Raw genomic sequence first — 576716 nt, forward strand, 5'->3', positions numbered from 1 at the left:
AAATTGACAAACCTTTAGCCAGCCTTGTCAGAAAAAGGAAAGAAAAGGCCCAAATCCATGCATTTAGGAATGAAAAAGTGAAATTACAACAGACCCAGCAGAATTCCAGAGAATCATCAATACCTACTTCCAGAACCTATATGCTAACAAGATGAAAAACACAGAAGAAATGGACAGATTCCTAGACACGTATGAATTACCAAAGTTGAATGAAGAAGACCTAAAAATTCTAAACAACCCAATATCAACCAATGAAATTGAAAATGTAATTAAAAACTTACCAACCAAGAAAAGCCCGGGTCCTTAGGGGTTCACCACTGAATTCTACAAAACATTTAGAGAGGAACTACTGCCACTACTGTTTAAACTCTTCAATGAAATTGAAAGGGAAGCAATACTTCCAAAATCATTCCTGGAAGCAAGCATCACCTTGATCCCCAAAGCAGAGAAAGACCCAACCAACAAAGAGAACTATAAGCCAATCTCACTAATGAACATAGAGGCAAAAATCCTCAAAAAGATACCGGCAAACAGAATGCAGAAGATCATCAAGAAGATCATACACCCTGACCAAGTGGGATTCATCCCAGGGATGCAGGAATGGTTCAACATATGCAAATCAATACATGTAATACACTATATTAATAGAGCCAGGGACAAAAACCATATGATCATTTCAATAGATGCTGAAAAAGCATTTGACAAAATCCAACATGCATTTATGATAAAAACCCTACAAAAAATTGGAATAGATGGTCTCTACCTCAAACTGATAGAAGCCATCTATGAAAAACCAACAGCGATCATCATACTAAATGGTCAAAAACTGAAATCCTTCACACTAAAGTCAGGAACAAGACAAGGATGCCCACTATCACCACTCCTGTTCAATATAGTTTTGGAAAGATTAGCCACACCAATTAGACAAGAGAAAGAAATAAAAGGAATAAAGATAGGAAATGAAGTCAAATTGGTATTATTTGCAGATGACATGATACTCCACATAGAAGACCCCAAGAACTCCACCAAAAGTCTTCTAGACTTAATAACCAAATTCAGCAAGGTAGTTAGATACAAGGTCAACACACAAAAATCAATAGCTTTCCTCTACACGAAAAACAGACTCACTGAGAGAGAAATAGGGCAAACAGTTCCTTTCACAATAGCATCCAAAAAACTGAAATACCTAGAAATCAACCTAACAAAAGAAATCAAAGACCTCTTCTCTGAAAACTATAGCCCTTCGAAAAAAGAGATTGAAGGAGATATCAGAAAATGGAAAGACATCCCTTGCTCCTGGGTAGGAAGGATCAACATAGTGAAAATGACTATACTTCCAAAACTGCTATATAGATTCAATGCAATCCCAATTGAAATACCAGCAGCATACTTCATAGATCTTCAGAAAACAATCTAAAAATTCATTTGGAACAAGAAGAGACCCAGAATAGCAAAAGCAATTCTAGGTAACAGAGACATGCAGGGGGCATCACAATCCCCAACCTGCAACTCTACTACAAAGCTACTGTGATAAAAACAGCATAGTACTGGCAAAGAAACAGACCTGAGGACCAGTGGAATAGATTAGAAGATGCAGAAACAACACCAGACACACTCAGCCATCTCATCTTCGATAAAGGAGCCAAACAGCCTCACTGGAGGAAAGATAGCCTCTTTAATAAATGGTGCTGGAGAAATTGGGTTTCAACTTGCCAAAGACTAAAACTAGACTTATATCTCTCTCCATGCACTAAACTAAAATCAAAATGGATTAAAGATCTAAATATAAAAACAGAAACGCTGAACTGGCTGGAACAGAGGTTAGGTAGAACTCTTGAAGACATTGGCATAGGAAAAGACTTTATGAACAAAACCTCAGTTGCCCATGAACTAGCACAAGCAATCAACAAGTGGGATCTCTTCTTTCTATAAAGCTTCTGCACAGCAAGAGAAACCACCAACAGAGCTAAGAGACAACATATAATGTGGGAAAAAATTTTTAGCAGCTGTACCTCATGCAAAGGTCTACTATCTAGAATATATAAAGAACTGAAAAAAACAGACCCCCCCAAATTCAAAGACCCAATTCAAAAATGGGCATCTGAAATGAACAGACATTTCTCAGACAAAGAAGTAAAAGGAGCAAACAAATATATGAAAAAGTGTTCAACATCACTGGTCATTGGAGAGATGCAGATAAAAACAACACTGAGATTCCACCTCACCCCAGAAAGAATGGCTGCTATCAAGAAATCAACCAATAACAAATGCTGGCAGGGCTGTGGAGAGAAAGAAACCCTTCTCCATTGTTGGTGGGAGTGCAGGCTGGTGCAACCACTGTGGAAATCAGTATGGAGATACCTTAAAGAACTAGGAATAGAGGTCCCATTTGACCCAGCTATTCCCCTGCTGGGTATCTTCCCCAAAGAATTAAAAGAATCATACCACAGTGATATATGTGCACCCATGTTCATAGCAGCACAGTTTGTAATAGCTAAAACTTGGAAACAGCCCAAATGCCCCATCAACTGGAGACTGGATCAGAAAATGTGTTTTTTTTATAAAATGGAGTACTACTCAGCCATCAAAAATGAGAAATTAGAGACATTTATAGCTAAATGGATGCACATTGAGGTGATACTTTTAAGTGGAATAAACAGGACACACATGTGTTAATACCAAATAGTTTCTCTAGTGTGAGAAACTGAAAGTGTAAATCAGGACTAAAAGGTATAATAGATAATGTAAAATAGGAAGAAAAGGGGCAAAGGGGAGGGGGAAGTGGGAGGGGTAGGGGAAAGGAAAGAAGGGAATGGAATCAATATGAGACAATGAAAAAATGGAAACAAAGTCTTTGTAAATAGAGAGGGATGGAGGGGTTGAAGGAAGGGCAGGAGAAGGGGGAAAAAATAGGAACCAAGAGAGTATGTAAAGGTGCATATCTTCAATGATGAATGTCATTATATTGTACACCTAAAATGTACCAATAAAAGGATATACAAAAAAAAGAATTAAAAGAATCATAACACAGGGATATATGTGCACCCATGTTTACAGCGGCACAGTTTGTAATAGCTAAAGCTTGGAAGCAGCCCAAGTGCCCATCAACTGGAAACTGGATAAAGATGTGGTTTTTAAATAAAATGGAGTAGTACTCAGCCATAAAGAATGAGAAACTAGAGATATTTATAGCTAAATGCATGCCTATTGAGGCCATACTCTAAAGTAAAATAAATAGGACACACGTGTAAATAACAAATAGTTTCTCTAATGTGAGAAACTGAAAATGTAAATAAGGATTAAAATGATTAAAATGAATAATTGATAATTTGAAATAGGAAAAGGTCCAAAGGTGCAGGGGTGGTGGGAGGGGAAGGGGAAAGAAAGGAAGGGAAAGGAAAAATTATGAGAAAGGGAAAAAAATGGAAACAAAAATCTATGTAAATAGGGAAGGGTGGAGGGGGTGAAGGGCGCACAGGTAATGGGGAAAAAAATAAGAACCAAGACACATCATGTACAGGTACAAGCACCCAATGATAAATGTAAACTTATTGTATATCTAAAATGTACCACTAAAAGAATTTTTTTAAAAAAGGAAATATCACATCAGAGTGGAAATTCCACAGCGCAATGACAGAGAACCTTTCTGAGACCGAGTCCCCAAACTGCAACCTAAAACACTTACTTATCACAAAATCCCAGCTCTGCAATTAAACCTCAATATCTTATGCCCAGGAGCTGGGAAGATTTGGCTTCTGTGCTGACAGACAGGGCTCTGTGTTCCCACTAAGGCACGCGTCGCCGTAGGTTCACCACCACTGCCACAGGGTCTAGGATCTGACCAGCCCAAGCTCCAACCCTCACTACCTGTGTGACTTTTGACAAAGCGTTCAACAACCCTGGACCTGCAATTTATGAGGAAATTATAAAATGATACTTCCTATTGAATGCACTTGTGTGGGTCAGAAATTGTAACAAAAAGAATCTCATTTATTGGTACCTAATAAATACTAGCTGTTATCCACAATTGTGACTATTTATATTAACTTTAACACCAGTACTATTTAATTCAATAAAAAAGAAAGATTTCTGGGCCGGTGATTTAGCTCAGTGTTTCCACCACCTGCCTCACAAGCACAAGGATCCAAGTTCAATCCCCGGTACCAAAAAAAAAAGAGAAAGATTTCATCTAATCCCAGGACAACCTGTGCGCTTAGGTGCTGATGCAGAAGATGCAGCTACACAGAACACCATAAAACCAGCCTTGCATCTTTATGGGTGATGGAAGGGGTGACTTCTAATTGGCTCTCAGTATTGATTTAGTTAATGATTTACTATTTTCTGAACATCAAAAATTGTTTTATTGTCTGTGAGAATAAGTTTGATCTCAGAAACAATCACTTATTTCTAGAAACATGGACACTGTGGAAGACACGAGGCAGTTCACTTTGTTAACAATCTGACAGTGATATGCTTGATTTCGCCTCTGATTTTCCCTGTATCCCTGTCATTGTTGATTACTTTGTACTATATTAGTATTTGGAAAACAGTTAATCAGGGTGGATTGCTAGGCAGCCCTGAATCTGCGTTTGATTTAATCACAAACACATGCTGCTGCATTCATCAATTTTCCTATTATGTGAGCCTCTACATTATTATGATGAGTTACCTTTGGCCATAGCATATATGTAAACTGATTCCCATGTCAGGGAAAAGTATGATAGAACCACAACTACTCATGTTAATAAGCAACCAAAATAAAGCAGTGGAATTGATTTAAAGATATAATTTAGCAGAAAAACCAACCAACCAATCCAAATCCACAAAGTCAGCAAGTTACTTTCCACCAGAGAAGAAACATTATTAAAACAGGGTAACAGAAAAATTCCAAGGCCGAGCACAAGAAAGAGCACGACAAGTACTCCATGGAGGCACTGAAGGAAGAAGACCATGAAAATATTCTCATGTGACCTTAGTTTTTAAAAATTGAGGGCTTCGCTTCCTCCTAAGTGAATTTAACAACTTTGTAGAACATCTGTGTGTGATGTGTGCCTTCCTAGTTCGCACATTTATCACTGCTGCGGTTGGCACGTATGTTCCCACAGGTCCGTGTGTTAGAGATAGGGTCTCAAGGGGTGCTGTTGGAAGGAGATGGAGCCTGGGGGAGGTGGGCCCTAGTAGGAGGTCCCCACGTCATGAGCTCCCCCAAGGGATTGTGGGACCTGGTCTCTCCTGTATGTCCACATCCCTGCTCATGATGTGAGCAGCTTGCTCCACCATGCACTGCCTGCCACTGTCATCCACCTCCACCAAAGCAATAGACCTACTGGATCTTGCACAGGTACCTTCAGAACTGAGATAAATAACTGTTATCTCTTCTAAGTCATCTCAGATATTTCATTATAGCAATGCAAAGCTTAATATAGCAATCATTGGAGAGAGAGAAGCTAAAGTTAAAACAAAAACCCAGGGATTCATGCATGAGCTACATCTCCAGCCCTTTACTATGTTTATTTTTATATTGGGACAAGGTCTAATTAAGTTTTCTCAGACTGGCCTCACACAATCTTCCTGCCTCAGCCTCCTCAGTAGCTGGGATTACAGGTGCATGGCTCAGCAATCGCTGACTCTGGGTGTCCTATAGCTACTTCCTAGCCAGTTCAGGAAGTTCCTGCCACTGTCATGGATATTCTTGAGATGGTGAATTTCTAAGGGCTTCTCTGATATACTGTTGGCAAATCTTATAACATTTTGTATTTAACTCATTCGTTGTCTTTTATGAGCCCCACAATAAACTTTTGAGGTAAGCCAAGAAGGAGTTGTTAGTTTCATTTAACCTATAAAGAAATGTTTCCCAGAAGTTCCTGTGGAGTGAGTCGTCATAAAGACTAGACCACTCAACTTAACCATACTATTTTGAAGGAGACACTTTAAAAAGTGGTACTCTGTGAGGTTTTCTTTGTTATTGACATACACATTTACTTTCAATCAAGTTCTAACATGAAATATTTTCTCTGTGACCAAGGATGTCATTTGATTAACTGACATTTAAGGATATAAGCATTTAAGGATAGAAATTAGCAGCTGGATCCTGGAAGGTAACAGTACAATATAAGCAAGAGTCATCCAGAGATAGCACAGGAAGATGTGGCCCTGGCAGTGAGCGGACAGCCCAGAGCTATTTAAATATCCTGTTTCTCATTCAGATTCTCCCTTCCCAATGCCACAAGAATTTATTTTAATAAAATTCTTATACAGTTTGATTTACCACTGTTAGGCTAACATGGAAAGATTCCTTCTTTTATTTATACTGTACTATCCATAATTCCCAATTTCTCAGCTGTAACTTGATTTCAATAGTAAAGATTAATTAGCTAACGGTGATAAAAATGGCATGAAACTGGAAAAGAACAGACCTGAGGATCAATGGAACAGATTAGAGGTTGCAGAAACAACTCCAGACATACTCGGCCACCTAATCTTTGACAAAGGAGCCAAACACCCTCCCTGGAAGAAAGATTGCTTTTTAATAAATGGTACTGGATGCGCAAGCGCAAGGACCTGAGTTCGATCCCGGGTACCAAAAATAAATAAATAAATAAATAAATAAATGGTACTGGAGGACACCAGCAGCCTGAGCCCCACTGGCTGGAACCCATCCTTCATACGCTGGCCCCACTGGACCACACCTCAAGGACACCACATGTCATCTGAATCCACACAGCAGAGGCACCAGGGGAAACATAAAGGCCATGGTTATGAGTCCCAGAAGATAGAGCAGAAGTGAACAACAGAGAGGGCCTTTCTGATGCTCCTCAAAGAAAATTGAAGCTCACTGGGAAAGTGAAGAAAAACTCTTCAATAAAAGCACACTGCCCCATCGTGGTTGGTAAGTTGATGGGATCAGCACCTCCCATAGAAACCTGATCTCGCTTAGAGGGTAGAACAGCTGGAACCTGCAGTAGAACCTTGCAGGGTTTAATCCTACAGGAGGTCAGGGACCTCAACTTGGGCCTTGCAGCCAGAAATCAGCCTAAATCTCAGTAGACTACGCTGGCTTGCTGAGACGAATCGACTTAGACCCGAACACTGCTGCCCACATTGCCTACCAAGACAGCAGAGTCATGTCCTGAGGGAGACCTTTTTTTGTTTGTTTTGTTTTATATATACATATTTTTTTTCCTTCATTTCTTTTTCTCTCTCTCTATCCCTTTTGGCTCCATATTTCTCTCCCTCTTTGTTCCTGTTCCTCTCCCATTCTGAATTTTTTCTCTCTCTGTCCTCTTGACTGTCACTTTTATAGGAAAGTGAATACAATTTCTAGCTATGCTATTGTTGTCAGTTTGTACCGTACTTGTCACTGTTCTTTCACTCTGTCTTCTCCTCCTGTCTTCAACAGATCCCCACAATTTGCCTGATCTTCCTGTATTTTAGCCTCACCACTAACCTTTCCCTCTCCCTCTATCTCTCTACCCCTCCCTCCACAACCCCTGCTAAATCCTTATCCCAAAGGGTAAATTTGCCATATTGAAGGGTTTACTTACTACAAATATATTATGGTCTGGCCCTAGATTTTGATCTAGCTCACGTGGTTAAAAGTGACAGATTAACTGCTACAACAAATTGTCATTTTCTAAGCTGTGTTTGATGTTGATTGTGTCATTTGGGCTAAGGTATTGTGATTGATCTAATCCATTGTCCTCCCTGCTATACTGAAAACAAGATTGCCTAAGAGTCATTAGAGACTCAAAGCCTAAAAAGTCCAGCTATACCTGGAAGATATTTCTGAGAAGCAATCACTCCTTATGGGCTCTAAACACCAGTAATAAAGATACTCAAAATAAGAAATATTGGAGTATCAGCCCAGGAATTAAAGCAAAAAACACCAACAATAGAGTTAAAAATGATAAGACACCTTGGCAGGACACAACACAGACTTTCAGCTCATCAAAGACAAATTCTGGGGAAAATAAGGTGGAAAAGTCTGATAATCAGCCACCTGGACACCCTGAACTGATAGCACAGGAAGTAACAGAACAGATGAATGAGGCCCTAGAAAAATTCAAAGCAGAAATAATTTCCCAGATAAATACAGAGATCATGAGCAGAGTGAAAGACATAATTAGAGGATCTAGAACAGAAATAGATTAAAAAAATAGATGTGCTCAGAATCATGCTAGAAGCCATGAATGCCCAGCACAAGAAAGAAATGGAAACCATGATCACCCAACATAAGAAAGAAATGGAATCCATGAAACAGATTCAAATGGATATCCAGGAGATTAAAAACTCCATTGAAAGTATCCACAGCAGATTGAGCGAATGCGAAGATAGAATATCAGATGTAGAAGGCAGAATTGCAGTTAGTGACCATGAAAACAGAGATCTCTTCAAAATAGTAAAGGTCCACAAGAAATCAATCCAGCAGCTGCTAGATGATGCAAAGAAGAATAACATAAGACTGATAGGAGTCCATGAAAAAGCAGGAAAAAGTACAAATGACATAAAAAAAAACTGTTCACAGAAGTAATAGTAGAAAACTTCCCAGACAGAGGTGGAGAACTGGACATACAGATAAGTGAGGCATATAGAACTCCAACTAGCTTTTATCAAAAAAAAGCTACACCTAGACATATAATAGTCAAGATCCCAGAAATGCAACAGAAGAACAAAATCCTATAAGCAGTTAGAGAAAAGAAACAAATCACCTATAAAGGAAAGCCCATCAGAATCACAGCAGACTTCTCAACACAAACCCTCAAATCAAGGAGAGCCTGGAGTCAAGGCAATTTCAAGCCCTAAAAGAAAATAACTTCCAACCTACACTGTTATATCCTGCAAAATTATCTTTCAAAATTGATGGGGAAATTAGATACTTCCACGAGGAAGAACACCTGAGAAATTTCATGAACACCAAACCAGTACTCCAAACAATTCTAAACAATATCCTAGAAAAAGACAATGAAGGTCGCAACCATGAGCCCCAATAGCAAAGCCACCATTCAAGACAAGAAACTAAAGGGAAAGGGAGAAAAATAAAAAATAAAAGAGCCAACAACAGTAAAACATCATGACAAGGATGAGTCAATATTTATCAATTACAACCATCAATGTTAATGGCCTCAATTCACCAATCAAAAGAAATAGACTGGCAGAATGGATTAAGAAGCAAAATCCAACAATATGCTGTATACAAGAAACACACCAAATTCAAAAAGATATTCATGGACTGAAAGTAAAAGGACGGAAAACAGTTCTCCATGCAACAGGAACCCAGAAAAACACAGGAAAAATAAGCTTTTGTTTTTCTTTCTAGCTGCCTATGCTCACTCCACAGGTCCTTGTTGCCTGAGTGTTTGTTTGTTTGTTGTACTTTGCTACACTCTTTAGAAATTAGCCTGGTCAGCTTGGAAACAGCCCAAGTGCCCATCAATTGGAAACTGGATAAAGAAGTTGTGTTTTTTTAATACAGTGGAGTACTACTCAGCCATAAAGAACAAGCAACTAGAGACATTTATAGCTAAATGGATGCATATTGAGGCCATACTCTTAAGTGAAATAAATAGAACACACATGTATAAATACTGAATAGTATCTCCAGTGTGAGAAACGGAAAGTGTAAATAATGATTAAAATGAATAATTGATAATGTGAAATAGGAAGAAAAGATCCAAAGGGGTACAGGAAGTGGGAGGGGTAGGGGAATGGAAAGAAGAGAAAGGAAAAATTATGAGAAAAGGAAAAAATGGAAACAAAGTCTTTGTAAATAGAGAAGGGAGGACAGGAAATGGGGAAAAAATAAGAGCCAAGATATATCATGTAAAGGTACAAGTACCCAATGATAAATGTAAATGTATTGTATACCTAAAATTTGCCAATAAAAGAATTGAAGGAAAAAAATTTTAAAAAAAATAAATGGTGCTGGAAAACCTGGCTTCCCACATGCTGAAGATTGAAGCTAGATCCACATCTTTCACCACACACTAACCTAAAATCACAATGGATCATATATCTAAATATTAAAACAGAAACACTAAATCTGCTGGAAGAGAGAGTAGGTAGAATGATTGAGGTCATGGGAGTAGGCAAAGAGTTCATGAACAAAACCCAGACCACATGGGAAATACTACAAAGAATCAACAACTGAGACCTCGTCATATTAAAAAGCTTTTGCCCAGCAAGAGAAACCACCAACAGAGAGAAGAAACAACCCATAGTGTGGGTTTTTATCAGCTATTCATATAAAGGACTATTATCTAGACTACATAAAGAACTCAAAAAAATCAGACCCCTACATTTAAAGACCCAATGCAAAAATGGGCATCTGAAATGAAAAGACATTTCTCAGATAAAGAATTAGAAATGGTAAATAAATATATGAAAAAATGTTCAACATCAGTGGCCATTCATGAAATGCACATCAAAACAACGCTGTGATTCCATCTCACTCCAGAAAGAATGGCTGCTATCAAGAAATCAACCAATAACAAATATTGGCAGGGCTGTGGGGAAAAAGGAACCCTTCTCCACTGCTGGTGGGAGTGTAGACTGGTGCAACCACTGTGGAAATCAGTGTGGAGATTTCTCAAAAAGCTAAACCTAGAGGTTCCATTTGATCTTTCCTGGTATCTTCCCAAAAGAATTAAAAGCATCATACCACAGCAAAATATGCACACCTATATTTATAGCCACACAGTTTGTAACAGCTAAATCTTGGAAACACCCCAAATGTCCATCAACTGACACATGGATAAATATGTGGGTTTTTTATACAATGAAGTACTAGTCTGCCATAAAGAAGGATGAGCTTCAGACATTTATAGCTAAATGAATGGACCTTGAGACCATAGACTTAAGTGAAATAAATCAGACATACATGTTTAAATACCGAATTGTTTCTCTGGTGTGAGAAACTGAAAATGGAAATAAGGACTGAAATGTATAATGGATGTTGGGAAATGGGAAGAAAGTGTTCAAATGGGAAGGTTAACAAGGGAAGAGGGAGGGGGAAAGGAAGGGACAAGAAAAAAAGTGAAAATAGAAGGAGAAAATGGAAACAAATTTTTGTAAACGTGGAGGGGAGGGGGCTTGGAGGGGGATGGGATAATATAAAATAAAATTTAATTTTAAAAAAAGATTAATTTGCTATGAGAAACCTCCATACACTAACTGTGCCCTGGAGTCTCCTGCGGCATCAGCATCAGGAGCTCAAATGATCTTCAGGGTAAGCCTGGGTGTGACAAAAAGCACAGATTGACTCAAAACCTTCAAAGTTAGCCTCATGGGAATGATAATCAGTGCTGCCGAAATTCAAAACACTGTATGCAATGCCTTAGAACTATATCAAAGAAATGTATCTTAGAAATATCTGTCTCATTATGGTCAGAGAATATATATATCCTTGCATGTGTATGAGAGAGAGAGAGAGAGAGAGAGAGAGAGTCAAAGAAACAGATTTACCCAAGCACAATCATTTACAATATGCAGGGGAATTGACCTTGAATATTTTTGGGAGGAGCCAAATTCAAAAACACTCTTAAGGGCTGGGAATTTAGCTCAGTGGTTTCGCTGCCTGCTGCACAAGCGCAAGGACAAGAGTTCGATCCCTGGTACCAAAGAAAAAAAAACACCCTTAAAAATAAAAATTTGATATTCAAAAAGGACATCCTCAGCAGGTGCTAGGTGCTGAGATCTTTAACAGGTATTATTTAATTGAAACACTAACATAATCTAACCTCTTGAGACAGTTACAAATTTCTCTGAGCTTCTTACTCTCGTACTCTCTCCAGCTTTCTCACTTTTTATTTTGAACTGGCCCATTCGTACATAGAAGAAGAGAGCAGCGTTCTGTGCTGCTCACCCAAGAGTGCAGTTCCTGGATTTTCATTCAGCCTTCACACCCCCTTGAGACACAGGTCTGTGACACTTTACCAGACTGAGGTGCAGCGGGTATGTCTTGGGAGCATGTGCTTTTACAAGCCGGTGTTCCTCTGACCTCAACTCTGAAGGCAGCTGCTTGTTGGGGAGTATGAGTTCTGATACTAGATATTTTTTCAAATAAATTAAATTATTCTGTGCTACCTCGAATTTCAGAAATGACATATTTATGGGGGCTTTGAGGTGTATGAAGTTCAATTTCATTTCTTCTTTTCACTGAAATCCTTTCTTGGTTTCCATTTATGTGATGTGGCTCATAAAATGTAATTTATACCCTTTTATCTGAATTGGCTAATAGGAAAACCTAAAGTAGCGCCTTGTGATCTGAATGATGTTCATTATAAGAAATATTCATGTCGAAAATGATTCCCTATTTGTGAGTGGACCCTGCTAACTCCAGTGCCCAAGACCAATTAGCCCTTCTGAGTTGTCACAATATCTTTATCCAATTCTTCAGTGGGTGAAGAAAAATGCCAAACTCAAGTTTCCCTCTGCCATTATCTGTGTTTCATTTATAAAGGAAAATATCAAGCAGATTTGGGAAGGTAGTAGCTTTTATAGAAGGAAGTAGGGCACAACATGTTTATCAGGCAGAACAGAGAACTGTAACAAAGGCAGAAGGGTTTGGGGAAGAAAGAGCACCTTCTGATTAAAGGCACATCACCAACCAGTGCCACTCAAGCCCTTGTTCTCAGCCCCATGAGCACTTTCAAATGGCCCACCTGGAAATGAGTGAAAAGAAACACTCTTTAGAGATTACACCAATTTCTAAAATTTACAGCAAGTGTATAAAATAAAAGATTAAATTGTGTCAGGCATCAGTTTGGGTTTTTTTAAGGGCTTGTTTGGTTTACTGTCTGTGCACAACATAAACACTGCAAAGTGCTTCAGAGGGAAGTTCAGGAAAAAGGTTTTTGGCATGGTTGGATATGATTTGTTGCAAACACAGACACAGTCAAAGCTAGTTAACTATAGAATTCATAGAATACTAAGGCGTTTTGTGCATATTTTGTTCTTTCTTAAAGTGAACATTCTCTTCAGAGACCTTACATGAAATAATCTCATTGTTACCATAAAGGAAGGAAAAGACAGCATGTGTTATTTGTCTCATTGTACATGAGTGTATCATTTATCTCGCCAAATGCATAAAATCTACGTGTTTCTTATCATTAAGAAAGTTAAAGTGAGTTTAGAGGGGAGGCCTTTATTTCCTCTTAGGGAGAAGACTTTCCGCTTCCGGGGCCATGTCCTCCACTGGGAATGCAAAGACAGGAAACCAACATATGAAGCAGAGGAGACCTGGGAGCTCACTCACCACGAGCCTAATTCTGCTAGCCTCCCACACAGTCCTTCACTCCGAGACTGAGATACAGAGGCCTCAGACTCCCCAGCTGCATGGTTGAGTCAGCTGGCTGGCTTAACCATTTCCTCATTCGGAAAACAGGTATAATGATTTCTACGCCAAACAGTCGCTAAGATTATACAAAACATTGTTGAAGATTGTAAAGTGGAGACCACCAAAGTGATTCCAAGCCTGAACATAATCATTATGGATCACAAGCATATATTATTTAAAAAATATTTTCAATGAAAAAGGAATACTGAAGTTGGGTAAATAAAATTTCAGGAAAACTAAAGTCAAATCAGAGATGACAAAACCTAAACAGACAGACAGATACACTCGTTTCAGGAAGAAATCCATCTAAGATGTATTATACTTCGCTGACTTATTGCAAGAAGTATTATTGAGCCTCTGGTTGATTCTAGGCATTGTTGTTTTGTTTTGTTTTGTTTTGTTTGGAAACAGGGTCTCGCCACGTAGTCCAGGCTGGCCTTGAACTCACTATGTAGCCCAAGCTGGCCTCGGACTCACAGCAGTCCGCCTGCCTCAGCCTCCCAAGTGCTAGGACTACAGGCATATGCCACTATGCCCAGCTAGGCATCAGTTTTAGTGTGTTGTGTTTTGGTTCTCAGAGGTGACCATGAGTGCTAATAAAATATGTAAATAAATTTCCTTCGTTGCCTGTATTCATAGAACCGAGGTGTCCATGCATCCCTGTCATAACCACCGTTGTATCACAGAGCAGTGGCTTTTCAGGGAAACCTCCACACACCATGCCCTCCCACACAGGCCCACACTCGTGTGGTTTCCTGCAACACGACATACACATCCATCTCCCGTTTCTTCTCTGTCCTCTCTGTCTCATTTACATCTAATTCTGTGCCTTCCAAAGCCCAGGCCATTCTGAAGCTCACCAGGGAAAAGGAATAACCAAACTTGCTAAATCAAATTTGACATTGTGCAAAGTGTACCCTGAGGCAGTTTCCCATCCTATCTCCCTGAGTCCCTCACTATCCAAACAGGGCTCTCCCTGCTGTGAGGATACAGCTACTTAGGGAGTCATTAAGAGTGACAGATATCCAACTGCCAGATGGACAGAACCTCACTTTTTTACCTCTACCCAGTAATTCAACTGAAATTCCTTCATTATTAGAGATCGAATATTCTTGCTAGGTTCTAATTATCCTGTGCACTGGCAAACAAGATTTCTCTTCATCTTTCCTCTCTTTTTCTTTTTTCTTTCTTTTCTTCTTTCTTTCTCTCTTTCTTTTTCTTTCTTTTCATTTCCTGTCCTCCTTTGCTCAATTTTAATGTACTGCTTCTACCAAAAGTACTTGATTTGCTTCATTTTAAATTTCCCCAACAGCATTTTACTGAATTTTCAAAGACAGGCTGAGTTGGAGAGAGTCCTTCCAAGTTTTCCTTCCACTTTAGGAGGGCGGGAGCTCATCCCTAATTGTAGCACCACAGCCCCAGTTGTAAATAACCTCTCAATCAAACCAACATAATTAAATTAATCAGGCAAAGTGACTTTAACAAGAAGTCTTTAAAAAAATATTTGTCTTTCTTTGAGAAGCAGTAGTTGAGAGGATTTTGTTTGCTCTAAGCCACCAATACAAAAAGAAATGAATGACTGAAAATTAAACTAAAAGAAGAAATTTAATTTTTTAAATCAACTTAAAATCTTTCCTGCAGCAATCCGAGTTCAGGCTCATCTTGTAAACCTTCTATATCTTACAGTCCAACCTGAATTTATCTTCACAGTGGTAGCTCTCAGCTGTTTCGAGAGCCTTAGTCACCTCAGTCACTCCACCCACCAGAGTACAAAGCAAGAATATAACTTCAGCAGAAATGTGGACAGTGGCGGAACCACAACCATCTTTTGCTTAACTCTGACTTAGCCGTGCTGGTCAGCTGATCAGCTGATTTAACCAAATTAGGCTCTTTTTTTCATGGTCCTGGGATTAAACCCAGGGCTTTTGCACTGAGTGACATCCCTATCCCTTTCTACTTGTTTATTTTTTATTTTGAGTCAGGGTATTGCTTAATTGCCAAGTTGATCAGGCTGGGTTCAAGTAAGCAATCCTCTTGCCTCGGCCTCCACATTTGCTGGGATGACAGGGATGCACAGATCCAAATTAGATTTAAATAAACCCATGTCATATGTTTATTCCTTCTTTAAAATATTGCATATGGTTTTTAAGTTTCGAAATCTGTTATAATACTGCTTTCTGAATTTTGTCTGTGCATAACCTACCCCATATCACAAAAGTTTTGTGTTTGGCTGTGTTTCTGGGGGTGAAGCTCAGGATCTTGTGCATGTGAGGCAAGTGATCCAACACTGAGCCACATCCCCAGTCCCTTTTGAGACAGGACTTACTCAGTTGCCCAAGCTGGTCTTGAACTTGCAATCCTCCTGCCTCAACAATTCCTCCCTCCAAGTAGCTGGGATTGCAGGTGTGTGCCACCACACCTGGCTAAAAAGATTCGATTGCTTATAAGTTCAATCAATACCATAAAAGATAAATTAATTTAAAATAGGTTAGAAAATCCAGATATAAACATAACAAAAGTAGAAAAGTTAAGCTGAGACCAGGAATAAGGTAAAAGTGCAAAATTGCAGGCTATTAAAACCCTTTACAACTGCTAGTGTGAGCCATAATTTTTTATCTTTGCTCCTTTGAAGGCAGGCATTTGCTCTAAAATACTTCATTTCATGGAAAACCAAACAGAGCTATTGTGCACAAGGTAGTAAGAAGCCTATTAACATGAACTAAACTCAGCCTCTGAAATTCCGACTGGAAAACAGGCCAACAACTTTCCAAGAACCTCTATAGATCATCAACTGCCAGAAGAAGTGTAATGGAGAAGGGATAAGCAGAAGGCTCCTGTCCCAGAAGCTGGTCCGGACAGATCCACAGAACTCCTCTTCCTGGAAAATTAGGATGCAAACATACTGCTTTGACCCCAAAGCACCATTTCCCCTGAGTCTGTCATCGTAAAACATCCCTGGTGTAGAAGATTGTATTTTATCTGTTTTCCATATGGTCCCAAAACAGCCCCATGAATAAAACCCTACCCAGTAGAAATCTAGTACAAGGTAATAATAATAAAAAGGCCCACATCTGTAAATCAGCTTCATTAAATTTTAGTGTTTATTGTTGTTGTTGTTCTTTGGTTGGTTGATTTTTTTAGGGAGAGTCTCACTATGTAGTTCAGGCTGGCCTTGAACTCATTGTGTAGCCCAGGCTGAACTCGAACTTGTGGCAATCCACCTGCCTTAGCCTCCTGAGTGCTGGGAGTACAGGTCTGGTTGCCACACCCAGCAAGTTTTAGTTTTACTTAGAACATCATAACTATTGAGATTCCTCCCTGATGAGCAGTGTCAGAGTCTCCGGAGGCCAGGCCCTCCTGTGGCCACCAGATTGGGCTTCTTACGGAAGTGGCAGGTTAGACCAGAAGTCAGTCAGTGAATCTCCTAACCACTACAAGGCAGAGGGAGGGAAGTGGTGTATGTAGTCCAAGGAGCCAGAACCCGGGGCTAGCACCCAGGCTGCAGAAGCCAGGAGTGCAGTCCATAAGCCACAGATTCTCCCTTCCCTGAGGCCACCGTTCTCAGCCAGGTGAGAGCATTGAAAGGGAGCAAATGAATATGACACTTGTGAGCCTTGAAACACAACTTAGGTTCTGTCACAGGGCGACTTTAAGATGTCTGCCAAAATCTTATCACTGTAGGTATTCAGGACCACAAAGACCACCTCACCCAGGCTGTGTTCTCAATTTACAAGACACTGTCAATTGGCCTCAAATTGTGATCATCTGTATCCAAGAAGAGGGATTCCATGGCTAAATAAGGTGTATTCTGTACTTACTTTGACTTAAAAGAAGATCTCAGGCTCAGCCTGTATTTAGATACCCTATGAGTAGGTTTTAGCTGAAAATATTGCACAATTTAGCAAATATAAGGGAGAAATGAGCAAAGCAAGTCAGGCACACAAAAGCTTATCCTTTCCTATGACATTTGCAGTTTTCTTAGGTGGATAATTAAAGAGTGGGTGTATAAGACCTCAGAATAGAGCTTAGTTGCATTGTCAATTAATTGTAGTCAGATTCAGAAGTACTACAGCAGAAAAGAAGCTACTACCATAATTAAGCAAGGGGATAGACTTCATAAGTATAAATAAATCTCAATAAAACTTCATGTTTTTCCATGTCTGAAACCTACAGATTTTAGAAATCTTTCTCATCTAGAAAAATAAAAACACATGCCATATTTTCTTTGAATCACGCATTTGAGAACACTGGATAAATGAGAAAAACACTAAAGAAGCCACATGAATCGATATATACCAGAATCTTTGTGAAAAGGCAGTAATCATATTTGTATCGGGATCAGACTTACAGTTTGGATTATGATTCTTTAGGGGAAGTGGGAGGTAGATGCTAGATTCTATGGAAAAATAATTGTTCTGGGGCTGGAGATGTGGCCCAGTGGTAAAGCACTTGCCTAGCATGTGTGAAACCCTGGGTTTGATCCCTAGCACTGAAAAAATAATTGCTCTAGAAGACAGGGGAGTTGAGTTTTACTATAAGCTTCGCCACTAAGGAGCAGGGTGACCTTGAACTATATTAACGTTCGCTAGGCCTGAGTTCCCCCCTCTGAGAACGAGGGAGTTACAAGATTATTATCTGCTAGCCCACAAACTGTATGAATCTAGTTCCGGTTTGAGAATTTTTTTACTCTCAATGATTGTGAAATGGCTTCCATTGTCAGTTTCCTTTTCAGTTGAAATAAAATCCATGGTAATTTGTTTAGAAAATTGAAGTAGAATGTGAACTGTGTTAGGTGGGAGAATACTGTGAAGGTTTATTCTCTCTAGGTTGAACTGTGGCCATCTGTCAGATATATCTGGTTATTCTAAGGCAATTTTTGCCTTTGTAAAGATTTTGAGGGAAGGAAGAAGGACTGTTGTTGAGATATAAAGTATTGCATTTTAATGGAACAGATTCAGGTCAATGTGTTAGAGAAAGAAAAGTACCTAAAACTATTTCGAACCAGTAACACACACACATATTGGTTCCGTATCCTCCAACTGCCTAAAAAGGGGGCAGCGAGGGCTAAAGAAAAAGAGACAACAGAAACTTAGGTAATGTCCAAGTGCATGGGGGCCGGGAGGTCAGTGCCTCAGAGCGGGCAAAGACAAGGACTCTCCGAGCTTGTCACTATTGACTGGGTGCACACAATAATTGGAGGGAGTATTGGGTGACCTAGGGGCCAGGGTGATCCTATGTCAGTGCAAATCTCCTGCTGCTAAGGGAGGAAAGGAGAGCATTCCCACAAAAGTAGATGGAATGAGCTTGGCTGATAAGGAACTCATCCCTCCCCTAGTGAAACCTTTCTCTTTTGTATTATTGCTGGGTTCTCAGGGAACCCAGATCTTCAGCTGATGTAATCTTGCCCTTGAGTGTCACAGTATCACAGACCATGGAGGCCTCAGCTGTGAACAGAGGCAAAACGAAGTTATGTTTCCACAGGACATAGCCGGCTGGCGGGCAAGGCAACATTGAGCCTTAGACAGCTATAGTTGTACTTTAATTATGAAATGATTTCCCCCCAAATTTATGTAGCAATGGTACACACACACACACACACACACACACACACACACACACCCCAGTTAGACAGAGTAGGCTCATAGACTATGATAGCTACCATCATGTAATGGCTGGAGGTTTTATATTTTTACATAAGCTTCATGGGCCCTCTAACCTTGGCTTATGATTCAACTCCAGCAACACTTTGAGCACTTCTGTGTGCATAGCTGACTAGGTGCTATGGGGGAAACAAAAATGCACAAAACAGGGCACTTCTGACCCAGAGCAAACTCCACATGGAAGCAAAATGAAAGATGTGTGCCTTAGACTGTGCTCCTATAACAAATATCTGAGACTGGCTAATTTATGAAGAGTAGAAATTTATTTTCTCAGTTTCAGAGGCTGGAAAGTCCAAGATAGAGGAGCTGGCTGATTCAGTGTTTTAGTGAGGCCTGCTCTTTGTTTCCAAGATGGCTCCTTCTTGTCCATCACACAATAGAATCAGGGGCAGAAAGTTACAAAGTAAGCTAGGCACAATGGCACATGCCCATAATCTCAGTAGAGGGGAGATTCAGGCAGGAGGACCAAGTGTTCGAGGCCAGTTTAAAAAGAAAAAGACAAGTGCTGTGACTTCATGTGGCAGAAGAAATTGAAGTGCCAGGAGACTCTAGGAAGCCGCTATCCCGTTCACAGCAGTGGAACCTCATGACTTCACTTCCCCAAAGGCCTCGCCCCTAATAATGGGGAGTGGAGATCGTTTCATCAGGAACTTTGGAGGGACACAAGCACCTGACCCCTAACAGCGTGTCAAAAGAGTTGTGACCTGACGTCAGGGCTACTAGTCACGGAATTGCCACTCTAACTAGTAGGTTTGTAAACGAGTGAATCAATTGCCTTAAAACTTGCCCCAAAAGATCAGTAATACCTTAAGAAATTAATTCTAATTCTTATAGTAAGGTCACAGAAAACTCAATGTTTCACATATATATTTTCACATATTTTAAGAACATTACGTAGTCTATTGTTGCATTCTGGTCCTGAGAATTTCTAGTTACTGAATGTCCAGGAGAAATAATCACACGCTTGTTAATTAATCCCTTTTCCAGAACAATCATATGTTAGCTTGCTAATTTAGGTGTGACTTAGTAATTCCAATCTATATTATGATAAATTTTCATTTAATTGTTATAGTGCCAACTTTCCATAAAATAATCAGTTTATATGCAAAAGAGTAATTGGCCTTGCAGTCCTGAAGTAGTGTACTAAATAAATGAAGCAAAATGAAATTCGATTATAATAAATCTACTATAGTAGATGGCATATTTCATAAAACTCATTGCTCTTCATAGACAAGGAAACTCTTATATAGATATGTCAAATAAAATGTTAATTATGCCATCAGAGAATTATACAATATCTCATCTTTAGTTGGAAAGACAGGAAAACTACATAATTACTTCCCTAAAAAATTAAATCATATTATCTTCTTTGTAAAACACTATGCCAACAATCTTAATAAATTCTTAGCCTATCTTTTCACAAAAAGTGTATTATCTTTAAGTGGTACAATATGAAATATTTTAGATGGATGAAATAAGCTTAGCAGAACAACATGAAATTCATATTTCCAAACTGCACACTTATGAAGTAAATTCACTTATTTAACATACTTTCTCCAGTATGATAAAATGAACTGGTATCACTGATTTGAAAACATGAAGTCAGTGTCAATTAAGATTAAAATTTGGATATCAAAGAGTGTTGAGATTTGATTCCCGAATGTCAGTTCTTATTCCTCCTGTTCAAATTAATTTAATATGAGGACATAATTTTTTCCTGGAGTTCCTTTTTAGTTCATTTATATCTTGGTTTTCTTCCAAAGTTATTTACAGGAATTTTTAAAGATACATAAAATACGTCAAGTTAAAAATTGATGAGGAAAATTCAGTAAAGGGAAAAGAAGGGGAGAAAAGTGTTATGAAACCAGAGTGAGATTTGTGCACACAGGATCTAGCACGAAGGCCTTCACCCCTTCCACAGGGAGGCTCCAAAATATCTCTAGGATTTCTAAGTCATTATATAGAGTGGATCTTGTGCCAGAAGGTCCTGACAATCACGTTTTCCGAAAGTGGACACTGCAATATTTCAGTCTCTCTCTCTCTCTCTCTCTCTCTCTCTCTCTCTCTCTCTCTCTCTCTCTCTCTCTCTCTCTCTCTCTCTCTCTCTCTCTCTCTGTCTCTCTCCCTCCCTCCTTCTCTCCTTCTCTTTCTCTCTCTCCCTTTTATCTCTCTCCATACGTAACTTGGAACCTAGTCATCACTGGCAAAGAATCCCAGACCACATGAAGTCACATGTTAAATACTCCAGCCAACAGCCCCAGCTAAGGTCTCAGCCAAAACCACCATCAGAATCATGAAGGAATGAGCCTACAGAAGATTTCAACCAGCAGACCTTCTAGCTGAGACTCCAAACAGTGTGGACCAGGGATAAGCCACTGAGTTTCCAGTTGAAATTCCTGGCCCATAGAATTCATGAACAAAGTTAGTGATCATTTCACACACTAAGTTTTAGGGTAGTTTATCATGTAGCCGTAGCAATTTCAACAGCCCTTTATTTTATTTTATTTATTTTTTATTTTTTTGGTACCGGAGATCGAACTCGGGTCCTTGCACTTGCGAGGCAGGTGGTGAAACCACTGAGCTAAATCCCTGGCCCTTCAACAGCCCTTTAGACAAAACAAATCTAGAAAAACTAAATCATTCTGAGAGACTAACAACAAACTTCTTTTGTAGGTCTTCACTGAGAGAACTCTGTGTAATGAACAAGGCTCTCAACAATGTACAACAAGGTGGTCCTGGTTTCAGGGTCTCACATTGCATCTGACACTCTGGGTAGGGTGACTGCCTCAGGGCCGAGGGCAGAGAAGCAGACAAAAATACAGGAGACAATAAACGCTGCTTACGTTTATAGCTCTCTGATGGCCTGCCCAGCTGCAATCAAGTTGTGGGCAGAAGATGCACTCTTGGACATCAGTCAGACAGTATTATCAGTCCTGGGGTGAAGGGAGGGAGGAGAAGAAGGAAACCAAGGGGAATGTTTACGTCTTATTGTTTAATTGCTATTTGAACCTTTCACTCTAAGCATGTCTTTATTTAAGAAAAAATTAAGAGGTAAAGAAGTTTTGAGTCCTACATGAGGAATTTATTGTCCTCCAGATTTGAGTGTGTTTCTGTGAAGGCTTTTTTGTTTGTTTGTTTGCTTTTTGCCTTTGTGTAAAGCCTGACTAATATGTTTTACCCATATTATGTTCTCTTCCAGATACAGAGAACATGGCATACCTGTTCATCTATTTCATGGGTATATATACCATGAATATACATTATTGTGACATAATCTCTTTTCTTATTTGTAAAGATGAATATAATCTTAAGATTACAGTCTTAAAATATGAGATGAATGGAATTATATTATTTTCTTATTTGTAATCACCATACGAAATTCATCTTTTTAGATAATCTATATTGTTTATGTAGTGCTAAATTAATTACCACTAACCTGGAGATACTGAATTCTGAGAGCTGTGTGCTGACCAGGGAGAGAACAGGCACATGGAGTTCTGATTGGCTGAATTCCCTGGTGTTCTAATTAGTCAGAATCGCAGTCAACCTGCTTCCCAAGTGAGTGAGTTATGGTAACAGCACTTCCAGTGATGGGTCACTGAGTTCATTTTCTGTTTTATGTAGCACATAAGAGTATTTATTTGTTTTCAGTAGCTGGCAAAATCTAGTTGCACAGATTATAACGAATATTGTTTTCACAGATATGTTAGGAGGTACACATCCATGTAACCAAGGCCCTGACCCAGGCAAGGCCTCCAGAGGTATGGAATGTACAAACTCCGTACCCAGCTGTCCTATATAAACATCCTTTCTCTCAGCAGAACATAGCTTCCTAGAAAGTGTGAAGCTACGCTCCCTGAGAAAGGACAGGTTATGGTTTGGATCTTAAATGCTCCCCGAGACCCACATGCTGAAGGCTGTTGTTAGTTCATGATGCTTCCAGGAGGTAGAGGAACCAATGGTGCTTAGTGGGAGGAAGTTAGGTCAAGGGCATGTGACCTTGAAGGGACTTTTGGGACCCTGGCTCTTTCCCCTCTTTTTCTTACTTCCCAGCCACCATGAGGTGAGTAGTTTTCTCCACGACACACTCCCCATCACCATGCTCTGCCTCATGGCTGGTCCAACATGACAGGGCCAAATGCTCATGGACTGATACCTCTGAAACTATGAGGCAAAATAAGCCTTTCCTCTTTTTAAGTTTCTGGGTGTTTTGTCATAGCAACAGAAAGCTGGCTGACACAGTATATAAAGTACAGTTATTTTATGTTACCAGTTAAGTTCAGAGTCTACTTTGGGCTAGGATTTTGCTCTGACAAAAAACCTGACATAAAAATCTTAAAGGAGAAAAGATTTGCTTTGACTCCCAGCTTCAGAGGTTTCAGTCCATGCTCACTTGCTTCTTGGCCAGTGGCAAGGCAGAAACACCATGGCAGAATGGCATGGTCTAGGAAAGCTGCTCACTTCATGGCAGCTAAGGGGAAGAGACAGAGGAAAAAAGCCAGGGAGGAAGGGACCATGGACCAGTTGTAGGTCTTTGCGTCACGTCCTATGTTTTACTCCCTTCAACTAGGACCCGACTCCTGAAGAATCCACTTGATCAAGTTGTGATCCAATCACTTCCCAAAAATCCCATCAACTGGCAACCAAGCCTTTACCACATGAGTTTTGTGGACATTTCAAATTCAAACCATAATATTAAGATAACTAAAATGGGATGGAATAGGAAGGGATAGGTTCAGACGTCAATTATTTGACTCTCCCTCCCCCAACACTGCTGCTTTCGGTGGTATAACACTGGCTAGATTTAGTCTTGGCAACTTTTTTTTTTTGGTACCGGGGATAAAACTCAGGACCTTGCGCTTGTGAGGTAGGCATGGTGCCACTGAGCTAAATCCCCAGCCCCAAGTCTTGGCAACTAGTAAACAATTTTACCTTGTCCAAGGAGAGGTTTGGTCTTTGCCTATGGCCCCTGAAGGTAATCTCTAAACCTGACTGGTGAAAGTATCTTGCTTACCTGAGGACTTTGAACCACTTCAACAGTGTGATGTAGGCCCACACAGAATCAGTTTGACCTCTCTCTCCATGGGCTGTAGATTGAGACCAGACAAGTGAGTGGCTGGCCAGGATTGGGTGAGCCTTCCTGAATATTCCAAGTTTGCTGTCACACTGGGAAAGTAATGCTGTCCATGGCTCCATAGGAAAGGGACATCTGGCAGCTCCATGTCTGGAAGTTTCCTGGACTCTATCCTATGTGCTTATCTTGGTTGATTTCAATCTGTCTCCTTTAGCTCTATTAAATGGGAATTGTGAGTGTACTGCTTTAATTGAGTCCTCCTACCAAATTACTGAACCCGAGGATGGTCTTGGATCCCCAAATTTGCAAGTAGTATCGTAGTGAGAACAATTTTATATTCTGTGTTCCTTGTAATGCTGCAATAACAGGGAAGTCCGTAAGCTTTTTGAATCGTATTGATGGCATGGGGTTAGATAGGGAAATAATAAAAATTACCAAGGACTACAGGGAAACTAAGGAGTAGGACAATGGGTGCATGTTAGAGTTCCTTGGTCAGAATGAAATGGACTTTCTGAAACTAGGTGGGAGGTTTGACAGCCAGGTTAAACCAAAGGTAATCAGATGGAACCTGTCACGGGAGTGTCTTGTGAAGGGACATGCATATCTTCTGAAAAGAAATGCCTATATTGGAGACTTGGTCTTGGGACTTTAGGTTCTCTCGTTTCCTCAGTAGGACTGACAAAAGATTGAGGGAGCCCAGTTTCAGATGCCTCCCAGAATCTTAGCACCTTTGCAGAAAAGGACCCAAATCCTTTCCATTATATCCTAGTGTCCTCAGAAGGTGTGGGAGGCCCAGTTTAGATTCTAATTAGTAATGAAACATACCCTTCACAGACACAAATGAGCTCATTACTCAGACTTAATACTCATTTTCCTTGATTTTCATGAGGTCAAAAAACTGATGAAACAAGTAAAAAGAAGCAGGTATCGAAAACTAAAGAAATGCAATGGAGAAAAGTGATTGGGTACCATGGGAACCTAATGAAGTCTGCGGTGGAATTGGCTTTCAGTATCCTGGCTCCTACTGCCCACCTCCGGATCCAGGCCCTTTCTCTGAGTGCTTTGGGGAGATTTGCAACATTCCTTTCATCTGCATTTTGCCTTGGGTCCATCCCCAAGCAAGAGAGCCTTTCAGCCAAGAAGGCTACACCCACACCACTCTGGACCTCTCGGGTCAACACCGGTGAGGCAGTTCTGTGTGCACTGTACAGGGGACTCTGCTTCCTGGCCCACAGAGGGGGCTGCCTTCTCTTCTCTCCTCATCCTGCCCCCAGCCTTGGGAGGGGGAACCAGACCAGCAGGGGCTGGCTCCTCAAGCAGCAGGTCTTCATCTATCTCTCTTCCTGTGCATGCAGTCTCATGGGCAGGTGAGTGGACTTAGACTTTAAGGGGTGCAGTCATTTTAGTCTCCTTTCCTCCCAACTGAAGGTTCCCAGAGTCCCCTAAAAGCTCTTTTGTTGAAGGTGTGGTACCCAAAGCAGCAATGTTCAGGGGTGGGGCCTTTGGAAGGTGACTGGATCAGGGGGGCTGTGACCTCATCGTCGGATTAGTCCAATGTGGATCCCTAGGTAATGGACTAAGGTAATGGACTATTGGGAAGTGGAGCCTAGTTAGAGGATTCAGGTCTTTGGGGGCGTGGCCTTGAAGGCTGTATTTTGTCCCATGCCCCTGCCTCTCACTCTCTGCTTAGAGTCAGCAGCTTTGTTTCATGACCTACTCCCCACATGGCCAGAAACAACAGAGCTAAGTGATAGTGGACTTGAAAGGGCCCCTTTCAAAAACTCCAGCCCTACTCTGGTAGAGCTCAGTTCTGGAGTCTTAGTGGTGGCCTAGGAATTACTACATACGTGTCTTCATTCTGTTCTCATTGCCCATGTCATTCTCTTGGGAATCCCCAAAGCAGGAAGGAGCCAGGATATGTACGGTACCTGGCCTTCTTGGACAATGTTTCACCCTTGAAAATAGTCTGGCTTCTTCTGTGCATATGCAGGCCTGTCACGGACTGTCGTGTCCACCTCAGTAATGGACCTCCATAAGTCAAGGAAGCAGCCATTCATCGGCTGTGTGCCTGTGATCTCGGGTTATTTATGAGTGATCAGCCTTCAGACATTTATTTTTAACAGTGATAAGATTGTCCCTGTAATGTGGGTATAATACGAAATCCTCCATGCTAAGCCCCATGTGAATGTTCTGTGGATATTTAGATCCAACTGTGCCTACAATCTCTGTCCCCTACCTCCCTGCATGCTCCCTTTCTACTTTCCCTTTTCCTTATACCAGCGCTGTCCAATAAGAATTCAGTGCTATCTATACATGAATGATAAATTTTCTAATAGGTTTAAAGAGTGTAGTCAGGGCTGAGATTATGGCCCCATGGTAGAGAGCTTACCCAGCATGCTAGAGACCCTGGGATGGAGCCCAACATTGAAAAAAGAACTCTTAGATCAAACATATTTGAAAGGGAAAAAAAGAATTTTATCTGTATTGAATTTGTAGAGGCTTTTCTCCCCTTGCCATTATTTCCTAAATAATACAGCATAACAACCCATTATACAGCATTTACATTGTATTTGGTATGATTTAAGGTATATGGGAAGATGTGTTTAGGGAATATGCAAATGCTACTGTACTGCGTTTTACACAAGGCATTTGAGAATTGGCAGATTTGGGTATGTATGGAGGTGCTAGAACAAATCCACCATGAATACCAAGGGACAGCTATAAGAAAAAGCAGGTAAATTAATTTTAATATGCTTTATTTACCCCAAAAAATTCAAAATATTATTTCAATATATCAGCAACATAAAAATCAATAATGAGGTATTTAATTTTTTGTGCTAAGACTTCTTGGGGGGTATAAAAATAGAAATTTATTTATTTTTTGCAATTTTTTATTAGTACATGCTTGCAGTACATAACAATGACATCCCTTGTGTGGAGTTGGTACATGTACATAACACATCTTAATTCTTTCTTCATCCCCTTCCTCTATCTTCCCCTGCCCTCTCTCTACATCATGATCCCCTTATCTTTTGCAAAAGGTCTAGCTCCTCTATTTCCTATCTATATTTTATTTTGCTATTTATTTATATTTTGGGTTTCTCATATAAGAGAAAGCATACAATATTTAAACTTGTGTGTCTGATTTATTTAACTTAACATTATAGTCTCAAGATGCATCTATTTGCCTATAAATTATTTGTTTATCCTTCTTTATGGTAGAGTAGTATTCCATTATGTGTAAATACATCTTCTGCATCCATTCATCTGTTGATGGACATATAGGCTGCTTCCAAGATTTAGCTATTATAAATTATGCTGCTGTAAACATGGGTATGCATGTATCACTGTAATATGATGTCTTTAATTTTCTCACGAAGATACCTGGAAGGGTAATATCTGGGTCAAATGGAATTTCTACTTTTAGCTTTTTGAGAAATCTTCATACTGCCTTCCATAATGGTCATACTGGTTTACATTTCCACCAACAAAATACAAGGGTTTCACTTCCCCTGCAGACTAACCAGCATTTGTTATTGTTTGATTTCTTAATGATGGCCATTCTTTCTGGAGTAAGATGGAATCTCAGTGTTGTTTTAATTTGCATTTCTCTAAAGGCCAGAGACTTTGAACACTTTTTCATGTGTTTATTGGACATTTGTAATTCTTTTTTAAGAATTCTATTCATTACAGTTGCCAATTTTTTGATTGGGTCTTGTATTTTGGGGGTCTAGTTTTTTGAATTATTTATATAGTCTGGATATTAGTTCTTTGATGGAAAATAGCTGGCAAAAATGTTCCTCCTTTCTATAGGTTGTCTCTTCATTCTGTTGGTTGTTTCCTTTTTTGTGCAGAAGTTTGAAAATTTGATATAATCCCACTTATTGATGTTTGATGTTATTTTTTGTGGTTAGGGTTCTGTTCAGAAAGTCCTTGCCTATACCTATGACTTCAAGAGTTTTACCTATTTTATCTTCCAATATGTTGACTGCTTCTGTTTTAACATGTAAATCTTTGATCCATTTTATTTTACTTTAGGACATGGTGAGAGATATGGGTCTAGATTCAGTCCTCTGAATGTGGATAGCCAACTTTCCCAGCACCATTTATTAAAGAGGCTGCTTTTCCTCTCATGTATGTTTTTGGCCCCTTTGTCAAAGATCAGACAGCTGAATGTCCCTGGGGTTATTTGGCATCCTCTATTCTGTTTTGCTGATTCAAATCTCAGCTTGTGTTGTTTTTAATCACTGTAGTTTTGTAATAAAATTTCAAATCTGAGATTGTGATGCCTCCTGCTTTGATCTTCTTACTCAGGATGGCTTTTGCTATTCTAGGTCTCCTCTAGTTCCACATAAATTTTAGGATTGTTTTCTTTGGTTCTGTGGAGAATGCTGTTGATATTATGATTGGGATCATTTTAAATCTATATATCAGTTTTAGAAGTGTGGCCATTTTGACTATATTGCCTGTTAAGTTACAAGGGACATCTTTCCATTTTCTGATGCATTAAGCTCCTTTTTTCAGAGTACTGTATTTTTCATTGTAGTGGTCTCTCATTTCTTCATTAGATTACTTTGTAAATATTTATTTTTTTCCTGATGCTCTTATGAATGGTATTGTTTTCTACTTTCTTTCTCAGTGAGTTCATTATTGCTGTACAGGGATGCTATTGATTTCTGTGTGTTGATCTTGTATCCTGCTATATTAACTGAATTTGATATTATCTCTGGGAGTCTTTTGGTGGAGTTTTTCTGGGATCTTCTACATAGAGGATCATGTCATCTGCAAAATGATAATGTGACTTCTTCCTTTCCTTTATGTACCTGTTTTTCTTTCTCTTGCCTGATTGCTCTGGCTAATATTTTGAGCAGGAATGGTGACAGTGTCTTCTTCCTGATTTTAGAAGGAAAGCTTTTAGTTTTTCCCTATTTAATATGATGTTGTTATAAATGGCTTTTATCAGATTGAGATAAAGACCTTCTATACCTATTTTCTTTAGAGTTTTTTTTCATGAAGGGATGTTGGATTTTGTCAAAGGCTTTTTCTGCATTTATTGATATAATCCTGTGATTTTTGTCCTTGCATATGTTTAGATGATTTATTATATTTCTTGATTTGTGTGTGTTGAGCCATCCTTGCATCCCTGGAATGAAGTTACCTGGCCATGATTATGATCTTTTTGATGATTTGTTGCATTCTTCTTGCCAGTATCTTACTGAGAGTTTTGTGTCTATTTTCATTAAAGAAATTGGCCTGTAGTGTTTTTTTTTTACTTGGATCCTTGTCTACTTTTGGAATCAGGGCAACGCTACCTTACAGCAGTAACTTTTAGAGCACTCTTGCCTTTTTTATTTCATTAAAAAGTTTTAAGAGTCCGGGGATTTAGCTCAGTGGTTTCAGCACCTGCCTTGCAAGTGCAAGGTCCCGAGTTCGATCCCCGGTACCAGAAAAAAAAAAAAAAGTTTTAAGAGTGTTCGCATTAGATCTTCCCAGAAGTTCTTGTCAAATCAGCAGTAAGACTGAGGTCGCGAGTCGCATGGAACACGCCAAATCAGCCCACCCGCCGGCAGCAATCCACTGGACAACCCCCACCCCCGCTCCTCTGGCCTCTTCTCTGTACAGCCACCTGGTTCCACACTACAAAGATGCAGAGGACACCGGACCACCAGACCACTGTACTGGGTAGTTTGGAGTCATCTTCACCTCCCATTAGTACCGGGACTATCTTCAGGGGAAGGGCAGCTGGAACCTGCAATACAACTCTGCAGAGTTCAACCCTACAGGAGGACATGGAGCTCAACTTGGGACTGGCAGCCAGAAATCTGCCTGAATCTCATGGGTCTGCGACTAGCTTGCTGAGACTCATTGACTTATACCTGCACACTGCTACCCACGTTGTCTATTGTGACACCAGAGACATACCCTGAAAGAGGTCCTACATCTTCACTGTTTTTTTTTATTCCCCAAATTAGTATTGTTAGTTTGCTTTTTTTCTCTTTTCTTTTCTTTTGCTCCTCTTATCTTTATTTTTTTCCTACTCTTTGCAAATATTTGTTTTTCTCTCCTTTTCTTTTCTTCTTTCTTTTCTCTTTCCTTTCTCTCTTACACTCACTCTCTTGCTCTCCCACATTGTTCATCTTCCCTTTTTGTCCCTGTTTTGATCCTCATTCAGAGTTCTGCTTCATTTTACTATTATTCTCTTTTTCCTTCTCACCTGTGTCCTCTGGCCACACTGCTAACCTTCCCCTATCCTTCTTCCCATCTGTCCCTCCCTCCACAACCCCTTCTAACTCCCCATCCCAAAGGGTAAAGTTGTTATATTGAAGAGTTTATTCACTATATGTTGGGTTGGTCCTCGATCTTGATTTAGTTCACACAGCTAAAGGTGATAGATTAATAACTACCACAAAATGTCATTTTCAAAGATGTACTTGATGCAATGGCATTGCTGATTGTATCACTTGGGCTAAGGTGTTGGTATTGATCTAGTCAATGAACCTTCCTAATATAAGGAGAATGAGATAGCCTTAGAGTCATTAGAGACTCAAAACTTAAAGACCCGCTATATCTGGAAGACACCTCTGAGAAGCAGTCATTCCATAAGGGTTCTAATTACAAGCAAGAAAGATACCTACAATAAGCAACTTCAAACTATCAACCCAGGAGTTAAACTGAGGACAGTACCAAAAACAAAAATGAGAAGACATTTAAGCAAGGCACAATCTCAGACTTCCACTCCACCAAGGGTAAATCCTGGGGGAAATGAGATGGTAAAGTCCCATAACCAACCACCTGGATACCCTGAACTGATAGCACAGGAAGTAACAAAACAGATGAATGAGGCTCTAGAAAAATTCAAAGCAGAAATAATCTCCCAGATATCTACAGAGATGGTGAGCAGAGTGAAAGACATGATTAGGGGATCTAGAACAGAAACAGATAAAAAAAAATAGATGAGCTCAGAAACATGCTGGAAGCCATGAATACCCAGCACAAGAAAGAAATGGAAACTATGATCACCCAACATAGGAAAGAAATGGAATCCATGAAACAGATTCAAACAGATACTCAGGAGATTAAAAACTCCATTGAAAGTATCCACAGCAGATTAAGGGAATATGAAGATAGAATATCAGATATAGAAGACAGAATAGTGGTTAAGGCCATGAAAATAGAGATTTCTTAAAAATAGTAAGGGACCAAGAGAAATTAATCCAACAACTGCTAGATGATGCAAAGAAAAATAACATAAGACTGATAGGAGTCCATGAAAAAACAGGAGAAAGCACAATTGACATAAAAAAAACTGTTCACAGAAGTAATAGTGGAAAACTTCCCAGACAGAGGTAGTGAATTGGACATACAGATAAGTAAGGCATATAGAACTCCAACTAGCCATGATCAAAAAAAATCTACATCTAGACGTATAATAGTCAAGATCCCAGAAACCCAACAGAAAAACAAAATCCTACAAGCAGTTACAGAAAAGAAACAAATCACCTACAAAGGAAAGCCCATCAGAATCACAGCAGACTTCTCAACACAAACCCTCAAATCAAGGAGAGCCTGGAGTCAAGGCAATTTCAAGCCCTAAAAGAAAATAACTTCCAACCTAGACTATTGTATCCTGCATAATTATCTTTCAAAATCAATGGGGAAATTAGATACTTCCATGACAAAGAACACTTGAGAAATTTCACGAACACCACACCAGCACGACAAGCAATTCTAAACAATATCCTAGAAAAAAGCAATGAAGGTCACAACTCCATGAGGCCCAACAAGGGGAAGCCACCAGGCAAGGTAAGACACTAAAGGGAAAGGGGGAAAAAATAAGAAATAAAAGAGCCAACAAAAGTAAAACATCATGGCAAGGATAAATCAATATCTATCAATTATAACCCTCAATGTTAATGGCCTCAATTCAACAATCAAAAGAAATAGACTTACAGAATGGATTAAAAAGGAAAATGCAACAGTATGCTGTATACAAGAAACACACCTAACTCAAAAAGAAACTCATACACTAAAAGTAAAAGAATGGAAAACAGTTCTCCATGCCACAGGAACCCAGAAGAAAACAGGGGTAGCCATCTTATTTGCAGACAAAGTAGATTTCAAACCAAAATTAATTAAGAGAGACAAAGATGGTCACTATATCCTTGTGAAAGGAACAATCCAAGAGGAAGAGATGACAATCCTAAATATATATGCACCAAATACAAGTGCCCCCAACTATACAAAACAAATATTAATAGACATGAAAAACCAAATAAACACTAACACAATTGTAGTGGGGGAACTCAATACCCCACTATCACAAAAGACAGATCATCTAGACAAAAAGTTAACAAGGAAGTTCTAGAACTGAACCAAGCTATTGAACAAATGGACTTAATAGATGTTTACAGAGTGTTCCACCCCACAAAATCAGAATACACATTCTTTTCAGCTGCACATGGGTCATTCTCCAGAATAGACCACATGCTAGCTCATAGGATATGTCTAAGTAAATGTAAAAGAACAGAAGTTACCCCTTGTATACTATCAGACCATAATGCAATACAATTGGAGATCAATAACATAAGAAACCGAAAGACCCCAACAAACACATGGAAACTGAATAACACCCTCTTGAACAACCAATGGGTCACAGAAGTAATTAAAGAAGAAATTAGACAGTTTCTACAAGTAAATGAAAATGCCAGTACAATATACAGGAATCTATGGGACACAATGAAAGCAGTTATACACGGGAAATTCATATCAGTGAATGCCCATATTAGGACAACAGAGAGAACTCAGTTAAATAACCTAATGCAGAACCTCAAGCTCCTAGAAAAAGAAGAGCATAAGGAATCCAAAGCTTGTACAAGAGAGGAAATTATAAAGATCAGGGCAGAAATCAATGCAATGGAGACTAAGAGAACAATACAAAAAAAATCAATGAATCAAAGAGTTGGTTTTTTTAAAGAATAAATAAAATTGATAAACCTTTAGCCAACCTTATCCAAAACAAGGAAAGAAAAGGCACAAACACATGCAATTAAGGATGAAAAAGGTGAGGTCACAATGGATCCAACAGAAATCCAGAGGATCATCAATACCTACTTCGAGAACCTCTACTCCAATAAAATAGAAAACACAGAAGAATTGGACAGGCTCCTAGATACATACAAATTGCCAAAGTTAAATGAAAAAGAAATAGAAATTCTAAATACCCCAATTACAATGAGTGAAATTGAAAATGTAATAAAATATTTACCAACAAAGAAAAGCTCAGGTCTGGATGGCTTCACTGCTGAATTTTACAAGACATTTAAAGAAGAACTAATGCCATTACTCTTTAAACTCAACAAGGAAATTGAAAGGGAAGCAATGCTTCCAAATTCATTCCTGGAAGCAAGTGTTACTTTGATTCCAAAACCAGGGAAAGACCCAACCCAAAAAGAGAACTACAGGCCAATCTCCCTAATCAACATAGATGCAAAAATTCTCAACAAGATACAGGCAAACAGAATACAGAGGGTCATCAAGAAGATCACACACCCTGACCAAGTAATTTATCCCAGGGATGCAAGGATGGTTCAACATTCATAAATCAATAAATGTAATACACCATATTAACAGAGTCAAGGACAAAAACTATATGATCATCTCAAAAGATGCAGAAACAGCATTCAACAAAATCCAGCACCCATTCATGATAAAAACCCTACAGAAAATTGGAATAGAAGGTCTTTATCTTAACCTGATTAAGGCTATCTATGAAAAACCAACAGCCAACATCATACTAAATGGTCAAACACTGAACACTTTCACGCTAAAATCAGGAACAAGGCTAGGATGCCCACTATCATCACTTCTGTTCAATATAGTTCTGGAAACATTAGCCACAGCAATTAGAAAAGAGAAAGAAATAAAAGGAATAAAGATAGGAAAGGAAGAAGTAAACTGTCATTATTTGCTGATGATATGATACTTTACATAGAAGACCTAAAAAACTTTGCCAGAAGACTTCTAGACTTAATTGACAGATTCAGTAGAGTAGCTGGATATAAGGTCAACACTCAAAAAACAATAGCCTTCTTGAACACAAATAACAGACTCACTGAGAGAGAAATTAGGGAAATGATTCCTTTTACAACAGCATCCAAAAATATGAAATATCTAGGACTAAACGTAACAAAAGAAGCAAAAGACCTCTACACTGAAAACTGCAGCACTCTGAAAAAAGAGATTGAAGAGGATACAAGAAAATGGAAAGACATCCCTTGTTCCTGGGTAGGAAGAAGCAATATAGTGAAAATGGCCATACTTCCAAAACTACTATATAGATTCAAAGCAATGCCAATTGAAATTCCAACAATATACTTCACAGAACTAGAGAAAACAATCCAAAAATTCATTTGGAACCATCAGAGACCTAGAATAGCTAAAGCAATTCTAAGCAACAGAGACATGGCTGGGGGTTTCACAATCCCCAATTTGAAACTATACTACAAAGCTACTGTGATAAAAACAGCATGGTACTGGCAAAAGAACAGACCTGAGGATCAGTGGAATAGATTAGAAGCAGAAGCAACTCCAGACATACTCAGCTACCTCATCTTTGACAAAGGAGCCAACCACCATCATTGGAGGAAAGATAGCCTATTTAATAAATGGTGTTGGAAAAACTGGATTTCAACCTGCCAAAGATTAAAACTAGACCCATACCTATCACCATGCACTAAACTAAGATCAAAGTGGATTAAAGATCTAAATATTAAGACAGAAACACTAAACTTGCTAGAAGATAAGTTAGGTAGAACTCTCAATGACATTGGCATAGGAAAAGACTTTATGAACAAAACCTCAGCAGCACAGGAACTAGCAGAAAGAATCAGCAACTGAGATCTCATCTTATTAAAAAGCTTTTGTGCTGCAAAAGAAACCACCAACAGAGCTAACAGACAACCCACAATATGGGAAAAAAATTTTAGCAGCTGTACCTCAGACAAAGGACTACTATCTAGAATATATAAAGAATTGAAAAAAAATCAGACCTCCCAAATTCAAAGACCCAATTCAAAAATGGGCATCTGAAATGAACAAACATTTCTCAGACAAAGAAGTAAAAGGAGCAAACAAATATATGAAAAAATGTTCAACATCACTGGTCATTCGAGAGATGCAGATGAAAACAACACTGAGATTCCACCTCACCCCACAAAGAATGGCTGCTATCAAGAAATCAACAAATAACAAATGCTGTCGGAGTTGTGGGGAGAAAGGAACCTTTCTCCATGGTTGGTGGGAGTGCAGACTGGTGCAACCACTGTGGAAGTCAGTATGGAGATTCCTCAAAGAACTAGGACTAGAGTTCCCATTTGACCCAGCTATTGCCCTGCTGGGTATCTTCCCAAAAGAATTAAAAGAATCATACCACAGTGATATATGTACACCCATGTTCATAGAGGCACAGTTTGTAATAGCTAAAGCTTGCAAGCAGCCCAAGTGCCCATCAACTGGAAACTGGATATAGAAAATGTGTTTTTTTAATAAAATGGAGTACTACTCAGCCACGAAGAATGAAAAACTAGAGTCATTTATAGCTAAATGGATGCATATTGAGGCCATACTCTTAAGTGAAATAAATAGGACACATGTGTAAATACCGAATAGTTTCTCTAGTGTGAGAAACTGATAGTGTAAACAAGAGTTAAAATCATTAAAATGAATAATTGATAATTTGAAATAGGAAAAAAGATCCAAAGACGAAGGAGTGAAGAGAGGGGAAGGGGAAAGGAAAAGAGGGAAAGGAAAAACTATGAGAAAAGAACAAAAAAATGGAAATGAAATCTATGTAAATAGAGAAGGGCAGAGGGGGTGAAGGGCACACAGGTAATGGGGAAAAAAATAAGAACCAAGATATATCATGTACAGGTACAAACACCCAATGATAAATGTAAACGAATTATATACTTAAAATGTACCAAGGAATCAATCAAGACAGGATTTTTGAGTTGGCAGGGGGGTTTTTTCTGGACTATTTTTGATTTTTGTATCTTCTTGTTTCAGTTTTGGTAATTCATATGTAACTAGGAATCTATCCATTTCTTCTTCTGCATTCGCCAATGTATTAGAATATAGGTTTTCAAAGTAGTTGCTAATAATCCTCTGGATTTTGGTGGTATCCATTGTGATTTCACCTTTTTACAGTTCTAATTGCATTGATTTGGGTCTTTTCTTTCCTTTTTCGGTAAGACTGGCTAAAGGTTTGTCTATTTTATTTATTCTTTCAAAAAAACAGCTCTTCAATTCATTGATTCTTTGAGGTTTTTTGTTGGTTTTTTTTTTAGTCTCAATTTCCTGAATTTCTGCTCTGATCCTTATAACTTCCTCCCTTGTACTAGTTTTAGATTTGGACTGTTCTTGTTTTTCTAGAACCTTGAGGTGCATCATTAGGTTATTTGAGCTTGCTCTGTTTTTCTGATGTGGCTACTTACAGCTATAATCTTCCCTCTGAAGACTATTTTCATTGTGTTTCATAAGTTCTGGTATGTTGTACTGGCATTTTTTTTTATTCTAGGACCTGTGTAATTTCTTCTTTGATTTCTTCTATGACTCACTGATTATTGAATAGTGTATTGTTTAATTTCTATGCATTTGCATAATTTCTGTAGTTTCTTTTGCCATTCATTTCTAGTTTCATTGCACCATGATCTGATAATATACATGGGATAATTTTGATACTTTTGTATTTACTTAGACATGCTTTATTAAGCATTCTTTTGCATTTACTTAAGCAAGCATGTACTAGCTAGATAGGCTCATAGATAGGCCTATTTTGGAGAAAGTTCAATGTGCTGCTGAGAAGAATGCATTTTGTTGTTTGTGGGTGAACGCTCTGTAGATATCCATTAAATCCATTTGTTGAATGGTTTGGTTTAACTCTGATTTTTTTGTTTTGTTTTGTTTTTGAGACCGGATCTCACTATGTGTAGTTCACACCAGCCTTAAACTCACTATGTAGCCCAGGCTGGTCTTGAACTTGAAGTGATCCTTCTGCCTCAGAAGTTTCCATCAACTGGAAACTGGATGTAGAAAATGTGGTTTTTTTATAAAATGGAGTATGACTCAGCCATAAAGAACATGTGTGCCACCATGCCCGGATGGTATTTCTTTGTTCTTTTGTCTAGTTGATCTACTTGTGACAGTGGGTATTGAGGTCCCCCACTATAATTGTATTGATTTTTTTATGATTTTTTTAATGTCCAGTAGTGTTTGTTTTATGAAATTGAGTGCATGTATGTTTATGATTGTTAACTATTTTTTTAATTAATTAAGTTTATTGGTACATTTTAGGTATACATAATGATCACATTCATCATACTTGCACCTGTACATGATATATCTTGGTTCTTATTTTTTTCTCATTCCCCTTTCCTCCCTTCAACCCCTCCATACCTCCTTATTTAGAAAAGCTTTGTTTCCATTTTTTGCTACTTTTCTTATTATTATTTCCTTTCCCTTCCTTCCTTTTTCCTGAGCCTTTCCCGAGTTTCCCTACCTATTTGAACAATTTTCTTCCTATTTCACAATATCTATTATACATTTTGATCCTTGTTTACACTTTCAATTTCTCACACCAGAGAAACAATGTGGTATTTACACATGTATGTCTGATTTATTTCACTTAAGAGTGTGGTCTCAAGATGCATCCATTTTCCTACAAATGACATTTCCTACAAATGGAAAGTCTAGTTTTAGTTTTTTGAAGAATCTCCACATTTATCTCCACAGTGGTTGTACCAGTCTACACTCCCACCAACAGTGGAGAAGGGTTCCTTTTGTTAACTCTTCTTGTCGAATTGTTCTTTTAACCAATATGTAGTGACCTTCTTTGCCTCTTCTGATCAGTTTGGCTTAAAGTACACTTTGTCTGAAAAATAGGATAACTACTCTTGCTTGTTCTCAGGTTTCTGTTGCATGGAATATTTTCTTCCATCCTTTGAGATTTTTATGAATTTCTTTTTGGAGTAAAAGTATTTCTTGTAAAAAGCACGCTATTGGATTTTATTTCCTGACCCATTCCGCCAATCTGTGTCTTTTGATTGGGGGAATTGAGATCATTCACATTGAGAGTTATTACTAAAAATTACTTCCTTATTCCTGTCACTGCATTATTTTCTTGTTGCTGATTTTCTATTTATTTATTTATTTATTTATTTATTTATTTTTGGGTACTGAGGATCGAACTCGGGACCTTGCAGTTGCAAGGCAGGCAGCAGAACCACTGAGGTAAATCCCCAGCCCCTTTTCTTTTTATTTTTGTCCCCTTCTATTTAACTGCTCACCCTGCCTGGTGTATTCATTTGGATATCCTGCAGAAGTTTTTGGAGTGCTGGTTTCATGGTCATGAATTTCTTTAGGTGCTCTCTGTCGTGGAAAAACAATTTTGAGACATAATTTTGCAGGATGTATCAGTCTGAGTTGGAAGTTATTTTCTTTTGGGGCTTGAAACACTTCAGTGAAATTTTTTCTGTCCTTTTTTTGTGCGAAAACTTCAAAATACTGTGCTCATTTTATACTTATATCACATCTCAGTTCAAACTGGCCCCATTTCATGAGCTCAGCAACCATGTGTGTCTGACTAATAGCTGCCCTACTGGACAGCAAGCTTTAGCTCCTGTCTTAATCAGGGTTCTTCAGAGAAAAAGAACTAATAGATGTATTTAGATGCATAAGAGGAGATTTAATATGGGAATTGGCTTAGACAATTATTCAGGCTGAGGAATTCCATAGTATAAGCTGGTGTCATTCTTTCTGAGTATGAAGGCCTGAGAACCAGGAGAGTTCTCAATCTGAAGTCAAAGGCCTGGGGTAGAAGAGAACAAACACTAATATAAGTGCTAACATCCAAAGATTCCAGAACTAAGGCATGTGAGGGCAGGAAGAGAGAGATGTCTTAGTTCAAGGAAAGAGAGAAAGAATGTATCCTCCTTCCACTATTTTGCTGTTGGGCTGAATGTTTTGCCCACATTGGTGATGGCAGATTTTTACTCAAGGTATTGATTCAAATAGTAATCTGAAAAAGAAACACCCTCAAAAATACACCCAGAAATAATGTTTTACCAGTTATCCAGGCATCCTATAATGTGGTCAAATTAATGCATAAAATTAACCACCACCACCCTTCTTTCTTTAGTCTTCACCCTGCTTCCACCCTAATATTCACACTGTCTCTCTCTGCCATTCCCCTCCTCTCACGCAACTTATATCTCCATAATCCTTCAAAACCTAAACAAATAGTTTTTTTTAAATGTACCAAAAATGTGAGATTACATACTATTAAAGAGAACCAAAGCTGGACAATAGTTAAAGTAGTAAAAACAGATTTTATTCAGAAACAATTGCAATAGGAGAAAAGAGGCCTCCATGTAGAATAGGGCTCGATTATGAGTACAGCATGGACAAGTGGGACCGTACAGGCAAGGAGCTGGGTGGGAAGTCAGTAGATGAAAATGACAAAGAGGAAACATCAAGGTCAGGGAGATTTTGGTTCAACCAATTTCAGCAAGAGAATACTTAGAGAAGACTTTGGATTTGGACTTTTGAGCAATAGTGGAAAGGGATAAGTGTATTTTCAATTGTATACAGGAGAGTTGTATCATGTTAGGTAAAATTGTGATCATTTTATTATGTTTTGGGGGGAATAAGTATGGGTTAAGTTGACAAAGGGCAGGTTTGTGCCAGTTAATCTTGAGGTCCATCTGCCTGGATTAAAAGACTCTTGGAGAAGTGATCAGAGTGTGACAGCACTAATTTCATCAATGGGTTAACCAATTAGGAGGTGGGGCCTAAGGGGAGGAAATGGGTCATGGGGATATTACTCTGGGGACTAAATTAGGAGCCTGGCCCCTTCTCTGGCCAGAAATGTCCAATCCTCTCTGCTTCCTGACCACCATGAGTTGAGCAACTTTCTTCCACCCTGCCAATCTGCCATGATGTCTCTGCCAGGGAGCCACCCAATCATGAGCCAAAAGTGCTGAAGTTGTGAACCAAATAAACCTCTCTTCTTTTGAGTCATATATGCCAAGTATTTTACCCTAGTGATGGGAAGCTGACTAACACATATATTAAAGAATACAATCCTCTCAATAATCCTCTCAGTAGGCAGGGCTGGCTGGTTGTGTGTCCTTCCTAGTCTATTTTTCTGAAAATAGCAATAATAATACCAGCTAATACACTTAAGACTTTTCATATCTGAGCACGTACTTGAAGAACTCCATGCATATTAACAAACAAGACACTAAATACATTTTTAAGTGTTATTTTTTGGAGATTTATTTCTCTCCTGATTGTCAATTGCTCTTGTTAAAAGAGAGAGAAATTTTTTTTTTAATTGGAAATTATTTCTGGGAATCCACAGTTTGTATGCCACATTACATTAGTTACAGATAGGCCAGTAAATACCTCTTCTTTTCTCCAGTTACCACAAGTCTGATGCTGGCGGCAACAAAGATGAAACATGGAGTATTAATAAATCCTTAGGATCAAAAGAGATTACCTTCTCAAAATATTGACTAACATTTTTATAGTGCGATTCCTACTGCAAATAGAGTTTCACTCACACACTGTCAAAGTTAATCTTCATGAAATATTCCCTCACTGTCCCTTAGATTTATTGTTATGACAAATTGGGAGAGACCTGTACTGGGACCTTGATCTTCTGACCCCAAATACAAGCCTCCTTATCATTATTTTGTGCTTTTGCATTACACTTGATTACTCTTTTCTTTTAAAATGCTAGCAATCAGTCCTATTCTAATTGTCACTGATTTATCACATTTTCCAAGACCAAAACTGCTCCCTACACAATAATAATAACAGCAGCCAATTCTTGCTGATTACTTACTATATTATTGTTATAAGAGTTTTACATGCACCAACTCATTTAGTCACAAGTAGTTTAAATACTGAAACAACTCACATTTACAGATCAATTATCCATTCAACTCTTTTACAGTTGTGAAAGACAGGTTATAGTGGAAAGAATGCTGGCTCTGGAATAAAACAAATAGAATTGGATTCAAATTCTGTCCCTTGCTATATGACTTAGAAGGTTTACTCAGGCAGGCATGGTGACATGTGCCTACAGTTCCCCGGCACTCTGGGAGGTTAAGGTAAGGGCACTACAGTTAGAAACAAAGGAGCTGAGTGATTTACTCCTTTCCCTTGTTCAACTGGGAACACCACACCATCCTAACAATTACCCATGCTTCCATAATCCTAAACCTTTTAAATACTGGAAGCCTGAGTTACTGAGTTTTCCCTTTTTCTCCCCCACACTTCACCCTTCTTCCTGATCCTGCTGCTACTGTTTATATTCAATAAATGTAGCTACTTATTACATGCTACATGGTGTATGCTTGGCAGTTCTTTCCTTTTCATACACAAGAACCAGGACCATTTTTGTCCCACTCAACTGTAACAGGAGGATTGCAAATTGGAGCCCAGACTAGGTAAAGTAGTGACTTATGTTTCAAGATAAAACATAAAGGGCTAGCTCCATGCAAGGCCCTGGGGCAGTCCTTAGTACTGCAGAAAAAAAAATTTTCCTCCACAAATTTTTTAGAGTTGTTTTAAATTATGTTTCATGCATTGGAGAGAACCTAGTTTATGATAGATCTTATACAGCATCAAGAACAACAAATGATGGCAAATATGATCATATTCATTTAAAAAGTAGGAAACAAGTTTAAATAAGTGATCAATAGGTAGATGTCTAGGATATGGACTAAGATCTACTGATGTTAAGGTTGCTTCTTTTCCAGGAAGGAAGGGAAAAGAAAAAAAGAGACTAGAAGGAAAAAATGTAAACAAAGCTTTTGTAAATAAGGAGAAGAAGGGTTGAAGGGAGGGGAAGGGAATGAGGAGAAAAATCAAGCTGTATTATGTACTGGTACAAACTCCTTATGATGAATGTGATCATTAACTATATCTAAAATGTACCAGTAAAATTAATTTAAATTAAAAATAGATTTAAAGTAAAAGCTGTGTTAAAATTAATTTCTCTATCTATCTATCAATATATCTATCTATCTATCTTTATATTTGTTACGGCTGTGTCTAGATGTCCCCCCCAAAGTCTCATGCAGTTGTAGGTGGGGCTTTTTCTGAGGTGGCTGGATCTAGAGTGTGTGATGCTCAGATTAACGCTGTGTGATTACTAAACCACGTGACTGATTGGTTTTGTACCACCCTAATCCCAGTAGTCTAGATGAGACAAAACAGGCAGATAAAGATGCTGTTAAGCTCTCTTGTCAGTTTTGCTGTCTTCTGCCACCATAAACCATTGCCCCTCTGCCACCCTGCCTGGGAATCAGCCAATTATGGACTGATACCTCTATGAACTGTAAGCCAAATAAACCATTTCCCCTTTAACTTCAGGTGTTGTGTATTTTGTCTCAGCAACAAGAGAAAGTATCCAGCACAATATCTCTATGTCTATATATATATCAAGGTCAGTTTAAGCTCCTCAGCGTTACTTCTGAGGCCATAGGCAGAGCCTCTTAGTTCTTCTAGTTTTTCCTGTACCAGTTGTGTCATCTGCCAGGTTGGGTCTTGGTCTTTGCTTGACCACGTGGCTTTCCTTGGCATGGGAACATTTTCATGTTTAGTGACCCCGTTTTGAGCACTGTGCACACTGGTTGACTCTTCTCCTCTGGGGTCCAACAGTCTCCCTCCTTGAGACACTGGGTGATTTACTGGGAAGTGTAGGATCCTTTAGAGATGTCCCCTCACGTCCTAGGACCTTGTTGACCTTGAAGAACCAGGTCTGAAATATTGGCTGTCCTCTCAGACTGGTTATCTTTTTTAGCTTTGGTCCCCAAGCCTTAGTTGTTGAACACCCTGGAGATCAGTTATACCAGTACTGAAGTGGGAGCCATAGGTTTAAGTATCGTAATCTTATCTGGATATCGAGCACTTTGAAATAGAAAGTATGGCCAGAGAATTAGCCTCTCTCCCTCTTTTTTTTTTAACCAATCATGGTTTTCTTAGAAGTCAGCAGGTGTTTCCTCTCTCCAAGTTCTTACAAGTACTTGGTCTTCGGATGGACAGTAGCTGCTTTTCCTGGGCCAAGAGCTGGCAGCACTCTGTCCCCATATATTTGGAAAGCCTGTTGTACTTGGCCCAAATTAATGAGATATTGTGAGAGCATCATGGTCTCTGGGTCTACTATCAGAGAATAGAAATGGTCTCCCATATAACATCTCAAATGGGCTCCAACTTAGCCCAGTCTGGGGCATGTTATGCATCCTCATTCGCAGTGGCAGCAAGCAGAGACAGGACTCAGATGTCTCTTGGCAAAGCTTTGGTAATTCTCTTTACCTTTCCAGAAGACTGAGGCCCACTTACCATGTAAAATTCTTATAGCTTTTCACATGTCCCTTGAGGAAGGACCAGAATGGTTCCTCAGAAAGTAGGAATGAGCCTAGGGCCTTGAGGGGGCTGTAGGGCTGTCCTTGCTTCCCTATCAGCCTTTTCACTCCTCAAGGAGACTGCAAGCATGACTCTTTGGTGCCCTGTACAGTGCATGACTGTGACCTGCTTGGGAAGATGCACTACCTCCAGCTGTAGAATTTCCTGCCTGTGCTTTGTAGATGATTGAGAAGGCTACTTCCATCAGTGAACTGCACATCCTCAGGGTTTTGGTGGAGTAGGTCACTGATGTTCTGCCTGCTTGCTTAGGTCTGGGAAATCACCTGTTCATAAGACTAGCTAACTTCTGGGCTTGTAGGCATCAAAGAAGCAGGATTGATAGTAGTGCAAGATTTTATAACCTCGGGGGTATCCAAGGGCATGGCCTGAGGCTTAGTGAGCCATTCTTCTGTTAATCACAATCTTTTGTCTCCAGAATAGTTCTGACCTGATCAGGAGTCAGGATTTCTAGTCTCTGTCCCAAAATTAACTTGGCAGCTTCTTCTATTTAGTATAGCTTCAAAGAATCTCTGGTTAGGGGTCCCCTCAAACTCAATTATGGCTATAGATCTAGAGGAGGGTTTTCTAGATTAGAGAAGTAAGTCAAAACATAATGTCTAAGATTACCCAGGTTTCCTCAGAGGAGATGGTGATGAACATGGACAGGGGCATTACAGGTTCCCCTGGGCCTCTTCAATTGTCACAGGAGGAAATGAGGGTTCTGGCTGGTCTTGTCCCTCTCTTGGAGCAAGGATGGTCGAGTCTCTAATATAGTGAGTCAGGTGCATTAGCTGCATCACATACAGAGCAGGGCCCAGGCAGAGGTGGGGTGAAGTCTTCTTGCGCTTGAAAGAGGAACCTCAGTTGTCCTTGAGTTTTCACTTAGATGGTTTGGGTGAGTTTAAATCATTGCAAATTGCAATAGCTATAACCTCAGGCTCTGTCTTTTGTCCTTCCCCTGGGTCTTGATTGTTGAACACTGAAAAGACTATGTCCAGCAATTGGGCCGTAGGTGTCTGTGGCCCCAGCTGAAGTTTTTGTAGCTTATGCCAAATATCTGGGGCTGACTGACGGAAGGAATGATGTCTCACTAGCACTTCCCCTTCCCTGGCAGGCTCTGTATTAGTATATTTACAAAAGTCTCCACACCCCTTTTCATCTCTGTTAAAAGCAGTTAGCATATCCGACATCGTTCTTAGGCCCCCATTAGAAATTTTCAATTAACTTTATTGGTACATTTTAGATATACATAATGAGAGCATTCATCATAGGGAATTTGTACCTGAACATGATGTATCTTGATTCTTCTTTGTTCCCAATGCCCTCTCGTCCTGTCAACCCCTTTTCCCCTCCTTATTTACAAAAGCTTTGTTTCCATTTTTTCCTTCTATTCTCTTTTTTCTCTTTTCCCTTCCTTCCCTCTCCCCTTTCCTTATTCCCCTTCCAATTGAAACAGTTTTTTCCTGTTTCACAATATGTATTATACAGTTTGGTCTGTACTTACCCTTTCAGTTTTGTTATGGCTTGTGTTTAGAGGTCCCCCCAAAGCCTCATGTGGTCATAGGTGAGGCTTTTTCAAAGGTGTCTGGATGTAGAGTGTGTGATGCTGGCATTGATTCATGGTGCAATGTTAGGATCAAGGGCACTAGGATTCACATTGTGAGTGCTACCCATGCTATGTAGCATGGAGAAGGTATAAGGGATAGACAGAGCTGTGGTCATCGCTTGCTTGTTTTGCTACCTTCTGCCCACCATGAACTGTTCTCTGTGATTCCTGTCTGCCATGCCACCCTGCCTTGGAACCAGTTCATTATGGACTAAAACCTCTACAAACTGTGAGCTAAATAAACCTTCCCTCCTTTAACTTTGGGTGTTGAGGATTTTGTATCAGTAATGAGAAAAGTAACTAAGGCAGGTTTCTCACACCGGAGAAACAATGCAATATTTAAACATATGTGTCTGATTTATTTCACTTATGAATATGGTCTCAAGGTGCATCTGTGTACCTAGAAATGTCTCAAATTTATCTTTCTTTGTGGCAGAGTAGTACTCCATTGTATTAAAAAATCACATCTTTATCCATTCATCATTTGCTGGTCATTTGGGCTGTTTCAAAGATTTAGCTATTACAAACTGTGCTGCTATAAACATGGGTGTATATATGTTGCTGTAGTGTGATGCTTTTAATTCTTTTGTGAAGATACCCAGAAGGGTAATAGCTGGGTCAAATGGAACCTCTAATTTTAGTTTTTGAAAAATCTCCACGCTGATTTCCACTGATTTGCAGGAGTCTACATTTTTACCAACAGTGGATAAGAGTTCCTTTTTCCCCAAAGCCCCACTAGCATTTGTTATTGGTTGACTTCTTCATTACCGTCATTCGTTCTGGAGTAAAATGAAATCTTGGTGTTGTTTTAATTTGCATTTCTCAGATGACTAGTGAAGTTGAACATTTTTTTATATATTTATTTGCTGTTCCTAGTTCTTCATCTGAGAAGTGTCTATTCATTTCAGATGCCCATTTTTGGATTGAGCCCCCCACTAGTATTACAGGCCCAGTTTGGTTCTGCTGAAGGGGAATAAACTTTCTAGAGTGATTTCTTTCCCTTTTTAAAGCACAGTGCTCATTTGCATAATTCATAACCTCTTATACATCTGTAAGTGAAGAAGGGACCTGATTTATTGGCCTGGGGACTATAAGAAGGCCGTAGAAGAAATTTCCCAATATTGTCAAACAGATCAGATAGACACACATGCCCCTAAGAGACCAGCAGGGGTTCCGGGACAGGGCTGTTCTCTTAGTTTTTTAGTCTTTCCTATGACAAAGAGTCACAAAAGCCCGAACGTAAGGCATTTCATTCCACATTGCATGTTTTAAGCAGAAATGCTATAACTGGAGAATAGTCTCATAATTTAAAGTACCATCCTGTATCTACCTCTTACCACCTCCCAGCTCATACTAAACCCAAATCGCATTGCAATAGTATATAACCTGATCTTATTTTAGACTGTTAAGATCGAACCCTTTCCGCTTCTGGGCCACCATCCCTCCCGCTGCTCCCAGCCTAGAGGAAAGGGCTTTTGGGCCACCTTCTGTCCTGCTGCTCCTGGCCCAGAGGTAGGGCCTTCTGAGCCACCATCGCAATGCTCCTGGACCAGAGGAAGGGGCTTCCCGGCCACCATCCCTCCTGCTGCTCCCATCCCACAGGAAAGGGCTTTTGGGCCACCATCCCTACCGCTACCCTCAGCCCCTGTCCCACCTCACCCAGCTCAGAGGAGGTAATCCATGCAGGCGCCAACAGACCTCCCCCCAGTTGAAATGAGAAAACACATAAGTAAGTCTCAAAACCAGACTCCCAGATCACATACAGCAACCCCAAAGGGAAATGAGATGGAACACTCTGATACTCAACCACCTGGACCCACTGAACTGGCAACAAAAGGGGATCTGGAAAAAATGAAATCAGAAATAATTTCCCAGATAACAGGAGAAATTGTACCCCTAGTGCAAGACATGATTAATAAATCTAAAGAGGAGCTCAGGAACATGATGGAATCCCAACATAGGAAACAAAGGGAATCCATAAAACAGATGCAAATAGATTTCCAGGACATGAAAAACTCCACTGAAAGTCTACACAGCAGAATGAGCCAATGTGAGGACAGAATTTCAGATATAGAAGATAAGATTGCAATTAGTGACCAGGAAAAGAAAAATTGCTTCAAAATTATAAAGAACATGAGAAATCAATCCACCAGCTGCTAGATGATGCAAAGAAGAATAACATAAGACTGATTGGACTCAATGAAGAAACAGGAGAGAGTGCAGATGACATAAAAGATCTCTTCACAGAAATAATGGCAGAAAACTTCCCAAGCAGGGGAAAAGAGCTTGACATACAGATAAGTGAGGCATATAGGACTCCAAATAGCCTTGATCAAAAAAAATCTACACATAGGCATATAATTGTTAAGATTCCAGAAACACAACAGAAGAACAAAGTTCTGCAAGCAGTTAGAGAAAAGAAACAAATCACATACAAAGGAAAGCCCATCAGAATCACAGCAGACTTCTCAACACAAACCATCAAGGCAAGAAGAGCTTGGAGTGACATATTCCAAGCCCTAAAAGAAAACAGCCTCCAACCCAGATGGATGTACCCTGCAAAACTATCTTTCAAAATGGATGGAGAAATAAGATACTTTCATGACAAAGAGCACCTTAGGAACTTCGTGAATACCAAAGAATTTTACACAATATCCGAGGAACAGACATGGAGGATCACAACCCCAGGAAGCAAAGCAGAATGAACCCATCTGGCATGACAAGAAATTAAATGGAAAGGGGGAGAACCCAACAAAAAGAAAAAGTCATGGCAATGACAAGTCAATACATTTCAGTTATAACCATCAACGTTAATGGTCTCAATTCACCAATCAAAAGAAATAGACTGGCAGAATGGGTCAAGAAGCAAGATCCAACAATATGCGGCATACAAGAAACACATTTAATTCAAAAAGAAACTCATAGACTGAAATTTAAAGGGTAGAAAACAATACTCTATGCAACAGGAACCTGAAAAAAAGCAGGAGTAGCTATCCTCTTTGCAGACCAAGTGGATTTCAAACCTACACTGATTAAGAGAGACAAAGAAGGACACTATATCCTTGTAAAGGGAATAATCAAAGAGGAAGATATGACAATCATAAATATCTATGCACCAAACACTAGTGCACCCAACTATATAAAACAAATACTAATGGACATGCAAAACCATATAAGCACTAATACAATGGTAGTGGGGGACCTCAATACCCCATTGTCACAAATAGACAGATCAACTAGACAAAAAAGAAGCAGTGAAATACTAGATCTCAATCAAACTCTTGAACAAATGAACTTAACAGATGTTTTGAGTGTTTCACCCCACAAAATAAGAATACACATTCTTCTCAGCTGCACATGGGTCATTCTCAAAAATAGACCACATACTCACACATAGAACATGTTTAAGTAAGTGCAAAGGAATTGAAGTTATCCCCTGTATATTATCAGACTATAGTGTGATAAAATGGGAGGTCCATACCAAAAGAAACTCAAAAAATTTCATAAACACGTGGAAATTGAACAACACACTTCTGAATAACCAATGGGTCACAGAGGAAATTAAAGAAGAAATCAGACAGTTCCTTCAATTAAATGACAATGACAATACAACATATCAGAATCTATGGGAAACAATGAAAGCAGTCTTACGAGGGAAATTCATAGCAGTGAATATGCATATTAGGAAAACAGAACGAGCCCAATTAAACAACTTGATGCTGAACCTCAAGCTTCTAGAAAAAGAAGAACAGGACAACCCCAGAGCTCATACAAGGGAGGAAATTATAAGGATCAGAGGAGAAATCAATGCAATGGAGACTAAGAGAACGATACAAAAAATCAATGAAGCCAAGAGTTGGTTCTTTGAAAGAATCAACAAAATTGACAAACCTTTAGCCAACCTTGTCAGAAAAAGGAAAGAAAAGGCCCAAATCCATGCAATTAGGAATGAAAAGGGTGAAATTACAACAGACCCAGCAGAAATCCAGAGGATCATCAATACCTACTTCCAGAACCTATATGCCAATAATGTGGACAACACAGAAGAAATGGGCAGATTCCTAGATACATATGAATTACCAAAGTTGAACGAAGAAGACCTAAAAATTCTGAACCACCCAATATCAACCAATGAAATTGAAAATGTAATTAAAAACTTATCAACTAAGAAAAGCCGAGGCCCTGATGGCTTCACTGCTGAATTCTACAAGACATTTAGAGAGGAACTGCTGCCACTACTGTTTAAACTCTTCAATGAAATTGAAAGGGAAGCAATACTCCCAAATTCATTCCTGGAAGCAAGCATCACCTTGATCCCCAAAGCAGAGAAACACCCAACTGAAAAAGAGAACTATAGGCCAATCTCACTAATGAACAGAGATGCAAAAATCCTTAATAAGATAACAGCAAACAGAATGCAGAAGATCATCAAGAAGATCATACACCCTGATCAAGTGGGATTCATCCCAGGGATGCAGGAATGATTCAATATACGTAAATCAATCAATGTAATACACTATATCAATAGAGCAAAGGACAAAACCCATATGATTATCTCCATAGACGCAGAAAAAGCATTTGACAAAATTCAACATGCATTTATGATAAAAACCCTACAAAAAATTGGAATGGATGGTCTCTACCTCAAACTGATAGAAGCCATCTATGAAAAACCAACAGCCAATATCATACTAAATAGTCAAAAACTGAAATTCTTCACATTAAAATCAGAAACAAGACAAGGATGTCCACTATCACCACTCTTGTTCAATATAGTTCTGGAAATATTAGCCACGGCAATTAGACAAGAGAAAGAAATAAAAGGAATAAAGATAGGAAATGAAGAATTCAAATTGTCATTATTTGCTGATGACATGATAAGCTATATAGAAGACCCCAAGAACTCCACCAAAAGTCTTCTAGACTTAATAAGCAAATTCAGTCAAGTAGCTGGTTACAAGGTCAACACACAAAAATCAATAGCTTTCCTCTACACAAATAACAGACTCACTGAGAGAGAAATAGGGCAAATAATTCCTTTCACAATAGCTTCCAAAAAACTGAAATACCTAGGAATCAATCTAATGAAAGAAATCAAAGACCTCTTCTCTGAAAACTATGGCACTCTGAAAAGAGAGATCGAAGATGATATCAGAAAATGGACAGACATCCCCTGCTCCTGAGTAGGAAGGATTAATATAGTGAAAATGGCCATACTTCCAAAACTGCTATGTAGATTTAATGCAATTCCAATTGAGATCCCAGCAGCATACTTCATGGACCTTGAGAAAACAATCCAAAAATTCATTTGGAACAAGCAGAGACCTAGAATAGCAAAAGCAATTCTAGGTAACAGAGACATGGCAGAGGGTATCACAATCCCCAACCTGCAACTATACTACAAAACTACTGTGATAAAAACAGCATGGTACTGGCAAAGAAACAGACCTGAGGACCAGTGGAATAGATTAGAAGATGCAGAAACAACACCAGACACACTCAGCCATCTCATCTTTGATAAAGGAGCCAAACAGCCTCACTGGAGGAAAGATAGCCTCTTTAATAACTGGTGCTGGAAAAATTGGGCTTCAACTTGCCAAAGATTAAAACTAGACCTATATCTCTCACCATGCACTAAACTAAAATCAAAATGGATTAAAGATCTAAATATTCAAATAGAAACTCTGAACCAGTTGGAACAGAGGTTAGGTAGAACTCTTGAAGACATCGATGTAGGAAAAGATTTTATGAACAAAACCTCAGTTGTCCGTGAACTAGCACAAACAATCAACAAGTGGGATCTCTTCTTATTAAAAGGCTTCTGCACAGCAAGAGAAACCACCAGCAGTGTGAAGAGACAACCCACAATGTGGGAAAAAATCTTCACCTGCTCTTCCTCAGACAAAGGTCTACTATCTCAAATCTATAAAGAACTTAAAAAGATCAGACCTCTCAAATTTAAAGACCCAATCCGAAAATGGGCATCTGAAATGAACAGACATTTCTCAGACAAAGAAGTAGAAATAGCAAGTAAATACATGAAAAAATGTTCAACATCACTGGTCATTTGAGAGATGCAAATGAAAACAATGCTGAGATTCCACTTCAGTCCAGAAAGAATGGCTGCTATCATGAAATCAACCAATAACAAATGCTGGCGGGGCTGTGGGGAAAGAGGAACCCTGCTTCACTGCTGGTGGGAGTGTAGACTGGTGCCACCACTGTGGAAATCAGTATGGAGATACCTCAAAGAACTAGGACTGGAAGTCCCATTTGATCCCGCTATTCCACTGCTGGGGATCTTCCCCAAAGAATTAAAAGAATCATACCACAGTGATATATGTGCACCCATGTTCATCGCAGCACAGTTTGTAATAGCTAAAACTTGGAAACAGCCCAAATGCCCATCAACTGGAGACTGGATAAAGAAAACGTAGTTTTTTTTATAAAATGGAGTACTACTCAGCCATAAAAAATGAGAAATTAGAGACATTTATAGCTAAGTGGACGCACATTGAGGCAATACTCTTAAGTGAAATAAATAGGACACACATGTGTAAATACCAAATAGTTTCTCTGGTGTGAGAAACTGAAAGTGTAAATAAGGACTAAAATGTATAATAGGTTATGTGAAATAGGAAGAAAAGGGGCAAAGGGGAAGGAAGTGGGAAGGCTAGGGGAAAGGATAGAAGGGAATGGGATTAATATGAGAAAATGGAAATATAGGAACAAAATCTTTGTAAATAGGGAGGACTGGAGGGGTTGAAGGGAGGGCTGGGCAAGGGTGAAAAATAAGAACCAAGAGAGACTATGTAAAGGTGCAAATTTCCAACGATGAATGTCATTATATTGTATATCTAAAATGTACCAATGATTAGAATGAATAATCGATAATGCAAAATGGGAAGAAAAGGTCCAAAGTGGTAGGGGTAGTAGGAGGGGCAGGGGAAAGGAAAGAAGGGAAAGGAAAAATGATGAGAAATGGAAAAAATGGAAATAAAGTCTTTGTAAATAGGGAAGGGTGGAGAGTGTGAAGGGAGGGCTAGGAATGCGGAAAAAATAAGAACTAAGGTGCATTATGTAAAGGTACAATTCCCAATGAGAAATGTAATTGTGTTGTATACCTACAATGTACCAATAAAAGAATTTAATTTAAAAAAAAAAGAAAATGAAAAGCAGTCCTTAAACAGACCATATTTATAATGCATATAACCTATGGCCAGAATATATAAAGAACTCTTACAGCTCATTAATAGACAACCCAATCAAAAAGTAGACACAAGAAGATGATAAATAGCCAGGAGAGCACAAGGAAAAAAAGAAAAAAAAAAGATCAAACCCTTTCCAAGAACGTGGCCTAGTGGCGAAGTTAGTGAAATCCGTGTGGTATTGAAGTCCAAGGAGTTTCCCATTAGTTCAGCTTGGGGCCTACAGAGAAAAGGCAATAACTAGGTCTTGACTCCTTAAGATGATGTCCCATGCAAAAAGAGACCCCAAGGTTGTACAAAGCATCTCTTAATGAGACCCTAAGACAGACTAGACAGACATCTTTGTCTGAGTGATGCCAACATCATGCACAGAAGAAAGCCCCCTGGGGGCTTTTGTCTCCATATTTGGAGTCATTAAGTCATTAGGAAAAGGGGGTGAAGCCACTTGTTGGCCTTACCTAGTCCTTTAACCTTGGTGACACAATGCAGAACTTTCCCAAGCAAAGTCCCCTTAGCCAATTAGTTGAATCCCTTGATGGCCCAATTTGCATTTTGAGTCCCTTGATGACTCTACTTATATTCTTACCCCCTTAATGTCTCAGCTGGTATTTAAAATCCCTTGATGACTCTAACCAGAAAGGAATGAAGCCAACTGAGAAAACTGTCTCTTGCATTTACTCCAATAGTAAACCAACCAACAAACAAACAACTAAAAATGGGAATAGCTTTGCTTTTGCATACTCATAGACTCTTTAATTAAATTTTAAACATTGTCTATTTGTTCTGTTCAGGTTGTCAGGCATAGGTTTTAAATTACCTGCACTTAATGAAGGAAGAAATATAGCCAGGCGGTTGTAGCCTCTGGTGGGACTTAAGACAGGGAGGAAGCAGGTCAGCTAAAACTGGCTTAAACAGGTCCTCCCAGCTGTTGTTCTGCCTCTGCAAAAGCCTTGGGTGTTTCCTTTTAAAATAGACAAATTTGCTGCTCTTCTGTGCAAGGAAGAGCCACAGTGACAGTTAAAGTAATTCAACAAAAAAAGAGCTTCCTTCCTCTTGTTATCCAAAATCAGAGGCTTAGCTTGTAAGGCCAGTTAGTAAAAGGAAGGAAAGAAAAAAGAAAAGAAAAAGAAAAGGATGGTGGCAGTGACATAAACCAGTGTCTAGCTCTATGATTCCATGCAGGCTCTAAGCACGGAGCATCGTTAATCCCAGCATCACACAAACCAAGAAAGAAACACCCGGAGCGGGGCACCCTTCATCCTAGCATCATACCAAAACACAAACCAAGGGGAAAAAAGCCATTTATAAAATTGGGGTATACAGAGACCAGGCTAATTTCTTTTTTTTTTTTTTTGCTTAAATTCTTTTATTGGTACATTTTAGGTACATAATAAGTTTACATTTATCATTGGGTGCTTGTACCTGTACATGATGTATCTTGGTTCTTATTTTTTTCCCCATTATTTGTGGGCCCTTCACCCCTTCCACCCCTCCCTATTTACACAGACTTTGTTTCCATTTTTTTCTTTTCTCATAATTTTTCCTTTCCATTCTTTCCTTTCCCCTTCCCCTCCCACTTCCCCTACCCCTTTGGACCTTTTCTTCCTATTTCAAATTATCAATTATTCATTTTAATCATCTTAGTCCTTATTTACACTTTCAGTTTCTCACACTGGAGATACTATTCGGTATTTACACGTGTGTCCTATTTATTTCACTTAAGAGTATGGCCTCAATATGCATCCATTTAGCAATAAATGTCTCTAAGTTTTTCATTCTTTATGGCTGAGTAGTACTCTATTTTATTTTTTTTAAAAACCACATCTTCTTTATCCAGTTTCCAGTGGATGGGCACTTGGGCTGTTTCCAAGCTGACCAGCCTAATTTCTAAAGAGTGTAGCAAAGTACAACAAACAAACACTCAGGCAACAAGGACCCGTGGAGTGAGCATAGGCAGCTAGAAAGAAAAACAAAAGCCTATTTTTCCTTTCGCCATCCTCATGGCTGGACCAAGAAGCCCCTCCTTGGCACTTTGAGAAAAGCTCCCCAATTCCTGGCTTAAGAGACAGAGTGAAGGAAAGAAGGCGAGAAGAAAAGAGGTCATGCAGGGAGAAAGGAAAATCATGCCCAACATGGGCCTTACCTTGGTCTCCAGCACCGGAGCTTTACTCCTGGCTGGCTCACCAAAATGTTATCAGGACAATCATTCTAGAAGTGGCTTGCCAGCTAATCATTACTGGGTTTTGGGTTGGTCACCTCTCCTTCTGTAACTGGATTCCAGGTTCTTTCCATCTCAAACAAAGACTTAAACAAAATGAACAAAAAACAGTGACAAAGTTTATTTGAAAAAGTAAAGATGAAGAGTGAGGGAGAAATGCTCTGCAGATCAAGCTTGGGCTATGTAAAAGAGGAAAAAGCAAGATAAAAGTGCACCTGGAGGACACAGGGTGGGCCATCATGAGGAAAGCCAGGACAGCAAGCTGCTGTTATGTCTGTGTCCTTTTATATTGTCCAAATCTCAAATCTCTAGGAAACCTGTGAGAACCTGTACATGTGGGTCCTGAGAGGCAGTGCTGGGATCCCATGCCTCAGGGTGATGTCAGACTTAGGCCATTCTGTTGAAAACCTGCTCCAGTTCTCAAGAGAAGTCCACATGCAGGGCTTTGGGAACTGTGCTGTGAATGTATTCCAGGATCTTGTAATTAACAGGTCATGTGTATTTCCCCAGCCAGCTTTGCCATCTCTTTGCTAGTCTCTTATGTCAATAATGGACTCAAAGTTGCACCCAATTTTTTCACCACTATTTATGTTTTAGACCATGCATTCCTTCTGAGCTCCTTTTGTGACTGTCTTAGTTACTCTTCTGTCATTGCTGAAACAAAATACTCAACACCCAAAGTTAAAGGGGAAAAGGTTTATTTATCTCACAGTTTGTAAAAGTTTCAGGCCATAATTGGCTGGCTCCAAGCAGAGTGGTACATGGCAGAAGGGTGTTGTAGAGGAGAAACAGTTCATATTGGCCAGAACCTAACAAAAGCAACAAGAGACCTAAACAGCATCTTTCTGCCCCTTTCATCTTATCCAGACTTCCTGGATTAGGGCAGTTCCAAACCAATTAGTGTACTGGTTTACTAATCACATATTCTTAATCCCAGTATCACACACTCTAGATTCAGCCACCTCTGAAAAAGCCCTGTGGCCACATGAGGTTTTGGGGGGACATCTAGACACAGGCCATAACAGTGACTAATTCTGTGTGGCTAGCTTCTTTAGCTGGGACTATAAACCGATAGAGGAATAGGGACATAAATCCCTCTTCACTCAGGAATTCATCTTTCACTTAGACACCAAACCCATGCCCAAGCCATGTCATTTTCGGTTCTCAAGATACAGTAACTAAGCAATGTCAGTATTTCACTTGTCCAATTGAAAACTCATAAGTAAATGTTATAAAAGTAATAAGAACAAATTAATTCAAACCAGGAGACTACTATAGTAGAAGATATTCAACTTAAAACATTGGCCATGCTCTATTACTTTAATTCTTGTATTTTGGAGGTGAGTCATTTATATAACATGTGTTTACCTATAAGAACTAGATTTAGATTTTGAGATCATGAGTAGGAAAGACTGTCTTCTTTAAGAAAATACAGTTGTACCTTGGTTTACAAACTTAGTTTTATGATTTGGGGGAAGATGGCTGTAATCATGTTTGTCATTTGATGCAGGGTCCGTGAATGGAAGCAAAATTTTGCTGAATGCTTTTGTTTGCGAGCTGAATTGTTTGCAAACAGAAACATTCATGAATGAAGGTATTACTATACTAGGTACTTTCTTCAACCCTATCTACAATTACCAGATATCAGCAACTAGTGATAAGAATTGGTAAGAGAATGTGATATTAATAGTTTACTTTTTTATTTTTGGTTTTTTGAGACAGGGTTTCACTACCTAGTTCAGGCTGGCCTTGAACACACTATGCAGCCCAGGCTGGCCTTGAACTTTTGGTGATCCTCCTGCCTCAGGTTCCCAAGTGCTGGCATTAGAGCTATGCACCACTACACCTGGGTAAATTTCCCCTTTCTCTAAGAACAACAGTCATATTGGATTTGAGTCTCCCTACTCCAGCATGGTCTTGCCTTGACTGATTACTTCTGCAATGGCCTGATTTCCAAATAAGGTCACATTCTGAGATAGTTCAGCATCTGAATGGGAGGATACCATGAACCACCCCCCTCCAACAGTACTATAGTATTTTGCACAAATGAGGCACTTAAAGTGGTTTTTTGAAACAAGGGCAGTAAGATAGCCCTTGTAAAACAAATTACAAGGGCAGTAGTATTATCTTGGTAAATGAGCTAGTACATAATAATTTTTTTTCCCCAGTACCAGGGATCGAACTCAGGACCTCACACTTGCAAGGCAGAGATTGTGCCAATGAGCTAAATCCCCAGCTCTAATACATAATAATCTTTTGTATTTTAACTTATGAAAAATTTGAAACATATGCGGCAGTAGGCCAAACAAAATAAGGAATCTACATAATTTCATTTTCTATTTTAAACAATTATTATGTTATGGTTAATCTTATTTTATCCCTCTCCTCTATTTTACATGTATAACTTACATTGTTTAAAATACTTTCATCATTCTATAGTATCTCTTTTGATTCTCATAACTGTGAAAGGTAGGTTATATAGTTTTATAGGAAAATGCTTATTTCTAACAAATTAGTATTTTAATATATGTGTCAATTTTTAAGATGGAGAGAAAAGAGAAAAAAAAGCTTTTATGCATTTTGGAGGGGTTTTGTGCATCCTAATTAATTAGTGAAAGGAATAGGAGGAAAGGCTGATGTTATAGCCTTAGCTCTTATTGAAATGAACAGATTATTTTTTTGGATAAAATTCTTAAGGTAAATTGCCAATCTCTGCTTTTTTAGAAAACCAGTTATTAACCCTGGTCCAAACCCATCCTATAAAAGTGGAATTTTACTAAACAAACTACCTCTAACATCACATTTTGTACACAATAGCTGCAAATGTCTGAAATTTTCAGAAAGCTTTCTAATTTAGAGCAATTCTAGGCCAAAAGTGATATTTGTAGAGGGTTCTAATGCATGAAAACAAACCAAATGAGCCCTTTAATTTGAGGTTTGAATGTTATTTTTCTGACAGTTATCAATGAAACTGTCATATATCCTGGAATACAGGGGTATTAATTTTGACATCATTCTTTCACATAATCATGTCTAATATGTCAACAGAAATGACGTATATTTACATGCTTATATTATCAATACTTTTCACAGTTCATTATTATTCACATATGCATTAGTTCCGATTGTCCACATGAGCTGATTTGCATAGACACATTATCATGTAGATATTTACAAATGCTTAATTGCATATAGATTTTTTTTCTTGGCCTCTTTCCAGTTTAACTAATAATATGAACAATGTCCCCAGAGCTCCCTTGAAGGATGATTCAGTCACACCAGCAAACCCTGGGCTCAAACGTCAAGTGGGATCAGTTCAATGCAGCGCACTAATCACGCTGCAATCTTTCTGCTGCAGAAGTTACAGTTGCATATTTCTTATCACAGCAAAATGTAAATGTGGAGTAATTATACATGTTTTTTGTAACTCCCCAGATGGGATTTCTTTTTTACCTTTGTTTATTTGAGAACAACAACTGAATGTTGAAATGCAATGGCTGATGCCAGCAATCCAAAGCTTCATTAGTACAGACTAAGCAAAGCTCACTTTGTTATACAAATAATTAGAGATTAAATGAAAATAAACACTGAGAGGATGTGCAGAAAGAAGCTCTGAAGTTAGGTAATTATTTTAATTACTCTAGTGACTTCTACCAACCTTCATTATCAACCACAGATCAAATTTAAATTGTTTTATGTAAGAATATTATAAGCTGTAGGGAAAAGTACTATTGCTACCCAATGATTATACTTCACAAGAATGATATCTTTTAGCCAGGCACAGTGGCACAGCCCTGTAATCCCAGCACCCTGGAAGGCTGAGGTAGGAGGATCAGTTTGAGACTGGGCTATGTAACAATTTAGCAGGACCCTGTCTCAAAATAAAAAATGGCTGGGAATGTAATTTAGTGTGAAGACTCTGAGTTCAACCCCCAGTCATGGGGGGGGGGGCATTTTCTTCAAGCTCTCATTTAAGGTTGTTTTGATTCTAGCACCTGATAAACTCTACATATTTTAAGCCCATAAAAAGCATGATAAATTTTTGCACTGGCTTTGCGCTTCAAATAGACATCCTTAATAGTTTCTGTAACTTCGTATCTTATTCAGATTTGATCATGAGATTTGAGATCACATTTTTAAGTCACTGAATGTAAAACAATATGGCATAGCCAGTTATCTGGAATCATGTCACCTTGGAATCATTGCACCTTGTATTTGCGGTAAATTGATTTATTTCTTCTTCTCCCTATCCAGTAATGGTGAACCTTTTAAGAGACCGAGTGCCCAAACTGCAACCCAAAGCCCACTTGGTTATCACATGCAACTAAACCTGAATCCTGAGATTTTAGCTTAGAAAAAATTACTCATATACTTGGCTAGCATGCAGAGAAAGGGCCCTGAGTGCCATAGGTTCGCCACTACTGCCTCATACCAATTTGGGGAGGGCCCGCCTTCCCCACAAGGGGGCGCTATTTAAAGTCATTGCTATCTTATTTGGGTTTCATTTTCTACTCATGCGATAATTACGAATCATGGAGAAACCCTGGGTTAGGATATTCTTTTGAAGCAGTGTTATCTACGTTTATTAACTGCCATTATGTAATGCCAGCTGTTCTGCAAAATATTTTACCTAACACCCCATTTTCTCTTCACAATAGTCCCAAGAAGTATATATGATTGCCTCCATTTTCTAGAAAGGGAAACCGAATTTGAGAGACTTACTGGCTTTATAACGTTGCACAAGTGGAAAGTTGCCCAGCTGATTATCGAACCCAGGTCTCAGTCTGACTCCATGAACTATGAGGCCCCCAATAGATGAGTGGATGAGGCAAACCTGGGTGTAAATACTAAGGGCAGTAGGAAGAAACATGGAGCACAGTGCTTGGTGTGCTAGTTAAGTGTTGTTTTGTACGACATCAGTAAATTGTATACACTGGCCAAAATCTCAAATTCCATACTTGATTGTTTTTCAAAGTATCTTGGCTCTGAATAGCCGTGGTTGCTGGAGAAGGCAGAGGAACATGGTTTTACTATAGAGTGGGATTAATCAAGATGCCCCTACTAAGGGGTTGGTTGATTGTGCTTTGTAATAGGATTCAGTAACCACTTGAGTTTTACTGCAGCTAACACAGGCATTTCTTGTCAGCCAAATTTAAAAGCTGGAACAGGATGGGGGAACAACCTCAGTAATGGGGGGATGCTCTGTGTGGGGGTCCTTTCTAGAGTGTGAGGGAGGCCTGCATTGACCCTTGCTCCCTACCATGCTGGCTGGCACGCACACCAAGGCCAGACCTGGACAGACTCCCCAAAGTTGTTATATTTAGGGGCGCGTTGGAGTCTTCCAGAATACGGGTGGGGGTCCAGGGGAGTCCTGGTGTCTGACGTTTACAATGCACCATCTGCAGAGCTGGAAGTGTGAGTTATGGGTGACAGGGAGATACTGGAAGAGAAGAGGAGCCCTTGCATGTGTGTGTGGGAGGGGGGGAGTCTGAGATTTCACCTTCCGGCTTCACAGTCTGAGGGGGCAGTTGGGGGAGTCACAGGTGCACCAGTCCTGAGAATGGGGAGGAGGTGCATGGGTAGGGCTGGAAGGAGAGGAGCAGGAGCGGCAGGGACAGGGAGTCTGGAGGGGCATCAGCCCAGAGCTGTGCTTTGCGCAAGCATTTACCTGTGAACAGACTGAGAAGGGCCGAGAACCCAGGAAAGATGCGCTCAAATTATTAATCCGGGGCGGGGTATTTGCAATCACCTCCCCAGACTTGCAGAAGCCGGGGCCTTCTCCCTCCAAGCCACCGCCAGGGACCCAGCTGGTAGGTGCCTGGATAGGAAAGGTCCCAGCTGAGCGCCAACTGTTTCTTTGGTGTCTCCCAGACGCGGCTGTGGTTGTACCCACCCAGAGGCTCTGACTGATCCTGAGACACCGTGTTTCTGTCCAGCAAGGCCAGCCCTGCCGGCCGGGCCGTGTCGAGAGAGGGATTTCTGCCGGCCGAGCGGCGAGGAAGCCACGGGTGTACCCGAGGCCCACGTTTCTCTCCCACTGAGCCGTCGCCGTGGCCCCGCGGACCTCGGGTACAATCTGAGCCGCTGCGTCCTCGCCCGGGACGAGGAGGTGGCCCCACGTCCCGGGCCTCCCGAGACCCGGCGGGGTAGGGGCTGGCAGGCGGAACCCGTCGGCGACAGCGAACCGCGAGGGGCCGTGGCTCCAAATCACCGCACGAAACAAGTTACGCACACTGCGCGGGAGTTTTAGGACGCCCCCTCCCCGTGAGCCAGCTGCGGTGCGGCCGCGACCATCGGGACCGATCCTCACCGCGACCTGGCCCACTGGACCCCCGCCCGCCGCACCCCTGCAGCTCCGGGCTCCCGCCGGTCTCCGCCTGGCGGTGAAGGCGGCGGTGCTGCTGCGGTTCGCACAGCACCCCGCAGCGCGGCCAGGAGGAGGGTTCTCTCTGCCCCGCCCCCGGCCCCCGAGTTTTCCGCACGTGAGTGGGTTTTCCTAGCCGATCACCGAAGACTGCGCCGAGGGCGCGCGGAGCTTCGAGGTCGCGCAGCCCCGCGGGGGCCCTCCCGCCCCTCCTGGCCGGTGGCAGCTGCTGTCTTTCTGCGGGAGGACGGGGGACGCTGGAGTCTGCGGCGCCCCCGCCCCCGCGCCTTTTCTTTCTTTCTTTCTTTCCCTGCTCTGGGATCTTGCTGCCGGAGCCGGAGAGGTTTGGAGCGGAGCGAAAGGCAGGAGCGCAGCTTTCCGTGGCGGCGCGGGGACGAAACGGGGCGCACCGGCCCGGGGTCTGCTCCGGCCGAGGCAGGCGCGCCCCCAGCGCCCGCCGCCCAGCCCCGGAGGGTCCCGCGCTCCGGGGACGCCGCCTTCCCGCTCCTTCACAACTCTGGGGCCAGCTGCGCGCGGCTGAACGACTCCCGGAGTGGGAGTGGGAGCGGGAGTGGGGCGCCCCGCCCGGAAGCGAGCCCCGCGCCCTCGGTGCCCGCTGCACCGCGCGATGGGGAGCACGCTGGCTGCTGCCCCCTGAGCGCCAGCGCCGCCGCCGTCCGCGCTGCGCCCTGGGGCCCGGGCTCGCATTCGGGGGGCTTCCGAGAGAGTCGCCGCCCGCACCATGAAGTCCGTGCTGTTCAGCCGCTTCTTCATCCTTCTGCCCTGGATCCTGATCGTCATCATCATGCTGGACGTGGACACGCGCAGGCCGGCGCCCCCGCTCACCCCGCGCCCCTACTCCTCTCCCTACGCCGGCGGCCGCGGGAGCGCCCAAACCACGCTCCGCAAGGGCGGCCCGGGGCGCAGCGCCGAGCCGCGCAACGAGTCTCGGCCCCCGCCTGCCCCCGAGCCGCCGCTACCCACCATCTATGCCATCACGCCCACCTACAGCCGCCCAGTGCAGAAGGCCGAGCTGACGCGCCTGGCCAACACGCTCCGCCAGGTGGCGCAGCTGCACTGGATCCTGGTGGAGGACGCCGCGGCGCGCAGCGAGCTGGTGAGCCGCCTCCTGGCGCGCGCCGGGCTGCCCAGCACGCACCTGCACGTGCCCACGCCGCGGCGCTACAAGCGCCCGGGGCTGCCGCGCGCCACCGAGCAGCGCAACGCCGGCCTGGCATGGCTGCGCCAGCGGCACCGACACGGGCACGGGCGCGCGCAGCCCGGAGTGCTCTTCTTCGCCGACGACGACAACACCTACAGTCTGGAGCTCTTCCAAGAGGTAGTGCCCGCGCCCCGGGTGCACTCGCGGCGGGGGACCGGCCGGCCCGGGGGACTCGGCCAGGGCTCGGGGTCCCGAGTGTGGGTCGAGCACGAAGCGCGGTGACGGGCAGAGCCCCGCTCCAGCCGGCCGACTCCGGGTGGGCGCTTCCCGCCACAGGTGTGGACGGATCGGAGTGTGTGGGAGATGCGGCGCGACTGGAGTTGAGCGTGGACTCGAGCTCCACGCGGTTCCCGATAGGAGAGGGCCGTTGGCGAAGCCGCCGGCTCCTGCGCGGGTCCTCCCTTCTTTTTTTGCACTCTCAGGAAGGTCCCTTGGGCCCTCGAGATGACACTTTTCCCCCAGGGTCCCTCTGCCCGCTGAGTTGGGGTTGCCCTGCCCAGTGGTTGAGTTCTCTGCAGGACCCTGGCAGGGCTTTTCCACGGCCGCCTCCAGCTCCTTGAGCGGGCTTGGCTTCGCCTGCACTCACCAGGGCTCCCCAGGGCTCTGTGACTCTTGAGGGAGGCCTGGCCCCTGCAGCTGTGGTGCCCAGAGCACCCCGGCAGGCCCTGGTGAGGCGGGTGGGGCTCAGGCCCACCCTTGGCGCTGGTATGGGGGTGTGAAGGACTCAGGTACGTGGGTTTCAGGTTCTTCGCCCCTGTGCGCAGGTGCAGCCTGCTAACTTCTCTGCCATCCTGTGGGCGACTCTTGTCTCCTGCCACCTGCAGTTTCATGACGGCCTGCCTCTCCTCAAGCAAACCGGACATTCAGAAAATACTATTTGTGCCCCTGCCGTTTTCTTTTTAATCTATTTTGCTTTCTTAACTTCATGACAGGTACTTTGTACATTTGCCGCTTGCTATTTGTCTGTGTGGCTCTCAGAAATCCATTTCTTAGGTTTTTTTTAATACAGCCCCCGTTTGTATTTGTCCTCTCCTTCATGAAGAAAGAGCAGTTACTGCTCTCCACCTTTTCTCTGTTCACTCCCTGGGCCTTGCTTTCCATTTTTTCCAGAGAAATAAGCCCATTAGTCTATAGCGTAGTCTTATTATAACTGCGATTAGAAATACTACCCACTTGTTTTAAAGTTAGGCTTTGTTTTAAAGTTGGGCTGTTTCAGTGCTCTTGACCCCCAAAGAACTGGCTCGTATGATTCTGAAGCAAAGACATTTCAGTGTACCATCATTTTAAAACCAGTCTTTTTTCCCTTGTCTAGCTTGGAAGTTGCCTTACCTGTGAAAATGTGTAGCTGTTTAAATCATATACATCCCTGTGAATTAAAATTGGAGGGGGTGGGCTGTAAAGGGAAATAATTCCATCCATTGCAGCTTTTAGCCTGTGGGCAGGAAGTGTTAGTTGAGTGGAAAGTTGGCACACATGGGCAGTGAAAGGACCCAGAAACAGTCTTTCTTTGACGCTTCCCCAGCTGAAAAGAAGGCTTGTTTGTGGATGTTAAGAAGCTGGAGAAAAATCCAAGAGGTCTATGGGATAGGAGGAGGTAAAAGGAAGAAGACAGGGTAGGAAGAAAAAAACAGTACTGGTAAAGAGAAAATTATGAAGAAAAAACTCATGCAGAACTTACTTTTCTAAGACACAAGAATTTTGTGCAGTGAAGTAATGAAATCAAAATAAATGTATCCCGACATGTGCAACTGCTTTTTGGAGAGGTGCCAACAATGCCAAGTACATAATAGGTTCCTTGTTTTTAGGCATAATATGCATGACACACTTAGAATTTAAGTTATCTGTCTTCTGGACATTATGACTCCAGACAGTAATTTACCATAGTACCTTTCTATAACTATGGCCCCTTCCTTTCTCTTCTGGGCTGTAGTGTTTTGGGCAAATTAGGTAGTAAATGTGCCATGCATTTAGTTTCCCTCCTCACAACTGCATGGCAGGTACCACTGAACTTAATTAGTGGAATTTATGCATCCCCATCTTGTGCATTTTCCAGGATTTGAAGTCTGTTTTCCTTTAAATCTTTACTTTCATCAATAGGATGGTCTACCATACACCCTCTCCCAAATTAATGATTCTCTGCAGACTGCAGGCCACACATTTTTCTTGGAGAAAAGAGAGGCCCAAACAAAGCATTTACAGACTGCAGCTCCTTAGGGTAGGGAAAGATGCTGGTCAGGGATGCCATGCGGCTGAGGCATATATCTCAGCCCTTCTTAGTACGCACACAATTAGTTTTTAAGTAATTCACAGGAAAGGAGGAGACTGTCCAAAGTCAGGCTTCATCTTTTATTCATAGTGTTTCTAATTTCCATGGCTGATGTTAAAGTAGATAAGATAAAAGGAAAAAAATGAACCAGGTACAAATGAGCTCACCAAGTATTGGCTGCAGATGAAGGAAGGTAAAGGATGAAAGGTCTCCAAATTAATTTAGAGATGCCACAAGCAATCTGTGTTCAATTATTCCTCCATGATAACTGGAATAGCGCTGCCTCGCTCCCACACAGCTAACCAATTGTCAGCCTCTCTTTTCAACTGGGCTCTGCTCCCAGGAGGGAAATATCTGCACTGAATAATCCTGTGTTAGCTGCCAAAGGCATTTGCAAATGAAGCCAGGTGTGAGTGTAAACCACAGACCCCTTCACAGAAGGAGGTGATGGGGATTTGGGGGGTTCAAGTATCCTGACAACTACCGCAGTCCTTCTTGTGGCATTGATGGGGTTTTGCACCACGAATCACTGGTAATCCTGCCTGCCTGCACGTTCTATCGATTGAACTCTCCAAAAACCCTTATTTACAAAGGATTTAAGCTGCTTTAATAACAGCCACAACTGCAAATAAATGTGACTTTAGCCATATTTTGCATAACACCATTGAGCAGATTTCTGTTCTTCGCTAGAACACTTTCAAAGCTTTTCTAAGTTTAAAGTGGCTGCTTTTTCAGGTAAAATTGGTTTTACCTTTGGAGAGCAATTTAATTGAAAGGTTAAAAAATAGGACTTTCCAAGCAAAACAAAAAAAAAACCACTTTAAAAAGTTCAACTTTAATGAGATAAGGCCAGAAGACAAGCCAAGTCAGATATGTAGGGTTCGTGTAGAGTCGGTTGATGACACTGCATCTTGATGTTTCAGGATAACAGTGACCAAAAGAGGCCCCTTGTTTGAATTTTTTGCTGGCTGCTGTTAGGCTAGTTATGTGCTGAGTGGATGAAGGAGTTGAGCTTTAATTCTGTCTTGCTCCTTTTCTCAAGCAGTGATCTACTTTCCCCTTTCCATGCAGCTCACTGGTGCCTTAATCCAAACTATATTAGAGGGGGGCTGGGGATTTAGCTCAGTGGTTCCGGCGCCTGCTTCAAAAGCAGAAGGTCAGGAGTTCGATCCCTGGTACCAAAAAAAAAAAAAAAACCCAAAAAACAAACCTCATTTATCTGGCATCATTAGAGAACCAAACTATATTAGAGGTAGCCCCCCTGCCCCATAATTCTGTATTTTTCCGGAGACCTGAGATTTACCTTTGTTTATCCTGGTGTGGTTACTTAGTGTATGGTAATTGTCTTCTTAACACAAAGAAATCTAGGTTTTAGTCAGTGTAGCCTACAAAGACTCTCTGAAATATGCTCCTTGTGTTTTAGTTCTCCCCTCTGAAAGCTGTGTATACTCATGCCACAGGTCTGATGAAGTGTGAGAGATTTATAAATGTGTGGATATAAAACTACAGCCAGTATTCTAAAGCTATAAATGTTAGATCCATAGATTTTCTTTACTACCTGTAAGTGTATATCACTTGAATTATGCTATGCTTCACTTTTGATAAAGTTTTCTTTGGAGACCAGCAGTTCTGTTGAGGATGTTGATATTTTGATTATCCAGAAATAACAATTTGAGTTTAAAGCACATTCTCTCTCTCTCTCTCTCTCTCTCTCTCTCTCTCTCTCTCTCTCTCTCTCTCTCTCTCTCTCCCCCTCCCTCTCTCTCCCTCTCTCCCTCCCTCTCTCCCTCCCTCTCTCTCCCTCCCTCCCTATTATCTTTTTCCATTATTCTTCTATCAACCTCCTTTTCCTTGAGTATTCTTTCATGAATAGACATGAAGACATAACCAGATCATCACCGGGTGCCATGGATGCTGTGTCCTTTAAACATTTAGGCTGCTGTTTGCTGGTGCTTGGAAACTACAGTGGGTGGCCCCATTTTCTGCTGTCTGCTCCACTTGCCTCTGAATTACAAGCTGGTAAATTTTGTCTTCTGTGAACAGTGATTGAATAGTAATTGCTTTTAAAGCATGCTGCAAAAGCAAAGCAAAAGAGCCAAAGTCAACAGTTTTATTTATTAACTGTTCCAGGTAGTATTCAGGTAGTGTGATTTTCCTTTTTTTGCACAGAATTCAATAATGCTCAGATGTGTCTATCCAGACCTTTGGACTCTGGTGGATATTTGCTCAGTCTATGAAGGTAGTGCATTATTGCTGCTGAAGCTAGAAAGTAAAAGTTTTGCCTGGTTCTCAAATTCTGCCCCCAAAACACAAGTAAAAGTCTGTAGGTAGGTTGGTTAGTTTAGAATAGAGTTCCAGTTTGCAGAAATAAAATTGATAATTTTTCATTCATGCCTGTAAATTTTATGTACAATTTTAAATGAACATCAAAAATACCCTCTACTTGATACAAGGAAATTACAGTTGCTGTCAGTTGAGCACTTACTGTGGTGAGGAAGCACTTTTAGGGTTTTTCATAAACCACTGTGGGTTCCCAACACTCACTGAGACAGGTACGGTACTGCCCATAGTTTCCCCCACACTGACACTGGGACTTAGGTGGGAACACCGTCCTTTGAGTACAGCGGATTCAAGCAGATGCAACTGACAGTGATGCAGTGTTGCCATGCTGACTGATGTAATCAGGATCCCTGCACCCCTTTTCTCTTTGTGGTACTAGGGACTAAATCCAGAGCCTTTGCACCGAGCCATATCTTCAGCCCTTTTTTATTTTAAGATAGGCTCTCAATAAGTTGCTATTGCCCAGACTGGGCTCAGACTTGAAATTCTCTTGCCTCCGTCTCCAAGAGTGCTGGTACTGTACTACAGTGTGCGCCACCATGCCAGGCTCAGGACCCCTTTAACAAAGCACCAGGAAATACCTTGTAAGGGCCGTGCAGCAGTTCTGTGGGAGAGACAGGCATTTGATCCCGGTGTCCTGGCTCCAGAGGCTCTGCAGCTGTCCCGAAGAAGCTGTCCTTGTGAGCATGCGTTGTTGCAGTGAGGAAAGCCTTTGATTGGCGGGAGTCTTCTGATACTCTTGCTATCTTCTGCCCTACGTGCCCTCAGGCCTTTCTTCTCAGCTTGATCATCGACTCTTAATTTTCTCCTTGACTTTTATTTTTCTTCTTTTCAGTGCTGGGAATTGAACCCAGGACCTCACATATGCTGAGTAAGAGCAACCACTGCCCTACACCCCTAACTCTGCTTTTTGCTTTTTTCAGCTGTTAAGTATTTATAAACAGTTGTATACATTTATGGTGTCCAGCATGATGTTTTGATATGACCATACATTGTGGAGTATGATCAACCCATTAACGTCTGTCGCATCACACGCTTATTTTTGCAGTACAAATATTTAAAACAGACTCTCAGCAGTTTTCAAGTGTATGCTACATTACTAACTGTAATCACCATCTTATGCAGTAGATCCTTTAGGGTTGTTCTCCTTCACTGACATTATTGTCCTTTGATCAACATCGCCCTCACCTTTTCTTCTCACATCTGTTGGTCTTACGAAAATTTTCTCTCCTCCATCACTATCTCTTATTTACAGGCCGTTTTCTTTTCGATCGTTTTTTCAAGTCAGGTGAAAATTGCCATCTTAGTGTATAACCTGTAGTCATACTTTTAAAAACTGTGTTCTTATGAATAAGTCAGAATTGATTTATATGAGAAGAGAAACATTAAAATTTGTTTTTCCTTGGTTGATCTTTATCAGCAAGTATCTACTAGGCCTCTGGCTTGTGAGGGCAGACAATTGAATGGAAGAATATTTTCAGGTAGAGTGGAGGGTGGAGATATACATGAATTGTTCCGAGTGGTTGCAAGTGGGGACAGGGGAGGGGAGCATGGGCCTGAGCCAGTTCGAGTGAAGCTCAGATGGGTGACAGACACCTCCTAGGAGCACAGGTGCCGTGGGGACCTTCCTTCCACCCCAGCGCCCTCCTTGGCCAGCTGCAACAGCCTGTGCTGCCAGACTCACCTGGCTGTTCAGGTGTGGGTAGGAGGTTTGTTCATTTTATTGTCTGATTTCTCCCTGGAATCAAAACAAAATGAATAATTGGTGGAGTCCTCTTGTACGCTTTAAAAAAACAAATCTTGGGGGTGGCTATGCTAAGGGGACAGACATTTTCTCTCCCAAATGACAAATTATTTGGTCTTTTTCCCCAAGTGACTGAAACCTCAGTAGTTTATTTAATCAGCCTCCATCACTGGAGAGAGGACGCTAAAGAATATGCACATTACACGCTACTCAAGACTGCTGAAGCTCTTACCTTGGAAGATAACCTGAGACCGAGGTGGTTAGGCCATTGGTCCCCTTGTTGACCACACAGCGAGCTTACACATAGCTGGACAGTGGGCAGCTGTCTGCCATCCCCCGCTGTGCGATGAGAAGACACAGAGCCTGATGTGTCGGCTGCTGCTGTGGAGCAGGGCATGTTTTATAGAACATTTTTTAGTAGCACATACTTGCAGTGCATAATGTTTACACAAGTGCTTAGCATATCTTAATTCTTTTTATTGCCCAGGAGTCTGGCCTCTGCCTTAGAGGCTTCTTCCCTGTTAGAACTGATCCCAAGATGGCATGTGCACTGTGGAAAGGGTGTGGGGAGCTACGGACCAGTGGCCCCACTTCCCTTTTTCAACAACACAGATGTTTGCCTCAATCTAGAGGATTCATCTTGCAGATTAGTTTTCCATAGAATACCTGTGTTACCCGGTGTTTCTCCTCCAAGTTGGGCCATGCAGGAATCCCAGGACCATTTTGAGCAGCGGGACCTGGTGAGCCGCACCATGGCCTGGGCTCCACTGCACCCCACGAGACCCCAGCCAGGGCCTGTGGGGGTGGGGGCAGTGCCTGGGCCACCGAGTCTCTTCCAGCAGCTGCTCCTCTGTGGCTGCCAGGGATTTCTCAGGATCACAACATCACTGTGCATATTTAACCTTTCTACAGGTAGAGTTCATTCTACAGCAACAGTTAAAGGTATAATGTGCAGAAGAAACTTGTAAACCAGTGACACAGTCATTTACCTTCATTATCAAGTGCTATGTACCTGCACGATATCATGTGTACAGTAGATTTGTTATGCCAGCGTTGTGCCAAACACATGAGTAATGCATTGTGCTGCCCTGTTGTTGGCTGATACCAGAACATTAGAATTTTTCAACTCCTTTGTAGTCTTATGAGACCAGCATCACAAACTGGGTCTGTCATTGATCAAAACATTATGTGGCACAAGACTGTGCTTATACCTTGTACCTTCATCTCTCTGGTGAAAGCTAAGTGTTCTAATGCTGATCATTCTCCATTAACTGAGATTTCAGTCCTCTAAGAGGATTGTATCTTGCCAGTAATAGTGCAGATTCCATCCTCCTACCCAAGCTTATACATTAGCACATTCAGCAAATATCTGAATGCAGTGGATCACTTTGTCTTCTCTCCTGCATGACCAGTAGGATTTGAGCACCTATTCTGCACTAGGCACCATGCTTCTTTAAGGTACTGCAGCTGTGAACAGGGAGCATCTTGCCATTCCCAGTTCTTGTCCAGACTGAGCACATAGTACCGTCACTGTGTGCTGGGGGAGATGCAGATGCCCCTAACAGAACAGCTGTGGAGTGGTAAGAAAGTGATTTGAGTGGGAAGCAAAGGATGGGGAGACTGAGTGGGTGATTGGACGGGGAGAAAAGGGCTCTCCAGGGAGAGGAAGCTGCATTTGTGAACCTGAGAAAGTAGGACATGTGGAGTATCAGACACATGAAAGATGGTCTTTTTAATGGGCATGTTAATTGTACAGATTAGTGGGTTTCACTGTGACATTTCTGTACATGCATATCTGGTCCATCAATCATGTGCAATCTCCCTTCGACTCTTTCTCATACTCCCCTCTCTCCTATTCCATGGGTCCCTCTTCTCGATTCGGAATAATTTCCCAGTCCCTTTGCTACTTTCAGGTCTTTTTAAGTTTCCATATATGGGGAAACTATGTGATACTTGTCTTTCTGTGCTTGATTTACTTTGCTTAAAATGATGTCCTCCTCCTATTCCATCCATTGTGCTGCAGATAACAGAATTTCATTTTTCTTTATGGCTGAGTAATATTCTTTTGTGCATATATATCATATTTTCTGTATTTATCTCTTGATAGGCACCCAGGCTGATTCTGCATCTTGGCTATTGTGAATGGTGCCACTGTAAACATGGACATCCAAGTATCTCTGTAGTATGCTGACTTCATTTCTTTTACATATAGAGGGGAGGGAGTGGGATAGCTAGATCATATGGTAGTTCTGTTTTTAGTTTTTTGACTAATCTTCATACTTTTTTCCATAATGACTGTACTAATTTACATTTTGACCAGTAGTGAATAAGGGTTCATTTTTCTTCTCATCCTTGGCAACATGTTTTGCTTTGGTTTTTGTTGTTAATACAGTGTCTTGCTAAATTGTTCAGACTGATCTCAAACTTGCAGTCCTCCTGCCTCACCCTCTGAGTAACTGGGAGTACAGGATGCACACCACTGTGCCCAGTTATTTACTTTTTTTATGATAGCCATTTTAACTAAGGTGAAATGGAATCTCAATGGATTTTTAATTTCCATTTCCCTCATGGCTAAAGTTATATATATTTATTGGGCATTTGTATTTCTTTTGAGAAGTGTCTGTCTTATTGAGGTCACTTGCCCCTTTTTGATTGGATTACCTATTTATTAAAAAAGTTTTTTGAGTTCCTCATATACTCTGGATATTAATCTTCTGTCAGATAAATAGCTGGCAAAAGTTCTCCCATTTTCTAAGTTGTCTCTTTACTCTGCTTACTGTTTTCTTTGCTATGCAAAAGCTTTTTAAATTTGGTATTATTTCAATTGTTAATTATTTTGCTTCCTGACTTCTTAGAGTCCTATCTAGAAAATCGTTGCCTAGGCCCATATCTTGGATTGTTTTCCTGATGTTTTCTTCTAGTAGTTTCAAAGTTTCAAGTCTTAACTTAAGGTCTTTGGTCCATTTTGAGTTGAATTTTATACAAGGTTATAGATAGGGGTCAAGCTTCAATCTTTGGCATGTGGATGTGCAGTTTCCCCAGCACTTTTGTTGAAGAGGTTGTTCTCCAGTGTATGTCTTTGCTATCTTTGTCAAGAATTAATTAGCTGAAGATACATGGATTTATGTCTCAGTCATTTATTCTGTTCCATTGGTCCTTATATCCATTTTAACCATGTTGGTTTTGTGACTGTGGCCTGGTCTTGTGTCTTGAGATCAGGGATTGTGGTAACTCCAGCTGTGCTCTTTCTTCTAAGGATTGCTTCAGCTGTTTAGGGTGTTTTGTACTTCAATATAAACATGAGCACTTTTTTTCTAGTTTCATTGAGAATGTCTTATTTTGATGGGTTGTATTGAGTCTGTAGATCGTTTGGGGTAGTATGGGCATATAATAATAATTTTACTCCTGACCAGTGAACCTGGGAGAGCATCTTAGTTACTTTTTCTCATTGCTGAGACAACACCCAAAAGTAAACACCCAAAGTAAAAGGAGAAAAGGTTTATTTTGGCTCACAATTTGTAGAGATTTCAGTCCATAATCAACTGGCTCCAAAGCAGGATAGCATGGCAGATGGGCATCACAGAGGAGAAATAGTTCATGGCAGGCAGAAGGCAGCAAAAGCAACAAGCAGCAAGCAACAACAGCAGCCCTCTTTCTGTCCCTTATATTCTGTCCAGGCTACATGCCCTTCAGGCAAGTAGCACTCACACCTAGGGTGGGCCTTCCATTATCCACACCCAGCACTGTGCCAGACTAGTGTACTAATATTTGGCATTTCATCTAATTTGCTGTCTTTGGAATCTGTTACTATAGAATTAGGAACTTTAGGAGGTATTGTATTGCCATGTTTTTTCATATTTCTTGTGCTTTTATGTTGATATTTGCACTTCTGTTGTGACTCTTCTATTTTTATGTGAGGTCCTTTATAGTAAGTAGCCTTCTCCTGATGATGTGTCTTGGGGTATTGGTTTGTTGTGTAGTGTTGTATTGTAATCAGCCTATGGATTCTTTGACTATGATAAATGTGTTTTGACATAAAATGTGCAGTATCAGAACCTGAGGGATCTGCTTTCTCTGTACAGAGAATGTCACTCAAAGAAGCTTTGATGTCTGTATTGTTTAAGATTATATTGAGCCCTTTAAATAGTAACTTAAAGATAAATGTGGCCACACTGTAAGAATTATCATGCTAAAAGAGACAGCAAACAAGAGAGTGATTAGGAATATATTTATGTAGGTAGCAAAGAGGGCATCCCAGTTAATAGCCATTGGGTGGATAGGGTAGCTGTGTCATGGTAGTTGTGAGCCAGAGAAGTGTTAGACCTCTTCACATACGAAAGGCTGGGGATGGTGGGCAGCTCAGACAGGAGCTTGGGAGTAAAGAGCCCACTGGTCAAATCCAGCTACACCACCCAGTGGATGCTTCACCACCCAGTGGATGCTTCACATTGTCGGGGGTTGCCTGCCTGTGATTGCTGTGGGTTCTGAACGTCAGGAGGTTATCAGGGTTAGTACCTTACCCCTTGTCCTACCCTGTGGGTGACTGCCCCAGAGGAGGGGTATACCAGATGACTCCACCGTCTCGTTGGCAAGATCCCTCTGAACCCTCTGCTCCTGCCATCTGGACTTTGTTCCTGGAGTCCTGGTGAGAGGAGGTACAGGCATTTGACTTTCCCATATTAGTCTGTACCCAAGTGGAACTGCGTCAGCTGAGTTCCTAATTATACCACTGGGTGTTACTAGTGTGATTAGAGGGACAGGAGTTAAATAGGGCTTGTCTGCAAGGGACCTTGGGGGAGAGATGTGAGAGGGCAACAAGGACTATTTTGGTTGAGAGGTGTGCACAGTGTTCTCCCATGGGCTGAGGTCTGAGGTGACCAGAACCATGTGAAAGCCAGGATGCTGGCCTGTAGGTGAGATCAGAGCAGGACGCTAAGCTTCCTGCAAGGCCTGAGCAGGATGTTGAATTTCTGTGTAGTCTCAGCACCTAGCATTGGTCTAGGGCATACTTACTACATAATAGATTATTTCTGGTACAAATGAGTGAATCAGAAAGGCAGCATGTTACAAAGGAGAGGGCAGCTTAATAGGGAGGAACAAGACAAAATAGATTTTTTTTCAGTACTAGGAATTGGACCCAGAGGTGCTGCACTACTGAGCCACATTGCCGCCTGATTGATTGATTGGCAGGGTCTTGTTAAGTTGCCTAGGCTGGCCTTGAATTTGCAATCCTTTTTCCTAGGCCTCCTGAGCAGCTGGGACTTCAAGAAATAGATTTATAAAGCACTTGTTTAATGTTTCCCTCCTCATTTCTGAGGAGGGAAAGTTAGCAGTGTCCCTCTTTCCAGAACCTATTGGAGGGGGTGGGAAAAATCCCTTAGGACTGCTCCCACCCAGTATCACCTGGGACATTTAGCCCCTCATTGGCCTCTGGCCTGGCCTCCTGGAGCTTAACTGGAAGCTCCAATAAGCTTGTCTCTCTTCTTTCAGACATCGGTTAAAGCTGCAGTGAGCAGATGTGCATGCAGTGGCTGCCCACGGTCTCCTGGGCTGTTTCTCATTCCTCACAGACCTACACTCCATAGCTTGGTGTCTGGCAAAAACTGGCTGACACCAGGGGTTGCAGTACTGGTCCTCAACATTCCTGTTCATACAATTCCTAACAGAATATCTAAAATTATAGATATTACTGACATCTAAGCTTAAAAAATCATTTAAAACAGTTGCAAAGCAGGTGTTTTCCAGTGTGTAAATATTGACATTTATAAATGAAACATATATGTCCATAAATTCTATAAATACTGTAACAGTGTGATACCTGAAATCATTATTGATATAGTAAACAACTTTCCAATAGAATTTGGATTTTTTTTTTTCCTTTTGCAATGCTGGGGGTCGAACCCAAGGCCTTGTACATACAAGGCACATGCTGTACTGCTGAGCTACATCTGCAGGACCAAACTTGGATATTTTATGTTACTGTTTTCTGTTTTTTCCCTTGATATTTCACCTAGCACAGTATTTTAAGGTTAAAGTTCATTGATTGATCATTCTATCACTCATACCTGCAAAGAGAATAAAATGAATATAGGATAGAATTTAAATTTTTTAAAGTCCAGTGGCTATGAGCTTCTATCTTAAATGCTTTAGAATTGATTGATTTAACATTATAATTAATGTGGTCAACAATCCTGTCTTAGTTACTTTTCTCCTTGCTGAGACAAAATGCCCGACACCCAAAGTTAAAGGAGGAAAAGTTTTTTTGGCTCACCATTTGTAGAGGTTTCAGTTCGTAGTTGGCTGGCTCCAAGGCAGAGTGGCGTGACAGAGGGGCATCGCAGAGAAGAAACAGTTCATGGTGGGCAGACAACAGCAAAAGCAAGCAACTAAGCAAGGGTCAAGACAGCCTCCTTCTGTCCCTTATATCATACCCAGGATTCCAGGGATTAGGGCAGCGCCAAACCAATCAGTGGACTGATTTAGTAATCACACACCCCTTAATCCTAGCGTTACGCCCTGAATCAATCACTCCATTCAGCCACCTCTGTAAAAGCTCTACCTATGACTACATGAGGCTTTGGGGGGACAGCTAGACACAAGCCATGGCAAACCCAAACAACACAGATGTCACAAAATTGGGCATTAACTTTTGGTCATAACAGCTGCATTTGTTTCTTGGTAATAGGGCTGGAATGTGCTTTGCTGATAGGTTCTGTTTTCACTGAAGAACATTGCAGATTGCTGGAAAGAGGGTTTAGTATAAATTATGTTCCTATTAGGTCAACTTTGTTTACATAAAAAAGTAGAAAAGATGAAAGTGTTATCTTATATCCGTGATCATCAAGTTTTTGAACTCTCACACTTTAGGCCAAAAATCACATGAGTATTCTTCAGCCATTGTCTGTTGATGACATTAGGGCTCCTTCGGTTATTCTGAGTTTAACTAAAAACATCTTGTCTCCCTAAAGGATTTATTGCTCATTCATTAGAGATTTTGATTTTCTTAGTAGAGACACCAGTATTTCTAATTACCCTTGTTTCATTCCCTGGCGCTTTTATCAGAGTGAGACAGTGTATTACAGTTTAAGATGGGTGAGCAGTAGGCCCTTGGGTGGAGTGGGAAAAGGTAATCGGGAGAAGGGGAGAGCCTGCCCAGCCCAAGCAGGTAGTTCTAGGAGAGCAAACGAAGGAATGCTGAAGCTCTCAAAATGTATTCCCTTCAAGCCTTCTGTGTCCAGATAATCCACTAAGAGTCTTTGTGTACATTCGGGGACTGAACTCACAGTCTCGCGTTTTGGTAGAAAACTAGCGTTTTGGTAGAAAGACATTAATGTAGGAACTGGAAGATGTGACCCCCAGGCCTGGCTGAGACAGACCAGGCCCACACCTCTGACCTTGCTGCAGCTGCACCGCGCTGGTGGTTTTTCTGGCCCCAGGGCACTGCTTTGGGCTGATGGAAATGAGAATTTAAGTCTGGCCCATATGTAGACCTGGTGTTCATTGTCTAAATAAACTTGGCATCGCAAGATGAAAATGCCAGTGTCATTTTTAAAGGTCAGATGACAGTTTGGGGATATTTTGGTGACTTTGAAAAGTTCCTCAGCTACATCTGTTCACCCTGCAAGTGTTAGAATGTCCTTGGGAAAGCTTTTCGGTCTGGGTAGCAGCAGTGTTCTACTTTGGAGAAATGTTCTGTCAAACGGCATCAGAGCTAGTATGGGAGTCTCAGACCCTGTTATTTTCTTTAACTGAAAAAAATTTTTAATTATATTCATTTTTTCTTAATATACTTAATTATTTGCCTAATACCGTTCTTTCTTGGTATACTACATAAGACAGATTTTGTGGGATTTAAGAAAGCAGAAGGTTAAGAAGTTAAGAAGTTGGGTTAGCAAGGATTATTTCTGTGCGGTGGTGATTTGGGGTTTTACAGCAACCCAGGGCATTCCTCTGACTGTCCTAGAGATGAAAGTATAGGTGTTCGCTTGTTTGTCTTTTGCAAATCTAGTGACATAAAAGTATATGCCTATTCTGGTTTTTGTTATTTTTCCCCCTACACAAGAAAAGCAGTGTGTGGGGGCGGGAGGAGTGTTCCTATTTTTTTTTTTTTATTTGTCTTGGTAATACATTGACCACTTTACATTTACCCTGGTCAGCCCTAAAGTGGTAAAATTCTCTACACCCTAGCCAACAGTTTTTTGGACAGTAGTCACTGAAAATATATAAAATGAAATGTCTTTCACCTGAAGCCTGAAGGTGTAAAGTAGTTTTGCATTTTCTAATGATTAGAGATATTGAGCATCTTGTAAGGGCTTATTGGCCATCGGGAGAAAGAGAAATGTCTACTCAAATCCTTTTGCCCATTTTTGAATTGGGTTATTTTTTATTGAGTTTTAGGAGGTCTTTCTTTATTCTGGATATTAATCCTGTATCAGATATGAATGGCAGATTTGGAAATATTTTCTGAGGGTTGCCTTTTTAGTTTATAATGTGTTGATGCCAGTGTCCTTTGAACAAAAGTTTTTATATTTGATATTCAATTTATTTTTTCTGTAGAACTTTGGTATCATATCCAAGAAATCATGCCAAATCTAATGTCCTGAAGCTTCTCTATGCACTTTTATAGTAGTTGTATAGTTTTAGCCCTTTTGTACATGGTATAAAGTAAGGGTTCAGCTCCACCCTTCTGCATGTGGATAGCTAGTTTTTCACAGCAGCATTTATTAAAAAAGACTCTTCTTTACCATTCAGTGATTTTAATGAAAGGACTTGACCTTGTCAAAAATAATTTGAGTGTATATGAGATGGTTTATTTCTGAGCTCTCTATTCCATCCCATCCCATCCCATCCCATGGTCTGTCTCTGTGTCTATCTTCATGCACTACATTGTTTTCATTAATATAACTTTGTAATAAATTTTGGAATCATGAAGTACGAGTCTTCCACCTTTGCTGTTTTTCCAGATAATTTTGGTTATACAGGAGTCCTTAAGGTTCCATATGAATTTCAGAATTTATTACCATATTTATGCAAAATGGTCATTGGGGTTTTGTTAGGGACTGCATTAAATCTGTAGATTGCTTTGGGTAGAATTGACATCTTAACAATACCAAGTCTTCCAATCTATGAACTTGGGATGTTGTTCTATCTATTTATAGAACTTTTTACAGTGTTTTGTCATTTTAAATATGCAGATTTTTTCCTTCTTGGTTAACTATTTGTAGGTATTCTTTTTGATGCTGATAGCTTTTAATAATTTGATTTTGCTCTCTGTCCTATACCTAAAAAATTAGCATTATATGTCAATTACTAATGGAACTAAAAAATACAGGATTAAAAGAGTTTAGTACATACAACATAAAGAGATCTTTAAAATATGGCATAGCATGGAAAAATAGAAAAAATACTTCATAGTGCCATTATGTACATTTAAAACACAAAGTGTTACGCTTTTCACAAGGACACACAAGTGAAATAATTCAGAGATTTCTGAATTGTGTTCTGTAGAATAGTGATACTATATCTGGTGAGATGTTTCTAAGCATGATTTTAAATGACTTGATTCTTGTTACTGTCATCTTCAGGGGTATCCTGAATCATGTATCAAAGATTAAACTTCTAATTTCTATACCATTGAAGAAAGGGCACCTTCTGTTCCAGGCCTGGGTCTGTAAAATTTACCTGGTGTAGTTTTTTTCCTAGAAAGGTCAAGATACTATATTTTGATCCTTAAACATTTAAGAAAAGGGTTTCTGCTGATTTCCTGGTGACAACAGCTCTCAGTGTCTGAACCAAGAATCTGCCCAGAGCAACCTATGCTGATGTTGGTGAATTATCTGAATGATAGTGATGATGGCAGACAGATGTGGCACTTATTTATGCTCCAGATCCATAGTGCTATACACGTTTTACTTCACTTAATCTACAAAACAACCTCATGAGACAGTGCTGTGATGTGTGATACCCATTTGCATCTGTGGAATGGGACAGAGGGAGCTTTTGTAACTCACATGAGGCCATGCAGCTATTGAGTGGAGAAGCTGAGAATTGATTGAAGCTAGTGGTCAGGTTAAGAGATTCAGCTTTTCACTTTGCTTCTTCCCTATTGTCTGTTTAATTTGTTGATTTTTTTTTTCTGCTTTTGTTTTCTTCCTTTAATTTGCTTCTCTTTTGTTGATTAAGGCACTGGCGATCGAAACCAGGGCCTTTGCACTGAGCTACATCCCCAGATCTCTTTTAATTTTTATTTTGAGATAGGGCCTCACTGAGTCACTGAGTTGCCCAGGCTGGGTTCAAACTAGCAGTAATCCTGCCTCAGCCTCCTAAAGTTTTGGGATTACAGGCTGGTTCCATTTTGTTCTAATATATGCTAAAAGCCCTATATTTTGAACACTTTCAGATATGTCCTGCACATTTCGATGTTGTGTTTTCATATTGTTCACTTCAAAATAGTTTTTAATTTCTTTTTTTTTTTTTGGTACTGGGGATTGAACTCAGGACCTTGTACTTGCGAGGCAGGCAGCAGCACCACTGAGCTAAATCCCTGGCCCTTTTAATTTCTGATTTATCTTTTTCTATAATTATGTTAAATAATTCAAAGTATTTCACTTAATTTCTGAATATCTAGGGGTTTTCTTAGTTTTGATTTTGATTTGTAGCTTAATGCTATGTGGTTTAAAAATACAATCCAATTTTACTCACCTGGAATATTGAGATTTGCTTTATATTCCTGCCTATGATTGATACTGTTGCATGTTTCATGTCCACTTAAGAGAATGTGTATTCTTCATTTGATGAGTATAGTGTTCTTTGTATCTGAGTTAGGTCAAGTGTTGCTCACGTTCTGAATCCCTGCCGACATTTAGCCAGCTTGCTCTATGAATACAGAATGGTGGTTTCTGACTCAACTGTGAATTCTCTTTCTCCTTTTAAAGCTTCCTAGCTTTTGCTTTGTGCACTTTAGAGCTATGTTATTTGGTGCATACACATGTAGATTTATTACCTTTTTTCTCAATGAATTTGACTCTTATCATTATGAAATGTTCCCTGTTATCTCTGGCAATCTTTGTCTTGAAAGCTACTTTGGCTGATACTAATATAACCGCAATAGCTTCCAGAGGCTTTTTATATCATTTCCCATCCTTTGATCTGTGTTCTTAGAGTGTGTCTGATGTAAATAATTTATAGTTGCTTTTTGTATCTTTATTTATTTTGCCTTTCTGATACTCATCTCCCAGTTAAGGAGGTAATAATCTGTAGATAGACCCTTATTTAAACAAATCCAGCTGTGCGTCTTGTGCTGAGTAAACAGCCCAAGGTGGTTAATTGGGCTTTCCGAATTAGTTTTTCTTTGAAGATCCACCTATGCTTTTTATTTTTGCCCTAAGTAAAAATTGGTCATGGTAACTTTGTAAAATAATTTTTTTTTACTAAAGCTTTAAAGAAACTATTTATGGCACTGGGAAGAGTTTTATAGAATTTGGAAGGTTTCTACTTTTTAAAATATTTTCTGAGAGCGTTAATTACACCTGTAATCTGAGCGGTCCCTCTGTTCCTCTTCTATTCACTTGTCATATATCCTGAGTATATTTTCCACCAGAATAGTGTGGTAACTTTCCCTTCTTTTCCTTAGGTCTGGAATTTGGAGGGTGTTGCTCATTCTTCCCAGCTCTGACCTTGGTCACCCTCATCCTAAGCAAGTTTCCACCCTTGTTCTGTTTATTTTCTTTATTCTCCTTCCCAGCATCTTTTCTAATATGCTTCAGTACATTATTTTATTTGTATAAGCTCCTGTGAATGTGCTTTATGTGCAGTATTTTAAATGCACATAAATACCATTGTATATATTTTTGGTGGGGAGGGGTCTTTCTGGGTATCAATCCCAGGGCCTTGGGCCTGTGAGTCGAGTGGTCTGCCCCTGAACTATACCTCCACCCTTAGAACTTTCCCCCTATTTTTCCCTACTGTACCATGCTTTTAAGATCTGTTTCTATTGCTATGTGTCCCTCTAATATGCTGCTTCTAACAGTGAAGCCTTTTTTTTCAAATTAGAACTCTCATAAATGCTCTGTTTATTTGAGAAATTAGAATTTGCCACATGGTGCTTTTCTCTGTTCAGTAGCATAGCACACTGGTGCTTTATTAATTAGTAAAAATACCTTAAACTCTAGTCCTGCTGTTCAGAGGGCTGGTTTAGCCAGACTACCAAAATGGAAAGCTGCCACTTTCCTGTGAGTCTTTAAGAGAAAAGTGAATCTTACCTAGAAGTGACCAGTCCTCCCACTCCTAGAACCAACTCCCTGGGGACCATGTCCCTGCAGCCCCTGCCCTTCTTGCACTTGTGTTAGGTTTATTTTTGTAAAATCGTGCTGCATCTTCTCCTAGTACAGGCGTTAAAGCTTTTACGGCCCCTGCACCAAACTAACAGCCCAGAACAGCTCTTTGCAAGGGTACTGCCGTCAGCCAGCTTCACTCGGGTTTCCATGTGAAGGTGCCTGTGTAGTGTTCAGACTTCTGGTCTAGCAAAATGACAGGAATGGCAAACAGGAAGCCTTTAGCTACGAGATACAGAGCCCCAACTTGAACTGGCTTCAACAACAGGTGTGTGTGCATTGCAAGACCCTGGTAGCAGAATAATCAGTGTTAGCGCTGTAGCAGGTGAACCTTGGCTTGTGAGAGGCTTGGCATAGTCGAGGCATATGGCTTGGCCCTACACCATTCCCTTGGGGTTGGCAACTCTGCGGGGCAGAGTCAGTGGCTCTGGTAGTGAGTGCTTTCATCTTGTCACCACAGTCTGTAGCACAGGCTTATGGCATTGCCCCAGCAAGGGGAGAGGTGAGTGGATCCCACAGGTTGTTCTTCCAGACCAGACTTGAGATTGACTTCTGACTTCTACTCAGCTCTGCTCCCCAGAAACCAGTATGAGTCATATGACCCCTTCTTCACCACAAGGGATGCTGGGAACTGGAGTCTGACTGTGAATTTAGAGGAAGGAGTTGTGATCAACAAGGAGCTACACTCCCACAACAGGAAACCGAGATGTAGAGCACGTGTGCCACAGTGACTCAGAGGTGTCACCTGGCCCCTGGTGTCTTTCCATCTCACTCCACCTTGTCATGGTTAGAATGTCAGCCTTGTCCTCAGGCTGGCTTTCCTGAGAGGAGAGATGGCTGCTGTAGTCCAGTCTTCGAAGCCTGGCGATGCTCTGTGGAGGAGGAGGACCATCCTTAGGAAAGAGGGAACCTTTCCCAGAAGCAGCTCTGCACACTGTATCCGAGGGCCAGAATTGCTGAGACCCAGACTAACCACCAGTCACAGCTTAACCCTGGCCTTGGGACGGGGTGACCCTCCATTCAGTCCCGGGGGAAGACCTGGCCACTATCTGAGGCTTGGTCAGGGAGGAAGGGGGGGTGGTGGGGGGTGGTGTTGAGCAGCCTAACACTGCCAGTCTCCGTCCACACCAACCTCAGTTTTCATAAGAAAGTTTGTGATTGTCTTCATGTGGTCCTAGCCTCTTTTATGTTACCTTTGCACATTAGCTCCTGCTCTTGTACTGTTATTTTCCATTTTATTTGCTTGAATATAGGAACGCTATTGAGTTTTCAGTCACTGCTGTTCTTTTTTCTGTGTGTAAACCATTTTAAATTTTTTTTGAGCAATATTAGATGTTCACTAAATATAGAAACCTGGAGATAGAAGGATCTTAAATGGACAGGATGGGGTGAAAGAATGACAGCAAAGAATATTATATTTAATTTCTATGAAACGAAGGTCCATTGTTTTCCTCAACACTTGCTCTCAGGGACTGTGGTAGTTCAGTAGTAGATAGGGAGGGAGGCATGATTAATAAAAAGCATCTCTGAAGGACATCTGAGTGCTGTAGTGAGCTCTCTTCCCCTTCTTTTTTTTTTTTTTTTTTTAGTTGCATCTTTTAAATGTTTTATTTCCAACTATGACAGTATTCTTTGTAACATCTTTACTAATGTCCAAAGACAGGCCAGGTTTCATTCACTAATAATAGGTAACATTTACTGAGCAATTTCTTTGGGACAATTTCAAAACCATCTCACCAATTCTTCAAAACCAATGAAGTAGGTTCTATTATTATAATTCCCCTTTTACCAATTAAGAAATTAGGGCACAAAATAAGATGAAGTAATTTGTTCAAGATCACATTCAGTAAAGGAATAAAGCTGGATTTATTATTTATTTACACTAACACTGACATCTGAAAAATAAAACTACAGTTTATATACACATTAAAAATTCATTTCGGGCCAGGGTTTTAGCTCAGTGGTTTTGCCGCCTGCTACGCAAACGCAAAGATCCAAGTTCAATCCCCGGTACCAAAAAAAAAAAAAGAACAAATAAAAATTCATTTCAATCAATAAATTTTGGTTGAATGTAAGTACAAAGTATTAATTTAAACTAATAAACTGGTTAGTCAACTTTATAAAGTCCTTTTATGTATCAGTATCACAATAATCTTTCTTTCTGTGGTCCACCAAAATAAAGTACTTTCAAATTAAGTTTTTAAATTTCCAAAATACCTCCTTTAAAGCAGAATAGTTTCCAACAATGCTATTTTCAGTACATTCATTATTTCAAAACTCACTGGAATACTTGAAGAGTATTTGCTACCTTGACTTCACAGAAAACTTCACATTGATGTATCCATATCCATTTAATTAATTACAGAGTAAGTTACACATGTACATAAAAAAGTAAAATTATGAGGAGAGGAGTTTTTCACGGAAGGTGGTGAGTTGCCATGGATTCTGCTTCTCTTGATTTTCTGAGCAGGGCCTGTTTGAGGGCACTAATTTTCTCATCAAGTTCAGCCAGGGAATAGTTCTGCTGAGGTGGCTGAACTTTTCTTCTTTTTCCATAAAAGAAGTTCACAGATTGAAAATATTCAGGAGAGATGCCTTCTAATTCAAAGATTTTATCTTCAAGTTTTTAAATTCTCTGATAAATGTCTCTTGGAACTGGACTACCTGACTGCAATCGCAAGTGAGCCTCAATATTTGTAGTCATTCTTCTACAGCCTGATTACCACAATCTTGAAGCATGCTGAATACCTGCATTTATTGAAAGAAATCAAGCTGAAATCAATGAAAACAACGTCAGGGAATTTTGCAGTGTTATTGATTATAATCAAGAAAATAGTTGTGCAAGAACTGATGCCATTTTTACACCTTACCCTGGATTTAAAAGTCTTGTAAAGGTTTCTAGAATTGTGAATACATATGGACCACAGATTAGACGACCTGAAGGAATTCAAGGGTCAGGTCATAAATCTTAACAGCATGCTTCTTCCCCTTCTTTTTGAGAACAAGAGATGTGTGGTTGATTTTCATATGGAAAAATTTAAGAAACAAAAATGAAGCTATTTGAATTTCCTTACATAATTAGAGTCCTATGCAAAATAGAGTGAGTAGAGGTCCTTAGGTCAGTATTCATTCACTGAGTGCAGCCAGGAGAACTGTTTCTGTAGTGAGCTCTGCCATCTCTTGTACAGCTGTCAGAGAAGTTCAGCAACCCAAAATATGCCCAGTCCCTCTCCCTTTCTCTGTACACACACACACACACACACACACACACAAGCACACACACAGAGACAGCACAAGACATTCTGAGGCCATATTGATTTTTTTTAAAGAAGAAAAAGCATTACTGTGCTTTCACATTGGTGATGTTGATTTATGACTTTTTTGAGGTATAGATTAGCTTTCTTGTATCTGAGTTTGCCATTACATGAAAAGACTAGTGGACTCAGGACCATCTGTGTGATGTTGCTAAGAGCCCAGGTCTGTGCGCTCCGGGGAACTGTGTGGGACAGACACTGCTGTGATGCTCGGATACACTGCCACAGCAGCGACATGCCCCTGCCACCAAAGAGCTCAGGACCTTGAGACATCATGGGGGACATGTAGCAAAACATCCAATTTAAAGGGGGAATCAGGTTAGAAATTGGAGTTGTGCGTGCTAATTTGCAGATTTCTTTATATAAAAATATGCTTTTGTATGCAGATGAAGAACCACATAGTCATTGACAGTTGTTATATTCATGTTTTCATTAAACATCAAATTTTACTGACATGTGCAAACCTCACAATGATCTGTGGAACAGACAAAGCTCATCTGCCTTTTTAAAGAAGGGATGCGATTTAATAGTGATGGAAGGAGAGGGCTTCCGTGGGTTGGGTGAGCCCCCAAAGCTGTGACCTTCTCTCTTGTTCCTCCCATTTATCACAGAGCTCTTCTGCAGTGCACTGTAATTATTCTCATACACTGGGACTCTTCTACAACAGGTACTGCTTTCCTGGAAACCCCGAGGAACAGAGAAATGTGAATGTTCGTGGTTTACATAACACAAACCTGCACTTGGCTGCTTAGTCACCCACCCAGTGTCCTCGAAGCCATATTTGGAGGCGGTGTGAATGCTGTTTTCCAGCACACTTACCAGGGCAGCTTCTATGCACGCACACCCCAGAGCCACAGACCCCCTTCCCCTAGGAGTGTTCTTCTCAATGGTCAAATTGCTTACTCTTCAGACCCCCTTGTCTGCTGACCTTGGCCTTGTTCTCTTTGGCCCTGGCTTTGCATTTTCCCATGTCTTACCTGGAAGCAGCCACCTCTTTAAGAAACCTTGGCTTCTTTAGTGGATAATAGTATTTACAAACCAAGGTCTGGGTGTTACGTGTTTTATTGCTGCCCTAGTACTGATTTTTTCAATGACAAGTTTATATTGAAACCTCATGTATTTGCTTTTGTTTGATTTCAATTTTATCGAGATATAATTTATCTAAAGTAAAATGTATTCATTTTTAATGTGGAGTTCGCTGCATTTTCACAAACTCCTATACCTTGTTAACTGTCACCTGGGACCTTCTTCAGTCTTCACCCCTTAGAGCTTTTGGTCTTCTCGTGATGATAGATTAATTTGCCTGTCCCGGGACTTTTATAAGTGGAATTATATAATATGTAGCATCTTTTAGCTCAGCATGTTTTTGAGATTCATCCATGCTATTACGGATATCAGTCAGTCATTGCTTTTAGTTGCTGAGATCATGATTTGTTTATCTGTTTGCAAATTGCTGCACAGTTGGGCTGTTTCCAGCCAGTGGTTATTAGGAGTAAGCTGCTGTCAGCATTGAGTTGCAAGTTTTTGCAGAGACATGCTTTTCATTTCTCTTTCTTTTTCTAGAAATGGGATTGCTAGATCGTAAACTTTAACTTTATAGCTAACTGCTAGATTTTCTTTTCCAAAGTAATTTCAGCTATTTTTATTCTCACCAATAGGGGCCCTGCTTACTCTACATCTTTATCTTTTTATTCCAGCCATTCTAGTGGGTAAGTAACGGTATCTTAGGATGGTTTTAGTTTCCATTCTGAAATGACTGATGATACAGAACATCTTTTTATGTGATAACTGATCATTCATATACCTTTAATAGAATATCTATTCAAATCTTTTGCCCATTTTAAAAATTGGGTGTTTTTTTTCTTGAGCAACAAAGTTCTATGTACTTTGAATACCAGTCTTTTGTCAGATATAGATGTTGGAATGTTGTCTCCCTATCTGTTGTTTGCCTCAAATTTGTCATAATATTTTTTAGAGAGTAGCACATTTTTATTTTGGTGAACTCCAATTTGTGGATTTTTTTAAGGACACATATTTTTATATCATATCTAAGGAATTTTTGCCTACTCTAAGGCTTCAGAGATAGTCTCCTCTATAAGCTTATAAAATTTTTAACTATATTTCCATATTTAGGTCCATAATCCCATTTAAATTAATTTTTATGAAGAGTGAGAAACATAGGGTTTGGGTTGATTTTCTTTCTTTCTTTCTTTCTTTCTTTTTGAGACGGGGTCTTGCAGTATAGTTTAGACCAGCCTCGAAGTCACTGTGTAGCCTAGGCTGGCCTTGAACTCACAGTGATTTCTCCTGCCTCAGCCTCCTGAGTGCTGGGATTACAGGCATACATCACCACACCCGGCTCTTTCATTTTTTTTAATGAAAATTTTATATACTTATGGTGTGCAACATGATGACTTGATCTGTGTACACATTATGAAATGGCTACATCAAGCTAATTGACATATACATTAAATTCTATATTTTTGTGGTGAGAACATATAAAATCCGTTCTCCTTAGTAGTTTTTAAGTATACAGTATATTTTATTAATTGTAGTCATCATGATGTACTGTGGATGTATGAGAGATCTTTTGAACGTATTCCTCCTGTCTAACTGAAGCTTTGTGTCCTTTAATCAACATCTCCCCAATTCCCTTACTACCACCACTGCCACCCCGCAAGCTTCTGGTGACCACCATTCCTCAAGTGAGTGAGATCATGCAGTATTTGTCCTTCTTTGCCTGGATTTTTTATGTAACATAATGTCCTCTATGTTTGTCCATGTTTGAAATGACAGGATTTCTGTTAGTTTCAAAGGCTGAGTGGTACCCTGTTCTGGATATGTACTGTACTCTGTTTTCTTTGGCCATTTATACATTGATGACACTTAGGTTGATTCCACACCTTGACTCTTGGGAATAATGTTACACTGAACATGGGAATTTGCTTAAACATGCTGATTACATGTCCTTTGGATGTATACCCACTTGCAGGATTGCTGCATCATAGCAGTATTTCTGTTTATAATTTTTTGAGGGATCTTGGTGCTGTTTTCCATACCAGCTACACTAATTTACATTCCCTCCAACCAAGATGGGGTTTCCTCTTCTCCACCCCTCCCTTTCTGCCAGGGATGCCTCTTTGTTGGAAATTCTGTCCTTTCCATTGCATTATTTTGCCATGGCATCTTGTCAGAAGTCAACTGACCATATGTAAGAGAGTATAATTATAAATTTTTTAAATCCCCCTTGTTTAGCTGTACACCTGTGTTTACATCAATGGCACATTGATTGCTATAACTCTATCACAAGCCCTTCCCAGACAGTCCATAGTAGGATTCACAGATTCATGTGCCTGAAAGCCAGAAATATAATTAAATGAAGCTATTCTTGGGTATGTAGTATTACTTTATTTTAATGAAAATCTAAAGAACTAAAATTCCAATGTGGTTTATTTCCATTAATGTTTTTAATCATGTTCCTTTCCCACCTATTTCTCATGGTTCTCATTCTGGTTTATTTTTGATGGTATCTTTTAGATACTTTGCATATTAAGTTTATAGAAATAATCCTCACTTCTGTGCTTTCTTGAAATGCATGGGCCATTTGGTCTGCATGTTAGCTTCCCATTTTAAAGAGAGGAAGGTCTCCTGTGACGGCATAAGCTGGTGCTGAGTGCTGATTGGGGTGCAGCCTCCAAATCAGGGCATCATGGGGATGGGGACTGAGGCTAACAGGGAGGCCAACACTATGGATTTTTAGCATATTGCAACTTGAAGTACAAAAGCTCTGTGCAGGCAAAACTAATCTTTCCTTTTGGACAAATGTGACTGCATGCTCCAGCTTGCAACCTCCAACCTGCAAATGAATTAGAACATAGAAAGTGAGTGAAGAATTGACTCTAGACTAAGTAATTAGTCATACTTGGCAGGGCTGAGTAGAAAGGACTCACCCCTAGGCACTTTGGAAATTGATCTTTGAAAAAAAAAAAAAAAGACTTTAAGCTCAGTTTTAGATTTATAGAAAAATTGAGAAGATACTAGAGTTTCCATGTACTCCATACCCAGTTTCCTGTTATTATTAGTATGGTACATGTGTTACTTGCAATGAACAAATATTAACTAAAGTCTTCTTTTCATTCAGATGTCCCAATGCCCTGTTCTATTCCAGGATCCAGTCCAGGATTCCACATTGCATTCAGTTGTTGTAGTAATCACTTTCCTATTGCTGGGACAAAATACTCGACACCACAACTAAAAGGAGGACAAGTTTATTTGAGGTCACAGTTTCAGAGGGTTCAGTCCATGGTCAGCTAGCTTCAGGCAGAAATAGTGTGGTAGAAGAACGAGGCAGAAGAAAGCTGCTTAACTTCCAGCAGCCAGAAAGCAGAGAGAAGGGAGGAATCATGGACAAGAATACACCTTCCAGCCCCCCGCAATGACTCATCTCCTTCAACCAATCCCCACCTCCTAACAGCAAATGAGGTAATTCTTCACTCACTTTCTACGTTTTAATTTATTTTGCAGACTGGAGTTTGCAAGATGGAGCATGCAGTCACATTTTCCCCTCAGGAAAGTTTGATTTGGCCTGAACAGAGTTTTTGTGTTTAGCGTCCCCATGATCCTATCACCTTCCGAAAGCCCCACCTTTAAACACAAGAGACTTTGGGGGGCACATTTTATATCTAAACAAGAACAATTGTCATGTTTCCCTGGGTGCCTCTTGGCTATAACAGAGTCTCAGATTTTCTTTGTTTTTGCTGGTTGTGACAGCTTTGAGGATTACTGGTGTGAGGTACATTGTAGGATGCCTTTCTATTGAAACTTGTTGTTTTCTTCATTATTGGATTGTGGCTACAAGTTTTGGGGAGAAGGCCCTAGGCAGAGTGCATTTACATAACAGCATGTCCAAGGTACAAGCTATCAATCTTCAGTAGTTCAATCAGTTGATAACAGGATACAGAACACCACATTCTTTGTTGTAACCCTGATCCTTGAGACTGCCTATAGCATTTTAAATTTCAGAAGATCAAGAATGTTATTCCTTTCCCTTTGGAAAAAATAAAACAAGCTTTTAGCTAGTGGCATGTCTTCAAGGAAGCTAAAGGCATTTCTTTCCCATGTTTTGTTTTGTTCTGAGGGCATTCTGATGGCTGCCTACAAGTGATGTCCTAAAGTGCCTGGTCACTGGAGGGGCTGATAGGCGTCCCCCACCCCCGGGGGACCAAAGGGGCAGAGCCCTGAGCTGCAGGAAGAAGAGTTGGTGGTGATGCAGGAACTGGTTGTTGGTGAGGGCCACGGCTACCAGCCACTGGGTGTGCAAGTGTGTCCTTCCTCCTCCTCCCCTAGAGACAGGGCCCATGCAGGGATCAGGCACCATCACCCTCAGGACAGTCTTTGTGGATTCAGCCAGGTGGAGTGTGGCTGCACCACTGTATCTTGTGTGTCCTTTGTAGCACTGGGTCTGTGGGGACTCTGGTAGGTTTGACTGGTTAACACTGCTGTGCAAACCCTGTCCAAAGACTTTGACCTGGAATAAACAGGAGAGAGCCTTTGGCTCAGACCTGTATGTAACATTGTAACTTTGCACATAGTGAATTGCTTCCTCTTAGTATCCCTTGCTTTATTCCTGTTTTAGACGGACACTGAGACCAGATAACAGAAATTGTTACTGTAGCCTAACTGCTATTTTGTACTAAGAAAGTAACAAAGCATTTGAATGCTGAGAATATTTCCATTATGCCAGGGTACCTACACTTTTAATAGTAACAGTCCTTACAACATTGCTCTCCCTCTCAGCAGAGAAAGTGGCTGCCAAGGAATCCTTAAAGCATGTGGAGTGAGTAAAAAAGACACGGAACAAAGGCAGTATCCCAAGGGAGAGACAACGATGCTCTGTAAATAGCTGTGCTATTTTCCTTTGAAATGCCTGGCACTCTATGTGGGATTGTGTCATGTGCGTTGGGGCTCTATCTAATTCTGTGGTGAAGCAGTGCACTTCAGATCTCAGAGCCATGCAGACTGGGGGGACATCTGGATCTCTTCAAAGTTTTTAACTACTTAAATGACAAACTTAAAAATTTAGCATGAAAAAACAAATTTAGCATGGCTGGAAGTGGAATCCTGCCTGTCACTTGCATTCATATGGTTATCACCTCACCTTTAGAGACCTATCTCTATATACATTGATATATAATATGCATGTGTATTTTTGATTGACCTAGATTTATTTGTATGTTCAGCATGTTTGACATAGATTAAAAAATTGAAATGTTTTCATTTTCTGCAGTCTGTATGGAAACAGGAGTCTGAAGGTGGAGTAAGGGGGTTATATTTTGGGGAAACATTTTTATAAATTTCTGGTTTTGTCCCACCTATGTAAAAGATCTAGGATGTAATCATTTAAACATTGTGGAGGGGCCTAAGTCGAGGGAGAAAGTCATGTTCATGGATTGGAAGGTCCTTACTATTAAGGTGTCATTTTCACCAAATGTAATACTTCCCAGGGGTAAACACTGGCCAGGATCTAGAGGAACCCATGTTCAGCCCTCCCATTAGGACCACCTTCCTTCCAGAAGAATGCACAGTGCTTATGCCCAGGGAAATGCACTTAGAGCTCAAGCAAACTCAGGTTTTTTTACTGGGAGCTGGCTGCAGAGGTGTACCTTGCCCACAGAAATTTCAGATTTGAAAAAGTAAAGCAAGTGTGAACTTGTTTAGTGCCCCAGGCAGGTAAAACCTTTCATTGTAGGAAATATTTCCAAAGCCGAGTTCCCAGACACCAGCTCAGGGCCAACCTTATAAACAGTCCTTAGGCCTCTACACTGTTCTCATTGAAAAAGTGGCAGAAACTGTAAAAATATGATCAAATTTGAAAGAGACCAGTGCAATGAGACCTTCATGGCTTGAAATGGTTCACAACCTTAAATCCTCTTTTTGGAACAAGGTAGAATAGTATTAAGTAAGATCAGGGTGCAGGACTAATGGCAGCTTCTCATTACATTTGCTCTTTAGTAGCCTGACTTCCAATTGTATTTCTTTCAGTATGTCACTTTTCTTCGTTTCATAAAATGTTTCTCAATTGAGAGTCACTATTTTAACCCCTGCTTATCTGATCATGACCCAGTTCAGTTCTGTAGCAAATAAAAGGCGAGGCATTGGTGTTGGGATTTATAATCACCTCACCAACAAGACTTGTTCTTTGCTGGCCAAGCACTGGGTGCATGTGCCTGGGAGAGGAGAGCCCTCTGCTAATTTTCCCTGGGTTGCTGTGTGGGCCGAAGAAGTTGCCTAAGCCTAAATATGTTTCCTGACGCGGGCAGGCTTTCTTGTGAGGATTTTCACTTAGAGACATCTGGCCAGTGTGGGGGTGCACGCTAACAACCCAGCCTCTGAGGCTGAGGCAGGAGGATCAGAAATCCCAGACAAGCCAGGGCAATTTGGCAAGACCCTATCTCAGAAGAGAAAGGCCATAGCTCAGTGGTAGAGCCGTTCCTCGCATGCATGAGGCCCCGAGTTTGATCCTCGGTGCCACCAGAACAAAACCAGCAAAACATGAGGGTGTCTGATTGGTGTCTGCTGTGTACAACACAGAGGAGGACCAATACTCTACCTGCTCTGGGAGGCCTTTTCCTCTCGCTTGGCCCACTTGTCCTTGAGAAACAGGCATATTTTTAGGGTATGTGTCTCTTGTTGTCACTCTGAAGGATGCCTGCTGGACCTTTTGTGTCTGGATCTCACTATTAATGTCCCCAGCCAAGGTGTCTTGGTATCTAAGGCAATAGAAGAAGCGGAATCAGGTGTCCCCATGGCTTCCCCGAGTGAAGTTTTTGTTCTCAGTGAGTCAGGACGTTTCTTGAAGGAGAATTAAACCTTCTCACTTGAGAAAGGCCAAAGTATTATTTAAAAGTTGGAACCTTGAAACAAATAGAAAATATTTGATATCACATATCAGCTTCAAGTAAGTGGTGTTCAGGTGCTGACACCGACTTTATTTCTCTCAAGCCTGCAGCCGCCACTCAGCTACTCTGAAGGCAGAGCACGTGGCCCTGGGCTCCCGCAACGGAGGGCTCTGTGTGCAACCTGCGCTTCTGCCCTCCCTGCCTCCCCGGGGGATCGTGTTTGTCTCCTCCCTCCTTTTCCCTAAGAAAGCACCTCATCCTGTCTTTCCCCTTTCACAGATGCGGACCACGCGCAAGGTGTCTGTCTGGCCAGTGGGCCTGGTTGGCGGGCGGCGCTACGAGAGACCCGTGGTGGAAAACGGCAAAGTGGTCAGCTGGTACACGGGCTGGAGAGCAGACAGGCCTTTCGCCATCGACATGGCAGGTGAGGGCAGGGCGGGGCACAGCTTCTGGCCTGGCTGATCCTTGGTGCTCCTGTGGGTAACAGCTCTCCAGAAGGAGAGCCCTTCAGGGTGGACCCAGATAAAACCCTGGGCCATATCTCATTCCACAGATGAAATCCGGTACTTAGACATTCAAATTCAGCCCTTGGGAAGTTGGTTTGCTTTCATTCTGTTTTGCTGCCTCCCTGTCCCTTCATCTAACACACACTCATGTGCCAGGCCTGGGCTGGGTGTTGGGACTTGGGGTGAGGACCACACTGGCCCTGCCTCCCAGACGTCTGTAGCTGGGACCTTCAGGTGCTGTCTCGCGCAGACCGACGGATACATTTAAATATGTCATATTCGTTGATAAATGTAGTAAGTGTTAAATTGACTAGTGTTTGTAATGCTTATTGATAAATTTAGTGCTTTGTTGATATATTAAATAGCTAAAATATGACACTGGATTACTAGTTTTCCCAGTGTATATTAACTTGGAGAACAACTATCTTTTAAGGTTTTTATTCCCTCAGCACCCAACTGTATTGCACTAGAACAGGAGCAGACTACAAGTTTTACAGTGCTACTTATCATGACACTCCTTGTTTTCTGTGAGTTACAGAAAATGATGTGGTTTGTGATGGAGTTTGAAAAGGAGGCTGAGAGAGAAAGAAAATCTCTGCCATCTGTAGTACAGGAGATGAAGACAGAAAGGCCTCAGGATTGGTCTCATGGGTCACAGCTGTCTGTCCCTGTCTGTCGGCCCCTGTCAGCCCAGCTTCTGTGTGTATTTCCCAGCAGTAGCCAACCTCTCTCCAGAGTTCTGCTGGGATGAAGGCTGTGCCCCACTGGGTTGTGTACAAATGCGGAAGCAAGATTGTGACAAATGCTAGGGGTGAGTTGGGGGCAAAGCCCTCCAGGGTGACTTGTGGGTCTGTCACCTCACATCATGGGAGAATAAACTCTATAGAGTATTTTTATTCAGCACTTGGCATTTCCAGATACCTGCTTTGTGTGACTCTGCTTTGTGGTCTCTGACCCCTGGGGCGGTCTAGATCACTTGGCCTTCCTGGTCACCCACTCCATCCCTCTCCATCTGTGATTTTTAGTTCTTGCAGAAAGCTGTGAGCTGAGCAGGCATCGTGCCCAAAGTGTTTACGTGGGGGCAGATGGAGAGGCAGGTGAGCCACGTGCAGAAGGTCTGGGCACTCTGCAAAGAGGTCCTTCTCATCCACTGAAAATATAAGACTGACCATGATGTATCTTTCAAAAATCAGCCTCTTGTTTGGCTGTTGTGTACTCTCAAGCAGGAATTTAGAGAACGTTAGAGAAAGTCCTTTTACTTCCCTGCAACTTGGTGTCTTCCTGTGTAAAATGAAGCAGTGATGGCGTGATGACCCCCACATCCTCTAATTATTCTTTCTTTGCCCAGTTTCCCACCTTGGGAAGCTCAAAGAAAAGCCTTCATCCCTGACTTTTGAAGACTTGTGATGGTGTAGCAGCCAGCTGACAGACCTCTGGTCCTGATCTTCCCCAGAGCCTGGCTTCTACACAGACCCCCAGGGCTGCATGCACACAGGCCTCTGCCTCGCCTGGGTAACTTCGGGGTGAGAGCAACTTGGAGACCTTTTCCTGGATTTCAGTACGAGAACTTTAGATGCTCACATATCCAGCAAACCTGTTGAGTCTTTGCGTTGGTTCCCCCAGCGTTTGCATCCAATACTGTATTTCTCTTTTGTTTTGTTTTTTTTGGTACTAGGGATCAAACTCAGGACCTTGCACTTGCAATCCATGCACAGTGCCACTGAGCTAAATCCCCTGCCCTCAATACTGTTTTTCTAATGTCTGAGAAAGACAAGTGAGTTCTGTGTGTCAGGACTGGAGATGGCAAAACATTTGATGCTTTTTCATTGCTAAATCCTATAGACAATTTCCTCCGTGACCAGTGTTTAGATTTTTCTACATATTCTGATATATTTTCAAAGCACAATGAGACCATACCTATCATCATAAAATAGGAATGAGTTGTGTGCTCAGTATTCATTACCCTTGTTTAAAAATCAGGATATACTACCTGTTGTCTTTAAGAAAACCTTTGTTCCACTAAATTATTTTCTTCACTTCCCACATGAACTTGCTGTGTGTATCTTAGTTTCCGGTAAATTATTGATATTTTGGAAGTGGGATTTGGCTGATAAGATAATGGTTCTATTCTGGAGGAAGTTTTTCTAATTCTCAGCCTGGAAAATGGACAAGTTTGTCAGGTTCCACGTATAGGTCACTGACTCTGGGATGAGGGAACAGACCTTTAAGTCCCGTGAATACGAATGGCGTCTCCCATCATGTTTCCAAGTTATGGGTGCACACACACAATCTCTGGAGTGAGAGGAAGGAGCAGGGAGGGACCCATGTCCCTTCGGGGCCTGGATGGTCTGAGGACCATTGCTTTGAACTTGCTCCATGAGAGTCCAGTGAGAGGACCATATTGGAGTTTGAATTTCTCTTGCATTTGCAAAGCTGATTAAGAATCATGCAATTTAGCTGGGCACATGCCTGTCTTCCTAGCTGTATAGGAGGCTGAAGCAGGAGGCTCTCAAGATCAAGGCCGGTCTGGGCAACTTAGGCCACCCTGTCTCAAAAAATAAACAAACATGAAACTTAGAGATAAAATGCAACATTTCCACGCCTGTTTTACTTTGCCAGGCTTGAATACATTAGCAGGAACCCTCAGAGTCAGACTTGTGTTTCTGTGAAATTGTCATCGCTGGAAATTTGAGCGACAGACCATGAGCCACGCTGCCTGCTGTCGTTCAGGGGGCTCTTCGACTCTCATTAGTGTTTCATTGCTGCCTTACACCTTCCTGGTGGTGAAATTTTGTTCTCAGATGATGTGAAATATTGTTCTGAAGTTATTTTTAGTCTATAGTGTTGATGGCACATTTTATTTGTTCCATTGAGGGGGAATTTTTAAAGAAACTTTCTAATGATTACTACTTAAATGAATATAGCCACCTGTAGCATGAATAGAAAACACTGTGAGCAGCCGGAGCCTCAGCTTGCAGTTAGCTCCTGCATCCCTTAGTGGCTGGGACCTAGGAGGCCTCTGCCCTGGCTTTAGGGTGGGGTGCTGAGCCTGGGGCTGGCCATGCCTGGCCCTGGCGTCTAGCTCAGCTTTCAGAGCAGGGATTACTTGCAAGCTGTAGACTTATTTGGGCCAATTCCAGAGAATGTCAGTAAGAACCATTGCTTGAAAGACCGGAGCTTAAGGTAATTTCCTATCTAGCCAGAAAATGTAGATGTGTTTAAATTCAGAGCTCCATGCTGGGAGGCTTCCCCCTCAACCCTCAGCGTTTGTGTGTGGCTTGTTTCTAACTCCAGGTAGGGCCTGTGCCCATGAGTGATCACACTTATCCAGGTGAGTTCCCCACACACACTCAAGGATGCGTGTCCCTGCCATTGGTGGTTTTGTGTCTCAGGAAGGAGCCTCTTCATGCTGTGGAAGAGGCTGCCGTGGCAGGCGCCTTAAACACTGGGCCTTGGTTAGTTGGGGAGCGGCCATCCCAGAAAGCAGGGTGGACTGGAGGGAGGAAGTCTGTCTTCCTGTCCTCCTGTCTTTGTCTCTGTGGTATGGGAGAGTCTTTGAATTTTTCAAGTAGATGACTGGAGGGATCAGAAATCTGTTTGGCAAGCACCTGTGGGTGGTGAGCGTGAGTGGAGGCCAGTCAAGGGGCTGGAGCAGGAGGAGAGGGCCTCAGTCCCCAGCTGTCAGCACCGCGGTGTTTCAGCAAGGAACTTCTGAGTGCTCAGAAGCCAACAGACAGTTAGACCCTCTTCACGCCTTTTCTGTGGTGGAACGCAGTGATAGCTGATGTGTTACATGTAAGTTTGGTTTAGTTTTAATTGGCGTAATTTGTATTATCCTTTGAGTTGTAATTTATGAGCAGAAAATACAATAATTGTGGGTAATTTGAACAGTCTATTAACCAGAATACTAGTGGTATAAAAATGGAAGCCTAGGGCCAGGGATTTAGCTCAGTGGCACCAAGCCTGCCTCACAAGCACCAACCAGGTCCTGAGTTCCATCCCCGGTACCAAAAAAAAAGAAAAAAAAAAAGAAAGCCTGCAAATTAAGGGAAAGGTCACACTGCCTGACTAATGTTTCCAGGCTCAGGGTGGATTGGGGGTGTGTATCTGGCAAAGACTGTGGTGTTGGAGTCACACCTGCCTGGGCATCCTGTGACTTCCCTTGCGTGCTGCTGCCCCCATTCTGCCCAAGAGCAGAAGCAGGTGGTGTCCAGGAAATCTAAGGAAAGCCGCATTGATCCTTGCACTTTGTTTGCAGCTCTCAGGGCTGCCTGCTCCAGGCAGACTCCTATTCTGCTTTAATAGCTTTTTTTTTTTTTTGCGATACCAGGGATCGAACTGGAGGACCTTGGACTTGCCAGGCAGGCTCGGCACCACTGAGCCACATCCCCGGCCCTCCTCTTCCTCTTTCTGGCCATCCAGGGTCTCCAGTCTGTTTGACTGGCTAATCTTTGGAGGAGAAAGGGAGCAAGGAGGAGACTAAGGGCCATCTTCAGACTCGGCCCACAGCATCTCCCACATTTTCTTGTTTGTAACTCGAAGTGATTCTGATGTTGTCCCGTGGTGAGGTGGAGCAGTTGTTGCTGGAATGTTCTGCCGCAGACTAGAAACAAGACAATCAGTATAATCAGGACAATTAAGAGTGGTAGCACGACAGCCACAGTGTGCCTGCCAGTATTGAAAGGACTGAACCCACTGAGGAGGTCCAGCACTGCTTTAGCAGCTTGATCTGGGGCAAGACTCTGGACCTCTGCATGTTGTATGTCTAGAATTTGTGTCAATTTTGTAAATCCAGACTGAAGTTGGCGTGGTGGAAGATACCTATGAGATGAGCTGCTCCCAGGGCCATGTTGTTTCATTATATTTTAGAGCTGTAGCACGAACATGTTTAAATTCACCATGGCAGTGAAGCCCTTGATGGAACTGTGTTCCTATCTCGAGATAACTATCTGGAGAACCACTGTCTCAAGTGCTTCAAGTTGTATCTGAATCTTGGAGTCAGTGTCCCCCTGAGTTTCTTTTTTGGTACTGGGGATTGAACTCGGGTCCTTGTGCTCCTGAGTTTCTAAGGCACAGAAAATATTTTTTTGCCAGTTAGTTGACAAAATGAGTTGTCTGGATGGTTTTGCCCAAAGCCACAGAGGCAACCACAGTGGAGGCAAGGGAGTGACCAGAGACACAATACCCAGGATGATGAGTCCAACCATCTGTCAGGGGCGGCTCAATTGATTTTTTGTCTCTTTTAGTACTTGGAGCCCTCAGTCATTATACCAGGGTCCAGAAAGATGAGTGGGAATCATGACAAAAGAGGGACAATACAACACAATAATGGGCAGCGTATTGCAACAAATAGCACAGTTGGTAAGGTTGCAGTTGGTACAGGAAACATTAAAACTACCATCAGTGTTGTTGGTAATATTAATGGACTCACTAAGGAAAACATAGGGTGCCTGAACACAAGCGCATCCCCAATGGCTAGCAGCTCCCACATGACTCAGGGCTTTAAGGCTATAGCGGGATTGCATTATTTTATCAGTACATGAAGCAACCCTTGACAGGCCAGGCTCTCTGAAATGATGATTTCAACTGGAAAGAATCCAGTGTAATTTACTAGTACATGAGAATCGTCTGAAAATTGCACAGGATGTATATGAGTCTGATTGATATGGGAGGTACAACACTTAACCCATGACACTGCACCTTTGAGTGGAACAGTGGCCATTCTATTGTGGCAGGGATGGGTAGAACAAGATGTATTAGACAGACTCATGTTGTCCAACTTAAAAGTTTGGTAAAGAAGGATTTCATCCCTTTCTAGGCTAGATTTATTCTTCACAATGGCGGACTTTTCTATGGTCCATAGGGGCGAGCAGAACTGACCGGGCCCCAGACACAGAGGAAGTGATGCCACCACGCCCGTAGAGTTGTAGGTGGCGTGGCTGGGAGAAATATGTCCATCTGGCCATCCCCCTAGTAGGGCAGACACATTGGTGAACATGGGAATAGGAGGTGGTGTTTCCCAGGGTACAACATGAGCCAACAGGAGGTCAAGGAAATAAGTCCAATACTGTTTGGCATCTGTAACTCCTACCTGAGTAGAAACCAAGGCCATCGTAGCAAGGAATACGGTGCCAGGACCTGAGGGACCTTCTTTATCCTTTCTCATTTGTTGAGCATCTTCTGTTAAATTCCTTTTTGGGTTTTTTTTGTTGTTTTTGGTGCCAGAGATCGAACTTGGGTCCTTGCGCTTGCGGGGCAGACAGGGGAACCACTGAGCTAAATCCCTGGCCCATCTGTTAATTTCTTGATCTGATCCCATGTGGGACAAGTCACTGCTTGCGTTTGGCATGACAGAGGAGCCTGATGTGGCATCTTTGTCTGGGTGGCAACATTAGCTTTTTGAGTGGTGGAAGCAGCTGTTTCTCCGGGTTTGGCGCCATTACACGGCCACATCAGTTGGGTTGGCAACCAGAGAGAGCAATCAGCAGCTTCTGGAAAGATACAAATGAATCGTCTTCCCCACATAAGCACAGGACTGACTGCGCCTATACCACTGACCAGTGGCTGGGTCCTTCCAGCAAGCAGATTTATGCTTTTATTGGTGACTAGAAACAAAGTGATGCTCTGCTGCCATAAAGCCCCATTCATTGATATTTTAAAAATTTAAGGCATATAATGCCAGATTTATTTATTTGTTTGTTTGTTTGTTTTAATTTTTTTTTTTTTTGGTACCAGGGATCAAACTCAGGACCTTGCACTTGCAAGGCAGGCGCCAGAACCACTGAGCTAAGTCCCCGGCCCTGCCAGATTTATTAACGTGGAGAGTGTAGGCTTAGAAGAACTAGGGAGTACTCCCCCTTTTGTTTGTGTAACAGTTTGAAGGGTGAGATTGGCACATTCGATGACTGCTTGACTCTGAGGGTTATAAGGAATACCTATAGAGAGGGAAAGGCAAAAGGTTGTACAAAATCGTTTAAAAGGAGCACTAGTATAAGCAGACAATTATCAGTTTTGTTTTTTTTGTTTTTTGGGTTTTTTTGGTACCGGGGATTGGATTCAGGACCTTGCACTTGCAAGGCAGGTGGCGGCACCACTGAGCTAAATCCACAGCCCCATTATCAGTTTTGATAGCCCTTGGACAACCAAGCCCCTGAAAGGCACGAAGACATTGAGACAGTGATCAATAACATGTCAGGTGGCCTCACCTGGCTGAGCAGAAGCGAAGATCACAGAGGAATAGGTGTCAGCAGAAACATGAACATATCTGCGGTGACCAAACTCAGGCACATGGGTCCCATCCATCTGCCAGAGGTCACGAGGACGTGAGCCTCTAGGATTGACAGCCTGGACGGGTGACTGAATATGAAGCCTGCAGGTGGAACAGGCACAAACAACGCCACGCGCCTGTTCTGGAGAAATACGAAACTGTTGGCGCAGAGTGGAGCATTTGGTGAAAAGCAGAATGGGAGGTGGTGGCCTGTTGAAGGGCAAGCAGAAGAGGCTGAGGAGGCAAAGGAGCAATGAGATCATCAACAGTGTCGTTTCCCTGACACAGTGGCCCGGGGAGGGGAGAAGGTGCACGAATGTGTGAGGCGAGTCAAGGGTGAAGGCGGCGTCCCACAGGTCTCTCAGTGGTGAAAAAGCTGAAAGAGAACTTCACTGGTAGTGGAGGAAAGCGTAGCAGTTTCTACTTTTTGAACCACACCCACTACATAGGCACTGTCCCAGTGCAAATTAAAAGCTACAGAAGCAAAGTCCTCAAGCACCCAAATGACGGCCTGTGATCTGGCACACGGAGCAGAGGTAAAGCCAGTATCTTGAGAGAGGTTACCACTCGAGGAATGATATCCCGGAAATCCATTAGAGGAGCCGTCTGTGAAAACAGTAATGGCTCCTTCCAAAGGCAACAACTGGACGACCACAGGGAAAATGAAGGGAGTAAGGTTTGCAAATTGTAAAATCTTGTCCGAAGGCAGATGGTTGTCAGTCTGTCCGAGGAAGGAGGCTGAGGCAATCTGCCAGTCTTCAGAAAAGTGCCAAAGTCATCGCTGTTGTTGTAGGGAATAAGGTATAATGAGTACATGAGGTGCTCTCGCCAACAACTGGAGACAGCACTGTCATCCACAGCCTGTCACAGCAGCCACTAAAGAGGGGTAGAGGGTAGAGAGTGGGGTGGCGAGTTAGGAAGATGGATCCACCCAAGAACCCCCTGAGGCTGCCATAGTGCTCCCATTGGTGTATGAGGAGTGGACAAGGTCACCAACCATAGAGGCTGTTCAGGGACAGCATGAGCGAGGGCTGCCTGTAAATACCCTTCTCCACCTTACCAAAGGCCTCACGAGCCAAAGGGGTTAGGAGGCGAGGCGAGGTAGGTGAAGAGTCACCATTGAGGATTTTAAATAATGGCTACAAGTCTGCAATTTTTAAAGATAGCAATGTTCATAGCCAGCTGATGTCTAACAGGAGCTTTTGAAAATCATTATGTGCAGAAAGGTGATCAGTGCAAATCTGGGGAAGTTGAGGTCTTACCTGAGTATTTTCTAGAATATGTCCCAAATTTTAAAAAGGCTGTGTTTTTTGGATTTTATCTGGGGCTGTAACCAACCCCAAAGTGGAAAGACCCACCTGCAAGGCAGAGTAAAGTTCCTGGAGCACAGGCAGAGAGGCATGGGCTAGAAGAATGTCATCCATATATTGAATAATATAGGCCTGAGGGAATTGTGTCCTCAGAGGTCGTATGGCCCGATCCACATGTTCCTGACAAAGAGTGGGACTGCTAGTCATGCCTTGAGGTAGGCACTTCCACTGAAATCCTTTAGTGGGACCTTGATTATTGGGCGAAGGAAGACTAAAGGCAACACGTTCACAGTCGGAAGGAAAAAGAGGTATGGTAAAGAAATAGTCCTTTAAGTCTAGACCAGTAAATGAAAGGACAAAGGAAGGACTTGGAAGTCTGGGCTGCAGTGCCCTCATAGGCTCCATGGTTTTCTTGATTGCACAGAGATCCTGTGGGAGGCGCCATTTTCCTGATTTTTTTTTTCTTTATCACAAAAATGGGAGTATTCCAAGGCTTAGTGGAGGGTTCTAGATGACCTCGTAATTGTTCTTCTGTAAGCTATTGTGCAGCTGGGAATTTCTCCTATGGTAAAGGCCACTGGTCAACCCAGACTAGATCATCTGACAGCCATGTGATGGGTTTGGCCCTTGGTCGGGGCAAAGAACTGACCAGCGGTCCTAGGAAAAATGTGAGTAGCCCAAACCAGTTTTTGACAGGGTGTGACAGGCTCTTTTCTTCCCTGACTATGATGCCCTGAGCCCATGTGGGGATTCATTCCCTGATTCAACATCTGTGAAGACAAGAGAGTTGGGACTCACCAGCGGGGCTCCCATAGCACTTAAGACATCCCGACCCCACAAATTTACTGGTGTGTTAGGTAACACAGAAGGCTGGGAAGTGCCTTGAAGGCCCTCTGCATCAGTCCACTGTGACAATTTTGAACTCTTGGCTGGGTGTTGTATCTGTCCAACCCCGTGTAACTGGGTATGAACTTGGTCCAGTGGCCAACTGTGTGGCCCCTGTTGGAAACTAATCACTGACACATCCACCCCGGTGTCCAGTAATCCTCTAAAAGTCTTTCCGTCAATAGTGAGATTGTATTCTGGCCTCTTATCTTTTTATTTTAGTGACCCAATAAGCATCAGAAGAATCAAAGCCTCTTGGTCCTCTATGCTCAGCTATAATGGCCTGTGTAAGCTGGGTGGCCTTAGCCACAGGCAAAGGTAACAACTGAACAATCCTAGTCCCCCTAGAGATATGAAAAAACTGTTGGGGAGAGAAAGCCATAATTTTTATTTCTCCCATATAGTCAGTGTCTGTGACTCGTGGAATGACTTGAAGCCCTTGTAAGGCAGTACTGCTCCTTCCCAGCAATAAACCGACACTGCCTTCCCACAGGGGGCCGCACACTCCCATAGAGAGCACTTGAGGACCCATGTCTGGAGTCACTATGACTCCAGAGGTGGATCTGATCCAGTCCCGGATCCCTGAGGTTGCTCAGAGAAGCTCTGAGATATGTCGGAGGCTGGCCGGAAGGGCTGAGGTGGAATGAGAGAGAGTGTCCCCACTGTTTGACAGGGCCAGGGTTGGCCCCACTGGGCGTTTCCCGGAACTGGATGGCCATCAGCATCTGTCTAAGACTTGCATTCATTTGCCCAATGGTACCCCTCCCCTGCATTTTGGGCACATGCCTCCTGAGGGAAATCCACCATTGTTCCTCACCAGGTCAGGCAAGGTATGTGGAGACCGGGCCTTTTTTCTACAATCTCTAGCCATGTGGCCCTTCTTTCCACATTGAAAACAAGCCCCATCATTTTTCCTTGTCTGAGGCCATAAAAAGGCTCCCAAGGTGGCCCCCTGTACATAGGAGGGGGCCATACAATCTAATGTCAGCTTACAATCTAATCATGTCTTCTAGTGAGGCTTGTGTTCGTGAGGGCGTATAGCCTCCTTACACCATTTATTTACATTTTCAAAAGCCAGTTGTTTAACTACCACTTGTCCCACTTCGTGATGACTTCACGATGATGTATAATGCGGGAGGCCGCCTGTAAAAGTCGACACACAGAATCTTGGAAAGGCTCATCAGGCCCTTGTCTGATAGCAGTTATATCCATGGTTTTTTCCCCTTTCAATGGGAGCCCTCTCCAAGCTTGCAGGGCTGAGAGCTGTATCTGATCATAAGCTGGTGGGACATAAGTCAGCTGGTTAACCAGACCACCTGACTGCCCTCTCCAGTGAGCACGTCCATAGTAACAGGAACCTCAGGCTGCCGGTTGTGTGCAGCTTGTTCTGCGCACTGCTCAAGGTACAGACTTCCACACCAAATAATCACCTGGGGACAAGCAAGCCTTGGCCAAGGCTTTCCAATCATCTGGGGTCATAGCCACAGCAGCTACCACCTCTGGCAGTCCCATAGTAAAAGGAGCTGTGGGCCCACAGGCAACAGTGGCCAATTTTAGCTCTTTTAAAGTTTTAAAAGGAATGGGTTCATGTTGTCTAACCATTTGTCCTGGATTATTTGGGTCAGGAACCTCTACGATGGAGTATATTCCAGGACTGAAACCTTCCAAGGGTTCCCGTTGAGTATGAGCTTGTTGGAGCGCCATCTGTAGGGCGGAAAGCAGACCTACAGCCGATGCGGAGATCTGTGGTGCAGCAAAATTTGCCCTTGAAGGAAGTAGAGCAGGCCGCTTTCAATTTCCTCAGAGAAAACTCAAGTGCATTCGATTTTGCTTGCAGAGGTGCAGAAGTGGAAAGAGCAGCCTGCAAGCCCCAACCTGTTCCATACATTGGAGACTGCCTCGTCTCCAGGGTCCTTTGAGGAGCAATCAGAAAACTCAGAGGAGGGCTTCATTCCCCCCACTGGCCCCTCAGTGGCCTCAAGCCACTCAGAGGCCGCTTTCATTTTCTCATAACCCTAAAGTATCTGTGTAAAGTGTGACACTGTGTGTTGTGCCACGCTATCAATGGCATGTTCAATCTCAGGATGGGCATCCAAACGCTCAACCAACGACCACAGAGAAAGGTGAAGATAGGAATCTTGTCCGGACCTTGGGTAGTATACGGATCTCTCAGTTGTTTCCCTACTTTATGCCAAGTGTCAAGATTCACCATGCCCTGCTCTGGAAACCTAGGACAAATATCCTGCACAAAAGAAAGAAAAGAGCAAAGCTGATCTAATTTGACTTTAGTCCCCTTAGCTTTTAGCAATTCATGCAGCACTTGTAGATAGAGCTGTCGCTCATGTGAGCCTGACTGTCCCATGTTTTATACCCAGTGAACCACTCACTCTTAGCTGGGACCAGGTGGAACCATAGCTTGTCAGGAGCTAATGGCTGCCTGGAGCACCACACATTCTTTATTTATAGTAGAAGCAAACAGGAAGAGAAGGCAGGGCAAACAGCGCTACATGCCCTACGTGGCTGTGGCCTAGCAGGAACGTGGCGTGATTGTTTTGTGATGGGGCATCCACAGGAAGGGAACAGGGAAGGATACAAGGTAACTGTCTCCGGGGCTATGCCATCAGGGTCTCCTCTAATCCATGGAGGAGATAGGGAGTAGGGAAGAGATGAAGGGCCATCTTCAGGCTGGGCCTGTGACTCATCCAGGGAGCTGCTGACCCCCGACCCCATTTGGACCTAAACCAGCACTGAAGGCCTAGCACGGTCCCGATCCCTTTCCTGTAGAGGAGGGCTCAACCCGCTGGCCCTCTGAGCAGGCTGGGGTGGGACGAAGCACACAAATCCGCACCCACCTCAGCTGTCGGCTGAGGCTGAAGGTCGCTTTTGAGAACAGGAAGCTCTGCTTTGGACTCAACTTCCTTCCGCTCCTGGTGGGTGGCTAATTGTCATTCCTGGGCCGTGTGGCAGGCAGGGTGGCATGTTGAGATAAATGTTGGCCTTTGCTTTACCCCAAAAAGAGAGCAATCAGTAAGAGAACGGAACCATAAAAGATCGTCAGAGAGTTGTTTAGGAGCAGATATGTGCTCATTTTTATAATTTCCCAGCTGAAAAACTAAACAAACGAAAGCGTCCAAGCTTTCAAAAGAAAATGCTGTTTGTAGCTTTTGATTTGCCAAGCGTTTGGTGCTGTGTGAGTTCTCACAGACGTGCATTCATTGTGCCAGGGGCTCAGGACACGGGAGATTGCAAAGAAGGATTCTCATTTTTCTAATCATGTCACCAAGGGGCAAAATGGGTTTCTTTCCACTTTGACTTTCCTGAGAGCATCTGAGATATAGTTCTTGTCTAGAATCTAATAAAGAGGTGAATGGTTTATCCGTGTGGATAACTAGGATTAGGACAGCTGCTCTTCCCGGGAAGGCCAGGTGCTGCACACAGGCCAGCTCTCCGTGGCACCTGGACTTGTCACTGTGACCACCACCCATCTTGCTGCCCCAGACGCTGCGCTCTTCCTGGGCCCCCTGAGCGGCCGAACCACCCAAACACAGACCCTGTGTCAGGTTCCCAAACCCGAGAGGCTGAAGGGGCTGAGATCACCAGGCGTGACCCAGATTGTAGCGGGCACATGGCCAGCCCACATTTGCCTGGCTGATTTCTAGTCCTCCGCAGCTTTCCCTGGGGTGCTTACCTGTGCATCCACATGGTGGCACCTGGCCTCAAGGAGAGGGCTCCCGTCCCTGCCCCTCTGCCTCCAGGCCGGGCACAGTCCCCGAGAGTGGCAGCTAATTCATTAAGTTTGCCGAATTCATTAAGTTTCACTTGTTTTCTTTTCATAGTTTAGTGATTACCAGAGTGAAATGTTACATCATCTTAATACTTCCCAGACCACAAGGCCATTGCTTCTCAAGGGTGAGATTTGGAAAGGGAGGGCTCCCTCCCTCCCTCAGAACACGCCCGGGTCCCTGCCGCCCGGCCCTCCACACTCCACACAGGCTCTGAGGACCTGGGAGCCGCCTCTGGGCAACTAGGCCTGGGGTAGGAGATGTGGGGGTAGGGGTGGCGGTGGGAGGTGTTTTCCTGAGTCTTGAGGTGACAAGGAGCCGCTAAGGACCAGACCCCAGGGCTGGGTGGTCAGAAGAGAATTTGGGCACCGGAAAGGAAGGCCTCCGGGTCACTGAGAAGCACCATCGAGAGAGATTGCTGGTACCCATTGATAGGCGTGTTGGATCCACTGCTTAAAAGTATTTTAGTTTATTAGTACAGGTGTGTAGTACACGTCTCCCTTCCTTGTGGAAAGGTGGTACGTGACATGTGTAAGACCCGTCTTAACTCCTTGTTTCATCTCATCTCCCTCCCCCTCCCCGTCCACTCACCTCTTCCTCCCCTTGCTTTCCTGGCGTGTTTATACACGTTTACAGTGCCTAATGTTTCCATTGCTGTGTGGAGGGGTGCCCATGCGTCACACAGCCCAGTTCTTTCTTTCATCCCTGCCCTCCGCCCCGCCTCCCTTCATCTCTTGACCCCCTTCCCCCTGAGAACACTCTCTCTCCCTGCTTCCTATCCTCCTCTATCTATCTATCTATTTGGTACCAGGGATGGAAATCTGGACCTTGCACTTTCGAGGCAGGCGGTGGCACCACTGAGCTAAATCCCCAGCCCACGTCTATCTTTTATTTCACTCTTTATTTTTACTTTGAGTTTCTCATATAAGAGAAACCATGCTGCAGGGAAAGAGGAGCACTTTCCATTTGGGGTGGGAAGGTAAACTTGTACAACCACTGTGGAAATCAGTGTGGAGACTCTTTAAAATGTTAAAGCTAGAAACGTCACTCGACCCAGCTATTCCCCATCTAGGTCTCTTCCCAAAAGAGTTAAAGACATCATATTACAGGACCCATGCATACCCATGTCTATAGCAGCACAGTTCATAAAAGCTAAGTCTTGGAAGCTTTATGTCCATCACCAGATGAATGGATAAAGAAAATATGGTATTTATACACAATAGAATACTACTCTGCCATAAAGAAGGATACACTTGAGTCATTTGTAGGAAAATGGATGCACTTTGAGATCACAATGTTTAGTAAATTAGACAAGCATAAAAATAATTGATACATAATTGTATGTATTTATGGGGTACAAAGAAATATTTTGGTAGTATAGAAATGTGCAATGATCAGATCAGAGTAACTGGCATGTCCTTTCAAATATTTACCACTTCTTTGTGATGAGAACATTTAAAATCGTCCTTCTAGCTGTTTTGAATATACAGTAAGTTCTTTCAGCTGTAACTGTACTTTGAGCCAGCCTCTCCCGCCTTCCCCTGCTCCCCTTCCCAGCCTCTGGTGACCGCTGTTCTACTCTCTGAGGTCGTTTTTAACTTCCACATGTAAGTGAGAACATGAGTTATTTGTCTTTCTGTGCTTGGCTTATTTCACTTTTATTGTGGTAAAATGTCAATAAAATTTCAGTTTTGTTGTGGCATTAGGCCCATTCATATTGTTGTCCAGTCATCAGCATGATCCAGCTTTTCATCATGGCAAAGTGAAATTCCAAACTCTCTAAACTGTGAGCCCCACTCAGCCCTCCACTCAGCCCCTGGGAACCACATTCCTTTTTGTCTGTATGCAATCGACTCTTGTACCTGCTGCACATCCTGGACCAGACAATATTTGTCCTTTGTGCCTGGCTTCTTTCACATAGAGAAGCGTCACCTGCTCCCCTAGCTGTCATCCATCCCCTTTCCATCCCTCCTTCCCCTTCTCAGGCACTAGTAACCAGGATTCTGTTCAGGCTGGGCCTGAACTCACTATGTAGCTCAGGCTGGTCTTGAGCTCATGGTGATCCTCCTGCCTCTGCCTCCTGAGTGCTGGGATTACAGGCGTGTGCCACCATGCCCTGTCCTACTTTTTTCTTTTGTTGCTCATTCTTTTGGTGTGATAATTTAGAAATCTTTGGCAGGCTCAACATCACGAAGCTTTTACCCTATGTTTTCGAGTTTCATAGTTTGGGTGCTAATGTTTAGATCTTTGAACCATCTTGTGTTACTTTTTGTATATTAAGCTATTGTTAAGGAATAGCAAAACCCCACATATCCTGAATTGACAGGTGGAGAAAGAGAATGGTCTTTTTGTAATTAATTGAAATGTTATTACCACATCCGCCTTTTACCATTCATTAAAAAGATCAGGAGAGGGAAATTAGGAACATATCTGAAAGTATGCTGGAAAATGGAACAGGATGTATGCCTTGATACCTAGAAGAATTTCTGGAAGAAAAGATAAGCTTGGGTGGAGAAGAGTCAGCCCTTGGCTCAGAGAGAGGAGCAGTGAGTGATTTTGTCTCTGTGGGGGCCCTGGAGAAGTCCTCATCCCAGAGCGTGGGGGCCATTGGGGCCAGCGCCTCAGTTGCCTGCTGGCCCTGTGTGCCTCTTTGCCTGGGGGGCACACTCCCCATCCTGAGTATGGGTGCTTTGGGATGGAGGCAACCAGCGGTGCCCTGCTAGCTCCCTCCAGTCACCTGCAGGGCCGGACTCCAGCACAGCCTGCCCGGTCTCCCATGTCCCTGCCTGGCTTTCTATAGCAAGTGCTCTCAGGGACCGCAGGTGCTCCTGAAGCGCAGCCTCTGGATTGCTGAGCCCAGGCTTGACTTTGTTCTCAAGTGTGAGATAACTAAAAAGTAAAACAAAAAAATGGGGCACAGGCATTCTTACAGACAGGTAATGAAGGAATCAAGAGAGCTTTAAAATGTCTATTGTTTATTCAAAGTGAATTGTAAGGATGTGACATCATTAAAAAAAAAAAAAAAGAGCTGGTGGCTCTGATGAGAGAGTAACTAGAGAACAGTCCAGGATTATCCTTTCTCCCTGGGTCCAAGTGAGGCAGCAGCTGTGGGTCCTTGCAGGCGGAGTGTGTGCTGCTGAAACAGCCCGGGAGGGAGGTGCAGATGGGAGGGTGAGACACCCACGGTGGCATCAAAGGACAGAGATGGAAGTTGTGAGAGGGGAAACAGAGTTGTGGACTATAAACCCAGTATGTTCAACAAGAGCTTCAGAGTTAGAAAATAAAGGTGTGGAAAACAACTATCAAAAAAGAAATGAGGTATCTTTTCCTTATGCACCTGAGTTTTGAGAGAGGCGCCATTGCCATATTTGAATTGGATTCTGCCACTTCTGCAGTGAGGCAGACCTAAGGCAGGTCAGCCTTCCCCTGCTTCTGTTTCCTCGTTTGGGAGTCACTGTGATGCTGGTGGGTGAGTTAATGTACACTGGCCCTAGCACAGGGCCCAGATCTTGGGAAGTGCTCAGTGGAAGCAAGTTGCTGTTAGGCCTGTGTCACCATGACTATAATCGCCACTATTAGTTCTTGGAGTGCACAGGGGTGTGGCTGTGCCCCGACAACTGCGTCCCAAAGCCTCCCTTGCACACGCTTGCTGCTCTGGGGCCTCCCGGAGCTGTGAGCTCCGGTAGCCCCACCCCTGGCCTCCCTCCCACAGCTTGCTCTTGTCCTGCACATGGCCTGCAGTCCACACAGTCACATACCAGCGCCCCAATGGCTGTCACCTTGTGTGCACTGACAAGGTTAGCGTCAGGGTTAGTGTTTCCCCAGGGGACCACACCGTGACTGCAGTACTCCGAGATGGAAACTGCTGGACTTTCTTTCGGTCCCCAAGCGCTTTGCCCAGTATATGGATTTTTCTTGAATGAATGGATGAATCCCAAGTTTAGAACAATTGTATCATGATTTAAAGATGAAAATATCCAAGGGTTTTCAGAAGACAGATGAGCAGTGCTTCACTACTAAGGAGGGGAACCTCAGACTGGCATCGGACTTGCATCGCACTGAACAGTAGAGACCTATAGGCAGAGGTGTTGAGGGTTCTGAGGAAGAGAAATGGACAGAGGGCTTGGTCTGGTGAAATTGAGTCTGTGAGGGCAAGAGGGGCACTTCAGACATTTTTCTCAATAATAATAACAAAAGTTGGGCTGGGGATTTAGCTCAGTGGTTCCACCACCTGTCTTGCAAGCGCAAGGACCAGAGTTCAGTCCCCAGTTCCAAAAAAACAAAAGTACTGTAGCCAAAGTGAACAGAGTAAAGGCTTCAAAGATGGAGAGCCTGTTATAGCAGAACTTGTAGTGAGCCGGGGACCGGGAGACTTGATAACTAAAAATGAATGGTAACTAATGTGATTGTGAAGGCTAAAGCAGATCACTGGAATCTGGGACTAGGAGAAATGATTTGAAAATGAGCTTTAGAAATAACAGTTTTAGCGTACTTCAGGAATGCCTGCTGGGGCAGCAAGGGAAAGTGAAAGCTATCTGCAGATAGACTGGGGTGGGGGGTCATTCCAATGATTTCATTCATGGTAAGAAATGTCAGTTCTCAGATTCCTCAAACATTTACAAATGCCTCAAATACAGACATTTTAAGGTAACTGTAAGTAGAATAAATAATAGAAAAGCTTTTAAATTATTAGGGAAAAAAACATGAATTCAAAGTAAGGAAAGGAAAATAAAGCAGCAAAGTATATATGTAGTGAATGTGAGATAAAACATATGGCACATGCCTGTTCTGAACCCCGCTACTCAGGAGACTGAGAAAGGATGTCAGGGTCAGAGCCAGCCTGGCCAGCTTAGTGAGACCCTGTCTCAAAAAAATCGAACGTATGACAAGGTGGACTTAATCTCTGTCTATGAAGCGTCACACACAGTACACACCAAATATACCAGCATTTCCAGCATTTCACATTGATGAAAAGTGAAATTACACCAGTCATATTTTAAAAGCCTGTCCAGGCTCAAAGCACTAATACTAGAAATTAATAAATAGCAAACTGCAAATAATCTGGAGTGGTGCGAGCCAGACATGTGGCAGGCAGCAGGTGAAGCTGAGGCAGGGCTGCAGAGGAGTGGGTGGTTCCGTTGGTGTTGCTGGCTAGCCCTTTGCTCAGAAGCTGGGTCCCTGGCAGTCTCTCTGTGCCTTCTCCCGGCCGCAAGCTCTGTCTCAGCAGTGCCCGGGTGCCCTCAGGAGCCTGTGTCTACACCCACAGTTCATTTGAAGCCTGGGAGCACAGCCTGAGGAAGTGGTTCCAACGCCAGGGCAGAAGTCCAGGGACCTAGATGTTCCAGAGGGACAAGCATCCTCAGGGGCTCTGGCATCTGTGTTCAGTCTTAGCTGGCTGAGGTCTTCTGGTTGTGCCAGGGTTCACAGCCAGGGCAAGCTGCAGTTCAGCTGTAGGATTTTGCGTGCAGAAACAGCCAGGGCAGGAAAGGAGGAAAATCTTGCCAAAGAATAGTGCATGCTTGATTTAGGTGCTCGAGGCCAAGGCTCCATGCCAAGAGGGCTGTGTGAAAGGTGCAGGAAAAACCCGTAGCTTGGCAGTGGGGCAGAGACCCAGGGTGTGTGTGGGAGGAAAGGGGGTTCGTCCTGCTCCTTTTCTTTCCCTGTCCGAAGGGCAGGAGTCCAAAGTGCCTTCCGGGTTTCTGGCATCAGCTCCTCCCTGCCCAGTGTCCTATCCTACACCCTCAGATGGTCTGCACCACTCTTGGGGCCCGTGCAGAGCACCCCCAAGTGTCTGTCTCCTCTCTGGGAACATCTAGGGCAGCAGCCATGTCCAGCCATCTGCCTTATGCCATCTCTGCTGCTGCCACAGGACTTTCCTGAAGCTGACCTCAGATTAGAATCCGCATGAGCTGCAGAGTTCTAGACCACAAAGACTGTGTGGGCCTGGGGTGGATCACAGCCTTGAACCCATCTGTATCAGTCACTGCTTACTAGAGAAACAGATGTAAGACAGGATATGCGATATATGAGAATTTGCAAGACTGGCTTACAGTGGCCCCACGGAGTCAGATGTGGAAGAGTGCAGAGGGTCTGTCTGCACACTGGAGACCAAGGCTTCAGTCGAAGGTCTGGAGCTCACTGCAGAGTCCAAATTAGAGAGCTGATTCATCTGCAGTGAAAGGCTGAAGGGTCTGTGCTGGAAGCCAGGAGATGACGTCCAAGGTGAAGGCAAAGATTGGAGCTCCTCCGAAGAAACAGAAGCAGATCTCTCCTTCCTCATCTCCCCTTTACACTATCCAGGGACAAGCCGCCCTAGGGTGGGTCTTCCATACCCTAGGGTGTGGAATTGCTGAGCCAGTGTATTTGAGCTTCTCCTATTCAAGTTGACACAATCAACCATCAAACCTTTGCTGATGCTGCCGCCTAATACCAGGAAGGATGGAAACAGGAGGTGAATGTTTAAACTAAAAAAGCATCACAGTAAAAGACACATTGCCATGAGTCCCCCCCAGAATACTCCTCCTCTCTTCAAATGCAGTCATGCCATCACTCTTGCCACTGTGGAGCAGTTCTGGAAGTCCTGTTCTGTGAGTGTTCCTACCAGGTGTGATGAAATAAGCAGTAAATGGAATGCTGCTACCGAGTGCTGTCCAGCAGCAAGGCAGGCTCGTAAAAACATGATGGTGTGTCTTCAAACACTGTGTTCACCGGATCTGGCATCATGCAGCTTTTGGCTCTTCCCCCAAATCAAAATGACCATGGAAGATAAATGTTTTGAATCAATTCAGGACATTGAGGAAGCCACAAAAAGACACTCACAAAAGCGGACTTTCAGAACTGCTTCAGAAAGTGGCAGGAAGAACAGGATAAGTGTGTTTAGAGTGTGAAGGAGGATTTTGAGGGAGATTAATGGCAATGTGTCTTTTACTGGAATGAATTTTTAAAAATTTAAACATTCACCATATGTTCTGATCACTCCTCATAATCGCCTCAAAACTGTCTCCGCCTCCCTCTCCCAAATGCTTCACAGTCCATCTCCAATTGACTGTCTCAGTCAGCAGATCTTGGTTCTCCGGCCTCTGTGCTCCCCAAAGCCTTGCACTTACTTACAGGTGTTTCAAGGATCGAACTCAGGACCTTGCGCTTGCAGGGCAGGCACAGTGCCACTGAGCTAAATCCCCAGCCCTTGTAGCATTTCTGACATAGCCATGGCCGTCTCTGTTTTTCTGGTTGGACTAGGAATTAGCAGAGGGCAGGGACCAGAACCACTCAGTCTACGTCATCAGTGCTAGACTAATAATGTACTTGGAACGAGTGAATGATAATGTCCCAGGGAGCATGAAAAATACAAGATGGCATATTTAGAATAGTATTATAAGAGAGTTAATTAGAACTGGGTGGTGAGTGAGAAAGTTCTTCTGATTATTACACACAATGCCGAATGCTTACTAGGTGCACCCCATAGTGTTGTGTGGGCTTTATGTGCATTCACTCATTTAAGATTTGTTATAACTGTCTCCAATTTATGTTTGAGGAAACTGAGGCACGGCACAGTGAAAATACTTCACCAAGATGCTTTAATACTAAGTGGCAGAGTAGAGATTTGAACCAGGTGCCCTGGGCTATAAGCCTTCATCTGTCCTCCCTCCTAACACTTTTGTTAAAGTAGATCTTTAGGAAGCTTCTTAAGTGGTGACAGCTTCTTGGTGACTGTTAGAAGAGTCACTGCTTTGGTAGTTATTTTCCCGGTATTCACTGGGGCTGAGAGATAGGAAACTAGTCCCTTTGACCCTGTCCTGCTGTATTTTCTGGGTTGGACTAGAGTAGCTTACTGTGATCCATTTAATAATACCATGGAGAATGTAAAGTAGGAAACTGCAGTGGTACCTCATTAAAATGTACACTTATGCTTTTATGTTAATCAGTTTAAAAATGAAATTTAAAAGTCAAAGGTGAAACAAAGAATGAAACAAATCTTTCCTTTTCTTTTTTGGCAGTACTGGGGCTGAAACTCAGGGCCCTCACACTGAGCTACATCTAAAGCCCTTTTCTTTTTATTTCTGAGATAGGGTTTCTCCACTTTGCTCAGGGTGAGCTTGAACTTGTGAACCTCCTGCCTCAGCCTCCTAGAGTGCTGTGCTTCTCAGACAGTGTCAGGCCTGGTGCTGCCACCATCCACAGCTTGCACAGTGTGTGATTCATTTCCCAGCAGAGCCTTTGGCTGTGAAGTCAGTGGAACCCTCCCGCTCCCCATCAAGTCAGGCATTCCTACTAGAAAAACATGGATGGATGTTTCTGCTATTTATGTAATTAAGGCCCTTTAATTTATGCTCGGATATTAGGATAGTTTTCCTTTTTTTTTTTTTTTGGTACCAGGGATCGAACTTGGGTCCTTACGCTTGCGAGGCAGGTGGCGGAACCACTGAGCTAAATCCCTGGCCTAGTTTTCCATTTTTTTTACAGTGATTGTTTTTTATGATGCTTTATTATTTTCAGAGGAGGTATTTTTTAATGAATTGTTATTGATTAAAGAGTAATTCTTAGGGATGCAATGTTTTGTTTCTTTCCACCAAGGACAATTGCTACTAAATGGCTTTTGAGGAGTTTAAACAACTAGAGAGTAATTTTAAAGAAATTTCACCCTCAAGCAATCATAAAATTTGAGTCAGTATTCTGAGCAGATTAATAGACCTATTTAGCATCCAAGCGGGCTTCTTCATTCTTCTCACCAGAAGAAACTGATTCTAAATTATAGCTGGAAGTAAATGTGGGAAGCTACAGCTCTGTCTCCTTGTTAGGAAGTGGCATGCTGTACAACTCGCACACAGACTCAGAACCATGCGCGCCTATGGGGAGCCGTGCAGGAGCTCCCGGCTCTGCAGGATCGAGTCAGCTACTGCCATCATGGGTGGTACACAGCAGAGCTGTCCCCGTGTCTCTTCTACGTGTGCCTGTTTGCTCTTTTACTTTCTGTCTTGTGATGACACACTCTGGATGCTACCTCCGTGGCCTTAGACTTCTTGGGCTGAAGAACCGTGAGCCTAAGTAAACTTCAGTTCTTTTTTTTTTTTTGGTACCGGGGATCGAACTCGGGTCCTTAAACTTCAGTTCTTTATAACTCACCCAGTCTGGTATTATATTATAGCAACAGAAAATGGACTAGGATATGGAATGAAGTTAGAAATCAGTACCACAAAAGAGTTTGTGAAATTCACAAATCTACAGAAATTAACACACTTCTAAGTAACAGATTGATCAAGGAAGATATCACAAGGTAATGAGGAAATAATTTGAGGTAAATGAAAATAGAAATACAACATAGTAAAAGCTATGGGGTGCAGCTAAACCATTGTTCAGAGGTAAATTTAAAGCTTGAAGCTTCATCAAATGTCTGCATTAGAAAGATCTCAAACCAGTAACCTAACCATGTACCACAAGAAACTAGAAAAATAAGGACAGATTAAATCCAAAGTGAGCAACAGGAAGGGAATGACAGATTTTTATTTAGACTGTCCAGGAAAAAAAATTCTCAGATTACTAAAATCAGTAATGAAAGCCAAATCACTACTAACCTTAAAGGAATTTCTAAAAATGTATAAGATACTAAGAAATATGTATAACAAAAATGTGTAAGAGTATTAAAATGTTTATCTCAAATTAGATAACCTTAACATGAAAACATGCTCAAGGAAAGACTATTAAAACTGAAAAAAAATGAATGGCAAACCTGAATAGGCCTATAACAGATAATGATTGAATTAGTAACCAACAAAACTTTTCTCAGAGAAATTTCAGTTCAGATGAATTCATCAGTGAATTCTATAAAAGAAAAATTACCCATGATCCATCAGACATTTACAAAAAAAATTTATTCTATCAGACCAGTGTCACATGAAGTCCATAATATCACTAAAGGATAAACCCTGCAAACAATAACCCTTTTGAACATAGAACCAATCCTAAAGAAAATGCTAGTAACGTGAATCTAAAAACATGTAAGTAGCATTATGCACCATGACTGCATGGGATTTATCTCTGGGGTGTTAAGGTTCAGGTACAAAGGTTAATCTAGGGCATGAGGATTTAGTTCAGTGGCACCGCGCCTGCCTCGAAAGTGCAAGGTCCTGAGTTCGATCCCCGGCACCGGAAAAAAAAAAAAAGTCAATCTCTACAATATATCCACAGAATACAGGACAAAGCCACATGATCATATCAATAGATGTAGAGAGGCATCTGACAAAATTCGTCATTCTTTCATAATAAAATTTAGATAGAAAATCAGTAAACTTGGAATGGAAGGGAATTTCCTCTTTGACAAAATGCATCTATGAAGATTCACAGTTAACTTTCCTAATTGTTGAAGACTGAAGTCTTTCTCCCAAAGAATGAGAAAAAGGTAGACCCCTCTTGCCATCTGTATTCACCAATGTAATACAGGTTATAGCGAACACAGTTAAACTAGGAAAATGAATAAAAGGCTTGCAATTGTAAAGAAAGAAATAAAACTGTCATTTGTCAATGATAGGATCTTTTATGTCAAAAATCCTAAGAAAAACACAACTTTAAGTGCTAAGAAATGAGTTCAGGAAGCTTGATGGATATAAGATCAATATATGAAAATCAAATTTTCACACTCTAGAAGTGAACATTCTGAAAATAAAATTTAAAAATTTTATTTACAAATGTCAGAAATACATACAAAAATATAAAACTACACTGGAAACTATAAAATATTAATGAAATAAACTAACCTTAGTAGTGCTAAGCTGACAGTAGTCTCTTTTCAATTAGTACATGATTGCAGTACATAATGTTGACATTCCTTGTGTGGAGTTGGCACATGTGCATAACACATCTTCTTTTTTTCATCCTTTTTCTCTCCCCTCCCTGCTCTATCTGTCTCTTGATCTCCTACCTATTTGAGAAAGATCTATCTCCCTACTTTCTATTATGTATCTTTTATTTTGCTCTTATAATTTGGGTTACTTATATAAACTATGCAATATTTAAGCTTGTTTGTCTGGCTTATTTCACTTAACATTATGGTTTCAAGGCTCATCCATTTTTGTACAAATGACTCATTTATCCTTCTCTATGGAAGAGTAGTACTCCGTTGTGTATAAATACACATTTTCTTTTCTTTTTTGGTACTGGGGATTGACTTGGGATCTTGCACTTGCAAGGCAGGCAGTGGAACCACTGAGCTAAATCCCCAGCCCAATACACATTTTCTTTATCCAGTTACCTGTTCATAAGCATACAGGCTACTTCCAAGATTTAGCTGTTACGAATTGTACTGCTTTATACATGAGTATGCATGGATCACTGTAACACAGTATCTTTAAGTAACTTCTTTAAGAATCGTTAGTATGTTCTTGAGGGAAGATACCGAGAAGGGGAATAGCTGGGTCAAATGAAATTTCTACTTTTAGTTTTTTGAGGAATTTCCATACTGACTTCCATAATGGTTGTACTAGTTTACATTCCCACAAGCAGTTTAGGAGGATGACTTTTTCCCCACAGCCTCACCAGCATTTGTTGTTATTTGATTTCTTGATGATGGCTATTCTCTCTTGCGTAAGATTGAACCTTAGTGCTGATTCAATTTGCATTTATCTAGTGGCCAGTGATGTTGAGCATTTCTTCATGTATTCATTGGCCTTTTGTACTTCTTCTGTGAATTATCTATTCATGTTACTTTCCCATGTTTTGATTGGATCTTTTATTTTGGGGGCCTAAGTTTTTTGTAGATATTAGTCCTCTGAGGAATAGCTGGCAAAATATTTTTCCCAGTCTGTAGGTTTTCTTTTTACTCTGTTGGTTGTTTTTTTTGCTGTGCATAAATTTTTAAATTTGATATAATCCTGTTTTTTGATTCTTGATGCTATCTCCTATGCAGCTGGGCTTCTGTTTGGAAAGTCCTTGCCTACACCTATGACTTCAAGAGTTTTACCTATTTTATCTCTTAGTAGGTTAAGTGTTTTTGTTATAACATTTACTTCTTTGTTCCACTTTGATTTTAGTTCAGTACATAGTGAAAAATATGGGTATCATTCCTCCAGTATATATTTTTGGTCCATTTGTCAAAAATCAAATTGTTGAATGTGATTAGGGTTGTTTCAGGGTCCTCTATTCTATTCTGTTGATCCTCATGTCCACTTTTGGTTTTTTATCACTGTAGCTTTGTAATACAACTTTAAGCCCACTTTCCTCTTTGCTCTTGTTACTCAATATTGCTTTTGCTATTTCGAGTTTCTTCTGGTTCCATATGAATTTTGGATTGCTTTTGCCAGTTCTATGAGGAATACCATTGGTATATTGATTGTGATCATGTTAAATCTGTATATCAGTTTTAGAAGTATGGCCATTTTGACTATATTAGTTTTGGCTACCCGGGATCAGGGAATATCTCATTTTCTAATGTCCTCTTTGATTTCCTTTTTCAGAGTACTGTAGTTTTTGTTGTAGAGGTCTTTCACTTTTTTAATTAGGATAACCCTTAAGTCCAGTATTTAATTTTTCTTTGTGCTATTTTAAATAGCATTTTTTCCTAATTTCTTTGTCAGTGGGTTCATTATTACTATACAGGAATGCTATTGATGTTTGTGTTGATTTTGTATCCTGCTACATTAATTTTATTCTAAAAGTCTTTTGGTGAGTTTTTTTGGGAACTCTCATGTAGAAAACCATGTTATCTGCAAATAATGGTCATTTGACTTCTTCCTTTCCTATTCATATCACTTTTATTTTTCTGCTTAATTGCTCTTGCTAATGTTTCAAGTACTTTGTTAAACAGGGGTGGTAATAGTGGACATCCTTGTCTTGTTCCTGGTTTTAGAGAAAAAGCTTTCAGTTTTTCCTTATTTAATATGATGTTGGCAGTATGTTTGTCATCATCAGCTTTTATCAGATTGAGACAAGGACCTTCTATACCTATTTTCATCAGTGTTTTTATCAGGAATGGATGTTGGATTTTTATCAGAGGCTTTTTCTGTGTCCATTGAGATGATCATTTGATTTTTGTCCTCATTTTATGTTTGTGTTATGTATTATTACATTTGTTGATTTTTTGTTGTTGTTGAGCTGTCCTTTCATCCCTGGGATGAAACCTACTTGGTCATAATGTATGACCTTTTTGGTGATTTATCACATTCTGTTTCCCAGTCACTTGTTCAAGATTTTTGTATCTATGTTCATTAAAGAGATTGGTATATAGTTCTCTTTATTGGTTGGATTCTTGTCTGCTTTTGGAATCAGAATAATGCTAGCTTCCAAGAATGACTTTGGGAGTATTCCTTCCCACTCAGTTTCTTTAAAGATCTTGAGACATATTGGTGTTAGATATTTCCTGAAGTTTCTGTAGAACTCAGCAGTGAATGTGCCTGGACCTGGGCTTTTCCTGGTCAGTTTTTATTAGCTACTTAAATGCCATTGCCTAAGGGCCAGGGATTTAGCTCAGTGGTTCTGCCACCTGTCTTGCAAGTGCAAGGTCCTGAGTTCGATCACTGGTACCAAAAAAAAAAAAAAAAAAAAAAGGACCTGTGACTTAAATATCACTGTCTGCTGTTGAATTATTCAGGGATTTTAAATCTTCTGGTTTCAGTTTTGGTAATTCATATGTATCTAGGAATCTATCCATTTCTTTTTTTTTTTTGGTTCCGGGGATCAAACTCCAGACCTTGTGCTTGCTAGGCAGGCAGCAGAACCACTGAGCTAAATCCCTGGCCTATCCATTTTTTTCTGAATTCCCCAATTTATTTGCATACAGGTTTGTGAAGTACAGTAGCTGTTAATAATCTTTTTGATTTGGGCGTTGTCCATTGTTATTTCACCTTTTTCATTTCTAATTCCATTGATTTGGGCCTTTTCATTCATTTATTGTTTAGATTGGCTGAGGATTTGTCTATTTTGTTTATTCTTTTGAAGAACCATCTCTTTAGTTCATTAATTCTTTGTGGATTTGTTTGGTGCTTTTTTTTTTTTTTTTGGTCTTAATTTTATTGATTTCTGCTTTATAATTTCCTTCCTTGTATTAGCTTTGGTTTTGGATTGTTCTTGTTTTTCCTTGAGGTACATCATGAGGTTGTTTATTTCTGCTTGCTCTGTTTTTTTGTGATTTAGGCATTCACAGCTGTAAATTTCCCTCTTAGAACTGCTTTCATTCTGTTCCGTAAGTGCTGCTATATTGTAATGCCATTATCATTTAGTCCTGAAGACTGTCTTATTCCTTTCTTGATTTCTTCAGTAACTCATTGTTTAAGAGTCTATTGTTTAGTTTCCATGTATTTACATAATTTCTGTTTTCTTTTGTCATTGATTTCCAATTTCATTGCACTGTAATCAGATAATATGCATGGTTTAATTTCATTTCTTTTACATTTGCTTAAGCTTGCTTTATTGGGTAGTATGTGGTTTATTTTGGAGAAAGTTCCATGTGCTGTTGAGAAGAATGTGCATTTTGTTGTTAGGTGGAACACTGTGTAAATATCTATTAAGTTCATTTGTTCAACAGTTTTATTCAACTCCAGTATTTGTTTGTTTTCCTTTTGTCTAGTTGATCTTTCCCTCACTATCATTATGTTTATGTTTATCCTCTGATATCCATTAGTACTTGTTTTATGCAGTTGGGTGGGTGTGCCATTGTTTGGTGCATGTTAATTGTTATCCCTTCCTGTTGGATTGTTCCATTAACCAATATGTAATGACCTTCTTTGCCTTGTTTTGATCAGTTTGGGCATGAAGTCCATTTTGTCTGAATATAGGATAGCTACTCCTGCTCTTTGTCAGGTTCTCTTTGCATGGAATACTGTTTTCCATCCACTGATTTTTAGTCTATGAGTTTCTTTTTTGGTTAAGTGTGTTTCTTATATATAGCATACTTTGGATTTTTTAAAATCTATTCTGCCAGTTTGTGTCTTTTGACTGGGGAATTGAGACTATTCACGTTGAGAGTTATTATTGATAGGTATTGACTTATTCCTTTCATTGCCTTATTTTCCTGTTACTGATTTCTGATCTTTTCTTTCTACTTAAATGCTCACTGTACTTGGAGTATTCATTGTATTAGACCTTTGGCATTGTTAGCTTCATTGTCTCTGTCTAGGGTATCCGTGAGTATTTTTTGGAATGTTGATTTGGTGTTCATGAATCTCTTAAGTTGTGCTTTGTCATGGAATATCCTTATTTCTCTATCAATTTTGAAAGATAGCTTTGCAGGCTATATCAGCCTGAGTCAGAGACTGTTTTTCTTTAGGGCTTGAAACACTTCACTCAAAGCTGTCCTGGCCTTTAAGGTTTGTATTAAGAAGTCTGCTGTAATTCTAATGGATTTACCTTTATACATGATTTATTGCTTTTCTCTGACCACTCTTAAGAGTCTGTTCTTGTGTTGAACTTCTGGGATTTTGACTATATTGCATTGAGAGATTCTTTTCTGAATGTGGCTATTTGAGGTTCTGTATGCCTCACTTATCAGTATGTTAAATTCTTTTCCTTTATTTGGAAAGGTTTTTGGCAATTATTTTAGAAAACTGTTTTTTTGTTATTTGTGTTGTCTTCTGATTTTTCAGTAATTCAAGTAATCACTCTTCTTTGCATCTTCTACCAGCTGTTGGATCCATTTTCCTGTTCTCATTGTTTTTAAGGTATTTCACTAATTGATCACTGGCAACAGCCCTGTCTTCTAGTTCTGACACACTGTCCTCACATTGGTTAGTTCTGCCCATAGTTTTGATAGAATTTTTAATCTCCTGAGTTTCTGTTGGAGCTTTTCTATGGACTTGGTTTCTTTTCTATGGGGGTCATTCATGTTTTGCATCATTTTGTTTAGCTTTTCTTTTTATTAGTGTCTTCTATAGACACTTTGGTTGTTTATTTGGTCCAGTATCATATTAAGTCTATCTTCTGTGAGTTTCTCAAATGCCTTATCAATCTGTTTTTGTATCTCCCTGATATTTCAAATAATTCAGGGAGCTAGGAGTTTTTAAACACATTTTGCTGACTTGTCTTCTCATGTTTCTATTTGTTTTTGGGTTTTTTTGGATTGTTTATTCTTGTCTTCAGGCTTATGGGTTGATTGTAGTGGGAAGCTTTGTTTCTAATATAGAGACCTCTTTAGTTAATGTCTACTTTTCGGTGCTGTCCTCTGGTTGTGGCTTACCATTGGCTTTTTTTTTTTTTACCATTGGCTTTTGACTCTTTCACAGCATCCAACCATCTCCATTTACTTGGAATGGGAGGCTGCAGTGTATTTGGCCCAGTACTCAGTTCTCCAGGAAAGGGCCACAGTATTGTTAATGACCCCAAGGCAATCCAGGATTTGGAATCCCAAGAAAATCAACTAATAGCAACAATGATGGCACCTTGGCTATAGTAACAAAATCAGTATCAATTATGACATCGAATACAAAATGAGTATTGACAAACTCTAAGGACCAATAACATACCACCCATAACCATAGAAAAGAGATCTTTAATTATAGTGTGAACACTTAGGCAAACCAAATAATGACCATTGGCACACATAGCTACTAAATGGAACAACTTTACCTCTACTAACAGTAGAGCAGTATTCTCCAAAAATAGTGTAACATTACCTAGCTAGCTACAGATTCATAAAGCCTAGCAACTGTAGTAGTAAAGATAGAAGGCATGGGGAACCAGAGAATGAAAAAAGATAAATTTGAGAAATGAATGAGATATGAGGAGAGAAAATTGATATAGGGTTTCTATTGAGTAAAAAGAAATTAATTTTAGTGAACAGTCACAGGAAAGAATGAACAAGATAAAGAAAAAATATAATCAGAGAGCAAAATACAGGAAATAAAAAAGAGAGAAGAAAATGGTGAAAGGGTTAAAAAGGAGAGAAATGAAACTAAAAGTGGAAAAAAGAGAGCAAATATCAAAAGAATTCCAATGAAGAAAAGATAAAAATAATAGAAAAATAAAAAAAGATTGAGTTAAAAATTTCTGCTTTTGAATGAATGTTTTCTTTCCATGATTTGCAGTGTTGGGAACCGGGCAGTCACATTTTTTCTCCACCTACGTCAGAGGCCTCTCTGTCCATTCACCCCAGACTGTGGTTAGTGGCCAAGCCATTGCGTGTCCTTGCTCCCTTTGGTAGGTGGGAAACGAGTCAGCTCTCTGATCTCCTGGATGTAGGCTGCATGGCAGTGGTTCAAGTGTATGGTTAGTCTTAATGTCAGTCATGGGATCTGGTTGCCCTCTTCTCTCCCTGGGCATTATCCTTATCCAGGATCAGTTTCCTTGGTTACCTTTATAAGTGATTCATTGCTTTGCTGCCCCATGTCAAGGGGAATCAAAATGGAGAACTGGCTTGGAGTGGGTGCGTGGTCTCTACACTTCCAATACAGGCCTTCTTGCTTACATTGGTGGCGGTAGGGTGCTGTCCTGTGAGGGCCACTTTGCTTGCTCACATGGTGGTGGGGGGCACGTGTTGGCATTAGCCTGCTTGCTCCTGGAAAGCTGGCAATATTCTTAATATCTTCACCTTCCATGCAATCTCTATCAAAATTCTGTCGGTACTTTTTATGGAAATTGACAGGGTGGTCAAAAAATTTATATGGAAAAGCAAGAGACTAAGAATAGCCAAAACAGGGCCAGGGATTTAGCTCAGTGGTGCCGCCGCCTGCCTCACAAGCACAAGGACCTGAGTTCCATCTCCAGTACCAAAAAAAAAAGAATAGCCAAAACAATCTGGAAAAACAATGAAGTTGGAGGACTCATACTTCCTGATCTGAAACTTACTATCCAGCTACAGTAATCAGGATATTCATACTGAGATAAAGATAAACATATAGAACTGACAGCTCAGAAATGAGCCTTATCTTTATGGTCAGTTGATTTTTGCCAAGAGTACAAAAACCATTTAATGGTGAAAGAATCTTCTTTTCCCAGAAAAAGGTGCCCAAGGTTAGGAATGTACTAAAAACTACTAGTTGAACCCTTAAAGAAAATTTTAATATATATAAATTATATTTCAGTAGGGTGGTGGGCAGGGAAGACTTGAGATATACACACACAAACCTTCCAAAATGAAATTATGCTCTTTGCTAGGAAGACCAGTGAGAGTCAGCCACCTCAGAGAGAAGAATACCATACTTGTATCTTTCTTTTCCAGCAACTTTGTTTGTGTGTCCAAACTGTATGTTTGAAAGTTGAAATCTTATTTCTCTTTTTCAAAAATTTTCTTAGTACCTGTTTGCATTTTATATTTCTTGTGTGGAGTTGGTATGTGTACATAAAGCAGATTAATTTCTTTTTACATCCCCTTTCCCTCCTCTCCCTCCATCTGTTGATTTCCTCCCCATTTAAAAAAGATCTACCTCCCTGCTATTGTCTTTTATTTTACTCTTATTTATTTATTTATTTATTTTATTGGTACATTGTAGGTATACAGCACATTTACATTTCTCATTGGGAATTGTACCTTTATATAATTCATCTTGGTTCTTATTTTTTTCCCATTCCTAGCCCTCCCTTCACCCCCTCCACCCTTCCCTATTTACAAAGACTTTATTTCCATTTTTTCCATTTCTCATCATTTTTCTTTTCCCTTCTTTCCTTTCCCCTGCCCCTCCCACTACCCCTACCCCTTTGGACCTTTTCTTCCTATTTTGCATTATCAATTATTCATTCTAATCATTGGTACATTTTAGGTATACAATATAATGACATTCATCATTGGAAATTTGCACCTTTACATAGTCTCTCTTGGTTCTTATTTTTTCACCCTTCCCCTGCCCTCCCTTCAACCCCTCCAGTCCTCCCTATTTACAAAGACTTTGTTTCCATTTTCCCATTTTCTCATGTTAATTCCATTCCCTTCTTTCCTTTCCCCTAGCCCTCCCACTTCCTTCCCCTTTGCCCCTTTTCTTCCTATTTCACATTACCTGTTATACATTTTAGCCCTTATTTACACTCTCAGTTTCTCACACCAGAGAAACTATTCAGTATTTATACATGTGTGTCCTATTTATTTCACTTAAGAGTATCGCCTCACTGTGCATCCACTTAGCTGTAAATGTCTCTAATTTCTCATTTTTCATGGCTGAGTAGTACTCCATTTATAAAAAAAACACATTTTCTATATCCAGTCTCCAGTTGATGGGCATTTGGGCTGATTCCAAGTTTTAGCTATTACAAACTGCGCTGCTATGAACATGGGTGCACATATATCACTGTGGTATGATTCTTTAATTCTTTGGGGAAGATACCCAGCAGGGAAATAGCTGGGTCAAATGGGACTTCCAGTCCTAGTTCCTTGATGTGTTTCCATACTGATTTCCACAGTGGTTGCACCAGTCTACACTCCCACCAACAGTGGATTTGCTCATTATTTATAATTTGGGTTTCTCATATGTCTTACTTTGCTTGTTGCTGAAGCAAAATACTCAACACCCAAAATTAAAGGAGGAAAGGCTTATTTTGCCTCACAGTTTATGGAGGTTTCAGTCTATAGTCAGCTGGCTCCAAGAGTGTCACACGGCAGAGGGATATTTTAGAGGATAAAACAGTCTATGGCAAAGGAGGGCAGGCAGAAGGCAGCAAAGCGGCATAGCAACTTCTTTCTGTCCCTTTGTACTTATGCAGGCTACCCACCTTTGGGGGGTGTCACCCACAGCAAGGTCAGGGCACCCTTAATCCCAGCATCACATCCTTTTTTTTTTTTTTTCCAGTACCAGAGATCAAACTCAGGACCTTGCACTTGCCAGGCAGGCATGGTGCCACTGACCTACATCCCCAGCCCCAGCATCACATCCTTAATCCCAGCCTGGACTACATAGTGAGTTCAAGGCCAGCCTGAGCTGCATAGCAAGACCCTGTCTCCAAAAAACAGGAAAAAAAGAAAAGAAAATCCACATTTCTGGCTTCTCCAACTTTATGGGGTCTCCACAGCACTTTCGGCTTCACATTTGCGCATTGCCCTCTCAGGGCCTTCTGTAGGCTGAACAAATTTTCTAGGCCTCCACCATTCTGGAACATGGGGCTCTGGGGCTCTCTTCTCAAAGCAAAGTCTTTCATCTTTGGAATTTTGATGCTGCAAAGGGTGGAGTCCTGCTAGTTCTGTGATGCCCTCAGGCCATCCTTTCTACTGTCTTCTTAACAACCAAGTTTTCCTCTGCTCCTTCTTTGATTCCAGAGCTTCCTTTCTGGCCAAACTCAAAATGTTTAAATTATTCTGCTGGGCTTTTTGCTCATAGATCTTGCTAAAAGCCCCCAACAGTAGTCATGCCACTGCCTCGACATTACACTATCTTGCAATTTCTTCTGCAAAATTAGGCTGCCACAATTAGTCTCAGGCAAAGTCTCTGGACAAGAGCAAAACGCACACAAATTTTCTGCCAAAGTAGCGCACATAGTCTGGAATCCAACAGCCAATGTAGTACTTCTTCCTGGCAGAAATCTCCTGAGCCTGGTCTTTACCTGCTGCATTTCTATCAGCATTCTGGTCTTCTGAGCTCTGACCAGCCTCTCCCATCAAGTACAGCTTAAAGCATTCCAGGGCTACCGCTTCAGCAGGTATCTCCAAACCTTTCCAAACTCTTCTCACAAGCCAGTTCCAAAGGTGCAGCACTGGCCCCATTCTCAGTACCAAAATCTGTTTTAGTTACTTTTCTCATTGCTGAGACAAAATAGCTAACATCCAGAGTTAAAGGAGGAACAGTTTATTTCAGCTCACAGTTTGTAGAAGTTTCAGTCCATAGTCAGCTGATTGCAAGGCAAGGTGGCATGGCAAAGCAGGGCAGGCAGAGACAGCAAAGTAGCAAAGCAGCTTCTCTCTGTCCCTTTATATTCCATCCTTTATATGCCACCCACAGGCAGGGGGAGCACCCTTAACCCCAGCATCACATCCTTAATCCCAGCGCAACACACCCTAGTCCAGCCGCTTTCGAAGCTCCCCTCCTATGACTGCATGAGGCTTTGGGAGGATGTCTACACATAAGCCATAATATCATATAAGAGAAGCCATGTGATATTTAAGCTTGTCTGTCTGATTACTTTAGATTATGGTCTCAAGGTGCCTCCATTTTCCTTTAAATGACTCAAGTTTATCTTTTTTATGGCAGAGTAGTACCCCATTGTGTATAAATAGCACATTATCTTTACCCATTCATTTGTTGATGGACAGTAAAAGATGCTTCCAAAGTTTAGCTGTTATGAATTGTGCTGCTATATGCATGGATATGCCTGTATCACTGTAATATAATATGTTTAACTTTCTCAGGAAGATACCTCGAAGGGAAACAGCTGGGTCAAGTAGAATTTCTAGTTTTAGTTCTTTGAGGAATCTCCAGACTGATTTCCAAAGTGGGTGTACTATTTTACATTCTTACCAACAATATAGAATGTTTCCTTTCCCCCATAGCCTGCTAGCATTTGTTACTACTTGGTTTCTTGATGGTGGCCATTTTTCCTGGGGTAAGATGGAATCTCACTGTTGTTTGAATTTCCATTTCTCTAATAGCCGGTGATGTTGAGCATTTCTGCATGTGGTTATTGGCCATTTGTACTCCTGTGAAGCATCTATTCATGAGATGCTTTTGAAATTATTTGATAATTATTGGCAACACTGAAAGCATGTGTAAAGAGCTCAGCATTTTAGCACAACTAGCCAGTGACTACTCAGAGAAAAAGTGAATGAATCATAAAAGTATTGTTGCTAAACACCACTGTTTAGGAAGTGAAAAGAAGCCTTCGCCTGCAGTAGTCTTCCTGACAGATCATGGGTAGTGAGAGAAGAGAGTGTGTGCTAGTGGGACGTGTACTTGGAGGTGAGACTAGGTTGATCCTTACACAGACTAAGAAACTACTAAGCACTACTGATACTGTCGGCCGTGGTGAAGAGGGAAGGGGAGGTTGGCTGCATGTACTGTGTGAGGGTCTGTTTTTGCCTTCTTTCAGTGGTTGGGACTCCAGTCCATGGCTGAGTAACAGTGAAGAGTAGCTGTCCTTGTCTCACCCCTATCTTGGAAGGTTTAACAGTCAGTCTTTTCACCATTAAGAAAAATGTCATTGATTGTTGCTTTAATGTGATGTTTTAATGTTTGAGATGCCCTTGATCAAACTGAGAAAGCTCAGTTCTTGGTCTGCTGAGGACCTTTTTCCCTGTGTGAATCATGACTAGATGCTGGATTTTGTCAAAAGCAGCTTCTTCACCTGTTGAGATAATTTCAGGTGTTTTCTCCTTTAAATGGTGAATTACACAGGCTGGTTCTGAAATGATAAACCAACATAGCAATCTTGGGAGTAAACTTCATATTGTTTTTATTGTCTGTTTTATTTTATTTATTTATTTATTTTTTGGTACCGGGGATCGAACTCAGGTCTTTGCGCTTGCGCAACAGGCAGCGAAACCACTGAGCTAAATCCCCGGCCCAATTGTCTGTTTTATTATTAGGTTGGATTTGCTAAAGTTTTAAGACTTTTTCTGTGCACATTAGGGTTGTTGTTGTTTTTTCTTATAATGTTTTTTAGTGTGGTTTTGTTACTAGGACAGTGCTGGTCACATAGAACAGTTTTTATCTAAAAGAAAAAAATTACTGTAGAATTGTTATTTTTTCCTTAAATGTTTGGTAGAATTCAGAGAAGTTTTCTGATCTAGAGGGTTGTGTGTCTGCACATGGGAAGGTTTTTAACCACTTAATTTTCTTAATTGATAAAAGGCTATCTTAGATTATGTGTAACTTCATGAGTGATCTTTGGTAGCTTAGAATTTGTATATCTTGATCTAAGTTGTCAAATTTTCTGCCATACAGTTTCTTCTAATAAGCTTTTACTAATGTTTGTAAAAGCTGTTTTGATCTCCTATCTCTTCTTTTTGTTTTGTTTTATTTTTGCTGGATAGTTCAGGCTGGTCTTGAGCTCACTAGCCCAGTCTGGCCTCGAACTCTCAGTGACCCTCCTGCCCCAGCCTCCCAAGTGCTGGGTTTACAGGCATGCACCACCACGCCCAGCCCCATCTCTCATTTCTGATATTGATAATTTATATCTTTAATTTCCTCAAAAGTATGGGTAGATATTCATCAATTTTATTCTCTTTTCTACCCCAAAGGCACAGGTTTTTATTTTGCTGATATAGTCTATTATTTTTTGTTTCTACATAAATGATTTCTGCTGTATATTTATTAGTATTTTTTTTCTATTTACTTTGGATTTTACTTGCTTTTTCTAGTTTACGTAAGTAGAAGTTTAGGTTATTGAGTTGAGACCTTATCTAATGGTGTATGCCTGTAATGTCAGCTACTGAAGCTGAGGCAGGAAGATCACCGGAGCCCAGTGAGATCCTGTCTGTGTCCTTAAAAAACAGAAACAAAAAATAAAATAAATGCCATCTAATGCCTGCATTAGATGCATCCCACAGACTGAAATGTCTTCATTTTCACTTTCTATTTATTCTTTAATCTGTGTTTTTGTTTGTTTTGGGTTTTTTTGGTACTGGGGATTGAACTCGAGTCCTTCTGCTTGTGAGGCAGGCAGCAGAACCACTGAGCTAAATCCCCAGCCCATTTAATCTGTGTTTTTATTCAGAATTATATTTTGTTCCCAGACCTTTGTGTTACTGATTTCTATTTTAACTCCATGTGGTCAAGGAACATGTTTCGTGCAGTTTGGATTCTTTGAGGCCCGAGTTACGGCCAGGCCGTGGGCTGTCTTGATAACATTCCGCGTGCACGGGAAGAAGCATTATGGTGAAATGCTGTTCTGGGCTGAGAGTTCCACATAGGGCATCAAGGCCAAGCTGTTGGTGTGTTGTTCAAGCCTTATCTCTACTGGTTTTCAAGTTTGGAAACTTGACCATTGTATCTCTATGGATTTTTCTGTCTTCCACTCCCCCCTTTCATTCTCCTCCTGTGATACTGGTGTGTGTATGTGTATGTTTTATTATTTTTGTTTCATTTTGGTAGTTCTCATGATTATGTATTCAGGTTCACTAATCTTTTATTCTGTAATGTCTCACCAGCTGTTAATCCCACTCTGTGCGTTTTTCATCTCAGCCATTGTATTTCTCATTACTAAGATGGCTTTGGATCTTTATATTTTATGTCTCCAATATCTTGATTTAGCACACTCAATCTGTCTTCTACCTTCTTGATCAGGAGAGGTATATTTGTGCTGTATCTTCATGTCTTTGACAGATTCTATGGTCTGTGTTATTTTTTTTTTAATTGAATTTTCTCATATTATGGGATCACATTTTCCTTTGTATACCTGGGAATTTTATACCTCAGGTGTTCTGAATTTATTGCTAGGTACTGAGATCTATAGATATACATATATCACATGTATGCAGACATACTTATAGAAACATATACTCTTATGAATATGTATTTTTAGTTTATTTTTATTAGTACACATTAGCCGTACATAATCACATTCATCATAAGGAATTTGTACCTGTACATAATACATCCTAATTCTTTTTTTCCTATTCCCCTCCCCTCCCTTCAACTCTTCTTCCCCTCCCCATTTACAAAAGTTTTGTTTCCATTTTTAACCTTCCATTCTTTCTTAAAATCCTTTTCATTCCCTTCCTTTTCCCCTCCCCATTCCCTCATTCCCTTTCCCATTTGAAAATGTTCTTCTTACTTTCCAGTATCTAACCTCTATTTCACTTCTTATTTACCCTTTGGATTTCTCACACAAGAGAAACAATGTGATATTTAAACTTGTATGTCCACTTTATTTCAGTTAAGATTATGGTTGTGAGGTGCATCCATTTACCTAAAAACGCCTCAAGTTTATCCTTCTTTTGACAGAGTATTACTCCATTAAATGTAAATATCACATTTCCTTTATCCATTTATCTGTTGATAGGCATATGGGCTGTTTCCAAGATTTAACCGTTATAAATCATACTGCTGTAAACATGGGTATGCATATATCACTGTGGTATGATGCTTTTATCTCTTTTGGGCAGATACCTAGGAGGGGCACAGGAACCTCTATTTTTAGGTGAAATGGAACCTCTAGTTTTAGATTTTTGAGGAATCTCCATACTGATTTCCATAGTGGTGGTACCAATTTACACTTCCACCAACAACAAAGAACGGTTCCTCCTTCCTCCCCCTGCAGCCTCTCCAGGATTTGTTATTGGTTGATTTTTTTTTTTTTTTTTTTTTTTTTTTGGTACCAGGGATCAAACTTGGGACCTTGTGCTTGCAAAGCAGGTGGCAGAACCACTGAGCTAAATCCCCAGCCCTGTTATTGGTTGATTTTTTTATTGTAGCCATTCTTTCTGGAGTGAGCTAGAATCTCAGTGTTGTTTTAATTTACATTTCTCAAATCACCAGTGATGTTCAACATCTTTTCATGTATTTATTGGCTACTTATGTTTCCTCATCTGAAAAGTTTCTATTCATTTCAGATACCCATTTTTTTATTGGGTCTTTAAATTAGGGGGTCTAACTTCTTTGAGTTCTTTATGTATTACAGATACTAGTTTTTTGTCTGATAAGTAGCTGTTAAATTTTTTTTACCATTCTGTAGGTTGCCTCTTCACTGTGTTGGTGGTTTCCTGTGCTGTGCCGAAACTTTTTAATTTGATGTGATCTCATTTGTTGATTCTTGGTATTATTTCTTGTGCAATGGGGTTCTGTTTAGAAAGTCTTTGCATATACCTGTGTCTTAAAGAGCTTTACTTATTCTGTCTTCCAGCAGATGAATGTTTCCGTTTTTATATTTAGATCTTTGATCCATTTGAATTTTAGTTTAGTGCATGGTGAGAAATATGGATCTAGGTTCATTCTTCAGCGTGTGGAAAGCCAGGTTTCCCAGCACCATTGGTTAAAGATCCTATCTTTCTTCCAGTGAAGGTGCTTGGCCCCTTTGTCAAAGATGAGGTATCTGGGTGTGCTTGGAGTTGTTTCTGCATCAACTGTTCTGTTCCATTCTGTTTTTATCACAGTGGCTTTGTGATGTCCCCTGCCTTGCCTTTGCTGCCCAGAATTGCTTTCACTATTCTAGGTCTCTTCTGGTTCCCTATGACTTTTAAAATTGTTTTCTCTAGTTGTATGAGATATGTTGTTGGTATTTTGATTGGGATTGCATTAAATTTGTATAACAGTTTTGGAAGTATGGTCATTTTCACTATATTGGTTCTTCCTACCCAAGGACAAGGGATTTCTTTCCATTTTGTCATACCTCTTCAATCCTCTTTTTCAGAGTACTCTACTATAGTTTTTAATGTAAACATATTTTAACTTCCTTCATTATTGATTCCTAAGTATTTCATTTTTCTTGATGCTATTGTGAAAGATATTGTTTCCCTTATTTCCCTCTTAGTGAGTTTGTTATTTGTGTACAGGAAGCTGTTGATTTTTGAGTGTTGCCTTTGTATCCAGCTACAGTACTGAATTTGGTTATTGATTCTAGGAGTGTTTCAGTGGAATTTTGGGGGTCTTCTTAGAGTATCATGTCATCAGCAAATGATAATTTAACTTCTTCCTTTCCTATTCATATTCCTTTTATTTCTTTCTATTGTCTAATTACCCAGGCTAATCTTTCCAAAACTGTAATTAACAGGAATGGTGATAGTGCACATCCTTGTCTTATTCTTGATTTTAGAGAAAAAACTTTTTGTTTTTGACCATTTAATATGATGTTGGCTGTTGGATTGTCATAGATGACTTTTATCAGATTGAGATAAAGACCTTCTAGTCCAGTTTTCTTTAGGGTTTTTATCATGAACTCATGTTGGACTTTGTCAAATGCTTTTCTGCATCTATTGAGACAGTCGTGGTATTTGCCCTTGGTTCTGTTAATGTGGTGTGTTACATTTTTTGATTTGCATATGCTGAACCATCCCTGCATCCCTGGGATTAATCTTACTTGGTCATGGTGTATTACAGTGTTACCTTGGTTTATGAACTTAATTCTTTCCATGATTCTGGTCTCAAACTGAATTGAATGAGAACCAAATCACATTCACTGTTGTATTTACAGGAAAATTTGATTTAGTTTGCATCCAATTCAGTTTGTAGCCAAAATCAGGGAAAGAATTAAGTTCATAAACTGTGGTACCACTGTATCTTTTTGATGATTTGCTGCATTTTGTTTGCCAGTATCTTTTTGAGGATTTTTGCATCTGTGTTCATTAAGGAGATTGGACTGTAGTTCTCTTTTTTGGTTGGATCTTTTTCTGGTTTTGGTATCAGCGTAATGCTTGCTTCCAGGAATGACTTTGAGAGTATTGCTTCCCTTTCAGTTTCATTGAAGAGTTTGAAGAGTAGTGGCATTAGATCTTCTTTAAAGTTCTTGTAGAATTCAGAAGTGAATCTGTCAGGACCTGGGCTTTTCTTTATTGGTAGTTTTTGTATTCTTCAATTTCAATGATTGATATTGGATTATTTAGAATTTTTATATTTTCTTGATTCAGCTTTGATAATTCATTTGTATATAGCAATCTGTCCATTTTTTCTGAGTTTCCCGTCTTTCTAGAGTACAGGTTCTCAAAAGTAGATACTGATGATCTGGATTTCTACAAGATCTGTTGTGATTTCACCCTTTTCATTCTTATTTGTATGGATTTGGATCTTTTCTTTCCTTTTTTGGTAAGGTTTGTTAAGGATTTTTCCATTTTATTTGATCTTTCAAAGAATTAACTCTTCAACTCATTGATTCTTTGTATTGTTTTCTTAGTCTCAACTGCATTAATTTCTGCTCTGATCTTTATTATTTCCTCCCTCATACTAGCTTTGTGTTCAACTTGCTCTTCATTTTCTAGAACCTCGAGGTTCAACATTAGGTTATTTATTTGAGCTCACTCTGTTTTTCTGATGTGGGAATTTGCTACTATAAATTTCCCTTGTGGGACTGCTTTCATTGCATCCCATAAGTTCGAGTATGTTGTATTGGCATTATCATTTAATTGTAGCAACTATCTTAATTTCTTTCTTTCCTTTTTGGTATCAGGGATAGAACTCCGGTGCTTGCACTTGGAGGGCAGGCGGTGGAACCACTGAGCTAAATCCCTGGCCTCTTAATTTCTTTCTTTTTTCTTTTTTTATTTCATCTGTGATCCATTGGTCATTCAGGAAGGTATTACTTAATTTCCACTTGTTTATGTAGTTGATTTTTTTTTTTGCCATTGATTTTTCAATTTGATTGCACTATGATCTGATAATATGCATGGGATAATTTCACTTCCTTTGCATTTACTTAAGCATCTTCTGTGAGCTAGTGTGTGGCCTGTTTTGGAGAAAGTCCAATCTACTGCTGGGAAGAATGTATATTCTGTTATTGTGGGGGTGGAACACTCTGTAGATATCTACTAAGTCCATTTGTTCAAAGGTTTGGTTCAGCTCTGATATTTCTTTGTTGATTTTTTTGTCTAGTTGATCTATTTGTGACAATGGGGTATTGCAGTCCACCATTACAATTGTATTAGTGCTTATCAGGTTTTTCATATCCATTAGCATTTGTTTTATGTAGTTGGGTGCGTCAATATTTGGTGCATATATATTTATGATTGTTTTCTCTTCCTCTTGTATTGTTCTCTTTAGAAGGATGTGGTGACCTTCTTTGTCTCTTCTGATCAGTCTTGGCTTGAAATCCACTTTGTCTGCAAATAGAATAGATATCCCTGCTTTTTTCTGGGCTCCTTTTGCATGGAATATTGTTTTCCATCTTTTGACTTTATCTGTGAATTTTTTTGAGTTAAATGTGTTTCTTGTGTGCAACATATTATTGGCTCTTGTTTCTTGATCCATTCTGCCAGTCTGTTTCTTTTGATAGGTGGATTGAGACCACTTACATTGATGGTTATAACTGGTATGTATTGACTTATCCTTGTCATATTATTTCCCTTCTTGATTCCCTTTTTTTCTTCTCTTTTTTTTGTTGTTATTTGTTTTCTATGTTTAGGCTTGTAAATTGCTTATCATAGGTAGCTTTATTACTAGTATTGAGACTTCTTAAGGAAATGACTACCTTTCAGAGATGTCTTCTAGGCATAACTGGGTTTTGGCCTTTGAGTCTGTCTCAAGATCCTTCCTACCTCTTCAATTTATTAGGTATGAGATGTTGCTGCCTGTTTGGCCTTGTACCCAGTTCTATGGTACTGGACTATGGTGTTGTTTATGAACCCCCAGACAAGCTCAGTATTGGCATACAAGGAAGAACAACGGATCACAACAACTATGTCACCTTGGCTAAAACAGTACAATCAGTAATAATAATAGCATCAAGCATGGTCTAGAAAATGATGAGTTGCTGGGTGTGATGGCTCATACCTGTAATCCCAGCACTTGGCAGGCTGAGGCAGGAGGATTGCTGCAAGTTCAAGGCCAGCCTGAATTAGAGTGAAACTCTGTCTCAACCTAAAAAAAGGAAAGAAAGAAAGAAAATAAATAACTAGTAATTTGCACTTTTAATCCTAAGTACAAGATTTATAATTACTTAACAAAATCTAAGATGAATCAGACAATTATATACAGTACATATCTACTCAATAGAGCAATTTTACCCTAAGGGGAGAAAATTTAAAAGGGAGAAGAAGAAAACCTAGAGAAATGCAAGAAGAAAAAGAGTAGAAGCAAGGCTGAGGGACAAAGGAAGATTACCTAAGCCTTAGGAAGTTGGTGAAGACAGGAGGGAAGGAAAGAAGGAGAAAACAAGAACAGAACAAAACAAAAAAACTAAAATAATGTTCATACTCACAAACAAAAACAACCAATCAAAAAAAAATTTTAAAGGCCAAAAGCAAAAAAAATTTTTTTTCTCTGTGATTTCAAGCCTGTGGTTCTTTTCTGGAGTCTACAGTTTTGTGGAAGTGTTCAGTTCAAGGTGTGACTGTGCTCTTGCTGGTCACAAGGGAGGCAGAGCCCAGATCAATGCTGGATTACCCCAGCAAACCTGCAGTAGGATTAGGGTGGAATGCTGGTTCTGGGACTTTCAATCCACAGAAATTCAGGTTGAACCTGGCCTCTGGTTGTGGGGGTGGATCCCGAGTCCTTTAGCTTATAGCACTCGGTGTGTCTCTTGCCATCCTCACCAGGGCTCCCTGACCATGGATGTCTCCTATGGTTGTCCCTCACCCAGTCACTGTGGGAGTTTGACACTGGGAACCCTGAGATGAAGCCAACCCTGGGCTGCTCTGAGTCCCAGGTTCAGTTGCCCCTCCCTAAAATGGCATCCAGCCAGCCACACTCTCCAGAAGATGTGGGAAATGCTTGAATTGGAGTCACTCACCAGATGTTGTAGTGCACGGCATCCACTGCTCTGTTTCACTGGTGTGTTTCTCCCTGAAGGCCTCTGGAGTTGTCTGCTTCTCTGTGTCTCTGTAGATTCGGTTTTTTTAGGCAAAATATTTATTGCTACATTTTAGATATACATAATGATAACATTCATCATAGGGAATTTGTACCTATACATAATATATCTTCTTTTTTTTCTTCTTCACACCGCAAGCCAGGAGTCAGGGAGGAAGTACAGATTGCCTCTTCCTTTTTCTGCATTGTGTTCAGTCTCTTCAGTTTTTCTATAGGCTCCAATTCTCTCTTCAGATCCTTCCTGAGTCCCAGGGATCCACCTCCCTCCTCCTTTTCTTCCCCAAGTTGTTATTTTCCAGTGTCTGGATTCTGAATCTTGGAGAGGCCAACTTATTGCTGCTTACCACTCTGCCATCTTTCCAGAAGTTCTACCTACATATAATTTTTGAGCTTTGTATTGGCACATAATTAAGTTACCTGGAAACATTTTAATCTTGTCAAGCCTTGCTTTTAAAGTTAGACAGAAACTGGGTATGGCAGTGCATACCTGAAATCCCAGCACTTGGGAGGCTAGGGCAGGAGGATTGCCAGGAATTTTAGGCTAACTTGGGCCTATATAGTGAGTTCAAGGACAGCCTGGTGTACATAGCAAGACCTTGTCTCAATAAATAAAAATTTAAAAATTAAAAAAAATAATACAGTTAGAGCCAGCTGAGCTCTTAGGGTTAATTTGACCCCATCCTGGATAATAGCCTTCCATGGATCCTGCAGGTGCACCAGCTGCTGCTGGGTAGCTCTCTCCTGGCCCTTGAGATGGGAACTACTCCCAGCCTGTTCTGGGTAGTTCTGCTAGGGTTGCTGGCTGTACACAAAGACTTGAGGGGCACCCACTACACATCAGCAGAGGCCTTTCCCTGTCTTGTACTCTGCAAATTCTAGTTGTCTCAGCTTCCTCACATTCTCACGCTGTTTTCTCAACTCAGAGAGGCTGCAGAGTTGAGTTCCTGTCCTGTGATGTGGCCTGTGCACACTCCAGGTGGGAAACAGGGCTCACATGAATCTTATCTCTGAGAAGTATGTCCTGTATGCCTCTTTTCCAGTGTCTAGAAACTGTTTTCAAACATTTTATCTGGCTTTTAGTTAAGCTAGAAAGGGAAGCCCAGTCCCTGTTGCTATGTCCTGTTCAACAGTGGGACTGGCTGCTTGTTGGAGTCTGCCTGTCTTAGTTTCTCCCCTGTACTCAGTAGGGACCTACTGAGGTGGGCCCTGTCCCCCTGCCTGGGAGGGAGTATCTTTCCCCCATCTAAATCCCCTTGAAGAAATTAGGAAATGCTTTGCCTTCACAGCAAACCACCACTTTTCATTGGCTTTTTTTTTTTTTCTTTTTACGTAATTTACCAGGGTAGAAAATCCTACTCCTAATATCTCAAAAGCCACTGGAGCATCTTTAAGGGTAAACTAATCTTACTGAAAATAGGAAGACACATTACCTGAGGAATAAATACTTGGAACTGGAGAAGGCCCATGATACCCAACTTAGGTTGGAAATCAGTGGTTAGAACCTAAAAACCCGGCCTTGGGGTCTGGGGGAGAACTGTGCCCAGCACCTCAGCCAGGCAGAGGATCTCCCAGAGCATCCAAGGACTGGGCCTGCTGAGCAGGTAGCCACTGCCTGCTGGAAGGAGCTCCGGAGCAGGGCGTGAACCCAGGGGTAGAAGTAGGTGACGGAGGACCATCTGAGCTGTGCTCTCCTTCACCCTGGCCTTAGAAAACAGAAAGCCCTTCCTGCTGTGGGGCACGCACCGGGGTCTCCCAGGGTGCCTGCCCGGGCACACATTGTGCTCACATGAGGCCAGGACAGGGCCCTGCTGCACGACAGGGAGCTTCCCACCTCCACCAGCTGCGGTCCGTGGTACATTTCGCCCTGTAACTGTGCTCCGAGCTAAGGAGAGCAAGAAAGTACTCTTCCTCTGAACCCTTCAGTGGTCGGGATAATGAATGTTACTCTGGGAGGCAAACGAAGGAAATCAAACTAAAGTAGTTTCGTACCTTTTTAGAATTACTTCTGCACAGTTCAGGTCCTCTCCCCCCATTTTTGGAGAGAATGGGGAAATAAAATCAGTATTTTGAAGCCGTGTAAAGAGTAGTGCAGAAGACCTGGCACACGCCTGTAATCCCAGTGAGTTCAGGGCCAACCTGGGCTACATAGCGAGGCCCTGTCTCCAACACCCCCCTAAAAAAGCCAGCAGCGTCAGTGTGATCAAGAAGGGCAGACTCACTTAGAAAGGATGGGCTGGGTCCGAAAGGGTTGCTACCTGCAAGGCGGGTCCTGGGGCACTGCTGCCGCCGGTTCTGGGCTCCTGCGCATTGCCCTCCCTTCCCACCCTGCAGACGCCACAGCCGCAACCCCCTCGACGGTGGTGGCCTCTTTAACGAGGGGCCCAGAAGGTCCTCAAGCCCCATCGCAGTGGGGAACCCATATCCTAAAGTCAACGAAGAATTAAACACCTTAGGAACAAAGTCGAAACTCCAAACCCCAAGATGCCCAAGATTCTCCTCCTCTGGATTAAACATAAACTGGAGACGGCTCCTTTAAGAAGTTTCTTTGTATACAAAAGCTCTTAGAAAAGTTGTAAACGCCTATAAAAGTGCAGTAGACAATCGGCGAGGGGAGCAAGTGCCCGGCGGCCAGGCTGGATCGCAGCCCGCCCGGGCAGGGCCAACTGGACCATAGGTCCCGGACCCGGACCCGGACCAAGCCCGCCCTTCCTGCTCGCTGGAGAATCTGTGGCCGCGCATCCCCACCCGCTCCGCTCCCAGGAGCTGGGCCACGCTGGTCCTGCTTACTGGGAGCCCCCAGTCAAGGGGGAGGGACGCCCCGCACCAGGCTGCGGGCTGCGGTGGGACCGGGACGGGCGGGAGGAGAGCGGCTGTGCACAGGGCGCCCCGCCCCGGGCGGCCACCTCGCCTCACATAGCGGACAGGCCCGCGCTGCCCAGGGAAGAGTCCGTCTCAAACCTTAAGAGTCTTCCTGCGAGGGCTGGAGCACGGCCGGCAAGGTCTGCTTGCGTGGCTGTCAGGAGGAGAGAAAGCCAAGGACAGAAACCCTAGAGCAGATAGGTCTGTGACCAACTTGAACAAAGCTGTAGTGACTGGGGTGGCGATCCGGGTAAATAGGGCTGAGTTGGGGAGGGCGGGGAGACCGGGCTCTGCAGAAGTGCGTTTGATACAGTGTAAGTGTCACCATCACCTCCTGTTCTACTGGCGTTGGAAAAGCCATTCGTGTGATGTCAGAAGAAATTCAGGTACAGAAAATGCGTTTAGTAGCCTACATGATGGTGCTTGGGGAGCCTTGGTCCTAAAGATACCAAATTGAAGCCAGAGTTCTCCAACTGTTGCTTATTTTGACAAGGAAAATTATTTTTGCCTTCCAATCTGCACTTATGACCTAAGACATTTAAACATTCCCGGTTTAGTTCCTTCACATTTTTATGCAGGCTGTTATGCACTGTGCTTTCAGATGTGGAATAATTTGTGCAGTGGTTTATTCCCCAGTGTATATAGGAACATTAAGCAGAACAAATTTTTTTCTATATAATTCCTTGGCTTAATATATAATGTAAATTTAAGCAAACTTGTATATTTGTAAACTATGAAGTAAAAAAATGAACATTTTGTGGAACTTGTATTTTGCATAGTCAAGGTGAGAAATAAGTTTTACATAAACTTAGTTATTTGATCTGAAATAAAAGATGAAGCTGCTTTAGAAGAACACAAAAGCAGGCAAGAACTCTTAGCACTAAAATCTGGGCATATGAGGAAAGGTCCTTTGGGATTTTGTTAAAGTCCTGACCTGTCCTAGCTGTGCCTCAGGACAACTTACTGTCAGCATGCTTTGGCAGGTAGCCCGGCTCTGCTGCCCAGAACCTTCACAAACCCTCACCTGTCCTCCAGTATTCTTCCAGCTGGAATGGTGGCTGCCACCACCTGCCCCTCACGACTCTATTTATGGTGGTATTTTAAATTATATTCCGGTATCAACATTTTGGGGCAGCATTAGCAGTCTATGGAGGACTTCATACCAGTGTCTCTTTCGCTCAGACAAGGCTTCACACTTCTATGTTATGGAACTAGGGAAGGTAGCTGGTAATTCTAAACTTGGTGTTCTTTCTGCCAGACCGCACTGCTTCCCTGCAGGCTTGGTGAGGGCACTGGAGTCCTAACAGTCACATTTTCTGTTTTGCAACACCTAAGAGCCTGCTGTACCAAGTTGTATTTGTGTGTAGCTGTTTCCCAGAGGCAGCAGGGGGCCCACAGCTGACTGGCGTGTGTCCGGGGTTCTCTCACAGCTCCTAACTTGTAGTTTTCATGTCTGAGGCTTAGATGCAGAGTTTGTTAAACTATAGACTACACAGTAATGCTACATGACCAAATCATCGAAGAGAATTTATATAGTGCTGGCCCAGGATTTAGCTCAGTGGCACCGTGCCTGACTGGCAAGTGCAAGGTCCTGAGTTCCATTCCCAGTACAAAAAGAAATTTATATAGTGCTGGGGATGGAACCCAGGGGCAGGTGCATGTTAAGCAAGTGCTCTACCAGAGCTATGCCCGTGGCCCTTTTCCAGGGTGGGGGTAACCAAATACAGAAACAAAACCCAATTTATCAAATAGTTTAGCACTGATTTCTAAACCCCCACCCTTTTCAGATGGGAAGAAATGACTATAAATTAGATATCTCATTTTCTAGGTGACCAACTTTACAGATGATAAAGCAGTGCTGGTTTCGATAAAGCAGGCACAGTGATGTTGACAGCGGGCAGGAGACCCGGTGGGGCACACTCACTCCAGCAGTGGCCGAGTTCAGTGTGAGGTGGGTGTGAAAGGGAAGCTGACGAAGTCCACCCCTTACCACAGACCAGACTTCCCTTGCTCTGCTGTGCCCCACGCGTCTGTTCGGCAGAGAATGTGCAATACTGTAGTGACTGACTTCCGGACATGCTAATGCAGGGACTGGCCCTACTCACTGTAAACACGTGTGTGTGAGATCTTGGTTTACAGATGGTTTCTGATGTGACCAAAATCATACAGAAAAAGGAGTACATCAGTATCTTACTTAAAAGTCTTTTTTTTTAACTTTTCATAAAGGATTTGCTGTAAGTCTTCAAGTCATCTTGTCCAATCCAAAAGCTGTATTTAAGCGTCGAGGGTCCCAGCCAGGGATGCAAGAATCTGACTTTCTGAAACAGATAACCACCGTGGAAGAACTGGAACCGAAAGCAAGTAACTGCACCAAGGTACTCATGTCACTTGTATGGCTTGGCCCTGAGTGTCGGCACTGAGTGAGGCTACCCAATATTTCCCTCCCCAGGTCCTCGTGTGGCACACGCGGACAGAGAAGGTCAACCTCGCCAATGAGCCCAAGTACCGCCTGGACACAGTGAACATCGAGGTGTAGCGTGTGTGTGCCGGCCAGGGCGGCGGGAGAGCACAAGGGGCTGCAGGACATTCAGGTACTGTTTGCTTTACTCTGCACAGCCGCCTCCCTGTCACCCAAAGGACATCTGCGCACACAGTCCTTCAGCTGACGCAGCTGACTGGGGGCCACAGAGTGTGTCTTGTCCTCACCTGTTCTGCATGTTTTCTCTACAGCTTGACTGGAAGGTTCGTACAGTACCCTAAGTGACACTGCAAAATGCCACTCAAGTGTCTTACACACTTCTTTCCCCATTTGGCCTTATAATCAGTAGAACTGTGAACAGGTTTTAGAAAGTGATGATGAGTATTTTGTCAACTAAACATTTCCAATTCCTGGCTTTGCAACATGAACTCTTGGAAGGTTGGTGGCAAGAATACACTGTATGGGGGGAAAAAACTCACAAAACGGTGTATGGATTCATCTGTTTAATATAGGGAAATAACATTTTGTCAATACTAGGCACCATAAAATGTAAACACAATTACTGTCATAAACCTGGATATACCCTCAAGGATTGAAAGTAGCTTTGTTTTAGTTACCCTGTTAGCATATAGTGCAGAAAAAGGTCTTCATGTTTTAGCACTATGTACATTAGAGATCCAAACTGAAGAGGCAGATAAAATTTGAATTCTTTTAACATTCATTAAGTTCTATAATAACATCCAGGTTTATCTTCCTTTCACTAACCACGTTCCTTGTTAAGCACATCGTAACAATAGCACAGTGAGGTGAATGATAAAATAAAAGGATTTTGATACACTAGAAAACAGTGCTTAGTGATACATTTACATTCTATTTATATGATTAAACATTTGATCATACAGTACCTTCCTACAGATTACTGGCTAATTTGGGGAGGGATTTATACTGTTAGAGGTATTACTAACATACTACTTCCCTTATATGCAAACATTAGAGCTATAATTTTATTGAGACTAAAACTGATTATGCAAGTTGACTGGGCAGCTTCTCAAATAATGTGGCTATGAAATCATGAGAAATATGAGCAGAGCTGCCCTTGACATAAAATGGTTTCTCAACCTGCCTTTCACCACATCAAAATGTAATCAGTACGGACCACCACGGTCGATCAGGTCATTGTTACTACGAACCGTGCGGGGAGAGAGAACAGAATTGTATGTACATGAGTGAACAGGGGAACTAGACGCATTTAGCAAGGAATGTCAGGGGTTCATTCTGCATGGAGCTTCACTGACTTCACTTCCACAGCTGCGTGCTCAGCGTCTGGCCCGACGAGCTCCCGGGCCAGCCCGCCGTGGTGCTGGGGGGCAGGCCGGGGCCCGGCGTGGAGCTGGCGCTGCTGATGCCCATGCCCGCCATCTGCTGGTTCATCTGTGGAGCAAGGAGGCTTAATTAACAGGACGACTCTTAGTTCTTGTTTCTTTAGCCATAGCCGGACATTTTTCCATTAATGTGAAAATTAGTCCAAGCACTGGGATAAAAGCAGATTAACATAAAAGTGTTTCTTTACAGAAAGCAGCATCTACTTTGTTTCCTTCTTGCTATTTTCTTCAAACTTTTAGCACTGTTCATAAAGTAATCTCAATCATATTCTATTTGTCCACTTTCTATATTCAATTTTTTACCCCCAAAGATTAATCACGGTAAAAAACTACCAAAGCAATGTTTTAATCTGTATTTAGGTATATAACTATAAGTCCATTAATCTTTAAACTATATATTAAGATATTGTCCTGTTACTACTAAAGATCAAGAAAGTTTTAGTGAAATACTTTAGAATTATTCTATAAACTTTGTATGATGGCTATAATTCTTTGTCTATGGCTCCATATATGTTCTAGAGCATATATTCTTTTTGTATTTAAACAATACAATAACAGCTAATAATAATTTTCAATATGCTATAAAGTGAAAGATTAATTTGGGGGGAGCGGGACAGGGATTGAACCCTGGGCTCTGCACACACCAGGTAAGCGTTCTGTCACTGAGCTACATCTTCTGCCCTTTTTTAAAAAAATTGTGAGACAGGATCTTGCTAAGTTGCCCAGGCTGGCCTTGAACTCGTGATCCTCCTGCCTGGCTGAGATCAGGAGCATGAGCCACTGCCCCCAGCCACACATTATTTTTCTTCCAGAGGAGTTGTTAAGTTGATTCCTAAGCCTCTTGACTTTGTAACTGTCTTTCTTTAAGGCCGGCATTAAGAGAAGGAAAGGCAAGACTGACCAGAAAGTGCAGAGCGAGTTCAAAAGCCATGCACAGGGTAAATGTGTGTTCTATTTGCCACTTTTCAAGGACACTAACATCGCTGATGAAACGCGAGTGTGTGAACGTGCAGTCACGTCTGTCCTCACACCTGTAAAGGGTACCAGCACCAGCCAGGTACTGGGGAAGGGCATCACCCCTCTGCACTGCTGAGCAGGGCCAATGTCTCCTTAACCTGCTCAAGCATCCAGCTACATAAAAGCTCTTCCTGACATTTGGCACTTAATAATTTCAGAGATTTCCAAATGGTACAGGCCAGTATCATATTCCTTTACACCATGATTGCAAAAATATGACTTGGAGCAGTCACTGATAAACAGCGATTCTGCTAATGTTAGAAATCCGGGGCAAGGGAACCCACATCTAGGAGCCTTTGTCAGTGGAGCTGAAGAAAGGCAGAGGAGCGCACCTAAAACAGAAGTGTTACTCTTGGGGTGCTAAACCAACTTAGGTAAAAAAGACAACTTTATCATATGAGGCGATGTCTGAGACACACAGCAACTTGCACACCTTACGGGGATTTTTGAGCCAGTGCGTAATATTTTTAAACATAAAGGTCATCACAGGATACGCAGAAAAGAATTACAACTTTACATGGGTTTCTGAACAAGAAATGCCTACAAATCCAGAGGCAGTAACTCTGATAAGGCTTCTTTCCATAATTACTCTTAAGATTGTGCTTTGAGAATAGGAGGCTGAGTTTTTTCTAACTTGTGAACACTGTCCTAAAAAGACTCCCACGTTATCAGTGAACAGATTGATATAAGTGGTACTCACAAACATGCACCCAAGGAGATGGCTAGCGCCTGATGCTAACCTCAAAGGTGTCAGACAGGGAGTCTCCTGATGCCCAGGATAATTTCTAGCTATTACAAATACATTAGGAATGTCTAACATTACAGTTGTGTTACAGTTTGAAATGGGAAAACCAAAAAAAATTCTTTATAAATAGGGACAATAACAAGTCATTTGTCTTTGTGATTAAAACTTTGTAATATTTATATAACACTTGCCACATGTACCCTTTTGCTAGAGCATTTGATTTCACAACACTAGTCAGAGAACAACAGGGTTTCTCTTGTGTGCTGAAGAGCAAATGGCCCCTACCTGAGAAAGGCCCCACTGGGGCTGCTGCGCTGGTGGCAGGCCGAACTTACTCTGGGGCGTCCCCATCTGCCCCACCATTCCTCCTTGGGAGCCACCAGCATTTTGAGGAAGGGGCATCACGCCGGTTTGTGCATTTCCCATGAACCCGTTGGGCATGGGCACGCCCACCATCATGCTTGTGCTTGGACCCATCACATTTCCCAGGAGGCCAGGAGCCGCAGGCACACCCATCGCCGGGAAACCTTGAAATGTGCTTGGTGCTTGTGAGGTAAATGGTATATTTGTGGGTCCCATAAACACACCTGCATCATAAGAACAATGAAGAGAAAAATGAATAAAGAGAATAGGGCTACTGCATGTAGCTGTGCTCACCTCTACAGACACAGAAAAGGGATTATCATCTTCCGGTCTACCCGTGGTAAAAAACTGCATTCCAGCCTCATTTCTCCTACCACTCGGACTAATCTGTATCTAAACCTCCAGGGCTGGATATTTCTAGAATGCCAGAAAATCAATCATTATCCTCAAAAAACTTAATTAGAAAATGTAAGTCTAGGCAGTGTCCAGAGTGTGTTCTGGTGGAGACCAGACTACCCTGGACAGAGCCGTCTACGCTGCTGTGACCAAACAGGAGGGCGCCCCGCCATTTCAGCGCGTGTGTGCGGTGCAGCTCACTATTTCAGAGGAGAGGGTCTGAAAGACTAAAACCCAATAAAGGTTATGCTAGTATTTCATTGTAAGGACTAAAAATTTCAAAGGTTTTGGAACCCATGTGATAACTCAGACTGCTTATTATTTACCTGCAGAAATATACTGTCAAAAACTTCATGTAAATTTCAATAATTCATGTCTTGTATGCTTGTGAGACAATATTAAGTGATATGTGAACAGCTTGTTAATTCTCAATAAAGTTTTGTGAACGTTTCCTTTCTGTTCCATAGCTGTGTAAAGAGCAGTAACAAAAGCAACTGCTGCTATAGGAAAGCAGGGAAGAAACATAGTATTATTATAGTAACAAAGTACTTCTAGTAATGTCACTGTAATTCACTGAAAGCATACTTCAAAATAATTACCAGGAGTGCTTTGCTGCTGAATGGTCCCCGTCCCATACAGAGATAAGATGGAGTCTTTGGAGAGCTGTTTCTTTGCTACTTCTTCTGGTTTTGTAGTTTGCTCAGTGAACAGGTCCAGATCCCCAGATGTGACTGCAGACAGGGCAGCAGCTGCTGGTGCAGAGGGATTCCCCTGAGACAAACACCAGAGCAAGCTGTTCAATTCTGCACAATAAAGCACAGCTCATCTACTACCCTAAATCCAAATAAAGTTAGCAAATTAGGAATTAAGGTAAAGTGGGGACATTCAAGGTGACTGTTCATAAGCCCACTAAAAACATCTAGAGTGAAGTATAATGTTTCTGAGAGACCAAAGCTCTTTCACAGTAAACTGCATTTACCAGCTGGGCTGATGCAGTTTTCTTACTCATCACATTTTTAACACGATGGGTCTACCAGATGCGTGGATATTGCCTGAGGACCACGCCCACTGCTTTGAGGAACTGGTACCCCTTGGAATGAAGAACATTTCTAAACTGGGTGTGGTGGCACATACCTGTAATTTCAGCACTCCGGGAGGCTGAGGGAGGAGGATCGCCAAGTTCAACCCCAACCTTAGTGAGACCTTGTCTCAAAATAAATGGCTGGGGATGTAGCTCAGTGTGAAGGGCCTGGGTTCAATCCCCAGGGGTGTGTGTGGGGGGGATCTACAACTAGCAGACTGCAAGAAGGTCCTACAATGGTTGCTTAAAAGACTTATCTTTTAGGACTGGGGATTTAGCTCAGTGGCATCGTGCCTGCCTCGAAAGCACAAGCTCCTAAGTTTGATCTTGAACCCAGTACCCCCCAAAAAAACCTTTTCAAAAAGTACATTATTGGATTCTTATATATCTCATCTAAGGCAGGTGTTGTGTTTTGTTTTTTGAAACAAGGTTTCAGTTATGTAGTCCACGCTGGGCTTGAAGTTGCTATATTTAAGGTCAAGCTGGCCTCAAATGCCCAATCCCATATGCCACCATACCTGGCTTCTAGGTCAGCTGTAACAATTGAATGAACACATATACACTCAACTATATCCTGCACTCCACTGGAGGTAAATGAACACAAATGTAGCTATTTAATATAAAAGAAGATTTTGTTTAATCTGTTAATCTGTATGTTTTTTTGAGACAGGGTCTCGATGTGTAGTCCAGGCTGGCCTTGAACTCACGGCAATCCTCCTGCTTCAGCCTCCCAAGTGCTGGGATTACAGGCATGCACCACCATGCCTGGCTACTTAATCTGTATCTTGCACACAGTACTGAACACACTGATCTTACCTAATCATCTCTGCAGTCATTAAATGTTTTCAATATGAAGGGTTTTAATGAATTCTATAAAGACTGGTCAAAGCTGCTTAAGAGTCAGGGCCAGGGATTTAGCTCAGTGGTTCCGGTGCCGCCCTTGCAAGTGCAAGGTCCTGAGTTCGATCCCCGGTACCCAAAAGAAAAAAAAAAAAAAAAAGCTGCTTAAGAGTCTTCTCAAACTATACATTAAGATGAGCGGCAAACAAGTTAAACTAAAAAGTAATTCCTTGGTTAGAACACCATGTAATAAATTAACATCCAAACATTCTATTCATAAACCAGACAGAACAATAATTTTCAACATATAGTGGCTAATTAAGAATAATGAGACACCTTGTTTTGTAAAATTTCACAATACCCAATGTAACAGTGCCTTTGCATAGACACCTTAGCTACCAATGAATATACAGATCACAAGCTAACAGCATGAGCTGACGCCAGGCAGGTGGGGCTGGAGCCCTGGCTGATGACTACCAGTGTCCCCTTGTGTACACTTCACACTTGCTGAACACAATGCAGGGTCACCTACTTGGTATTTATTTTCATACTGTTAGATGCCAAAGCAACTACATCACTAACTGATCCTTTTCCTCACATTTAATGTCTGTTCATTCTAAGAATTTGTTCAACGCCCTGGGGTCTTTTCCCTGTAGATGTAAGCACAAGAAAACCCAAAGTGGTTGGTGAAACTATAATTCCAATTTCATACATGAGCAGCCCACCATCCCATGACCTGCACACTATGTAAGTTTTTCTGATGAAGGCAGACAGTATGGAACACGGGTGCAGTCTACAGATGACAGCCTGACACAGCACAGCTGTGAGCACTCTGATGTCCATCTGCCATCTACCGCTGGTCTGTTCTGTGACCCGAGGAGGATGACACGGGCCTGTCAGGTCACACTTCAGGGAGCTTCGAGGCCAGCCAAACTTGGCCTTCTACGGTCCAGAGCTGACTCCCAAACAGGCCTCCGCCCTTGTACCGGCCTGTGTGCTATAGGGGTACAGACGACAGGGCGGGAACAGCCGTGTGCGTCCCACTGGGCTCTGGGACCGTCCCTCCCTCCCACCCATCAGTGCGCTCTCCATGCCAGTACTGTCAGCGAGCATTCCTAGGCCTAGACGGGTAAAGCAGACAGTACGATCAACCTATTTCCTACTCACAAGCGGAAAGTCTTTTACTAGAATTTATATATGCTTGAGAATTACCACCAGGAGTCAAAGAATCAAGTTCCGAGTAGTTCATAATCTTGGTGTTCAAACTAGTTTAAGCTCAATTTCATATATTAAATATCCACCAAAATTAGTAAATTATACAGTGTATGTGTAAAATCTGTACTTCATTTTCAAAGGCACTATTTAAAAACTGTGCCTCGATTTTAATCTTTAAATGTAGCCTCTGTTCGTTTGTTGCCCTGCCCCTCCTCATCAGGGCTCTGCACCCTGTCACAGCACCGTGTGTGCAGAAGAGTTAAACAACACCCACACTTGCTGCTACCACAGTGAACAGCACAGTGAGCAGACGCAGAGCAACTCCTGGAACTCAGTGGAACCTCAGATCCTCTTTTTATGTATGTTGCAAAAGGGGGAGAAAGGACAAAGCCATAAAATGAGCTATCTTTGCTGAAAATAAACACTATTACTGCAGGCGAGTTTGACACAGACCCATTTAACTAATTCCCAAGAAACCTGTTTGTGCAATTCTAGAGGTAAATGTACAATAACTGTCGTATCAAAACATGTTTAATGTTATTAGTCTTCTTAATAAGACCCAGACTTTGCTGTATCAAAACTATCTGTATAAATCCAAAACTGATTATAAAGTTTAAATATAAACAGAACCTTACTGTGGCATGCTGAAGAGTAATTTGTACCCTGAAAGTTCCTGTATTTCACCTTTATGAAAATTCCATGTAACGTTAAGACAATTCAAAGTTTCTTCTCCATTAATATTTCAAAAATAATCTTGATCATTAATATTACTGCTCTAGTTCTTTAATCACAAAAAAAGCAAGGGAGGTTTTTAAGCTAATTTAAAACATAATTTAGCTTCAGGAAAAAGAATATACATATTGAATTTGCTAGAACTTCTTACTGCAGTCACAACTAGCAAATACCCATAGTTTAAAAAACTCTGAAGTATGTGACGTTCATTGTAGGTCAGGCTAAAGTAGTCCAAGTTTTTCTCCCTGTTTATCATAAATGAGCAAGCAAAGGTGAGAACTTTAAATATTTTATGCTTTGTGGATCATATGGTCTCTGCTGTAACTTTTCAACTCTGCTTTGGTAGCAATTAAGTAGCCAAAGACAACACTTGAACCAAAGGGAGCAGCTGAGTCCCAATAAAACTTTACCTACTGAAAATGAGAAAATGAGCTGTAGGTGGGCCGGGGATTTAGTTCAGCGGTTCTGCCACCTACCTCACAAGTGCAAGGACCCGAATTCAATCCCCAGTACAAAAAAAAAAAAAAAAAAAGAGCTGCAGGTTTCATTTGCCAAACCTTGGCCTAAAGGAGTTTTTAAAACCAGTGACTTCTCAGAAACAAGTACTTAACAAGAAATAATCAATGGCCAGGAGACCATGCGTTTGCCACATACCTGAGCTGGGGGCATGACAGCTGCAGGCAAAGGGTTAGAAATCATCGGGCCAAAGATGTCCAGGTCATCACCCAGGGCCGGCAGCGCGGCTGTGTTCCCGTTGGTCACTGGTGCCTCGGCAGGGCCATCTGAGAAGAACACCGATTCTTGTCTTAACACAGAATCACTTTCAGGGTCTGTCCCTTTGCCCAATTTTTAATTTTGTTTATTCTCTCAGAAATACTCTTTACCCACCAGTTTCTTGGTGTATACCCACACCCCCTTTTAACAAATGGTACCACATTATTCACAATGTTCTGCGAACTTATTTTTGCAGGTCTCATCTTACCACTTCTAACAACTTTGGAAATAAATTTTGATGACTTGAAATGTCTGAAATGTTGTATTTTAAAGTCAAGAGGGGAAAAAAACAGATTTAACAACATGCTATTTCAATTGATTCTATAGGAAGCATTTTTAAAATTCTAAAATTATTTAAGCAGACACCTTAATGATGGTAGTGCCAAGACATTGAGCTATCTATGGAATGGGACTCGGACACAGCTTCCTACCGAAAAATTCTAATAAAATTGTTTTAAAATTTCAATAATTTAAAAAAGAACTTCACATGTTCTTTTCATGTCAGCAAATAAATAACTGCAACGTGTGAGGAGTGCAAGTTCCCAAGCAGTGTTCTGGGGGATGGAACATCTCACAAAGTTCAGTTTTCTTTGGCCACAACCAAAAAACAGTTCAGAATTCCAATCTCTTGGGACTTGGAGACTAATCAATCTTCAATAAAGAATTTACAATCATACTCTCCTCAAAGATAAATCATTTAAAAAACCTTTTCAACATTAAACGAGTTGCTTTGTGCAAAGTGGATACTCAAATATTTGACAAATTTAATGAAAAATCTTCCGCCCACTACATACATTATTTCCACCACAACCCACAGAAACTCATTGGTTCTTCTCTTTTTCCAAGTATAACTATAGAAATTGTAATCTTTCATTTCCTTACTTAAGCATCAATGAATTACAATCATTTGCATCAGTGAATAAAAGGTTACATTAAAATATTTTTACTTTATTTATATAAAGGCGTTTGAAACCTCAATTAGGTTAATTTGAAAAATAAATGCAAGTAGGGGCTGGGGATTTAGCTCAGTGGCACAGGGCCTGCCTGGCAAGTGCGAGGCCCTGAGTTCGATCCCCAGTACTAAATAAATAAATAAATGCAAAGGAAACTACAATCAAAAGAAGTACAGAAAGGGAAACCTGACCCGGGGATTTAGCTCAGTGGTTCTACCACCTGCCTCAGAAAGGGAAACTGACACGTTGAATAGCTGAATATAAGCAATGAGTTCCAGTTTCTCTGGGTTTTTTTCCTCTTTCAAGCAACAGCAAACACCAACAATTAGGACAAATTTATGAAGAAAAATTTCAACATTAGAAAATACTGACTCATTTTTGGGCAGTGAATGAAGCAAACCTATCAGCTGATTTTTACCACAGAATATAGATCTGTTTCATAGGACATGGCTGTGCAGCATGAGAGAACCACAAGGTTCTTCCACTACACTACATGCAAATTAATTTTCCATTACATTTATAAACTGTACATCTTTCAGAAATTCTAAGTCACTCGCAAGTAGTATACTCCATTCTAAATATTTACTTATTTATACTTTCAAATCTAACTTTTATTTGATATCTATTAATCTATGAAGCATATTAGCATATTATTTCGTTTTTAAAGTCTGATTTTATTCCTCACAGGCTTTACATTTAGCCTTAGGATTAGCCATTAGGACTAATAACTTGTTCAGTGTCCCAGACCTGGAGAAAAGCCTTGGATTGTAATCTCAATTTTTATGACAAAGTACCAACATATTCTAGTGTAGGACTCAAGATGTGTAAAAATGAAGAAACTATAAGTGCCTAGTACCATGAATGCTAATGATGTTTGCACAACAATGTGAATGGACTTAATTACACTGCACACTTCAAATAGTTAAAACAATAAATTTTGTTACATATTTTACTACAGTTTTGAAGCAATATTTACAAGTATACAAAATACCTTCACATAAAATTACATAAGTGTAGGTGATGGGAGAACAGCATTCTGTGATACTGCACAAACCTGTAATAACTTACTCAATTTGTAATACATGGGCACATATGTAGTTTTCTGATTTTCACTGTGACAAAATAAACTGCACACCCATACTGCTTAATATAAATTTTATAAAGTTCATGCACATTTTTTTTTTTTAGGGATTGTGACTTCTGTTTTTGCCACCACACTGAAATGAGTCCATCCTCTGATTTTGTGTTTTAATTACCATGTGAGAACTGGCCTCTGGATGCCTCAGGCTTTCCACACAAACTACTGGGCCCCTGTAACCAACCAGCACAGGTTACAGCACTGTCACTCGTGCCAACTCACAGGATAAGCAGAGGGGCTTCGAAGCCCCTTGGAATGAGGCGGGAACCACCGATTAGGGAGAGCTATCTATGTGGGAGAGCCTGCACCATTTTGAAAGGGCTGAGGAAGGTCGCACTCTGAGATCTGCAGTAGAAACCCCTCCAGGTGCCCAAGGCTTGGTCTCTCCAGGCCCCGGCGCAGGGCATAGAGGCTCCCAGTTCTCACATGATCTCCCCGCCCTCTCTACCGGCCCTCTTCCCCACAAGGCCCCTTCTCGTGGGTTCTGGATTTCACTTCCAGCAAGTTTCCTTATTGCCCCAAAAGCTGCACACCCATAGATTGGTTGAAAAACAAACTCCTAACCTAAATGAAACTTGTCAACCATGTAAAATCAGTAAACGCAAGCTCCCAATGGGTTTTGATATTTACCAGTTTTACTTACATTTGGCTTACTAAATATATTTCTTAAAAATGATTGTTTCAATTCTTTTTGAAGGTCACTGTTTTTTAATTTTAAAAAGGACAGATGAAGACTCATTATTATCATTACCATCATTATCGACATCACATTTATCCTGGATGTTTTTAATTAATGTTTACGTTAGCATTTTTGTCCCCATAGAAGACTGGTGAGCATCTCCTAGGCAGAGAGAACAAGATTTTCCCAGTGTGGCTCACCTGGCTAGGCAGCAGGGCTATGTGAGGACAGAGGCTTCTGACTAGTGTGTTTTCTTCAAACTGTACCTCACCAAAAGCCACCCAGTTACAAGTGTACTTACTTCCAATGTGTAAGGACAACCATCCTCTGAACCCTGGGCAAAGTACCTGCATCCTCCAGTGGGCTCTGCTGAGCAAAGAAGTGAATCTACCCGGTGCTGAGGCTTCGAGCTGCCAGACGGCAGTGCGGACGGGGACCCACAGTCTCCTGATGAGGATGGCACAGGAGTGGAGTAGACACAACTTCTCCAAGCGCCCTTCTTGCTGTTTTGACCAGTGCTCTACAGAACCAGGGGTGCAGCATGGGCTGGGTGGCTGGGCGGTGCAGTAGCCTGTGTGCGCCCACTGCTCTGTTAGCCCCAAGTCCCTCACTCACTACGCTGCACCTGTCCGAGTCACTCTCTGGACTGCTGCTTCCCTCAGTTCAGACGGAAGGAATTCACACAACAAGAAGTCACTTAAAATCCAAAAATTAAAAGTAACTTTTACATAACTTACAATTATTTGTACTAACTTTGAGAAGCAGGGAAATAAACCATCCAAAAATCATTCTTTTTTATCAGCTCCACTCTCCACTGTCTTTTTCTTCTCAAGTTATAGGGAAAAATACAGGTCATCAAGAAACTAGGTATAATCAGCCCTCAAGGAAGGCAATTTCAAATCACTGGGAGTTTAATGCATTCTGGCCAAGGCTCCCATTCACAGCACAATTTTTGCTGACTGAATAAAAGCTCAAGGCCACAAAAGCAACTGAATGTCAAGATAGGAAAAAAAGGTTACAGAGAAGTATTTTAAAAATTGAGAAATAATAAGGCTTATTCAAATCAAATGTTTGAAGCAGGGTAAATCACCCTAATTTTACAAAATACTCGCATGAGCATAGGTTGTGTACTGTCTGTGTGCCTGTGCAGACACAGAGGCACTATGCAGACAATGCAGCCACACAGCATCTCCTCGCAGATGCGGGCTGTCTGTGCATGCTGGTAATCAGAATTCAGACAGGCACTAGAACAGTGCTGGGAGCAGCTAGCAGCAGGACGAGGCAGCATGGACTTTAATCAGCATGCAGAAACCGTAGTTGTTGGATAATAAAAATAGAGATCCAGAAAGAAAACCCTACGGCAAGTAGAAGAAATAGAGCTAGGGACAATTTCATAAAGAACAGTAATGAAGCACAAAGGACCCCTTGAAAAAGCAATGAACAAACAGAAGAAATTAGGACAAAGCATAAAATGAAGAAATAGGGTTTCAATCTTAGAGGCACGGTATCCATTCTACAGTTAGTAGCTTTCCACACTACCTTCAAATTTTAAGCTAGTGTTTAATTTGTGAACTGAGTTAATGACAAATATTTTTAACTGCACCCATACCAGCAATTGGTTTTTGAGCTCCAAAAAAAAGCTGCCCGTGCTACATCTTGTTTGAACATAAGGCATGCTCACACATATCTACTGACCTATTTCACATCATGATGCTGAAAATGCTCAGAAAGTGCCATTCCATGTATGACAGTCCTTATACCCAGTCTCTGTCATCTGGAAGTCCTTAATACAATGACAACTAAGCCTGTCAATTCTATTAACCTTGACTATACCAGAACCCAGCTAAGCACTATTTGGTGCTAAGCACTATTTGGTGTTTTCCTCTTGGCCCACTCCAAGTACCTTTTGGAATTTATAAAGTAAAAGGAATGAGGATATAACACTTCATATTTTAATAACACATGTTTAAATACTCATATTCATCTAAGGTCTACATGCTAGGATACTCCAGGCAATTCAGCATAAAGAATCTCAATTTAATCTTCTCAGTCAGCTGGGGAATCTGCACAGTAACTTCAACGAGGATTGCAAGTTCACGCACCTGGCAAACAACTCCTCACAGAGTCAGTGTGAGAAACCCTGGCACTCTCAGGCAGAAATAGGTGTCCTACCCTTACTCAGAGTACAGACGGTTAACATGGCTATCTCCCTAACAAAACGCAGAACAGGCACTGACTTTTCTATACAGCCCTGGCCTAGGACTGGCCAGGCTCCCCCAGACTGTGAGCTTCAGAGCTGGAAAGGCCAGCTCCAACTCCACCTATGTTGGATCTGCATGAGAAGCATGAGGGTAGCTACTGACTCTACCTCACTATGAGATTTCAGGCTAGTGGTGAGCTGACCTGGATGAATGGCAGACAGCCTACTAACTCCACCTCTCAAATCCTTCTCCTCTAGGGACTGCAAAGCAACAGCTTTCCAATTAGCCTTATTCTTCAGTTTTCATTTTTTAATCCCATCTAAACACACTTACACTGGACATGCTTCAGTGTGCAACAGTGTTCCTTACTCCCCACTGGCCCCACTTTTATAACCCAAAACCCTCATGTAGTCCCTCCTGTGATGTCATCAGGAAGAGACAGTACAGCTGTCTACTTAATTTAATGCTTGGCACAAAGCAAATGCTCAATAAATGAAAAGTTGAAATGCTTTCCAAACACAGATTATGGAAGGATGTTTTTGTAAAAGCACACCCATTGCCAAAAATAAATTAACAGGTAATCCTACTTTTGTTTTGGGAAAATAGTGAAATATGGACACTGTCTTTGAAAAGTACCAGTGATCTCCTGGTTGCAAATCTCTTTTCAGTCTTGTTCTATTTAACCACCAGCTCATTCAGCCCTAGCTGCTCCTCCCTCCTTAAGCCATCTCCTGCCTTCTTTTCTATGGCCACATTCTCCCACAAGACCCCAAGGTCACTGCTGCCAGCAGCGCTGGCTAGTTCTTCTCTTCCTCTCTGTTCCCAGCTCCTGCCTCCATGCAACCATTTGCCTGGAATATTACAACTGCTTCCTCTCTGCAGGTCAATGACTACACAGAGGCCATTCTCCTTCACCAACCACCTTGCTTACTCTTCTACAGGCCTGTTCCACATGTCTCATGGTAGGACCTGAGAGGTATTCCAAGGCTGTCTGCTCAATGTAAGATGCAAGTGGGTTGTAAATCACAAAGACATGAACAGGTGAGTTTATCTGGGTTGTTATTTATCTTTTCCAACTGTTACTCTAAAGGTGACTTCCATAAAACATCAAATTTTACTTGTAATAAGTATGCATGGTACAAAATAAATAATTTGCTCCTGTTCTAGCAGCAGCAAAAACATTAACCTATGAACAAAATAAAATTTAAATTAGGAATTTTAGTACTAATCCAGATTTCAAGCTGAATTCTCATAAGCAGTTCTCTCACATAATCCCATCTCTTCCTTCAGCAGTATTTTTTGCCTTGCAGTTTGCAAACTTCAACTCTTACACGACTGTAAACACACACTGCTGCATTTTCTGTTATCTACTAGAGTTTCATGAACTCTACTGGTGCTCAATAAATAATAACTGAATTCTTCCCTTACTTGAATGTCAGAGGCACTAGCTGGTCATAATCTATTTGCACAAGTAATAAAAAAACAAAATCAAAGGACAACATGAGACTTTTATTACGAATCTACTTGAAGGCAAATAAAAATGTGGCAGGTAAGTGGGTGTTATGTTTTTCATTACCATTTCTGACTGAGTGTGAACATTCAGCCTCAAGTACACCCTCGCTACAATGGAAACTGCCAACTCCAATTCTTCATCAGTATCTAGAGGCCTCACTGTAAGCAGGCATGAATTCTAAAGCGGAAACAGCACTGATTACAGAAGGCTGCTTCTGTAAGATGCAGTTCACTCTCCTTCATGGCAAAACATAAAGCTTTCTAAATTTTCATGTTGCTCAAAGAATATTTTCTACTAAAGAAACCATTGAAAGATTTTTCCTTAATAAGAATATTATCTGGAATTCTTTTTAATTAAAACATATGGCTTGTTTTCTAAAATGAAATAAACCTCCATGTGTGTTTTGTAAATTCAAGTCACAAATGTTCACTTAAAACATATTAAAATGTTTACACTTTAAATTATTTTTAAAGTTTTAAAAAAGTACTTAAGAGTTAAGTGGAGCTACAGAACTTTTTAAATCAGATCCCCCAAATTTAAAGACTCAATCCAAAGATGAAATGAACAGACATTTCTCAGATGAAGTACAAACAGCAAATAAATATATGTAAAAATGTTCAACATCACTGGTCATTCGAGAGATGCAAATTAAAACAACACTGAGATTCCACCTCACTCTAGAAAGAATGGTTATCATCAAGAAATCAGCAATTAATAAAATGTTGGTGAGGCTGTGGGGAAAAGAAACCCTTCTCCATTGCTGATGGGAATGTAAATTGGTACAATCACTATAGAAGTCAGTCTGGAAATTCCTCTAAAAACTAAAACTAGAGGTTCCATTTGAACCAGCTGATCCAGCTTCTAGGTATCTTCCTGAAAGAGTTAAATGCATTATAGCACAGTGATGTATACATACTCACATTTATAGCAGCACAATTTATATCAGCTACAACTTGAGTGCCCATCAACAGATGAATGGATAAAGAAAATGTGGTATTTATATACAATGGAGTACTACTCTGCCATAAAGAACAATAAAGTTGAATTGTTTTTAGGTAAATGGATGCACCTCAAGTCCATAATCTTAAGTGAAATATATCAGACACACAAGTTTAAATATTGCATTGTTTCTCTGGTGTGAGAAACCCAAAGGGTAAATAAGGAGCAAAACAGAGGTTAGATATTGAGAAGTAGGAAGAACATGCTCAAAAGGGAGTGGGGAGGAAAGGAATGGAAAAGGAAAAGAAAGAGAATGGAAGAAAAAATGGAAACAAAGCTTTTGTAAATGAACAGGGCTTGAAGGAGGGTTGAAAATAGGAAATAGGAAAAAAGAAGAAATAAGATGTATTATGTACAGATACCAATTCCCTATAGTGAATGTGATCATTATGACAAATATGTACTAATTTTTAAAAAGTTAAAAAAATTTTGTTTATAATTTTGATTAAAAATTATTTTTTAAATTAATCTTACTGTTAAACAGATAGTTTAGGTTAATTTCTGTAAATGACTGACATGCCCTTAAAAGTTAATCCTCTCGAGCTATGTTTGTCCCTTTCTGAGCACTTACCATACTGCCAGTCTACTGGACTCTACTAGTAGAATCTACTAGAAGTCTACTTCTGCACATTTCTAAATCTTGGCCAACTCCTGAGCAGGGGATGTTCTTATAAACAGGAACTGCAATGCTGCATAGGAAGAAGTCCTGCAGGGTTACCAATCTTTCAGGAATGACACACACACACACACACACACACAGATTCAGAGCTGCTGACTGAGACTGCTAAGAGTAAACTTTGTAGAACTGATTAATATGTATACACACTACACACACATCTGTACCATTTTGTAGCCTCAAAAGAAAAGAGATGTATAAATAACATCAAATTGCATAAAACAAATTTCTTTCCAGGTGCCTAAAAACAGTGACAGGCTAGATTTCTTGGGCGGTCTTTTAGACTAGCGTAAATTCTCCATAGGCCAAAGCCCATGCTTTGCCATCACTGTTTCCAACTGCCTTCCTCTTGCTTTCTCTCTTAGCAGTAGTGGCTATTCGTGACGTGTCCTCAGTATAATTTGAGTCCATCATCCACATACCACTTCAAAGGCCCACACCTCTGACTGACTGCCTCTCACTTGGTTAGGTTACAGTCTTAGCACAGCACTGTATGCAAAGTACCAAACCAGGTGCTTTGAAAAAAGTCCACCATTTATTCTGGCTGTGAACCATGAGGCATTCCCATTTTTATTCACCAGGTGAAGATGCTAGAGTCCCTCACACCATGTATGTAACAAATATGCCCAGCATTTATTTTGTGTGACACTATTTCACCTGGTGGTATTAGAGTTTTATTTTCTATGACGGTTCAACATAACATTTGAGAACGTGAACTGTGGAGCCAGACTACCAAGCCCTACATTCTTGTTCTCAACTGACTATGCACTGACAGCTATATTTCATTAGCACTGGCATTATACTATGCTGCTTAGGGAATAATAACAAGAGAAAAGAAGATCTGTCTATGCTGAGTACAGATGCAAATTTTTAAAAATATCTTCAAGCCAAGGTTGACTGAATCCACAGACAGAAGACTGGCTTTATTAGCCTGGTCGGATCATCCTAACCAATTGCTAACCAGTTATCAGTTTTTATCATTAAAACTAAGTAGTAACACAAGCACAGTGGTGTAATGCAGAGTCCTACAGGAGCGACACAGGTTCAGGAATAAAGAGCACCACCCTGCAGGCCACAGGAGCTGATCCAGAGGAGGCACACCTGCAACTGCATCTGTCTGGAGTCTGGGACTTGTTCAGCATAGCACTTCAACAGAGGGCCCCAAGATTCTAAGAAATGTCAAAGACTGAAGGGCAGGTGATAACCAAATCTCACCTCCACTTCTGATATTAACAGTGGAAAGCACTGAAATATACAGAATTTCTACAGGCTTGAAACATGAATTAATACCTATGAGTGGGGCAGCTCTGTAACCGGTATGACCAGGAACATAAGGTGGGAGTCAGCAAACCAGTCTGTCATGTTGTCCAGATCACAGCCATGCTCATCCGTTTGTTACTTTGACTGCTTACACACTGAGAACTGAGTAGTTGCAACAAAGATCATATGATCTTTAGTGCCAAAAAATTTTATTTGGCTCTTTTCATAAAAAAATGCCAGCTTCTACTAAAAAGTTTATAGAAAGAATTTTATGTTTGACTCTTGATGGACAGTTTATTGGGAAAAGTGAGCTGAGGAAAGTAGTTTAGCTTGAGTTACCAGGGTGGAAAAAAAGAATATGGGCTCACCAAAGTCCCATTTAAGGAAAAGACACAATTTCTAAAAACTGATCTTAACTATTATCCTATTATGAGAATATTAAGAATGATCCAGAGGGCCCTAATCTGAACTTCCTAGAAATGCTTCAAATTAATGTCTGCTCTGGTTCACATCACTTCTGTATGACTATAGATCATATCTCATGGCATCTGCTCTTAAATGCCCCATGTTTATGGGAGAAAACTAGAGTTCTGGTAGGAGAATGCTCTTGAGCAGAAAACTAGTCTGCTGCCCAAGGCAGATGGGCAATGTGGAGTCAGGACCTGGACCCTAAACTTTTGGACAAACAATCAATCCAGATTTAGGCTCAGTTTGTTTTGAGCTGAAACAGATCTTCAATTCTCTGCAGTCTCTCATGGAGTTTCATGAACTCATCATATCTTGTGCTTAATATATTTTTTAGGTCTTCAAATATTTTAAAAAAGAATTTAGGATACTTAACAACCAGAGGGATGAAGAGCTCTATGTGTTCTGGATAAGATACCTCCCCTTTCCCCGCTGCTCAAAATATCAGCAAAAAGCTCTCTTTCTGACTCCATCTCTCTCACCATATGATCTAAACTTCGCTGTTCATCACCAACAAAATGCCCTGTGTATCCTTAACCCTCCTCTAAACATTTTTTTTGCCCAAAAGGAACCTTGTTTCTACCTTAACACTGTTTCCTAGTGCTCTCCTAATGTCTACACTTGACCTCTGCCAGAAGCCCACGACGCAAACGCCCACCGTCTAAAAGCAGACCCCAGACCAGGACAGACAGAAGTAATTGTTCACTGGCAAAAGCCACCGATACTCAAGTTGTTTGCTACACAACATGCACAGCAATGGGTTATTCTAGAAACTAATATGAGAAGAAGGTTGCCAAAATCAAACTAAAATCTGTAGTATTGGCTTTCAGATAGAGTGATGGAAAAACAAGAAAATACTTATAGGAACTTGAAAAATCTGACACAGTAGCAATGGTGAAAGAGCTCGTAAATATCCTGGAAGGAGTATCAGATGTTCTTGTAGTGGAAATGCTCTGGTTGACCCACAGACCTGAGAGTAAGGGAAGTAAATGGTTACTGTTGTCAAATGTTGCTATCTGAGGGACACTTACTATGCAGCATCACTGCAGCAATAGTTGAGTGTCACAAAAGCAAGCCATCCCATTTGTTTCCTGCACTCTATCTGCTCTTGGCTAGTCGAGGACATTGTTACAACATTTTTCCCTGTCTTGAATTATCAGATTTGCCTGCCCTACAAGTTCATTTCCAACAGCAAACATCTTGTAATGTCATCTTTGGCAGGGGAGGTCCTTTCCTGCCTACTTTTCCTGTTACCATTCCGTTTCTCCTCTTTATGGCAAAAGAAATTTAAATACATATGAGTCCACATACACATTTATTCAATCTATTTTTTTTTTCCTTCGGTTCTCTCTTGAACTCATATAAATCATGTTTACACTTCTACCACCTCAAATTTACTCTTGTCATCTCTGGTTGCTGAATCTAGTGATTATTTCTCAAATGTTCCTTTTGTTTGATGAGCCAGATTTGGGACAACTATTTATTCCTGCCTCTCCATAACGCTTTCTTCCTTAGTCTGCATATTTGGTGACATCTCCCTGAGGGTGGACGTTCTCCTGCTCAGTGAAACCATGGCCATGTGAAAATGTCACCAATTAAATATGGCAGTCAGAACATAACCTTTAAGAACTGACATAGATTTGTCTGTGCTGTCTGACCACCCACAGTGTAAGATCAGGGACAAGCACACTATGGCCTGCAAGCCAAATCTGGCCTTCCAACTTTTGTGTAAATAAAGTTTTAATGGAACATAGTTATGTCAATTCATCTATGTATTCTCTTTAGCTAAGCAGTTATGATAGAGACTTCAAGGCCCACAAAGCCTGCGGCACTTCCTGTCTTTTAATTTAAAATAAAAGGGCTGCCAACTCGTGTTCTGGAGAGAGACTGCTCTATTAACCTGGGGACTGAGGTGAAGAAAGAAGCAGAGCGTCGGTTAATTTCAAATGGACACAGCATGAGTGAAAATTTTTTCTGCAAAGCTCTAACAGTCTGAGGAAGTTTATTCCCACAGCATCATCTAGTATGGTGCAGAAATCATAGCCTGACTCTACTCATAAAGTGCACGCCACCGAATGCTGTGCCTCCCCCCCTTCCTGCTCCCTTGCTTCGCCTGGGCTCTCCACACCTGAGTGGCATCGGGTCCAGCTCCGGAACTTCTTCTCTTCGTCAGTACTCACTCCCTTAGTGACCTCATCAGTTTTATACCGGAACAACAGCTACACGCTGATGGCTTCCAATTTTATATTCCCTGCCCAGACTGCTCCCCAAACTCACAATCATGTAACTGTCTAAAATAAGAGATTTTCTTTTTAACATTTTTGGTCTAATAACCATTTTATTCATGCGTTATTAATTAAAATTAAGGATTTTTGTTATGACCCAAGCAAAACTCGTGCACTGACGTCTGGACTTTCCGCAGACCTTCCCATCTGATCAAGTGGCAACTCTGCCCGGATTGGTCAGGCCCAAACACTGCCATTCTCCCCTCTTCTCCCGTTTCTCCCATTCAGTTGTTCAGCAAATCCTGCTGTACCTATCTTCAACATATATCCCAAATCTGCTTAGTACATCTTACAACCTCCAAAGCCACCGCCTAGGATAAGCCACCATCATCTCTCATTTAGTACTGCAAGCGTTCTTTCTGCCTCTGGCCTCAGCCTATTACAGTCTTTTCTCAACACTGGAGCCCCAGTAGTTCTTTAAATGCTAAAATCAGTTTGTTACATTTTTATAAATCTCTCCAACATGTTTCCAGACCACTCCAAGTAAAAGCCTAGGTCCTGTCACACTCTGCACCCTCCTGGCCCCTCACTTCCCTGTCTCCTATCATTGCTCTCCCCAGCTCAAGCCCTCTGGCCACACTGCTGTCCCCATGGCTCCCGCTCACTTCCTCAGGCCGCTGCAGCAGAGCCTCTGTGCTCGCAGTTCTGTCTGCAACGCTCCTGTCGTAAAACCAGACATCATGCCTCCTTTGTTCTCATGACACCTCCACAACCCCTCCCTGTCCACCCCCTTTACCCCTTATGACCTATAATATATATTCAATCATTTATTCACTGTCTCCCCAGATAGAATGAAAGCTCCTGGGAGACAGTGATGATTAGCGCTTCCTTTCAGAACTATCCCTCCTGGTGCCTACAAGGGCCCCTGGACACACTCAGGTCACTAATGCTGTATCTGTTGAATTAATAAACGAACCTGTGAGATAAGAATCAAGTCTGGTCTGTATCTTACGTTTCTAAGTTATAAACTGAGGAACCAGGCACATATTAGCTGGGACAGAAATGCTGCAGTGACGACAGACTCAGAGTAAAAATACTTCCTCCTCATTTTGTAATAAATCTTCTCTGCTTTTCTCTCATTTACAGCAAAGGAAATAAAATACAGAAATTATGAGGTCTCGAATTCAACATAATTAATTTAGAACCCTTAAAATTACGGCTTTTTAAAAATATATTTCTTATATACTACTTTTCACCATCATAGAAGAATTTTACCTCCAGGGAGTACATTTGTATGATATACCCACTTCCTAAGAAATGAATAAAACATTCAACTGGAATTTTTAAAACAGAAAACAATTTACTCAAGAACTAAGATCAGCTTTTTGAGAGGTAGTGTATGAAATTCAACTACCCTTCAACAAACTGCCTTTCATTTTTTTCTGCTGTTAATCTTTCTTAAAACCAAAACAGGTTTTTCTGTTAATCACTGCTCAAAGATTCAGATATTAATAAACATAAACATTTATCAAGCCAATTTTCTCAGAAGGAAAAGAAGATGTAAAAGGAGCTGACAGTATCCCCCAAAACTAAAAAAATGGGGGGGGGGGCAGAGGAAAGGGGAAGGAGGGAGGGCAGGAGAGGGAAAGAGAGAGAGAGAGAGAGAGAGAGGACAAGAGCACTTTTTATCTAAATGCTGAAATGTCACACCTACCAAGCCTTTGAAGATTATTTTGATATCTCTTTCCTCAAGGAACTCATTACTTGTGTCTCAGTGAAGACAGTACTGACATATACTGGCTCCTGTATTAAAGATTTCCTATTGGTGGGAACTCAGCAAGCTAATCATACCATTTTCAAATTCAGCTAAAAGGTAGCCTTTGGTATGATAAAGCCATTTTATTCATTTCAAGTAACTGCAATAAGTGGCTTTCATTTTTTATTACTTACCAAGTCCTAAAAGATCAACAGTGGGCTCTGCAGCTTTTTTAGGGCTGGTACTTTTTTTAGGCTCCAATTGTTGATCTTCTTTCTTCTGTAGCTTTTAAAGTAAATAATCAAATTTATTAATTTTCTTAAAGCAAATATTTAAGCTTCAATTAATTATGCAAACTTTTGATAAGGTTAGTATAACAAAGCTTATAAAACATAGTGAAATGAAGCCTTGAGTATGTATTATTACACAAAAAACAAGAAAACATGGTTCTTTTTTTGGAGTGCTGGAACCAAGGGGCATCTCCAGCCCCAAATATGGTCCTTGAACTTGCACCGACAATCCTTGCACACTAGAATCCCAAAAGTGAATATACAAACTTAACTCTTCACTGTTCTTAACCATGACAAATGATATATGAAATTACACCGTGTGAGGAAACGCATGTATTATTTCCTAGCTAACATTATGTACTCCTGTTAGTGAAGCTGGGGAAGGCCTTGGAGTCTTCATGAACACAGTGTCAGTCCCACACATCAGACACCACTGAAAAATCCAGCGAAATGGATATGTGCTAAGGTCTGAAACTAAAATGCCTCCCAAAGGCCTCATGTATTCAGAGTGGGGCTTTTGGAAGATGATTGGATCATGGGGCACTGTATTCATCAGTGGATTGATACATTGGTGAGTTCACGGCTGAATGTGCTGTTAGATGGTACAGCCTGTTGGAGGTGGGTTCCCTGAGCTGTGACCTAGAAGGGTGTATTCTTGTCCCAACTCCTCCCTTCTCGCTCTGCTTCCTGGCCACCATGAGGTGAGCAGCTTTGCACTGCCACATTCTTCTACCATACCATTTCTGCCTTGCAACCAGCCTACCACGGACTGAATCCACCAAAACAGTGACCCAGATTAAACCTCTCTTCCATTAAGTTGTGGGCACGAGGTTTTGTCCCAGCAACAGGAAAGTTAACTAATACATTTTCTTTTTCCTCCTGACTCTCCCCAAATTATTACTTTTTCAATATAAAATTTCTCTAGTTCTCAGGAGCCCAAGTCATAGCTATACATTACATTCTCTTTCTTTTAAAAAATATTATATAGGGGCCGGGGATTTTGCTCAGTGGTTCCAGGTCTCGAGTTCAATCCCTGGTACAAAATACATATATATATATTATATAGGACATGGCAACTACTATATTCTCAAGTAAGTCTAAAGTCCATGTCTCTAAAAAATAAATCATTCATTCATCAATTCTCACACTATTCCTAAAGACCATTTCTGCTATCAAACTTAACAAATTCAGAACTTAGTTGTTATGTGTTCACTTTTTGTTACTATTACAGATGTGGAATCCTCCTCATTCCATTTTTGAAGCTGCCCAAGCTAGGCTTGAACTTCTTATCCTTCTGCCTCTGCCTCCCAGCATACTGGGACTACAGGTTTATATGCCACCTCGCCCGGCCCAGATGTGTAATTTCTAAGGACATGTATCAACCTTACTTTTTTCAGTCATTATTGTCTCTGTATTTTTAAATCAATCAGCCTACTAATTTAATACCTACTAAATACCTATTCTTTAGGTAGATACCTATTCTTTTTTTTTTTTTTTGGTACCGGGGATCGAACTCAGGACCTTGCACTTGCAAGGCAGGTGCAGGAACCACTGAGCTAAATCCCTGGCCCTAGATAACCTATTCTTTAATAACCTCCTCAAAAAAGAAATGTTAGCCTATAATTAATTACACGAAAACATAATTTTCAGAAGTTTAACATAATCAACTTCACATTCTCTATTCTTTTACTTTTAACCCTTCAGTGTCAGTTAAACTCATCTTGCTTAGCAAAAGGATTTCAAAGTAATTTTGGGAACTGGAGGTGTAGTTCACTGGTACAGCACATACCTTGCAAGCTAGTTTAAATCCTCAGAACCATAAATGAATGAATGATTTCAAAGCACAGATTTTTGTTCTTGTTGTTTTTGTTTTTTGAGACAGGGTTTCACTATGTAGTTCAGGCTGGCCTTGAACTCATATGTAGCCCAGGCTGGCCTCCAACTCCCAGGGATCTTCCTACCTCAGCCTTCCAAGTGCTGAGATTACAGGCATGCACCACCAAGCCCAGCTGAAAGCACAGATTTTAGTAACAAAGAAATCAATTCTTTGCAAGTGATTAAACTAGAATTTCCTTCCTCCTCCCCCCACTCCTTTCCCTCCTTCCTTCTTTCCTCTATTCATTCAATACTGGATAACCTGTGTTACTATATACATTTGATTTGACTAGGGAATCTGAGAATCCAGCAAACATACATATGAAAACTTCAAATATTCCAGGACAATATCCTAGCAGCTTCCTGGGAAAGCAATTTGCTGGTCACACCACTGCACACAGTACTGTGGGACAGCTTCTTATGCTTACTAGCCACTTCAAAATTAATCAGAACACCTTCAGATAATTTGGCCAGACTTATTCACTCTACAAATTAACTGAAACTCGGACAGTATGTGCCAAATGGGAAGACTATATGAATTATTTTATGCAATCCAAATTTAGAATCACCTCTTTAGAATAATACTTTACTCAATTCTTTCACAGGAGTGAAACATAAACAGTATTCATACCTATGAGGAATGCATTCCTAGTCACATTCTGTGGTCTAAGAATACAGAACACTTTCAATCTAAAATGATTTTTTTTTTAAATTCAAATCCAAATTCTGGTTTATGATGCTTTTGCCACCAAATTAAAGTTACCCTTTTCAGTACTGCTGACTAAAAAGTTGTTTGAAAGGGGGCGAAAAAGCCAAATCAAACAACCCAGAGGCCCTTCAATAATTCCAACTCCTACTCACAGAACTCCCACAATTTGGAAAATCTTTCCTTCCAAATATTCACGTATCTATGTCCTAAGAGTTTCTCTTTTGAGATTTCAGTCCCACCATAATTTAAATGATTATTCATCAACCATTTCCCCAGGAAATGTATAATAGAAAACACGTGTATAGTTGTGTGGGGTACAGGGAAACGTTAAGGGAACAATAAGGGAATATCCTAAACATTTATCAAACTGCAGATGTGACCCACCTGCCATCTGTTTTACAGACTACAACTAGTTAAAAGGGAGGAAAGGAGGAAGGAAGCAGAGTGCACTACACAAAATAAGGGTAAGTATGTGTGAACTGTTTTACACACACACAAGTCTGGATCATAGCATAAAATACATGTTGTACCAAAGCAGTAGGTTGAAAAACACTGCTCTAAAGACTCTTTTCTTTTGCTCCTATACTGGGACAAACTAAGAATGAGAAACATCTATGACCTAAACCATACTACCCCAAATAGAGTTGGCTATTCCAGGTGAATTTCAACAGTGCAGACACGAATTACCCTTAGAGCTGCCATCTGACAGTTTGTCTCACAAAGGAAAAAAGCAAAAGGATCGACCACTTCAAACGCTACCTTGTATCTTTCCATCCTCAAATCTTGCAGAGGGAGTAACTTAAGCCCATCAATGTGTGGCAAAGACAATTTTTGAGATTACTCTTCCATGTCTTCATAGTCATCCAAGTTCTACCTTGTATGCATTAATTAGGAGCTTACAAAAGTTGAATTCAGATGATACTTTTCTTTACTTATAAAGTTAAACATAAGAAATTAACTTCATTATTTTATTTTGAAATATTCAATGACAGATTCACCTAAGCACCAAACTCCATAATTAAGCAATCTTTCTAAAATTCTAAAATCTAAATTCTAAAATTCTAAAATCTTTCTAAAATATACAAAGTAATACTTAATCCTTTAAAGCTATGCATATATAGAGAGATACAAATTTTCTGTGCAACGTTCTTAAATGACTTTCCAATAAAAATTGAAAATTCTCATTTATAATTAATGTTACTTATCTGTGTGAAATGACAGAAAGTCTTTATTGTCCTAGTCCTAGAATAAGTAATTATATCTAAGAATATAGAGTCAGGGGATACATTTTATCTTATACACCATTATTATGCAGTTTCAAAAATGTTAAAATGTGGTGTGGGGATGTAGCTCAGTGTCACAGCCCTGCCTGTCAAGCACAAGGTCCTGAGTTCAATCCCTGGTACTAAAAAAAGACACCCCCCCCAAAAAAAAAACAACTAAAATGTGTGCTCCTCTAACACAAAGACATAGACAACATTGAAAAAAAAACATTTTAAATACTAAAGTGTTTTATCCTATTATGCTGTACATTTAAATCAATGACATTTCCATTAAATTGAGAGCCAAAGCCTGCTTCAAAAAATTACTACTTCCAGCCATGCTAGGGCTGCTCACAACTGCCATATTAAAGCTGATGAGACAGACACTCAGTTCTTGACTCAAAATGAAGATTAGAAATGCCTTAGCTAGTGAAGTAGGAAGACAGCTGAAGTGATAAATCTCCTTTCCTTGCTATACTGTATGATCCAGTACTGCAAAATCGAACATTTAGTGTTATCAAGCTAGGAACAGTTTTCTTCTTTTCCCTCATTACAATATCCACAGCAACAAGGAAATGTGATGGCCTTCAAATAACCTGGATTTAACAAGAAGGGAGCAGCAACATCCTATGTTTACCCAGAAAACCCTGTCCCATGGCCAAACTGGTCTACTTAAGTTTCTTCTATTTCTTTAAACACAAAACATACAAGCTTAATGTCAAAATTTAAAAGATTTAAAAATAAAAATACTGTTGGGAGTGGTGGCACATGCCTGTAATTCCAGCACTTGGGAGGCTGAGACAGGAGGATCTTCACAAGTTCAAGTCCAGCCTGAACTACACAGTGAGATCCTGTCTCAAAAAAACACAAAATAAGAACAAAAGAATAAAAATATCATTATCTTGCTAGGAATTAAGAGCAAGGATTACTAAGTGGTACAAGCATCGATGCCTTGACAATCACATCTCCCTCATACAGCTGCCACCTTTTTGGTATCTGACATTCAGCTCAGACACAGTAAGCAGTATGTATAGAATTATTTTATTTTAAATTCTTCCACTACTAAAAACATCCACAGGGAACCTGACTTTTAATAAATGAAGAACGTTGTTGACTGTGAATGGGTAACTTCAAGCAAACTAATTTATTAGGCAAAGTTTTCTAACAAGCAAGAATATAGGTCTACTTAGATAAAGCAATTTTATAAAATGCAATTTCCTTAGATTCATATTGAGCAGATGTCTCATTCAAATTATTAAAGCTTATATTAGTAGAAGCTTCACTACCCAATCTCTTTGTGATTCAAAACACTACTCCACAGAATTGAATATCAAAATTAGTTTCCAACTCCTACAATGACCACCATTCCCTATATTCCTTTAAATAACAGCTGAAACTCTGGAATATAATTCACTATGCCTTAGTTGGCCAGTTAATGTAGATAACAGCATTAATATATAAGAATAGGGAAGCTATACAACTTTCTAAATTGTAGAAGTACACAGAATTTTCTTTCAAAATGGACCACATCTCATTATCTATCATCAATCCAATATTCACACACTCCTCCAACTAGAACAGACATAAAGCCTATTATGTTTGATTCTCTCCTTTTAAAGGTAAGAAAATAAAGTCACAAGCTTTGTCCAAAGCTCTGTAAGAACCTAAATAATGGAGGTTAATGTCTTCACAGGGTTCTTTCTCCTGCACCAAGATGCACTTTGCTGAATAATTTCTACTTATCATAAATCAGATTTTAAAATGAATATAGATTAAGCACCACTAATGCAAAATGCCAACATGCTCAAAAATCTAAAACTTTTGATTGCTGTTTTGGTTGCAACCCAATATTTCCCCCTAAAAAGGCTCATTGTGTTGCATGTGTGGGTAAGGGACATCATACCAGTGGATTAATCCACTGATGAGATCCTGATTTCATTGTAGTATCAGGAGGACCTAGAAACAGGAGCTGAGGACAAACTGAAGGGACTGTGGGGTACAACCTTGAGGACTGTATCTGGCTCCTGGTCCCATTTTTTCTGGCTCCTTCCCTTTCTCTCTGCTCGCTAGCTGCCATGAGGTAAAGAACTTTGCCCCACCATGCCCTTCAACCGTCATGTTTTACCTCCTCTCAGACCCACAGCAAACCATGGACTGAAACCTCTGAAATCATAAACCAAAATAAGTCTTTCTTACCTTAAATTCATTTTCTCAGGTACTTTTTCTCAATGATGAAAAGCTGGCTAACAAAATCACCAACATGGCACCACAAATGAAAATTCTGCACCTGATCTCATGTGACAGATGGCAGCCAAAGTACAGGTGCATAATACATGCTATTCACAACCCCAAGGGAAAAAAAAAAAGACTATCTCAGCCCCTTTAGCTGTAATATATAGGCTGTTTCATGCACAAAATCATTAAAAACTATTGTATATAATTACCTTCAGGGTATGTGTACAAGATGTCAATGAAACACAAATGAATTGTTTAGGTTCAAGCTCAACCTTCAAAATATCTTATTATATACATGCAAATATTCCAATATCCAAAACACTTCTGGTCCCAAACATTTTGGACAAGGATTATTCAATTTGTATTTACCCGATGCTTAATAATGCATATTCATCTTCCAATAAGACAAAGAGAAACCACAATAAAGGAATCACAATCTGAGAGAGGATCATGGCAAGTATGCAAATAATTTTAATTCAAAGTAGAATACAAACACCACATGAAAGACATAAGATGCTATGAAGTTCAAAAGTGATGGCCATGAAATGACTGGGCTTTTAAAAAGTAAAGATAGGAGGGAGTTCAATTGTTAGGAACCAATAAAGGCATCACGAGAAGAAAACAGAGTACAAGGTAGTGGAAAGGGATTTAGATGGTGGATGTATGACTAAACTTAGGTCTAAATGAGAACTGAGACCTGAAAATTTTTGTTTTATTTTTATTACTTTATTTCCACGATGTGGAAGTATCTAAACTTCCAACTAGTACACTAGCCAGAGCCAGTGTGCAGACTGGCAGCAATTTTCAAAGTGGGTAGCAAAAAGAAAGGCACCACTCTGGGGGAGATGCTGTGCATACATGAACTGTACCTAGGAAGAAAAACTTCCCATCACTGCTGAGGCGGCTGGGAGTGTTGTGGTTGTGACACGGCCAGAGCACAACTGAGGAAGACTGACATTAGTGCCTCAGTAGAATCTGGAATCTGAAAGAGACTTCCAGCAACTTACTGGACAACACACAATTCCCAGAGCACTATCCTATCAGGGTGCCTGTTGAAGTCTTCAAGGCAAGTTTGAATAATGAGTTACTCAAAAGTGGCTAAGCTGTACATTATATATACTACCATATACATAGAAAAGGAATTCAAAGACTGGATCATCCACTGTTTACTCATTAAAGTCATTCAACAGCATGGTATGACTATCTTAACAACTCACTGTCTTATATTCCTACTACAGAGGGCAGCTATAATTATATGTATTTGTATGTGTGTGCTCTCACAACTGAATTATATACAATCCTGTTTAAAACTATTTTATGTGAGATGCAATCTCACATAACTTTGCTCCCAGTATCTTGTTTTTGTTAGGTATTTTTAAACTCCGAATTTTGTTAGATTCCCTTTTTCTTCTTTAACATTCTTCATAATGTAATTATAGATCTTTTTTCACAGTAATCCTGTCAATACACAGTGTTGTATGTTTCTGAATTTAATATTGCTTCATAAGTTGTATTTTTAGGCTTGTCTTTAGAACTACAATCTCCCTTTTATTTCCCTAACCATATGAATATCTTTCAGTGAATGTTCTCTATATGGCCTAGGGATACCACTGCCTCAAACAACATTTTAACGAGGTTGAGAAAGATCAAGGATTTACATAAATTTCAGAACTGGAAGAAGCCTTGAAGACACTTAATCAATTCATTATGGGATTCTTTTTTTTTTTTTTTTCTTTTTTTGAGGCAGGGTCTCACTATGCAGTTCAGGCTGTCCTTGAACTCACTATGTCATCCAGGCTGGCCTGGAACTCACAGTGATCCTCTTGCCTCAGCCTCCCAAGTGCTGGGATTACAGGCCTGAGCCACCACTCCTGGCTCATTATGTAATTCTTAAAAAGAACACTGTACATTTTCTTCTATGTTCACGCACATGGTAAGAAAACTTTTCAGTGCTATGGAATCACTAAATATGATGATACAGAATGTTCTGTATTCGGAACATTTCAAATATAGAAAGTTTTCTCTTCAGCTAACTTGCAACATCCATCCACTTTGCATATTCTCCCTGCCACAGTCATGAATGTGACGCTTGAAAGAATGAACGTGTCGGGGACCTGGCCGAGGAGTACATGGCTAAACTGTGGGGCAAAAGCAGGCAGGCTCTATGAGGAGTGAAAAGAGCTTAGATTAGTGAAGCATGTTGTACCTGCCTGTTATCCTTTGCCTTTCCCCAAGGAAACTGCCCAGCCTTGAGACATTTTCTTGCCCAAACTGCTTTTCCCCTGCTTTTATCTTACACTGATATTCTAAAGAAAAGCCTGAGAATTCATGGCTTCGGGGCTTCTCTTGGGAGTCTCCCTGATGCTGGGTGCTCTTGGTTGAGACAGCCCCTCTAGGTCCTGTCAGGTACTGAACAAAGTTCTGCCTCCAAATAATCATTCATCCTCTGTGCCACCATGGTCGCACACCACAACATGAACATGTGTGGAGCTGAGCTCAGCAGATCACTACTTCATACCACACCTTCGGTCATCTAAATTTTCCTATCTTCTTTTTCTTTTCATGCAAAGAAATGTAGATTTAAAAGCCATCACTGTACCCTAAATAGTTAAAGCTACATGACTGGTTAAGCACATTTAGGCAGAGACAGTATAAAAGAAGGGAGCCCTGCAAGGAACTGGAGTCCCGCAATATTCTGGGGACTAGCAGAGAAGATGACTCAGTGAAGGACATCTGGAAAGAAGAGCCAATGAGATGAGCATAAACATAGAAAAGCAGGGCCCATGGGACCAGGATAAGAATGTGCTTGAAGAAACGGGCAGTCGGGTGTAGTGGCACATGCCTATAATCCAGTTACTAGGGAGGCTGAGGCAGGGCACTCAAATTTGAGGCCAGCCTAGGAAATTTAGTGACACCCTGTCTTAAAAAGAAAATTTGAAAGGGTTAGAGGTGTAGTCCAATGACAAAGTGTTTGCCTAGCAAGCACAAGGCCCTAGTTTCAATCCCTAGAACCACAAAAGGCCATTAAGAATGATGGGGTTGGGGCCAAGGATTTAGCTCAGTGGTTTCGCCACCTGCTGCGCAAGCGCAAGGACCCAAGTTTGATCCCTGGTACCAAAAAAAAACAAAAAATGAATGATGGGGTTTAGCAACAGGGAGGTAACTGGTGACCTAGAGTTTAAGGAGCCTCAGGAGAAAGATGGTAGCAGAAAGTGATGGGGCCTGGACTGAGGAGAAAACCTTGACTAAGAAGGGTAAAGAATGACCAAAGATGACCCTTTCAAGCATGGCAGTAGCTAGAGGGGGTATAAGGAAGATGACAGGACAGAACAGAGGAAGAAGCTGAGGAGGCAGGAAGAGAGGGTGAACAGAGACTGAAGCCATAAGCCAAGGTCCCCAGGGCCCAGGTGCTGGTCTCTGACAGGGACAGGACCCGCCCATTTTAGCAAGAGTACAGGAGGCGCAAACGCAGGCAAGCTGGTTGTTTGGGGATAGCAGGAATGAGGGAGTTCCTTACGGCTGCTGTTTGCTCTGAAAGAAGGCAAAAACATTACTGAAATGAAGTGTGCAACATGCTTATATAGAGAGGAGAAGGCATGGAAAACTCTTCAAAAGAGCAGAAGGCAAACCTACTGGGAGAGTAGGACTATATGCAACATTCAGCCTCCAAGTGAGATTTACAGCCATGAGCTGAAAGTGAGACTGGTCAGCAGATACATTTTTGGCTCAACAGAGAGTATGGAACAGGACAATAACTGAGCTGACTCAGTGCATGCCAGACAGAAGTACCAATGAAGAGAGCAGGGTATTCGAGCAAGTGAAGAGAACGAGACTGCAGAATTTCAGGTAGGTGAGGAGACTATTCAAGTCATTCTATTTTGAGGCACATATAAAGTCAGTAACTTTAGCAATTGTCTCTTCTTCAGTTCTCAAGGGGCTTATTGCTCACCACCAAATCCTTGCTTAATAATGCTACTGTATATAATCAGAGTAGTTTTCCAACATTATTTACTTAAAATTTTCTCATAATGAATCTGAACTACACTGGCTAGATGGTGAAAAATGACAGGTAAGGAGTGATTCCCTGCATACAATGATTAGTTCGTGTGGTCAGCCATCAGGAAAGAGGGCTGCTCTGGTCTGGATAAGTGTTCTCCAAAGGCTCATGTAGGAAAGGCCTGTGTTGCTACTGGGAGATGGTGGAGACCACAGAAGGCAGAGGCCAGCAGAGGTCTTCCAGTCATGGGAAGCACACCCTCAAGTGTATCATGAGACCTTGGTGTGTTCCCCTCTCTTTCATACCCCACTGTGAGGCAAGCAGCTCCGTTCCACCATGAGCTCCTACCATGATGCACTGCCTCACCACAGGCCCAAAACCAAGAGGACCAGCCAACATGGACTGAACCTCCAAACTGTGAGCCAAAATAAACCTTTTCCCTTTAAAAGCTGATTATCTCAAGTATTTATCACACTAACAGAAAGATTGAGGTTTGGATCTAAAATGTCCCCCAAAAGTACATGTGTTCAGAAGTAGGGCTTTCAGAAGGTGACTGGATCACGAGGGTTCTAACTCTATCAGTGGATCAATCCATTGATGGGTTCATAATTTTTTTTAAGCAGTTGTGGTGGTGTAACTAATGGTCAATTTGGAATCCCTGGCTGAGAGTCAGTGTGGTTCTGGGCATGGATTGTTGCCAACAGCATACAAAAAGAACTGGAAGGGAAGATTGTCTGTCTGTTCATTTTCTTTCTTTTTTTTTTTTGGTACCAGGGATCGAACTCGGGACCTTGCACTTTCGAGGCAGGCGCCGGAACCACTGAGCTAAATCTCCGGCCTGTCCGTCTTCTTGGAGAAGTTTGCTGCATCTGGTTTTCCTGATATGAACTCAGAGGAGCTCAGGTCCTCACCCTCACCAGGAATGGCCGCTGTTCTCATCAGGGGAGCTCTGATCTTGCCTTGAGCGTAGCTTCCTGGCTTTAGTGTAGACTTTCTAGCTTTGACTACTGGCCTTTGGGCCTTCCCGGTGCAGATCCTCTATACAGACTTGCATGAGGCATTGCTGTGGGCACTAGGCCTCTGGTTGGACTCGTGGACGACACTGCTATGAGATCCAGGCCCTCAGCTGGATCCTTTGGGTCTCTGGCATGTGGACAGATCTCTTGCGCTCCTCTGCATTTAACTTTTTGGGTGAATATTATAAAATAACCCTGTAAATTATGTGTCCTGTATTAAATCTATTCCCTTGCAAACAGCAGCACTGGGGATTGAAGCCAGGGCCTCACATGTCAGGCACACCATACCACTGAGCAACATCCCCAGCCTTGAGTTAACATTTGATGGCACTATTGGGAACTGCTGGAAACCCACAGACAACCACCACGATATTTCTGCCATGTCACGAGCCTAAAAGCAATGCAGACAACCATGAACTGAAACCTCTGAAATGGTGAGCAAAAACAAACCTTCCCTCCTTTGAGTTGATTTTCAAGTCTCTTGGCACACACAAGTTAAACACAGGTATGGTATCAAAGTGTCACTGAAACATTAGCTAATATTAAAACCATATGAACCAGAAAACAAAACATATCTGAAAACATACTTTTACCTTTCCTACCTTCAAGTAATATCTGAGCCATGGGCCAGAAATAGGGAATGAGTGAGAGGTAAAGTCCTTGTTATGGCTGTGTCTAGATGTCCTCCCAAAGTCTAATGTGGTCATAGGTGGCTGATCTAGTGTGTGTGATTCTGGGATCAAAGGTGTGTGAATACTAAATCAGTCCACTGACTGGTTTGGCAAAGTTCTGGGTGTGGGTGCTACCCACCCTAAGGGCATGTAGCCTGGATAGAATATAAGGGACAGAAAGAGAGCTGCTGCTGTCACTTTCTACTTTGCTGCTTTGCTGCCAACTGCCTGCCACACCACTGTTTCTCCTCTGTGATGCCCTCTGCCATGCTGCCCTGCCTTGGAGCCAGATGAGTACAGACTGAAACCTCTACAAAAAATAAACTTTTTCTCCTTTAACTTTGGGTGTTGGGTATTTTGTCTTAGCAACAGAAAAGTAAGACAGGATCGGCCCCCTGCTTGTAGGTTGATTAGTTTTTATAGAAACAAAGAATGGAGGGAGGGGTTGAGATCATAGGTAGAAGACCAATCCTCTTTCTTACCTCTGCCTCTCATCTTTCCCCCAGAACATAATCTCCTATCTTTGTGCCTCCAATGCTAGAAGAGAACTCATCACATAAAAGATGCCCACTGACTGAACTTAGAATACCCAACCAGACACAGAATTGTTAGTGGATAGAACTGGCCAGGTGGGACCTAAACAAACACCATTGTCCCTGGAGGTTCTCAAAAATGAACTAGACAGGGTGGACCAGTGCATACCTGGCTGGCAGTAGGAAAGCAAGGGCACAGTACCCAAAAGGCCGGTTTTCAAAGAGCAAATCACAACTAAATGCACTGATGAGACTGTAAGTTCCGTGTACAAAGGCAGGGGTTTTAGTCTGATTTGTTCCCTGCTGGACCCCAGGAGCCTGCTGCAGGGTCTGTCTTGTGTCACACATATCTGTTGAATAACTTGCATGTATTTTCAGGATCAGGCAGATGAGAGACCCATGCAAAAATAGTATAGCTTTTTCTTAGAATAGCTGTTTTTAAAATTAAGCCTCAATCATAAACACTGAGTCCTCCTAACTCCAGAGTCCATATTCTTATTACCATGTTGCCATCACTTGGCACAGACATTGTGCTGAATCAATCCTGAAACAATGCTGTTAGAAAACTCATGCTACAGATGAAAACAGGCTGCTACTTCCCGGGGAGCACAAGCCACTGCTTCGCTTAACCCACAGCAGACATCCATGGGACCGTAATGAACTCTCTGTCAGCGGCCGCCCTCTAAAAAAGATTTCCTCTACAAATTAGGAGTGATGTGTCCTTAGGTGTATTTTTCTTTCTGAATCGTATGGTAACTACATTAAAATTCTGTAGAGTTACAGTGAGAATCAGCACACGTGAAATGCTTATTAGCACAGTGTAGAGCACCAACCAGAAACCTGGAGTTCCCTGTCTTTCCTGCCCCGCTTTTGGATGTTGGTGTACTATACTGCTGAGCCATACAGTGCATCAGATAGGAGTGCCTCCCCTGAAAGCAGACTGTGACCGTGAATACACGGCCAAACAGGTGTCTCTCGGGTCCTTATCACAAATAATAATCGTTATCAACCTCATAGAACTGTCTTTAGGACGACAAGTGGATATATGCAAAGGGCACAGAACAGTACTTGTCATATTTTGAGCACCAAGTAACTATTTATCATTTTAATACCTTCACTGACCCATCTAGTATTATTATAGCCCTTATATTTTGGCTGCAACATTCTTAACCACAGCTTTCACTCAGTAAAACTACTTTCTATAAAAGCATTTATTGAGGAAGTATTTTTCTTATTTTCTGTTTAAGGAAATTTCTAATTTTCTAAGAAGAACTGTAAAGCTTGCATGCTTACTGAACAAAAGCCTTTCTTTCATTAAATAGAAAATGAAAGCTGTGCACATAAAGTAATTGGATTTCTTCCTTTTTTATTGCTTCACTTGCAATAAAGCTTTAAATGACTGCAAAAACATTTCAGAAATTCTATGAAGGAAAAAATGTTTCCAATTTACTACAAAACCTGTAACAGAACCTAAAATATGGTTTGCTGCCACAATCTATACATTCTTTATCATCACAGTTACTTTAATAATAAGCAAGTATTAAAAAGCTATTGTAACTTCAGCAGGCTTTTAGGCTTGAGGGCATTTTGGTATATAGTTTTTAATGCATTTTAAGTGTACAGTTATTTAACAAAGTGTGGTTACTATAATATCATTGCTTTCTGCAAGACAGTAACTCTTACCAATTCAATTTTTTTTTAACTAAGTAAAAGGAACAGAGAAAACTATCTTGGATAAAAGAACTTTCATGCAGCAGTCAAACTTCTTTTACACTAGTTAAATTATTTACTCATTTGAAAGTAGGCTTTCAAATGTCAAGGCATTCACTTGTTAGCATCAATAAAGATATATTCATTTTTATACTCACCAGAGATATTTTTAAAGTGACAATACCAAGTTTTAGTGAAAAATACAAAGTAGTTCAAGTGAACAGAATAGTACAGCGAAGGGAATATAAGATGGTCCAATCACTTTTGAAATATCTGGCAGAAAGGCTCAAGCCAGAAAGACACACATCCTATAACCCAGCAGTTCCAGTGTTAGATCTATTACTAGTAAGATTCTGTGCATGTTTACCAAACAGCATTACAAGACTGTTCACATAGCTTTTATTCATCAAAACCCTAAGTCGGAAACTACTTAAAATGTTCACTAACAGCAGAATGGAAAAATATACAGCAAATGCAGACATTAGAATAATGTTCAGCAATAAGAAATGAACATGTACTAACAAAGATCAATTTCCCAGACAACAATTAGCAAAACAACCCAGACACAGAAAGAATAGCACTGTATGATTCTATTTACATAAAATTCAAAAGCAGACAAAACTTATCTATGTTGATAGAAATGTGAATAGTGATTAACTGAGATAGGATTGAGCTAGAGAGTCTACAGATGCTAGTGATGGTTTGTATGGTTACCTGTGTGCTGCTTTCATGAGTACATAAATTTGTAAAAATTCCACTGAGCTATAAACTTACAAGCTAAATATATATACCCAACCATCTCTAGTGGGTATAAAAATCAATATAATATTTTTATCAGTTGATGCTAACAAAGGTTAAATTTTTTAAAATACTAGTTTAACTTATAAAATAAAATCTATAAAGTTACAAATCATTTTCAGATAGATATACACACTCATGATACAATAACAAACATTTTTAAAACTGTTTTCTTTTTAAAAACAAAACAGCTTCAAAAATGTGGGGAGGAATTTCAATAGCAATTTCAAGTGCTACCTAGTGATATTTTATAATATTGGTTTTACTACAAAAAAAAAGGATCGGGATCAAGCCTTAAACTCTACAAGGACTAAATCCAGAAGTTACTGATTATTCTCTTGAACTACTTATATTGACTAGTTCATTTGTGTATGACAGGTTTGCCTATGTAAAATGAAGAGTAGAGAGATTTAAAAACAAAGAATTTTTCTATCGTAGTGAAGTAGGCTTCTAAATAATGTGTATTACAAAAAGTGAACCAACTCACTGTGTATAATGGAAAACAAAACAAAACCCTGATCGACTGTCTAGATGGAGGTTCCTGTCCTATTTGCCCTGTATTACTCTGAATAAAGCTTTCTGTTTTCCCCTAGCCTCTATACCCAGGCATACCATACCCAGAACCATCAATTGTGACTATTTCCTTACATTCTACTAGGTATGCAGAAAAATGAGGTGAAAAATCTATAAACAAAATCTCTACTGGTACATCCAAGAGATGTACTGCTTGTCTTTGGTAAATTATGTGGGGTATATTATTTAATAAAAGGAAGATATTCTCTAAAGATATAAATACAAGGAGGATTTGAAATCATTTTTAATGTTTTACTTGTATAATTCTGTGGTCAATCTGCCTCTAGAGTTTCATCCTTAATATGGCCCCTTAGTGACATTTCTCAAGTCCAAACATGACGGAATAGTAAAAAGAAACCCTAAGACTGGATCGGTTCAGCATGGAGGTCGACCTTTACCCACAGCTGAAATCAAAGAAAAGGCAAGGCAGACAGAGGGCTGAAGCCACTTTCCCTCAGGGCTCTGTGGGCAAGAATATATAAATAAGAACAGGGGATTCTGAGTCCAGGCCTTTCCAAAACAACCTCAGGCCGATGCTTACTGCCACCATTCAGCACTATGTTCTATTATTATTAGCATTCAATTTTATATAATAAAATATGCGGCACCCTATTTCAAAATCTTATAAATATTACTATTGTTCTACTGTGGCTTCAGTATAACCTGTTCCATAAAAACTATACCAAAGATACTCCCTTTTGGGCAGTCAGTTTAACCCCAAGTATATCAAGATAAACAGTTTCTCACCATTCACTGACCAAGCTTCTTTTTTTTTTTACATTTTCAAGTTATTTTTTTATATTTTCAAGTTATTTATGCTTACTTTGGAGAATAATAAAGGGAATGAGGTACTTACTCCATTAAAAAATTCATTAAGAATTGAAATACAACAAATGCAAATTTTAAAGAATTTCCCTGAAATGGCAAACACCCTTTGAATGAAATTATCATAAATGAACACAAAACTTATCTTGTAAATACTGATTCCAGATTTCACATAGGACTATAGTAAGTTCTAACTTCCAGCTACTCAAGGCTCCCTGGCAAAATGGCCAGGCAGTGTACAAGTTAATCTTAGGACAATTACCACAATTGCCACGGAAATTATCAGATTAAACGACTGAGCAGTAAAAGCTGCAAAGGTTTCCCATCAAAGAATACTAACTGGCCAGGGACTCAGCTCGTGGCACCGCACCTGCCTTGCAAGGGCAAGGTCCTGAGTTCGACCCCTGGTACCAAAAAAAAAGAGAAAAAGGAATAGTAACTTCAAGGAAGAGAAATACAGAAGATATATTTGAAAATCGTGACTTCATGGGACCTCCCCCATCCCCAAAAAACCCTTCTAAATGGTCACAACTAGAAAATTTGAACAAATCCATTCTGAAAAATGTTGTAGTAAGAGAAAGAATCAAGCTCTCTCTCCTAAATTACACCACCAGGTAACTCAAACTAATAAAATATTCTACTAGAGAAAGAATAAATAGTAGAATTAGGATATAATAATTTTGCTTCCCTGATGAACTGCTGGAAATAGGCATTAAAGTAAATGGTTGCTAACATCAAAAGACAAGACAGTCAGACATTAGAAGCTTCACAGATAGAAAAATTAACACTAATACACAGCAATTCCATTCTTTTACTTTTTTTTTTTGGTACCAGGGATCGAACTCCAGACCTTGAGCTTGTGAGGCAGGTGCTGGAACCACTGAGCCAAATCCCCCCCACCCACCTTTTTTTTTTTTAAATACAGAGGACAAAAAGAACTATGGAGATGCAAATCAGCCTATTTCATACTACCAGCAACTCCCTAAGGAAAAAGATCCCTTTCTCCAATCAAGTAAATGTCAAGGAAAAACTTTTAAAAGGTGAAGAGGGAATTTCTAGATTAAAAACTGAAAATACATACCAACTTTATCTGCATTTTGTTGTAAACTAACAAAGGAGGGGGACAATATCACTTTATAATTAGAATTCTAAACACTTTATGTTTGATGGTATTAAGAAATTAGAAATAACCCTATGTTGGTATATATGGTAAGGGTATTTTGTTATTATTGCTTTTATCTCTGTTGAAGACATGTGATAAAATATTTACAGAACACTATCTCATCCCCATTAGAATAGCTATTATTAAAAAGATAAGTTGATGGCTGATTGTGTCAACTTGAGTAAGAGAAGCTCAAATACACTGGCTCAGCAATTCCACACCCTAGGGTATGGAAGACCCACCCTAGGGCGGCTTGTCCCTGGATAGTGTAAAGGGGAGATGAGGAAGGAGAGATCTGCTTCTGTTTCTTCGGAGGAGCTCCAATCTTTGCCTTCACCTTGGACGTCATCTCCTGGCTTCCAGCACAGACCCTTCAGCCTTTCACTGCAGATGAATCAGCTCTCTAATTTGGACTCTGCAGTGAGCTCCAGACCTTCGACTGAAGCCTTGGTCTCCAGTGTGCAGACAGACCCTCTGCACTCTTCCACATCTGACTCCGTGAGGCCACTGTAAGCCAGTCTTGTAAATGCTTATATATTTGTATATCTCATGTTATGTTTCTCTAGTAAACACTGACTGACTGATACAGATGTTGGTACCAGGAGTGGCCCTAGAGAAACAGAACCATTGAGATGAAATTCTTCAATGGCTTTAGGGGTTCCTTGAGTCAGCTCTCTAATTTGATGAGACCTAAAGACACCATGATCTCTCCTTCTAATTCTTTGGGGAACACTGAGAGTCCTTGGTGTGAACTGTTTAAAGTGATATGCAATGTAGATCCATCTGATTATCCTAATTCACCAGCTGTGACATATAAGGAACTTAGTGGCTCCATACATGAAAGTTTTGATTATTTTGGGAAGAGTGGGAAATATAATGATGCTGGCTGGTTGGTCTTAGCATCTCTGGACAAACCAGTAAACGAAAATAAGGAGCTCAAAGATTCAAATTCCTAGCCCCAGACACACATGAGAAATTTAAAAGTACCTAAGTGTGTCCTGAAGGAAAATCTCCTCCCTTTTAGCCACAAGGCCGAGATTGCAGAAGCTCAGCCTCGAAGGGGACCTGAAGCAATGGTGAGGGCACTGATGGGAAAAGAACGGGACCCCATGAACTGGGATGAAGAGGTTTGGGAGGATCCCGACAAAGCTGAGGATGTTGAGTTTCTAGGTGCTAATGAGATTATTTGCCACAGCCCCTCCCCCTTGCTTCCTTGGTTGCTTTTGCTGTCTTCTACTTGTCGCCTCTGCGATATCCCTCTGCCAAGCCAGTCTGCCTTAGACCCAGCCAACTATGGATCAAAACCTCTATGAACTGTAAGCCAAATAAACCTTTCCTTCCTTAACTTGTAGGTGTCAGATATTTTGTCTTAGCAATGAGAAAAGTTACAAAGACAACAAGAAATAGCAAATGTTGGTAAAGGTATGAAAAGGAAACTATAATGTTGATGGGGATGTAGATCAGCATAGCCACCATGGAAGAGACTATGGAGGTCCTAAAAGAAATTTAAAACAGAACTCTCATATATTTCAGCAATCTCCCCCTGCTGAGGACATACTCAAAGGAGATGAAATCATTGCCTCATAAAGATATCTGCACTCCCGTATTTATGGCAGCATTACACACAAACAGCTAAGATATGAAATCAATCTAATTGCCTATCAACAGACAAATGAAAAAGAGAATCATACATACATACATACACACGCATACACTAACATTATTCAGTCTTAAAAAAAAATACTGTCATTTGCCATAACATGGATGAACTTCCAGGATATTATACTAAGACAAGACAGGTGCCAAGAGAAATAAATCAGCTAATCTTATTTATATATGGAATCTTAGGCCAAAAAAAACTACCGGCCAAACATGTACAGATGGAGAATAAAACATAGGTAGGGAGAATGCTGTGAGAAGAGGAAATGAGAACAATAGACAAAGGGGAACAAAATAGCAGATCTGGAGGAAGAATAAGTGAACAATGCACAAGAGATCTAATGTACAAAAGAAATATAATTAATAAAACTATTGTATTAGGGATTTCTTTAAACAAGCATGTTCAGCTGATCTTGTCACACACACACTGTGAGAAGACTATAACCATGTTACTGTGTGTATCCTATAGCATCATGTTGTAAAGCTCAAATATACAAAACAAAATTTTTTAAATGAGTAAGAGGAACTATTTATAGATCCAATGGTATGATCACTAGAATTGTTTCTAAGTAATAAAGGGAGTAAAGGTATAGGCTGAAACAAGACCAGATGTGACAAGAGTTGATCACTGAAGCTAATAGGTATGTAGACATCTGACATTTTCCCACAAAGTTTAATAAAACAGAAATATGACCACCTGTGCTACGTTTATATAGTCTCCCAAAACAAGGTATACACACTTCACTTCGCCATACCAAGAAATGTCTGGAAGTTCATGGCCACCACTTTCAGCGCCTCTTGTAATTGTAGAGACCAAAGGTAACTTGCATTAATCTCATGGCTCAGTAAATTTAATATTAAAATATTTATATAAGTTTTTCTTTTCCTGGTGTCCTGATACATACTTTTTTTGGTGGAATATATATATATTTTTTTTTCCAAAATACTCTGAGAAATAAACACCAAAGACTTATGATCTTATAATAAGGAAATTTATATAAGCAGTGTAACAAGCTTATCTGATAATTAACTTTTTTAAAGAGGTTTTTTATAATTACAAACATAGGTTTCAAAGACATCTGTCTACATCCTTCATCTTCTGAAAGGGGTTTAAAGGGTAACTCTTTACTCCCTTATGGATCTTAGTCAATTATATTTAGTTTTCAAGGAGCTTAAAACAACCTTGCTCTAAATAAGTATCAAGTTCACTTTCTGACCAAGAGATGGGACCACGGAGAATTTCAACTTTGTTAACATCTTTGAGAAGTTAAAACTACAACAATTAGCCGGGCACAGTGGCACATGCCTGTAATCTCAGCTAACGGGAAGACTGGGGCAAAAGACCATGAGGTGAATGGCAGCCTGGGCACCTTAGCAAAACGCTGTCCAAACTAATAAAATAGGGCCGGGGATTTAGCTCAATGGCACCGTGCCTCTCTCATAAGCGCAAGGTCCTGAGTTCGATCCCCAGTTCCAAAAATATTTTTTAAAATAATAATAATAATAATAATGATAATAATAATACAGGCTGGGGATGTAGCTCATGGAAAAGCACTTGCCTAGCATTCAGGAGGCCCTGTGTTCAATCTCCAGCACTGAAAAAGAAAAAGGGGGCAGGGAAGACCAATAAAATGTACAACATAAAAGAAACAAAGAACACTTTCAATGAGAACTGCAGTGTTTCCTTGTCATTTAAAAAGAAAGAATTTTGTAGTAATCCCAACACTTCAGGAGGCTGATGCAGGAAGATCCCAAGTTCAAACCCATCCTGGGCAATTTAGTGAGACTAAAGTCTCCAAAAACTGGGGTGGGGGTGGAGGTGGTTCAGTGAGAAGACCTGTTATCAGTGCAATCCCCAGTTCCACCAGAACAAAACAGAAGCAACCACCTGGGACCTTTTTAATGAAGGCAGAAATTTTAATCTGTGACTGTGGATGAAGGAGAAAAGGTCTGTTTTCTGAAAGCAACAGATAAGGTCTTCCAGAAAAATAGGACAGTCCTACACTCTCACTGCAAGGAGACATAGTTTTTCTCACTGCAAGGAAACATGTTAACATAAGAAATCAAGTAGATCTTTCCCTAGATGTTAAATTACAATCAATTATGAGGGGACTAACCAGGGGTGGTAGCTTTCTTATGTAGTGGAGAGCTAGGGAATCCTGCCCTGTGTTAGCTTTCCATTACTGTGACAGAACCCTGAGATAATCAGCTTAAAAGAAGGAAAAGTTTATTTCAGAGGTTTTGGTCCACGGCCACTCAGCCCTGTGTGCCCCAGGACATCACTGCAGGAGTGGCTGTGCAGGAAGCCTGTTCACTCACAATGGCCAGGAGGCAAAGAGGGAAGGTGAGAAAGGACCAGGGTCCTAATGGTACAGGAGAGATGTAATCCCAACCTGCTAGATGTCAGGTTTGCTAAGTTCATGTCCCCTGAAATTGGAGAATGAATTCCAAAGGAAAAGGAGGTTAAGAGTAGGAAAGGTTTACTGAGACAGCTCTTGAGAGACAGGAGGGGTCCCAAGTGGGTGGCCACCGAGGCCCTTTGTCAGGGATAATTTGTACAGCAAAGTCTCAGTGTGGGTACAACGTGGGTCAGACTACAATCAATCTACAGGATTAAAAGGGTAGCTGCTTAGCTAATATTGATCCTGTAGAGAAGCAGGTCACGTAGCAAGGGTGCATGGAAAGAACAAAGACATCTTGGGGAAGGGAGGGTCTGGATGCTCTGGTCACCCAGCTGGGCATTTGGTGCCTCCAGACTTTCAGTACCAAGTTGTGCTAAGTACAGTAGAATCTCAAGCTACTGCTTATCCCACAGGGAGGGGTGTGGGCCTGGCCGTTGTACTGTATCTGTCTTAAGGTCTGGCTTCTTCAAATATGTCTCCAGCCATAATTTTGACATCTATATTTCTCACTGACTTCCCTGAGAGCCCAGTCCCTCTCTGACTGTGTATTAATTTCTATCTAACTTAGCTGCCTGTAATACTAAAACCTTCTTTGAGGGCAGGCCCTGAAGACCTAACTTCTTTCCACTAGGGCCCCACCTCCTACAGGTTCCAACACCCCCAATACCACAGGCTAGGGACCACGCCTTCAACACAGGGTAGGGACATTTACAATTCAGACTATAGCAGCTCCTGTCACTAACACCTATTTAACGGTAGGGGAAAGGTAGAACTGGAGGGGTTAGATGCAACGCAACATCCATAAGTCATCAATATATCTAAAACAGACATACGCTTTATGTTCATTTATTATTCTTTCTGTAATTGTTGTAAATGTATGTTCATCTTTAACAAAGCACTAAATCTTTAAACTCTTTACCAATGCAATAAAGTTGAAAGTCTAATCATCAGTTTAAAAATCTTTCAGGAGATAAAATACAAAGAGTAGACAAAATAATGATACAGTTTTTTAGGTGCTGATAATCTAATGACTTTTATTGGTAAAGAACCATATACATTTGAAATGATTCTATATACATTCCACATGAATGCAGGCATTTTTATTACTGTATACCCAATGCTGAGCATACAGTGAATGCTCAATAAATATCCATTCAGTAAATAAATGAATGAATCTGCTACAATAGCCTTGGAGTCTGGCAAGACTGTTCGCTAAAAAGCAAAGAGAAATACATTAAATCAGAAAGTGTCTTTCAATCATTCTGTGGGAAGCAGATGCTGGCTGATCTACTCTCATAGACAGGGCTCTACATCAAATCCTCAGCTATCTCTTGCTTGAACTACATGTCATAGCTGTTCCGCTACTTTGTTCCCTTAGCCTTACCTTTCTTCAAATCATCTTACATACTGCAGCCAGAAATCATCTTACTAAAGCATCACTTAAATCAACATGCTTCCTTGCTAAAAATCAGAAACAATCCATGATTAATCATGAAATTTAAGGTTCTCTCAATATTATCCTTGTCTTCTTACAATCCATTACTATCCTACACTTCAATTAAACTGGACAACAGACTATTGCCAAAATGTGCTTTACAATTTCAATTCTTTGTAAGTCATTCCCTCTGCCTGTCCCCCGTTCTCCTGCGGCAACTTCCTAACAATCTTCCAAAGCTCATGTCAAATGTGAACAACTTCTATGAAAACTCTTCTAATAACCCCAACTTGACGGCGTCTGGTATTCTCTGAACTCCCATCTACGGCCTCCTATCTCATCAGACCTGCCTGTTGCAAAAGCTGCTTCCGTATATGTTTACCCTTTGCCTACTCATTTGGATCCCTATGATCTCAAGTATCTCTAGATGGCAGGAACATATAAGGGCTCACAGCACAGAGCGCTGTTGGGGCCAAGATACGCAAGACTAATACATCACTATAGAGAAGACAAAATGGCAGCTGCACTGCTCTGCTTGAGAATTACCCAACTGTCAGTCCAAATTCCTCTTAAGGTTACCTTTTCAGCATCTTACACACTAAAGATCATCCTCGCTAGAACAGCAGCACCCACATAGTCCCAAAGCAAGCTTATAAAGAAGAGGGCTGGCCATAAGTGCGGATAAAGAAATCATATGGAAACTGAATTCAGGTTAACTGAAGTAACAGGATGTAAAACCGAGGAGACTAGAGACTTTAATGACATTTCATCAAAGCTCTGCAGCCTATGAATCTAAAAGGGAAAGCTCCTAATGGAAAATCTTGAGTGCACTAGACAAACAGAAAAAAACTCAATACATAGTGGTTTCTACAAGATTATCATCTCCACTACCATAAATGTTCTCACCAGCTTCCAAAGATGCTTCTAGACAACAACTATGACGGGATGAGACTTGTTTTCATAATCTACACACACACACACACACACACACACACACACACACACAAATTCTAGATACTTTTCTAATAATACTTCAAGATTATGTATTGCTATCAGAAAAGAAGAATCCCTATCTATCCAGATCCCCAACTAAGAATGTTAAATGCAGAAACAATAATGGATCCAGGCTGGTAGCAGCAGGCCACAAACTTAAGGATAATGGAACTCCAAAAGACAAAATAGCTCCTGCAGAGAAGATCAAGGCTAGAGGTTCTTTTGTAATACGTAGGCCAGCCATTTCTTTACATTTTTATTTTTATTAGTACAGGTTTGCAGTACATAATAATTACATTCAACAACCTGGGGAGTTTGCACATGTGCATAACACATCTTCATTCTTTTTTCATCCCCTTCCACCATCTCTTGGTCCCCTTCCCTTCTGCCAAAGACCTATCTCCCTGTTTCCTATTATCTTTTATTCTGCTCTTTATTTATACTTTGGGTTTCTCCTATAAGAGTAATCATGGAATACTGAAGCTTGTGCATCTGATTTAACATATGGTATCATTATGATCTCAAGGTACATCCATTTTCCTTCAGATACCTGTGGCTCAAATTTATCTTTCTTTATTGCAGAGTAGTACTCCATTGGGGCCCACACGTTTTAAAAAAGACAATGTGGGTGCCTCTCAAGTGAATAGAAAAATACTCATCACTTCATTGCTGCACTTTTACTTCCAGGTCAGCTGTTACTGCTTTTAGGCAAATGTTATCTACCGTCCCAGTCACTTTCCTCATCACTTGGACACAACACCTGACACCCACAACTTACAGGAGAAGAGGTTTATTTTGGCTCATGCTTTAGTCCAAGGTCAGCCAGCTCCAGGACAGAAGTGGCACTGCAGAGAGCAGGTGGAGGAGAAGCTACTTACCGCATGGCAGCCAGGAAGCAAAGAGAGGGAGGACGTGGGGAAGGAAAGCCCGTATGCCTTCTAGGTCTAGGCCTCTTCCCACCAGACCCACCCTACGGCAAGTCAGTCAGGCACTTTCCAAAAGCCCTGTCTCTGAGCACACGAGGCTTTGAGGGGACATCTAAACCATAACACCAACAAATTAAGCGATGAAGAAAACAACTGCTTCCAATTCATTAAAAATGGAGTATGAAAATAAAATTGCATAGGCCTAAAAATACCTTTGAAAAATACATTTATGAAATTCTTATGCTGTAGCAAAATACACATAACAAAATTTACCACCTTAACCACTTTAAGTGTATAGTTAAGAAATAGATGCTGAAATTTTTCTATGGATCTAATAAAATTCGTATACCAATACCTTGTTCCTCGTCTTTTGAAATGCACATGATTCTAATCAAATAGGAATTAGGTTGAAAAGATCAGCATGACTCTGGATAACTTCTAATTAAGAAAATGCTGAAAATGCCCAAATGCTACTTTATGATACCTTCCAGTTAATGGTATTACTATAAACCTTTTTCACTTACATTAAGTATGTTATTGCCTTTGGCATCTGAGTACAACTGCTGAGAACAGCTGTGCATACAGGTACCCTGGATTATACAACAGACCAGTGTTCATTGTTTTCACCAAGTGACAGTTTCATGGAGCTATTTTAAATCAGGAACTCTCAATTAAGTAATGACTTTTTTCCCCATAATAAAACATCCAGCAATGTCTGAGACACTTTTGGCTGTTAGGAACACTGAGCTGCTGCTTAGCACCCTACGACACCCTCTGCCACTCTAACCCGTGCACCTCAATAGTTCTTGGCACATAGCAGGCATGCAGAAACACCGGTTGATATGCTGTACATATAAGGAAAACGAGCCACAGACCAGTCAGACATAAAACAGCAAAGCTCAGAATCAAATTAATTCTTCCAACCAGGTCTAGCTTCTTCCATCTTTATCTTCTAGTACCAGTTTGTTAGTATTTTTCAAAGGACTTTAAAAAGTCTGCACCTTTGGATTTAGCAATTCTAGTTTTAAAAACTGATCTTAAGAAGTTATCACACAACTGTACACTGATTATACATAGAGGCAGAATTTCCTTATTCAAAAAAGAGCTATATCTTAACAAAAGTCCTACTTGGTTCAGTGGAAGATTAATTGTGCTACATTCATTCAATGGAATGTTTTTAAAGATAAAAAGGCTATTTATTGATTAGAAAAAGCATTCAAGATATACTGTTAGCTGGACATGATAGCCTGTGATCCCAGCTACTCAAGAGGCTGAAGCAGGAGGATCACAAGTTCAAGGCCAGTCTGAGGAACTTAATAAATCCTGTCTCAAAATAAAAAACAAAAAGGACTGTCAATGTAGCTCAGTGGCAAAGTGTCCCTGGGTTTAATCTCCAGTACTGGAGGTTAAAAAAAAAAGAAAAACCAACCCAGCTATAAAATGACAAAGGAAGAGAATATGTTACAAAATAATAGGTACAACAGGATCCCATATGAATGCATGTATTTCCACCAGAAACAATCAAGAAGGATGAACACTTTGCAATTATACCTTGTGCTTTTATTAGTTTAGACCACTCATTTTACAAGAAAAATTATTTTTTAAAATTCTATTAACATAAAAGGTGAGTAAACTTGATGGTTGTTTCACTCCTAATTTTTTAAAAAACACTATTCATCTATATCATCTTCTTAAATATTCAAATACTTGTTATACCTTAAGAAAAACTTACTTGTCAAAAGTAGGAGTCTTGGGCTGGGGATTTAGCTCAGTGGTTTCGCCGCCTGCTGTGCAAGCACAAGGACCCGAGTTCAATCTCCAGTACAAAAAAAAAAAAGGTAGGAGTCTTCAGCCGAACATGGTGACACATTCCTATAATCGCCGCACTCAGGAGGCTGAGGCAGGGGATCACTGAGTTTGAGAACTATCTGGGCTACATATCTAGTGAGTTCAAGGCTAGCCTGGAATACATAGCAAGATCCTGTCTCAAAAATAAAAAATTTTTTAAAGTTGGAGTATTCTCTTTCTCAGAGCATCAATGCTTCTCTACCTCTCCCTGGAATTTTTCATTCTATTTTAACAAACAGTTTGCAAATGGATTTTTTTCTCACAAAATTCAAGGACCTACTGGCAAATATCTGCCCAAGAAAGACTTTTTTAACATTAAAAAAATCTGAGCCCATATTTTAGGGACAATAGGCTACTGTAAGCAATCACTTTTAAACTAAGAGCTTTTCAACCAGTTCATATACAGAAGCCAAGAGTATACACACCCCCACCCCCTAGCCTCCCACACAGACATATCTTGCAGCATTTGGAGTTGCATACTGAATGCCTTTCCTCCTAAATCAGACTTTGTGTTTTAACAGTGGAAAAACTCATTAAAGACAGGAGCAACTAAGGTAGTTGAAAAACCAGTCTAAAATAGGAAGAACTCACTGAATGTAAACTAATTCTGCACAGTTCCGACAGCTGTCTTTAAGGATATATTCAGAAGATCCAAATTTAAATTTAAAGCTAAAAATTTAATTTAAAGGGTCTCTAGAGATCACCTTGGCAAACTGTATTTTAAAAACAAAGAAGGAAGCTCCAGGTAGTTATCTGGTAAGACACCAGTGGGTAATTCCCGACCTTGCCTCTTCTACAGTAACCACTCTCTTTAGTGTGGAGGTAGAAACCTAAGTCTTAACAAACTGGGCTCCCTGCTTCCATGCTACAAAGAAAGGGGTGAATAGCTGTGAAAGACACAATAGGGTCCACAGCTTAAAATACTACCTGATCCTTTGTAGAAAAAAGCTTGCTGACTCCTATATTAAAGACTTCTTACCAAACAAACACGTTTCAGAACTTAATGCATACTGGGTTGTAATATAACCAGAACCAGAACAGTAATCTCCTTAAAACAGTTTAATACTCCTGCCTGGGAATTAACTACTTTCCCATTTTCCATGTTTTGATATGAATATCTTTAAGAAAAACTATAAAATTTAGAACCTTCTGAAGGAAAAACTAATATCTGATTATTTAAACTGAAAGAGACCTCATATTGCATTCCTTTAATAGAGTACTCCTCATCTACTTTATTTATGGATCACTGATTATTTGAGAAATAACCTAGTAAATTTAAATGAATTAGAAATGTCTAATGTACAATAGAACATCTTAGAATCAAATTTATACACAATTTTCCACCAGTATATCTAAAGCACAAAGGAGAGATAACTATTTAAATGCAGAAAGCATCTGCCTAATTAATCACTTGATTCATTAAATTTACAGATTTTTACCTTTCTTCTCTCAGAAAAAGTAAGCCTGGCTCCTGCTGACCCAATCAGCAATAAAAGTTGGCACATCAAAAATATTAAAACCTCAATGAGATTTAAGTAAAAACAATTTTCACAGAAGTGTTAGACTGCCTGAGAAAAACAAGCTTAATTATAGAAGGAAGTTTTCCAACTAGAAGAAGCTAACAAACAAATAAAAGTTATTAATTCACTAATTAGGAAAATATGGGACAAAGTTATATATAAATAGAGTTCCTTTTTAGGGAAACCTGGACAATTCATTATAAAATCATGTAAAATTTACAATAATGCTAGAAATCACACGAAATGAACCTAACAAATCAAAATACACCACCTCACCCCACACACATCCCCACACGTAAGAATCAGTATAATGGGGACTTTGAGGTCAGGCCTGCCAAGTGCCCACTGAGTAACTAAAAGAAGGATAAAACATCTCTTTCTTCTTTTCTTTTTCTTTCTTTTTTGTCTCCTGTATTACCTTAAACTTCTGGGTCAGATTCCTGCTCAACTCTGCAATCAGGCAGGACCTTAAGGCAACCCACTCGGGACCCCTCCTGCCTCTTAGGAGCTATCTCTCAATAAACCTTTCCTACTCTTAACCTCCTTTATCCTTTGGAATTCACTCTTCAATTTCAGGGGATACGAACTCGACACATCTGACATTGAGCAGGGTGGGGAGCTATATTTCTCCTATATCACTGGCACCTTTCTTGGTCTCTGTTAAACCCTTGCTGACATGAACTAGCCCTAAACACAACTTCCTGTGATCTTCAATAAATACAGCTGCTTACTACTTACTAGCAGGTACATGCTTGGCAACTCTTTTCTTATCATACACAAGAATTTGAACAACTACTGGCCCATCCAACTGTAACAAAACCAGCAGACTTGGGTTCAAACCCAAGCTGCCACCAACAGTTAACACTCAGAAGATTACTTCTAACTGATTTTAGGTTCTCCTAGGACTTAGTTTACTTCTTAGTAATACTGGGAATTTGGACAATAGTAAGGCTTCTTCTCAATCTCTAAATGAATGTATTTTTAAGGAACTATTCATTAAGCTATTACCATGCGTCAAGAGCCACCCTAATGGGGCTGGGGGTAATTCCGTGGTACAGTATGTGCTTAACAGGCGTGAAGACCTGGGTGCAATCCCAGCACCAAAACAAAACAAAAATCATACGAATGGCTTTCATTACTTATAAAAATAAGTGGAACTTGGGAAAAGGAGTCAAGAATAAATAACCTCTATCAAGCATTCTTCTTTTAAACACAAGGAAATGAGAGACACAGTTTAACTTATGCCGCCTTAAAAATAAAAAGCGCTTCTTTCTCCAATCCAGACTCCACAAGAAACAGTGACAAAATCAGCCACAAAGCTGCATGTATATTTGTATAGATTACTACAAATTTATAAGAAAAGGGCTGGCAATACAATAAAAAAACAGGCAAAAGACCTAAACAAGAATTCAAAGAAGAAATCCAAATGGGGAAGAAACATATGAAAAGTATTGAGTCTCATTTGCAATCAAGGAAATAAGACAGTTAAAATATAAAATATAGTAAGCTACCTAAGAGATAGCATTACACATGTGCCAAGGTGCAATTACTAAAATCCCTGATAATACCTTATGTTGCAGAGGATATGGAGTTGCTTTGATGGAAAGAGTATTTTTGGTGCACACTTTGGAAAATAGTCTGACACAGCCCAGGAAAGTTCAAGAAGCACATACTTTATGACTCAGAAATTTCATTCCTATGTACACCCTAAAGAAGTAACATGCTTAAATGTACATATAAAAGTGCTTGTCACAGCACTACATACAATAGTTAAAGCCTGTATATAACCCAATGTTTAACAGTAGAATGGATAAACTGAGGAACTGATATATACACAATAGAATACTACAAAACAACATGACTAAACCATAACTATATACAGCATGACTGACTCATAAACAAAATACTGGCTGAAAAAAGCAAAATGTAAAACAACATTATGGTGTCACTTCATTGACAATAGAGGAAATCAAATCATGTTGTTTTGAGATACATGCAGAGATGGTAAAGCTACTCTGAAGATACAATGAGGGCTGGGTATGTAGCTCAGGAGAATCTTTGTCTTGTATATCCAGGGCCCCGGATTCAGAACCCAGTATCCACAAAAAATGAATAAATAAAATGAAAAATTAAAAAAGGTAATGAAATGGTCATCCCTGAAGGGGAAAGAAGTGGTTTCTGTCTGAGAATGGTTTTAACAGGGTGCAGTTTCCAGGGTGCTGGCCTTGTTCTATTTCCTAAATTGGGTAGTGTTACCTGGTTGTTAATCTTACACAGAAATTGTGTACATACAGCTGTATATTTAAATTGCACACCTACCTCAGTTCATGGCACACAGCAAACTGTCCAAAAGACAACTAAGGGGGCCAGGGATTTAGCTCAGTGGTGCCGCCACCTGCTTCGTAAGCATAGGGTCCTGAGTTCAATTCCCGGTACCAAAAAGAAAGACAACTAATACTTAATGAAAAGGATATTGTTCTGGCTACAATGACTACTCCTGTTGCTATTTTGAAAACCATTATATTAATGTCTGCTCTGTGGATTATTTATGTCCCCAGGAAATGCCAACTCAGGAAGAACACAAAGATAAATGCCTATGTATGAAGTAAAGCTGCTTTATTTGTGCTACTTTTCCTCCAGTTTTCTCATTCTGATATCTTTGAATGTATCTTCTTTCTTATATATTCTGCAACATTTTGACTGCAAAATTTTGACAGGAACTAGTTTTACATGATTTTTCTCTCAGCAAAGACCTCACTGTGGGCAGCAAGAATCCTGAAGAGTAATATATGAGGTGTGAACTGGGTTTAATCAAACCTACTGCGGGAAGCAAGACAGTGCAGAAGTGAGAGACTCTGTACTGTTCACATATACTGTCTCGCTTGTCTAAGGACCCCAATACAAACCCATTCTGAGCTAACAGCTGTGGCCCATTTTCACAGTGGGTAACAAAAGGAAATTATTTGCATGCAAAGCTACAAAAAACAAATCACTACATCAAACGCTTACTATAGTTTAAAGGGGAAATATCTTTTTTTACGGGGAAAATATATGATGTTTTAAAAGTGAATAAGCTTCATAGTCAAGTATAATAATAAGGCATTATTATTATAAACTATTTTGAAATTTCCAATTTTTAGAAACAAAAAGATAAAATGTGATCATTTAAAAATTCTTTTGTAGGGGCCAGGAATTTAGCTCAGTGGTTCCACCACCTGCCTCACAAGCACAAGGTCCCGAGTTCGAGCCCCGGTACCAAAAAAAACCAAAAAAATTCTTTTGTAATCAAATGGAAATTAAGACATTTCACTTGTAGTTTCTTACTGATACAAATTAAAGAGAAAGTTACCAGAACAGAATTAAAGCTAGTCAAGTCATCAGGTTATAAACACCAATTTAATCATGCCTTTTAAAAAATATTTTAAAATATGTAACACCTAAGTTTAATTTGAGAAAAAGAATTTAATCCAATAAATTGTCACTATGATAGTGATATTCAAAGAAATTTAACTGAAAAGTATTTTTTTAATATTTTAAAGAATTCCACATAGCAGAACAATTCTGTGGTCTTTAGTATTTCATATTACTTAGTAAGAAATAATGATCTATTAATCTTTCTGCATGACCTTGGAATCAACACTGACAGAATTATGAAGTGACAAAAATCAACAGATCAATGCACATGTACTTAGCCTAAGCACCATCCGAAACTGAGAGAAATACAATAATACATGTAAGAATAAAATCAAATATATAAAAACATCACCAGAATTTGGAGGAAAAGGGAACGTATATTTAGTTTGAATGTTAGAGGAACTTCATGAAAAAGGTAAAATGAAGTTTTAGATAAGAAATAAAGGAAGATATTCTTGGCCAAACAAGTTAATGAACATTGAAAACACAGTTGGGTGTAAGTGGACAAGCCTCGTGGTGTGCAGAGGGAGTGTGAAGCCAGGAAGCAGAGCCCAGGACAGGTGGTGGACAGTTCTGATGGCTACACTAAGACTGGAGAGTCTTAAGATGCCTAGTGTGTCTTTGATGTTGGACATTCATAATTCTTTTTTTTTTAATTTTTTTATTACTACTTTTAAAATTCTTTTATTGGTACATTTTAGGTATACAATACATTTATCATTGGGTGCTTGTACCCGAACATGATGTATCTTGGTCCTTATTTTTTCCCCATTACCTGTGCGCCCTTCACCCCCTCCACCCTTCCCTACTTACATAGATTTTGTTTCCATCTTTTTTCTTTTCTCGTAATTTTTCCTTTCCTTTCCCTTCTTTCCTTTCCCCTTCCCCTCCCACCACCCCTACACCTTTGGACCTTTTCCTATTTCAAATTATCAATTATTCATTTTAATCATTTTAATCCTTATTTACACTTTCAGTTTCTCACACCAGAGAAACTATTCGGTATTTACACATGTGTGTCCTATTTGTTTCACTTAAGAGTATGGCCTTGAAATTTAAATTAGGCAGAAGCTTGGCTTATGTGGAGTCTGCGAGCTAACTGTAATTTTTTTCCAGGCCACTATTTGTTCAGTGTTGGTTTTGGGGATTTTTCTGAAACGAATAACATCCTCTAGTGTCTTGTTGGTGGTTGAGATGCTTTTTTAAGTTATATGGAAAAATGTTTAAGTGCTTTTCAGTTTTGTTTTGGTTGAGTTCTACTATATTTGAATATTACTGTAATTTTTTTCCCTTGCACTGTTCTTCTTTGAATGGTTTTAATTTTTGTATGTGAGTGTGTTTGATAATAAAGTTATTTTTTTAAAAAAAGAGTATGGCCTCAATATGCATCCATTTAGCTATAAATGTCTCTAGTTTCTCGTTCTTTATGTCTGAGTACTACTCAATTTTATAGAAAAACCACATCTTCTTTATCCAGTTTCCAGTTGATGGGCACTTGGGCTGTTTCCAAGCTTTACCTATTACAAACTGTGCCGCCATAAACATGGGTGCACATATATCGCTGTAGTATGATTCTTTTAATTCTTTGGAGAAGATGCCCAGCAGGGGAATAGCTGGGTCAAATGGGACCTCCAGCCCTAGTTCTTTGAGGTATCTCCATACTGATTTCCACAGTGATTGCAACCAGCCTGCACTCCCACCAACAATGGAGAAGGGTTCCTTTCTCCCCTCAACCCCGCCAGCATTTGTTATTTGTTCATTTCTTGATAGCAGCCACTCTTTCTGGGGTGAGGTGGAATCCCAGTGCCACTTTCATCCACACCTCTCGAATGACGAGTGATGTTGAACATTTTTTCATATGTTTATTTGCTGCTTTTACTTCTTTTTCTGAGAAATGTCTGTTCATTTCAGATGTCCATTTTTGAACTGGGTCTTTGAATTTGGGGGGTCTGATTTTTTTCAATTCTTTATATATTCTAGATAGTAGATCTTTGTCTGAGGAACAGCTGCTAAAATTTTTTTCACACATAGTAGGTTATCTCTTAGCTCTGTTGGTGGTCTCTCTTGCAGTGCAGAAGCTTTTTAATAAGATGAGATCCCAGTTGTTGATTCTTTGTGCTAGTTCTCATGCTACTGAGGTTTTGTTCATAAAGTCTTTTCCTATGCCAATGTCTTCAAGAGTTCTACCTAACTTATCTTCCAGAAAGTTTAGTGTTTCTGTCTTAATATTTAGGTCTTTAATCCACTTTGATCTTAGTTTAGTGCATGGTGATAGGTATGGATCTAGTTTTAACCTTTGGCAGGTTGAAATCCAGTTTTTCCAACACCATTTATTAAATAGGCTATCTTTCCTCCAGTGAGGGTGGTTGGCTCCTTTGTCAAAGATGAGGCTGAGTATGTCTGGAATTGTTTCTGCATCTTCTAATCTACTCCACTGATACTCAGGTCTGTTCCTTTCCCAGTACCATGCTGTTTTTTATCACAGTAGCTTTGTAGTATAGCTTCAAGTTGGGGATTATGATACCCCCAGCCATGTCTCTGTTGCCTAGAATGGCTTTTGCTATTCTAGATCTCTTCTGGTTCCAAATGAATTTTTGGATTGTTTTCTCTAGTTCTGTGAAATACATGGTTGGAATTTCAATCGGCATTGCATTAAATCTATATAGTAGTTTGGGAAGTATGGCCATTTTCACTATATTGGTTCTTCCTACCCAGGAACAAGAGATGTCTTTCCATTTTCTTATATTCTCCTCGATCTCCTTTTTCAGAGTGCTATAGTTTTCAATGTAGAGGTCTTTTGCTTCCTTTGTTAGACTGATTCCTAAATATTTCATATTTTTGGATACTATTGTAAAAGGAATTGTTTCCCTAATTTCTCTCTCAGTGAGTCTGCTATTTGGGTATAAGAAGGCCATTGTTTTTTGTGTTGATCTTATATTCAGCTACTCTTCGGAATCTATCAATTAGGTCTAGAAGTCTTTTGGCCAAGTTTTTTGGGTCTTATATGTAAAGTACCACATCATCAGCAAATAATGACAGTTTAACTTCTTCCTTTCCTATCTTTATTTCTTTTATTTCTTTCTCTTTTATAATTGCTTTGGCTAATGTTTCCAGAACTATATTGAACAGGAGTGGTGATAGCGGGCATCCTTTGGACATTCATAATTCTTTGAGGATAGAAATCATTCCAATAAATGACAGAAAAAAACAGTAAGTACAGAATGTGCTTGTTATATACTGAAAATGGATGTACTTTAGAGTATATAACGTACGCCTTGAAAGTTGATTCTAAAAATTTCAACAGCTAAAACCAAGAATGGTAACTTTTTGATGATTGTTTGGTTGGTTTTTGAGACAGGGTCTCACTATGTATTCCAGAATGGCCTCGAACTCGCAGCAATCCTCTTGCCTCAGCCTCTAGAGTGCTGCGATTACAGCCATCCACCACCATGCACACTGTGGTAATTCTTTGACGATGCTTCAATGCTTTCATGATGAAATGCATTAAAAACCAATCTACTATAATTTTATAACTTGTCCCTTTACAAAAAGTATGATGTTCTCCTTACCTTTGGTTTGCCTATCAGATGTATCCTAAATATTACTGCCAATAATTTTCAAAAAAAAAAAAAACCCTAAATTAGATGCATCACCTGCTTTAAAAAGTGACGAGTTGCCCATAGCCATTCCTTCCAAAAATGAATAAACATCTACAATTTGAATTTAATCTGCCATTTTGTCCTTATTTTTCACAACTCCTCATACCCAAACAAATACCTTTCTTCAAAATCGTTTTGAAAACATACTTTACTTCCAGTTTCATTACCTGTCTTCAGGCTGTTTTCTCAAACTAATGCATTCCTGCCTTTTCCCTTAATCCTGCCTACCTTTCAAGATCTAGCTCAAATGTTAATGAAGCATGAGGTCTTTTCTGAAAGATCCTTCAGGTATGATTTCTTCATTCTCTAAACTTCCACTGAAATCTGATTTTGCCTGAAAGCTCATAACACCATTCTTGTCATTTCTGAGATTACCCATCCCTGAGGAACTCAGATGATCTGTACCCACACATTTACCACTGATTACAACCTGTATAGGCCAAGCTAGAAGGATATACTGAACATAGAGTATTCACACAACATTTGTTGAAAAAATGATTATTTGCATATTCTGCATAAATATCCAGAAGGTCATTAATATGATATAGAAATAAGATGATAATCTTATATATTTTTAAAAAGAAATTTTACCTTTTCAGTTGTAAGTGGTTTTGTAGGCTTTTCTGGCTCCTTTTCTCTCTTTTTCTCTTCCTTTTTCTTCTCCTTTTCTTTCTAAAAAGTAGTCCAAAGTTTTAGTGAGTTAACTTTTTTAAAAAGGCAACTTTGTTTTTTTTTAATTGACAGCACTGGGGATTGAACCCAGGGCCTGTACACTGAGCTATGTCTCCAATCCTTTATTTTGAGACAGAGTCTTACTAAGTCTCTTAATTGCTCCAGCAGGGTTTAAACTTTTTATCCACCTGCCTCAGTCTCCCAGAATGCTGAGATTACAGGTATGCACCTCTGTGCCTCACTGGCAACCTTTAATTTTTATTTTATTAATTTGAACCATCATCTGAAAAAGGTCTAAGTCCACACTTAAGGTGGTACTGAAATATAAACATGACAAGTTCATATTCTCATTGAGGTTACATATTCAGAACAAAAGGTTACATGTTGATGATAGAATACAGACTATCTCTCCAAAAATTAAGATGGAAATAAGACAACTTAGAATTTCTTTGCTATTTTAGGGTTTGTGTTTGTTTTAAGCAAATGAGAATTCCATTCCATAAATTCTCAATACATCCTTACATAGGCTATGGTTCTTTATATCAACCATAATGTGCAATTCTGAGTCAGAATAAAGGTCAAACTAACTGATGGAACATACTTCCTTATCACATGGATGAAGACAAATTATAAACAGTAAACAAAAGCATAAAATCACTTTGTCTAAAAAAAAAAATCACAAAATATATATTCAAACCATTATCATTGATTTGTGTTTTAAAGAAGGTTAATATAATTTTCTAATGAAAAAGATGTTAAAAACAATGCATGGGGATCAGAACCAACTGACCAGTCTAAGGCAGTTGAAGTAATTATAATCGTGATGTTCACAGTTTGTATTTCTAAGGATGAGACAAGATATAATACTAAAAGCTGAAACCTAAAAGGCCACAGAAGAGGAAAAGTAAAAAAAAAATTACCCAAAAAGAAAAATGAAAAAAGATTAAACACAGAGCATTTTATGGCATTTAGAGGGAAGACATTACTAGAAACCTAGACTGGATGGCTCTGCAGTGGGCACTAACCTAGCTCTTAGATTCCTGCAGCAAACATGAAAAGATAAACAGACAAACCCAGGAAAGAAAGCGTGATAAACACATGGAACTTACGTCAAAAGACTGAAAGACTGAATCTCACCTGCGCCTTTCTTTAAAATGGTGTCTGATGTAACCTCTGTCAGACTGCATTTGCCATATTAAAGCAAGAAAGATAATATTTGCAATTTTTAGGCTATAACGTTGAAATACTGAAAGTTCAAAGGCTTTGCAATCATTTCTATAAAGTTCAAAATCAGGCAAAGCTACAGTGTTTGGGGGTATGTATACCAATATAAAATTATGAAGAAAAGCAAAGTGATGATGACAATTATGGCAAAAGTCAGGATGTTAATTACCTTAAGGAAAAGGTTTCAGCTAAAAAAGAGAAGGTAACATGGGAGCTTTGAAGTTCTAACAATGTTCACTTTATACAATGAAAGCAATGATAGTTCTATAAGTACTCATTAAACTAGGTACATATTTAATGTGCATTTCAATATTAAAAAGGAAGGCATTAAAAACTTCAAAAGCAGAACTCTGCAAGCTGTAAGGCACTACATGAATATAAGTAAATTTTTCATATGTGTTGTATGACATAAAACCTTGGTCTTGGCCCCAAATTTTAAGAAATTCATAGCAAAGCTCTTTCTGGCAGGAATAACCAATGTCTTCAACTGCAAGTTTAAGAAGAGAAAAAAATCTAAAGCACTTCTCTCAATGTTTTCTTTTGTTGGTGCTTAATAAAAAGCAATTTAAGTATAACAATTCACAACTCAGTGAGAGCATCTGAACCAAATAGTGTTGGTGTATTGCTTTGTAGCAAAAGGAGAAAGTAACAGGGCTAAAATTTCTAGAACTAGGATAAAAAAAGCTTGTATGTGAGGCTCCTTATACTGTACTAATATTCTCTAAAACCATCTGTTTCAGTAATGCTTTTCAGGAGCAAGATAAAAAGTTAACAAAAGTTGAACTTTTGAATACCTAAAGTGCTAAACCTAAAGAGCAATGTGCCAGATGACCATATTTCAAAGCTGGCATTTTGCCATGAACTTTAAGAACACTAACGCAGTCTAACACAGACAGAACACCTTCTAGAAAATTTGGTATGTTTCTCAAAAATAAATTTTTCTATCTGCCCATGGTCCTGGATGAGACAAGCAAGGAAGATGAGTGCTTTAAGGGTAACGAGAAATATTACCAACAGGTGATGCAACCAAACCCAAATCAAACCTTCCTTTCTAAATCACAACTACAGTACCACTTACCAAGTGCATCCTCATCACTGACTTTAATCATTTCAAAAGCTGTCTGAAATAACTACTGATTTTACTGTCTTCTTACAAACAAAACAATAAAACCTTAGGCAAATGATGCCCACAGCTGCACAGCTAATCAGCCCTCCTTTTGACTGAGGGACTGTAAACCCCAAACTTTATGAGGTGACTATTATCCCTGCTTTAATAAATGAAATGTACTAAAATCCTTTATATATGATAACATTTTTAGATTAGTAAAATTTGGTGAGAAAAACAATACAATAGAATGTCCTCACTAGTATTCTGGGGGTAAGTTACTCCATAACCTCCCTGAGTTATTCGTGCTATGGTTGGAACGTCTCTGTCCACCCCAAAATTCTTACATTGAAACAAAACCCCTAATGTGATGATTTGGGAGGTAGGGTCTTTGGAAGGTGCCGCAGTCCTGAGGGTGGGGTCCTTATAAAAGAGGCCTCAGAGAGTTCTCTTGCCCATTCCCACCACGAGCCACAGCGTGAAGGTGTCATTCTGTGTCTTTGCAAGACACAGGATCTGCCGAGACTCGACCTTGAACTTTCCACCTGCCAGGACTGTGAGGAATAAATTTCTGTTGTTTATAAGTGACTCAGTCTATGGAAATCTGTTAGAGCAGCCTGCAGTTATTTTTCATGAATGCCATTCTCATGAGAGAAGTCTGATTTCCTACTCTGTGATTACTGGGCACACATGAAATCACCAAAAATAAACCCAATCTGCTAGCTTCATTAAATAGAGCATCATGATGTGATGCTCTTTCACACTCAAGTTTCAGCTGTCAAAATGTGGCCATTGTCTGCTCAGACTCCAGATGTGGATATGACACGGGGTCTGAAGTAACAACAGGGGGTCTGAAGTAACAACAGGAGCTCTGAACTCTGGCCACACAGTCTAAGCCACTCCCATCTGTACAGTCAAAGCTGCTGAGATCAGAGTATCAGAACCAGAGTTGTTCTATTGTCAGCTATAACAAAATATAACCATGTTTGGTATTATAAAATAGTAGTTCCGGAAACTTGATTCCTATAGTAAAGGATACAGCGGTACCTCAGTTCACGAACTTAATCTGTTTTATGGTTTTGGGGAAGATGGTCACATCTGCATTTGTGTCTGTGTGGGGAAGATGGCAGAAGTTGTGTTTGTCACCCAATGTGCAGTTTGTGAACGGAAGTAAAATTCTGTGGAAAGCTTTTGCCTGACAACCAAATTTTTTGTGAACAGAAGCATTTGTGAACCAAGGTACAGTGGAATGTCAGAAATCCTATTGAAGAAAATATAACATGCAAGTCTTAAAAGACAGAGAAAAGGGCATACACTTATAATTCAACCACTCAGGAGACTGAGGCAGGAAGATTGTAAATTAAGGCCCAGTCTAGGCAATTTAGCAAGAACTGCGTCAACATATAGTAAAAGATAAAATGAGATGGGGATGTAGTTCAGTTCAAAGGCCCTGTAATGCAGTGCAAAAGCCCTGGGTTCAATCCCCAGCATTGGCCTGGAGGTGGGGAGGTGTGTTAAAGTTTATATACTGGGATCATTATGATCAAACTATACTTGAGTGACTTAAGTCACCAGAATATTTTGGTTATGTACAACTTGAAAAGTTGTGAGCATATACACCCCATCATACACATATACTAACTTATAAGCATATACTGTATAATACTATAACATTAAAAATATACAAAAATAGAGATGCCAAAGGGATAAGAACTGAAAAGCATGAACAGGCATTCTGAATGGACTGCTCCAAGGCCACCAAATTAGATCACTGCCTTCTGAGAACTGGAGGCATGAACTCCATCACAGAAAAGTGTAACCCATGCATTTCTAATCTCTTCCCTGACCAAAAATACTTCCAGAGAAAATTCTGAAGGGGTCAAACTTGCCTCCAGCATCTTTCCATTCTTTCAAGGCAATACCCACATTCCTGGAGTACCTCTTTCCTGAGCCTGCCTGTGACCTATGCCACCTGCAACACTAAACCATGCAAGTCTGTCTGTCCACTTCCAATCTAGCAGTTCCTATCCAAAACTGCCCTTCACTGTCTCCTCATGAACTTATCTTGATCTTTAATAACTCACAGGTTCAAGAGTTCCCACCTTTCCACCCCTGTGGTGATCCCTCTCATCACTGAGGCTGCTGGTCGGGTTCAGGGTCTCAGCTTCCCTCACCACCCCTCCCGTGAGCTACAGGCACGCACATGCAATCACCTACTGAATGTGGGCAGTCCCACAGCTGCCAGTTCTCCGTATCATATGTCCAACTTTAATTTGTCTTCTGTTTCTGTCTCTCCCTAAACCTGTTTCTTCTATGCAGACGCTGAAGCCAGAAACTTAAAGAGAGTCACAGTCCACAAAACACTTCCGTAATTCATTGATTACTACATTCTGTACATCTCACCTTCTTAAACTCTCAGAACTACACACCTTTTCATTCTCTCTCCCCACGTTTTAGCATCTGCACCCATCACTTTACTCCTGAATGAAGATTAGTTTTCAAGTCTTTGCTCAGCCACCACCACAAAATGCATTCCCCATGGAGCCAGCAGAGCAGTGCTATAACATGGAAACTTGATCCTGTCATCCTGTTTTCCCTCAAAACTCATTATTAAAGTGCTTGGGGGCTTACACAGTATGGCTGGTGACATTAGCTAGCGCTCACTCTACTCTCTCTAACAGGAAAGCAGTGGACTACAAAAGACTGAACTGTATCTGCCTCTATTTCCAAACAGACTCACGTTCAACTTTCACTCAAACAAAAGAGCTGGGAAAATTTTATTAATCCTTTTTTTAAAAAGTTAATATAAAATTATAGCAAAAAAAGGAACCTGAACCTTATAGCAACACAGTTGGAACAATCTGCAGCAGTGGCGGCAGCGGCAGGAGAAGAGATTTAATTTAGTTGATTTTCTGTGGTTGTTGGTTGTTCGCTTAGTCTCACGGTAATGGAAGCTGCACATTTTTTCAAAGGGACTGAGAAGCTGCTGGAGGTTTGGTTCTCCTGTCAGCAACCCGACGCCAGTCAGGGATCTGGGGATCTTCACACTATCCCGAGATCTGAGTGGGATGTACTTTTGAAGGATGTGCAATGTTCAATCATAAGTGTGACAAAAACTGACAAGCAGGAAGCTTATGTACTCAGTGAGAGTAGCATGTTTGTCTCCAAGAGACGTTTCATTTTGAAGACATGTGGTACCACCCTCTTACTGAAAGCACTGGTTGCCCTGTTGAAGCTTGCTAGGGATTACAGTGGGTTTGACTCAATTCAAAGCTTCTTTTATTCTCGTAAGAATTTTATGAAGCCTTCTCACCAAGGGTACCCACACCGGAATTTCCGGAAGAAATAGTTTCTTAATGCAATTTTCCCAAATGGAGCAGCATATTGTATGGGACGTATGAATTCTCACTGCTGGTACTTGTATACTTCGGATTTCCCAGAGAGTTGAGTAATCAGTCAGCCAGATCAGACCCTGGAAATTCTGATGAGCGAGCTTGACCCAGGAGTTATGGACCAGTTCCACATGAAAGATGGTGTTACTGCAAAGGATGTCACTTGTGAGAGTGGAATTCGTGACCTGATACCAGGTTCTGTCAGTGATGCCACACTGTTCAATCCTTGCGGGTATTCAATGAACAGAATGAAATCGGATGGAACTTACTGGACTATTCACATCACTCCAGAACCAGAGTTTTCTTATGTTAGCTTTGAAACAAACTTAAGTCAGATCTCCTACGATGACCTGATCAGGAAAGTTGTGGAAGTCTTCAAGCCAGGAAAATTTGTGACCACCTTGTTTTTTAAACAGAGTTCTAAATGTCGTACAGTGCTTTCTTCACCCCAGAAGATTGAAGGTTTTAAACATCTCAATTGCTATGTTCAGTGATTACAATTTATTTTTTTACCAGTTTTGCTAAGAAGCAGCAGCAACAGCAGAGTTGATTAAGAAAAATGAAGAAAAAAAGCAAAAAGAGAACACAAATAGAAGGTGATAGCTGCTTTCTAGATGTTGATACCAGGGGCTATGCTTTCCATAACCACCACCTTGTAGTTGCAGAAAGCCCTAGATGTAATGATAGTGTAATCATTTTGAAGTGTATGCATTATTATATCAAGGAGTTAAGATATCTTGCATGAATGCTCTCTTCTGTGTTTAGGTATTCTACCACTCTTGCTGTGAAATTGAAATGCATGTAGAAAAATTTTACTGTATGAAACTTTACAACACTTGTGAAAATAATTCAATTTGGTTCATGTACAGTGTAATATTTCTGCAGGTATCATCCAAGATTCCCCACAGACAAGGCTTTCATCCTCATTGGGTGTTGGCCTCAGCCTAATAATCTGGGATTGTTCTATTAAACTGCTGCCAGGATTTTACATCCACTTACCTCCACTTTCTAGAACATATTCTCCAGTAGCATTATTAAAACCAATTTCTACTTCATAAAAATGTTTTTGCAACAGCAATTAAAGTTTTTCTTCCATGAGTCAAGTCCTCCTAAGAAAATGGTTCCAGTTACTCATTGTGTGTATTACTGTTTTAATAATTGTTCTTGCATTTGTAGTCCTTGATTTCTTCCCTCACCATGGTGTCTTTCCCCCACCTCCAGGCCCCCAAATAAAAGCAATACACTGTTTAAAAAAAAAAAAGTGCTTGGGGCTTTGGTGTGAAGACCAGCTCCTTAATGGACTCTCAATGGTACTTGGCAACCAGGCTGGAGGTGGACCCCCAAGTATCTGTACTCTGGGAGGCCGAGGCTGGCAGATCCCAAGTTCTAGCCCAGTCCAGGCAACCTAATGATTTAGTGAGACTCTGTCTCAAAATACAAAAGTTAGAGATGTAGCTCAGTATGAAGACCCTGGGTTCAACTCCCAGTGGTACGTAATAAATACAAACACACACACACACACACACACACACACACACACACTTTCTTAAAAAAGAAGACTGTTGTCTCCCTTTATTTCTATCTCACTCCTATTCCAGCCATGCCAATTCAACTTGCAACTCCTGTTTTCTCTACTTGGAATGCCTCCTGATCTTTAATGCCTATTCAGAGTACAAGATGCATTAAAAAGTATGCCACCTGTATTAACAGCAGTACAGTGAGTGACCTTCAATCACATCATATATTATATTGTATTCTAAACTGTCACACAGTTATTTGCTTTCCTCCTTGAGTTTATAAACTGAGCCCAGGCATGGTGTCACACAGCTGTGATCCCAGTATCCTGGGAGGCTGAGGTAGGCGGACAATAAATTCAAGTCCAGCCTAGGCAATTTAGCAACTTAGCAAGACCCTGTCTCAAAATAAAAAATAAAAAGGGATGGAAAGGTAGTCCAGTGCAAAGGCCCCAGGTTCAACCCTTGGTACTCCAAAAGAACAACTGGAAGCTGTTTGAGAGCACAGGTGGTCTCTTACTCGTTTTTGTATCCATCACGTGTAGCATAGCATTTATCAAGGAGTAGACACAAGAAAAACGAGAGCTAAAAGAATGTCTCAAATTAATTCATCAAGCTCAATGAAATAAACAAGAAAGGTTAAGAGATAAACTATTTTTTAATCAAATTACCAGTTCAAAGAATTCAGTAATAAACTATAAAAAAAGTATAAGGTTGGAACAGTATAAGGTAGTAACACTCACAACAACAAAAACTAACTGCTTAATTGGTGACATATTTATGGCCAAATAAATCAATAGCTTCAGAAATTAAACAGAGGTCAAAGTCCTTTAATCATATCCCAGGGAAACATTCAAGAAATTCTTGTATTTAGTACTGGAGATCATTCAAAATATAAACAATTGGGCTGGGGATTTAGCTCAGTAGTTCCACCACCTGCCTCGTAAGCTCAAGGTTCCAAGTTCGATACCCGGTACCAAAAAAAAACCCACCTGGGGCAGGGGATGTAGCTCAGTGGCACCGCACCTGCCTGACAAGCACAAGGTCCTGAGTTTGATCCCCGGTACCAGAAAAAATTTAAAAAGAGGCAAAATATAAACGATGACAGCGCCCCCAAATTCTGGCACAAGGCAAAAGGAAGCTCATTTATTACTCAACACTACACAATGCAGGCAGTTAAAAAAACACTACTACACCGGCCAGGGATTTAGCTCAGTGGTTCCACTGCCTGCCTCGCAAGTGCAAGGACTGGAGTTCGATCTTTGGTAACAAAAAAAACAACAAACACCACCATACCTCCAATTTGTTTTTCTCAACAGCAGTTTGCAGAGAAGGAGAAGATACTAGAGGCTGAAGAGGTGCATCAGAGGAGGAAATCTGCAGAGTAGAGATAAAAAGTCAGAAGAAACAAAGGTAGGCGGTAAGAACTGACTGGAATGGAAAAGAAGTAAAGACATGTTTGTGAGACAACAGCATTTAAAACCATGTTAACAGAAGGAAATGATGCATCAAAGAGGAAACACTGCTTTTTAAAACTTTCCATGTGTAATTTCTTAAAGGATTCAGTAGAGAATAGCGACTATTTACAATGGATTTCACGGTAGAATCATACAGAAAGAATTTGAAAAATAATTACACATCTCTGACAATTCACTATAGTCAATGTTACTACTGGAATAATAACTTTGAAGTATGAAGACATATTGTCCCAAGTAGCAGAACAAAACCTAGTTTTTGTTTTTACTGATAGCTATAATGAAAAAGAAAACAGCTGAAATAGTAATACGTTAATTAAAATTTTAACCAACTGTTTTAAAAAACAGAAAAAAGGTAGAAGAGTGGATTCATACACAGCTGAACTGCAGACTTATTATAAAGCAATTTATATACTTCCTTGAGATCAGCACGCAAACATCATTCCCAGTGCTATACTTGAATTACCCCACAGTATTATGAGAGTTACATATGCAGCACAGGCAATTTATACACGAAAATGGGTTTCATCTAAAAGCTTTTTTTACACATCTTCCTACCCAATTTCTACATGGGTAGTTGATGACTTTAATAGAAGCATTATCTTCCTGCTCTCTTTACTGCCAAAATATAACTGAAATACGTTTACAAAATGCACAGGAGATCTTTGGAGCCATAAAACTGACATCACTATATTGCCCTATCATATCAATAGTGCCTATGAGGAATTTTTTAAGGATGCTATTAGAGACAGGTCATTATGCAATGTCAAAGTAACACTGCAAGATGACAGCTCCTCCTTCAATCTTCTTGTTAAGTTAGTTATGACAGTAATTCTTGAATCTCAACCCAAGGCTATAAACTTAAAGAGTTTTTTCTTTATACAATTTTGGCTCTTATAATTCTGTAAATTAGCATTTAATTAGTACAAAGCAAATACATACATAATATAAAACATACAATATAAGGAAATATCTTCCACTTAAAAAGGTCAAAACCATGTCTTCAAAAGTGGTTTAAGCCTGGTCTGTCCTATTGGATGTTTACTTGCCAGAGATCCTTAAGTATGTGTTCACATGGAAAACGAGATTGAAAAGCCATAAAATCACCTAAAATAACTTTTATCATAAAGTCTCTTTGCCTAAACTCATGCAAAAGAGAACATAAAAATAATTATATAGGACAAACAGAAGTATTTAGAATGTCAAGGATTACTAATCCGTACAAACTAGCATGACAATTCACTGTAAAGTGTTTGTTTGTTTGTTTGTTTGTTTTAAGATTATGAACTGACATGGCCACTTTTAAAACCCAGAATTAAGAAATTTTTATTAAAAAAAAAAAAAAGTTCCCAACATTAGCCATACCATGACCTCAAAAAAAAGTAAGAAATTTTTATTTAATAAATAGAATGTAACAAATATTTTATTGCCCCTCCCCACAAAAAAAAAAGGAGGGAAAAAAAGTTTTAATATCATGTTCCACCTGGGAAGGAAAACAGAAACTTGCTCCGTAGCAAAGACAAGGAAAAAGTCAATGAACAGATCAACAATTGGTGATATACCCACACAATAAAATACTATTGGTCAATTAAAAACCGTAATTAACTAAGTATATACAAAAGCAGAGAGGAAATTTAGAAACATGCTGAAAGAAATAAGGCAGTAGAGGGCCAGGGATTTAGCTCAGTGGTGTCACCGCCTCCTTTGGAATTGCAAGGTCCCGAGTTCGATCCCCAGTACCAAACAAACAATAAAAAAAAGAAATACGACAGAAGAGCACACAGTGCATAGTAGTGATCATATGAAACTCTAGAAAATACAATGTGCCATAAAAAGAAGCAAATAACTGCTTATCTGGGCCACCAGTGGGCACCAAGGAGCCTTATGGAATAATGAAGAGATTCTGTCTCAATTATGGTGGTGGTGGTTACACAGAGATGTGCATTTGTCAAAAACTCATTTCACTATACCTTAAAATGTCTACCTTTTACTGTCTATAAAGTATTTCTCAATAAAGTTGATTTTTTAAAAGTCAACAATCAAGGTAAAGTGCAATATGTGAGCAAGGAATGAAGAAACAGAAAGAAAAATGGAAAAGACACTGCAGAACATGAAAGCAGAAAAAGAGAAGAACATAAAGCAAAAAGAAAAGAAAGAAAATACAGAAGCAAGAAAAATTAGGCACTCCTGATTCTTCTTTCTAAATCTCCCAAAACCATCTACTTTTTATCACCTCCACTAACCATCTTAGGCAGTCATTAATATCCCTCTCCTGGATTAGTCCTAACTGGTATCCATGCCCCTAGTCTTACTCTTCTCCAAATCTGTTCTCTACACATCATTCCGACATGCAAATTTGATCACATGTCCTTGCTTAGAGACTTAAATAGTTTATGCGCAGTATATAACGGCAAGCAAGGCCCAAGCAAACTTCTTAACCTGGCCACACCTCCCTCATCTCCCTTCTCCTTTGCCACACGCAAATCCTTCAGGTTTCAGGTCTCTAGCTTCTCCTAGCTCCACAGAACTTCACAAGAGCAAGAGCAAAGGACTGACTACTCACACTTTCTTATAGTTCCTGCCCATCCTTTAATGCTGAGTTGACACTGCCTCCTTCAGGAAGAAGGCTAAACCTTAATATAGTAACTTTTAAAATTTCTACAATTCTAGAAAACTTTCAATGTTGAATCCTGGCAAGTCGCTAGCAGACCAATATTAACAGGTCTGTACGGCATGGAGAGATTAATGAAGGAAAACTGAAGCCAAATTTTGCCAATGATGTAAACTCTTATAGTTAAAGTTTGAGTATTCATTTTTCTTATTTACATGCTTATTCACATGCTCCTTTGCTCCTCCACCCTTCTTCACTAATTATCACAACAGCTTATTTTTAAGACAGTTAAGTGCTAAGCACCCTACTAAGCATACAGCATGCCTTATCTTTTACAACAGTACCATACGAAGAAATGCAAACACTAATGATCATCCGTACTGTATAGAAAAGGAAACTAAAATTGTAATGACAAGAAGTAACAAAACTCCCAATCAAAAGATACATTCTTTTACACTATTTCTAATATAAAATAGAAATAGGTGGTTCTACCACCTAAGCAGAAAAAGGAAGACAGAGTAGGGGGAGGGGGAGGGAGAGAAAGGTGCTGGAGGAAAGGAGCAAGTGTTTGAGCAGTTCGCTCTCCTGTACTCAAGACCTACTGACCCAGGAACTCACTTAGCACTGCGCTTCCAGCTGTGAAACTACTGGCTAAGGGGAGGAGGGGCAGAAAAGATAGATTTCTGCCATCTAAGTGTTTCAAATTTCTTCTATTACTCACTGAATTAAGGAATGGTCAAGGAGGATAGGCTGATTGTGCATCAGCGTGAAGGGCAGAATTCTGAAACAGCTATCCAAACTGCCACCTGTGGTGCACTCCCAGTGTAACACCCTCCCCTGGTGGAAGGCAGGACTGAGAATTTGATGGACCTCACTCCCTTGACTAGGGTGTTATATGACAAAGGCAAAGGAAGTGTGCAGGAGTAATTAAGATCCGGTTCAGGATGAATTAATCAAGAGGGAAATTAACTTAGATGGGTCTGGCCTAATCAGGTCAGGCAGGCACTGAAAAGCAGCTGGGTCCTTCCTGAGAGAACAGATTTGAACTAAGAGAGCAAATCTTACTTTGCTCTCTTCCATCACATCTTCTAGTAGCCTCAGAGAAATAAGCTGCCATGTGATGATAGGACGGGGTTATCTGCCAAGGCCCTGAAGGTGGTCCCTAGAAACTGAGCAGGCCTAAGCAGACAGTAGGAAGAACAGGGAGCCCCAGCACAGGGTCACAGAGACTTGCATCCTGCCGTGAACCGTGAGCTTGGAAGCATCCGATGAGATCAGAGCCCGGCCAACTCTGATCTTAGCCTACTAAGATCCTGAGAAGTCAGCCGACCTATGCTCAGACTTGGCTCACAGAATCTGTGAATTAGTACACCTATTTTAAGCCACTAAATGTCCAGCAATTTATGAAATGGCAAATAAAATACAATAACCATTCCCTAAATCAAAACTGTGTAAAACTCTGAGCAGTCTGGTACTCAAGTTCTCCCTTGCAATTCTATTTGCCTTTTGGGTTTGCCTCTCATATAGTTATTCTGTCCTCTACTCACCTTTAACTCTCTTTCAATGCATTAGACAGAACAGCCTGTGGACTACTCACCAGACCCAAGCATCAGATAACAGAGCCAGATTCTCCTTCCTCATCTCACGTTGGCACAGATGGATAGTTTCCTTGCAGCCTGAAATGTCTTACCTGCTTTATGAATATTTCCTTCTTATATACCAGCCCATTTCCTCTGTGCTCCAATCCTCCTTCCCTATTGAGGATAATCTCAAATATAACTCCCTTAAGAATTATTCTAATGATAATTAATGAGTGCTACCTAAATTCTTTGCTTCCGGAACACTTTTATTCTTCTAGTAAACCAACTACCACATTCTGCTTTAGAATGCAGCTCACTGCGCACATACATTTTTTGTTGAAAATGTTAGAGTAAGCTACTTTTAAGCAAAGGCTATTGTTTCCATCTCAGTGCCACCCCCCATTTGATACACATATTCAATGTCTGTTGCATGACAAAATGACAAACAAAGGAGCAATCCAAGGGTGCTTCAGAACAGCCAATTTCTGTCATCCTACACCTATCTTCAAAAAGAGGCATGAATCTCAAGAAGGAGCGAAGGACAGGTTGAGGGGTGTAGGAATGAACTCAAAAGTCCCATGTTGGTCCCCAGGACATGTAATCAACACACACATAAACACACACACACACTTACTTCTGTTTGATGCTACAACCCAGCAAGAAGTTTTCTGGTAAAAAAACTTTTCTCCTTAGAACATAATTTACTTTGTGTTTGTCTTTATCTGAACTTTGCTTTTCTCCTTAAGCTTTCCTTAATTCACACTTCCAGGGCCACACAACACTCAACACTGAGGGCTGCACCACAAGTTCCCTCCATGAGTGCAGCAGATAAGCCTCTCCGCTTTCTCAGAAGGACCCTGTTTATATGAACAGACACCACACTCAGTAATGGTCCACCAAAAATGCTCTTCACAATTACGAATGAATCCCTCGGAATGAAGGAGCCTTCCATCCTAGTCCCTCTCACACTACACAATGGATTCCAGTGAGGCTTGCTTTACAGTTAAATTGAATACCCTGCAAGGAACTGGGGCAACAACTGAGAAAAATGGCAAAACTCTTTACCATTAGTGTTGTAGTTTGCTGCTCTGTATTTTGTCACAGCATTTTAAAATGTTTATGTCATAGACAGGCAAGAAATTAATCGGTGTTCTGTGTTAAGGGGTTAAAAAATTGCCTTGCACAGAAAAACAGGGTCATCTTTATTAAATCCTCACTGCAACATTTAAGAAAACAAAAGCAGTGGGCCCGGGGATTTAGCTCAGTGGTTCCAGCATCTGCCTCGCAAGCACAAGGTCCCGAGTTCGATCCCCGGTAGCAAAAATAAAAAAACAAGAGCAGTAACACATTCTGGCAGCACTAAAAAAATGGTATCTGAAACAAAAAGAAACAAATTATAAAAACTTAAAACTATGAAATAATTTGGAGCTATTTAATATAGAAATAAGTCACACAAAGCTTAACAGCCAGTCTGACAGCTTTGTTTTATGAGTACAACCAGTGTTGAAATTGTCCATCCTTAGATATCCCCTTCAATACCCTACTGCTTCTTAAATATCTTATTTATAAAGAACTCATATTTTGCCTCATATTATGGTTATTATTTATAAGTACATTTTACCATATATAATGATCACATTCATCATAGGGAATTTGTAGCTATACACTGTATGTCTTAATTCTTTTCTTATTATGATTATTTTTAATATCTGGGCTAAGCCTCATTTGATAGATCTCTCTGAAAACAAGGGTCATGTCTTCAGTGTCCTAGGAGTCTGTGAGCATAAGTTAAATGTAATTTTTGTGAATTTTTCTGAATTGTCATTTCACTAGTAATATAAACTCAAGAGTAATATAAACTTTTACTTCAAGCTTACAAAAATAGAAAAAAATTATAGAATGAATACCTCTATATAACATTAATATTCATCAAACATTAATATCATGCCATGTTTGTTCTGTCTACATACACACCTCAAAACTGTCAGGTTTCACTAAACTGTTAGAAAATGAGTTATAAATATGAGGTGTGAACAAGAAATACGGTAAATGTTAAAAATTTAAAAATTATTACGGTAAAAAAACACACTGCCATTATCCCTCTCAGACTAGCCTCCCCTTCACTTTGCTCACACTTATCCCATTGCTCTTGCCTCTTTCCGAAGCAGCTCTGGAAGTCCTCTTTCATGATTATCTTTAATTGTGCTGTCATGGCTGCCTTGGTGTCCTGAATCGATTCAAAACATTTACTTTTCATGGTCATATTGACTTTGGGGAAGAGCCAGAAGTTGCACAGTGTCAATCCAGTGAACAAGGTGGATGAGGATACAAGATAATGTATAATGAGCTACCTTTCTGTTGGATGGCACTTGGTGGTAGCGTTCACCACATTTTTTTAATCATACCTTATAAAGACACAAAACAGGACTTGCAGAACTGCTTCAGAAAGTGGCTTAAGTGTGATCAAAATAAGGGGGAGAACACTTAGGGGGATTAATGGTAATGTGTCTTTAATAACATTTTTAAATTTAAACATTCACCATGCATTTTGCTCACACTTAGCATGACACTTAATACCTAAATACTGTAATTCATTACATGTGTCCTATGAATGAAGAAATGTCCCTAACAAACCACACCATTATCAGACCCAAGAGGTGGAAGCAACCAACTTTGTAACAACAGCTACTGTCCAGAGAAAAACCATTTTCCTATACATTACTACATAATTTCCAATGAGTTGCCATGAGACTAAAAACTGCATAAGTACACATAAAGCTTTAGAAACAAAAACATTCAGAATTAAGAGTTTAATAATATAAAGCAATGTGTTTTATAAAGCATTCTAAAGTAATTTTTAACATTTCACATGAAAATACATTACTTATATGTAACTTAAAAGTTAGTTCTTTTTTACTCTATAATGCTTAAACCAGTCTTAAATTTATGAACATTATAAATATCATTCTCAACAATGTCAATTTTTATCGATCTTTCAACAGATTTTATCTTATGTCCACTGTTAAATGCAGCTCAAATTTCACACACAGCAATACCTTTGCTCTAAAATATATACCAATGACACTTTTAAATATTTAACAGGATATTTTTCAGGATCAGAGACAATATATTAAAATACCCTTATTTTGTCAGGATTTGATTAATTTTTTTGTATACTGCTTCTTCATATGGACCCCAAAAAACCTACTGTGAATACAAAATGAGATTAAACTATTATCTCTGAATTACTTAAGAAACAATTTCACCACATGGTTAACTAGTTTTTAGCTTATTTGTTTGTTTTTTGGTTTTTTGGTACTGGGGATCAAACGCAGGACCCTGAGCTTGCAAGGCAGGTGCAGTGCCACTAAACTAAATCCTCAGCCCTTTAGCTTGCTTATTAATCTAAGAATCAAAGGCCAAAAAATGATTTCAACAATAAAGGCAATTAGCCTTAAACTATAATTAAGATGGGTAAGTTTAATAAGAAAAATATTAAAAGGAGCAGTTGATATTATTTGATTTTTGCTACTGTAAGGTCTTGACAATTGTAAGTATCAAAAATCCAGATAACAATGAAGGAAATGTTACGCTTTAATATACACCTGGGCGACTTGTTTCATGTTTCAACAGCCCCACCAAAGCTCTTGGGTAAGACAAACCTGACTTTCTTTTTTCACACCCTACCCGAATCTAGCAAAATAATTTTCTCTCCTCTTTTTTCAATTAGGGGCTTTATCTTTTTGCAAATTTCATAAAATTAACTTGGTTAAATATCATGTTAAGCAGATATTAAATTTTTATTCAGAATATGCTCCCTTTTCAATTCAGTATTTTAAACATATACAACCAATAAATTTTTACAATAAATAAACTGAGTTATATTTTATATGAAAAGTCTGAGATCTAGTTAACAAACATCAATTGCTGAGATGAAGATTTTACTTACATTTGTAATAGCTATAGCATTTTTATCATAATATTTCTTCTTTTCATATTTATCTCTGATGAAAAATTCTACTGCTCTGAAAACAGATAACTTAAGGAAAACAAAGAGTTCAGTCACATGTAAATTTTCCTTTATTCATTCCTCTCACTAAGCTTAACTTTTCTATTCTATAACCTGTGCTTCCTCTCACACTATTTCTGCAACTAAGCTTTGTAGCCTATTTTGTGTTCTCCCAAAGAAAGTCTACTTCTTTCAGAGAAATTTCTCACTGAACAAAAACCACCAAATCCAATTTCAGAGGGAAAAACAACTCATTACAACTCCATCACCAACCCCATCCTACCACCAAACTGTAAATTCAATTCAGATTCATTCTAAGGTTTACATATAAATAAGGAAACTAAGAACCATATAGTATTCACAGTGTGCTAGACACTGTGCTATGTTGTACATATTTTGTTTCCTTTATTTCCTCTCACAACCCAGTAATGTATACATATTACTCTCAAACATAAAGAATTAGGAACTTGAAAGGATTAAACCATTGTGATACCAACACCAATGTTCTTTTTCACTATACATATACCATACACTTATCACAGAGAGGTTAAAGTATCATAGAGAATTCCTTCTCCATTAGAAGAAAGTGGCCACTTTTTTACTTGCCAACTTGAGAAATAAGAAATCAAGAAACTGGGCTGGGGATTTAGCTCAATGGTTCTGGTGCCTGCCTCGCAAGCGCAGGGACCTGAGTTCAATCCCCAGTACCAAAAAAAAAAAAAAAAGAAAAAAGACATTAAGAAACTAAAGCAAAACTTTCTGCTTATAGTAAGAAATTTTTCAGGAATTATCTAAGAAGCAACCAATTTTTTAAAATTATATATTGCAACATACTATTTTACAAGGATATAAAAATAAAGCACGTGGAGAAGGACTCCTAATTATCACAGAAAACATTACTTTTTAAAAAGCAACCAAATCACATCATAAAATAAATTTTTTAAATTATAATAGAATCACTCAAAGGAACATGTTGTCTGTCTAGTTGCTCTCAGTTTCTGCCTTTTAGAGCAAAAATGCCTCACACAATCCTCACGTATTTTTGTACAAAACCCTAAATGTAAGCCAATTCTTCATTATTAGTTCACCTCAAGAAACCATGATTTACCTAGGGGTTAAGTAAACTTTTACTTGAGGGGCTAAACAGTAAAGATTCAGGCTTCACACAACAGTTGGTCTACCTTTTAACTATTCAACTCTGCATCTGTAGCTCCAAAGAAGCCAAAGAAAACTCATAAACAAATGGGGATAGCTGGGTTCTAATAAAATCATTTACAAAAATAAGCAGCCAGCTCATGGGCCCATGGAAACTGATTCCTGAATTCTATTCCAATGCTGAAGGGCAAAGAACAGCTAAACTGGATTTATAGAGGGACTCTGTCTATAAACCATCACCACAGACAGCATTTTCAAAGAAAATCTTGACTATAATTTTGTATTGTGTGCTGATTTTAGTACCTAATTTACAAAGAAGATGGTTTCTGGTGGATAGCCTCATTTGTGGTACTAGCAGGCACTTATTTAACAGGCAGTTACTCTGACTTCGAAGTCAGCTAATGTACTGACTCTATACCTAAGTGTGTAGAAAAGATAGCAATACTCATCTCACAAGGTTGTTGAGTTTTGCAAATAATATATATAAAGCATTTACCATACTACTTAACAGTAAGCATTCATTGAATAAAGTTAGTTTTTATTTTACATAATTTCGTGTTTCAGTTTAATCAGCCTTAAAATGGGGATAATACGAGTACGCCTCTTACAAGATTATTTTAGGAATTAAGCAAGTTAATGTATATAAAGTATTAAATAAGAACATGCCAAGCAGTGGCACATGCCTGTGACCCCAGCACTTGGGAGGCTGAAGCAGGAGGATCGCCATGAGTTTGAGGCCAGCCTAGGCTACACAGTGAGTTCAGGGCCAGCCTGAAATACAAAGTGAGACTGTCTCAAAAAACCAAAAACCAAAACAAAACAAAAAATAGAAACAGTACAGTACACAGTGCTATTTTATTTTTATCTTTTATTATTAAAATAAAGGTTTCTGGGGGCTTGGGATTTAGCGCAATGGTTTTGCCTCCTGCTGCGCAGGTGCAAGGACCTGAGTTCGATCCCCAGTACCAAAAAAAATTTTTTTTAATTTAAAAAAAATAAAGATTTTTTCATAGGCAAATATTTTAAAATATATGGCCCATGGTAAAATGAAATATCAACTACTAAGATGGCTTGCATATATGCAAGTTCAAACAGACGAGTAAATGGGAAACAACAAAAGAATAAACTTGAAGATCAGAAAATAATTATCTTTATTTTCTAGTTGCCAGATGTCATTTGAAATAGAAGATCAATAATACAATCTTAAAAATAAGAAATAAAATAATGATGTTTGAAGGAAGCAAGGTAAGGAATATATTGATAACAATTCAAATTTAAGTTACTGATTTGGGATTTATTAAATAAAACTCAAAATAGCCCAGAATCTTTTCTATGCCTATAATTACAAAGCATTCAGTAAGACCTATAAATCTCCCTATCAACAATACTACCAACTGGTACTATACAAGCTCAGAAAAACTTTACATGTTTTACCTTTCAACACGTATTTGCATTTTAAGATTTTTCCCCTTCCTTTAAAGACACCACTTGAAAGACAAGTTAACATCCACTTCCAATGAAAAAAATCTTTCAGACACATACCCGGCAGCAGTAAAACTTTGAAAAGCTCAAAGGAGAAGAACTGCTGATTAGCTGGGGTGCACAATAGATCTCATAAACTGAAGTAATTAAAGTTTTTAGATAAGATGAAATATCCTTATAATGAAAAGCTTAATATATAGTTTTATCATTTGTCATGCACTAGCACATGCAGCCTATAATTAACCATAGTCCACATGAAAAATTACATTTTTACAACAGCTTTTGCTAACTTTTATAAACTGTAAAGCTTTTTAAAAGCAACAAATCTTGTTAAGAATATAGTGAGCCCTGACAGTATATAAATTTAACTCAGTTTGGTTTCATTTGCCTCTAAGAGATATATTTATATCTACAGGCGTACAGAGGTGTTAGGCTCTTCAAAGAGCCTTAAGCTTTAGAGTGCTGGATGGATGGATGGATGGATGGATGGATGGATGGATGGATGGATGGCAAGTGGGCAAGCAGGCTGTTTTTCTTACTAGTCTTGCTAACAGAAGTTCCAAAACAGTGTTTTATAGTTAAAAGATGAAATAATGAAAGTGTTCCTATAATGGGGGGGTGGGTCCTCACTATGTAGTCCAAGCTGGCCTGGAACTCACAATCTTCTTGCCTCCACTTCCCCAGCACTGAGAACACAGATGTGCACCACCACACCCACTTTTGGATTTTTTGGTTTTGGGGAGTTTTTTTAAGATAAGGTCTTAGGGCATTGCCCAGGCTGGTCTCCAACTCTCAGGCTGAAGCAGTCCTCCCACCGCAGCTTTCAAATTGCTGAGATGACAGACGAGAACCACCACGCCTGTGCCTGTCTGCTTCCCTCCTTCTCTGTCCCTCTCTCACAGCTCTTTGTATCACTGAAAGCTCTAAAAGGTTCGCCATCATGGGCTTAGCGCAACTATTATTAAAGCACCAAAGTAATGCAACTATTATTTCCAACATCTTCACTGTGTCAATGATCAAGAATTTACTGATAACAGACACTGAGTCACTAAAAAATCTCTTCTTTTCTGAAATTACCTCTGGTCCAAAACACCTGAAATAACAATGCACTTCATTATGGTGCATACAAGAAATCAGCATACCAGGCTACTAAGAAGCTATAGATTATCTTTCCCTGAATACCACTCGGGGATAACACATGGAATCAGGATGATCAAATAAATAACTTGGAGGCTGCTTTAATCCATAAGGGTACAACATAAGAGATAAAACCAAAACTTTCATTAAGGAAACAATTCAACAGGAAGAAACAACAATTATAAACATATACACACCAAATACTGGCACAGACAACTTCACAAAACACACTCTATTGGACATGAAAAATCAGATAAACACCAATACCACTGTAACAGGAGACCTCAATACTCCACTGTCACAAATGGATAGATCAGTCAGACAAAAGAAATCAACAAAGAAATATCAGAGTTGGACCAAATCTCAGGGCAAATGGACTGAATAGATATCTACAGAGTATTCCATCCCCAAATGGGAGAATACACACACTTCTCAGCCAAAATAGACCACAGACTACCCCATAAAGTATGCTTAAGTAAATGAAAAAGGATAGAAATTAATCTCTGCATATTATCAGATCAGAGTGAATGAAACTACACATCAATGACAAAAGAAATCACCAAAACTACATAAACCCATGAAAATTAAACAATATTCTCTTTTTTTTTTTTGGTACCAGGGATTGAACTTGGGTCCTTGCACGTGCGCTTGCGCAGCAGGCGGCGAAACCACTGAGCTACATCTCCGGCCCTAAACAATATTCTCTTGAATAATCAATGGCTCACATGTGAAATTAAAGAAGTTAGTGGCCCAGAGATGTAGCTCAGTGGTTCCGCCGCCTGCTGCGCAAGCACAAGGACCCGAGTTTGATCCCCGGTACCAAAAAAAAAAAAAAAAAAAAGAAGTTAGTCCCTACAATCAAATGATAATGTTAGTACGACATCCTGGAACCTATGAGACACAATGAAAGCAGCTCAAAGAGGGAAGTTAACAGCAATGAATTCCCACACCAGAAAAACAGAGCAAGCTCAAATAAACAACCTAATGATACACCTCAACGTCCTAGAAAAACATGAAAAATCCAAACCCAAAGCTGGTATGAGGAAGGAAATTATAAGTATCAGCAGAAATTAGTGAAATTGAACTAAAAAAAAGGCAAAGAGGGCCACAGATGTAGCTCAGTGGCGCCACACCTGCCTAGCAAGTGCAAGGTCCTGAGTTCAATCCCTAGTAACAAAAAAACCCCAAAAAACACAGAATCAATGAATCAAAGAGTTGGTTCTTTGAAAGATTAAACAAAATAGACAAACTCTTCGCCAATCTTACTAAAATAAGACCCAAATCCATGCAATTAGAAATGCAAAATGTAACATCAGAATAGATTCTGACACAATCCAGATCATGGGTAACTACTTAGAGCCAGAACTCTAATAGAAAATTCAGAAGAAATGGATGCATTCCTAGATACATATTAACTAGCAAAGCTGACCCAAAAGATATAAAAATCCTAAATAATCCCATACTGAGACAAAAGACAAAATAGCTAAAACTCTTGAATACATAGGTGAAGGTAAAGACTTTCTGAACAGAACCCAGTTACACAAGAAATAATTCCAAGAATCAACAAATGGGATCTTATCAAGCTTCTGCACAGCAAAGGAAACCACCAACACAGTGAAAAGACAACCTACAGAATGGGAAAAAATGTTTGCCAGCTACTCCTCAGACAAAGAAATAATATCTATAATACATAAAGATATTAAAAAATAGACTCCCCCAATAAAAAGACCCAATTGAAAAATGGGCATCTCAAATGAATAATACCTTTCAGATGAAGACGTACAAATGGCCAACAAATGCATGAAAAAATGTCAACATCTCTGGCCATTTGAGAAATGCATATTAAAACAACACTGAGATTCCAACTCACTCCAGAAAGAATAGCTATCATCAAGAAATCCACCATTAACAAATCCTGGAGAGGCTGCAGGGAGTGGTGAAGGAACCCTTCTTCCTCACTGGTAGAAGTGTAAATTGGTACAATTACTGAAAAATAGTATGGCGATTCCTCAAAAAACCAAAAATAGAAATTGCATTTGACCTAGTTATTCCCCTTCTAGGTATCTTCCCAAAAGAGTTGAGACATCATACCACAGTGATGTATGCATATCCATGTTTATAGCAAAACAATTCATAATAGCTAAATTTTGGGAATAGCCTACATGTCCATCAACAAATGAACAGATAAAGAAAATGTGGTATTTATAAACAATGGAGTACTATTCTGCCATAAAGAAGGATACGTTTGAGTCATTTATAGGAAAATAGGTGCATCTTGAGATCACAATGTTAAGTGAAGTCAGTCAGACACACAAGCTTTTAACATGGTTTCTCATATATGAGAAACTCACTATAAAGTACAAAATAAAAAAAAGGAGAAAAAAGTTATTATAATCCAGAATGGACAATTAGTGTACCTTAATTTAGTATAATTATCTTATGTGTTTTGTGTATTTTTTGGCCTGTTAGTCTGACCATCATTAATCTGAATGTTTGAAAATTAACCTTGAAGAACTTAAAAGATTAAATAAATGAATCTAATGCGGGGGGGGGGGGCTTGTGGAGGGGAAGAAGGAAAAAAGGAATTAAGATGTGTTTGTACATGTACCAATTCCTCACAATAAACGTAGTCACCATGTACTGTAGCCATGTACTGATAAAAATAAAACTTTTAAGAACCTCAACTAATAGTCAAGAACCCCAAAAATAACACAGCGCAAACCAAACCAACACTCCCAATACAAAAAAGAACTTCACAAAAAGGAAGATTGTTCAATTTGATGGATGCTTCTTAAACACAGGTTTGTGGGTGGGCAGCAGAAAGGAGGAATAAATTAATACATGCAGCAGGCAGATGCTAAGGGCCACCTGGGACACTGATTTGTCTGCTTGGCTCTATTCCCTTCTATCATGCTCTACTCCTCAAGGCATCTGACAGAAGCCCTCACTTTCTAGATGAGAAGGAAAAAGCATTCCCAAGATTCTCAATAACAAAAGAAAAAAGATAAAGTTCTGCCCTCTGTGACCAGAACTTCACCCCTTCCTTTATATCACCTATGTGTTAAATGACTCCCCATTCTGCATTTCTTGATGTCTTCCAGGGTGTCAGCTTCTATTTCCAGGTACCAAATAGGTAATGCCATTTACATGTCTAACATACACCTTAATCGGACCAAAGTAACGCAGCATCGTTTGTGGTCTTTCTTCTAGTAATGAATTCCTTCTCTCAATGAATAGGCATTACAGTCATTCAACTCTGGGTCATACTCAGAATCAAACCCAATCTTAACCCAGTCCAACTGCTCCTGCGTTCCCAGTTTCTCTCCAGTTCCTTCCTCTTCATTCTCAATGCCATTACATGGACTTCAATCTCCGTCATTGCTCATTTGGGGCTGTACTAGTATTCTCCAAGTCTTTCTCCACCTACCTCCATCTAATCTTCTTGTGGTAAAAGCCAATGCCATAATGTTCTACTGCTTCAAAGCACTCCACGGGTTTTCAGTCACTTCAACCCCTTGGGACAATGAAATAAGGCCCACACTGCTTTACATGGTATCAAAAATCACTGTGCTGGATCAAATTATCTTTTAAGCTGCTTCTACCACTTGCCCCAATTTTGTCAATATCAAAATCCTAAAAGGTCATGTTTCCTCACACCTTCACACTTTTGCTCACGCATTTTGCATACTTGAAATGTACCTACTTTTACTCTAGGATATTTCTATAACAAAAATAGCCTTGGATATCACACTGCTAAATTTGTGAAGGGGTGAAGGGGTGTAGGGGTGCGGTGTGTGTATGTGCGTGTGTGCGCGCGCGCACACAGAAACAGAAAAGACCAAATGCAAATTACTAACTTTTCAATTATAACATAAAAGGTTTCTGTCCAAATATGAAATGTATCTATCTTTGAGAAAGGATCATTTTTATCCACTGGCCACACAAACTGTTTTACTATACTTGTATAAATGGGTAATATATAATTGACCTTTAACAAAATACATTTTATTGTCAAAACTACAAATGTTTTTACCTTTGGACAGAATCCAAACACCTAAAATTAATTAGATAATCTTATTTATACAGCAGCACAGTTCTGATGAGCTGCTTTCTCCAACCTGAATGAGTTTTAGAAATCCTATCAGAATCAAGTAATTTTATCTTTAACAAATATAAAATACATCCTGACTAAAATATCTGTGAGAAAACAATCTGTCCCTTCAAAAAGGCAGATCTGTAAAACAAATATAGTTGTGCAACCTATGTCAAAGAAAGCCAGTAGTAAATATTAGTATAATTTCTTCTGTATTTATGCTAAATATGTAATTTGCCATTTAAACACATAAATGCCAAACTATTTCACATAAATATAGTAAAAGGTGATTACAGAATATCCATAAAAACTGATTTTAAAATAGGATGTTCACAGTGTAAAATAGTAAACATATACTCTTCTATCAAGAAATAGAAATAAAAAGAAATCAAGAAGAATTAGTCACAAAACGTTATACTCAGTAATAATTACAAAAAATATTACATGCATTGTGGACTGCTGTATTCCTATTTAAAACCTATTTTATACAAAGCACAACTCAAGGCAAATCAATTTATATCTTTAATGAACAATGGTGTGATAAAGTTCACATAAAATATAAATAGTAAAAATTAATTTTTTATATAAACCCACAAAAAACAAGCTTTAAAGGATACTGATCTGTCTGTGGTCTTCGAAAGTTCTCTGGAAGATTGGCTTCATAGAGTAGTCTTGCTTTAGTATTTCCCATATCTTGCATGCACTGCAATTAAAAAAAAAAAAATCAAGCATTTTCATTGCTCACATGAATGTTAAAAATTCCTATGTAGGGCTGGAGATTTGGCTCAGTGGTTCCACTGCTTGCCTCGCAAACCCAAGGTCCCAAGTTCAACCCCTGGTACCCAAAAAAAAAAAATTCCTATGTATACATACACACAAATACTTTTTCATTACTCACATATTAAAAAATAATTCCTATATATACACACATATATACATACATACAAATACTAACAGTACTTCTAATATATTCTCCTTCAAAAATAATTTAAATCGTAACTATGATACTGAAATTATTCAAGTTCCAATTAGAGATATTATTTTTAATATTTCACATTTTGCAAAATGTGAGTACAGAATTTTTAAAAACATTTTTCTGTGCAAATAACCTCCCCCCTTTATACTCATGACTTCCTAAAAGTGAAATTCCTGGCAGTTTGGTATTTTTTTAAATACACCACTGGAATAGTTCTGCCATTTCAGAGCTAACTACTCAAGATCAAATTATTCTTTGTTTTTTCTTTTCTTTTCTTTCTTTTTCTTTTTTCGGGGGGGGGGGGCTAGTACCAGGGATAGAACTCAGGATCTTGTGCTTGCAAGGCAGGTGTGGTACCACTGAGCTAAATCCCTGGCCCTTTGAGTTTTGATACACTCTAGGATTCTCACAATTTACAGTCAAGATCACAATGGAGATCGCTGGGTCAAATGAAATTTCTCACACAAGTTCAAATATCACTTGGTTTCTCTTAGATGAGAAACATAAATAGAGAACAAAACAGAAGATAAATAGGAAATAGGGAGAAGTTCAAATACTTCCCCAAATTACAAATTCCATTGTTAAGATTTGTGTTATTCTGTTTCTTCTTCGTAAGATTCTTTTTGGTTTATGTCTTGTACTCTGAGTAACTACTTTGATGATAATGACACACAGAGTACTAACTGCTGTTATTTGCTTCTATTATGGAATTTTTATTTTTTTCATTAAAAAGTTGCATTTTTAAAAAAGATTACAATGGAAATTAAATAAAATAAATAGTAATTACCTAGAATTATACAGAATGGTACTGATTTCTCTGGAGTTGTGAACCCTTTGAGAGCCTACTGAAAGCTTTCCCTACTAAAAGCAAAAACAAAAACCCACTTCTGTGCCTAATGCCTCAATTTTACACACACGCTCATGAGTGCACAAAGCCTTGCTATAGCTCGCACGAGTTGCCCAATAGTCCTGGTCGCCAGGGTGCACGTGGTAGAGCATTGTGGTGGTGCCTTGGCGGAGAGGGGGTGTTACTCAGGGCTCAGAAACTGTGGTCTCCGTCTCTTTCCCGGCTTGGCTTGTGATGTATGCAATTTGCTCTGCCATGTACTTTCTACCTCTGCTGTCAGGCACCCTGTCAGAGGCTCAAACCAGGAGCAAATTTTTGACTAATTTGGGACCATAACCTCCAGAATTATGAGCTAAATAAACCTTTTGCTTTGTAAGTTAAATGCCTCTGATGTTTCAATACAGAAACACAAAGCTAACTTAATTCAAACCTCTTCCCTAAAATCTATAATTTGAAAGGTAAGAATTACATGTTCTAAAACAAACAAAAGCAAACAAAAAACCCTATTAAAAAACCAAAAGAAGAGCTGGGGCTGTAGCTCAGTGGCAGAGAGCTTGCCTACCATGCTCAAGATCGTGGATTTCATCTCCAGCACCACCCATTAAAAAAAAATTGTTAAATTCACTAAAACTTACAAAGTACCAAAAATCACTCAAAGGAATAATCTAAACAGTTCTATGTCTAGTAAAGTGGCTTTTTTATTAGTGTTTATCTGCAGTACATAATGATTGCACTCACTGTGAGGAACTAGCACATGTACATAACATCTTAAATTTTTTTTATTCCCAGAAAGTAGCCTTAATTTTAAAAACTTTCCAACAAATAAAATTCTAGGCCAAAAAAAAAAGAATCACTGCTCAGGAGGCAGAAAACAATTGATAATCATTTATTTCAACCAATTAAATTGTTTCAGTATCATCTATGAATGATGGCTAGTCAAACAATACTTTCTATATATTTTATCACATTAGAAACCATATGTAAGATTTATAAATAAAACATTGTATTCCATATCATTTACATAGAGCTTGAGTTCCTAAAAATATTTTAATGGGTAGAAAGATCGATTTTTCTGGGGTTTTTTTTTTTTTCCCGATTTCCCAGACACACAGCTCCTTTGCCCCTAAGAAAATAATCCAGGTTTAACAGATAACCTAATGCTGACCTTAGTCACAGCCCTCAAGTGTATACAGAAACATGTCCCTTCAAAGAAATAACATAATGACTCACCTCTCAACTGAGAATTTTCTTTAGAGTGTTTGGAATTCCAATACACTACCACTTCTGGGCATCTATTCCACCTTGCCTTAACGTGAGTAACTCTCACAATAAACTAGATTTCTAAGTTATTCCTTCAGAGATAAGGACAAAATGAAGGAACAGGGAGATAGGAGGTAAAAGGAATGATAAACTGAAAAAGAGTGAAGGATATCTGTCATTTGACCCTTGAGGTGAAATAGAAACTAGAGCAAGTAAACCTCAGCTTTAAAATGGTGTAAGATGAAAAAAAAATTTTTTTTTCTGTAAGGTGAAGTGACAGTACAAGCTCATAGTTCTTTTATATTGTTGGATATCAGCATGGATTAGTATGAATAGAGTGAAGAAGCCATTCTATGTGTGGAGAACAAAACTAAGAAACTTCCAGTGTAGTTCACCCTTTCTGAAAATGGGGAAAAAAAAGTTTCCCATCTCAAAGCATTCAAATGAATGCATCTTTGTGCCATAGTGGGAATCCAGAAGAAGAGATGGATAGCTTATATAATCATGAAGGCATTAAACATTTGGAAAGTCCCATATTTTAAAAAAATCTCTTCATATCTGTAGTGAAGCAAGAAGTAATTTAGATACAGTTCGCTGAAAGTGTGGAGATATAAAAAATGTTAGAAGTTTCTATCAGGCAAGCAAGAGCACATGAAAATCTCAACAGAAAAATTTAGACTAAAATCAATATCCATTACATATGCCATATCTCCTTAGTCCTCAGTTACAATTTTTCATATTCTATCATCTCTGAAATAGGAATGCATCTTATAATTGATGATGTCTTATAAATGATAATTTTTATTAGTCTATAAAATGGATGTTTCTTATAATCAGCAATGACATATTCAATTAATATTGACTGGATGTTTATTTAATGCCCTTAATATTTTATTCTGGTGAAAAAATAATTAGAAACAAGGCATACATGTACATTATACCAAATTATTAAACACAGTTCTAGTGATGTTATCCATCACAATTAAACAGTAAAGAAAATAGGCATAAAAACCTAGACAGAAAGGCAATATGGAATACAGTACTGAGCTGTTTCTGTAGGAGATATATGCCAAAAAGTGACTGGATGCCAGTGCACATGTCTGCTAGCTGGGACCGTGCGAAACAGAGACAGAAGGATACTGGTAAGCTTAGTTCCTAAATTTCCAAAATTAAAGAATGGAAAGGAGTTCAAAGGGAGGTGGAGAGGGAAGGTGAAAGGCTTAGTAAGTTGGAGATCAGAAAACAAGCCCCTCCTCCCCAAAAGCTGGCATTTTGTGGAGGTGATAAGACATAGGGTACAAACTGTCTGTCCTGGAGATGTCAAAACACTACAGATCAGAACCCTACAGAATACTTACGAAAAATACATTCTACTGGCCCTGAAGAACAGCACTGCCCAAGATCAGCTACAGTGCCAAGCACCAGCATCAACAGTTTGGGGAGGGGGTGAGATTTTAAATTTTAAAAGTTATCACAACACAAATTTTACAATAAAGGAAACTGAATCTGCAAGATGATACATAGAAGAACTACGATCATCAGTCTCCATGATCCAACTCCTGACACAATCGAGGTCAGCATTTGGTTGGCTACGTATCTCAGGCTTCCTCCAAAGCAACGGCACTGGGTCCTGCAGGGCTTACAAGCACTACGCTCTTTGCTTTAGACTCAGTCATATTGCAGACAAGGAAATGAAGATACAAAGAGGTCATATGATTTTTCTGCTAGGTGATACATAATAAATGGCCTATGTTTCTCTTAAAAGAAAAAGTATGCTTTATATCTTTAAGTATCTGTAACCAGTAGATTTAACATGTGAGTAATGAACAAGCTATCTTAACTTCTATCATCTCATTTCTGGGAATCAAGCCAGATCCTAAATATCATTCTGAAAACCCTGAATTTTTAAACCTGTTGTTCACTTCTACAATAGGAAGAATACTTGCAAGGCCATAAAATGAACCATTAAAAATTCAAAGATACTAGAATATATGAAGATTCTGAGCTTTAGAGAACTCGTATTTTCCAGGTAATGTTTTTGTTTCTATTTCTCTCACACTTCAAGTATGAGAAGGGAAGATTCCTAATTATTTAAGCCAAAGTTTCTATTAGGTTTACTTCAAAAAATATTTTTAAAAAACATTTACTTTTAAAAAGCTGTAGTTCATCTAAAGATTAAGATTTTGGGGGGCCGGGGATTTGGCTCAGAGGTTCTGCCGCCTGCCTCGCAAGCGCAAGGTCCAGAGTTCGATCCCCGGTACAAAAAACAAACAAACAAACAAAAATAAGCATCCAGTGACTAGATACTGATGGTCCTGATAAGTAAGCAATGACTGTGGGATTCTATTAAATACAAAGTCAACATTAATTTTTACTTTCAGAAAACTATATTAATATATTGAACAATAAGGAAACTGTGTACTTCATAATGATGCCAAATGCCAGGTAGGTAGAACATATTTTAAAATTAGTTGTATTTACTTTTCCCATTAAATTTGTCTTTTAACAGAGCTGGGGGTGTAGTTCAGTGGTACAGCACTTGCCTAGCATATGAAAAGTCCTGGATTCTATGCCCAGCATTTTAAAAAAAGAGGAAAAATTCAGGGTGTTCTCATATAATACTTTTTAAGCTCCTAAAGATGAGTTTTGGATTGTACTTTTTAACTGAATCATCTTCACTCAAAATCAACACCACTATAACTATAAGAGAAGGCTTTACCTGAAAATGGTGTAACACTTAAGAATCCCAAAACCTTTATTCTATTATTAAAAGTATTTTGCCCTCTTCCATCAAAATCTATTTATTTTAGTTTTTCTACATAACTCACTACACAGAACACAAGCCCAAAGCCTCAGACATTACAAGATTGAATTCCAAAACACACTATTCAAATTGAATTACTGAAAAACATCTACAACCTAACACACTGTCATCACATTACAGAGATGAAGCATTTATTTCTGAAATTTCAAAGTACGCAACATTTTAGCCAATCCCACATTTAGCGTTATGAACAAAAGCTACATTCTAAAGCACTGAGTTTTTAAAGTTTTACGGAGACTGAAGAGAACTGAGGCTGCCAATTAAAAATTTTAATCTCCATTTACTTACAATATTTGTCTAATTTAATAAACAACAACATCCAAAAATACCTAAAGAAAACCAACAAATACAACCAAAAGTAAAAAGAGCTAAAAAGAAAATAGGTAGAATCAATAACTCAGCAAATAGCCAAGTGTGATGGCAAACACCGTGGTCCTAGCACTCAGGAGGATAACCATGAGCTCAAGACCAGCCTGAACTACACAGGGAGACACTGTTTTTATATAACAGTACTGTATATGCAAAACAAAACACTGTTTTATGTCACTGGGGCATCTCCAGTGACCAAATGGTAATTGTGCAGCACACAAAAGCAGTTGTATTGAAATAAACATGTGAAGATAAACAAAAGTGCCCAAGTGTAAGTCACTGTCAATATTGGAAAACAAACATAATAAAAAGGCAAGATCACAGGCCACTTGAAATTCCAAGCCATTGAATAAAACCTTAATTTTTTTCTTTGTTTTAATCTCCCAAAATCTTGGAAAGTAGAGCTAAGTGGTAAAACTACTTCAAGGCATGACCTGTATTTCTCCTAGCACAACTAACTCTAAATGCAGTACATTCAAGGCTCAGAAGGCGTGTCTACTAAAGGAGGCTCTGTAGACCTCCGAGCTTCTCCTTCAGTTTCCCGCTTTTCCCAGTCCTGTTCTGTCTGTTCCTGTAGTGTTTCCGGCACTCTGCTCCCCAGGTACTAAGAAGTATTTGTTCAACAACCACTAACAGTAAAACTAAAATTCATACCAAGGTCTTATTTGAGGTAGCTGTATCTGCATAGTTTGCATAAATTCACATGTATGTAATAACTTGTTCTTTGGAGTGTAATGGCTGTTTTTAAAAAATGAGTTAAGTAAGGAAAACAATAGAATAGCAGATATTGCAAATGACTGGACTGCATTAGATCTTCCAAGTTCTCAATGGCAAAAATGCAAGACATGAAAATAATAAATCCTTAAACATTAGTGGTTCATAGAAAGACAGTGCACATCTATGATAAATCTAAAGGGAAAAAGGTGAAACTGCTCAAAATAAAATTTTCTGAGGAAAATATCAGAAGAAAGAAGAATCTGATCTCCAGGTCAAAAGACTTTTGTGTAAGGGTATAGAAATGTGTAACATTTATTTGTCATATATGAATGCATGAAATAGTTCAGGAACAATACACAAGAAACTCGTAAATATATCTGCTTCTACAGAGGGAAATTGGATGGCTGAAGGCAGAATGGAGAGGGGAGAATTCACTTTACATTTTTGTACTTCTATTTAAACGTTTGCTCAATGACCACATATTCCATTTCCCCAAAATGAGTAAAGCACTGGGGGAGGCTGTATTAATTCTACACTGCTCCTAATAAAATAGTATGCAAAAGGAGCGGGGCTAGAAGGGTGCAAGTGGCACATCAATCAGAGCGAGAGAACTTCTTCCTTGTAGTATGGAGAAGAAAGTCTTCTGATGAGTCAGAAAGGTTATGAATAAATCAAATATACACATTTTAAAAATCCCATGCAAGCAGATCTTATATTCAGAGTACATTAAAAGCACAAATATGGCATTTATTTACCATCCCTTTTCCTAGTGTCATCATCTTAAGGAAACATTATGGCTGCTAAAAACTGAGAGCGTCTTAAAATTTTAATGTATTTGTATATGAAGGGGAAAGCTACTTGCTCTATTGAATTAATTTAATATTTTCTAGTCATTAAAATATTTTAAAGCACAAAGATTAAGATTTTTCAACTACCTTAGCTAATTTTTTAAACAAACTCTTACTTAAAAGAGAAATGAATGCTGGTCATCCCTGGATCAATTCTTCATGTCAGCGACTCACCTCGACTACCTCTTCAAATTTTCCAGAATACTTCTCTATCTTCCTCTCAAAAGGCACCAGGATTTCTTGCATAGGAGCAAGCGTTTCGGGACTGGTTTCAAGATCTTTTGGATTCCAGCTGCTGGAAAAGAAGGGCCACCATTTTTGGTCTTGGGAACTCTCTGGAAATATTTAATACAGAGTCCATTTCTTCAGTTTCATGAAACTGTTTTCAGGGGGAGTTTTCCTCTTTTGTCTTAATTACTGCTTTTAAGAATAAACCATACAGTTTAAATCTTTTAACATGATGTGGACTACAGGTAGCAGTTTCCATACTTTTTTTTATAATTTCTAGGTATTCACAGATCTTGATTTTTCTGTTGCAGCTTTTGCTAGTTGTTACAAATTCAAAGAATGTATTCCCTTTTTAAATAAAAGAAATTAAACAGTGTTAGGATAAAACTAGAAAAGTTTCACATCACATTCATATATCATGGCTACTTTGAAAATCACACCATCTGAAGTCCAGGAGCAAACCATTTTCTCCTGGGTGCTGAAGGCCCAGCTCAGGAGACACCCTGAACTCTGCCTTCTCCTGCTGCAAGTCTCAGTGATCTCAGCTCCTCAATATTTCCTCCAGCCTTCCTCCATTAATAGCCCCATTACCACTACCATAGTTTAAGATGTATCTCCAGCTGCCAAGGCTGATCTAGTCATTAGATTATCCTCTCAAAAGGAATATCGGGCATTAATTTTCCACTTAAACATTTTGAGAGCTCTGGACTCTGTCCCCATTGCTGATCACTCACAGGCTCAACCCCACACCAACACGTGGCTATAGCTGTCACCTTCATCACCCACAACATGTAACTGCCAGGCACTTTGGTCACAGAACACTGTCTTACTTTCCCATGCACAGCACACTTTTTTCCATCTTTCTGATGGAAAGGCCCTTCTGCACAGCATAATATGCTTATAGTAATTCATTTAAAGATTTACTATAAAAAGAGTAATGAGACATTATTATACATTAAAACTTACCATATGATGAGATAGTATAATTTTTTTAAAAATAGGAGCCAGTACTAAATTAATGATCATTTAGTTAACAGAGCCAGGATAGTCTCAGGCCAGAGTTTTAAGCATGCCTGTTCTCCTTTATCATCATTATAATATTTGCATAGAGCAGGGAAGAGAGTGACTATAGTGTAAAATAGTATACACAATGAAACTAATAACTGTTTCAAGATGAACTATTCACACATGTATTCATTCAATACACCCAACAATTTCTGACCAAATAAGTACTCTACATGGGGATTTAAGCCTTTACCTTCAAATAGCTTACTATTTCTTTAATTACATTCACTCAGGTCTACCTAGACTAAGTAATATAGATTTAATATAAATGAATGAAAGACTTCTATTAAGTAACATCTTACAATTTTGTTCACTCCTTTGACCTAAAAACTACAATAATTACTAAAAATACAGAATTCTAAAATATGTACCTTATAAAAACTATTTCTGGTCTTATTAGAAGTTTTACCTTTAGGGTCGGAGATTTAGCTCAATGGAACCATGCCTGCCTTGCAAGTGCAAGGTCCTGAGTTTGATCCCCGGTACCAAAAAAAACCAAAAAGTTTTACCTTTAAAAATTAAATCAAGAAAGGCCAGGGATTTAGCTCAGTGGTTCCACCACCTACCTTGAAAGCGCAAGGGCCTGAGTTTGATCCCCAGTACCAAAAACAAAACAAAACAAAACAAAAATTAAATCAAGAATAAGAGGAATACAGGGCACAATCTTAAATATTCAAATTCAAAACTTATGTGATTTTTTTCCCCAAATATATTGCTTTAGAATGCAAACCTCTTTTTAAACTTTATAGATTAAATATCTTTTTACAAACAACACCGCACTTTCTTTACCTCACTACTCCAAAGTATGTAATACATAAACTCCACGCTGTAGGCTGCCCATTCTCTGCTTTTCTTTGAAGACACACTTAATGATCCTGGCAAGCACTCAGCATTAAGGAGAATTTCAACCAACCTAAATACTATATACATAAAGCCATAATTTGAGATATTTTCCCAGCTTGATGGTATTATAATGAACAATCTTCCCACAAATTCAGAAAAAGTTTTTTGACCTAGGATGTTCTTGAATAACTATGTACCAAGAATTATGTACTGAAAACTTATTATGTGCCTGGTTCTCTAAGGCACTATGAAAATTTATTGAAGGGTCAAAACCTTGAGATTAAATTATGTATGTTCTAACGCACAGAGGTCAAATGTTGTTAAACCTTGGAGTTCTTCAAATTAGCTTTTTTAGCCGGGGATTTAGCTCAGTGGTTTCGCCGCCTGCTGTGCAAGTGCAAGTGCAAGGACCCAAGTTTGATCCCCGGTACAAAAAAAAAAAAAAAAAATGAGCTTTTTTAAATTGTAATTTTATTCTATTAAATATTGCTTATTATGATAATTCTGTAATAGAGGCAGTTTTTGAAGTCTGCCAGAATCTCCTCATAAAAAATAGAGAACCACTAGATAGAAAAGCTAAAATCCCATAGATAGTATTTACCAAAAAGAGTAGGGTGACTGATTATACCCACAAACCTCAAAATACCATCAGGCAGGGAAAACCCACTAACAACCACTAGACCTGTTCAATGCCTGCAACTAATAGGAAGTCCCAAAGACATGAGAACAGAACAAAACAGCAGAGAGATACATGAGTGGAAAGGCCAGCGACCCACTTCAAGAAAAGCACCTCATACTAAAGAAGATTTTTCACAGTTCTGTAGCAAGTATGAAGGGCCTATTTAAGTTTAGAATGGAGGGAAAGACTCTAGCATCTGTGGATTCTCATAACCAACCACCAAATCTCCCTGACAAGGAACCACACTGAGAAGAAATTCTTGGGAAATAACTTAAAATGGAACTGGGCAGGAATAATGGAGCTACAGGAAGAGCAGGACCAGATAAAAGTAAGAAACAGGAATAGACCAGGAAAGTCTCGCATATTTTTAAACACTACATGAAAACTTCTAAGAGCGAGGTCCATGAAATTAAAAAAGCTATCTTAAGGCCAGGGATTTAGCTCAGTGGTTCTGGCGCCTGCCTTGCAAGCACAAGGTCCCGAGTTTGATCCCCAGTACCAAAAAAAAGAAGAAGAAGAAAAAAAAAAGCTATCTTAAACACCACTACTTTTTTTAAGTAAAGACAACTAATGTCACATAAAAATGATCCAAAACATCAAGGTCAAATCTCATACAAAATTATTACAGAGGGAGAGGTTAGAAGAGTAAGAGCAGAGTAACATCTCTACAATGAAACTACACCAGGAAAATATGCCAACAAAACAGATCAAACTGTAACCTACTAATTCAGAACTAGCTAAAAGATACATATGAGAAGAACAATAAATTACAGAAAAGGCACATGCAAGGTGTAAAAGAACAGTGAAACTAGTAACATTTCATTGAAATACTCAGGAAAGCATTAGAAAAAAAATTTATTTCATAAATGAGCCAGGAGTGGGGACACATGCCTATACTGTAATCCCAGCACCCAGGAGGCTGAGGCAGAAGGACCGACCACAAGCTACAGGCCAGCCTGAGCGACACAGCAAGTTCAAAGCCAGCCTGGAATACATGGTGAAACCCTGTCTCAAAATGCCAAAAAAAAAGTTTTTTTAATTTTAGAAATGAATATTAAAATAGAAGACAACAACAAATAAATGTAACAAAAAGCAGTCTAGCCAGGGATTCAACTCAGTGGTTCCGCCACCTGCCCTGCAAGAGCAAGGACCCGAGTTCAATCCCCGGTACCAAAAAAAAAGAGTGAGACGCAAAAAAGCAGTCTAAAATATGGAGAGGCCAAAGAAGAAAATTTTTTTTTTTTTTTTTTTTGCTTGCTGGACAGGCGGCGGAACCACTGAGCTAAATCCCAGCACAAGAATTTTTTTTTTTTAAATGTAGTAATTAAAAGCTAGGCATGGCAGTGCACACCTGTAATCCCAGCTACTCAGAAGGCCAAGTCAAGAGAAATTATAGGTTTCAGGCCAGCCTAGGTGACTTAGCGAGACTCTGTCTCAAAATAAAATTTTAAAATGGGACATAGCTCAGTGGTAGAGCACTTGCTTAGAATGTATGAGTCCCTAGGTTCAAAGCCCAGAACCACACTCCAAAAAAGTGATTAAAAAATAGTAAAAAAAAATCCGAAAGAAAGCAGCAAGTACTGGAATCTAAGCAAAGAAGATTCAACACACAGGTGGGAAGAGTCACTAAAGAAGAAATCTAAAACCAACAAAGAATATTAAAAAACATAATTCAAAAATATCTTTGTTGGAAAAAATATTTGAAATTATATAATGAAGGAGTGCACCGTATACAGTATTTAAGCAAGAGAAAGCTGTCATTGCTGCAGTGTAACAACTGTGATACACCTGTACCACTATGCAACAGAAAGACCAGGGTTATATGCCAATCAATCACGTCATTTTACTCAACATAATATGCTTTTAAATAATGAAACTGACCATAAGTTTACCTGAAATATACTATGTCAGAGAATCATACAGCAGAAAACTTATTTCATGCACTTAGCCACTTTATCCCTCATCTCTTAAAATCCTTTACATCCCAATTTTACCACCAAAGAGATATAACCCAACCACCACCATAAGTGCCTGTCACGTTAGCTGTCTCGTTAGCCAGAGTGAAGTGTTTCAGGTGCTACCCATGCTCTTCTGACTATTCTCCTTGTATTTAGCCTGATTAAGAATTCAAGTTGAGGCCACAGAATACAGAAAATCTTACTGATGAAGACGGGGTGAGGGGGCACAATTTTGGCTTTCATAGGAAAAAAATTTGTGTAAGAAAATCCAAAGTCTGAATATTATGACATAGCTTACTGCTAAATTAATCTAAAGGCTGTGAAGTTACTTCATAGCACTTTTTCCTAGCAATAACTAGATTATAATGGAAATCTACATCTATTTAGCTAGCGATCTTTTCCCCTTATAATAGAAAGTATATAAACAGCAAAAGTGAGTAATCAAAAATACTTCTTTCAGATTCAGAAAGAACATTTGTCTTTCACATTTAACTTGAGAATCTTGTCACATTCTTTTGAATTATCCAAGAGCACAGAAAAATTTCATCTTTAGAAGTTAAATTAGGCCCTTGGGGAAAGCTGAATCACATTCCTAACCATGCTGTATGATTTTTATTCAAAGTCAAGCAATGGTTGGGCATGGTGGCACATACCTGTAACCCCAGGACTGGGGAGGCTGAGGCAGGAGGATCACCAGGAGTTCGAGGCCAGCCTGGGCTACATAGTGAGTTCAAGACCAGCCTGGCCTGGACTACACAGCAAGATGCTGTCTCAAAAAACAAAACAAGGGCAGGGGATTTAGCTCAGTGGTTCTGCCACCTGCCTCACAAGTGGAAGGGCCCGAGTTCAATCTCCAGTACAAAAAAAAAAAAACACCACAAAAATCAAGCAATGAAAACGATTTCAACTGCTGTGGTAGCCAAAGATGACTGAGCATACAAAGACAGAAATGAGATTTTCAGAGTCACCTAAACTACTATCTGCCGACTCACTGCTTAAATACCAGCTACCCTTTCTAACTGGTTGTCTCTCTTCTTCACAAACCATTCTAGTAACGTTAATCTCACTATCTCCCAAGACAATCAGTTCATTTTTGTATGGTTTAAAATACAGAAAAGTACTGCCTTTTTAGTATTTGCATATACATATACTGAGAGCTGTGGAACTTCCACATGCTAGCTTAAGTTATATAGCCTAAGGGGCTGGGGATTTAGCTAAGTAGTTCCACTGCCTGCCTCGATAGCCTAAGGCTGCTATATTTGTGAAATGTATGTATGTATGTATGTATGTATTCATTTATATTTTGAATTAAAAAAAAATGTAGTTCAGGTTGAACTTGAACTCACAATGTAGCCCAGGCTAGCCCCAGACTCATGTGATGCTCCTGCCTCAGCCTCCCAAGTGCTGGGATTTCAGGCATGTGCTTCCACCCCCAGTCTATTTGTGAAAATTAAAGTAATCAGGGTTTCTTCTGCAGGGAGTCACACCACCTAGTGCCCCACAGGCTGGGAACGCGGAGTCCGGCTGCCCAGCAACACCCCGGCACTAAGGAGATCTGTGGGTGACCACATCTGTGGGAGACTTTACTATCCATCCTCCAGGACTTGGGGAGAGAGAACCGGTAGCTCCCCATCCCCTCCTACTCCACCACCTTTTCAGACACCCCGAAGGCTCTCGATTTGGGATTCCATCTGACTTCCAGGAAGGAAGAGCTCTGATTCCAGCTTGGGTGGCCACCTGTCTTTGCCACGGTGACCCTTTTCTCATGACCCTGCGGTGCCCCAAGCCCTCTGGGAATAGTGCAGAAGGGGCGCACAGCCAGTGGGGGACCTCAGGGTTGGCCAAGGAGCAGTCCCCAGAGGACGAGCATCTGGCAAAGGCCCTGAGAGAGCTTGGCTACACAGGATGGAAGAAATTTGTGAAGAGGTAGCTAGGTATTTAAAGTTCCCTTAGATATTTCCACATGCCTGAGCAATGCTTCCTTTCCTAAGGCTGATCAAGACCAATTGATCCATTTGAATTCAAAAAATAAAATGTCCCAAAGTAAAGGCCAAGGGAGCATTTTATCAGAACACCTTGCCTTTCAGAAGTTCCTTTGCATTAGGTCAAAGGTCTAAGCTCCAAGCTCCAAGCACCAGCAAAGACCTCCCAGTTCAGTAATGAAGAAGGGAGTGAAATCAAGCTGGCACAGATGTGACTTCAGTTCTGAACGCCTGCTGGCCAGTCTGGTTTAGAACATTTTATATTTTGCATTCTGATGTACCTAGGAATTTTGTTAAACAGACTGTGCTTGTATGACATTAAGAAAACAAGCCAACCTAGAAAACCAGAGCATTGTTTTATTATTAGGCTTGTCAAGTTGCAAGATAGAGACACCTACAAATGACAGCACTTACCAATGCTACACTTTAGTCATTAGCACTAGAGCCAAGATCCCTCACACTGAAACATTGAAACAATTGCATAAATCCTTATTTCCCATCTTCATATGGAACACAGTTTTACTGATATTGCAACAGAGCAACAACTAATTCTGATATTCCATTCTTCATTTTACTCTAACAATGTTATCTGGGGGGGAAACATGCTTTGCTTTGTCATAGGTATTCTTTCTCTTAACTTTCGTCATCTCAGTAACAGCCACCTTTCTATTTTATAAAGCAATAAAATTCCTAATTACTTCATGAGTTACAAATATATAAAATAAGCAGAAAATGTAAAACCACATTGAGATACCACGAAATAACCTAACTAGCTAACTCCAGCTTCAAAGAGCATACAATTAAAATCGATGTTAGGAAAATATACCAATTACTTCAAAGCAAGGATGGTCAACATTTCTTAAGAACAACAAATCGATGAACAGTAGACAATCTGAAAAAAGACTTCAAGTCATTTTTTTACTAGAAGTCACTCCTGGAAAGAGAATCATATGAAAAGAAAAGTAACAGCTAGATCCATGAGCGTAAAAAGATCCATGAGTTTAGCTGTGGAGAAATACAAAAAACAAAAGTGCTAAACACTAAAGTGTAGAAAATCTCCATGTGACAGAGAAAGGCAAAAAATAATAATAATAAAGACTTACAGAACAACAAAAGATGTGGACTGGTACCTTCACAAAGGAAAAAAAAAATTACAACCCCAGAAACTTCAAGAAGGCAGTGATTAGTAACAAGTGAAACACAAAGATCAAGAAAGAGGACAAGGGGACAGAGAGTTAGATTTGGCAATTAGGAGTAAACAGAGTTCTTGGGGAGGGCAAACTAAACAGAGCGGTGAAAACAGAAAGGAGTTGGCAGAGGCAAAAGTAAGGTAAAGAAATGAAATAGGTAAAAAAAACTCAAGAAATTCATCTGTTACAGAAAGATCAGAGCTAGCCCCCAGAGAGCAACGGCAAACACAGCCCAAGTACAGTACTTATTGCTTTCAGACAGAACAGGGAAATGAATACAGCACAGTCAAGAGCTGAAGGTACTGGGGGACAGTGGGACAGTGTTCTGGAGAAAGGGATGAGGAAACACTTCAAAGGAGGAGTTTTAAAATACTTCAAAATGAACAGTTTTTAATTAGGTGGAAAATGAGGAAGACAAAATGAAAATAAGAAAAAGTAATAACTCCTACCTGCCTTCAACTCTCAGTCCTAAATCAAGAGAACAAAGAGCTGGAATTCAAAGCAGAAGCATTCAGAGGCTTGATGACAGAAAACCAAGAGGAAAGCTCCCACTGTCTTGCTATAAACAAGGTTGTAAAAAGAGCTGAGTTTAAGGATGCTTTTCCTCTGATATGGTTTGGATCTGAAATGTTTCCCAAAAGCCTTACGTGTGTGGAAAGTGAAAGATTAGGGAGGCACTATATGCATCAGTGGATTCATCCAGTGATTAGCTCAGTAGCTAAATGTACTGCTAGGAATGGGGCCTGGATACAAGTGGGTCCTGGGGGTGTGACTCAGAAGGATGTAGCTCCTTCCCTGGCTCCTCCCTTCTCTCCCAGCTTCCTGGCCACCCTGACTTGAGCAGCCCTTCTCCACAGCATGCCATTTCTCCTTTTGAGCCTGCCAACCATGGGCTAAACCCAATGAAAGTGTGAGTGAAAATAAACCTTTCCTCTTTTCAGTTGTGGGTGTCTAGAATTGTGTCTCAGCAATGAGGAAAGTGACTAAGACATCTTCCAACCAAAAACACATTTAAAGGTGAAGTTAAAAAAGGTAAAGATATAAAGAAGAGTAGTGAACATGTCTATAAAATGTTGAAAGCAAATTCCATAAGGCTAAGTCATACCCAGAGAGTCTGCAATTTCAAATGTAGGTGGGTAAATGTGTTAGTAACTTTTCTCTCACTGCTGAGACTAAATATCTGACACCCAAAGTTAAAGGAGGAAAAGTTTATTTGGCTTACAGTTCATAGGCTCCATGGCAGGGTGGCAGAGGGTGGCAACAGTTCATAGCAGTGGAAGACAACAAAGGCAACAAGAGACCTTAATAGCATCTTTCTGCCCCTTTTACTTTACTCAGACTGCAGGATTAGGGCAGTGCAAAACCAATTACTCACACGTACTGGTTTAGTAATCACACGCCCCTAATCCCAGCATCACACACTCTAGATTCATCTACCTCCAAAATAAAACCTGTCATCTGCATGAGGCTTTGGGGGGGAACATCTAAACACAAGCCATAGCAGTAAATAAAAAATGATCAAGCTATGATACATACATGTACCCTAATTCTCCAAAGCAAATGTAACTTGTGGCAAATATACACTAATAAAAAAAAAAACCTTAAAATTTCAAAACAAAATGGAAAGTTCCTCCCCAAGACATAGTTTATAAATGAAAACATTTAAATTTTGTGGATTTCATGGTTCCAAGAAAGAAGTAATCAATAAATGACACTACTATATACTTAAGAAAGAAGCTGCAAGGGAGGATAACACAACACTGTAGCTAGACAATATATTAAAAGTAGCCTAAAAGTTATCAAGATAATTACTAAATATATAGAGTATATTTTCCAATATGGACAAGATCTCATTATAATAGTTTATTCAGCAACATAAAATTTCAAGTGAGATAAGAAACTTGGGAGTATAAGTAACATTCCTCTATAACATGGATAAGTTATTATTTTATTTAACTATTAGTTTGCAGTACTAGAGATTGAATCCAAGGCCTTCACACTGTGCTACATTGCCAGCTCTCTTTTTTTATTTTGATACAGGGTCTTCCTAAGTCTCTAAGTTGCCCAGGCGGAAGTCAAACTTGGAATTCTCCTGCCTCAACCTCCTGAAGTGCTGGGATTACAGATGTGTGCTTTGACACCTGGTTAGTATTCTTCATTTTTAAAGTTTAATTAGTACTTTTAGATTAAAATGAATAATTAAGGGCCAGGGATTTAGCTCAGTGGTTTCGCCACCTGCTGCGCAAGCACAAGGACCCGAGTTAGATCCCCGGTACCAAACAAATAAAAATAAAATAAAATGAATAATTAAGAGTTCTTAAAGGGGAAATAAACAAGATTTGGATCAATTAACCATTATAAAACAAGATGAAAGTTGTAATATTTGCAACAGTACAAAAAATTAAATCTTCCCAAAAATTAAAGAAGTAATTAAAAATAAACCCAAGATCAGAGAGATTTCACCTGACCATGAACCACATTGAAAGAATGTTGAACTTGTTTTAAAAACGTGAAAAACTTTATTCTGTGCTAATAAAAATCAAAAAAGTTTGGTAGCCCCCACTTTCTTACACAGTACTAAAGACTGAGCCCTGGTGTCCTCTGCCACTGAGCTAGAACCCCAGCCCCGCCCAGGTTTCCGCTTGTGAGCTCCCTGCTTCCTCTGGCATCACAGGCATACCTCACCAGGCCCAGCTAATTATCTTCTTTCAAAAACAAGCAACACAGTAATTCTAAACTATCAGCGCCTTTAGAAGTCCTAAAAATTGAAAAACACACATAACACATACAAATAACTGATAAAAATATAGTATATATAATGTCAGTTGATAAGTAACCCTGAGTCAAAACTGTAAATAGGTATATTTTACAAAATGACATGCATGCACACACACAGATTTTTATTTAATAGCTTGACTGGGCTCAGGGATTAAATTATATTGCCCCGAATAGAAGTAACCAAAACTAAATATTCAAATCAGTTCAAACAATAGATTACCAAGAAGGTAAATTGCTTCCTAACAACTAACTAAACTAAGTATTCTAGCCAATTTATCAGAGCAGATTACTAGGACGCTTACACTCAGGAATACATTCGAAGCAGCAATGCTGATGGTCTTCTGTAATGCACAAATGGACTAGTACTACTTGTAATCACTGAGTTAACGTGTATTGAACGTTTAAAATGTGCCATGTACTATCTTAGATGCTTCACCTATACTAATTTATTAGATTCTCCAGAAACCTATATGGCAGGCACTATTACTGTTTTTATTTTATAAATGAAGAGACTGAGGTCCCTAAGGTCACATATCCTGTGGAGATCATACACGCCTGATTCTAGAGGCAACTTTTGTAATAACTTTATTCTACTGCCTCTCTGGAATCAGTTATCCTTGAATACCCCTGGCTGACATAAAGGCTGTGCTCTTCAGTTTGGAAACTTGGGTCTTCAACAATCACTATCTGTATTTCATAACCTTGAAAACAATTACATAACAGCTCTAGTCTTCCTTGCAAGTACTCACAGGCCCCCACAAAACACTGGCAGGTCTGTCAGTGTGGATTTTAAAGTGAAACTCTGCTGTTTAACAGCTGACTCCTAAGGCTGCCCTACCCTGCTCTCTCACCCTACTGCACTGGGAAAGAGCTCTGTGGACTGCAGAGCTAGGCAGAGCATTCTCTAGGGACAAGTACTCATCATAAAGCTCACATTCCAAATAATAACTCTTATTTCAAGTAGCCTGATTTCAGGAAAAAACAAACTATATTCAAATATAATTTTAAATAGTGTAAATTACTTAATAATTGTTATTTATATTCTTACATTTTAATAATTCAGTATCTTGCCATGTACCTATTACCTACCTACAGAAAACCAGTGAACTGCAGCCATTGATTTGGAAATTCTGCTCCAAGCTACACAGCTCCTACCACAAATAACCTGCTATTCCATAATATTTCTGGAGAACTGAACTGTCCAGGGATTCCATGTTTCATCCTTAATTTATAACGAACTATTAAAAAGGCTATACACAGGCTGGGGATTTAGCTCAGTGGTTCTGCCACCTGCCTCGCAAGCACAAGGCCCTGAGTTTGATCCCTGGTACCAAAAAAAAAAAAAGCTTGACTTTATAGCCTGAGAATCTCTATTCTACTCCTTTGGCCCCTAGCCTCACTGTACCAGTGGAAATTCCTGGTTTTTTCTGATTCTGAAGTATGCATGCATATCACTGAAGTTTGACCACATACAGTTGGCCCTCCACATATTTGGGTTCTGCATCTGTGATTCAATCAAGTACAGGTCAAAAATATTAGAGGGGGGGAAAACTACATCTCTACTAAAGACGGACAGACTTTTCCTCCCTTCTCATTATTCCCTAAACAAGAGTATAACAACTATTTGCATAGTATTTGCATTGTGTTCATATTATAAGTAATCTAGGGAGGATTCAGGGCACAGAAAAGAAAGAATATGCACAGGCTGTACACCAGTGCTACCATGACACTACCTATAGAAGCCACTTGGCCATCGCTGCTGCTGGGGACCCTGAAACCAACCCTGTGTGGATACCAGGGATGACTATGCATTTAGCACTTTATACTGACTAAAAGCACATTCAAAAGTAGGTAATTTCACTACAAATTACAAAATACAAACAGTAAAAGTAACTGTTTTTAAGTTTGTGACCAATTTTTAAAGACTGGACAGTAAGATTCTGAGGACTTAAGTCTGTCACACCAGAAAAACATCCAACTTAAAATTACGAAGTTATCCCTAATGAAGCTAAACTGCTCCATACAAGTCTAAATGCTCGTAGGAACACATGGTTGCTCATGCACTATCTTCCAGCTACTGCCCAAATAACAAGAACACCTCTGAACAGAAGGGAAATCCTCCAAGTCAGTTTTCAGGTTAGAGTTGATTTTTTTTCTTTATCTTTACTAAGGCTCCCTCTACTGACAGGAAAATAAAACTATGGAGTTAAAATGGCAAATTTCATCAACACAAGATAAAACATTGCTCAATTACTTCCAAATCAGTATTTCAGATAAAAATATAATACTCTGTAGTAAAATAAAACTGACTTTACTATAAAAGCAAAAATAAAATAACACCTACAAATTAACAAGTAACAATTTTTATAGGTAACATTTCAGTGCATTTATTTTCAACACTAATTCTCAGATGCATGTATTAGATATTTTAAATCATATCAAGTATTTTAATAATTTCTTGTTGCGGCAATGTTTACCTGTATCTGTTCTGGTGTCCATTGGTCTAGGTTGACTGACTTGACCCTGGATATATGAACCCCAAGATTTCTATGAATTCCAGCACATCTGATGCAAATAAACACACCAATATTCCAGGAAGCCCATCGGGGACCTAATTAAGGAAAAAAGAAAAAGAAGTATTAATGTTGAGTGAAATAAATCAGACACACATGCTTACCTATCTTACGGCATCTCTCATTTGAGGCAAAGTACAAAGAAAAACGATAAAAGATGGATAGAAAGGGACAAGGGGGCAGATCTCATCTAATAGGGAAGTGGTCCCAGGGAATGAGGAGTGGGGAAAGGGGCAGGGGAAGGGGAAATGAGAGAAATAAAGATGTGCTGTGTACAGCATCCTAATAACTCCAATCAGTGTAAACATTCTATGCCATAACATGAGCTAAGACAAATAATATCAACAAGTAAGGAAAAGGTGACAGGAGAACCAGAAGAGAGAGAAAGGGGGAAGAAGAGGAAGGTGACTAGAAAAAAACCAAGTTGTGATATGTATACGTAACCACTCCCCAAGATGACTGTAAACTGTATGAATTGGAAACGTACTAATAAAATAAATAACACTGTAAAAAACATTTTAAAAAGATTAATCCAGCTATTCAGCAGCAGAAGTAGTGCCCTTTGTGTGTGCAGATGGCCTTTCTTTCTGCTAATCAGATGGAGTAGGTCCAGGTGTTGCATAAAGAAAATGTTTTCTACTTTGGTGGACACGAGCAATAAAACAAGCTATGTGCATGAATTCAGAAAGAAAGAAGAAAAAGAAGTATTCAAACTAAAGTAAACACCAGGACAGCATATTATAAGCATTCTGGTTTTCATACAATTATAATGGAAGCTACCACGAGCAGCTTGCCACATAAGACGACATGTCTTAGTTGCACTGAAAGTGTAGAAAGAAGCCTTCTAGAACCTTAATCACTTTACTGAGTTTGCTTTCTTAAAAGATTTCCCCTAAATCTAAGACTTTAAAACTAATTTATGTGAACAGGTGTTTTACTCAGAACCAGCAGCAGTATAAACCATAGTAAAAAGTTCTTTATTAAGTATGTAAGATGTTGTTTAAAACTGTTCAACAGATAAAAATCAAAAAATACTTTTTTAGATAGGAGGAGTCTCGCTCTGTTACCCTAGCTGGCCTTGACCTCATGATCCTCCTACATCAGCCTTCCAAGTAGCTGGGATTACAAAGGCATGAAAGATATTTTTTAAAATAAGACATGTACAGTGGCTCTGCCCTGCCTCACAAGTGCAAGGTCATGAGTTAGATTCCCGGTACGGAAAAAAAAAAAAAAAAAGACGTGGCTGAGGGTGTAGTTCAGCCATAAAAGTGCTTTCTTAGCAGGTGTCAGACCTTGAGTTCAATCCCCAGGACCACATACATACATATATACACAAACAATATATACACAAATACAGGCCTATTATGACACTGAATTCATAAATTCATAGTAAGAGATTAACAACATAAGATATAACAATATGGTCTCTCACTGTTATCTTACTGTACTATACTCACCCTTCTTGTGGTGATGTGAGATAATAGTAAAGGAAATACTTTACAGCTTCTCTTTGGCCTATCCAAAGTGCCAACACCAGTATGTGCTTAGGGGCCATTGTAAGTCAAATACAGGTTACTTGAAAACAAGCACTGCGATACCACAACAGTGAGACAATAACGAAGATGGCCACTAAATACCCAACAGGCAGGTAGCATACATGCCAGGGATAGTCTGGACAAAGGGATGAGTCACATTCTGGGCACGATAGTGAGATGGCATGAAATTTCATCACACTACTCAGAATAATGCACACTGCAAAACTTTATTTCTGGATATTTCCACTTAGTATTTTCAAATCACAATTGACTGGGAAACAAACTACAGAAAATGAAACCGTGGATAAGGGAGAACTATATTCTTTTTAGATTTTTTTATTAGTATATGTGGTGATACCTAGTGACTACATTCAGCTTGGAGGTTTGACACATACACATACAGCATCTCCATCATTTGTACTCCCCCTGCCCCTCTCTGCTCTCCTTTCTCCCTTCTTCCTAATCCTCTTGCCATCTCCAGAGTCTATTTTCCTGTTTCTTAACATGGCTCTTTTATTCTGCTCTTTAAAATATTTATATTTTAGGATTCATACTACTAGAAAAACTCTAATATTTAACCTTTTGTGAATGATTTATTTCACTTAGTATTACAGTCTCAAGATACATCCATTTTTTTAAAAAAATGACTCAAATTTATTCCTCTTTATGATTAAGCAGTGCTTCACTATGCATGCATAACACATTTACCTATTCACTTATTGGTGGACAAATAGGTCACTTTCATGATTTAGCTAGTGAGTTGTGCTGCTATAACATGGGTAGGCATGTATCACTACAGAATCACTTTAGCTCTTTTGGGAAAATACCCAGGAGAGGTATTATTTTAGCTTTTTGAGGAATCTCCATCCATACTGATTTCCAAAGGATGTATTTTCCACTCTCAGCAACAATGTAGAAGGATTGTTTTTCCCCACAACTTCCCCAGCATTTGCTTTTTGAATCCTTGATGAACCCCATCCCTACTGAAATAAGAAACTTATTCTAGTGTTGTTTTAATTTGCATTTCTGTAATGGCCAAGGATGCTGAACATTTTTTCATGTAATTATTCACCATTTGTATTTCTTATTCTGTGAAATGTCTATTCATTTCAACTGCTCATTTTTTAATTAGGTCTTTTATTTGGGGGGGGTCTAACTTTTGAGTTCTTTTTATATATTTTAGACACAGTTCTGTCTGAGGAGTTGCTGGTTAAAAAAAAAATCGTCCCATTATGTAGGATTATCTTTTTATTCTATTGGTTGTTTCCTTTACTGTGCAGAAGCTTTTTAATTTGATATAATCCCATTTACTGATTCTTGGTATTATTTCTTATATAACTGGGGTTCCATTCAGGAACCCTTTGCCTATGCCTATATCTTCAAGAGTTTTATCAATTTTTTCTTCCAGCAGATTCAGTGCTATTTTTATATATGTCTGTGATCCGTTTTGATTTGATTTTAGTACAGTGTGAGAGATATGGATCAAGATTCATACTTCTCTATGTGGATAACCAGTTCTCCCAGCACCATTTGTTAAAGAGGCTATATTTTCTTAGCATATATTATTGGAATCCTGGTCAAAAATCAGGTGGCTAAATGTGCTTGAGGTTGTTTCTGCAGCCTCAATTCTATTCCATTAGTCAATATGCCTGTTTTTGTGCCAGTACTGTTACTTGTTGCTGAGACAAAATACCCGATGCCCAAAGTTAAGGGAGGAAAGGTTTATTTGGCTCACAATCTGTACAGGTTTTAGTCCATAATCGGCTGGCTCCAAGGCAGGGTGGCATGGCAGACAGGCGTTCCAGAGGAAAAACAGTTCATGGTAGGCAGAACGCAGCAAAGGAAGCAAGGGATGACCACAGCTCTTTCTATCCCTTTCATCTTATCCAGGCTACTTAGGGCTGGTAGTACTCACACCCTTAATCCTAGCACCCCTGATCCTAGCACTGCACCATGAATAAATTCCAGTGTCACACACTCTAGAGATCCAGCCACCTCTGAAAAAATCCCACCACATGAGACTTTGGGGGGACATCTAAGCATAAGCCATAACAAGTACCATGCTGTTTCTACTACTGTAACTCTGTAATACAACCTGAAGTCTAAGATTGTATCTCATGCCTTGCTCTTGATTACTTTTGACTATTCTGGGTCTCTTCTGGTTCCTTATAATGTTTTCCATTTTTTTTCTAGTTCTGTGAAATAATCTGATGGTATTTTGATGGAGATTGCATTAAATGTTTCATTTTTTATAATATGACTACTTTGATACCAGTTCTGCCTATCCAAGAAAAGGCAGTATTTTTCCATTTTCTAATATCTTTTTTATCTCTTTTTAGACCAATGTAGTTTTCATTACAGTGGTCTTTAACTTTCTTGGTTAGGTTGATTCCTAGATACCTCCCCCCCTTTTTTTTAAGGTTACTGTGAATGGGACTGTTTTTTTGATTTCTTTCTCAGAGGGTTCATTCTTGGGGTATAGTAACACTATTGTTTTTTGCATATTTTGTATCCTACCACTTTGCTGAATTTATTAGTCTAACAGTTTTCTGGTGATTATTTACCTTTCTTATCTGTTTCACATATGTATCCAGGGACTGATAAGTGTGGTGACCATAAGAGTGGAAATAAATGCAAAAATCACCAGGAATAACTGAGAGGACATGGTGATAGAAAATACAGTGACAAAAGAAAAAGCAGAGACCAAAATATTTGCAAGTGCTATACTTGGGATTCAAAATATAAAGGTACTTGTAAAAGCTCAGAAAACTTTGCAGGAGATCTGCTGAATGCTTTAATGACAGTGACACATTGAGATGAAATGACCAACAGTGTTCTGTTTGCGATCATACAAACTGTAACCCATCTTCAAGGCCCGAGTAGAGTTCTAGCTTCTCCTTAAAGCTTTCCCCTTTTACTTTACCTGTCCATTCCATTTTCCTATAAATTTCTACAGCTCATAAGAGCTTGTCTCATATAGTATGCAACAATAGGTACCTGCTGTTTTTTCATTTATTATTAGCTATGTCTTTTAAAGTAAATGGAAAATTTCTCAATGGGAAAGCTCTATATGCCCCCTAATATCACATATACTATAGTAAGGAAATGAGCAGTCTTTGATTCCTACACCAATAAATCTACTTTGTTTTTAAAAATGTGGGACAAAAATTGTAGTCCTTAATAATCAGCTTTCCCATTCTTCCTTTTAGTAATAAAGACCTCTGAGTATTATGCAGAAGCATAACTACCCATACAGACTAGTATTTCCCAGCCTCCCCGGCAGCAAAGTACAATCACACAACCAAGTTCTGGCCAACAGAATGTGAGCGGAAGTTATATGTTTTGCTATTAACCAAACTGGCCCTGTGTTCTCCTGGCCCCCTTCCCCTTTCCTATTAGCTTTGAGAAATGAACCTGCTACCATGGAGCCAGAATCAAAAGCCCCATGTTGAAGGTGACAGTGTTACTCTATTTACAATGGAGAGTTTATCTCCACTGCCTAACGTGAAGGAAAAATAATGTTCTAGTCTGTTTAAGACACAATATTTTGTGGGATTTTCTTTTTTATAGCAGCTCAACCTATAATCTAATTCAATGTGAATTATAACTGTAGGTTGGTAGCACCAAACAGAACATACCAGAGATTTAATAATCCCAAATTTCAAACCCAAAAGCCTAAAAGTGGGATTAAAGAATAATAAAATAGGGCTGGGGATGTAGCTCAATGGCACAGTGCCTGCCTGGCAAGCATGAGGCCCTGTTTTAAAGTCTTGGTACCAAAAAAGAAAAGTGAAAAATAAAGACAAAAAGAAAGAAAATATATTTTAAACAAACCTGTAAATTGCTCTACATGCAAATTAAATCACCAATTGTATACTAAGTGCCTATTTTGACCAAAGTAGTAAAAGAAGAGGACAAAGATTATGTTCTCAAGGGGGTTCCTTCAAGTCTATAAAGTCAGTGTAATGTATTAGTAACCTTTCCATCACTAGGACATAATACTCAACATAAACCAACTTAAAGAAGTAAATATTTATTGTGGCTCATGTCTTCAGAAACTTCAGCCCATGGTCAGATGACTCCACAGCTTCATGCCTATGGGGGCAGGAACTTCACAGCTGAAGGGCAGCTCTCAGTAGGGCAGCTGGGTAGCAAAGTGAGAGAAGGAAAAACTAGAGAAAAGCTATTCCTTACTAAGTCCCACCCCCAGTGACCTGCTTCCTCCAACCAGGCCCTATTTCCTAATAGCACATTCAACTATAAATTCATTAATAGATCAATCAATGGATAAGGTAATCTAATCAGCTTCCAAAAGCTCTTCCTCTGAACACCTGAGCCTTTGGGGGACATTTTTTGATCCAAATCCTAACAAAAGTAAATAGTGCAGGAACACAGAAGACAAAAAGATGAATGATGACCGGTGACATTACTTCAGGATTCCTAGAGTCAATGGTATTCTAGGCAATTATAAAAAGGTTCAGTAACTGCACATAAAGTCTAGACAAGATAGAAGTACAAGATACTCCATCTCATCTTGAAGAGTATGTGCTATGTAGCAATACGTGGTCAAAATTACAATGCTTAAGTACCTTATTACTACGTTTTTAATTTAAATACATAAATGCCCCTGAAATTTGTATAATGCTTTGTATATAATTTGTATATTAATAAATTTCAAAGAGAAATGAAGGAGTATGAAAACCCTATAGAAAATGGAAAACTGAAGTTTACCAGATAATAAATCCTATGTCTAAATAATGTAAAAACATTATATATCTAAAAATGAACAGGAATTCTACTGTGATTTCAATATACATGTCTTGCAGCTTTCATACCATTTGAGAAAAATAGCATGAAATTATGTGCCCTTCAGAAAAGAAATATCTCTTAAATTTCTGATTTCTATGATTACCTAACAAAAAAGGTTCTTTCAATTGTTTTTTTATAAAAAGAAAATATGATGAAGAACTTAACACTCACTGCTAACAGTAAGTTCCCTTTAAGATTTGGTTCTTCTGTAAAGCCGTCTCCAATTCCTCCAACAACCCTTCTTAATAACATTTATCACAATGATGTACAGTTAATTATTTTAGCTGTCTTTTCTGACAGTGATTTCTTTGAGATTATTTTATTGATCTCTGTATCCTCTACACCCAGCACAATGTCTATTACAAAAATTTTGACAGTCTCTACCCACAAATGACTGCTAAGACCTTAAGTCATCTAAGCTACTGCTGTCAAAATCTCTAGAAGAGTATTTCAGCAAAAACCACCATCTTATTGAATATATAATGCTTCATTCATATTTCTACATGCATTGTCTGGTTTACTCCTAATAAGTGTGTGAGGTGGGTATTATCATTCATTCTAAAGACGAAGAAATGTGGGCTCAAAATATAAAGAAAACCACTACTGAGCAAGAGAGAGAAACAGAGACCATAACATGGGCAAATCTCTAAATGCAACTACAAGTACTTTGTGTCTCCTTCTCTGGTTACTTCATTATTCAAACAGAGATTGCTTACATTGGTTGACTGCTTTTACTCTACTTTGTTAACTTTCTGAAATGCTAAGTCACTTACTATTGAAGCAATTATATAAATTTTAAATTCCAAATCATTTCTTCATCCCTCCAGAAGTATCAATTCTTCCCACATTATTTTAAATTTATTTCTTTCTTCATCACACAGGATTAGAGACTGTAAGAATTCAATTCAGGGCTCCTAGTGCACAAGAGGAGGCTTCCCGGACACCATACCACACCCTCCCCGCCCCAGAGCACAGAGGAGGTGAGCTGCTCCCAGCACACAAGAACAGGCTTCTGGGCCACCGTACCACCCCTGCAAGCACAGAGGAGGTGAGCCACGCGGGCACTAGCAGCACACATACCCCCTCCCCGCCCCACTGAAATGAGAAGACATATAAACAAGTTTCAAAACCAGACTTCCAGATCACCTAAAACAACCCCAAAGGGAAACGAGATGGAATATTGTGATACTCAACCACCTGGACTCCATGAACTGGCAACAAAAGAGGATCTGGAAAAAATGAAATCAGAAATAATTTCTCACTTAAAAGCAGAGATTGTGCCCATAATGCAAGACATGATTAATAAATCTAGAGAGGACACAGATAAAAAAAACAGAGGAGCTGAGGAACATGATGGAATCCCAACATAGGAAACAAATGGAATCCATGAAACAGATGCAAACAGATTTCCAGGAGATTAAAAACTCCACTGATGGGCCGGGGATTTAGCTCAGTGGTTTCGCCATCTGCTGCGCAAGCACAAGGACCCAAGCTCAATCCCTGGTACCAAAAAAAAACAAACTCCACTGAAAGTCTACACAGTAGAATGAGCCAATGTGAGGACAGAATTTCAGATATAGAAGATAAGATTGCAATTAGTGACCAGGAAAAGAAAAATTTCTTTAAAATTGTAAGGGACCATGAGAAATTAATCCAGCAGCTGCTAGATGATGCAAAGAAGAATAACATCAGACTGACTGGAGTCAATGAAGAAACAGGAGAGTACAGATGACAGAAAAAAACTGTTCACAGAAGTGATGACAGAAAATTTCCCAAGCAGGGGAAAAGAACTTGACATACATGTAAGTGAGGCATATAGGACTCCAAGTAGCTGTGATCAAAAGAAATCTACACATAGGCATATAATAGTTAAGATTCCAGAAACACAACAGAACAAAATTCTACAAGCAGTTAGAGAAACAAATCACATACAAAGGAAAGCCCATCAGAATCACAGCAGACTTCTCCCGCAAACCCACAAGGCAAGAAGAGCTTGGAGTGATGTATTTCAAGCACTAAAAGAAAACAGCCTCCAACCCAGACTGACATACCCTGCAAAATTATCTTTCAAAATTGATGGAAAAATAAGATACTTTCATGACAAAGAGCACCTTAGGAACTTCATGAATACCAAACCAGCACTCCAAAACATTTTAGACATTATCCTAGGAAAAGACAATGAGGATCACAACCCCAGGAAGCCCAGCAGAATGAATTTGTTGGACACAACAAGAAATTAAAAGCAAAGGGGGAGAATCCAACAAACAGAAAAAGTCATGACAATGATAAATCAATACGTATCAATCAACGTTAAGTCAAGAAGCAAGATCCAACAATATGCTGCATACAAGAAGCACATTTAATTCAAAAAGAAACTCATAGTCTGAAAGTTAAAGAGTGGAAAACAATACTCCATGTGACAGGAACCACCCCCCCCTCAAAAAAAAGCAGGAGTAGCTATCCTTTTTGCAAATCAAGTGGATTTCAAACCAAAATCTGAAAAACTCTGGTCCCAGGAATTTCAGATAAGGGATAGTCACTTGTATGTACAAATCTATTGTGAACATGTGTTTTCATTCCTCTTAAGTAAAAACTTAAGAACAGAACTGTTGGTTCTTAACAGTAATACAAGAAATTTCTATATTGTTTTCCAAAATGGTTTTGTCATTTTGCATTCACATTAGCAGTATGAGAAAGTTCTAACTGGTTCACACCTAAGCTGACATTTGTTCTTTTTAAACTTTTAATTTCATCTCCCTAATGAGTCTATAATTCAATCTTGTTATTGTACTGATTAGTATTTTTCTGATTCTAGTGTTGCACACCTTTCCTGGTGCTGTACTGGCTATTTATCATCTTCTTGTGTCTACTTTTTAATTGAGTTGTCTATTAATGAGCTGTAAGAGCTGTTTATATATTCTGGTCATAGGTTATATGCATTATAAATATGATGTTTAAGGACTACTTTTTATTTTCTTAACGATGTCCTTTAAAGTTCTAACTTTTGGTGGAATCTCATTTATCAATTTTTTTCTTTTATACATCATGTTTTTTATATCCTAGGAAATTCTTGCCTATCCTAAATTCAGAAACATTTTGCCTTATAATTTCTTCTTAAAGTTCTATAGTTTTAGTCTTGCATATTTAGGTTTATGGATCCTTTCAAGTTATTTTTGCGTATGGAAACAAAGGGTTGAGGTTATTTTTTATATACGGATACCAGGTGTTCTAGTGCCATTTGCTAAAAACACTATCTTTTCCTCTGCTCTTGAATTCAGTTCATGTTCTATAAAATGTTAGTGTTAAATAATTTTTCAAAACTCAGTGGACCATATATGTGTGGTTGTATTTCTAGATTCTCTGTCTTATTCCAATGATCTATATGTCTTTCCTTACACCAACATTGCCTTAATTACTGTACCTTTAGAGGAAGTCTTAAAATTAGGTAACAAATGTCTTCCAACATGTTTTTTTTTCTTTTTTACTTTTCTAGGTCCTTTGTACTTCTACATAACTTTTAAATTTCAATATCCAATTCTTCATTTATAGCAAGTATACATACACCTGAATTTTTATATATACCTTGTGTTTTCTAATCTTGCTAAATTCAAATACAAGTTCTAGGGGCTCCTAGAGGTTTCTTAGTATTTTCTCTGTAGATGATCATTTCATCCACATATAAAGATTTTACTTCTACCTTGCCAATCCTATCCTAATTGTGTCATTTTATTGCCAGACTATTTTGGTTTGGGGGCCTATGTTTCAAAGTTTAATGGACAAATGAAGAGTAAGCATATCTGCCCTTGTTTTCCACCTTAGGGAGAAAGCATTGTACCTTCTCCATTCATATAAGGTGTTTTTGCTGGAAGTATGGAATACATGCCTTTGATCTGTGGAGAAGGTTCTGTTCTACTTCTAGTTCCTGATAGGTTTTACCATGAACAGCTGTAGAATTTAGTCCAATACTTTTTCCGCAACTACTGACAGGATCATAAGGCTTTTTCCTTTCCTCTGTTAAAATGATGACTTTTTTTTTTTTTTTTTTTTGGTACCGGGGATCGAACTCGGGTTCTTGCGCTTGCACAGCAGGTGGAGAAACCACTGAGCTAAATCCCCGGCCCCTAAAATGATTACTTTTAGGGGTGGATCTTCCAATGCTGAACCAACACTGCCCTTTCTATAATAAAACCACTTTCTACATACTGCCAGATCTGACTTCTAATAGCTTGTTTTCTTAAACAAATTTCTATCTATGTTCATGCTTTTTTTCTATTATCTTTATCCAGTTTTAGGATTAGCACAATGTTGAGTTCCTAAAATGAGGGGAGAAGTGTTCCTTCTTTTTTCTGCTTTAAATGTTTGATATAATTTATCAGTTAAAATGTATATGAGCTTGCCGTTGTCATATAGGTAGGTTTTCAAGCTAGGAATATACTTTCTTTAATAGGTGCTATCCAAATTTTATATTTCCTCCAGAGTTAGTTGCATTAATTTGTCTTCCAAGGTATTTCTTAGAAGCTGTCAAATTTATTTCAAAAAAGATTTTGGTAATATGATTTCTATATCCTTTTAAATTCTGTAAAATCTGTGGTAATGTCTTCTAGATCTTGATATTGTAATTTTAAAAATGTATCACTGACATTATGTAATAGCAAGAAAAGGTCTAAAGGAGCAGGGGAAGTGGGAGGGGTAGGGGAAAGGAAAGAAGAGAAAAGAAAAAATATGAGAAAAGAAAAAAAATGGAAACAAAGTCTTTGCAAATAGGGAAGGGTGGAGGGGGTGAAGGGAGGGCAGGGAAGGGGAAAAAATAAGAACCAAGAGACTCATGTAATGGTACAAGATCCCAATGATGAATGTAACTGTATTTTATACCTAAAATGTAACAATAAACTTAATGGGGAAAAAAAAAGAATTCGATTCAGTTTGGTTTTTTATACAATGAAGAGGGAAGCTTCAAAGGATACGTAATTTCCTTCCAGGAGAAACAAAAGAGAGAAGGGCAAAATCAACTGACAAGTAAACAGCAGTTAATTCAGGCAGCAGTATGGATGCCTCAAGTAAGCAACATCACAGGAACACTAAAATGAGCCCAGGAAAAACTACTTATATCAAAATATTGTGCAGAATCAAGAGTGAAACAAGGAAGAGACCCTTTCTCTTTCCCCACCCAAGGCTCTTTGCTTTTAACCATGAGTGTTAACTCACACTTCAACACTCATGGACAGCTCTGTTATACACTGGGTATGCTGTGGACAACTACTAAAATAATATAACCCATGAAAACATGTTCTCCACGTCCTAACAAATGAACTAACTACAAATTTGCAAAAGAACTTGGAGGTGAGAAATGCGGATGAGGAGTGACTGTAAAAAAGCATAAGGGATCTTTTTGGAGTCATGAAAATGTTCTAAAGTTCTACTGTAAAAAAAAATCACTTATTTACACGCTTAAATACATGAGTTACATTGTACAGAAATTATATTAACAGAGGTGCTATACAATAAGACAGGCCCTTGCCTTGCCTCCATTTTTTTTTTTCCACAGAATGTTCTGTTTTGGAAATGTAAGTTTGTGTTGCTGGGCTCCTGCCCAATGTATCAAAATGGTTTGTGACAGTTTGTACTGTGTGACCTTTCAGGAATGTTCTGTTAAGCTCTGACCCCTCACAAGGTTGTTAAACTCCACTCTCTTTCAGGAATGTTCTGTAACCGCCCCTCTTCATTGAGCATGCTTGCCTACTCTTATAGATCCCTCCCTATATAAGGTGGCTCTCATTTCGGGTAGAGTGCTCAGACTCCCCTGAGCCTGCCAGGGCTCACAGCCATAATAAAGGGTTTTTGTCCACCTCTTCAACTGACCATAGGATTCTTCAGTCTTCAAATTACAAGAGCTGTGTTCCAGAGCCACCACACTGAGCTGTAAAGCTCAGCTGTGCCTCAGAGCTGTGGCACTTAGCTGTTGACACTGAGCTGTAACACTTGGCAATAGCACTGAGCTGCTCTGCTCTGCCACAACAATATATCAATACAAGTTCTCTATTTAAAAAACTTACAAGAATTAACTTGAATTAAATGCTGTACATTCCTTCCTCTTGTTGCTTTTTCTTATTTTACCAAAGAGAAAGAAAGACAGTCAATAGTACAAGCAGTAGGCTGAAGTTGAGAAGTCACCGATAGATGATCTTAAGATACGGAGTCCTAAGAGACACTCAGAAATGTCAGCCAAGAAGCCAAGAACTCAGATGCTATCACATTAAAAAGATGAAATTAGAGCCACCTGGTTCCACACTACAAAGAGGCAGAGGACCTCAGACCACCAGACCAAGGTACTGAGTCCCGGCCCAGAGGTAGGGGCTGCTGAGTTGCTGTCTTACTGCTCCTGGTCCAGAGGAAGGGGCTTCCTGGTCACCATCCCTCCCGCTGCTCCCAGCCCAGAGGAAAGGGCTTTTGGGCCACCTTCTGACCTGCTGCTCCTGGACCTGAGGAAGTGGCTTCTGGGCCACCATCCCTCCCATCACTCCCGGACCAGAGGTAGGGGCTTCTCAGCCGCCATCCCACTGTTCCTGGTCCAGAGGAAGGGGCTTCCCAGCCACCATCCCTCCGGCTGCTCCCAGCCCACAGGAAAGGGCTTTTGGGTCACCATCCCAACCGCTGCTCCCAGCCCCTGTCCCACCTCTCCCAGCTCAGAGGAGGTAATCCATGCAGGCGCTAACAGCCCCCCACCCCACTCAAAATGAGAAAACAAGTAAGTAAGTCTCAAAACCAGACTTCCAGATCACCTACAGCAACCCCAAAGGGAAATGAGATGGAACACTCTGATACTCAACCACCTGGACCCACTGAACTGGCAACAAAAGGGGATCTGGAAAAAATGAAATCACAAATAATTTCTCAGATAACAGGAGAAATTGTGCCCCTAGTGCAAGACATGATTAATAAATCTAGAGAGGAGCTCAGGAACATGATGGAATCCCAACATAGGAAACAAATGGAATCCATAAAACAGATGCAAATAGATTCCCAGGACATGAAAAAATCCACTGAAAGTCTACACAGCAGAATGAGCCAATGTGAGGACAGAATTTCAGATATGGAAGATAAGATTGCAATTAGTGACCAGGAAAGAAAAATTGCTTCAAAATTATAAGGGAACATGAGAAATCAATCCAGCAGCTACTAGATGATACAAAGAAGAATAACATAAGACTGATTGGGCTCAATGAAGAAACAAGAGAGAGTGGAGATGACATAAAAAATTTCTTCACAGAAATAATGGCAGAAAACTTCCCAAGCAGGGGAAAAGAGCTTGACATACAGATAAGTGAGGCATATAGGACTCCAAATAGCCTTGATCAAAAAAAATCTACACATAGGCATATAATTGTTAAGATTCCAGAAACTCAACAGAAGAACAAAGTTCTACAACCAGTTAGACAAAAGAAACAAATCACATACAAAGGAAAGCCCATCAGAATCACAGCAGACTTCTCAACACAAACCATCAAGGCAAGAAGAGCTTGGAGTGACATATTCCAAGCCCTAAAAGAAAACAGCCTCCAACCCACACTGATGTACCCTGCAAAACTATCTTTCAAAATGGATGGAGAAATAAGATACTTTCATGACGAAGAGCACCTTAGGAACTTCGTGAATACCAAACCAGCACTCCAAAGAATTTTACACAATATCCGAGGAACAGACACGGAGGATCACAACCCCAGGAAGCAAAGCAGAATGAACCCATCTGGCATGACAAGAAATTAAATGGAAAGGGGGAGAACCCAACAAAAAGAAAAAGTCATGGCAATGACAAGTTAATACATTTCAGTTATAACCATCAATGTTAATGGTCTCAATTCGTCAATCAAAAGAAATAGACTGGCAGAATGGGTCAAGAAGCAAAATCCAACAATATGCTGCATACAAGAAACACATTTAATTCAAAAGGAAACTCACAGACTGAAAGTTAAAGGGTGGAAAACAATACTCCCTGCAACAGGAACCTGAAAAAAAGCAGGAGTAGCTATCCTCTTGGCAGATCAAGTAGATTTCAAACCAACACTGATGAAGAGAGATGAAGAAGGACACTACATCCTTGTAAAGGGAAGAATCCAAGAGGAAGAGATCACAATCATAAATATCTATGCACCAAACACTACTGCACCCAACTATATAAAACAAATATTAATGGACATGAAAAATCATATATGCACTAATAAAATTGTAGTGGGGGACCTCAACACCCCACTGTCACAAATAGATAGATCAACTAGACTAAAAATAAGTAATGAAATACTAGAACTCAATCAAACTCTTGAACAAATGAACTTAACAGATGTTTACAGAGTCTTCCACCCCACAAAATCAGAATACACATTCTTCTCAGCTGCACATGGGTCATTCTCAAAAATAGACCACATACTCACACATAGAACATGTTTAAGGAAGTGCAAAGGAAGTGAAGCTATCCCCTGTATATTATCAGACCATAGTGTGACGAAATTGGAGATCCATAGCAAAAGAAACTCAAAAAATTTCATAAACATGTGGAAATTGAACAACACATTTCTGAATAACCAATGGGTCACAGGGGAAATTAAACAAGAAATCAGACAGTTCCTTCAATTAAATGACAATGACAATAAAACATATCAGAATCTGTGGGACACAATGAAAGCAGTCTTATGAGAGAAATTCATAGCAGTGAATACACATATTAGGAAAACAGAATGAGCCCAATTAAACAACCTGATGCTGAATCTCAAGCTTCTAGAAAAACAAGAGCAGGACAACCTCAAAGCTCATACAAGGGAGGAAATGATAAAGATCAGAGGAGAAATCAATGCAATGGAGACTAAGAGAACGATACAAAAAATCAACGAAGCCAAGAGTTGGTTCTTTGAAAGAATCAACAAAATTGACAAACCTTTAGCCAACCTTGTCAGAAAAAGGAAAGAAAAGGCCCAAATCCATGCAATTGGGAATGAAAAGGGTGAAACTACAACAGACCCAGCAGAAATCCAGAGGATCATCAATACCTACTTCCAGAACCTATATGCCAATAAGATGGACAACACAGAAGAAATGGACAGATTCCTAGATACATATGAATTACCAAAGTTGAATGAAGAAGACCTAAAAATTCTTAACAACCCAATATCAACCAATGAAACTGCAAATGTAATTAAAAACTTATCAACTAAGAAAAGCCCAGGCCCTGATGGCTTCACTGCTGAATTCTACAAGACATTTAGAGAGGAACTGCTGCCACTACTGTTTAAACTCTTCAATGAAATTGAAAGGGAAGCAATACTCCCAAATTCATTCCTGGAAGCAAGCATCACCTCGATCCCCAAAGCAGAGAAAGACCCAACTGACAAAGAGAGTTATAGGCCAATCTCACTAATGAACACAGATGCAAAAATCCTTAATAAGATAATGGCAAACAGAATGCAGAAGATCATCAAGAAGATCATACACCCTGATCAAGTGGGATTCATCCCAGGGATGCAGGGATGGTTCAATATACGAAAATCAATTAATGTAATACACTATATCAATAGAACAAAGGACAAAAACCATATGATTATCTCCATAGATGCAGAAAAAGCATTTGACAAAGTCCAACATTCATTTATGATAAAAACCCTACAAAAAATTGGAATAGATGGTTTCTACCTCAAACTGATACAAGCCATCTATGAAAAACCAACAGCCAATATCATACTAAATGGTCAAAAACTGAAATCCTTCATACTATAATCAGGAACAAGACAAGGATGTCCACTATCACCACTCTTGTTCAATATAGTTCTGGAAACATTAGCCACGGCAATTAGACAAGAGAAAGAAATAAAAGGAATAAAGATAGGTAATGAAGAAGTCAAATTGTCATTATTTGCAGAGACATGATACTCTATATAGAAGACCCCAAGAACTCTACCAAACGTCTTCTAGACTTAATAACCAAATTCAGTCAAGTAGCTGGTTACAAGGTCAACACACAAAAATCAATAGCTTTCCTCTACACAAATGACAGACTCACTGAGAGAGAAATAGGGCAAATAATTCCTTTCACAATAGCATCCAAAAAACTGAAATACCTAGGAATCAACCTAACAGAAGAAATCAAAGACCTCTTCTCTGAAAACTATGGCACTCTGAAAAGAGAGATCGAAGATGGTATCAGAAAATGGACAGACATCCCCTGCTCCTGGGTAGGAAGGATTAATATAGTGAAAATGGCCATACTTCCAAAACTGCTATATAGATTTAATGCAATTCCAAATGACATCCCAGCGGCATACTTCATGGACCTTGAGAAAACAATCCAAAAATTCATTTGGAAGAAGAAGAGACCCAGAATAACAAAAGCAATTCTAGGTAACAGAGACATGGCAGGGGGTATCACAATCCCCAACCTGCAACTATACTACAAAGCTACTGTGATAAAAACAGCATGGTACTGGCAAAGAAACAGACTTGAGGACCAGTGGAACAGATTAGAAGATGCAGAAACAACGCCAGACACACTCAGCCATCTCATCTTCGATAAAGGAGCCAAACACCCTCAATGGAGGAAAGATAGCCTCTTTAATAAATGGTGCTGGAAAAATTGGGCTTCAACTTGCCAAAGATTAAAACTAGACCTATATCTCTCACCATGCACTAAACTAAAATCAAAATGGATTAAAGATCTAAATATTCAAATAGAAACTCTCAGCCAGTTGGAACAGAGGTTAGGTAGAACCCTTGAAGACATCGGTGTAGGAAAAGATGTTATGAACAAAACCTCAGTTGCCCGTGAACTAGCACAAACAATCAACAAGTGGGATCTCTTCTTATTAAAAGGCTTCTGCACAGCAAGAGAAACCACCAGCAGTGTGAAGAGACAACCCACAATGTGGGAAAAAATCTTCACCTGCTCTTCCTCAGACAAAGGTCTACTATCTCGAATCTATAAAGAACTTAAAAAGATCAGACCTCCCAAATTTAAAGACCCAATCCAAAAATGGGCATCTGAAATGAACAGACATTTCTCAGACAAAGAAGTAGAAATAGCAAATAAATACATGAAAAAATGTTCAACATCACTGGTCATTCGAGAGATGCAAATGAAAACAATGCTGAGATTCCACTTCAGTCCAGCAAGAATGGCTGCTATCATGAAATCAACCAATGCCAAATGCTGGCGGGGCTGTGGGGAAAGAGGAACCCTGCTCCACTGCTGGTGGGAGTGTAGACTGGTGCAACCACTGTGGAAATCAGTATGGAGATACCTCAAAGAACTAGGACTGGAAGTCCCATTTGATCCCGCTATTCCACTGCTGGGGATCTTCCCAAAAGAATTAAAGAATCATACCACAGTGATATATGTGCACCCATGTTCATAGCAGCACAGTTTGTAATAGCTAAAACTTGGAAACAGCCCAAATGCCCATCAACTGGAGACTGGATAAAGAAAATGTGGTTTTTTTATAAAATGGAGTACTACTCAGCCATCAAAAATGAGAAATTAGAGACATTTATAGCTAAGTGGATGCACATTGAGGCAATACTCTTAAGTGAAATAAATAGGACACACATGTATAAATACTGAATAGTTTCTCTGGTGTGAGAAACTGAAAGTGTAAATAAGGACTAAATGTATAATAGGTAATGTGAAATAGGAAGAAAAAGGGCAAAGGGGAAGGAAGTGGGAGGGCTAGGGGAAAGGATAGAAGGGAATGTGATTAATATGAGGAAATGGAAAAATAGGAACAAAATCTTTGTAAATAGGGAGGAATGGAGGGGTTGGAGGGAGGGCTGGGCAAGGGTGAAAAATAAGAACCAAGAGAGACTATGTAAAGGTGCAAATTTCCAATGATGAATGTCATTATATTGTATACCTAAAATGTACCAATGATTAGAATGAATAATCGACAATGTAAAATAGGAAGAAAAGGTCCAAAGGGGTAGGGGTAGTGGGAGGAGCAGGGGAAAGGAAAGAAGGGAAAGGAAAAATGATAAGAAATGGAAAAAATGGAAATAAAGTCTTTGTAAATAGGGAAGGGTGGAGGGGGTGAAGGGAGGGCTAGGAATGGGGAAAAAATAAGAACCAAGATGCATCATGTAAAGGTACAATTTCCCAATGAGAAATGTAATTGTGTTGTATACCTACAATGTACCAATAAAAAAATTTAATAAAAAAAAAAGATGAAATTAAACTCAGAAGATAGACCTAGAGATGACATTAAACCTTCTATTAAACCTAAAAGCTTACCTAAATGGTTTCTTCTAGCAAACATATTCAATAGGATATACTGCACAGTTAATTTTTTAATATTAAGTATGTTTATCATGCAATGTTATACTAAGAAGGAAATAAAATTTTTAAAATATTCTCTTTTTAAATCTAAATATATTTTGGTATGGCCTAATCACCTCTGGTTATCTCTGTCACATTCACGTTTTTCCTGTAAAGTAGCATCAGTAATGCTAAGAGATGGCTAATATATGGGGATAACATTTTGCAACCAGAGTTCCTGCACAACCATAAATTTCAAAGGAGTTATCACAATGATAATAAAAAAAATCTGTATGCTAGTTTGTTTTTTATTCATTCATTCATTCGTTTTTGGAATACAGTACTCAGGATCAAACCCAGGACCTCACACAGGCTAGGCAACCACTCTACTACTAAGCTACACCCCAAATCCCTGCAAGCTACTTTAATCAATCATTTCCTACAAGTTGGAATATGAATCACTAATTTTGAAGCCAAGCAATTGTCATCACTCAAAAATGAGCTCACAGCACATTTCCTACCTTTAAAAACATCCTCAAATAAACACCCTTGCATGTACAAAGATCACTCACAAAAAAGGAAGTCATTTCTACTTCTAAAATTTGTCTGAAACAAGACTGCTATTAAATAGTAGGAAAAGAATATTTGTTTTATTAAAAAAAATTTTACCTTTAGGCCAGGGTTTTAGCTCAGTGGTGCCACCTCCTGCCTTGCAAGCATAAAGTCCTGAGTTCGATCCCTGGTATCCCCCCACCCAAATTTTACCTTTAACATTGTTTCTGAATTATGTAAGAATCTTCTGCAGAACCAAACCAACAATGTAACAGAAAACCTTGGAAATAAGAAGTTCTAGAATGAATTTTAAAGCCTCTTTGCGGGCCGGGGATTTAGCTCAGTGGTTCCGAGCCCTGCTTCACAAGTGCAAGGTCCCGAGTTCGATCCCCAGTACCTAAAAAATAAAATAAAACCCTCTTTTCATAGGAAGTTAGGGCATGGTTAAACTGGCTGGGAAAGGAGGCGTGACAAGATTCCAGAACACACGTGCAGAACAAGAACAGCTCTCAGAACCCTGCCCGTGGACTTCTTGCGAGAAGTTGGTCAAGTTGTTAGGATGACCTGGATATGACGCATGCAGGGGGAATATGAAAAAAGAGACAGTCATCATTAAGAGCTCACTAAGGCTCATGACACCCCACCCCATATTCTTTTTTTTTTTTTCTCCCTTTTTACTTGCCCCAAACCCACTTTGCAGAGCCCGTTTTTCTCCTATCCTTCTGTTTTTTAATAAATGTGAAACTCTGCCACTGTTTATGCTTGTTTCACTCAATTTTTTGTTCAGGACAGGAAGGACTTGGAAATCACCTCTAAAAGGAGACTCCAGTAGCCCAAAATCTGGTATCTCTCTACTCATAAAGACAGCATTTAAATTCTAGTATTTAAATAAGTCCATCAGAATTGCAATTATGGAAAATGTTACACTCAAATTAGGAACAGCAGCACATGCATTCATCTATAACAGATTCAGTGTCTACTGCATCAAACACACTGTTCAAGATTCTAGGGAGTCTCATCCTCAATCATACCCAAGGACAGTGTATTCCACAGCATGCAAGCAGAACGTCCCTCTTGTTCTCGAGACTAAGCAGCTAATGGATCCTCTGGCCCTGCCCTATGCAGACGCATCTGTGGGACACCCCACCTCTGATCATGCGGGCCTAATAAATCCAAGTGCATTCTGATTCTGTTTCTCTACTTTACCCTGACCAATACAGATTTTGGTACCGAAGGCTGTTCTAAAGAAGCAGAATTCTAAAGTTGCGTCCTCCTAGTCAATTTCATGGTTCCTGGAGTTGGCTCTCTAATTTCAGTTGCCATAGTCTCTCCTGATAATTTAGAGTATAAGAGTCCCTGTTGCAAACTGTTTAAAGAGATATGCAACCCAGATCCAGTTGACAGTCCTAATTCACCACTCTGAGAGGCAAGAAATTTCGTGACTCTATACAAGATGCTTTTGAACTTTTCCGAAAGACTAAGAGATAATGAAGTTGGCTGGTTGCTCTTAACATCTCTGAAGAAAGTAATAAAAGAAAAGAAAGAACTCAAAGATTCAATTTCAGGAGACTTTGGACTTGGACTTTTTAGTAATGTGGAAACTGTTAGGTCTTTGTCAACTCTTGGAGATGAACTAAAATCCTTTTATGAAAAGGAATGTACATAATTCTTCAGTGCCAGGGGCGGAATGTTACTGTGATAGCCAACCTAACTCCATTTGTGTAAAGTTGAGTGATTTCAGGTGATCAAAAAAAAAGATTCAATTTCCCTGGTCCAGACATGCACACCCAACCTAAAGGCTTTCCAGTGTGTTCTCAGGGACAATCTTCTCTCCTACAGCCTTAGCACTGAAGTTGCTGAAAACCAAACACAAGCCTTCAACGTGTGATTAACTGAATTAGAGCACAAATTTAACTCAACCTCTGAAAGGTTATCTGAAGTTAAAGTGAGGACACTGACTAAAAAAGAATGATAACCTGTAAACTGGGACAGAGATTTCGGGGAGGACCATGATGAGGCTAGGGACACTGAACTCCCAAATTCTGACGGTATTTTGCCAGAGGAAGTGGCCTCCCACCCTCAGTGGTAGAGGCTTCCCCACTCCCAGCCCCTATGGTACTGGCCTCTCCATCTCTGCCTCAGGGAACTAATTCTGCCTCACCTGCAGAAGCAGTAAGGACCTTCCCTGAGGCAGTTACCAAGCAAGATAATGCAGGACCACTCTCACCACCACTTTCACCTCTAGACCTTTAACAGGCTCAAGAGGCAAAGCAATAATCAGAATGGTCTGACTTGTGTAGATCTATGGCACTGGCTACATATTATACCAATTCCCAGTTGACAGACCCAGAACACTTTGAATGAAAATTAGGCGAGGTCCCCTTAAAGAAGGACCATGGTGAACTACCAAGAAGTTACATAGTTAATCTTTCTCCTTCAATTAAAGGGTCCTATCGCCTTTTAGCAGGGTAACCATATTGGGGAAAAGGAAATAGCATTTTGGGAGACACTAGACACTAGTTCTGAACTGATGCTGATTCCAGGTGATCTGAAACATTGTTGTGGCTTTCCAACCAGACTAGGAGCTTATGGATATCAGGTAATCAATGGAGTTTTAGGCAAGGTAAGAGTCACAGTGGGTCTGGTGGGTCCCCAAATTCATTCTGTGGGTATTTCCCTAGTTCTAAATGCATAATTTGGACTTGGCGGAATCCTCACACTGATTCCCTAACTCATGGAGTGAGGGGTATTATAGCAAGAAAAGCCAAATCCCTGGAGGGAATGAAGAGATTAGAGCCACTAGTGAGGACTTAAAAGATGCAGGAGTGGTGGTTCCCATCACATCCCCATTTAGGTCTCCCATTTGGACTGTGCAGAAGGCAAACAGATTATGGAAAATGATAAGATTACCGCAAGCTTAATCAAGTGGTGACTCCAACTGTGGCACAACAGGTATGGTTTCAGTGCTTAAGCAGGTTAACACATCTCACTGCTTGAGCTGCTACCTGGTATGCAGCTGTTAATATCACAAATGCCCTCTTTTCCATACCTATCCATAATGCCCACCAGAAGCATTTGCTTTCAGCTGGCAAGGCCAGCAATATATCTTTACTTTCCTACCTCAGGGGTGCATCAACTCCCCAACTTTGTGTTATGAATTAGTTTGGAATCATGATCATCATTCTCTTCCACAGGGTATCACACTGATCTATTACATCAACAACATCATGCTGACTGGACCAAGGAGCAAGAATTAGCAACCGCTCAGAAGCTAATGGTAAAACGTCCAAGTGTCAGAGGATGTAAAATAAACTAAAAGGGCCCTGGGTGAAATTTCTAGGAGTCCAGTGGAGTCGGGCATGCTAAGATATCCCTTCTAAGGTAAAAAATACGTTGTTGCATCTGACCCCTCCTACAGCCAAGAAAGAAGCAAAATGCCTAGGAGGCCTACTTGGGTTTTGGATTTCTCACTTGGAGTGTTACTCTGGCCCATTTACCAAATGACTCTGCAAGCTCTTAGTTTTGAGAACAAGAGAAGACTCTGCAACAAGTCCAGGCTGCTATGCAGGCTGTCTGCCACTTGGCCATTGCATCCAGCAGATGCAATGGTACTTGTGTCAGCGACAGGCAAAAATGCTTTTTGGAGCCTCTGGCAGGCCCCACAGACGAATTACAGTACAGGCCCTTAGGATTTTGGAGCAAGGCTCTGTCACTATCTACAGACAACCATTCTTTCTTTAAGAAACAACTCCCAGCCTGCTACTAGGCCCTACGGGAAACAGAATGCTTGTCCATGAGACACCAAGTTACCCTGTGACCCGAGGTGCCCATCATGAACTGGGTGTTATGTGACCCTCCAAGCCATAAAATCAGATGTGCACAGCAACAAATTGTCATCAAATGGAAGTGGTATATATGGGGTAAGGCACAAGTAAGTTACATGAAGAAGTGACCCAGGGCTGGGGATTTAGCTGAGTGGTTCTGGCACCTGCCTCACAAGCGCAAGGTCCTGAGTTTGATCCCCAGTACAAAAAAAAAAAAAAAAAAAAAATGACCCAAATGCTTGTGGTTGCTACTTCTGCTGTACTGCTTCCTGTTCCCCAGCATGCACCAATAGCCTCATGATCAGCTGACAAAGGAAGAATAGACTAGGGCCTGGTTTACAGATGGTTCTCCTTACAACCACTACCTAAAAGTGCAGAGCTGTAGCACTGCAGCCCCTTTCCAGGACATCCCTGAAGGACAGTAGGATACCTTTATAGTAGACAGAACTTCCGTCAGTGCACCAGTCAATATTCTGCTTCAAAGAAAAAATGGCCAGCTATACAACTATATACTAATTTATGGGCTGTAGCCAATGGTTTGGCTAGTTGATCAGTGACTTGAAAGGACCATGCCTGGAAAATGGATGACAAAGATATATGGAGAAGAAGTATGTGGATCGACCTTTCTATATGAGCAAAGACTGTAAATATATCTGTTCCCCATGTAAATGTTCACCAAAAGGTGACTTCAACAGAAGAGAACTTGAATAATCAAGTGTATAGGATGTTCTGTTCTGTGGATAGCAGACAACCTCTTTCCTCAGCCACCTGTCACTGCCCAATGGACTCATGAACCAAGTGGCCCTGACGGCAAAGATGCAGGTTATGGATGGGCTCAGCAGCACAGACTCTCAAATCACTGAGGCTCTCTGGCTACAGCCACTTCTGAGTTGCCCAACCTGCCAGTCACAGAGACCAACCATGAGTCCCCAGTACAGCACCATTCTCCAGGGTGATCAGCCTGCAACCTGATGGCTGATTACACTAGATTATACTAGGTTGATTATACTAGATCGTTCCCATCATGGAAGGGACAGCACCTCAGCCTCACTGAAATAGATATTTATTCTGGATATGGATGTGCCTTCCCTTCACATGATGCTTCTGCACAACTACCATCCATGGACTTACAGAATGCCTTATCCAATGTCATGGTATCTCACACACCACTGCTTTTGACCAATGACACACTTCATGGCCAAAGAAATGTAGTAATAGGTTTATGCTCAAGAAATTCACTGGTCTTACCATGTTCTCCACCATTCAGAAATGGCTAAATTAATAGAATGATGGAATAGCCTTTTGAAGATAGTTATAGGAACAGCTAGGTGGCAATATCTTGCAGGACTAGAACAAGGTTCTGCAGAAAGCTGTATATACTCTGAATTAGTATCCAACAGTACTGTTTCTCCCATAATCAGAATTCATGAATCAAGGAGTGGAAATGGGAATGGTACCACTCACCATTATCCCTACTGATGAACTATCAAACTTTTTGCCTCCTGCTTCCACAACCTTATGCTCTACTGGCCTAGAAATCTTAGTTCCAGAGGAGGGAAGGCTTCTACTAGGAAGTACAACAATGATCCTATTGAACTGGAAGCTAAGACTTCCCTCTGGCCATTTCGGGCCCCTCCTGCCTCTCAGAACAAGCTTAAAAAAAAAAAAATTGCAGTGTTGGCAAGAATAACTGGTCCAGACTACCAAGAGGAAACTGGACAATTACTACTCCACAATGGGGGTAAGGAAGAATACATGTGGAGTGCAGGACAACTCTTAGGATATCTGCTAGTACAGTATTACCATGTCCTTTTAGTAAGTCATGGGAAACTACAACTACTCAATCCAGGAAGGATGATAAATGGCCTAGAACTTTCAAAACTGAAACATTGTTCACCCCAGCAGGTAAAGAACCAAGACCAGCTAAGGTGCTTCCTGAAGGCTAAAGGAATACAGAATGGGCAGTAGAGAAAGGTGGTTATAAATACTAGCTAGAATGATTTGACGAGTTACAGAAACAAGCACTGTAATTGTCATGAGTGTATCTTTTCTATTTTGTTAATATGCTTGTGCATATCTACACGTATTTTAAGCAGATCTTTGTTTTCTTTCTTCATATTCCTGTACCATGCAACATAACGTTGGTTGACGTACTATTAGTACTTATTTTTAAATCCATTATTATAATATCACACTAACATAACTTATATTACAGAGTGTCAGAAGAAGAGTAAGCATCACCCAAAGGAAAAAACATCTTTGCCTCCTATTCTGGGGAAGGAATTAGTGCATTTTCAGTTGTATGCCAGACAGCTGTATCATGTTAGGAGGAATTATGAACTTATTACTGTCATTACTTGAAGATTAAGTATGGTTTAAGAAGATGTATTTAGGTGTCAACTTGAGAAGGAATGGATGGTGACCAATTATCATGATTTCAACTTGACTAGATTCAGAGACACACAGCAGAGTACTAAAGCACACTTTTGGGTTTATCTGTGGGGAGCGCGTCCAGACATGATTAGCATGTTGGCCATCAAGCTGAGGTGGAAAGAGCTGTCCTGATTCTGAGAAGCACCATCTAACAGGCCTACAGCCCAGACAGAATGAAAGAGGAAGGAGAAGGAAGTTGGCTGTGTTGGGAAACCTGCACTCTGAGTGCGTCTTTTGCTACTGCCATTGCTTGTGGACATCAGACTCTGGCTTCTTTGACCTTTCAATGTGCACTCATGCCAGCAACTCTCCAGGCAGCTTCAGACCATCAGTCACAGACTGGAACTGCATTCTTGATCCCTCCTGTTCTGTGGCTGCCATCTTGGACGGGATCCGCCCACTCTCCAGGATGCAGTTTGATCATTATGAACTAACCTGCTCCTGATCCTGCCTAACAAATCCCCTGGAGTAATTATACTGTATATTATTTTTCTACTGACTGTTCCTCTAGTGAACCATAATTGATACAGAGTATCTTTTCCAACCACAATCCAATGAAACTAGAAACAATAGAAGCAAGAAAATAGAAAACCCACAAATAAGTGGAAACAAAGTAACACACTCTGAAACAACCAGAGTCAAAGGAAACCAAAAGGGAATTTCTTTGGGGGGAGGATTTTTTAAATATCTAAAGATGAACAAAAATGAAAACACCAAAACTTACAGGATGCAGCAAAAGCAATAATAAGAGGAAATTTACAGCAATAAACACATACTCTATATTTAAAAAGAATACCTCAAGTAATCAATCTAACTTTTATATCTCAAAGATTTGGAAAAACAGATTTACACCAAGTTAATAGAATGGGAAATAACAGTGAACAAAGCAGTGACAAGTCAAATTGAGAATTTAAAAACTCGAGGAAAAAAAAACAAAACTAAGTAAGATTTGGTTTTTAAAATAATAAAATTGAAAAAAACTTGTCTAGTATACGAGAGGACTCAAAGAAAATCAGAAATGAAAGTGTAGGTGCTACGACAGATGCATCAGTAATTAAAAAAGGTCATAAAAAACTATTTTGAAGGGCCGGGTATTTAGGTCAGTGGTGCCTCCACCTGCCTCACAAGCACAAAGTCCCAAGTTCGATTCCTGGCACCAAAAAAAAAAAAAAAACTATTTTGAACAGTTATATGCTAACAAATATTATAACCCAGAGGAAATGAATAAACTACTAAAAACATAAAACCTGCCAAGACTGACTCAAAAACAAATAGAATTGCTGAAGAGACCAATTACCAATAGAGAGGTTAAAGAAGCAGAGGGAAAAAAAAACTCTCAACAAAGCCTAGAGTCAGTGATTTCACAGCCAAATTCTATGAAACATTCCAAGAATAATTAACACCAATCATTCTTAAACTCTTCCAAAACACAAAAGTAGTAAGAATATTTTCAAAAACAAAACAAAACACACCAACACAAACAAAGAAGGAACTTCCAAAATCATTCATGAGGCGAGTACCACCCTGATACCAAAGTTAGACAAAGACACCACCAAAAAACAAAACAAACAAAAACAATACAAGCCAGTATCTCTCATTAACACAGACGCAAAGACCTCAATAAAAATTAGCAAATCCAATTCAACAATACATCAAAAACCAAGTGAGATTTACCCCTGGAATTCAAGGTTGACTTAGCATACACAATCAATCAATATGATAAACTACAATAACAGAATGAAAGATAAAACCACAATACTGTCTCAAACATGCACAAAAAGCCTTTGACAAAGTCCAATACCCTTTTGTGATTAAAAAAAACTTCCAACAGAACAGGTATAGAGAGAAATTTCCAATATAATAAAAGCCATTTGTGAAAGCACACAACAGACATGATAATCCACGGGGGAAAACTTTTCCTATAAAATCTTGTACAAAGCAAGGACACCTACTTCTATTCTATTCAACACAGTAACAGAGGTACTAGCTACAATGAGTCAGACAAAAATAAAGGGCCTCCACATCAGAAAAGAAAAGTAAAATAATCTATCTGTTGGCAGCATGGTCTTATATGCAGAAAACCCAAAGATTCTATTTTAAAACTATTAGAACCAGTAAATGAATTCAGTAAAGTAGCAGAATACAAAATCAACTACAAAAAAATCAACTATTTACTTACACTAGTAGGGAATGTATCTAAAAAATAACTGAGGACAACAATGCCATATACCATAGCATTATTTAGGAATAAATTTAACGAATGAATGCACTGAAAAGTGTAAAACATTGATGAAAAATGGAAGACACAAATGGAAAGATAGCCCAAGTTCATGGACTGAAATAACTACATTGTCAAAGTATCCACATTTGAGTCCGCGCCAAGAACACCGAAGGGGCGCCAGAGACAGAAGTCCCAGGTCGCCGGGAGCCCTGCTCAGAAGAGCCCGCGCCAAGCACACCAGTGGGGACCAGCCAGAAAGTGAGGACCCCTCGCCACTGGCCATGCCCACAGTGGCAATCCGTTTGCAGGACCCACCACCACCACCGCCCTGCCACCACCCTCCCCCGCTCCTGCCTCTGGCCTCCTGGCTATACTGCCACCTGGTTCCACACTACAAAGACACAGGGGACACCAGACCACCATACTTGGTAAGTTGGAGGGATCATCACCTCCCATCGGAACCTGGACTATCTTTAGGGGAAGGGGAGCTGGAACCTGCAGTACAACCTTGCAGAGTTCAACCCTGCAGGACAGGGAGCTCAACTTGGGACTTGCCGCAAGAAATCTGCCTGAATCTCACGGGTCTGCAACTGGCTTGCTGAGACTCACTGACTTATATCTGCTGCCCATGTTGTCTATTGTGACAGCAGAGACATACCCTAAAGGAGGCCCTTCATTTTCATTTTTATTTTATATTTCCAAAATTATTCTTATTGGGGTTTTTTGCACTTATTTTTAATTTTTTTCCTACTCTTTTCAAATTTTTATTTTTCTCTCCTTTTTTTTCTTTATTTTCTCTTTCCTTTCTCTCTCTCTCACACTCACTCTCTTGCTGTCCCACATTGTTCTTCATCTCCCTTTTTGTTCCTGTTCTGGCCCTAATTTGTATTTCTTCTGTATTTTTCATTTATTCTCTTTTTCCTTCTCTTGCCTGTGTCCTCTGGCCTCACTGCTAACCTTCCCCTATCCTTCTACGTATCACTCCCTCCCCAACTCCTTGTAACTCCCCATCCCAAAGGGTAGAGTTGCTATATTGAAGAGTTTATTCACTATAAACATATGATGGGTTGGTCCTCAATTTTGATTTAATTCACAGTCAAAGGTCATAGATTAATAACTTTCACAAACTGTCACTGTCTAAGATGTACTTGATGCTACGGTGTTGCTGATTGTATGACTTGGGCTAAGGTGTTGTGATTCATCTAGTCAGTGATCTTTCCTGGTATAATGAAAATGAGATTGCCTCACAGTCATTAGAGACTCAAAACCAAAAGACTAGCTATATCTGGAAGACACCTTAAGAAGCAATCATTCTATAAGAGTTCTAATTACAAGCAACAAAGATACTTACAATAAACAATTTCGAAGTATCAACCCAGGAATTAAACCAAGGACAGTAACAAAAACAAAAATGAGAACACATTCAAGCAAGGCACAAACTGAGGCTTACACCCCACAAAAGGCAAATTCTGGGGGAAACGAGGTGGACAAGTCTGATAATCAACCACCTGGACACCCTGATAGCACAGTAACAAAACAGATGAACGAGGCTCTACAAAATTTCTCTAGAAAAATTCAAGGCAGAAATAATGTCCCAGATACCTACAGAGATGGCAAACAGAGTGAAAGACAGGATTAGAGCCTCTAGAACAGAAACAGATTAAAAAAAATAGATGAGCTCAGAAACGTACTACAAGCCATGAATGCCCAGCAGAAGAAAGAAATGGAAACCATGATTGCCCAACATAAGAAAGACATGGAATCCATGAAATAGATTCAAACAAATATTCAGGAGATTTAAAACTCCACTGAAAGTATGCACAGCAGATTAAGGGAATCTGAAGACAGAATATCAGATATAGAGGACAGGATTGCGGTTAAGGACCATGAAAACTGAGATTTCTTCAAAATAGTAAGAGACCACGAGAAATCAATCCAACAGCTAGATAATGCAAAAAAGAATCACATAAGACTGACAGGAGCCCACGAAAACAACAGGAGAAAGTACAATTGACATAAAAAAAACTGTTCACAGAAGTAATAGTGGAAAACTTCCCAGACAGAGGGAGGGATTTGGACATACAGATAAGTGAGGCATATAGAACTCCAACTAGCCACAATCAAAAAAATCTACAACTAGACATATAATAGTCAAGATCCCAGAAACCCAACAGAAGAACAAAATCCTACAGGCAGTTAGAGAAAAGAAACAAATCACCTACAAAGGAAAGCCCATCAGAATCACAGCAGACTTCTCAACACAAACCCTCAAGTCAAGGAGAGCCTGGAATGAAGTATTTCAAGCCCTAAAAGAAAATAACTTCCAACCTAGATTGTTGTATCCTGCAAAATTATCTTTCAAAATCAATGGAGAAATTAGATACTTCCACAACAAAGAACACCTGAGAAATTTCATCAACACCAAACCAGCACTACAAGCAATCCTAAAGAATGTCCTAGAAAAAGACAATGAAGGTCACAACTCCATGAGGCCCAACTCCATGAAGCCTCCAGGAAAGGTAAGAAACTAAAGGCAAAGGGAGAAAAATAAATAACTAAAAGAGCCAACAAAAGTCAAACATGACAAGGATGAATCAATATCAATTATAACCGTCAATGTTATAATGGCCTCAACTCACCAATCAAAAGAAATGAGCAAAAGGTCCCGAGTTCAATCTCCGGTACAAAAAAAAAAAAGAAATGGACTGGCAGAATGGATTAAGAAGCAAAATCCAACAATATACTGTATACAAGAAACACACCTACCTCAAAAAGAAATTAATAGACTCAAAGTAACCTCAAAAAGAAATTCATAGACTAAAAGTAAAAGGATGGAAAACAGTTCTCCATGCCACAGGAACCCAGAAAAAAGCAGGGGTAGAAATCTTATTTGCAGACAAGGTAGATTTCAAACCAAAACTAATTAAGAGAGACAAAGATGGTCACTACATCCTTGTGAAGGGAAATATCCAAGAGGAAGAGATGACAATCCTAAATATGTATGCACCAAATATGAATGCCCCCAACAATACAAGACAAATATTAATGGACATGAAAAAACCAAATAAGCACTAATACAATTGTAGTGGGGGACCTCAATACCCCACTATCACAAATAGACAGATCTAGACAAAAATTTAACAATGAAATTCTACAACTGAACCAAGCTGCTGAACAAATGGTCTTAATAGATGTTTACAGAGTGTTCCACCCCACAAAATCAGAATACACATTCTTTTCGGCTACACATGGGTCATACTCCAAAATAGACCACATGCTAGTTCATAGGAGATGTCTAAGTAAATGTAAAAGAACTGAAGTTACACCCTGTATATTATCAGACAATAGTGCAAAAAAATTGGAGATGAATAACATAAGAAACCACAAAATCCTCACAAACACATGGAAACTGAATAACACCCTCCTGAACAACCAATAGGTCACAGAGGAAATTAAAGAAGAAATTAGACAGTTTCTACAAGTAAATGATAATGCCAGTACAACATACAGGAATCTATGGGACACAATGAAAGCAGTTCTACATGGGAAATTCATAGCAGTGAATGCCCATATTAGGAAAACAGAGGGAACTCAGTTAAATAACCTAATGCAGAACCTCAAGCTCCTAGAAAAAGAAAAGCATAGCAAACCCAAAGCTTGTAGAAGAGAGGAAATTATAAAGATCAGAGCAGAAATCAATGCAATGGAGACTAAGAGAACAATATTAAAAAAAAAAATCAATGAATCAGAGTTGGATTTTTGAAAGAATAAATAAAATCGATAAACCTTTAGCCAACCTTATCAAAAAAAGGAAAGAAAAGGCTCAAATACATGCAATCAAGAACAAAAAAGGGGAAGTCACAATAGGCCCAGCAGAAATCCAGAGGATCATCAATACCTACTTCGAAAACCTGTACTATAATAAAATGGAAAACACAGAAGAAATGGACAGATTCCTAGATACATACGAAAGTTAAATGAAGATATATAAATTCTAAACACCCCAATTATAATGAGTGAAATTGAAAATGTGAAAAAAAAAAAGCCCAGGTCCTCATGGCTTCACTGCTGAATTCTACAAGACATTTAAAGAAGAACTATTGTCATTACTCTTTAAACTCATCAAGGAAATTGAAAGGGAAGCAAGGCTTCCAAATTCATACCTGGAAGCAAGTGTTACTTTGATTCCAAAACCAAGGAAAGACCCAACCCAAAAAGAGAACTACAGGCCAATCTCCCTAATCAATATAGATGCAAAAATCCTCAACAAGATACTGGCAAAAAGAAAACAGAGGGTCATCAAGAAAATCATACACCCTGACCAAGTCGGATTTATCCCAGGGATGCAAGGATGGTTCGACACACGTAAATCAATAAATGTAATACACTGAATTAACAGAGTTAAGGACAAAACCCATATGATCATCTCAATAGATGCAGAAAAGCATTCGACAAAATCCAACACTCATTCATGATAGAAACCGGACAGAAATTTGGAACAGAAGGTCTTTATCTCAACCTGATTAAGGCTATCTATGAAAAACCAACAGCCAACATCATACTAAATGGCCAAAAACTGAAAACTTTCACGCCAAAGTCAGAAACAAGACAAGGATCCCCCACTATCACCACTCCTGTTCAATACAGTTCTGGAAACATTAGCCATAGCAATTAGAAAAGAGAAAGAAATAAAAGAATAAAGATAGGAAAAGAAGAAGTTAAACTGTCATTATTTGCTGATGATATGATACTTTACATAGAAGACCCAAAAAACTCAGCCAAAAGACTTCTAGACTTCATTGACAGATTCAGTAGAGTAACCAGATACAAGGTCAACACTCAAAAAACAACAGCCTTCTTATACACAAATAACAGACTCTCTGAGAGAGAAATTACGGAAACAATCCCTTTTACAATAGCATTCCAAAAAATGAAATATCTAGGAAATAATCTAACAAAGGAAGCAAAAGACCTCTACACTGAAAACTACAGCACTCTGAAAAAGGAGATCGAGGAGGATGTAGGAAAACAGAAAGACATCCCTTGTTCCTGGGTAGACGAACCAATATAGTGAAAATGGCCATACTTCCAAAACTACTATATAGATTTAATGCAATGCCAATTGAAATTCCAACAATGTACTTCACAGAACTAGAGAAAACAATCCAGAAATTCATTTGGAACCAGAAGAGACCTAGAATAGCAAAAGCCATTCTAGGCAACAGAGACATGACCCCAGGTATCACAATCCCCAACTTAAAACTATACTACAAGCTACTGTGACAAAAACAGCATAGTACTCGTAAAGAAACAGACCCAAGGATCAGTGGAATAGATTAGAAGATGAAGAAATAACTCCAGACATACTCAGCCAGCTCATCTTTGACAAAGGAGCCAACCACCCTCATTGGAGGAAAGATAGCCTCTTTAATAAATAGTGTTGGAAAAACTGGATTTCAACCTGTCAAAGATTAAAACTAGACCCATACCTATCACCATGCACTAAACTAAGATCAAAGTGGATTAAAGATCTAAATATTAAGACAGGAACACTAAACTTGCTAGAAGATAAGTTAGGTAGAACTCCTGAAGACATCGGCATAGGAAAAATTTTATGAACAAAACCTCAGTAGCATGGGAACTAGCACAAAGAATCAACAACTGGGATCTCATCTTACTAAAAATCTTCTGCACTGCAAGAGAAACCACCAACAGAGCTCAGAGACAACCTACAATGTGGGGAAAAAATTTTAGCAACTGTACCTTAAAGGACTACTATCTAGAATATATAAAGAACTGAAAAAAATCAGACCCCCCAAATTCAAAGACCCAATTCAAAAATGGGCATCTGAGGGTCGAGGATTTAGCTCAGTGGTTCCATTGCCTGCCTCGCAAGCGTAAGGACTTGAGTTCAATCCCTGGTACCAAAAAAAAAAAAAAATTGGAAAAAAAAAATGGGCATCTGAAATGAACAGACATTTCTCAGACAAGGAAGTAAAAGCACCAAATAAATATATGAAAAAATGTTCAACATCACTAGTCATTGGAGAGATGCAGATAAAAACAACACTGAGATTCCACCTCACCCCACAAAGAATGGCTGCTATCAAGAAATCAACCAATAACAAATGCTGGCGGGGGTGTGGAGAGAAAGGAACCCTTCTCCATTGTTGGTGGGAGTGCAGGCTAGTGCAATCACTGTGGAAATCAGTATGGAGATACTTCAAAGAACTGGGACTAGAGGTCCCATTTGATCCAGCTATTCCCCTGCTGGGTATCTTCCCAAAAGAATTAAAAGAACCATACCACAGCGATATATGAGCATCCATGTTTAGAGCGGCACAGTTCGTAATGGCGAAAGCTTGGAAACAGCCCAAGTGCCCATCAACTGGAAACTGGATAAAGATGTGGTTTTTCTATAAAATGGAGTACTACTCAGCCATAAAGAATGAGAAACTAGAGACACTTACCGCTAAATGGATGCACATTGAGGTCATACTCTTAAGTGAAATAAATAGGACACACATGTGTAAACACCAAATAGTTTCTCTAGTATCAGAAACTGAAAGTGTAAATAAGGGTTAAAATGATTAAAACAAACAACTGATAATATGAAATAGGAAGAAAAGGTCCAAAGGGGTATCCGTGGTGTTAGGGGAAGGGGAAAGGAAAGAAGGGAAAGGAAAAATTATAAGAAAAGAAAAAAAATAGAAATGAAGTCTATGTACATAGGGAAGGGTGGAGGGGGTGAAGGGTGCACAGGTAATGGGGAAAAAATAAGAACCAAGATACATCATGTACAGGTACTAGGACCCAATGATAAATGTAAATGTATTGTATACCTAAAATGTACCAATAAATGAATTTAAGAGAAAAAATAATCCACATTTCCCAAAGCAATACAGACCCTTATTCATGCAATTCCAATGGCACTTTTCACAGAAATAATAAAAACAGTTCTAAAATATATGTGGAACCACAAAGATTGAGAAGAGTCAAAACAGTGTTGAGAAAGAAAAACAAGGTTGGAGACACCACAATCCCTAATTTCAAATTACAATTACAAAGCTACAATAATTAAAACCATATAGTAGTGTTGAAAAAAAGACACATATTCTCTACTAATGGCTCAGAATGAGAGCCTAGAAAATCCAAGCAAATGAGGTCAACTAATTTTCAAAGATCTTGCCAAGAAGACAAAATGAGAAAAAGACAGTCCCTGTGTATTGGAGAAACTGGACATCTACATGCAAAGAAGAAAGGAAGGAGGACAGAGGAGTAAGGGAGGAGGGAGGAGAGAGGAGACAAGGGAAGGAAGGGGAGAGAGGAAGAAGAGGGAGAAGGGAGAAGGAGAATCTGGACCCTTATCTGACATTACAAGCAAAAATTAACTTCAAGACCTGAAATTGTAAAATTCCTAGAAAACATAGGGGAAATGCTCCTTGATATTGGCCTTCACTTTCTAGATATCATACCAAAAGCTGAGGCAACTACAGGAAAGCTAAATGGTACTATATCAAACTAAAAATCTGCATAGCAAAGAAAGTAATCAACAAAATGAAAAGGCAGCCTTCATAATGCAAGAAAATATCTGCAAACTATATACAAAGAGTTAATATTCAAAATATGTAATAAACTAGTGCAATATCAGCAAAAAAAAAAAGTGACTTGATTTAAAAATGGGCAAAGGACCAAAACAGACATTTTTCCAAAGAAGACATAAAAATGGCCAACATAAATATGAAAAAGCACTCAATATCATTAATCATCAACAAAATACAAATTAAAACCACAATTTGGTATCACTTCACACCTAGTAAAAGAGCTATTATCAAAAAGATAAGGGGTAATAAATTTGAGTGAGGGTGTAGTGAAAAAGTACCCCCATACACTGTTAGAATGTAAATTGGTACATCTATGATGGACTCTCAAAAAATTTAAAAAAGAACTATGATATGAACCAACAATTCTTTTAGTGAGTAAATATCCAAAGAGAATAAAATGAGCAACTCTCCTGTATACTCATGTTCACTGCAAGATTTTTCACCATAGCCAAAATGTGGAAACAACATGTGTCTATCATAAGTGGATGAATGCATAAAGAAACAGCAGTACACACATGCAATGAAATATTATTGTCAGTAATGTAACAAAAGATACTGCCACTTCGGACAACATGGATGAATCTGGAGAACACTACATTATGCAAAATAAGCCAGACACAGAGAGAAAGCCACAGTGTAATCTCTCACTTACATGCAGAAGCTAAGGAAAACTCAAATAGAAATAGCAGAATGGTGTTTACCAGGGCCAGAGATGGAGAGGAAGCAGGTCAAAGAGTATAAATTTGCAATTAGGTAGAATGAGTAAGTCTAGAGCTGTAATTTACAATGTGAGGTCTACAACTAATAATATTGTATGATATATTAAAAAGATGCTAAAAGAATACAATTTAAATACAAAAAAAACTACGGAAGGTGATGAATACGTTAATTTGACTTCATATATCATTTCATTATGCATATACATAGCAAAACATCATGATGTATACCTTAAATATTTGAAATAAAAATAAGTTTAAAAACTGTTATATTAATGCATCTTTAATGTTAGGTTCTAGATATTTATTTTCAAGCTTTTTTAAAATGCCAAAACAGTTCATTTTTTTAAATAAGCTTTTTGTTTTCTTTTCAGAACTGACTTTCAATATAATTATGCCTATCACTCTTTTTTGCATAAAAAAGTTTAAATGAGAATATAAAATTCTTATTTCATATTATTAATGTAAACTCAACATCCTTTGCTACCAAAACAATAAATCATTTTTCTTTTTCACAGGTAATTATAAAAATCCTAAGGACTAGTATAACTGGACACATTCAGAGATGAAGTCCATTTATTATGTTAAACACAAGTAAAGCTTAAACATTCCATATTTATGTGATAAAAATATGACAAAATGCCATAAATCCAAATCTAGGTATAAAATAACTGAAATGGTTGAAATAATTAAAAAATTGAAACTAATAGAACCAAAACTGACTTAAAACAAAAAAATTAATATCAAAAGCAGCTGACAACAACTAAATATTGGTAAGAAAGTATAGAACAATGGGAAAGACAAAGATATTTGATTAAATACAGAACACCTATCTTCCTATTACTATTTTATTTTATTATTATCCTAATTCCTACTGATCAAATTCCAGAAACCCTAAGGAACGCTGTGTATTTAATGCAGCCTGGGGCTATACATTAGTGACTCTTTTATTTTACTTTTAACTTTCATTTCTGAAGCCTAGATTCCATTATTACTTGAGTATACGTCCATGCCAAAATACTAACAATACTCATAGCATAAAATAAATCAAAGAATGGTATGGGCATTTAAACTGGATTAACAGTGAGCACCATCTGGCAACACAACAAAAAGTTTAAAATTACAGTATTTTCCATTTGTTTAAAAGCATTTATTAAACACAAATAGGGTTACATAATTTTTTTTTTTTTTTTTTTTTTTTTGGTACCGGGCATCGAACCTGGGTCCTTGCGCTTGCACAGCAGGCGGCGAAACCACTGAGCTAAATCCCCGGCCCGGGTTACATAATTTTTAAATTGTTTTAACTGAATATAATTTAACCAAAAATATGAATTCATTTTAATTCATTAGCCTCCATTTTAAACAAATCCTACAGTGATTTATCAGATTATTTACTAAGCAGCCAGATCTCTAAAGCAACTTTTTGGTTTGTTTCATTTTGTTTTTGAGACAGGGCCTCACTGTGTAGTTCAGGCTAGCCTTGAACTATGTAGCCCAGGCTGACCTCGAACTCACAGCAATCCTGCCTCAGCCTCCTGCATACTGGGATTACAGGCATGCACCACCATACCTGGCTTAAAGTAACATTTTTGTATGATATATCTGCTTCACGTCAAAATTATAAGAAAAGCCAAGTTAATGCATCATCAATAAACAAGATCTTCATTAAAAATAGAAGTTGAGTTCACTAGCTTTCATTTTAAATGGAAATCTACTTTTCCTGCAAAGCTTTAAGTTGTTTCTTTTGCAAACAGGTATAATAAAGAAGGCACAAGATAAAAAAAAGACAAAGCTGGGTGACTACTGTACAACGTCAAGAAGTGAATACAGTGTCAAGAGCAAAATGTTTTAAACTGCAGGTAATGACCCCATTAATGTCGTATCCTTTATAGGGGAAATACAGAATAGTGTGCAACATCACAGAGTAGGTGCTACTCAAAAATATCTCCTAGTCATACACATGTATGTACATAAAATGGGTTTGGTTTTGTTTTTTGTCAGTGTGTCTCAGAGACAAAGAAGTCCACTGCAGACTCCACTGCTTCACTGTTAGGTGAGTGTGGATACCTTCACCAAGTTCTAACTTCCTTGTCTGCAACTCCGCTGAAAACAGAAACCTGACAATAATGGCTGTGAAAGTATTCAATGAAATAATGTACATAAAACAGTATCTGGGATATTGTAAGCTCTTGAGAAGTAACTTTTAAATTAATATATATATCACAATTAAACATGGTAAATATCACCCTCTGGAGACTGGCTTATTCAAAGATTTTTTTTCATTTCAATTTTTAAATAAAATCACTTAGGTCATATAAAAATAAAAACCAAAGCAATCAACTCCAAAAATAAATGTTTCTTAAGTAAATCAAAATAAGATTCACCAATGTTGTTCCTAAAACATTGCTTTATCACAAAGTCGAGATGGGAACAGAATGATAATTTGGTGGCTCTCAGGCACCAAAAATACCTTCAGGTATTTCTTATTATTATCCCAGTATGCAAAATCCTTCTCTTCCTAACCAAGTGCCATCATTCTCCCCATGCAGGCCTTCATTCCCTGACAGAAATGCTAAACTTCCACACTTCACCTCAACAGAATGGGTGATCATGAAGGAGTTACCACTGAAGGCAGCACAATGGTTCTTCTACGAAGAGCAGGACTAGAATTATCAGACACTTTCGGCCATGCATTGTATACAAATTGTACGGCTTCTCTAAACTTTAGTTTCTCCAACTAAAAAATAGGAAGAATTTACCTACACCTTATAGGGTTCCTTGAAATGTAGGGTACAAAATATATTAGCACCTAGTATAAAGAATACCAAGCCGGACATAGTGGCACATGTGTATAGTCCCAGCACTCAGGAGGCTGAGGCAGGAGGATTGCCATGAGTCTGAGGCCAGCCTCAATTACAGAGTACATTCAAGGCTGGCCGGGACTACACATCAAAACCCTGTCTTGAAAGAGTAGCAGCAATACCACTAATTCTGTCATTTCTCCTGTACAGTTACTAACCCTAAGATTGCATTAAGGGCAGATGGTATAAATAAATTTAAATATAATTATTCAAGGAACCTGGAAGAAAGGTGAGTTTCATAAAACAGAAAATATGTAAAAGTAATTTTCTTTTCATGCCTTGTTTCTACTAAAATACTACACTAGCCAAAATGTGGAGAACAATGACTTTACCTGACTGGCTAAAACTACTTAGAAACCAAACAAAACATATAAAACAACATTTCTGAAGAGATTAGAGAAATCAAGAGATACCAAACAAACTGTGATAGCCCCACAATGAACTCTACATAATGCCTAGGGAAAGTGCTTTTTAAAAAAAAAAGCTAAAATAAATAAATGAGGTTAACAGGTTGCAGGACACAAGATAAAATACACAGAAACCTAAATACATACTATAAGCAATCAATTAGAAACTGAATTAAAAATACAATTTATAGGGCCAGGGATTTAGCTCAGTGGCGCCACCGCCTGCCTCGCAAGCGCAAGGTCCTGAGTTTGATCCCTGGTACCAAAAACAAACAAACAAAATACAATTTACAGCAGCATTAAAAATAAAAACTTACGGGCAAATGTGACAGGAAATAGCAAGGTCTGTACACTGAAAACTGTATATACCTGAGAAAAATTAAATAAAACTTAAAAAGAGAGATATCAGTGGACCCTCAAGTTATGACTGGCCTGACATACAAACAGCTTGGGTTAATTAAGTTAACGGAAAATTCATCTGCCTGTTATATATAGCGTGTACCCAGGTAAACATCTAGATCTCAGCTGTACTGACTTAACAACCAATCTGAGTTACAACCAGCCCTCGGGAACTGATCGAATTCGTAAGTCAAGGGTCCACTGTACTTTGTTCACAGATTAGAATACAGTAATAAAGATGTCAATTTTCTTTCAAATAAACCTACAGATTCAAAGTAATCTCAATTAAAATCCCACAAGATTACTTATAGTAATAAACTAAAATTCACACAGAAATTTAGGGGATCTAGAACATCCAAAACTTGATTAACCAAGATGGAGGACATATACTACCAGACTTCAAGACTTACTACAAAGCTACAGTAAGCAATACAGTGTAATATTGGTATATATAAAGGCAGACAAACACCAAAAAAAATAATGAACTCTAGAAATACTCCCTGACATATAAAGTCAATTGATAACAGCACAAAGCATGAAGACAATTCAGGGGAGAAAGTAATCTTAAAAAAAATAAAAGGAAGAACTGAATATCCATATGGAAAAAATTAACTTTGATCCATACCTCTTACCATATATGAAAAGCAACATAATAGACATAATTTTAAAACAAAACTTTTTTAGGAAACAACAAAGGTGAAAATCTTTAGGATTTAAGGTTATGCAAACATTATTTAGACTTGCAAATAGCATAAATCATAAAAGGAAAAAATAAGAAACCGAGTCCATCAAAACTAAAAATATTCCCGCTTGCCGAAAATCATATGAAGATGTAAAGAAAAGCTACCAAGTGGAGCAAACAGGTGAATACATCTGACAAAAGACTAGTATGTAGAACACACAAAGCATTTTCAAAGCTCAATGGTAAGAAAAATTCACTTAGAAGATGAAAGTTATGAACAGACACTCCACTAAAAAAAGATAATCTGGGGCCAGGGATTTAGCTCAGTGGTTTCACTGCCTGCTACGCAAGCAGAAGGATCCGAGTTCGATCCCCGGCACCAAAAAAAAAAAAGATAACCTATATATAAAGAAATAGAAAATGCAAATCAAAACTAATACCACCATTACTACACATCTAACAAAATGGCAGAATGACTAAACCAAAAACAGTGACAATACCAAATGCTAGCAAAGATATAAAGAAGCTGGATCATTCATACACCACTAGTGGGAATAAAAAATGACACAATGACTTTGGAAAAGTTAGACAATGTTCTAATGAATCTAAACATGCAATTTTCAAATAACTCAGCAAACTGCGCTACTGGGCAGTTATCAGAGAAATGAAAATATGTCCACACAAAAATCTTATTAACAAACGTTAGTAACAACTTTAATAGTCAGAGACTAGAAACAGTCCAGAGGTTCTTCAACAAGTGAAGAGTTAAACTATGGTATGTATGCATAGTAACAGTATACTTAATAAAAGAAAAAACTACTAATATATACAACAACTCTGATGACTCTCCAAAGAATTATATTGAACAAATAAAGCTAATCCTAAAAAGTTACATATCATACGGTTCCATTTATATAATTGAAATGATTAAATTTTAGCAATGAAAAACAGATTTGTGGTTGCCAAGAGGGATATGGGAGTGCAGAGTGGGGAAAGGTATGATATGCAGTTATAAGCAGCAGCCTGAAAGATCCTGTGGTGCTCTAACTGCTTTATGCCCTGACAGTGGTGAAGACATATGATAAAACTATACAGAATCCAATACATATGTACACGCACACCTACACAAGTGAGTACAAATAAAACTTTACTCATTGGTGGATTGTATCAATATCAATATCCTGGTTGTAATAGTCTCCTATAGTTTTCTAAGATGTTAACATTAGAGAAAACTGAGTGACGAATGTATTTTTTAATCAACATACATTAAACTATTCACACTGTTAAAAAGCCTTAGTTGTATAATATTTTCTGATTCAATTTTCTTTCCACCTCAAATATCCATCAAAAAGGGAAAAAAGCTTTTAATCTCAATTAAATGGCACAGAGAAAATATGACATCATTTTTCACCTAACTTGAATATTTAAAACAGAGAATCAAAATATTAGAAATAGGGGTCCAGGGATTTAGATCAGTGGTTCCGCCGCCTGCCTCGCAAGCACAAGGTCCCGAGTTCAATCCCCAGTACCAAAAAAATATATATTAGAAATATTCAATGTAGTCCATAGAGAAAACTGTAATCATTTGGCAGTAGATATATGTAAGCTGCATTAAAGTACATGCCACAATAAAATCTTAAATCCTATCAAACAGATCCCCATAATGAATTGGAATTAATTAGAAACTGTTTTATATGGAAAAAGTTCATGACGCTGGGGATTTAGCTCAGTGGTTCCACCGGCTGCCTCACAAGCTCAAGGTCCTGCGTTTGATCCCCAGTACCAAAAAAAAAAAAAAAAAAAAAAAAAACAGAAAGAACAATTTTCTGGGTTGGAAATTTAGCTCAGTGGTTCCTCCACCTGCCTCGCAGGTGCATGGTCCCAAGTTCGATCCCCAATACCAAACGAAAAAAAAAACAAAACAAAAGCAAACAAACGAACGGAAAAGTACATGGCACAGAAATTTATTACAAATTTAAGAACAGTCATTACTTCATGAAAATAGTCCTTATTAAAATTTTCAAATTAGAACATACTGTACTATTCAGCAGAATCTTCTGTGATGTTAGAAATTATAATCTGTGTTGTCCAACACAGTATCTCCTAGTCAAAAGCCTCAAAATATGGCTATTGGAAAAAGGAACTGAATGTTTAAATTCAATTAAATAACCATATGTCGCTAGTAGTATCCACAATAACAACATACCTAGAACTCACAGAAAAATTAAAAAAGAACACACAAATACACAAATACAAAGAGAGGGAGAGCCATAATGTAATATTAATCATAACCATATTAGGTTATTATTTCTCAATCGGCACTAGCATTTTTTGCAAAGTAATTCCTTATGCTAGATGATATACATCATTACTACATTCAAAAGAAATTACTAAAGCTATTGACTTAATAGCAATAATGCATTTTTACCACCAGAGGGCATATATATATATATACATGTAATAAAACCACCACTTTATATACTACATTGAAATGGTTAGGAAGTCCAATTGTATTGCATCAAAAACACTAGTATATTCATTTATGCAAAACAGCTTTCCTTTCTTCAAAGGTAAGAGAGAAATGTGCTAGTTATATTCTTTTAAAAATAAACTGACAAGTCTGCCCAGAGACCAGTTTTTGTCAATATTTTTTGTTTATTCATGAGTTAAATATAATCCCCTAAACAACACAAAATAACCCTGAGAAGATGTCAACTGAGACTTATTTCAAGACCTTTACATAAATATTAACAACATTCCTTCGGCTGCAAAATAAAATGCAAAAATTTTTCTCACAGTATAGAAATTGTCTAAATTTCATGAGAAAAACATTTGTTTAAAAAGTAATCTAATTGCAGAAAACAAAGACATCAAGGAAACTTATCCAAAGTGCTAAAAACAGTGCTAACATACTAAACTTCACTTTTTTCACAATCTTACCACACCACACAGCAAATGGAAACAGGCTCTGATGGAATTTAGGCCTAGAAAATAGTTAATGTCCCTCAAAAACAAAAAATAAAACAATCTTTTCTAGTTCTTTTTACCCCCTTTGCATTTCATTTTCCTAAATCTTCTTAACACGCTCTTCTCTTGAGGCTTCTGTGTTCCAGTTTCCCTTGAAGTCTTAGTTCCTTCAATAGCTCTACTTCCTCCTGCTGCCTCCCTGTAAGTCTCATTCACTGATCCTCTAAATAGAAAAATGTCTAGTCCAGTCACATGCTTTTGTGGCTCCAGTAAACACTTCATGCAGATGACTCCCCAAAAGCAATCATCCTCTTGCCTATCCTCTTCTCCCTGAGACCTGTGCCTGCCTCCAGAAATGCAGAGCATGGTCCCTAAGTATATGCACAAACCTGTCTACCAGGTTCTCCCTAACTGGAATAACTGTACCATTTGAAGTTCAATTAAACTACCTCTCTTCCAACTCCCATTCTTGGTGATTTTTTTCTTTCTCTGTACTTCTTTAACACTTAATGCTTGCACTACATTTTCCACATGGCAACCCAGAATATTCCCTGTGCTTGTGGCCTGCATGTATCACTAAAGTCAATGTCTGAAAAGTGTAGGGCAAGGCTTCTCATATACCTCTACTGTACTAATGCTATCTACTCTAGTGGGCCACCAAGTAAAGGGTTAATTAAAAAAAAAAGAATTCCTTCTTCCCTGCACCTTCATAAAGTATTTCTGTACTGGTCTAATCTCTGAATCTGTTCAATTATGTTAAAAAAATAAATACAATTCATAAATGCTTCCTGTAAAATAATAAAATAACTGAGTGCTAAAAAAATAAATAACTAAGAGTGGGTGTAACTGCCAAACGCTGCTCATTTGTCAAACCCTTGCTTTGTATCAAACACTATTTCACAAGTTCCTCACGACCTGCACAGTTATTATCATTGTACATGTAATGACATCAAGGCTTACGAAGTCGTAACACCATACCCGCCCCCAAGGAAGGAAGAAGGGAGGGAAAGGAAAGAATCAGAGCCAATACTGGAAGGGTTGAGTTATGTACGGCAATCAGATTTTAAAGCCCATGTTTTTCTTACCGTTACACCAGTTTGCCTCTCAGGGTAATAGCAGAGGAGCAATCTACAAGTCCAGTCAATTGGAGGAAGAATATTGTAGAGAAAAATATGTAACTACTATCATTGTTCACACTTATACCTCAAACTTGGGAAGGAGGAAATGATACATAAATTAATTCAAGAAATAATGAAATGGAGAAGGTTCTTTAGGAATAAAATCTGCAATACAGCATTTCCTTGACATTTGCTAAATGTTAGTTTACTTTAGCAAAGAAGTTAAATTATTATGGTGATTAAGGATTTGCTGGTCATCAAGATGCCAAAAGATAAAAAGAGAAAATGATGGGCCGGGGATTTAGTTCAGTGGTTCTGCTGCCTGCCTCACAAGCACAAGGACCGGAGTTTGATCCCTGGCACCAAAAAAACAACAACAACAGAAAAGAGAAAATGAAATGAAGTTCAATTTTTAAGAATCAATAATTCTTCTTTTAAAAAATAAAATCCTGGGCCAGGGATTTAGCTCAGTGGCACCGTGCATATCTTGCAAACACAAGATCCTGAGTTCAATCCCCAGTACCGCAAAAAAATAAAAATAAAAATAAAAAATAAAATCCTGTTTTGTCCAACTATTCTAAAATTTAAGCCTAGTTAAGTGATAATTCTTTGTTTGCCTAGTGACTTTAGCATCATTCAAAATTCAGATTAAAAATTCAAGAGTTGAAGCAAACACATTATAGCCTTCTGTTTACTTCTTTACAAATGTTCCAGTGCTTTCCATTAGCAAAATTCTTCACGCATAAAGATGCTTATAAATACCTCTCTCCTTTTTCACTACTCTCTAGGTGATTTCCAACAAAATCACTATCTCTATGTGAGACAACCAATAAACAGCACTTAAAATTTTGAAACATGTTTATATTACTGCCAAGCATGTATATGAATAAATTAGCTAAATAATTATTTGGTATATAATCACTACTTCATGCTATTGGAGTCCTATTCAGGAAGTATTTCCTGTACCTATGGCTTCAAGAGTTTTCTCCTGTATTTTCAGAGGTTCAGATCTTATATCCAAGTCTTTGATCCATTCTCAATTGATCTTTGCACAGGGTGAAAGGGATCTTTCAATCATTTCCAAGTGGATATTCATTTCCCCAGCACCATTTGTTAAAGAAGCTATCTTTTCTTCAATGTATATTTTTGACTCCTTTGTCCAAAATCAGATGACTGTGATTATGTCAGTTTGTTTCTGTGTCCTCTATTCTGTTCCACTGGTCTATGTCTATTGTTGTGTCATGCCATGCTGTTTTTGTTACTATGGCTTTGTAGTATAATTTGATATCGGATATTGTAATTCCTCCAGCCTTACTCTTTCTGATATTTTTCTTCTGTCCAAAGTCTTGAATCAATTTTTTTCTCAAAACCTTGCATTACTACATTAACTAGAAATGGCATATTTAACTCTCAGAGAATGTGCCTGCTTTTAGATATGAAAAGGACCCCTACCTAATATTTCTGCAACCTTCCAGCCTCTAAAACAAAATGACCAGACATGGACATGTGGCCCGGAGCTCTGGTAAATATTATTTGGGACTGAACTCCTCTACAAAAACTCAAAATATTTAAATTGAAAGAATTTAGTGTATACTGGATAAATCTATTCAATATAAATATACAGTGATTTCTTTAGCCATTTATGTATTAATTATATACATGAGAAATTAGGGAAACAATTCCTTTCACAATAGCATGCAAAAAAAAGAAATATCTGGAATCAATCTAACAAAGGAAGCAAAAGACCTCTACGTTGAAAACTACAGCACTCTGAAAAAAGAGATCGAAGAGGATATAAAAAAAATGGAAAGGGCTGGGGATTTAGCCCAGTGGTTCCGTCGCCTGCCTCGCAAGCGCAAGGACCTGAGTTTGATCCCTGGTACCAAAAAAAAAAAAAAAAAAAAAATGGGAAGACATCCCCTGTTCCTGGGTAGGAAGAACCAATATAATGAAAATGGCCATACTTCCAAAACTGCTATTCAGATTCAATGCAATCCCAATTGAAATCCCAACAGTATATTTCACAAAACTAGAGAAAACAAACCAAAAATTCATTTGGAATCAGAAGAGACCTAGAATAGCAAAAGCAATTCTAGGCAACAGAGACATGATAGGGGATATCACAATCCCCAACTTGAAACTATACTACAAAGCCACTGTGAGAAAAACACCATGGTACTGGCAAGGAAACAGACCCAAGGATCAGTGGAATCGATCAGAAGATGCAGAAACAGCTCCAGGCATATTCAGCTACCTCATCTTTGACAAAGGAGCCAACCACCCTCATTGGAGGAAAGATAGCCTCTTTAATAATTGGTGTTAGGAAAACTGGATTTCAACCTACCAAAGACTAAAACTAGACCCCTATCTTTCACCATGCACTAAACTAAAATGGAAGTGGATTAAAGATCTAAATATTAAAACAGAAACACTTGCTGGAAGATAGGTAGAACTCTCGAAGACATTGGCAGAGGAAAAGACTTTATGAACAAATCCTCAGTAGCTCGGGAACTAGAACAAAGAATCAACAAATGGGATCCCATCTTATTAAAAAGCTTCTGCACTGCAAGAGAAACCACCAACAGAGCTAACAGACAGCCTACAATGTGGGAAAAAATTTTTACCAGCTGTTCCTCAGACAAAGGTCTACTATCTAAAATATATAAAGAACTCAAATCAGACCCCCAAATTTAAAGACCAATCCAAAAATGGGCATCTGAAATGAACAGACATTTCTCAAAGACATAAAAGCAGCAAATAAACACATAAAAAATTGTTGAACATCACTCGTCATTCGAGAGATGCAGATGAAAACACTGAGATTCCACCTCACCCCATAAAGAATGGCTGCTATCAAGAAATCAACCAACAACAAATGCTGGCAGGTTGTGGGGAGAAAGGAACCCTTCTCCATTGTTGATGGGAGTGCAGACTGGTGCAATCACTGTGAAAATCAATATGGAGATACCTCAAAAAAACTAGGACTAGAGGTCCCACTTGACCCAGCTATTCCTCTGCTGGGTATTTTCCCAAAAAGAATTAAAAGAATTATACCACAGTAATGTATGTGCACCCACGTTCATAGCAACAGTTTATAATAGCTAAAGCTTGGAAATCGCCCAATTGCCCATCAGCTGGAGACTGGATAAAGAAGATGTGGTTTTTGTTTATAAAATGGAGTAGTACTCAGCCATAAAGAATGAGAAACTAGAGACATTTATAGCTACATGGATGCAAAATTGAGGCCAAACTCTTAAGTGAAATAAATAGGACACACATGTTTAAATACCGAATAGTTTCTCTGGTGTGAGAAACTAAAAGTGTATATAAGAATCAAAATGTATAACAGATAATATGAAATAGAAAGAAAAGGTCCAAAGGGAAGGGGGCATGGAAGGGTAGGGGAAAGGAAAGAAGTAAAAAAAAATATGAGAAAAGGACAAAACGGAAACAAAGTCTTTGTAAATAAGGAGAGGTGGAGGGGTTGAAGGCACAACAGGGGAATGCGGGGAAAAAATAAGAACCAAGGTACATCATGTATAGGTACATATTCTCAATGATGAATGTCATCATACTGTATACCTAAAATGTACCAATAAACTTAATGGAAAAAGAATTTTATATATATACATGCTTTATACATTCACTTAAACACATGATAATACTGTTACATGTTTTCCAGTTATAATCTATATTCCACAAGATGGAGGCTAAACAGCCATTACCATTTCAGGTATCTTGAAAATACTTTGTGAAATTTAAAATAAGCACCTTAACTTTTTTTGCATTTTAGTATGTCATGTAATTTTTTCTTGAAGCCAGACATAATGAACTTCTAAAAATTGCTAAACTGCTATTAAATGTTTTTACTAATACGGTGGTGAATTGTTGGGGGGGGGCATTCTACAATTTTGTGATTCTGTCTCACTTTCAGTGGGTCTTATGCCTCCTGAATGTGAACTTCACCAGTGCTTCTCGGTTTTTCACCCTTTGGCGGTAAAACAGGATGAAGTAGGTTATCATTGGGTATTTCTCTTTCCACAGATCAGTTTAATAAGGTTCTAATAAAACCCTAACACAGGCTAACCGCTGGTTAAATAATTTTTCCTAGCTGAGCATGGTAGGGCACACCTGTGATTCCAGCAGTCTGGGAAGCTAAGGCAGGAGGACAGCAAGTTCTAGCCCAGCCTGAGCAATTCAGCAACTTAGCAAAACCCCTGTCTCAAAATAAAAAGTCATGGGATGCAGCTCAGTTTGAAGGTACTGGGTTCAATCCTCAGTACTGGGTGCAGGAGACCAGCTTGAAACCACACTGGGCAGGCTATAAAATATTACTGAATTGGCTTATAAATTGGCTATTGATTAAATTGTGAGTCTGTCCTAGGCCCACGTGACTTGCTAGATGAGCCTTTGGCTGTCATACAGAAACAGAACTCCCTATGCCAACAGTCACAATTGAGATCTCAATGGTCAATGATACTGTGACATCTCTGATAGCAAAATGACATGACAGCTGAGGATTTAGGACTCTGTGCAGCCATTCTCCCAGATCAAACATTAGCTAAAGATAACACAGTTTACTCGTTGATTATGACCTGTCCTTCACAGGAAAGCATCCTTCCTCCCTTTTTACAAGCCTGGTTCTCATCAGTGTCTTAGTCCTGCTGTTCCCTACATTTGCCTTTATGTCCACTGCTATCCTGCATGATCAATAAACACTGACAAGTCTGGGGCTCATGATGTCAGCCTTGGAAGAGCTAAGATCAGTACCGCCCCCCAGTTAAAACAATCCTTTCTCTTAGTCTTTTATCCTTCGCAGTACCCTCAGTCAGGAGGAAACAAAAAACCAGTTCCTTCTGAAGGCAAAATTCATTAAGAAAAATTCATTCTAGTGTATAATATTTCAAAATGATTTCTTTTCCTCTCCTACTCCTGTAATCCTTAGGGCATTTTTCTCCAGTACTGACTGTGAGAGTCTAGCTGAGTTCCTAGAGGTAAATCTCACAAAAATGTGGGAAACTGTCTATGAATGGTTCCTCTGGAGGTTTTCTGTTTCTCTTTTGTTGCACTAGTGGGCACTGAACCCAGGGCCTTCACACTGAGCTTCATCCGCAGCCTTTTTTAACTAGGAGCTCACTAAATTGCCCAGGTGGGATTCAACCATGCAATCCTCCTGCCTCGGTCTCCCTCAGTGCTGGGATTACAGGTGTGGGCCACCACACCTGGCTTCTCTGAAGCTTTTAATCCTCAGTCTTGTCCACTCTGAGCCTTAGCAATTCATACCTAAAATTTAGGTTTTCCAACAAGCAGTTCCTGCTCTTTGGTTTCTGCTCTAGTAAACTGTGATTCTCTGTACTCTCCAACCTATCTAGTTTTGGGGACAACATTTTGCCAGGTGACTTCATTTATCCAAAAGACGTAAGAAGAGTTGATTTTTCCATTAATTTAATTTTGTTCACTAACTTGTTAGATGAAATAGCAATTTGATGTCCTTTTGACCACTGGACCAGAAACCCAAAGTAACCTGTATTTTTTGAAAACTAGCCAAATATCTATTTGAGGGAAGAAAAAGAACTTCGCTTCTTATTGTTTATAGGCATAGCTTTAACAACTATGTTAAAATTCATCCCCAAAAACTGCCTAAATCTGAGACAAATGACAATGGTCAAAAAAGAAAAGTCACCTGGTAACCTTGCTTTATCTATGCTAGTGAAATCACTGTCTCTATTTTTTAAAAAAAAAATTTTCCAAGTAAAAACTAATTTTCACTAAATAAAGGAAAAATTCTCTGCTCAGTAATTGAATAAAATTTTCACAGGGAAGATTATCTTAATGTAATAATGAGGGGAGTAATAGCAGCAGAAATAGGGACCTTTGCTTTTGAAATTAATTTCATGAAAATAGAAAAAGAAATCACGTCACAAAGTAAAAGTATATCAAATATTTTAATAAATTTACCTTTCCCAGGATAATGAATCAAAAGGCTAAGCCTCATAAAGTAATCAATTACATCTAAAATTAAATTAAAATAATTTTAAATTCAGAAAAAGTTCACAATAAAACTAGACAAAATCGGGGAGGAAAAGCAATTCTTTCAATATGAAGCCTAAAACCATTCTCTTAAAAAAGTAATTAGAAAAAAGAAAAAGAAACCAAAAATATTTGGCTTTATTTTTTAAATTTAAAATGTGCTGTATGAAATGTCTTTAACCTCTGTATCAATATGTTCACAAGTTTGCCATGTCTTCTAAATGTATGTTACAATAAAATATCTCCTTGGCCTCCATGTTTGTATCACCATGAATGTGAATGACTCTGAAATCCACACAGGTGCCATAAGGCATCAGTATGGCTTCTTCTTAAACTTTGAAATAAGATGAAATGAGATTTGAAATAAAATGAAACGTAAGATGAAATGAAACTCAAGATGGATAAAGCCAATAAGAGAGTCCTTTAAGCTGTTGCTCAGCTCCTCCTCAGGGGCTTAGTGCCTTTCCTTCCTCTTTTCCGCAGGTCTTAGGAAGGATCCAGCAGGAGCAGGGCAAGGGCCACAGCAAAGCAATCACAGCTGGGCTCCAGTCAGGAGTCTCTCAAGTACTGCAGTTAGTGGAATTCCTCATGGTCTATTCTCGCGTATTAGCATAGAAGAACACCTGACATGAGATGTAGAAGCACAAGAGTCTTCAAACTGGCAGATTTCATTTAGAACTCTGGTTCCATGCATTTTGCACAAGTTAGCAATCTAAGTTTCAGGATTCCCATTTCAGTGTGTAAACGTCACAGTCCTTTGGAATTCGTAGAGAACTGCATAAACTATTTACACCAAGTAGTACACACAGGACTCTAATATATGAGGGGGAGAACTAACATTTGCCAAGTACTCTGGTCAAGCACAGTAATAGCAATTTTTTGTCTTAAAAATAGACACTATGCTTCATTCCTTTTTAAATATCTAGTAAAATTGATACAGCTAAAATGGTCAGTGAATGATTGCTGTACATAGACAGCAACCACTTTATCTCCAACACTCACTGCAGATAACAGAAAAGGAATTTAGATTCAGGAACCTGATTTTAATTCCATACATTTCAAATTATCTCTAACCATATTCTTTTCTACTGGTATCCAAAGCACAGATTTGCTAGTGGAACTATTTAAGCAAGACTTAGATTCAAATTCAACATTTACTGATTACATACTATACACCAGACTCAAGTGCTTCATATATATCATTCAATAGTCATCACAGATAACCGTATTAATATGTCAACACTTGTTAAGATTATACAAGTTTAAGGGCCAGGGATTTAGCTCAGTGGTTTTGTTGCCTGCTGTGCAAGCGCAAGGACCCGAGCTAGATCCCCAGTACCAAAAAGAAGTTTACAAAAAACAAAAAAACAAAACAAGATTATACAAGTTTAAGATTAAAACCATATCCAGGAACCCAACTGAAGAATACCCACCTAAGCTCCATTTTCCAATAGCAATAAGATAAATGAATAGAATAGTTTAAAATGCAGAAATCCTACATTAAGTTTGTTTAATGAAGTCTTATTCTGAGGTAGTGAAGTTTTAGTTTTCACAAGGGTAACTGTACAGGGCTATGGACATAAAATCGTATACACTATTCTTTAAGGAGTTTCAAGGCCCATTGAAAGCTGATTTTAGACTCTAATCTTAAAATGTGACACACACACGCCCAACTCTCTCCTCTCCGTACCAAGGATAGAACTCAGGGATACTCAACAACTGAGCAATATCCCCAGCCACTTTTATTTTGACACAAGGTCTTGCCAAATTGCCCAGCCTGGACTCAAACTTTCCATCCACCCGCCACAGCCTCCCAACTACTTGAGATTATAAGCATGTGCCACCATGCCTCTCTTTCACATTCTAAACAGAAGAACATACATTAAGCTGATAGAGTCCCTATCACCTACTGAATCAAGTTCATGATGCATGATCTGCCACTAAATATAATCCACAATTTTGTCCTATATGTCCTAGATTGGGACAAGCTCATCTCAGGAAAAAGACCTCTTGAGAGCTACATTTCAAAAACAGAGCACAGGCCAGGTGTAATGGCACATGTCTGTAATCCTAGCACTCAAGAGGCTGAAACAGAAGGAGCACTGTGAGTTCGAGGCCAGCTGGGACTACACAGTGAGTTCAAGCCAGCCTGAACTACATAGTGAGACCCTGTCTCAAAAAAACAAAACAAAAAACCCCAAAGAAATAAAAAAACAAAAACCAAAGTACAGTATTAGTCACAGTAAAGAAATATTAAGAGGAGATAAAAATGTAAGAAAAAACCTTCTTTGATTCCAATGTCTAGTTGCCCAGAAACAGCTATTAACTGTGGCAAAAAGAAAGCTATTAAAATTGGGAGATCTTTTCAAAGTCCTTCAACCATATAACAAATTAATTTTAATTTTTTGACAAATTCCCTGAATTCTTGGCCTATTCAAGAAATTGCAGCAGATATATGATAAATGACAGAAAAAGATATGGTTGTGCCTTCAAATAGCTTTCTAAACTGGGAGACACTCAAATGGAAGACCCCTTGTGATAAGTTGCCAGGCTGAATTACCATGTTTTTAATTTCCCCCAAATAATTATTTCCAAGTCACTGGTCTCAAAAAAAAATATCACACACACACAGTTTAAGTACATATATACTGTACATATGGGGGAGAGAAACCTTGGTGTGAGCTTCACTCATTCCAGTAGCAGCACTTGTATATTAAGGCAAATTTCCCCATAAGAAATAATGGAAACTCAGATGATTTGTTCCACAACCCAAAGGTAGTCATATAAAATGATTACAATACTAAAATATAATAAAAAATAAAGAAAATATAAAGTGTAAAGAAAAATAAATTAACTTGCACTTACCTTTGAAAACCTATGTAGCTGGTATTAGGGAGACAAGGGAGAGGACAATGTTATGGCTTATATCTAGATATTCCCTCAAAGATTCATGTGGTCATAGGTGGGGCTTTTCAGAGGGGGTGGATCTAGCATGTGTGATGCTGGGATTAAAAGTGTGATGCTGGGGGCCAGGGATTTAGCACAGTGGTTTCGCTGCCTGCTGCGCAAGCCCAAGGACCCGAGTTCGATACCCAGTACAAAAAAAAAAAAAGAAAGAAAAAAAGTGTAATGCTGGGGATTAAAGGTGCCTCACCCTCAGTGTAGGTGGCACCAATCAACAGGCATACAGCCTGGATAGAATATAAAAGGAAAAATAAGCTGCTACTGCTGCTCCCACTGCCCCCACCAAGGCTAGCACCTGCTGCTTCACTGCTTTGCTGCCTTCTGCCTGCCCTGCTTTGCCATGGACTGTTTCTCCTCTGCAATGCTTCTCTGATATGCCATCCTGCCTCGAAGCCAGCCAACTATGGACTGAAACTTCTACAAACTGTGAGCCAAAATAAACCTTTCCTTAATTTTGGAAATTGGGTATTCTGTCTCAGCAACAAGAAAAGTAACTAAGAGGATTACTGTGTAGTACCACTTTAACTATCACTAATGGAATCGCTGCTATCTGTTGGATCAATGGAATCTTTTTCTTTTTGTGCAACTTTAAGAACCTATATCCCATAACACTTGCTTTTGCCTCCTTTTGAGGATTTTGCAAAAGTGTGACACTACAAAAAAAAAAAAAAGTGTGACACCACATTGTCATTAAACAGATTCATCATTCACAGTGCTATAACCTTATTTGGGCAGTACTTTTCTACAAAGTTTTGCACTGTTTCCCAAATTTTACATGTCTTCCTAATCTCATCTGAAGTGAGGGATTCCTCTGACTTTTCCTCCTCTTCCCCTTCAGACAAGAGCTCTTCCATAACCTCTTACTGTGGGGAGATAATTACTCACAACCCCAAGGTAGGCTGGGTGAGACCACTGGCTCAGTTTTGATCATGTGACAGTTGATGTCATGCACTACTCGTTTTGTATGACATAGCTCATTTATCAAATTAAAAATTTATTAGAAATGTTTGCTCATCTTGTGGAACATTCGAGAACAAGTTACTTATAATCCAAGGTTTCACTGTGTATACATATATCTTTGTCTTTTTTTTTTTTTGGTACCAGGGATCAAACTCGGGACCTTGTGCTTGCAAGACAGGTACAGGAACCACTGAGCTAAATCCCTGGCAGCACATATATCTTAAACTACACACAAAATATATCCCAATATCATAGAACCAAAAAGTTGTATAGCTCCTTGGAGTTAAAACCATTTAAGTGGTATTCTTCTGACTAGTATAATGACAATCTTATCTATACACTGTATTTTCAGTACATCTATATAGATTATCACAATTACTAACAGCATATCCTACAACTAGAGGCACCAAAATGTTATAAAGATGGCTACAATCAACCTTAGAAGCTGTGCATGACTAATTCAAGAAAAACAATGTTGGGAGTGATGTTGGGAGTGATGCACTATAGATCACTATGGCCTAACTCACCTCCTCCCACAGAGGGCGTGGTGGAGCAAGGCCTGGCCTAGAAGAGGACTATCTTTTTTTCTACCTATTTGCCAGAGAAACATCAAGCATTATCTCTTGCAGACCCTAGCCATTCTCCCTGTTTTAAACAGGCATCCCCTTTTGGTTTTTATCTACACTATAAATAAGGGTGTGGAGGATGCAAGCCAAGCTTTTTGTCTCATCAGGACAAAAAAGAATTTCCACCTGCCCTCAGCTATGTAAACTTTACTGTCCTCTTTGTCTAGTTTGTCTTATTCTTTAAGTTTCTTAATCTCTCACTGTTGTTTCTCACGCTGTGAATCCTTCAGGCACACAGGCCATGGCAAAATCACTTATTCCTGTATGTTTTTTAAAATATTAATTAGTATTCTAATTGACTTGGGAAAAAAAAAAAGATACTAATCAAGGATTTTTCATCTGTTAAAACACGATCAAGGAGAGTATTGTTTTTAAAAAATTTTTACTCAGACTATTAAATTTATTTCCATAGAAGAAAATAACTTTAGGAGTATATCTGTCACACACATTGAAATAAAACAATCCATAGCAACTGCTAACATCACAAAGTGAATAAAATACTTATATGCATTTGAGTTTTGAAATAATCTCCCTCATCCCAATGCCTGGCAATCACAAGATCTACTTCCAGCCCTTTAAATCTTATCTTTTTATAGATAAGATTGTCATTATATTAGCTGAAATCATATATTATGTAATCTTTTATGTCGGATTACTTCACTAGGCTTAATGCCTTTAAGACTCATCCATGTTACTGATTGTATCACTAGTTCATTCCTTTGTATTAAAAAGTATAATTCCATTGTTCAGATGAACCATTTTCACTACCCATTCACCAATGTAATGAATATTTGGACTGTTTCCAATGTTTGGCTACTATGTATAAAGCTGCTATAAACATCCAAATTTTTTAATAGGCCGCAATATAGTACATAGTTTTGAACAATCAGATATAATATTTTCTCCCAGTCTATGACTTGCCTTTTCCTTTGAAAAGGAAAAGCTTTTAATTTTGATGAAGTCCATTTTTGCAATTTTATCCTCATGAAATGTATATTTGTGTCCTATCCAAAAAATCTCTGCCTAACTTAGTTACAAAAATCTTCTCCCATGTTTTCTTCTAAAAGATGTATAGTTTTACCTCTAAATTTAGTTTTATAATCACTTCAAATTAAGTTTTGTGTATAGTATGAGGTAAAGATCAAGGTATATTCTGTTGTTATTGCTGTTACTGTTGTTGAAAAGACTAGTTTCCCCTACTGAATTACCTTGACACTTCGGTTAAAAATTAACTGACCATATGAATGAATCTATTTTTGGATTTTCAGTGATCTATATCTCTCTTTACACTAATGCCACACAGCCTTGATAACTATAGCTTTATAATAATTATAAAAGTCAGTTTCTATAAGACCTCTAGAATTTTCTTTTTCAATCAAAATTGTTTTGATTTTTGGAGAATCTTTTGTATTTCATTAAAAATTTTAAAATCTGTTTGTCTATTGCAAAAAAAAAAAAAAAAAAAGCCTTCAGGATTTTGACTAGAATCATGTTGAATTAAACATTAATTTAAAGAGGACCTTTTTTATTTTTTTTTTTTGCGGTACTGGGGATTGAACTCAGGCGCACTGCCACTGAGCTAAATCCCCAGCCCCAGTCCCGAGAACCAACTTTTTTTTTTGGTACCAGGGATCAAACTCAGGATCTTGCACTTTCGAGGCAGGCAGCAGAACCACTGAGTTAAATCCCTGGAGAGAACTGAACAGTTTTTAAATACTGAGTCATCTAATCCATGAACATGGTCTATCTCCCCATTTCTTTAGGAATTTTATTTCTCACAGCAACTTTATCGCAAATATTTTGTTAAACTTAAGATCCTTAAGTTTTTACATTTTGTTATTGTAAATGGCAATTTTACTTCAATTTGCAATTATTTATTTGCATACAGAAATGACTGATTTTTCTATATTCACCTTGGATCCCTGAAACCTTGATAAACTTAACTACCGTTCTATACTATTTCTTACAAATTTCTTAGTATTTTCCATATAAATGACCATAATGCACAGACTGTTAAAAGATTCTTTCATGAATATATTTTTAAAATAATTCCCGTGAGAATAGCAAGTATAAATTGTATTCATTACTATCCTACACCACCTTAAATACATCCAAAGCAGTATCTTTTATAAATAATCCAAGTTCAAAGCCAGGTATAGTGGCATACGTCTATAATCCCAGCACTCTGGGAAGCTGATGCAGGAGGGTCACAAATTTGAGCCCAACTTGGGCAATTTAGTGACTTATCAAGACCCCATCTCAAAGGGACAAAAAGGGGGCTGGGGATGTAGCTTGGTTTGAAAGCCCTGGGTTTAATCCCCAGTACCACAAAATTACATACATACATATACACGTACATACATCTAAATTCAAAAACCAGGCTTTGGGCACACACATGTAATACCATCTACTCAGCTGATCGAGGTCCAAAGCAAACCTGGACAACACAGCAAGCAAGACCCTATCTCAAAAAAAAAAAAAAAAAGGGCCAGGGATTTAGCTCAGTGGCACCTCGCCTGCCTTGCAAGCACAAGGTCCTGAGTTTGATCCCTGGTACAAAAAAAAAAAACATTAAAAATCTAGATTCAATACACAATTTTACCACAATTCTACTTGTAGTTAGTCAGAATAATGGCCCTAGCAGATATCTATGTTCTAATCCCTAAAAGCCCTGTGAATAAATTAAGGACACTGAGATGGCTATATTATCCTGGTTTATCCAAGTGAACCCAATGTAAAAACAAGGGTCCTTAAAAATGCCAGAGAAGATGTAATGACAAAAGACATGGAGGAGATTGAAGATGACAAATTGCCTGCTCTGAAAATGAAGGAAGGAGCCAGGAGCCAAGGAATGCAGATGGCCTCTCCAAACCAGGAAAGGTGTAAACAAACAGGTCCTCTTCTGGAAACTGGAAGGAACATCGTCCCATCAATACCTTGATTTTTGGCAAGATTCATTTTGGACTCTGACTTCCAGAACTGTTATGATAATAAATTTACATTGTTTTAAACCACTGGGTTTGCGGAAAATTTTCACAGCAGCAAAAACACTAGAGACTTAGGGCCTAAGGTTTTACTGGGGAGCTGGTCAGGTAAGCACCCCTGCTGGGCACATATGCAAATTCAAAACTCCCAGAAAAAAAAGCAGGTATTCAGCAAAACTCACACTGTTTATACAGTTTACACAAATAAGAGATTCTTACTATTTATGGTGAAGGGACCATCCATAAACCCAAGTTCCCAGGTCCCTCCCAATCAAGAACAAACATTTCAAGGGCCAGGGACTTAGCTCAGTGGCACCACGCCTCCCTCTCAAGCACAAGGTCCTGAGTTCAATCCCCAGTACCAGAAATAAATAAATAAATAAATAAATAATAAACATTTCAAATTAGGCCTCCTAAACATTTTTCTGCACATCAATAGATTAATAGATCCGTTTAGAACATGGCCCTTTTCTACCTGTTCTCTGCTTTAATCCCCAGCTCAAAAAAAAAAAAAAAAAGCTGAAACGGTCACTCCAAAACAAATTTTTTTAATGAAAAATTCCTAGCTCTTCCACTTCCTGGCTGAATGGTTACTTAACCTTTCTGTGCCTGTTTCCTCATCACTAAAAGAGGATAACAGTGGCACCTATATCAAGAGCTTGTTTTGAGAATTAAATGAGGTAATGTATAGAGAGTACTGTCTTAGTTACTTCTCTTTTGTTGCTGAGACAAAATACCCAATACCCTAAGTTAAAGGGGGAAATTAACTCAGTTTGTAGAGGTTTCAGTCCATAATCAGCTGGCTCCAAGGCAGGTGGCCTGGTAGAAGGCATTGCAGAGGAGAAACAGTTCCTGGTGGGCAGATGACAGCGAAAGCAAGGAAGGGAGAAAACAAGCCTCTTTCTGTCCCTTATATTGTACCCAGGTTACTGGATTAGGGCAGTGCCAAACCAATCAGTGTACTGATTTAGTGATCACAAACTTTTACCTAGCATCACACACTTTAGATTCAGTCACCTCTCCAAAAGCCCCATCTATGACTGCATGAGGAATTGAGGCAACATGCAGACCCAAGCCATAACACTCCACTCCTGGCCCCCCAAAATCTCATGCACATTCCTTTACACAAAAGGTCATCTCTAAGAGTTGCCAAAGCCCTAACAAATTCAGCACTGCTGAAAAGTCCAAGTCCCAAGTCTCCTCGGAGATTTAAAGCAAACTCTTAGCTGTGAGCCCCTGTACAAATGAAAAGAAAGTTAACCACTTCCACCATTCAACGGCACAAGATAGACATTTCCATTCCAAAAGGTACAAATAGGGGAATACAAAGGAAAAGGACCAAAGCCAGACCAAAATCCAGCAGGGCAGACATTAAATCCTACCACTCCACTTCCAGCATTTAAGGCAGTGTGTGGCAAGTTGTGAACTCCAAAGAGCTTGGGTGGTCCCTCCTCTACAGCACTGCAATTGATTGTAGCTCCCATGGCATCTCTCTGGGACCAGCTCTGCTCCCTCCTTGCCGTTTTCCTCTGGTGATCCGTGTTCCTGGCTTCTCCAAACGTCTGGGGTCTCCAATACATCCTCGGCTTTACACTCACAGCTTCACACACTGCCCTTTCAGGGGCACACTGTCTGGCCTCCCAGGCTTTCTTCCGAAATCTGGGTGGAAGCCTTCCTGACCCCACAACTCTTGCATTCTGCATGAACCCAAAACCAGCACCACGTGGATGATGCCAAGGTCTGCCACCAGCTGGAGCAGTAGCCAGGCTTCCTTCTCTCTTGGCTGGAGGAGGGGAGGGCCTATGATCTAAATCCTGAGCAACAACTTCCCTAGGCCACTGCCATTCTGGAACATGGTGTTCTGGGGCTTTCTTCTCAAAGCAAAGTCTTTCACCTTTGCAACTCTGAGGCTGCAGAGGCTGGAGTGCTGTTGGTTCTTGTGATGTCCTCAGGCCATCTTTTCTGTTGTTTTCTTCTGAAATACTTGGCTTTTTCTTGCCAGTTTTTCAGCAATCAATTTCTCCTATGTTCCATTTGTGCAGGCTGCAACATTACTGGAGCTTCCTTTCTGGCCAAACTCAAAACATTTTAAATCATTCTGCTGGTCTCTTTGCTCTTGATTCTCCACACAGATATGGATAAAAGCCCCCAACAATAGCTATACCACCACCTCAACATTAGACTCCCTTGAAATTTTTCTACCAGATTAATTAGTCCACTGCCCTTAATCTCAGTCTTAGGCAAAGTCTCTGGACCTGAGCAAAATGCAGACAAACTTTCTGCTAAAAAATAATACACACTGTCTGAAGTCCAGCAACCAATGAAGTCCTTCTTCCCAGCAGAAATCTCCTGAGCCTGGTCTTTACTGGCAGAATTTCTATCAGCCTTCTGGTCTTCTGAGCTCTGACCAGAATCTCCCATCAAGTACCACCTAACCACTTAAGGCATTCCAGCTCTACTTTTTAAGGTGGCATCTCCAAACCTTTCCTAACTCTTCCCCTTCCCACAAGCCAGCTCCACAACTTCTAAACTACATGGTCAGGTACAGGCACAGCAACAAATCTACTTCTCTGGTACCAAATTCTGTCTCAGTTACTTTTTTGCTGCTGAGACAAAATATCTAACTCCTACAAGTTAAGGGAGGAAAGGTTTATTTGGCTTACAGTTTGTAGAGGTTTCAGTCCACAGTTGGCTAGCTCCATGACAGACTGGCATGTGCCACAGGGGCCTCACAGAGGACAAATAGTTCATCACAGGCAAACAGAGCAAAAGCAACAACAAGGGGCCTCAAGAGAATCTTTCTGCCTCTTTATCTTATCCAGAGGGTAGCACTCACACCCTCAATCCTAGTGCCCATGGGCCTAGCAATGAACTATGAATCAATTCTACATCACACACTCTAGATCCAGCCACCTCTGAAAAGCCCCACCTGTGACTGCATGAGGATTTAGGGGGACATCTATACCCAAACCATAACAAGTACTCATAGCATAACATTACAAAGATTAAGTGCTACCTTAGATATTGTTGTGTGTGCTAAAATGTTTTGAGTTTGGTGTACAAGCTGGTTCAGAGATCTCAACAGACATGAAACAATTAACAGGTAACTTCAAATTTACGGTACACTGGCAAATTCCCTAGAAGGTTAGAGACAGGATAGGTCTAGTGTGATACAGATAAAATTACAAGAAATATCTTTATATTACACACATAAATTATATAGTACTTTTTAAATCAATTCTATACAATAATCAGAATATCAGGCAGTCAACACTTCTGATAATATCAACTTAAAATGCACTCCACATTTCTTTACCTTCTATGGAGAAAATTGAAAGAGGAAAAAATGGCCTGATGCCAGTTAAAACACTACTGGTCTTTTACTAGTAGTAGTACCATTACCAGCAAGAAAAAAGCTTGAATTTGTAAAGTATATGATTAAAATGTCAAATATTTTAATTATATGGGTTCATGGATTCAAATCCTCTATGGATCAACATACATCTCCTACAGTATTTCCTACAGGAGGTATATGTATCTATACATATTTACAGATACATATATAGAGATAGATCTCCTACAAGAATTATATAATACTACTGTAATCTTCAAAAAAAATAGGAGTAAAAGGAGGGGGACAACTTGCAGCCCAAGTCTTAAAATGATGAGTAAGTGGTTTCTATCCCAGCTCTGACATCAGGGCTCTAAACACTTATCAAAGAAAACTTCAAAATCAACAGAATTAAATGAACAACAGATCTACAGCACTGAAGTTTACATTTTGAGGAAACAGATCGATAAATTTCTTTAGATCAATTATAATCACAAACTTTTGTTATAAATTTATTCTGCAAGCATAAATGTCTTCATAAACACCAGTTTCTCAAAGCAATCTTTACTTTTCAGTGAGAATTATTTTAAAATAAGTTTACATAACAAATCTAAAATAACAAATGCAATGAAAAACATTCTCCATCCTCAGTGTACTGGTATGGTAGACTCCGGGGCTCACAACCAAACAGGCTCTGCACATTTCTATTTTTTCAAGAGGCTGGAGAGTTAAGATTCCCTGGAAGACAAGGAGTTGGAATAAGCTGAGGTCTGCTAATTATTTGCACATAGAAAGCACAAGTGTAGCACAGGCCATATTCCTACAGTACAAGCACATGACAAAAATATCTAGTAGTCATAGAGTGGCTGCAGCAGCCACCATCCTTTTCCCATCAGCTCACCAGTTTTTTGGGTAAGAAGCAGCCATGGCAGTGGCACAATGGCTGAAGTGGCAATATGCATGGCCTTGAAAAGAGAAGGCTCCCTGATTTTCCCTCTTCCAGCGATTGTTTGTTTTGTTTTGTTTTGTTTTGGTACCGGGGATCGAACTCAGGATCTTGCGCTTGCAAGGCAGGCAGCAGGACCACTAAGCTAAATCCCCGGCCCCAGCAATTGTTTTTAAGCATGCTTTTAGATAAAAAATAAGTACTGTGCACCTGTTTTCTGCTTTATATCCTCTGATTCATTCACATTACATGTGCTTAGGTTCTTCTTAAGCTTTTCCTTGTTAAGTATCTCCTCATTCAGTGATTTACTTACAATCTCTCACCATCCTGATTCTTCCTCTGACCTGCCATTACCAAATATGATCATATTTTAAAACAATTTACAAAAAAAAGCCACATGTTAAACTCTTCTCTTTTATACACCTGTACCTTTGTGTACACGGTCATATCCTTTTAACTCCTTCTCCATCTAGTGAAATTCCCTTGCAACTTCAGAACCTAGCTAAAGTGAAGTCTCCTTCTGTGACTCCTACAGGGTTGCTCCAAATACCACTCCTTTCACACATCCTGCTGCCTACTTCTGGCTCTGTGCTCATTCACAGTCACTCTTTCACGACATCCCCTGAGTTACATTCACCTACCACATGTCACACATTTGTTCTAAGGGTTGGGGAAATTACCCTAAGCAAGATAAACATTATCTCTTCTCTTCTGTAGGGATAATCCAATAGGGCAATGGAATACCCAATAATTACTTCAATGATGTTTAATTATAACCCAATAATTACTTCCATGATGTTTTATTATAAATGCAATAAAAGATTCAGGATGATGTCTTACATGTATAATGGAAGCCTAGCCTAATCTGGGAGAGCAAGGAGAATTATATCCCTTGAGAAGAAATTTTAAGCAAAAACTGAAAATTAATAAGGTAATCAGGCAAAACATTGTTAGCTTCCTAGGCAGAAGAAACAGTGCATGCAAAGGCCCTGAGGCAGCATTCTAGGTACTATAAAAACAACCAGAGGGCAAAAATCAGAGTGCAGGGGAACAGCCAGAAACAAAAAGGAGGGGAGGTACTTCTTACAACCACTATCATAGCACTTAGAACATTGTTTGAGAATGATTCATTTGCAAAAACACTCCACACCAAACAAAATCCTTTATTTCTTAACAAATGTGTTTGCTCCACAACCTAATACAGTGTCTAGTAACAGTATGTCTTCAAGTAAACATCTGAGGCATGAAGAAATGAGTATTTCTTCAGGAGCTTTCTCTGAGCAAGGACCTTCACCTCTCAGTGTCAGTCAGAACAAAATGATCTCTACTGGGGTTCAAAAAACCTTATGATTCTGACTAGTCCAAACCTTACAGGCAAAAGACTCACTTTCATGCCAATTCATACATACACTGTTTCAAAACCAAAGCTGCTATTACCTGTAGATGAAGCTTTAAATTCTGAAAAATTAAACTTAGATTTTAAGTAGTCAAGGAGGTCTCTCAGTCCTCACTGTCTCACACTGCCACCAACTAATCAGGGCTGCTTTACAACTCCCACAGTCATGATTGCAGCCAGGGGAAAAGTGGTGAAGTTCCATCTGCCTGTCCTTATTCTCCAGTTCCTGAACATATTTGATGAATGTAGGATCAAGAGCAGGAAACTGGTACCTATCCCATCCTTTTCTCCTTCCTGCCTAGGTACTGTCCATACAGGAAACAAACTGGTGACTAAGAAAAGAAAAAGTCAAAACCCAATTTACATACCTCTGCCAACTATCATAAGGTACAGAATAGGGCAATCTCAAACCCTAGGCTTTAGTTTGAGTACATGAAAGAAAGAAATTTGAGTTGACTAGGAAATAGTTTCAAGACACACAAAAAGCTTGATACAATTTATTAGTAAGAAAAACATCAGTATGTATCCTGAATGGAACCTCTTAATAACTAAACTATAGACAAGATCTTTAGCGCATCATTTAAAAGCACAATCCAAATTTCCGCTACCCACATTTACTGTTATCTGACATATATAATAGATCCAAACTCTTCCATAATAAGCCAAGAATTCTACTATAAAATGGGTCCATAAGGGAGCTCAACCAAAACTCTGCAAAAATATATTTAAATGTATCAATTACCCAAATAATCACAACTCTAAAATCAATCTAATTAAACCAGTAAGTGGCCCTACCCATGCAATTTTTCCTGAATGATAAAATCAATTCACAAGATCAGATCATTTACAACGTCATTTTAACATTACTCTAGATTTATCTACACAAGAAAAAAAATTTGTAAGTCAAGACTGAAGTTCATGCCCTTCAATTTGCACTCTTGAACTGTTGATACTATTCTATTCTCTTCTCTCCCACTTCCTCCATTTCTCAAATACAAAACAAACAAAAGAAGAACAATGCCAAAATAAAAGGATATTAAAAATAAATAAATAAAATAAAATAAATAAATAAAATAAAAGGATATCGAACATCTACTGACTTTAGTACCCATACATATAGTAAAACAAATGCTTCCTACTTTTCAGGTGAAAAGTAAAACTTTTCTAGTTTAAGAAGGGCTAATTCTCTTCCCTCCATCCAAAAACAAGTAAATGAAAAAATGTTAAATTGTGGTTAATAAAGGCTTTTAAATTATTTTATGAAATAGTGAAAATCTGATTTTATAAAATAGTTTTATGGAGAAGAAATCTGAACAAAAAGTACTTTTAAATTATTTCCAGATATAAAAGTAACCACTGAAACTACTATTATTCAGTTATTAATGAATACTTAATATTTACCAGCATCTCTACTGAGCCATTTTATTACTCAAAATGACAAGTGTGACTCTCCACTTCAGCTCCTTTCATCCTCTAATCTTTTAAAGACCCATCTGTGAGTGTTTTACTAGTATAATGAAAAGCTATCAATTGAGCCTTAATACAGTAGAGTATTACCAAATAACCACACATAATCAAGAATCAGGCAAATAAATATTACTACAAGAATCAGGGATAGTTTTAAAAGGTTACACAGCACAAATATAAGGCTGACACAGTCAAGTTACTATGATACTGAAAAGTGCTCCATAAAACGATCTAGTTACAGTATTCCTACAGGACTGTCCAGTAATCTCCTACCTGCTCTGAGGATGAAGTAACCTGGCTATTCAACTACTACAAGCCAACTGGAACGTGCATGACTCATTTATACGGTATTAATAAAGAAGAGTAAAGCTTCAGAAGTCCAGGTCACATAATGTAGAAATCCTGAACAACATTCTCCAAGACTGTCTCCTGCTTTGAAGAACTACTGACTTCTCACCAAATAATTAAATAAACCAATTTACAACTAAGCGAGAGTCTTACCTAATTACATGAGTTTGCTTTTAAAACTCTGAAACATTTTCCTCCATAAGTTTACTTAGAAGAGATTAAATATAAATCAGGATCTCCAAACACAAAACACATCAGCTAAAAATAGTGCATCTCTTCCAAAGACTTAGGCAGAAGCCCTCCAACTGAACAAACTAAAATTAGATCTTTTTATCTCTAGTTCTTTACAATGCACCTGCCACCTTTACAAGGTAGATGAAAGTGTGTGTACATACTCTTCCCAGAACAGCTGGTCTAGGACGATCTAACATCAACATCTTCAGAAACAGAAGACAGGAGGAATGAAATTCCTCTTCGTTCTAGCCAGCAGCCAGTCTGAAAAAGCAATACTACCAGCTCGACAACTCAGGACCCCTCCCCGGTTATTTTATTCAGGAACCCACCAGAAAGGACCACCGTCCTCTTTCTCTCCAACAGAAAGCTGGCAGGTGGGCAGCAGGTGGGGCTGCTTCTAGGGGACAGCGACTGAGCCCGGAAGGGGCCAGATGGTCCCTCGGGAGGGCGGCGGCGACGCGGCCAGGGGCGGCCGCACCCACACCGGGAACGGAGCGGAGGGAGCGGTGGGCCGGGCTGGAGAGCGCCGAGGAAGGACTGCGGCCTCCCCGGCCCGGCCCCACCGGCGGACGGAGCTGGTCCCGACCCCCGCCCGCCGCCTCCCCGCCAGGCCCGTGACCCGGCCCGAGGAGGCTGCGGGAAGGTCACGCCCTGGAGGCCTCGCGGGGGCAGCGGCGTCCGCGCTACCTTTAGCCTCGCAGTCGGCGCAGTACTTGTTGTCCTCCTCCCGCAGCAGTTTGGACAGGATGAGCTGGTGCTGCTCGTTCAGCTTCTGAGCCTTCTCCCGGCAGGAGCGCGTCGCCATCTCGGCAGCGGCAGCGGTGAGAGCGCGCAAAAGTCCGGAGGGGCGGACACACCTGGCGCCGCTGGGCCACGGGCGACTCAACCCAGGAAGCCGCGGTGGCGGCGGAGGCGAAGGAGGAGGGGCGGCGCCGACGTGCCCCGCCCCCTGCCCGGCGGCCCCACGCACCGGCCAAGTGGCGAGCCGGGGGCGGGGCGAGCGCCACTTCCGGGCGGCGGGGCGGGGCCGTGGTGCTCAAGCGTTCACCGCCGGCAGGTGTGTGGGTGGAAGCTCCGGTGCCAGGGTGATTTCTGAAAAGTGTCGGGCATCGCTGAGTGGATCTCTTTGACGTGAGATTGTCGCTGAGGACCTCGAGAGGGACCTGGTCTCCGGACATTTTTTACAGAGCAGGAAGTTCGCCTTTGCTGACCAAACACTGGAAATACTGTGGAGTACAAAAATAACAGTGACTGGACGGGTTTTCCAGTGCAGTTTGGAAACAGGCATTATTCTAGAAAGTAGAGACCAGAACGGAATGAAATAGGCGAATCAGTTTCTTACTTTAGAGGACGTCGAGCAGTGTATCGAGGGCTAACACTGATTAAGTGATTGCTCTGCCACGAACTGCTCGCTCTTAACCCGATCTCAACCCGATGATACCATTAGTCTCGTCATACAGATAAGGAAAGTGAAGCCCGAAGGAGTCAAATAACTTGTCCAGGTTCTAGAGCTGCTTTAGTGGAAGAGTTGAGATTTCCACTCAAAGCAAGCCGTCTTCAGATCCTAAAACACCTGACTTGTAAGCCCTTCCTCGAAGAGGCCGAGTGTGACCAAGGAGCCAAACGAGGGGGTGTAACTTTAACAAGAAGCTATCCAAACAGTGATCTTTAATGCAACAAAACGAGAACTAGTAAAAGACACCCTTGACTATGGCTCAGAGCTCCCAAATCTATGCTCACTCCGTTTGAACTCTGGGTGAGGCAGTCAATGATTCAGGATGTTGTGGATTATTAGCAATTTCTAATACGGGGCTTGTGTACGCAGAATAAACACAGCCCTTGTTTATGATGGAGCACATGCTACACAAGCAGGAGTCCGTCTTGCACTTTTCCTAAAGCCAATTCCCAGCCTTAGGCCCTGTATAAAGGTGACCTTCATCCCTACCTAGTCCTGTTCTCGGCTAGGGGCTCAAAACTGCTTGTGGAATTAAACTGAATAGATGTTCAGAACTAAAACAAATTAGAATGTAAGCTGCACGGTTGTGGCAGAAATATCTAGGGGGATGTCAGGGTGGACACCATGCAGGAGGCCGGAGCTATGAAGCCTGTCCTAAAGACTGAGTTAGTTTAGACAGGTGCTATAGGGGGAAATGTTGAGGAGGAGGAGCATGCGCAAAACATGAACCCTTCAAGTAGCTTGGAAAACAAAATTGAAGCAGTGAGGTACTACTAAGAGAAAATGGAGACAAGGCTGGATAAGTAAGCATGATGGTATTATGGAAAACTTGAGGAGCCAGCCAAAACAATCTTGCCTCAAAGCCAGTCAACAGTACAAAATCTATGGATTCTTCCATTTGGATAAAAGCATGATTAAAAAAAAAAAAAAAGGATCTTGTGAGAAAGTACAGCAGTAACCAGCTAACAAACACCATTCCCCTTCCCCCTTGAAATTCTTCTTAGCACTACAAATATTCAGAAAAACCAAAGCCAGGTTTACCACAAAGAAATCACCTACAGGATAGATGGAAGAGTCATAAGAACATAGGGCCGGAGATTTAGCTCAGTGGTTCCACTGCCTGCCTTGCAAGCACAAGGACCCGAGTTTGATCCCTAGTACCAAAAAAAATTCATGCCACATAGGTTTTTTAAAATAGTCTAGTAGCTGTCGGGTGTGGTGGCACATGCTATAATCCCAGCACTTGAGAGGCGGAGCCAAATTCTAGGCCAGCCCAGGCTACATAGTGAGTTCAAGGCCAGCCTGAACTACATAGTGAGACTCTATCTCAAAAAAACCAGAAAAATAATAATAAAGTCTAAAATAGTCTAGTAGCTATATCTAAAAACAAAAGGAAATAGGTGAAATTCATTTTAATAGTACATTTTAACTCAGTGTATCCAAAAATCATTTTAACAGGTAATGCAAAATTATTGATTTCTTTGGCACTCTTGTTTTCATCCTGTCCTCAAACTGCAGTATGTGTCATGTGTGTTATACACTTACAGCTCATTTCAATTTAAAGTAGCCAAATTTTAAATGCTCAATAACCACATCTAAGTAGTGGCTACATTATTTAATGGGATTGCTCTCGATGGTCAGCTTAGTGGCTATTAAAACCTACGTTTGAGTTGATAATATGGAATGGCTGTAGTAGGAAGAAAGAGAAAAAGCAATATCAAAAGCATCTTTGGAAGAAGACAATATTGCATTCATTCACCAAGATTTAGCAAAAAATTATATCTTTTTCACTAATAATCAGAAGCTTACAGTCTATTGTGAGATACCAACATGTAAATAGAAAAAATAATAACACTAAAAAGTCTGCATCAAATATTAAGTGCTCTGGGAACAAAAGGAACTGAGTATCCAATAGCCTGGGAGAATCTGGGAAGTCATCACCTTCTAGATAATGCTTAACTTGATCTTAGTAGATGTAGGAAATTTTCTGTAGCAAATCAGGGTGGAGAGGAGAAAATAGAATAGCTTGAGAAAATGTAACAGTTGTCTGAAAGTACAAGATTAAAGAGTGGAAGTAGTGAGAATATGAAGCAACAGGAACCTAGAACGTGTGCAGAGAACATGAAGTTAGGAGGGAAAAAAACAAGGCAGAAAGGGGTTAAAAGCTCAGTAGCCAAGCTTAAGCTAGAATCCCATAGGTATATACAACTCATGGAAGCTTTTACAGAGAAAAATTCCTTTGTTCCTAGTACCTACAATGGCAGCATGGAGAAGGTGGGTGAAGAAAATCTGTTATCACAGGAACGGATGACAGTACTGCTGCAATAATAGTCCAAAGAAGGTATAATGAAGAATTATTTTAAGCCAATAGCTGTAGGGCTTGAGAGAGACAGAATCAAATGATATTTTAAAATTAGAATCAGCAAGATTTGGCAGCTGACTGTAGCGGGGGTGAGAGAAAGGAGGTGAAAATGACACCAAGGTTTCTTACACAGGTAAATTAAATTGGTGATTCCACTAACCCAAATCAAGAATAGAAGGGGTTAGGCCTTTAGGTCTGGCACAAGCAGGGCTAAGTTGGCGGGGTTGACCCTCCCAGCTCTCTGCTTGCTTAGCTGCCTGTCCTGCTGCCCACACTGTCACCATGACATAACAGGCCATCTCATTTATCAAGGACTTCCTGGCCAGTGCTATTGCTGTCACCTCTGAGATGATAGTGACCCTAATGGAGCGATCAAGCTGTTGTAGCAGATGTGGCACATCAATAGGCAGGTGGCAGCCAAGACCAAGCCAAAGGCTACATCATCCACATCCCCAACTTCGCCTTCAAGGATAAGTATATACAGGTGTTACCGGGGGTGTGGACAAGTAATGACGTTCTGGAGGTATTTCGCTAACAATCTGGCCTCCAGAAGCTGGCCAGAACAACCTATCCTGGCTTCATTGACTCCCAGGACTTTTCAACAAATGGGTTCTGGCAACTGATATTGGGAAATAAGGCACAGAGCAAGAGTTCAAGGCCTCAAAGACTGGTAAGATCACCAAGTTTGATGGAATGTGGAAGCTGTACCAGGGCTTCAACATCTCTGTGCAATACATCATTATTTACCTGCCATCCTACTTCGGGATAGGTAAAGGCATAAGGCTTTCTCCGTGGCCCCAAGAGTACCCACAATGTAGTGAGCTTAATGATTTGTCCAGATCCAAAGTCTTTTAACCCTTCAAACCCATAGGGGTACAAAGGAGCCACAGGGACCCCTTGTACACAGAGACCCCTTGTTGCTGGGGAAATATTGTCAAAGACCAAGGAGGCAAAGTCTTCTTCAAGAACATATGGTTCAGTATTTGCAGAGATAATGTCCATTGGGAAAGGGGAAAAAGAGGTTGGTATTGGCCTCTACGACACATTGGAGAAAATTATCTGTGTGTCTCCTAGCTAGAAATAAGAGCTAAAAGAATCACATAACCAACTTAACTACTCTGAACCACTGACCTTCAAGAGATTCCATTCATTTTTGTCTCGGCCAGATTATACCTATAGAGGGCTGAGAAGAGCTTTAGAAAAGGGACTGGTAATAACCTTGGACCACTGGTAGGCTCTATGTTTCAATTAATAGAGAGGGGATCATGACATCACCGAGTCCATACTTGAGGCCACGCTGCTAAACAAACACAGGACCCATGTATCAGGCAGTGCTTACTAGAGTAACAGATTTAATCCAAGATATACAAACATATAAAAATTTACAAGATTGGCTTACAATGGCCACCCACAGAGTTGGATTTGGAAGAATAGAAAAGTTTGTCTGTGCACAGGGGATCACAAGGTTTCAGTTGAAGGCCTGATACTCACTGTAGTGTCCTGTGTGACTGCTTTTCAGGAGGGCAAAGGGTCTGCAATGGAAAGCTGAAGAGGCTGCGAAGGCGGGCTAAAGTTGTCTGGGCTGGAGGCTGAAGGGTCTGCACTGGAAGCCAAGAGACAACTTCAAGAGGAAGATAAAGACTAGAGCTCCTCCAAGAAACAGAAGCGAGCCTTCCTTCTTCATTTCCCTTTTATACTATTCAGGCAACAAGCCTATTGGTTGCTGTCACTCACACCCAGTAAATCCCAGCAAATCTTCAGTAAATCCCCTCAGCCACACCAGAACTATGCTGATCCAATTTACTGGGACATTTCTTACACAAGTTGACAGTTAACTATCATAGTCCGGATGCCTGTAGGACCTGAGTTGTTGAAAAATTTTCTTCTAGAGATCATGTTTCATTGGGTATGATCACACACACACACACACACACACACACACACACACACACACATATATATCATGTCTCCCATTTGTATTTAAGCACTATCTCTGCTTTTGTGCAGTCAGATAATTGCTGTTACGTCCTAGGCTAGGCATTCGGTTGCAGAACAATAAAAACAGAACACGAAGAAGGAAAGGGAGAGGGAGAAGAATGGAATGAATAATACAGGTTTGGGGTCAGTGGAAAAGAAGAATTTGCCTGATGGAATATTAAGTTTAAGATGTCCAAGAGACAGTCAGATCCATATATCTAGTAGGACATTGTATATCTACTTATCAACTTCTGAAGAGCATTTAGAGCTAGTGAAAATCATTTGGAATTTATTGAAGCTTAAATAGCCACAGAAATGATAAGGATAGGTGAAATTCCTCCTATCCCATGGACACTGGGATTGCCCACTCAATGATGAGTGGGCAGAAAGGTGACTGAAAAGAGATGAGGTACAGCCAGGAAAAGAAGCGGAAGTCATGAAAGGAGAAATTTCTGAGAAATAAGGGTGAGCACCAGTGCCATCTACTTCAGAAAAATAAAGCATTTTCATTTTACACAACACATGCAGCATGTAGTCATGGTGTGTATAGTTCATTGTTTTTCTTCACAATTGCTATTTGGTCCAGAAGCAGGTGAAGATAAATTATCAGGTGAGTATTTCCAGGAATTGTGATTGGAGAGTTCAGTGAAATTTGAAAGAGGGATGAGGATAGTGAGAAGGGAAAGAACAGAAAAGTGCAAGGAAAGGGAATAGTGCTAGAGTTAACTATTGGTGTGAGGTGAGTGTCCAAAGCATGCATGGGAAAGGTGAAGTAGATTACAGGTTTCTCTGAGGCCCGGGGTGATTTGGTGTGGCTAGGAATGGATGCTGACGGCTTAAGGAAGCAAGTGGCTAGGACAGCATTCCTCTGGGTGGAGTGACTTTACTGGTGACACCCAGAAGTCAAGGTGATTATGGAAGCCTGCCAGATGAGGAATGAATTTGAAGGTCTATTTCTTCACATTCTTAGAGTGGTGAGGTCCCTCTTGACTCTAAAATTCTGTTGCAACTCAAAGGGAAAAGATGAGAAGCAGGTTCAAGGAGCTTATCCAAATGGAACTGTATTCCATAGAGGACATAGGAAAAGAAGGATATTGGGAGAATGGGGAAAACAGTGGACCAAATGAAATGGACAAGAGTGAGCTCAGCATGAGGATGTGTGACAAGAGTAAAAGGTATGGACAGCTGGGGAAATGGGCGTAATACTAATAAGGGCACTGCTTTTTAGTCATTAACTGTGAATTTATAATCCTCACACCAATCTTTCAGGATAAATCTTACTATACGCATTTTTCATATCAGGAAGCATCAGCCAGGATGTGACAGTTCACGTAGAGGTAAGAAATAACCTCAAGAAATGAAGCTGCAAAGAACAGCAGTTTTTTTTTTCTTTTTTCTTTTTTGGTACCAGGGATCGAACTCGGGACCTTGTGCTTGCGAGGCAGGCACCAGAACCCCTGAGTTAAATCCCCGGCCCAGTAGCTTATTTCTTGATCATCCCACATGAGCACTGGGTTGGTAGGGATCCTACTCCACCTTAGCCTCACTCAGGGACTGGGGAGAGGCACGAAGGTAACGCTCTTTAAGGCTTCTCCCCAAGAATCATGTATATGCATTTTGATTCTGAACCCATCGGCCAAACCAAAGCCCACTCTAATGTCTCATTTCCCTAGAAAGAGAAACAAAAATATCACTGAGCAGCACAGAAATGGTGGCTCAGACATGTTAAGTATTTTGTTGAAAGTTGCCTAGACAGTGAATAGCACAACGGGCATTCAAGGTCAGGTATATTGGGCATTAAGTTCCTGCTCTTTTTATAAGCTATGCTACCCCTTTATATGGAAAACAGAGTAGAACAAGTTGGACCCAGCAATGACAAGAGTTAAAGACCAAGGGAGAGGGGAGCAATGACATGTCCTAATCCTTCATCCTAGGAGAAAGGAAGGAAGGGAAGGAGGCAGGGACACAGATGTTGGCATGGTGGCCCACACCAGCAATCCCAGCACTGAGGAAGCCCGAGGCAGGAGGAATGCCTGCTTGAGTCCCACCTGGGCAACTTAGCGAGTCCTTGTCTCTAAATAGAAAATTAAGAAATAGGGCTGGGGATGTACTTCACTTCAAATCCCAGTGCCAGAAAGAAAAAGAAATGAAAAGAAAACAAAAGAGACCAAGTGTATTGAGGTAAGAGGAACACACACAGTGCTTTAAGGCAACAGGAACATTTATTAATTAGAGAGACATATAACCAAACACAGCATGTACACCCACAAAGAGAGGAAAGCCAGGAAATACCCTCAATTTTATTATTTTGCTTTTAAAAGTTACATCAGGGAGTATTATATTTGTGGTTCCTAAAAACCTTGCCCTGCTGGTGTAGAACAGCCTTCTGATCTATGGTCAGACACGAGTGGAATCTGCTTAGTGTGGAGAGAATGAAGCTTCTGTTGAAGATGTGTGGCTTCTACACACTTCTTCCCCCACTCTCCTTTAGAAGTGAGTTATTGCCAAATATACAAGTATACATTATTAAGCAACCTATTATACAAGAATTCACAACATCCCTTTGGTCAATGTAGGAAAAGGTAATTTCCAAATTCCCAATTCCTCTTCTCTTTATCCCCAGTACAGTCACGGAATTTTTATTTATGTATTTGGCTTTTAGTGCTTATTTGGGCAACCAATATTCCCAGCCACACTCTTTAAAAAAATCCTGTCACTAAAAGCTAAAGACCATTCCCAACCCCTACAGTTCTGTGTTGGAGTCAGGAAAACCATCCACGACATGTATCAGAAGCCAAAGGCCCCAAAGAGCCACAGCAATTTGTAAGCCTGACCTTGGAAAATACAACCTTCATCCTTTTAAGCATTTTGTTGCAGCAGAATAAACAACTCGAGAAAAAGTTTTCTGAACCTGCCTGACTTAGTTACTTTTCTCTCATTGCTGAGAGAAAACACCTGACACCCAAAGTTAAAGGGGAAAAGGGTTATTTGCTTACAATTTGTAGAGGTTTCAGTGCATAGTAGGCTGGCTCCATGGCCAAGTGACAGAGGGGCAACAGTTCACTGCAGCAGAAGCAGCAAAAGCAACAAGAGATTTTAATAGCGTCTTTCTGCCCCTTTTATCTTATTCAGACTTCAGGATTAGGGCAGTGCCAAATCAATCACTCACATGTAGTGGTTTAGTAACACACTCTTAATCTAGCATCACACATTCCAGCTTTAGCTACCTTTGAAAACGACTGCATGAGGTTTTTGGGGGGACATCTAGACACAAGCCACAACACTGCCACTTACCATCATTGGCACTCCTAGCCGACCATCTCTGATCAACCCAGCCCACAGGAGGGTTGGCTCTCCCCTGTTCAATCAGGCATCCACTCATCAAAATATTTTTGAGCTCCTTCTCTGTTTCAAGCACTGTGCTAGATACAAAGGGATAAGCATTAGGGAATGAGACAATCATCACCCCACCCCTCGCTCCTATGATCATTTATTGTCTAATTCCTCAGCAAGAGGTCAGCTGTCCTCCTCCTCTCCTTGTTAGAGACCTCCAGAGCACCCACTACTAATGAACACCGCACGCCCTTCAAAATGCTGGCTGAATGAATGAGCAGATGATTTTGCATGTAAACACTATATATGAAAATATTTAGCTTCTAAAATTAAAATTAAGACATATACTTGTAAACCAACTTTAAAAAAATAATTAATGTACACAACCCCTAATTATATCACTCCTGATTTACTCCCCATCTTTTTTTTTTTTTTTTTGGTACCGGGCATCGAACTCGGGTCCTTGAGCTTGTGCAGAAGGCAGTGACACCACTGAGCTAAATCCCCGGCCCCTTTACTCCCCATCTTAATCAAGTTCTATTTTACTTAGTGTTTTTGCCTTTCCACCAACTTAATACTAGATTTCACAGCGTGTTTCTATTTTAGTTTAGAAAGATGAATTCGAAGTAACCAGAAATGCACGGTCCATTTCAAGACTTAAAACAACAACGACAATGACAACAACAACAAAACTGGCCTGAATGGGCTCTAATCAGGTGCACTCTGCTTTCACAGACCTGACCTTGGCAGTAATTTAACTTAAACAAGCTCAGTTGTTTGAGGTAAGACTTAAAGATAAGCGAAGAGGCAATTCACCTGGGTTAAGACAGGAGACATAAACACAAGTTGAAAGATGCATGTTCTTCCTTTTAAAGAGTATGATAGGCACTTACTGTTTTTGTCTGTCCAGGCTCTCTTCCCCTTCTTGTACTAGCAGTGCCTCAATTTTACTTTGGAGAACTATCTCCCTTCCCTACTGAAAGTAGTTTTGAAGGAATGACTGACTGTCAACCAAGGTCGTATACTACATGCGACCAAGTTAGGTGATTCAGATACTTTCCTCTTGAAAGTTAAGCTTCAAGACAATAACACAAAGACAGAAATAGCTGGAGATCATTCATGCCTGTGGAAATCCATTCATCTATTTGATCGTGCTCTCTTGATCCTCACAGCTACTTTGGCTCCTCCCTTCTAAAAACAGGCTGTTTAGCTTTCGTTTACATTCTTTGACTCCTACCTGTAAGTCTTCCAATCCATTTCTCTTTGCTCACTAGACACAAAAAGTCAAACTAATGCTGATTTATGTAGAGCACCAACATTATTAATAATGAGCCATACAACTGTTGGTGGATGGGGAGGACCATGTGCTGTGGCCTAGATGTTTGTTTCACCCCTAAATTCATACATGAAGCTTCATGCCCGGTTTAATAGTATTAAGAAGTGGGGCTCTTGTGCTCACTTCGGCAGCACATATACTAAAAAGAAGTGGGGCTCTTTATGCCTGGATCATGAAGGCAGAATCTTTGGATTATAAATCAGACCCATGGGAGCTTGGCAGCCCCTCCCACCAAGTGAGGCTACAGCAAGAGGGCACCATCTCAGGCCAGAGTAAGCCTCACCCAGACACCACCTCTACAGGTGCCTCACCTTGGAGCTCCCAGCCTCCAGAACAGTGAGCAATACATTTCTGGTATTGATGGGCTACCTAGTCTAAGGTATTTTACATGTTCTCAAAGAACTTGGCCTTTTATCCTACTCTTTAAGTGAACTCATTCTCTTCCTGGTAGGCCTTTGAGATTTGATAAACTTGCCGGGATGAGACATTTTACACTTGAAATTTTCTGCCATTCACATTTTTTACCTTCTTAACAAAATGGTGCATATCATCTTAGTAACTTTTAATTAAAAGTAGCATATTTTAAGAAGAAGGGAGAAAGGAAATAGGCATAAATTTATTTTAAATTGTTTGAAAATGTTATTTATCCTTTGCCACCTTAAATGGGCAAAGATTTCTTAGGGCATGAGATATACTGAACATAAGAGAAAACATTGAAAATCAGATTTAATTAAAATTTAAATTTTTAGCAAGGTGTGGTAGTGCATTCCTGTAATTCCAGCACTCTGGGAGGCCTAGGAGGGAGTATCTCATGCCTGAGCCTTCCCTGGGCAATTAGAGAGACCCTGGCTCGATTTTTAAAAAACCAAGTGGGCCATTCATTCTCTATGCTGCCATGGTCACACGCTGCAACAATAAGGTACCAAAAAAGTGAGGCATGGCACAAGGTAAGGCTGAGAAGTGGGCAGGAATCAAAGCACATGGGGCCTTATGGAGTCATGAAAGCTCACCACTCAGCTGTCCTGCCACAGGCAAGCCCCGGTGAATGATAATCTGAGCTATTGCTCTTATGGCTCCAGTGCTGTGTTCACACCCAAGCCACACTTCCCCTGGACTGCTCCTAGCCAAAACAGCGTGGATATAAGGGGACACAGGGTGGCAGGAGGCAACTTTATAGGAAAAGAAATTCCTTTAAAGCAACATTAGTTCAAATGTTCAAAGCCCTGTTGGCTTGGCCACGCTTGCTAAGAACCTTACTAAAATCCAATCCCTTTCCTGTCTAGTCATCTTTCCTTCCCCTTCTATTTCACAAGTATTAGAACTTCATGGCAGTCTTCTTCCATGCTCTCCAGCTCCCATTTATTCTTTTTTTTTTCTTTTGGTACCAGGGATTGAACTCGGGTCCTTGTGCTTGCGAAGAAGGTGGTGAAACCACTGAGCTAAATCCCCTGCCCAAAGAAGAAAATTTTTTTTTTTTGGTACTAGAGATCGAACTTGGTACATTGTGCTTTCCAGGCAGGTGGCGGAACCACTGAGCTAAATCCCCAGTCCCTCCCTGGCCCTATTCTTAACAGGCATTCCTCCAGCTGCTTCTTGGAGAACTGAACTAACACTCTGTTGGCTGTGATTGGGATTTTGGTTTTAATATCAAGAGTAATAGAAAAGTAATGGAGTATTTTTAAACTCTGGACTGACATAGTCAGTTTTTATGTTTTGAGAAAAAACATTCCTAGAAGCAGTGTAAGGAACAGATTGAATGTAGGAAGAGTGGATACAGTTTATTTTCAGCAGATGTCTAAATGAGATGATGATGACTGGGTTAAGGTGGTGGTTATGGAGATGGTAAGAAGTGAGTGAATGTGGGAGACATTAAGAAGGTAAAGCCAAGAAAATATGGCAATGAACAATAGGAGCTGAAAGGGAGATGCAAGAATCAAGAATGACTCTGAACTTTCTGCCACCTGCAGCTGGGGGGATGGGGCCAATTGTTGAGGGAGGCGACACCAAAACAGTGCAGCTTTAGGGCAGTTGTGATTTTGAACTGCCTTTGAGATATCCAGCTGTCTGGCAGGTAACTTGATTATCTGAGTCAGGAGCTTAGAGAAGAGATTTGGAATGAAGGTATAAATTAATATTGAATGTATGTAAGAAGAAATACATAATTACATTAAGGAAACTATGGAAGTGGATGAAATTACACGTGGAAAAACAGAAAACAGGAAGGACTAAGGCTTGAACAACATTGGTGCATATTAAGTACACTGATATATGTCATGCCTGATCAACTGAACAGGTGACCAACAAGGAGCAGCCAGGGACAAAGGAGAAAATCTTTCATTTTAGAACTTGTAGCACGTATTTATTACTGTGTAACAAACCATTCCAAAACTTATTTGCTTAAAACAACAACTTTTATTACTCAAAGTCCCACGGTCAGCAGTTCTGCCTGGTCCCAGCTGGATGGTTCTTCTGTTCTCTTATCTGAGGTCACGCACGCGACTGTGATCACCTGCTGTCTCAGCTGGGATAGCTGGAATGACTGGGGCAGCCAGGTCTCCCTCTCTGTGTTTCTCTGTTCCTCATGTTCTCCCATCCTAAAGGAGATTGGCCTGGTCTTACTCACAGAGCAAAGGCAGTGTTCCAGCAGGACAAACCCAAAGCTCTAAAGGCCACGTTGACATCCTCTGGGCCAAAGCATCATCTGGGCCAAAGCAAGTCACATATCGAGGCTCAGAGTCAATGTGGGAAGCAACTACACACAAACAGGGACCCCAGGAGGGATGATTCCTTGGGAGACATGGGAAGTAATAACCCACTATGGTAACTCTCTACTTAGGAACCTACACTAATTCAGGCCCAATCTAAATTACTCTGCTTAGAAACCTATATTGATTCCTTACTTCCCATCAGGTCCAGTCTAAATTATTAAGTACTACTTAGTTTTCTTTCTACTCAGGCTGCTTCTCTCCTTATGCTTCATTCCTATGACTATTGCCTGAGATTCCTTTCCATTTCCCAGCCTTTTCTGTCTGGTTAATTTTACCCATTTTTTTTCTAAAGGCTCATTGCAATTTTCATATTTTTGTTCATTATATTGTCTCAGCCTAGAACAATGCCTCTTCCCCCTTCCATAGTCCTACACTAATACCAACATCTGGCTAACTCTAATCCCAACTTCCCCAGGAAGATTCTTTAGATTGTTCCTGCCCGTCAGCCTTGTCTTCAAATTCCTGTTGAACTAACAGTTACACCAGTTTTGAACTTAATTATATTTTTACTATTAGCTTTTCAAAAGCCCTGCCTATGAACACATGTGGCTTTCAGGGGACATCTAGATATAAACCAGTATAGAGAACAATATATTTCTGTTGTTTATAGTCACCCATTCTAACCTGGCATGGTGGTACATTATTGTAATCCCAGCAGGTGGGAGGCTGAGGCAGGAAGATTGTGAATTCAAGACCAGCCTGGGCTACATAATGAGTTTCTAGCCAGCCTGGACTACACAGACAGACCTTGTCTCAAAAAAGCAAAATCCAAACCAAAACAAATTACTCATTCTAATTTGTTCTTTGTTACAGCAGCCCAAATGGACTAAGGCAGTGTTTTTTTGTATTTGGGGAGGTAAGTATTGGTCCAGTGTCATTAACCTAACGAAGGAACCTCCACATCAGAGGCCAGGATGAGGCCAGAGAGGTTGGGAAGTTCCTGGAAACCCTAGCAGAGGATCTGATCTCTTGCTTAATGTTATGATGCAAGGTGAGAAGACTCAAAGACAGAATCAAAGTGAAATGGGGAGATGGGATGGTTAGAGTTGAGCAAGCAAAGACCCTGAACCAGCCAGAATGCTGATATTTATTGGTGTTGCAATTATTTGTTAGGTTGGGGTGAGTTGGGTAGGAGTAGTTGCTAAGGATAAGGTGTTGATGTAGGCGAGGCCTGTAAAAGAAGAGACAAAGCATTCTTGTGTTAGGAACAGAACAGACCAAATATAGGTTGTGGTTAATGATTAACCTTGTCTTTTCAATTAAGAAGGTTTTAATTTTGGGAATGGAATTCGGGTGCAAATCACTGAGATCTTGACTGCCATGCTATCTCATATCAGAGCCTCACAGCTTCATGGACCATTTCTCTGGCCTCTGCTGTGGCTGCTGGCAGGGATGTTGTGCTAACCCTCACACCATCTGCAGTGCTCCTATGAGTCAAATAGGCTTAGGTCAGACTCACTTCTTGAAAAAAGCCAACTGTGGTTAACCCTTTACAGCCTGCACTGCTTACAGCCTGCTTTGGACATAATCAAAATGGTGGTCTCCCACAGGAAATGGCTGTGATGGTTACTATTTTGTCAACTGTAAGACCTCTGTGCTATATACATCCTGTCATCTCTGTTCACTCCTAAACGAAAGGCTGCAAAAGGACATTTGCCTTAGCCTCTACCTGGGAAAATTAATGAAGACATCTGTGAAAACAAGAGATGAGGGTTACTTTCATCTCTTCCCTCAACTTGTAAATGGTATAAAATTCATGAGGTTGAATGGCAATGATCACAATGGGCTCAATCTCAAACAGTAATAAAAAAGATGATGGGCTTCGTTCCTATGCAATAGCCATATTTCAACACTATATTTAGTGAAAAGTAATTCTACAAGCAGGTCACCAACCAAATGCTTCTCTATATGTGATTTCTTTTAAATAAAAAAGGCCCATTCCCCAATCACCCTACAATACTAATTAATCCTTTCTCAAACCTTATAAATGGTTAGTCAGCTTCATTTTAGAAAAGGCCAGCTGTTTTATGGAAAATCCACGAGAAGAAAAAGATAAAAATAAATTTACTCCACCACACTGTTTTCATGTGGGCTCCCAGCAAGACAGCAAGCTTTTTCAGATGCCTCTAACATAGAATTTTCTTTGACATATCTGAAGTGCTAATAAACCAGATCCTGCTGTGGATGTAAAGTAATCCTAAATACAAGTCAGGCATTTTTGCAAAGTGCATTAACTCTTTCAAGTCTCCTGATCTTAAAATAAATATCTTGGAACAGCCATCGATGGTTAAATATAACTGAATAGAGGGCAAGTAAAGCATTCCTACTTATAGTGGTTATTTGGGAAAATCTAAATGCGCTCCCAAGTGACCTATTTACATTGAAATCATTGCAAAATGACAGAAAATAGCTTGTTTTATCTGTCAGGGATCTTCAGCCTGGTTCTAGCCTGAGTTCCTGCTTTAATGATTAGTTCAGTGAATCATTCAATATCTGAACCCTAGCCTGGTCTACCATGTAGGAAATTCTCAAGCATTTTCAAGTGTGAGGCCACACAATAGAAATTAAGTTCCTAAAGGTGATTTCCTGTGAGGTTAGGTTTCAACTGCCAAGAATAATTTTTATGGACAATGGTAGCTAACAAGCAAATAGGTCAAATATTCTTGTGTGTCTGTCAAAAAGGGGGGTACCTTTGGGCAGGGTGGTACACTCCTGTAATTGCAGCTACAGGTAGGAGGCTGAGGTGGGAGGATCACTACTAGGAAGCCAGCCTAGGCTAGGTAGCAATATCCTGTCTCAAAGAGTGGGGTGGGGGAGGCAGAGAAATTGAATATGATTAAATATGGTATAATGTCAGGCATATTTCAAGTGGAAAGGAGTTTAGTTATAAAACTTCATGTAGTTATATAAAACTTCAGGGAAATTGCCAACAGCTTAAATGTCCAACAATAAGTGAATGGACAAGTCATGTGTGACACAACCACATAATGAACTGTTATATCAATATTAAAGTGGTATTTATGAAGAATTTATATAATATGTAACTATATGATCACCATTACATTCTAATTAATTTTCAGAGGAAAAATCTGGAAGAAAATATTTCAAAAATGGTAACAGTAGTCGACATTGAAAGAAGGATCTGTGAATATTTTTGTTCTCTATATAACAAAAATTTTCAAGTCAACAAAGAGCAGCATGTGGACAATTATGTAATCTAAAAGAAACAGCTTTTAAAAACAAAAGTAAATTTTTTTAATTCATATTTTTATAGATCATTTACCACTTCATTTAATGATTATAGTACCTATAGTGCTTTATAGTTTACAAGCCATTTTATAGTTATTTTCTATTTTCTTTAAGAATTGGGATGTTAGCGCACCACTTCTTTTCATATCAAGTCAGGCTGATTGTATAACACTTTTCACAACACAATAGTAAGCCTGGCATATGTTTTGGTAGAAATAGAATAGTTTTGTTCTGAATAGACTAGAAATTTAATTTTCTTTATGATTGCTCATAAAATGCATATTACAAATGTAGTAATAAAAAAACTTATGGAAATATGGAAACGCTCAAAGTGCTACATTTCTTTTCCGATTCCCCACATACAATTTCAAGTTTTTAAAATGCTCCCTTAAGTTAACACTCAGAACTCCCTTGCCCTCCCATTTTTTTCTTACATCTCCCCAAAAAGAAAAAAAACCAACTAAATATGTCAGGCTTGATTCCTTCAACATCCTATCCTCACACCCAGATTCAGCTGTAGCTGAATTTTCAGGGCTCAATGCAAAAAGCACAATACAGGGGCCCTTTGTAAAAATGCCAGATAAAGGTGCAGTTTGCAAATGAGAAGGGGAACAAGAGATGCAGGGAGAGGAGGGGAAGAGGATGTAAAATAAATGAAGATGGGGGGCCGTGGGTGTGGCTCAGTGACACAGCATCTGCCTGGCAAGCGCGAGGCCCTGAGTTCGATTCCTGGTACCAAAAAAAAGAAGAAAAAGATGTGTTATGCACATGTGCCAACTCCCCACAAGGAATGCAATCATTATGTACTGCAAACATGCACTAATTGTTAAAGCATAAAATATTCTTTTTTAAATAGTTCACTGTTTATAAAATATAGTACAGGTAGTACTAATAAAGGAGTAAAACAAACACAAATTGGAACCATATTTTGGTATCGTAATTTCTAATAAAATAATATTACTGTGATAGCTTAATAAGATTTTTCTGGTTCACTTTTTTGCAAATTTGTTTATTAAAATGTTAAATAAATTTTACTGCTTGCAACTTCATTTTCAATTAAAATAATTGAAAACAATATCAGTTGCTCTTTTTCAGTCCAAAATTGTGAGTAATTTTTGAGTTTTTAATTCTAGGATGCTTTCTACTGATGCAACTCTCAGTGGGGACATCAACTATTATTAAGTGTATTTTTGGCTGTGACACCATAGAGAGAAATTTCTGAAAAAACTTTTTGAAATAAAAATTTTAGTACTTCTACAGCTGATGATTCTTGTGGAACGATTTTTCTGAGAACATTTAACTCTCCGTACGGCTAAGTTTCATGTTGCCTGAGTTCATTTTTAAATGTCAGTTTGTACAATGATAAAGGCAACTTGGTTGGCAGCGTTGCAGTGGTTTTCAAAAGCAGAGATTCTCAGTTCCGAAATCTTCTACTAACTCAGCGATGTGCTTTACTGTGATGCTCCTCTGCGACACTTTATAATTTGTTTACAAAGTTTGCGCCCGGAGCACCCACAGCTTCTCTCCCAGGGTATGGGCTGAAAAGTTAACGTCCGCATGGGTGTCACAGACTCGGGCTCTGGGACAGACTCGCTCTTGGCCTGTTCCGGTGCAGGCCTCTCCGAGCCTCTCGGAGCCAAGGCGGTGCTCACGTCACTGCTGACCTCAGGTCCTGTCCCTCCCACCTCTCAGGGTTCTGTGACTCCTACTGCTTGCAAGTCAGACAGATGCCTGCTGTGGATGTCGGTGGGCCTAACCTGGAGTGTGCCGCGGAGAGCGCGTCTCGTATTTGTGCTCATACACATGCTCAGCTGGCCCCTGGACCTCATTCACAAAATGCAAGTTCAAAGATAACATTATTAAGAATTCCAAAGTGGCCGCAGCAGAGGATCAAACCACGATGGGGGCTGTTCTGGAGTGAGCCCCATGCAACTGCCAGGAAAAGCTGTCTTGCTTTCTGTTCCACTCTTCTTTCACCTGATGAAATCTTTTCCCATCACCTGAAGGATCTTGCTCCATTGTTCATCTCCTTTTGCTCCAGTATTTTTAAATGCTGCAATTACCTATTCCTTACTGATACCTCTAGATACCTTTGAGGCTACTCAAATCTCTAAATGCCCCCTCTTTCCTTTGCGATGTTGGGACCAGCCCAAAGCCTCACACACACATGCTAGGCAAGCACTGTACCACTGAGCCACTTCCTGGCTGTCAGAAGTCTCCATCTCTTTCTCAATTACTTTCCTGTCTTTCTCTTTCCTTTTAAGCCAGGTATTAAACTGAGATCAATGTTTTGGATTTTGGACTTTTTCTTTTATCTACCCGTCAGATTTATATATTCACTTCACAAAAATGTGTTTGAATCAAGGGCAAGAAATGCTTCTGGACTTCCAAATTTTTTCGTCTTTTTTGGGCGGGGGCTGGGTACCGGGGATCGAACTTGGGTCCTTCCACTTGTAAGGCAGGCGGGGGAACCACTGAGCTAAATCCCCAGCCCCCTGGACTTCCAAATTTAAAGAACGCCTTTAAATCTTTCTTATGGACTGAATGTGATCACTCCCCAAATCTGTATGTTGAAGCCCTATCCTCTAATATAAGGGCATTTGGATATGAAGCATTTGGGAAGTACCTGAGTTTGTAGGATTCATGCTCTTATAAAAAGAGGAAGAGACACCAGTGGGCTCCACACACCTCCATGGGAGGACTAAGTAAGAAACAGTTTTACTCAAATCTGAAAGTGAGATTTTCCAGGAACCCAACTGGCTGGCATGTGGATCTTCAATTTCCAAGTCTCTGAAACTATGATAAATAAGTGTTTTATTTTTAAGCTGCCCAGTCTATGGTATTTTGATATGGCAACCTAAACTGCTTAAACAATTTTTAACTTCTTTGATGATAACTCCCTTAAATTCTGACATAACCACCCTTTCTTTGTTTTTGTTTTACCTCCAACTATTCTTCTGTTCGTGGACTTTTTCCTCTGCAATACCTAATATTACCTTTAAATTGTTTTTCTTCTTCCTCAGCATACAACCCCAATGCCCAGGATAAAACAAAATGATGTCTGTTCAAATAATTCCCAAACTCATCTTTGGCCCAAACCTTCCTCTAATGCTCTGAATCAATAAACTTTAAAACTTCTTGGACATCTTCCTTCTGATGTCCCTGGACAAATGGACCTCAGCCTGTCCAATAAAAAAGCATCAATCTCTTCTCTATGTTTGTTATTCTTATCTCCTATCTCAGTGGTAGCACCACTATCTAAACACGTGCAATTCAGAAAATGGAATCATCCTTGATGTAATTTCCTCATATTCAATGATAGTCAATGATATACCAAATCTGACAGATTCTGTATTTTTAAGATTTCTCAGCATTGTCCTGATTTTCTCTCTCTCTACAGTTTCTACCTTAGTTCAGATCTGTGCCATGTACCATAAATGCCTTTCTTTTTATTTTAAGACAAGGTCTCCCTAAGTTGCCAGGTTTGGCTCAAACTTATGATCCTTCCCATACTCAGCTTCCCATACTACTGGGATTACAGGTGTATGTCACCACGTCCAACTTATTTTCCAATGCTTTATTTTTTGAAGATGGTAAGGATTGAACCCAGGGCCTCACACATGCTAGGCAAGCACTATGTCTCACTGGGATACATCCCCACCTCAAATACTTTTCTTTTGACTGTTTCCCTATTCCAGATTTTTCCCTGTGTAGCTTATCTTTTACTTTAACATACACACAATTCTGTATATGTTTCCTCCCACTTAAGACTTTTTCATGACTTCTCATTGCCTCATTGCTTACACAATACAGTTCATGCTACCTAGTAAATAGTAGAGGACCATTCATAATCTGGCCTCTGTGTTTCTTCATCCTTCTCTCTTACTTTCCTTGCTATAGTTAAATGACTAGCAGTACTCTATGCCATTTTACTCATCATGCTTTTATATTCTTATGCTTAGAAAGCCTCTCTCTATTCTCTTAAACATGTCCAGGACTTCTCAAATGGTATGCCATAGACCACTAGTGCATGAGACAGGAAAGCTCTCATCTTTAGGGCCATTGGGGAAGACCTGGCGTGGCCTAAGAGAGTAAGAGATGGGTAAATGCTCTAAGAAATCGGATGTGAGATGTGAGACAAAGAGAGGAGTCAAGACGGGTGCAAGCATTAAAGATCGGAAGGGTAAAGTTGCTTTCAGCCCTGACTGAGGAAGACTGAACAGTACGAGTTTGGAAGGGCAGAAATACTGGGACGTGGAAGATTTGAAGTGCCAGTTAGATGCTTGAGTGGGCACGCTGAGTAGGAAGTTACATATAAGAAGGGCGTTCCGGAGACAGTTCTGGGCCAAAGACAAAATCTTGGAGTTATAAACATACAGTGACACTTAAGGCCATGAAGCTGAATTTGCTCACCAAGATAGTAAGCAGAGATAGAAAAGAGAAGGCGAAAGTCTGATCTCTCTGAGGTTCAAAAGGAATAGCTGGTGAGAGAGAAAGAAAATCAGAAGGCTCTGGTGTCTTGGAAGTCAAGTAAAAAAATAGGTTCAAAGATGGACTCTGACAGACAGAGTAAAATGAAGACTGAAAATAGGCAATTCCATTTTACATTTTGAAGCTTCCGTGGGATAGTGGTAAGGAAATGCTGATTAGAGAGGGAGGATTCAGGAGAAAATGCAAGGAAAGGACTTGGAACCAGTGCACACTTAATTCTAATAATTTTCTTTCTTTAAAGGGAAAAAGAAACTGGGTAGTAGCTGGTGGAGGAAGTAGAGTTTTTAAAATAGCACTGTTTTAGGATGAGAGAAATTATAGCATATAGTGTATAATGACAGAAAAATCAAGAAGAGGAAGAAAATTTGAGGAAAAAGGAAAGAGATGGGAGAATCGCAGAGTGCTGTCCAGGAGCAGTGAAGATAGACAGGATCCTGAGCAAGGAGGACGGTGAGGGCCACAGGCACCAGGACACATGCCAAGGCGCTGAGGGTCAGCAGACCAGGTCAGATTCCTGGAAGCTCTCTTCTAATTGCTTCTATACCTATGGCAAAGTAATTAGCTAAGAAGGAAAATGAGGGGTAATTGGAAGATTTTAGGAGAGACAGGAAGGTATAGTCCCTAGGAAAAGTGACAGAGTGATTGGATGAAAGAAATATGAGTACTGAGCAGAATGATAGTCATCCTTGAACTTAAATTTAAAATGAAACTCATAAGGTTGGGTGGCTTTCTCTAGCCCTGCTTGAGGGTGTGTGGAGTGTTCTATCTCAGGAGTACTGGGACTTGGCCAGGTGAACACAAAAAAGAGATAAGGGGAAGGGAGTGGAGGCTGTGTTCAAAAGGATGGTGATGATGATTGATCAAGATATTTGAGCTAGATAAAGTGGGGATTGAAGCAGGAGTGAAGTGAGAGGGATACAAAGGCTGTGGGTGGCATTAAGGAATGCTGGACTTGGGACCCTGGAAGTGATAAACTAGAAAGTTGGAAGGTGATCAGAAAGTAAGGTGCTTGAGATTGAAGTTATGGGAGGATGGCAGTCTTACGTAGATTATAAGGTCAGATCCTCATTGGGAGTAAGCAGAGGAAAAGATTACTTGTAGAGAGGAGGACAATGCAAGGTCAGGATGCTGGAACATATACATGGACAGTGAAATCATTGCATTCTGTGAAAACACATGTTTGGTAGAGTGACAATGAAGCAGACACTAAAATCTCCCCTCATGGTACCAGCCCCCCACTTTTCACGGTGACTATTTTACATGCTCTCTTCTTTCCTCACACTTCCCTCTCCTTTACTTTCAGCAGATACTTTGCTGAGACTGAGATTAAGGGTGGCAGACTAATTAATCTTGCAGAAGAAATTTCAAGGCAGTCTAATGTTGAGGCGGTGGTATGGCTACTGTTGGGGGCTTTTATCCATATCTATGTTGAGAATCAAGAGCAAAGAGACCAGCAGAATGATTTAAAATGTTTTGAGTTTGGCCAGAAAGGAAGCTCCAGCAGTGTTACAGCCTGCACAAATGGAACATAGGAGAAATTGATTGCTGAAAAGACTGGCAAGAAAAAGCCAAGTATTTCAGAAGAAAACAACAGAAAAGATGGCCTGAGGACATCACAAGAACCAACAGCACTCCAGCCTCTGCAGCCTCAGAGTTGCAAAGGTGAAAGACTTTGCTTTGAGAAGAGAGCCCCAGAGCACCGTGTTCCAGAATGGCAGTGGCCTAGGGAAGTTGTTGCTCAGGATTTAGATCATAGGCCCTCCCCTCCTCCAGCCAAGAGAGAAGGAAGCCTGGCTACTGCTCCAGCTGGTGGCAGACCTTGGCATCATCCACGTGGTGCTGGTTTTGGGTTCATGCAGAATGCAAGAGTTGTGGGGTCAGGAAGGCTTCCACCCAGATTTCGGAAGAAAGCCTGGGAGGCCAGACAGTGTGTCCCTGAAAGGGCAGTGTGTGAAGCTGTGAGTGTAAAGCCGAGGATGTATTGGAGACCCCAGAAGTTTGGAGAAGCCAAGAGCATGGATCACCAGAGGAAAACGGCAAGGAGGGAGCAGAGCTGGTCCCAGAGAGATGCCATGGGAGCTACAATCAACTGCAGTGCTGTATGGGTGGAGCTTCCCAAGCTCCTCTGAGTTCACAACTTGCCAGAGATTGCCTGGTTTGCTGGAAATGGAACTGTGGGATTCAATGTTTGCCCTGCTGGATTTTGGTCTTGCTTTGGTCCCATTCCTTGCTATCCCCTTGTTTTTAACTTTTGGGATGAAAATGTCTACCCTGTGCCATTGAATGTTGGAAGGATTTAACTTTCTTTTCATTTGTACAGGGGCTCACAGCTAAGAGTTTGCCTTAAATCTCAGAGGAGACTTGGGACTTGGACTTTTCAGCAGTGCTGAATCTGTTAGGGCTTTGCCAACTCTCAGATATGGACTAAATGCTTTTTGCATAAAGTAATGTGCATCAGTCTCTGGGGGCCAGGGTCAGAATGTTATGGCTCCTGTCTAGCTGTCCCCCCAAAGCCTCATGTGGTCATAGGTGGGGCTTTCTCAGAGATGGCTGGATTGGAGCGTGTGACACTGGAATTGATTCATGTTGCAATACCAGGATCATGGGCACTATGATTAAAGGTGTGAGTGCTACCTGCCCTAAGTGGTCTGAGTAAGATATAGGGATAGAAAGTGCTGTGGTCATCTGTTACTTGCTTTTCTACCTTCTGCCTGCCATGAACTGTTTCTCCTCTGCAATGCCTGTCTGCTGTGTCACCCTGACTTGGAGCCTGCCAGTTATGCACTGAAACCTCCACAAACTGTGAACTAAATAAACTTTTCCTCCTTTAAAAAATAAAAAAGCAAAAAAACAGAAAAACAAGTGCACTCACCACCCCAAGCTCCCCCTCACCTGCATCCAGGCCGCGTTTTCTGCCTTCCTTTCTGCTGAAAGAGAGGAACTCCTTTTCCCCTAGTACTCCTGGTTTCAGTCCTTTTTCACTTCTTTCTGCATCATCCTTACTTCTATGGTGATCTCATCCAGGCCCATGACAAGTGCTCAGTACCCACGTTGGCAGTGGCCACCATATTGAATACTAAGGCATCATCTCTCATCTAGGCTAATACAGTTGTTTTGGTGTTGTTATTTGTTTTGTTTTTGTGGTGCTGGATATCAAACGTAGGGCCTTGTCCTGCTAGGCCAGTGCCCCACTGCAGAGCTGTAGGCCTAGCCCACGAAGTTGTGTCTTAGTCACCCAGCTTACATTGTACCTGCCACACTTGCAGGAACGTTCCCTCACTCTCAGCCAGAGAGATTCTTTAATATATGTGCAGTTTTTGTATATCAATTATATCTTAGTAAAACTACATACATAATGCTCTTTTCTTGTTCAAAATTCTCCAGTGACTTCTACACATTTAGAATAAAATCCAAACATTTTATCATTGTGTTCAAAGTCTTACATGATCCTACCTCTCTTTCCTCATCCTCCCTTGGACATTATCTCCTAAACCAGACTCCTTATCACTCCATTGCTATCCCACTGGCCCTCTTGCTGTTCTTCAAACATGCCTAGCAGACTCTGCTCCTCCCTTCATCCCTGAAACTTTTCTTATTTCTTCTGCAAAATTCTTTTTTCTCAGACATTTTCATAATTTGTTCCTTCCTTTCATTCAGATTTCTGTTCCAGTCACCTCAAAACTGCATTTCCTGCCTTATTGAAGAGAATCTTTCACATTCAGTTTCTGTCCTCGCTTATTTTTCATCACAGCATTTGGCATTATCAATAACTGATCTTGTCATATATATTTATTTTTTGCTTGTTGTGATATTTTATGTGACTATATGTATATAGATAAATGTCTTCACATACATACATATTTGCAAATATATATGTTTTCTTCCACAGTTCCTGGCTCACAAGTCCCTCCTCAAGGCAGACCATAGAAACTAGAATTTCTCTTCTCCAAGGTCATAGAAACGAATTTTTCCCTATCTTTCTGTCTTGGAGATAGCCATAATTTCTCAGAGGTAACTTTGTTCAACGGTAGGTTGTAAGACCCTCTTCTTCACTGCTGACATCCAGAGTTGGGCCATGTTGTGTATCTGTTAGGGAATGCCAATCTCAGGCAAGGTTACTCTGTCATTATGACAAGGCAATTAAACCCAATAACCTCCAGTTTATATCTGGTGGATCAGCAGCATAGGTAAAACAATGTGGGCCTTATCACTGGGATCCAAGAGGGGGGCACCATCTTGTCTTCTGATCCCTCAACATGTGTGATCTGATGCTATTTCCAGGTAGCGTCAGAACTGTATTAGATGAGAGGACCTCACCCGCTGGGAACTAATTGCTTGCTGCTAGGGAAAAATCCCTATATCCTTTGAGGTCACAGAATTTCCTATGTTGAGAAAAAGTGGACATTTTGTCTTTTATTCCAATACACCTACTAATCTCCACATTAGAATATAATCCTCAGCAAGACATGGACTGTGCTTTCTTCACTATATCTTTTTTTTGTAAGTAGTTGCTCAAAACTAGTTATTAAATGTTTACTTATTGAATATTTATGGGATGAAATTTGAATTGAGAGAGAAAGAAGAACAGAGCTGGCCTGATACCCACGTCATGTTTCTATTAGACAGAAGCCATGTCAGAAGGTTAGTGTTCATAATCTTGTCTAAGAACAGACAGAAGGGCAGTGTGATATTCCAAAATACCAAATACCCCCTCTCTAGGACACTATAACTGATGATTTTTTCTTTATATATTATAACTCTGTCTTCCTTTAAATGTTTCCTTCCTCTTTTTCTTTCTTTTTTTTGTGGGGGGGTATCAGGAATCAAACTCAGGACCTTGTGCTTGCCAGGCAGATGTGGCACCACTGAGCTACATCCCCGGCCCTGTCCTTCCTCTCAATAAGATTTCTAGAGATATCAAATACAGAACTGTCATACTTCTGACAGGGGATAATCTAGAATGAAATCCCTTTCCTAAAACACTCAACTGATCCTAAGCACAAATCTTACAACACTGCCTTAACAAGACCCCATGATTCCCATGCTGTGGTTCCTCTCTCTGTAAAGAGAATAACATACCTGTTTGTTCAACTGCAAGAGTGTTCGTGGTAGTTTGGGTAGCACAGCGAGTGAATCAATCAATCTTTGCATTTGGAAATTATGGATGATCATTGTTCTCTATACTTCTCTATATCTTCCAAAATATCTGTAAAAACCAAGTGTTACTTTAGAATTAGGAAGATATTAACATATTTAATTTATTTTCTTTTTTATTGTGTCTTTTTGTTTGTTTGTTTGTTTGTTTGTTTTGGTACCAGGGATGGAACTCTGGACCTTACGCTTGCAAGGCAGGCGCCAGAAACACTGAGCTAAATCCCTGGCCCTTATTTTCTTTTTTATAGCAAAACATTTATTGGCACATTTTAGGCGTACATAATGCTAACACTCCTCATAGGGAATTTGCACCTGTACATGGTACATCCTGCCTCTTTCTTCCTATTCCCCCCTCTCCTCCAGCCCTCTCCCCTCCCTATGTACAAAAGCTTTGTTTCCATTTTTTCCTTTTATTTTCTCTTTTTTCTTGTCCCTTCCTTCCTTTCTCCTTCCCTCCTCCCTCGTTCCCCTTCCCATTTCCCAATACCTATTATACACTTTAGTCTTCATTTCCACTTTCGGTTTCTCACACCAGAGAAACAGTGTGGTATTTAAACATGACTGTTTGATTTGTTTCACCGAAGAGTATGGTCTCAAGGTCCATCCATTTAGCTATAAATGCCAGAAGCTCATCCTTCTTTATGGCAGATTAGTACTCCACTGTATACAAAAAAGAATCACATCTTTTTTATCCAATTGTCAGTTGATGGGCATTTGGGCTGTTTCCAAGAATTAACTTACAAACTGTGCTGCTATAAACATGGGTGCACATATATCACTGTGGTATGATGCTTTTAATTCTTTCTGGAAGATATCAAGAAGGGGAATAGCTGGGTTGAATGGAACCTCTCTAGTTTTAGTTTTTTGAGGAATCTCCACACTGATTTCCACAGTGGTTCCACCAGTCTGCACTCCCAACAACAGTGGAGAAGGGTTCTTTTTTCCCCACACCCCTGCTAGCATTTGTTATTGATTGATTTCTTGATAACAGCCATTCTTTCTGGAGTGAAATGGAATCTCAGTGTTGTTTTCATCTGCATTTCTCAAATGACCGGCGATGCTGAACATTTTTTCATATATTTATTTGCCATTTCTACTTCTTCATTTGAGAAGTAACACATTTAATTTTACAATAACAACTAGAATGATATATCAGGTACATAAATTCCTAATAAATAGGAGATCTGGATTTAAAAGCAAACAATGACATTTTGTAGCTGAGTATGCTTCAGGAACTTATTTAATCTTTTTGAATCTCATGGCTAGAAGACAGACAGATAATTTGAGATGCTTGCATTTTAAAGGCATTTATTAAAATTCTTCCAAAATAATATATTTAAATTGACACAGTGGTATTCAGTGTGGTGGTTGTTAAAATATTATTATATGCCTGGTTTTTTGACTTGCTTTTATTTGTATGACATTGAACAAATGATTTTAAAATGTTGACTCCTTTATTCTTATTTATAAATTATGAGTTTATAATTTATAAATTATGAGATGTTTAACATCAGCTGTAAGAGAGATTTCCTGGAAGTCATTTTGTAAATACGTGCATCAGTGGGGAAATATATATATATTCCTTTTTTCTTTTGGTACCGAAGATCGAACTAGGGAGCTTGCGCTTGCGAGGCAGGCTCTGGAACCACTGGGCTAAATCCCCGACCCTATATCCCCTTTTTATACAGCTCTGTTTACCAAAACACAATTGTAAAATAATTCCTTCTGAATTCTACACAAAAATCCTAGATCTTTGAACAAATACCACGTAAGTTTGCATTTTCTTTTACTTAGTGACACTTTATCTACTTTCAGAGCATTATCCTGTCTCCCTCTTGTGTTTTCTTCCACAGGTCAGTCCCAAATTCCTTCCATGCTTTTTCCGTGACTGTTGGGAGATTCTCTCTGTCCTCTCTGGAGCCCTCTTCCATATTTCTCTGAGATTATGTTTTCCTAAATTGAACCCTTTATCTCAATTGTGGTCTGATCAGCAAAAAACAGAACCATTTCTTTCCTGTGTCCTAAGTACTTTATTTCCATATATGGAAATTAAATTTGTCTTTGGGTTTTTTCAGCATCTATCCTGCTGTACATAGTAAACTCATTGTCCATTAACACTTTTTAAACACAAGTTGATATTTTAGAAAGTCCCCCAAATTTGTATCAGACAAGCAATAATTTTTAAGCCTCTATTTACTGTTATTGCTGAAATTCTGTTATATACTTCAGTGAAAAATTGGTAAGGAACAGCAGAGAAGTAAAAAATCTCTCAGCAGAGATGTAAAAATGTAATTAAGAAATAACATCTTATAATCTGTTGTTAAATCTGTCTCATAAAAATGTTAAATTAGATATAAAATGAAGGGAAATGATAACCTTTGGCATAAAATGGTAATAAATTTCCAATTGAAAATAGTCTGACAATAAAGCATTCTTCACAGTAAATGACTTTTAAACCCTTCTTAGGTTAATGCATGTGCTGAGCTATTAAGCAATATTTCTTTACTATGCAAATCCTCTTGAAGGACAAAAGCTTTCATTCATCTTTGGGGAAATAGGTGTGCGCGTGTGTGCGTTACCTGCTGCGTGTGAACGCCTAACAGCACTCCCCGCTTGCACCAAATGGGGTGCTCAGTGACTCCCAGGCAGCTCTGGAAAACCAGCAGCCTCCTCATTAGTGGGGAAACTCTCCCTTCATTCCCTTCCTTTGTGATCACCTGTGGAAAAGGCATTCTAAACATTCATTCATTCACTGAGTCTTTGAAAACATCTCCCTCTCAGAAGTTTGCTTAAGAATCCAGATTACACTATGGAGAGGCCAATGTACTACTAACCCAGTCCTTGGTGACAGCTCAGTTGTTCTGTCCTTAGGAAACTTGAAAGCTACTGGTTAGTTATCTATTTATTCCCTTTCAATACATGACCCACGTGTACTGAGTAGGTAACTGATGACCAGTGACCTTAATAACCCCTTGGACTCTTCGTCTTCATGTCTCGATCCCTAAAACTCATAATGAGGCAAAAATGATGCCCCTTTTGTGTGTGGAAGGTCCAAAGAGATTTGCTCAAGATCATAGTTGTTAGTTGTTTTTTTTTAATGTTTCCTTTTTTCACTTGATTGCTTATCAGAAATCTTTTACTAAAAAGAAACACAAGAAAGAAGAAAATGAGACTGATAATTGGTCATACAGGGCTTCAGTGAAAGGAAGGAAACATCATTTCCCTGAAAATAACAAGTGTAGTTTTTATTTTGTAAATAAAATGTTTTAAACATTCAAAAATAAACATTCAAAAATAAAACTAAACCTTGAAGGTTGGACAAAAAATCCTAAAATTAAATAAAATAAGGGTCTTTACTTCTGTTTTAATGTTTAGGTCTTTGATCAATTTTGACTTTAGTTTAGTACATGGTGAGAGATATGGGTCCAGCTTCAATCTTCTGCAAATAGCCTGTTTTCCCAGCATCATTCACTAAAGAGGTCATATTTCCTCTAACGTATGTTTTAGGCTCCTTTGTCTAAGATCAAGTAGAATATATCTGGGGCTTTTTCTGCATCCTTCATTTTGTTCCATTGATCCATATGTCTGTTTTTGTGCCCAAACCATGTCATTTTTATGACTGTTGCTTTGTAGTATAACTTGAGGTTAGATGTTGTGATGCCCCCTGCTTTGCTCTTGTTGTCCAGGATTGCTTTTGCTATTCTGGGTCTCTTCTGGTTCCATATGAATTTTAGGATTGTTTTCTCTAGTTCCATGAGGAATGCTGTTGGGACTGGATTGAGACTGTATTGAACACATATATATATAGATTCAGTTTTGGGAGTCTGGCTATTCTGACAATATTGATTCTGCCTATCCAGTAGCAGGGGACATCTTTCCATTTTCTGAAGTCCTCTTCAATCTCCTTTTTCAGATGCTGTAGTTTTCCTTGTAGAGGTCTTTCATTTCCTTGGTTAGGTTAATTCATAGGTATTTAATTTTTCTTCATTGTTCTCCTAATTTCTTACTCAGTGAGTTCATTATTAGTATACATGAAAGCTACTGATTTTGTATCCTGCTATACTGTTGAATTTGACTATTAATTCTAGGAGTCTTTTAGTGGAATTTTTTGAATTTTCTATGGAGAGGATCATGTCATCTGCAAATAATGACAGTTTGACTTCTTTCTCTCTGTATATCCCTTTTATTTCCTTTTCTTGTCTGATTGCTCTGGCTAATATTTCAAGTACTATGTTGAACAGAAGTGGTAATAGTGAGCATCCTTGTTACTGATTTTAGAGTGAGAGCTTTCAGTTTTTTCTCCTTTTAATATGATGTTCCTTGTTGGTTTCTCATAAATGGCTTTTATCAAATTCAGGTAAGGTTCTTCTGTACCTAGTTTCTTCTGTTGTTTTTTTTTTAATCATGAATTGGTTTTGGATTTTGTCAAAAGCTTTTCATGCATCTATTGAGATGATCATGTGGATTTTGTCCTTGGTTCTGTTTATGTGTTGTACATTTGTTGATTAGCATATGTTGAACCAACCTTGCAACTCTAGGATGAAATCTAGTTAGTCACAATGTATGATCTTTTTGATGATGTGTGGCATTCTATGACCCAATATCTTATTGAGGATTTTTGCATCTATGTTCATTATGGAGATTAGCATGCAGCTTTCTTTCTTAGATGGGTCTTTGTCTGGTTTTGGGGTCTGAGTGATGCTGGCTTCCATAAATGAGTTTTGAAGCACTACTTCCCTTTCTATTTCATTGAAGAATTTGAGGAGTATTAGTGATGTAATATCCTTAATGGTTTTGTAGAATTCAGCAAGGAATCCATCAGGTCCTTGGCTTCTTTTAGTTGGTAGGTCTTTTATTACTCCCTCAATTTCATTGTTTGTTATTGGATTGTTTAAAATTTCTATGTCTAGGGCCGGGGATTTAGCTCAGTGGTTTTGCTGCCTGCTGTGCAAGCGCAAGGACTGGAATTCAATCCCCAGTACCAAAAAAAAAAGAGAGAGAGAGAAAATTTCTATGTCTTCTTGGTTTAGTTTTAATAATTCATATGAGTCTAGGAATCTGTCCATTTCTTCAAGAATTTCCAATTTGTTGGAATAAATTTTTCGTAGTAATTACTATCTTCTGGATTTTGACAGTGTCTTTGGTGATTTTGCCATTTTCATTTCTAATTGCACTGGTGTGAGTCTTTTTCTTTTGGTAAGTTATGGCTAAGGGTTTATCTATTTTGTTTATTCTTTGATAAAACTAGCTCTTCAATTTGTTGATTCTTTGCTTTTTGGTCTCAATTTCATTTATTTCTGCTCGATCTTCATGATTTCACTCCTTAAATTTGGTTTGAGATTGGATATTTGTTGAATATCTTGAGATTTCTCGGGCCAGGGATGTAGCTCAGCAGCACAGCACCTGCCTGGCAAGTGTGAGATGCTGAGTTTGATTCCTAGTACCCCCCGCCCCCCCCCAAAAAAAGAGAAAAAGATTTCTCACTAAGTTCTGTATTTGGACTTGCTCTGTTTTTTTAATGTGAGCATTGATTGTAATATTTTCTTCTTAGCACTGTTTTCCTTGTGTCCCATAGGTTCTGGTGTGTTGTTCTGGACTAATTTGATTTCAGAAATTGTTCAATTTCTTCCTTGATTTTTTTCTGTAGCCCATTGGTTGTTCAGGAGTATCTTATTAAGTTTCCAGGTCTTTCTAAATTTTCTGGGCTTTCTTCTGTGATTGATTTTCAGTTTGTTGCACAATGGTATGAAAGTAAACATGGAATGTTTTGGCTTGTATCTAGATGTCCCCTCAATGCCTCATGTGGTCATAGGTGGGGATTTTCAAGGGTGGCTAGATCTAGGGTGTGTGATGCTGGGATCAAGGATGTGATGGGATTAATGGTGTGATCCTAGGATAAAGGGTGCCCTACTCTGGGTCTGAGTGCTACCTGCCCTAAGGGTGGATAGAATATAAGGGACAGAAAGAGGGCTGCTGCTGTTGCTTGCTGTTGCTGCTTTGCTGTCTCCTGCCTGCCCACCATGAACTGTTTCTCCTCTGTGATGCTCCTCTGCCATGCCACCCTGCCTTGAAGCCAGCCAGATATGAACTGAATCCACCTCAAACAGTGATTTACAATAAACCTTTCCTCTTTTTTTATTTGGTCCCAGGGACCGAACTCGGGACCTTTCCCTTGCAAGGCAGGCGGCAGAACCACTGAGCTAAATCCCCAACCCAACCTTTCCTCTTTTAACTTTGTGTGTCTGATATTTTATCTTAGCAATGAAAAAAGTAACCAAGACATGGGATTAATTCTTTTATATTTATTTAAGCAGACTTTGTGGAATAGTATGTGGTCTATTTTACTAAAAGTTCTGTGTGCTGCTGAGAAGAATGTGTACTCTGCTGTAGGATATATATTAAGTCCATACATTCAAGGGTGTGGTTCGGCTCTGATATTTCCTTATGGATTTTTGGTTTAGTTGATCTGTTTCTTTGTGAAATGGGTATTGAGGTCACACACTATGATTAGTGTTAGTGTTTGTTTGATGCATTATGTCCAGCAGTATTTATTTTATGAAGGTAGGTGGTCTAGTATTCTATGCATATATATGTATGTATTTTCTCTTCTTGGACTAGTCCCTTAACATAGTGACTTTTTTTTTTTGTCTGTTCTGATCAGTTTTAGCTTTGAGTTTACTTGTCTGAGATTAAAGTTGCTATCTCTGACTATTTTTGGGGTCTTGGTGTATGAAATATTGTTCTCCATTCTTTTAGTTTATAAATATCTTTTTTGATTAGATGTGTTTCTTGAATGCAACAGACTGTTGGATTCTGGTTTTTGTTTTTTGTTTTTTGTTTTTATCCAGTCTGCTGATCTGTGTCTTTTAATAGGGGAGTTGAGGCCATTAACATTAAGAGACATTACTCTAAGCTGTTGATTAATTAGTTCCTAACATTGTGCTCTTTCTCTGTTGGTGATTCCTTTGTTTTTCTTTTCCTTTTAAAAAAAAATCTTAGTTACAGTCTGATTGCAGACAGCCACACCAATTTCCTCTTTTCCCTTGCACTCAAAACCCAAACTAACTGATTTTCAAGAATTCTACCCTCCAGCTAGCAGGAAGAATCTGATGCTGTCACTGGGCTTGGTTTAGGGACCCCCCCCCCCAGTGTGGTGGCAGAGTAAGTGTCCATGTTCATTCACAGGTCTGCACTCTGCAGGGAAGCTTGGTGGTAGGTGCAGGTCTGCAAGAATGTGCAGGCTCCTTAATGTGTCAGCAGAGTGTCTGCAGGAGTTGGGGTGGATTTGTTTGCAGGTAAGGGACCACATCATTAGCGGGTGCGCTCACACTCTGGTGGAGTTCTGTAGGAATTTATGGGTGAGGAGTCTGTGGGAATCAACTGGCATGTTCACTCCCATGCAGGGGTCTGCGGCAGTCAGCAGGCAGTTTGCTCTCAGGCAGGGTACGCAGAATCAGTGAGCAGGAGTGCATGCCCATGTGAGTCCACAGGCCCTGTTAGCCTGCTTATCCTCTGTCTGCTCAGAGTGGGGGCTTCCCTGGCCTTTGGTGAGTGCTGGTCAAGATAGGATGCCCCTGCCCTCAGTGAGCACTGGTGAGCATGTTACTAGGCTGCAGCATTCCCCAGTGTCTAGAGGAGAGGTGATGGGAAGACGAGGCTGGTATATCCAGAGTCTGACCCATGAGTCCAGCTCTGCAGGGCTCATTTGTTTGGAATGCTCTCATAATGGCTGCTTTCAGAGGGATTTTGTTCCTTGATCTATTCTGACAATCTGTGTCTTCTGAGTGAGGAATTGAGACCATTCACATTGACAGTTATTACTGAAATGTATTGACTTACTCCTGTCATTGTATTATTTTCCTGTTGCTGATCCCCACACACACACCATTTTTCCTTTTCTACTTAACTGCTTACCCTGCTTTGTGCATTCATTCTATTAGATTTTTTGGCACTGTTATCCTCGTTGTCTCTTTCTAGCATATCCTTGAGAATTTTTTGGAGTACTGGTTTGGTGGTCATGAATTTCTTTTTATTATTTTTAAAAAATTTGTTAGTACAGTACATGCTTGCTGTACATGCATTATACAATTATCTTGGGCATCTGGTACATATACATAGTACAGCTTATTTCTTTTTTATTTTGATTTTTTATTTATTTGTTTTGGTTTTTTGAGACAAGGTCTTCCTATATAGTTCAGGCTGGCCTTGAACTCATTGTGTAGCCCAGGCTGGCTTTGAACTCATGGCAATCTTACTGCCTCAGCCTCCCAAGTGCTGAGATTACAGGTGTGCACCACAACACCTGGCTGTTTCTTTTTTAAATCTCCTTCCTTCCCTCCAATCTCCTCTAGTTCCTCTTTCCCCTTTTACATTATTGATATTATTCATTTTAGTTCATGTTTATGGCATGCAATATGATGTCCACATTTCTTGAAGTTGTTAGGATCCTGTACATGGCATTTCTTCACTCTTCACATTTCCCCATTACCCCTTGCCCTTGGTCCTCTGGACCCCTTCCCATCTGCAAGAGACCCATCCTCTTGTCTCCTTCTAGCCATCCTTTATTTTTCTCTTTGTACTTTGCCTTACTCAAATAAGAGATACCATATGGTAGTCAAGACTGTGTGTCTACGGGCTGGGGATTTAGCTCAGTGGTTCCGCTGCCTACCTCACAAACACAAGGTCCCGAGTTCAATCCCCAGTACCAAAAAAAAAAAAAGATTGTGTGTCTGCTTTATTTCACTCAACATTATATTTTCCAGGTGCCTCTATTTTCCCACAAATGTCTCAAATTTACCCTTCTTTATAGCTGAGTAGTATTCCATTATAGACAGATATCACATTTTCTTTATCCAGTCATCTGTTGATGGGTATACAACCTGCTTCCAGGATTTAGCAATTATGATTTAGCTGCTATAAACATTCATAAACATGTATCACTATAGTACAATGTCTTATGCTCTTTGGGGTAGATGTCTAGAAGGGGGATAGTTGAGTCATATGGAATTTCTAATTTTAGTTCTTTGAGAAATCTCCATACTGATTTCCATAACAGTTGAACTAGTTTGTATTCCCACCGACAATGTAGAAGCATGCCTTTTCACCACAGCCGTGCCAGCATTTGTTATTTTTTTACTTCTTAATGATTGCTATTCTTTCCATAGTAAGATGGAATCTTAGCTTTGCTTTAATTTGTATCTCTCTAAAAGCCAGAGAGTTTGAACATTTTAAAATATATTTGTTGGCCATTTGTACTTCTTCCTCTGTGAAATGTCTGTTCATTTCACTTGCCCATTTCTTGACTGGGTCTTTAATTTTAGGTGGTCTTTTCTTTTTTTGCATTTTCTATATATTCTAATATTAGTTCTCTGAGGAGTAGCTGGGAAAAATTTATGAATTTTATATTGTTACGGAAATCTTGGAAAGAAATACACAGAGACACAGAATTCAGATAAAATAATAAAATTTCTTCCCGCAGCGGATGGGCATGCCAGAAACCAGTCTGGTTAATATCCGTGCCCTTTGTTCAGCATTTCCCTTTTTATATCCTTTTTAGCCATTATCTTATCCCTAGTGGTTTTTGATATGTAAATACAATTCCAGTTCCTATTTACAAGTCACAGACACAAGATAGGCCATATACATTGTAAATTCACCCTGGCATGGTAACTTTGTTAGGTTAATGAAGTTACTGGTTAGAGTTAGATAATCCTCACCTTAAACAAGGAGTTACAGGAAAAGCAAATCTTAAAAGGACACATTACTTATTTTGCTTCTACAACTACCTTAATATTCAATCTATTAAGTTATCTAAAACTTTTCCATATCAATATCCCCGGGGGCATCACAGCAAATTTTTGAAAGGTGCATTATGGCAGGTGTGAAATGCCCAAGTTTATTTTTTAGAATTATTTCTATTAATGAATTATTAATTTTAATTTTATGAGTTTTATTATATTAAACAATGTATACTTAATGGAAAAATGAAATATAAATAAAATATATCAAATATATACTGAGTGTTTGGAATAAACATCAACATTTTCTACATCAACTGTTGGTTTGCTTACTAAATCTAAAAAATAACACCAGAAATAAATTCCTATGTGAACTCTAATAAAAACACAAATAAAACTCTACCACAAAAATAATCTTTACTTCAATTATCACACTTAAGGTAGTTTTCACACATGAAAACAGCATGATTCATACACAAGTCTCACACTGATAGCATATGTGTTTTGTTTTCCTGTCTTTGGTAGACACACTTGACATCTTGCTGATTTTCCTGTGATGTTTCATCTGCTGTTCACTGGTCTGCTCCAGAATTCTTTTGAGGAGTATTTTTTCGCACATGCATACTGTTCTTCCTCTGTTGTAATTGATCATTTATCAATTCCAGTGCCAATCCTCTAAGAAAAGTTCTCTGTGATATTTTGTGGTTGTTATTTTCTTTGTAAACTATGAAACTACTGATGCCTGACATGACCATTGGCCAATGCTTTGTGTTTTGAGTGACATCATACTTGCCTCATAATTCATCAACAACATCTATTCCACCTTTAGTTTTGTTGTAAAATGTGACCATTTCTGGCTTCATTTGTGTTGAGGATTCACTGTCAATCTTTTTTTCATTTGTTTGTTTTTAATCTATCACCTTTAACTGTGTGAATTAAATCAAAATCAAGAACCAGCCCAACATATGTTTATAGTGAATAAACTCTTCAATATAGCAACTTTACCCTTCGGGATGGGGAGTTAGAAGGAGTTGGGGAGGGAGGAATAGGTAGGAAGAAGGATAGGGGAAGGTTAGCAGTGAAGTCAGAGGACACGGGTGAGAGAAGGAAAGAGAAGAAAAGAAAAATAAAGAAGAAATACGAATTAGGGCCAGAACAAGAACACAAAGGGAGATGAAGAACAATGTGGGACAGCAAGGGAGCGAGGGAGAGAGAGAAAGAAAGGAGAAAAGAAAGAAAAAAGAGAAAAATTAAAATTTTAAAAGAGTAGAAAAAGAAGAAAAAATTTAAAAATAAGAGCAAAAAAATGGTAATTTTGAAAATAACAAATAAAAGATAAAAATGAAGGGCCTCCTTCAGGGTATGTCTGCTGTCACAATAGACAACAGTGGCAGTAGTGTGCAGTTATAAGTCAATGAGTCTCAGTAAGCCAGTCACAGACCCGTGAGATTCAGGCAGGTTTCTGGCTGCAAGTCCCAAGTTGAGCTCCCTGTCCTCCTGCAAGGTTGAACTCTGGAAGGCTCTACTGCAGGTTCCAGCTGCCCTTCCCCTGAAGATAGTCCAGGTTCCGATGGGAGGTGATGATCCCTCCAGCTTACCAAGCACGGTGGTCTGGTGTGCCTTTACTGCAGAGATTCTCTTCACTTTTTCAATGGGCCTCAGTTTTCATCAGGGAGCCTGAGAGAAGCCCTCTCTCTGTTGTTCACTTCTGCAGCTCAGGACAATGGCCATTATGTCCCTCTGTGCCCCTGTGGTGTGGAACCAAGTAGCTGCAGAGCCAAGAGGCCAGGGCGGGGTGGGGGGCTGTTGTTGCAGGCACCTGCGCAGCTACACTGGTGGCTGGTGGGCATGCCTTGGGGGGTCCTCACTGTCTCCTGGTCACAAGTCATTTATTTGTTTTTGAGACATCATCTGGTTATGCAGTCCAGGCTAGCCTTGAACTCATTATATAACATGGGCTAACTTTGAACTCAGGATCCTCCTGCCTCAGCTTCCCAAGTGCTGGGATTACAAGTGTGTACCACCATGCCCAGCTTCACTATCAATCTTGTCATCATGGTGTAATGTTGACAGTATATTACTTTGTTTTTCTTCACTATACAGGAGGCTAGAGTTACGTCTTTCTGAAATCCAAAGATCGTACTATACATTTCTCTATTGTGAACTTGTAATATTTTTTTAGGGATCTCAGCTTTGTTCTTGAGAATAGTTTCTGTGCTGGTCGACTGGTGTTCTTTTAGCAAATGTAACATCAATGGATAACTAATGAACCAATTATTGAATGTGACATTTGGGTTACTTTTTGAAATAGGTGCAACAAGTCCATTCACTATATCATAAGGTTTATTACTGCACAAATAAAGACCTGGTGGCTGAGATTCAGGATAAATTTTTAAACTCAAGGTGTAAAACATCTTTGCATCTACCAGGGCATATATTTTTATATCATATTTGGAAGATTTAGTTGGCACATACTGCCGAAAACTGATGATGCAAGTTGTTTGTCAATTGTCATGTATTCATGGTGTAAAAATTGCTTGAAAGTTCAAAACAGCTTTCAACAAATGAGCAAACAGCAGCCCAATTATTGGATTTTTTTCTTTCTTGGGAGATTTTTTTGTCATCAAAATGTAGGCAATTTCGAAGGAAACCAAATCTCAAGTGTCATTATTGTTTTAAAAATCTCAATGCCACATTTCTCACTTTTCCATAAATCCTTTAGAGTCAAACAATTACAGTGATAAAGTCCTGCTATGAAGGCTTTTAGTTCAGATAGTGAGGTGTCATGATGAATTTATTTCTTTATTTCTTTATTTTTATTTTTTGTGGTACCGGGGATCGAACTCAGGACCTTGCGCTTGCCAGGCAGGTATGGTGCCACTGAGCTAAATCCCCGGCCCATGAACTTATTTTTGAGTATTACTACTGATGTATATAGAATGTTTTACTTGTACTTCATTAGTAGTGTAGTTCAAAACATCCTGCAGCACATCCTCCATTACAAACAATTTCCAACATGGAATTGCAGCACTGGTATTCTGTCCAATAATAGGGTTCACCCCTGGCAAAAACCAAACAATATTTTCAGACCCAGTTCTAGTGTTGGATCATTCAGGCATACATGACCGTTTTGTAGCAACTTTGCCTAGTCAAATATTTATTTACATTACTGTTTTCTCCCTCGTCTGAATCAAGGTCTTCGTTCTGTACTATCTGTCATATCCTGCTAACGTCTTCAGCCAAGTCACCTAATGACTCACTTTCAACCTCCTCCCAAAGTTGTAAAAGTGGATTTTCATGTGATATTGTACTGAACTGGGCTAATTCTAGAAGAAAAATCAAAAGAAAACATTTAATAAAAAATTATAAATAAAACAGAAATGTAACATGGTACATAACAAGGGTAAAACTCACCTGTTTACACTTTGACACATGTGCATACACCTTGCTGTTCTTCCTACTGGAGGTAGGCAGCATGGTGGGGGTTTAAACCGAGTGCTGGACTTCACACCACCTCCTACCAGCACACTTAGCTACTAAGCTCATCGATGGAGACGTCTATCAACGCATATCGCATACTTTCTACCCAATCACCTTCCAAACACAAGGGACTTTGGGGCCGACATTTTAGATCTAAACCATAACAAATACAATATTGTTAATGTAATAATGTTAACAACTTGGGAATTCTAGAGAGCCACACTTTTTAGTCTATATTCCTTGAGTCTTTTTGTTTTTCTAACAGAAAGGATTTACTAGGTGCCACCTGTCTATTCAGAAGTCTAACTAGGGGTTTGATAGCCATATTCTTGGTTTTAGCTTTGCTGCAAATATAGTGTTTCTTCATTTTTATCTATTTAAGTATTTGAAGTTGAGCAGCAGTTACTTCTTTCAATGCTAAAAGTTGTGAATTTCTGAACTATTCTCTCTGATTCCTGCTTGTTAACTCGCCAGTCATTTCTGAACACATCTGTCTTGTGGGAATTTATGAGATGCAGCTAATATGCACCAATCTGTTTTCCAACCCTGGAAGCTCAGAGGCACATCCTGTCTTCCACCTTGGGCAGCTCCTGGTCCCAGTTTGACTGGGCCATAAGGGACTCTCCCCATTTTGAGGGCACTTACTCTACTTGTTTGAGTTTGTACTTTCAAGATTCTGCCTAATAAATCCCCTTATGCATCTTACTGATGGGTCTTAAGAATTCTTTTTCTTCCTATCCTTTGGTTCATGAACGTGATGATTGGGTGTTCATGCTGTATGCATGAGATGTACCGCCCTCAAACCTTGTTACGATGTTGGCACATTACCCGTCTGATCTGAGAAAAAAAAAATTCTATTTCTGTGATAAAAGTCAGCAAACAGTAGCAGGGGTCAAGGCTCCCCATCTCTGCTTTGGGGACCCCTTTGGCCTGTGTCTGGGGACAATGGACTCTGATGAAGGAAAGTGAATCAAGAGAGGCTGCTTTGATTGAGTGTGTCACTCTAATTTAGCCTGGCATTTGGGGAGCACTATGTGATCTCGGGTTTCCGATACTCACACCCTCTGACAGAAACATAAATTCTCAGGATTCTTCTGTGTGCACAGTTCTCTGATTCTCCCACCACTGGGATTATTTTATTTCTTCAAGTAAGGTCATCTAACTTTGTCAGGTGCCATGGCACGTGTCCATAATCCCAGCTACTCAGGAGGCTGAGGCAGAAAGATCACAAGTTCAAGGGCAGTCTGGGCAACTTAGTGAGACCCTATCTCAAAATCTAATGAGAAAAGGGCTGGGGACATGGCTCAGTGGTAAGTGCTCGCATAGCATGTATGAAGCCCTAGGTTCAGTCCTTTGTAACCATGCTCCATAACTGTCCACCTTGTTGAGAAGTCTTCCCTTCTGAAATGATGTGATGAACCTGAATTTGTGGCTTGTAGGAACTGAATGGAAAATTCATGTGTGGTGCAGATTCTGATTTAGAGCTGATTCTCAGGAGTCTCTGAAGCAACTGGTTTCCAAACAGAAGTATACATGTAATTACTTAATACGTTAATTGCTCTCCTCTGCTTTGGATCACATTTGGAATTCATAGTGCACGAATAGTGCCCACTTCTAACTTCCAAGTGGCTTGACAAGAGCAGATGGTGCATTTCTCCCCCACTGCTTTTGCTTCTGTTTTAGTCACCTTTCTCACTGATGAGATAAAATACCTGATACCCAAAGTTAAAGGAGGAAAAGTTTATTTGGCTTACAATTCATAGAGGTTTCAGTCCATAGTTGGCTTTCTTCAAGGCAGAGTGGCACATGGCAGAATGGGAGAAGGTAGCAAAGCAACAAGGGATCTTAACAGGGTCTTCCTGCCCCTTTTATCTTATCCAGGCTACTTAGGGCAGGCAGCACTCACACCCTCAATCCTAGTGCCCTCGATCCTAGCACTGCACCATGAATCAATTCCAGGGTCACACACTTTAGCTCCAGCTATCTCTGAAAAGCCCCACCTAAGACTGCATGAGGCTTTGGGTGACATCTAGACACAGCCGTAACACCTTCTTTCCCACAGAAGCCTGCTGTCTGTGAGAGAATCTGGAAACAACAGCAGTGCCCTGTGTCAGAGGAGTCAGTGCCTCTGGGAGCTCGGGGCACCAGAGCCTCCACACACCTCCCTCCTCCGTCACCCAAGTTCCAAATGCCCCAATGCAGTCACTTTCCACCACTGTCCTTGTCCACCATTTCTCCCAGGAAGAACTGTCCTCAAAGTTATACTGAAAAGGGAAGCAAGCGAGTAGAATTTCATGATGTGCCACCACGTCAGGCTAATTTTCTTTCAATGGCAATGAAAACAGAACCCAGGGCTTCATAAATGTCAGGCAGGCACTCTACCACTAAGCTACATCCCAGGCCTTTCTTACTTATTTATATTAGTACATGTTTGTATTTTTCATTTCTAGGTACTACATTTTCATTGCTTTTTAAATGTGCTATGGTACTGTTTATATTTTTGTAATTTCTGCAGATATGTTCAAATTTTTATTTAAACGGTTTAAGTATAGCTGATTTATAATCTATGTATAGCTGATTACTCTGCTGCCTGAAGTATGTGTGGGTCTGTTTCGCTGTTATTGTGTCTACTGCTTCTTATTCAAGCTGTTGTATTTCCTTGTGGACCAGGTTACCTTGAATTAGTTGCCACTTCATTGCCCTTGAAGATTTCCCACCTTGGGCAGACCCTGGGCCTCGGTAGATGCGTTGGGGCCAACAGCCTCCCCTCCCCGGCCCAAGTGTGGCAGTGCCAGGTGTTCTCCACTCCCTCCGGGCAGCTGACACTGCGGTGCTGTGTGGGAACTATGTGCCTGTTTACATTTATCTAGAGGGGGTTTTTTGTTGTTGTTTTTTTTGCTTTCAGTGGATAGGTTAGTTTTTTAAAAAATCCACAAACCTCAGCCAATTAATACTACTAAAGATATGTTTTTATATCTCTCAAGTGAAACACGAAAGCAATTTTTTTTTCCTGGTACTCGGGACCTTGAGCTTGCAGGGTGGGCGTGGTGCGACTGAGCTAAATCCCCGGCCCAGTGAAACCAATTTTGCCATAAAAACGACAGGCTCTACATGTTAACAAAGCTCCTTTACAACTTGATCTATTTTTGGCTGGCTACTTACTCTTTCCTTCCTTCCTTTCCTTCTTTCTCTCTCTTTCCCCTTTCCTCCTCCTCCATCTCTCTCTGTCTCTGTCTCTTTCTCTCTTTCTGTGGTGCCTGTGATAGAACCAAGCCCCACAAATGCTAGGAGCTCTATCACTGAGCTACATCTCCAACCCCCTTTTTATTTGAAGACAGGGTCTTGGTAAATCGCTCAGGCTAGTCTTGAACCTGTAGTCCTTCTGCCTCAGCCTCCTGTGTAACTGAGATTAAAGACGTGTGCCACCATGCCAGGCTAATTTTTTTTTTAAATGGCACTGAAAATAGGACCCAGGCAAGCATTCTACCACTAAGCTACATCACAGCTCACTAGCATTTATTGATTTATTTACATGTTTGTAGTATATAATGTTTACATTTCTTGTGGGGAATTGGTTCATGTACACACTGACTCTTAATACCATTTCAGTGGCAAAATGAATTTCAAATTCCAAGTAATCAACCTAAAATAATCCAAGGACAGAACTGATCTCTATTTACATTTCAGGCTTTAAGATTAATCTCACATCATATATTCTTTTATTTTTTTGTACTGGGGATCGAACTCGGGTCTTTGCGCTTGTGCAGCAGGTGGTGAAACCACTGAGCTAAATCCCCAGCCCTCACATCACATATTCTTATGAAAAAGTATTTTAAAATGGAGTAGGAATAAAGGGTTGAAAGTCATGTAACAGATGGTCTGTGCCTTATGCTTTTCATGTATATAATCCCTCCTATAACCAAGATTTGAATGCCTTCTTCACAAATGTAGTTGTTTGTATTGAAATTTTCAAAACCAAGAAATAACTGATACATTTTATGTAAATGATTTCTAAGTACGTGATTAAACTATCAATTCTTATATTTCTTGGGGGTTAGTACATAATATATGGTCAAATGCCTTTCAGAGAGTTATGTACGATGTATAGAAATAAATTTGATAATTAGTTGATAAATAGTATTGATAATTAGTTGTCCAGTTGAAGTTGCTGACACAATGCAATTATAATACTAAGTAAATAGAGTTCACCCAGAAGCTAGGGGCCAGCACAGCATATGTTCTACAGGGAGTTCAGAAAATAAATGGGCTTGCTGAGAATCTTTGGAATGGAGGTAGTCACTCACTTCTAAAGTAAGAAGACATGACGATCGATTTCACCCATGTTGGGTTCTACTTTGGAATGGCTATATACAGAAGGAAATATGCATTAGTGCCTTCACATATATTCTTCAAATAAAACCAACTCAAACCAGAAACTTACCTTCTTTTCTAAGATAGCAACATTTTAACTTTAGTTACAAGAGAAGCAATGGTGGGAGTAGAGGGCTGAAAGCACCAACCTGAAGCTCAAGAAACCCAGCTCTGGCCTTGAAGTTAAGCAGCAGCTGTGAGAGTTCATCCAGGTGATTTATGTGTCTCCATACCATTTATTCTGCTGAACACTACTTTCAAGACCCCAAGCCTATGGTTAGGATCTGATAGCTCTGATTCTAAAGGAAACATCTGACTCTCATCCTGTGTCTTTCCTTGAACACATGGTCTCCTTACTCAAGAAATGAGCCTGCCCTATTCTGGCACAACAGACTGGAGACACCTCTCAGGTCTCACCCCACCTCCTTTTGTTCATATTTGGTAAAGTTATTAATTAGAGGTGGTTAGGCTAAGACAGCTCCTGATCCTTGGGTTCCTAGTAAGCTAAACTCAACTCTGAGCAAATGGTCGTAGCTTCAGAAAACAAAACATAAGCATAAACACTCAGAAGCCACAAACCGAACTCTATGTAGGAACTTTCCACTTAAACAAGTCAAATATCTTTGTCTTCTGCCTGCGAAGACCTTACAAAAGCTTTATCCCTGTGCCCCTTTCATGGAACCCTGAATTGCTTGTGGTTTGGTGCTTCATGGTTCACGAATGCCTTCTGTTCTAATTATCTCTTTAAAAGTTTAATGTCCCCAAGTTTATCTTTTAGCACATGTCAATTAGTTACGGGTAATAAAGCTTTAGGTGAGCCAATGATCCGCAGTAATTTTCCCTGGCTGGCTATGGATAATTTTAGGCATTCCATCAGTCCAAGCCCCAGGGGAATACACACACACACACACACACACACACACACACACACACACACACACACTTTAAACTTTCTCTTTGTAAAAGGATTCAAGAACTGCCTCAGTGACTGCCTAATACGATGAGAGTGAAGAGTTATTTCTTATGGCCTTATCTCGTTTTAAAGGGGAATTTAAAAAAAAGTATTCAAATCAATAAAGTAGTTTGACAGTATTCTATCGATAATTAGTTGTACTGTCAAAATACATATTTGCGATTTCATAGTTTGCCTGTTATTGCCTTATTTCTTGGGTTATTTTTTCCTCTACAGCTGCTTAAAGCTTTGATTACAGAACAGTTTAGAGGTTTCCATTTTGGCTCTGAGTGGGAGGCTGCTATTTATGGGATTGAAAAAACTGTAGGCAGATTTTAGTTTTAAAACTAAGGAAAAATCAGAGTGGGGCTATCTCAAATGAACTTGAGCAGAAATGGAGCACTTCTTTGATTTTTATGTAACTGGAAGAAAAAATCCCAGCCTCCCATATTTTCCAGCCTGCCACCTTAGTAGGCAGTTATTCCGTGATCTGTGCTTGTCCTAAGCACAACCAGATATCCCAGACTTTCCCTGAAAGGCTGGCACAAGCCAAGAGGGAACACAGAGCACCGGGACAGTATGGACTCCTGTCACCATCCTGGATGCTGTGGCCAGCATGCCACACCAGCACCCACAAAGGGACGGGAGTTGGAGGAGCGGGCAGGGCTGGGAGCTGGGATGTGTAAGGGGGACATTGCTGCATGGAGACTAACTCACAGATGTGCCTGGCAAAAGCCCCCTTCCCAACATGCTGGTGCCGAGTGACCTTCTGCAGGAAGGAGATATGCATGATCACCATTACATTTAAAAATAGAAAAGAGGAACCGAGTGCAGTGAATTTGAGGCCAGCATGGACTACATAGTGAGGCCCTGTCTCAAAAAAAGAAAAGATGAGACTATCTGAAAGACTATGTGCTGAATGTCTGGAGTGTATGAGAGATTTATTTAAGGAAAGCATAGTCCTGAAGAACCTCATCTCCACTTTCCCAGAGGAAAATATCTGGAAAGGCACTATGCAATCAAAGAGAATTGAACTGATGATACTAATCTTCCCAAACACAAAAGATGATGAAACTCTGGAATGTATTGCCTAAAATCCATGAAATCACTGTCTTTGGTCCTTAAGAATAGGCTATGAAATTGCAGAGCTGAGAACCCATGGGTTACCAACATGCTTATAACACGATGTTTAAATTCTATGTAATTGTATTTCAAATTGAAAATGAATGAAAATAGGTACAATCTTTCTCATACCAAAGATGAAACAAAACCTTAAGAGAACAACACTCTTTTTTGGCTTACAGTCAAATCACGTCTTTCTCAGGAAATAACAGAACCAAAAACTCTTGGGTGGTACTGGGTCAGGCCCTCTTCAGCCGACCCCATTCAAACCTCCCACTCCGGCCAGCTGCTAGAAACACATCCTATGGAATTTGTTTTAACTCCTTTCCATCAAAAGATGTATTGCATCCAGTCTGAAATTATTTGCCTTAAATAACATCAGAAAGGGGAAATATAAGAACTATATGAAGTGGAATGAGTAACTGTTGGTAAATGCAGACACCAGCTCAGCTCGGGTGATGAGCACATGGGGCTGCTCCGTATTTTAGTGTTTGCTGCAAGTCTTCATGATAGCGCCATCAGCCACTGAAGGTGACATCGCTCTACATTCACGGAGGTTGGTTAATGCCAAGTGATAATGAATAAATCAAATACAACTAGAACATTCTAGTGAGTTACACATTAACTGGCACCTTAATATCTTAAATGTCATCAAGAGCAACTGGGAGTGACTCTCATGAGAATTATAGTTTAGTAGGGTAGAGAAAGTTTGTAAAAAGGTTTGGAATAAAGCATGGTATACACAGGTCTTGAAATGGATTTGCGCATGCTCTAAAAATGTACCTAGTACTCACATTTTGAAGGGAAAAATAGGAAACGTTATGCTTCAGTGTCTGAAATAGCTGTGCCATTTCACGCCTCAGCCGGACCTGCAGTGGTGTTGGCTCCCCTGACGGCCTGCAGCAGGACCCTGGGCTGCAGGTGGGCAGCTGGCAGGAAGTCGGCGGCAGCTCTGCTGCCCACCTGAATGTCTCTCCATCACATGCCGTTTGCTGCAAGAGCCAGTTCGACTTTGGCAAAGCATCAGAAAGTCACTCTTACTGTTCTTTGCAACTATTTTTTGCCTTTTATATTTTAATTATTCTAAAATTTGGAAAATATCTGCCTTTTCAAAAATGTATTTTGTGGTACTGGGATCAAACACTGATACATTCTAACACCGAGCGACATCTCCAGCCCTTTTGGCTTTTTCACTTTTGAGACAGGGTGACCTTGAACTTGCAATCCTCCTGCCTCAGCCTATTGAGTACCTGGGATTACAGGCATGTGCCATGGCACACAAGAGTGCATTTTCATTCAATAAATAAATTGCTAAGATCTGGAGACAACACATTTTTACAGCAGTTTAACATCTTAAAACAGTTTCTAATATTTTCTAAATAAAGACAAATTAGCATTATACATTGTATCAAAATGGTCTTTGACTGATTTAGTTATTAATAATTATTCTGTATTACTTGAGGACCCTACTGTATCAGTTCTAGGACATTGAGCTCAACTCCAGGACACTGGATGAGGTAACTGTTACTAGAGGACTGCTGAGGAGACAAATCCAGCTGGTGTTGGTGAAGGAGACTGGGGCGGGGAGTTGAAGGAGTTCAGTCCAGCAGGCTTAGCACGCTGTGCTGTGATCGCAGCAGGAACCGGCTCCAGAGAAGGGAAGCCACTGCACAGTAGCAGCAGCAATGCTGTGTGCAGACAGAAAACATGGCAGGAAGGAGTCTATCAGCATTAACTACTCAGCCCTTGTTGATCGACAGGAAAAAGGCCCACAGATACCTAATAGGACTTCACTCAACACAGATGATGCTCTGGGAGGCTGAGGCAGGAGGATCACAAGTTTGAGAGGTGAGGCTGGGCAACTTAGGGCCTTAGTGAGACCCTGGATAGAGGAAGGGAGAGGGGGAGGGAGAATATTCAGAATCTGGCAGAGCATATCTCATGGACAGGGTGTTGTGTACAAGTAAGTAATCAACATCAGGATCCAGTTACCCAACTTACAAGAAAGGTCTTAAAACCAGCCTGTCTTTCTCTAGTTTCAAGGTCAAGGCCCCACAGAAGCATGAATACTGTGTCAGTTACATATTGCTGTATAAAAAATTATGAACAGCAGCTTAAAAGAGCATACATTTATGATTGCAGTTTCCTTTGTTCAGCAGATACAATTGCTGTGTCTTCTGCTCAGGCTCCCAGTGGGCTGCAATGAAGGTGTTGGTCAGGCTGGGACCGCACCTGAGGCTTGAAGTCCTTTTTAAGCTCATTCAGGTGGCGGCAAAGTTCAGAGCCTTGCATGTGCACGAATGAGGTCCCGGTCTTCTCACTGGCTGGGGATCACCTTCAGCTCGTACAGCCCAGCCTCGGGGCCCAGCCAACGGCACAGCCACAGGGTGCCGGCTTGTGTGTTCTAAGCCCAAGGAGAATCTTCCTCCAGTTGGGGAAGGCCAGTGGCAGCAGTGGGGTTTATGGTCACCAGAGTAAATATCCTACTGCTATTATCATCGGATGCAGCCCAACCAAGGAGATGACTGTCACTTCGGGTGAGCAGGTCCACTATGCGGGGCGCAGACACCACGAGGAGGGAGCCTCGGGGCCACGGTGGAGCCCACCTGTGACACTGAGTGACTGTAAGGAGCGAACAGCCACTACACACTCACCCCTGTGCGGCAGCTGGGGATGTACAGGTGGGCAAATGAATTACAAATACCAAGGCAGGTGAGGAAGCCCATAGCCAAGTGACTTGAAAATTAATTACAAACTCGTTAATCCTGAATATGGAAATGATGCAAAAAGACAGTCAGGGAGGTGAGGCACAGTTCAAAGTTATTTCCTAGGCATCTGGTAAGGAGGAGGGAATGGAGGCCGTGGCCTGGCTGCGTGAGACCCGTGAGCTTCGGCTGGCACAGTCGGCAAGTGCGGCCGGGGGCACAGAACAGGCATCATATGGGCAGGAAACACAGAAGAGTTCGTGAGAGGACATTAATAAGCTAAGGTCCCGAAGACCAAGTGATAAATTGAAAGAAATAAACGGGATGCACAAAAATAACTAAAACAACTAAAAAACTTTTAAACAAGTAACAGTATAACTGAAAAGCGAAAGTCTCATACTGGTAATAAAAAGACCAATGGCCAATAAATTTAGGAAGCTATAAGAAAAATAAATTAATAGAAGAAATGTAAAAGCTGGCAACTATATGGGAAAATGTTTAGGACTCTTGTGGCTTGTGTTAAACATATCACTTGTTTCACTTTAGAAATTAAGGATTAAAAGAGTACAATATCATTTTTTTGCTATGAAACCAGACTAGCTAATATTGGAGGACAATACATCAAAGGTGAAGCCAGCAAAATAGCACCAAATATGAAAATAATTCCATGATATAAGTCTTGTAAATATAATCTCAACCTACAATTTCCCAGAAAGCCCTCAAGCAATGTAAAATTAAAACAATGATTAAAATTAATGATTCTAGTAGAAAAAGCTACAGGCTTTGTGTGACATTTTCTGAAAACTTGTCTATAAGTTTTTTTTTAATATCATCCATATTAATACAGATTCTATAACAAAAAGGTGGCAAGATGGGACTAAGTCGGAAAGAGTTTGTCGGACGAGACAGGAGTAGGCAGGTCTGCCACCGGGCACGGGATGGAGACCCTCCCATTGCAGGCTGCGAGTCGCTGAGCCTGTGCTGCCCTCAGAGGCGGGGCAGCGTCAGTAGGCCTGCCACACGCGCTCGCAGGCTGGGATAGCAGCGCTCAGTGGCCGGTTGCACAGGTAGGGAATCAGCCCTGCTCCCCACATGACATCTGAGTGCTGCACTTCATCCTTTCTAAGCACCAAATCCATAATCTGCTCTGACTTTTCATTCATGTTTGATGGACAGCAAGACCAACAATATTTTCATGCCATCGATTTTACCTGTATTATTTGATAAATGTCATGAAACACATTAATATTAGCAAGTGAAGGATTCTATTATCTTAATACAAGACTGGGTATTATGTATTTTATATTCATTTTTAAAGTACATAAGTTGTTTTTTCCCTATCATACACCATGATGATTAATGTACACAAGAAAAATTGTTAATTTTTTATGGTCTTTTACTATACTCGTACAATACAAAATAATTTAACATACTATCTTTGGAATATTAATAGTAAATATTCACTAATCTAGGCCAATTGGAAATTGACTAAATTAGGGATATTTTAAAGATACGTGGTTATCACTTAGCAGCAAACACAGTAACTCCAAGTAGAACATATATCGACTCAGAGATGACCACTGATGTAGACAACCGGTTCTAACTGGCACACTACTTGGTTTGTTTCTGGAGAGAATACAATGCACTCTCTTAAATAAGTCTCCCTACAATCCTCTGGAATAACACTGCACTTCCAACTCACATAATGCCATTATCAGCCACTGCACTGTCTTTCACAGGCTCTGCAAGCCCTTTCTCCTAAGTAACTCAGGTAAAGCCTCACAGCTGAAGGAACAACCTGTGCAACTGACCTACAGCAGAGGACGCCCAAGGGCAGTGGTGGTGAACCTATGGCAGGCAAGCCAAGCAGGCACACAGAGCCCTCCCTGTCGGCACCCAAGCCAAGGCACCCCAGCATCTGAGTGTCAGACAGGATATTTGGGTTTAATTACAGTGCAAAGTGCTGGCACTTTGCAGTAAGTAAGTGGATTTGGGGTTGCAGTTTGGGCACTCAGTCTCTAAAAGGTTCGCCATCACTGCCCTAGGGGACCCCAGCAGTTCCTGTCCTTCCTTCATTTCACACCTATAAATAGACTGAACTTCCTTGCCCCAGTTATCAAAGGCTACAGGAAAGACACTTCTGAGACACCAAAGAAGACTAATGTGGCCCACTCCGTTCCTTGCATTTTTCATACTTTCCTTCCATACCTGAACTTTCTGTTTCAAAAACATACTTTTTTTTTTTTGGTACCGGGGATCGAACTCTGGTCCTTGCGGTTGCACAGCAGGTGGCAAAACCAATGAGCTAAACCCCCAGCCAAAACATACATATTTTTTCTAGTTCAGTTCACTCATATGATCACTGTTTTTAATTAAAACATGATATTTAGTTTAAAAGATTTTTTAAAAATACTCATATGAAGGGCCAGGAATTTAGCTTAATGGCACCACACCTGCCTTGCAAGTGCAAGGTCCTGAGTTTGACCCCTGGTACCAGAAAAAAGAAAAAAAAAAGTACTCATATGAAATAATTTTAACTCAAATATTCAAATTTTGGCTTCATAATCTTTCCCCAGGAAGCCTGGGGATTTGGAAAATACATTCATAATGTAGCCTCAGGTGGTTCCCATGCTGAGGTGTCAAACCTGTGTCCCTCTGAGAAGATCACAGGGCACCCAGATGAAACACTGCCTCATGAGGTGTGCATGACGGGGTTTCTCAATGATATGCACATTTTCTGCCTTGGTTTTTGTTTCTATGAGAGGGTGTCTTGTGATGCTGCCCCACTGGTCTCCAACACACGCGCTCTGGAGCAGCCTCACAGAGTCACAGCCTCCCGAGTGGCTGGGACGACAGGCATGCGTCATGACCCCTGGTTTGAGATTAACATCTGAACTGGCAGCCCTGGTAAGGGAGACTGCCCTCCCTCCCCAGTGTGGCAGAATGGGCATAATTCCCCGTGTTTGGGGTCTGACAGGACAGAAGTCAGAGGAAGGAGGAATCTACCCTTTTTCCTGCATCACAGTGTGAGCTGGGATGTCTCACCTCATCTTCTCTTGCCTTGAGCCAGATTTATGTTGTTGGTCGCTCTGTCCTCAGGCCTCTAAGCCGAACTGAACAGCACCGCTGACTTTTTCAGTTTCGCAGGACTCCTCAGCCTCCACAATGTCAGGAGCCAGTTCCTCATAATAAACACTCTCTCAGTCTCTCCCTCCCCGAGTAACACACAAGTACTTACTCACGTACTCTCCCCAACTTCTCCACGAGGTGGAACTAGTATCAACGCCAACTGACACATAAAGATGCTACAGCACAGGGACCTTTAATAACTTTCCCAAGGTTATGTAGACTCTAAGTGGAGCGAGGATTTGGAGCTAAGTAACTGGCTCAAGGTTAATGATTGTTCCGTCCTGACTTCTCAAGCGGCTTTCTCAAGCTGTAAAAGACTACTGAACACATTTTAAAAGCCAGCGTTAACCTAGCTGACAGCAACATAATCACTTAAAGTTTTTATTTACACATACATTTTACAAGCAACTCATTAAATTAAAAAATTATGAAGTAGAGGTTTACAGTTCTAATAATCCTTTACATACCCCAGTATATTTGTTAATGTTAATATGTCCTCATGTAAAAGTTTTTCTTTTCCTAATTTACAGAAGTGTGTTTTCCTCCAAAGTCATCATGTATATTTTTAAACACATTACAGAAATTAGATGAGTTAGGGCTGAGGATGTAGCTCAGTGCACTTGCCTAGCGTGCAAGGTCCTCGGTTCAATCTCCACTTACACATTCACACACTCACATGATAACTTAAAGGATAGAAAAGAAAGAACATAATCTGAAATACGAAATTCAGATGTACACGTGCAGAGAATGACAATGAAGTTAAAGAATATGTCTTAAAAATCAATACAGCGCCCTTTCCGTTCCCAATCTCCATATCGCGTAGGTTCTGGGCCCCTGGGTCCACCTTTTTCTTTGGTAACTGGATTAACATCATCTGGGAATTCTAAGAAAAGGCAGAAGATACAAACAAACCAGTCAGTAGAGATGTGAAAAACAATATGGCCGATTTTAAAGACAGAGTTGTACAATAGGCTACATATAACTGATCAGGTTACCATGCAGTCTTTAAATAAACTGTAAATAACTGTAAATGTGTTTCTTTTCCCCCAGTTTTGTTTTGAGGCAGGGTCTCACTTTGTAGTTCAGGCTGGCCCCGAACTCACTATTAGCCCAGGCTGGCCTCGAACTCACGGTGATCCTCCCGCTTCAGCCTCCCGAGTGCTGGGATTACAGGCATGCACCACCATGACCAGCTCTTTTTCCCAAGTTAGAGAAATCATTTAGGATGCAATTTTCATGTTCAGCCAATTTTACCACCAACATTGGCGACTTCAAATTCTTGGAGCAGGTTCAGGCCCCAAGCTAGAAGTAGCTTCATATATGCTGCTGGCCCCAAGTAGAAGGAAAGGGGTATAGAGAACAGAGTGGAATTCACTGAACTTGGAAGATTTTGAAACAAGAGTACTCTGAAGGAGTCCCTTTGACTAAATGCCACTATTTTCTTACTAGTAAAATGGGGAGAGCAATTATACCTGTCCAATGGTGCTGAGAATTAAACAAGGCAACACACATAAAGCATCTGGCATAGTGCCATGCACAAAGAATGTTGATTACTTTTAGCTATGAGTACTATTGTTCATTATCATGGGGTTTTGGCTTCAGTAACTGGTCAGGTGGTCCTGTCATGGATACAACTGCAACTAATATTCTTTTTTTTGGTACTGGGGATCGAACTCGAGTCCTTGTGCTTGTGAGGCAGGCAGTGGAACCACTGAGCTAAATCCCCGGCCCTGCAACTAATATTCTTAATACTGTGTTCAGACTGTAATTCCCAACATGAGGCAGGTCCAATTCTGAGCACTTTAATTTTATTTATTTATTATTCTTTTTTGAGATGGGGCTTTGCTGTGTTGCCCAGATTGACCTCAAACTTCAGGGCCCAATCAATCAAAAGCAGTGGAGAGTCCCACGCTTTCAATTCCAAATGTCTTTCAATTCTGAGCACTTAATAAATGTTAACTCATTCAGTCCTTATAATTATCCCCAAGAAAGGAAGAAACATTGTCCCATTTTGTAGATGAGAAAGTGAGACAAAGCAGGTTAGGAAGGTTGCTCAGTGTCACGGGTACTAAGTGGCGAAGCCAAGTCTGAATCCTTATGCTCGGCCTCAGCTGAGCCCTCAACCACACACAGCTCTGCTCTGCGTAGGGCAAGAATGGAGAGGGACTGGCTACAGGAAAAGAAACTCAATTCTTAAATGCATTCTCTTTAGAAAACTAAAAATCATGGAACCAAATTAACATAGCCTTTCCCCGGACAAAGAAAGAGGACCCACAATTTACCCTGAGGAGTTCCAATTATTTCTCCCTTCTTTTACTTTTGCTGAACTGTAAGTCTCTTTTCCCCAGGCTCTGACTGCAGGCTGTCTCCTCCCTGCTCTGTGGCTTCCTCCGAAAGACCTTGCCGAGGGAAGCGCTCCCTTCTCCCTGCCTGTATCCCACAGCAAGGGACTTAGCCAGCGGAAGTCCGCTCAGGGTGCCAGCATGGCCGGGTTCTGGTGAGGGCCTCCTCCTGGCCCAAAGACAGGCCCTCCTTGCTGCGCCCTCACATGGCAGAGGGAGACAGCAAGCACACTCGTGTTCCTTCTCTTAAGGCTCTATTCCTGTCATGAGAATAGTGCCATTCATGACTCATCACAACCTAACTACCTCTCAAAGGCCCCATCTCCAAACGCCATCACAGTGGGAGCTAGGCTTCAATATACTGCAAGAATCTCTGGGTGGGCACACAATTTGGCCTACAACACGAGGGAAGAAAGAACTGTGTGCCTGTAGCCCAGTTACTCTAGGAGGCTGAGTCAGGAGGATGCCTGGGTGACACAGCAAGACCCCATCTCTTAAACACCAGGTAGAGACGTCCCTGGTTCTCATGGCCACACTCCTCCTTCTAGCCTGATTCTATCATCAAACCTTTCTAGGCATTTCTTCTGATTCCACACAATTCACTTTTTCAGTGCTTTTCTCCAGTCTACAATAATCTCAAACCCATTGTACCTTCTAGGGTAGCATGAATATCTGGTTCGGAGTTTCATCCGACGTCCTTACCAGTACTGACATCCACAACAGTGAATCGCAGGGTCCCAAACCTCTCCTAGTGACCCTTATCTATACTACAACCATCCTCCTGGGCCTTGCCCTCTCTTCAATAGGTTTCTTCTCCAAATCCCACACCCCGAGCTCTCTCCTCTCTGACCACAGCTCCGATCTTTCCATAGCCTGTTTTTTTCATGTTAACTTTTGCCTTTATTATCATCTGCAAAGGTTTTCTGAAAGCTTTTATTCTCACCACTACCACCCTGTTGCATGTTCTCAGTGTCCCATTTTTAACTAATGCAATAAAGTTTTCGAACTCATCTCTATTTTCCGACTGCCATGTTGGCTGAACCTGCCCAGAAGGCTGAATTATCTCTCTAAAACAGAATTCTGTCTCCAGGTCACACTGAAGAAAGCCAAACACAAAGGACTACACACTGTGTTATTTCATGTATATAGTATATAAAATCCTAGAAAAAGCAAAGCTACAATGATGGAGAACAGGTCAGTGGTTGTAGAAGGAGGTGGTGGTGGGACTGACTGTTAACAGGGCCAAGGGAATTTTTTAGGGAACAAAAATTTCATACTTAGATGTGGTTTTTTAATACAATGGAGTACTACTACTCTGTCATAAAGAAGGATGATCTCGAGACATTTATAGCTAAATGGATGCACCTTGAGCTCATACTCTTAAATGAAATAAATTGAACACACATGTTTAAATACTGCATTGTTTCTCTGGTGTGAGAAACTGAAAGTGGAAATGCAGATTAAAATACACAGTAGACATGGGGAAATAGGAAAAAATGTTCAAATAAAAAGGGGAACAAGGGAAGGGATGGGGGAAAGGAAAGAAGGGACAAGAAAAAAAGAAAACAAGAAAAAAATGGAAACAAAGCTTTTTTACACAAGGGAGGGGAAAGAAGGGGGAAAAAAGAAACAGCAAGATATATCATGCACAGGTACAAATTCCTTACGATGAATGTTATCTAAAGTGTACCAATGAATGTTTTTTCTAAGAAAAATAATTTCATACTTGCTGTTGTTTACCTGACTAAACACTGTTAAAATTCTCTGAACTGTATACTTAAAATAGGTGGATTTAACTATCTGGAGATTACACTCTAATTAAGCTGACTGAAATACATTTAGCGCTTCCCTCACTGCCCACAGAAGAAAGCCCTTCTGCTCTAACCTGACAGTTCAGGCCCTCTCTTTGTAGCCTTACATTCTTTTAACTTTACGCTGAAGCCAAAGAGGTCTTTCTCCTTTTTCATATCTTTCTTTTGGAAATATCTTCCCATCACATTTCATCTTTATAAAGATTTTAGTTTTCTTTTAATCTACAGCTCAGATGTCATCTCTTTTGTCCAACTCTGTCTGATCACTTCTGTCTGTCACACTAATTACTTCATGATGTTCTGCTCCTAGGTGGCTACGTATCTCATTTTTGTTATTAATCTTTGTATCAAAAAGGGTGCCTGGCTACAAGTATCTTCCTTTATTATCTTACAAATGAAATCTACTCTCTGCAGAAGACAACCTATACATTTTTTCCCTTTTTTAAAGAATGAAATACAGGGCCGGAGATTTAGCTCAGTGGCACCAAGCCTGCCTCGCAAGTGTAAGGTCCTGAGTTTGATCTCTGGTACTGAAGGGGGTAAAAAAAAAAAAAAAAGAATGAAATACATACTACAGGCAGGGAAACAAGAATAGAAGGAAGGAAACAGACTGTCAGACACCAAGAGCTACAGATAGCTTGAATATGGGCGTGACTGGTAGGATGAGTCAGTAGGGACAGATCTGAAAGGAGTTAAGGAATAATCAAAAGGACTTGGTCAGTGACTGGACAGAAGAGACAGGGAGAGGCAGGCATGAAGGGTTACCCCAGATGGTTAGACAGGAGTTCCAGAAAAAAAGGAGGCAACTGGGTTGTGCTGGTGGGAGGGATAAAAATAAGGGGACAATGTGTGTTGAGTAAGTTTAGTTTTAGAAGTATTGCTTTTTTTTTCCTGTACCAGGAATCAAACTCAGGCCTTGTGCTTGTCAGGCTGGTTTGGTGCTGCTGAGCTACATCCCTCGCCCCTAGAATTATTAATTTTAAGATGCTTGGAATATGCAAAGAAAGACGTTCAGTAGGCTGCTGGACGGAGTGAGGCTGAGGAGAGCTCTGACCAGAGCAGTAAATGCAGAACTGGCAAGACACACACACCATTTAAGATGATCTTAGGAAGATAGGAGAGCCCCTGGGGAAGCTGAGGTGGTTAGCACAGAGACCTGCCAATGCCCACATTTAGATTAGGGGCAAAGGCCATGGAATTTAAACATGAGCCTAGGAAGAAATCAACTGAAGCAATAGGGTGAAAAGCTGGTGCACAACAGAAACAAAGGGGAAATTTTCACAAGCAGAAGTTAACACGGTCAGGGGCTGTGGACCATTTGTTGCAACACAGCCAGGGCCAGAAAGCATCTGCTGGGTGGGTGACGTCTGTCAGACAGGTTTCTACAGAATAAGAGGTTCAACATGAATGCCAGTCATGCCAAGTTTAAGGCAAATCCCTACCCTCGGGTTATGGCTGTGTTTAGATGTCCCCTAAAGTTTCATGCCGTCACAGGAGGGGCTTTTCAGAGGTGGCTAGATCTAGAGTGTGTGACCCTGGAATTGATTCATGGTGCAGTGCTAGGCTCAAGGGCACTAGGATTAAGGGTGTGAGTGCTGCCTGCCCTAAGTAGCCTGGATAAGATAAAAGGGACAGGAAAACACTGTTAAGGTCCCCATGGCTTTGAGTAGCCTGGATAAGATATAAGAGGCAGAAAGATAATGTTAAGATCCCTTGTTGCTTTTGCTACCTGATGAGCACCATGAACTGTTTCTCCTCTGCGACACCCCTCTGCCAAGCCACCCTACCTTGGAGCCAGCTGATTATGGACTGAAACCTCTACAAACTGAGCTAAATAAACCTTTTCCCCTTTAACTTTGGGTGTCAGGTATTTCGTCTTAGGAATGAAAGAAAAGTAACTAAGACATCTCGTGTCATACATATCAATAGCTTCTGAAATCTGTAGCTTTTTTACTGTGGTAAAACATTAACTATTTGTAAAATGATATTAAATACAATCACAATGTTGTATAACAATCAGCACTACCTATACCAAATTTTTTTCTGATATCAGCCTCAATGTAACTTCCTCCTTCCCCTGCTCCCCAGTCCTTGATAACATATTTTCTACTTTCTTCTCTACGAATTTGCCTATTCTTGGTGCCTCATATAAGTGGAATCATTTAAAATCTGTCCTTCTGTGTCTGGCTTATTTCACTAAATACAGTATTTTTCAAGGCCCATGTGGTAGCATATGTCAAAACATCATTATTTTTTATGACTGTAAGTCTTTCTTGCACATGTCATATTACCTTTATCCAGTCACGTGCTGAAAGATACTTGGTTTCCACTTTTTGCTACTGTGAATAACGTACGTACCACAAATGCTTGCTCTAGGTATCTGTGCATATGCCCTATGTGTCAGCTGACTAAGACAACATCCTTGCCATCAATTACTTATTACTTTCCTTTTTTTTTTTGGTACCAGGGATTGAACTCAGGACCTCACGCTTGCCAGGTAGGCACTGTGCAGCTAGCTAAATCCCCAGCCCTCTTTCCATTTTTTTATCTTTGTAGGTGAGAAGTGATATCCATCATTACTGTGATTTGCATTTCCTTAATATTAATGATGCTGAGCATCTTTTCATGTGCTTGGTGGTTATTTGTCTATGTTATTTGGCGAAATGTCCATTTAAGTCCTTTGCTGATTTTCGAACTGGGTTTTTTCTTTTTGGTCATTGTATTGCAAGCTTTTTGTATATTTTGAATATTAATACCCTATTAAGTATATAATTTGCACCTATTTTACCCTTTCTGTAGGATATCTTTTTGCTTTTTTGATGACTTTTTTCTTTTTTTTGGTACAGGGGATCAAACTCAGGACCTTGCACTTAATGAGGCAGGCAGCAGTACCACTCAGCTAAATCCCCAGCTCCTCTTAATGACTTTTGATGTAAAAATATTCTTAACTTTGATGAAGTCCTTTGTATTTATTTGCCTGTGCCTTTAGTGCCATAGCCATGAAATCACTGCCAAACCCAATGTGAAGATTTCTCTCGTTTATTTTCCTCTAAAAGCTTTCTTGTTTTAGCCCTTAAATTTAGATTTTTTAATGTATTTTGAATTAATTTTTCTATATGAAAGGTCCAACTTCATTCATTTGCATGTGGATACCCAGTCTTCCTGGCATCATTTACTGAGAAGGCCCACTGTCTTTTCCCGAACTGAATGACTTTGGTACCTTTGTTAAAATCAACTGACCAGGCCGGGGATTTAGCTCAATGGTTCCAGCGCCAGCCTCGAAAGTGCAAAGTCCCGAGTTCGATCCCCAGTACCAACAATGACAACAACAACAAAAAATCAATTGACCATATATGTGAGAGTTTATTTTGGGGTTGCTGCTTTCTTCTTGTGTGATCATTCCTCACTTTCTGGTTAAAATGCTACAAATTTATTATCTTACAGTTCTAGAGGACAGAAGTCTGACACATTCTCAATGGCTAAAGTCAAGATACCAGCAGAGCTGTGCTCCATTTGAAGGCTTGAGAGAGAAACTGGTTCCCATGTGCTTTTCAGCTACCAGCTGCTGCCCATATCCAGTGGCTTGTGGCCCCTCCCTTATCTTTTTGCTTTCCTTTCTTGTGGGATTGAAACCAGGGCCTTTGTGGACACTGAAATTACTGAAAACCTTTTATGACAACTATTGAAAAATCTCCATCATCTTGGCTGATTGGTCTGGTTATTAGATTGAGCTCAGTAAAGTGCTATAAACTCAAATATTTTACTGATTAGCAAATAATAAAAGTTTTCCTATTCTAGAAAGATCCAGACACAGGTGCTGGTGTCCTCTGCTGACCTCTTCTTGCCTAGGGTTAATCCTCATTTTGCTGCAAAAGCCAGGCAAGAGGGACAGCCTTGCTGAGGACCAAAGTGGTGAGATTAGATGTGTGCTGTTTTATTTTTAAATAGCTAAAATTCCATACATTCTACAGTTCACAGGTGCGAAGGGTACAGAATGAAGATAAAGTAGTACTTTAGAGACAGAGCTATCTGACATGAGCCACATATGCATACTGAGTACAAATGAGAGGCTGGGGATGCTGCTCAGTGGTAATGCATGTGCTCAGCATGTGTGGGGCCGGGGTTCAATGCCGAGTACTAAAAACAAACAAAAGCAAAAAATGCTTAGGCTGTCACCATCCCCCAAACCTCTTTGTCCTCAGCACTACCCTTCCCTCTACTCACAGCTGCACAGTGAGAACAGCCGCCTTTACGAGTGACTCACTGCTACCCCAGTGACTTAGCCGTGGGCCCTGGGCCCAAGCCAGGCCGATGAGCTTCCTTCTCAAGGACTGGGAGATCTAAGGCTGGCTGCTCTCGAGCTGAGCAGCTGCCAGGAGCAGTTACTCTCTGCCCAGTGGACTTCAAGCTCCTTTGGAGACAGGGAAGGATCGAGAAAAGTGATGAGTGACAAGAGAAGGAAGAACTGTCCCAGTCTAACTGTCTCAGTCACAGAATGCTTTGCACTGAGTTTCCAGGATTTTTTCTTTTTTCTTTTTTGAGACAGATTCTCTTTCAGTTGCTAAGTTGTTTAAACAGGGGTCAAACTTGCTATCTTGCTGCCTCAGCCTCCTGAGTGCTGCATTACAGGTGCACACCACTGTGCCCACCTTACCGAGTTCCCAGTCTTTTTTTAAAGCCCAGCATCATTAGTAGGCTTGCATGCCCCACTTTACCCTGTCCCCTAAGGACAATCCATTGCACCTCCTGCTGTTGAACTTTTGTTTTGTTTGAGACAGGATCTTGCTATGTAGTTCAGGCTGGCCTCTAACTCATGGTAGTCCTCCTGCCTCAGCCTCCTGAGTACTGGGATTATGGGTGTGTACCACTATTCCCAGGTAGAAATCTTTTTTTTAAAAAAACACACATGTTGATGGCCAGTACATGAATTTTACTCATTGTTGAAGAGAGACACACAAGCTTCAATATCACAGAGTTTCTCTTACATGAGAAACTCAAATTATTTAAAAAAAGAGCAAAATAAAAGATAATAGGAAGTAGGGAGGTAGGTCTTTCTCAAATGGGAAGGGGATCAGGAGATGGGGGGAAGGGCGGGATGAAAATAGAATTGGGCTGTGTTACATACATGAACCAACTCCACACAAGGAACATAATGATTATGTACTGCACACATGTACTAATCAAAATAAACTCTAAAAAAAGATGAAATGGCAAATTTAATGCTAGGTCTGTTTTTACCACAATACAAAACCAAACCAAAAAAAAGAAACATGATTATTAATAAAGGATTATAAGTGATATTTCATTTCCTTCCTCAGTGACTAAAACATTTTCCTTGATGCGTCCAGAATGAAGAGAGAAGCGCGGCTGTACTCACTCGTAAGTGGCTCATGGTCCAGATGAGAACCCTCGGGGGCATCAAAACGACCGAGCGGGAGCTTGGGCTTCTTGAGGGGTGGTGTGGCGGGCTCAGCCTTCCCCCCTAGAGAGGAGCTGCTTTTCCTCACAGAATGACAGAGTGGGGGTGACCCTGGCACAGTGGACAGAGCAGAAATGGAGCTGTTCATTTATTCTGCTTAAAAATTGAATAATTTTACTTATATGTCTTTAGTTTATACATTCACATTTATCAAGCTTCAAAAGACACAAAAGTGGAGTGAAAACACTTCCTTGTGCCCCTACTTTCTAGACAGCCATTTTCCTCCATTTGTACCAATGTCACTAGTTTGAAAGGAAGCTATGAAGTGGTGATCATTATCAAAACTGTAGAAACATATAGAACACTGATTCCTGTCAGCAATGCCAACACACCAGGACACAGACCATTAAAAGTATCTAAGAGGGCTGGGGATTTAGCTCAGTGGTTCCGGTGCCTGCCTCACAAGTGCAAGGACCCGAGTTCAATCCCCGGTACCAAAAAAAATAAAAAAGATTCCTCTAATTTGTCAAGAGGAGTGCTTAAAAGTATCTAAGAAGCTGAGATGGTGGTGCACCCTTGTAATCTCCACATTTGGGAGGCTGAAGCAGGAGGATCCTGTGTTCAAGACCAGCCTGGACCACACACCAAGAACCTGTCTCAAAAAAAAAAAGGACTTACATACTGAGTTTTTCAATGATAACATTTAGTCCATGTACATCAGCCTGATAAAGATGGAGGTAGTGAGACACACACAAGTCATTTTAAGGGCCTTGTCCCCAGCCCCTTCCTTCCCTCTCCCAGCTGCCCGAAGGTGAGCAACTTTTTCTGCCGATGCCTGGGAGCAGCCAGCCATGGACTGAAACCTCTGAAACTGTGAGCCAAACAGATTTTCCTTCTTTGAGGTTGATTTCTCTCAGGGAATTTACAATGACAGAAAGCTAACTAATTCAAATGACAGGAATAGTGGCGGACACCTATGATCCCAGCAATCAGGAGGCTGAGGCAGGAGGATCACTGAGAGTTCAAGGGCAACCTACATAGCGAGTTACGGACAGCCTGAACTGCCTAGTGAGATCCTGTCCAAAACACAAAAAACAGCAACAACAACAAAAAGAAAGCTAATGCAATATACAGACCACTTCTAAATCTGATAAAACCTCTGTGAAAGTAAATAATGACAAATTTAAAATGCAGACCACTGAGGTTAAAAAAAACAACACTTAAACGGAAACTGCTGCACTTTGTATCTTTCCTGTAGAGCTCGGAGAGCAGAGCTTTAGGGCCAGCAGGGAAATGACAGAGGCCACAATGAGTCTCCCAAGTCATGGCCGACTGCACCGCCTTTCAGACCTCAGGCTCTGCACAGCCCCACCCGGGGGTTGTGGTGCTATGAAATGGATCCACGTCCAAATCTCAAGCACTTCTACACAAATCCTTGCAAAAGAGACCTCCTCACAACCCACGCTTGCGGATGCCCGCAGATGGAATCACAGTACAATAATCAACAACATGAATTCCACAAACAAGAGCCAGCAGGATCAACAAACAATAGTGGGGCAAACCAAAGACTCCATACACAGAATCTGGAATATAAAATACCTAACTGATACAGTTAAAGAGATTAAAAAGGAAGCAAAAAATGAGTCATGAATAAGAGAGTGAAAAATGAGGAGGCAAAAAGGCAGAAAACAATAGACATGAAAATTTAGAAATATAATACTAACTTACATTTCAAGCTCAAAGAAAAGGCTAATAGGACAGGCACGATGGCCACATACCCATCCGTGTCTTGGTTACTTCTCTTGTTGCTGAGGTGAAACACCCGACACCCAGAGTTAAAGGATGGAAGGGTTATTTGGCTCACAGTCTGTAGAGGGTTCAGTCCATAGTTGGCTGGCTCCAAGGCAGGGAGGCAGAGGAGAGGGACATCGCAGAGGGGAAAGTTTATTGCAGGCAAAGAGAGCAAAAGCAATGAGAGAGCAAGGGGCCCGGCACAGCTCTTTCTGTCCCTTCCTTGCACAGGATCCAGGCTACCAAGATCAGGGGAGCGCCAAACCAATCAACCAGTGGACCAGTGCAGTGATCGCCCACACTTATTGCCAGCATAACACACTCTAGGTCCAGCCACCCTTGAAAAGTCCCACCCATGACCATGTGACACTTTGGGGGACATCTAAACACAGCCATAACAGCCTGTAATTCCAGCTACTCGAGACACTGAGGCAGAAGGATCACAGATTTGAGGCTAGCCTGGGCAATTTATTGAGACTTTGTCTCAAAATAAAAAATAGGAAAAGCTGGGGATGCAGCTCAGTAGCTGGGAGTTTCAATTCTTTGTACTGGGTGGGGTGGAGAGTTAAATGGCAAAATAGGTACAAATGAAAAGAGAACTGGGGCAGGCATGGTGGCACATGCCTGTGATTTCAGCACTCAGGAGGCTGAGACAGGAGGATCACTGAGAGTTCAAGGCCAGGCTGGGTCGTTACACAGTGAGTTCAAGGCCAGCCTAAACTACATAGCAAGACCTTGCCTCAAAAAATGAAAGAAAGAAAGAAAGAGAGAAAGAGAGAGAGAGAGAGAATTGGAAAGTTTCAAAAAATTATATATAAAAAAGCATAAAAATAAGGAAATGAAAATAGTTAAAACATGTGTACGAAAAAATAAGGTATAACAGATATTTAATCATATTTCCAGAAGAATGGAAAAATCAGGGGAGACAGCACACAGGTGGCAGAAAATAAAGAGAAACAAAGCCATAATCGGACACAAAGTAAAAAGAGAAGCCCAACATCAGAAATCTTAAAAGTAGCCGAATAAAAGCTTATAGCTGGGCTTGGTGGCACAAGCTTGCAATCCCAGCTACTCAGGAGGCCAAGGCAAGAGGGTCACAGCAAGCTGGGCACCAAGCTATGCTACATAGCAGTTCCCTGCTTCAAAGAACTACAAACCAACCCCAGGAACCCATACACACACACACACACACACACACACACACACACACACGCACTCAAGAATGAACAACAGAGGTAGAGAATGAGCGAATCCACAGTATTCTTAAACTTGCTACTCTTCAGTCTGAGGATATTAATTTACTTCAGACTTTTTAAAGTATGTATTTTATTTAAAAAATTTTTTTGGTACCAGGGATCGAACTCGGGACCTTTCGCTTGCAAAGCAGGCAGGGGAACCACTGAGCTAAATCCCCACCCTAAAGTATGTATTTTAAAGTATGAATTTGAACTAATATAGCAGAACTAAGCATGTCTTCCAAACCAGCAGAAAGAAAAAGGGAAGAAAAAATTTAGTTCAAACAAAGTTTGACAGACTGAAGGTGCAAAAAGTAAGATTGCGGAACTAAAGCTAATCACACCAACATTCAGCTTCTTCAGCTTCCATGTGTTTAGCTCTGGGCCCTGTGTTCACCTGTCAGAGCTCAAGTGGGAGGTGGGAGCCGACAGAACCTCTGGGGGCAGGGCGGAGCAGGAGGCTGGGGTGACTGGGGAGTGGATTTCTGGTCTGGAGCCAGGGTGAGCTGCCATAAAAGGCTGAGCTAGAAACTTCAGATTCCTGAGACGTGATTTTTCTTCCTGCATGTGCTCCCACCACTGCCATCCAATATGAGCGCCTCACCAGACCTGATTCATGAGGATGTCATGCCCTTGAATCTCCAAAACTGTGAACAAACTATATCTCTTTCCTTTAATAGTTAACCTGCCTCTCAGGTGTTTTATTATAGTGATGAAAAGCATTCATATATCAGCAATTACAATAAGTATAAATGGACTAAACTCTGGTTAAAAAGGATAGTTAGTGACAAAATACCAAAATCTAGCCATATGCTGATCGAGATACATCATTTCCTCATTCCCCCCCAAAAAATACACACAGAAAAAGGGAAAAAGACAGCAACATAATTAAAATATATAACATTTACAATTAAAAATTCTCAATATATTCCTGTTATTTACTTTTAGGTTCACAAATAAATATATATGGCATAAAATATGATTTTTAATTTTTGGTGCTGAATTAAACCCTGGGGCTTCTGCATGCTCCACTGAACTACATCCCCAGTCCCAACGTCATGTTGGGGTACACACTGTAGAATGTGTATACACTGTAAAACAGCTGAATCAAGCTAATAATAATATGCATTACCTCATAGACTAAGAATTTATTTGAATTTATGACACTTAAAAGCTACACTCGGTAATTTCTAAGTATCCAATACATTCTTATTAAGTATAGTCACCATGCTGCACAGGAGATTTCTTGAACTCATGAATCTGCATATACGTAAACTTGATTTATGACACCTGGTATGATATCAATGTGGCAAAGGTCTTATAAATACTGTACATGGAACTGTGAAGAATAGTCATTTGTACAGAAAAGAAAAGAAATTGGTTTCTTGGGTCACATCATATATGAAAATCAATTCCTAGTAGGAAAAAACCTTAAATGTAAAAAGTAAAACTACAGACCTTTGAGAAGAAAATACTGTATAGAATACCTATATCAGTTTAGGGTAGTGAAAGCTTTCTGGGACAAGACCACAAGGCACTAGCAATAAACAAAAGATCAAGATAAGATTAAAATAAAAGTATAAATATCTGTTCGTTAAAAGATACTTTTATTATTGACTCTACATGGCTGTACATGCAGGCTCATTATTCTATTCTGTCTTGTGTTTATATGAATTTCACAGAAAGACACACTATAGCCACTCATGGCAGCTTGTACCTGTAGTCCCAACTACTGTACTTAGAAGAAGAGGCAGGAGGATGACTTGAGCCCAAAGGCTAAAGAGCAGCCTGGGCAACATAACTAAAAAAGGTTAGTGGGGGTTGGAGACCTAGCTCAGTGGTAGAGTGCCTACCCAGCATGCACCTGCACAAGGCCCTGGGTTCATCCTTAGCACCCGGAAAAAAAAGTTAACAAAGGTTAGCATCCAAACATAAGTAAAGAACATAAACGAGAAAGATAATCCATTAAGAAAATGAGATATCTCACACAAAAAACTACTAAAAATCTGAAAAATGTTTAATTAGAAAAAAAGTGTCCCGGGCATGGTGGCATGTGCCTGGAGGCTGAGGCAGGAAGATTGCCTGGAGTTCAAGGCCAGTCTGAACTACATAGTGAGATGCTGTTTGAAAAAAAAAAAAAAAGTAAAATCATGAGATACCATTGTAACACTCTCTTGGGAGCTGAAAATTAAACTTTCAGACAAAATCAAATGTTGCTAAGTGTGTGGAACAACAAGAACTATAATATACTGCAGGCATACGTCAGTGTAAACTGCTAGTGGGACCAAAAAATGCCTGTATAACTTGGTATGGTGCTGTGAGGATGAACAGGCTCATACTGTTCTGCAGGGACTCCACTCCTTGCACCAAGCATGGGTAACAGACACAAAGTGTGCAGAAGCCAATTCTGGTGATTCTAGAATCACTCTAAGGTCCACTGAGAAGGAAAAGATAAAATGTGCCACATACCCATGGTGGAATAACCACCTCCTCAAACATGTATGTTCAATCTCAAAACATAGTATTAGCCGAGAAAAGCAAATAAATATAAACTGTATGAAACTATTTCTATAAAGATTTTTTTAAATTACAGATTTCCACGATTGTAACACAAAGCAGCTTGTTGGTAACAAATAGTCTACATCTTAAACTGGAGAATGGGTTCATAACGTTGCTTTTGCTTCATAACTTATACTTGCACCAAATTGATCAAGCTGGTGAAAAAGGAATGTTGAACGAACACAATCATAATTATTACTTTGAGATCTGGATACTGTCAGATGTTCATTTTCTATAATGTTCATTTCTGATTTTAAGATTTTTACAATACAGTAATACATGTTGAGGAAAATGATATAAAAAGTAAAACAAGTTGCACAGAAATCAGGCCATTTACTATGAAGTCAGTAATTGTGTTTTCAATTTATATAGTGTACCTAACTTTTCAGTACGTTGTACTTAAAGTCATGCTTAGCATACTATGAGTTTCTGAGTGCCATTTTGAGGAGTCCAACAAGAATGGTTTAAAAAGTGCTGGTTTTTTCTGAAAGTATGCATGCTTCTTCTGCACTAATTTCTGGCTTCACCTAATTTTTATTATACATACTACTCAGCCTTTGGCCCACTTCTGAATTTTTCTAACGGCCACGAATCCTTTCAGATTTAAGCGAGTAAACCACTTCTGCTCCCAAAGTCCTTCTGCACCATTTTCCCCGAAAGGCCCCAGAGCCAATCAACCTGCTCGGCACTTCCGGGTGAGGGCCGTGGCCGGAAGGAAAAGGGCCGCGGACCGGAAGTGCCTGTCCCACCTCCGGCTCTAGGAGCAGACCCAAGACCCAAGAAGCGCCAGTGGCCGAGCGGAAAAGAAAAGCTCTACAGACGCTGCCGCTTGTCAGCACGCGCAGGGCTTACTCCGCGGGAGTGCTTGAACCTTTGCGACCCCGCCCAGACTGGGCGCCTTACTTGCCGCTCTCCAAGGGGTGGCGTGGACTCGGCCAAGTAAACCCGCGAGCCTGGATACCATCATGATGCAGCGTCCTGAGGTGTCTGCACAAGCGCAGCGGAGGAAAAGTGGGGCGGGGCAGCGCCCGCCGCGGGGCGGGCATTGTGTGTGTGTGTGTGGGGGGGCGCCTACGCAGCCAGCGCCACTCATCTGCACCTGCGCAGCAGCCTCCAGCTAAAACCTAGAACTACCCAGAGCTACCCTGAACTCTACCTTTAGTAAACCCCAAATCAAACTGTTTCAGAACCTCTTGTCCAGCCTCCTTTATTCCTTTCTCCTCTTGCCCTTTCAGTCTCTAGCAATCACTATTTTAAATATAATTTTTTTTCTTTTTCTTTTGATACTGAGTTTGAACCCGAGGGCGCTCTACTACTCAGCTACGTGCCCAGCCCTTTTTATTATTATTTTTTGAATCGATCTCTCAAAATCGATCAGGAGAGACTTGAATTTGAGATTCTCTTGTCTCAGCCTCCCAGAGTGCTGAAATCACAGGCATGTGCCACCATGCCTTCCTGGCTTGTTTTGATTTAGCTCAAAACCGTTGGGCCTCAGCCCCGGACTCTTCCCTTGTAATGCAGCTATGTGTGAGGCAGTCACCCAGCCCTCTGCTCCATTCCGTGGGGACTGGGGCTCTAGGAACTGATGCTCATATACTGACATTTGGCTACCTCTCTGTAATCTGCCAAATTCCTTTCCCATGTTTAGAAAGTTTTCTATTACTTCTGTAAATAGGTTTTAATGCCCATTGTGCTATCTTCTGATTTTTCATTGATTCCAATTAATCTTAGTGTTTGCATCATCTACCAGCTGCTAGATTGATTTTTCATGGTTCCTTGATATTTTTAAGGTATGTCTCATTAGTTGATCACCAACTACAGCCGTTTTCTAGGTCTGATATTTTGTCCTTACGTTGATTCTGCTACCTATACTCTCAATAGTTTTCAATCTCCTGTATTTCTGTTTGAGACTATTTTATGGATATCTTGCTGTAATAATTTTTTTTTAACCTAGGAGTCTTTCAGCATCCAAGAAATTGTAGCAGGCTAATCCATTAGCTCGCAAGTAGGATAGAATCTTATAGCTTTTACTGCTCTTGCCATTCATCTCCAGGATTCCACGTTCTATCGGTGTAGCAATTTTTGTACCCAGGAGGATCTTCCACAAAGAGATAGAATAACATTTTCTCTAAACTGGACACTAGGATTACTACCTGGCCGTTTCTAGCTCATTCCTCTAGGAAAGGGGGTTTGAGAAGTGGTTATATGGTATTAGCCGGAGTGACTGACACTGAGGACTAAGGAGAAGGGGCACAGAGAAAGGAGTACTAGAACTCAGGGGTCTCCTAGAATACCTCCTCACCATGCTCTGTTCTTACAGCATGCTGGACTATAAAAATTAGACTATTTCCCCCACATATAAGCAAGACTACCTACAGTTCAGATCCTTGGGCAGCTAAGGGATAGGGAAGAGGAGGCAGTGTTGAGAAGTCATAACCATCTAGACTCATGACCAGTAAGACTAAGAACTAAGAACTGTGCCTACCGTAGGTGTTTTTCATCACAGAAGTTGGGACATAAGACATGCTGTTAGTCATACCCTATCCTAGAAATGGACTCTATTGGTCTGTAATGGGGCTCTGGAATTTGTTGTAGCAAGTAGTTCAGGTGATTCTCATCGAAAGCCTGCAAAATATTGTTCTAGCTCTATTTCCTTTCTCATTGGCTCACGGATGCCTATGAAATTAATTTCCTTATTTTCCCATTCCTACACTATTATTTTGTATGGAGGTGATGGTTAAGTCACACCTTTGCCTATGAGTTGCAAACTACTGAGACAAGATCATTACAGAGTCAAACGAGACGCTGCTGAGATCCTGGACTTGAGGGTTATGGTACTATCAAGAGGAAGCATTTAAAATGGGTATAAGTACAACGATGTCAGTAAGACAAACGGATCTACTGAGGTAGATCTCTGATGTTTTTATATTTGGTGCTACTATTATCCCTGTTTCTTAGTTTGGTGAATCTTGGAAAAGTCACACCATTTTCGACTTTGGAAGCTGACTGCTGTCTCTGATGCCTGACAGCCTGAGCACTGGCACAAAACTTGGGTTAGCTGGGCATTTCCACTAGACTTTGAATCTGGAGTTTGTGATGCAAGTATTTGAATTCCAGTTTTCAGGGGCACTGCTGCCAGCAAAGGCACACACGGTCTTTCACCATTTTTCTTTCTTTTTTTTTTTGGTACCAGGGATCGAACTCGGGTCCTTGTGCTTGCGCAGCAGGTGGTGAAACCACTGAGCTAAATCCCTGGCCCCTTTCACCATTTCTTAAGGTCAGAACTTGGCTATGATTTTGGTCACCTAGTTTCCTTTGGCTCCTATCTCTTTCCAAACTTGGTTCTCTAGCCCTTATATCAGTTCTGGGAACTGCTTATTCTTCCAATACATTCCTTTTTTCTGCTTAAGTTTGTTTTATTCTTTGCAATCATGAAACCTTATTGATATATGTCATTCTCTAGGTCAATTATATCACATTAGCTAACAATTTCTCCTTTTCTTTAGAACCTTACCTCATCTCTCACAAGCTGAATCTGGAAGTAAAACAATGTATGACAGTTTCCTGATAAATCAAAAACTAAATGTTAGTTTTTAAAGCATGTTCACTGATAATGCTTTTAATACTGTATTGAAATAACAAACAATTAGCCAACTATGATCCTAAGAACAGTTTATTCAGGTACTGTTTATATCATTATGAATAAGGGATAGGGGGTATAGTTCAATGGAAAGCACTTGCCTAGTACACACAAGGCCGTGGGTTCAGTTCCCAGCACATGCACATACATACACACACGCACACACGCACACTATGAAGCCAGGTGTGGTGGTACAGACCTGTAAATCCCAGCACTTTGAGAGCCTGAGGCAGGAGAATCACAAGTTCAAGCCTGGCCTGGGTAATTTAAGAGTCTCTGTCTCAAAATTTAAAAAATGATGGAATGGGGGTGGAGATGTAGCTGGGCATGAAGGCTCTAGCTTCAATCCCCAGTATCACCAGAAGAAAAAAAATAGTTATCATGAATAAGAACGAGTCCTTTGATATGTCCGGAAATTATTCAAACTTAGAATATGCATGACGTTCCAACTGAGGACCAAGGTACGTAGGAAGATGAAAATTCTGTGGCAAAAGTATGTGAATAATTGATATAGTTACATTGTCCAATTATAATGTCCTTGATATATTAGTCAATGTTTGAAAAATTTGAGTACTTCTCCTTTAACTACTTGGTATATACAAATGATTGGTCTATAGAACTGAATTAGTGTAGCTAATTGTAAATAAAATATTTTCAATATGAATCATTCGATGGGGAAACACTCTGAGAAACATATTATTAGATGATTTCATCATTGTGCAAATATCAGAGTATAGTATACACACTTAATATAGCCTACTACACACCTAGGCTATATGGTAGATACCACTGAATACTTGGTTCATTGTTGACTGAAACATTGTTACGTGGCATGGTTACTGTACCTACATTATTCCAAGAATAAGCAAAGAAGTACAAGTGCTTTAGCTGTTCCTCCAGATAGTCATTTTTTCATTTATTAACACCAATAACATGATGCTAAAAATAAACATGCATCACTTATACAATATATACTTACAAAAACCTCCTGTTCATTATAATTGGTGAATGTAAACATGTTCCATCCACCCTTAGTGCATTATTATTTTCACAAAACAGGAAAAGAAAATAGTGAATTTAATGCTATTCAGCACCTTTAGTAAAGTCAAAAGACTCAACATCTCCATATATCAAAAACATTTGCATCTGTATCACCAAACATGTAAAGTTATTTTTTCCATTTTTAACATGAATTATTTTATTTACAATACTCTTTAGATCAATAAAATTTAACATTTAAAAATTATCTAAATCCATAAAAGTATTTCATAAATTTCAACATTTAGTTATTATGTACATACAAGGAAGTCCATGAAAAAAGTTCAAAGAAATATGGTCAGAAAGTTCAAGCAACATTACCAAATTTAGCAAAGTTCCAATCTAATCAAGGCAGAGAGCATTCAAACATTCAAAAATCTTTAATAAAAGTCAACATGAGAAATAATGTTGAACCTACCAGTAGAAAATATATTTTAATAGGCATGACATATGTTTAATAGCAACAGTAATGAATTGATAGAAAACTTTTATAACATTGTCATGTATGAACTACCTGGTTTGATCTTATGATAAAAGTATATTTTAGGACTAAAGAAGTTGATTTCAAAAAATATATTTTAGCAGCCATAACTTTATTTCCAGTTAAAACAGAGTAAGATGTTAAAAGTAAAATTTATAGTTAACTAAATAATACCCCAAAACTAGAAAATTTAAAACCTCATGCTATTCTAGTAATAACTGCCTCTAATAGGATGTAGTCTGATGTAAGGACTGCAGAAAGCCAGTAATAAATAATCAGTCATAGGTATGGGCTTAAAATTTCACTGAAATATTTAGGTAGCAAAATATATGAAAAAGTAATAGAAAAGTAAAAAGAGAAAATTAAAAATATTGCACAGCCACATTACCTAGAAAGTAAAACTGATGTTTAAAAAGCTCTACACATGGATGATATAAATTATCTTCCATATAAAAGGTATAAATATTTCTTAGAATGTATTGGCATCTAATTTAATTATAATACACTATTTGAATCACTGTTGAATGAGGTAATTGTCAAGTCTCTAACAATGCTTTTATTCTACTGGAAATATTTGAGGGCAGCAACCAGAAAGAATTTCTCTAAAAATATTTCCGAATCCAGAACAGCTATGTGTGCCGCTCTCCCGATGAGTGAATCGGCGGTATTGGGTAAAGCATTGATGACGTTGTAGCGCACCAAGTTACAGTCTTGGCTTTGCAGAACCGGGCGAAGCAAGTTGTGGATCATTTCAGAATAGATCTGTCCTATGGGCAAACAGGAAAAGGAACACCATTCATATGAGGGACTAGAAAAATTGTACAGCAACTGTTATGTAAATTTTAAGATTTAGTTATATTAATTTTCACATAAAGCAAACAATTTCTTTCTTTTTGTTTTTGGTACTGGAGATGGAACTCGGGACCCTGAGCTTGCAAGGCAGGTGGCGGCACCACTGAGCTCAACTCCTGGCCTGCAAATGATTTCTTTTAAAATACTTTTCTTCAGCGACCATTTAAGACTCTTTTAAAATTCTCTTTGAAAATATAAATAATCACATTGTCCAGCCAAGTAAAAATGACAATTTTGTTATACATTTTGTCAACTTGATATTTTAAATTCAATGCAGGTAACAAGCAAATTGTTTTATTCACCATTAAATCACTGGTAACTCATTAAACCATTATAAAAACATACTAGTAATGGTAAAACGCCTTGACAAGGCAAAAGAAAATAATTTAGTTTACAACAAATTCTTTAACATGTTTCACTGGCTTGAACCACTGGGGGTACCTGCATGACTGTCCCATTGGGTGGCTGGGATGATCCCATTGGGTGGAATAAGCCACCTGATGGAACAAGTCACGCACATATGGACCTGTCGTGAATGTCTAAAATGTTCTACGGTAGTTAACATTTCTAAATTGTTTTGAGAAAGAACAGCAACTCTGTAGTCAGAAGAATGTGAGCTTGACTCAAAGAACAGTATACCTTTTTTATTTAGTACTTGGTTAAATTAAAAAAACAAACTTTAATATTTTGTTCAGCTTTTGTTCAAAGTTGTGCTCCTCTCCCCCTTTTTGGTTAATTTTTAGAATAGATTTACCAAAGGCCACATTAAGCAGAAAAGATAAAGATTAGGTACACAAGTACAAACACATAAATGTACAAACTGCCTAAGAGGCCACTGTTTATGATGCTTATGTGCTACATGTCACTAACAGAGTACTGGCATTTCCATGGAGCCTGTGAACTTTAAAGAGGTAGGTATCACATTTCAGAGAAGAGACAGGATGAAGTTCTGAAGAAAGGGAGAGTACATGCAAGGACAATCAGAAAAGAGGTGTTTAAGGTAAGGATTAGTATCACATAAATTCATTACAATTTTTTTACTCCCACCTCTCTTAATTTCACTGCAAATCAAGTTGGATTTCTGGTTCCAAGCTACTTTTAAAGTACGCGTACACAAGAAAAAGTCCAAACTTCTCAGATTTCCCCTGTCCTCCCAGTGGCACAGAATCTCACTGCTAAAACAAAGGACTTTTATCTAGTTTCAACTACCCAACTAAAGTTCTTTGAATTTTCCCTTTCAGTGGATTCTAGCCTTTGCTAGAAAAGAAGTTTAAAAAAAAAAAAAGGTCATTCTGATGCCACAAGTATCTGTTAGATGAGTAAATACCTACAATGTGCTAGGTAGCATGCCAAGCACTGCCCACCTAAATGTGCATAGAGTCCTGTCTTAAGGAGATGTTCACTGTCACAATGTGCAAAAAGCAAAGGATCAAGAGTTTAAAATCAGTCTTGTTTCAAAAACAGACCTGAGACAACTGGAGGCAGGAGACCCAGATTCTTGCTCTCAGCCTGTGACTCTGGATAAGCCACTTGCTATCTCTGGGCAACAGGACCCAGTCTCTTTCTGGCTGCAAATAGCTATGATTTAAATTATTTTTTTTATTCACAAACAGCAAAAACAAAACAAAAAAAACCCCATCCTACTTCACTATCAGGAAAAAGGGGCAAGTCTTTGTTGCCATTTGCCTGAACGCGAGACACAGCAAAACATATGCAGCATGGTCACAAGGTCCATTACCACAATCACCAGTCCCAGTAAAGAGGAAATCCAAGCATGGATTACTTTTGTTTTGTCTGTCCCCCCCCCCCCCGGCCTTTGTTATGTATTCCAGGCTGGCCTTGAACTCACTATGTAGCCCAGACTGGCCTAAGCACAGGATCCTTCTACCTCAGCTGGGATCACAGGCGTGCAACACCACCTCACCTAGCTTTGATTACTTTTGAGGTAACAAAATTAGATGAAAAAACTCTTTCAGTTGTAAAGACAGCTCTCATGGCAGGAGAGAAAGAACTGAAGAAATAAAGAGGAAGGATAGCTGTTATTAATAGTAGTTGGAGAAAGAAGTAAAAAAAAGGATGACAGAAAGAAGTGACTATATGAAAAATTTTGGGAAAAGCTCATTCACAGATACAACTCTATGAGAAACACTTTAAATTTACTTAATTACCTGACTGTTTGTCCTTTAAGGCTGTTTTACACATTTCAATCCGTGCAGAATGATAAGGAACGTAGCGATCCTGTAGAGATCCCACCAGCACAACATTTTTGAAATAATGAAGCCCTTGGAATAGAAAATTAAGAATTGTAAGGCAATAATTTATCAGATTTGAAATAACTTATTAGTAGAAGATTAACAAATTTATTTCATCATTAAACTTACCATTAGTGGTAAGTTTTTAACTTTTAAAATACATTATGAATGCTTTCTTCCAATTTCTATATATTCTGTAAGTTTCATTGTACATCATCTTTCTACTGTGGTTGCACTGAATGAGAGCAAGGACTATGCCATGGTGGTGAGGAAGAAGCCAGATGTGGCGGACTAAGGTTCTACAGGAAGTGTATCACAACAGTGCTTCCTTTGAAAGGGTATCTGTCAATATTTAGGGATATTTCCAAAGATAATTATATTCTTGGCTGTTTGTTAGTGGGTTTCCCAGTATGCTGATACCCAGATTACCTTTTGACATTAACAATACTGAGGTACATCCCCTGAGAACTCAGTGTTGGGCTAACTGCACTGCACTGCACTCTCCCCTCCCAAATTAACTGAAGTGATCAGATCTTCGGGCAGAGGCAAAGGACTATAGCTAGCCTTGCCTGAAGCACATCACTGAAAAGCAAACTAACTAAAGAGATCTCTATACTAGCAATAAAGTCTTCACACTATATGCACCTACAGAACTCAGCACAAAACAAAACAAAGACCAACAACAAAAAAATAAAAACATGAGCTTTTTTTTGCAACACAGTTGGAGGAGAAAACTTTAAGGCAAAAAAAAAAGTTGATGGATAAATCAAGAATGGATCCTGTTAACTACATGATGTGCAATATAGCTGTAAAAATTGAAAAACAAAATGATAGCTCTTCATTCCTAGCAGCTTATTTAAAGCACAATGTGTGCCTTCCTTTATTTAAAGGGAAAAAAATCCTTTAGGAAATTTGCTCATACACGTGAAAGTGTTCAAACAGATCCAACAACTGACTCATCTACAGAACCAAGACTACTGACTTTAAAAGCTATTTTTGAAAGATTTAAGAAAAAAAAGAAACAACAAAAAAAGGAAACACAAGCCAAAATTAACACCAAAGGGAAGACCAAAGTGAAGGAGAAACTCTAGAAGTTCACAAATAAATAAAAAGTTAAAGATAAAGGACCTAGGTTTTCCTTTTTATAATCTGAGAATAGAAGGAAACTATTACGTTGGAGGAAAATTTTAGATTTTGAGCGAGGCATTGCAAGAGGACTTTTTAAACTACATTGATAAACTGAAATACGAACTTCACTTTAAGAAATCATTGAAACGAATGTTGGTGAAGATTTAGAAAAAGAAGATCTTGACATTCATAGACACAAATACTTGGATGACGGCTACAATTCTCCTACTGAAGAGTCAGGAGAGGAGAGATGTTTCATAACAAGTTCTGAATTTCTAAACAAGATGAATGTGTATTTAGAATATGAGAACAATAAAGAAGCTGCTTTGTTTATAAAGAGAGAAGGCCAGAAATACTGGACAGAGGGCGGAAGGCTGAAAAGGAGATAAACATGTGACTGTCAAAGAAGGTAAACAATAAACAGAAAAGGATTTTTTCTTAGGAAGAAATGACTAAAGATGATGAATGTGGATAGACATGCCAGCCTGCTGATGAAAAAATTCTTTTTCTTTTTTTTTTTTGTGGTACTGGGGTTGAACTCAGGACCTTGTGCTTTTTTAAAAAATTTATATATTAATTGGTACATTTTAGGTATACAATACATTTACATTTATCATTGGGTGTTTGTTCCTGAACGTGATGTATCTTAGCTCGTATTTTTTTCCCCATTACCTATGTGCCTTTCACCCCCACCGCCCTTCCCTATTTACATAGACTTTGTTTCCTTTTTTTTTTTCTTTCTCGTAATTTTTCCTTTCCTTTCTTCCCCTTCCCCTTCCCCTCCCGCCACCCCTCCACCTTTGGACCTTTTCCTATTTCAAATTATCAATTATTCATTTTAATCATTTTCATCCTTATTTACACTTTCAGTTTCTCACACTAGAGATACTATTTGGTATTTACACGTGTGTCCTATTTATTTCACTTAAGAGTATGGCCTCAATATGCATCCATTTATCTATAAATGACTCTAGTTTCTCGTTCTTTATGGCTGAGTAGTACTCCATTTTATAAAAAAACCCACATCTTCTTTATCCAGTTTCCAGTTGATGGGCACTTGGGCTGTTTCCAAACCTTAGCTATTACAAACTGTGTCGCTATAAACATAGGTGCACATATATCGCTGTGGTACGATTCCTTTAATTCTTTGGGGAAGATACCCAGCAGGGGAATAGCTGGGTCAAATGGGACCTCCAGTCCTAGTTCTTTGAGGTATCTCCATATGGATTTCCACAGTGGTTAGGACCTTTTGCTTTTGAGGCAGGCACAGTGCTACAGAGCTAAATCCCTGGCTCTGATGAAAAAATTCTTAAGCCAAGAACTAAGGGGAAAAATAAAAACAACCTGAACAAGTTTGTAGGAAAAACTAAAGAAATATAAAAAACATTAAAAAAATTTCAAACACTGGGGCAAAGCTGAGATACTGCTTCCTGTAAGTCCTGGTGTTTTTCTCAGCACTTATTACTTTCAGAGTAAGAGCTGACCGGTGTCAATGAAACACTGAAAGAAAATGTTAGATAAAATCACTAACATCCAACCAGCTTCAATAGATTCCTTGGAATACCCTGTTTTTAATCCCAACTTTATTCAGACAAAAGAGATTTTTACTGTCAAATACTTAATCATTCCCCTTCTGTGTCTGGGACATAGCTCAGCAGCATGAAGCCCTTGGTTTAACCCCCAGCAGTGCAAGAATAACTTTCCCTAATACACCTGAAATAGTTTTACTATTTCAACTTGGTTTCCCTTATGATCATCATCATATAACTGCGTACTCTGTTAAATATGTATTGCCTTGTACAGTGGCACTTGTGTTATCTGTTTTTGACTAACTTGTTGACTAAGACGTATGGACAGGTGCAAAAAATAAATCCTTTTTTGCAAGCCAGAACTCATTGCTCAATATGAGTTTTGATACATGTAAGAAGGAATATTACCATTTTTTTGGCTGAGTAGTACTCCATTTTATCAAAAAACCACATTTTCCTTATCCAGTCTCCAGTTGATGGGCATTTGGGCTATTTCCAAGTTTTAGCTCTTACAAACTGTGCTTCTATGAACATGGGTGCACATATATCACTGTGGTATGACTTTTAATTCTTTGGCGAAGATACCCAGCAGTGGAATAGCGGGGTCAAATGGGACTTCCAGTCCTAGTTCTTTGAGGTATCTCCATACTGATTTCCACAGTGCTTGCACCAGTCTACACTTCCACCAGCAGTGGAGCAGGGTTCCTCTTTCCCCACAGCCCCGGCAGCATTTGTTATTGGTTGATTTCATGATAGCAGCCATTCTTTCTGGAGTGAGGTAGAATCTCAGCTAAAACGTATAATAGATAATGTGAAATAGGAAGAAAAGGGGCAAAGGGGAAGGGGAAGTGAGAGGGGTAGGGGAAAGGAAAGAGGGGAATGGAATTAATATGAGAAAATGAAAAAATGGAAACAAAGTCTTTGTAAATAGGAAGGGATGGGGAGGTTGAAGGGAGGGCAGGGGAAGGGGGAAAATTAAGAATAAAGATTATGTAAAGGTGCAAATTTCCAATGATGAATGTCATTATATTGTATACCTAAAAACATACCAATGATTAGAATGAATAATCAATAATGCAAAATAGGAAGAAAAGGTCCAAAGGGGTAGGGGTAGTGGCAGGGGCAGGGGAAAGGAAAGAAGGGAAAGGAAAAATGATGAGAAATGGAAAAAATGGAAGTAAAGTCTTTGTAAACAGGGAAGGGTGGAGGGGGTGAAGGGAGGGCTAGGAATGGGGAAAAAATAAGAACCAAGATGCATCATGTAAAGGTACAATTCCCAATGCGAAATGTAATTGTGTTGTATACCTAAAACGTACCAATAAAAGGATAAGTTAAAAAAGAAAAAAAAGAAGGAATATTACCACCCGGTGCAGTGGTACAAGCCTGTCATGCTGGGACCCCTGAGGCTGAGGCAAGAGGATGAAACTTGGACTATATAGTGAGGCTGTGCCTCGGGAAACAAAACATAAAGAAAAATTATTATAACCTAATCCAGATTCAAGTGATGGAAACTGTTAATAAATATCAAGTTTAGTTCCAAGACTAAAGAGTTAATTATAAGCACAGGATATGAACAAAATCTCAGCTCTATAGACCTGGTATTCCAATTTTTATGTTGTGAAACATGAAGATAACTTTTTTTTCTTCTTTCTTACAGGCTTTTGTCTTAAACATGGGGCTGGAGTTGAAGATATATCTTACTGTTTTTGATCATGTTTATTTAGATGTAGCAAGTAGTTAATATCAGATTAAAATTTCCATGGGTTTATGCCAAGCATGGTGGCACATGCCTGTAATCCCAGCACTTGGGAGGCTGAGACAGGAGGATCGCCATGAGTTTGAGGCCAGTGTGGGATACACAGTGAGTTTAAGGCCACCCTGAATTACAGAGTGACACCTTGTCACAAAACACCAAACAACAACAACAACAACAACAAAACCCCCACAGCTTTTAATAAAAAATTATTTTTCTTTAAAAATTAAAAAAACAAAACCAACAACAAAAAAACCACACAAAAAACATGAGAAGACAAAGTACACAAAATATCTCCCAAAACTCCTAACTCCCCAGAGTCAATCCAGGGGCATCAAGGAGGGAGAAGAACATAAGCCACACATCCAAATTAGTCTTGAAAGGACAACAGAGGAGGTTAGAAAACAAATCAGAGGTGCTTGGCAAGATCACAGAAGATATAACTAAACAGATAATGGAAGTACTAACCAATATAATCCAGAAGCTTTCAGAAGACACAATAAAACGCTAGCTGAGCTAAACAAAATGATACAAAACATGAATGACCAATTTAGCAAAGAATTATAGAGTCCATGATAGGGTTTCAATCAGAAATCCAGATTAAAAATGATCCTGAAAGTATGGGTAACAGAAGCAACCAATGTAAGGACAGAATTTCAGAATCAGAAGATAGGGATGCTTTCAAAGACCAACTACTTAAAGGCACCTTAAAAGTAACAAGAGAACATGAAAAATGATATAACATCTGCTAGATGATGCAAAGAAGACTAATATAAAAGTAAATGGGGGCCGGGGATTTAGCTCAGTGGTTCCACCACCTGACCCGCAAGCACAAGGACCCGAGTTTGATCCCCGGTTCCAAAAAAGGAAAAAAGTAAATGGAACGGGTGAAAAATCAGAAGACAGTACAAATGGCATAAAAATAACAGAAAACATCCCAAATACAGGGCTAAAAATAAATATACAGATGACTGAAGCATACAGAACCCCAAACAGCCATGACCAAAAGAGAACCTCTCTGTGTCATCACTGACAAAACCCTGAAGTCCAACACAGCACAAAATCTTAAAAGCTGTTAGAAAGAAGCAATGAATCACTTATAAAGGTAAACTCATGAGAATAAGCCCAGACTTCTGACACTAACCTTAAAGGCCAGCAGAGCTTGAAACACTTTGTAAAAGATAACAACTTCTACCTCTGATCTATATATCCTACAAAACTTTCCTTCCAACCTGATGGAGAAATAAGGTACTTCCATGACAAGGAGCACCTCAAGAAATTCATGACCACCAAACCAGCACTACAAACAATGTTCAAGAATGTCCTACAGAGAAACAATGAAGTCAACAATACCAATCAAACAGAATGAATACACCTGGTGGGATGAGCCTCTAAGAAGGAAAAAAAATTAACAAGAAAATAACGCAGTGACAGGAATGACTGTCAATGTGAATGGTCTCAATTCCCCAACCAAAAGACAAATGAATCAAGAAACAAATCCAAACAATATGCAGTATATGTGGGAAACATTTAATTAAAAAAGAAATTCACATTAAAAATCAAAGGATGGCAAACAATATTCTATAAAATGCGAATCTGGAAAAAAGCAGGAATAGCTATCTTAATTTCAGACAAAGTGGACTCCAAGACAAAACTGATGAGAGGTGACAAAGAAGGTCACTACATATTGGTTAAGGGAACAATTCAACAGGAAGAGAAAACAATTATAACACATACACACCAAACATCAATGTGTTCAACATCATAAAGCAAATGCTACTGGACATAAAAAATCAGACAAACATCTACACAATTATAATGTGGGACCTAAGTACTCCGAAAAAGGAGATCAAAGAGGATATCAGAAAATGGAAAGATATCCCTTATTCTTATAGAAACCATTATACTGAACCATTATAGTGAAATGGTCTTGCTTCCCAAACTGTTTATACAGATTTAATGGAATCCCAATTAAAATACCAATAGCATTCCTCATAGAACTAGGACAACTATCTTAAAATTCATACAGACTCAGAAGAGACCTAGAATAGCAAAAGCAATCCTGGGCAATGAGAACAAGGCAGGAGGAATCACAATTCTGGAGTTCAGATATACTACAAAGCTACAGTGATAAATGTACAGGATGGTACTGGCAAAAAAAACCAGACTTGTGGATTAATGGAACAGAATACAGAATGCAGAAAACAATTTCAGGCACCCTCAGCTACCTTACCTCTGACAAGGGGACCGAATCCTTTCACTGGAGGAAAGAGCCTCATTAAATGCTGCTGGGAAAACTCGCTATCCACATGCTTAAGACTGAACCTTCACGCATGTCTCTCACTATGCACTACACTAAAATCAAAATAGATCAAAGATCTAAATATTAAAACAGAAACAATCCACTGAAAGTCAAAATAGGCAAAACTCTTGAAGACACCAGCAAGGACTTTCCAAATAGAACCCCAGGTGCACAAGAAATAATACCAAAAAAACCAATGAGCCGGGATCACATCACATTAAAAAACCTTCTGCACAGCAAAGAAGTGGCAGTGAACGGACAATCTACAGAATGGAGAAATTCTGCAATTACTCTTCTAAGGACGAATATGCAGAATACATTAAGAACTCAAAAAAATTAGGCCCCCCAAATTAAGACCCAATCAAAAAATGGACATCTGGTATCAACAGGTACTTCTCAGAACATGAAGTACAAATGGCCAATAATTATACATGAAAAAATGTTCAGCATTCCTGGCCATTAGAGAAATGCAAATTACAACAACACTGAGATTCAATTTCATTACAGGAAGAATTGTTACCTTCAAGAAATCAAGAAATACTGCAAATTGGCAAGGCTGTGGGGATAAAGGAACCCTCTGTTGGTGGGACTGCAAAATGGTACAAACACCAATGGAGATCAGTATGGAGATTCCTCAAAAAACAAACTAGAAATTCTATTCGACCCAGCTACTCTCCTTCTAGTTATCTTTTCAAAAGAATTAAAGACATCATATCACAGTGATACATGCACACCTGTTTATAGCAACACAACTGACAATAACTAAGTCTTGGGAACAGCTGGTATGTCCATCAGCAGATGAATGGATAAAGAAAATGTGGTATTTATACACAATGCCGTACTACTCTGCCATGAAAAAGGACCAACAAGTCATTTCTAGGAAAACGGTTGTACCTTTCATTACGGTAAGTGAAATAAATCAGATCATAAGCTTAAATATCACATGGTTTCTCTTGTAAAAGAAACCTAAAAATATAAAGTGAAAAATGTAAGATGGACGACAGGAAATACATTTTTAGCATATGGAAAGGGAAACAAAAAGATGTAGGGAGGGGAGGGCAATGAGAAAAAAAGGAGGGGCATTGTGGAATGCTGTGCACATGCACCAAGTCTCTACGAGGAATACGAGCATTATGTACTATAAATATGTTAAAAACAGATATGAAGGGGTCAAGAGGTACAGGGAGAATGAGGGAGAAGGGAAGGGAATTAAAAAAAAAGAATTAAGATATGTCATATATATGTACTAACTCCCCAGGATGAATGTATTATAGACACGTACCAATAAAAATAGAATATATTCCTGACTGAAGCCTACAGAATTCATCTTTCTCAGAATCTTGTCTTTCTTATTTATGTCTGTTTCATTTCTAGAAAATACTGTTTCTATATATCCATCTTCCATGCTGTTTAGTTTCTAGTTGACTTTTGGGATGGTTTTGTTTCTATCAGCCTTTTCAATGAATATTAACCTTTTATCATAATTAATTTGATATTAGGTTGTACCTGCAGTTTTCTCATAATTATTAGCCGTTTTATAAAAAATTACTCTTCCACAAAAACAAATAAAACTCTCCATTTAAAATAATTCATAGCTAACTTTTCCTTTATATTTTCACTTCTAATACTTCTATTACTATTCACATTTTCTTATTTGAATGTGAGGAAAAAATGTTTTCTTTTTATAGTGATAATAAAAAGGTCTCATGATCCATCCAGACTTTTCTGAGATCTATCTTTCCTTTCCACCCAATCTCCCTCCCTCCCTCCCTCCCTTCTGCAAACTGGTGAATTTAGGGCTTAGGACATTCAGTTACTCTGTTAGTGAACTCATGTAAGTAATGAAACCATTTTCTTGAGCTCTGTAGTATCAGTAGTAATATCCTAATTTTACTATTTGGCTCAGACTAATAATTAAAATTTTATGTGATTAAGATACAAATACTTTGTGATTTTCAATGGCAATGCATTAGAATTGGGGTGTGTGCCCATGGACTTTTGTTCTGGGATGTTTCACAGTAAAATTTTGGCACTTCACACTTATAACCCCTGGGTGGTTTGTTTCTTCATCTCAGAATGGCCTTCCCCTTGTGTTTTAAAAATATAATCATTTTCACTAATGTGAAAAAAGCTTGGAAAGGCTGGGTTAAACTGTATTTAGTATTTGGTATTTAAGGAAAGCATATAAAATATATTACTAATTTCTCTCCAAATAATTAAAAACAAAAATATATTGGGGCTTAGTGTGTGACTGTATATAGTGACTGACAGACCATTTAGCAGGTTAGACTTTTGTAATTCTTTAAGTAGTCCCTGAAGTGGTTTCTGAAGGCTTCCGGTTAGATGTCATGTAACCATGCACCTCTCTTCACCTCATTTTTATTTTTAGAATCCAAGCCATTTTATTAGTTACTTTAAAGAAAAACCTCTTCCAGGCCTTTTCTAACCACCTCCCTTGCCTGCCCTGTATTCAGTCTGGACACAGCCACTGGCTGTGCATACTGCTCACGCTCCTTTCTGTGCACACCATTCTGTACACTGCCGACCGACTGCAGTGTTGGGGCCTCACACGCTGGTCAAGCACCTGTCACTGAGCCACTGCCCTCGTCAAGTTCGTTTCCAACTTTTCAGGTACAAACGGGATTACAGTGTTCATACTTACACTACCTTGCCTTTTCACTCAGTATTTTAGGAACAGCTTTTTATGTCTGTACAAACATAGGTATTTCTTTCTTATGACAACTACAGTATATGGTATTTCCATGATTAAGCTTTAGTTTTCTCTTCCAGACCTTCTAATGGGCAGTTAGGTCCATCCCATTTCAGAGTGGAGAGTTTTTAAAAACAGTGATGAACAGCTTTGACCTACTTGTGTTGAGACTTGTAGGAAAAACTCCTAAAGTGGAATTATTAAATCCATTCTTAAAATTCTGATGTGTTTGAAAAAGTCATATAATTTTCTCACCATTAACATATGTGGGATCCTCTTTCTCTACTTACTCATCAATACTAGATCTTTTAAAAAATTATTTTTACCAAGCTAATAGGCAAATGATTACTATTGTTCAATGTGCATTTTCTTTTCTTTTTTTGGTACTGGGGATCGAACTCAGGACCTTGTGCTTTTGAGGCAGGCAGAGGCACCACTGAGCTAAATCCCTGGCCCTCAATGTGCATTTTCTTGATTAAAAATAAAGCTGAAAAAACTTTTATCTTTATTGGCCCTCTGTATTTTTTTTTCTAATAACTGTGCCTTTTATCTTTTGGCCTTTGTTTTATTCCTTTGTTTTCTGTTGGGCTGTTATGTAGCAGAAGCAGCAGTGCACATTAAACTCTTCAGGCATAAACATTACATTTCAGCTCCAAATCTGTGCTCTATGAATCAATTATATATCCCCTGGATTACATGGTCACTGTAACTTTTTCAAAAATTCCCTACTCTTAAGAATTTAAAAGCTTAATTTTTTTAGTTTATAAGAATGGGCGTTATATTTTTCCAAATAAAATTGTATTAAATATGTTTTTCAAAACAATAGCTCTTTGTTGGGGATTTAGCTCAGGGGTTCCGACTCATGCTTCGCTTCTCAAGTGCAAGGACCCGAGTTCGATCCCCGGTACAAAAAACTCAAAAAACCAAAAAAACCAAAAAAAACAAAAAACCCCCAAAACGACAGCTCTTTGCAGAGATTTATGTGCTTAGTGAGACAACACCCTGGTTGAGAATTACTGCTTTAGAATGTGATCCTGCAGGGATGTATCTAGGTCTACTTAGGTTTAGGCAGCTCAGTGGAAGTATACAAAATCACAGAAGATTAGATCAGAGAATTTCTAAGATACCATTTCACCTAGTGTCCATGAGAATAAAATGTATAAAAATATTCTGACACGAATATAAATACACTATGTTGTCGCAGCTCTGTGATTCCAAGAGAGCATTAAAACATTGATAATGAGATACATACACCATGTTATTATAGTTATAAATGTGATTCCTAAGAATTGTACTTTAAAATTGTGAACTTAGTACTTTTTAAAAACAGTTTTCTAGCTGGGTGTGGTGCCATAGCCCTGTAATCGAAGCATTTGAGAGGCTGAGCGAGAAGCCTGGCTGGGGTACACAGTGAGTTTAAGACCAGGCCACCCTGAACTAACGTACATAGTAAGATTGTCTCAAAAAAACCACATACAAAATCCCACAAAAAAACTAAAATAGTTTTTAAACAAAAATGTATTTGTATCTATCTTTCTCTAGAAAGCTTATTTTTTATATTAGCCAAGAACCATTTAGTTAAATAGACAATGGCCCTTTTTAAACACTTGGTTCAAATTCCTTGCCTGGCAGGGCTGAGTAAGGGGCAAAAACTTAACAGGAAGCATGGCAGGTCCCATGGTTGCAATACTAGTAGGAATTATGGACTTACTCTACTTCAGCTGAGCTGCTGTCCAGCCAATAAAAATGTCTGAATATTTGTTGTGGGGGCCATAGAGTCTAGGTTCATCTTTTCTCCCCCAATTGTGGTTCCTAGTTAACTGGTCTGTGGATTAGCACTTTACTTAGCCCTGGACATAGCTACTTCTCTGTTGAAAAGGAAATGTAACTTGGAGGGGTGTGATAAGATTCCCTATCCTGAAAATGAGATGACACATACTCGCTTCAGCAGCACATATACCAAAATTAGAATGAGATCATTTAATTATAAAAATTTACTTTTCAGGATTACAAGAAAAAAAAATATCAATCTTCAATATTTTTCTGGATTATATAACATGATTTATGTATAACTACCTTAATGGCAACTTGTGTCTTCATTATTTTACTCTTCCTGATACTTTTGGCAGCCCATTTTTTTTCCCCCTGAAAAGTCTGATGAATTTTAAAACAATTCATATTGGGGCATTTTATGTTTACTCTCTAGATCTGTATAAGAAGTGATTCTAAACTGGTGATTTTGTGGCCCAAGGGACACTCAGCAGTGCCTGAAGACATTTTTGTCTATGACAATTAGGGGCGGAGGGCATGGATGGTACTGGCATACAGGGCCCAGGTCAGACAGGCTGCTATGCACCCTTACCACGCACACCATAACCCTGAAAACAAAGAACTATCCCATCTAGAATGTCAACAGTGCTCTGGCTAAGAAAAGCTGTGCTTTTAAAAACTGATTGGCCAGGTGTGCTGGCTCATGTCTGTAATCCCAGCACTCAGGAGGCCAAGGCAGGAGGATCCCCATGAGTTTGAGGCCAGCCTGGGCTACACAGTGAGTTCAAGGCCAGCCTAAACCTCATAGCAAGACTGTCTGAAAAAACCAAAAGAACAAAACAAAAACAAAACAAAACAAACAAAAACCTGACATATTCTGAACAATACTGGACTATTCTTATTTATTTTAAATACATTTGAGAGCATTTGCTTCTTTAAAAAATGTTGGCTGTTGTTGATTCCTTCCCGCACTTAGAGAAACAGGATATAAGTGTTATTTATAAATCAGAAGTGATACCTATTATTAAACTCTAATCTGGAAAAAAGATGATCTGTGCCACAGCAGCACAGCAGGACACTTCTTTAATCATTATACTTTAGTTGTCAGAATTCAATAGCTGGTAGAGACTCTAAATAGATGCTTTTATGTAGATTTTAAAAGACAATTTGCTTTTGAAATTCTATTAATGGACACATTGTTATTTGGCTATTTTTGAGCCCCGATCATGGAATGCAATGGTGTCCACGATCCCTTCTCTCTGCCCTAGTAATCTTGCCTACTTCAGCATTGGTGTCCTTAGCTGCTCTCTGTAGTCATTTCCTCCATATCTCTTTAGGTCCTTCATCTTCTTTCCCTTGATACTCAATGATGAGATGTTAATATCCACACTATATTGTGAACATTATATATATGTTCTATCAGCAAGCTTGCAGAATGTGTGTGTGTGTGTCTGTGAAAATTTGCTCTAAGCCAAGTACAGTGCTACATGCCTGTAATCTCAGATACTTGGGAACTGACAAGCAGGAGGATCATAAATTTGAGGCCAGCCTGGGGAACTTGGCAAGGCCCTGTCTCAAAAATTAAAAAAAATACCCCCCTCAAAAACAGTCTAGAAGTGTTGCCCTGTTGTAGAGTACTTATTTAGCATGTGTAGGATCCTGGGTTCAATTCCTAGTAGCAAAAAAAAAAAAATTTCCATATGAATTTGCTTAATGTTTATAATTATAATATCTTCATCAAAAAGATACTTTCTTTTTCTTTTTTTTTGGTACTGCAGATTGAACTCAGGACCTTGCACTTGCAAGGCAGGTGGCAGAACCACTGAGCTAAATCCCCAGCCCAGATACTTTCGTTTAAAATGTAACATTTCTGTGACTCTTCACCAGATCTATTACGTATATAAAATGAAAAAAGCAGTATCATACCTAATAAATATATTTTTATAAAAAATAGTTTATTTGATTGTTTCAGAAATCATATAAATCATTTTAGGTTTTTAAAATGTTTTCTTCAGTTAATGATAATGAATAACTTTTTTTTTTTGGATAACTTTCAGTTAAGGAAAGCCAAAAATTTGCAGAGAAAAAAACTATTTCAAAACGCAGGTTCACAGCTGGGAGCTTTCCTTACATAAAAAAAGGAAAAAGGTTGAATTTTGATTTAGAAAGGTAATTTTAAGCTTTTCCAAGAGAATGGGAAATTAGCTGCTCAGAAGAAACTGAAGTAATAATCATAACAGGACAACTGAGACATTGTAGATTTTTTGTTTGTTTTTGAGACTGGGTCTTCCTATGCAGTTCAGGCTGCCCTGGAACTCACTATGTACCCCAAGCTGGCCTTGAACTCATGGCGATCCTCATACCTCAGCCTCTTGAACACTGGGGTCCCTGCAGTCACATGTGTGTGCCACCATGCCTGGTGTAGCTTTAGTAGAATAAAATATAAAAGAGAAATGATTATGTTTGATTATTTAAAAATGCTTGAAAAGAGCATATTAGTTAAGCAAATTGATTAATGTGCTCTTTTCCTTTGCTCTGTTTATGTTTCTAGTGCGAACCTACATATTTTTATGTTGTATTTGCTCTGCCAGTCTAGCAACCTCCTAGAAACTATTTCTTATAATTGGCTAGACAAAAAACAAAACAAAAAGAAGAAAAAAAATCATTGTTCAAAAGACTTCCTTTAACCTGTTATTAAAATTTTAAAATCAATTGATAAAAATTTGTTGATATTTAAAACTGAAATTAGAAGTAGCTTCTAAAGTTCTAGAAAATACACAGTACACTATTGTCTTACCATGATGTGCTTTGACCAGCAATCACTTACTAGCTTTATGACCTTGGGCAAGCCATTCAACCTCTTTGTGCTTCAGAGTCCTCACCTGCAAAGTCTGGGCAGTGTTCCTATCTCCGAGGGTTATAAAAGCTAACTCGTAATAATGTGCCACATGTGTGTTATTATTTTTCATTATATTAATATATAAATGAACACTGAAGACGGGTTCGTGCTGCACTGATGGTCTGGAAATACTGGACTCGGGTGATTCTCCTGCCTTCAGCTTCCCCAGGACCTGGGACCACAGGAGCCTATGGAACACATGCTTTGTCTAAGGGAACATTTAGGTTCAGTTTGGCTTTTACCCTATTTCTCGACCTGTCAGCAGTGATATAAATCCTAAGCTACACACAATGGTTCTAGCTAGTGTCAGGAAGCTTTTCTCACATGAGAACTATATATACATTGTATCTGATTTTGTCTATCTTAGTATGTGGTATCGGAACTGCCTTTAGATACTGAAAAATGTAAAGATAATCCATTGATTCACTCATCAATGCAATGGGTATATACTGAATGTCTACTAGGAAGAACTACAGTAAATATTAAATATGTATGGGAGAAATGGGAAAGAGGTGTCACAACAGATCCTATTTAAGAAAAGGAGGTTAAGAAATATAAATGACTGACATGAGACAAAGTATCATGAGTATGATGAAAGAAGTTTGTATGTAGTGCTATGGGAATTCAAAGATAATATGAACAATCTTGGGGCAGCAGAAGCAAAGTAGGGACAATCGAAGATGACTCTTGGGTGTTCCAAACCAGTAATTTAGAGGACAGAGCATCATTTTAAAGAATAGGGATGGAGGGGGAGGGAAAGCGGATGGGGAAAAAAAAAAAACTGAAGACAAAAATGCAAATAAAGCTTTTTTAAATTGTGCACTGCAAACGTACCAAAAAAAGAATAGCTAGCAAAAGATCGTATGTTCAGCCTGAAAGAGATTAGTTTGCTATGTAGAGACATCTAGCAGGCAAATGAGGATTGAAATTCACTACTGAGGTCAGTCCTGGAGACACAGGTTTGGGATATAAAGGTATATATGAGGTAGCTGAGAGCAGAGGAACAGTAGATCACACAGGACATCAAGAAAACCATTTGATAGCAGGTGATATTTGAGTTTAATTTTAGGACATGAAGAACATTAACTCAAAAAAGGATAAATACATGACAGAAGATGCAGATGAAAACAACACTGAGATTCCACCTCACCCCACAAAGAATGGCTGCTATCAAGAAATTAACAAATAACAAATGCTGGCGGGGCTGTGGGGAGAGAGGAACCCTTTCTCCATTGCTGGTGGGAGTGCAGACTGGTGCAATCACTGTGGAAGTCAGTATGGAGATACCTCAAAGAACTAGGGCTAGAGGTCCCATTTGACCCAGCTATTCCCCTGCTGGGTATCTTCCCAAAAGAATTAAAAGAATCATACTACAGTGATATATGTGCACCCATGTTCTTAGCGGCACAGTTTGTAATAGGTAAAGCTTGGAAGCAGCCCAAGTGCACATCAACTGGAAACTGGATAAAGAAAATGTGGTTTTTTTATAAACTGGAGTACTACTCAGCCATAAAGAATGAAAAACTAGAGTCATTTATAGCTAAATGGATGCATATCGAAGCCATACTCTTAAGTGAAATAAATAGGACACATATGTGTAAATACCTAATAGTTTCACTAGTGTGAGAAACTGATAGTGTAAACAAGGGTTAAAATGATTAAAATGAATAACTGATAATCTGAAACAGGAAAAAAGGTCCAAAGATGAAGGAGTGAAGGGAGGGGAAGGGGAAAGGAAAAACTATGAGAAAAGAAAAAAAAATGGAAATGAAATCTATGTAAATAGGGAAGGGCGGAGGGGGTGAAGGGTGCACAGGTAAAGGGGGGGGGGGGAGAACCAAGATATATCATGTACAGGTACAAACACCCAATGATAAATGTAAACGAATTGTATACCTAAAATGTACAAATAAAAGAACTAAAAAAAAAAAAAAATACATGAGCAGAAAAAACATGGGTGGAAGTATGGAGTTTCAGACCATGGTGGCAGTAATAGACAGAAGGGTGTGCATGGAAAGAGGAAGGAAAACAGGAGGCCAGCGGGATTCACAATATAACATGCTCGATCCCCTCATACATGGAATATGAATTTTGTCCTGAATACTACAAAACAGCATGAAGGATTTCAAACAGGCCCGGTATTCTCTGATTTAATTTTTGGGTGCTCATTTGACCTAATGAGGAAATGAGATTAGGTAGAAGGGGACACAGAAGGAAGGTAACCAGTTTGGAGGAAAAAGCAATAGTCTGTAAAGTGATAAGGATGACCTAAGGCAGTGCCAAAGAACAGAAATATTCGGTTACTAAGAAAGCTGAATGTTTTTAGACTTGGTAATATAGTAGACATGGGAAGAAGAGTGAGGAAGAGTCTAAACAACTTCTTGGTACCGGGGATCGAACTCGTGTCCTTGCGCTTGTGCAGCAGGCGACGAAACCACTGAGCTAAATCCCCGGCCCCAAAGCTCAACTATTAATAGTCTGGTTTTGGACATTTATCAGAAATTTTTGAAATAGGTAGAAAAACATAGTTTACTAAGAGTTGAGAACTGGGATACGACATGCAAAGGCCTTGTTAAAGAATAGAGACTAACATAACTGGTATTGAATAACAATAACATTTTTAGGATAATTTAAAAGTAGCTACAGCACCTAAAAGATAAATACAATCATAAAAACATTTAAAAACTATTCTTTCAACTGCTTAGTCTCAGTTTTGAGCCTGCTATTTCACTGCTATGAAATTATAGGAGAATGATACTTTTTAATCACCAGAAGATATCTTGTCAATTTATTTGCTGAAGGTTTATTCAGAAAAAGTTTTCATGTGCGTATTTTCCAAACTGTTAGTGGATACTTACCTGCTTTATTACTAAGCTTATACAAAAATGTTTGGCGAGGGTCTGAGTGATCTCGACATGTCAATTGCAACAGGGAACCTGATTTTTTCCATTTCTGCATAAACCAGAGACCTAGAGAGTTATATATAATATGAGTATAAATGGAAATATACAGTAACATATACCAAAATTATTATTTCTATATTTCACTTCAAAAATGACATCTCTTCAATTTACATTTTGTGGGCCAATAAAAATAATGTGCAAAATATTTCCACTTTCTGATAACAAATCCAAACATAAATAAAGATGCATAGGTCAACTATGGGTTGATGGTGGTTAGTGAAGAGCTCACTATTTCTATCACATTCAGTAATGAGACAGATCATAGCTTATGAAGGACAAATGTGAGTAGCGTGTACCTATAGATGTACTACATTTAATTTATAAGGAAACAGAAGAAGAACTTCAAACACAGGAGTAGATCCAGATGCCTAAGCATTGAGTGTTCAGTCTATAGATAATTACAGTTCAGGTATAGCAGACTAATATAAAAGATGAACTCTTAGAATGAATAATTGGTTAATGTTTTTAATAGCAGGTGAATATAATTTAAGTTTCATTTTTAATTATACATCTTTGTATTATCAATAATGCATAATTACACATCTTCCTCTTATAGAAATTAAATAAAACCTCAATCATTTTGGAATTTGTTTTCAAGACTGTGGAATATTCATTTCACATTCTTTGCTTCTACAATTAGGACAAAAGAGGAAGAAAGGGGGAAAATCCTCTTTAATTCATTAAATCTGATAGCTGTAAGTACATCTGAGAAAAAGGTTAGTGAAGAAATTCAAAGTACTGTACCACATCCCTTTCATGTTGATTTTATATCATACCATTTAATGATTTCACTTTTGTCACATTCTCTTTCTGAAACTACAAATATAGAATTGGCTGTGCTTTGAAATTACTAATTTGAAATGAGATACAAAGGAAATAGGTAAGGTACAGCAATAAAGGGAGGTAGAAAAGAAAACAGAAGTAAGAGTGTAAAGAATAAATGAAAAAAGCTGGGCATGGTGGTGCATGCCTGTAATCCTAGCACTTGGGAGGGTGAGGCAGGAGGATCACCACAAGTTCAAGCCCAGCCTGGGCTACATAGTGAGTTCAAGGCCAGTCTGAACTACACAGCAGTGTCTCAAAATAAAGAAAAAAGAAAAAACAAATTTTTTAAAAGAGACAAATCTAATTTTATTTACAATGGCAACCAATCAACTAACATATGAGCTATTGGGCCGGGGATTTAGCTTAGTGGTTTCAATGCCTGCTGTGCAAGCTCAAGGACCCAAGTTCGATCCCCGGTACCAAAAAAAAAAAAAAAAAAAATGAGCTATTAAAAATCTAAGGGATAAACCAAGGCAAGTCCCAGGCAAATCAATTACTAGATTTTTCTCAATAAGAATATTTCAACTAACTAAAATTAGGGTCTTAACTTTCAATTTAATTTCTTTAGAAATTCTTAATTAATTTCTTACAAATTATTTTCTTAACCTTTAATTGCTTACCAAATCAAAATAAAAAGCTAACATTCTAAATAAAATGTTTTATAGCTATATATTAAATATACTTATCTGTTCAAATAATAGAATGACAGATTAGTTTATAAGATAAATATGTACTGAAAATATTTGAAGTTTAATGAAAAAAGGGTAAAATGTTCTCGTGACTTTAGTTTTACAGTACTGGGGACTGAACTGAGCCTGCAGCAAGGTAGGCAAATACTCCAACACTGGGCTACATCCCCAGCATTCCCTATCCCCACTTTTTGTCTTTCTGAGGCACTGAAGATTAAACCCAAGGCCATTGGTCTGAACTATATCCCCAGCCCTTTTTAAAATTCTGAGACAGGGTACTGTTAAGTCTCCCAGGCTGGGCTTGAATTTGTGATCCTCCTACCCAAGGCTACCATAATAGTGGAATTATAGGCATGTTCAATTACACCTTCTCCCAAGTCCTTTCCATTTTATTTGTGAGACAGGATGTTGATAAATTGCCCAGGCTGGCCTCAAACTTGTAATCCTCCCGCCTCAGCTTCTCAAGAAGCTGGGATTACGGGTATATGCCACTGCATCCAGCTGTCTTATGACTTTTGATAAATAGCACCTCAATATGAGATTACTTTCTGAAATAAATTTTATCAACTTATTTCATGTACATAATAAAATACAAAATTACGTACATCTTTTGTTTCATGAAATTCCAATCATGTGACAAGTTGGCTTTAAAATAAATATCAATAATACTAGATTTTAACTTAAATTTCTTGCCTATGCCGTATTTTTTACCCAGAACAATGAACTCTTTTACCTGTATTAACAAGGGTGCTGCTGTTGTAGAGTGTGCCAAGGTGAGGTCCAGAAAGAGACAGAAAAGTATGGAGTCTGCTGAGGTAATACTTAAACCTCGGCCTCGTGAGCACAGAACGGATTATTAAATTGCCCAATGAATGTCCAATAAAGCTGTAAGAGGAAAAAGACATTTCTCCCATAATATTACTCTTAAAAACAAAAATCAAAGTTGATACTCTATACAGACATGAAATACTAACAATGTAAAATTTTCTAGTATGTTCTAAAATTGTAGTTTCATACTTTAAATAGTATCACTTAACATTTTAAAGAGGAAAATGAGAGAATATAGAAAGATCTCTATTATAAATTTAAATGTTTATAGAAAAAAAGTATTTACCAGAAAATTTTTACTTATCAAAGTTTGTAACTGCAGAGATGTAAAGACATTTTAAAAATAATAATATGACTGGGCCGGGGATTTAGCTCAGTGGCACTGCGCCTGCCTTGCAACTGCGAGGTCCTGAGTTTGATCCCCAGTACCGGAAAACAAAACAAAACAAAACAAATAATAATATGACTAGATTATAGGTTTTCCTCCGGAGGCACACAAATAAATTTATTTGTTAAGTCATTATTTCAGATGAGATTGGGCGGGTTCAGGGTGGTCTGGCCATAGACTAAGTCATTATTTCAAAAAAATGTTTTTGTACTTATAAATGAAATTCTACTCATAAAAGACAAGTTACCTTATACTCTGGTCTAAATTTCAAAGTTGAATGAGTTAAGAAAAAAATAATTTAAAAAAATTTAATTCATACATAATATTTGTATGTATTTATGTGGGAGAGTGATAATTCAAAGCAATATGTAATGATCAAATCAGGGTAATTAGCATTTCTGGCTCCTCAAACATCTATAATTCCTGTGTTGGGAACCTTTGGACAAGTTTTTGACTAGCAGTATTTTCATGGCACAAGTAAAATATGTACAACCACTAACCTACTTTCTGTCTCTTACAGACTTGTTCTTTTAGGACATATCATATAAATGAAATCACATAATGTCTTCCCTTAAAATCTTTTAATTTATTTTCTCTTAAATTAATTCAAGCTATACTTTCCTGTATTTCAGGTTAGGATAACACAACCATGAATTGTTTAGTTTCTCTAATTCCCAGGAATATAAAAATAAATTGTGTAATATAGAAGTTACCTTATTTTTGAAACCGTTAGACTATATATCTGAATATATTGTATTATCTCATCCAAAAGGCGATCAGTCATGCTATCAAAATCAGCAAAAGTATCATTCTAAATGAAAGTAAAAAAGATGTATTACATATTTAAATGTTTAATCACAAGAGAAACTAACTGAAAATAAATATTGTTTTAATTTAGGTATTGAGAATATGTTTAATTCCAATGGTTCTTAGAGAAGTTAATGGATGGAATATTCATTATATTAAAATGAGCAAAATGTTTCTAGGGAAAGAATGTTCAATATTTAAAACTGTTAAAAATGTCCAGTATATAAAACTTGCTTCATTTAGTTGTGTAGCCCAATTCCAATATTAAGCATAAGTCTAATTAGAATGGCTTAAATATTTGTACAGAAACATGAAATTCTCAATGTTTCTTTCATATGTGAAGGGAACACATAAGTCAAAACGTAAATCATATATACTTTATATATACACTTATGTTAAATTTCATAGAACTCAGAAAAATGATTTCTAATACCACAAGCATTTTGTAGCAAACAAGTATTTAGTAGAAGCTAGTACAAAACTGGTAGCTTTCACTGAAAACACTGCCATACTGTACCTGATTTCTCTCAGACATTAGAAAATCAATTCGTCCTCCAGGCAGCCCAAGTTCAATGTAAGTTTTTACCAATCGGAGATCTGCACTGTTACCTAGAAAATTTAAAAAATGATGTTTAAAGAATAAAATAAAGTACTGCAAAAGGTACAAAGAGTACCACTGTGCATTATTATAGCTTTCAGAGAAAAGTTTATGGTCCATGATATTTGTGACTAGATAATGAACTCTGAAATGAAGAGTTCTCAATTTTTATGCCAAAACCAATTTCTGTAGGCCAGACAAGTTTTTTTTTTAACAGTTTGCTTCTTAAGAAGTTTTGGTCACACTGATGCTTTCACTTTTCCACCTAAGAGTATATTTGTTTACAAACTGTCAGCACATCACTTGGGTGTAACTGACTTCTTATCACTGCCACTATAGATGGTCATTTAACCAAACTTGAGAACATTTTAGTTTGAATGTGTTGACTTTCCTTTGATGGTAATGGTACAGACTGAAGAAATACAAATATATTTCAATACCTAAAATAGTTTATTTTAATAATTATTAACTCAAAAGATGTCTACAGACATGTTTATAATAAAGATATGATATATAAATATAAACACTGTCTTTAAAAATTAGTGTATTTTTAGTCTTTTGGTTTACTAGCAATATAAGCATGTTACTATCCATTATGAGTTTTTATATTACCTTTCCAATATTTATCTTTTAAATACATGATTCATGCATTGACAGATAACTGTTTCAGTTCTGATTTAAAATGCACACCTCTAGTATTTCATTATTAAGTTTTACATGGCCCGGAAATACAATGTTTAAACACATTAATAAGCCAGAATCTATTTCTACTTAAGATTTAATGTTTGGTGCATAGATGTCATAATTGGGAATGGATACTAAGTATTAGCAATAGTTTCTTAGTTATTTGCTGATGTACATATTGTTAATAAATTTTTTAAATATTTAATTGTCTTTACATTCTGGGAATGAAGCCTTATTTGTTGTAGTAACTTTTGACATACTGATTCTATTTGGTAGCGTTTTATTAAACATATTTGTGTTAGATTGGTCTATTGTTTTGAGGGGTTATTGGTGTGATATTGTTACCACAGGTGATATCAAGGTTAGGTAACTTTAAGAATGGGCTGTGTTCTATCTTTTCTTCTCTATTGTTCTGGAACAAACTATGTAACATACAAATAATCTGTTTCTTGGAAGTTTCAAAGAAGAATTTTCCAGAGATTCTACTGTGACAAGAAATCTTCCTTGGGAGATAATTCTTTGAAAATTTTATTAGGGAGGAAAAAAAGGTTAGTATTGAAGGTTTCACATGTCTCTGCTTTTCTTTTTTTGAAAAAATACTGTTCAATTTCATGAGTATTTAGTAGTAAAGACCTTTGTTTAGTATTTTAATAACCATAAAGTCCAGCTAATTGTTACAGAAACACATTATAATAGAGTAATACTGTTAGTCTAGAAATATTTTGCTTTTTCTAAGTTTCTATATCTAAACAAAACAAAACAGAACAAATAAAAAACCCCCCAAAACTGCTAAGTAACCAAAATAGCTGTCAAAAAGCCACAGTATGAAAACCAATAAATTAGACTTTAATGGATACCTTAATAATCAACTTTAATTTCTTAGAATATTGACTTTCATAATTCATAAGGTTTAAGCAGCTAGCTAACAAAAGCAGGAAGACTTAAAGGGAGATGAAATGATTGCTGTGAGGTGATGGTGACAAAACCAACAATGAAAGAGGAGACAGAAAAATAAAAAAAATAAACAAGTGTTAGCATATGAGTGTCATTTAAAGAGAAAATGCAACTTAAGCATATTTCTTCTTTAAAATGTATTTAATATTAAATAATACAATTAAAATTTTTTGTTCAAAAATTAAAGAAAACTAAATGAGTTCTATGAGGAAAAGCAAACACAATGAGTGGCTTTTACACCGACAGATGCCACCTACCGTCTAAGCCGTGCACACAGACGATGAGATGCACCCCACCCTCAGACACAGCCTCTTCTTCCATGCTGAAATATGGCACTGAGGACGCCAGCAGAGGGACATCACTGTACATGAACCCGGGGAGTTTGAGTTGCTTCAGTTCTTCTTTTGCCTGAAGAAAGCTAAAGTAAAATATTATAAAGATACTCTTTATGAAGGATCACACTCAGCTCTGGAACCAAAAAGACAACTTCTTGAATTCAGAGAAAAGCAGAGGAAGAAACAGCAATCTTCGGTTTGGAAATCAGAAAAATATGTGGTATAGCCAAAATGATTTAAGATCAGAGGATAATTTTCTTTGCCATTTTTACTATAAATTCTAATCAAATATAATAAAAACATTAAGCCTGAAATCACTTAAAATATTCTTTTAAACTTGAAATCGAATCATATTAGCAGTGGTTATGTTTTCTGTAGTATTTAATATTGTATGTATACAAAATCTAGGGAGGTATTAGAAAAAGAAAATCTGAAGTTTATCATGTAATCAGATCTTCTTTTTTTTCCATTTTAACCAAAATGTAATGGTGAGAATGGTGGTTATTTACTAGCTTAGGTTATTTGAATTTTTCTCTAAAATTGCCAATAAGAAGGAGCAGAACCAAAAGGGATATCTGACTAAATGTAATTGGTAACATACTCATTTGGAATGACTGACAATTCTAACCAGCTTCAGGACTGCAAAGATCAAATGATTAACTACTAACACTACACAATTTTGATCAATAAAAAGTGTAACTCAAAGAAGGTAAAGAAACTAAAGTGTGTAAGATATACTAGGTCAATGGTGGTGAACCTATGGCACATGTGCCACAGTGAGCTGTTTATATCATTAAAAGCTCTAAAAGGTTCGCCATCACTGCACTAGATGAAGACATAAACCTTTGCTCTCTGACAATTCAGAAAGTGTGAGGTACTTAGCAGGTAGCATAATCTTTGGTCTGTTGGCATTTTGTATTGTTCTCTCACTGGTTTCTAGCTTAGGGTCTAGAGATCTTCAGTTTATGTATACATCAGAATAATCTGTGAATTGAGAATGTCTACTGTACACAGGCCGAGACTTCATGTACCCCAGAGATTATGATTCCATCTGGGGTGTAGCAGTAGAATATTTTGAGAACCAGTGCATACTAGTAAACCTATTTCATTTTCTAATTTTTCTGGCTATTTTACTGGTCTATGGAATCTCAATTCTCAAAGCCACTAACTTAGCTGTGGTAATACATGTCTGGTAGGTTTAAGTGATTTCTATATAACGTGTTATTCATTTACTTATTATTGTCCTTATTTCTTAAATATACTTATGAAACCTAGCTTTTTTTTTTCTGGGAGTTAATGGAGGAGAAATGAAATACTGATGAAAAAGGGGTTTGTTTAACTTCAATTATTCCATGCTAATAAAATTACCAATGGTACATTATATAAGGAATATTTAGCCTACAGAATGGGACAATCATTTGGAAACTACAGGTGTGTCCATCAAAAGGTATAATGCACTCATTTTAGATAATCAAAGGTGCACTTTTTCTACTACAGAAACTAGAGAACAAAATACATATTCAGCCCTTCAGCACTATTTCTGATGTGCTATATATATTTAGTGGCATATACTATTGAGCTTCATTACTTACGCTTGTATCTGAGGTTTTGGCGAATTCTCATACCAGGAAACTGAAGAAGTAAAGTTGTAAGAAATGCTGCTTGGCTGTTTTGTAATGGCATCAAATTTACTTTTAGAAGAATATTTCATACTACAAGGAGACTCTCGTGGTGCAGATGGGAAGGACAAACACCCGGAAGTACAAACAGTAGGCATATTTATACCATCCCTCAAATAGTCACTCTTTATTTTCTCTGATTTTGTAAGCCTTTCTTCTGCTAGTGCATCTCTGCTGGTGTAGTGGGCATTTATTGTTCCATCCAAAGCTGGACAATCTGTTTCTTCATAATACCCATTTTGAACCATTTGTTGATCCTGTTCTTCCTCCACATCCTCTTTACCCTGTTCTTGCTGAAGATTACTAATTTCCTTTTTGTAAATTTCCTTCTGAGGGCTAACTGAACTGCTGTAGCTAACATCACATGTGTCAGAAATATCTGTAATGCTCTGAGAACCAAAGTAATTTTCCACAAGCCCTTGCTTTACCACATCCGTACTGGCTGAAAAAGGGTCACTTGTGTCCAGCTGAGTTTCACTTTCAACTGTAGGGACTTCTGAATATATCTGTTTGAGATGTGATGCATCACTATTTTTTTTTTCCACAGTTCTATCTTCACTAACTTCTGCATTAGTAGAAACAGAACCTGAAACAACACAAGGAGTGCCGAAACAAATCAGTTTTGAATTTAACATTGCTGTTCCTGCAGAGTTAGTAGATTTATCAGGACTCTGGGAACCTTTACGTGTAGTGTCCAAGTTAGGTTTGGAGCTGCAAATGCTTTCCACATCACTGAAAGTATTTTTATCTGAAAAAACAAATTGTAAAGGGTCTTTAGTGCTTGAATTTAAGGAATGGATTGCTAAAGTTCCACTGTCCAAATGCTCTGAAAATATAACACTCTGCTGTTGCAAAATACTGCTTGACTTCTTAGTCTCACCATATTTTGGCAAATCAATTGTTCCTAGATTTAATACAGTTTTGCTATCGCTTAGATGGCATTCGGGCACAACAGATTTCTTAGAATTTTCATCAGGTGACAGTTCATCATCAGAAGGTAGAGAGTTTATAGATGTCAAAGATGACTGTATTTCACTTAAAGCACTGGTACTCTCAGTGCAATGGCTTCCTAATGAAAATTTTACATTACCATCAGGTTTCATCAAAAGCTGAGGAAATAATCTTTCATTATTGTAAGGACCTTGTCCTTGTGTGGTTTCCAAGACTATATCAAGGTTTGGATGTGTTGCAAAAGAACTTGGTTCGCTTTCGACACCTGAATCTGAAAATCTAGATGAGGCATATGTGGCATTAGTGTCTGGTAACTTAATTGTATCTCCACTTACTACAACATGATATTCTTTTGTAGAAGGAGCAGGTAGATTACTTCTTAATTTTACTAATGATTCACAAATAGAACGACACTTTGCTTCTTGCAAAGCTTCCTTTTCAAGTGTTGTTTCTATAGATTTAGATTTACCATGACAGGCTAAGGACTCAAAGGTGGATAGTAAACTGTCCACAAACATTTCATCTTGTCGAAGCTCAGCCCATGGTTCCATTTTAACAGTTATCTTCTCTTCACTGAAAGGATCTTTATTATTGGGCTTAACTTCAATTGTTCTAACTCCTGAAGATGGAGCTGTCTGATGATCATGGCAATCGTCTGATGAACTTCTGGGTGCCAGATAGTGATCCACGTGTGTGATTTCACTATCGTCCTGGGAGATATCAACTTTACCTGAAATGGACAAATTTGCACAAAGATTTAGGTTGTCAGAGTTCAAAGGATCAAACTGGTTTGGCTGTGTATTTTCAATATCTGGAGACTTTTGTTCAGTTCCCTCTGTATTAGTTGGCAAATAGCTAGCTTCCTTTTTACTTGTCTGTCTGATGTAGGTCTTTGGGTCAAAATTATATCCACATATTGTGGGATCCAGACCTTCCTTCTGACTATGTGAAGGATTACCTTCAAAGCATTTAGTGAGGTCATCTGATGCTGTGCTTTTCAAACATTTGTAGCTTACTAAAACCACAGAATTTTTAGAGTTCTGTTTTATTAATTTCTTGGGGTTTTCTGGTTTCATTGTTTTCATGAGCTTAGTAACCTTAACCTTGGATTTAATTGATTCTTCATCCTTTCCTTTTAGAGGTTTTGTCAGCTGCTTTTCACCTTCTGTATACCAAATATTGGAGGCACCAGCAGGTCTGATCTTCAACTCTGGGCTAGAAAGTCCTGCTACGGAGCTTTCTTCAGTCTCATATTTATCCATTCTATTGGACTCTGACTTCTGAAGATTCTGAATTCCCATCCAGGGTGCATCTAATTCTTTTATCCAAAGAAAAAAAGATTCAGGTTTAAAACAAGTACAAGAACTCATATGATTAAGATTATTTCTTCTAACTATAACTTTCTAATATCTTCAAAAATAAATAAAATTGGAGGGGAAAAATTGACACTAGGGAGTGATTTTATGTATATTAGAATACACAGAAAATGATATGTGCAGCTTATATATCTTAGATTATACTTACCTTCAATAACTGAATCTAAATACCTATCTTCAAAGATTATAGGTAATGAATTGAGATCTCCATCTAATTCACTACATTCAATAGGCAGGGGTGGGAGAGAACTGCAGAAGGAAGTATTTTTGATAGCGGTGCACATCTGCAGATGACTCTGAGCACTGAAAAATATTTCATAAGTCAGATTATAATAAAAAATTACATCCAACTCTACTTTGCTGTCCCCCATCTCTTACCCCAATATTCCTATCATCTTTCTTCAAGATATCACCTTCTTATCAAAGAATTTTTTAGTCAGAGATAAAAACCAGTAAAATGAAAATTATCACTTGACGATAAATTATTGACATAAAATTATGCTGACAGATTATTTAATTTCTATGTTCCCCTATATTTCCTTATGTTATTTCAAGGTGAATATTTACACTTACTGCCTGAGCTTCCAAATTTGCTGTAAATATATATATGAGAAATACTAAATGCCCAAATTATTTGATAACACTGGGAAAAAAGTATGTATGTTTGTTCCACTGTGGCTTCTTTACTTAATGCATTATTGACAAAATTAATAGCTATTTAAAACAAGGTAGATAACTTTCCAATACAAAATAGTTTTTAAAACAACCCTGTTTCTTATGGAAAATTTCAAACAAATAAAAATAAACAAAATAATACTAAAAAAACCTCCATGTACTTATTACCCAGTCTGAATAATTAACATATGCCTTTCTTGTTTTATCTATACCTCAACATTTACTACCTAGCCCTACACTATTGTTTATAGGTATTTGTTTATTTTGAAAACAGTTTATATGCATTGAAAGATATAAATCCTAGCTGTATGTTTCTGACAAATGAACACGTGACACAGAACATTTCCATCTACTCAGAGTTCCTTCATGTCTTTCCAATCTTCCAGTGCAGGGTCGCAAGTACATTATGTTTCTTTGTGTAAAGCAAGGGGCCTTCGTGAAACAATTCGTAAGATTAAACCCAATTTGACTAAAAAGGAGATTCTGAACCCTGAATTCCCTCAATTTTTTCTATTTTAAATACTGCATACTGTGGCACTAATAAAATCTGAGATGTCATATGTAAAAGTAAGTTTAATTTTATATTAACGTTACTCACTGAAGTTCTTGATATGCAATGGCGGCTTCTCTTGGATGTTCAAAACAAAAGAATGCCTCAGAAAATCTGCGAACCTAAAAAGTTTCAAGATGTCTTACTAACAAACAAGGCACATTTAAAAAATTAATCTAATGAAGATTAAAATCCTGGATGTTCTGTATATTTACACACAAAATCAGTAATATATTTTTAATGCTTATAACTACAGTAAAACCGGAAGTCTGCCTAAACCCTGCCCTGCAAATTTAAAATAAGAAGCACTATATACAACCAGTACATTCTCAGAAAGAAATTCTGCTTTGGGCCGGGGATTTAGCTCAGTGGTTCCACCGCCTGCCTCGCAAGCGCAAGGACCTGAGTTCGATCACCAGTACCAAAAAAAAAAAAAATTTCTACTTTATTACATTTATATTTCAGTTGTACTGAAAGAATATCAGATCAAATAGTTTTAGGGATGAGTATAACTTCTTAAGCATGCAAACTTCCATGTTTTGAACAGGTAATATTCCAGAGGTTCTATAAATGGGAAAAATGGCTATACTATTTCGTTATAACTCTTTCCTTCTTCTAGGGCATAAATTGCATCCACACTGTTGAAAATAACATTTTATAATTTTTAAATCTCTGTGAAAGTTAGTAAGAATTCACTGATCCACTAGCCTCCTCCCTGGAAAACAGTGGCTATACATTACAACCTAGGTCCTGCTAATCTACATGGCAGCTCTTTTTTTTTTGGTATCAGGGATCGAACTCGGGACCTTGTGCTTGTGAGGCAGGCACCAGAACCACTGAGCTAAATTCCTGGCCCCCTTGGCAGCTCTTAAGCACAAATTTCAAAAGCATTCTTTCCACAGGTAGATGCAACTGGTATCCAAAGAGGAAAGGCCAAGTTTCAGTTTCCACTCTTTCAGAATGGCCTTTAATTTAGAACAGTCCAATTTTGTTAATTACTTAGAAACAGTAAGAAAAATTATGAAGCTTTGACCTCATATCAGCACTGGTAATTTTAAAGTTCCCCAGGTGATTCTAACAAACAGCCATGGTTGAAAATTTCTATTTTAACTTATTATTACTCCATGGCAAAGAAACTGACATATTGCTCTTTTTATGAAAACAGATATAAAACTGGATCAAAGCCAAGTGCAGTGGAAGATGCCTATAGTCCTCGCTACTTTCGAGGCGGAAGCAGGAAGATCATTTGGGCTCAGGAGCTTGAGACTAGCCTGGGCAACACAGTGAGACCTGTCTCAAAAAACAAAACAAAACAAAACTGAATAAAAACACAAAGAAACTATTTTAAGCATCGAAGAACATGTATCAGATATGCAAAGAAACAGGAAATCATAATTCAAAATTAGGAAGTAGAAATGATACCAAAATGATTCAGGTGTTAGAATAGTAGTGTGTGTGTGTGTGTGTGTGTGTGTGTGTGTGTGTATCCTGGAGATGGAACCCAGGACCTCACAAGTCCTAGGCAAGTGCTCTACTACTGAGCTACATCCCTAGCACTTTGAGACAAGGTCTTGCGAAGTTGCTCTGGCCTGGAACTTGTAACCCTCCTGCCTCAGCCTTTTCAGTAGCTGGGATCACAAGCATGCACTACCATGCTGGTCTCTATTTTTTTCTACTTTATTTTTTTAGAGCAGTTTTAGGGTTTACAGAAATTAATAATCAGAAAGCAATGGACAACTTTCAAGTAACCTCTCCCCCACCTCTTCATTCCTTCCTTTCATCCCTCTAAACCTCTGGCACCCACTGATATCTTTACTGTTACCACAGTTTTCCTTTTTTCTAGAATGTTATAAAGTTGGAATCATAGCACAGGCAGTCTTTCAGACTGACTTATTTCAGATAATAGGCTTTCAAGGTCTCTCCATGTCTCGTTATGGCTTAATCATTTCTTCTTATCACTAAATAACATTCTATTGCATGGGTGTGCAAGTTTGTTTAATTAATCACCTATCGAAGGATATCTCAGATGCTTCCAAATTTTAGTAAAAAGTTTGAAAATGGCTGTTACAAACAACCATGTGCAGGTTTTGTCTTGGACCTAAGTTTTGAACTCAGCTGAGTAAATACTAAAAAGCATGACAGGTGGATGGTATGGTGAGTATATTCAGTTTGTAAGAAACCGTGAAATTGTCTTCCACAGTGGCAATCTCATTCTGCATTCATATCAGCAGTGAATGAGAATGTTGTTTCACCTCTTGCCAACATCTGGTGTGGTCCATGTTTCTGTTTTTAAATTTTTTTTTTATCAGTGTTTTAGATTTCAACGATTCTTTTGGATGTACAGTGGTGTCTTATTTTAATGTGCGATTCCCTATTAGCATATAAGTTGAGTACTTTCCTTCTCCCACATGGAAGGCTAGAGAGAGCAGTTGGCTATTTCCTTTCCTTCAGGTCAGTCAGGCTCTGGTAAGACAGTTTCTATGGAGACATGCTAAGGACAGAATGTTACGGGTGCATTTCAAATGGATACATTTCTCCCATCCCCAACTAGAAGCAAGAGGAGATTTCCCTTCATTTTCACTGTGATAACTTGATAGGGCTTTTGGAAGTAAAACTCACAAAAGTACAAGGATCACCTCAATACTCCTACCCCGGAGTTTTAAATTCAAGTCTGTTCACACCAAATCTCTAGAAATCCATCACTTACAGTTTCATTTTTCCTACTCTAGCTCTCCTAGGCATCTGAATCTCCAACTCTGGGATGGCACTTTGCCTATGATACCTTTCTGTGTTAGATCCACGGAAAGCCACTAATTTTCAGTTTGTCTGTTCTTTTCTTACTGTTAGATGGGGTGATGACTTTCAAGTCTCCTACATACTGGATGGGAAATCAGAACTCCAGCCAAGTACTTAAACAGTGAGAATAAATTGCCTAGTGGCCTAAAGATGGGCATGATGAATGAGCAGATAGGGAATCTCAGCAGAAAAATGTAACAAGTGTTACAAAAAAAGAAAACCAAATAAAAATTTTAGAAATGCACAGTATAATATCTAAAATAAAATTTTATTAGTTGAGCTCAAAAGATTAGACATTACAGAAAAGAAATCATGAATGTGAAGATAAAAATGACAAATTATTCAGACTGAAGAACATACAGAAAAACTGATTAAAAACAAGAGTATCAAATGGTACATTATGTAAAATGAAAGTATCAGAGAAAAAGAAGAAAGAAATGGAGCAGAAAAATAATCTGAGGATATAAAAGTTGAACATTTCCTCCATATTGGTAAAAATATCATATGGTAGCTCTAGGAATCTCAGCAAATCCCACAGGGATAACATGAGTCTAACTGCTGAAAGAAGATGAGGGAAGGGGGAACTAGGAGCGACTGGTTAACTAGAATGATGAAAATGTCCTGGAACTTGATAAAGGTATGTAACGGCTCTACCACATTGTGAATAGACTAAATGCCATTGAATTGTACATACTGAGGTTGATAATTTATTAGGTAGATTTTTTGGGGGGGGGTACCAGGGATCGGACTCAGAACCTTGCACTTGCAAGGCAGGTAATAGCACCACTGAGCTAAGTTCCCGGCCCCTTGGAATTCTATTTTATTGGATCTCTTGATTCACTTTTTTTTCTGGCTCCAACTTTCATCTATTTTTAATTTTAATTTTTGCTGTGCTGGGGATTGGATCCAGGACCTCAATCATGGTAGGCAAGAGCTCTATTACTGAGACATACCTCTAGTCCCTTTATTTTTTATTTGCAGTGCAAAGGATTTTATTTTTAATACACTTGTATTATCTGTATCTATTAAAGGAGATCACTGTGCTATTTCTACATCTGCATACAGTGTGCATACACTAATCAAATCCAGCCTTCTTTTATCCCCCTCCTCACTCTCAAGTAATCACTATCTTACATTCACTTTTTTTTTAACTTCCACATATAAGAGTAAACATGTGAATAATGTCCTCCAGTTCTCTACATTTTGCTGCAAATTAAGTCTGAATTTTCTTGATTTTGATTTTCTGCAAATGCATGGGAAACAGATGGAACGTGGAAGCATCAGGTTCCCACCACTCACCAGCCATGGATCTTTGGCCAAGTCATTTCACCTTCTAAATTTACTATTTCTTTTGCAAAGTGGGAATGATACAATGTTTACTTCATGGCTTTTTAGGGGGGATGATTTAAATTAGCTAACACTTGTAAAGCAATTAGCCTTGGCAGCTAATACCTGGTACCTACAAGGGGTGATCAAAATATAGAGCCACAACAAGACAGCTAAAGACACTCATGAAAGAGGACTTCCAGAACTGCTTCAGAAAGTGCCAAGAATGATGGGATAAGTGTGTTTGAAGCAAGGAGGAGTACTTTGAGGGATTAACAGCTGCAGATGACTATAATACTGATTATGCCCAAAGCAGGCTGTGAAGAGTTAACCCCACAACTGGCTTGTTTTGAGAAGTGAGTCTGGCTGAAGGCCATGTGCTGAGGTCAGAGTAACTCGCACCCAAATTCCGTTCCCACAACTAAAACCTTCCAACTAGAAGGTCACTGTTCCAATTACAATCATGTATCTTGTCTATTCTGTTCCTAATTTGAGAATGCTTTGTCTTGTCCTTTATGAGCTGTTTACATTAATTTCCAAAGAAACCAAACATTGCCTTTACCCCAATTGATTGCCAATAAAGGTCAGTGCCTGGGACTGTCCAGCGCCTTTACTGGTTGCACCAGCATTGGTCATCCTGGCACCCCACTTTCTCTCTCCTAGTTCTGTCTCCTAGTGTATTCTTTTTCTCAGGCCTGCATCACACATTGGGTAGGTGGGTACTGGAACCTGACTATAAGGGGTCTCTGGCAAACAGCAATGTGTCTGTAAAAAATTCTTAAATTTAAACATTCACTGTGTCTTTCAATCATACTTCGTATATGTTTGTTGAGTAAAGATATGTAAATAAATTATTATGGTCCTTCTGTGAGGATTTTATGGGAAAAAGAAATACCAAAACTTTTCTTCTTCAAGAGCATGATAATGTATTCTATACTCAACCAGTTACAAAGAAAAAACAACTTTTCCTCCTCCTAATTTAGATGAATTCTTGGGTTTATGATCAATGGTTCTGAAACAATCAGGATTTCAATGAAAGGGGAATAACAAAATTACTGCTATGAACTAAAATAAATATAAATAGGCAACTATAACTAGGCATAGTGGCTCATGCCTGTAATCCCAAAAACTGGGAGGCTGGGGCAGGAGCGTTGCTGTCAGTTTGAGGTCAATTTGGGCTAAACAGTGAGTTCAGGGCCGGGGATTTAGCTCAGTGGTTCTGCCACCTGCCTTGCAAGTGCAAGGGCCCGAGTTCGATCCCCGGTACCAAAAAACAAAAATCAAAAAAACCAAACAAAAAACCAAAAAAAACCAGTGGGTTCAAAGCCAGCTTATGAGACCCTGTCTCAAAAAGCCAAAGAGGCAACTATAAGGTGAGAGTACTCAAAGAAAAAAAAGAGGATAAACTTAGAAGAGCAAAGAAGGGTACAACTGAATAAAACAGATGGCAAAACAGGGCAGAGTAATTTTCATATCATGTTCAATGAAGACTTTTATAAAAACTCTCATCCTGATAATTATAGTTTGAAATATTTTATGAAATATCTTGTAAGAGATTTTCACTTTATAGATCAAGAAAAGGCACATTAATACAAAGAGTTTAAATAAGCCATATGGTACAATATTACGTGACTGAATAGTAGAATCATCATATACACCTGGATTTCTTTGCTGTAGGTCAGAACCACAAAACCACTTATTAAATAAGACCATATGCTTACAACAGGCTATTTCTACACAAGAATAAGCTCAAAATTAATTTGCTTCATGATCAAGAAACTGTGTTTTCAGGCATACTTCATTTATACAAAAAATGTTTTACAGATAAATTCTTTGCTTGATGTGAAATGCAAATTTAACTGGGCATTTCAGCAATCCTATATATTTGGCTTGAGCATCATTACGTATAAACATTTGGTATGACAGAACTAGAGACTTATACAAGTTGATGAGTAATAGATCTGTTAAATAATGCCAAATCAATTGTTACTTTGACTCCATTAGCCCTTTCAAGAGTTTGTTCAGGCCAGAATAAAAGTCTATAAGGTTACCACAAAGCAAAAAAGTCTGGTTCTCCAAATGTGTAACTAATACATTAATCTCCTTAATAATGGACATTATACCTGGCACAAGTTACAATCAGCATTAAATATAGCATGGGTGATATTATAATGGGAAACATTAAACAAAAAGAGGCATCTTTGGAAGCACTAACAACAAAGATGAATAAAATTACTGATGGATAAATTGAGGTGAAAGCATGTTCTGTAAAACATAAATACTGCTGAGACAGCTCTCCATGGATCTGCTGCATTTCTCCAAGCCATAGGAGCAAGAGCACTGACTGGATTCTTGTACTGGAAAAAGTCTGAGAAGACATGGATATGTCTGCCTTTGAAGCAAGGGGCAGGTTTACTTAGTCTTGGTAGATAAAGATTCTTTTTGGAGCAAACGACAAATCAGTTTATCATACATTATAAACTATGTGGAATCCCAAACTATAATTTCTCTCCTGTAATTCAACCTTCTCTGGACTGGTGTGTGGAAACTGAGGGTTGAAGAAGCATCCAAAGTAATATTCTGGCTGTTGTTGTTACTGTGGGTACTGAGATGCTTTGTTTCTGATCCTGAGCACTCATGCCTTTTGCCAGTATCCATGAATCAATGTGTGGAAGACTAAGGCATGCTAGCTTAGAAGCAGGGTAAAATCTTGGATTCTTTACGGTTCTTGATACATACAGAATTCAGTATAATTTCAAAAACTTTTTGCTTTTTATAAGTTAGTTCACTTGATCATTTCATTAACACAGGCAACTGAGGACTACTCAATGTACAATAATCTCTATGTGCTAATGTTAATGTATAGGGCAGATGACTATAGACCTCAACAATATTAGATGATTTAACTTGCCAAGAATCTGAAAACCTGCACATTCTGAATCTTGATATCAAATACAAAGTTGAACTAATATTAAAATTAAACTGTCTTTGCAAGTATTGACTTACAGGTCCCTTTGTAGTCTTTTTGCTTCACTATTTGCTTTCACAGCAGTAAGGAGAGATTTTTATCCTGGAGGTTTATTTTTATGATGTAGCTCAGCTGTGCTGCTTCTGAATGCATTATCAGACAACCTATATATTTTACTGTAGCCAAATCTGTTCCTGTACCCTGAATGACATTTAGACTGCTTTGATTCCTGTACACTTAGTGATGCATTTTAAGAGTACCCAAGACACTTTCTGAGTAAAGTTCCCAGTGAACTACATAAATGGGAGCCAGAATACATGATATATCTCTCCCAGTTTTGTGATACACTAGATGGTAGGGCAAGGCTTATTATCCTGTTAAAGTAACATAAGGGCATTTTCTCATAGTACCTCAATTACCCATTCTTCACTCCTTTACAAGTTAAAACAAGTGCTATTTTGGTATTCTGAATAGGGTGAGATAAAGGGAAGCTCTAGGTACAAGTTTATCTTTGCCATTTTAATTTCCACAAATCTGATTTTTGTCTTGGCTTCCTTTCTTTGTCCCTTCTTCTCAAAGTCCTGTTCTCTAGCTGCTTTCTGACTACAGTATTCAATTTACCTTCCTGTTTCTACTCCAGGCAGGAAAACTTCATCCTCATAGAATATTATGCTATGAAGTTGCCTCTATACTATCAGTACCTCCTTCCTTAGCTCCTTCCTCAGCTCCTTCCTCCTCTGTTTCCTGGTTGCTATGCCATGAGCAGCTTTCCTCCTCTACATCTATCTGGCATGTCTTTCTACCCTGGAGTCAGCCAACTTTGAACTGTGAGGCAAAATAAACCTCACCTGCTTTAAGTTTCAGATGTTGGGTACTGTGTCTCATTGAGAAGGAAACAGGACAGATACTATCAATTACAAGTATCTTTAGTTGGGCTGTCATGGCTGCCATGATGTCCTGAACTGATTCAAACATTTACATTTCATGGTCAGTTTGACTTTGGGGAAGAGGCAGAAGTTCACTGGTATCAGATCTGATGAATAAATTGGATGTGGACACATTTAATTTTTTTCTGAATTTTCCTTTGTGTTCAAGGCAGTAGCATTCATCATATTTTTGATCACTCGTAAAGACATTCACAAAAGAGGACTTCCAGAACTGCTTCAGAAAGTGGCAAAAAAAGATGAAATAAATATGTTTGAAGTGAGGGGGAGAATAATGAGGGGTAATGTGTCTTTTACTGTAATACATTTTTTTGGAATTTAAAAATTCACTTTAATTTTCATTCCTCTATATTTGACATCAACAAATTAAAATATTTGGACAGAACAGATAAAAGAAAATATTAGAAAAATATAATTTATTAATATAAATTAAAAATAAATAAAATATAATATCCCCACTAATACTGTGTCATCTTAATATAATCATCATATAATACAAATCCAAACTGAGGGATCGTTTGAACAACTACTGGTTAATACTCTCTAAAAAAGTCAATTTTGAAATACAAAGAAAAGATAAGGAACTATTCTCAATTAAATGTGTCTAAAGGGATATTAAAATTAAACACAATGTGAGATCCTGAATCTGATCCTGGAAATGGGGAAAAAGTGATCTAAGACCTGATTACAACTGGAAAATTTAAATGAGTCATATTAGATGTCAGTGTCATATCAATATAAAATTTTCTACAGTTGCTAAGAGTTATGTGATAGAATGTCTGCGTTTTTCAGGAAATACATGCTTAAGTATTTGTAGACAAAAGAATATTATGTCTCTAACAGATAGTTCAGGAGATAAAAGTACATTTGTATGTATTTATGTGTGTATTTCTACACAAAAAGGACCAATAAAACAAATGTTCCAAAATGGTAATTAGAAGTACTCTGTACTAACACTGTAATATTTCTGTAAGTTTTTAACTATATTTCATAGTTTGGCTTTCACATTTAAGTCTTTAATGCACTCGAAAGTGAACTTAATATAATTTTTTTCCCACATGGACACCCAACTATCATATCATTTACTGAAAACATCACATTTTTTTTCCATGTTTTACCCATTTTTTATTAATATAACAATTTCTTCCACAATGATAACTGCAGCAAAAAACTTCAATAACTTTAGCCAATTTGCTGACATGTTTTACAATCTTTTAATTAATATGGTGCATAGACATTTGTAAACTACACAGTCACACCATTAAGCAACTAATAAATTTTGAAATGTTAGTGGAAGAGTTACACTCTAGTTTACTTTCTCCTTTTCCTTATATGTATTTTATATTCATGTGTTCTACTGATTTTTTTACTAGACTCTATTAAATTCTAGATTTAAATATGGCAAAGCGTAAGACAAAATAGTGATGGGTGTCAACAAAATAGCTGAGTTTTTTCAGTGGGTAAGCCACTTAAATCTATTCTCTAAAAGACAATTATTCAACCTAACACAAACATAGGGAAAGCGGGATTTCAATCTTAGGTTCTTCAGTTTGACCTGTCAGGTCCATGGGAACATTCAGGCCCCAGTTTGAATGTCTATGTGCTAAAAAGTTAACTGTGTCACTAATGGAATGCCCATTAGCTGAAAAAAGAACCCCAAGACACATTAAAGAAGATATTCAACTTGCAGGAGATAGGGAGTTTGACACAAGATAAAATGGTATTATACCTAAATAATTTTTAAGGAACTTTTAAAATCTACTGACTATCACTGTATGAAGAACTCAGGTTAACAGTTCTACACTCTTAATTAAAAGGACAATCATTTAATCAATTTTCTGCAGTGAATCATTAGACTAAATTCCCATAATCTAGAATTCCCAGTATGTTCCACCTTGAGGCTGACACAATCTGGGTCATTATCTCATATACATTCAGTAAATATTCAGTGACCGAGTTTAAAGTTAGACATCATATAACACTAAAGAATTAGGTGAAACCAATATTGTATTACCTCACAGCTTTTCCTTACATCTCTTAATTTCCACCAACAAATCTAGGGCAACTTTTGCCTCTACTACTTTATTTTATGGAAGCTGAAGTATGTCATTGCTGCTGATATGTAACTTTTTTTTACATTATGGTCCTATTTCTGTTAAATAATTCTTATAGTTTTTATCAATTTAAGCTTTTAGAAAACTCCTTTTAGAACTCTGGAACAATGCATAAAATTAAATTTAAAATTTTTTCCATTTTGCTTATTAAATACAATAAAATTCTTGCTGGGCATGGTGGCGGATGCCTGTAATCCCAGCACTCAGAAGGCTGAAGCGGGACAATCACCACAAGTTTGAGATCAGCCTGGGATACATAAGTGTTCAAGGCCAGCCTGGACTACATCAGTGAGACCCTGCCTAAAAAATCAATCAATCAATCAATTTGATATATGTTCTAGACAAATTAGGTTACTGAACAAGAGTTCTCTGTTCACCTAATAACAATGTTTTGGGGGCTTTTCTGTTTTGTATTGTTTTGAGAGGGTCTCACTATATAGTTCATGCTATCCTTGAACTATGCTAGCCCAGGCTGGCTTTGAACTTACAGCAATCTTCCTGCCTCAGCCTCCCTGGTGCTGGGACTACAGGTGTACACCACCACACCTGGCAATATTAATATTGTAAAGAGGTTCAAGTGAACTTATATTTAGTGAGGTGACTTTCATTTATCCTAAAAATGGTAAATGAACTTATTATTTGTGTATGAATCTAAAGTTTGTTCCTTGTGGATATTATCTGTAAATTTAAAAAAAAATTAGGCAATCATTAAATATGATCTTAACAGGTACACTGAACAATATACTGAAACTTTCTCGTTTAACTGACATCTGCTTAGTTTTTTACTTAGTTAAGTATAAAGGTAAAGGCCCAGTTAATTCAACTCAGTAGACTGGTCAAGGCAAGACACTTGACTACACAACAGGATTTAAAAAGCAGTTGGTTTTGTAGTAGTTCTCTGGTATCACACACGCATACACACATACACACAAATTGGTAGAGTACTCTGGATATTGGACCCTCTCCCCATAATCTTATAATGCATTGTTCATAACCAGCAGTATTTTGAAAACCATAATTGAACGTGGCCAAATTAAGAGATGTCTGATAAACTTTATAAAGTATTTGGGAACTTCAGCTGTATTCCCCAAAACATTGACTTTAAACTATAAAAAACCAAGAATTTAAAAAAGCAAAACAGACTTAACAGACATCTTGAGAAAAAAAACAAAGTGTAATTCAATTTCTCCTTTTTAAAATATGACTGAGGAAAAGTTATAAGTAGTAATAATACCTACATTTTTAAAAAGAAACATTAACTAGATGAATGGGGATAGGGGAGTATACAGTATTATTGCACTCCATGAATGTGCAGAATTCCAAAATGTGCCAGCACTGAAAAACTATCTTGCATTGAGGTTTTCCAAGAGGTACAACGAGCCTGCCAAAAAAGAATCTGGTCTGTACTAACAGCTTGCTGTCTTCAGTACAGGCCTTCATAATGTCAGTCACACTGCTCTTGCAAAAATTCCTTAATGTAAAAGTTTCCAGTGCTGATAGGTGGGGCTATGATCGATGATGTGGGATTGAATCCATATGCACATTGAGCTTCATTTCATTGTCAAGAATTTGAACAAGTTGTTGCATGGACGGAAGATGACCAGATTCCAGCTTAGACCACACAGGTACATCATTTAAAGTTATCTCAAATGCACCTGTTGACATACACTGGTTCTCAATCATGTTGCTCAAGAAGAAAACCATCATACATGCAGAGACCTTATTTTCTTGGCCCCACTGCCAGATGCTCGGAGCTTGCATGCCAAAGAAAGCAAAAGGATCCTTGCCAACAATTATTAAGCCTATTAATACTAGTTTGAAGACTGACAGGAAAGATGCTATGTGTCTATAAATTGGTTGTGGGAGGTAATTCTCTCCTTCAATTCGGATGTCTGGGTACCGCTGGCTAATAACCCTCATGTACTCCTCAAACACCCGCCTATAACCTCAGGAAACACAAATCTGGAACTTGAGCAGCAGCCTCGTGGCATACTGCATCTTCAGTCTCTTGCTAGGCACACCGCCCAGATTGGCTGATGCCTCACTCCTGACCACTGCCGACGCCACGATCAGAAGCAGCAGCAAAAGCCTCATCTTAAATGAGACAGCCACTCCGGCCGCCTTCTCTCTGAGAATGCCTGAAAACGTCACATTTTTAAGTGACAGTCACATAAACTGTCAATAAAGGATATGTCTAAATCTAGCGTTTCTTTTCTGTAGAATAAAGATGTCTTGTTCATCAAGAAAGACGGGGAAAAAACAGGAAGAGATCTATTTTTAAATAAATGTAACAAAGAAACAGAATTTATAATAAACAGAAAATTATCCTAAATCAAGGGGAAAAAAGTAATGTTGCAGAAAAATAGAAGATTTGAACAGGAACTTTACAAAAAGGAAATCTATACAGACATTCCTTGGGTCCTGCAACTAGGTCGTTAAATGAATTGGTCACTAAATGAGGAATTGTATATAGTATGTACATTACAATATTCAGAACAAAGAAATGGTCAAAGGAAACTCCAACTTGATGACTTTGCTTTTATTTGCATAAGTCTTACATGCAGTACTGTAATGTATAACATAACAGCATAAAAATATAGTACTGTACAGTCAGGTATAATTAGCAAAAATTATAGTACTGTATAAACAAGATGTACTGTACAAAAAAAGACTCCATAAACAAGATGTAAAGAAATGTACAAAAAACAAAAGACAGATCATAAGTCCGAGTGGCGGGCCATTAGTCTGATCAGCACACCTCGGCGGTAAATCCAAACAGTCGTAGGTCATTAGACGAGGAATATCTGTGTAGTCATCATCTAATGTGGTGCTTGACTACATAGGTTGTTAGGAAAATGCAAGTTAAAACCACAATGATATAGCATTTCACATCCATCAGTTTGGGAAAGTTTAAAAATTCTGCCAATATCAAGAGCTGAAGAGTATGTGGAGCATGAAGAACTTTCACATAATGCTGGTTGGAGTGAAAACAAGTCACTTTGGAAATAGTGTGGAATTAGCTTATAAGATTGAATTTATGCATACCCTAAGATTCAGTAATTTCTTTTACAGGTAATATTTCAGATAAACTGGTATGCCAGGAAATATGCACACAGCAGCTTGGTTTAGAATATCTATAAATTAGAAGTAATCTAAATATGTAGAAACTGTATAGATAAATTATGGGCATCTTTAAATGGAGTACACCACAGCAATGAAAATCAACAATGGACAGCTATCAATAAAAACATCAATTAATTTCACAAATTCTTGAATGAAAAAAGCAACATACAAGAGAATGCATATATAGTATATGATCTAATTTATATAGAATTCAGTAACAGGTAACCTTTTATTTAGTATGCATACATAATGGTAAAACTAAAAGCAAGGAACTCATCATCATAAAAAGGATAATGATTGCTTCTAAGTGCTGCCTCTTAGGATGCTATACACTAAAACTGAACAAAAATTTCTACATAATTCCCGCAGTAGGGCTACAGCAGACATATATATATCTAGTCTACTCTCCCCACTCTGCCAAGTTTATAGTATTATTCCTATATGAGGTGAGGAAAGGAGAGAGAGAGTGGGGAAGAGAAGAAAGAAGAAAAGAGAAGAGTGAGAAACTATCGCAGTTTCATTTAGTTTTCTAGTTACTGATTTCTATTCCTAATGAGGCCTGGCTATAGTTTCTGTTTCCAAGTTCAAGGAGCTATCTTGTATCACCTATTTTCAGGGCCGGGGATTTAGCTCAGTGGATCTGCTGCCTGCCTCGCAAGCGCAAGGACCCGAGTTCAATACCCAGTACCAAAAAAACCACAAAAACAAAAAAAACACCTATTTTCACATTTTATTTATTTTAGATGTTTTTTCTTACTAGCAGGGGTTGTGACTGAGACAGCAGTATTAACATTAAGAGTTAATGAGTAACACAATGATAGCTGTCACTTTTCTGATTTAGCAACATTAGATAAAAATCAGGCTTTTTAATGTATCTGTACCAATTCCCCATGATGAATGCAATCATGTACTGCAAACATGTACTAATAAAAATAATTTTAAAAAGAAATTTCTAAAGATAAATATTTGTCATTAAAATGATCTAACATCATTTTTCTTTAACTTACCCTCAAGGTATGGTGCTCCTGTGCTAACAGTATTCTGAGTTCTTCATGTAGTGTTATAACGTCTAGAAATTGTCCCCATAAAGCCATCAGAAGTGAGCAAAGTTGTGCCAGATTCATATTTATAAGTTCTGCCAGTTCATCAGGGTTTTCTATTTTCTGAAATGACAAAAAAAAACCCTGTTTCCTGAGACTTATTGCAGCATTCTTAAATATTATTATGAATATTAACACAAAGGCAAATTTATGATTTAAAAAAAGAGATGTGTATGTGCATGAACGTCTATAGAGTCAGACCAACTGACCAATGATTTTCTACTTAACTGACAGTTACTGAAACAATTTTCAACAATTTTTTTTTTTTTTTCAGTACTGGGGATCGAACTCAGTACCTTGCACTTGCTAGGCAGACGTGGCACCACTGAGCTACATCCCTAGCCGATTTTCAACAATTTAATCAACATTTAATATACGAGATATTTTGTTACTAAAATAACATCAACTAAAACTAACCTAAAATTAGACATCAGAATTCTAGAGAATGATCAACTTCCAACATCAAAATATTGTATTGGAAATTTAAACATATTGCATAAACTGTTATGGAAGTTATACGTATTTCAAAAAATAAAATATTTGCCTTTAAAGGCCATCTTAACCTTGGGAAACAGCCAGAAGTCACGTGGTACCAGATATGGTGAGTAAAAACACACTGTAATATTTCTACTTAACACAAATTTCTGTAAATGTTTTTAATTGATTCTGCATATCAAGGCAGCCATGAGAGCACAACCAAAGACATTCACAAAAGAGGACTTCCAGGATTGCTTAAGAAAGTGGCAAGAGCAACACAGTATTTTGTGGGGATTAATGGCAATGTCCTTTACTATAAGTTAAAAAAAAAATTTACACACACCATAGTTACTACAATGCACATATGTGTATGTATTTATATATATATAATATATCCAAGTACTTTTTTCTGACTTTTTATTTTTTTGGTTTGAGACGAGGTCTCACTGTGCAGTTCATGGCTGGCCCTACATTCATTATGTAGCCCAGGCTGGCCTTGAACTGGTGGTGATCCTCTTGGCTTAGACTCCCGATTGCTGGTATTATAGGCATGTGCCACAATGCCCAAGGTTGGGCTTGGGTTTTTTTTTTTTTTGCACTGAGAATTGAACTCAGGGCCTCACACTTGCCACGCACTTTGGTGCTGAGCTACATCCAGGCTCTGTATTTATTTCTGTGGTGCTGGGAGTCAAACTCAGGGCATCATGCATGCTAGACAAGAGCTCTATCATTTAGCCACACATCCCCCAGCCCTAAAAAATACACTTCATATATTAATTATTTACATACTTTTCTACTTAAATATTTAACAATATGTATTAAATATTTAAAAATATATTCACAAATGGTATGTATTACATATAATACTGGTACTTTCAGCTTATTTTTTCTTCTTTTTCAAAACTACAACTCAGCAGGCTTTTCTTCCCTCATCTGAATCAAGCTTCCATTTATCCTAACTCAGAGAGAGCACAAAACACAAATTAAGCAATACTGGTAAGAAGTGAAAGGATTGTGATTATGTACTATTCATTTTCGTGACTCCAGTTACTGATACACAGTAGTAACTCAAATATTTACTAAGCTAATAAGTGAATGAATGAAGAATTATAAGCTTTAGTTAAGAAAAAAGCCCTCAAAAATTTGAGGCAAACTCAGAAAAACATTTGCAAATGCCAGAATTCTGCAGTGGAAGCTGAGTCCACAAATGATGAATATGGGGTTTGTTAACATACCATCACTACACAGATGTTTTCGCTTCAGGAAACGATTTTATAAATGAAGCTAACAAGTTTTTCAAGTTTTTCTTGACATAAAGTTTAAAACACAACACAGGGCTGGGGATTTAGCTCAGTGGTACTGTGCCTGCCTTGCAAGTGCAAGGTCCTGAGTTTGATCCCTGGTCCAGGAAAAAAATAAAAATACAACATAAACTGAAACCTGCAGTGTTATTGTTCTAAAGATGGTTTTAATGAAGTTCAGATAAAGACCTGAAGGGGAATTTGACAGTGACTAAATAACACTGTATAATGTAAGACTATACTCGGTACAGTCTACAAAAAAGTACAAATAATCCTCAGTCTTACTCTTACTGTCTTTTCTAAAAGTAAGTTATCTAGGTATCTTGTAATGATTAATTTCATTTCCTAGGGATTGTGGCATCAAGTTTCTGAGAGAAAACTTTACTATTTTCATTATTAGAAAAGCACCCCTTCAAGTATAAATAAATTACTCCTCTGGTTTGCACACATTTCTGAAATGTCAGAATGATAATCAAAATATTTTTAGGTTAACAATGGAATTCAGAATTAAGTTAGACAAGACTGTTTATATGCATAAATGTAGGAATAAGATTTTATGTTTGTGTATATTTGAAATAACATTCCATCTTAAACATACACATTTTTTATAATATTCATTGGTCTTATTTGATTACAAAATATTGCTTAATGTTCTGAAAAAGAGGAAAGCAAAAAAAGAAAATAAGTTCATTTTGGTGTACAGGTTTCAACTTTTTGAGTTATATACATAAAAGCTAAAATCATATGTAAATTTATGCCATTTTCACTGAACAACACAACTGTTTTCCCACATCATCAAACATTTGTTGAATGTACTATTATTAAAGCTGTAAAACTTTTAAAACTAATTAATGCCACATAATTCATTTCACCATTCTACTGGTGCATATTTAGGTTCCTGCTTTCAGAATGTTATAAATCTTCATATGAATCTAATATGACTAATTCTTTGTATAGACTGAGAAGAGATACTCTTTTTGGTTTTGGATACATAATACCAAACCAGTCTTTGAAAAGGACCTACAACATGTGAGAATCTGTATCTCAACAAATCTCAAGAAACACTGTTACTAAAAAAACCCCAAAAACAAACAAAAAAAATCACAGCTAGTATGTAGGTTAAAAATGGTATCAGAATATTCAAACTGTTTTGTTTTTTGTTTTTTTTGGGTACCAGGGATTGAACTCAAGACCTCGAGCTTCTGAGGCAGGCATGGCACCACTGAGCTAAATCCCTAGCCCTAAAGTTTTGTTTTCTTGACAACTGATGACACAATATTTTTCATATATTAGCCTTTTTTTGGGTAACTGGGTGTCTACTCTGTGCTAATATGAAAAATAGTGATTATATATTTTATTGATTTTAAGAGCTCTTTAAATATCTCTTGTCTATTTTATCTTGTTAAAAATTTATCCTAGGTAGCTGGGTGTGGTGGTGCATGCCTGTAATCACAGCACTTGGAAGTGAGGCAGGAGGATTGCCATGAGTTCGAGGCCAGCCTGGGCTACATAGTGAGCTCAAGGACAGCCTGAACTATAGAGCAAGACCCTGTCTCAACAACAACAACAACAACGATGAAAAATTTATCCTAGGATACTTACGTGAAGTTTTATGATGTGCATTTACATTTTAAAATTTAATCATATGTACCTAAACATGTTTATTAGTAACATGAATATATATACATGAGGATATATAAAATGTATATGTATATAATTACAATTTTATTTTTCATGCTATTCTTTTCTGTATTACTAAGAACTTGGGAAATACATCCTTTCAAATGTTATATATAATCATATAAACATGATCAAATACATAGCTTTTTAGTTTTTTAATATATAAATCATATTTTTCTTCAGTTTAGTTTTTTTTCAATTAATATATTATAAAGAGATTTCTGCAAACACACAGTACTTGGGATCACGCATCAATGATATTTCTTGAGTTAGATAATCCATGTCAATGCAAAGACATCCAACTAATTTTTTGTATAGCTACTTCAGAGTTTATAAGAATACAATTCTTTATGTTAATACCTGTGCACATGTATGAGTACTTTTATAAAATAGGTTAAATAAAAACTGTTGTGTTGGATGCAATGTGTACTTAATAAATATTTTAAAAATAAATTTATGAATTGACCTCAAAAACTATTGTACTAATTTATATTTTCACCAACAATATATGTAGAAGTCAATGCCCCTACACCATTTCCTACTACGGAGATCAACAATCACTTTCAGTTTTGGAAATTTCACTGGGAAAAGCAAAAAATCCCCCAAAACTTTATCCAAATCTGCATTTCCCTATTTTTCAGTATTATTTCAGTAGCTTACTTGTTCTGCTAAGAATTCCCTATCTGTACATTACCATTGTGTATCACTTTTGTTATAAGGGTCTTGTTTTAGAAATTGATACATGGGAGCCCTGTATATATTAATCATTTGCCTGTTTTAAATATGGAAATATTATCCTCCAATCTACTGCTTCCTTTCAACTTTGTTTATATTATAAAAAAATTCAACCATCAGTATCTTATTTTGTTCTTGAAGTCTGAAGGAAGAATCTTATATTCCAGGATCTTTTGAGGCAGGAAGTAGAACCACTGAGCTAAATCCCCAGCCCACATCCCAGGATCTTAATGCTTACACTCCCAATTTTTTTGACATTTAACTCTATTCCATTTAAAACTGCTTCTGTAGTATATTATAGAGTGAATTTCATTACTTATAAACGCTGTTCCTGATATCTTATATATTGAGTTATTACACATACTGATGACTATTTTAATGCTATTTAGTTTAACTGACTCATCTTTCTATTCTTTTAAGGTAGAAAAAGATTTATGGCATTTCATTACTGTAGTTTTACATATATTTTAGTATCGGACAAATCCTTCTATATTATTATTATTATTATTGTTATTATTTTGTACTGGGGATCGAACTCGGGTCCTTGCGCTTGCGCAGCAGGCAGCGAAACCACTGAGCTAAATCCCCGGCCCATATTTATATTATTTTTAATGTTTTACTTAGACATCATTACATTTCTTCAAATCACTTATAATTTTAAAATTCCCAAGGGGAATTTCATTGACTCATTAGATAATTAACTCGAGAAAAATTGTTATTTTTCAGTGATTTCTCTTTTTTTTTGAGACAGGGTCTTACTATGCAGTTCAGACTGGCCTTGAACTCACTATGTAGCCCAGGGTGGACTTGAACTAGTCATGATCCTCCTGCCTTAGCCTCCCAAGTGCAGGGATTACAGGCATGTGCCACCATGTCAGGCTCAGTGATTATTTTTCTGCAAGTTCATTTATTCAAATTTCAACAAATTCAAAACTAATTTCTTCATATTAACTGCACATATATTATAAATATTATTTTTAGGTTTACTGTTCCTTTTAGCAATGATTCTAAGAACATTGGTGATTTTTTTTTTCTGAGACAGGGTCTCACTTTGTAGTTCAGGCTGGCTCTGAACTCACTATGTAGCCCAGATTGGCACTGAATTCATGGTGATTTTCCTGCCTCAGCCTCCCGAGTGCTGGGATTACAGGCATGTGCCACCATGCCCAGCCTGGTGATTTTTTTTTTTTAAAGAAAATATTTGAACTGTGAGGAAATCCTCAAAGATAGTACACAAAATTACTTGTATTCTCTGAATATGTACCGTTTTTTGAGAAGGCAAGTACCTTTTTCAAAGGAGCGTGGTCCCCATTAAAACTGATATACAGAAATACACTCTAAGCCAAGTATATTTATTTGATTTAGGTCTCCCTGAATCTTTCTGTTAATTTAGCTGTTCAAGAGTGAACACAGAGTGAACTTAAAATAGTCAAAACATTTAGTTTTGTGGCAAAGAAAAAAAAAAGGAGCAAAGAAAAGAACCAAAAAAAAGAAAGTCTATTCAATTTAGTAGCAAGAAAGAACTGGAAAAATGTTGTGTGACATAAACTCATCTGCTGAAGTAGAAAAAAACTTATTTTCAAAGCACGATCATGTTATAAAAACTATGCAAGTTTAAGTGATGTCTTAAATATTTGCCCAGAAACTGAGTGAACCAACAGAAGAAAATGTGTACTTTTGATCAGTTAATTATTCTTACTAGTTCATTTGTATGCAGAATAATATGCATTTTGAGGAACTAAGCTGTGGTTCTAATAAAGATCAATCAATTTATCTTTACATTTTAAGAAAAGACAAGTATTCTTAGATAAAATACTTAGAATAGGAAACAAACTTCTGAAATAATTTGATAATGTAAATTTTAAAAATCCAAGTACCTTAACTTCTTCACATAGTTCAGTAAGTCGAGCTTCTACATCCATTTCCTCTGAAAGGAGTAAAGAGTAATTAGAGGAAGTATTTCAGTGTTAGGTCTTTAAACTATCATTGAAATTACATGTAAATAAATTCCTTTTAAAAAAGAAGATTTAAAATTACTTGGGCTATACTCAATGAACTAAATTTCAATGTACTAAACCTTCACAAACATGTTAACTACTTAGATAATGGCTTAAATTAATTCAATGTTTTGATCATTAAATAGTATGTTTCAATTCTCACAAGAGGTCTATGCTGTCAAAAAATATGGACTACATAAAGATTGGCACAACTGTCACAGAAAATTCAAATATAATTAGGTTTTACTGTAATTTGTTATTTCCAATAAAGTTAAATATTTTGTGTTATATACATACATGCTATGCTGCTTTTTTGTTCTTTGGTTTTTTTGGTACCGGGGATTGAACTTGGGTCCTTGCGCTTGCGAGGCAGGCAGCGGAACCACTGAGCTAAATCCCCGGCCCTATGTCATGCTCTTTATAAAAACCATTCCTAAAAAGTTAAAGTGCAATTAATCTAAAACATTTAAAATATACAGGGAACATAGGTTATTTAATCAAAACAAATGACAAATCCTTTTCAATAAAAAGCTCCTAATTTAGTTTAACATTAGTTTTCTATATTCTTAAAATGAGGCAAATTTATGTCTACAATAGTGCTTTACTTAATGTATGCTATAATCACCTATAAAGAAATGTATAATTTAAAATTAAAATGGGAACATTTATAAGGGAATCAAAAAATAACAGAATAGAAAAACTTACTATTTTTTACAAGAAAAGAACTAGAGACTGAAATATCACTTTTAGATATATTTAATTTTAACTAGAAGTAAAAGTAAAATGAGGTCTCTTAAAGGAAAGATAACTACATAGTCATGATCACCAAAATTCTGTAATCCTGTGAAAGAAAACAAGTTTAATTGATAATTCTTACACAAAAGTACACATTTTATGACATCCTGAAATTCACTCATTAGCTCCCTAACTTCACAAATCATTTCACTGTCAAATAAATGAATGTCTAATGTCAGCTTTTCCAAAAGTAAAACACAGCAGCAGCAAATGCTGCATTAAACTCTCAATGTCCATCACATTACTCATGATCTTTTCCTGGACAGTAAGCTATATATCTTACCTACAAATTTTTAAAAATGAAAATAAGGTTTTTAAAGTTTTGATGCATTTTTCTAATATTTACATGCAGGAGCCTAGATGCATAAAATGGTGCATTTGTATTATAGCTAGTAAGAGCTACTTCAATGCAAATAACACCTTAAAGGACGTATAAACACAAAACTTAACTTTGAAACATTAAAACTGAAATGATTTCAAAGTCATCTAGGATTTTTAACTGATTTTAAACATTTCACTGTAATTTCATTTTTTCATAATTTCAACACATTATGACATAAATGATAATTTTATAGAAATGTATAAATATGATCATTATTTTATATAAATTCTCTTTTTGGGGAGATTGGCTCTTCTTATCCAAGCTGAAAATCTAGAACATATCCTTCAACATTTTTCAAATATACATATAAGAGTTTTAGAGACAATGTTAAAAAATAGGATTGTATTTCACATATTTTCTGTACTCACAGAAATTGTTACCCTGCTCTGAACCATTTTTAAAAATGGGTACATAATATTCCTTGTGAGTGCATCATAATGTCTTCTTTTGCCCTAATGATGATTACTTCCCCTTCAGTGATTTGTCTTCTAAAATTATACTACAATAAACATGCTGGTACATACCTTCAGATACACTATTTCTATGATACAAATCATCAGAAGTGGGATAACCAGGTCAAAAGGTACATGTATATTTATTTCCCAAATTCATACATCCATTTATCTATTCGATATTTATAATTCTGCTCAGAAAATGTCAAGACAATGCTAGATTTTAAGGATCAAATATAGTTTTGAATCCAGTCTTTTTTTCCACCCAGCCAGATTCTGGGCCTTTCTTCATAGAGCCCATGTTACATTAAGCATCATTCTGTGAAACTATTTAGAATGCTCACATGTAAAGTGATAGGCTGGTAGTACAACAGTTTAAATAAAAACCTTATTTTAACCATTAGAATGTTAAAACATGTCATAAATGAGCAAAATTTCATAAAATGAATTATTTGATTTTACACTAACTTTATATAAAGATATAAAACTATTTTTTCCAACAGAATACCTATAAGTATTCAAACTTCTTTTCTCCTGTCAAAAAAAATCTGTTTTTCTTAACAGGTTTAGTAAAAAGTAATACAACTTAAACACTGAGATTTTAATTTATTTTGTATTGTTCACACTTCTGTCAAATGAGAAATGTTTTAATTTTATTCATATTTTAAATTTCTATGGCTTTTCATAATTTAAAAAAAGTAAATATAATGTTCTGCTCAACACAAAGTAAAAACTGTCCAAATACTTGCAGAAAGTAAATTAAGTACTACTGCTATGCAAGAACAAGTCTAACATATAATATGGAAATACATAAATAAAATAATAAGATCAGAATATTTTCTTTAAAATACATAGTATCTGGATAGTTGTGATTTGATGGTATTTCTTTTTAAATTTATTTTTAGAACAATACACAATAAATGCAAATTGACTAAAAACATAAAACTAAATAGGAAGGATGCTTCTCTTATTTATTTCTGCACTGCATGAAACCAGCTTTGGTTTTTAAACTACATTCATTATTATTAGGCCTACCCAAAGATAAAATTACTTTAAGCAAACAAGGCAGTATCATTCAACCAGCAAATTCTGGTAGTACACATGGTTTTGAAAAAGTTGTCTTTGTAGAAACTCAAAAGACTATGGAAAAAGCCAAAGATGTCTCTATAATTACCATTTCCAGTTTTAAATAAAAATTTCAATATTACAAATTAAGAAATTAACCCAAATTTACTTACAAACCAAATTGATTTTACAATTAATTCTTAAAAGTTGCGGGAATACATATTAACAAATATACATTTATGAAATTTGAAACTAAATCAAAATTTCATACTAATTAAAAGGGATTATTTAATTAACCTATTTGTAAACATACCTACACAGGAGTCTTTCTGGGTTCTTGGCTGTTTTCTTCTGAGAAGGCGCTCATATAGGACCTGTATGTTGGCCTTGGCTAGTTGTAAGGATTGCACACAGCACTAGTTACTATCCTCCTTTTACAACAGAATGTACTAGAATTTTCCAACTTGTTAATAATAGATTTAGTATTGATTTGATAGTGTAATTAGTTAATTAGCTTATCAGAATTATAAATGATGTACATTCTACTTTATATTACTGTAGTTTTTATGTAAGTATATGTGCCATTCAACATTTTATATTCCAATATTATTTTTATGTTTTAATTTCTGGACTCAGAACTTTAGTATTGGCAGGGATCCCAGATATCACCTACATCAGTGGTGGCAAACCTACGGCACGTATGCCACAGCCAGCTATTTGTTATCAATGAAAGCTCTAACAGGTTCCTCGTCACTGACTGGGTCAATTCCCTGTATTTTAGGTGTAAATACTAAGACTTAAGTTGGTTATATGACTTGAAAAAGACCTAGATTCCAGGAGTCCTCATTCTCATTTCCAGTAGAACTCCTTGAATCAAACCAGAGTTTAACATATATCATCAAAAAAATGTACATCATTTATCTAGGAAAAAAGAAAAGGGCAAAAAAGCAGAAGGGGAATTCAAAGTATTATTTTAAAAGAGGGGAGAGAGTTTAGATAAATTTTTAAAGGCATTATTGTTTTAAGAATTTAAATATATGCTTATTTGAAAACTCAAGAAAAATGCTAAATATAGAAAGAAATCTAATACTTTGTCTAATAAAAAATTACATTACATCTGTTAGAACTGGTTAATATAGTGATGGTTAGTTAACAATATATTATAGAAATATGTCCATGTCCACAATTTTATTTTGCTAAGACAAAAATAAACAATATTGATGTTTTTAGAATATGCAACAAATACTTTTACTTTCAATAGTTAATAGCATTTTAAGATGTTCTCCTAGAGAACATTCAAGAGTAAACTAATATTCACAAAAAGAACTGAAAATGTAAGTAGTAAAATTTAAGAAATAGCCAAAATATTACCAATAAATATCTCCTAAAGACAAGTCTTGATTGTAAAAATTCCTAGGTAACTATCAAAAGGCACATGTCAATGCCTATACTTTTCCAAGTAACAATAAAAACTGTATTGTGCTATTTCATCAAATTTTGAGTAGATATATTCATAAGGCACCAATATTTTTATTGTTTCTATAATTTGGTTATCTAAAATTAACATCTGGATTTCTTTAGAATTTTATTTTCTGATGAAATATTTTAAGCAAGTAATTTGGAATTATGTTCATATTCATTTAGTAACTGACTCTTGAAATTAAACACAGGAGTTTTAAAAATTGTAATATTTTCTATATTATACCTATAAGTCCAAAGGTATATAACATAAAAGCCACCCTTACCTGAAGCTAAACAATACTATAAATGAATTATAATGCTGAAGTTAAACATACAGAAATAAAATGCTAACATGTCTAAGCCATTTGAAATAAGGCTTTAATTTTGAGAAATGTTTTTGTTTATTTGACCAATAAACATACTTCCTAATTTTTTTTTTTTTTTTTGGTACTGGGGATTGAACTCGGGACCTTGTGCTTGCTTGTGAGGCAGGTGGCAGAGCCACTGAGCTAAATCCCCAGCCCTTATACTTCCTAATTTTTGAGAAATATTTTTTCCTAAGTTAAGATGTGGTTCATGCATTTTTTTCACTTGGAAATATTAGACATTAAATCTACTTGAATATTATATGCAGATGGACATCTTTACAAAAGCATTCATAGGCCCACACTGTATACTAAAACCAAAGCAGCCTTGTTTTGTTGCTAAGTTTCTCCTGCCCATCCTCTTGCTGAGCTAATATGTGACTACTATTTCTGTGAAGGAGAGGATAGGAGAAGCCAAAGTTCTTTAAAGATAGACCTATCCTTTCCTCAGCACCTTGCTCAGTGCCTGACAGCAGGCACTAAGGAGCCCAAGGGAATCGCACTATGGAGTACTATTCCCAGAACACAAGACACCTTCTCCCTTGACGGTGTCCTCCCTCACCTTTCCTTCCTGACTCACACACTGCATTGATTCTGTTCAATCTCCTTACATTTCACATAGGAACACTTGGTGATTACAGACGCAAAATGATCAAGTGACAGAAGTAATTCCAAGTGTGCACTCTTAAGCACATAATGGGCCCTTGAATTCCATGATAGTATTCTATACTGAAACCAGTAATGTTTTCTTGTAGAAATATTATTACATACAGCTTTTATGTTTCATACTGCTGTTTTTCATAAGTACTACTTTTCAGACACATGATCTTGTCCTCGATTAATATTGTGGTTTAGGGTCGAGGATTTAGCTCAGTGATTCCGCCACCTGCCTCAAAAGTGCAAGGTCCCGAGTTTGATCCCCGGTACAAAAAAAAAATAATACTGTGACTTAATAATTTTGTGGTTTAGCCTTTAAACCTAATCAAATTTTTAAATATAATTTTCCTACAAAAATATTTTCAGTTCCAAATTATCTAATTAAAAAATATATTGAACATGATTTGTTCCTTAGCTATGGATAAGAACCCATGTTAACTCTATTGTATAAATGATTCTTTCATTCTTAAAAGAACATATTAAACAATTTACATTTGAGGCAGTTGTGTCCTGCAGAATTTTCCAAAGGAAAAACAAAGGGATTCTAAGTATGTGAAATAGCAAAGAAAAAAAGAGAATGTTTCAGAGAATAATTAAAAGGTTATTCTTTCACGTAACTGTTTTTTTGTTCTAAGAAAGAATACATGGTTAATAAAATATAAATTCATTTTCCTATTGCTTGTGTATCTGCATACACACTGGGATTACTGAATCAAGGATTCTAAATTGTTAGTTTAGTGATACCTTTATCTAGTCAAGTGAAACGTGGACTCCACTGGCTAAATGGAATGAATCAAATCCATGTATTATGTATCAATTCCCTACAGTGAATTTAATCATTATGTACTGCAAACGTACTAATAAAAGTCAAAGAAAAGAAAAGAAAAAACTAATTAGACCACAAGAGTGGTCCCGGGTAGGCAGAGATATAGCAATGAACTTTTCTTTAGAGCTGAACCGAGGTGGTATACAAATCCTTAAACTTCCTGCAATTTTGGAACCCCAAGCTGACAATTACACAAAGAGCCTAATTAGTTTCAAACTGAAGAACTTTAATAACAGTGACAATTTTGAGAATGCATCAATTTGTTAAAATACTGAGATCTTTGTAAGACAAAGAAATATATAGCAAAATAGACTAAATAAATTTAAAATTTTTTCTGCCTCATTCAAATATACAATGATAATAATTATTCTGAAGAGATAATTCATGTACTTTTTTTGTGTGTGTGAGACAGGGTCTCATTATGTAGTGCAAGCTGGCCTGGAATTCACTATGCAGCCCAGGCTGGGCTCAAACTCATGGTGATCCTCCCGCTCCAGCCTCCTGAATGCTGGGATTATAGGTGTATGTCACTATGCCTGGCTTACATGTACTTTTTCATGAGCTGATATTTGAAAATAAAAGCTTATAAAGCTACCATAAAAAGTCTGAATAAGATTTATTTTTCCAATAATTTATCTTCTGTAAAATAATATATGTTAAAATGTTCTGCAAACTAAAAATGCTATACAAAATCTAAGAAATATGTTTATAATATATATGCAGATATAGTATTCCTCATGGGTTGAAACCACAGCTTGACTTTTAAAAGACTTAAGCAATTTTTAAAATGTTAAAACACTGAATATGTTGTTCCTTGAAGTGATATAAAAGGAGTACAGATCTGAGGTAACTTAAAATCAAATGTACATAAAGTTGTTCCAAGAACCTATAATCTGCTTAGACTGTCAAATATTTGTAAGTATAGATTTAATTTACCTTCCTACTATTCTATAGATAATTATATTTGCTTTCTGATTATATTTTAAGGGGAGTCATATATTGGCTTGTCATTTTAAAAAAAATTCTATCAAAAGACTCATTTCAAATTTACCACCAAAAAGCTATTTCTCAGTATGGTAAGTTTTAAATTGCAAAAAGTGATTATCGAGGTTAAAAAAGAAGAGATTGAGAGAGAAATAAAAGTAAACCCTATAAACATTTTAGTTTTAGTATACAAGAAGTACAGCAAAGCTGGTAACTAGCAATAGAAGATTGAAGAGAATGACGTGAACCATAGGACAGGCCTGGCCACTTTTAACATACCCAGTTCTAGTTTCTGACAAGAGGGAATCTCTTCCGTTACCGTAATGAAGTAGTTGTGCAATCCCTTGAAGGCTAGCAGCAAAATGGCACAAAGGGTATAATGAAAACGGTAGGCATGATGGAGGAAGGAATCAGCAATGATGAAACTGCAGCCCTAAACAAAGAATAGATTGGGAATATGAAGTGTTAGCAACCCCAAATCTAAAAGTATTACACTTGACACTTGGAAAGACTTTAAAACTATCTGAACCTTTGCCCAAAACTTATTTTAAAATATATAAGAGATTTAGCAATATTTACAGGTTTTTATACAAGTATATAAATAAGCTGTGACTTATATAAAGCGATTTAAACCACAGTTTAAATCAGAAACAAGCAGATTGAATGATGATGTGTGGTAACATGAGATTCATATTTGGGCTGCAGCACAGATCCTCTGCTTGTTTAATATAAGCTCCTCTTCCTTTGACAGTAATGTCTAGACCTGTACTTCTCTACGTGGGTCTCAACTCTGGCCACTGTTCTTTTCTTTTTGTTCTTTTGAGACAGGGTCTAGCTATGCAGTTCAGACTGGCCTTGAACTCACTATGTAGCCCAGGCTGACCTTGAACTCACCACGATCCTCCCACCTCAGCCTCCCTCAGCTCCCGAGTAATGAGATTACAGGCATGTGCACCATTCTGCCTGGCCTATTCTTTAAAAGCTCCTTTGAAATGATTTCTTTTTTTTGTACTGGGGATCGAACTTGGGCCCTTGTACTTGGGAGGCAGGCACCGGAACCACTGAGCTAAATACCCAGCCCCGCTTTGAAATGATTTTAACAGTTCTATTACGGGAGCAAGTGGTGACCAAAAGAAGTTTTACAAAGGCACCATCTATCAAAGATCTCTATTCACTAAGTGTTAAATTTTGAAATATCGAGTTAGTTTTCATAATATTAAGTGGAATTACCCATTTTGCTCATATTTAATTATAGCTGTAAGTTGCTAAGCTCAAATAATAAACGAAAGAAACATCATATTCACAGATAAAATAGTTAAGAGCTTTTAAAATAGGAAAAATCAATGTAAGAAAGAAAAGAAGATTTAAAAATATAGTCAGTTCTTACATCTGGTGACAACTGTTTTGTGTAGTTAATACCAAAGACCACACTTTCAAGAGTAGGAATCACAGAATCTCTGTTTTGTGCTGGTGCATTTCTGTTTAACCAAGTAGTCTTCACAGGGCGAGGGAAGCTGGAGGAGTAAGTATTGTGGTTATTAATATCTTAGCAACATTTAATGTAAGTTAGATATTTACAAAACCATATATTACAGAAATAGCAGAACAAGGATTTTGCAAGACTATGAATTCTAAAATACTCTTAATTTTTTCTTTAAATTAATTTTTCCTTTAATAATTTGAGTACTTATAAAACAATGTAACAAATCTTAAAAAAACAAAACAAAACTAAGGCTGAATGTTTGAAACTGTTTCTCTTTGGGGGTTTCAGGAAATCTCAAAATGGTACTAGAACAGGGTTAGTTCCAGAGCAGCTAAATGAGAAATGACAGTCACATTTTAATTTGGAAATACTTATCTGCCAGAACTAGTTATCAAAGTTAAAATGTTAATAATCAAATATAAATACTATTTATAAAAATAAAGACATTATACTTAAAATGTAGAAAAAAACCTGCCTGATATCTCTATTCGTGAAAAATAAGGTAATTCTTTAATCCTCTTCACTAAAGGCTGTGAACTTTATTAAAATAATTTTAAAAGTGCTTCATGGCACCACTCAGTCACATGTTAATTAATTACTTCTGTGAATATTTATATTACAATTAGTATTACATAAATTTTTGAGAATTAAAAAGCATATTCGCTTGAGAATTTGGACTGTTTGAAAGTTTGGTACAAGGGAAAGGACATAAAAGTAACTCGTTTGCCATGAGCATAGAGTCTTAAATATCTTAAAATATCTATATCCCAGCAAAAGAGACAGTCACAAGTCCATGGTGAGTTGCACTTGCTTTAATGTGTTTTTCAGAATTGAGTCACAGAAGTTGCACTTTGAAAAATTCAAATATTAGAAATTGTTAAACAACAGTGAAGAAATCCTAAATCTACTTAAATAATTGCTGCAATGTCTAGAGTTGATGACAGAAATTATTTTAAATAAAACTATTTTAAAAAGATAATGTTATAGATTAAAATTTTTCAATTTGTGTAGGGAATTACAAGCCCAACTTCAGGAGAAGCTTGTTGAAGCAGAAAGAGTGAAGACTGTTACCTGTGGACATTACTCCTTCATCAGCACACTGCCCGGAAAAGCTTTTCCTCACCCTTTCCTTTTCCATCTATTCATTCATAGGCAAGGAAAGTAAGGAAAGACAATGCTACTTTGAGGGCAGTACTGTAGCTGCAAGAGAGATATAAGGGTCCTTGGCAGCCTGGTAAAGAACAGCAACTAAGCTGGGTGTGGGCTGCACATCCGTGAGCCCGGCTCTTTGGAGGCTGAGGCAGGAGGATTGCTTCAAGGTTGAGGCCAGCATGGGTGTCCTAGTGAATTCAAGACCAGCTTGAACTACACAGTGAGGCCCTGTCTCAAAAAGGCAAAAAAACAAAACAAAACAAAACAAAAAACAACAACAAAAACCAGCAACCATAACTGTTGCAAGTACCTCATGTTTTCTTTTCCCAGTCCTAAACACAGCTAACAGGTAATTCTCTTGGCTTCTGATTCTGAGTCAAAAATATCTTCTAGCAAATAGTCTGTAGGAGATGAGCTGCCTCTTTCTCCTACTACTACTCTGTGGCAAAAAGTGCTACACTGCAAGAGGAAGTACAGTTTTAACGAGTCTTTAAAAGCAAGATGAAGGAGCTGAGTTAATTTCCACAAACTATTTGTACATTTTTTTCAGGAAAGAAACTAAACTAATTTTTTTTGTTTGGTACTGGGGATCTAATTTGGGACCTTGCTCTTGCAAGGCAGGCAGCGGAACCACTGAGCTAAATCCCCCAACCCAAGCTATTTTTTTTATAAAGATAGTCTTAGTAGTTTTTAAAAAAATTGTTGCAACAGTGATTTTTAATCAAAACTACAAAAACAAGAGATTCAGAAAACAAATGTATTTTTTGAAACTTCAGCTGTAAAACCTAACATGTAATTCACATAAGTGTAATATTCTATATTACTTAAGTTACAAGTTAAAAAAAAAACCACTTTCTTGTCAAATAAGTTTCATTTCAGCTATGTTACTATACACTTATCTATTCTTTTGGAAGAACAACTTCCAAAATTTTCAAAAAAGCTTACAATTGAATTAAAAACTGAAAAATACAGTGAATGTTTAAGTACTTTAAAAAAACATTATAGTAGTAAAGCATAAAAGAGACACTGCCATTAATCTCCCTCAAAACACTCCTCCCCCTCCACACTTTGAAATACTCATCCCATCATTCCTGCCACTCCCCCCACCCCCATCCCAGACTGGGGAACAAACTCAGGACCTTGCACTTGCAAGGCAGGTGTGCTGCCACTGAGCTAAATCCCTGGCCCCCTGCCACTTTCTGAAGCAGTTCTGGAAGTCTTTCATTAGTGTCTTTAGTTCCACTATCATAGTTGCTCTGACGCCCTGAATGGATTCAAAATATTTACTTGCCATGGTCATTTTGACTTTGGGGAAGAACCAGAAGTCACACAGTGCCATGAGTGAGGACACACAGTAATGATTTTACGAGCCTGCCTTCCTGTTAGATGGCACTGGGCAGCAGTACTCACTGCATATTTAATCATACCTCGTAAATAGATTCATGAAAGACTTTTAGAACTCTTTGAGAAGTTGCAAGGATGATAGGATAAGTGTGTTTGAAGCGATGGGGACTATTTTGAAAGGGATTAATGGCAATGTGTCTTTTACTTCAATACATTTAAAAAATTTAAACACACTGTATATCTGACCTGTCCCTGGAGTTATAATAATTTAAAAGAATCTTTCTGTTTATAAAGCTATTAGTAACTCAGCACAACCTCTCAAAAGCGTAAGAGGTAAGATAAAGATGGAGAAGCAACTAGTCACAGGTCTTACTACAAAATACGTAAGGGAAAGAGAGTCAGAATAGCTTTATTTATGTCTCTGTAGCTTACAGGAATAAGGTCAAGATGATCTTTATGTAAGAGAATAGGGAGCTACACAATGGAAGACATTCTCAATTAGTTTTTAAGACAGTGTAAATATATGCCATTTAAGGGCCATCATTTGTGGCTAATTTGTTAAACTCTGTAGGGTTCTATAAGTTCTGAGGATATTCTGCACACTGACCTACTTAGCTTTTTGATCATCAGCTTACTATCATATCCCTCAAGGATCATTCCTAAATGCAGTTATCAGAATATCTATGTCAGAAATTGTAGACTGCTTAGAAATCAAATAAATTTGGAGTCTTTTTACATTAATCACAGATTTTAAATGTCAATCTACTGTCTATACTACAAGGATCATGTTTTACTGCATGAACTAAGGCGACTGAATCGCTTTCTTACATCAGTGAAAGACAGTATGTCTCCCTATGGAGGTGGCCAGAGAAAATAATTATCTCTGCCCTTACTACAATCCAAAATATTACACATTTTCAAAGTAAAATTGTGTATGACAGTTAAAAAGGCTTAATAAAAATCCGTAAAATTGGTTAATGACTTAGAAAGCAATGACTATCATTTGATATAGTTAGAAAGATAAAATTAGCCATACAAACAAGAAACAAAACAACTAAGAAAAATTCACATACTTTTACAGAGAATGAGTAATAACAATATAACACTGTTAAAAACAGGTACAGACTAAACAATATTATATAGACATTTCTGGATTGCAGACTTGGTCAACTCATTTGGAATTAAGAAAGGCTGCTTCATACAGTGGTACCTTGGTTCACAAACTCGACTGTTTCCATGATTCTTGTTCCAAACCGAGTTGGAAAGGACCGAATCAATGGTTCCTTAAGAGGAAATTTGATTAGGTTCTTGTCCAGTTCAGTTTGCGACCAGAAATGTGGAGAGAATTCAGTTTGTGAATCGAGGTACCACTGTATCTCTAAAGCAAGACATTTATCAATCTAGTGATAAATGAAATGAACTGAATTTTATTATTTTATTAGTTTAGTATAAATGAAAGTATTTAAGTATAAATTTAAAAAGTACTACTTCAGTTACATTGATCAAAATATGTTTTCATTATAAAAATGAAAAACATCACATTGATAAGCACTAGCGTTCTGGTTAAATTTACCTTATTAGTGGCTGGTGTAGTGAAACTAATGATGCATGGACTGTAACAGACACAACTGAAAGGTGGAAATAATCAAACATAACATTGACATGATGATGAAGTCCTCTATAGAGGCTGAAGTGCAGCTTAAGTGTTCGGCTACTTATTAGTTGCAAGGCGTTCAGATCATCTGCCCTATTTAAAAAAAAAAAAAGTATTTTCATATAAGTATGGAACATCTAGAAAGACTGATATTTTACAGAGTAATTTAAATTATCAGAAACATTTACTTGAGTACTTCTCAAAAATTTAGAATGAGACTAATTTTTAAAGCATCAAATTTGCATTAGGCCAGAATATGAAATCTATCAACAGAAAATAACTGCATCTCACTTGTAGTTTTCTAGTAGTCCATGATGGGGGCCCTTTTTTCACTAACATCCCTATAAAATGAGTCCTTTTGAGCCTTGAGAAATTCATTTCCTCTTAAGTTTTACTCTATAGAGAGTACAGTTTCTAATAAGGTTGCAGGAGAACACAGGTTATACTCTATTATAATAAATCCCAAAAGATACTTCAAATTATTTTTATTATACAAAATTTTATTAACTGCTGCTCAGAAAACAAGTAAGCCATTGCTTATTCAGTAAAGTAAGATTAATTTTACTTCAGATATTTAGTCTGGCATTAAATTTACACCTGCAAAAAATTTAAAACGACATGAAAATTATATCCAAATATACTTTTAAAAAATGCACACACAGCAGAGCGTGGCGGGACACCCCTGTAATTCTAGAACTCTGGGAGACTGAGGCAGGAGAATCACAAGTTTGAGCCCAGCCTGAGCATCTTAGTGAGGCTTTGTCTCAAAATAAAAAAGGGCTGTGGATATAGTTTAGGGCAAAGGCCTGGGTTCAATCACTACTATCATAAAACAGAAGGAAGGAAGGAAGGAAGGAAGGAAGGGAGAGAGGGAGGGAGGGAGGGAGGGAAAGAAGGGAGACATACATTTTAACTACCTAAAACTAATGAACTACCTACTTATTTCAGCTTAGCTCACTTACAGAATGCTGATCTGATTAAACAAACAAAAATCTTACAGGATTCTTGTATAACAAGTATCACACAGTCAGTAATTACCATATTAAAATTCTTATTCCTCTATGATTGTGAAGAGGACAAATAAAGAAGATCTTTCATATTACTGCTCAGTAGTCAGTAATGTGACTAGTCCTAAATGTAGGCCAAATTTATATAGTTTTCGAGAAGTATTTCTAAAGCCTCACCTGAAACAGGGAAAAAAAGCCCTCCAAAGGAAAAATTGTTAAATGGATCCTTGATTTTTGTTTTGACTGAATACAACCACAATTTGTCTCTAATATGTATGACTGTGAGTCCAGGTGTGTGGGCAAGTACTGGGTAGAGATAGTCCTAAAACTTCCTCAAGACTCTAAGAGTTCTTAGTCTTGACAATTCTCAGAGCACCAACAAAATCCCACCTGAAGACATAACTCAGGCTACTCAGAAGAAATTGCCAATGATACAGTAGAAAAGAATTCAGGTATATTTCCATGTCTCATTATATCAATTGCGGTATTATATCAACTGTGCAATTTCTAGAGTCTAGGAAATTGTTTCATATTCCTTTTATTTATCCGATTTTGTTACTTGGACTTCATGGAATCAGCTTGGGCACAAAAGAGCAACCTAAACCCTTGTCATAAGACTCTCCCAGCAAACAGAAGCACTTCAAAATAAATGACAATAAAGAGAAGCTGAAGAGTTTTTAATTGTTTGAATGGCCCACTTACGAATAATCTCCATCTGTGAAGTGCAGATCCAAGGATAATAGAAAACTCATTTCCTGGAGGGTTTCTTCAATCTGAAGGGAAATTATAATATGAGATTCTTTCTGAATATTTATAAAAAGTTATCTAAATATGTATGAAGAGATGTTTACCTTTCTTTCATCCAACAACATTTTAACTTTGAAGATCATAACATCATTTAAAACAACTTCTTCATTTTTGTACAGAATTTGAAATGTTTTACTGCAAATCAGAGAATCATGAACTGAAGCTGGGAAGGCTAAAGTCATACCTAAAACAGATAAGACAGGTAACTGAGAGGGTGAAGATAAAATATAATAGTACAATAAATATTTTTTATTTTAAAATACTGTTTGATTATAATCCTCCATTGTCATTACCATTTTCTACAGATATATTAGAACATTTCTGAAAGTTTGTTAATCTCTATGACAAAAACTGAATATGTAGATTACAACCATTATAAAACTGTCACAACATATAAGTCTGAAAGGTAACTGAGGAAATCTCAAGATAGTTATCTTTGAGCAAAGAATTGATCTGTATACCACAGGAAAACACAATTTCATTTTCTACAGCTGAAAAGTAAATTTAGTTGGTCTTTGTATTGGTTGTTGAGAGGTAACTTCAAACCCTAGAATAAAGAATTTGGTCTGTGTCCCCAGTTTCTGGGAAGCAGATGCAGTTCTTGGTGAGTCCAGATAGCTTATGGTAACTTGGTGCTGGGTGGTGGGCATTCACAGAGCTAATGTTACACAGATGCCACAGGATGGGGCCAGACAAACTTTGATGAGGATTATCCACATGGTCAGAGAACTGGGCGTCCTGTCATGTGAGATGAGCCCAACATCCAGGGAGGGGAAGAGGCCTGGAGATGTGAGTCATGTGGGGAATGATTCATGGCTCCGTGATGAAACATCAGTTAAAACCAATGGACACTGAAGTCTGGATGAGCTTCCACAGCTGGTAATACTGCTTATTTTAACATACTGGTGGTGGTAACACATCCTAGCTTCACAGGAAGAAAACAATAAAATCTTCACATCTGAGATCTTTCCAGACCAAACCTATGTACCTTTTTATTGGACTGGTTCTGATTTGTACTTTTCCAATAATAAAACTGTAACACATATAGTACTTTCTGGGACACAGTAAATTGTTCCAGTGAATTATCACGCATGTAAGGGAACCACTAAATCTGTTGCCAGTGGACACCTTGCAGACCACTGAACTTGTAGTAGTATCTGAAGTGAGGGGCAGTCGTGGAAAACTATGTCCTTAATCTGTAGGTTTGTTCTGTCTCTGGTTCAAGGACATCAGGTCACTGCAACAGTCAGCCTACTGTCATATTTTTATAACCATATCTTCCAGCAACACCATGAAGTAAGAAACAGAGTAGGAGTCCAAAAGAGACAGAAAAGACTTCCACTTGGGAATGCGGGTGGAGGAGATAATAGTGGCAGCCTAACAGACTCTACTGGAGTCTAATTGAAGTGGGAGAACATGCCAGCATAATGACCTCTGAGAAAAATACTTTAGCGAGGTAAAGAGCTGAGAAAGGTGAGAGAGGGGTCCACATGAGGGGAGTAATGTAGCACGAGGTAAAGCTCAAGTAGCACAAAAAGACCCATGGTAGAGAAGCAAAGACAGCAGATAGGAGGAGATTGGCCCATATAAGAGATTGATCAAAAAGAAAATATATTAAGAATAAAAAATGTTCTTTATACCATGCTTGCAGCTTTCCTGTAAGCTTGAGACATTTCAAAATATTTATGTACTTATGGGAGACCAAGTACATTAGAAGCTCAACTTTTGAGCTGTATTTTAGAGAAGAACTGAAAGGGGGAAGACATTTTCCTCAATAAAAAGTAGATAATGCAAAATTGGAACTGATGGCCTTAAGAAGTAGAGATTTTCCTACTGCTCTACCTTGCGGATGCTGCTTCTCTCAAGTAGGTCTCTTTTTTCACACTCTCTCTCCTACCAGGTCTGGAGTAACCCTGTTCCTTACTGATGCTTTTGAATAGTTTTGTCTCCCCTATAATCACCTCTACTATGAGCTTTGAGTCTCAGGTCACTAGACAGCATAATACCACTGACCACCTTACCCATTTCTACAGTCTCTACAAATTCCTAGAAGCCTCATTTCTTCAAAGTTTTATTTATTAACTCAAGGTTACTTTGTCCAACTACTTTGGGCACTTCTCTTGGTGAATGCAACAACAATGTTGATAAACCTGAGGTCTGAATTCTCTGGTACTTTTCCTCCTCTCTTTTGTGTTCCTGCCCTACAGTCCTCTGCAGTCCTCATCTTAAGATCCTCCCTAGACTGTTACAGTACCCCTGATTTCAATTCCTCTGTAATTTTAATTCCAATCAACTTCCTCTCTCACATCTTCACCTTTTTACTCCACTTCCTCTAATACCACAAATTTAACAATTCTGTGACCCACTGAGTAGATTCCATGAATCCTGATGCTTTTCATTATCTCTATAGTTGCTTTCAACTCCTCATTTTCCTGTTTACTTTTACATTTCATGATTCATCATTATCCCACCCTCTTGCATACTTCCTTGCAAGCTGTAGTCCGGTGCACTGGCATGTGCCTATAGTCCCAGCTCCTGAGAGGGTAAGGCTGGGGTTCCCCAGTTTGAGGCTAAAAATTATTTTCAGTCTCTGATAACTTTGGTTCTTATCATGTGAGATAGTAAAAATAATCAGAACATTTCTATAAGCTTCACTAGTATATCTACCTATAGATGTACCTAGACAAACTCCTTATTTTCTCTGCTCCCCTTTCTGGCAAAACTTCTCAAGGGTCTTTGATAGTTTGTCTAATTTATTTCCTTCCATTATCTCTAGCTCATTTTGTGTAGCCAGCCTCCAATATAGCCCTGTGGATTCTCACTTCCTGGCATTCACATGCTTCACAATTTCATCCTGCAGAGTTCATCTCTGTGAACACAGCAGAAGTAATTGACTGCAACCTCATGAGAGGTCCTGAGCCAGAACCCTACAGCTAAAGTCCCGATAAACAGAAACTGTGAGATGTATTATTTTAAACTAAGCTGGGTGGTAAATTTTTACACAGCAACAATTAATTCCCATTCCACCTAAACTGACTCATATAACTGTTCTTTTTTTTCAAACCTAGGGCCTCATATACACAAGACAAGTGCTCCAAGCTATATCCCCAGCCCATAACTGCTCTTATGAAGATGACCAATGACTTCTGCTTTGGTGAACCCAAAGGGAAATTCTCTGAACCCACTCACTTGACATAATTAGCATTTTACACAGTTACACATTGTCTCATTTTTGAAGTAGTTCCTTAACCTGACATTCTGGACATCACCCTCTCCTGGTTTTGCTCTTACCTTGTAGGCTAGTCCTTTTCAGTGTTTTTTGCTGTTTTTTTCTTTTTTTTCCCCATTAAGAAACAGACAAAACCAAAAGCGAAATAGAACAAACAAACAAAAAATCCCAGCATAGTGTGCTGATTAAAAACAGACTTTAGAACCAGACTGGCTGAGTTTAAATCCTGGATCTGTCACTTGCTAGACTTGTGATCTTTATTAATTTATTTTTTCCACATGCTTCCTGTCCAATTCTGGCAAACCCCACTGGCTCTACCCATAAACTCTAATACTCATTGAGTAGGAGTGGTAGAAATGCTCAAACATGAAAAAAAAAAACAACCCCCAAAAACAAAAAACCCCACCCAAACTGGCTTTAGGAACAAATGTCCTAAAAGGGATTCCAGCACCAGATAAGAAATAATGCCAAACTGCTTTGGAATAACTAATAATATAGCCTCCAGTGAAAGATGCCTATACACTTACTTGACATCAATATTTAAAACTTTAAGAAAGATATGACAATGACTTACAACTAATAAATTTCTTAATTTATTCTCATAATGGGAGCATGGGAAACAGAAGCAACTTTCTTTTAGTCATTTATTTATTTATCTAACAAATATTTACTGAAAAGCTTTTATCTTCTAGATACTTTCCACATTGGGGGGATACAAAATAAAATGAAAGAAATGAAAATGTTTGACCTCATACAGATTTCATTCTAATGGGGTGGGGTGGCACATCTAAAAATAATAAGTGAATGATATATGTTTGAAACTAATAGTGCTACGGCAAAAAACAGAGGAAGGAAAGAAGGATGAGAAAGATAATTTTAAACAGAAACATCAGGCAATACATCAGCCAATATGTTCTTGAGAAGGTGACCGGTCAGCAAAGAACACAAAGAAATTCTTATGTCCCTCCCCCTCATATGTCACTAAATTGTTGCCCTTCCCCTTCAACCTAGCAGTAGGCTGGTGGTTTATTCTCTGGAGAGGATAAAATAGAAGCCCTTTGAACTGAAAGTCATCTGATAAAAGAGATCACGATTATAAGAGCACAGGAATATTGAATATATTGTATGTATAGTTTGTATATATTGTATGTATATATATTGTATGTAGAGGTTCCAAAGATTCTTCCTCTACTGTGCTTCTAGAAGTCTGTCAGCTAGACCCAGAAAGGAGAGACAAGAGTCCTCTCTGGTGACCCAAGAACTGTAAAGAATCAGAGATTTTACCCTGCTGGCAAGCTAACAAGCTTACCTGACATGGTTTCACAAATGTTGGCAGAAGGCCCAACTTCTAGGTCAAAGACAAAAGATTTTGCTCTTCACAGCATGGCAAGAATCATGAGCTTCTTATTCACAATAGTTCCCCTTGCACCCACTCCCCCAAGTCCATGGAGTGACATGGAGTCAGGTCCGGGTGGACAGTATGTGTGCAGTGGGTTGCTGGTCACAACTGAGGAACTCTAAGACACCTTAATCTTCTATAAACCAGTGTAATCATTTTGCCCTGGAGAGATACATTATCATTACACTGAACAGTAAAAATATTTACCCTGTGCTTCAGATTAGATATTATCTCTAACTTATCTCTAACTTCAAAAGCTGTCCATTAACCAAACATCCTTCTGTCAGTCTGTAACAGAGGCCTTCAGGTAGCTCTGCTCAAGAAAAAAAAAAAGTACAGAAACATGGGAAAGGATGGAGAAGAACTGTCAACAATGCACAAGGCAAAACCTTAAACATCACAAGTCTGACCAGTCAATGAAAAATATCTACAGATACTGACTTCCAAGATTCCCCGGCAAATGGATCTAAAGTGAAACTGCAGAGATAAGACCCATGCATGCTCTCAGAGCTCCCAATTAGCCTTCCTTTCAGTTATGCTTACATATCGGAGACCTACAGACATCTGAAGAAACATGGGATTTGTGTCTCCAAAGATGGGTATGTTGAGGTCTGCCATCTGAAATATACCTGCTGCCATATCATCTTTTAACTATCTTTCAACAGAATAAAAGCTTGGACAGAATCTTTTTAGTATTTGGCTTGAGGTTGTACTAATGCAGTTTCTCCTCCACTGCCTTACATCATCTTACCTCTCTTTCACCTCATAGAAGTTGTATGCTTTGACAGGCTCCTGAGAGTTGGAGTAAGGTTATATTAAGTTTAGAGGCAAATCAGTCCATTCCATTTGTCAGGTATCCAATACTCTATTCACATTACAACCTCGTTAGAAGCCCAAATATTGTGAACTCTAAATTTTGCACAATTCATTCTTGACCTTTACCACTAAATTCCCTGAAAGGAATCTTAAAACTTTTTGAGTGTGAAGCTTACTATAACCTAGGGAGTGTTCAAGTTTTCTTCTTCTGGGAGCCTTATTTTAACTAATTTATTTTTTTCTTTGAGACAAGGTCTTGCTGTGTAGTCCAGACTGGTCCTGAACTCAATATGTAGCCCAGGCTGACCTTGAACACCAATCTTCCTGCCTCAGCCTCTCAAGTGCTGGGATCACAAGTGTGTGCCACCACACTCAGTGGGAGCCTTCTTTTTTATTTATTTTCTGGTACTAGGGATCGACGTCAGGACCTTGCACTTGCAAGGCAGGCACGGACAATGCCACTGAGCTAAATCCCCAGCCTGGGAGACTTCTTTTAATGGCAGTGATACTGCAGTGTTCTCACAGATCAAGGTGTGTGCTTGATATTCAAGTTTTTCCAAACTCAATCATACATTTCCTTGGGATACATTCAAAGGTGATACAACTATAAAGAAAGCAAAAGAATGTTTAACACAAAAGTCAGGATGTGCATACAGGAGGATTTTAAAGTACTGGTAGTATTACTTAAATGAGGGGTTGGGTCCCCGGGTGTTTATTTCATTATCTAATAAAATAATGTGTTACTCAGTCCTCAAAACAAGTCTGACACAGTTCCCAATAAAAACTGTGTTGTTTCATGCAGTGTGTCCTCTAAGCTAAGAGGACTGAATCAGCCAAAACCAATCAGCTCTTCTAACCTCATCTAATTCTGTAAATTACACCTGCAGTAAGTGCTAAATAGAAGACAGAATGCTGTAGAATCTTATAATATGGGATAAACTCACTCTGTGGGCCAGAAACAGCTGTTGACAGTGTAGTATTTGAGTTGAAATATCATGAAAAAGAATTAAATGAGGATGAAAGGAAGCTCTTCAGGAGGAAATAGACCTTTCTTAAAGGCAAGGTTCATGTATTACATATATTTTACTTTACAGAGTATTATGAACATGTTAGTATTTAGGGATGTGGAGAAATTAGAATCCATGTGTACTGTTGGTGAAAATGTAAAATAGCGTATCCACTATGGGAAATCCTGTGGAGGTTCCTCAAAAAAATTAAAAGTAGAACAGCACATGACACAGAAATCCCACCTCTTAGTCTCCAAAAGAATGAAAACAGAATCTCAAAAGAGATATTTTCACTTCCATGTTCCCTGAAGCAGTATTTACAGTAGCCAAGCAGCAGAAATCATCTAAATGTCTACCTACAGATGAATGGATAGAGAAAATGTGGTGCATATGCACAATGGGATATTATTAGCCTTGAAAAAGGAGACCTCATCACATGCTATGAGATGGATGAATCTTAGGGATATTACACTCACAGTCACAGAAAGAAAATGTCACACGATTCCACTCACAGATGATACGTAAAGCAGTCAAATACACAGAAGGAGAAAGCAGAATAGTGGTTGCTAGGGAATAGGGAGAAGGGACAAGGGGGATCAGTATTTAGTTTCAGTTGTGCAAGACAAAAGCTCTAGAATCTGCTGTATATTAATGTGCATATAATTAACAATATTATAGGGCACACTTAAAAATTTAAGAGAATAGATTTTATGTTGTTATGTTACTATAAAAAAATGAGTGCTTTCCTCTAGAGTGCTAATGACTCATGGTAACTTATTTAGAGAAAATCTCAAGGTTTGGGGCCTAATGTAAACAGTAATATTTGGACATTCTGCCCTCAGGGCTGGAGTTCCAGCTGTTATGGCTGACATCACTACAGCCCTCACTTGCCCTCATTTTCAGGCCTACCTTTCACTCCCCATTATCTGCTCTTAATTGCCTAACTTCAAGCCTTGAAATCCCTGAGTTGATGGGAGAACAGAGAAGGAGAGATGACCTGAAGGGTCTTAGAAATAAGGAGACCCAAGTATGTGTACGCTCAATTTACTGTCTTGAATCTGTAACTCTCCTTTTAAAATATTAGTTAGATAATACCTCCATGAAATTAGGATCCACATTTATCTTATTTGTTTAATTTAGGACTGGGCATTATATCTCACATATAATAGGCAATTGACAAGTATTTACTTGATAAATTATATCTAACTTCTTAATTTAGTGGCCTATTTCCTTGTTCAAGTGACTATTTTCATTTTGCCTTTCAGTTATCCACTAACACAAACATTCAGAGCCACACTGCTAGAGATTTGTCATATTGTAATTAGAAGCTTACAAATACTTACATTAACTTACATTTTATTCCTATCCCCATCTTCTACATTTCCATTTCTTTTGGTTAAGCTGCTAGCCTTGGTATCTCTTATTTATTGTGTGGACAAGTGAGTACTCATTCAACCCTAATTTATTAAGTCTCTAAAGTATTAGTCACTAAGAGCTATGAACATAAATAAGAACTATGGCTGTTTTCACAGTTCCCAGTCTGGTTTGGATGAAAACATGGAAGCAAATCATTGCAGTACAATGTGATAAACTTTTAGCTCCATATTTCAGCAGGCTAAAGCAAATGGTAATGTAATTATCACTATCTCTTCAGCCAGGTAAAAAGATAATGACAGTGACAGAAAGAACCTGCTGATTTTAGGGAAAGTGAGATGCCAAATGAACTTCAAGGTTTCATAAGCCATGCAAAGTTTACAGAAGGATAAAACTGTGATGAGTTTTCCATGACAGTATTCAGTTTCTGATAACAGTAATAGATTAGTGACATAATATGAACTGTTTCCAGCTATATTTATTTAAAATTTCCTTATTTTCTAAAGACTTTGCTCTTTAATGTGCTTGGTATTTGACCGCTTTAGTAGAACTCCATTTCTGAGGAAAAAAAATTATAACACGGTAAGTGCTAAAGAAAGTAAAACAGAAAGTATTAGGATGACATGGCAGAAGAAACTTCTAACATCATAGGAAAGTTATTTATGGTGTAAGGAGAGAATAAGAAGGGAAGAACAGATAGACATTAAAAACAAACAAAATAGGGGCCGGGGATTTAGCTCAGTGGTTTCACCATCTGCTGCGCAGGCGCAAAGACCCAAGTTCAATCCCCGGTACCAAAAACAACCCCCCAAAACAAAAAACAAACAAAATAAAAAACATTTCATTTTAATAATACTATCATGCTAGAAATGGTAAACAATTATTAGAAATTTTATGGAAACTGTACCTAACATTTCAAACTGAGGCCAACCTCCCTGGATAAGCAATGACTTTTCTATTGTCAAAATCCATGAATGCATTCTACTTAATCAATTTTCAGAGCCCATAGTCTTTGCCTTTCTTGACTGATGTTATTGCAAATGACAGTTATTTCTTGATCTAACCCTCCCACTGTCAGCATAATCTTGTGTTGGAAATAATTTAAGTCTATTGCAACAGCTGTAAAATACCATCTAACTCCCATGCCATGCAACTCACAGACAAACACTGTCATTTTTCTCTTTTCCCCCTGAAAGTTATCCAGAAACATATAGGTGCAGAATTACAATAAAATACAGTGGTATAAGTGAAAGATATTAAAATGAAAGTATAAATTTAAAAAGATTAGGTGATAAAACACTAAGAAAACCCAAGCCTTTAGAAGAAAAGGAGATTTTAAAAACATTTTTAAAGAACAAAAGTGAAAGAGACTACAAAGGATAAAAGGAAATTATCCTAGCTAAAATTAGTATACTGTTATAGATAAGGCTAGAAATCAATAATATGTATCTACTAAGAGAAAGATAAATACTGAGAAGGGATTTCTTGAGATGAAACATTTTTGGAAGGATACCTTTTCCTAACAAATTTATAAATATTAAAAAGATACACACTCCAGGAACTCCTTAATACTATTTTAAAGTGAAACAAATCTGAAAGAGGAAAGGACAGAGTGAACAGAAACAATGCCTCAAAGACTAATAAACAGATGCCTTCTTCTAGGTCTGACCCACACCCGTGAGCCTCTCGTATATTGCACATTACATCAACCTCTCTCCTCTGTAATTTTCATATTAACCTTTAGTGTGATAGAGAGTATTCTAGGGTACACTAGGTATTAGGAAATACCTAATACCTTATCAGATTTAACTTATCAGAGGTGTTCAGAGGATGAAACAAGACACAAAACCCAGGGAACACACACATAAAAGAAAAAGTAATCATGATGGAAATGGGCTGGGCAGAGGAAGGACAGCCTCACAAACTGCTCAGGGTCACTGTAAAGCACTGCAGCTCTCTTTGCATATATAAACAAGAAAAATAAGATATTCTACATAAGATTTAAAAGTAAAACTCATCAGTACATTTGGAATAAACAAGATCTTGAGGGCCGGGATTTAGCTCAGTGGTTCCGCTGCCTACCTCGCAAGAGCAAGGACTGGAGTTCGATCCCCAGTACCAAAAAAAAAAAAAAGATCTTGGGAAGTCATATTTGGTGTTTACATTTCAGACATGGCAGGCAAATGTTTGTTATTTGGACAGGAAGTGAGAAAAAAATGTGAAAGACAGTTTTGATACTTTTCTTCTTCTGTCCGTAATCTAGTTTATATGGTTGCTACTTTGACTGTTATAATTTAAATAAAAAGTATGCAGTTTCTTAAAAAATTTCCTGGTATGATGCTATGAGACTAGATTGATAATGTTTTCACATATAAGTTACAATTATATACCAAGGAAGTCTATTTTTTCCTCCAAACCAGGCTTCTTTTATAGACTGGTATCTCTCAAAAGCTATTTACTTTTAGAAGCTATTTCCTTTTTATATACTAGTATATCATCAGGTCATCCGCATTTCAGTCAGTAATACACAGCTGCTATCAGAACCTAGAAACTGAATTGGCAGCGACAATGATTAAATCTGGACTTATAATCAAGAAAAAACAGAATCACAGTCTCTAGGAAAAGGCTGAGAAAGAGAAGTTCTCTAACCAGGCATATACAAATTGTCATAATGTAAAAATAACGTCACTTTTTAAGTGACATTGGTTATAGGTAATATTTCTGTCATACAATTGGCCTAGCAATTGAACCTTGATTTATGTCAATTTTGGTAAAAAGCCAAATCTTTTCCAACCAGTATTGGTCACTGGAGAATAACAATCACTATTTTTATTTTTATCCATAAAATAAGCCTATCTTCTAGAGTGTTTCTTTCTTAAAAAGACAAAGAAGCAACTGAATGGCAATAAAATTTGCACTTTTCTGGTTAGTAAATCAAGATCAAACTGAGTAAACTGAATAATCATAATCACCTGAAAATAGAAACATTAAATGGAATAAGCTTCTGGTATGAGGCTAAATTCAAATGTCACAAAATCTGTATTGTTAAGATTTCAGAGATTAGGTATAATGTTGTAAAGGTTGACTTGTGTGCCTTGGAACTATGGAAAGTATCTTGGTATCACTGTCAACAAATTAATAGATGAGTCACTGGATCTGAAGACCACTTACTGTGGTAAGTAGTCAGAGAAACATCAGGCAAGCACTTCAGCTTAGTGAAGTCAAAACAATCAAAAAGCTTTGGAAAAACAACTGTAAGATGCAAGATACCATGAAAACAACTGCCACAAAGGACATCTGTGTTCTTTTCAATCTAGCATCTGCTTTGAGTTTTCAGGCCATAAAATGCTCTTAAAGGTCAGAAAATGCTGAATGGCACACCTGACTTTACATAACTGAAATTACTGAATCCTAAGAACCCGGCCCAGACTCATAGTTCTGAACCACTGTCAACTCTGATGATGCCAATACACTCCTAACTGGGGACAAAAAAGGTGTTCCTGGCAGAACTAGAACACAAAGTAGGAGCAAGAAGAGTCACTCAAGGATGATGGAGTAAGAAAAGTAATCATGGGATTCTGTTTGATAATTTATTCCTCACGCCCTTCCTAACCTTCTACTCAATAGTCAAGAAGTTAATTATTTTTAAGGCCTTTCCTTATCCTCAACTCATCAGTTAACAAGTTAGAGCTGGAGAAAATGTTTTCATAAAGTTTAGGTCAAGATAACTTATTGAAAAAAGAGGAAGTTATAACATTACCATGAAGCAAATAATTTTCAATGAAACACACCAACCAAATTAAATTCTGTGACACTTAGTTTCATTTTAATATCTTCTATACCAGTGATGGTGAACCTTTTGGAGCTTTCAATGATGATGAACAGCCCACTGCGGCACATGTGCCATAGGTTTGCCAACACTGTTTTATACAAACCTAAATGGGTGGACAAGATCTTGCTTTCAAGTGGTAGATTTGTCTACCAATCATTATTCCTATTTGCTATTAATTCTGATATCTACAATCTTTTTTGGAATTACTCTGTAATACCAAGGAAAGCTAAAATTTTGAGTCCTCTGAGATAGTTACTTCAAATATTAGAAAAATAAGGTGGAAACAATTCTTTAAATGATATGGAAAAGTACTAAATAAAACTAATGATTACAAAGGTTTGTTGTAATAGTTTTAAATCTCTTTATTATGAGTATTTTTTGCAGAAAAGTAATAATGAAAGAATGAAGAAATCATACATAACATTAAAAAGGAGCTATTTGGGTATTATATAAATAAAACTACACAGTAACTGAAATTAGGAAAAGAATATAGTTTTTTCTTCTGGAATATTTCCTTTTGGAAATATTTCAATCAATCATGTTCTAAGATTTAACTGGTTTTGTCTATGTTCTATCATTTCTTCATTTCTCTAATTCTTATCTCTTCTCTCCATCCCTAATTTCATTTTTTCCTGAGTTAACCAGTCTCACATCCAAACATTTTAAAAGCAATATTACTTCATTAATTCCAAATCAAAATGAACCAAAATACAAAAATGTTAACTGAAGTATGGATTATTATTTGAATCTCAAAAAATGTCTCAGGTCCTCATATGAGGAAAACTTCAGCTACTGAGAATTAACAGTCACAGGTTTGTTCTCCCCAAACTTCAGGAGAACAAAGAAGAAACTGATTCTATTTAGAAAATTCAGTCCTTCAAAGTACTTAACGTTTATGGCCCTTTAAAATTATTTCAAACATCTTGCTATCTCAAAAGCAAAATAAAGTTTGACATCTATTCCAACCGAAAATGTTAGATAAAAAAGAAGAAACTTCCTCTACTAGATTTAAGGAAGTTCACAGGGACAATTAAATGCATTGTGTATTATCAGTTATTTTAATACCTCTGTGCTTCTTAAAAGTAAACTTACAAAAGAAGGCCTATTTGACAATAAATATACACATGAGAACAAATGCCAGGTCAAGAAGGAAGCTTTTTTCCTTTTTAAGAGAACAAAGCTATTTTTCTTGTTTTGGTCATAAGCAACAGGCCTCCTTGAGGATTTTGAGTCTTCAAAAAGATAGAATAAACTCTCCATGATGTACAAATAACCAAAATTAAACATTAACTAGCATTTTAGTATCTGTAGTATGAGAAAAAAAAAGCTAAACAGTTCTAGCATTTTTTAACAACAGAAGTGGACTATTCATGCTCCATATAGCTTTATATAGATGTACTTATTATAATACTTTAAAAATTAGTAAAACTAGATTTATATAGTAATGCTCTACAATATTTCATTAATCATTTCATTTACTAACTACATGGAAAAAATAAAACAAGACACAGGTTGTCTCTTATCCAAAATGTCTGGGACCAAGAAGTGTTTTGGATGTCAGATTTTTTTTCAGACGGTGGAATACCTGCATACACATAATACAAAGTCTGAAAACAAAATTCATTTATGTTTTTTATATATACATAAAGGTGATTTTATACAATATTTTTAGTGCATGTCTGTTTTAACTGCAAACATTCATCTGAAGTGTAGGATTTTCTGCTTGGTGCTTAAAAAGGTTTCAGATTTTAAAGTATTTTAGATGTCAGATTTTTGGATTAGAGATGCTTGACCTGTATACTATATTGAAAAAGACACATTAATTATGACATGGCCACTAGTTTTAGCTTAAAACCTTAAATACTTGTGTCTCACCTAACAATACAAGTAAACAACAACTGCTATAATATACCTATTTTATACCTTTCTGCATTGCCTCCTGGCTTTGTTTTCTAATTAGAGTAGCTTATCCCCCTTAAACAAAACAAAGGTAAAAACAATGCTCTCAAAATGCACATTATAAAATTTTATCATAAAATACCTTTGTAATTATAGGACAAATTGTGTATGTACTGTGTATCTTTTTAAATTGCATCTTACACGATATAAGTGATTCCACTTTTATTTTTGTTCATTTTCATGGCACTTTCATTAACATTTTTATGTGTTCATTGTAAGAAATTAAAAAAATAGTATCCATAATCAAGCCTATTTTACTTGGCCCCAAATATATTTCTTATGAGGAATATTATAATCATACCATTTATTACCTTACCTTTACAATGAAAGAATTATGAAAAAGAAACACTGACCACTGTAATTTTCCTTCAGATTTTCTTTTCAACTTGAAAATATTCCTTGGCTTACCTGTTTCATGTAACAAACTGGCTTCTACTTTGTGGGGAATTCTTGGTGGAATTTTCATAGATGCACGAATCTGGTAAAAACTAAAACAAAATAAACAAGGAAATCATTTCAAAAACATTAAAAATATTCTATGCTCCAATTTTTACATTTTATTTATTAAAACAATAAAGTTGACATAATTACATCAGTTTTCCATAATATTTGCTATTGGTAGATAAAAACATTCTCAGACCTACATATCAAATAGTATGACATACAACCAAAATGGAAATCCGAGAGGTATAAAGATGAATGAGAGAAAAAGAAGAATACATATGGTATTTCTTGCTTTATATGAGAGAATGTGACAGCAACCTGTAAATTAGGCATCTAAGAGTTTTACTAATTGGTTCACTGATTTTCTTTTAAAATATAATAAAATTATTCTTAAATATCAGTTTGAGAAAATATAAGAATAATTATAAATGGTTTTAAAAAATTGGCTCCATACAATGACAAAAGACTGGGTTCTTTTTTTTGGTACTGGGGATTGAACTTGGGTCCTTACGCTTGCGAGGCAGGCAGTGGAACCACTGAGCTAAATCCCCCGTCCTATGACAAAACAAAGGTATGTATTTGGTTTAAGGAATTTAGTTTTTTCTCCAAGTTAAGATCATTTGTTTATTTATTTTTATCTGCTTATTTATTTGAAAGGATTTATACACACATACACATACACAGTTTGCAAATTTAATTTGTTCTGTGATTTTGGAAAAGACGGTCATGTTTGCGCTTGTGTGGGAAAGATAGCTGTTGCTGTGTTTGTCACCTGATGAGGTTTTCAAAAATTTTGCCAAATGCTTCTGTTTGCAAACAAATAAAGGCATTTGTGAACTGAGGTAACACTGTACAGTCATTAGTAATAACCTTAAATTAGAAAACATTATGAGGTAAAAACATTACAATATCGTTATTTTAATATCATAATATTACAAGTCTATGTATATTATGGAGGATATACATATCCATATACACATACATATAATTTCCTAAAGTAAAATAAACATTAGAAATCAAGAACGAATTTAGGTGTATACTGAGGAGCTGAGTATTTAATATTTATTCTTCTTTAATAATTTCCTAGAGCATGTTAATTATTAAATTTGCAAATAATACCTAGATTGGGTAGGATGTACGTATGGTCAGGTCACAAAAGTAGAATTAAAGAATTAGTAAAGGAAAGGGTAAAGGGATCTCACAAGGACAGGACCAAACTCTATAGTGATAGATTAGTTGAAATTAAGACAAGATCTGCTTCAACACGTAAGATAAGTATGAACAAAAGATCAAATGAGCTGGACCAGAAGAATAAAATTTTCTAGGAACTCTTCCTTCAACAATAATAGTGGGAAACTTCAACACTTCACTTTCCTTAGTGACAGATCATGCAGGGAGAAAATCGGCAAAGAAACAACTTAATCAAACCACAGTATAAAGCAAAAGAACCTAGCAGTAATTTACAGAACATACCATCCAATGGAAGTAAAATACCTATTCTTCTCTCCAGAAAATGAAACATTCTGCAGGTTTAATATAGATTTTTCTACTTAGATCTAACCTTTCACATAAAAAATAAGCTAAAATGGAGTCTGGCATTCCTAAATCTTTTAATATTCAAATAAAAAGAACTGCTCTTTAGCATCTACAGAGGTACAACAGGTGGAGAAATGGAAAAAATTAGATCTATGCCTACTGTTTCTATTTTTGGAAAATCTGAATGTATTTTTCATTTTGGAGGGAAGAATAAGAAAACTGAAGCTAATGGGTAAAAGTGTGAATAATAAGTTATTATATTTCTATTCCTTTTTTAGTATTTTATAGTATTTATATTTATAGTATTATTTTAGCATTTATAACACTGAGTCAAAACAAACTTTTAGAGGTAATAATTATGATTTTATTAAGCAAAGTAGTTTTACATATAAGTAAATATGATCTTTTTAGTCAAAAGAATAATACTGTTAGCAGGGTGTGATGGTGTACACCTGTAATACCAGCACGCTGGGAGACTGAAGCAGAAGGACACAAGTACAAGCCTAGCCTGGGCAATTTAGCAAGATCATGGAGTGAGGGGAGGGAAAGGGGATGAAAAAAGGAATTAAAATGTGTTGCATACATGTAGCAGCCCCACACATGGAATGTAAATATTGTGTACTAATAAAAAAACCCAAAATAATAAAATAAAAAATAAACAGGGCTAGAGATTTAGCTTAATGTGAAGGCCCTTGGGTTCCATGCCCAGTACTGAAAAAAAAATACTGTTTTACTTAGAGCAACTTTGTATTTTATATTTATTATACAGTAGAATGCATACAATGCATGTAATATTTATAAACTGTACTATAAATTTTATAGTACACCATTCTAATAATTATAATTTTATAATATAAATTTATATTTTGTTAGACTTTTATAAGTCAGAGGAAGCTACACACATGAGCAGATATGAAACTACCTTACAAATGGTACTTAATGGTTTTCAAATAATCACTTTATTAATGTAACGTAAGCAAACAAATTGTTTTCTAGCTAAATTAGTCTCCAAATCCAATTCCAATATTGTATTTTTTTAAAACAGCAATTAGCTTTGGGTAATTGTTTATAAACGCACAAAGTGTAATCTGTACACTGATTTAAAAACATGCCATTTGTTTGCTCTTCCTTCTACCCATACCTTCTATAATGTAACTCATATCAAGAACTGGAGTGCTGCTATCTCCACCTCTTAAGTTGGATTGTGTTATGTATGACTTCTGTTGGCCAATACACTGAAACAGAGGTGACAGTGTATCAACCTCAACCCCTACGTGTAAAGAGGTCTCCTTGTACGGGTTGTCTCGCTTTTCAGAGAAGCTGCAAGAATGAAAGACTGTAGGACAGAGCTGAGTCTGCCCAGCCAAGGCCACTCTGCAACAGTTGGTATCCAGCCAACCTGTCAGCTGAGTGGATTCAGGAGTGAATCCAGCAAAGATTAGCCAAGCTAGCCAGATTGGCACAGCTGTTCAGATGATATACAGACTTGTGAGCAAATACAAATGTTTATTTCTGTAGTGTCACTGAAGCTCTGAGTTTTGTTGTTAGCTACTGATAGCTGCATTTCTATAAGAATAAGTAACAAATATAGCAATGAATACCTAAAATTGTTGTGTGTTTGTGTGGACAAACTCACGGTTTCAATTACAGAAGGAGAGAAAATACTAAGGAAATTGTAGAGGACTAGAAATATGGAATTCATGTTATGCAGATGAAACGTGCTGTTTACATAACTTGGAAAAAGAAGTCAGACATGCACCTAAGAAACTTTTGACCAGAGAAAGCTAATTTCCAGGAGAAAGGTGAAAATGTCCTTGGAAAGGCTCTTAAGTACATACAAGATTGTGCAAGAAAGAAATCAGTCAAAGAAAAAAACCAGTCATTTTTCGTGAAGAATCTACAGTGAACATAGAGGCGCCAGGACATGCTGTCAGGAAAATAAACTGTTTTTGTTTCCATCTCTTAAAAGATTTTAAAAGTAAGATGATGATACTCCTGTTTCTCTTCAGATCGTATAAATCTTTCGCCTTTTAAAAATACGATGATGCCCATGGACAAAGATATAGCTGCAGGGTTTTTCACTAAAAGGATTCAGGCAGGGTCTAAGTAGACATTCTTAGCTTGGCAAACAGTTTTTAGGAAGATTATGGGCAAGATCCTATAAGAATGCTTATTGCTTAGTAGTGACTATATTCTGAGAGCAAGAGTTTTTTTTAAAAAATCTGTGGTTATGGCATGGAAAGGATCACATCAGGCATATATATAGAAAGCTCATTTTTTGTTCTTTTAAGATAGGCTCTTGCTGGGTAGCCCAGGCTGACTCTGAATTCATGACCCTCCTGCCTCAGCCTCCCAGGTGCTGGAATTACAGATATCCACCACCACGCCCAGCTTCACATTTTGTAAGTAAGCCTTACAGGCAAAAAGGCAATCATTCTACCTGGGCTGGTGGCACATGCCTACAATCCCAGGACTACAGAGTCAGTGCAGGCTAGACCCTGTCTCAAAAAATAAACAACAAACAAAACATTCACCCTGGTTCTTGACTGGGCCTTGTGACCTGCTTGACTAAGAGGCCACAGTGGAAATATCATTGTGTCAACTGAAGGGGCACTGCATCTCCTGCTCTTTTCCTTGGACTTCTGCTTCTGGCTTAAGAACAACCCCAGGCTAGCCTGCTTCATTTTTTCAAAAAGATAGAAAAACCAAACCCACAAAATGTCTCTTACCCTACACCTTCTGTTAGTCATAGCTCACTACCACCACTCAGTACATGGCCTTCAGATTTCTACGTGAAGTTACTGCAAATGCCTCTAAACTGTTCCCTATGCTTCTATTTCTGCTACACAACCATTAATCTAATGTATCACAATCTTCACCATGTTAATAAATGCTTGTTGTACAAATAGTGATAATTTTATATTACTTGGAAACTACCAGTGCTTACCTAAATCCATAGTGCCAATTCTTCTCCAGACATTAAAACACTGCCTTTCTTTACTAGCTTCTGTAATTCTCCTAGAAGACATCTGATTCTCTACATATTCTTAAAATGTTTATTCCTACTTCCAAGACCCAGGCCTGCGACTCTTGATTCAAGGCTCTCATACTAAAAGGATCACATTGCACCCTTTGCCTATCCAAGTCTTATCCCTACTTTGATCCTATCTCTCATAATGATTTTCCTAGGGTACCAACCCAGAAAGATTTCCTGTTCAAATTCCCATTCTGTTCCTATACATATTCACTGCAGTTTTATCTTGTATGTTTTATTTTTCTACTTAGCTGTTTTGCATGTATAACCTATTGGCTTCACTATACTATAAGCTTTTAAAGAGTAAAAATGAGATCTTACATGTTTTCATTACAGTCCTCTTAATGGACAGTACAAACTCATAAATACAAGTTAAATACATGCAGCATTATCACTAATCCATGTGAATAATTCCTAGATATCTACTTAACAAAATTTCTCAGAAAATAATTACTTGAATATAGTTCATTGTTTTCCTTATGTAAGAATAAAAGTAATTTACATTAAAACTGTGTATCTTATACGAAATATACAATTTTCACATTAAAATACACACCCTCTCTGGAATAAATCCACATTGTAGAACTTGTTGAGCTCCACAGAGAATTCTACCATTGCTTGAACTTCAGTCATTTTTAATTTATATCCAGAAGACAAATCTGGTAACAGCACCTTAGTTAAAGAAGGGGGAAAATAATCAGAAAGACAACAAAAATGTCACCTTATAAAAATAAATTTAAACAAATTCCAGAGTACACTAAATATGCAGAAAATGAAGCAAATTAGTTCAGTGTGCCTAACTTAGCCTTATCCAACTAAACAGCACCAGAATCTCTACCTTTCAAATAGTATTACTCTCTGTAATTTAAAATTTGTCCTGTTAGAACATTTTTCTAAGATTTGTTTCCACTGGTGACATTTAATGGAACAAATTGATAAAAAAAAAAAACAACTGAGTTTTCTCTCCTATAAATAATAGTAACTGTAAAAAATTTAGCTAATTATTCTCTTCTCCTCCTCCTACCTTCTACATAATGGTAAGTCCACAATAAAAATGAAAATTAACATTCTTCAATCCCCATACAAATCCATGGAAAGTTTTTCTTTATTATGTGAAGAAAAACTTTGTAAATAACTATTCACTTTTAAATTAAAACTATTTTTTTCCTTCATTATAAAAACCTAAAGTACTAATTTACAAAGAGGTTTCAAAAAAAGACGAACAAAAAGGAAACATTTACAATTCTATCAACTGATATATGTAATACAGATTCTTTATACGTGTGCGCATTAGTACAATTTTTTTATAAAAATGGGATCAAACCACATGTACATTTTAAAACTTGCTTATTTCACTTAATTTGCTGGTGAACATCTAACTCAATAAATGTAGTTGTACAATATTATTTTTAATTTTGACTATTATACTCTGAGCATGTTATAAGCATTCATCTATTGTTGGGTATTTCAATGGTTTCTATCTTTTTCCTGTTTCAGAAAAATACAAAATCTCCCTATCAATGGTACATATTTTATTTTTTTATTTTTTGGTACCAGGGATCAAACTCAGGACCTTGCACTTGTGAGGCAGGCGGTGGAACCACTGAGCTAAATCCCTGGCCCAATGGTACATATTTTAACAAGTAATTTGTAATAAAAAATGATGCAAGACAATTCTCTACAAGTCCCTGCTATTTCTGCCTATCTTATAAGCAGAGACACTGATAACCTTTGTTCCATACTATCTTCTCATTTGCACAGTGTATAGTCTTAAAAGTCAGAGATAGTGTTTCATAACTTCTAGAACAAAGGGCAGATCTGTTTACTGTGCTATAAAGTCTCCCTCAAAGGCAAAAGTCAGATGTCTATTACAAAAAGTCAGGTTCCTCTCCTATAAAATAAGCTACCCATACGCAGGTATCACCTGGCTCTAGCTACTGCGGTGAGTCTAAGTCACCTTTGTCCTTGATCTATGAGTCTCCAGTCTTCTGACGACATCCATGGCCCAGTGGCTAACTTGTTAGCTTGCGAGTGGGATTAAAAATCTTAGACCCTTCACAGTTCTTAAAGTAATTCTTCATTGAAATTCAGCAGATATTCCACTCTATGGTGCATTAAATGTAAATAGATGTCACATTCTTACCTCCACTGATTAAAACTTCATTTTAACATTATTAAATATAATCTTGCACTTCCAGTTACTGATTCTTGTTGTTAAAAATATATTGCTCCCCCTAAGAGAAAGAAATAACATCTGAAACAAAGTAGTACATAAAAGTCTATCTTAAGGAAACTTATGTGTCATTACTTAATATTTTCAGTTTACGTAAAAATTATATATTCCACATGACTTATGAATAAATTATAATTTTATTAATAGAAACATCAACTTTATATCTCCATTAACAGTTTATGTATGCATCGAAGTACAATAAAAAAGAATCATTTCTTAGTTCAGTACCAATTCTTATGAATATATAAATATTAAAAGCTTATTATTACTTTTTAAGACATAAACTATCATTTTAAAACAACTGAGTAGGTGATTTATAAAATGTTTTATGTGTATTTGCATGTGTGTATGTGCACATAAAATAAACTATTTAAAATACTTTGACAAAAGGCTGCCTATGCTAGTTTTTTCTCACATTTCAAATATTGGTTAAATAAAAATATTTTTTTACCTTGGTATAAGTGTTTCAGGTACTAAAAATGTTAGAATGAAGACCATGGTCACACTTCAACAAAGTTTTTTCTGTCATAAAGTTGTAGACTTTCCTAAATTTCCAAGCTGCCGTTTTCAGCTTCAAATCATTAATAATTTATAATAATCATCAATACAGATCAAAACAATGTTATCTTTTATATAAACTATTCCCCATTTCATGGAAATAACATCTTATCTAAGTCAGCTTCTTCACATGTTTTAGCTCTAAATCAAGTTTGGTCAAATTTTTATACCTTAATTTATTCAAAAACATAAAACAGGTTTTCATTCAAACATTAACTGAACATCCACTATATGTTAGGAATTGCAGTATATACAAGGTATAGCTCATTTTCTGGTCTCAAAAGAGCTAAAGGATATGTAAATGTAGCACAATGGTTAAAATATAATCTTAGGACTTGAGTCTCAGATCTAAGACTTTGGTGGATGCCCTCCTCATATTTGTTTTTTCTTTATGGAACACAGCACCCACTACTTAATCATATAGAAGAAAACAATATAGAAGAAAAATAAACTTTTTTCTCATTTAAGCTATTTTCATTTTTGGATCTCTATTACAGTACTTTGGCCTCTTCCTAAATACAGAAATTAGTTATCAGAATTATTTTGTTATAACAAAATCCTAAAATATACATGGCACTAGCTTAGTAATTATATATCAAGCAAAAAGAAAACACACTGCTGGAATACTAATACCCCCCTTAGGAGGAGCAAAACAACTGATACAACTATTGTTTACAATAACCTGCAGAACTAGGTGTCCTTATTCCTTTCTTCATTTCCTAAGCATCCATCTCACCTAACATAGTAAAGATTTTACTTATTAGTCCTCATTATATTTTCTTTGCTAAAAGTAACCTTTATTAAGGCAGAAAATTCTAATTAGTCTGTTCACTGCTGAAATCCCACTAGACAGGTACTCAATTTAATACTTAATGAATATTTAATGCAGTAACATTAAAGATTCTATAAATATTAACTATTATTTTTCCCTTATTTAAACTGAACCAACCTGAAGGAATTATTACACATGTGTATTGAAGAGAGAGATATGCATGTACAAATTGTGTTGATTAAATTCCCTTATCAGTAGCCAGGGGCAGAGGTGCATGCTTGTAATTCCAGCTACTCAGGAGGCTGAGGCAGGAGGATCAAAAGTTTAAGGCCAGCCTGAGCAACTCAATGTGATGTGTTTCAAAATAAAAAATAAAAAGGGACAGGGATAGAGTTCAGCCACAGAGCACCCGTAGGATCAATCTTTAGCACTGGAGAAAAATGTTCCATTATTGGTATATATTTGAAGTCTGCTAGGAGTATGTTCCACTTTACTCCTGTGTCCTCCTATGCTTTTTGCTCTAATGTTGCTGTCTAGTCTTCTTTAAATCCTTTCCTTTTAAGTATTCCCAAAATAGAAACATACATGTACAACTATAAAGAGTAATGATGATAGACCTCTGACTTTCACCCTCCTTCCCCCCAAAATACCCCCAGGAAACAAGAATTGTTAGAATTTTTAAAAGCAAAGAAGGGACTAAAGGAAAAGGAGAAAGGCACAAGGAGAAAGAAGAGAAAAATCTAAGGGACACTCAGAGTCAAAGTGGATCTGGCTGATCCTCTTGTCATGATCTGGCTCAGTGAAGGTCCTAGGTTCACTCAGGTTCAATTCCCGGTGGGGAGAGGGGTGGGAAGAAAGCACTTGCTAGTTGGCTCCACAGATCCTTACTGTTCCAGCATTATGGATTGTAAATTTTCAGGAGGAATTTAGAAGGCAATCTTTCAAAAGATGAATTTTAGTTTTAGATGCTGCCAACTAAGAAGCAAAACAAAACAAACAAAAACAGTGTACATACTTCAAACCAAATTCAAACACAGAGCAAATTTCTTCTGTGGTCTGTCATTTTGAAATCTCTGACTTATTACAGATTCTGAAGCCATTCGCAGAACCAGAAAAATTCTAGTTTGCCCTCTCTCATGAACTAAAGAAGCTGCAGAAATGACTTCTTTCCTTTTACTCAGATCAAGCAGGGAAGACTCTCCATTGGATGGAACTTGGTGCAGCTATTAGAAGCTGCGAGTTTCACAAACTCCTGCATAGTCTGCTGATGGCTCAGAAGCCATCACTTGGCTCAAAGCTAGTGGAATCAGTGTTTATTCTCTTGGCCCTGGCAAAAAAGCCTAAAATTGAGTAATTGGGAGGTCATTCAAATTAAGATTCAAACAGAGGTCATTTCCTAGTTCACTAAAAGATAAGCCAGCTGAGCAAACTATGAATCCCCAATTCAAAGAAGCCAATGGGGAACCTCAAACAGGAAATGACTAAATGAGAAACTTATGCCAAAGAGCCCTTAGAGATTTCTCTGCCAATCAAACTTGATGGTGTGAAAGATCTGACAGTTAACTGCATAACACCTGAGGAAAATTTAGCTTTCTCTCAAAGAAAAAAAGTCACTAATTAATATGAATGTTATTTTGGTACTGTAGACTTGCTCTATCACTATTAAGAACACGTGGCTATGAGATGAGTGTGAACAACTGAAATGAGACTAGTGTGATAAGGAAATGAATCTTTAATTTAATTTTAAATTAATTTAAATTTAAACCCATCGTTGAAGTAATGTAAAATATTTCCCCATTACATATGGCTCTATTGTCTTGACAGGACTGCATTTTATTTTACTTTAATCATTAAAAAACTAATAGTACTAAAAAAAGTACTGAGCTGATGCTGAGTATATATAATCGATTTCGAAGGACAAAAGAGAACAAATATCTCAATATGTTTTTATACCGATCACATATTAAAATATTTTGGATATATTTGGTTAAATTATCAAAATTAATTTTACTTTAAAAAATTTTTTTAACGTAGCTACTAGAATATTTTAAATTACATGTCACATATTTCTACTGGATAGCACAGTCTAGAAATACCAAGCCATCCCTTTTTCAACTGCTAGGCAGGCAGTAACAGCCCCAGAAATAGTACGAGGTACATAAAACCAAGTACAGGATCAAAGACTACTACTATCAGATCTGCTGAGTGACATCCAATATCAGAAGCACAGCCCAGGCACAGATATATGGAAAAATGTGGGACATGCTTCTGTATCATCCACACTGATCCTAAAGCAGCACCTTGAACAAGTCAGAATTCATGAGTAGTGCTGAAGAATCTAAAAGAGGCAAGAGGATCACGAAAGCTCAAATCCCACGTGGGCAACTTAGTGTGACCCTGTCTCAAAATATCTAGGAATGTAGCTCAGTGCAAAGGCCCTGGTTCAGTACTGAAAGTAAAAATGTAAAAGAAGTTGTGGAAACATCTGAAACTAAGAGAAACAGCTCAGACGTCCTTGGGATATACTGGAGACCATAAGGAATGACTGCTTTCTCTCACAATAGTCAAGGAATAGCCTTGACTCATCAACTTTCTTAGTTACTTTTCTCTCCCTGCTGAGACAAAATACCCAACACCCAAAGTTAAAGGGGGAAAGGTTTATAGTTTATAGAGGTTTCAGGCCATAATCAGCTGGTGCCAAGGCAGAGTGGCACAAGGCAGAGGGGCAATAGTTCATGGCAGAAAGACCTTAGCTAAGCAGCAAGGGATATTAACAGCACCTTCCTGCCCCTTTTATCTTAATCAGGCTACTCAGGGTGGGTAGCACTCACACCCTTAATTCTAGTGCCCTCGGGCCTAGGACTGCACCAAGAATCAATCACATACTCTAGATTCAGTTACCTCTGAGAAAGCCCCACCTACAACTGCAGAAGGTTTTGGGGACACGTAGACACAAGCCATAACATTCCATCTCTGGCCCCCCAAAGACTCATGCACATCTCTATATAAACAACATTTAGTCCATCTCCAAGAGTTGCCAAAGTCCTAACAGTTTCAGCATTGCTGAAAAGTCCAAGTTCAAAGTCTCCTCTGAGATTTAAGGCAAATTCTTAGTCTTGTACAAATGAAAAGAAAGTTAAGCACTTCTAACATTCAATGGCACAAGATAGACATTACCCGGCTGGGGATTTAGCTCAGTGGTTCCATTGCCTTGCGAACGCAAGGTCCTGAGTTCGATCCTGGGTACCAGAAAAAAAAAATAGACATTACCATTCCAAAAGTCACAAACAGGGGGATACAAAGGAATAGGACCAAAGCAAGACCAAAATCCAGCAGGGAAAGCATTAAATCTCACAGTTCCATTTCCAGCATCCGCAGCAATATACCGCAAGTTATGAACTCGAAAGGGCTTTAGGTGACTCCACCCCTGTGGCACTGCCAGTGGTTGTAGCTCCCATGGCTTCTCTGGGGCCAGCTCTGCTCCCTCCTTGCCGTTTTCCTTGGATGATTCATGTTCCTGGCTTCTTCAAACTTCTGGGGAGTCTGCACCTTCGGCTTCACACTCATAGCTTCACACACTGCCCTCTCTGGCCTACTGCCTGGCCTCCCAGGCCTTCTGAAATCTGGGTGGAAGCCTTCTGCTGCCATTCTGGAACATGGTGCCCTGGGCGCTCTCTCAAAGCAAAGTCTTTCAGTTTTGCAATTTTGAGGCTGCAAAGGGCAGAGTCCCGATGTTTTTTTGTGATGCCCTCGGGCTATCTTTTGTAAGCTCTCCTTCCTTCTCAGCAATCAAGATCTCTTCTGCTCTGTGTTTGCAGTTGACAGCTTTACTGGAGAGTCCCTTCTGGTCAAACTCAAAACATTTAAAATCATTTTGCTGGGCTCTTTGCTCTTGATTCTCAACACAGATATATCTAAAAGCCCCCAACAGCAGCCATGCCAAGGCCTTAACACTAGACTGCCTTGAAATTTTTTCTGTGAGATTAATTAGTCCGCCACCTTTAATCTCAGTCTCAGGCAAAGTCTCTGGACGTGAACAAAATGCAGACAAACTTTCTGCCAAGCCATAGCACACATGTTCTGGAGTTCAACAGTCAATGCAGTCCTTCTTCCTAGTAGAAACTTCCTAAGCCCGATCTTTACTGGCTTTGTAATATTCTGAGCTTTGTCCAGAATCTCCCACAGTAAGGCCTAAGGCATTTCAGCTCTACTTTTTTAGCCAGCATCTCTGAATCTTTCCTAAGTCTTCCCCTTCCCATAAGCCAGTTTCAAAAGCTATTGAGACACATGGTCAGGTAACTTCACAGCAAAAAACCCACTTTTTGGGTACCAAATTCTGTCTTAGTTACTTTTCTCTCATTCTTGAGATAAAATATCTGACACTCAAAGTTAAAGGGGAAAAGGTTTATTTAGCTCAATTTGTAGAGGTTTCAAGGCTTCTAGGCAGAGTGGCAACAGTTCATGGAAGACAGATGGTAGCAAAGCAGCAAAGGACCTTAACAGCATCTTTCTCCCCCTTTTATCTTATTCTGACTATTTAGGGCAAGTAGCCCTTAATCCTAGTGCCCTTGAGCCTAGCACTGGACTAAGAATCAATCACACACTCTAGATTTAGTCACCCCTGAAAAAACCCCACCTTCAACTGCATGAGGCTTTAGGGGGGACATCTAGACACAAGCCATAATATCAACTATGGGTCCTTAGGACATTCATTCTCCTAAAGGAGTGGAACAGATTGTAGATTCTAGACCCCATTATCAACTTTAGGAATAAAGGGATCAATTTTCATCAACTATGCAGGCAAGAGCTCCTGTTTCTGAATTCTGCTCTTAAGTTAGCAACTGTGGGACAAATGAGTTCAGAAATAATACCACTGGTAGTCTAAATAATGATGCCCAAAAGATACCACCTGTAAGGAAATCAGCTCCTATAGACTAACTCTTAAAATCCCTTTGAAAGGTTCCTTATTGGCAAATGATGTATTATTTCTCACAAAATATATTTATTTTTCCCCCCAGTTAAAGAAAAAGTTGTCTTTCAGTACTAGCTAATTTAGTAAACTTGCATTTAGAGGCCATATTACACAAAAAATACACATACCTTTAAATGTTCACATTTGATACAGTGAGAAGCTCACAGTATGACAGACAGACAGGAACTCATACTAAATGAAGGAAAAACAGATTCACACTCAACTAGATGAAGGCTTCACACTCTAAAAGTTAGGTAGGACCTGAAACACTTTCTTCCCTCTGTTGAAGAACATCTAACATATTCTTCAATTCAAGTGTGTTAAATAGGCATGTTAATAGGAACAGAGAAGGTTTCTAGATCTAAAAACAGGTTAGCTCATGTATGTATGTAATAGCAGCTAAATTTTGTGTCTATTTTCTTGGGCCTTTCCTAAAGGAATAAGTAAGAAGCCTTACATAAATTAAGAGCAATCCTTCAAGACTTGAGGATGCTGTAAGAATCTCACTACAGGCAGGTTTGTAGCAGACCAAGGGGAGTAAGAAGGCAAGTCTCGGTGGAAGACCTACTCAGCTTCCACTTTTCCTAAGCCCCATGCACAGCAGAACTCCCAAGCTAATCTTGATCAAGCCAGACCATATAGCAATGAATTGAAAACAATCAGCCACTGACTTTTGGACTAGTCTTGCATCCGTAAGCCTGCAATCTGGTATAAATTCTGGCCACCTAAGTTGGCCAAGTCTGTATTGGTTAGTCCATTCTGAATATCTGAGCCACAGTCCTATTTCTTGATTTACATTTAGTTCTTTTGTTCAGCTGCCTCAGGTATGACACTCCACCCACTTTTGTAAGCTCCCTCTTGTAAGCGCTAAATATGCTGTCACTGGATTATATCTCTAAATGGCCAGCCACCTGTCATTTGCCTGAACCTGAAGATCACTACCACTCAGATGGCTTTTAACCTTTTTTTCCTTTTCTTATAATCATTCACATATCTAATACACTTTTATCAGTAAGATGTGTTGTTTTAAGAAAGTGATTTATAGCAAAGCTGAGCTTATCAGAATCATTATAGAAAAGGGGAGACAGAAAGGAAAATCATTTATTTAGAAACTTTTGGTGACACTCCCCATTTATCAAAATAAATTTTAGATACAGTTCACTTTTTTTTTTTGGTACCAGGGATTGAACTCGGGTCCTTGCACTTGCGCAGGAGGTGGTGAAACCATTGAGCTAAATCCCTGGCCCTAGATACAGTTCACTTTTTAGCCAATGCAATACTGCACAAATTACAGCAATTTTAAAGAAAAGAACAGAGTACTAAATTCTCTTTTGTGATGAAAAAGAGTAGGATCTTCCAAAGGAAAGATAAGGGGAACAGCTAGATAAATTATATTTTAAAAGGCTATTCTTTACTGATACCAAATATAGACCAATAGTAGTATAAATACCAAATATTGGCACTTAAAACTTATTGCTGTGCCAACTCTTACACTAGCAGCTTTAATTATGTTATTTCATTTAAATCTCCTAAAAACATGAAAGAGCTATAAATACTTTTTCCAGGTGAGGAAACTAAGAAGCAGAAAGTTTACATAATTTATCCAAGGTCATATAGTAAAGCAATAATGAAAAAGGACAAAAAACTCAAAATTGTCAAACTTCATGGCCTATATTTGTACCTGCAGAATTTTAAAATCTGTATCTGAACTGCTAAAAAAAAAAAAAAAAAGATTTAATGATCATCAATTCTTGAGATAAATGTGCCTACCCAAAGAAAACCTGAAATCAGAATGCAGCACTAATGAAAAGAAAAATTACTTAATAAATTAACTATATTCAATTTCCTGTATAATTAACCTTGTTTCCTAATTATGAAATCCTCAAATTTCTCACACCCCACAGCTACACAAGCACCAGTAGTTTTAAGGGCATCACCTCTTCTAATTTCTTTAAAATTTATGTTTAAATGGTTGTCTATTAAAAGGGAAATACATTATTAATAATTTTCAAACTACATTTACATTAAGTATGCCTTACAAAAAAAGAACATCATTAATATGAGTTACTACTGTAAAAAACCTGCAGCAAAAGAAAATTTTAAGCATTATTTAGAAGGAACCATAGCAATCTGTAAGATTATTTCCACAGTTCACATCCTACACGAGAAGTAAAGAAGCAAAAAAAGCTGATTGCTCATTATGTGACACTTAATGAAAGCTACCTCTGATATTATTTGGACACTGGGAAAATAAAGTTTAATTCACTAAAAGCAGTTTGAACAAACCTTTTAGTAACACATCTATGTTAATAAACAAACCTGCCAGTAACATACTATAGGATGCATTCAAATATGCTATGATATATATCTTAAAAACATCAGACTAGCCAAAATTACCAAAACTCAGTTAATTTCTCTTAGAGAAACTGACAAAACCATGGTCATCATCTATCACCTAGTCCTGGGATCTGCCAAGCAAGGCTCAAAATGCTTCTTATTTGTTACCCCAACAGAAATCAAAGCTGAGAACTAGAATAAACACTACGAATCCACTTTCTGAAAAATATTCCAAGAAACAGTGATTTCTTGACATTTTATACTTTCTTGTGAACATTCAGTGTACCAGTAACTGTGAGGTCAGGAAGACCTGGATTCTGACTCAGACTTCCCAAGCCTCAGTCTCCTCAAATGGAAATAATATTTGTAATTCCTAGCTAACTTCAGGTAATATACACAAAGCATTAAACATGGCACTTGGTGTATGGTGCTCAATAAATAGGTGACATTACGATTCTATTTTATGTCAATTTTCAAATATGACTCCATTCAAGGAAATGTCTATTCAAAACAATGCAATGTAAGTAATCAGGCTGTTAAAAACATTTTAATTGCATGGTTTGAAAATATTTTAATTTATATGCCAGAGGACCTTTAAAGAAAAGGCTTTAATTAAAATCTAATCAAGTTCTTTTTAGAGGTTGGAGAAAACCAGGAAAAAACAGACTTAGTACTTCAACTACCTACTCGAGAATTTTTTCTATTAATCTCACTACAAACTAATATTTCCCTGGCTCCCCCTGCCTGAGGACTGTTTCAGAATTCTATCATAATGGGGCCTTCACAAGCATTTTTATGTTACTGCTATACATGGAGAAAATGACTACTAATTTTACATAAATGCATTAGTGACAGCCTACATTCTAACCTTATCCATCCAAAGAAAGAAAACTAATTTTAAGACTTAAACCTGAATAAGGATGAAGGTGGTCTAAAAATCTGGGGTTCTTCTCAATTCCCAAAGACTAAAGTGATGGTAAAGGGTACCTGCCAATAAGCCCTGACTTGGTTTTGTAAATATTTCCAGACAGCAATATTTCCAAGGTAAGCCCATGACTTACTGGCAACTCAAAGACAATGAAGAGCAGGTGTCACAGTTACAATTGCTATAAAACAATCATGAATGATACACTTGCATCCCATAACTCAAATCCAAAGGGATTCAATAAAAGAATACTAATTCTAGTTCAGATTAAATTATGACCTGTAGTAAAAGAACACTTCAAAAACTTAACAGAAACGTTGCAGACCATCAATAGGCTTTTATATTGATGACCTTATATGAAAGATTTTCTACATTCTGAATGGACCGATAGAGGCCTACTTCCATAAAAGGCAACATGTTATAATTTTCTCAGAATGGTTTCTTGGTTGACAGCCTGTTCACAAAGTTTGTTTCACCAAAATAAAAACAATGGGTTATTCAAGTAAGAGGTATCTTTTGATAGTATACTGTGCCTGACATCTTTATATTTCTGTTAAGGAAAAAGAGGACAATTTTTATTTTTAATTTAGCACATTACTGATAACCAAATACCTTATGTGCTCGTTAAGAACTGCCAATCTAGGACTGGGGATTTAGCTCAGTGGTTCTGTCACCTGCCTTGCAAGGGAAAGGTCCCGAGTTTGATCCCCGGTACAAAAAAAGAACTGCCAATCTAGCTGGGTGTGGTGGTGCATGCCTGCAGTCCCAACACTTGGAATGCTGAGAGTTCAAGGTCAGTCTCAGCAAGTTAGCAAAGCCGGGTCTCAAAATAAAAAGCACTGGGGATGTAGCTCAGTACTCTGTGGGTTCCATGTCCCATACTAGCAGAAAAAAATAACTACCAATCTCTATAAAGATAAAATGTTGACACCTACTAGGCTGAACATGATGGCACATGCCTATAATCCCAGCACTCAGGAGGCTGAGGCAGGAGGATCATTCCAAGTTAAGGACAGCCTGGGCTACAGAGTGAGTTCAAGCCCAGCCTCAACTACACAGAATCCTGTCTCAAAAAAATCAAGGTTGACACCTCTATGTAATTGCTTTACTATATTCCTTCTGAAAAACCTACCACCAGCCTAACAACTTGCGCTTTGTAACTTTTCTGAAAAACCATGGGTCCATGAACAATGCTTTTTTCCTATGTCATCACTTTGCCTCTCACTGATTGTTCATTTCTACACTTTGTTCTTGACAAACAACTCAAGTAAACAAGAAAAAACACTCATTACAAATCTATATGTCACATCCTCATTCATTTAAATATACATGTACATACCATAAAGCTCATTTTAAAGCAATTTTTCCTCAATGCTAGAATCAAAGCATTGAAAATCCTTGCCCCTTCTATCTCCTAAACAACCCCCTACCCTGACAATCAAAAATCTGTATTTACAGTAAACAAAGTGAAAAAACAAGATGGGGGCAAACCAAGGAGGACATCGAAGATGTATGCATAATTCTCACAGCTCTTGTTAGTATCAAGTCCTAGCAAACAAAAAGCGTATCTGGGGCTGGGGATTTAGCTCAGTGGTTCCACTGGCGGCCTGCCTCGAAAGCACAAGGACCTCAGTTTGATCCCCAGTACCAAAAAAAAAGCATATCTGGTTTACATACTGAATGCTGCAGTGTCTGTTTCACTGTATAGGAACACCACCAACAAGTCCAACAGTTCACAAGCATTCTACTAGATTTTTCACAGAAACTTAAAAAAAAGAACCTAAAGCATCAACTTGATCTTGAAAGATTTAAGCAGTCAATTATGCCCTTACTAGTAGTCTAAAACTAAAGAGACAACAAAAAGAAAAAAATTAGACACAAAAACTAAGTATGTATACTGTTTGCTTGTTTGTTTTGTATGTCTTTTTTTTTTGGTACTGGGGATCTAACTCAGGACCTTGTGCTTTGGCAGGCGGTGGAACCACTGAGCTAAATCCAAAGCCTTTGCTTGTTTGTTTTGTCTGAGGCGGCCCTAGGCCCTAAGCATGTCTAAATGATTAGGGCTTTGCTATTGAGAGATTACTGGGTGGCCACCCTTATTATCCACATTTTATAGGTGGAGGTGTAGAGGTTAAGTGGCTTCCACAAACTTATGTCATGAATCATTGAAAGGGTTCAAATCTTTTGACATCCTAGTCCTGTGGTGCCTGCTAGACACCATGAATGCTTACACTAATACAGTAAGGCTACAGGGTCAACTCACTATAATACCAAGAATTTGTAAGTATTAGCTTCTTAAAATGACTATTTACAAAAAAAAAATTGCTTTTAAAGGGAGAGCAAGCTTCCTTCAGAAATAGTAGTTATTTTTACATACATGTGAAAAAATTTGTTTTAAAAAACCTTAAAAGCTGAGGAGTTCATCATCTCTTACCATACACAATAGTTGGTTCTTCTAAAAGAAGGATGGTTTAATGACATCAGATCCTACTACAGTACTTTTACCTATAAATCACTTGGAGCAAGGAACTACACTCATATCTTAGTATTTCCTTTCTTAAAATAGAAACAGAAATAATTCCTACCTGACGCTGATAATGTAAGGAAGAATTTATCGTTTGCCAACTGCTTTGAGATTCCAAAATGAAATACATAATCCAGTTGATTTGCAACCCTGGAATAAAAGCAAACTTCATTGAAAACAACTGCTTCAGCAAACACCTCCAAAATAAGATTCTATACCATTATTTATAGACAGAGAAGAAATCTAATCTTGATCACAATGAAATAGGGAAAAAACTTCCAAAACTGTTTAGAAAGTTTTATCCAATTCAAAAACTTCATACTTCTTCAGTAACCATACTAATTCTATTCGAAACAGAAATTCCATGTATTTATTGAAAAAAGCAATGACACTCAGGAAAATGATGTAAACAATATGAAGTAACAGCAACATATAAAACACCAGTTTAATAAATTTCTCTTGGATAACTATATTCACTAAAGGTCAGTAAGATTTCCAAATGTCAAGCTTATGTTTGTAGGCTGACCTTTAACAAATCCTAACCCTTTATGAAGTCTATGCCTGAATTACTTCTGGTGTTGACAGGTAAACACAATATAGTTCTTAAAAACTAAAGCTTCGATCAGTAAGAGTAACAATAAGTGTATAGCAATTCTTTTGATGCTATTTCCAGCTTATAAGAAAGGTGAAGAAATTTTAATAAACTGGAAGGTTAACTAAGAATATTGAGTTATTAGTTTAGGTAGAAAGCATAAAAGACTAGAAAAGTATGTTATGACTCTTCAATGATTTAATAAAAAGTACAACAAACGAGCTGGGGCTGGTGGCACACAACTGTAATCCCAACACTCTGGGAGGCTGAAGTGGGAGGATTACAAGTTCAAGTCCAGCCTGGGCAATTTAAGAAGACTTTGTCTCAAAATAAAAAAGAGGCTGGGGATGTAGTTCAGTGTGAATGTGCTGAGTAAAATCCCCTGTGCGTGTATGGAATGGGGAGGTTCAACAAACAGACTGAAGTTATGAGGCTCAGTCTACACAAATTAAAAAAAAAAAGGGTTCTAGAGAGAGAAGAGGAAAAAAAAAATCAAAACCACAGACTTTTAGTAAGGGGACCAGGATGGAAAAGGATGGGAAGTCAGGGGCCACTGGACACAAAGCAATTAAGTAGGGGACCAAAAGAGGGCCTCCGAAGGTAAGGCGGGGCACAGAGGAGCTTAGGGCAAAGCGCTGCCACACAAGCACACACGGTCCGCAACTAACAAAGACAAGGAAGGCAGAGTCCTGGGGGAAGGGGTCAGGGGTGACAGGATGAGACCTGACCAGGGATGAGGAGGAGCAGCGCGGCGTGGGGGACGTACTGCGCAGCGCGACGGCTGGCAGCCCCGGCGAGCGGGCGAGGCGGACCGGGCCGGGGCGAGGCGAGGCGAGGCGGGCCGGGCCGGGCCGGGGCGCGGGGACGGCGGATAGCCGGAGGCCGCTGCCCCGGGCCTTGAGGAGCGACGAGGGGCGGAGGAGGGGTGTGGGGGGGTCGTAGGCGGAGAGGACAGCGGTGCGCTTACCTCTCTACCAGCGCGACCTCACGCCCCGTCTGGCGGACAGAAGAGCTCGCGGGGCAGCTGGAAGACGACCCTGTCCGGGTCAGCACCATCCCGCCCCGGGCCCACTCACATCGCTACCACAGCAGCGAGCGGCTGGCTCGTCAACACAGCTCGGGTACTGGCCGGGTGCAGCCAGCGAGCATGCGCAGTCGCCAGTCCCGGGGGAGCCCCGGCTAGCTGGCTATACCTGCGCTCAACAGGTCCGCGGCCGCGCGACCCCGCCCCCGGCCTCTCTCCCCGCCCTTCCCCGAGGCCTGGCTCCGTCCCCTTTGGACTCCTTGCCCCGCCCCTATGGATCTTCAACTGCCAATCCGGCTTCGGCGCGACTGAGATTGGGAGATTTGTGCACTCTGCCCGGCTCCCACTCCCAAGTTCCCGCGAGAACGGGAAGGCTGCGTCATTAAAAGGCGCCAGGCCAGGTAAAGGGAGGAGTCCGTGGTTAGAGAGCTACTAGTTTGGAGGCGGCTGGGGAGTAAGAAAGTGGAGGGGAGCGGGACGAAGAGTGCTAGGACCATACTGTATCTGTTTTTCTCACATTATTTTTCTTTTCCTTTCTCTCTTCACGCCCACCTTGTTGTCCCGGGTAGACCTCCAGGTTCCTGCGCCACTCACTTTGTGGACTAAAGAAGCTGTTCTTCGGGACCCAGGCTGTGTTTTGGCGGAACGTGGGTGCGCATCTTTGACGGCGTCCAAAAGGGTGCAGGAGAACCGCTGAAGTGAAGCCTTTGGCGCTTAAACTCCACTTACAGAAGCCCTTGAAAAAGTCCTTCATTGATTTATTCATTCTTCTATTTCTGAATCTAACCCAGGGCAACTTTTTGCTGTGCATAAAATTATTATGCGATTGAAGCAGAACTTTCAAAGAAAATTGCGGCCACGGCTTGTGCATTAAAAATGAAATCAGGAGGTCGATGATGGTGACAGTTGCCTAACAGTGTGTATAGACCTAATGCCACTGAACTGTGCTCTTAAAAATGGTTAAAATGGAAACATATGTTTTACTACAATAAAAATGAGGGAAAATATTTGTGCACTCAAGGATAATAGTGATGCCTGATATCTTAGACCATTTGGGAGCAAGTTATGAATATATTACTCTTTGGCTTTTTTTCATTTTTGAATGAATTTTAATTTTGTGTGTGTGTGTGTGTGTGTGCCGGGGATCGAACTCTGAACCTTTCGCTGGTGAGGCAGGCGGCAGAACTGCTGAGTTAAATCCCTGACCCCTTGAATGCATTTTAAACATAAATTGGAAGTATCCGATATCATCTGATGACTAGTTCTGTTAGCATTTGTATAAATGGTTACTTTCCTGGCTCCTAATGTGTTCTTTAAAGGGCTTCTGTAGTGGCCCTTTACCATTTTACTATCCCTTCTACAAAAGATTGTTTTGTGACTAGAGCTTTACCCTCAAAATTGAAAGGCTTTTTTCTATTTTAATTTCCATATGTGTCTTAGGGAAATATAGCCAATTTGCATCTCCACATACATGCATCCCTAAAATACAGCCTGTGTCAAGATTATTTCCCTGTTCTCGGTTCTTTTTATTTAAATCACATTTTAAAATCATCGACTATGTGCCAAGCACTGTAGTAATCTTGGAGGATACCAACAAAAATAGAACTTGGGTAGAGTGGAATGTTTGCGTAATTGTGTTACAATGGATTGTGTGTAGTGCAGTGGTATATGCACAGGGAACTGTGGGAACTCAGAGTAATCCAATTTAGGTTGATAAGCAGTAATGAGTCAGGAAAGACTTCCAGGAGACATTAACTAGAAAATTAAGGAAGTGGGATGTGTGGTGGGATTTCTTGAAAAAAAAGCTAGAGTGGGAAACTTGTCTAAATGAAAATTAAAAGCACTTCTATACCACTATTGGATGTTTTGAGACTAGAGAAGTCAACAAGGATCATGGTGAGGCTTTGAAGGACTCGGATTCAACTTGTATCTTTTAAATTAATTGTTTAAAAAAGTGTTTGCCAAACAAAAAGGTGGTCAACCACTGTGCTAGTTAACAGAATATACAGTGAAGACTAGTCAGTCTCAACTTTCAAGAAGTTTGCAAAGAGGAGATAGGAATGTAAAATTTAATTTACTTCTGCTAAAGAGTTAAAATTGAGGTAGGCACGAGGTTGTTTGGAAACTCAAAAGAGGAGCACTTAACAGATTTAAGCAAGGCTGCCTGGAAATTCCATCAATAGAAAAATAATAATAATCTTATAAAGAAAAGAAAAAGTGTATCTACTGAAGTACAGACTTCTGGAGAATATAGCACATACTGATCTAATTGTCAGACTACCTGGATTTTAGTTCTAAAAACTAGTAATTCTTGGAATCTCTACTTCTCTATGTCTTCATTTTCTCTCATATATAAAAAAAATCAAATTACATAGAATTTAAATTCCTCTGGAAATTTCTCCAGAAATCTTATGATTCTAAATTTACTTCCAGTTTATCTGCCTGGATTTTGCATCTCCATTATGCTGCTAATAAACATTTTGGTGTCAGATTTCATGTGTATTATGTTACATATGTCAGTTTCCATCCAAGTTTTGTGTGCTCAAAGAATGCAAGGTTTATAATACTTTTTATCCTATATTTGGTGTACATTATTTAATTTTAGCATAGAATTTTTTGTTTTGTTTGTTAGTGGTGCTGGGGATCAAACCCAGGGCATTGCACATGCTAGGCAAGGACTTTACCACTCACCTACTTTCCCAGCCCTGCATTACAATATTTCTGAATCTTTGCTAAGTGGAGTACTCTCTTAAACTGAAGATTGTTATCTCTCCTACTTACAGTTGCACAATATTTACTCAGCTAAAGACTGAGTAGAAGAAGGAATTTTTATTTTTTATTAGTACATGTTTATGATACATAATGAATACATTTGTTGTGGATAGTTGGTACAAGTACATGACATCTTAATTCGTTTTACATCCCTTTCCTCCCTTCAATCTTTCTTTCATCCCATTCCCTGTCCCTTTTGTAAAAGATCCATCTCACTGTTTCCTATTACCTACCTTTTTTTTTTTCTTTTACTCTTTATACTTTGGGTTTATAACAAAAGTGAAACCATATGATATTTAAGCTTGTGTGTCTGATTGTTTCGCTGAACATTATGATCTCAAGGTGCATCCTTTTTCCTAAAAAAAGACATAATTTTATTCCTTTATGGATATACAGTAAGTCCTCAACTTACAAACATCAGTTGAAAACTTTCACAGATATACTGTATAAGACTCACTTTGTCAGACTTAGGAACGAATCTGACTTAGAAATGAATTTTCTCCTGGAACAGAACTCATTTGTAGGTCGGGGACTTACTGTATAGGCCACTTCCAACATTTAGTTCTTAGGAATTGTGATGCTGTAAAGAAGAGTATGCTGCATTGGTGTGATGATGTCTTTAACTCTTTCAGGAAGATAATGAGTAGGGGAATAGCTGGATCACATGAAACTTCTAGTTTTAGTTTTTTGAGGAATCTCCACAGTGATTTTTTTTTTGTACCAGGGATCGAACTCAGGACCTTGTGCTTGTGAGGCAGGCAGCAGCACCACTGAGGTAAATCCCCAGCCCCACACTAATTTTCACAGTGGTTGTTTACAGCTTGACCAACAAGGAAGGAGGATGACTTTTTCCCAACAGATTTGCCAGTATTTGTTTTTATTTGATTTCTTTATGATAGCTATTCTTTCTGGAGTAAGATGAATGTTCAAGTTTATTTTAGTTTGCATTTCTCTCATGGCCAGAGATGTTGAACATTTTTTCATATATTTATTAGGTAGTTGTACTTCTGGGAAGTGTCTGTTCATTTCAGTTGCCCACTTTTGATTGGGTTATTTATCTCTGGGGGTCTAACTTTTTTGAGTTATTTATATATTCTAGATAATAATCCTTTGTCCAAAATGAACTGGCAACAAGTTTTCCCATTCTGTAGGTTGCCTGTTCACTCTTGGTTGTTTCCTTTGCTGTGCAGAACCTTTTTAATTTGATATGACCCATTTGTTGATTCTTGACCTTATTTCTTGTACAGTTGGGGTTCTGTTCAGAAAGTCCTTGCCTATGCCTATGCCTTCAAGAATTTTACTTATTTTATCTTCTAGCAGTTTGTTTCTATTTTAATATTTAGATTTTTGAACCATTTTGACTTTAGTAGATGGTCAGAAATAAGGGTCTAGCTTCAGTCTTCTGCATATAAATAGCCACTTTCTCCAGCATCATTTAATAAAAGAGGCTTTTTCCTCCAGCATGTAGTTTTGGCTCTGTTGTCATAGATCAGATGGCTGAATGTGTCTAGGGTTGTTTCTGCATCACCTTTTATGTTCCATTGATCCATGTGTCTCTTTTTGTGCTAGTAACATGCTGTTTTTCTCACCGGGCTTTGTAATATAACTTAATATATGCGATTGTGATGCCTGTTGCTTTTTGTTACCCAGGATTGTTTTTGCTATTCTGGATCTCTTCTGATTCCCTATAAATTTTTTTGGGGGGAGTACCGGGGATCGAACTTGGGACCTTTCGCTTTCGAGGAAGGTCGCAGAACCAATGAGCTAAATCCCCAGCCCTCCCTATAAATTTTAGGATGGTTACTCTAGTTCTATGAGGAAAGCTATTGTTATTGTGATTGGAATTGCATTAAATCTCTTTTGACAATGTTGGTTCTGCCTATCCAGCTTAACAGGATGTCTTTCCATTTTCTGATGTTCTTTTGGATCTCCTTTTTCAGAGTACTAGAGTTTTCATTGTAAAGGGATTTCACTTCCTTGGTTAGGTTAATTCCTAAGTATTTAATTTTTCTCGATGCTACTGTGAATAGTATTGTTTTCCTAATTTCTTTCTATGTGGGTTCATTATTGATGTACAGGAACATTATGGACTTTTGTGTGTTGACTTTGTATCCTGGTATATTGCTAAATTTGGTTACTAACTCTAGGAGTCTTTCAGTATGGTTTATGGCTGGATGTCCCCCAAAGCCCCATGTAGGGGCTTTTGAAGGTGATTGGATATTCATCAGTGGATTAGTCCTTAGATGAGTTTGTAGCTAAATGTGACAGGAGGTTAAGGCTGGTCAAAGGAGACAGGTCACTGGGGGCATGGCCTGCAAGGGTTTATCTCCCTCACTTCTCCCTTAATCTTGCTCTGCTTCCTGCCAGCATGCCATGCTGCCTCTCCTCTGCTGTGCCATCCTACCTTGGAGCCACCAGACTATGGACTAAAATTCCTGCATACTTGAGCCCAAATAAACCTCTCCTCATTTAAGTTATGAGTGTCAGGTATTTTTTCGTACCAATGAGAAAGTAACTAAGACACTTTTGGTGGAATTTTCTGGGTCTTCTATATAAAGGATGTTGTCATCTGCAAATGATAATTTGACCTCTTCCGTTTTATGTCATTCTCTTGCCTGATTGCTCTGGCTAATATTTCCAGTACTCTATTGAACACACGTGATTATCCACAAGAGGTGGATATCCTTGTCTTGTTCCTGATTTTAGAGGGAAAGCTTTCAGCTTCTCATTTAATGTAATGTTGGCAGTAGTTTTTCATAAATGGCTTTTATCAGATTGAGATAAAGTCCTTCTATACCTATTTTTTTTCAGTGTTTTTTTTGTCATGAATAGAAGTTGGATTTTGTCAAAAGCTTTTTCTGCATCTTTTGAGATGATCATGTGATTTTGGTCTTTGCTTCTGTTTATGTGATGTATTACATTTATTGACTTGTATATGTAGAACCATCCTTTCATCCCTGGGACAAAACTTACTTGGTCATGATGCATGAATTTAGCATGATATGTTGCATTCTATTTGACAGTATCTTGTTGAGGAATTTTGTAGCTAGGTTAATTAAGGGATTGGCCTGTAGTTTTCTTGTTTTTTAGTTGGGTCTTTGTCTCATTTTGGAATTAGAGTAATACTAGCTTCCAGAATGACTTCAACCTCACAAAGAAGCAAGGATAAAATTACTCCAACAACCCAAATGAAAATAGAAATAAGAATTAAAAACTTTGATGCGGTTCTTATAGCATAACCTAGAGAGTTCACAGAGCTTCCTGTACACGTGTCAATCTGACTTCAAGCAGCCAGGCAGCTTCACCCTGTGGGCCTGACAGTTGGCTGCCCAAACCTGTGAGGTCTGTTACTCCCTCTACCCATATGTCCTGGTTGCAGGCTGTGCTCCGCATGTGACTCCCGCAGGCCTCTGTGGACCTGATGGCCTTAGTCAACAAGGGAGGATACATATCATAGACAGGTCCCTGTCTCCCCTCCACAGGGTTTCCTTGCCTAATATATGGCCCAAAAGCCACGGGCTGGGCCGGGCGCCGCTCCCTGTCTCTCTGCCCCCAGCTTCTTATCTGGCTCAGCCTCCCGGAGCATGGAGTGTGGTCCCCAGGCTTAGCTGCGGGCTGTCTCTGCTCCTGCAGCTCCCTGGGGCGGGCCTCATTTTGGCTCAGGCCGGTCCAGTTTTTGGAGAAACAATGAGAGCTCCTGGCCTGCTCAGGGCCCAGAGATTCTTCCCTCGCAGGCTTGCTGCTCCTTTCACAGTTTTGGTCACGCCCAGTTTGCTCTGCTCTCCCTGCGGTCCCGGCCGCACCCCATTGTGCGGGAAAAGGGGGAAGGAACTCTTTTCCTGTCAGCAGGCCGTCTCCCCACCGGTGACACCCCACTGGACTGGGTGCTACTTCCTCTGAGACGTGGGTCATCGGTCGCGAGAAGACGCGCGTCCTTGGGCCGCAGGCCGTGGCTTCCAGGTTCAGTGAGTGTGCTGCGTGCGGCGGCCCACGGCGCCCAGTCTGCTCTCAGCCCCTCTGCGTCCCCGGCTTGGTCATGTCTCACTTCACTGCGACAGTGGAGAGGACAGAGGAACTGAATCTACTCAGTCGGTCCGGGCCGCTTCTCCCTCCTCGGTCCATCTGGGTCCAAGATGGCACCAGGCTGGTCCTGGGTGAGGCATGGGGCTCCGAGGCCTGGGAGCGGTCCAGTTTCCCCTCACACATCCCTACATACCGGGTCTTCCTTCCATCTGTCCTCCTGGATCTGAGTTTGTCTTTCAGCCCTGCCTCAAGATATCTGTTGTTTTTTTTTTAAGCTTCAATTTGGATCCACTAACCTTACTGGTGGTAGGTTAGGTGGTCATCCTCTCTTTGAGAAATGAATATTGTAAATTTGAAATTAGCCTCATTAATCTACTAAGCAAATTAAGTTTGCATTATCCTTCCCAGGCATTAGTATTTTTATACGTTTTGTTTGTTTGGTTTTTGGTACCAGAGATTGAACTCAGAACTGTGCACTTGCAAGGCAGGCACGGTGCTGCTGAGCTAAATCCATGGCATTAGTATTTTTAAAAATATTCCTGTTGCTTTAAATATGATAACTGTCAATTTTAACATGTAAATTAAAAGTGTACTCAAAATTATTCCACAATGTTCAATGATGTGATTGATGTTACCCCCCTACCCCCCAGGGATTGAACCCAAGGCCTTCACTCTGAGTTACATCCCCATCCCATTTCTTATTTTTAAATTTTTTAAAGTTTTGAGACAAGGTCATGCTAAATTGCTAACTTGCCCAGGCTGGGCTCAAAGTCAAGATCTTCCTGCTTCAGCCTCCCAGAGTCCTAAGATTATAGGCAGGCACTTTCATGTCTGGTTTGATGTGATTATTTTTGATATTTACACAGGGTATTCTGAATCCTTTCATTGGTAAAAATTGAGGTATTCTCTAATATAGATTTAGATTCTGTGTGTGTGTGTGTGTGTGTGTGTGTGTGTGTGTGTGTGACACACACAATTCTGGGGATTGAAATCAAGGAATTCATGCTGAGCTACATCTGCAACCCCTTTTAAAAATTTTTGAGACAGGGTCTTGCTGCTTTGTTCAGTTGCCCAGGCTGGGCTGTATTTGTGATCCTCCTGTCTCAGCCTCCAGAGTGCTGGGATTATAGGCACATGCTACCACACCCTTCTTAGGTTGTATTGTGCTAGTCAGATTTCTGTTGCTGTGACAAAACAGCTGAGATCAGTCATTTTAAAGGCAGAAAGATTCGGGCTTTCAATTTTAGAGGTTTCAGTTTATGGTCACTTGGCCATGTTGCTTTGGGCCTGCTTGAGACAGAGTCATGGCAGAGAGCACATTGTGGGGCAGAGCTGCTTATCTCCTGGCAACCCAGAGTCAGAGAAAGAAGGATGGGGGTGAAGGGGCCGGGTTCTGGTATCACCTTCTAGAGTGCACCTTAATTCCTTCCACCAGGCTCCTGGCTCCTAACATCTCCACTGCCTCATAATAACACCACTGACTGCCAACCTGAGCCTTTAGCACATGGACTGTGCGGGACTCTGGGTCCAAACAATAACAGGCGTTATAAAACATGAGTGCACTTCCTAGGGCAGTCACTCTTGTCCTCATGTGAAGTGCAGACTTAAGTCATTTTTAGGTGCTAGGTGAGTACCTAGGACTCAAACAGCTTTTTCAGAAGGTTATATTGCTTTAACAAGTATGAGATTGAGCAAAACAGAGTTTCCTTATAGGACTTCCTTCATTGGTTAGTAACAGCTACAAACCAGAAAGGCCAATGTGTTACTTCATAACTTAATTTTGTAATGTTATTTAATGACGTAATGGCTATAGCCTTTCTGGAAGAACCTTGACATAAAACTCAGTTACCAAGGTTTTCTTCCTTGTAATACAATAGCAATCCTTCAGATATTAAAGAAAGTGCTCTTTTTTAAAAAAAAAAACTGATAATGTTGGTTGCTTCTTGTTGGTTGGAGGCTGCAGCATTTGGTGAGGAATGGGAAGGAAGACTTTTTATTGTATATTCTTAGCTTGATCCTAGTGAATGTATTGAAGGGAAAACATTGAATGTGTATAAAATACAGTTATATGATGCATATACCATATGTCATAGTCTTTAATAATATGTTACAGGAGAACCCTGATTCTCCATAATTGATTAAACTACCAAGTAGGTTTTGCTATACAGTATTAAAGGAGGCAATCCTTGATTTCTTGGTTGTGACTCCAGTTACCCTGGGTTCCCGGTGATAGAGCATCTACTTAGATCGTTTAGAGTGAGTCTGCCAGACAGAAGACATTCCTCCCACCACCATCCCTCTGAGTCACTCTGTGAAGCATAATTATCTAGTATCAAGTGACAGCCATAAAATTATTTCTGAATTATTCTCTACTCTATATAACTGAAACTTACCTTGGTTGTTTTTTGAATGTCATATTTGTACTAATTATCACTCTTTGTGATGGCAAACACATTAGGGCAACTATCTCACCCTTCTAATGACACATATTCTTATCTCGAGTCCTGCTCTTCAAACTAACTACAATAATGTATCTTCAGCCTCATATGAAACTGTTCAACTTAGCTATCCTATGGAACCTTTTTATTCAGTATACCCCAAACTGGACACCTCGTTTTCCTCTTTCCCTTTCTATACAGATTCATTTCTCTCCCACCCCTCTAGTTTCTGTCAACATCCTTTTCACTCCTATTTACTTAAGCCTAGAACCTCACAGCCATGTGAAATGTTTTTCTTACTAGTGTCTCCCATTCATTCTGTGTCCATGTCCCGTTTGACTTTTCCTCCTATGTGTTTCTTTTAATCAAAGTGCTTTTCAAAGAAAAGTCAGACTTGGATGAAAAGAGGGACATGTCATCTAGCGAGGCTGGACAAAAGGATTTAAGGCAGTCTGAGTGGAAATGAAGTAAATTTTCTATTTTAAATCTGTACTTTAAATACAAACAAAAGGAAGGGTTGAGTAAAGCTGTCATTACATAAGCTATTCTAATATCTTCCAGTTTTCAGATTCTAAAATAATAGTAATAATAGTTAATCTTTATTAAACTCTTATCATCTGCTGGGATGTGAGTCTCAGTACTTTATGTTCATTATCTCTGTTCCTTAAAAATTTTTAACAAGAGGACTGGGGATTCAGCTCAATGGTACCACGCCTGCCTCGCAAGCACAAGGTCCCAAATTCGATCCCCGGTACCAAAAAAAAAATTTTTTTTATTAAGACATGCATTATGACCTTCCTGTAAAAATGAACGAACTGAGCACACTCCTCAGCTACTACATGGTGGGCCCCACTTCTAATCCCAGTCTCTGATCCAGAAGCACCACATTGCTTTTGAGATAGTTCACTCCTAGCAGACTCACTTGATTGCATTGTCTGAATAACCAAGAGTCTTGTAACAAGTAACTCACTATTCAGAGATAAGTCTAAATCTGAATTGAAGTCTGCATAAAAGGAAAAAAAATCTCACCTTCCTCAAATCAGACTGTTGTAATTTTTATGCATGTAACTTTCATGTTTGCTTAAGATTATAGGACCTAAAAGCTCAGTGTTCTTGCCTTTATAAATTGCAGGATAATTTGTTTTCTTTTGTTTTTGTGTTTTGATTTTTGAGACAGGGTCTCACTATGTAGCCCAGGCTAGCGTTGACCTCACTGTGTAGCTCAGATTGGCCTTGAACTCAAAGCAGTCCACCTGCCTCAGCCTCCTGAGTGCTGGGATAACAGGTGTGCACCACCACACCTGGCTTTTTTTTTTTTTTGGATAATTTTGATAAAATGGTGTATCCTTGTCCAGTTACTTTCTTCCAGTTTCCCGATCTGTAAGATGAGTATGATAATAAGGTGCTTCATGGGCCTTTTGGGAAGTTGATTATTACAATGATTTTTTTTTTTTTTGAGACAGGGTCTCTCTACGTAGTTCAGGCTGGCTCTGAACTCACTATGTAGCCCAGGCTGGCCTCAAACTTGTAGCGATTCTCCTGCCTCAGCCTTCCAAATGGTGGGACTATAGGTGTGTGCCACCATGCCCGGCTTACAGCTGTCTTTTGCAAAAGAAAAGGTACACATTTTTTAATAGTCCTGTCCCTAGCAGGAGTAATAAATAATGTTAGATTAATAGATCAGTTGAACATATAATAAAGACATCTGTAATTAATAATGAAATGTCCCTCAAAATGTAAGACACACAATTCTAAACTTCTATATCAGTTTGGAGACCCACACAAAGTGTAAAATTAATCTTGTGTGTTTTGAAACTCTATCCAGCAGAAATATTCTAGGTTCTGCTTCTTAATTTTTGCAATGAGACCAATGACAGAAACCCAGTAGACAGAAAAAACCCACAATAATAAAGCATATTTCTATAGTTTAGTTGTCATTATGCTTTATTTCTTGTACAATCAACTACCAATTTTGTATAACTCTAGATTTCTTTGAAATGTGTGTTACTGCCTAGATGTATCTTGATACAGAGAAAGAAAAGTTTCTTTTTTTTCCCCCATTAAGTTTATTGGTACATTTTAGGTATAAAATACAGTTACATTCATCATTGGGATGTTGTACCATTACATGAGTGTCTTGGTTCTTATTTTTTTCCCCTTCTCCTGCCCTCCCTTCACCCCCTCCACCCTTTCCTATTTGCAAAGGCTTTGTTTTCATTTTTTCCCTTTTCTCATGTTTTTTCTTTTCCCTTCTTTCCTTTCCCCTACCCTTCCCACTTCCACTATTCCTTTAGACCTTTTCTCCCTGTTACACAATATCAATTATATATTTTCAAAATTAAAACATCAAGATCTAGGAGACATTAGCACAGATTTTACAGAATTTAAAAGGATATAGAAAGCATACTACAAAAATCATTTTTGAAATAAATTTGACAACTTCTAAGAAGTACCTTGGAAGACAAATTAATGAAACTAACTCTGGAGGAAATATAAAATTTGAATAGCATCTATTAAAGAAAATATATCCCTAGCTTGAAAACCTACCTGTATGACAACAGACTCATATACATTTTAACCGATAAATGATATCAAACATTTAAAGCAGAAAAAAAGAAGGAACACTTCTCCCCTCATTTTAGGAAATCAACATTGTGCTAATACTAAAACTGGATAAAGATAATAGGAGAAAAAAGTATGAACATAGAAATTTATTTAACAAAACAAACTATTAGAAGTCAGATCTGGCAGTATGTAGAAAGTGGTTTTATTATAGAAATGTCAGTGTTGGTTCAGCATTGGAAGATCCACCCCCAAAAGTCATCATTTTAGCAAAGGAAAGGAAAAAGCCATATGATCCTGTCACTAGTTACAGAAAAAGTATTGAACTAAATTCTACAGCTGTTCATGGTAAAAGGTATCAGGAGACCAGAAGTAGAACAGAACTTTCTCAACAGATCAAAGACATGTACTCCGTACTTCCAGCAAAAATCCCTTATATGAATGGAGAAGATACAGTGCTTTCTCCCTAAGGTGGGGAACAAGGGCAGATATACCTGCTCTTCATCTGTCCATTAAACTTTGAAATATAGGCCTAAACCAAAATAGTCTGGCAATAAAATGACACAATTAGGATAGGATTGACAAGATAGAAGCAAAATCTTTATATGTAAATGAAATGATCATTGGCAGAGAAAATACTAAGAAATCTCTAGGAGCCCCTGGAACTTGTATTTGAATTTAGCAGGATTAGAAAACACAAGGTATATATAAAAATTCAGGTGTATGTATACTTGCTATAAGTGAAGAATTGGATATTGAAATTTAAAAGTTATGTAGGGGCCGGGGATTTAGCTCAGTGGTTTCTGTGCAAGCGCAAGGACCCAAGTTCGATCCCCAGTACCAAAAAAAAAAAAAAAAGTTATGTAGGAGTACAAAGGACCTGGAAAAGTAAAAAGAAAAAGAAAAAAATAACAGTGTTGGAAGATGTTTAATACCGAATTTTAAGACTTCCTCTAAAGCTACAGTAATCAAGGCAGTGTTGGTGTAAGGAAAGACATGTAGATCATTGGAATAAAACAGAGAATCTAGAAATACAACCACACATATAAGGTCCACTGAGTTTTGAAAGATTATTTAACATTAACATTTTATAGAGTATAAACTCAATTCACAAGCAGAGGAAAAGATAGTGTTTTCAGCAGATGGCACTAGAATACCTGGTATCCATATATAAAAAATTAACCTCAACCCTTTATTTCTATACATGAAAATAATTTGAAAGAATCTATGAACCTAAATATGAAAGACTAAAACTATAAAACTTTAAGAAGAAATTATAAGGGAAAATATTTATGAATTTAGGGTAGGCAAGAATTTCCTAGGATACAAAAAACATGATGTATAAAAGAAAAAAATTGATAAATGAGATTCCATCAAAATTTAGAACTTTAAATGACATCATCAAAATGAAAAGTAGTCCTTAAACAGACCATCTTTACAATGCATATAACCTATGACCAGAATATATGAAGAACTCTTACAGTTCATTAATAGACAACCCAATTAAAAAGTAGACACAAGAAGATAATAAATAGCCAGTATAGCGCAAGGAATTGTGTGCAACTCTAGAATCAGAAAAATACTAATCAGTACAATAACAAGAGTGAATTATAGACTCATTAGGGAGATGAAGTTAAAAGTTTTAAAAGCCTTGTCATGACTTTTTCTTTTTGTTGGATTCTCCCACTTTGTGTTTAATTTGTCACACCCAATGAGTTCATTCTGCTGGGCTTCCTGGGGTTTTGATCCTCATTGCCTTTTCCTAGGATATTGTGTAACATTTTTTGGAGTGATTATTTGGTATTCATGAAGTTCCTAAGGTGCTCTTTATCATGAAAGTATCTTATTTCTCCATCAATTTTGAAAGATAGTTTTGCAGGGTACATCAATCTGGGTTGGAGGCTGTTTTCCTTTAGGGCTTGAAATACATCACTCCAAGCTCTTCTTGCCTTGAGGGTTTGCACTGAGAAGTCTGCTGTGATTCTGACGGGCTTTCCTTTGTATGTGATTTGTTTCTTTTCTCTCACTGCTTGTAGAATTTTGCTCTTCTGTTGGGTTTCTGGAATCCTAACTATTATATGCCTATGTGTAGATTTTTTTTGATTAAGGCTAGTTGGAATCCTATATGCCTCACTTATCTGTATGTCAAGTTCTTTTCCCCTGCTTGGGAAGTTTTCTGTCATCACTTCTGTGAACAGTTTTTTTATGTCATTTGGATTCTCTTCTCTTTCTTCATTGACTCCAATCAGTCTTATGTTATTCTTCTTTGCATCCTCTAGCAGCTGCTGGATTGATTTCTCGTGGTCCCTTACAATTTTAAAGCAATTTTTCTTTTCCTGGTCACTAATTGCAACCTTACCTTCTGTATTTGAAATTCTGTCCTCACATTGGTTCATTCTGGTGTGTAGACTTTCAATGCAGTTTTTAATCTCCTGGATATCTGTTTGCATCTGTTTTATGGATTCCATTTGTTTGCTATGTTGGGATTCCATCATGTTTCTCAGCTCCTCTATTTTTTTATCTGTCCTCTCTAGATTTATTAATCATGTCTTGCACTATGGGCACAATCTCTGCTGTTATCTGAGAAATTATTTCTGATTTCATTTTTTCCAGATCCTCTTTTCTTGCCAGTTCAGTGCATCCTGGTGGTTGAGTATCAGACTGTTCCATCTCATTTCTCTTTGGGGTTGCTGTAGGTGATTTGGAAGTCTGTTTTTGAGACTTGTTTATGTGCCTTCGCATTTTTGCAGGGTGGGGGGTTGCTGCTGCTGCCCATGCGGCTTACCTCCTCTGCCCTGGGAGTGGTGGAATGGCAGCCAAGGAGCCTCCTCCTGGGTCCTGGGATTGGCTCACTTCCTCTGTCCTGGGAGTGGTGGAATGGTGGCCGGGGAGCCAAAGAGTTTGTTTATATTATGAAAAACATGAATCTAATTTTTATTTCTATGGTATCTTTAAAGGTTATTTGAATCAGTTTTTGAATTTTATTAAGCCCAAACATGCATTTTAAAGCAATCTGGATAGACAGCTAATTGTTAGCTTTTGGGTGATACTATTTGTAGAAACTTTTTGAAGAGGATATATATCCATGTATTTGCTTTTGTGGGTTAAGGGAAAATATTCTTGGCAAAGGATTTTCTTTTTTGTTGTTTTTTCACATAGAGAATATAAGACTTAGCAGTTGGCTCAGGACATTGTTGTTATCCATTTAAAATTTTTTCTACTCATTCTTATACTAGTTCAAAATGATTCTATAAATATTGTGCTGCCCAGATCGGGATGTACAGATGGAAAATTTTACAGGTTCCCTTTGACCCCATTTTACCTTCAGTGATAAGATAAATAACTATGGAGACCTAATATATATCATACATTTAATAACAGTGTCCTGTATACTTGCAATTTGTTGCGAGTAGATCTTAAGTATTCTCATCACACACACACAAAGGTAACTATGAACTTATGGATATGTTCTTAGTTTAAATGTGGTAATTGTTTTTGAACTGTATGCATACATCAGAACATCACATTATAGGCCTGGGGATTTAGCTCAGTGTTGCTGTGCCTGCCTCGCAAGCACAAGGTCCTGAGTTTGATCTTTGGTACCAGAAAACAAAACAAAACATCACATTATATATCTTAAATAGACACTATTTTTATTTGTCAATTGTACCTCAGTAAAATTGAGGAAATTTTTTTCATGTTTTATATAAAGCTACCTTAGATTTTAAAAATCACTTGATTTAGATGCAGTTGATCTAAAACCATTTAACATGTACAATTTGAGACACTCTTCCCTGTAAAACCATCATAATAATCAAGATAATGACCATGGAATCTTTCCTTGTGTCATCTTTTTATAATCTCCAACTCCTTTTCCTTCCCCACCCATGCCTGTCCCCACACACACAAAAAAACTTATCAGGTTAGTTTGCATTTTCTAGAATTTTATATGAGTAGAACAATAGTGCATTTTTGTCTGACTTCATTCAACCAGCACAATTATTTTGAGATTCATTCATGTTGGTGCCTATACCAATAGTTAACTCCTCTTGAATTGTTGAGTAGTGGTCCATTGTACAGACACTCTGGAAGTTGTTCATTCATTTACTTGATGATGGATCTTAGGCTTGTTTCCAGTTTGAGACTATTACAAATACAGCTGCTATGAACCTTTTTACATATATTTACATGGGCAAATGTTTTCATTTCCCATGATTATATACATACCTAGAAATAGAATGGCTAGATCATATGGTAAGTATATATTTATTTCTTTAAAGAAGCTATCGAATTATTTCCCCATTGATGTAATAATTTACATTCCTACAGTGTATGAGAGTTTCAGTTGCTTTATATTCTTGCCAACAGAGTATCAGCTATTTAATAAGTAGCTGGAATTTAATAAGTAGTGGTGACTTATGTAGTTTTAATTTATATCTCTGTAAAGACTAATTATATGGAGTACTTTTTCCAAATTTATTTGCCAATCATCCAACTTTGGGGAGGTGTTTACTTAAGTCTTCTTTACATTTTGAGGGGTTGTTTTCTTGTTACTGAATGTTCAGAGTTCTTTGTACATTCTGAATATACCTCCTTTAACAGATAATGTAATTTGCAAATATTTTCTTCACAATATTTGGAAATATTTTAGAAATTTTTTTTCTTAATGATTTATAATTTAGTTCAGTTGTGGTCAGAAAACATACTTTGTATGACTTGGATCCTGTTAAGTTTGATACTTTTTAAATGACCCAGAATACAGATTATTTTAAAAATATTTTGCGTTTACTTTAAAAGAATGTGTATTCTACAATGGTTAGGTATATTCTAGAAATGTCAATGAATGATAGTATTGTTCAGGTTTCCAATATCCTTGCTGGCTTTCTATTTCTTTTCTCTTCCTCTCCTCCTTTTTTTCCAGTGCTGAGGATTAAACCTAGGGCTTTGTGTGTGCTAGGAAAGTGCTCTACCACTGATCTACATCCTCAGTTATCTTAAAATTTTCTCTTGAGATAAACTCTCACTAACTAGCCCAAGCTGGATTCAAATTTGGGATCCTGCTGCCTCAGCTTCTTGTGTGGCTGAGATTATAGGTATACGTCACTATGCCTGGCTCCTTACCGGTTTTCTGTTTACTTGTCTTTCAGTTATTGCAAATTTGGTGCTGGAATTTCTGATTATAACTATGGCTGGGCTATTTCTCTTTGTAGTCTTATCAATATTTGCTTGATGTATTTTGAAACATTTTTATTAACTGGATATATTTTTAGGATAGTTAGGTCTCCCAGTGAATTTATATCTTTATCATTATGAAATGGCTCTTATTTTCTCTGGTGAATTTTTTACTTTGAAATCTACTTAGTCTCATATTAGTACAACCATTCCAAATTTCTTTTGATTCATGTTATCATGATATGTAATTTTTTATCCTTTTAGTTTTAACCTGTATGCCTTTAGATGTAAATTAGTTTTCTTGAAAAATTTCATATAGGGTGTGCCTTGCTTTTTAGTCCAAACTAATAATCTGTAGGTCTTAATTGGGATGGTTAGAATATTTGAATTTAATGTAATTATTGATGTGTTTGGGTTTAAATCTATCTTTTTTGCTATTTGTTTCCTACTTTTACCTCTTGTTTTTGTTCCCTTTTACATTAATATTTTGTAATCATTCCATTTTATTTGCTTTGTTTTTTTATTAAATATTTTTTTTGAAGGGTAGGTTTTTTTTTTGATACCACAAATCAAACTCAGGACCTTGTGCTTGCAAGGCAGGCAGTGGAACCACTGAAGTAAATCCCCAGCCCAGAAGGGTAGGTTTTTAATAAAGAGTCTTGCTGAGTTGCACTGGCTGACCTCAAACTTGAGATCTTCTTGCCTCAGCCTCTCAACTGCTGTGATTATATGCATGCACCACCATGCCCAGCTAATTGGTCTTCTTAATAGTATTTCTGAGGTTATTTGAAGGTAAATTATATACACTGTTTTGTTTTACATCTTTTATATTAGTGCATATCTGTTACACAAATTAATGGGTTTCATTTTGGCAGTTTGTACATGCTTGTACCAGTAACACACTTTGATAGTTTTCATCCCCTCTGCCCCCTTTGCTTCACCCTCCTCCCTGGTTTCACATTTTGAGGGATTTGCAATGTATACAATATGTTTTGATCATATACATCTCTGCCCATTACCTGTCCTTACTTACATTCATTTTTTGACTTATGAGCTACTTTTAAGTGATATACCAGTTTACATGTAGTATAGAAATTTACATCAGTATGCTTCAATTTTCCCCTCCTTGCCTTTGTGTAATTATCAGACATTGTACTTTTCCCTTTTTTTTGTCTGTTGAAAGATAATCTTGTTACCTTGCCCAGGCTGGCCTTAAATTCTTCAACTCAAGCAATCTTCCTGTCTTAGTTTCCCAAGTAACTGGAACTACAGGCATGTGCCATTATGCCTGGCCAAATTTTACATGTGTTTTAAACCTCACAATGCTTTGTGTTACTTTTGTTTTCTTTTATTTTTAAAAGAAATTTAAATGTAAATATATGAGAAATGCTTTTGTTATTTCCTCATTTAATTATCATTTCTGATCTTCATTTTTTGGGTTGCTCCAGATTTTCATCTAGTATGCTTTTACTCTTGACCTTAACATTTCTTCTTTTCTTTTCTTTTTTTTTTTTGGTACCAGGAATTGAACTCGGGACCTTGCACTTATGAGGCAGGTGGTAGAACCACTGAGTTAAATCCCTGGCCCAACCTTAACATTTCTAATACTACAGTTGTGCTCATGATGTATACTTTTTATTTCTTTACATCTGAAAATATTATTATTTCACTTTTGATTTAGAAAGATTTTCATAAGGTATAGTATTCTATATTGACACACTTTTATTGCAGTATTTTAAAGATGCTGCTCCACTGTTTCCTTGCTTGCATTGTTTCCAACAAGAAATCTGCTGTTATCTTTATCTTTGTTTCTTCTTGTGTAGTGTGTGTGCGTGTGTGTGTGTGTGTGTGTGTGTGTATGTATGTGTCTTTTGTCTGCTTTTAAGATTTTTTTCTTCATCCCTGTTTTTAAGCACTTTGATCATGCTGTGCCTTGGTAGTTTTGTTCACCCTTTTTTTGTGCTTGAACTTTATTGGTTAATGGATCTATCATCAAATTTTGTGATATTTTTGGCCATTATTTTTCCAAATATTTCTCTCTGCCTTTCTCTCCTTTCTTTTAGGAGTCTTAATTAGACATATGTTAAACAGTAGAGTAGTCCTACAGCTTAATTATCCTCTATTCTTATGTTTGTATTATTATTTTCCTTTGTGTTTCATTTTGGAGAGGTTTTTTATTGCTACATAGTTAAGCACATATTTGTACTGCATGCCTACACTGCCGTTAATTATATGCAGTCTAATCTCCACTTTACACATTATAGTTTCCCCTGTAGAACAGATAGTAGCAAAGTATGACCTGTGGGAAAGTCAGTCTATTCTCCCCCACTTTTTTGAATAAGGTATTCTTAAATCATAAGGAGAAACTCAGTCTGTTGACATTCACCCAGGAAGGATAAAAATGACAAGATAGCCATCAGTGAAAAATGATGTTAAAGAGAGTTTTAGAAAAGTTACTCTCCTTCTTTGGATTTCTGATAATTTTTTATTTGATGGTAACCATTATAAATTTTGCTTTGAGATTTGGATATTAGTCAATTCCTATAAATGTTCTTGAACTTACTCAGGTGAGCAGTTAAGTTACTTGGAAACAGTTTGATCTTTTTCAGATCTTGTGTGTTTGCTTTGAAAAGAGCAGTATTTGATCTAAAGTTCTTATCCAATATTAGACCCAGCCCTTGTTTGCAACACTATCATGCCCTATCAGTTATATTTTCTACTCTGATAAAAAGAGACAATACTGCCAACCCTCTATGGACTCCAGGATTCTTTGCCTCAAACTTTTTCAGTGTTTCTTTGCAAGATTCAGGTAGTATTTTCACATGCATTCACTGTTCAGCACTCAGCTGGAGATTCATGGAAGGCCATCTGTAGGTCTTTGGAATCTCTGCACTTTTGCCTTTCCTATATTGTACCATTGCCAGTTCTGCCTTCCACGACTTCCCTTGACTCCCACCTCCATCACTTCAACTCAAGAAGATCACCAGGGTTCTTCTGGGTTTTCCTCCCTGATACACAGAAGAGACACTTTCTCCATGCAGTTAGTTGTGGGGCTCATCTTACTGTTTCCTGTTTTTCAGATAATTGTCTTTCTTACATAATAACCTTTAAAAAAAACCCCATAATTGTGTGTGTAGGCCAAAATTATGGTGCAGAAAAACAGTGAATCTAGTCCTTGTTAATCCTTCCTGACTTTGAGCAGAAGTTCATTATTTTTTTAAAGCCCCTCCACAATTTATCACCTACCTACCTTTCTGTCCTAGCCTTTGCGTTAGCTAAACTGATAGTATTTCAGTCTTAGCACTTTGGCTCACCTTCTTACTCCTGCCTAAGATTTATTCTACCTTCTTGCACACAGTACTACTGGTCTTAGATACCACAGGTTTCTAGTCTCCTATAGCAAAATAAGATGTTCTTCCAATTTCCTAGAGAATTTTGGATTGTTCTTGTCTTCGTGTCAGGATAAGAAAGTAGATGGGATTAAAGATCAAAAACCATTTTTCTAAAACTCTCCTTCCTCTACAGATACTTCCTTAAAGTAGAAAAGGCTTGGGATAGATCATACCTAAATAAAGAAAATACTTACAGCAGACTGAGTGTCCCTTACTTAAAATGCTTGGAACCCTGAGTGTTTCAAAAATTTTGCAGTTTTGAATACTTGCATATGCATAATGAGATATCTTGGGGAGGGGACCCATATCTCAACATGAAATTAATTTGTTTCATATACACCTTACGCATAGAGCCAATTTCATACAACATTTTAAATACTTTTGTATATGAAATAAAGTTTCATGGTGGGGAAATTTCTGCTTGTGGCATCATGTCAGTGCTCAAAAACCTTCTAGATTTTGGAGATTTTCGGATTAGGAAAGTTCAGTTTGAATTTTATTTTGTCCAAGGAGGTCTGTTCTTCTAACTGTTGACTTGGTTAAATGAAAGAAGCATTGAATTACTAATCTGGAGAACTAGATTCAAACTGTAGGGCTGTCACTAACCACGTGAATTCAGACTAGACCTGTAGCACCCTAGTCCTGTTTCTTCTCCTGCACTGTGGAAAGGGGCTATGTCAGTTCCCACTAGTCTGTTATTCTCCTATACAAGGTAATTTTAATTCCATTGAGTTTATTGCTTTTATGTCTTTTAGTATGTCTTTGACATTTTGGGGGGGATATTACATTAAGCAGAAAAGAATAAGTAAGGTGGATTTAGTGCCTCAGTTAGTCTTTTCAATACTTTACAAGCCCTCAGCTTGACATCTAGTATTTTGTCTGTAGTGTTTCTACTTGTGGGGTAATTGACTGTTCATATGTACTGTTCTGTCACAGGAGATATTAATTTTATATTGAGTTTTTCTGGCATAAATTTTTATGTAAAACCTTTGAGGCAGAGAATGCCTTTTACTGCTTCTTCTTTTTTTTTTTTTTCTGAAGGCTAGCCTAGACTCAGGCGGGGCCTGCATAGGCTGGGCAAGTGCTCTACCACTGAGCTATCCTTCCAGCCCTTTTTGTTCCTTTTAATATTTCACATAGTACCCACGTGAGCACAGAGGAGGTGAGCTGCTCCCAGTGCACAAGAGGAGGCTTCCGGGCTGCCGTACCACCCCCACAAGCACAGAGGAGGTAAGTCTCCTAGGCACTAGCAGCACCCTCCTGCCCCATTGAAATGAGAAGACATGTAAACAAGTTTCAAAACCAGACTTCCAGATCACCTAAAGCAACCCCAAAGGGAAATGAGATGAACCAAAGAGGATCTGTAAAAAATGAAATCAGAAATAATTTCTCAGATAACAACAGAGATTGTGCCCATAATGCAAGACATAATTAATAAATCTAGAGAGGACACAAATAAAAAATAGAGAATCTGAGGAACATGATGGAACCCCAACATAGGAAACAAATGGAATCCATAAAACAGATGCAAACAGATTTCCAGGAGATTAAAAACTCCACTGAAAGTCTACAGAGCAGAATGAGCCAATGTGAGGATAGAATTTCACATATAGAAGATAAGATTGCAGTTAGAGACCAGGAAAAGAAAAATTTCTTTAAAATTGTAAGGGACCATGAGAAATCAGTTCAGCAGCTGTTAGATGATGCAAAGAATAACATAAGACTGATTGGAGTCAATGAAGAAACAGGAGAGAGTGCAGATGACATAAAAAAACTCTTCACAGAAGTGATGACAGAAAACTTCTCAAGCAGGAGAAAAGAACTTGACATACAGATAAGTGAGGCATATAGGACTCCAAATAGCCTTGATCAAAAGAAATCTACACATAGGCATATAATAGTTAAGATTCAAGAAACCCAACAGAAGAGCAAAATTCTACAAGCAGTTAGAGAAATGAAACAAAATCACATACAAAGGAAAGCCCATCAGAATCACAGCAGACTTCTCAATGGAAACCCTCAAGGCAAGAAGAGCTTGGAGTGATGTATTTCAAGCCCAAAAGAAAACAATCCAACCCAGATTGATGTACCCTGCAAAATTATCTTTCAAAATTGATGGAGAAATAAGATACTTTCATAACAAAGAGCATCTTAGGAACTTCATGAATATCAAACCAGCACTCCAAAAAATTTTAGACAATATCCTAGGAAAAGACAATGAGGACCACAACCCTAGGAAACCAAGCAGAATGAATTGGTCAGGCACGACAAGAAATTAAAAGCAAAGGGGGAGAATCTAACAAACAGAAAAACTCACGACAATGATAAATCAATATGTATGAGTTATAACCATCAATGTTAATGGTTTCAACTCACCAATCAAAAGAAATAGGCTGGCAGAATGGGTCAAGAAGCAAGATCCAACAATATGCTGCATACAAGAAACATATTTAATGCAAACAGAAACTCATAGACTGAAAGGTAAAGGGTGGAAAACAATACTCCATGTGACAGGACCCCCCCCCCCCAAAAAGCAGGATTAGCTATCCTCTTTGCAGATCAAGTGGATTTCAACCCAAAATCCAAAAGACTCTGGTCCCAGGAATTTCAGATACGTGATAGTCAACTTGTATGTACAAATCTATTGTGAACATGTGTTTTCATTTATCTCAGGCAAAAACTTAAGAACAGGACTGTTGGTTCTTAACAGTAATACAGAAATTTCTATATTGTTTTCCAAAATGGTTTTGTCATTTTACATTCACATTAGCAGTATTAGAAAGTTCTAACTGGTTCACACCTAAGCTGACATTTGTTCTTTTTAAACTTTTAACTTCATCTCCCTAATGAGTCTATAATTCAATCTTGTTATTGTACTGATTAGTATTTTTCTGATTCTAGTGTTGCGCACCTTTCCTTGTGCTCTACTGGCTATTTATCATCTTCTTGTGTCTACTTTTTGATTGGGTTGTCTATTAATGAGCTGTAAGAGTTTGTTATATATTCTGGTCATAGGTTATATGCATTATAAATATGGTCTGTTTAAGGAATACTTTTCATTATCTTTTTTTTTTTTTTTTTTTTGGTACCGGGGATCAAACTCAGGTCCTTGCACTTGCGTAGCAGACGGCGAGACCACTGAGCTAAATCCCTGGCCCACTTTTCATTTTCTTAATGATGTCATTTAAAGTTCTTGGGCTGGGGATTTAGCTCAGTGGTTCCAGTGCCTGCCTTGCAAGCCCAAGGTCCCGAGTTCGATCTCCGGTACCAAAAAAAAGACTTTTTGGGCCGGGGATTTAGCTTAGTGGTTCCACCTCCTGCCTCGCAAGTGTAAGGTCCTCAGTTTGATCCCCAGTACCAAAAAAGACAAAACAAAACAAAAATAAATTTTTATATTATAAAGTTCTAGATTTTGATGGAATCTCATTTATCAATTTTTTTCTTTTATACATCATGTTTTTTATATCCTAGGAAATTCTTGCCTACCCGAAATTCATAAACATTTTCCCTTATAATTTCTTCTTAAAATTTTATAGTTTTAGTCTTTCATATTTAGGTTCATAGATCCTTTCAAGTTATTTTTATGTATGGAAATAAAGGGTTGAGATTGATGTTTTTATATATGGATACCAGGTGTTCTAGTGCCATTTGGTGAAAACACTATCTTTTCCTCTGCTCTTGAATTGAGTTTATGTTCTATAAAATGTTAATGTTAAATAATCTTTCAAAACTCAGTGGACCATATATGTGTGGTTGTATTTCTAGATTCTCTGTTTTATTCCAATGATCTATATGTCTTTCCTTACACCAACACTGCCTTGATTACTGTAGCTTTAGAAGAAGTCTTAAAATTAGGTATAAATGTCTTCCAACACTGTTATTTTTTTCTTTTTCTTTTTACTTTTCTAGGTCCTTTGTACTTCTACATAACTTTTAAATTTCAATATCCAATTCTTCACTTATAGCAAGTATACATACACCTGAATTTTTATATATACCTTGTGTTTTCTAATCTTGCTAAATTCAAATACAAGTTCTAGGGGCTCCTAGAGATTCCTTAGTATTTTCTCTGCCAATGATCATTTCATCTACATATAAAGATTTTACTTCTACACCTTGCCAATCCTATCCTAATTGTGTCATTTTATTGCCAGACTATTTTGGTTTTGGCCTATGTTTCAAAGTTTAATGGACAGATGAAGAGCAGGCATATCTGCCCTTGTTCCCCACCTTAGGGAGAAAGCATTGTATCTTCTCCATTCATATAAGGCATTTTTGCTGGAAGTACGGAGTACATGTCTTTGATCTGTTGAGAAAGTTCTGTTCTACTTCTGGTCTCCTGATAGCTTTCACCATGAACAGCTGTAGAATTTAGTCCAATAATTTTTCTGTAACTAGTGACAGGATCATATGGCTTTTTCCTTTCCTTTGCTAAAATGATGACTTTTGGGGGTGGATCTTCCAATGCTGAACCAACACTGCCATTTCTATAATAAAACCACTTTCTACATTCTGCCGGATCTGACTTCTAATAGTTTGTTTTGTTAAACAAATTTCTATCTATGTTCATACTTTTTTCTTCTATTATCTTTATCCAGTTTTAGTATTAGCACAATGTTGATTTCCTAAAATGAGGGGAGAAGTGTTCCTTCTTTTTTCTGCTTTAAATGTTTGATATAATTTGTCAGGTAGAATGTATATGAGGCTATTGTTGTCATACAGGTAGGTTTTCAAGCTAGGGATATATTTTCTTTAATAGGTGCTATTCAAATTTTATATTTCCTCCAGAGTTAGTTTCATTAATTTGTCTTCCAAGGTATTTCTTAGAAGTTGTCAAATTTATTTCCAAAAAGATTTTTGTAATATGCTTTCTATATCCTTTTAAATTCTGTAAAATCTGTGGTAATGTCTTCTAGATCTTGATATTGTAATTTTAAATATATATAATTGATATTGTGTAATAGGAAGAAAAGGTCTAAAGGAGTAGCAGAAATGGTAGGGGTAGGGGAAAGGATAGAAGGGAAAAGAAAAAATATGGGAAAAAATGGAAACAAAGTCTTTGCAAATAGGGAAGGGTGGAGGGGGTGTAGGGAGGGCAGGGGAAGGGGATAAAATAAGAACCAAGATGCATCATGTAAAGGTACAAGATCCTAGTGATGAATGTAACTGTATTTTATGCCTAAAATGTACCAATATACTTAATGGAAAAAAAAATTTCACATAGTGCCTTGCACAAAGGAAGCTTCAGTAAACATACCTGGTTTTCACATACTTTATCTCATCTAATGGAACATTTCATTAAGAGTGCATATTAAAATAATATGTAAGTTAAAATTGTAGACATCTGAGAAGAATTTCAAATATAGCCCTTTAAATCCTCTGAATTAGTTCATTATTTTTAGGCTTGCTAAATACAGTACAGTAATAGGGTAATAAAATATTCTGTCTGAAAGCAGCTTAATGAATTCTTTTATTATAAAAGTAATGAGTACTATTCTGCCACCTGCCTCGCAAGCACAAGGTCCCAAGTTTGATGCCTGGTACCAAAACAAAGCAAAAAAAAGTAAGGAGTACTAAAATCAGACCTCCCCAATTTAAAGACCCAATCCAAAAATGGGCATCTGAAATGAATAGACATTTCTCAGACAAAGAAGTAGGAATACCAAATAAACTTATCAAAAAATCTTCAACATGCATTTATGATAAAAACCCTACAAAAAATTGGAATAGATGGTCTCTACCTCAAACTGATAGAAGCCATCTATGAAAAACCAACAGCCAATATCATACTAAATGGTCAAAAACTGAAATCTTTCACACTAAAATCAGGAACAAGACAAGGATGCCCACTATCACCACTCTTGTTCAATATAGTTCTGGAAACATTAGCCATGGCAATTAGATAAGAGAAAGAAATAAAAGGAATAAAGATAGGAAATGAAGAAGTCAAATTGTCATTATTTGCAGATGACATGATACTCTATAAAGAAGACCCCAAGAACTCCACCAAAAGCCTTCTAGACTTAATAACCAAATTCCACTGCTGGTGGGAGTGTGGACTGGTGCAACCACTGTGGAAATCAGTATGGAGATACCTCAAAGAACTAGGACTGGAAGTCCCATTTGACCCCACTATTCCACTGCTGGGGATCTTCCCCAAAGAATTAAAAGAATCATACCACAGTGATATATGTGCACCCATGTTCATAGCAGTGCAGTTTGTAATAGCTAAAACTTGGAAACCGCCCAAATGCCCATCAACTGGAGACTGGATAAAGAAAATGTAGTTTTTTTATAAAATGGACTACTACTCAGCCATAAAAAATGAGAAATTAGAGACATTTATAGCTAAGTGGATGCACATTGAGGCAATACTCTTAAGTGAAATAAATAGGACACACATGTATAAATACTGAATAGTTTCTCTAGTGTGAGAAACTGAAAGTGTAAATAAGGACTAAAATGTATAATAGGTAATGTGAAATAGGAAGAAAAGCGGCAAAGGGGAAGGAAGTGGGAGGGCTAGGGGAAAGGATAGAAGGGAATGGGATTAATACGAGAAAATGGAAAAATAGGAACAAAATCTTTGTAAATAGGGAGGAATTGGAAGGGTTGAAGGGAGGGCTTGGCAACTGTGAAAAATAAGAGCCAAGAGAGATTATGTAAAGGTGCAAATTTCCAATGATGAATGTCATTATATTGTATACCTAAAATTTACCAATGATTAGCATGAAAAATCGATAATGCAAAATAGGAAGTAAAGGTCCAAAGTGGTAGGGGTAGTGGGAGGGGCAGGGGCAAGGAAAGAAGGGAAAGGAAAAATGATGAGAAATAGAAAAAATGGAAATAAAGTCTTTGTAAATAGGGAAGGGTGGAGGGGGTGAAAGGAGGGCTAGGTAAAAAATAAATAAATAAATAAAATAATGCAAATGTGATGGCAAATTTTCCAGAACATTCAGCTTCTGCTGTAGCACTTAGGGAAGATTACTGGTTGCCAAAATATGAATGTAAAAACACCTGACTCACCAAATTATTTCCTAGAATAGCTAGCTGGGTGGAGGCTCACCAAGTTAATAACTAAACTCAGCTCTCATGTCTATTGACAAAGGCCATATTTAAGCTTAATAACTCTGTATCCACCCAGAAAGATAAAGGAGGCTTTGATATCCTTCTCAATTGACTGGGAAGAGGAAAATGACTCATGGGGCACCTGGCATGGTGAGTGAGTGTCCTGCATTGGAAATATTCTGAAAGGTGAGTCGAGGTACTAAACCAGTCTTTCATAGACTGGCTCACATTGAGCCTCAGGCAGATGGTGGTTCAAGAAATGAGGCTTTTAAAAGGAAGAAAATCTTGTGCAAGAGAAGCAGAAGACAGAGCAAATAGTCTCTGCATTATGAACACGTGAGTCATGAATTATGCTGCTTTAGAGAAAGAAAAGGTAGTTCAACACCTCCACAACTTTTACTGTCTATCTAACTATAATATTAAATGACCAAAATTATGTGAAGTGTCTATCCCAGTGTCTGACTGCCATGTACTGTCACTCAATATTTGTTTTTTCCTCTTGACTCTGATATGTGCTTTTTGTTTTGTTTTGTTTTGTTTGAAAAGGGGTAGTACTTTAAGATAGCTTTATATAGTTTTATGTACCTTCACATGGCTAAAGCCTTAGTGTTTTAAAGTCTAGGTGTTTATGTTATTTTTACGGTTAACAATAATCAAACATGACAACACATTTAATCATCTGTATCAAGTTTCTGCCATATGGTTCAGAAATTATTTGGGGGAGCATTTTGTAATGAAGACTTCAACTCAGTTTGGCATACTTTCTATCACTTTTCCAAAAACAAACAAAAACCTATATACATAGCCAGAATATACATTTTAAAAATATTGATGATAATTCTATGTAGTTACTTGGTTTTGAATTCTAAATTGTGGTTATTGACATTTTAAATTTAAAATGAATCCTTCTGTTCATTTTCCTGAGAAAATAGATGATGCTTTGAAATGTTAGCAAATTAGAGCAACTTTTCACCTCTTCTATAATAAATTATTCCTCAGGCTAGGAAAAAAAACAATTCCACAAATATTATTGAAAGTCATTTAATTCTGAATCAGGGTAACAAGCATTCTGATACTTAAAATGTGAAATATGTGCATATATTTATATATATGGAATGAACAACCTAAAATATTTGAGTGCCTCTTTTTCAACTCTACCTAGTCACCTACTTCATGTTTGCTTAAAGTGTACATATGATCATTCTATGTATTTAGGACTCTATTAAATTTAAGTTTATGAAATAACTTCGACATATTTTTGTAAGCAATATTTAATCATATATCTCTCATTTAATGATGTTTCACTAAAGTTTTTCTTATTTAGAATATGGTAATATTGCTATCTTCTAGAACAAAATATCAATAAAGAGATGAGGATTTATTTAAGTATATATAGAATTTTGACAGGTTGCATTTCAACCCCTTTGACAATCTCTTTCACATTCTCTGCTCTGACAAACACCCTTTTGGACGACTTTATTCACAACAGACACAACCTTGGTGTTAGGCCAGTCTGGGTACAGACAGGATGTAACTTGTAAGAAGCAGCAGCACTGCTGTGCCAGAAAGATTCCCTGCCAGCTGAGAAGCACACCCACCTCTTCCTTTTGCTTTGCTGCTAAGTAGAGAGACGCCTGGAGAAAGAGGCCACCTTAACTCAGGAGCTCTGGAGTGTGACTGACACCCTGTTCTTTGTAAGGAGGGGACAGTACAAGAGGCAGAACATTTGAGGTGAGGGGAGAAGAAAGGATAGTTGGAAGCTTTCAGTCTTACAGCCGTGTCTCCCTATGGTGTGTATGTGTGTGTGTATGTGTGTGTGTAAATGTGTATACAGGAAGGAGCTAGCATTGTGAAATAACCCCAGCACTGCTGGTCAGCCTGTCTCCCTTTGAAAGACAACAATAAAAAAACTACTTTGAATAATTTCATAACAGGAAATAACACAATGGAAACTGGAGAATTGTGATGTGGAAAAATCTAAGAACTAGAACAAAAGAGGCTAAATAAATGATTAAGATAGTATGTATAAGTAGAACTGAGAATAAATAGAAAGAGAATTTTAGGCACCCATTGTAGTTTACTATGCATTAAGTCACAAAAGTAAGTAAGAGTTAACTATTTGCTAGGTTTTTAAATGTATTGATAGATTTTTAGTACTGTCATCTCCAAACACAATAAGCTGTATTTTCTTTATATTGCAACTTTCTTAAATTCAAATGATAGTAGTAAAGAACTGATAAAGCTTTGATTGCATACATTTCAGAAAAACAAAACTGTTTGTAGTTTAAAAATGTAAATAATAATAATTGGATTATTATTACAGGGCAAAAAAGCATATATGTCATATTTTATTTTAGTCAAATTAGAACAAATTTCTCATACTATTATGAAATACATGCCATGTATGTTACTAGTTATTAGAGAGCCATCAGCTTATTTATTTATTTATTTATTTATTTGGTACCAGGGATCACACTCAGAACCTTCTGCTTGCAAGGCAGACGGTAGAACCATTGAGCTAAATCCCCAGCCCATCTGTCAGCCTATTTTGATATGATATTTACTGAAAACATTCTGAAATTCATTTGTACCCACATTTAACCTAGATTTTATAGCAAGAGGATGCAAATTCCAACAGTTTGGCAAGGTTTCCATTTCCCTTTTCTTCCTTAGGTGTTTTCTTACCACGAACTCTTTCTTGAATGACCTTTGAGTTTAAAAAAACTGGCCTGGTTTGTTTTGAGAATAATGTCAAATAAAGGGAGAAAGGGAGAAAAGGGACTTGAAGATGTGCTGAAAGAATTGCTGAAAACAGATTTCACTGATTTTCCAGTTTTGTCTGGTGGGAGCCCTGCAAGCTGTTGTTTACACCTGGTTTCCTTCCATACTTAGTTGAAGCTTATGAGAAACCACAGCCTGGGGCAGTAGGTCAGGGACTTCTTATTTAGAACTTATTGTCAAGAATTTGGTTCATAAATTTTATTTATAAATTGTACCTTACTACTCTTACATTAATTTTTTTCATTATCATTTTAGTTTCCTTTTTCACTTCCTTCATTTGCCAATTTGTGTTGTCTCTCATTCACTGACCTATTTACTAAAATTTTTGTTTTTTGAGGTAGGAGGCATTGAATTCAGGGCTTTACACATGTTTGGCAAGTGCTCTACCACTGAGCTACAGCTTAAATCCCACACTTTTAGGTTTTTAAAATCTTGTTAGAAAAACTCTTACTCTGAGGAGTGTATAGCTATAAAAGTATCCTAATATATTGGGTTTTCTCATCAGAGTGCCATTCAAACAGGTAAGTGTTTTTCAAACTTTGTTTTGCTTCAGATATAACTTGTTGTGAATTATTAACAAATCATTTAACTCCTATACAAATTATAGAATATCAATTCACAAACATGAAAAATACATAGAAGTAACATTCAGAAAATCATAAAGATTTGTAGAGAGGTATGAACAATTCCCTTAAAAAGTTTCAAGGTAGCAAAAATATCAGTCACTACAGAATTGTTCTTATTTTATTGTGTCATTCAAAACGCTGATGTTCTTTTTTTCATATTGAAAAATAAATCAGCCTTAACATTTATCTAAAAGAATTCTTTTATGGGACTAGGCAAATGCTAAAATTAAAGTAATAGTGGAGATTTTTTGTAATAATTTTCCTTATTAATAGGTTTCATTTTGGCAGATTCACACATGCATACAACACACCTTGATCATTTCCCCCTCACCATCATTCCCTCTCCCCACCCATCCCCCAGTGTCACATTTGGGGGATTCAATGTGTATTTTCCTCATACCTATCCTCCCATCACTTATCATTGCCTTCCCCTCCCACTCCTTCTTATTCCCTTCCTTCTAATAACAGTCCCCTTTATACTTTCTTGTCATCTTTTTTAGATTCTACATAGCAGGGAGAATATGCAATATTTGTCTGAGACTGACTTATTTTGCTAAACATAATGATTTCCAGATCCTTCAGTATTCTTGCAAATGACAGGATCTCACTCTTCTTTGTGGCTGAATAATACTTCATTGTGTATTTATATAACCACATTTTCTTTATTTTTTTTAATCTGTTGATGGGTGGTTCCATATCTTGGGTATTGTGAATTATGTTGCAATAAACATGCTGCAGGTATCCCTATAATATGCTGTCTAAAATTGATTTGGGTATATACCAAGGAGTGGTATAGCTGGGTCAAATGGTAGCTCTATTTTTAGTTTTTAGGTTTGTTTTGTTTTTTGTTTTTGGTACCGGGGATCAAACTTGGGTCCTTACACTTGTGAGGCAGGCAGCAGAACCACTGAACTAAATCCCCAGCCCTATTTTCAGTTTTTTGAGGAACCTCCATACTGATTTCCCTAGTGGCACTAATTTGTATTCCTACCAGCAATGTAAGTGTCCCCTGCACCCTGCATCTTTGCCAGCATTCATTACTTTTTGTATTCTTGATAGCCATTCTGACTGGGGTGAGAAAGACTCTCAATCTAGTTTTGATTTTTGTTTCCCAATATTTTTTTCTGTACTGGACTTTGAACCTAGGGGCTGTACACATTAGGCAAGCACCCTGCCACTGAGCTACCCTTCAGCTCTCCTAAACATATTTTTAAATTTATATCTGACTCCTTGGAAAGGGTAAAAATGATTATTTTATCTCTTTGGTAGCTTTACTATTAATTCTATAGTGTTTTATGAATAAAGATTGAGATGTTTAATAAATTGTGTCTATTAAATGATTATTGAAGAAATTGCCTATTTATATTTAAAGCAACTCACAACAAACTATTGTTAACAAAATTGAACAAAGCTGTATTTATTTATATAAATTTCTTGCAAGAACTAATTCTGAAATGTCTGTAATGCAAGTAGTGCACTGTATGAGAATTTTAACCCATGTTTAGGTGGGGGATAAAACTCTTCTAGACTTTTATTCTAAGTATGAAAATTCAAGTATTAGACTGATTCTTTTTGACTAAGTCGTGTACTTTATATAGTTCATTATATAATCAGTTATTTAATCTTTTAGAGTAGCTGAAAGGATATTAAAACAATAATCTTTCAACCTTGCTTTTCTTTTCCAATAACTCGCTTACATGTTAATCAGTATATTCATGCTTCCTTCTCATTAGTTTTTTAAAATGCAAGGAAATGCTTTTCAGTGTATGCTGTGAGAGATTTTATTATGGGATTAAAATCTCTCAATGGACAATAGGGACAGGAGTAAGGTCCAGGTATTATGTCTCATGGAGCAATACTACCCTTCAGGTAACTCTCAAGATAATCTACTTTAAATTATCTCCTACATTTTAAAGGGAAAAGTAGTCAAGTTATAAATTTTTCATGCCATATCTTACCTCAAATTTTCCATCTTAGACCAATATATCTATCCTGTTTCTATATGCAGGATATTGAAAAAAAATTGCTGGAGAAATGCAAAAGCATTAGTTTTTACTTTTCATTGTGTACTAGGCCCTCACCGTGGCTTGAAGAATGGAAATCTGGTGTCCTCCACCACCCCTGACTTCTTGTCCTCAGCGCCAGATGGCTATGCTTATTCTTTAGAAACAAAATGAAAGCACCAGATTGGAGCTCTCAGCTTCATGTTCTACAATGAACAAATGTATCTGCTTCCACACACTCTTACAGGTGGCCCCCTTTGGATGAAGGCTAAGCCATTCATCCACACTCTATCACAAGCTCAGTGATTTTGTGCCTGTGATTGATCATTTATCATCATCCTCTTCTTTATTTTCCAAGGATCCCTGTTCTATGTCCAGCCCATAAACCCTTTCTCTTCTTATTGTGTATATCACAAAGGCCTTTTATCCAAGCCTCACATTAAAGACATCTCCATTGTCTCCAGCCCTGATAGCACTCCTGAGCTCCAGATGCCCACAATATGTGTCTGTCTATCTTCTGGACAATACCTAAATCTTCAAATGTTCAAAATTAATGCACCATAATTGTGAAATTATTATTATTATTATTATTATTATTATTATTATTATTATTATTTTTGGTACTGGGGATCGAACTTGGGTCCTTGTGCTTGTGAAATTATTTTATTACCTTCTCCTCTGAATTCTTACTAGTGAATACTACTGTGATTGTCTAATCCCACAACCTATGAATCATTTTTGTCTCTTCCTTCTCTCTTATTTTCTTATTTTAGAGAATTACCAAGCTCTGTGGACTGTAATAATGATGACTAGTACTGAATATGGACAGGTCACTGTTCTAACAAAACTACTTGTATTGTCTAACAGTCTCTTCAGTCTTTCTATTATATGGGTTGCCATTTTTTTCTCCATTTTAAAATTAAGGAAACTGAGGCCCAGAGAGGCAAATTAGGTCACATGGGTAATAAAGGGAAGAGATGAAAAAAGATGAGATCTAAACCCAGGCTTCTTAACCACAGAAATGGCCTCTTCACCATCCTATGCTGGCCTTCCTGAAGGACCCTTGTTAGCAAGACAGACTCCATATTGCTGCTTGACCCACCTGCCTGTCCTTTAGATGAACTCAGAAGGAGGAAGCTTAGAAACCTCCTCCCCTTAGAGAGTCTCTTAGAAACAACAATTAATCAACTATTGTTTTACAAATGTTCTAACAGCAGGACGTTCCGCTTCTGTACCTTTTGGTTGCTTTACTAGTTCTATCCCATGGTGGGGGGGGCTAGAAACTGTTGGCCTCAAAGGTGTATAAAACATGTTTGTCTTCCCCCAGTCAGGGTTTGAGTCCGATGCTCGGCTCAGGTCCCCACTGGTAATAAACTCCTGTGTGGATTTAATATCAGTCTCTGGTCGGTTCTCTCTCTCTGGGTGTAACATTCTTGGAGGCCCCAGCGAGATAGCCAGCTGCTCTGGAGCTTATTATCTTGGAGCCTTTGTTTCTTTTTAGGAGAGACCAGGATCAGACATTGGCGGTGTTTGGCCCCTCTGGACATTGGTCTGTGGAAGGAGAGGCCACCCTGATGGTATTCTGGGGCTAGGCCACCCTGACGGTATTCTGGGGCTCTGGGTAGGCCGGTCCCAGTCGGGCCCCATCACCGATCAACCGACCCACAGGAGTTTATCGAGGAAGCCTCTAGAGGTAAGAATCAAATGATTCTTAGTGCACTGTGGTAGGTAGGAGGAAGCCAGACGTGGCGCAGGTTCCTCCTACCTAGAGCCTCTTTGGGATGGTGAGCAGGCTCAACTGGGTTGGAGTCTTCAGAAGAGTGACTCCCTGGGTGGGGTCTGAATCCATTCGGCCCCAGAGGTTTATGTGGCCAAAGTCTGTTTTTGTCTGTTTATTGTTGTCTGTCTATCTGCTTGCTTTGTGTGCCTTTTGTGTTTTCACAGGTTGAAATTATGGGTTCCTCACAGTCCACAGAAGGAACTCCACTTGATTGTGTTTTGAATAACTTCAAAAAATTTATTCCACAGACAGAGAAGATGAATATGGCATAAAAGTTTCCAAAGGCAAATTGCGAACTCTGTGTCAATCAGAATGGTCAAGTTTCGGAGTCAGTTGTCCCCCGGTGGGAATTTATTCTGTGCACATTGCTAGCAAGGTTTGAAATGTGGTCACGGGAGTCGGGGCCCCACAGGTCTCAATTGACTTTTGGCACTCGATCGGGACAGGACTATGGTCCATCAGCCCCATCTTCCTCCTCCTTTTTTCCTTTAAAACAGACAGAGCCTGGGGGAGGATTGATTTATGTCCCTTTTACAACTAATGATCTTTACAATTGGAAACATCAAAATCCCCCCTTCTCTGAAAAAACCTCAGGCATTAATCTCTTCTTGAGTCTGTTTTTCATACCCATCAGCCAACCTGGGATGATTGCCAGCAGCTTTTACAGATCCTGCTCACCACTGAGGAGCGGGACTGCATTTATCAACAGGCAGTCAAAGAGGCCCTGGGACCAAACCCTGGCATCACTCCCAGAACTCCAAGGCATTCAGCCAAGGCTGAAACAGTAGTTCCATCGTGACACCCTGAATGGGACCCCAATGATGATGATGGTAAGAGGAGGCTGGGGACCTACTGCCAGCACTTATTAGGGGGACCCCGGGCAGCGGCCAGAAAGCTCACTAATTTGAGTAAGGTAAGTGAGGTTTGCCAGGGAGAAATGGAGTCTCCGACTGCATTTTTGGAGAGACTCTTGGAAACCTATAGAGTTTTCACTCCTTTTGACCCAGAGGCACCCAAAAATGCAGCAGCTTTAAATCCGGCCTTTGTTTCCCAGTTGGCCCCAGGCATTAAAAAAAATTACAGAAATTAGAGGGATTTGAGGGAAAGAATAAGACTAAACACCTGAGCATAGCCCAGAAAGTTTATGATAACCGTGATGCCCCCCCCCAAGGAAGTCCTAGCCAAGAAACTGGGGAAAGTCACTATTGCTGCACTCCAGACACAAGAGACAGTCCCTCCAGACAGAAAAAGAGAAAGCCACCTTTTTGTCTTTAAAGAAAGCCTTAGTGTCAGCACCAGCCCTGGCCCTACCTGATGTCACCAAGCCCTTTTGGTTGTCTGTGGATGAATGAGGGGGCATAGCCAAAGGAGTGCTAGCTCAGGCATTAGGGCCTTGAAACAGACCTGTGGCCTACTGTCTAAAAGACTTGATCCTGTGGCAAGTGGTTGGTCTACCTGTCTGAGGGCAGTTGCAGCCACCACCCTCCTGGTCAAGGAGGCAGATAAGCTCAGCCTGGGATGGGACCTGGTCATCACTGCACCCCATGCAGTGGAAACATTGCTGAGAGGAGCCCCAGAACAATGGCTCTCCAATGCCTGCCTGACTCAGTACCAGGTCCTGTTGCTGGATGCTCCATACATCAAATTTGCCTGAGAAACGACCCTCAATCCAGCCACCTTACTCCCAGACTCCAACTCATACGCATGCCCCTCCATAACTGTCTGGACACTCTGACAACTTCCACCACCAACAGCCCAGATCTGACTGATGTTGCCCTGCAAAGCCCAGATGAGACCTTCTTCACTGATGGAAACAGCTTTGTGGAAGATTGAGTCAGGTATGTGGGGGCAGCCATAGTCAGTCCAGAAAAACAGGTACACTGGACACAGGCATTAAGCCAAAAGACTTCAATGCAGAGGGGTGAACTAATAGCCTTAGCTCAAGCCCTGTTAGGTCAAGACAAGGCTGTAAACATCTACACTGACAGCTGGTATGCATTCACCACTGCCCATGTACATGGTGACATCTACAGACAGAGAGGGCTATTGACATCAGAAGGGAAAACTATATAAAAAATTTTGGCCTTATTGGAGGCAATTTGAAAACTCAGGGCATTGGCCATTATTCATTACAAAAGCCACCAAAAAAGAGACAGCTTTGAAGCCCATGGTAACCGAGAGGCCGATGATGTGGCCCGAAGGGTGGCCAAAGAACCAGTGGGGCCAATAGACATTCTGCCTGTCTGGCCCCTTGGCTACCTGCCAGAAAAGCCACATATACCCCTGAAGAGAAAGAGGAAAATCAAAAGCGAGGGGGTACAAAATTGGACTCAGGCTGATGGAAAGGGACAAAGGAATGAATTTGTCTCCCCCAAGCCCTGGGGTGACAACTTGTTCATCAGTTACATCACTTAACTCACCTGGGAAAATCAAAGTTAAAAAGACTAATGAGCTCTAAGTTTTCAATCCCAGGACTGACCTCTGTGGTCCAGGACATCAGTTCCAGGTGTCAGATGTGTACACAGTTAAACTCCAAGGCAAGACCAAGGAACAAAGGTAATTGACTATGGGGAAGAGAGCCAGGGGAACATTGAGAACTTGATTTCACTGAAATAAAATCCAGCAATAGGTTCAAATATTTACTGGTATTGGTTGACACCTACTCAGGTTGGGTAAAAGCTTTCCCCACTCCTGGAAAATCAGCCATCATAATAACTAAGGTTTTGCTCCAGGAGATAGTGCCTCAATTTGGCATCCCTCATTACCTGGGGTCCGACAATGGCCCTGCCTTCATGGCACAGATATCTAAATTGTTGGCAAGGGCACTACATATTGATTAGAAGTTACACTGTGCCTATCGCCCACAAAGTTCAGGGCAAGTAAAAAGGATAGATAGGACCCTGAAAGAAACCATGACTAAATATGTTCTAGAAACTGGCGGTAGGTGGCCCGATCTGCTTCCTCTAGCCTTGTTAAGCGTTAGATGTACCCCATACGTGACAAGTTTACCCCTCTTAAAATCCTGTATGGGAGGCCACTGCCACTCTTCCCTAAGTTAAACCTTGAACAGATAACAGAGAATTCTTGTGTCTCTTTACTTCAGTCTCTTCAAGCCTTACAGATCCTTCAGAGTGAGATCCAGGCTAAAAAACAACAGGCTCAAGAAAAAAAACCTTTGTGAGGTTCCAGCCCCATGGTTTCAAGCCAGGAGACCTGGTCCTGATATGCTTGGTTGCTTGCACTGAGGACTTGACTAAATACATTCCCAAATCAGTCTTGGCTATCCAATCTGCCACTTCATTTTGTGTCACCATGTATGTTGTTCCACAAGTCTTGTATTATAATAAAAAAGGGGGCCATGAACATCTGGGATTAACCACTGAACACTACAGGAGTAAATGGACTGCCCCCATTTTAGTGCCCATTCTGGTGGGATTAGGAATAGCTGGGTCAGTGGCTACTGGAACTTCCTTCCTGATCCTTCAGGACACAAATTTTAAAGCCCTAAGCCGCCAAGTAGCCAGAGATTTGGGTCACCTGAAAGACTCGATCTCCAGATTAAAAAACCAGGTTGATTCCCTAGCTGAGATGGTCCCGCAAAATCAAAGGAGACTTGACCTCCTGTTCATAAAACAAGGAGGGTTATGTGTAGCCCTAAAAAAAAAAAACCTGTTGCTTCTATGCTAATCAGTCTGGTGTTATTAGAGCTACCTTACCTATAGTCAGGGAAAATTTAAAGACTAAATATGCTCAACAAAAGGATCAAAATTGGTTTCAAAATCTATTTGACTGGTCCCCATGGTTAACTACCCTACTTTCTGCCGTAGCAGGCCCTTAGTTATCTTATTTCTGCTTTTGCTCGTGGGACCTTACATTATAACTGCTCTGACTAAATATGTTAGACAGAGTGTTGATACAGTTAACCTGATGGTGTTGAGACAAAATTATGAGATTTTAAAAGATGTTTAAAAAATATTCAAAGAGTAAATACAGGAATCAAAGATTTGATTAAGTTACAAGAACCAGTGGGGAATGAAGGACCCTTGTTAGCAAGACAGACTCCATATTGCTGCTTGATCCATCTGCCTGCCCTTTAGATGAACTCAGAAGGAGGAAGCTTAGAAACCTCCTCCCCTTAGAGCATCTCTTAGAAACAACAATTAATCAACTATTGTTTTACAAATGTTCTAACAGCAGGACGTTCCGCTTCTGTACCTTTTGCTTGCTTTACTAGTTCTATCCCATAGGGGGGCCTAGAAACTGTTGGCCTCAAAGGTGTATAAAACATGTTTGCCAACCCCTAGTCGGGGCTTGAGTCCGATGCTCGACTTGGATCCCCGTGGGTAATAAACTCCTGTGTGGATTTAATATTGGTCTCTGGTTGGTTCTCTCTCACCGGGTGTAACACTTCCAATTGGCCAGGATCTTAAATAGCTCTTCAACTCATTTCCTATTCTTTCTCATTTGATAGTCTTGGTTCAGATACTCCTCATTTCTTGCCTGAATAGCTTCCTACAAACTGCTGTCCCAAATCTATTTTCCAAGACAGATCTTCAAATCAGTGCTCATCAACATTTTCAGTGTGTTAGCTAAGCAATGTCTTTGCAATCTATATAAGGGAATCTTTGTTTAAGGAAAATTTTATTCAATTACATATTTGAGTTTTTTTCCCATTCCAGGAATCATTTTCTTCCAGGACAGTGATTATTTATATGTTGTTCTACCAGCTTCTTTTCTTATTATTTTTATCTTTGTTCTCATATTTCATTTTACTTCTTCAAACCTATGTTCTTTGTCCTAGACTGTATTTTTTATCTATATCTAGTTTACCTTTCACTGATTTGAATGAAATTTTCACCTTTTAGTTTTATTTCACCTTTTAGTTTTATTTCACCTTTTGGTAGTTTTATTTTATTCTTTTATTCTTGAGCTCCATAGGCTCCCTTTTCATCTTCTGTTCTTCCATCACTTTTTCAACCTCTTTTTAGTTTTTCAGACTTTTTTTTTAAAAAGGAAACCCAAATTACCTTTATTTTTTTTGAATTTTGGGGGAAAATTTGTTTAAAATTTTTGTAGGAACAGGTCCTGAAATTCTGTGTTCTTCATTTGCCTTTTGTTTATTTTTTCCTCTGCAATTTTTCTTCAGTATCTACGCTTCCACCAGGGAAATGGACATTTCAGAAACAGTAAAAGTGAGATTTAAAAGATGTATACAGTAAGCTTTGAGAGAGAACCTTATACCTTCTTTAGTCTTCCTCCTTTACCAAATCAGGGCCTGAGCCTGGGTGTTTCTGCGTATACAGTTCCCTGTCGTATGGAAAGAGATCTTGAAAGCCAATGGTAGGTAGTGCAGCCACAAGGTTAGCTTACTACAGTAGAAGATATAATATGGGAGAAGTTAAAGAAAAGCTGACTTGTTTTCCAGCACAGACAAGGGCCAGGAAAGAGGAGGAAACAGGTAGGAAAAAGATTCAGGAAATATGCTTCAATTTTCCATGCATTGATTGAGCGATCATGGGGTAACTGTGAGAGTTGAAAGGGGAAGGGAGGTTTTGTTTCTGTTTTCTATTTAGGATTCTGAGTGGAGCTCAAATCTCAGACTGCTCTTTGGAAGTCTAGGGCATGGCTACTTCTTCTTGGAGGCATAGTAGATCAGCTCTTCAGTTTAGATTCCCCATTTTCTTGGTTTGTTTCCTCTAGAGGCAGACCAAAGGCAAAAATTTGTATATCAAGTTTATTTGGCATGAGTTCCCAGGAAACACCAATAGATTAGTGGGAATGTTAAACAAAAGGGAAGAAAGCCAAAAAGGTGTGTTATTAAACAAGGTTTCTCAGTGGCAACTGGAGCCTTGCTCTGCTAGGGAACAGCTTAGAAAGAGTTCCTTAAATTACCTTACACCACTGGTAAAGGGGTCAGAGTATTTATCTACTACCTTCTTAACAGCCACTGCTTGAAGATTTCTCCCATAGGCCATTCATTCCTTAGTATTTCTAACAGTTGTATGTTCACACTGAGTAGCCAGAAAGGCTTGAGGCAAGAAAACCCAAAGGACAAACAAATCAACCCCAAGGCTTTGGCAGATGAAAGTCAGGTGGTGCACAAGGAAATGGTGAGCATGGGAGGAATGCCAGCAGGCCCAAGATGGCCTCCATACACCAGGCCTCACAGTTTTTAGGTGGCAGGTGTGCCAACTCCACATATCTTCTATGGTGGTTCTGTCACATCTGAGCAGAAGCAGAGAGAAAATACCATGGCAACTCAGGGACCTGCAGCCAGGAAGGTCTCAGAGGAAGCTGTGTCAGTACTAAGCCAGGAAAAAGAGGCAAGAGTTTTTTCTTTTGAAGGTTTTAGTTTTGAAGCTAGATGTGCTGGCACATGCCTGTAATCTCAGCACTCTGAGAGGGTGGGGCAGGAGGACAGCAAGTTCTAGTTCAGCATAGGCAACTTAGTGACTTAGGGTCTCAAAAAGGAGGGTGGGCACAGGCTGGGGACACAGATCTGTGCAAAAGGTGTTGGGTTAAATCTCCAGTACTGCAACAACAACAAAAAAGATTTTACTTTTTTTTTTTGGTACCGGGGATTGAACTCGGGTCATTTACCCTTGCACAGCAGGTGGCAAAACCACCAAGCTAAATCCCCAGCCCAAGATTTTACTTTTTAAAGCAGTTGTAGCTTCATAGCAAAATTGTGGTGAATGTAAAATCTACAGAAATTTCCTATATATACCCTGTGCCCATAGATACTTAGCTTTCCCCATTATCAACATCCAACTCCAGTGTAGAAATAAGTTCTAATTGATGAATTTTCATTGACTCATCATAATCACCCAAAGTCCATAGTTTGTACTGGGGTTCAGTCTTAGTATTGTGTACTCTATGGGTTTGGACAAATGTATAGTGCCATGCATCTACTATTATAGTCTCATACTGAATATTTTCCTTGCCTTAAAAATCCTTTCTGCTCCATCTATTCATACTTCCCTTCCCTGACCCTTAGCAATCACTGATCTGTTTATTGTCTCCATAATTTTTCCTCTTCCAGAATATCAGTTGAAATCAAACAGAGATAGCCTTTTCAGATTGGCTTCTTTCACCAAGTAATATGCCTTTGAGGTTTCTCCATGTCTCTTCATGGCTTGATAAGTTATTTCATTTTTAGTGCCTGTCTTAGTCTATTTTGTGCTGATGTAACAGTATCTCTGCAATGGGGAAATTTATAATGAACAAAAACGTACATGACTCATGATTCTAGATTTTCCAAAGTCTAAGACTGATGAGTCAGTATCTGTTGAGGGAGTTTTTATTCTATCATCTCATGGAAGAAGGTACAAAGGCAAGAGAAAATGAGATAGAGCAAGAGGAGGCTTGACTTTTCCCTTTATAAGGAACCTGGTCCCATAGTAACATGCTCACCACAGCTACATGAATCCATTTGTACCCTAATCCCTGATTAGCATTCTCCCCTCCCAGTACCATCTCTGTGGGGTTCAAGGTTTCAGCATGTGAACTTTTGGAGACACATCCTTACTGAATGATATCCCACTATTTCTATGGACCTTAGCTTGCCCATTCACTGACTGAAGAACTTCTTGGTTGCTTTCCAAGCTTTGACAATTATGAGAAAAGCTGCTGTAAACATCCATTTGCAGCTGTTTGTAGCTTTTAACTACTAGTTTGTTTGTTTTTTAAAAAAATGCCAAATTGCATTGCAAAGTGTCTGTATAATTTTGTATTTTCATCAGCAACTAAACAACAGTCCTGCTGCTTCACCTCTTCATCAATATTTGATGTTGCCAGTGTCTTACATTCTGGCCATTCTAAGAGATCTGCAGTGGTATCTTATTTTAATTTTCATTTCCCTGATGAAATACATGGACATTTTTCATATAGGTATTTGTCATCTGTATATCTTTTTTTTTGGTATCGGGGATCGAACTCGGGAACTTGTGCTTGCGAGGCAGGGGCCAGAACCACTGAGCTAAATTTCTGGCCCTGTCATCTGTATATCTTGTTTGACAGGATGCCTGTGAAAGCCTTTAGCCCATTTTTAAATTGAGTTTTCTTACTGCTGAGTTTTGAAAGTCCTTTGTATATTTTGACTAACACTCCTTTATCAGATATGTCTTTTACAAATGTTCTCTTCTTCAAGTCTTCAGCTTGTCTTATATCTTGACATTGTCTTTCATAAAGCAGAAGTTTAAAATTATTTTTTGGGGGGGTTCTGGGGACCAAACTCAGGACCTTGTGCTTGCGAGACAAGTGCGGTGCCACTGAGCTCGTCCCCAACCCAGAAGTTTTAAATTTTTCAGTAAGTCCAGCTTATTAGTCATTTCTCTCATGATTCATGCTTTCGGTGTTATATCTAAAAAGTTATCATGATACTCAATGCTATCTAGGTTTTCTTTCATGTCTGGGAGTTTTACGGTTTTGTATTTTACATTTAGGTTTGTTATCTATTTTGAGTTAATTTTTGTAAAAGTGGCTAAGATCTGAGTCTAGATTAATTTTATTTATTTTTCACGAGGATGTCTAGTTTTTCCAGTACCATTTGTTGTAAAGATTCTTTGTTCCATTATATTGCCTTTGCTCCTATGTCAAAGTTCACTTGACAATATTTCTGTGGGTCTATTTCCGGGTCCTCTTCTCTTCCACTGATCTATTTGTCTATTATTTTGCCACTCCCATACCATCTTGATGTATAGTAAGTTTGAATTTGTGTAGTATCAGTCCTCCAACTTCATTCTCTTCCTTAAACATTGTGTTGGTTATTCTGGCTCTTTACTTCTCCATATGAATTTTAGAATTTGATTATCAGTTCTACAAAATAACTTGCTAAGATTTTTGTTGATGGCTAGTCATTTTCTTGTTGCCGAGGCAAAATACCCAACACCTACAGCCTACAGGAGTAGTTTTTTGGGCTCATAGATTTTAGAGGTTTCATTCCATAATCAGCAAGCTACAAGACAGAATGGAGTGGTGGAAGGGTCTGGTGGTGGAAGCTGCTCATATCATGGTGACCAGGAAGTAGAGAGAGAAGGGAGGAGCCAGGAAAGCAGATACAGGCTTCCAGGCCACACCCCCAGTGACTCACCTCCAACCAGGTCCAACTTCCTATCAGAACATGCAGCTATAAACTCATCAGTGGACTAATCTACCAATGAGTATAGAGCTTCTAAAAGCCCCACATGAAGTTCTTGGAGGACATCTAGAAATAAACCATAACATAAACTGACTCTATAGATCAAGTTTAGAACTGAAATCTTGATAATATTAAGTTTTTCAGAATATCTTTAGCTATTCTACTTTTTAAAAAATCAGAATTCCTAGATTAACTAAATAGGTGAAATAGGAGTGAATAGTAAATCCAGGCATTCAATAGTGAAAGCTTGTATGACATTCTAAAAGCAATTTATCTGTTAAAATTGAGGATATGGATGCTTACAATTTAGGAATTCTCGTCAATGCCAAATGAAGAAAAGTTTTATAAGAGTACTACTTCATGATTTCATTTATATAAAACTTGAACATTTTATTATGTAAGCCTTAAAAGCTAAATAATATGTATAATCATATGTACCACACATCTGTGGTAAGCCTACAAGAAGCATGGTGTGATATTCACAAAATTATAGGATAGAGTTTGCTTCTTTTAGGGAGAAAGGAACTCAAAAGTTTTGGGTATGTTCTAGTTCTTAAGTTGTATGATGGGTACATGGGCATCTGTTTTATTCTTATTCTTTGAACTGTTTGTGTAAATTATACCTTCTGTTTGTATAATGTATTTAATTAAAGCTAACCTGAATATTTAATTTAGAAGTAGCATATTAGTAGGTTAGTTTTCTTGTTTCAGAAAACAAGTCATAGAAAATTGGAAATGTTTTATGAGTTTAGTTATGGAGAAGCAGTTGCCACCAAATCTGGCACCAAATTGTTTTTAAGTTTCCAGTTGTTGTGTAAATTTAATGATACAACAAACATAGATACACCATCCTTAGCAGTTTCATCTAGGTGTCAAAGTAGTGCTAGTCAGTTCAAAATTCACATTCATTTTCATTCTTTAATACCTTGGTTAAAATTTTACTTTAGATTTCAGGTTAAACACAAATAAGATCAAGATTGAAGGATATTCTCACAGGGGCAAAATGACAACTTTCACCCTTGTAAAAATCAGAAAATCACTTAGCTTCCTCTTTAGGACATGTATTATTTTTCTACTTGTGGTTGGAAACCATAGAAACCATGGCTGAAATCCAAGCAAATATGACTATTTTTAAGACTATGGTGATTTGGAATAAAACCAGCACCAAACTGGTAAGCCATACAGAATTGGGCTGATGATATATTTATTGTTGTATAGATCCTGGGAAGCTCTGGTTAGATGCCTTCCAATTAAACATCACAACATCTCCAGGGTGTGAGTTCCCTGGGCCACGACACAGATAAATATTTACGAAAACCTGCCACACACTGTAGTCTATTATCTTAGTAGCCCTTGCCGAGAGACAGCTCAGATATTTATAACAGGAATGTCTAGGAATTCCTTGGGCTTTCTTTACTAAATTTGTCTTTAAAAAGCATATTAAAAGCTTTTAATGAGATACACGTACGCAAGATGTAAAGGCACAATTTTTTTTTCTTAAATTCTTTTATTGGTACATTTTAGGTATTCAATATGTTTACATTTATCATTGGGTACTTGTACCTGTACATGATGTATCTTGGTTCTTATTTTTTTCCCCATTACCTGTGCACCCTTCACCCCCTCCACCCTTCCCTATTTACATAGGCTTCATTTCCATTTTTTTTCTTTTCTCATAATTTTTCCTTTCCCTTCTTTCCTTTCCCCTTCCCCTTCCACCACCCCTACACCTTGGACCTTTTCCTATTTCAAATTATCAATTATTCATTTTAATCCTTATTTACACTTTCAGTTTCTCACACCAGAGAAACTATTTGGTATTTACATATGTGTGTCCTATTTATTTCACTTAAGAGTATGGCCTCAATATGCATCCATTTAGCGGTAAATGTCTCTAGTTTCTCATTCTTTATGGCTGAGTAGTACTCCATTTTATAAAAAAACCCACATCTTCTTTATCCAGTTTCCAGTTGATGGGCACTTGGGCTATTTCCAAGCTTTAGCTATTACAAACTATGCTGCTATAAACATGGGTGCACATATATCGCTGTGGTATGATTCTTTTAATTCTTTGGGGAAGATACCCAGCAGGGGAATAGCTGGGTCAAATGGGACCTCTAGCCCTAGTTCTTTGAGGTATCTCCATACTGATTTCCACAGTGGTTGCACCAGTCTGCACTCCCACCAACAATGGAGAAGGGTTCCTTTCTTCCCACAGCCCCGCCAGCATTTGTTGTTGGTTGATTTCTTGATAGCAGCCATTCTTTCTAGGGTGAAGTGGAATCTCAGTGCTGTTTTCATCTGCATCTGGCACAATTATTTTAAAGAGAACAACAGTGTATCTTCCACTCTGGTCGAGAGTAGAATGTGGCTTCACTGGAGTAGCCCCCATGTGCCTTTCCCGTGTGGCACCCTGACCCCCTACCCTTCAAAGGGAACCACTACCCTGGGGTTTTTGTTCATTACATCCTGGCTTTACTCTATGGTTTGGCCTCCTAACTATAACTTCCCAAACAATATTATTTTTTGTTCCTGTTTTTTAACCTTGATAAATAGAATCAGTGTTTATGTTACCATGTCTTGCTTCTGTTTATCAACATTATATTTAGTTTCATCCTTGTTATCATAGATAGATGTTCTGCTGTTTCCTAAATCTTACATCATCTAGCTGCCATGCTTTGTAATTTCTACAGCACTCTGCATAGGGGAGCTGTTGACAATTCTATATTAGAGTGTATATAACTGTAATCTCCCTGGTCCTTCCACTATACAATAAAAATTAAAAGTTATAATTTTATAGGTATCAACTATTTGCTGGGACTAACGAAACTCATAGAACATTGCTGCACTTAAGACATGACTCCAGAATATGTAGGTTTAGCCCCTCTTTATGGGTAAGAGTCTGAAATTGAGAAAGAAAAAAGAAGTTCAGGATGTAGGCTTTCTGAGATTTACTTTTCAGGAGCACAAATCTTGTTTTTTAAAAAATTTTAGTCATGTTAAGTGAGTAAATGAGTAAACTTGCTGCTTTGTAGTAGTCTTTTTCTGTCTCATCAGTTGATATTTTGCTTTACATTTTTGCTGGTGCTTGCACACAAATAAGAAATTCAGAAAGGTGAAGGTAGCAATCTGTCTTCTGCTGTTCACATAGTGCTAAGTTTCTTTCTGGTCAAGGGTAGGGACAGAACACTGTGAGCTTCTTTGCCTGGGTGTACTGGAGACTGACCCAATGATGGAGGAATTCAGGAGGAGAGGTCCAAAGAGGGCAGAGAGTAGGATAAACACAGACATGAGTTAGGCTCCATGGGTTCTACACTGGGTTGTCATTATCTAGCTCTGAGGCTTTGGGTAAGTCATTTACCCTCCCTGGGGTGTGATTTCATTATGTGTAAGTGAGGTTGTTGAGCATTAATTTTCAATCTGGATTTCAAGGATCATTCTAAAATCCTTTTTAAAATGCAGATTTCTGAGCTTCATTAACACCTGTAAGCCTGGGAATTTGTGAGTTTAACAAGTTTCCTTGAATGAGAACAAATGAAGCAGGTGGAGGCTTAAGTTCTCTCTGATTTTAAAGTTACGGGCCATTTGAACTTCTGGAACCTTGGTGTCTTTCATTAGAGTGAAATGGCTTCTCATTTTAGAGTTCTGTGAGCTTTATTAATAAAAATAAATTCAAAGCCATTAAAATTCAAGATGCTAAATAAACACATTATCATTGCTCCGAGTAAGCAACAATACAATAATACAGGTCTAGGGTGCTAGTTATAAAAACAGTTTGAGATTGGTGTATAGAACTAGAATGAAATATACTGCCTCAGTGGGGTTGTATCCATATCATTAAAAACTATTAATACAGAGTAGAAGGAAAATCAGCATCGGTCTCTGTACAGGATACAGCAGCATATATTAATCAATACAATCTACAATAAATGATATGTAGAGTGCCATGCATTCTTATTACGGAAAGCTCAGTAGTTTACTCTCAAAAACAACTTTAAAAGTCAGCTCATTTAGTTATAAAATATGCTAAATCTATCACCCAGCAGATTTGAGACAGTCTGCTGGCTGATTTATTTTTACTTTGATATTTCATTCCTTACATGTTTTCTTTTGGGCTATTTTGGGGATGCTCTTTATAATATTTAATACTTTCCTAGGGCTATTCTTTATGTTCAGAGGAAGTGGATCATCTAATTAATTACTCTTTTTTTTTGTATCTTCCTTTTCATGGGAATAAACAACCTTAAATTGTGTGACAGTTCAGGATTTTCCCACCCACAAGGCTGCCTTAGTTGTCAAAGCCATCCCTGAGGAAAGCAGTACATTCCAGCTAGTGAGAAGCCCCATGAAGCAGCAGGGACATTGGCTGGCAGCTCAGACACTGAGGGAGTTGAACAGAGACTCCAGGACATGTATTTTTTCAAAAAGTTTCCCAGGTACTGTATTTTTCTGTTATGTGCAAATTGCAGCACTTTATCCCAAACCTGTGAAAGAGCAATTGTTCACATAGTAGTATGTTAGAAACCTTAATACAGGAGCTGGTAGCCTGCTGTTAATTAGACAGTACTATTTGAAGTAAACAGGACACTTCCATATTAAAAGCCTGCTGTTTCCTTTCTTAACTGCCAGATGTCTGGGGAGAGTTGCACTTGTTCACTGAGTCCATCATCTTAGCTCTGCCTTTTCAGTTCTGGGAAAGATCATCAATACCTTGACTGGTAAATGGAGCAGCCTCTTCTCATTCCTTATTTTCCTGGTCTGTTCTGGGAAAGATGACTTCTCCCTTTGCTCTGTCAGCACCTTTCATATTGTGGGTCCTCAGAATTGTATCCTTAATCCTCTGATTACTTCATTCTCAGTGCCCTTCCCACTCCACTGACAAATTCTAGTTCCTTGCCTTCTCCAACTTTACCCATCATGTACAGCAAATCCCAAAGCTAAAGTTTATACCCACAAGGATCATCTGAACTACAGACTTGTAGTTTCTATTACCTTCTGGACAGCTCCATTTGGATAACTCACACACATTTCAACATCAACATTTTCAAGACTGATGCCGCCTCCAAAACTCACTTCTCCATTTCCATTCCTTGTCTCAGTAATGATATTGGTCTCCACTTATTTGGCTAAGGCAAATCTGTCCATGCATCCCCGCTGACTGACATATGGGGTGTTCTGTGTTGTTCCCCTGGTTCTCCATCCTCTCTGCACCCATTGTCCCTGCCTCTCTCTGGTCCAAGGATCTTCCCACTGAGACTCTTTCTAATTCCTTCCAGTTCATCTAGTCCATCCTCCATACCATGATGGAGATGTTTTCCTAAATCAAACCTATTTTACTCTTAGGCTTACAAATGGATCCCACTTTACTTGGCCTTAGAAGAAAGATCAAACTTCTCATTACAGTCTTCAGAGAATGATTAGTCCTCAAACATCCTTTCCAAATGACACCTCCCAAAGTTGCTCAACGAGTGGTTTCTGCTCCATTTACATTAAACGATTATGTGGAAACAACACTTCTGCTCCTGGCTCTGTGGTTTGGCATGCCTCATTCCTTCAGCTTTTCCCCTGAGCTCTTTACCCAATGAACTCTCATTCTCTTGTCAATTAGCAAGACACAGAAATTTTCCTAGTATTTGGATTCACATCAGTTAGATTTATGACATTGCTGTAACTATAACTCACCCAATTTGTTGATTTACAATGAAATCTCTACCAAACAAATTTAAAGTTTATGATTTCATTTCTTCTAGGAAAATCTCTGCGGAAAGCTACACTATAATGAGGTTATTAATTGAGCATGGAATTAGCATAAGGGATTAAGTTTGCAGATTCTAATGGTTGTGGCTACCAAGATAAGAAGAGTCTGATGCATCCATCTGCACTCTAAGGATGGGCATACCCAGCAGACAGAATGAATGTGAAACCATAGGCAAGGGTTTTTCTGTCTCAGGTAGTTCTAGAGATAGATGAAAAGCCTCTGCTCCCTTTTTCTAAACTGGTACCATATCTTTTCTCTGTAGTCATAGAACTTGAATATCCCAGCTATCTTTAGTTGTGATTATAAATGCACCATTGTGATTGCAAATTCTCTGATTGGTCCTCTTGCCTGAGCCCCAAGGAATGCCTAGCGGGGGCCATGCATACAGCATGGTCATCTCTTTGTGCTGTAGTTAGCTGCAGCCTTCAATTCAAGCCTTGACATTTCCAAAGAGGTACAGCCCCACTCTGGAATTCTGCTATCCAATTATGGGTGTAGTTTCTTACCCACTACGAATGATTATAGTCACCATCCTTTGTTGCCTGAAATATAGCATCTGAAAGTTCCCTTAGTATACCCTGGTCCTGCTTCTGTTTATTCTTCCTATAGCAGCCAGAGCAATTGTTCAAAATTATGTCAGATCATATTTTTGCTTTGCTCAAAATCTAATGGCTTTCCACTTCACCCAGGAAAAGACTTTGTCTTCTGTTGTTCCTTCCCTTGAAGAGTCTGCTCCAGCCACACTGGCCTCCCTGCTGTTCTCTGAGCATGCTGGCACATGCCTTCCTAGGGATCTTGTACTGCTGTGTCCTCTGCTTGGAGTTCTTTTCTCCTATTATCCTCTGGAGCATCTTTGCTCACTACTTGCTTTTTTTCATAGTACCTACATTTGTTTTATCATATATTTGCTTGCCTATTATCTGCACTAGATTATAACTCTGCAAAGGCCTAGGTTTTTTCTCTTTTGTTCACTGCTGTGTTCCCAGTGGATAATCTAAATTTGCAATGCAGTAGGTAAGCCATAAACAATTGTCAAATAAATAGTTCCAGAGTCTTTGCCTTCATGCTTTTAGTGCAGATGCAGATATTTAAAAGTAATCATAGGTCAGATGTTTGTCTTTAATTTTGGAGGAAAAACCTGCTAAGGGAAGAGAGAGACAGTATTCCTTTTTGTACCTAGATTAGTCAAGATTCTCTAGAGAAAAGAACTAATAAGATATAAATTGGTTCCTGGGTATTTGGACTTGCTAGCCTTCACAGTCACTGAGCTAATCACTAGAGCATTAACAAGGCCAGCAAGCTGGAGGTCCAGGGAAGAGGTGATGTTGTACCTTGAGGCTGAAGGCAAACTGCAGGCACGATTACCTCTTCCTCTGGTGAACCTCAATCTGTTTTTTTTTTTTTAAGGTCTTCAACTGTTTGGATGAGGCCCCCAATGGAGGATATTCTGCTTACTTTATTTTTTTTTCCCCATTAAGTTTATTGGTGCATTTTCGGTATAAAATGCAGTTACATTCATCATTGGGATCTTGTACCTTTACATGAGTGTCTTGGTTCTTATTTTTTTCCCCTTCCCTTGCCCTCCCTTCACCCCCTCCACCCTTCCATATTTGCAAAGATCTTGTTTCCATTTTTTTCTTCTTTTCATATTTTTTCCTTTCCCCTACCCCTCCCAATTCCCCTGGTCTTTTAGACCTTTTCTTCCTGTTACACAATATCAGTTATACATTTTTAAAATAAACAATATTAAGATCTAGGAATTCTGCTTACTTTAAATCTGTCGACTGAAATGATAACATCTAAACAGTACCTTGATGTTTGGCCAAATTTGGGTACTTGGCCAAGCTATTCCTCTCTCTCTTTCTCTCTCTCCCTCTCTCCAGGCATGGTTTATACCATGGATAATGCTGGTACTTTGTGTTGAACCTTGTGGTTGCTTTTATTTTTTTCAATATCAGCGGAAACGGAAGCTTATAAATACCTAGGTTATCAGTTCAATAGTTACTATTTCCTTCATAAACTTAGTCCTTTCTGAGAAATAGCTTATTATAGTTACCATAGCAATGAATTCTTAACTCATAGGATCTCATATATTTATTTTGTTGCAGATTAACTTTTGAAGGATAAAGATTTTTAAAACACACTTTGGATTTAAAAGATTTTTCAAAATAATTTCACCAAAAGTTATCTGAGGTTTAAAAACAAAAACAAAAATAGCATTCTGTATGTGATTTGAGGGCAGGCATGCATTTTTTTTTTGGATTAAATTCTTTTATTGGTACATTGTAGGTATACAACACAATTACATTTCTCATTGGGAATTGTACCTTTATATAATATATCTTGGTTCTTATTTTTTCCCCATTCCTAGCCCTCCCTTCACGCCCTCCACCCTTCCCTATTTACAAAGACTTTATTTCCATTTTTTCCATTTCTCATCATGTTTTCCTTTCCCTTCTTTCCTTTCCCCTGCCCCTCCCACTACCCCAACCCCTTTGGACCTTTTCTTCCTATTTTACATTATCGATTATTCATTTTAATAATTGGTACATTTTAGGTATACAATATAATGACATTCATCATTGGAAATTTGCACTTTTACATAGTCTCTCTTGGTTCTTATTTTTCACCCTTGCCCAGCCCTCCCTTCAACCCCTCCAATTCCTCCCTATTTACAAAGATTTTGTTCCTATTTTTCCATTTTCTCATATTAATCCCATTCCCTTCTATCCTTTCCCCTAGCCCTCCCACTTCCTTCCCCTTTGCCGCTTTTCTTCCTATTTCACATTACCTATTATACATTTAGTCCTTATTTACACTTTCAGTTTCTCACACCAGAGAAACTATTCAGTATTTATACATGTGTGTCTTATTTATTTCACTTAAGAGTATTGCCTCAATGTGCATCCACTTAGCTATAAATGTCTCTAATTTCTCATTTTTTATGGCTGAGTAGTAGTCCATTTTATAAAAAAACTACATTTTCTTTTTCCAGTCTCCAGTTGATGGGCATTTGGGCGGTTTCCAAGTTTTAGCTATTACAAACTGCACTGCTATGAACATGGGTGCACATATATCACTGTGGTATGATTCTTTTAATTCTTTGGGGAAGATCCCCAGCAGTGGAATAGTGGGGTCAAATGGGACTTCCAGTCCTAGTTCTTTGAGGTATCTCCATACTGATTTCCACAGTGGTTGCACCAGTCCACACTCCCACCAGCAGTGGAGCAGGGTTCCTCTTTCCCCACAGCCCCGCCAGCATTTGTTATTGATTGATTTCATGATAGCAGCCATTCTTTCTGGACTGCAGTGGAATCTCAGCATTGTTTTCATTTGCATCTCTCGAATGACCAGTGATGTTGAACTTTTTTTCATGTATTTATTTGCTATTTCTACTTCTTCATCTGAGAAATGTCTGTTCATTTCAGATGCCCATTTTTGGGTTGGGTCTTTAAATTTGGGAGGTCTGATGTTTTTAAGTTCTTTATAGATTCGAGATAGTAGACCTTTGTCTGAGGAAGAGCAGGTGAAGATTTTTTCCCACATTGTGGGTTGTCTCTTCACACTGCTGGTGGTTTCTCTTGCTGTGCAGAAGCTTTTAATAGGAAGAGATCCCATTTGTTCATTGTTTGTGCTAGTTCACGGGCAACTGAAGTTTTGTTCATGAAATCTTTTCCTACACCGATGTCTTCAAGGGTTCTACCTAACCTCTGTTCCAACTGGTTCAGAGGTTCTATTTTAATATTTAGATCTTTAATGCATTTTGATTTTAGTTTAGTGCATGGTGAGAGATACAGGTCTAGTTTTAATCTTTGGCAAGTTGAAGTCCAATTTTTCCAGCACCAGTTATTAAAGAGGCTATCTTTCCTCCAGTGAGGGTGTTTGGCTCCTTTGTCAAAGATGAGATGGCTGAGTGTGTCTGGTGTTGTTTCCGCATCTTCTAATCTGTTCCACTGGTCCTCAAGTCTGTTTCTTTGCCAGTACCATGCTGTTTTTATCACAGTAGCTTTGTAGTAGAGTTGCAGGTTAGGGATTGTGATACCCCCTGCCATGTCTCTGTTACCTAGAATTGCTTTTGCTATTCTGGGTCTCTTCTTGTTCTAAATGAATTTTTGGATTGTTTTCTCAAGGTTTATGAAGTATGTTGCTGGGATCTCAATTGGAATTACATTAAATCTATATAGCAGTTTGGGAATTATGACCATTTTCACTATATTAATCCTTCCTACCCAGGAGCAGGGGATGTCCATCCATTTTCTGATATCATCTTCAATCTCTCTTTTCAGAGTGCCATAGTTTTCAGAGAAGAGGTCTTTGATTTCTTTCGTTAGGTTGATTCCTAGGTATTTCAGTTTTTTGGATGCTATTGTGAAAGGAATTATTTGCCCTATTTCTCTCTCAGTGAGTCTGTCATTCGTGTAGAGGAAAGCTATTGATTTTTGTGTGTTGACCTTGTAACCAGCTACTTGACTGAATTTGGTTATTAAGTCTAGAAGACTTTTGGTGGAGTTCTTGGGGTCTTCTATATAGAGTATCATGCCATCTGCAAATAATGACAATTTGACTTCTTCATTACCTATCTTTATTCCTTTTATTTCTTTCTCTTGTCTAATTGCTGTGGCTAATGTTTCCAGAACTATATTGAACAAGAGTGGTGATAGTGGACATCCTTGTCTTGTTCCTGATTTTAGTGTGAAGGATTTCAGTTTTTGACCATTTAGTATGATATTGGCTGTTGGTTTTTCATAGATGGCTTTTATCAGTTTCAGGTAGAGACCATCTATTCCAATTTTTTGTAGGGTTTTTATCATAAATGCATGTTGGATTTTGTCAAATGCTTTTTCTGCATCTATGGAGATAATCATATGGTTTTTGTCCTTGGCTCTATTGATATAGTGTATTACATTGATTGATTTTCATATATTGAACCATCCCTGCATCCCTGGGATGAATCCCATTTGATCAGGGTGTATGATCTTCTTGATGATCTTCTGCATTCTATTTGCCAGTATCTTATTAAGGATTTTTGCATCTATGTTCATTAGTGAGATTGGCCTATAGTTCTCTTTTTCAGTTGGGTCTCTCTCTGCTTTGGGGATCAAGGTGATGCTTGCTTCCAGGAAAGAATTTGGGAGTATTGCTTCCCTTTCAATTTCATTGAAGAGTTTAAACAGTAGTGGCAGCAGTTCCTCTCTAAATGTCTTGTAGAATTCAGCAGTGAAGCCGTCAGGGCCCGGGATTTTTTTAGTTGATAAGTTTTTAATTATGTTTTCAATTTCATTGGTTGATATTGGGTTGTTCAGAATTTTTAGGTCTTCTTCGTTCAACTTTGGTAATTCATATGTATCCAGGAATCTGTCCATTTCTTCTGTGTTGTCCATCTTATTGGCGTATAGGTTCTGGAAGTAGGTATTGATGATCCTCTGGATTTCTGCTGGGTCTGTTGTAGTTTCACCCTTTTCATTCCCAATTGCATGGATTTGGGCCTTTTCTTTCCTTTTTCTGACAAGGTTGGCTAAAGGTTTGTCAATTTTGTTGATTCTTTCGAAGAACCAACTCTTGGCTTCATTGATTTTTTGTATTGTTCTCTTAGTCTCCATTGCATTGATTTCTCCTCTGATCTTTATAATTTCTTCCCTTGTATGAGCTCTGGGGTTGTCCTGTTCTTTTTCTAGAAGCTTGAGGTGCAGCATCAGTTCGTTTAATTGGGCTAGTTCTGTTTTCCTAATATGCAGATTCACTGCTATGAATTTCCCTCGTAAGACTGCTTTCATTGTGTCCCATAGATTCCGATATGTTGTATTGTCATTGTCATTTAATTGAAGGAACTGTCTGATTTCTTCTTTAATTTCCTCTGTGACCCATTGGTTATTCAGAAGTGTGTTGTTCAATTTCCACATATTTATGAAATTTTTTGAGTTTCTTTTGCTATGGATCTCCAATTTCATCGCACTATGGTCTGATAATATACAGGGGATAACTTCAATTCTTTTGCACATCCTTAAACATGTTCTATTGTGAGTATGTGGTCTATTTTTGAGAATGACCCATGTGCAGCTGAGAAGAATGTGTATTCTGATTTTGTGGGGTGGAAGACTCTGTAAACATCTCTTAAGTTCATTTATTCAAGAGTTTGATTGAGTTCTAGTATTTCATTACTTATTTTTTTTCTAGTTGATCTATCTATTTGTGACAGCGGGGTGTTGAGGTCCCTCACTACAATTGTATTAGTGCATATATGACTTTTCATGTCCTTTAGTATTTGTTTTATATAGTTGGGTGCACTAGTGTTTGGTGCATAGATATTTATGATTGTCATCTCTTCCTCTTGGATTCTTCCCTTTACAAGGATGTAGTGTCCTTCTTCGTCTCTCTTCATCAGTGTTGGTTTGAAATCTACTTGATCTCCAAAGAGGATAGCCACTCCTCCTTTTTTTCAGGTTCGCATCCAATGGAGTATTGTTTTCCACCCTTTAACTTTCAGTGTAGGAGTTTCCTTTTGAATTAAGTGTGTTTCTTGTATGCAGCATATTGTTGGATTTTGCTTCTTGACCCATTCTGCCAGTCTATTTCTTTTGATTGGTGAATTGAGACCATTAACATTAATGGTTATAACTGAAACGTATTGACTTGTCATTGCCATGACTTTTTCTTTTTGTTGGGTTCTCCCCCTTTCCATTTAATTTCTTGTCATGCCAGATGGGTTCATTCTGCTTTGCTTCCTGGGGTTGTGATCCTCAATGTCTGTTCCTAGGCTATTGTGTAAAATTCTTTGGAGTGCTGGTTTGGTATTCATGAATTTCCTAAGGTGCTCTTTGTCACGAAAGTATCTTATTTCTCCATCCATTTTGAAAGATAGTTTTGCAGGGTACATCAATGTGGGTTGGAGGCTGTTTTCTTTTAGGGCCTGGAATATGTCACTCCAAGCTCTTCTTGCCTTGATGGTTTGTGTTGAGAAGTCTGTTGTGATTCTGATGGGCTTTCCTTTGTATGTGATTTGTTTCTTTTCTCTGACTGCTTGGAGAAGTTTGTTCTTCTGTTGTGTTTCTGGAATCTTAACAATTATATGCCTATGTGTAGATTTTTTTTGATCAAGGCTATTTGGAGTCCTATATGCCTCACTTATCTGTATGTCAAGCTCTTTTCCCCTGCTTGGGAAGTTTTCTGCCATTATTTCTGTGAAGAGGTTTTTTATGTCATGTGCACTCTCTCCTGTTTCTTCATTGAGCCCAATCAGTCTTATGTTATTCTTTTTTGCATCATCTGCTGGATTGATTTCTCATGTTCCCTTATAATTTTGAAGCAATTTTTCTTTTCCTGGTCACTAATTGCAATCTTATCTTCTATATCTGAAATTCTGTCCTCACATTGGCTCATTCTGCTGTGTAGACTTTCAATGGAGTTTTTCATGTCCTGGAAATCTATTTGCATCTGTTTTATGGATTCCATTTGTTTCTTCTGTTGGGATTCCATCATGTTCCTGAGCTCCTCTCTAGATTTATTAATCATGTCTTGCACTAAGGGCACAATTTCTCCTGTTATCTGAGAAATTATTTCTGATTTCATTTTTTCCAGATCCCCTTTTGTTGCCAGTTCAGTGGGTCCAGGTGGTTGAGTATCAGAGTGTTCCATCTCATTTCCCTTTGGGGTTGCTGTAGGTGATCTGGAAGTCTGCTTTTCAGACTTATTTACATGTTTTCTCATTTCGACTGGGGAGGGGGTGCTGTTGACACCTGCATGGATTACCTCCTCTGAGCTGGGAGAGGTGGGACAGGGGCCGGGAGCAGTGGTAGGGATGGTGACATAAAAGCCCTTTCCTGTGGGCTGGGAGCAACTGGATGGGTGGTGGCCGGGAAACCCCTTCCTCTGGACCAGGAACAGTGGGATGGTGGCTCAGATGCCCCTCCGTCTTGGCCGGGAGTGGTGGGAGGTATGGTGGCCTGGAAGCCCCTTCCTCTCGGCCAGGAGCAGTGGGACAGAAGGTGGCCCAAAAGCCCTTTCCTCTGGGCTGGAAGCAGCGGGAGGGATGGTGACTGGGAAGCCCCTCCCTCTGGACCAGGAGCAGTGGGACGACGGCTCAGAAGCCCCTACCTCTGGGCCGGGAACAGTGGGACTCAGTACCTTGGTCTGGTGGTCTGGTGTCCTCTGTGTCTTTGTAGTGTGGAATCAGGTGGCTGCCTGTCCTCAGCGGATTGATTCGGTGTCTTCTGCGCGACTCAGGACCTCAGTAGGGTGTGGGCAGACCTGCCTATCTGCACTGGGCTGACTCAGCGTGTTCTGTGCAACTCAGAACCTAGATAGGGCATGGGCAGACCTACCTGTCTGCAGCGGGATGACTAGGCACCTTCCGTGCGACTCAGGACCTCGGTAGGGCATGCACAGACCTGCCTGTCTGCAGCGGTCTGACTCAGCGTGTGTTCCCAGTGACTAGGGACCTCGGTAGTGTGTGGGCAGACCTGCCTGTCTGCAGCAGCGTGACTCAGCGTCTCAAGAGCTATTCTTTAACAATACAGGTTGGTAAATGGAAATGGATGAGGAACAGTACATGGAACAGCATAAAATCCGGGCACAAGAAGGCTTGGGCCTGGCCGGGGAGCCCTGTGCAGGCTCTAGATGCTGATGCACATGTTTTCCAGAAGGTCCCAACTTCGCATTTTTATATTTTACTATTTGCTATCCAAATTTTCAGTAATGTACATTAAGTTTGACTTTCTGAAGTACTGTTCATCTCATTGTTATTCTTTAAAATTGCTTTTATCAGAGCAGTTATTGGTTGATCATTAATTCTTTTGATTATAGCCTGACAGAGGGCCAAGGTTAATTAAATCCATTTGCCTTGGGGCCTGCAGCACCACTCCTAGATTGTCTGTAGCCATTGTGCAAGTGGAAGTTATTGGACCCATAAGACACTGTCTAAAAGAATGGACAGATGTGTGCAAGTCTGTAGTTATTAATGGAAAAAAATCAACTGGAAGTTCATATATCCTATTAACAGTGCTTCAGAAATGTTACACAAAAGCATATGACAAAAGGAGTGTTTTCTAAATCGATATCTTCAATTCTTTATTTTCTTTCCTCTCAAAAATGGAAGAAAAGAAGAATTCCAAGGGAATTCTCCCTTTATAGCCTTTCTCCTAGGCATTCTGAAGATTTCTGTAACGTTTCATGTAATTTTTCAGAATGACCTTTTATTTTAGCATCAAAATGTTATCTCAAATTTTGCTTTGGATTCTGTTTCTCCCAATTTGACAAACAACCATATCTCCTGTGAAACAGCAGCTGTGTTCCTGGGACATGATGGTGAATGTCAGAGTAAATGGGTTGGTCTGCACTGTGTGTTGATTCCCAGCCTGCTTTCAGCTCTGGCAAAGTCTATTTGTCACCATCAATGACCCCTTCATTGATGTCCTTACATGGTCTACATGTTCCAGTGTGATTGCATCATTTCAAATGTGCACCATCAGACTGAAGGCCAAGAACAGGAAGCTTGTCATCAGTGGTAAGCCAATCTCCATCTTCCAGGAACAATCCCATCAGTGTCAAGTGGAATGAGGCTGGTGCTGCATATGTTGTGGAGTTCAGTGATACCTTCACCACTGTGGGGGAAGGCCAGGTCTTACCCAAAAGGGCCGTAATCTCTACCCTTTCTTCTGATGCCCCCATGTTGGTATAGGCATGAACCTGAGAAATATGAATTCCCCCAGGATCATCAGAATTGCCTCTGTACTATCAACAATTTAGCACATCTGGACAAGGTCACCTTTGGCAACTGTGGCATTATGGAGGAACTTATGACACAACCCATACCATTACTGTCAGGAGACCCAGGAGACCTTGGGTGGTTCCTTTGGCAAACTGCAGTGTGACAGCTGTGGGACTGCCCAGAAAACTATGTCTGTACCTCCTGGTGCTGCTAAGGCTGGCCGGGTTATCCCTGAGCTGAACAGGAAGCTCACTGGCATGACCTTCTATGTGCCCACTCAGTGTATCAGTTGTAGATTTGACCTGCCATTCTGGAGAAAGCTGCCAAACATGATGAAATCAAGAAGGTGGTCCTTTAAAGGACATCTTGGGTGACATCAAGAAACAGGCTGTCTCCTGTGACCTTAACAGTGACACCCACTCTTCCATCTTCAATGTTGGGGATTACATTGTTCTCAATGGCCTCTTTGTCAAGTCCATTTCTTGGTTTGACAACACATTTGGCTACAGAAACAGAGCAGTGGACCTTATGGTCCACATGGTCTCTGAGGAGTCACAGTACCCTGAAACATCAGCTCCAGCAAGAACATGAGAAGAAGAGAGGCCATCAGCCATTATGGAGTCTGTCCCAGCTCAGTCCCCAACACACAGGAATTTCCCTCCTCAGTTTCCATCCCAGACTCTCTGAAGGAGGGTAGGGGTGTAGGGAGCCCTACTTTGTCACCTACAATCAATAAAGTCCACTGTACCCAGTCCCTGCCCCCATTTTTTCCCTCTAAATACTTTAGTAGGTGAGACATCTGTAAGGCACTTAGAAACAACATGGCTTTGTCTTGTGCTTCTAGTTCACTTTAGATTAGGTCATGATTTTGGAAAGCTTTGAGAGAGCTGGTACATGAGCAAGTGAATTTCTCACTATTCTTTGTTCTTATCTTTTATTTTTTACAGTATTTTGAAAGAGTGATGACTATTCTGATAAATGGTTAGGGAAATTTTTGGTTTGATGTAAGAAATTTCAGTTATGTGATGAATAGCTTCATATGGTTTGAATGGAGTAATTGAGAAATGATAGAATAGATAATTGTTTTATATTTTAAGTTGTGTTTCAACAGTGATTCTTAGAATAAGACTCCTGTCATCTGTTGGCTACTATTTGTCCACAGCTAATTAATTGCAATGGAGATACCTCCAATGTTAAAGGTTTCAAGTAAGGGTTCCTATTAACACTACTATTCTAGCTAATCTCTTACCAACTTCCTGAAAGTGACATCTTTTAGAAGAGAAAAAGCTCAGAACAGTTTATCTTTTCTTAAGAAATGAACTCCAAGGAAACTTAGCATTTTGTCATTAATACAGTACACCTATTTAGTAGCATTTAGATAGCTCTTATCCATTGTCATTTCAGTGAAACAGCTGATGGTAGGGCTTTGTGTAAGTTTAGTATCAGAATTTAATAACTTGAATTTGTAAGCCTTAAGTGATGATGTCCATAGATCCACAGGTTGGCAAACTGGAGAACAAGACACTCCTCTTTTGCAACTATTTTTTATAGTATATAGATTTTTCTTTTTATCATTTCAAGTGTTTCTTCATATTTTTCTTAAGTAACTAAAAAGCATGCTTAGTTATTATCTTATTCCACTCTCTGTTGCCATAACAAACACCCTAGTCCATGTAATTTACAAATAATATAATTTATTTAGCTCATCTGTCTCGAGGCTGGAAAGTCCACAGGCACAGTGCCAGCTACTAGTGATGTCCTTCCTCCTGCACCATAGCATAGGGGAGTGAATGTATCACATGGTGAGGCAGAGGAGCAAGCCAGAGAGAGCTGGCTTTCATGACAAGCCACCTCTTACAGCCCATTACTCAGGAGTGCACTAATCCACTCGTGAAGGCACAGCTGTCACTGTCCAGTCCCTTCCCAGAGGCCCCAGCTCACAAACACCGTTAACGCCTGCTTTAGGGGATTAAACTTCCCATGCATGAAATGTGAGGGACACATTCAAACCATAACAACTATGTAAGTAATTCATGAATATACTCTTGTTGTTAAAAAAAAATCAGACACTGTAAATAAAGCCCAACCCCCTGGGACCATTCATATCCTCTGTGGTTATTCTAACAGTTGGTGTATCATCTTCCAACCTTTTCTTTTGTGCATTAATGTACATGTATTTGCAGGATACACATATGTGGATGTATAATGTGTGAATATACAGTTAAAATGTACCATATTGTCTGTCTGTTTTACATATTTTGGTGCTTAGAATATTAGCTGAGAAGACTAAGGAAAAAAAAAAAAGACTAAGACTACTGATTATTGACCAAAGCTAATGATGTCATCCATATACCCTTGTTACTGTTGAGTCAATATTACCTATATGACTATACTTGTAATCTTACTCCGTGATTATAGTTTTTACCCATGTGGTACCTACCCTTTGTGACTTTGCTTTATAAAACTTCCTTTGAGAAGTGGGCTCCTTGGCAACCCATTCGGGACCCCTCCTGTCTCTCAGGAGCTATTCTTACTACCCAGTAAATTTTCCTACTCTTAAAAAAAAAAAGAATATTAGCTGAGTTTTGTTATTGCACTTAGTTAGGTTTATCTGTGGACGTCATCACGTTCCAGGCTCCCCTTTTCCTTATCAGGTTCGCACACATTTCAAGTAATAGCCTTTCACATTTTCTTTTTATTTTGGCCCCACAATACAGCACAATGAGATAACACACTTGTAACTCTTATGTACTTCATTTTATCACTAAATATATTCTAATCTCAGCTAGGAAATTAGTGATTAGTCAAATAAAATTGGCCAGGAAAAATGCCTTTTCTTGAGATTTCCATTCTGAGTTTGGTGGCCGTCATGCAAGATTGAAGTGGCATGGAATACCAGTTAAGAATTTATGGAAAAAGGAGTTAAAAATTTTAACCTTCTACAATTTCCTAGAGTCATAGACAGCTTTATGACTTTGACAATCTTAAGCACTCTAAAAACTTGTACTCTGGAACAGAATCATTGTTTCATTGAAGTGGAAAAGATAGACCATTTATTGATCAACTGTATCCAGTGACCATATTATATCTAGCTCTTGGAGCATATTTGTTTCTAACAAAAGTGAAGTAAAGCCTGGGGATTTATTTCAGTGGTTTCGCTGCCTGCTGCACAAGTGCAAGGACCTGAGTTCGATCCCCAGTCCAAAAAAAAAAAGTGAAATGAAAGTCAAGCATTTGTAAATGAATGCTACCCCCACCCTTTCTGGGGATTGAACCCAGGGATGCTCTACCACTGAGCGACATCCCTAGCTCTTTTTATTTTGAGAAAGTGTCTTACTAAGTTTTACAATTTAGGTACCTTATTTCATGAACTTAATTCTTCTTGCATCCTCTTGCCTCAGCCTCCTGAGTACCTGGAATTACAGCTGTGTGCCACCAGGCCTAATTGACATTTTTTTAGATAGAGGAGAGGAATGAATTCTGGTTTCAGGATACACCCCTAAGGTAGTAGATCAGAGTTCTGACTCTGCATGTTCTCTGGCCTGGTCTTCTCCTTTCACCTGCTATAGTTTCTGTTTGCCTGTGCTTGGTTTTATCTTACTGTGCTATGGATTCAAGTTCTCTCTCTGTGATGTCAGTTGCAGAATCTAACACAGATAGGCTCTCTTTGTCTTAGTTCTATGAGTCCTTTAATTTGCTGATAAACTCTATAGCTGGCCAGGGACAATCCCGGTGCAATCATGTGTCTTGGGAGTAGGGAATGAAATTACATGGTGTGAACATGGCTTTTTCCTTGGATTATGTTATAGGTAAGGGTGGTTTTCAGAGACAGATGTTGTAGATAGAGAACACTCCCACCCCTGCCCAGACATATCTGCTCCCAGGAAGAATCAACTATTGAATTAAAATCTCATTGATTGATATGGAAAGACTGTTGATTCTTTTCTTTTTTCTTTTAAACAAGCAAAACCACCTTTTTCCTTCTGTGCATATCACGTACTGTCAGCAGCAGAGTCATGATGTGAGTAAAGTTGTTGGAATACACAAATGGATGCTCTGGTGGCAAGATTCTCCACAGGCCCAGAGTAGCAGAGGGAAAACAGCTTTCTTTTAACTTAATTTCAAGCCTGTTAGGAAATTCACAGTTTTTTTCCTGTTTAAAAAAATAAAAGTATGAGTATCTTTTAAAATTTAAGTACCTAATTTCAGGAATTTAATTTTTTTTTGTTTTAGCACTTGTATATCTGATACTTTAGCAGGATATCCTGGTTCTATCTTTAAAGTCTATCTTGAACCTGATGAGTTCTCATATTCACTGGCGATGCTACTTCTTCATTTAGAACCCTCTAATTTTCACACATAGCAATTAGACTAATTTATAACTCCTTATCATGGAGGACAGAAGCCTACATGATTCAACCTCAGTCTGCCTCCCAGACTTCATCTCTTGTACTCTCAACACAACATTAAAACTAAACCTATCAAATTCTTAGAAGAAAAATAGGAGTAAATCTTTGTGACTTTGGGTTAGGTTAAAAATAAATCTGACACAAGAAAACATGGCAAATTAAGCTACATAAACATTTAAAAAAGTTTGTGTTATAAAGGATGCCAGTTTTTGAAAAGACAACCCACAGAATGGGAAAAATATTTGCAAATCACTTATCTGATGAGACTTATATACAGAATGTATAAAGGAATCATAAAATTCAATAATAGGAAGACAACCTAATGATAAATGGGCAAAAGATTGGAATAGATATTTCTTCATAGAAAATATATAAATGGCCAGTAAGCAGATAAATAGATACTTAACACCACCAGGCATTAGGGAAATGTAAAGATGTAATGAAATGCAGTATGCATCCCTTAACAGTGTGTATACATTAAGAGAAATTTGTCATTGGGTGATTTCATTGTGTGAACATCATACTATGTCATCATAGATGATATAGGTGAGTTTACAAAATCATTGCTACAAGCCTGTGAGTAATGTATTGCACTGTGATATTATAATGGTTAAGACTCCACTAAAGGATAGAAATTTTTCAGCTCCATTATAATTTTATGGGGCCAACAAAGTATATCTTGCTGTTATGTGGTGCATGACTACCACTCCACACCATCTAAGGTGGCTATAAAAACAAATACTTCCCTCCACCCCCAAAGATAGCAAGTGTTGGGAAGGAGAAGTGTGGAGAAATGGAAATGTTTGTGCATTGCTAATAGTAATGAAATATTCTAGAACTGGTATGAAAAAGAGTTTGGTAATTCCTTAAAATGTTAACCACAGAATTACCATAGTCTATTAATTCTACTTCTAGGTATATATCCCAAATATTGAAAACAGAGCCTCAAAATGATACTTGTATGCCAGTGTTTATAATAACATTATTTGAAATAGCAAAAAAGGTTGAAACAACCTAAATGTTCCTCAACTGATGAATGGATGAAAAATGTGGTACATTTGTACAGTGGAATATTTTCAGCCATACAAAGGACAGAAGTTCTGATATGTGCTGCAACATGGGTGAACCTTGATGACATTATGCTAAGTGAATGAAGCCAGACATGCAAAACAGTATATTGCACAATTTCTCTTAAATGAAATATGCTGAATAGGTAAATTTATAGAAGCACAAAGTAGATTAATGGTTGGTGGTGGGGGATAGGTATTGAAAGCTAGTTGATACACAGTTTCTTTTAAGGCAGACAAAAGTATTTGAAAATCAGATTGTGGTAGTGATGGTGCAGCCCTGTTCATAATAGCAAACATGGAGTTGTGCACTTTTAATGGTTGAATTATATGAACTTTGTCTCAATAAAGCTGTTAAAAATGTTTGGAGTGAAAATTAGCCTGGAGATTTATTACTACATTTGAAGGCATTTTGATTGCTCAATAGTTCACCAGAGGGTTTCAATTTAAGTTCAACTAATTATTTAATCTGTAAGTGTATGTCTGCTACTAATACTTCTGTCTGTCTGTATGTAATACCTTGGTTCATCAATGGTTCTTTTTGTGAACAATTCGGTTGGCTAATAGAAGGATGGCAAGTTTTTACTTCAGTTTCAGACTCCATTGGGTGAGGAACACGCCTGTGGCCATCTGTCCTGTAGGAACACGAACCACCAAGCTTGCCAGAATCCTGGAACAAATTAAGTCTGTGAACTCAGGTTCCACTGTGCATCTAGATCTAGCTGTCTCCGTTTATTCCAAATGGGGGATTATGAGTTTTAATTTCTGCGCTTCTCCATATTACTATTTGGTTGTAATATTTATCATAGTTAAAAATGGACGTTACGTGGAAAATATTTTGTATTTCAGCACTAATTTTCTTTTCTATTCCCATATGTGCCAATTTATAAAATTCTAGTATCCTAAAATTTCACAGAAAAAACCAAATCCTGTATAAGGAATGATTCCTTATTAATTCTTGATTCTTCGAGATGATAAACTTTACGTTTCTACATGCATCACACCCACGAAGATTTTCAGCTCTGATTTTTTAAACCCCTTTTAGGCCAAGATTGACTCTCCAAATCTGTGCCATCCAGTGGCAAGACTGGAGAAATACTGGTTTCCCACACAGCATTAAATACACAAATGTTGGTAGATGTCCAAGAAATGTAAGAGCCATCAGCAAATTAATGACTAATTTTTATGCTTACTCTTCAATATACTGAACTATTTGTTGACATAAATTTTTATGACTTTATCAGTCTTTGATTTTTTTATGTTGGCTGCCTAAAATACGAAACTTGGGAATTCAAGCCACACTAATTTATTACTAGTTTCAAACCATTTACAGTTGGGATTGGACTTTACAAAACCATTGTTTCCAAGGTAAACAGAAGACAAATGAAGACTTTGTTAATTATTCCAGTAATGTTACCTACATTCAATATTAAGTTCTCATACAGACATATAAGGGAGTGACTGAAAACTATGGTCAAGGTTTAAAGAAAAACTTATTGCAAGACATATTGCCGAGAACAATGGTATATGTGTGTTAGAAGTGAGGGAGAGTATTTTTGGAGATTAATGTCAATATGTCTTTTACTGTAATAATTTTTAAAGAATTAAATATTCACCATATTTTTTGATCACGCCAGATTGATCAACAGTTTACCCCAACTTCTGTCAAATAAAAACATTACAGTGTGTCCTCATCCACCTTATTCACCAAATCTGGTACATTGAAACTTCTGACTCTTCTCCAAACTCAAATATGACCATGAAACATAATGTTCTGAGTTGATTCAGGACCTAGAGGCAGCCAACTAAAGTGCAACTAAAGATACTCATGAGAAAGAACTTCCAAAATTGCTTCAGAAAGTGGCAAGAATGATGAGATAAGAGTATTCAAAATGAGGGGCAGTATTTGGAGGAAGATTAATGGCATTGTCTTCTTTTCCGTGGTAAACTTTAAAAATTAAATAGTCATCATATTGTGTGATCACATCTTGTACATTTAGTGTTGATTATGTTCATTATTTTATTTATTTGTTTATTTATTTATTTATTTTTGGTACCGGGGATCGAACTCGGGTCCTCGCACTTTTGAGGCAGGCGGCGGAACCACTGAGCTAAATCCCCAGTCCATGTTCATTGTTTTAAATTAAGCTTCAATTGATGGACTAGTGATGGGTTTCTCTATTCAATGGTTTATTTACATGATACATAAAATTATGTCTGTCATTCAAGGTCAATAATAGGCTGTCTCATTCCTTAGCATACATTAAAATCCAATATTAGTAATGACCTTATCTACCGGCAACATTGTGATGAAGTTATTTTTAAACTGCTGTAATAAACATGTTGCATTTCAAAATGGGCCATGCTTAGTTTGGAATGATCTATTCTGATAAAGTTGGCAGCATAAAATTTAATTTGAATTGGCTGTTTTTATTCAGTGACAGAAAAATATTTCTTTATTAAAAATAGAAAATGCCCAAGATTATTTTAAAAGATTTAAAATACAGTTATTTAAAAGAGAAATGAAGTGATTTGTTTGTATTGTGAACTCATTGTAGCTCACTTATGAGTAAATCTTAATTTCTTTTAGAAAAGCCACGTGAGACACATAGACAACATACTCAGTGATAGCTTGGGTAGGAATTCTAATAAGTCCAGCTTCTAGATACTCAGCTGCAGAATGTACATTCAGATAAACCCAAATCATATTATTATGGATGAATTTAGAGAGGATAAGCTTAGAAATTAATCCTCAGTAGATCATCTGGTTTGGAACTGACACTGGCACATTATGAATCTTTCCATCACTTTAGAAAATAGAATAATTATAATGTGTTTATGAATTATAAAGTTGCTCATATTTCAGAGTTGTATAGGAGTAATGATGGGAAGTGAATACAGCATGATTAGTGCATCATCTTTTTTTTTTTGAGACAAGGTCATACTATGTAGTTCAGGCTGGCCTTGAACTCACTGTGTAGCTCAGCCTGGTCTTAAACTCTTGGGTATTCTTCTGCCTCAGCTTCTTGAGTTCTGGGATTACAGGCATGTGCTACCACACCGGGCTAGTGCATGATCTTTTTGTCTAAATTCTATTGATTAAGTGCTACTATATTTTGCTAAAGGAAGTTAGTGATTTCAGCAGCCCTCTGGAGATAAGAATTTTTGTCTTGTTTTGTTAGCAAATTTCAAGTGGTTACATGAAATATGGTGGAAGTTGCCATAGCAAACACTTTACCAATGTCCATACCAAGACAATGTTTCTAACTTCATATTATCTCAGTTTGTATGCACTTGCCTACTCTTTGGATGTGATGAACTATTATTTTTCCAGTTTTGATGAATTTCCAGCCAAAGTTTCCTCAATATTCACATGGACAATGATATTTTAATTTTCTCAGAAAGGCCTGTAAATTTACGTTTGAACCCTGGATCTCATAATCTAGTCATTAGAATGCCAGGGCGAGAAAAGCAAGATGAAACTATTAACTCTAGCCCAAATATCTGTATATATGGAGTGTAGAAAGAATAGTGAACAAGGTAGGATTGCAGAGAAGATGAAAGGCCATTTAACAGAACTGTATGGCTTCTAGTGAGGCCGTCTGAAAGTTTGTAAAACGAGTTTTCTTTGGGAACGAATATAAAGGGAAAGAAGTATGTGTCCCCGAATTGTTTCTTCACGGTGTTCGTTATTAATAAAATAAAGAAGAAGACCTTCAGGAAAGGACTCACAAGTGTTAACAGAGAAGTTAAGAGAAAACTCCGGAGGTCTAGTTGTCTCTGAACCACAGTACAAAGCCCCCAGAGTTGCCAGCGTTTCACAGAAGCATGCAGAGGTCAGAAGAAAAAGAACAGAGAAGTCACTGGGTTTGAGCAAGAGAGTTCCTGTACTGTACAACTCCCCACGATGAAGGTCATCATTATGTACTGCAAACATGAACTAATAAAAATAAATACTAAAAAACAAAACAAATACCAAGGATGGGTCTACCATAGCCGTGACAGCCTGGAGACAGAAGGGGGCAGCAGAGAGCTGCCAGGGTGGCCCGGTTGATTCCAAGTCAAATTGGAAGACAGAAGGCCAGGGAGAAGCTGGGAGAAGAGCCAGAGGTCTCCACGGGAGTGTTACAGAACAGCAGAGAGGCTCACGAAATGACTCAGGCCTCCAGAGGAAGCCACTAGCATGACTCTCTAGCCCTAGGACGCCTTTCCTTAAATGATCTCTCAAACAGTGGCTTTAGCATGGCTGAAGAATGAAGGGGTGAAAAATGTCTCGCTATAATGCTAGGAGGGGAGAGTTTAGTCTTTTTAGTTCCTATGAAGTGTAGTATTCATTAGCTGGGAAGATGAACTGTTTCATTTTGTAGGACTAACGGGCAGCCTTGGCTCCATGTTGACTGAAGCCAGGGGAGGGTAAAGCTCTGTAGGTGGTGTTTGGTTGGGGGTTGGCGTGTTCCAAGGATGCTTATTAAGGTCTACTCACAATGATGCATTTGAGCCATTTTGTACTGGTTCCTGGGAGCTCACTGTTAGCATGCCAATCGTATCACATCGATAGCTTGAAATAGGCATACAGGGAATATTTATACCACAGAAAGTGGAAAAATGCTACAAATAAGCTCCCTACCCCTTTCTTTCCCTGAATCTTGGTTATTAAACATTTTCAACACACTACTGGCAGAATATGGTATGAACAGCTGTAACAAGATTATCACACCCCTTTTTCTTATCAGAATCTCCAAAGCTATTCAGTACTATAATCTATTAAAGTGAAAAATTACTGATTCCTACTTTCTGACTTTATAATCCTTGGAACACCCCCTTCTCCTGCAATGCTCAACTCTGGTATGAGGCCAGATGGATTGGGTCAGGGTCTCAGAGCTGGCTGTGTGGCACAGAAATAAGGTCAAACAAAGACTAAACCAGTGGATAAGAAACTCAGTGTTGATTTTTGCCCGTAGCTAATACAGAGAAGGCAAATGTGTTCCCAAACCTTTGGTTCTTAGGGGTGTAGTCCAGAAAGCTCCAGTTATTTGTGCTCTAAGATTTTGAGATTATATACCTGGTCTTCTTTTGGAATGTCAAGTTTCTTTATTCTGAGGGAGGATATCAGCCATCATCTCTATGAACAATTTGCTCCAAGCTTCCATTTATGCTAACCCACCTTTTGTGCCTTAAAACATGTCTCAAGACTCAGCCTTATTGAATGTTCTCTTGTGGAATATTCTGGTCTCCCTATGTCCATTTGAAAAAATCTTGCTCTTTTTTGAAGTTTCAGTGTATGTGTGACAACCATTATAAAGCCTCCTAGGACTCTCTCAGCAGAATTTAGTGCCCCGTTGCTGTGTCTCAGGGTCCTGGCAGCTGTTTGCCCAAAGTGAAGCTGGACCCATGTAGGGAAGAGTCTGGTTTTATTGGGTACTCCAGGGACTTTGTTGACTGGCTCTATCTCTTTATTCTCTGCAATCTATTTTTTCCATCTAGTATACCTAAGCTTTGGATTCTGCTACTGTTTCATTTTTGTTCTTTGTGATTGAGTCCCCTTTGGACTTGATGAGTTAGAGGATCTCTCTGGGTGTTACTTTCAGCTGCCTTTTATTCCTGAAGCCTAAGGGTCATTTCTTTCACCCCACCCCAATACTTTTCTTTAATTTCTGAAATATCAAGCCTGACCACAGACTTGGTTTCCTACCTGGCCAGGAGGGAGTTCTGATGAAAGCTTAGAAATTCCTTAAGAATACCATTCTTTCATTTATGTGTCCTCAATTCCTATAATCATGTCTGGCACATAGATGTGCTCAATAGATATTTGTTGAATGAATGATGAATGAATAGGGCAAGAGAACTCATCTACCTGAAGACCTGACTTAGAGACCACGAGAAGAAATACAGCCTTGATCTCAGCTCTTCAGTGCTAGTCAGTGAGCTTAGACTTTGCCCTACAGAATGATAATTTGCAGTATTTTTTAGGGCATCAAGGAAGCTTTAAAATTCTGGATTTTTTTGCCAGAAAAATATGTACTGCACACAAAAGTTGGCTCAGAATTCCAGTGCCTTTCCAAATGCTCTTGAAGGCCCGCAATGAATGCCAGGTAGATAGCTCCCGTTAAACACAGTGGGGAGGCATTTTAGGCTTTAAGTCTGGAAAGACATGGTGAAGATGACACTTGAAGGGGGAGTTTAGGATAGCATGGGCTGGGAAGTCTGGAGAGCTAGAAGATCTGTGATAAGGTCATGAGGGATGGAATAGAGTGTGAATAAAGAAGTGGGCAAATATGAAAATATTGAAAAGGAGGATGAGAAGGGCTTGACCATCCGCCATGTGGAGGAACCATATAATAATTATTCTGTGCTCTTGAAATAAGATTCTTGAAGTTGCTAAAGTCTTATCTATTGATAAGACAACTGACACAAGGGCTATTCCCTACAATTAAAGAGTGATACTGTCATATATAAATTAATACTTCAAAATGCATGGACTGATTTATCAAGAATAGTAAGTTTGCAGGTTTACATATCCAGTAGCCTGGTAGTTGTGGTTTAGGAATTCACTGAGAGGGAGTAGAAACAGGAAGAAGGGTATTTTATAACATATCAAAATTTTGGAACTGGAATCTTTCTGTCCTTCCCTCTATCTGTCTCTTCCTTACTGTCTATCTTTTTAATATAAAGCAGAGAACAAAACTTTTGTAAATCATATCTTTCCAAACAATTGTTTTCAAATTCTATTTCTTTTTTCCCCTTTTATTGGATACACAGTTCAAACAAACTGCCTTTCTGTAACATCTGTGAATAATGCTGCTGGGCTTCAGTTGAGTTCAGGTTGGTGAGCTCTCTCATATTTCAACAATTCCCAATCTGAATTTGGGATATTGCTGGGTTGCACAGCGCATGCATAACTCTGCCCAGAATTGCATTAAAAGCATGTAAGATTTAGAAGATATCAGACTTGCCATAAATTAAGTGTAGGTATTATGCATGGTCTGTGAGGATAAAGCTGAATAAATTTAGATATGCAAAAGAAGATTAATACAAGTGCAGTCATTTAGAAATTCTGTTGATTACACCTCTATTGGAAGGTGGGAAAAATGCTCCCCCCCCCTTTTTTTTACTTATTAGGTTTTCTGGAACTTTTAATACTTTCCCCCTCTAATTTCTTTATTTCTTCTGCCAGTTTAATTTCATTTGCTTTTGCCTCTGAGCAAAGACTCCTTTGAAGACATTATCTCTTCATTTATGTCTTTAATCTTGGTATGATTTTTTTCTAAGTGTAAATCTCTTCTCTACACTGCCAGTTTCTTTCTTTCTTGGCACCTTCTCACCTGTATATAAACCAACTCACACACTTATTATTTCCTTATTCTTTCACACACTCATCCCTCTTTCCCTTCCTTTCTCTCATCAGAGATTTTCAGTGTAATCTACTTTGTTGCCTCTTCTGCCTCACTCCCAATGTTTATATTAATCTGGATGCAAAAGATTATGTTGTGGGCCAGGAATTTAGCTCAGTGGTGCCACGCCTGCCTGGCAATAACAAAATCCTGAGTTCCATCCCTGGTGCTGGAAAAAACTTTTTAAAAGATTATGCTGTGATAGCAAGTAAATACTGAGCTCTTAGTGGCTTAGCATTACAGAGCCATAGACTGTATCCCTTCACAATTTGAGGCCTCTGTCCTGGCAGCTTTCCTACCCTACTCCCCTGCTGAGGGCAACCCAGGGTCATAGACTATCGTGCTCAATACTGCCATGTTGGCCCTTTGTCTTCACCCAACAGCCAAGAGAGCATACAGGGAGAGTGTGCAGAGAGAAGAGACCCTTGATTTTAAGTGATCAGATCGGAGAGACCATCACCTCTCTCACATCCCCTTGGTAAGGAGTGGCTGTGACCTGGTCTCACAGGGGTATTTGGTCAGCAGGATGCATCCAGGTCTTCCTCTTGGCCACTACCCCGTATCTTCAGTACCACATTTCTGTTCCCATTTTGAAGGAATGAAAGACAAGATCATGAGCTGGGCTCACCCCATGTCCTTCAGGCTGCAGCTGGCCAGTGCTTTGGAAGGCTAGGATCTCAACACTAAATTGAATGTAAGATCTGAAATATTAAGTTGGCCTCCATTGGTCTGGGTTTTTAAAATATCAGCGTGGACAGAGACCTATGAGATCTGACCGACATGTTAAGGGTCAAGACAAAAGTTTAACACAGTATATTTGAAAGCAGTGATTGGGAAAAAAATTAAAATCCTTTCAGTTTTGCATTTTATTTGGTTCAAGACAGTCCAAAAGGGGAACTGTGTTTTGTTTAGAGCATACTAACATTGCATAGAAATAAAAGTATGGAACATTTTCCTTATTAAATTTAATCTGCGCAGGAAAACAAAAACAAAGTTATTCTTTTGTCTTTGGATAAACTTAAACAATGACTTTACTTCAGTTTAGATAATGGAACAGGGAAGTTAATCACACTGTAAATTAAATTTAAAGATAGTGCTTTTAAAAATAATTGAGGTTTGGTGAATGCTTTTTTGCTAAGAGTGTTGTGAAACTCCTAATTAGGTTAATATGTTTAATCCCCCTGGAGTATTTCAGTGTGTGTGAGTCAGTCCTAATAATAAAGTGCATCACATCTAAACAAAGTAAATGCCCCTTAATGCACTTCCACTGATGTCCTGAGTAGCATTTTCTAATTTTCATAAATTATCATCTGCACTTTCAATTGCCAGGGACTTGAGTGAATTATGATTCAAATGTACAGTTCAATTCATAATGTATGTCTGTGGATAATTAAAAAAGAACACTGCCTTTATGGAAAAAAACCACTTTAGTTATGAAGAAAATGTCTCAGATATTGTTTAGAGGTCAGGAACCTGCCAGAGATTTTATCTCAACTATGTCTTTTTTAAGCTGTCCCCCTGCTCTTGGGAATCTATTGTTGTGTTTTTAATCTTCAGAATTAGATTTAAGCAAGCCAAAGTTAAACCATCCTTTCTACCACAACTAAGCTGGTATACTGTTAATTATATTGAACGTTCTTGTATGTTTTGTTATTTAAAGTGCCTCATACAACATAATAATTATACATATTAATGGAGTAACATGTCATGTTCTCATATCCATATCTATTGCATAATCTTTAAATCAAGTTACAAGTATTTAACATTTCTTTATGGTGAAAACCTTCCAAATTCTTTCTCCCAGCTTTTTAGAATGTAACAGCACATTGCTGACATTTATAGTCACACTACTATGCACTAGTTCACCAGAGCTTCTTTTTTTTTCTGGTACTGGGGATCAAACTCAGGACCTTGTGCTTGAAAGGCAGGAGTAGCACCACTGAGCTAAATCCCTGGCCCTCACCAGAGCTTCTTGCTCCTATCTAATTGTAACTTTGTACCCATTAATCAACCTTTCCTCATTCTTCCCCTCTGCCTCACTCTCTCCAGCCTCTAGTAATCACTGTTCCACTCAGTTTCCATGAGATCATATTTTTCTGGTTTCACATACAAGTGAGATCATGTGGTATTTGCCTTTCTGTGTCTGCTTATTCTAGAGCTTAGCAATAAAACTCTCAGCTTTCCCCCATGCACTGTAATGTTTGCTTACTATAAGTGGCTTTTATGCTGCAGTGTGGACCTTCTTTACTTAATTTATTTAGCATTTTTTTATCATGAAGCAATATTGAATAAGTTATCAAATAACTTTTCTGCATTATTGAGATACCCATATGGTTTTTGTCCTTTATTCTGTTGATGTAGTACATTATATATACTTATTTGCAAATGTTGAACCATCCTTGCATCCCTGGGATGAATACCACTTAATTGCCCTTTATATTTGTACACTTTTAACCTTTTTTCATTTATTTCTGCTCTTGTCATTTTTATTTCTTTCCTTCTAAGAATTTTGCATATTTTCTTGTTTTCCTAGATGCTTCAGTTATAGGATAGGTTATTTGAAATCTTCCTACCTTTTTGATGTGGGCATGGATCACTATAAATTTCTTTCTTAGTTACTTCTTTTGCTGTAGCTAACGGGTTTTGGTATGTTGTTTTTCCATTTTCATTTGGTTCAAGAAATTAAAAATTTTTTTTTCCCCATTAAGTTTACTGGTACATTTTAGGTATAAAATACAGTTACATTCATCATTAGGATCTTGTACCTTTACATGATGTATCTTGGTTCTTTTTTTTCCCCCTTCCCTTGCCCTCCTTTCACTCCCTCCACCCTTCCCTATTTGCAAAGACCTTGTTTCCAATTTTTTCCTCTTCTCATATTTTTTCCTTTCCCTTTTTTTCCTTCCCCTACCCCTCCCAATTACCCTGCTCTTTTAGACCTTTTCTTCCTGTTACACAATATCAGTTATACATTTTTAAAATTACAATATTAAGATCTAGGAGACATTACCACAGATTTTACAGAATTTAAAAGGATATAGAAAGCATAATACAAAAATCTTTTTTGAAATAAATTTGACAACTTCTAAGAAATACCTTGGAAGACAAATTAATGAAACTAACTCTGGAGGAAATATAAAATTTGAATAGCACTTATTAAAGAAAGTATATTCCTAGCTTGAAATCCTACCTATATGACAACAGCAGGCTCATAAACATTTTAACTGATAAATTATATCAAACAATTAAAGCAGAAAAAAGAAGGAACACTTCTCCCCTCATTTTAGGAGCTCAACATTGTGCTAATCCTAAAACTGGATAAAGATAATAGAAGAAAAAAGTATGAACATAGATAGACATTTGTTTAGCAAAACAATTAGAAGTCAGATCTGGCAGTATGTAGAAAGTAGTTTTGTTATAGGGATGGCAGTGTGGGTTCAGCATTGGAAGATCCACCCCCAAAAGTCATCATTTTAACAGAGGAAAGGAAAAAGCCATATGATCCTGTCAGTAGTTGGAGAAAAAGTATTGGACTAAACTCTACAGCTGTTCATGGTAAAAGCTATCAGGAGCCTAGAAGTAGAACAGAGCCTTCTCAACAGATCAAAGACATGTACTCCATATTTCCAGCAAAAATGCCTTATATGAATGGAGAAGATACAATGCTTTCTCCTTAAGGTGGGGAACAAGAGCAGATATGCTTACTCTTTATCTGTCCATTAAACTTTGAAACCTAGGCCCAACCAAAATAGTCTGGCAATAAAATGACACAGTTAGGATGGGATTAGCAAGGTAGAAGCAAAATCTTTATATGTAGATGAAATGATCATCTCCAGAGAAAATACTAAGAAATCTCTAGGAGCCCCTAGAACTTGTATTTGAATTTAGCAGGATTAGAAAACACAAGGTATATATAGAAATTCAGGTCTGTGTATACTTGCTATAAATGAAGAATTAGATATTGAAATTTAAAAGTTATGTAGGAGTACAAAGGACCTAGAAAAGTTAAAAAAAAAAGACAGAAAACAGTGTTGGAAGATGTTTAATACCTAATTTTAAGACTTCTTCTAAAGCTACAGTAATCAAGGCAGTGTTGGTGTAAGGAAAGACATAGAGATCATTTGAATAAAACAGAGAACCTAGAAATAGAACCACACATATATGGTCCACTGAGTTTTGAAAGATTATTTAACATTAGCATTTTATAGAATATAAACTCAATTCAAAAGCTGAGGAAGAGATAGTGTTTTCAGCAAATGGCACTAGAACACCTGGTATCCGCATATAAAAAATTAAACTCAACCCTTTTTTTCCATACCTGAAAATAACTTGAAGGGATCTATGAACCTAAATATGAAAGCCTAAAACTATAAAACTTTAAGAAGAAATTATAAGGAAAAATGTTTATGAATTTAGGGTAGGCAAGAACTACCTAGGATACAAAAAACATGATGTATAAAAGAAAAAAATTGATAAATGAGATGCCATCAAAATTTAGAACTTTAAATGACATCATCAAAATGAAAAGTAGTCCTTAAACAGACCATATTTACAATGCATATAACCTATGACCAGAATATATAAAGAACTCTTACAGCTCATTAATAGACAACTCAATTAAAATGTAGACATAAGAAGATGATAAATAGCCCGTATAGCACAAGGAAAGGTGTGCAACTCTAGAATCAGAAAAATACTAATCAGTACAATAATAAGATTGAATTATGCACTCATTAGGGAGATGAAGTTAAAAGTTTTAAAAGCCTTGTCATGACTTTTTTTTTGTTGTTAGATTCTCCCCCTTTGCGTTTAATTTGTCATGCCCAATGGATTCATTCTGCTGGGTTTCCTGGGGTTGTGATCCTCATTGTCTTTTCCTAGGGTATTGTATAAAATTTTTTGGAGTGCTGGTTTGGTATTCATGAAGTTTCGGAGGTGCTCTTTATCATGAAAGTATCTTATTTCTCCATCAATTTTGAAAGCTAGTTTTGCAGGGTACATCAATCTGGGTTGGAGGCTGTTTTCCTTTAGGGCTTGAAATACATCACTCCAAGCTCTTCTTGCCTTGAGGGTTTGCATTGAGAAGTCTGCTGTGATTCTGATGGGCTTTCCTTTGTATGGGATTTGTTTCTTTTCTCTCACTGCTTATAGAATTTTGTTCTTCTGTTGGGTTTCTGGAATCCTAACTATTATATGCCTATGTGTAGTTTTTTTTGATTAAGGCTAGCTGGAGTCCTATATGCCTCACTTATATGTATGTCAAGTTCTTTCCCCCTGCTTGGGAAGTTTTCTGTCATCACTTCTGTGAACAGTTTTTTTATGTCATCTGTACTCTCTCCTGTTTCTTCATTGATTCCAATCAGTCTTATGTTATTCTTCTTTGCATCATCTAGCAGCTGCTGGATTGATTTCTTGTGTTCCCTTACAATTTTAAAGCAATTTTTCTTTTCCTCCTCACTAATTGCAATCTTATCTTCTATATCTGAAATTCTATCCTCACATTGGTTCATTCTGTTGTGCAGACTTTTGATGGAGTTTTTAATCTCTTGGAAATCTGTTTGTATCTGTTTTGTGGATTCCATTTGTTTCCTATGTTGGGATTCCATCATGTTCCTCAGATCCTCTATTTTTTTATCTGTCCTCTCTAGATTTATTAATCATGTCTTGCACCATGAGCACAATCTTTGCTGTTATCTGAGTAATTATTTCTGATTTCATTTTTCCCAGATCCTCTTTTGTTGCCAGTTCAGAGAGTCCAGGTGGTTGAGTATCAGATTGTTCCATCTCGTTTCCCTTTGGGGTTGCTGTAGGTTCTCTGGAAGTCTGTTTTGAGGCTTGTTTATGTGTCTTCTCATTTCCACAGGGGGTGGGGGGGGTTGCTACTGGCACCCACGCTGCTCACCTTCTCTGCCCTAGGAGCGTGGGATGGTTGCGGGGAGCTTCCTTCCAGGTGCTGGGACTGGCTCCTTAAAATTTATATTCTTTAACTTTGGAATGTTTCCTATCATTATTTCTTTGAATAATCTTTCTATCTGTTTGGCATTTTCATGTCCTTGCTGAATCACAACAGCCAAAATATTTGCTCTTTAAATAATATACCAAAGTTCAGCTTAATTTTTTTCTCTTCCAGGTGTGTATTTTCAAATAGTCTGCCATCTAGTTCATTAATTCTTTCTTCTATTTGATTTATCCTACCTTGATGCCTTTTTCTTTTTTTTTTTTCCAAGCCTGGAGATGAAACCCAGGACATGACATACGCTAGGCAAGTGCCCTATTACTGAAGTATATCCTCAGCCCTATTTTTGATTGGATTTTTAATTTCACTGAGCGATTTTTCAGCTCAAGAATTTGTTTGATTTTTTTAAAATTGCTTTTGTCTTTCTGTTAAGTTTCTCTATTAGCGTACTGAAACTTTTCTGTATATTTAAAATTCCCTGAGAGTTCTCCCATACTGATGACTATCTGCTCTATTTCTGGCACCTTATTAGGTGAGATTATGGTTTCCTGAAAGTTCTTGTTGGCATGTGAGGTGGTTTGGGCATTGGATGACTGGGTATTTATTTCAGTTTTCCTAATCTGGCTTTGTTTGTCTCAGCCTGTCTAGAAATTCTAGCAGGTGGCTTATTTTCCCCGAGCCTGTCATCACTTTCACTTTTTCAGTACTTGGTGTTGCCCAGGTCCAGATTTCTTGGGAATCTGTTGTTGGTGAGTTATCCATGTTTCAGTACTTTAGGGAAATTCAAGCCCAAGTTTGCCACAAATGTAGTTACTGTGCTGTTAACAAATAATCAGAAGAATAAGTAGGAAAGCAGTCTGCACCCACAAGCCTTTCTTGGGGGCCAGGTAGGCCCAGATTTCCCATCCACAGTTCCTTTCTGTGGTCAGGCACTGAGGGGCTTCCTAACTCTGTGTGGAGGCACCATGGATGGACAAGTCTGAGACTCATACGTCACATCTCTTGCCACCAATACTGCCAAACAGTTGTGCCCTGAGCCCACAGCACAACACTAGGGTAGGATTAAGGCCCACCTTGCTATGTGGTGCCTGTCTCTATGGTGGACTTGTGACCCAAGACCACTGCAGCCAGTCACAGGTGATGCTAGCTGGAAAAGAAATCCAAAAGACTGGGGTCATGTGTCTTCTTCCTGGCATCAGAGCTGCTCCAGAGGCTCTGGCTATAGTCAGGCCTGGGAATGAAGGCTGTTAGACCTGTCCAGTATTAGGCTTTATTGGCCCAGCACCACATAATGGACAAGTTTTGTGCTATTTCCCCAGAAAATGGGGTCTTGCACACTCTGAGCTGCCTCAGGTTAGGGTAGTGTTGGTGAAGGAGTCCCTGGCTATCTAGGCTGATGTCAGCTGGGATGAACTGGAGTTTCACAGCTGCAAGGAGCTGCACCATCTCAGGGATATATTGAGGCCCCTGCTATAGTTGCTGGTGATGTAGGCTGAAACATGCATCTCATTGGGGCTCAGCTCTCTGTTGCAGGGGCAGTTCTAGATTCCCTTCTGCAAGCACTGACTTGGCAATAACTGCTGCCCGAGTTTGGGAAGTGGGCAGTGGAGACAGACCTTCGGCTACCAAGGATGATGCTAAACTAGGTTGTGCATCTGCTGTGGCCTGCACAGTCTTGGGAGGAGGATCACTGTCAGGCTGAAAATGATGCAAGCTCAAGCCTGTCCAGCTGGCACACAGGTCTGCACCTGATGTTGGGCCAGCCTAGGGGTTCCATGTGTGACTTCCAGCTAGATATTGCACCTTCAGTTTCTAATGCATGCTTAGTTTCACTGCAGCAGGTCTGGCACTGGGCTCCAAGATAAGGGCTGTGCTAGCTTTTCTGTCCTGCTCCCCAGTGGCTGGAGCCTTCCTCCCTGCTTGCCTGCCTCAGGTTGGAGGAGTGGCAATGGAGGTGGTGGGCTCTCTGGCCTAAAGCAGTTCCACCTACTCAGTACATGCACTGTTGGGTGGGAGGGATTGTGAGGCATTTCCCTAGCATCATGTTTCACCGTGGCTGGCCTGGAACTGGTTTCAAGTCTGAGGCCTAGACTTCATTCTCTCTTCCTGTTCCTAGGCAGGACAGGGCGCCAGAGTGCTGGGCTGTGTGGATTTGGGAGAGGTGTGATGCAGTTACCTCATTCTTTCCTGCCTTTTTCAATGCATCCTTTGATTTTGTTATACTAGGAGCAGGCACTGTGTCTCTCAGCTGATTGATCCCCTTAGCTCTTGTGACATGGTTGGTTTAGTTCAGTGCATGTGTGTGTCTGTAGGGAGCTGATGGCCAGGGAGTCTGACTCTGCTGCCGTCTTGCTCCACTTTCCCAGTCTGTACTTCCTAAAGCCAACCCTATTGCATTTTATGTTTTCTTACTGAATAAATTCTTTCTACATGAATCATTTAAAACCTCTTTCCCTTCTGGAAGATACAGATATTATTTTTTATGAAATAGTAAATAACTGGGATTTAACATAATAGTGGGATTGGAAATATATTTATCCTATGATTGTAAAATTGGAAGAATGATACAAGCACATCTATGAGACCACTTAATTTTATAGATCTGAAAGAACTCTAAAAATTTATTTGGTTAGTGGCAGACCTGGGGCTCTGTGAGTTTTAGGCCTATGCTTTAGGCTTTATATTGTCATTTCTCCTATTATGCCCATGGAATGGATGGAGTGGTTGATTTAGGGTCTAAGCAAGTTGATAACAGTAATAACTGTTGGAAAAATTGCTCTGATGATAACGAGTAAAGTCCAAATTATGTTTGTAATTATACACCAGTTTGTTTATTTGATTAATATGTCTTACTAAATTATAAGCTCCAAGAAAACATGAATTAGACTTTAAATTGTAACCTGATAACAGACATCTGGTTGTCTTTTAAAAATGATACATTTAATTTGCAATTTATAATTTATCTTTAAGTTCCCTTAGAAGTGTGTTAATCTATTAACAATTCCATAGATGATTTCCAAGGTTTAAAGTTTATGAATTTTGTGAACCCTTCTTTGAATAGTTATACGTTAAAGTAATTGCTGAACTTTATATGCATCTAAATGCAGAAAAGTAGTACTTTATCTTGTCATGAATCTCCAATATTTTCTAAAGAATATTTTGATGCAGTACTTGTTAATTTAATCAGTTTAAAGTGGACAAGTGATCAATGTGACAGTTTACAAATTGGGAATATTAAGGAAACTGCCAGTGATGTCTTTCATTGATGGCTCATTCAATGTGCAATCGGTACAATTCTAAAGTGTAAATGATAACTGAAACTACTTCCACAAATTAATTATAGACCTTCCTCTTTTTATTTATTTTTCTTGACTTTAAATTATAAAAGAACTGATTAATACATTTTAATTTTACATATGTCAAATAAACGAGAAATTATAGAGCAAAAAGCCAAAATTTTTCCTTAATTATTACTCTGCTCTGACTGTATAAGAAAATACCTTAGACAAATTGTATGGGTTAAACAGAAATATGTATTTTTCCCAGTTCAAGGTGGTAGAAGTTGAGATTAGGGTGTTAGAATGGTTGGGTTCTGGTGAGTTATCTTCTTGCTGTGTTCTTATATGGCAGAGAAAGAGAGAGAGACAGAGAGAGAGAGAGAGAAAGAGGAGAGAGGAGAGAGGAGAGAGAGAGAGAACACTGGTGTCTCCCCTTTAAAAAAAAATAAGACCACTAATCCCATCTTCAGGGCCCCAACATCATGACCTTGTGTAAATCTACTTACCTCCCAAAGGCCCAGTCTCTAAATATCATCATCACATTGTTCATAAGCTACCCAGTTCAAGGTATTTTTGTTATAGCAGCCTGTACAGATTAAGTCACAGACTGAAAAAACTACTCAACTGCAAATTTGTACTGTCCTTCATGAATAAGAAAATATGACTTAGTGGGAATCCAAGCATCTAGAGGGTTAACCTAAGAATCATAGAGGATCTTTCCTTCTGGACTTGGACTCTAATTGCATTTGCCTTGTTGAATTTGCTTAGGAGCAATGACTCTTTTTATCTTTTCATTTTTTGAGCCAGAATATCTTTAAGTAGCTGAGGATGCAGCTCAGTGGTACAGTGCTTGCCCAGAATGAGCAAGGCACTGGGCTTAATTTTTCAATGCTGGAAAAGAAAGAAATAAAGATCACTTTATAAGTGTTTATCTTATTCTATCACACCATTGTGTGTTTTGGAGCAGATAAGTTGTTTTTTTTAAAAGTTTTGTAGATCCAAAGGTGGAGAGATATTATACTATTGTATTTGTGGAAGGATTGTACCCAGATTTATTTTATTTTATTTTATTTTAATTTTTTGGTACCGGGGATCGAACTTGGGTCCTTGCGCTTGTGAGGCAGGCGGCAGAACCACTGAGCTAAATCCCCGGCCCTGTACCCAGATTTATATTATTAGGGTGATTAAGGTTGGGACTTCATCTTTGTAAATAGGGAAGGGTGGAGGGGGCGAAGGGAGGGCTAGGAATGGGGAAAAAATGAGAACCAAGATGCATTATGTAAAGGTACAATTCCCAATGAGAAATGTAATTGTGTTGTGTACCTAAAATGTACCAATAAAAGAATTTAATTTAAAAAAAAAAAGGTTGGGACTTCAGAGGTAATGAAATTTAGAGGATGATTTTGAACTAAAATTGTTGCTGTAATGAGATGCGACTTTTGGAGATCTTAAGACAGGACAAATGTATTTTGTGCAGACCGAAATTCATGGTTTGACTTATGATTTTTTGACTTTAGAATGTTGCAAAATAGACATAGGCAGTAGAAACTGTACTCTCATTTTCAAATTCGATCTTTTTCTGGGCTTGTAAGATGCAGCATATTATTCTCTTGTGATTCTCTCGAGGAAGGTGAACAAGCGGTGCTGTGTAGTGTACTGTGTTGCTGATCTATAATACCTGGAAACTTAGATCTATTAAATACATTTTGAACTTACAGTATTTTAATTTATGATGGGTTATTAGGAAATACCCCTATCAAATTCTGTGAAACTATTTACTTAGAGAATTCCTGTTAAGAGTATTAGATAAAATTTCATCTTATTAGAACACAGTCATAAAAAGCATCACTTATTGGGGTAATAGTATGGTAATTATATACAAATTTTTCTTGCAGTAGAATTATACATCTGGATCACATGAGTTATCATCTCTCTAACCTGGTAGCTCATTGCAGTAGCAGATATCAACACATAAATCACTTTAAGATAGGCTATCATACTAAAATAAGAGGCGTATGAATTTGGAAGTGTGTGTGCAGGAATCTATTTAAGGACATTGTCATTTCCATCTGTTGTAATTTAAATTACATTGCCAGCGTGGCACTTAAAATGCTTGTTCTAGAAAATTAATCCAGAGCCTTATTCATTTCAGTTTGCTTTTCTGTGGTATTAGCCCACAAGTACAGAAATGTGATGAGACACCATATATAGCTTAGAACTTAAATTCAGGTCACAAGGCTCTCTTAAGAATATATACTGACTTTAGTGTGTTCATACTTTCTTTTTCTGCCCTCATGCCTTGCATTCTAAGTGCGATCCTTTCTAAATGTCTTCCACACGGGGAAATAAAAGTAGTTTTAGAATTTGAAACAAGCCAATATTTAGTAGTTTGCATAGCATATGTTATGGTTTTTGTCTAGATGTCTCCCCAAAGCCTCGTGTGGTGATAGGGCTTTTTCAGAGGTGGCTGGTGAATCTAGAATGTGTGATGCTGGGATTAAAGGAGTGTGATTACTAAACCAGAACACTGATTGGTTTGGCAACGTCCTAATTCCAGTAGTCTGCATAAGACAAAGGGGGCAGAAAGAAGCTGATAAGGTCCCTTGTTGCTTTTGTGACCATGTGGGTGCCATGAACTGTTTCTCCTCTGTGACGCCCCTCTGCCATGTGCCACTCTGCTTTGGAGCCAGCCAATTATGGACTGAAACCTCTATAGATTGTGAGCTAAATAAACCTTTCCTCTTTAACTTTGGGTGTCACATATTTTGTCTCAGCACTGAGAGAAAAGTCACTTACAGCATATTTAACCAGGAGTTAAAAAAATTATTCCAATTATCTGGATATTGGCCTTAGACCAGAGGAGTTTTCTTTTCTTCCTTTTGTTGTTGTTGTTGGTGTTGGTGAAATAAAGACTGTGGTCAGGCAGTTTCTCTGGTTAGTTTCTTAGCATATCTCCTCCCTTTCCCCACCATTTTTCTCACTTAGTCCTTGTTTTGTACTTAGTATTTGTAGGTGCTGGTACTTCCTGAAGCATTGTGTTTGAATTCTACTCCAGAATATCAGTTAATCTTACCTGGAAGTGTCTTGTCTTCATTATATTGGGATGATCTGAGACAGCATGGAAGGGGGAAGAAGAATGGCAAGAGTATGTCTTTTATCTTACTGAAACTTACAGTCATATAATTTTATTTCTTATTATCATTCTCAGTGAATGTGTACCTATATTTCTTATTCTATACCACAAAAATCTGGGCCTGTACACCAAGGGAAGGAATGAAAGGCACAGGCTTTGGTGGCTTGAGCTCATGGCCACTGATTAGAACTGTGCTGGTGTCGCCAGTCTCACGTGGGTCCACCTGCCATCTGCTTCTCAGCCTATTGGCATCTCCCAGACACCTCAGGCCCGCAGGACCATGTTATCTTGCGGCAGGAGCCTTCGATGACTTGAGTAGGTAAGAGATTTTCAAAATTGTTTGTGGCGTGATGTGAGAGATGATCTTTACTCATAGGCCTCCTGCTACTGAAAGTTTAATCAGTTCAATAGTCCCATGAGTGCTCTCTGTGAGTGAACTGGTGTTTTTATTTTAGTTTTTAAATTTTTTTAAGGATGGTAGTTGAAACTGATGAAACGTTTGTATTTTTTTCTACCAGTTGACATACAGTGACAATGTATGTGTGTGAATTATGGAACTCAAAGAAGAGAAAGTCTTGAGAATATACCTGCAAATCAGCGGAGTCCTAGTGTACTAAGTGTACTTTAGATGTACACTGACCAGGATGAGTTTATCTAGAACTTAAGGTACAGGGAGGCCCCAATGATTACCTGGGTTATACATGAAATGTCACTATCAAAGCCTTTATCATCAGATACTGGCATTAGTTGGAAGTTCAGATTAATAGAAGCATTATCCTTTGCAAAAGGACAGCACAAATGTAATCAGCGCACTTCTGACTTCTACACGCTATAAACCAATTTGCAAAAGTTTGGGAAAATCCAATTCTTTACACCATTGCTGTCTTTTTTGAATGTGCTATTCTTATTCAACCTGTCCTTGAAAATTACACAATGCCAAATCACCTTCTTGGTCAGAGGTGGACTATTAATTAATTACAATGAGCTGTTTGTTCAAGGGAGCCCACAGGTTGTGCAGCCCTGGTAGAGTCTAAGTATACCTGCCATGTCTTTGATATTACATGGCAGGCTTAATACAAAACATTCCAGTGTGGACACTGGAGGTTTGCTGTCTCTTCAGGGTCTGTGAGTAGACAGACATGTGGGAGCAAGGGGCTCACTACTTGTTTGCTTTTAGGCAACTGTACAGAGAAAGCCCTTTTAAATATAAAGGAGGTTCTCAGTTGTAAAAATTTTTACTGAAAAGCTTTTTGCTTCTTGCCCTGACCTACTTAGACTTTACCAAGCAGACATTTCAGTAAAACAAGAACTTTCCTTGTCTGCTGTTGAGATGCCAGAAAAATGGTGAGAAGTTTACACTGGGTCCATTTATAAAATCACACTGTCTTAACCTATAACTAACAGCATTCTAGTTCAGATTCTGTGACTTTATGGATTTTTATAAATTTGCAGAGATATATTTCTACATGTTAAAAATTTCTTCAAATTCTTAGATCAACTCTAGATTTTTACCATTTGGTACTGCATTTAAGATTGAGCTCTCTCTCAAAAGTCACATCATAATTTAGATTTAAATTAATTAACATTTTAAGAGAATTCAACTCTTCAGTCATTAGCTATGTTAAAGTGCTCAGTAGCCAATTATGGCCAGTAGCTACCATATTGAACAGCTCTCTAAGAGGGCAAGAGGGGGAGAGAGACAGAGAAAGAAAGAATGTATATAAGAATTCTCAGTTTATTTGAATATCACATTAAGGAACCTTTAGAAATGTATAAAGTTGTACTTATAAATATGCATTTTTTAAAATCAGGTGTATCATTGATGGACTCTGCCTATCTTGAAATAGTTGGAAATAAAATTTCCTGCAGTGATATATTTGGTGTATTTAGCTTTCCCCTGCTACCAGGTACTGAAAATAAGATTAACACCATATTAAAACAAGGCACATATATGTTTTTTTTTTCTTCTGTTAATAGTTCTGAAACTGAGAAAAAACATTTGGCAGGCAGTGTTAGGTGAATACCATATATTTTATGAATCTTTGTAAAATCACTGAGTTTAAAGGCTTAAATTTTGCTGGTGAAAAAATTTGATTTACTCAATACTATTGGCTCACCAGTATAATTTTTTTACAACCTCACTCTGTTTTGCCCAATATTTCTTGCAATCTACAAAGATTTTGTTTGTTTAAATAATGCTTTAATAATAACATGTAATTAAAGTTAATAATAACTCTAATATGTATTGAGTGCTTCCATGTGATGAGCATGTGTTAAGCAATTTAACAGCATTTTGCAATTCATACTACTACCTCATGCAGTAGTATTATTAACAGGTGAAATTGATTCTGTGACATTGGATGACTTGACAGTATGGCTGACAAGTTGTATCTATGGGATATAATAATAATTGCTAAGAATTATGTAGTAGATAATATAGCAGATTGAGTCTTCTTGTCAACCTAACAATGGAGAAGAATAACGGTAGTAAAACTAGTGTTTGAACCGCTCAGTTTGACAACAACTCCATGAGAATTAAGTGGCGTGTGTTCTTCAACATGGTAGCCACTAGCCACATATCACAACTTCAATTAAATTAACATTTTAAAAAATTTCAGGTTTGTAGTCACTAGCTACATTCATGTGCTTAATAGCCTTTGTGGTGAACAGCTATCATATTGAACAGCTCAGATTATAAGTATTTCAATTACCATGGAATTTTCTTTTCTTTTTGCTATAGAAAATTTTTTGAGCAGTTCTCCTCTGATGGTCTTATATAATGTTTTCCTGATGGAATTTTAGTGAAATATGTAGAGTACAGGAAGAGATTTGAGAAACACTGTCATTAACAGTATATGAACTAGTCATCGTCTGGGGTGGACTTATTTTACTGATGGTTCACATCCTTAATTTTATTTTTATCTTTTTTACTGTAAATTCTAAGGAAGAAAAATTTCCTGTCTTGTCCCCAAATTCTGAGGATTCTTCTTCTTTTGGATTTGTGACTTCCTTTGCACGGACTATGTAACTCCTAATCTGGGAATATTAAATGGTTGAAATATTTTGAAGGAAACAAGAGACACTAGGGAGTATTTAAAATCCACTCTAAAAATTGGAATGCTTCCAATAAATAAATTTACAGATTTCTCTGCTGTTTAAATGAGCCATTTTCCCCAATTTGCAGGATCACTATTACCTATTCATTTGAAAAATGACCTTATCTTTTTGAAATGGTGTATGTTGCTTTATTTTGATGCTGTTTCAAGAATAAAATAAACATGAAAAAATGGTCTTTGTTTGAATATCTTTCTATATCCATGTGTATCGAAGTTTGAATCATCATTTTTCATTTTTTGATTTTAATTAAATAAAAAGAAATGCAGCTTATTGCCTAAATGCTGATATTCTGGCTGCCTGTTGGATTTGTTCCAATTTATGAAGGTGTTATGAATGATAATTTTGGAATTGATTGGATGTATTTCAGATGCAGACTTGTTTCTATGGCAACATACTGGATTTACAGACTGAAAGACTATTCTAAATAGCATTAAATGAAATTGCATAGGCACAGGATGATTCTCTTTCTTCCTTAGAAAACTCATTTGAAAAAAAAAAAAGGCAGAGCAGGTCAAACCCAATCCCAGCTGCCTATACTGATTATCCATACAGATTGTTCTAGCCACCCTAGTAATAAGTTTCATAGCCAATATGTGCTCTCTGAGGAAAGGGGGCTCCTTATCAGGAATCCCAGTCCTTGCTAGGTAAGCAGGTTGTTATTGGTAGGTTACCTATGGGAGCATCTTGCCGGGGGTGTGTACTAGGCACATGAGTCAGAGTCAAATGGAAGATCTGGGGCTGGGAGGGAGTAATTCAGGTGCCTGAGCAAAAATAACATTGAAGCAAACTGGACTCAATATAGAAAAACTACCGGGAAGCAAAGAGGAAAAAAATGGAGCAATTTAGGACTGGGATGATGAATGTGGATTTTCTGAGAGGACTGGCTCTGCTGTCCTAAGCTTCAGTTGGAGATATTTGAAGAAATAGTCATGAGCTAGATGTATTATTATGGAATTTCACTGCCTGGTTGGTATTGGGAGACAATTCTCCACAGGACTGCAAGTTTCTCCATATTTTATGGCAGAGGCACTGACTATTTTTGTTTCAGATTATCTTTTCAAGGATGTCTATATAGTGAACAGCCTTAGAAGATACAGGTTTGGTTTTTTTCTTTTTTTAATATGAAGCCAGGTCAAATTTGCTTACTCTACTGTATGCTAAATATGTACCTCCAGAACAGTTCTGACTGGTTTACTACCCATTATAAAACATGTAGGTTTCATAAACTCTTCTAGAATGAGGCCTGCTACTTATGCAGGTTATCATTTGGCCTTCCTCACATCACCTTGTAGGAACTGGGGTTCAGAGTATAGGTGCTTATGCCCTGGCTATAGTCATTACATTGAATAATAAGCCGTTCTTTGTGTCTGACCCAGGAATCCTGTGTCATCAGCCAGAATCTGGGAATCTGTGGTGTCCTATCATGTGAGCTTGTGAATAGATTAAAATCTCAGCTTCATCATAATCCTCAAGTCAGTATGGTTTGGAAATGGTCTTCATTTCCCTCAGTTTAAGCCCTGACACAATTTAAAAAATAATCTTATCACCTAATTCACCAATTAAAAACTGGGCTTCAGTTTCCCCAAGTTCCCTTCATTAGGGGAGATTTTGGCATAATGAAAGCTTTTGATCCCTTTGTCTAGGTTTTTTGCATCTCTGATTATCCTGTTTTCCCAATATCCTCAATATAAGTTGAGTAGAGATATAAATTGTGATTACACATAGGTGTTAGCTTGTACCAGATATTGTATTTACTAATAACACCTAGATTTAATCTTAAAAGTCATGTTTATACATTTATATATACTTACTGTATAGTCATTTTTTATTAGTGCATGTTTGCAACACATAATGAATACATTAATTCTGGGTAGTTGGTACACGTACGTGATAGATCATATTTTTATATACTCGTCTTCCTTCCCCCTTGATCCTTATATTTGTCCTTTTCCCTTTTGCAAAAGATCTATCTCCCTGTTTTCATTATCTATTTTATTTTGCTCTCTAATTTATTTATACTTTGGGTTTTTCAAATAAGAAAGACGGTGCAATATTTAACTTTATGTGTCTTCTTTATTTCACTTAACATTATGGTCTTCAATTTCATCCATTTTTCTACAAATGGCTCAAATTTATTGTTCTTTACAGCAGAGTAGTGCTCCATTGTGTATAAATATCTTATATTCTTTACCCATTCATCTATTGATACATGTGTAAGGCACTTCCAAGACTTAGCTATTATGAATTGTGCTGCTATAAACATGGGTATGCATGTATCACTGTAACATGATACCTTTAACTCTTTTGGGAGGACACCTACTAGGGAAATAGCTGGTTTGAATGGAATTTCTATTTTTAGTTTTTTAAGGAATCTCCATACTGATTTCCATAGTGATTGTATTAGTTTACCTTCCCACCAACAATGAAGAAAGATTCCTTTTATTCTCAAAGTCTTGCCAGCATTTGTTATTGTTTCATTGCCTGATGATAACTGTTCTTTTGGGAGGGAGATGGAAGCTTAGTGCTGTTTTAATTTGCATTTCTCTAAGAATCAGCAGTGTTGAACATTTTTAAATAAATTTATCAGCCATTTGTACTTTTTCTTCTAAGAAGTGTCTGTTCATTTCAGTTGCCCATCTTTTATTTGGAGGAGGGTCTAATTTTTTGAGTTTATTATATATTCTAAATACTAATCCTTTGTCCAAGGTGTAGCTGGCAAAAATTTTTTTCCAAGTCTGAAGATTGTCTGTTCATACTCTTAGTTGTTTCCTTTGCTGTGTAGAAGCTTTCTAACTTGATATAATCTTACTTATTATTTCTTGATGTTTTATCTTATGCAGTTGGGGTTTTGTTCAAAAAGTTCTCGCTTATACCTATGAATTCAAGAATTTTACCTATTTTATTTTCTGGCAGGTTAAGTGTTTCTGTTTTAATAGTTAGATCTTTGAAGCATTTTGATTTTAGTTTAGTACATGGTCTAGCTTTAATCTTCCGCATATGGATAGCAAGTTTTCCTAGCATCATTTGCTTAAATGGATAACTTTCCTCCAGCGTAAGTTTTTGGCCCTTTTGTCAAAGGTCAGATGTGTAAATGTGTCTGAGGTTGTTGCTACATACTCTATTCTGTTTCAATGATCCACACATCTGTTTTTATGCCAGTACCATGCTGTTTTTATCATTGTAACTTTGTAATATAACTTGAAATCTAGGATTGTGGTGCCTCCTGCTTACCTTTTCTGGCAAAGGATTGCTTTTGTTATTCAGGTCTCTTCTGGCTCCATATGAATTTTAGGATTGCTTCTCTAGTTCTTTGAGGAATGCTGTTGGTATTATGATTGGAAGTGCATTAAATCTCTGTATCAGTTTTGGGAGTATGGACATTTTGACAATGTTGGTTCTGCCTGTTCAGCAAAAAGGGATGTCTTTCCTTTTCTGATGTCCTTTTGGATTTCCTTTATGAGAATACTGTAGTTTTTGTTGTCAAGGTCTTTCACTCCCTTGGTTAGGTACTTAATTTTTCTTGATGCTATTTTGAATGGTATTGTTTTCCTAATTTCTTTCTCAGTGGGTTCATTATTGATGTGTAGGAATGCTTTTGACTTTTGTGTGTTGATTTTGATTCTTGTTACATTGCTGAATTTTCTTATTCTAGGAGTCCTTCAGTGGACTTTTATGGATTGTCTATGTAAAGGATCTGCAAGTAATGATAATTTGACCTCTTCATTTCCTATATGTATCCATTTTCTGTCATTCTCTTACCTGATTGGTCTGGCTAATGTTTGGAGTACTATATTGAACAAGAGTGATGACAGTGGACATGATTGTCTTGTTCCTGATTTTAGAGGCACATTGTCTTCCTGATTTTGTTCCCCCATTTAATGTGATATAGGCAGTAGTTTTTCATAAATGACTTTTATGAGATTAAGGTAAGGTCCTCCTATATAAATTTTCTTCAGTTTTTAAAAATCATGCTTGGATTTTGGGTTAGTAAAAGCCTTTTCTGCATTTATTATGATTATGTGATTTTGGTGCTTGCTTTGTTTATATAGTATATTACATTTATTGACTTGTGTATGTTGAATTCATCCTTGCATCCTGGGATGAAACCTACTTGGTCATAATGTATGATCTTCTTGATGATTTGTTACAGTCTATTTGCCAGTGCCTTTTTTGGTTTTTGGTTCTTTTTGAGACAGGGTCAAGTGTTCAGGCTGGCATTGAACTCACTATGTAGCCTAGGGTGACCTTGAACTTGCAGTGATCCTCCTGCTTCAGGCATGTGCCATATACCCAGCTTATTTGCCAGTATCTTGTTGAGGTTTTCTGTGTCTATGTTCATTAAAGAGATTGGCCTAGGGCTGGGGATTAGGCTCAGGGGTTCTGCTGCCTTCCTTGCATGCGCAAGGTCTCACTGGAGTTCAGTCCCTGGTACCCCCCCGCCCCCCCCACACACACAAAAGAGAGAGATTGGCCTACAGTTTTCTTTTTTAGTTGGGTCTGTGTCTGGTTTTGGAAT

General features: G+C 38.7%; 6 protein-coding genes, 1 long non-coding RNA gene, 2 other non-coding genes and 3 pseudogenes across 27 annotated transcripts; 7 read left to right on the forward strand and 5 right to left on the reverse strand.

Annotated features, from left to right (window-relative positions):
- The first annotated feature begins 61602 nt into the window (after nucleotides 1-61602).
- Nucleotides 61603-145780, forward strand: B3gat2 (beta-1,3-glucuronyltransferase 2). The gene is made up of 4 exons (XM_004864002.4): nucleotides 61603-62272; nucleotides 92329-92473; nucleotides 141175-141323; nucleotides 141398-145780. Exons 1-4 carry the CDS (start codon nucleotides 61676-61678, stop codon nucleotides 141482-141484), a joined length of 978 nt encoding a protein of 325 aa, XP_004864059.1. The 5' UTR covers nucleotides 61603-61675; the 3' UTR covers nucleotides 141485-145780.
- Smap1 (small ArfGAP 1) lies at nucleotides 141916-312573 on the reverse strand. Of its 5 annotated transcripts, XM_087205136.1 has the most exons (12): nucleotides 312323-312570; nucleotides 245840-245973; nucleotides 232814-232934; nucleotides 225416-225501; nucleotides 216872-216947; nucleotides 208553-208633; nucleotides 199941-200021; nucleotides 164032-164122; nucleotides 149853-149980; nucleotides 145930-146101; nucleotides 144857-145158; nucleotides 141916-142858 (listed from the first exon to the last, which is right to left on the reverse strand). In XM_087205136.1, the coding sequence occupies exons 3-12, from the start codon at nucleotides 232883-232885 to the stop codon at nucleotides 142724-142726; spliced, it is 1224 nt and encodes a 407-aa protein (XP_087061262.1). In that variant the 5' UTR covers nucleotides 232886-232934; nucleotides 245840-245973; nucleotides 312323-312570; the 3' UTR covers nucleotides 141916-142723. The 5 variants fall into 5 exon arrangements, with proteins under 5 accessions (XP_087061262.1, XP_004864055.2, XP_004864056.2 ...); XM_004863998.4 differs by lacking the exon at nucleotides 232814-232934 and having other exon boundaries at nucleotides 312323-312573; XM_004863999.4 differs by lacking the exons at nucleotides 208553-208633; nucleotides 232814-232934 and having other exon boundaries at nucleotides 312323-312569.
- Nucleotides 205250-206297, forward strand: LOC106007701 (S-adenosylmethionine decarboxylase proenzyme pseudogene; annotated as a pseudogene).
- Nucleotides 290796-312148, reverse strand: LOC147829469 (uncharacterized). Its single transcript, XR_015448885.1, has 2 exons — nucleotides 311965-312148; nucleotides 290796-307982 (listed from the first exon to the last, which is right to left on the reverse strand). It is a non-coding gene; the product is annotated as an uncharacterized LOC147829469 (long non-coding RNA).
- Nucleotides 312574-351714: 39141 nt separating the features above from the next.
- Nucleotides 351715-351816, forward strand: LOC147829470 (small nucleolar RNA U13). Its single transcript, XR_015449054.1, has one exon. It is a non-coding gene; the product is annotated as a small nucleolar RNA U13 (small nucleolar RNA).
- An 11806-nt stretch (nucleotides 351817-363622) lies between these two features.
- On the reverse strand, nucleotides 363623-379450 carry Sdhaf4 (succinate dehydrogenase complex assembly factor 4). The gene is made up of 3 exons (XM_004864003.4): nucleotides 379318-379450; nucleotides 372788-372940; nucleotides 363623-364140 (listed from the first exon to the last, which is right to left on the reverse strand). Exons 1-3 carry the CDS (start codon nucleotides 379379-379381, stop codon nucleotides 364031-364033), a joined length of 327 nt encoding a protein of 108 aa, XP_004864060.2. The 5' UTR covers nucleotides 379382-379450; the 3' UTR covers nucleotides 363623-364030.
- A 3499-nt stretch (nucleotides 379451-382949) lies between these two features.
- Nucleotides 382950-484761, reverse strand: Fam135a (family with sequence similarity 135 member A). 12 transcript variants are annotated; one of them, XM_021243669.2, is made up of 25 exons: nucleotides 484576-484761; nucleotides 483078-483166; nucleotides 477359-477422; nucleotides 475436-475497; nucleotides 470839-470929; nucleotides 469252-469367; nucleotides 464090-464169; nucleotides 450110-450249; nucleotides 449961-450031; nucleotides 448171-448344; nucleotides 444006-444132; nucleotides 442898-443051; nucleotides 438639-438716; nucleotides 435512-435561; nucleotides 429349-429504; nucleotides 415119-415192; nucleotides 413994-414148; nucleotides 411432-413787; nucleotides 409762-409922; nucleotides 407786-407877; nucleotides 407175-407272; nucleotides 405979-406130; nucleotides 403627-403737; nucleotides 386594-386707; nucleotides 382950-384340 (listed from the first exon to the last, which is right to left on the reverse strand). In XM_021243669.2, exons 6-25 carry the CDS (start codon nucleotides 469326-469328, stop codon nucleotides 384135-384137), a joined length of 4626 nt encoding a protein of 1541 aa, XP_021099328.1. In that variant the 5' UTR covers nucleotides 469329-469367; nucleotides 470839-470929; nucleotides 475436-475497; nucleotides 477359-477422; nucleotides 483078-483166; nucleotides 484576-484761; the 3' UTR covers nucleotides 382950-384134. The 12 variants fall into 12 exon arrangements, with proteins under 12 accessions (XP_021099328.1, XP_087061266.1, XP_021099329.1 ...); XM_087205140.1 differs by lacking the exon at nucleotides 477359-477422 and having other exon boundaries at nucleotides 411432-413199; XM_021243670.2 differs by lacking the exon at nucleotides 477359-477422.
- Nucleotides 387257-388283, forward strand: LOC106007691 (TATA box-binding protein-associated factor RNA polymerase I subunit D pseudogene; annotated as a pseudogene).
- Nucleotides 389610-389740, forward strand: LOC147829471 (small nucleolar RNA SNORA40). The gene has a single exon (XR_015449053.1). It is a non-coding gene; the product is annotated as a small nucleolar RNA SNORA40 (small nucleolar RNA).
- LOC101709816 (thioredoxin reductase-like selenoprotein T pseudogene) lies at nucleotides 426534-427365 on the reverse strand (annotated as a pseudogene).
- LOC147829472 (uncharacterized) lies at nucleotides 484342-485524 on the forward strand. Its single transcript, XM_087205129.1, has 3 exons — nucleotides 484342-484434; nucleotides 484514-485033; nucleotides 485202-485524. The coding sequence occupies exons 1-3, from the start codon at nucleotides 484342-484344 to the stop codon at nucleotides 485327-485329; spliced, it is 741 nt and encodes a 246-aa protein (XP_087061255.1). The 3' UTR covers nucleotides 485330-485524.
- Nucleotides 485525-511773: 26249 nt separating this feature from the next.
- LOC110345635 (uncharacterized) lies at nucleotides 511774-523615 on the forward strand. Of its 4 annotated transcripts, XM_087205143.1 has the most exons (3): nucleotides 517055-518835; nucleotides 518971-519162; nucleotides 519414-523615. In XM_087205143.1, the coding sequence occupies exons 1-3, from the start codon at nucleotides 518779-518781 to the stop codon at nucleotides 519519-519521; spliced, it is 357 nt and encodes a 118-aa protein (XP_087061269.1). In that variant the 5' UTR covers nucleotides 517055-518778; the 3' UTR covers nucleotides 519522-523615. The 4 variants fall into 4 exon arrangements, 1 of the variants encoding a protein (XP_087061269.1); XR_015448888.1 differs by lacking the exon at nucleotides 517055-518835 and adding an exon at nucleotides 511774-512395 and having other exon boundaries at nucleotides 518971-523615; XR_015448886.1 differs by lacking the exon at nucleotides 517055-518835 and adding an exon at nucleotides 512408-513790 and having other exon boundaries at nucleotides 518971-523615.
- The last annotated feature ends 53101 nt before the right edge of the window (nucleotides 523616-576716 follow it).

Source organism: Heterocephalus glaber, unplaced genomic scaffold (genome assembly GCF_053883595.1).
Source record: "Heterocephalus glaber isolate CG9 unplaced genomic scaffold, H.glaber_assembly_v1.0 deba00000594, whole genome shotgun sequence".
Lineage (NCBI taxonomy): Eukaryota > Metazoa > Chordata > Mammalia > Rodentia > Bathyergidae > Heterocephalus > Heterocephalus glaber.

Excerpts from the sequence above, each read along its gene's own strand:
- B3gat2 (XM_004864002.4), top strand. The coding sequence starts at position 61,676 with ATGAAGTCCGTGCTGTTCAGCCGCTTCTTCATCCTTCTGCCCTGGATC. Across the intron at positions 92,474-141,174 it reads TTTCGCCATCGACATGGCAG|GATTTGCTGTAAGTCTTCAA; the intron begins GTGAGGGCAGGG and ends CTTTTCATAAAG. Across the intron at positions 141,324-141,397 it reads AAGCAAGTAACTGCACCAAG|GTCCTCGTGTGGCACACGCG; the intron begins GTACTCATGTCA and ends TTCCCTCCCCAG.
- Smap1 (XM_004863998.4), bottom strand. The coding sequence starts at position 312,440 with ATGGCGACGCGCTCCTGCCGGGAGAAGGCTCAGAAGCTGAACGAGCAG. Across the intron at positions 149,981-164,031 it reads TGTTGATCTTTTAGGACTTG|ATGGCCCTGCCGAGGCACCA; the intron begins GTAAGTAATAAA and ends TGTTCTTCTCAG. Across the intron at positions 145,159-145,929 it reads TCAGCAGCAAAGCACTCCTG|GTGTGTTTATGGGACCCACA; the intron begins GTAATTATTTTG and ends CTTATGATGCAG.
- Sdhaf4 (XM_004864003.4), bottom strand. The coding sequence starts at position 379,381 with ATGATGGTATCCAGGCTCGCGGGTTTACTTGGCCGAGTCCACGCCACC. Across the intron at positions 372,941-379,317 it reads CACCCCTTGGAGAGCGGCAA|GGTCACCCCCACTCTGTCAT; the intron begins GTAAGGCGCCCA and ends CCACTGTGCCAG. Across the intron at positions 364,141-372,787 it reads GGACCATGAGCCACTTACGA|AATTCCCAGATGATGTTAAT; the intron begins GTGAGTACAGCC and ends GCCTTTTCTTAG.
- Fam135a (XM_004864004.4), bottom strand. The coding sequence starts at position 469,328 with ATGACTGAAGTTCAAGCAATGGTAGAATTCTCTGTGGAGCTCAACAAG. Across the intron at positions 435,562-438,638 it reads CCAGAAAGACTCCTGTGTAG|AGGAAATGGATGTAGAAGCT; the intron begins GTATGTTTACAA and ends TACTCCTTTCAG. Across the intron at positions 384,341-386,593 it reads CTTAAAGGACAAACAGTCAG|GACAGATCTATTCTGAAATG; the intron begins GTAATTAAGTAA and ends GTTTGCCCATAG.
- LOC147829472 (XM_087205129.1), top strand. The coding sequence starts at position 484,342 with ATGAGGAGGAGCAGCGCGGCGTGGGGGACGTACTGCGCAGCGCGACGG. Across the intron at positions 484,435-484,513 it reads GCGGACCGGGCCGGGGCGAG|CGACGAGGGGCGGAGGAGGG; the intron begins GCGAGGCGAGGC and ends GGCCTTGAGGAG. Across the intron at positions 485,034-485,201 it reads ATTAAAAGGCGCCAGGCCAG|ACCTCCAGGTTCCTGCGCCA; the intron begins GTAAAGGGAGGA and ends TGTCCCGGGTAG.
- LOC110345635 (XM_087205143.1), top strand. The coding sequence starts at position 518,779 with ATGTTTGTCTTCCCCCAGTCAGGGTTTGAGTCCGATGCTCGGCTCAGG. Across the intron at positions 518,836-518,970 it reads CTCGGCTCAGGTCCCCACTG|GAGAGACCAGGATCAGACAT; the intron begins GTAATAAACTCC and ends GTTTCTTTTTAG. Across the intron at positions 519,163-519,413 it reads TATCGAGGAAGCCTCTAGAG|GTTGAAATTATGGGTTCCTC; the intron begins GTAAGAATCAAA and ends GTGTTTTCACAG.